Source organism: Lissotriton helveticus, chromosome 1_1 (assembly GCF_964261635.1).
Source record: "Lissotriton helveticus chromosome 1_1, aLisHel1.1, whole genome shotgun sequence".
NCBI lineage: Eukaryota > Metazoa > Chordata > Amphibia > Caudata > Salamandridae > Lissotriton > Lissotriton helveticus.
Window position 1 is genome coordinate 960108882 of NC_136057.1, and position 576716 is coordinate 960685597.

Genomic DNA, 576716 nt, shown 5'->3' on the forward strand with positions numbered 1-576716 from the left:
AGTTAGTTGCACTAACTATATATCGCGCACCCGCAATCCACTGCTGATGATGTCACATATTACATCATTCATGACATGGTCAGTGACATCACTGATGACATCACTGATGACATCTCAAATGACATCACTGATGACATCACTGATGACATCTCAAATGACATCACTGATAACATCTCAAATGACATCACTGATGACATCTCAAATGACATCACTGATGACATCACTGATGACATCTCATTTGACATCAATGACCACATCACTGATGATATCATTCATGTGACAATACAATGCATCTCCTCACACTTTAATATAACCTCTGTTACACCCAGTGTTAAATACAGAGTATAATTTTTGAAACCATTGACACACCAATACTAGTTACTACATACGCACTCAGTGATTCCTATGTTTACACACACATTCACTCATTTACCCATACAATCATTCATACATACAATCACTCATCTTTACAACACTATCATATGCACTCATACACCTATACAGACTCTCACACTCTGTCACTCATCCATGGAGTTACTCACACACCTAGTCAGTCCTGTAAATAATCAATCACACTTCCATTTTCTAATCTATACAGTTAAACATAGAGCACCTTACATTTTGAAACATATACTAACACATACTTACTCTCTTATACAATCATTGATACAAGTACACATTGATCTGCACAGAGTCACACACCTCCCAGCCAGCCACACACACACTCAGTCTCCCATACAAATACTTGGGCAATCAATCAATAACCCATATAGTTACTCATATAGCTACTGACCAACACATGCAGCAGTTTACAGAACAACAGACATAATGATGCACAAATTAAGACAGTTTAGTCACTAACCCATGCACTCAGTGAGACACATTTAATCACTCACTCATACAGTCAGTCACGCACCTACTAAATCCTTCATCCAGACACTTCTACATCTACTCATTCTTCAATATGTAAAACATATTTAAACTTTTCAGAAACACAGTCACTGGATGATGTCATCAGTGATGTCATTTGAGATGTCATCAGTGATGTCATCAGTGATGTCACTGACCATGTCATGAATGATGTAATATGTGACATCATCAGCAGTGGATTGCGGGTGCGCGATATATAGTTAGTGCAACTAACTATATATGGAATTTCAATGGTTTTGTGTGAGTAAAATAAGGTTTTTTAAATGCTAATTCCTAACTATATATGGTCTATAACCTATGGTTTTTTCAGTGAATATATATATATATATATATATATATCTATATATATATATATATATATATATATAGATATATATATATATATATATATACATATATATATACAATTGAAGTCAATTTTATTCTCTATGGTACCCGCACTGGTTTAGAATGCTGCCCTGATGTTTTGGATTGTATTTATTAATCGGGTACTTCACCGTAAATTCACAGTTCACTTTATTAGGTTAGCCCTATTTAGTCGGATTAATGTGAAATAAATTGCACACTCATGACATGTAGCAGCCTGAACACTATTGACCTGCTTCTTTAAATTGATTTTAATTGGGTGGTGGGAGTACTGCCTAAGACCTTTAACCCGTTGCGTGCTGCCGTCAGCCTACGGCCGACGCAGCCCCACTCACCTTTTAGAACGCCCGCACTGCGCAGAAACAAAGGCCGCAGTTAAGGCGTTAAATTTGACACTCTGTACACATATATATGTGTATATCAATAACAAAGCAGACACGGAGCACTCACGGGACACTGTTGGCTTTAATGAGTAAAATACATTTCAGCGCAATGCATTCTTCAGTACTCAACAAATGTGCACATAGGCTACATGTGTTTAAATTGCATTCAGGGGCAATTTCATTGGATGATAAAAACATAGCCAGCAACAAAGGCCTGTCTACACGTTTTTGTCCAAATGTCAGTTCAGGCTGTACTGTTCCCATGAGGCACAGGGTCAAGACTGATCTGCATGTGGCTGGGTCTAAACTGAGGTAGCACAGTGAGCAAAAGAACGATGGATTTAACCCAGAACTGTTGACTGGGGTGAATGTTTTGATTTGTTCTGCATTCTGTCCATCATTTGTGTGTCTTTTGTTTTCTCGCTCTAAGAGCACCGGGAATGCCCAGACATGTGTCCCGGGCTCACTGTGCCAATGTATTTAAGCTAGCCTGGCTGATGAGAGTTCAAACCCCAAACAGGTCCAAGAATGCTTGTTTCCCGTCCAGGGAGGACCTGTCCTGGCAGTTTGGGCTGGACTGTTCCCATGAGGAACAGGGTTAAGACTGATTTGCATATGGCTGGATCTAAACTGGGGTGGCATGGTGAGCAAAAGAACGACGGATTTAACCCAGATCTCTTGACTGGGGGTGAATGTTTTGATTTGTTCTGCAGTCCGTCCATCATTTGTTTGTGTATGTTTTGTACCTGGAAGTTGAGGCAGGCGACTCAAATACACTCAACAGGCAATACAATAGAGGCACTCAAAATCTGGCAAGCACTCAACAAAACTGCTCGAAACAATGGAAAGAGGAACAGATGACTGGGTTGAGCACTGTTTTGGACTGAGTTGATGGTGATTGTATGCTTTGTGTCACATGGCTTGGATTAATATTTTTCATGCGAGTTGTAGTTTTCAATGGCTTGGGTATGAGCTGATGTTATTACAGTGATGGAAAAAGAAACATAATCCTTTACTCTGGTCCATATAATCATAATCCCTAGGTAGAGGAATGAACATGAAGCTAAAGGAAATACTGCACAAATTCACATTGCACTGTTACCGGGCATGTACATGTGGTGGCCACCTCGGAATGTCTTTAGTCCCTTCTATTAGGTAGAGATGGCAGCCGTGCACATAAATGTTTGAATTTTGAGAATTTAGGAATCTTAAACTAGCCCTCGTCATGGGACTAGACAGATGTAAGCAGTTTATACCTTTCTTCGTTATTGATGATAACAGTAGGAAAGGGCTCGTACTGTGATGACATTTTAATGAAATAAGTCAAACTTATACCTTCTGTAAATTGAAACATGTCCGTTAAATTCCATAATGAGTAGAAGAATTTTCCAAATTCTACCCCAGCCAGGAAGAATTTTCTGAAATTTGTTCAAGTACTGTTAGGTCAAATGTAAGCCAGGTCGTCTCTCGACTGTTGCAGCAATATTGGGAAATATAAAAGTGTTGTTTGCTGCTGCAGCACGGAGAACCATAAATAAAGCTATTAGTGCTGTCACACATAATCACTCAGATTTACTAATACATTGCACCAGATTTGCATTACGTTTGACCAACGTGTTATTGTTGCATTTACTTTCCAATGTGAATCAAGATGCAAACTAGATCCATGCACTACTTCGCACTATTTGCTTTAAGGGGGAGCTCTATGGGTGGTACAAGGGCATTCCCATGTAATGACTCATGGGTTTTGATGCAACTCCTATCTACTAACATTGCTATACAGGTATTTGTGCTAAAAACATATACTTCCTTGAGGTAGGCCTAACGATGGGGCAAGCTTTAAAACTATCCATATTTTATCAACTTTGTATGTGTGCTACACTGCACACATACAAAGTGGGAAAAGTATTAATGCATAGTCTTGGGGGCAGATTTATGAAGGTCTTGCGCCGCCGGTGCGTCACTTTATTTGACGCAACGGCGGCGCAAACAATGCGCCCTATTTACAACGTGACGCATCTAGGAGATGCGTCACGTTGTAAAACCCTGCGCCACAAGGAGGCGTTCCTGCGCAGGGGGGGGGGGCATTCCTGCGCAGGAACGCCTCCTAAAAGTGGCTGAGTGAAATCTATGAGATTTCACTCAGTCACTTTCAGGACAATGCTGCGTCAAAACACTGCGCCTGCTTGAAGCAGGCGTAGGTCTTGACGCAGCATTGTGGAGATGGGGCACCCCCGAGCCTTGCTGGAGCTGCGTCGCGCTTGCGACGCAGCTCCAGCAATGCGCCACCTTTACGGCACAGATGCGTCACGCATCTGTGCCGTTTTTGCCCCATGGTGCGCCGCATTGTAAATGCGGCGCACCATGGGTGGCGGAGCAGCGGCGCTGGATGACTGGCGCATCCCTGGGGATGCGCCAGTCATCATAAATCTGCCCCTTTGTACTTAGAGGGTCACCTTTGAGGGCAAACATTATGTTTGATAGAAGGCACACAGCCTTGTACTGTGTTGTAAGGGTGTTTGTGTTGTAACAAGGAAGCCAAATGTGCTCCAAGGCAAGGGAGGGAAAAACAGCACCATGTCTCCGCAGATTTAGTACTGTTCTTCTGTCTCCATTTGACACAACATAGTTTTACGTTGGCTGCTCTGCTTTGTTGCACCAAAAGTTAGTAAATCCGCACCAACATGTCAAGAAGGGCTGCCAGCAGACCTTGCACTGAAGGGGAACATTTTGCATAAGCAAAATGCATTCACTAACAGTGTGGGAAGCTGTTGTCTAAAGTTGGCTCACGTGTTGCTCTATGCTGCATGCTGTTAAGGATGGAAACAAAACTTGAATGACTACTTAATGAGGTCAGGAAGGCAATTAAAACCTCAAAACCTGGCAAGGCCCCCGGCCCAGATGGGGTACCAATGGACCTGTTCTTGCATAATATTGATTATTGGTCACTAATAATCTTCCGGGTAATGGCTGCAGTCACTGAAACTGGACTTCTTCCATCATGGTCAACATCTACGCTCTTGCCAATATTCAAGAAAGGGGATCGCAACGACCCCGCGTGCTACCGACCGATTTCCCTTCTGGACTCCACGGGCAAGATTGCAGGTCGAATACTCTTGGACCGACTACAATCTTGGGCCCGTGAGAACAATACCATCACAGACCTGCAATATGGTTTCCAGAAGGGGCTCGGAACGGTGGAACAGGCCTTAAACCTGACCCTCCTTGCTGGAAAGTATACACGCGCGAAAGAAGGTAGCATCTACATGGTATATGTAGACTTGAGTGCGGCATTCGACTGCGTACAGCATGAGAAGCTGTGGCAGATTATGACAAACCTTGGAGTGGACCCACCCCTATTAGCCTTCCTGAGGGAGCTTTATACCAATGCGGAAGGACGAGTTCGCTATGGAACTGGCGGCGAATTATCTCGTCCCTTTAAAATATCACGGGGAGTAAGGCAAGGCTGTGTACTGGCTCCCTTCCTGTTTAATCTATATACCAACGGCCTTGAACAGGCTATGCTGGAAGGGAGCCAGGATCTCCCACAGATAGCGCAGCGCCCGATACCCATCCTCCTGTACGCCGACAACTCGGTTATTCTGGCTCGGACTCCCAACCAACTTCAGCGGCAGTTGAATAAATATGTGTCATTCATGGACTCCCTGGGTCTAAAAGTAAACATTAAAAAAACCTTTACAATGTCTATTGGACCAAAACGTGGAGCCTCAAAGTCCATCTTCATAAGTAACACCAGGCTGGAAAGAACATCGGTATACCCATATTTGGGCATACTAATGGAAGACACAATGACCTGGAACAAGGCAATTGAAGCCAGAAACCTCAACTTCCGCAGAGCAGTATCATCACTAAGCGCTTTCTCTAGGAAACTAGGCAAACCAGCCCCAGCGGAACTGCTAACCATATACTACGCGAAATGCCACAGCGTGGCGACATATGGAGCAGGTATCTGGGGCTATGGCTGTGTTGATCAACTCCAGATCACGGAGAATGCGTTTTTTAAATACATCCTAGCTCTCCCTCAAAGCTCCCCGATTTTGGCCACACATCGGGAGCTGGGTGTGGAATACATGACCGACACCATAAGATGCCAGCCTCTCATACTCTGGCACCGCATATGGTGTAACCCCGAAAGTCACATAACACGCTCCCTCATTACCGAATGTCTTGGCTTAGCGCACTGGAGGAAAATACCGTGGCTTAACTATATCCATAATTTCTTCCAAGACCTAGATCGCGAGCAATACTTCCTAGAACCTCCTTCAATTGAAGACATTTCAAAGAAACAGTTGAAGGAATTATGCATGGGCCACCTAAGAGAGATTCGCAACCAAGTCGAGATAGTAAAAACGCAAAATGAAAAAATCTGCACATTGCAAATTCAGAAATTTATTCAGCCCTACTTGACGTATTTTCTCTCAAACTATGAAAAGTTCTTATTGACGAGACTACGGTTTGATCTTTTCTTCCGTATAGTCTCTTTTCCTGAAATGAAGAACTGGTCCAGAAATTTGATGCGATGCCCCTGCGATGGAGCTTCTAAACAATCAACGATACATGTCATCCTGTTCTGCAAGTATTACAGTTCAGCAAGGAAAAAATGGATCCTGCCCCTCCTCCGTTCAAGTGGACTCAGACAATCGTATCCAGCACTAGTTTGCCTTCAATTGCCGAAATCCCCGTATGAAGCGAAGTTGATAGCGATCTTTTTAAAAATAGTAATATCAATACGTCGTAAAATCGCTTTTTAACATTTTGTGCTAATATGCTATTGAATATGTATTTTCACTGTGTTTCTTAAAATTGTACTTTTTATGATTATACAAAATTTTATAATCGAATAAAAGTTGATGAAATGAAATGAAATGACTACTTAACAGATCAATGAATGAAGACCTATGACCCAAAGGCCACGAGCTAACACTATTCATCTCTTTTACGTGTAATGTAGGTTTACAGTCAAACAACCAATGCTAATATGGAGATAGCAAGCGTGCATTGACATCTGCAGGGGACAGCACTATTGAAAGACAATCTAGCAACAGTTCTCCCTAAGCTGGTGTAGCCAATAGCAATAAGAAGAATCCCAAGTGAATCATCCCTCCACCTGTCTGCGTCCTCAGAAATCCTAGTGTCAAAGCCAAGGTTACTTGTCTGTTTAGTAGAGCTCGTCTTTCCTACTGCTAATGGTTCTGACAATGATAGGTTTCTCAGCCATGATTTCTGGGTTCTTCAATACATATCACAGAATATTTACCAAAGGACACAAATAGTAATTAGGGTTTTGTAAGGAAAGGGTATGCAAAGAATCAACAGTAACCCAATATGTCCACGTGAACTTGGGTATAAATGTAACAACTAAGAACAGGTGTTTACCTGGAACTCATTTTTAATGCAATGTAAAAACACAGACATCTGAACAGAAAATATCTGTAAAAGGAAGTTAACTGTAACTTGCCTTTTAAAGATGTATTCTGCACAGAAGTCTCTGTATTTACATTGCATTGAAAATGAGTTCCAGGCATCTTCCTTGTCGGTGTGGGAAGCAAGATGGCGACGGCTTGAGGCCGTAGAAGTGCTCTCACCGAAAAACTGTGAATATGGACTTCAAGGGCTAGGGCAAAGAATAAAAGACTGCCGTTACTTACGGGGTTAGAATGCCCTCAGATACGGGTTCTGCTGCTAAGACAATGCCCCTATCTTCTGACAATGTGAGGAAGGAGTACAGCAGTTAAAGGGCGAAGACCCAATGTGTCAACCAAGTGTAAACTGCCCCCATCCACTAAAATTCTTCAGCAAGCAGGTGCTCTGGATCAATCCCCAGCTCAGGATCAAGATACCATGCAGTGAGATGGACCCCAGTGACTGTTTCTTTTCTCTTTTGGACAGACCAGATTGGCTCGCAGATGGGTTAGGATCCTCTATAGGTTCAAGCGAGAATTATAGCGATCCAGATAGAGCTGGGGACCCCCTCTTTTGACAGCATGGAGGACTGGGGGGAAAGAATGAGACATGGTAGGCAAAGGGCCGCGAGCTTGAAATGGGATTACTCTAATGGATTCCCTAACCAACGTTTAAACCGCTACCCCTCAGGGTACCCCATGCATGAACCCACCCACACTAGAAACAGTGCTCCAAACAATTATGCAGCATCGGGAAGGGACTAAAAGCCCAGAACGCAGCAAGGAAAGTACAGGGCGCGGTCAGAAAACTGACTAAGACTTGCAGCACTATAGGGGAACGTCTGACCGAGCTTGAAACTCGCATTAACAACATTGAATCAAAGGTGGCTGATAAGCTTACACAGACTAAAGCAAAAGAAAAGCAAATTGTGGACATTCAATGGAAACTGAAGGAGCTCGAAAACCACCAGCGACGCAACAACCTGAGAGTTCTAGGAATTCCCGAATGAAAAGAAGGGTGAGACATTAGAAGTTATATGCTAGATCTCTTTCGGCAATCCTTCCCAGAACTTTTGGACTGGAACTGGCAGCAAGAGGTCCAGCGAGTCCACAGGACACCTTTTGCCTTGAGACAACCGGTTAGGGAAGGGTTCAAACCAAGGGCTGTCCTGGTCTTTTTTGGGAATTTTCTTTTGAGGCAGGCAATATTTGAAAAAGCCAGACCTGAGGCAAAGAGGAATGTTGGAGATGTCTTGTTTTTTGTCAGACCTGACTTTTGCCACACTACTTTTGAACGAAGGTGGCGACTTCACCAGCTAATTAAACCTTTCCAGGACAAGGGCGCCAAAGTCTCTTAGAATAACCTAGTATCTTTGAAAGTGGACTGGCAAGGCGAAATTAAATTTTTAACATCAGAAATAAAAGCAACTTCATTTTTGATAGGGCTTAAACCAGAGCACCATAGTGGGTCAGGCTAAACCAGGCTAAGAAAACTATGCCTATATAATGTTGGATCCCTGGCTTTTCTATTTTTCTCTTTCATCTTCTTTTGTAGGGTCACTCTGGCTTAGCCAGAATTAAGAATCCCCTTAGCAAGAGATCGCGACGCCATTTTGCAGGCGGCTCGGACAAGCGGCCCTACGCAGTTCGAGAACGCCGCCGTGAAATTTTATCCAGACTTTTCTCAATCGGTCCAGAAACAACGTATGGGATTTCAAGGTGTGAAAAGGCGACTTAGAGACATGGAACTGAAATATGCTATGTTATTCCCGGCCCGACTACGTGTTGAGTATGACAATCGAACATTTTTCTTTGTCAGGCCTGAGGAAGTGAGTGATTGGTTGGACACTTTGCCGGCTCACCGCGCTGGCCAAGACCATGCTGGTGGTGCGGAGGGGGGACTGATGGACCAAGAATGACTATGGTGACTGTGTCCGGAACCGTTTTCTGCGTGCTCAGCCGGAGTTCACTGACTTTTTTTTTTGATCATTCCATTCGTATCCTCGGAGGTAGCGGGGATGGCGGGACCCTCTCCTCCTCTGGGGTTCTCTTTGTGTAGATTAGTTTATGTTTGTATTTGCTAGGGCGACAGGCACACTGCAAGTTGGGGTGGCTTTTGAGTCGGTGCAGGGGTGCAGGGTGGGGGGAAGCTGTGTTGGGAATCTTGGGGGGAGGGAGGGACAAGTTCGGGTATTGTTTGTTTTTTCTTTTTCAAGGCAAGGTACTTTCATTCTCATTGACGTTTGTGTGATGCTCGTTTTGCGATGGGGGTCCATTTTGGATTTGGATGGGGGTAGGGGGTTGAAGGTATTATGCTGGAATGTAAATGGGTTGGGTGATCGCATAAAGAGAGGGGTGGTTATGCAGCTGTTGCGGCGCCTTTCGCCTGATGTCGTACTGTTACAAGAGATGCATTTGATAGGAAACACTTGTCATGCTCTTAATAGGAGGGGTTATCGTCTGGCTGCCCATTCGGGATTTATGTCTAGTTCTAGGGGAGTGGGTATTTTGCTCAAGGTTTCCCTCCCCCTCGAAGTTGATGATGTGATCCTCAATGCCAGGGTTCGATAGGTTGCATTAAGCGGGCAGTGGGAGGGCAAGCCAATCTCGTTGGTGTCAGTTTATGTCCCTCCGGGCTTGCAATCCACGACATTTGCGGACCTGGGGCGGATGGTTCTGGGTCTTCCCGAGGGTGTTTTGATACTGGGTGGCGATTTTAACTCCGTCATTTCTGGCAGGATAGATCGCTATCCCCCCCGAGATCTTCCACCTGCACATTCCTGGTTGGGCGACTTCCTGGACACCTTGGGACTCATAGACTGTTGGAGACTGATGCACCCGGAGCAGACACAGTTTACTTTCCACTCGGGTGCTCATGGCAGTCTTTCTCTAGACTACATCCTGATACCGGCGGCACTGTCCCCCTCGATTGGGGAGGTTAAACACCTGGCCCGGGGCATATCGGACCATTCCCCTATTTGGTTTCATTTTAATCTTGACATCGGGGCTGAGGGCAGGGTGGCTCCAATTAACCCATGGTATCTTCTCAACCCCAGGACGCGCACTGAATTGATTAAATCATTTGATCTGTATTTTGTTGAAAATGTTGGTTCTGTATCTTCACCTGTCTCCTTGTGGGAAGCTTTCAAGACTGTGATCAGGGGACAGGCATTGTCTTTAGTGGGGTGTGCTAAGAAATGTAAGAATGAGGCAGTTGTTCAGCTCGAAACTGAAATCACAGATCTGAAGACTGCATTGGAGCGGGGGGTGTCTCGAGAAACTTTACACGTCCTCCGCCTTAAACAGCTGGAATATAAAACTTTGGTCACTGATGCGGCAAAGTCGATGAGTAGGGAACAGCAGGGACGGCTCTATGACGTGGGTGATAAAGCGGGAAAATTGATCGCCTGGCTAGACAGAAGGGAGAGAGAGAATCGAGTAGTTCCGGTGATTGTGACGTGTGATGGTGTGAGTGTAACTGATCCAGTTGACATTGTTGAATGCTTTGCTGATTACTTTCGAGAGGTATATACTTCGGTGTCCGACAGGCCTGAAGAGGATTCGCATTTGTTGCTTCGGGATATAGCGCTCCCATGTTTGCCCAACTCGGAGCGTGACTGCCTGGATGCCGCGCCCTCGGTGGATGAAGTGGCTCTCGCGCTGCGCTCCCTTCGCTCTGGCAAGGCTTTAGGTCCCAATGGCCTTCCTGTGGAACTGTATAAGTTACGCCCTGATACTTTAGCTCCCCATCTACGTGCTACGTTTTTGGCTGCTCGAGACAATGGCTCCCTCCCTAGAGATCAGCGTCTTGCGACCATTGTGGTGATCCATAAGGAGGGTAAACCACGGGTCTTATAGACCCATTTCGCTCTTAAATGCGGAGCCCAAGATCCTCGCCAAACTACTTGCTAATCGTTTGATTACGGTTATTGGTGACTTGATTCATCCGGATCAATCGGGTTTTATCCCGCACCGTAATACGGCACTAAATTTACGACGTCTGAATGGTGTTCTCGCGAGGGCCCCGACGCTGCGTGAACCGGCCATCTTGGCGTCCTTGGACGCCACGGTGGCCTTTGATACAATCGAGTGGTCTTATCTCTGGGCGGTACTCGCCAAGTTTGGTTTCGGCGCGGGTTTTATCGGTTGGGTCTAACTCCTGTATGAAGCACCACTAGCCCAGGTGGTGGTTAATGGCCGCGTCTCCATGTCTTTTACTCTGGGTAGGGGCACGCGACAGGGCTGCCCGTTATCCCCGCTCCTTTTTGCTTTGGCATTGGAGCCTCTTGCTGCTTGGCTGCGGTGGGAACCCTCGATGAAGGGTATACGCTGGACGCCGGAATTTGAGGACCGCATTTCCTTATACGCGGATGACATTTTACTGTACCTTACCTCTCCCCAAAAATCGCTTAATGTGTTGTTTGACGTACTTACCTCCTTTGGGAAGAACTCGGGACTCATCATTAATTGGTCGAAATCCTACATTTACGTACTCGCGGGTGATGTCCCTCGTTTGCCACGGGGCTGTCCCATCCAGCTGTCGCAATCCGGCTTTAAGTACCTGGGTGTGTTTATCTCTATGGATCCGATGGTTCGCTACGACCAAAATTTACTTCCTCCACTTCAGCGGTTACGCGCCGATGTAGTGCGTTGGCGTAAATTACCGTTGTCTCCACTGGGGCGGGCGGCCCTTTTTAAGATGATGTCCCTGCCCCGGTTCCTATATGCCCTTCAGAATAGTCCTGATGTAATCCCGTCGACGTATTTTCGGGAAATAGAATCGTTACAGAGGCAACTAATATGGGATGGACGTTCGCGTATAACCCTTCCGAAATTGACACTTCCCTGGTATGATGGCGGTATAGCGCTCCCGGATATTCGTAGGTATTATTGGGCTTCCCACCTTGCGGCTATCAACCACGGGATGTATGGCCCGGCGTTGAACCCAGCATTTGAAATGGACAAATGGCTGCTCCCGGGGGGGTGATTACTATAGGGCACTTTATTCGGGACCTTCCCGTTCACAGCTCACGGGACCTACCGTTATAACTGTGCGAGTATGGCATAGCGCTACAGCGGCTATGGGCTGGAGTGACAAATTAACGGGTGCGACACCGCTCTATGCCTCTGCGAAGTTGGGCGGCCTCTGGCGGACGAAGGGATTTGACAAGTGGGACATGATCGGTATAAGTAAAGTGTGTGATCTTTGGGTTAAGGTAAAGGTTAAGGACTTCTCTGAACTGCAAACAGAGTATAAGCTGAGTGACAGGGAAAGATTTCGTTACATCCAGGTGCGTCCCGCTCTGAACTCTGTGTTGCCAGTGGGTGGTGCTGTCCCAGATTCCTCCCCCCTCGAAGATCGTATACTAGACGGCTATGTGCCGGATAGCACTATCTCACTGTTCTACAAAAAAATGATTAATGATAGGTCGGTTCTGCTTGATCGCTTTCGTGAGGCCTGGATTGCTGATGGTATTGAACTGGATGATGAGGATTGGCAGTCCGCGATCTCCTCTCCCAAGGAGGTGGCGATTCCGGCCCGCCTCCGCCTGGTCCAACTCAAGATCCTCCACAGAATTTATGTCACTGGTCCCCGTCTAATACATATGGGCTTCTCTACTGATGGCATGTGTCGGCGTGGGTGTGGTCTCCTCGGCACCTATCTTCACATCATTTGGGAATGCCTCGAGGTGGCGCGATTCTCGAAACGTATACATGTGATTATGGATGATGTCACGGGTGTGGTTATGAGGCCGGAGGCCCGGCAATGCTTATTGAATGTATGGGGTCCGAATGATTATGATGTGTCACAGCTTCGATGGGTGACCTTGGCAAATATGGTCGCGAAGAGAGATAATGCCCAGTTGTGGGGATCCCCGAGGCCACCCACAGTGACAAGTTGGAAAGAGAGTTTGGATTGGTGCATGTTTCGAGAAAAAACAGTGTATATTGCAAGAGGCAGACCCAGAAAATGGAGTAAGATCTGGACTCCTTGGAACACATACCGTGGTAATATTTGTACACCCCCGCTCACCGCCTCCCAGAGTCCTCCTCAGTCGCCCTGACCTCTATTCCTTCCGGCAGTGATATGCCATACTGTTCATATGCAACTCTGCCTGTGCCTCCCTCCCCACAACTGTATTCAGAGACTTTTCTTCTCCTGTTAGCATGTGTCTCCCGTCCTCTTTGAGCACATACCTAATGTCTGTATTCATACTGTACTGCCTTGTTGTTTGTCTGATGTTTGTTTTCTTTGTGTTTCAAATAATAAAAAGTTACAACAAAAAAAAAGAATCCCCTTAGCATAGTAATTAAATCTCAGTACTCATGTTAGTTCATGGTTTAAGCGAATTGCTCTCCATCCACACACAGACCGATGTGCGGTCTGGATTCTTCCTGTAGAGGGAGAGGAGGGAGGGAGGGGGAGGGGGAGGGGGGTGAGGGGCTCTGTGGGGGTGTGCAGGTGGGGCACATGAGGAGGTGGGGGGTCACGAGGTTGTTTTTAGGGGGGTTAAGGGGAAGAAACAAAGAAAAGGAAAAAGTTCAGAGAGAGAATTAAAAAGGCATTAAATCAAAAATGTAAATCAATTGGAATAAGGATAGGCGATGGTATAGAAAGCCTTTACCTCGGTATGCTAAAAAGGACGGGGGTAAAAATCAAGAAGGACAATTCACTAAGATCAAATATGTAGGATCACTATTTGTTCAGTTAATGTAGGGTGTCTAATGGACAGAAGCAAGCGCTCGAGGGTCATGGAGATCCTAAAAACTATAGCTACTGACATAGTTTGCCTCCAAGAAACACATATGTCCTGGGATAATAGGGGGCTAATTGCAGCTAAGGGATATACTCTATTGGTGTGCTCTTCCCAAAGCTCAAACATCAGAGGAGTAGCTATTTTAGCTAGGAATACATTAGGATCAGCAAAATTAAAACTTGTTGATACATGTGGAAGCTGGGCCCTGGTAGAACTATAGGCTGTGATAACGATAGACACTTTGTATGGCTTTAATCAAGAGGATCCAAAAGTATTAGATGACCTGGAGCTAGAGCTAGCATCCTAGTCCACTCCCCCGATTATGTGTGGAGATTTCAATATCCATTTAGCAGCTGGGAGGATCGCGACCAGCCAATACCAAGAAAGGAAGCCCAGAGTCTACAGAGCTTTATCTTTGCCCATGACAAGTCATGGACTGACTGATGCTTGGGACTTTAAATTTCCCTCGGATCCCAGGTATACCTATTACTCGTGTCCTCACACAGAGTATTTCCATTTAGACAGTTTTTTATTATCAAAACAGATTCTGGCCGCGGCAGGGTAAAGAAATTACTGAAACTGATGTTGGATCATAACTTCTTGATCTTCGAGGTAAAAGTTCAACAAACTCAAAAGCAACAGTTTCAATGAACGTTTTATAGGAAACTACTGGTAGACCCGAATTTTGTTGGGCATATTCAAAATTGGATAAAAGACTATTTAAATATTAATAGATACAGTGCATGGTATGGGTTGCCTTTAAGGCAGGGGTAAGCTGTGAGATCATTAGCTTTGTCTTTCATAGTAGGAAGCAACAGGACCTGGAGAACAAGAAGCTACTATCAAAACTGAATGAGTTGGGAAAAGAACATCTTGCAAGGATAGTACGGGGAGAGGATGAAGCTCCAACTCAGCTAGAAATTATGTTGACTGAGGCAGAGATAAACGCCCATTACACCCAGAAAATTGTGGTAAATTAACAAACTCACAGGATGGAGAGCTACAAGTTTGGGGAAGCGGTAGGGAAGCTCTTAGTCTTAAGGACAAGACAAAAATGTTTAAAAGTCAGATATCCTCAATCACAAGTGAGGGGTGCACATATACAGATTTGGAGGATGTAATTGGAGTTTTCCACAAATTTTATCAGGATCTCTATAACATGGGGGCAGGGCCCATCAGATATCCCCCACGAGAGGCCCCAACATGAAGAGGGAAGGAAGTTAGATAGTGCCATTAGCGAGAAGTTGGAATCTGAATTTGCAATTGAAGAGGTGCAAATGGCTATACAACAGCTTGCCTCAGTGGGCCAGAATAAGATCCCATTGGAGTTTTATCAAAATGTTCAAGCTGAATTAGGCCCCTTGTTATTGGATTCGTTCTTAGGAATACAATACACTGGATGCCCACCAGACTCTTGGAAGGGCATTAATATCATCATTTTTCCAAAGAAATACAAGCCTACCGAGAGCCCTACCTCATATCAGCCCATTTCTCTAATAAACACAGATGCAAAAATCTATTCCAAAATGTTGGCAATCTGTCTCCGGGAGTGTCATAGCCAGTCTTGTCATGCCATGGCAGCATGGTTTCATACCCGGAAGAGACCCAACGGACCATATAAGATGAGCCATGGCATTGTTTGATATTGCCAAAGACACAAACAGGTGGACGGCTGTGATCCTCCTGGATGCGGAGAAGGCATTTGATTGGGTGGCGTGGAAATATTTATGTGTAACCCTGGCAGTTAAATGATTTGGCTTAAGGGCAATAACAGCAGTTAAGGCAATGTATGCTGATCCATATGCTAGACTTCAGCTAATGGGCAAGGAATCAGAAACTATAATAGTAGCAAGAGGAACAAGGAAGGGGTGCCCGTGCTCCTTGATATTATTTGCACTTTATATTGATCCTTTTTATACATCAGATTTTAAGGACTCAAGCAATTACTCCAGCCCTTACCAGGGGGTTTGAAACCAAAGTATTAGCATACACTGATGATATTGATGTTATAACATCTAATTCAGAAATAGCTATAAAAGAACCAGAATCTATGGCTGCAGCATACGGACTGGAGTCGGGGTATCTGTTGAATAAAACCAAGACACAGATAATATGTACCAACAACATCGCTCTTAAGGATACTCTGCGAGTAGCCACTGCCACATATTTGGGGGTTAGGATCAATCCAAAGGTAGAAATGATTGCCCAAATTAATTTTTACCTGATGATTAGCAAAATGGCATCTGATCTGAGGCGAATGAACTCATTACACCTGACCACCACTGGGAGGATTAATGTCCTTAAGATAGTAATGTGACCTAAGATTTTATACTTATTTGGAGCCCTCCCACTGGAGATTGAAGGATCGATAATGAAGACACTGGACTCTATTTTTAGTAATTTTATCTGGCAGTATGGCAATATCAGGAGATCCTTGAAATTTCTCACCTTGCTTCAAATCAGAGGTGGATTGGCCTCCCCATATCTTACTTTTTACTGCTGGGCTGCACTACTGCAACAAATGAACGTACTTCTCTTTGAAAAAGGCTCTAGAGAGCGGTCTGAAGGGGCTGAGAACCTCCCTACAGTATACGAACTGGCACTTGGAGAGGAGGCAAGGTCTCTGTTGCTTCGCCAGCCAGAACCTAGTTCCTTTAAGAAGGTGCAATTTAAAGTCATCATCAATGTCTTGAAGACTTGGGGAAAATTCAAATATTCATGACAATAGAAAAAGAATCTCTAAGTATACACCTCTTTAGAGACCCTCTCTTTTCCCTCCAGCCTTCTATGATACAATGGGGAAACAATGGGAACAGCTCGGCTTGAGGATAGTTGGAGATATTCATGAAACAGAGCAATTATATCCCTTTTCCGAATTACAGAGAGATCATGAAATCCCTGAAAGGCATTATTTTAAATATCTTCAAATAAAAGTATTTTTTTGCAAACGCAGAGAGGGGATATCGATGGCAAAGATTCCGTTGCTTGAAATACTGGGCAGAGCCGATTGTAACATAAAACATCTATATGGTATCATGATTGATAAAGTGCCTGATGACTTTGAGAGAACTGAGACGAAGTGGACTAGCAAACTGGAGAATGATGAAATCAATATAGATATGTCACTAGAACTAGCAACAAAAATCTCTTCTGTCAGCCTACCTGAAGGTGTAACACTTTAAGACGGTTTTTAATTAATATTTTATTCCAGCTAAATTATTTCATTGGAAAAAAAGGGAGGATGATAAGTGTCCCAGATGTGGGATTGGCCCAGCGGAGGTGGTACACATGTTTTTTGGCTGTGTTAAGTTATCGCCATTAAAAAGGGATATGGAAAGATTTGGGGAGAAGATACTTGGTAGGAGGGTCAACATTACTCCTCCGCTAATGATGTTTGTGACATGATAACAGCTTAGGGCTGGATTACAGCTAGACCTGCTTTGTATTTATTTAATTCACGGATGTCGAACTACTGATAGCTACTAGATGGAAAGACCCTGACACCCCCAACGTTTCAAACCTGGATGGCCCGCTTAATTGCCATCTATAATTTAGAATGAACGTTATATAAATGCAAGGGCCGTTAAGCTAGGAAATGGGGGAAAAACTTTGCCTCCCAATATCAAAAGGGCTAGATGGGGAAGATAATATTGGACTGTGATTGTAAGAAAGCGGAAGATCATTTTAATCAATTGCCATAATAACTTATTTCGGACTACTGATAGCAACTAGATGGAAAGACCCTGACACCCCCAACGTATCAAGCCTGGATGGCCCGCTTAATTGCCATCTATAATTTAGAATGAACGTTATATAAATGCAAGGGCCGTTAAGCTAGGAAATGGGGGAAAAAACTTTGCCTCCCAATATCAAAAGGGCTAGATGGGGAAGATAATATTGGACTGTGATTGTAAGACAGCGGAAGATCATTTTAATCAATTGCCATAATAACTTATTTTGTATATAGGAAAGGCAATTGCTTTTACCCCTGAATTGTTAAATATATACAAGCCCTAATTGTGTAAAATGTCAAGCATGGTATTATTGGTATCTTTGTACAATGTATTACGTATGATGTCTTTTTGTATGTTTTTGCGCAATCCCTCTCTGATCAATAAAAAAAAAATGAGTTCCAGGTGAACACCTGTTCTTAGTTGTTGGAAGGGAAGGGGGCACTTCAATGTCAAAATGCTGTGTAGATGACAAGATGACCCAGCCTCACTTTATACCCTCTTAGGATTCCACATTGTGTGTTTAGCTTTTTATGGTTCCAGAGAACTGCATAATTCCCTGTGGGCGCTGGGAGCTGCTACACAGCTAACACAAGGCATTTGGCATAATGCTTTTTTTGGTTATACAATGTATGTAATATGTGAGATTTTGTAGAGCCTGGACCGCATCAGTAGACAGGCAAAAGTCTAGAGAGCAGGGGTGAACAGAATATGTGACCTCTTTCATTGAGGTATGTAAGAGGAATGGAAACACTAGAGTATGTTGTGAGAACTCTTTTAATTAGGCATCTCAGTGATGTTCAGTGAGAGGTGACCTGCAGAAGCAACTCCTGTGCTGCAACAATGAATACCTGGAGAGGTTATTAGGTTTAGTGCTGTTGAAGCTTTTTTTGGAGTAAGGTTGTTTTGGGTCCTAAAGTAAGAGAGAATATTTCTCATTGTTTTCCTGGTTTGAGTAGTGATTAACAATTATATTTGAGATGCAAAAGCCACAGTGCTGATGCCCCTACTACATTAATGATAGTTATTCCCTGTTCTAAAAGCCAGGAGCGGCATGTCCTTAAAGATCATTGGCAGTGCCATTGTAAGGATTTGTGAGGCCCAAGGCAAAACATATTTTGGGTCCCCTTGTTTAAAACCATGTATTAGCATAATACAATGGGCATAATATTGTGATACTAAAATATTCAGGCCAAAATATTGAGTACCTAACTATCGTCAAGGTATCGTGGAAGAGGTGTGGCGCAGTGGCCAGGGTGCCTGACTCTGAAGAACCGGGTCAGAACCCAGCGGTGCCAGGGACACACCTGAAATCTTCGAGTTCCACCTGTCTTGGTATACAGAGACACGAAATACTTCTGGGTGGCGTCAGAGACCAAGTTTATTAGCTGCAGCTAGTAACAGAAATCCCAACAATACATCACACTGTATATTCCTAGGAGACTGTTCAAATTACTAAGGCAAGACATCTCCTTTTATGCACCATATTCTCATAATAAATGTACACCCACTGCGCAAAATTCTAACCAATAGGGGACATTTTCTAACTGAGTATCACATTAACAAAAACCCAATTTACAGTAACCCAACCCAAAAGTTAATTATTAGGAATGTCCCACATTCAATCTTTGCAAGCCAGACAAATTTATAATTGAAAAGCACAACCCATGTAATGTCAGAACATAAAGGAAACAGTAATAGATGCTGAACAAGATAAAACATGTGCAAGGAAACTAAAGGTTAACGAGGTCCTGAACATTAAGTGGCAATCTTAGACAAGGATCAAACCAAGGGAAATTGGCTTTGCGAGGTCAGTTTCAGGTGAAGAGGTCAGTTTCTCTGCAGTTCTTTCAGAGTCGAAAGAAACCTAGTTAATGTATACATGAACTCAGAAGGCCAGGCCACTTGTTCGCCGGGCCTCTTTCACAGGCCTACGTGAGGGCAACACAAAATGGAGTCAGGCTCGAGAATTACAGAACCTCAGGCCCTCCTTTTGCCATTACGTAGGCAATAACCTAAACTCATGTTAATCTGAATCTAGGTCCATATCAATCCTCATTAGGTCATGTAAGTGTTGCTGTAGCATCATCCTATTATTCTCTACTTCTCTCGGGACAGGTCTCCTAACGCACATAGTAGCACAAAGACTACAAATGGCGGGACCACACTGGATGCAAAGACAAGAGAAAAGGATGGCCAAAATCATACCAAGGAATGTCAAAATCTTCCATCCCCATTTAGACAGCAATTCCCAAAACCATCCCGCCAATGACCAGTCTCCTTTGTCTACATGGATAGACTCAGAGATCTTATGTAACCTAGAGATGGCTTGGTACACTGTAGGAGCATTATATGGTACGTAAATGCAACAACTAGATCCGATCAATTTGCATACTCCACCTCGATCTCCAAGTATGACGTCTAAAACCATACGATTCTGCAACGTCATAAGGCGGTCCGCTTGAAGCTCAGCGGTAACATTACCAAGAGCACCTGCTGTCTCGTTAATAGTAGCTTCAACAACGCGGACAAGCTGTCGAGTATGCCCACTATTGATCATAGGACCGCAAAAGGGCAGGAAACCCTTGAAGAAATCTCCTGCTTCTTGTCCTGCAGTATCTTACTTATCGAAGACCCCTCTACCATATCTCGTTCTATGATAGTCCGGAGCCGTAGTATATGTAGGGAAAAGCAAAATCGACACATAACATGTCCCTGAAAAATCAGGTGGCAACCATGTATAGGCTCTGTCGTGACAAACAAAATGTGTGCCTTTAGCTGGTACGAACGGTGGAGAAGTCTGGGACGAAGAGACATAGGTGTGAACACACACACTCTTACCTAGCTGAGCTTTCGTATTTCGACCAGTGCCTTGCAAACAAAAATAACCTTGATGGGGCACAATCCAAATCGGGGGAGACCTTTTTCGTCTCTCCTTCTCAGTCAAGCTGGTACTATATCCGGTCAAATTCCAACCAACATATGCCTGCATCTCATCCTTGGGGATAGCATTATATGCATCGATATCTCGGATCATATCTACTATTCCCTTTATCAAGGCACTATTGCTGGAGTTATCCTTAAGGGAACGTGAAGGGCGTATCTCATTTGCATAGATAAACATAGTCTGTAAAGCCCACACGGACCCATTAAAAGAAAAAGGCAAAACCAAATATGGCATACCCTTATCGGTCGTATGCGGCATAAGACCACAAACCAAACAGTTAGTTGAATTCACTACTAACTGATGCTGATGCAACAACTGTATGAACGAGTTGTTGACGAATTCAGACCTCCTTGTCTGTTCATGTTCAGGCAACGTATAGAACTGATGCAAAGAAACAGTAGTGTAAGAAAGCATAGGTTGGGAAGTGGGTGCAAACGTTTGTTGTGTAGCATAGACAATCCATCCCACATAAGCTATCGTAATACTTAAAAACATTAAAAAACATGATATTATAAAACATTTGCTATGTATCAATGTACAGAATTTAATTTTAAAGCCTATTGTCTCAACATCTCTCTCAAGTACAAAAGACTCCATCCTCTAACGTGCTGCTCGCGCCAATTTTCCTTCTTCACTCAAGTGTGCGTCCAGGCGTCCTAGACAACCTAGAACCACAGACCTTTCGTCAATTCGCGGTTCACCCCTTAAGTCTTATACCACGACCCTGCAGCTGAACCCGGATGGTGGTTCGAAAAAGCAAAAAGAAAAATAGTCTCTTGTCTGAGAGAGCACAATACACAAAAAATATTATTTTATTTGTCCTTTTTTAGACCTCGGCCTTAAACTATAATGTTCTTTATTCGGCATAGTTTGATCCTGAAAAAGAATCCCCGGATGCGTAGTGTCCAGTCTCAAATGCGGCGGCACAGCTTCTTGCAAAATGTCATCATCCGCACGTTCCGACTGAGTCCATTTCAAACGAGCATCACTAAAAGGCACAAATCTCGGGACATTTTCAGTCTCAGAATCGGTAACACCTTCCCGGACCCACTGATCATACGGTAAAGGCAGAGGTATCCTTTTTGTGTGGGTGGCATGCACCCAACTCTTTTTCCCGAAGACTTTCACAGCGGTCCTCGTTGCTAGCAGCACTTGATAAGGACCAGTCCACCTCGGCTGTAGGTTCTTGGACCTCTGGAAGTTCCTGATCAGAATCCAGTCGCCGGGTTGGATTGCATGTCCTGCGTCAACAGAAGCTGAAGGTAAGGTATCATGAACCTGTTGGTGAAGAACACGCAATTTAGCAGTCAAATCATGTAAATAGTCAACCAACATAGGGTACTCAATATCGCTGTATTCTCTTGCCCTCGGCACACCCCAAACATTCGCTGGGCATCCAAAAACAATCTTGTATGGGCTAAGTCCCACACGAGAATGTATTGTCGTTCTTGTGGACAAAAGTGCCAATGGGAGAGCATCGGGCCATGTGAGACCAGAGCTCGCTTGCACCTTGGCCAACTTCAGCTTTAACGTGCCGTTATAGCACTCGACCAGGCCTGATGACTTGCATGATTCGCTGCGTGGAACTTCTGTCTAATTCCCAAACCCGCACACACTTTCTGCATAATCTGACCCACAAATTCACTTCCGTTATCACTCCAGACCATCCTCGGCAATCCATACCTCGGGAAAAACTCTTTGAGCAAAACCCTGGCTGTAGACAAGGCAGTATTATCCTTCAGGGGGTAGGCCTCTATCCATCTGGAAAAGGCACAAACAACCACAAGGACATACTTCAAGTTATTGCATCTTTCCATATGAATGTCGTCTATCTGCAACACCTCGAACGGATACGTTGGAGGAGCATAATGACCAGCTGGAGTTGGGGTTCCCTTGCCAGGATTATGCATCAAGCAAATCATGCAGTGTTTTACCAAATTCTCAGCACATTTGGGAATTCCACTATTCTGCCATACCGGAGCCAACAACTTGCAGATCCCTTTTGAGCTGATGTGAGCCATCCCATGAGCCATAGTAACCACTGGAAGCACATACGCATCTGGCAACAACCATCGCCGATGCTCTGACAACTCAACCCAACAGCCTGTCGAATCCAACATTCCCGTACTCTCTCTCCACGTACTCAATTCTTTCTCAGTAGCTTCTGCCTGAATCATCTTCACACTTTCTATTGTATCTTCACACATTCCTCTTTCCACAACCCATCTTGCAGGACCTGCAACATACATTTGACTCGTCAAATCTCTCGCTGTTTCTCTCGCTACTTCATCCACAAATGCATTCCCTCGACCCACATCATCTGTAACCTTTTTATGCGCACTACACTTTACAATGGGGATTTGTGTTGGCAAAGTAAGCGATTCAAGAAGGTCACTCACTAATTGGCCATGCTGGATTTTCGTACCATGAGAAGTAAGAAATCCTCTTTCTTTCCACAATCGTCCAAAGCTATGAGCAATGCCAAACGCATACTGGCTATCAGTAAAAACATTCACTCTCTTTCCTTTTGATAACACCCACGCTCTAGTCAAGGCTATCAATTCAGCTGCCTGAGCTGAATTCTGTGCAATACGCGCTGTTTCAACAATCGTGTGCAAAGTTGTGACAGCATATGCTGTAGTCGTCTCTCCATTCGGAAGCTTAAAGCATGAACCATCTACCCATAGGGTACCATCAGGGTTTGAAAGAGGAGTATCTTTCAAATCAATTCTACCCTTTGTTTCCTCCTCTGTCCTAAGAACACAATCATGCTGTTCTTGATCATCTGTCTCTACACAAATCGGAAACAATGTAGCTGGATTCAATGTGTTGCACCTCTTAATGTGCACATGACTAGCCAAAAGCGTCAACTCGTAACCTGACAGACGTGCACTAGTAAGGTGCTGAGTCTTCGTCCTGTTTAATAAGGTATACACTGCATGTGGGACCATCACAATCAATGTATTATCTACTACCAAACCAGCAGACTGTCGGATAGAAACAGCTGCTGCCGCCGTAGCTCTTAGGCAACCAGGTAACGCCCTAGCTACAGGATCTAAAGTAGCCAAAAAATACGCACATGGGCGCTGCTTGTCTCCAAACTGTTGTGTCAACACTGACAACGCACAACCTTCTCTCTCGTGCACATAAAGTGTGAAAGGTTTACTATAGTCAGGGGTACCCAACACCGGAGCAGAACACAATGCATCACGCAATTCAGAAAAACTCTTCTGACATTCATCAGACCAAGGAAGAGGGTGTGGTGTATCTTTGAGAGTAAGTGCCAACAAAGGTTTCGCTAGCAAAGAAAAGTTCGGGATCCACTGCCGACAATACGAGGTGATACCCAAAAAAGCACGCACTTCTCTCTGTGTGGATGGTACAGTCATTTGGGCAATCGCTTGAATACGCTCTGGGGTCAATCGTCTTCCCTCCTTCGATAAGAGATGACCTAAGTAGGTTACTTCTTGTCGACAATACTGCAACTTGGAAGGGGAAACTTTATGATGAAGGTCAGACAAATGTCGTAGCAAAGAAAGAGTAACCTCTTTACAAATCTCCTCATCAGCAGCAGCCACTAGCAGATCATCAACGTACTGGATAAGAGTAGCACCAGAAGGCAACACAAGAGTATCGAGTTGAGTTTTCAAAGCCTGACTATAAATGGAGGGACTCTCACAATAACCTTGAGAAGCTCGCTTAAATCGGAAGCTGCGGCCTCCTAAAGAGAAGCCGAAAATATCCCTACTTTCCTCAGCGATCGGAACACTGAAGAAAGCATTCTTCAGATCAATCACAGAAAACCAAGCAGCTGAGGCAGGGACCATAATGTCCGGAACAACAGGAAACTGTGGCACAACAATCGATACACAGGTGGCTGAGAAGAGTCAGTACGCTTAAGAATAGGCAGAACAGGACTATTACACACATTGCCTCTCGTTTCTTCAACCACACCTTTCTCAACCAAGTCATAAATAATCGCTAAAAAAGCTCTTTCACCATCACTGGAAATTTTGTACTGAGGAATGCGTGGCAATTTAAAATTTGATTTAAGCGTAACAACATAGGGTGGAATCAGCAAAAGACCAACATCATTAGGACCCGTAGCCCAAAGTGTATCAGGGAGAGAACGCAATTCCAGCGGCAGGCAATCCTTAGACAAATACATCGGGGAGATCACTTTCTTACCCAAGGTAAGATGTACTCCCAACGGAGAACAATATAATGTTGCATGCAATCTTTTCAATAACTCCAAACCCAACAAATTCTCACCACAACCAGTCGTTAGAATAAGGGGAGCCTCCAATTCACAAGGACCAATAGAAAGGGGCAAAGGACTAGAAACCGGGTTGCTAACTGGGGCACCAGAAAATCCTACCGAAACTTTCGTCAAGCCAGATAAAGGTGCGCCAGGGAGTTTAGAGTGCATGATAGAACTCTTTGTTGCACCAGTATCCAAAAGAAAAGGTTCTGCCACACCTGATGTAATCACTTCAACATAAGGCCCACTCTGGTCTACTGGAACGGACACTACTCCCTCTCTTTGTCCATGGCTGTCCTAGCTATCATTAAAACCAACACTCTCGCTTCCAACATAATAATCATCAACGTAGTACTGAGCAGACTGGACGTTCGGAACATTCTGTCAGTCAAAATAATTTGCAGAATTCTGGGGGGGAAAGGAACGTTCATTCTGAGGAAACGTACCACGTCCCCTACCCCTAGGTACTTGTTGGTAACCACTACTACTTCTCAGACCAGACATACCATTCACACGTTGTAGCAAGACCTGACCACTACTCTTGAAATGACCTTCCACTTTACAATAAGCGCACTGATTAGGGCCTAGCGGAAATCGCAGAACAAAAGACACAGGCGTCTGCAATGGTTTCTGAAACTGTGGGGGTTGCTGAAACTGACGCTGATTAGGGCGAGGCGGATAAGCCTGTTGCAAAAGAACTTTTGTTTTTAATTCTTTAGTCTTCTTCTCTACTTTATCCTTCTCATCTTTGCCTCTATTCTCATAGTATTGTGCAGTAGCCAATATCTGGGCCGAAGAAGAAACTGCCCATGAACTCTCAGAGTCCTTTAACTTATTACAAAGTTCGGGGAGTAAATTAAAAACAAATTTATCTACGAACAACCTCTGACCACCTTCTGTACTCATGTCCTGACCACTATGATCAATGAATGTTTCTTCAAACCTAGTGAAGAAATCGGACACACTCTCATCTTTCTTTTGTTTGCATGCTGCTAACTTGTCCCAATTCACTCGCAAAGGAGGCATCAAAGTTTTCATTAAATTAACAATCCTACCAGGTAGTTCTGCAACTAAAGGCTCAGGTTTAGCGCCTCCCACCTGTCTACCATCTGCAGCAGTAATATTAACCCATGTTTCTCCTAACTCTTACACATGATACTCGTGACGGATCTTCGCCCACAAAGGTTGAGGAACTACATTACCCATCAACATATCGATGTCAGCTAAATTCATAACACACGCATCAACTGTCTGAGACAACTCCTTGTAATAACCAGCAGGATTTTTACGGGGGTCAGGCAAGTTCTGCTTAAGAGCCAAAACCTCTGCTCTCTTCCAAGGGACATGTACCCACACTCGCTGAAAATGTGCTGGTGCAGCCAAAACACCATTAGGAACGTCAGCCTCAACTGCCTCTCTCCATACTGGAGGAACCTCTCGCATAGGATACTGCTTCACTTTTCTCCTAACAGAAGGATCAGGTTCGAACAATGACTGAGGTGGAAGTCTAGACCTGAAAGTAAGTATTGTCTCTACCGCTACCTCAACATCTGAACCCACTATCGTTCCCTTAGCAAATTCTGACTGAACATTAATCAAGTCCAACGGAATTGGACCCAACTCATTATCTTCCCTCTCCTGACGAAGAAAGGTACACATGACATCAAAAACATACCTTTGCTTTGGTGCTTCCCACTGTAGAAAAACATCCATAACCGCTTGTAAACCGGACCTGGAAGCATTCGAAACCCATCTACGAGCAAGGAGATCTAACACTGCCCGCTCTTCGGGACCAGGAAGCGGACTACGTCTCTGCTTACGTTCAGAAACAGGGGTCCTATTCAGTGACCCAAAGAGAGGAGACAAAATACTAGTGACAGTTTCAGTCATTCTTTGTCAAGCAGAAGGAGAAGAAGCTGACATAAGGACAGGAGACAAAGTAGTCTGAGGAATAGGAGTCATAGGGACAGAAGTAAGAGAAGACAAAGATAAGGCAGTGCAAGTCAAAGGAGTTTGAGGCAAGGCTGGTAACAAAGCTGGCGGCCCTAGAGGGGGCTGCACCGCAGGAGGAAGAACCACTTGTGGAGAAACAAATGGCTGAACAACAGCAGGGGGTTGAACAACAACAGGGGGTGCAACAACTGGAAGTAACGGAGGTGCTGTAGCACTCTGCACATAAGGGGGTGGTAATCTCAGTAGATGCGACATCAAAGGGTCCTTTTCAGGGTCTTCAGTCACAGTTGAAACGTGAGGTGGCAAAGCCGGATAACATTTGTCAATGGCCATGCAATGCTGTCTATCTGACACTTCAATCGCACGATCTTCTTCATCGTCCTTAAACTGCGTAGCGGCTTGCATTACTGACATATTCCTTTCTTTCCTATCTCTTTTCGCTTGCTTAATTTCTCGCTGTTTGGCTTCCTTACGCCAAAGGCGGAAAGAGTCAAACATCGCCGGCCAGGCTTTCTTCCTAAATAGAGCAACTTCTAAATTATCTAAAATCTCTGTTTCAAAACTACCATGTGGGGGCCATCGTAAAACACCGTCCTTCCTAGTGTAGCGGACCCAAACCTCATTAAAGGTAATGGGACCCACGCCATGTTTCGAATAAAGCTCATAAGTTGGAGTTCCAACCGGAGGTATCGGACACGAATCCTCCAATCGGGAATCCCTATTAAGACCACAAACAAACCATTTACCAAGTTTACCAAGACCAGGCATCTTGCTCACAAGTCTGGTTTCAAACTTCAAAGGGTATCAAAAAATGATACACTCATAAATATACGAACCCCTCGGCTTCTACTATTGCAATAGCTGAATCAAGACCCAAGAAACAAAACAAAGTCGTGGGAGTGACCCACTTATACTTAACCAAAATGTCTGTCAAGCCACCAGAAGACCGTCTAACGTCTCGCCTAACAAATCATCACACGAGGGTCCAAGACAGGGCGACAGTCAGGGCAGCAGTCCTTCGTAGCCGTCGGAAAGGGGAAGCCTCGCAGAAAAGACCTTCGGTCCACTTTTCGACATGCAGGGGTCGATGGTGTGGGGGGCCCTCCTCCAGAGTTTCCTCACGGGGCTCCTCACAATCTTCGGGCTTGGACCGGTACCGCTGAAGTCGCCCCACGTTGGCCACGCCAGTTGAAGAACCGGGTCAGAACCCAGCGGTGCCAGGGACACACCTGAAATCTTCGAGTTCCACCTGTCTTGGTATACAGAGACACGGAATACTTCTGGGTGGCATCAGAGACCAAGTTTGTTAGCTGCAGCTAGTAACAGAAATCCCAGCAATACATCACAATGTATATTCCTAGGAGACTGTTCAAATTACTAAGGCAAGACATCTCCTTTTATACACCATATTCTCATTATAAATCTACACCCACTGCGCAAAATTCTAACCAATAGGGCACATTTTCTAACTGAGTATCACATTAACAAAAACCCAATTTACAGTAACCCAACCCAAAAGTTAATTATTAGGAATGTCCCAAATTCAATCTTTGCAAGCCGGACAAATTTATAATTGAGAAGCACAACCCATGTAAGGTCAGAACATAAAGGAAACAGTAATAGATGCTGAACAAGATAAAACATGTGCAAGGAAACTAAAGGTTAACGAGGTCCTGAACATTAAGTGGCAATCTTAGACAAGGATCAAACCAAGGGAAATTGGCTTGGCGAGGTCAGTTTCAGGTGAAGAGGTCAGTTTCTCTGCAGTTCTTTCAGAGTCGAAAGAGACCTAGTTAATGTATACATGAACTCAGAAGGCCAGGCCACTTGTTCGCCGGGCCTCTTTCAGAGGCCTACGTGAGGGCAACACAAAATGGAGTCGGGCTCGAGAATTACAGAACCTCAACTCCAGATCACAGGGTTCACTGTTTGATCTCTGGCTAGGTCTGCAGGTTAGCCCAGCACCATGTGACTCTGGGCAATAGCTTGCTTAGTCTTCCTGACGGCCCCCAGCGCCGGGACACCTCCGTCTGAGGTAGCTGTGCACTTTACAAATGCAAACAAGAACAGGTCCCAACAGGTATTATTTAAAAGACTGTTTCAGTAGGGGTATGCCACAGGCATTACTAAGAACAGAACACAAGGAGTCAGAGGAATTGAACAAAGGGTGGTATTATTCACCAAGGACAAGGGGTAATGCATTTACAGTTTAAGACAGCACTGTAAAGATTAGATCTTGTGACAACCCAGTGGCACTTGGTGCAAGGTGCTATATACAGTTTGAAGTGAAATGAGAAGTGCAAGTGCTTTTAAAAACAGCATAAGTGGCGCATACATGAAATTATGTACATCATTTAAAGCTTCAATTACAGAACAAGTTACAATCACTTGGACAATAGTTTTCCATAAAAGCTTTAAGTGTGATATGCGTCGTATGGTTCAAGCTGTGTGGTCGACGGCGTTTAGATCCCCTTGATTTAGGATCGTCATCAGGACGGGGTTGTCGATAGGTACAGTGAAGGTGCCTGTAATGGAGGCGAGGCTGGCGGCACACACGGTTGTTGATCGCGTCAATTTACTGATCGCGTTCCGTCCTAGAGCTGCTCGCAAAGTAGGGCAGCGTCAGAAATCAGGTACAGCTCAGAGGCAGGCGCTCATCTGGCGTGGCTGATCGGCAGTAAATGCGGGAAATCCCTGTTCCCGCATTTACTGCCGATCAGCCACGCCAGATGAGCGCCTGCCTCTGAGCTGTACCTGATTTCTGACGCTGCCCTACTTTGCGAGCAGCTCTAGGACGGAACGCGATCAGTAAATTGACGCGATCAACAACCGTGTGTGCCGCCAGCCTCGCCTCCATTACAGGCACCTTCACTGTACCTATCGACAACCCCGTCCTGATGACGATCCTAAATCAAGGGGATCTAAACGCCGTCGACCACACAGCTTGAACCATACGACGCATATCACACTTAAAGCTTTTATGGAAAACTATTGTCCAAGTGATTGTAACTTGTTCTGTAATTGAAGCTTTAAATGATGTACATAATTTCATGTATGCGCCACTTATGCTGTTTTTAAAAGCACTTGCACTTCTCATTTCACTTCAAACTGTATATAGCACCTTGCACCAAGTGCCACTGGGTTGTCACAAGATCTAATCTTTACAGTGCTGTCTTAAACTGTAAATGCATTACCCCTTGTCCTTGGTGAATAATACCACCCTTTGTTCAATTCCTCTGACTCCTTGTGTTCTGTTCTTAGTAATGCCTGTGGCATACCCCTACTGAAACAGTCTTTTAAATAATACCTGTTGGGACCTGTTCTTGTTTACATAACGCACCCTCCCCAACGTGGTCTATGGGTTACCTCCTGTACTTCCTATAATAAATAACACTTTACAAATGCGGCATATGTATAGGTACAAATGGGTTTACTATACATAATGTCATTCATGTGTACCACAGGATCAGACTGATTTTCATATGGCCATGTCTGAACTGGGGTGGTGGAGTGAGCTAAAGAATGATGATGGATTAAACCCAGATCTGTTGACTGGGGGTGAGTGTTTGAATTGCTCAAACGCTCCGTCCGTCATCCCCTTCGGTATCGCCTTGTTCGCCCTAAGTTGGCCGGGTATGCCCAGACGTGGGTCCCTTGCTCACTTTGCCATTGGATTCAAGCTAGCCTAGCTGATGACAGCTGATTAGCCAGAAACTGGTCCCAGGATGCTTATTTCCGGTCCAGGGAAGACATGGCTTGGCAGTTCGTGCTGGACTGTTCCCATGAGGCACAGGGTCAGACTGATTTGCATATGGCCATGTCTGAACTGGGGTGGTGGAGTGAGCTAAAGAATGATGATGGATTAAACCCAGATCAGTTGACTGGGGTGAGTGTTTTTATTGCTCAAACGCTCCGACCATCATCCCCTTTGGTATGATACCTTGTGTACCTTGACACATGGTATTGCAAGGGCAACGCAATACTAAAGTTAGTTTTACCAAGTAACACAAGGCCACCTTGTGTGGCCTAAGTTGCTTGGTAAATTTTGAGTAACACGAAGCAGCGCAAGTCACTGACTTGCGTTACATTACCAGAGGTAGGCATTCCCTGGGAGGAGCATGGGTGTTCCCACACACTCTCCCATGAATTTTGGTGTATTCTCAGAATTACCAAGACTGGTAAACTTGGGAATGCATCCAAATGCTATGCCTTCCATTGGGAGGCGCAACAAAGGGAAATATCTTTATTTCTCCTCGTTGTTTCATCTTTTTAAATGTCCTGTGTTCTACAGCACACTTAGAAAGAGGAAAAAACCTCAGAGGATTGTTTTTGTGCAGCAAGGTTCCCTTCTTGCAAAAAAACAATCCTGCCTGCAATGCAGGCACCCTTTCCTAATTGCACAAGGGTGCCTGCATTGGCGCGAGGTATCAGATTGTGCGCCAGCACAGGCATAGAGCATGAAAGTGCCATATATTTGTAAATATGGTGCATTCCTGCCCTTTCACGCAGCGCAGCAAGTTGTATTGGTGCGTTGTGTGAAATATTGATGAATCTGGACCTTGGTGTCTGGTAATGGACTATAGGAAGGGGAGTTTGAGAACTCAAATTTTGTCATCTGCCAAGCAGCCAGATGGGCTGTGCAAGAAAGGGAAGCTCTGCAAGACTTCTGCCTGTGACCATGACTGGAGGCAAAGGCCTGCTAGTCACCCTGCTGTGTTAGGGGACCATCACCCAGGAAAACCATGATTACCTGCCTTGGAGCTTGGAGCACCAGCATCTGCCTGCTTGCAAAGACTAGTGTGCCCTGTCAGGCCCAGTAGAGAGCCAGGTCCAGTCGGGAGCCCTACCGAGAAGACTGCATGAATGAGTTGTGAGGAAATGGGTGAGCACTGATTGGGTCACTGCTCATGTGCAGGAGTGATCCAGTGACCCCGGTATGCGGCGTCACTAGGGGGGTGCGGGGGGTGCGGACCGCACTGGGTGACACCATCCTCATGGGGTGACACCGTGAGACTCTGCAATATGACACCACATATGTGCACATCAGAACTCATGCTGGACATGTACACGAAGACGCGTATGGGGAAAGTGCACCTAGTGGTGAGATGACGGAACAACCATGAAGGTTTAAATGCAACAAGCCTCTTTAGAGAATAGAGATCACTCATAGAAACGCGGCCACCCACCAAACGCTCCTAAAGGGCATAAACGAGAGGACACGTGTTAAGAAAAGTGCACTCAGAAACAACGGATGAAACAACCATAAAAATCATTGCAGTGCAGCATGACGCTTTAGAACATAACAGAAGCTAACAGAAACAAGGCCACACGCTAAACGTTACCGGCAACAATAATAATTTGGCCCTTCGGTTGTCTGAACGGGCCTTAGTAACGCCCCCTATATAATCCCTGCTGTAATTCGGCAAAAGCTCTATACATAGTTCCTCTTCGATGTTGCGAGGGTCAGGGCAAAAGTTGAGCCATTAACGTGGCAATTTTGTAATGGTAATTAACAAGAGAAGTAAACACATATAAACCTAAATTGTTGTTTAATGAAAACTAGATCCTCCTAAGTGCTTACGATTTTAAGGAAACCATAACGAGATGGTTGTTATGTGTATTGATAAAAACAATACAACTGCATATTTTCGTTAGTGAAAGTCAGAGAAGTGCAGCAGCCATGATGAAATGGCCAGACCGGGTGAGTCAAAAAATGCCATGTATCATAGGTCACAATCACTCCTCCAGATCAGAGAGGGTTGAGGTGATTCCAGGGCCAGCTTTAGTGCTGATGGTGCCATAATCTTTTTTGGAGCCCCCAATGACGGACTTCCTTCGCAGATTCTCTTACCACTACCCTCCAACAGTGCCTCTCATCATCTCTCCCTAGTCGTGAGGGGGTGACACCATGAGTCACCGCACTGGGTGACACGAACCATAGTGACGCCACTGGGTTGAATTTATTTTTGCCAGAGCATCAAGATTCGAGTCTGCCTTAATCGGTGACCCTGTATGCTTGGAGGGGCTGCCATGGTGTGGGTGATTACACCAGAAGAGTCTGAACCCAGGCTGGAAAGTACTGCAGACACCCTGTGTGCCAGAATGGGATGCCAGCTCCAACTCTGCCAGAAGTTAGGGTCGTTGACAGAAAGAAGATTATGACTCCGACCAGTGGGTTGAGCCCGCACATCAGAACTTGCCCCTGACTGATCCCATGCTGATCGTGAAGGACAGCACAGGAGACGTCACACCCTGGCTGGGCTCTGGTTTGGAGCTGGAGGTTTGAATTCCCCCCTGTGGGGAAGAGTGACTTCATTTGTCTTTGAAAACCGGGGGCAGCTCAGATCGCTGGAAAAATTTGGTAGCGCCGCTCGAGGAAGAGATCCTGCATCTGCCAGGTGATGCTGCATGTATTGTTAGCTGCCTGATTTCTCCTAAGAAGATCAGGACTTGGGAGCTCCAGCGGAGAGGGCACTAGCTGCACTGCTGAACTCTTCCATACTGCTTGGGCTTATTACACTTGAACTGCGCCTGTGGGGCCCCAGGCGACTCACTGGGCACTGTGTTACAGCACCATAAACACTTTTGACTGATTCCTAAAAAGTCAAAGGGGAACTTTTGAGTACCGCCTACTGGTGAGCATTCCCTGGATACTGCCACCAGTGAATGGATAATAACGCTTTCACGCTACAAGGAAGAGAGTGGGAAAGGAATTCTGCCTAGCAAAGTCTCGAGACCCAACCTCAAGGGGCTTATGTTATTGCTTCTAAATGCTGTTATTCCTTTGAATGTGTAGAGTCAGAAATAAAATACTTATTTTTCTTATAAAAGTAAATACTTGACTGGACATTGATTTATTGATAGCACAGTGTGCACTTTGAGTCATGGGTTGTGCTCATACACCTGTATGTACACTTCTCCCCTTGGGGAGCATTTGACTGCTCGTCCACAGCTACGACTGACAGTCAAGAGCAGAAGGGCTACTTGGCCTAGTTGCTCAGGATCCATAGTAGGTCGGGCCCCAGGACATCAGGAGTAAAAGCTGTCCACCATGGTTGGTCCAAGTAGCCCATGTGTGCCCCATGGCCCTCTGACAGGGGTTCTTTATCCTGTGAGAGTAGAAACAATTATTGCTGCTCTGCATTACTGTACATTGGATGCATACCTATTATGATTAATGATGAAAAGTAGTGCACAACTGAATCCTTGGGAACCAATGTTTTCTTTCAATGAGAATGGCGCGCGCTCAGCGGTGGAGCAATCATTTTAGCATCGTCTGGTCCAGAGGTGCACAAAGCACATTGTATGTAATAAAAGACTCCACCGAGGACATGCTTTCATTGCTACAAGAATGTCTAGTGTTATCCTGAGGGCTGTCAGCGTCGGCCCAGTGACCCCATGGTTCTGCATTCCTCGCAGTGGGCTTTCTATGGCCCTGCGCTGCAGCCCTATAAAAACTCTCGAGTACCATTCTCTTGCAGAAGGTAAACACTACGGCTACCAGCATTTGGGAGCGCACACCCTTCCTGCCACAAAACCGAAAAAACAAAAGGCCTTATTAAAACAAAATGTGCATTATGAAGTAATAATACTTGTTCTGTCAGTAGCGCCATATCAGCACCTTTCCACCCCATTGGCTGACCCGCCCCACTCCACGCTTGTCTGGGCCCTTTCTGCCTCACGTCATCACTGACAATAGATTCATTCACAGGGGCGGAAGCAGGCGCTATTCACCTTACAAGGCCTCAGACCCCGCTGACAGCCTAACAGCAGAAAAAGCACCCTGTGCCGCCTGCTAGATGATGTAAATAGATTAAGATAACTCTCTTTGTGCAAATGTGTTCATATAGAAATAAAGGCCTTAACGTTCCGAACTGCAAGTGCAACAGTGGTACTCGTGTGTTACCAGATTAGCAGAATTACATTCCCCGAATGAACAATACATAAATTAAAGTAGCTGAGAGGTCACAAGTGTTTTGCTAATTAGGTGCAAATTGAGCATGCACTAGTGGCTAATGTAATAGTGGTATTTCCACGAGTCCAGTAGGAGAGGCTGATGCTTGCACCCATGAAGATTACCGGTAAATAACCCGGGCAGGGTCGTATTCTAGCGTGCTTGTGATGGTTTAAAAAGCCCCTTCTTCCAAGCTTCAACGCCGCCACCTCTTGTGATTCCAGACGAACAACTTCATCCCAATGCGCCTTAGCTACTTTATCTACAAAACTCGGCAGCGCCTAGCAACGGGGCGAAATGCCGGCGCTGAGGCTGAGAGCGCTGTGAGGGTCGGCGCTTTTGTGCGCGCTCGGGGACACAACTGTGCCGACAGAGGCCAGCTGCGCTGGCTGGTTGTGCGTTTCCTTGAGAGTGGAAGCGAGACCGCCGCTGCCTCTCAGACCCACTGAACTTTGCTCGTAGGCTGGCCCTCTCAGGAGCAGGGAGGGGGCGGGGGAGCGCCCTGGCTCCCTGGCAGTGGCTGCGTGTTTCTCAGACTAGGAGCCGGTCTGCAGAAGGGAGGGAGCTCAGTGTACCGGCTCAAGGACAAGGTCTCCTTCCACCCACCTGCCATTCCAGCGGATCCCGCTCTCAGGCACCACCAGCCCTGTACATCACCTACTGAGCAAGGACTCACCAAAACACACCCCTCTGTTAGACCAGCCGCGGTTAGCGCGTCTCTCAAGCACCGGCTCTGCACAACGAGCAAGGAGGGGAAGGAACGCGACAAACCCACTCGAGGCGTGCATCTTCCAGACCTGCCGCACTGAAGGGGCCAACTCCTCACACATCACCTCGTTTAATTACTTGCAGAACCCCCCACACATCTGGACCTGTGTACACATGTGCGTGTGCTGAGCTTGCTGCGCGCACTCATCCCATTTGTAACGCAGGTGTCCCGGAATAAGGACTCATCTTCGAGGTCTGCAGCTTTCAAGCGCCGGCTCCACAGCACTCCACGTGCGGCACTAGAATTTAACCAACTCCCAGAATAAGGATATTTCTACCACCCGCAAAGCTCAGGAATTTCTGGAAATGATTCATCTTAACTGCCCAGCATCAGGTGTGTATACTGATTAATCAGTCGAGCTGTCTGCAAACCGGAGCAGGCTGCTTCGTAAATCTCTTATGCACAAAGGGTCGCCTGCAACACCTGAGAACAAGGGTTCACCAACCACGGTCACTGCAGGGAAGGACTACCGCCACGAGCAACAAGGCTGCATGCCACACACAGGAGCACGGGTGCCTGTGGAACGCCCAGCCCTGTAACTTCATACAAAGGGTTCGTCTACCTCGCCAGCTGCAGGCAAGGAGTCGATAGCGGTCCATCGTCCTCCCTGTTGCATGGAGCCGAGCCTGAACTGTTCACCTTCAGCAGGTCAAGGGTCATCATCTTTTCATCCACCCCAGTCTGTTACCAGTGACGCAGAGGTGCACTACCACAGGGACTGATTTATACAGTGTATATCTTCCAGGGACTCACCACCCCTCCAGCACAAGCCCTGATCTCCCCAAACTGGTGCCAGTACTGGCCTTCTCGGCACCCCACGGACTGATGTACACATTCCTTCCATTTTCCAAGGACCACTTTCCTGCCTAGCACACGCCCTGCCCTCCCAGAGCTCAGCCCCAGATACCCTGGGAGCACATGCTCTCCAGTGCAAGAGAGCTCTTCCCATTGGACCTTCCTTACTGACCTAGCGAGGTCCTGAGGCGAGAGAGGACTCTGCAGCAGTGTATATTACATAGACACAGAGAGGAATGGCCGCCATCGCCCTTTTTTGTCTCTTTCTTCACCTGCCCCTCCTTTCTGGGAGTCAGGAACCCGAGGCCCTACTGGAGGACCTGGATCAGCCAGTGCTGAGGCAAGATCATGTAAGTTTCTCTTGACCCCATTACTTAAAGCGTCACTAGTCTTGCTGTCGTTATGTACTGCTGTAGGCAGAGCAATCCTTAAATAAGGTGCAAAGCCAGATGAAAGAATTGAGGAAAAGAGTTGAACCGGCGGTGCACACAGTGTTCGCATGTGTTTCATGCTGCAGAGCTCTTTTCTAATTCGCCATCTCACATGGTGTAGAGTAACAGCGACACTAGCGTGAGCCGTCGAAGTCAGGCTCCTGTGCATTATCTTACTCTCTGTTTAGATCGAAGCCTAACACACAGCACAGATGCCTGGTTAACTAATGACATATTGGGGACATTCTGAAAGCGTCTATTGCTTACTATTAGATTTGTGGTTTGTAACTCACATTTGCTTGCTTTCTATATGCCAACATTATTTGCTTTAGGATGTCCAGCTTGAGTTCTTATTTACTATATTCTTCCTCCAGTACTGGCTTTCTGAAAACAGACATTTAAATCTGTTTTTTTATCACGTACATTTGTTGTGGCATCAAGGGCAGAGCTAAAAGGCCAGGCTCTGTCTTCCAGGGAGCTTGGTGTTTACTTTTCTTGCTCTGGCTGCTTGCTACATGATTTTTTTTTAGCACACAGCAAAATGTAAATGTCTCTAAAATAACTGTGCAGATATTTCAGAATATATCAGATTTAGGACAGCACAAATGAATCACATTTTTGGGTAATTCTGAAGTGTGGTGGAAACAAATATTTTAATGGGATCATCGTTTGTGCACTATATATTGTCATCAGTAAATTTGCCTATCTGTGTAAATGTAATGGTCATTTCAATTGAAGATGTGTTGTCTGTAATGGCAGTATGCTACCACAACATGCATTCTCCACTTTACACTGCTAGTTTCTATTCTGCACCACCTACAGCACTGCTCTCTACTCTGCACCACTCCACTTTGCGCCTCTGTACTCTACACCACTCTACTCTATGCCAATGCACTTTACCACACTACTCTCCTATACTCCACTGCATTCTTCACCACTGCACTCTACACGGTACCACTCCACTCTATGCCACTCTACTATGCAACACTGGACTCTATGCCACTGCACTCTTTGTCAATACACTCATCTCTGTACCATTCTACTGTACACCAGTGCACTTTATGCCAATCCACTCTACGTCACTCTAATGTATCCTGCACCACTACACTCTATGCCACTCTACTCTATGCCACTATACTCTACCATGCACCCCTCCACTCTGCTCTAAAGCAATCTACTCTGCAACACAGCACTTTACTCTACACCACTGTACTCTATGCCACTGCAATCTACCCTAAGTACTGCACTCTACGCCAATACTCTCTACATCACTTTACTCAAAACCAATGCACTTTACGTCACTGCACTCTATGCAAATCTACTCTGCACCACTGCACTTTATGCCACGATACTCTTCTCTGCAAAACTCTATGCCATGCACTCAAAGCCAACTGCACTCTACTTCGTTGTTCTCTAGGCCACTCTACTCTGCAACACTCCACTCTGTGCCACTGCATTCCACGCCAATACACTGTACGCCACTAAACCATACACCACCGCACTCTACGACAGTCTGCTCTGCAACACTGCATTCTCTGCCACTGAACTAAATGCCACAATGCTCTATGGCACTGCAATCTACGGCACTGAACTCTGCTCTGTCCCACTGTACTCTACGCCACTCTACTCCAATGCACTCTATGCTACTATGCTCTACACCACTCTGCATCATTCCAATCTATGCCACTACACTCTACCCTGCACCAATCCACTCTATGCCACTTCACTCTATGGCACATTACTCTGCACAACTGCACTCTATATTGCTGCACTCTATGGCACTACACTCTACCATGCACCACTCCACTCTGCAACAATCTACTCTGCACAACAGCACTTTACTCTGCACCACTCTACTTTACACCACTGCACTGTACCCTAAACATTGCACTCTATGCCAATGCTCTCTACACCACTTTACTCAAAACCAATGCACTTTACGTAACTGCCCTCTATGCAAATCTTCTCGGCACCACTGCACTTTATGCCACTATACTCTTCTCTGCAACTCTCTACGCCATGCACTCTAAGCAGACTGCACTCTACTTCGCTGTTCTCTAGGCCACTCTACTCTGCAACACTCCACTCTGTGTCACTGCATTCCACACCAATACACTATATGCCACTAAACCATGCACCACTGCACTCTACGACAGTCTGCTCTGCAACACTGCATTCTCTGCCACTGAACTCAATGCCACAACACTCTATGGCACTGCAATCTACGGCACTGAACTCTACTCTGCCCCACTGTACTCTACGCCACTCTACTCCAATGCACTCTATATTACTATGCTCTACACCACTCTGCATCATTCCACTCTATGCCACTGCACTCTACCCTGCACCACTCCACTCTATGCCACGTCACTCTATGCCACTCTACTCTGCACCACAACACTCTATGCTGCTGCACTCTACCCCACTATTCTCTGCCATGCACCACTCCACTTTGCTCTAAAGCAATACACTCTGGGCCACAGCACTTTACTATGCACCACTCTACTCTGCACCACTGCACTTTACACTAAGTACTGCACTCTATGCTAATGAACTCTACACCACTTCTCAAAACCAATGCACTTTACGTCAGTGCACTCTATGCAAATCTGCTCTGCACCACTGCACTTTATGCCACTATACTCTTCTCTGCAACACTCTACGTCATGCACTCTACTCTGTTGTTCTCTATTCCACTCTACTCTGCAACACTGTACTCTGTGCCACTCTATTCCTTTTCAATATACTCTACGCCACTCAACCATACACCACTGCACTCTACCGCAGTCTGCTCTGCAACACTGCATTTTAAGCCTCTGTACTCTATGCCTCAGTACTCTATGCCATTGCACTCTGCGTCACTGAACTCTACTGTGCTCTAAGTCACTCTACTCCACTCTGCACCACTCCACCCTGTGCTGTTGAATTCTGTGCCACTGCAATCCATTCTACACCACTTTACTATACACCACAGCACTCTATGCCACTCTATGTCACTGCACTCTATGCCAATGCATTCTACACCACTTTACTCGAAACTAATGCACTCTCTTCCACTGCCCTCTACCACAATCTACTCTGCACCACTGTACTTTATGCCATATCACTCTAGGCTACTCGACAACACTCCACTCTATGACACTACCCTCTATGACACTCTACTACATTAAACTCGATTACAATCTATGCCACTCCACTCTACAACACTGTACTCCACTCTATACCACTATTATTCTATGCAACTCTGTCTATGCCACTCCATACCACTTTGCTCTACTGTATTCTACAACACACCTCTTCACTCTGATCCACTCCACTCTAAGCCACTCTACTCTATGCCACTTGACTATACAGCACTCTGTGCCATTCTATGCCATCCCACTCTCCTACACTACTACCCTCAATGCCACTCCACTCTATGACAATATACTACACTCTACACTACTCTACTCTACAACACTGCTGCACTCTACGCCACTCCACTCTGTTCTACACCACCCAATTACACTGTATGCCACTCCACTCTACGGCACTCTACTCCACACTGACACCCTACTCCACCCTATGCCACTCAGCTCTACCCCACGCTATGAACCTTCTACTCTATGACATTCTACTCTCTCCATGAAAGTCCAAAGCACTGTACACCACTTCACTCTGTGCCACTCCATGTGACTTAACTGCTCTCCACTCTACGATACTCCACTCTACGGCACTTTACTCCACTTTGACACCCTACTCCACTCAACCCCTCTCTCCTTTACCCCACTAACTTGTAGCCATGCTGAACAGCAGCCACGTTGGTGTATAATATGGCTAAAACATATTGGCAAAGCCAATAGCCCTTGCATAGGCAAGACCATTTTCCAAAGCTTGTATATAACTACGCTGCTAATTCCTAAACACAGGCTTTGCTAGCAGTAAAAGGCAACCACCTTTTAATGTGACCCTAACGTGCTCCCGGCAAACTTCTGCATGTCGAGGCGCATCAGGGCGCACGCGCCTGGCTTGTATAAAGCCAGATCTCCCATCCAAGACCACTGAGCGGGCCAATAGTGAATCAAGGCATGAACCAGTAGACATGTTTAAGCTGAGGGAAGACTCCACATGTCTAATCCCTGCTTCCCCTTCCCAGTGCAGTAGAGTTTCGATCAAATAAATACTGCAGGACCTGCCATTAGTGTCATGGTTGTTTTTGTTATTGACAAGCACTCACATTCGTTGTTGACCAGACAGCAGCCACGGCCGGTAGTGGGAGTACTGGCCGGGCGATGACTTGGGGAGGGGGAGGGGCAGGGTGGGGGGTAGTAATGTATGGATTACGGACTTTAACAGGTAAGTAAACATAAAAATAAATAAAACGAATTTCGTTGCTTGCACTGCATCACCAAATGCGATGCAGTGCAAGCAACAAAACTCGTTTTATTTATTTTTATGTTTACTTACCTGTTAAAGTCCGTAATCCATACATTACTACCCCCCACCCTGCCTCTCCCCCTCCCCACGTCACCGCCCGGCCGGTACTACCACTACCGGCCGCGGCTGCCAGACAGCTGCTAAAATACTGCAGTAGGTCAATGTCCTTAGTGTAGAAATCTGTGGGCAAATGTGGGTTACAAGTAGGAACTTTAATGGGGCTACTTTAAGCTTTCATCTCTCGGGGCTCGTGGGGTGGGGATACATATTGCACTGAGCACCATTAAGTTTCATAAAGTTACTAAGACCAAAACACTGTCCAAAAACAGGCAGTAAAATAACTTGCTATCATTGACGTAACAGGAGTTTATAGATAGTTGGCAAGACCCCAACACCATCCATGGCTTTTGGCAAGAAACTCTGGACTCCCCACAAACCAGTGCTAGATGTGGAAATGTAAGAGGGGAGGGGCTCTCTGTGTCAGAGTGCCTATTTGCTGTCTAGAAGTGCTGGTCATTTATAAGTGCAGCACCCTGCTGAGAAGGGCATGTACTCTCCCTTTCAAGCTAAAGAAGTGCTTGTACTCAGTACCTGACAGTACCGGCCCATTTAAAGCACTGTCACAAACCCTTCTGCTTTAGCTCCGCTGACTTCATGTGCAGCTAAGGGTGGTGTTTAAAGTTCCAGCCTCCTCCTCCATAAATGTGTACAAAGGACAGCATTGTCTATCTCCACTTACAGGCAGGTGTGTCCCCCAAGCAAGTGCCTTGACCTCTTCACCAAAAACCTCCTCTATGCCCTTAGTGCACTTTGCACTTCCCAAGACGGCACACATTGATGTGGCTCCTTGCACTCCTCACACAACCGGAGTCAGATGGAGACTCAGCAAAAAATAGTGGCCCACATATACAAATCTAGTCAGTTTTGAACTTGTAAAGACACATTGTATAGGTTTTGTACAGGGTATGAGAGACTACATGCATTTGTGATTGTTGCAGGTAATGGTTGTGGTGGTATCAGGGAAATAACCGTAAAACCCAGCCCACCAGTCCATGAAACAGGCCCAAGAACAGTAAAAGACAGGTCCACATACTGACCTGTTACATCAGCCCTTCTGGCACGCCAGATTGCCCTATACACCAGTCTGACCCTGCACAACACTACTTTTCTGCACACTATTACCCCCTTACAGTCATTATCACTGATTTCACATGGTACAACCAAAAAGATTGAGGCACATATGACTATGCCTGGGTGGAATTTCACTTACACCAGAGTAATCAGAGTAATTTCAGTAATTCTGCATTAGTCTTTAATGCAGAAATACTGATAAAAACGCAATTACACCCACTTGCATAGTTAAGAGTAATTTGACTGCCGATACTCAAGCGCTGCCAATTTGAACTCCTCACACCTGCCTACAAGGCCTTGTACAACATAGGTCAAACTTACCTCAACCAACGCCCCTGCTTTCACCATCCCACCATCCCACCAGACTCCTACGCTCTGACTCACTCTCTCCCGCACACAGCCCTCGCATATGCAAAAACAGAAAAGGAGGCAGGCGCAGCTGGCACAGGTAACAGCGGTGGGGTGGCGGGGCGGGTGGGGGGGAAGTGGACAGACGATGGGATAGGGAAAGTAAAAAAAAAAATCATTAAATCACGTACCTTGCGCTCGCCGCATGGAGCACAAGGTAAGTGTTTTTTGTTGTTGTTTTTTTTACTTTCCTTGTCTCATTGTCTGTTCATTTACCTTGCCACCCGCCCCACCCCACCTCTGTTACCAGTGACAGACGCACCTGAGAGGAGGCCTAACCTTCTTCTACCTTGTACCGAAAATTTGGAACAAACTCCCTCTACACATTAAGGCCTCCTCACTTTTGGAAATGCCGCCATAAGCTGAAGGCCTGGCTCTTCAACTAACAAATGGCAGCTGAACTACACACCTGCTCCAACACCTATATTCCCTTCGTGTGATAAGTAGTGCTTTAGAAATCCAAATAACATAACATACCATTTGAGGGGGGGGGGGGGGGAAATTCTACTTCAAGAACAATTTTAGCGAGCACGCTCACTATTCGTGTTCTGTTGAATTTAACATTATTTCTTAGCGCAAAATGCGTCCTCACTTTCATTTAGAACATGCCGTGCATTTTGAGCTAAGAAAATATTGCTAAATGCAGTATACTCTTCCTGCATATTTCTGCATAGCCTTGTAGAATTTTGGGGTAAATCTGTGTGATTACCCTACATGAGTTATGCCCACCCCTACATATGACACCTTTGCAAAATTAGTCAGAAAAAAGAAAATAAGCATTTTTGACTCATAATTGTTTTCCACTCAATAGGGAAACACCTCTCGCCAGATACAAGATAGGAAAGACATCCGAGAGTAGGGGATTCGTGCCAATTAAACTTTTTGGTCAAGTTGGACATGCATTCTTTTTCTCTCGCTATATATTATTTTCCTCATCAAAGTACTTTGAACATAAGTAATGGAGACCAGGAAGACTGACAGAAAGAACTTATAACAATTATATAATTAGAGCATTGGAATTCTCTCAGCATCCAGCCTACTCCCCATCTCTTCCTACTCCAATATCTCTGTTGCAAAACAGGGCTCCAGGGAGAAACGTACCCTCAAAAGTACACTGAGTGGATGACTATGCTTAGGTGTCCTATGTTATAAAGTGTGACTTACAACATGATAGCCTTCACACTGAGATTGCAACACCGCGCAACGTGGGGAGGGCCGATGCACTTGTGAGGTAGTTATGCTATATCAGACAGGAAGTCCCATCTTCCAACATGGCGGTGCTCATGCATGAAGTGTAAACCTCTGTCAAGTGCTATTCCCGCACCTCTCCACCGCTCCCTCTGAACCCTGTGAACCTTAAACACAGTAGAGAGTGCCCAGTGGGTCTTACTCAAAGGCATGTATTGAGTTGGGAGAATAGAGGGGCAGGTTGAGCAGAGGTGTCTTTTAGGACCAAAATCTTAAGCTCTCTTGATTTTTCTTTAACTAAATTAATGATTGAGCATCTTCTATCGAATCCAGTGACCGCAGATCTTTTGACCTACAAATTATATAGTTTCAGTCCCTTCGGTTTTTAATTCAGTGAATGTGTTTTCACCAGATGTGGGTGCCAAACACTATGCCTGTCATGATTTCTTATGTTCCATCTTTCCATTCTAATTCTTGTGCTGCTGGGGCCCACTAACTGAAAGTGGAATTAAGTTTGCCAAACATACAAAATCACAGCGACAGATGGTTGAATCTCGTCACGCAATGCACATTAGCTTTTATAAATATTTTTTGTGCTTCTCGAGCTTGAAGCAGATGGACAGCATATCATATTCGTTGATTTTTCCTGCCCGTGTATTTCTTGATCCTCATTGGCTCTCTGCAGTGTGATGTGCTGTCATAACAACACTCTCTGACATCCGCGGCCCATCCATAACTTCACCCACACTCATTCCAGTCCGCCATGTTATGACAGTTCCTCCACGAGCCTGAAGTACGGGCTCCCGGAGATGCTGGTTTACATGACGGCTGAGGGCCAGTCAGCCATGGGACCAGCACCTGGCTTCCATTAGTCGGCCCAAGAGTGACATCTCTTTCCGGGAGTGCTGCAGGGTGCGAGTGAAAGAGCAGCGATGAGATGCTGCCGGTGCATCACGCTAGATGGGGTCTATTGTGTGCAGCAAGAGTATGTGGCACACACTGGCCAATGTGTCACGCTGATTACAGAAATCATTTCCACCTGCCGGAACAGTGCTCATTTTATCCGCTGTGGACGAATGGAAGCCTAAGACAAGATGTGAATCCAGCACGCATGGAAGTCTAAGACAACATGTGAACTCAGCATGCATGGAAGCCCAAGACAACATGTGAACCCAGCATGCATGGAAGCCTAAGACAATATGTGAACCCAGCACACATGGAAGCCTAAGACAACATGTGAACCCAGCAGGTATGGAAATCTAAGACAACATGTGAACTCAGCATGCATGGAAGCCCAAGACAACATGTGAACCCAGCATGCATGGAAGCCTAAGACAACATGTGAACCCAGCATGCATGGAAGCCTAAGACAATATGTGAACCCAGCACACATGGAAGCCTAAGACAACATGCGAATCCAGCACGCATGGAAGTCTAAGACAACATGTGAACTCAGCACGCATGGAAGCCTAAGACAACATGTGATGAACCCAGCAGGCATGGAAGCCTAAGACAACATGTGAACCCAGCAGGCATGGAAGTCTAAGGCAACATTTGAACCCAGCACGCATGGAAGTCTAAGGCAACATTTGAACCCAGCATGCATGGAAGCCTAAGACAACATGTGAACCCAGCATGCATGGAAGCCCTAGACAACATGTGAACCCAGCACGTATGGAAGTCTAAGACAACATGTGAACCCAGCACGCATGGAAGCCTAAGACAACATATGAACCCAGCATGCATGGAAGTCTAAGACAACATGCGAACCCAGCACGCATGGAAGCCTAAGACAACATTTGAACCCAGCATGCATGGAAGTCTAAGACAACATGTGAACCCAGCACGCGCAAAATTCTCTCCAACAAACCAGTTGACCAATTTTCGTGCTAATGGTGTTCTCCTCTACTACTATTTTTTGCTACTGCTACTACTAATTCTATTTCTACCTTTACTCTGTTTTTGCGATACCGCTTTCCCAGTACCACTCTTCGTACTACTCTTAGGGCTACAACTATTACAACTATACCCATGTTACACCTCTAACCTGCGATTACAAGAATGCCTGTACTGCTACTACGACTATGACTACAACTAACATTAATACTATTATTACCTTTATCTTGATTTTACTGTTTTTGAGGCTGACTCACAAAGTAATGTAGATTAATGCACAGGACAGATTTTTCCTCGCCCACCAAGCCCCTAGGCATATTACAGGGAAAACGTGCATACTTCTGACACCTTAAAATTATGCTTGCGGATTGTACACAGTATAGACAACCCAAAGGCATACGCTTGTGCACTGACACATTTTCCCCTTTTGGAAAAAAAAATTCAAAGCACATAAATCTCTTCTCCAAGATCCCTCAAACTATAGCTATGTGGATGACCTTTACCTTATAGGGACTAAAGTCTCTTAACATCTGTGCAGCTAATCCAGTCTCTTCCATTTTGTTTGCCGAAGAGGTTCCTCTGTTTTTCCTTTCTTGTCACTGTTTAAGCCACCCCTCATCCCAAGTACAGCTGCACCCACAAACCTCGGGTATATTTCTCCTTTCTCCTTTGGTGTGATCGAAGTATGACTTCACACTTAAATGGCCTCCCCACCCAATAGCCTCTGGATGTGGTAAAGGGAGCGCTAGCTCCAATCGGCTCCTTTCCAGGGTTTTGGCTGTTGCCAGTAGTGTGTAGGTTTTGGTGCGGTAGGGGTTTGCCCGGGCTTTAACATGTTTGCCTCCTTTACTGTATCAATTTCATGACCCCTTTCCTGCATTACTTGCAGTGTGGTCATGCTCATATAAATAAATCTCTCCAGTTATCTTATCTTATCTTATCTTATCTTATCTTATCTTATCTTATCTTATCTTCCCTTATCTGATCTTATCTTATCTTATCTCATATTATCTTATCTTATTTTGTCTTGTCGAATTTTATCTTGCTTTCATCATATATTGCAGAATGTTATATGCCGTATTATGCTTGGTGATGTTGTTACATTATTTGATGTTATGCTATTTTAATTTACGTTATTTTACCTTAATCTAATGCAACAACAGTGGATTGACAGTCCTTCTGAGCATGGCAGTGTAGAGGGCATGCTCGCTGTTCGAAAACATGTTCACACACTGCACACCTGAGAGTGTTCAGGAGGGGACAAGAAGTCTATTTGAAGGCTCTACTGCATAGAATTTTCCATTTTGCTGCTTGTGGGAGAGTAGAATGGTTGACAGTGACAGCAAAAAAAATCTTCTGCGTACCCTAATTTTCCATCCAAATCCAGACCCATTCCCCTCCTTACTGAGATATGTAAAATCTTTTAGAAGCTGATAAACAGGTAGTTGTGGGGTTATCTGGTGACCAACACATTTTTAATTCCAGTCAATCTGTTTTTTATCCAAAACACAGTACTGATATGGTGTTACTTGAAGTGACTGAGTAAATTAAACTTTCCCTTGACCAGGGTTGGAAAACTGTGCTGATTCTACTAGATCTCTCTGCGGCATTCAATATTGTGTCACGTGTGTTCCTCCTGCAACGCCCTAAGCTTCTTGGAGTTGGTCGGCCAGCTTTTGATTGGATGAAATCATTCTTGGCAATTCATGGTCAATCTGTTTGGATGGCCCCATTTTCTTTGGGGTCTGAGCCCCACTCGATTGGAGTGCTTCTAGGCTCACCCCTTAATCCAAATCTTTTAAATATTTCTTTGGCCCCATTAGTGGTTTTGGTGTAATATTTTGGCATTAAGGTGGTGTCTTAAGCTGATGACACCTTGCTTGTCCTCTCTTCTAAGAGGGGGCTGATGTAGGGTGTTGCCCTGTCAAGTACTACCTTTCATAGTTTTTTGAATGGTTTTGTGCCAGTCACCTTATGTGCAATATGGAGACTACTGTGATTCTTTTGTTTGGATCCTTTCATCAGGATTGGTGGCATGACAAGGCCCTGCCCTTGCTATCACCCTCAATGGTGGTAAAACATCTAGGGGGATGTTTGATAACCTCCTATCCTTCCAACCTTAGGTGTTCGCAATGGTGGAAACATGCTTTGGACTGCTTCGTACCCTAAAGAAATTCTCTTTTCTTCTTCCTTTGTCTTCTAGGACGACAGTGCTCCATGAACTTGTTACATCTAGGCTGGACTATGCTAATGTTCTATATTTAAGCCTTCCTCATTATCTTTTTTTTGTGGTAAATAATTTTTATTAAAGATAAATGACACAGGAATACAAATATAATATTCCGTTCAGATGAAGAAATAAGTATGCATTTATACTTTAATAAAATCTGTAAATAAGAAAATTAAAAACATAAGATTAATACATTTGTAAAACACTTGTTTAGACACTCCTACAAATTGATTGATAAATAACACATAATAAAAACAGTACTGATTTTTGTATTGGTATATTGAGAACCTGTGAAAATATGAGAGGGCATATAATATAAGAAGAAAAAGATTTTTATAAGAAAAAAGAGGGAAAGATAAGAGAAAGGAGATAGAGAGAGATATGAGAAGAAAAAGATAAAAAAAAAAGGAAAGGAAAGAAAGGGAAAGAAAGAGACACTATCGGATATAGAAAGAGAAGTTAAGTAGAAGGTGACGTTGATGATAGATAAGATGTAAATGGTAGCCATAATAGATCAGATCTAATTTGTAAATGACTTGAAGCATGAGGCACCGAACCAATTCTTTGTTCATCACATATTAAATTTCACAAGAGTAAAAAGGATAACTTAGATTTGTTTTCCAACATGTTAATATAACCTTAAAGCTACAGCAATAATTAGATCAAATAGAATTGATTTAGAGGTAGTTTGATCAAAATCAGGCGACATAGTACCTAAAAATACACTGTGTATGTTAAATTGAATACTATAAGAAAAAATCAATATACATTTTGACCAAACTGCTTCCCAAAAAGCATAAACTTTAGGACAATAGTAGAGTAAATACATTAAAGAACCTTCAGCATTAAAACATGACCATCAGGAGGATGAGACTAACTGGGTAAACTTATGTAAATGTAGGGGAGTGATAACAACTCTATTGTAAATAAAATATAAGGATTGTGTGATATTCGCAGCTTTGGATGTCTTGAAGAGTTTTTGCCAAAACTTGTCCCATTGGGAAACAGACATTGTTTGGGATAAGTCCTGTTTCCATTCTAGCTCAATATTTGATTTAGTCCGTGTGCATTTAGTTGTAGATAAAGTTTTATATATAAATGAGGCACTGGGAATAGTATCAGAAGAAACTTGGTACAAGGGTGTATCAGGTATGAATGAAGTTGGAATTAACTGAGAAGTAAAATTCTGTAAGTAGCTTTGGAGTGTTGGAGCTAGAATGTTATATTGCTGAATGTATGAATCAGGTAAGTTAAAGGTCTTTTGCAATTGATGAAAAGGTAAAATCATATTATTGATAATCATATCATTGCAATAAAAAATACCCTTTTCTTTCCAATGTTTGTAGTAAAATGATTTGTGACGAAATTTGATGTGTTTATTATACCATAATGAGGAGGTGAGGAAAAATTGATATTTATCAAAATTCTTAAAGAAAAGTGCATGTAGAAGATATTGGGAATATTTCAAAATTGGATATTTGGAAATAAAAGTACAATTAGTCATAAAAAAATTATCCTGTAATGAAAAATCATTTAGCAATTAACATTCAACAGTAAACCAAGAAGGTTTAGGTAAGTAAGTCTTGATAATCTTTAGATTTAGCATAAAATTGACGGATCAAAAAAGCAGTAAGATATAGTTTCAAATCAGGGAATCTAACACCTCCCTCAGTTTTGGAACGACGTAACTTGGATAAAGCAATGCGTGCATGTTTATTATTCTAAAGAAACTTAGTAAATATAGAATTAATCTGCGTAAAATAATAATTGGGAATTTTGAATGATAACATTGGAAATGTGAAAAGTATCTGAGGAACAATCATCATTTTAATTGTATCAAGTCTGCCCCACCAAGATAGAATTAAAGGGGACCAAGAGGACAACAAATTGGAAATCTTAAGTTTCTGAGCAGTAAAATTGTGGGATAGAGTATCACGAATATTAGAAGAGAACCATATGCCCAAGTATTTAATTTTTTGTGGACACCTTGTAAAATTAGTAGAATCAAACATATGTCTGTAGCATGAAGAGTTTAAAGGTGAAATCTCAGTCTTGGAGAAATTAACTTTATATCCTGAGACATTAGAAAATGATGAGATTTCATGTAAAAATGGGGGAAGGGATGTAACAGGATTGGACATATAAATAAGAACATCACCTGCATATGCAGAACGTTTAATTTGGTGGGATTTCAAAGTAAAACCAGTAATAAGAGGGTTATTTCTAATACGTTCAAGAAAAGGTTCCAAAGATAACAAGAAAAGTAATGGTGAAAGGGGGCACCCTTGACGTGTACCTCTTTGCAGGGAAAAATATGGGGAAAAAAGACCATTAACAAAAACAGATGCTTTTGGATCTGTATATAATAATTTGTAAGGTGTGTAACATAAAATCCCAATTCATTCGGTCAAAGGCTTTTTCTGCATCCAGAGATAATGCAGCTAGGGTAGAGGGATATTTTTTACCAAGAGTGAGAGCATTAGAAAACATTCAGGCATTATCAGAGGCTAAACGTCCTCTTACAAAGCCAGCCTGATCTGGGTTGATGAGAAGAGGAATACATTTCTCCAAACGGGAGGCCAAAATCTTTGCAAAAATGTTACAATCATAATTTGTTAGTGATATAGGACGAACATTTTTGCAGAAGGAAGGATCTTTATCTGGTTTAGGGATAACAATATTAAGGGCTTCTAAAAAAGAACCTCAGGCCTTAGAATTGGATATGAATGAATTAAAAAGCTCTAATAATTTAGGTGCAAAAATTGAGGAAAAGGCAAAAAAGAATTCAACTGAAAAGCCATCTGGGCCTGGAGCGTTTTATTTCTTCAACGATTTGAGGGCATCACATATTTCTTGAAGAGAAATATCCTTCTCTAATGGTAAAAAGATATTGGGAGAGATGTAGGTTTAGAAATATCTTGGAAAAAGGATGTGAAATCTTCTTTAGAGGGGTTAGTGGTTTCTGTGTATAGGAGAATGTAATATGATTGAAATATACTGATACTATCAGAATCAGATGAGAGGAGTTTATCGTTCGATTCTGCATAAATAGGACCAATGGCTTTATGTTCTGATTTGATTTTTAAGTAATTTGCTAGCATTTTCCCTGATTTGTTTTAACCTCCGTGAAATTTCGATTAAACCTTAAGAAGGATATTACATGTGTCTAAAGTGGCAATTTTATTTAGGGATGATTTAGCTTTAATTAACTCTTGTAGTGATGATGGGGATTTGGAAGAGAAATACTTGTGTTCCAGGGTTTTGATTAATGCTAGGGTTTCTGAATACTTGGCATTTATAAAAAATTTTTTTTTAAGAATAAGCAATAGTGAAAGCTCTGAAAGATACTTTAAATGCATCCCAGTTATTATGGATTGAGGTGTCTAAAGAGTTGTTAATTACAAAAAATGTGTTTAATAAAGTAGGTTGCTTCAGAAATAAAAGTACGATTTGATAAAAGGAGATTGTTAAAACGCCAATGGCCTTGTTTGCATGTGGTGGTGGATATATCGATGGAAGTAGATACGGGAGCATGGTCAGAAGTAAAAATAGAACCAATTTGTGATGAGTGGAGACAAGGCAATAAGGATTTGGAAACTAAAATGTAATCAATACGAGAACTTGTATGGTGTACAGGAGAAACGAAAGTAAATTCTGAGGTATCAGGATCACATGTCTTCCATGAATCAAATAAAGGACAAGATGAAATGGCAGATTGGAATGATTTGTGCGTTTTGTCTGGTTTAAATTTACATTTGGATTTTCTGTCTGAAAAAGGGTCCAACCAATTATTAAAGTCATCACCAACCACTACGTTAGAATTAAATACAGTTAATAGTTTCATTTTTATAGATTGCCAAAATGCCAGATCTGGTTTAACGGGACCATAAATATTGAAAAAAGTAATTTGCATTTTGTTGATAATAGTATCAACCAGTACCCAATGACCATAAGGATCACATTCTGATGATAATATTTGTGCATTAATTGATTTGTGAAATAGTGTAGCAACACCACTATGACGATCCATAGCAGGAGAAAAAACTATTTGATTAATAACGTGACGTTTGAGTTTAAGAGACTCTAGATCATTGCAATGGGTTTCCTGTAAGAAAGCAACTTGGGTGTTATGTTTAGCTAAATGAGACAATACCTTTTGACGTTTGACAGGATGACCTAGACCATGTACATTCCATGAGACCACATTAACCATGTTGTTGGATTAGAGGATACATGAGGAAACAGGAACACAAAACTGTATAAATAACAGGGAAAAAAGAGAGAATACAATTATTAACACGTGATGAACAAAGCACGCTGGTAAAAATAAAACACATATCATACAACAAGGTGGACATATAGTAAGAAAGAAGGAAAATGAAGAAAAGACAGAAAGAGGAAAAAAGAGGAAGACAGATCAAGAACAAAGTAAACAGATCAAGGAGTAGAATCCAGATCTGTAAAGCAAGAAATAACTAACGATGGATAGTAAGAAACCTTCTTACTATCCATCGGCCGATCAGAGACCTTAGATCCTCGGGAATGACACAATTCAAACTTCCCCGTATTCACAGAGCTAAAATGGGGGGTCGTTCCTTCTGTTACCTTGGAGTAAAACACTGGAATGCCCTCCCTGTTCATTTGCGACTGGAACCCTCAGAATCTCTATTCAGAGCCAAATTAAAAACTCATCTTTTCCCCCAATAACATTTTTCTGTTTCCTCTTTCGTCCCTCTTCCTCTGTCAGTTTTGTTAGTAGTCAGCGCGGGGATACACAGTCTGTGCAACCATGCGCTTTACAAATGTTTTATTATTATTATTATTATTATTAACTGAAGTTGGAGGAGCATAGTGAAGTCGAAGGACATGGACAACAATAATAATAAAATAAATAGAATGAGAGCCTCGTATATAAGAAAGCAACAGTGACTAATCATAGAGTTTTAACCAAGTATAACTTTTAGAACCATATTAACAAGCATTGTACTCTAAAAACAGTCAGATGCTGGTATCCATTCCACGAGATGAGATATTATGTAGATAAAGTTTAAGTTTGTTAGGGTCATCAAATGAACGTGAGCGTCCTTCATGAGTGATTTTGCAAAGGCATGGATGAAGAATTCCATATTGAACAGTAAGCTGTCTCATCTGAGGACGTAGGGCAAGAAATTCTTTACGTCGAGCATTTGTTGCATTGGAGACATCCTGGGATATGAAGATATTATGGCCTGAGCAGATGAGACGACGTTTAAGTCCTACTGCCTTTAGGACATGCATGAGCTCAGTAAATTCCAAGATAAGCATTATAATTCCATGTGGTTTATTTGAAGAAGGATGTAGACGACCAAGACGATGTGCTCTCTGTATGTTGAGGGGAGATGCAGATGGCTGAAGATCCAATAGTTCAGGTAGGAGCTTCTGAAGGAAGGAAACCATATCAGAACCTTCAATATTTTCCGTAAGTCCGTAAAGGCGTAGGTTATTCCTTCGATTACGATTTTCAAGATCCTCTGTGTGTATTTTTAACTTGTGAATTTCTTGTTCTATTATGGGAATCTTTGAAGAAAAATCTTGTAAGTCGCTTACTCGTTGTTCAAGCTCCAAAACCTTTCCCTCCATAACAATCCATCTCTCCACGATCTGTTTTAGCTTATCATTGGTAGTAGACATAAAAGGCTGAAGGCCACGTACTTCGTCTAACATAGAGTCCAGGACTGGATTTTGTGAGGAGAGAATAGGAGAAGGTGGATCATTTTTATGCCTTTTTGGTTTAGTACCAGAGGAAGAAGATCTGACAGCATGAGGATCGGTAGCCATTGTGAAAACACTGTAAAGAGCGATTTATAAAGCACAACACTGGGTGAATGCGTCGCAAACATATAGTAGAATGGAATTAGTTCTTATAAAGAAAAGAATGTTATAGTATCAAAGACCACAACATGTGTCACACTTTATAATAGTATTAAGCAGTAATAGCAAAAGAACCTGAAGTACGGTATATGAAATAGCACATTAGGTTCCTTTTTAAAGATGCATACTTTCTCCCTGCCACAGAAAATATTGAAATAATGATAAAGGGAGCACTTTCATAAGACAGTCATTTTCCAACCATGTCCTTAGATGAGTGAAAGAAAATAAACATTATCTGCGAACAGATATAATTGAAAGCCGGCAGAAGGAGAAAAATATGAGTGGCTCAATACAAAATGGCGGGAGTGCTGAGCGCCGATGCTCTGTCTGAGGTGACGGAGCTCCTTCATTTAAGTTTTGTTAATTGTTGGTTGCATCAATGCCAATGCCAGGATAACAATAGCGTAGCTTGAAAGTGTCACAAGGTATTAAAGCATAGCATATTTTGCCAATAAAATAAAAGTTGGCAGCTACTTTGGTGTGACACAATAAGGAGAGGTCAGTTGAGCAAGTTGGGCATTGGAAAGCGAATTGCTCTTGTAGTATTTATGTCCAGAGAAAAAAAGGCCCAGAAATATGCTCACTGGAGGTGCTTTTGTGGGGAAAAACGGGCCGATGTGAGGGAAAACGCGAGCGACAGCACCGAAAACAAAATGGCGGGCGCCCGTGATTTTGTAAGCTCAAACTCACCGCCGCAGCAAAGGGGCTCGAAACTGGTGTTGGGAGCGCGAAAATCCCATGAACAGCTCACCGCATCTTCACGGAGCCATTCCTGCAGAATGCGTTCGTGAGAGCCACCAGACGAGGCTCTAAATCTGCAATAAAGTCCCGCTTCGGAGCGGAGCTCAAACGGAATGCACCATGACACTTCGGCGCGTAAGCCACGCCCCCCTTCCTCATTATCTGATTGCTAGACTTCAGACCAGTCAGAATGCTGTCACCTCGCTCATTCTTAGGCTTCCTCATCGGACTTCCATGTCTTCTTGTTTGTACTCACTGCACTATCGACCTATAAAGAAGAGAATTCTTTACAAATCTCTGGTTATGGCTTAAAGGGCCTTCTTTATGGCTGGCCCTCAGTACCTGACAACAGGACTAAGTCTCTACTCTCCAGCTAGAGCTTTATGCTCTCTGTAATTTCTAGCTGTATTCCCTAAGATCAGGCAGGTCATAAAGGGTGGGCACTCCTTCTCGTATCTGACTGCTAAGGCCTGGAATCAGCCTCGGTTTGAACTCCACTCCCTAAACTCTGAGTCTATTTTCAGGAAAAAACATAAAACTTGGTAATTTGCACTGGTTTAATTGTCCTCCGACTGTTTGACATTAGCATCCCGATACTCCTAGGAGCATCTGTGTGATTTATAAAATCTCTTCATTCATTCATACATTCATTCATGATATGACATGAGGAAGTGCTTGAGTACTGCCCATTTGTATACTAGGCTTCATCTGTATTTTCAAAATGTCTTTAATTCTTCTCTTACGTACCGTGCCTTAAAGCATTCAGCATTTCAGCACCCCATCTCTGGATCATGTGTATTCTGGATTTAATCTTCGGAACAGGAGCCTATGGTAAAGATGATAATGTTAGGGCAGCACTTTGTGCTAGTTTAACTGTTGGTGAAATGTAACCTAAGTGTAACATTCAGCTTTCATATCCATATGCTGGCAGAGTATATATATATGATCAAGGTACATAAGTGAGGCTTAAGTATAGTTAACCTATACTTTTGCAATCTATTCTTACCTGGTTGATATATTGGTCTTCAATATTTTTTCTACAATATGTTTGTAACGTGATATTTAAAATTCGATCTTCAGATGCCATAGCTCACTTATCTCATTTGTCAAGATAATGATCACATCTTTTTAGTCACAGTAATCTACACCCAGATATACTGGAGGAGGGACTGTGTACTGCTACATATACTTTATTTGCCATTAGCATCTGGAGATGATTTCTATGCCCCCGAACTCCTATCATAATAGCTTCTATGAGGATCTTTAATAACCCAAGAGTGTCCACACTCACTGTGAGGGTCCTGGTCCCAGGTAAATAACAATAGACATGAGGGTCTTCAGATACTAGGATGATGGGAACAATAACAGTTGCAGTTTTCGTCTTGGAAAAATTAATACATGCACTTGGTTGTTAAAGTGGATTTTGTTAATTTAATTCGTTATGGAAATCGCTTCCACTACCACTAACACTTTCTAATCAGATTTATCAGAGGTAATTTTGGTATATTTCATAGAGATTTCTAAAGTTTATAGGGTACAATTAAACATCGAAGGCAGAGCTACGTACAGTGTTTCTGCTCTGCAGATTTCCCAGCTTGAATGCACCTAGCTCATTTGTGGTCAATATTGGCATAAAACGTCACAGACATTTTTATGGATTTCTTGGGACTTGACAGAGAGCCAAATGTACAGACTGTGTTATGTATCAATTAGATAGTGATTCGAAAAAAGAGGGTATTTCACATCTACTTAATTATTTATCTATTTAACCAATAACTTTATTTAAAGCAGAAATTCCAGTCTTTCATTCTTGGTTGGAATTTGACCTCAATAGGTGTTATTACCTGCTGCTTAATAAAGTACAAGTATTACAGGAGACCACTTTAACTTCCAGGAGCCAGTATTTGGTATATTCTTCCAATTTAACTAAAGGTTGGGTGAGAGGAATTCCAGCTGAAATAAAAGTGAGTTGCTCTGCTTTTCCCAAACTCAATATGTGCAAGCATGGATATCTTGACTGAAGCAAAGACAGTATAATGATTTTGGTTACTCTATGCAATGTGATGCTCTCGTCCATGCCAGAGGGGCACTTTTGTATCTAATAGGAAAGACTACTAGAATTATGTGATTCTGTGGTTACAGCATTTTCCTCATATCTATCGATTTGACCCACTTTACGGCATGATCCACCAAAGCCTGCATATTTTGAAGATTTCACCAGAAAAATATTTCTTGGCTTAAACAACTGAAAATGACTGAAACAAAGTACCAAAACCTGGTACTGCATAATAGCACATTCTATGCGAAGTTTAACTGATGAGCTTTCTGTTGCGATCGCTGCATTGAGGTGTTAAATTGGTGCTAATTAGTTGCACCTTTGCCCTATCATCATTTTAGGTGTTGAAATGATAAAATAAAAAATAATGCTGTCACAGATTGTGCTGCATTATGCCACATCATTTGTCCCTCTCAACCCTGCTACATAATTTGGCCTTCCATTAGCAAATAATTCAAGTTGCCCTGCTTATAAGATTTTAAGCTTGTGTGGAAGCTACGAAATGTTGCCCTGACATGGAACTGTCACGCAATATAATACAAAGGTACACGTATCTCTCATTCACAGACTTCGCACAGTGTGTAAAATAATGTATTGAGTGGGTCAATTAGGGAGCATCACCTTATTTCAGCGTAAAGACCCCTTGCCTCCATCTTCTGCAAAAGACAAGTGCACATGGAATATTGGCTCATGAAATGCAGACGACCACTTCTGATTAGGTGAAGATTTAAATCCAGAACCACTTAAAATGTGCATACAATATAATTCTCATTCTGCGGCCCTTCCGAGAGTTTAGCACCCAAGACCAACAGAGGAGACTGCCTTTACATTTCTGGTACATAATAACACACTGGCCAAAGCCATCATTTAATGTCAATGAATGCTATATCAGTGTTTTCGTAAAAAAGCATTTTCACTTAGACTAGTCCCTGGAATCTGAACGTGCACCCCTATGTGGTGGAAGGTTGGTATGATCATTCGCCAAGACATGCCCCAAGCTGCAGGCGATGCTATTCAGTATTATATATAGGTGTGGCAGGGCGAGCAGAGAAGTGATGTACAGTTACAGCATCATTGTAGCTCTGCATGGACAGGTTCTTTGGTTTAATTCTAACTTTGTTGTGAGAGCCGAGGACGGCCGCCACACCCTCAACAGACGACGCTCTACCTCACCTGGGCCTGACTCATTCTAAAGTCCCAGACAACTCAGATATTTGTAGCCGGGCCAACTATCCGTGCCACTTTTAACTTAAAGGCTGTAGGGCAGTAGAAAGAGCCATGTTTTAGGAGGGCTGACAAGAAGCGTAAGAGGAGTCTCCGAAATCTGAAATGAACCTGTTTTTATAAACTTTTTTATTTTCATCAATAGCAGCAATGCCTCAAAAAGTGTCTGCAGACTTGGGTTTTTCTTGCACCAGATACTCTTCGCTATTCATTCATTTAGTATAGTGGGATATCTTGCCCCTTCTTTTTTTTTTTTTAACTTTATTTTTGTTTTAATGAAAGAGGACATAGGAAAAAGAGAGACAATTCCGCACACCTTCCCACATAGGGGGCAATCAGAGAGGCAGAACGCAAGGACGTTAAAGGCAAGAGAGCGAACACAATTCAGCTTGGAAGGGCAGACCAGAAAGCAGTAAGATAGTCCAGGCAAGGGAATAAGGGAATCGGAAGTCAAGAGTCTCAGCGGGGTGGAACGCTCAGATAGGATAGCAACACAAAGATACAGTGCCCGATGCTTAGGTCCTGTGCATGCCTCAGTTGTCGTTGAGAGTGTCGCAAGAATAACAATTAACAAAGTTCATACCCCCCCTCCCCCCTCCCCTCAGTGGTGGTGACAACATTCGTTCTGGTAGTCACTCCGGATTCAACATTCATACCTGAAACAAATGGAGGGCCCGCACCGTGGATGGACAAACCGCGGACGGTAGACATCTGGAAAGGAAGCGAACCAAGGGTCCCCAGCGAAACATAAAGTTTTTGAAGTTGCCTAGGAAAATGTCCGCTACCCGTTCCATGCTCAGCAGTTTCCACAACCTTGCGTGCCACAGGGAGATCATTGGAGCCTCCGGTTTCTTCCAGGCTGCAGCCAAAGTGAGTTTAGCAGCTCCGATACACAACCACAGTATCTTTTTGTCCGCTCGGGTCTGGTGTTCGAGCTCCGGGTCTCGAAGACCCAGCAGTACATGAGCCATTGAGTCAGCTACAGGGTATCTTAAAATCTCTTTGATATGGGACAGGATCTCCTCCCGGTATGGGCGGATGATGGGGCAGTCCCACCAAATGTGGCGGAAATCCCCAAGCAAACCACAGCCCCTCCAGCATCTGGCAGAGGAGGACGGGAAAATGCGATGCAACTTGGCAGGGTACAAGTACCAGTCCATGAGCGTCTTAAGATGGGCCTCTCTGAGTTCCACCGAGTGATTATGTGCGGTGATGTCCCGCCACAGGCGCGACCACTCCCCGTCCGAACTGCGGAGGTAAGCAGAAGGTTATAGAGGAAGGAAATAACTCCCTTCATGGAGGAGGTCCGCAATAGGAAGGCCTCAAAAGGGGAGGGGGGCCTCGTGGCTGCGTTGCTGACTTCAGGAGACATGGCCCAGTGGAGCAGCTGGACGTGACGGACTCCGTAGTCCCGCATACAGTTGTCAAAGGTAAGTGGAGTATGGCCATGGAACAGATGCGTGAGAGCACGACATCCCCCTTCTCTCCAGACGTCGAAGGGCCCCTCCCGTAGCGCCAGCGGGAAGGCCGTGTTAAAGTGTATTGGGGTAAAGGGAGAGGGGAACGTGGTCCAGCGATCATCACCAGACACTGTGTCCCAGACCTTCAGGGTAGTGCCGGTGGGAGTACTAATGTATGCGTTCCTGGGCCTGTCCCCTTTAGGCTTCCACGCCAAATCCCAGATCGATCTTCCCGCTACAATTCTGTCCATGTGCAGCCAGTGTTTCTCCGAGAATTGTTGGGACCACTCCACCAAGACCCGCAATTGCGCGGCTTTGTAGTATAAATGCATGTCGGGGAGGCCCACCCCTCCCTCCGTGGCCGACCGAGAGCAGCAAAGGAAAACCGTGCCCGACCCCCCTGCCAGACGAACCGTAGCATCTGGGTCTTGAGACGCCGGAAGAAGTCAGTCTCCAGTGGTTTAGGGAGCGCCTGGAAGAGATATAAGAATTTGGGGAGAATAACCATTTTAAGTGCGTGGATTCTACCCAGCCACGATATGTACTTCGGTTTCCTGCGCTCCAGGTCTGCCCGAGTCTGTGCCAGCAATGGGGGGAAGTTTGCAGAATACAATTGCCCAATCGAGGGAGTCAGCCGGATCCCCAAGTACAGGATGGAATGGGGGGTCCACGGCAGGGGCGTGAGTGGCTGCAATCTGTCCACCTCTGCTGAGGAGAGCGTAAGGTTGAGGACATAAGATTTATCATAGTTTACCTTGAAGCCGGCCACGTCTTCGAAGCGCAGCAAAACCAGCTGGACGTGCAGGAGAGAATGAGCTGGGTCCTTAATAGAGAGGAGAACGTCATCAGCAAATAGGGTAATCTTAAGCTGCTCTCCCGTGAATGGAAGACCACGTATCTCCTCGTGCTCCCGCACAGCGAGTGCCAGCGGCTCAATACTCAGGGCGAAGAGCAGGGGGGAGAGGGGGCAGCCCTGTCTGGTGCCTCGCGAGTGCGAGAAAAACGCTGACAGGTGGCCGTTTACCGCTACTCTAGATCGGGGGCTGCTATAGTTCGCCCTCACCATCGAGAGGAACTTAGCCGAAAAGCCAAAGGCGGCCAAGGTGTGAAATAGGAAGCCCCAGTCCACCCGATCAAAGGCCTTTTCTGCATCAAGGCCCACCAGGACCGCCGGGATCCTGAACCTGTGAGCCTTTTCAATCAAATAGATGACTCTCCTCGTATTGTCATGAGTCTGACGCCCCTTAATGAATCCAGATTGATCCGGATGAATGAGTGCCGGCATCAGGTCCTGGAGCCTCCCTGCAATGATGGAGGAGTACAACTTGGCGTCGATATTGAGGAGGGCTATCGGTCGGTATGAGGAACATTTGAACGGGTCCTTCCCCGGTTTAGGGATAATCGAAATCACGGCCTCCGCCATGGCATTAAAAAGGGAAACCAGAAAATCACTCACCTCCGATGCGAAAGTCTGGTAGAATAAAGCAGTATAGCCATCTGGCCCAGGCGCCTTATGGGGCTTCAGGGCTTTAATAGCATCCAGGACTTCATCTCTGGTGAACGAGGCCGTGAGCAATGCATTCCACTCCTCGGAAACCCGGGGCAGCGGAAGACCACCCAGGTAGTTCCGTTGGCTCTCAGGGTCAGAGGCCTCCCCTCTATAGAGCGCTGAGTAAAAGCGTCTGAAGAGATCAGCCTTGACCTGGTCCCGATGTTGTAAAGTCCCCGCCACATCTTGGATACCCCCTATATAATCCCGCTCCCGTTTATCCCGGAGCTGGCGAGCCAGGTGTCTCCCCACTTTGTTCCCCTGGGAGTAGGAGAGGTGTCGAAGTTTCAGCAGGGTAAACTCCGCTCTGTTGGTATAGTGGGCCCTAAGCTTTCCCCTAACTGCCGTCAATGGGCGAAGGGTCAATCTAGAAGGGTTCCTTTTATGCTCTTGTTCAAGAGCAGCGAGTTCCCCCTCCAGCTCTTCACTCTCCTTACGTCGCAGTCTATTAAGATTGGCATTGAGGGCCAAGCAGGTGCCTCTCATCGACGCCTTAAAGGCGTCCCAGGTGGTGAATATCGATGTATCGGACACGGGGTTGAGATCAAAAAATTCCCGTATGGCGAGGCCGGGAAGTACCACTTGCTTAGACCGTCACCCCTCGCCGACCAGCGTAGGCAAAGTACTAGTAGGCTGTGGTCAGAGACAGAGAGTGGGAACATACGGGCTTCGCGGACATCTCATCTAAGGGCTTGACTTAAAAAAATGTGGTCCAGGCGGGAATAGGTGTGATGGACGTGGGAGAAGAAGGTGTAGTCCCGAGAATGGGGTTGGAGGGAGCGCCACCCATCCACCAGCCCCAAGTGACCTAAAAGATGCTGCGTCTCAGTGGAGAACACACCAGTATCGGATCTCTGATTGTGAGAGCTATCCATTTCCTTGTGCCATACCAGATTAAAGTCCCCCAACAAAAACAGGACGCCCTCCACAAAGTCATCCGCTTTCTGCAGCAGGTCTTGGAGAAAGCTATTCTGGCCCGCATTCGGAGCATACACCACCACAAAGGTGCACAGTCTATCATGCATCAATCCCATGACCATCAGCCAACGACCTTCCTTATCGCTGCGCACCCCCAGGGGCTGAAAGTGAAGGGCAGAACGGAAGAGAAGGGCCACCCCCCTATGCTTTGTGGAAGCCGATGATCTGTAAATAAGGGGGACGTTTTTATGTTTGAGGCGGAGCTCATCCTTGCGCGCCAAGTGAGTCTCCTGGAGGCCCACCACATCCAGCTGGTGATCATTCACATACTTCCAAATTTTCTGGCATTTTTGCGGGGAATTCAAACCTTTCACGTTCCATGTTCCTATAGTAAGTGGCATTACACAGTGAAGACCTTCCCCCCCGCTACCCGCATACAGTTAAGAAACCTCTCCGCGTCCCTCACCCAAAGCCGCCAAGGGTCAAGTCGTGCTCCACAACACGCATAACCACAGTAAGCCCAGTCCGGGAGAACGCATGTCAGCCAATACCCCTCTGGGCCTCCCCCCTCGTCCTTCAGCCACACAGCTCCCCATGACCCCAGACCCGATGGACCTGAAGGCAAAATCACATCCCTCCACCAGCTGGCATCCATCCACACGCACACATCGTGGTCACCACCACTGCCCCCCCAGTCCCCAACTCCCCCACCTCCCTCAGGGGCCCACCCACCAACCCCCTCCCCACCAAACCCCTTAAGCCCCACCAAATAACAACAGAACAAAGGGAAGCAATGGAGAATTTTGAAGGAAAGTCTCACCAAATAGTTCAGAGGGTTCGACAGTCCCAGGATGTGGACGTCTATAGGTACCCTCAGGGAACGAGGGCCGAGGTAACAGTCAGTGGCCCCCCAGTGGTCCAGTCCGGGGTGTCTTCCCAAAAGTAAATAGGGACCCACGGTACCTGAATCGGAGGTGTCCCCCCGACGCCACCTATTCGGCCTCCCAGGACTCAGGCCGCTCCGGAGCTGCCCTGTGACGAAGCCACCGTCACTGTAGACACAGAGGCAACCGCTGCACCCCTCTCCTGCAGGCTAGTCGTGGGATCTGGTCTCCTCAATGCAGTCGTGTTCCCCACTCTTTGCCAGGACGGGGAGCGTCGTCTCCGCCTCGACGGGGAGCTCCCTCCTCTCGGGGAGGGGGCAGCGTCATCCAGACCCAGGAGGTCCTTGGCAGCCTGTAGGGAACGGACCTGAACCAACCTATTTTGCCATCTGAAGATGAGGCGCAAGGGATGGCCCCAAGAGTAAGCCACATTTTGTTCGCGCAGGAAGGTGGTAACAGGCTGAAATTCACGTCTTTTCTGAAGCGTCGAGGCCGCCAAGTCTTGGAATAGCTGAGGATGATGATCCCGAAATTGCAATGAGGGAATCCCACATGCCTTCCGAAGTATGCGTTCCTTCAGTTGGAAGTCGTGGACGCAAACCAAGATGTCAGGGGGGGAGCCCCACCGCTTCTCGGCAGGCCGACTCTATGAACTCTGTCCATACGGATTTCGTGAAGATCCTCCTCTCCCAAGATCTGCAGGAAAAGGGCTTCTACATAGCCCCGCAGGTCTCCAGCTTCTCCGTCCCAGGGCACCGCTCGGATGCGGATGTTATTTCGGCCCGACCTGTTTTCCAGGTCCTCCGCGTGGGCCTGGAGGTCTAAATTCTGTTCCGTGAGACGGATCTCAGCCTGCTGGAGCTGGAGCACCTCGCAGCCATCCCCAGATCATGGTCTTCCAGTGTGGCCACTCGCTCTCCAATGTTATCCACATCCCTCCTCACCTCGCGGAGGTCCGAAGCGAGTTGGGAGCGGAGCTCCGAGATGTCCTCCTCAATAGCGGAAAATAGTTCCAGCATGAAAGCTTTAGTGGCGGGTGCTTCATCGTCTCTCAGTTTGGGCGAGGTGCTGGGGCCCGGCGACGCCGTCTGCTGAGACCCTCTCGGTGGGGCTTCTCTTTACAAGGCTTGTTGGACATCGCCTCGACGTCGTCTGAACCACCACACCAGAAGGAGCATCAGAGCAGTGGCCGTGCCGTCGGATGGGTCCGCCAGAAGCTTCCTTGGAGCTCTGCAGTCTTCGTTGCACTCCGTAGGCCCCAAATTCGGAGTAGGGCAGGACTCCCCAGGCGGCGAAACCAGTTTGTTCCCTCAGGCCGCGAGCTGGGGGGAGAGGGTCCTCAGTGCAATCACATCGCCATATCGCCGCCGATGCTACAGTGGTCCAGCTTGCCCGCCAGGCGATGTGTAGCCAGGGAGGGTTCCCCCGGCGAAATCAGAGAGCGATTCGGCCCCGCCAGGCCAAGGAGGAAGCAGCAGCGGTTCGAGGCCCCCCCACAGCACACCGTGCCCAGGAGTCAGGGGTGTGCTAGTTGTCCACACCAGCCGACAGCTCGCCCCGGTAGGCGCCGCATAAATTGCCCTCCGGTCTCCTCAGGGGGCAGAAGGCCAGGGACCAAGCAGGGAAGATGGCGAGGGCCGCCCAGGCGGAGATCGCGGAGCGCGGTGCAGCAGCCCAGCGCGCCAGTGTCCAGGAGGCAGCGTTTGTCCCCAGCGGGACAGGGGGGGAGGGCCGGTGCCAGCGCCAATGCCGGGTGCTCCGGAGGCGGGAATACAGGCAGCAGTACCGCACCACCCAGGAGTCGGCACAAAGTAGTGGAAGGGTCCACGGGCCGGAGATCCCCGGGCTCAGTTTGCTCAGCGGCCCGGCCACTCCTCCAGGCCCGGGCCTAAGCCGCCGCCAGCCCCCACCACACCAATCTTCAGGCCCCGGTCTCACCTCCGGGCGATCCCGGTTCCTTAGCCGCGCCTCCGGTCGGGCTCCTCCGAGGCAGCTATCGGGCCGCTAGGTCGCCCAGTATCCCACGCGGAGTCGCCTTAGGGAGCGGGGCCGCTGCCGGCTCATCCGGCGGGAGCCGCCATTATTCCCGGACAGGCCGCAGCGTACAAGAGCTCTGGTACAGCACAGGCAGCGGGAAAGCTCTCCAAGACAGCCCAGGGTCACTCCGGATAGCTTCACACACGGGACGAAAGCGGGTGGTGTCCCAGGAGGCAGCTAATACAAGGCGAAGCAGTGGCTCGGCATCGGAGGGACTAAAAGTACATCTCACTCCGCCGCCATCTTGGACACGCCCCCCTTGCCCCTTCTATTTGCGTCGTCTTCCTGGGTCTTTGGGTGGTTCCTTGTTGAACGGAGCACAGGTTCCGCTGGTGTCCAAGTTAGTACCAAGGTCCTCTTGTGGAGGAGTGTGGCTCAATGGTTAGAGCAGCAGACCCTGATGCAGAGTTCTAGCCCGGGACCAGGGTTCAATTCCCGCCTCGGTGGGTCTTGGGCTCAATTTCCTCAGACCTGACAATTCTCGCCTCGGTGCCTATTCTAATCATGGGCAGGCCCGGACTGGCCGTTGCGGGCACCGGGCAATCCCCCGGTGGGCCGCAAGGGTGGGGGCCGGTTTTGGCCCCCGGGGGGCCGTTTTTGTTACAGGGCCGTTTTTGCAGCATAGCTGCAAAATCGGCCCTGTAACAAAATCGGCCGAAAACCGGCCCTGGCAAAGAGCTCGGTCGCACCCCCAAACTCCCCGGGGGGGCGACCGAGCACTTTGCCAGGGCCGGTTTTGGTTCCCAGTCCGGCCCTGATCATGGGCCCCGCGCTGCAACTCTGGGCAATAGCTTGCTTAACCTCCACACCGGCCCCAACAGCGCTAGGATGCCTGGCTTCACCCTGGGGGTGCCCAGGAGTGGACACTTCACAGGGAAAGCCAGGAACGGTTCCACAGCGGTATGAGTAATAGCGCCAGGAAACCGCTTGGTGGCAGTGCGCTCTACAAATACCTTAACGTTTACATTTTACATTTACATTTACATTTACATTCCATTGAGTGACAGTGCACTCTATAAATGCGTCTTCATTCATTCATTCATGTATGTTCGCAAACTTTAGGGATTTGGTTGTGAGTGGTGAAAGGCCGTGATTGGAGGTTGTCCTCTGTGGCAGTGTCTGCTCCCTGCCAGGGCTTGACAAGTCTCCTTCTGAGGCTAAGAGACATTCACCACATGGGAATGAAACCTGTGGTCTCACTGCAGACGGTGGCAAATGCATGATAATGCAATAGGGCACATATAGTTTAAAGGATGCACCAAGGGCAAATGAGAACTGGATGACTTCAGGTGTGCGGGGATCTAAAGTTGCCTGAAACTAGTTAAGATGAAATCCTATGTCATCCTCTGCCGCATGGCACGAGAACTTGCTTCACCCCTTCAACACTCAGATATACCAGAAACATAAAATAAAGACATGCCAGATCCCGATTGGTTACATACATCTGATGTGAGACACTTGAGTCAATGGGACGCATTCACCGGCTGGTCTGAACTGCAACCAGCGGTGGTGTGGAAAAAAATGAAGCAGCTTTACAATGCGCCAGACTCACAGCAGATACCTGGTGTAATTGAATCCTAACCACAACGGCCCTTATGCTGAATTTTGCGTCATCTCTGGTGGGTAAGTGATAAGCAAGACAGAGTATAATACATATGGCTCAGACAGAAGGGGAACAGATTTTTACTCTGGGGTGTACAAGGGCTATTCAGTTTTAGCAATTCTCCTGGTCCCTCCTGCACTGCTTTGATCTCTGTGTGATCACTCCTTATTCCTGCTTCCCCACCACAGGCAAAGGGGCACCCAAGGTACATTTATGGGAGAAAGGGCCCAGCTCTTTCACACCCCTCCGCTCTGGGCCTGTTATGCTTGTTGGAGGCTGCGGGAGAGAGTTCATGATGGCCCCTCCTCGTCCTCCACCAGGCCACTCAGCTGCTGTGAAGTTTGGGAAGAGGTGTCACTATTAATGAGTCTAACTTCTGCAGCTGTGTGTGAGAGGCCACCTTTCCCAGAGGCCTCTGATCTAGCCAAAGATCGATATCTGTACAAGGTCTTTCCAGATCACCTGATCGGAAAGCAGTGTCCCACCTTCAAGAAAGAATCATCATCCCCATGACACGGATCATTGTGTTACTTATTCTCCAAATATTCCAAATCTTTTTGGGTGAACGAAGGAGTACCACTCTCCCTAGCCACACTCACATATTTAATGGTAAACAGACATAATATCGAATCCAAAATATCGTTTGGACAAAATATCGAGTAAAAAATATAGACTAGCCAAAATATCGACCAGACATAATATAGACTACAAAAATATCGAGTAATATCGATATTAATAGCCAAAATATCGAATCAAAAATATAGACTAGACATAATATCGACTAGATAGAATATAGACAAAAAAAAATCGAAAATAAGGTAGTGTTTAATATTTTTTAATAATTGTGTAATATAAATCTGTAGCGGGTTGTGGGTTTATAGGGGAATAGGGTGGGAAGTAATTTAATTATAATTAATTAACTATGTAAATTAATAATAATTATTAATTAATTATTAATTGGTAAATAATTAAAATATAATTGGTAAATAATAATAATTGATTAATAATTATTTTTTAGTAAATTATTTTCTGTAGCGGGTTGTGGGTTTATAGGGGAATAGGGTGGGAACTAATTTAATTATAATTAATTAATTATGTAAATTAATAATAATTGTTAATTAATTATTAATTGGTAAATAATTAAAATATAATTGGTAAATAATAATAATTGATTAATAATTAATTTTTAGTAAATTATTTTCTGTAGCGGGTTGTGGGTTTATAGGGGAATAGGGTGGGAAGTAATTTTATTATAATTAATTAATTATGTAAATTAATAATAATTGTTAATTAATTATTAATTGGTAATTAATTAAAATATAATTGGTAATTAATTATAAATATTTAATTGATAAATAATTAATATTTAGTAAATTATTTTCTGTAGTGGGTTGTGAGTTTATAGGGGGATAGGGTGGGAAGTAATTTAATAATAATTAATTAAGTATGCAAATTAATTAAAATTGTTAATTGTTAATTAATTAATAGTCATTTTAACCCCTACGCTATCCAACGCTTTCCCTACTGTTGCACCCACTGGAGTGGGAATAGTAATTTTTACCCCTACGCTATCCAACGCTTTCCCTACTGTTGCACCCACTGGAGTGGGAATAGTAATTTTTACCCCTACGCTATCCAACGCTTTCCCTACTGTTGCACCCACTGGAGTGGGAATAGTAATTTTAACCCCTACGCTATCCAACGCTTTCCCTACTGTTGCACCCACTGGAGTGGGAATAGTAATTTTTACCCCTCCGCTATCCAACGCTTTCCCTACTGTTGCACCCACTGGAGTGGGTATAGTAATTTTAATCCCTCCGCTATCCAATGTTTTCCCTACTGTTGCACTCTTTGGAGTGGGAATAGTAATTTTTACCCCTATGCTATCCAGCGCTTTCCCTACTGTTGCACTCTTTGGAGTGGGAATAGTAATTTTTACCTCTACGCTATCCAGCGCTTTCCCTACTGTTGCACCCACTGGAGTGGGAATAGTAATTTTTACCCCTACGCTATACAACGCTTTCCCTACTGTTGCACCCACTGGAGTGGGAATAGTAATTTTAGCCCCTACGCTATCCAATGTTTTCCCTACTGTTGCACTCTTTGGAGTGGGAATAGTAATGTTAACCCCTACGCTATCCAACGCTTTCCCTAGTGTTGCACTCTTTGGAGTGGGAATAGTAATTTTTACCTCTACGCTATCCAGCGCTTTCCCTACTGTTACACTCACTGGAGTGGGAATAGTAATTTTTACCCCTAAGCTATCCAACGCTTTACCTACTGTTGCACCCACTGGAGTGGGAATAGTAATTTTTACCCCTACGCTATCCAACGCTTTCCCTACTGTTGCACCCACTGGAGTGGGAATAGTAATTTTTACCCCTACGCTATCCAACGCTTTCCCTACTGTTGCACCCACTGGAGTGGGAATAGTAATTTTAACCCCTACGCTATCCGTCGCTTTCCCTACTGTTGCACCCACAGGAGTGGGAATAGTAATTTTTACCTCTACGCTATCCAGCGCTTTCCCTACTGTTGCACCCACTGGAGTGGGAATAGTAATTTTTACCCCTACGCTATCCAACGTTTTCCCTACTGTTGCACCCACTGGAGTGGGAATAGTAATTTCTACCCCTACGCTATCCAGCGTTTTTCTACTGTTGAATTCACTATAGTTGCTACAATACATTTTAACCATTTTGCTATGCTACGGTAAAAATATTATATATGTTTAGTTAATAATATGTATTTATATATATATATGTATTATTTTTGTTATATATTTTTTTAATTTACATTAATTATTTATTAATATTACATTTATTTAATCATTTTAACTAAGTTTATATTAAATATATTTATTATTATATTAGTTTTAACTTAATTTAAAGACATATAAAAAAAACAATATTTTGACAGTCTATATTATTTACAGTCGATATTTTAGAGTCGATATTTTTGTACTTACCTGTATGAAGATAGAAACTCGATATTTTGTCCCTCGATAGTTTGTCATCGATATTTTTGTAACTCGATATTAATGTGCTCGATATTATGTCAGTGATCCATATTTAATGTAGCAGTACTATCCCCATTCACCATTGAAAAGATAGTTCATATGTCATGATTGACAGTTACACCAGCCAAAAGCAGGAAGGTCAAGAGTGTAATGCTTGATGGATTGATCAGTGATCCAGTACTATGACCATGGTGCTCGTGCTGCAGTGCCCTGCCATTTAATTCATCCAACGAGGATGAAAGATTATCCATTGCCCAGCCTGAAGTATTAGTGCTGATCAGCAATGTCATAACAATGTTCATAGCTTCAATTCCGCACTGCGTGTGTGCGTGAGAATGTGGAAATACACAATAAAATAAGTGCCAGTGGGCACATTTATCCATTGAGGCCATCAACCGCTTTCAGCACTGGCGCCACTTAAAGTCTTTTCTGCTCTTAATTTCCATCAAAGACCAAGTTATCTCTCATGTCGTGCCATATTGAATATGGTTCACCACCAGAATATCGACATTCAATATAGAACTGTCTAAAGATTATTGCCATAATATCAACTACCAGAATACTGAAAAAGGGAAGCATATAAAAATACGTGTAGGTTTACTATACATAACTCCACATAGATATATACCTAGACAAAATATATCCTCAGGGCACGTATATGTGGAGTTATGAATAGTCAATATATACTTACCTATATATACTTGATCATATTCTGGTACTCGATATATTTTTGCCATGATATTGTGTGTCTTTTGCTTTCTTGCCCTAAGTGGGTCCCGGGCTCACTGTGCCACTGGACTCAAGCTATCCTGGCTGATGAGGGGTGAAACTCCGAAAACCAGTCCTAGGATGCTTGTTTTCAGTCCAGGGAGGACCTGGCTTGGCATTTCGGGCTGGGCTGTTCCCATGAGGCAAAGGGTCAAGACTGATTTGCATATGGCCAGGTCTAAACTGGGGTGGCATGGTGAGCAAAATAATGATGGATTTAACCCAGATCTCTTGACTGGGGTGAATGTTTTGATTCGTTCTGCATTCCGTCCATCAATTGTGTTTCTTTTGATATTTTGGAAGGTCGAAATCTTTGTCCTCAACATTCTAACATACAGCCATCCAATGCATGTCACTCTGAGCTGATACCATTGTCTTGAGTGTACAGCACGTTGTTTAGTCCTAAAAATAGAGCTTTGATCCAATCACAGCCGTTCTAGTACTGAATGAATGTGGTTGGACAAAAACCTCCAACAGTCATAGAAATAATTGAATCCCAATTCGATAGAGAGTCTATGGAAAAGGCGCCCTATCATTAACTAAACAGAGAACAATGGATTGAAGCTGGTGGTATGGAGCAATCTGGGCAAACCTCGGCCACAGAGGAGAGTGGATACACCTATGCCAGTTATGGAGATCAGTGGCTAATCTACAGGATTACCACTTACTGGGATACAAATGGAGTAGAGAAAACAGTGGTTACACCTCAGGGGACGGAGCACAATAGAGAGCAATTCGTATGTAGAGAATAAGAGGTAAAGTTCAGCGAGTGAAATGGAATGGGCAAGCTAAACAAGGAAATCATGGAGCATAAAAAGGAAATTTGACACCTGATGAGAGATAGGGTTGTATCCACAGAAAAAGACACTGACTGCCCCCTGCCCGCCATATGTCACGGAGATAGCTTCCAATAATCGACTAGTCTGATCACCCTACCAGCAGCCTCCCTTACGAGCACTAAGCTGCTTGATGCATAGGTGCAAATCTGAACTATTTACATTCGTTTTGGTCAAAACCCGTTTTTCCTCCTTCTCAAATGTGTGGCCTCCTCCGACATTTTGCCTCTATTAGTGAAAACCATAAAACCAATTGTTAGCAGTTTATCCAATTTTGCAATTTTTTCCTGTAATGGCGGTATGCAAGCTAAAGTTTCTCCCAGATGAATTCAAACAAAAACTGAGTAATGCTAAATAAAGAACATGTGTTAAACTGTGAAAGGATTATTCTGTGGTAAGAGTTGACTTTAAGATTAGAGTAAGCAGGCCATGTGCAGGCTCCATCAGTTACATCATTTCTTGCACAGCTTTAGCTACAGTCAAGAACCTCATTTCTTGTTTAATGGCTGGGCATTCGTCCCATGTGAACTGGCAAGCCAGAATAGAGCTGAGTCAAGCATCCCAGTCACTACCATTTTTCCTTCCAATTGGTTTTTAAAAGTCAGGACACTTGAGCTTACACAGTTTAAAAATGTCCTTCTCTGTTGTGTGTCTGCAGCTGACCTGAGATGCAATTCATATGTGTCTCTCTGAAGACCTCAAAGTCCCCTTCAGTTTGCTGATCAATGCAATTGTTGCTGTTGAAATGCTGGCCCTCCTCTTTATTGTTTAAGTTATGTCAGGAGAAGGTAATGATAGAAAATAAAGTTGTCTACTCCTTCCCTTGTGCTTAACAATATTCAAGAAAGATTTTTTCCATTTTACCAGTGCGGGGTGGTGGGCGGGGCGGGGGAGGAGTAGGGCGCTGCTTTGCCATCTCGGTGATGCAGCACAAGCAAGGTAAATAGTTTTATTTATTTAATTACTTGCCTTACTTCTGTCCGTCATTTGTCGGACTCCACTACCCCCCAATCCTGACCCTCCCCCGCCCTACCGCCCTGCAGCACTCCCTCAGCAAGCCCCCACTGCATTTTACACATATATTGGGTTAGATTGAATTAACATGCAATACTTCTATAAATTCAACATAGTGTACCCCTTTAAGTCTAGAAATAGATAAACACAAAGCGGTGTCCTTTGGTTGTAAAGGTTCAGAGAAGGAGATATTCATCCAGGGGCTGAATAGCACAATGTTCAATCAGGAAAAAGGGATTGGAAACCCAGCTTCCGCATTTACCCAAATGGTGTGATCCTAAGCAAATTACTTTAGTTAACAGTACCTTATCTTAAATGAGCGTCAAATCTGAGACCACCTTGAAGAAATTCAGTTCATGCAGTACGCTATATAAAAACCTCATTTAGGTGTGGTTTAATAGGCAAAAATGCTCAGCATACGAGAACAATATTGGACATCTATACGGTGCACATGACAAACTTACATCTCTGTTGTAACTGAGTGTAACAAAGGTGGGGAAATTTCATGTTTAAAAACAATGGCTCCGTTTTACTGTCCTTGACGCAAAAGGGTGCTGCTTGAAAAACTGCAGTACTGCATTGTGGGAATGGTAGAAAATAACACAGTACGTGGGTCGTTAACATAATCAGCAGCACTCGTGCTAAATCTGTCTGTACTGCATGATGCTAAGACTCACGCTGATGTGCAAAGGGGAATCAACAGTATATATATATAGGGTTCCTGTTCGCTCCATTGAGGCAAGACTTACCACGCTTTTTGGTTTCCTGGTGGCCGGACCCTTTGGCTTGTTGTTTGGTTTCCCCCCGCCGCCACCGCTGCTGGACACCGCGAGCGTCCACCGAGCGGGGGAAACTACATTCCCCATAAGCTCCGTGGACCACGCCCACTGCAGCACGCGCCCAGTGGGTCACAAAAGACCGCGAGTACTCCCGCGTCGCGGGACGCGCGCGGGCATCACCGGGGGAAGACCGGGACAAGGGCGGGCCCTCTGAGGCCCTCAGAGACCGCAGGAGACTGGGCTGGGCCCCCCCTTCTCCTGAGAATCTACATAAGATTAAGACTCCTCGCATAATGTAGTAGTAAGCTGGGTCACTTAAATAGTCAATTTGGTTGTTTGTAAAGTTTGATATTTGACCCGTTGGGGTTGGCAATAATAGTGTGGTTCAAATAGGTTCCAACAGCGATTTGTGATGTCGTCTCCTATTAAGGATAAGCCAGTACCAGCAGTAGGAGCTAACCAACGTACATTGGATAACTACATAATTAAGGTTGCCACAGGTACAGATAAGGATATCGCTCTTGCAGAGCGACGGGCTAAGAGACGTCGCTCTATTGAATTTATTAAGAACAAGCCATCATCCTTGGGTTCGCTACAGTTAGTGATTTCACCACTCCACAGTACCCCTTCTATAAATGAGGATGGCGAGGAATCCCTTAATGATAGTATCCCACTACTCCTGCAAGAGAGAACATACCCACTAGGCACATTCAATGATCTGATTGTAAATGGTTCAGCTTCTCACGTTAATTTGACACCACAGGTAGCAGTCCTGCCTGATACCCTGTCACCAGGAGTAGATTCAGCCCATAAATTAAAGGAAACTTTCAAAACCCCCAGAGCCCAAGGCCCAAGGCCCACCGCCCAAAAGAAGAAGAAAGGGGGGGAACCCCTCACGGAAAAATAAGACTACTCATAATAATCTTGGGCACACTAAAAGTTCCACACTTAATGTACCTACATCTCCCATAATAGTTAATCCAACACCCATTCCAACTATTCATCCATCTAGCACAAATCTAATAGGCAGCATAGAATCATTAATGAAATCACTCACATTGCCATTAGTAGAGAGGCTAAAAGGATTAACCCATCAATTGGAGATTCTAGAACACGCTATTGGGGAAACTAAAGCGGCAATTAAGGATTTATCTAAATCAACATCAGTGTCCGCAACCCCAGTGTTGCCCCCAATCACTATTGCCCAAAATGGATTAAAAACTACTAATTTGCCTAAACCAAAACCTCCGAAAACATTGCCCCCCAATATAGTAGGGTCAAATAGTAAAAATAAAGAGAAGGAGGCACAGGAATGCGCAAATTCGAATCCCTCAGGAAAAAACCCTAAATCTAATGACTACGAAAAACCTGCTAGGGCCCTATCACCCAAAAGGTCTAGAGTAGAACTGCCACCGGAAGCAGTTCCGTACGTAGTGGTTCTTACAGGAGTGCCAGTCTTAGAGGAGGGTAGTGGAGAAGATCAGCATCAGCTGAAAAACAAAGTCATATATTGGCTGAGACAGAATTGCCCACTACCACCAAATATAAATGGGGTAATTCTCAATGTCAGGCGTCTCCCCTGGCTGGGTCAAAGAACTAAGGACATAATGGGTGATATCATTATAATAAAGTTTCGAGATGACAGAGCAGTCAGGCATATTGTAAATTGGTTCCCCCAAAATGTTAGTAACTCAATTACCGCACGGGATTTGACTTGCTTCTATCCTAGAGGAACAGTGGCTTCGGCATCTATCTTTAGGCCCCGGTTTCATTACCAGAGCAATCACATTGGCCCCCTACCTCGATATGAGAATGTTGGGTTTGGCCCTTCATTCCAAATGCAGGAAAGCAGATTTAGACCATTCTTTTACCAACAGGTTGATCACTCCTTGCCCACCTACAACAGTTGTGCGGCTCTAGTGGGCATGGAGGGAGTTGACTGACTTTTCTTAGGGGGTACAATAGATGATGATGCCGTTGGTTCACAAAAGGCGTCCTCTATAACTGAAGAACCAATCCATAATGGCAATGCGTATGTCCCCCCCTTTAAAGCATACATGCCCTCAGGACATATTGATTGATAACGTGGCTGCAGATGAGGGGCAAATCGTTCCCGCACAAGTCTTAGGACTGGGAGGTAAAATTGGGGAAGCTGATGATGATGTAGTCAGAATAGTGTTGTGGAATATAGCCGGATTGGCAGCCACATTTAAATGAAGAATGGCCCCAGTATATAGGCAGATTCAATCTAATTTGTTTACAAGAAACTTGGGCAGTTGATAATAGTTCCCTACACATTCAAGGGTATAAATGTTTCTTTGTTCCCGCAAAGAAATCTAGATCAGGTAGGGCCATGGGAGGGCTATCTTTATATGTAGACCTGAACCTCCATGGCACATGGTCAACCATAAACTGTGACTCACATGACATTCAAGAGGTACGGGTTAAGGGTAAAGGACTAAAACTGACCATGTTCAACGTTTGTAACAATGTAGCAGGCGGAGGTTGTAATGCACTGATAAGTGAATTGGAGTGCAGATTGTGCCAGGATTCTGTTGGAGGAACTGGGACCCACGCTCGAAATACTCTGGTAATGGGGGACTTTAATTGTCACCTCTGCCCGGCTCTTTTCCCATTAGATGAGGCCTGGTCGCGCTGCCCGGTGGATAACGGAGCTCATTTTGAGCATTCTGTTGAAGGTCATGCTCTAACGAAATTTTTGTATAATCAAGACCTGGTTCACACCTTGGATATGGTGCACATACCGCAGGATGGCATCTTGCCACCAACTTTCAAGGGCAGGGGATGCTCCACATATATTGACTATATCCTTGTTTCAAGGGTTTTAAAAAAAAGAATTTCTAGAGTCGGGATTGACTGGCACCCGTTCAGCGACCATAACCCCCTGGTACTAGATGTACTTTATCGGGCCTGCCCCAAAGGGAGACAGCCCGATGCGATAATTGAGAGGGTTACTGATCAGGGCAGACGCCTTAGGTGGTCTAAAATTGATGCAGAAAGGTTTTATAGATCTCTGATGGAGAAGGGGAAATCAGCTATTGAGGTGTGTTTAGATACGACAGTAGAAGGGCAGCAGCTACTCACAGCCTTCGGACATATTGCTGGTTTGGTAGATGGCCTGTTAAAAACTAGCGCCCCCCAAAAAAAGAACTTGCAGTCAGCCGCGGTGGTTTGACCGGGATTGCTCTAAGGTCTTGAGGGAACTTAAAAATAGCATTAAAATGAGGCCAAGGGATGTCCAACGAGTTGTGTCTTGTAGGAAAAAATATAAGAGCGATCTGAGAAGGAGTAAATTAGCTCTACAAGCAGAAGGATGGGCAGATTTAAGGGAGGCGGGGGAAAAGAGGGATATGACAGAATTCCGGAGGATCATTAATAGACCCACTTTCCAGGACGACAAGGCCCCTGAAATAGGAACAAACATCATGCCTGACATGTGGATTACTCATTATAGGGGTTTATATAATCACGAAGCGGGAACATCTGATGAACAAGGGAATGTTGACCAGGGCCAGCCCATAGTCTTTACATTAAAGGAAATCAAGGCCGGGATTGAGGGCTTGTCCAAAAACAAAGCCCCCGGCCCAGACGGTATCCCGCCTGACCTGTTCCTAAGCTCTGTGGAATTATGGGCCCCTATAATGACCAGGGTTATAAACACAGCAATTTGCTGTGGTTTTCCGCCCTCCTGGTCAACGACTATTATTGTCCCTATTTTTAAAAAGGGTAACAGGGACGACCCCCAATGTTATCGCCCGATCTCTTTGATCGATGTATCCGCCAAAATCTTGGGAAGGGGGATATTAAACCGGCTGTCTGAGTGGACAGAGGCACACAACATTATCTCAGACACCCAGTACGGTTTCAGGATGGGCCGGTCCACGAGTGACCAATGCTTGAACCTTTACATGCTAGCAGCCAAATATACGAAGGCTAGTAATGAATCCATTTATATGGGGTTCATGGATTTGGCAGCTGCCTTCGACCATGTAAATAGGGACAAGCTTTGGGACATGATGACCAGAATGGGGATAGAGGTCGGCCTTATTACCATCTTAAGAGAACTGCATAGCAGCACCTCAGCGCAGGTTCGGTACAACATGGAGGGCGGACGCACTGACTTCTTCCCTTGTAGAAGCGGGGTACGCCAAGGTTGCATTTTGGCGCCCTTCTTATTCTCTCTTTATATTAATAATTTAGAGCAGCATCTCTTACAGCTGAGATCCGATTGTCCACGCGTAGGGTCGCGTCATGTTCCTGTGCTGCTTTACGCAGATGACGCGGTCCTCCTCGGACGCACACCAAAGAGTCTACAGATTTTAATTGATGGTTTTGTATCTTTTATGGGCTCATTAGACCTGTCTGTTAATTTGGGTAAATATTACATCTTATCTGTCGGCAACAAACCCTGTAACAAATGTTCCTTCACGATAGGGAGCCATAAGATAGAGAAAGTTAAATCATTCTTGTATCTGGGCTTACTATTTGACGGGTCATTAAAATTCAACTGTCTGGTGGAAGAACGCTGCCGTAATATGAATGCCACCAATGGTGCAATTGCAGGTTATTGACGAAGGTTGGGGAGATGGTGCCCTGAACAGGTGCTTAACCTGTTGTTCTGCTTGGGTTCTCAGATTAGATGGAACCAGCTCGTCAGAGCCTCACTAACCCAGCCAGAACGTTACTCTCTGCCTGTCCCCAGGACCTATTCACAACAGGTATCTACCCCCCTAAGGACAGGAAATTCCTAAGATACATCCTATATACCTCTTGTAATCGGCGATCTCGCGGTCCCATACGAACCCAGACCTCTCTACCCAAACGGCAGTATCAGAATCGGCGATCTCGCGGTCCCATACGAACCCAGACCTCTCTACCCAAACGGCAGTATCAGAATCGGCGATCTCGCGGTCCCATATGAACCCAGACAACCTACCCAGACGGCAGCATTAGACTCGGCGATCTCGCGGTCCCATACGAACCCAGACAACCTACCCAAACGGCAGCATTAGAATCGGCGGTCTCGCGGTCCCATACGAACCCAGACAACCTACCCAGACGGCAGCGTTAGAATCGGCGATCTCGCGGTCCCATACGAACCCAGACAACCTACCCAAACTGCAGCATTAAAATCGGCGATCTCGCGGTCCCATACGAACCCAGACAACCTACCCAGACGGCAGCGTTAGAATCGGCGATCTCGCGGTCCCATACGAACCCAGACAACCTACCCAGACGGCAGCGTTAGAATCGGCGATCTCGCGGTCCCATACGAACCCAGACAACCTACCCAGACGGCAGCGTTAGAAGCGGCGATCTCGCGGTCCCATACGAACCCAGACAACCTACCCAGTCGGCAGCGTTAGAATCGGCGATCTCGCGGTCCCATACGAACCCAGACAACTTACCCAGACGGCAGCGTTAGAATCGGCGATCTCGCGGTCCCATACGAACCCAGACAACCTACCCAGTCGGCAGCGTTAGAATCGGCGATCTCGCGGTCCCATACGAACCCAGACAACCTACCCAGACGGCAGCGTTAGAATCGGCGATCTCGCGGTCCCATACGAACCCAGACAACCTACCCAGGCGGCAGCTTATCCTATGATTACCATTAGACAAAGGGGTCAGTCTCACTATTCATCAGGGGTATAGAACCATAGTATTCCCGATCACACAACGATTGCCAATTTAGATACTATGCAGTATGGTCGTTAATTCAAGGGGCTCCTCTCTCCCTTATTCAGTTACCACTTACCTGATCAGGGTTAGCATCTGTTCACATAGCAGCATCTGACTAGAAGAATAGGTTACCCTCTCATACAAGAACACACAGCACATGTCTGTTCACTAAGAACGGGGGTACTTTATTTCCCATCATCACAAATAAACATATAACACCATACTACAACACATAGCCTGCAAAGAAAGGTAAAAGATTAGGTCGTACACTCTAATGAGAAAGGGTCGACATCACCTTATTAATATGGGGTCCACAGTCAGCAGTCATCTAGGTTCCCTTCGCGTCTGGGCCTTGGCTCGTCTGGAAGTCACCCCTCCGCAATCACGGATACACGGCTGCACCACTATGCGCTGTCTCCTTCACCCTCCTCCAAGCCCCTGGGACCTTCCTCTCGTCAGCTACTCTCCTTCCCTGGCTGTTCTGCTAGGAGAGTATATGTTTCTCGATCATCCTTCGCTTTTAAGATGGCGTCTGTCTTCCCTAGAATAAGTAATAGGTTTGCTACTAACGGCTAGATGCCGCCTACGAACTGACTGCCCAACTATCTCGGGCTTTCACTAATATAGAAGCGTGTTTCTTCATGGAAAATTGCAGCCAGTAACCTGCCGCCCACCAAATTCTTGTACCTCCCCGTACCAAGGACACGTTCCCAGCCGGCCGGCCTGATGTTGTGTCTCTGGTATGAAGAAAAATACAATCCTTCGACAAGGGCCGGCCTGAACCAGTTCTCTCCAAGCGAACAACACCTCGTAACTAAAACATTACACTTGACCTAGAAGCATCCCAAGCTGCCGGGGCAGAAAGAAAGATGGAGTCTCTCCCGTTTGAGGCCTACCAGGCCCGAATTCAGCATAACTCCATGGAAAGTATGCTAATACCCTAACTAAAGGACGAATTATCCCTAATACTAGCGAATCTATCCCCTAGCCTATATGTATAAGCCCTAATCCAGAGAGGAGGATACAGAATCATGTCAAAGTGCCTTGTGAATAGGCTCTATCCACTACTCTAACCCTTGCACTGGAATGATAAGAGACTGAAGTCACCATCAATCACCTTACCTCCAAAAAGGGCCGGGAAAATCGAGCAGAACATTTCACCCTTGACTTCAGTCTATTATACATTCATCAAACAGAACTAACATCTGTGGATGAGTAATATGAAACAAAACTAACCGATCTATGTCTAGTACCAGGTTTGCAGTATTGAAGTAGAGAAGGAATACACTGAATAAAGCAACAGATAGCAATTAGAATGCTAATAGTAACCAGAATCCCCCCTAATATTTGACGCAACATATGTAGATCAGGCAGCCAATTAAAGAGCCAGTCAAACCAGCCCTGGTCAATGTGTTTTCTAACCTCTTCCGTCAAGTCGTGAAGTTTATCTATGTGAGCCTGAATGGATTTCGTATAGTCAGATAGGTTAAAACAGCAAAGACCCTCAAAATCGGAACAATCATGTCCATGTTTAAGCAAGAGATAATCAATAGCCGCCCGGTTCTGCAGGATAGCTCTACGTTCACCCTGGGCGTCTAATAGTATGTCAGACAAAATCGTAGAAGTATGATTAATGGATTTTACCATCCAGCAGGCCATTTTCCCGATAGACGTGGCATTATAGACCGCCAAGGCAGGAACACCAACAATTGAGAAAGCTAAGCTAAGGTATTCAGATTTGGAATATAAATGCATAGATGAATCACAGTCCTCTTGTAGCATTACAGCATCTCGGATCACACGGGAATTAGCATGGGGATGTGAGGAAAACATCAACAAACTCAATCTAGTAATGGCACAAGGGCCTCCGGAAATGTTCGCGGGAATATATGGCCAGGATGTATTACCACAAGAGAAGAGCCAACCAGAGGGTAGCAGCATTGTACGGTAATGACTAGGGGTCACCACTAAACTCTTGCAAGTCATATTATTTTGAACAGAAGTACATGATTTCGGTGATCTTCGGAAGCATAGAGTCCTTTCATGAGCCGTGAATGATGTAGCACCTTTCAATTTTAAACGCACACACTCAGAAATAGCATTAGGGTCACACGTAAGAAAGAAGCATAAATCACCCTGCGTGATATTATAAGTTATTATCTGGGACTGGATCAAGGGTGTTGAATCGGACACCTCAGTACATAAAGGGCAGTATTCATGGGTAGCAACGTCCCCCAAAAGAACATTAGGACGGGCATTCGATACATTGAAAATATGGGCCAAAGTCTCCAATGAAGCAGGGACAGCAACTAAACAAGTCGCTAAAATGTCAGTCACCGACCGCATCGGCGTTAAGCAAAAATGAGGGGCATTGGTCACCCGCTTGGCTAAAGTAGTCCAAAAGTTCGATGACGAATCCCATGCAGCAAAGGAACGCGGCATCCGGGTTCTCAAATCAGCCCGGGTCGATGGGTTCCCGCCTCTCCCGTCGTAGCAGTCCAAAAGGAGTCCAACGCCGAAACATCCTGCAGCAACAGTCCAGAGAATGATCTGAAAGAGAATCAAAAACAGGCATTATTCATTCTCGTAGGTAACATTTGTCAGCTGGGACAGCTTCCCAGCTATCTTTCCCTGGTCTCATGACAAGAACTGTATTGTCGTGACCGGTTGCAATGATTTCAGCTTGTTCAGGGGGATTCTTAGGCGATTGCACCCAAACTCTAGCTCCAGGATTATCCGTGGAGCCGAAACCTTTTTGTCCTCGTACAGTTAGCAACGTTGGGGCAGTGCCTTTTGTGATCTCACCACTGAAAACAGGCATTATCAACAATTGAGCAATTCGGTCAGTTTTATGAATCGGTAAATCAATCTAACTGCTATTCAGCAGGAGCACCTTAATCTCTCCCTGATAGTCACTGTCAATGACTCCTCCAAGCACTTGAATACCTTTTACAGCCAGCCCCGATCTAGGGGCTATTAATCCAAAATTTCCAGTGGGTATACAGACACCAACACCGGTTTCAATGATGACTCGATCTTTACTCTTTATAATAGTATCATTCATAGCATGCAGATCTAGACCTGCCGACCCCGGGGTCGCTCTGCATGGAGCCAGTGCTCCGGGGGTAATTTCCCAGTATATCACAGGGTCACTAATTTGATTGGGCTTTGCATCGACATTTGGAGGAAACAAACGCATCAATGGAGATTCAGCATTTAGGAAGGGACGATTATTCAAAATTAACAAGGCCTGAAATAGACAGTCCCTCCAATTCCTATAACGGTCGCCGGTTAGCTTACACAGTTGATGTTTCAGCAAACCGTTCATCCGCTCAATTAAACCAGAGGCCTGAGGATAATATGGTATATGAAACACCCATTCAATATTATTCTCCACACAAAATTCCTGTACCAATCTTCCACGAAAATGAGATGCATTATCAGATTGAATTTGGAAGGGGACACCATAATAGAGCATAATCAATTCCAATGTCTTAATTGTATTCACTTGGGTAGCTTGTTTACAGGGGAGGGCCACTAACAGGCCACTGTATGTATCCACAATGGTGCAAATGTATTGACAGTTTTTACTCATAGGAAGCGGACCAATATAATCAATTTGCCAAATTTGAGCGGGCAGTTTCCCGCGATGTAAATGACCTTTAACAATTTGAGGCACTTTCCGCTGTCTAGCATGCTGACAAATGGGACAATGCAAAATAATGTCTTTGATTAAATCTAGAGGAATATAAATTCCTCGATCAGCAGCCCACCTGCTAGTGGCTTTCTCTCCATAATGTCCTGCTTTCTGGTGGGCCCATTTCGCCAATCCTTCCATATCAGAATCCTGCATGTCCACCATTGCCTCAGCAATTTTAGATTGTTCATCTGCAATATTATGAAAAAATTTGTCAAGGGAGTCTATTGGGGTATGAGCATCCACGTGAAAGATTGTAACAGTACTCTGCGGGAGCATGTCCCAAATCTCTTGCCATAATTCTTTCCCCCACAGTTCTTTTGAATGTAATTCCCAATTATGGGAATGCCAAGTTGGTAACCAAACTGCCAATCCGTTGGCAGTAGACCAGGAATCAGTAAAAATATGACATGTGCCAGGTAACTCTTGCTTCAGAACTTGATAAACAGCATAAAGCTCAGCAAATTGGCTACTTTTTCCCTCACCAGTTGTACTCAGCAACTTTTGTGTGATCGGGTTATAGGACACTGCCTTCCAATGTCTTTTTGTCCCTATGAACCTTGCCGAACCATCAGTAAACCAAACGTGGTTTCTGTCCTCCAGGGACAAATCATCGAATGGCTTACCCCATGTGACAGGGGATTCCTGTACTAAAGGTACGGTGCATTCACTCTCTGTCTCAACCAACGGTGCCCGCGCCACTTGCTCATGCAAGGATGCAACTCCCTTTGGTCCCACACGTGCCCTGTCCTGTATGTACCATTTCCATTTAATCACACTCGCCTCCTGAGCATGTCCAATTCTGTGAGTTTTCGGCGAACTCAAAACCCACTGCATGATAGGAATTTCAGGTCGCAGGACCACATCATGTCCCAAAGTTAATTGCTAGGTATCCACCAGAGCCCAATAACATGCAAGCAACTGTTTCTCAAAAGGTGTATAACGCTCACCAGCATCAGGTAACTTTTTAGTCCAAAAACCTAATGGTACTTTACTTCTGCCTTGTTTCTGCCACAAACTCCAATTTGCATAAAGGCCTTGTACAGACACATTCAAATCCACATCACCATCGCACACAGGCCATAAATCCAAGGCATACTGAATCGCTTCTTTTGCCAAACTAAACGCATCTTGCTGTAGTTTACCCCATTCAAACACATTCTTTTTACGAGTGACTCGATACAAGGGGGCCAATATCTGACTCAAGTGAGGAATATGCTGGCGCCAAAAACCAAATAAGCCAATGAAGCACTGGGCTTCTTTCCTATTCCTCGGAACTGCAAAATCAAGAATCTTTTGTTTTACTTGTGGGATCACTTCTCTGTGACCTTCATGCCAATTAATACCCAAAAATTTTACAGTCTGGGATGGACCTTGTAATTTATCCGGGTTGATTTCCCAACCTTTTTCACGTAAACATTCAAGGATTTTATCTAATTGGGTCTGAACTTCATCTTGTGTTTCACCCTAAATCAGAACATCATCAATGTAATGACATATTTGAATTTTCGAATGTACAGGTACCTCAGCCAAATGCTCTGCCACCAGCCGGTGACATATCGTGGGACTATGCACATAGCCCTGGGGAAGACTTCTAAACGTCATTTGACGTCCGTTCCATGTAAAACTGAATTGTTCCTGGCATTCAGGAGCAATCGGAATTGAAAAGAAAGCATTAGCAATATCAATGGACGCATACCATGTACCTGGATGCTTTTGAATTCTTTCAATTAAAGTAACAATATCCGGTACTGCGACAGTTAAAGGGGGCGTATGTTTATTCAATTCTCGATAATCAACAGTCATGCGCCAGGAGTTATCACTCTTACGCACCGGCCAAACAGGATTATTCCAGGCAGAGGTAACCGGAGTTATAACCCCTGCATCCACCAAATCCTGAATAGTGGTGCTAATTTCTTCATGGCCACCTGGGATACGATACTGCTTCTGGCAAACCACTTTTGTCGCCTGGGGAATCTTTACGGGGGGCATTCTTAAACGACCAACCCGTACGGGTCTGGATGATATATAATGTTTAGTTCCAAATTGATAACATCCATCATCCAAATGTAAAGTCATTCCTTTCAAAATGTCAATTCCAATGATGTACTCTACAAGGGGCACGACCAATACAGAGTATTCTTTTCTAGGAATCCTGCCTATTCTCATTTCAATTGTAGTTTGTACTGCGGGAGTTTCCTTTCCACCCAAACCAGTAATTGTAAAAAATTGGCCTTTAAATTTCTTTGATTTTCCATGAATAAGAGTGGCCTCCGCTCCTGTATCTACCAATGCTCGGGCCCTTTGAATATTACGATGTCTCCAAAAAATTTCAATATCTACATAGGGTCTATTATCTCGATGAGCCCATCTGTGTACGGGAGCTTGACCTACTTCCTAGTCATTTTTACTGCGTTCTGTCAGCCAGGACAAATCAGGATAAAGGTTCTCACGTTTCTCAGGTATCAATATATCATGTTCATATCCATCCCCCTTACGAAATGGATTCCTATCCTCCGTATTGTACTGTGAATTTCGATCGGAAAATCTGTGTTGATCCTCCCTCCTCCTCAACTCAGGGGACTGATCCCTTTCATCTCTGCGTCGGTTGTTGCCATAATCATCTCTCCCCCTTTCTCTCTCCCCCTCTCTCTCTCTCTCTCTCCCCCGACGAGGGGACGCATCATGGAAATACCGTCGATCATCACGACGATCAGAATGCACACGACGGGCGTCATCACCGCTGTCATCAGAATACTCACGATCACACTCATTCGTCCGCACACGCCGGGCACCCTCCTTCCGGTCCAAACCGCGCTTGCGAAACAAGTCCCACAAACGAGGAGTAGTTTCACCATCAATATCCTACTTTCGCACACCATCAGCCAAAAGTGCCATAAACATGTCACGTCTAGTAAGCTTATTGTCACCAGGAGTACGAGTGTCAGGCCGAGACTGACGCTCAGGTTTAAACCAATCACCCAGCTCACCGAGCTGGCGCACAGATTCCAGTACCATAGATAATGCATTACCAGTCTGATTGATCAATAAGGTCATCATGACCTGCTTATAAGCAACCGGGGAAGAACGAATAATACGATTCCGCACAGAAGACGTTAACAAACCATCAAGCAATCTGTCAGCAGTACTCAGAAAAATCGCAGTTTTCATCACCTCCTCTTTGAGACGTTGTGCAGCATCGCGCAATGTATACCACGGTTTGTCATTCACAGGCCAGTCAGATTCAGTAGGGTACTTCTGATTACACCCCTCAGTCGCCAACTGAAGCAAACTGATTTGACCACCACCATTATAATTACGAAAATGATCTTGTACAGTAGAATCCGAACTCAAGGAACAGAATTTCAAAGAATCGCCAGCATCCAACATAATGCCAGCAGCGCCCAGTTCATAAAGGCGCACCATCCACGTAAGCAAGGCCTCACCAGCGCGCTGTCGAAATCGCTGCAAAATATCACTAATTTCCTGTTGAGTAAAATCCTCCAAAGAATCTAAAGGAATACCGTTTGGATTACCGGGAGCCTGCTGCAACTTCCTCCGAAAAACAGGATGTGCGGAGACCGCAGGAAGGGCACCAGGAGGAGCCCGATCAACAAACCCAGGAGAACAATCCGTATGAGAAGTGTCAACAGAATGCAAAGAGCGATCGCAGCCGCGGGACTCAACATCCTTAGCACAAGAAGTAGATTTAAAAGCCCATCTAGAGCGAGAAGACTCGCGATTAGTAGACTCCTCATCCGAGGAACGAGAGTCACTCGAATTCCAGATATTACCATCCCATTCATCAGGATTCCAATCCAGTCCGGCTTTCGCCACGACCAGTCGCACTTTCCGTTTAGAAACGTGACCCCGACGATTCTTGTATTTATAACGTGCAATCCGCACAGCCGCCCTTTCGGCGATAGTCTGGTACGTCTCAAGCTTGTCGGCAAGCAATTTATTTTGACACCGCAACAAAGTATGATCATTCTGAAGTTCAACAAACTTCTGTTCCATTTCCACATGCTCCCTCTGCAATTTCACCAACCTCTCATGCACAAGCCTGTACGCAGACAAGATAATCCAACCCCTGCGTCCCAAAATCGGAAGCTCATCACCCTTCGCTACTGGCGCCTTCTGCAAACAGGAAATCACATCAGCCGGCTCCGCCAGCTCCAGACAAGAATTCCAATTCTCACTGAAACCAGTAGAATCAGCCCACTCACGGGCCAAGGCCTCATAAGGCGTTGAATCCCAGCCGGGAATATCAACAGGCAACTTAAAAACAGATTTCGACTTTCTCAAAAACATCCTGACAAAAGAAAACTACATATACCGAAATAGAAAAAGAATACACAAACGAAAGCACGTATACGCCGAGGACAAACAGAAAGACAACAACGACGCACACAGGTTTCGTAAACGGTTCGTGACGCCAAATGTTCTGCTTGGGTTCTCAGATTAGATGGAACCAGCTCGTCAGAGCCTCACTAACCCAGCCAGAACGTTACTCTCTGCCTCTCCCCAGGACCTATTCACAACAGGTATCTACCCCCCTAAGGACAGGAAATTCCTAAGATACATCCTATATACCTCTTGTAATCGGCGATCTCGCGGTCCCATACGAACCCAGACCTCTCTACCCAAACGGCAGTATCAGAATCGGCGATCTCGCGGTCCCATACGAACCCAGACCTCTCTACCCAAACGGCAGTATCAGAATCGGCGATCTCGCGGTCCCATATGAACCCAGACAACCTACCCAGACGGCAGCGTTAGACTCGGCGATCTCGCGGTCCCATATGAACCCAGACAACCTACCCAAACGGCAGCATTAGAATCGGCGGTCTCGCGGTCCCATACGAACCCAGACAACCTACCCAGATGGCAGCGTTAGAATCGGTGATCTCGCGGTCCCATACGAACCCAGACAACCTACCCAAACGGCAGCATTAGAATCGGCGATCTCGCGGTCCCATAGGAACCCAGACAACCTACCAAGACGGCAGCGTTAGAATCGGCGATCTCGCGGTCCCATACGAACCCAGACAACCTACCCAGACGGCAGCGTTAGAATCGGCGATCTCGCGGTCCCATACGAACCCAGACAACCTACCCAGACGGCAGCGTTAGAAGCGGCGATCTCGCGGTCCCATACGAACCCAGACAACCTACCCAGACGGCAGCGTTAGAATCGGCGATCTCGCGGTCCCATACGAACCCAGACAACCTACCCAGTCGACAGCGTTAGAATCGGCGATCTCGCGGTCCCATACGAACCCAGACAACCTACCCAGACGGCAGCGTTAGAATCGGCGATCTCGCGGTCCCATACGAACCCAGACAACCTACCCAGTCGGCAGCGTTAGAATCGGCGATCTCGCGGTCCCATACAAACCCAGACAACCTACCCAGACGGCAGCGTTAGAATCGGCGATCTCGCGGTCCCATACGAACCCAGACAACCTACCCAGGCGGCAGCTTATCCTATGATTACCATTAGACAAAGGGGTCAGTCTCACTATTCATCAGGGGTATAGAACCATAGTATTCCCGATCACACAACGATTGCCAATTTAGATACTATGCAGTATGGTCGTTAATTCAAGGGGCTCCTCTCTCCCTTATTCAGTTACCACTTACCTGATCAGGGTTAGCATCTGTTCACATAGCAGCATCTGACTAGAAGAATAGGTTACCCTCTCATACAAGAACACACGGCACATGTCTGTTCACTAAGAACGGGGGTACTTTATTTCCCATCATCACAAATAAACATATAACACCATACTACAACACATAGCCTGCAAAGAAAGGTAAAAGATTAGGTCGTACACTCTAATGAGAAAGGGTCGACATCACCTTATTAATATGGGGTCCACAGTCAGCAGTCATCTAGGTTCCCTTCGCGTCTGGGCCGTGGCTCGTCTGGGAGTCACCCCTCCGCAATCACAGATACACGGCTGCACCACTATGCGCTGTCTCCTTCACCCTCCTCCAAGCCCCTGGGACCTTCCTCTCGTCAGCTACTCTCCTTCCCTGGCTGTTCTGCTAGGAGAGTATATGTTTCTCGATCATCCTTCGCTTTTAAGATGGCGTCTGTCTTCCCTGGAATAAGTAATAGGTTTGCTACTAACGGCTAGATGCCGCCTACGAACTGACTGCCCAACTATCTCGGGCTTTCACTAATATAGAAGCGTGTTTCTTCATGGAAAATTCCAGCCAGTAACCTGCCGCCCACCAAATTCTTGTACCTCCCCGTACCAAGGACACGTTCCCAGCCGGCCGGCCTGATGTTGTGTCTCTGGTATGAAGAAAAATACAATCCTTCGACAAGGGCCGGCCTGAACCAATTCTCTCCAAGCGAACAACACCTCGTAACTAAAACATTACACTTGACCTAGAAGCATCCCAAGCTGCCGGGGCAGAAAGAAAGATGGAGTCTCTCCCGTTTGAGGCCTACCAGGCCCGAATTCAGCATAACTCCATGGAAAGTATGCTAATACCCTAACTAAAGGACGAATTATCCCTAATACTAGCGAATCTATCCCCTAGCCTATATGTATAAGCCCTAATCTAGAGAGGAGGATACAGAATCATGTCAAAGTGCCTTGTGAATAGGCTCTATCCACTACTCTAACCCTTGCACTGGAATGATAAGAGACTGAAGTCACCATCAATCACCTTACCTCCAAAAAGGGCCGGGAAAATCGAGCAGAACACCTGTATAACTCCATGTGTTGCTCTAAAGTCACTTATGGGGCAGAGGTGTGGGGCTTCGTGAATACTTACCAACTGCAGCGGGAGGAGAACAAACATTTACGATCCGTTCTGAAAGCCCCACAAAGTCTAGCGGCAGTAATTGCACACAGGTAGTTAGTGATACCCTACCTTGAAGATCTGGTGAAGGTTAGGCCAATTTTAGCTTGGCTAAAAATCTGGGTTAACTCAGAGGCGACTCTAAGCAGGGAAATTATGAATGACTGCCTGGGCAGAGACAAATGGATGCGAATCCCGTGGCTCAGTTATGTTAAGTCTGCATTAGAAACTCTGGGCTTCGGGAATCTCTTTGCCGACCCGGCAGCGATTACTCCTCAGCATAAAATGACCGTAAAAAAAGTGTTCTTGGCACACAAAGTTACACAGAGAACAGAACTAGAAAGGGCTAAAACGACTGTGTGTGCTTATAACCTTGTAAAGATCACAGAAGGAATGGAACCTTATTTATATTTGATACACAATGCCCAGGACAGGTTTTTAATGAGTCGTTTTAGGCTCAATCGTTTACCGTATTTATTGGCGTCACCATTAGGGTATTCATCTACAATTGAGCAGAAGGGAACCTGCGGCTGCGACAATAGGTCTCCACAGGATTCCCTTCATTTTGTATTGTTATGTTCATTTTATTCAGAGCCTAGGCGTAGATTCTTGGTTGATATTTTAAAAAAAGCTAATATGAAATGTGCTCAAGAGGCTTTGATCTTTCTGCAACAAGCGACCGATCCCCTGACATTGTGCTGTATCATTAATTTCATTAAAGTAGCGGTTCGATTAAGGGCAACCGGGGGGGGGAAATGTGAAACTTCGATGATAGGTTTTAACGGCTAGTAACGTCTTTTTAACATATTGGGATTTTGTTTGTATAAACGCTAGGATTCATGTTGTTTAATTGTATTTTTAAAAGGAGTGTATATTATATGTTTGTACTTTTATGGTGATTTTTAATCATCGAATAAAGAATCCTGATGGATGATGAACTCCAGTGTATAGTAGATGATTAGTACTGGAGGTACACTCTGATGTACAATTCCTACGTAACAGTATAGGGTTCAGGTATGTAGAATGTATGACTTAGAGTAAAGTACACAAGTTACAAGAAGGCAGCATCACCCCAGAAGGTTGCCTTTTGCTGGCCATAGAATGTTGAGCACTTTACTCCTGCTAACTAGTGGTAAAGTTCCTGTCCTCTCCCACATTTAAACATTGCAAAATTGGCATACAGATGATTGGCACCTTTAATTTACTTATAAGTCCTTGGTATATTGTTCCACAGGTAAAATGGGGATGCAAATCAAATGCTACCAGTGAGCTTCAGCATTTATTGTGCCACCCACTGAAGTACCACTGTAAAACATCTCAGGCTTGCTACTGCAGCCTAAGTGTGCATTTTAAACTGTCATTTCAACCTGGCAAAATACACCTTTTTGCCTGGCCTAATCCTTACTTTTTAATACTTAGAAGTCATCCATCAGGTAGGCCTGAACAGGCCATATGGCAGGTTGCATGACATTTAAAAAGTAGGACATATATAACGTCGTTTTTCACTGCAGCAAAGCTGGCCTCCTATAAGGGTAACACAGGCTTACCCTATTACATTTAATAAAGGCTAAATTGAGTTTGGGAGCAGCCAGAGATTATATCTCAAGGACTCAAGGACTCAATTTAATAATTATTTGAAATCCAACTTAATGCTAAAGTCAGATTTTCCATACCATTTTGGAAATTACACTTTTAAAAAGTTGTAATTTTCCTGGAGATGGGGTGGTGTTTCCCTTCCCTATGGCAGGATGGCCTGGGTACTGTGCCCTAAACCTCTCCACATCATGGTCACATCAACTCAAATGACGCTGCCAGCTTCTCACCTCTTACATTCTATGCTGACATGACAGTTCTAATTTGATAACATCGTCATCTTCACATCAGTCATTGACCATTTTTTAGACAAACACTCAATAATTTTCTGTATTTTCACATTCTTAGCCACTGCTTCCTTCCATTCATTTTCCGACATAGCAATTAAATTGTTGCTCAAACATCAGCAATTACCCTCTCATCCTCCTCTTTATTTCTACATCTCGTCTGGGCAACTGTGATAAACAATCAGCATTCACATTACATGCCCCTGGCACACACTTCACTTTGAAAGAAAACTCTTGCAGTCTATAGAGCCATTTTGGAATGCGTGGAGATGCCATTCCAGGTCCTTTAGTGGTAAATACATCCACTAATGACATGTGGTCTGTTCTCAATTCAAATTCTGTGCCCCACACATCGTTTCTAAAATATTAAAATATTAAATGCCCCACCAACAGGTGCCGCTATTGCCTCCTTTTTATTGGTGGATTAGCTTGCTTTTGCCTCTTTTAATGTACTTGACGCAAATGCTACCACTCTTTTACATACTCCACAAGACTGCATTAGAACAGCACCAAACAATGCATATTCGCATCCATAGCCACAATTGTATGGTATTTCACAACAAATCGTTCCAATTCCACCACCTCAATAACACTTTTTTTATGTCTGCAAATGCGTGTTGGTAGTCTTTTGTAAACATAAACGTTTGCCCCTTTTTCATCAAAACCCTTAATGGTTGCACTTTGTCAGAAAAATGGTTTACAAACTTGGCATAATATTCTACCAGTCCTGAGAAAGATCTTAACTGGTCTTTATCCTCGGGACAGGAAGCTCTTTCTTTTGCTTCCATCAATTTGGCTTTCGGTCTCATACCCTCGTACAAGACAGTATGCCCTAAATATTCCACCTCAGAAAGTGCAATTTTGCATTTATTCACTTCAGCCATGAGGCCAGCCTTCTCTAGGATACTACTCACCATTTTCAATAAATCATCATGTTTTTTCTTACTTGCCACCCATAACAATAAGTCATCCTAGAAAAATCTCACATTATCTAATCCACCATGACACGTTGGAATACTGTGGATGCAAGTCTGAAAGGCATCTGCACAAAAAAGAAGGCTCTTTCAGGTGTAGTTAAGGATGTCAAATGTCTAGAATCTTAGTGCAGCAATATTTGATGACATGCTCTCCAAAGGTTGAGTGTTAAATAATAAAACCATCTTTGATCTCTGCTAATAGCTTGCTAATATTAAGTGTGGGAAGATGATCCACCCCTGTATTGCTATTCAAATCTCTGAGATCCACACACATCCTGATTTTTCCATTTGGTTTGCGAGCTTTCACCACTGGACTCAACCATTCCGACTCTTCATTGTGTTCAATAATGCCATTCTCCAACAAACTGCTTAATTCTTCTTTCAATGCACATTTTAACAAAATGGGTACTCCGCGCTTTATTCATCCTAGCAATCGCTCAATTTTTGCAAAATTATTTTATGTACAAACCCTTTCAAACATCCTAACTTTTGCCAAACAGCAGTGGAAACTTCTTGACCCATCTTCCAGTCTTATCCTCATTTAACACTAACGCCTGCTCACTTTTATTGGGGTCCAGCACTGTTTCCAAAGCACGTTGCTCATGCAAAGCCAACAAAATCGTTACTTTCTCCACTACAAATATCCTACTTTAGTCCTCCCTTCCTTTAATACTAAGTAGGGTTTGAAAATACTCGAATACAGGTAATTTCCTCCGCCATATCCCACTAACTCCACATTTGTACTCATCAATTCTTTTTTACCCACACAGCAACAAGTTTCCTTGATAAGCAGGGTATATGGCGATTATGAATCAGTTCAAATATTTACTTCCGCCCCACCAATCTTGACTACACACTTTGGTGAAAGATATGGTCCATTCATATTGTTAACCTCATTCACTTCTTTTTCTTCCCAATGTTTCAGACAGCACTAACAGATCTACATCTTCATCTGGCACACATCCAGCTTGATCTGCTTCCTCTAGGCCCCTTCCCTGTTACATGTTCACACTAGGTTTGGAATCCATTTTTCCTTGACTACACCCTCTTGAAAAATGTCCCACTTTTTTACATTTTAAACATTTCATTTTCATTGCAGCGCAGTTCCCCGATTTTGCAACATGTTTCATACTCCCAACTTCGTAGCATTCTTTTTTTGAGCTCCCCAACCTTTTGCTCTATAATTCCTACTTCACTTCTTGAACTTGTCTGACACTCGAATAGCTATTTTTGCAGACCTAACTTTACTTCCTTGTCTACACTAATTTTCTACTCCACATAACGAAGTATTTTAATTTGGTTAGCAACAACAATGGACTTTTCTAGTTATGGCTCTTTCAAACTTAACAATTGTTCATGAATTTTCATGTTAGGTGTACGATTTATCAGCTGATCTCTAATAATTTCTTCAAGCAAATCCCTAAATTTAAATTTGCTGCTAGAGTTCGCAATGCCACTATGTAGTGGTCCTCTGTATCATTAGGCAACTGCGCCACAAAAAACATTTGTGTCACTCCACAACCACCCTTAATTTCTTCCCATATTTTTCCTACAGCACTTTCATTGCCAAAACATATTCATCATCCACTTTTTCTTCCATATCCGACTCATTCTCTACATTAAGTTGCCCTCCATTTGTCAAGGCTTTCTATACCTTTTTTCTGTCCACCCCCAAATTGTGTTTTAATATAGCTAACTTCCTTTTAGCTACCAAAATGTCCCCCCAGTGCTTCAAAAGGTATCACGTCAATGTTCCCAAGGCATCACAGGTTCCCCTGGAGTAGCCAGGAACATAGGTGGGGAACAACAGATTGCATACGGACTGCCTAAATTACTTCTTTACACAATACAAATGTCTGTTAAAAAACAATTAAAACAACAAACATAGTTGCCGGTGTCTAAAACATAACAAACCCATATACCAAAAGTAGCCACCGTCATTCCGATATATTCTCTATTCACGTTAGCAAACAGATCCTTCCTCCTAAAACAAAAAGCAAACCACACAGAACTGCCTGATTTTTATTTCTAGCCCCTTCATGTTCTTTCTTGTCCGATACAGCTGCTTTGAAGAATTAATCTCACCAACCAATCAAGGCAGCGGACACAAATCTGGCAGATGCAACACTTCCAGTGCATCAGATCCCAATCTTTCTCATCTAAATCCAACTGTGCAGGTTTTTAGATTTGCATCTTTTTATTGTTTGTATTATATATATTTTATTATTATTTTTCTTTCTAAGCCTTGCGGCAACCTCCGCAAATCCTGACGCACTAACTTCGCAGTCACCGCGTTCCACGGACTTCTCTGCTGTCACGTTCTCCAATGCTCGTGCTCCACTCAAAATCTGTAGTGTTGCTCACATGCTTATCACCGCCTCCACAGGCCAGCTTGTTCAGGCAGTGCATGTAACAGATCACATTGAAGGCCTCCTCCTGACAGCCTACGAGCATTGCACATGAGATGCTGTTGCAATGCTCTTGCGCCACAGCTTAGTGTTCACGCTTCAATTACAAATATCCGGAGCACACACAAGAATGAAATCTCACAAATTTCGACTACAGCTTCTTGTTGTCTTTAAATTGCTCACTTCGCTTTTTCAAGCACTGCCCGTCCGTCCATAACTTGCCGTTTACACTTAATTCCGCTCTTGATCATAACTTTCACTTGCCTCCAGCATCCATACATAGGATTGGTCCCTTAAGCATACCTTCCCATCCTCATTGACGCTAAGAGAACTCACCACCTCTACAATGTGATACAGTACTGTACCTTAAGACCAACCCTGGCTAGTTCAGCATCACCTGTCAAGGAAGATTCCTCCCAGTCCATACTCAAACATTCTACATTCCACATTCTATAATCTATTCCTAACTCAGGTAGTAGCCACAATACTGTTGTATAGCATTTTAGGACCCTAGTGTAATTTTCCTGATTCATGCCCTTATATAGGTATAAATCACCTTGTCCTTATATAGGCATAGAGATCATAACCATATTTAGACATAGCCCATGCAGTCCAAATACAGGCATGAATACTTCCACAAGTTCCAAAAAGCTACAACGATTTCTTGGAAAACTCGGCTTCAGCAGTTAGGGACTTCCCCTTGCTTGAATATTGATTTGTCCAAGAATTCATGGAGTTTTCAAAGAACTGCAATTCTTTGATGTCGTTATTATGTCCAACTTTACGTCAAACTCGGCACCTTCAAGGTATAAATATGCCCACACTTGCCCTAGCAAACACACGGTGGTTTGGAGCAGTTCGACTATCTACTTGTCCGACACAGCTCACTGCAGCAAGTGCCGAAGGAAGCCGACCCTCCAGCTGACGCACTGAGAGAGACGCTGTCTTTTCTCTTGCCGAGAAATCCAGCTCCAGTGTTTCCAAGCTCCCCTTGCGGGGTGTTGGGAAATCGAGCCCTGAGACAGAGAGATACCATTCCTCCTTCATTCTAAACCAAGGTACGGAGCTGATTAGACCCTAAGAGAAATCTTGGATAGATTCTTGGCAAAGAATACTAAACTTATACTACACCTCACTTACTTCTTCCCTCGTACTAGACTTAGGTTAGGTACATCGGGGTAGGCGTATTTTAGAAGCACCAGTTGAGTATGTTTTAGTATTTATTTATTTATGTATGTATTTTATGGCTTAGAAACCATACCATGCTTTTACAGTATTATTTTATAATACTCTTCTTGCTGTACACATTATACTATACAGCCAGTATTACGATGTAGCAGTTCATTTCTTCAGCATGAGAAAGAAGACTGTTCAATAAATACTTTTATTGAAAACGCCCGTCTCTCTATTTCTCTGCACCTCTGATGAAACAAAGCATGCACGATTGACTGGGTAAAATATCTATCTATTGTTTCCACGACGCTAAAGATACGTTTTATCTTGGGGAAACAAAGTGGTCATGTTTATGCGGTTGTCAGAAACGAATCCCTTCTTGTTTATTCGAGAAAGTTTCTAGTGACCTCTGAGCTAGCTGGCACTCACAATTAAGTCTAATATATTCGATAGAGAGCTAGTAGACCTAAGTCCCACATCAAATCTATAGGATATATTATTCCAATGCGCAGAGCCTATGGGGAATATAGGGGCATATTATCAAGGACCGGTGTTAAAATGATAGCCGTTGTATCGGCAGAAAACTGCCGATAAAACGGCGATAATGGGCTTGATAATACGCCCTTGTTTAATTCCCATAGAAGCCCATGTTAACATCAGAACATGGGCTTCTATGGGAATTAACAAGGGCGTATTATCAAGCCCATTATCACAGTTTTATCAGCAGTTTCCTGCCGATAAAACAGTGATAATTTTAACACCGGTCCTTGATAATATGCCCGATAGGAACTACACTACAATACAACACTAGGCATACAATCTAATCTACTAGACTGAAACACAAGTGTTGGAGGAATAAACTATTTTTATCTGAAAGAGTCTTTATCATGTGTTTACAGGGTATTTGAGATATCATTTCCATGCCAAATGTTTTGATAGTGCATGCTTTGGATCTCAGATCCAAGCCAGACTCTTGCTTTGACTCAGGTTCGCCACCACTAACACAAAAGCAAAAAAGATATACATTCAATTCTTTTTCGAGACCAAGCTTGACCATGTTTCCCACTGTAGTACCAAATGAAGAAACTGAAATGGAAACTAAGCCAGTGACCAAGATTGTTCTTTTTATTGATTGCATTGTAGAATATTGAGGTTAGGAATACACTAATATTGTAGAGAGAATATTGAGGTAAAAAATATCAAATTGTAAGTGCATTTAGTGGAAATATACATTTACTACTGTTAACTCCACATTTGTGCACCTTGAAGTTATATATGTCATCAAGATACATATATGAGGAGTTAGATAATGAAAATCTATACTTTTTTATCTTTTGGAATTTTGTCCTTCGATATTGTGTCCATGACATTTGGTGCCATCAAGATTCGAACCTCAATATTCTGCAGGCACACCTCTATATTGAAACTCTGGGCAGGTAGTTGAACTCAGTGCAATAATGCTTTAGTGATAGGGTAAGAAGAGGTGGCAAATGTAGTTATGTTAAATCGGCAAACTCCACGTAGATATTAAATGGGAATTCAGATGAATAACAGTTACTTAACACTATTTGACCTGACAGCCTTTGGTGTGGTCTTTACCTATTCACCTCTTGTGACTAAAATGTATTTCTTTTTGGCTTTAGAACTCTGTGCACCTTACCACTGATAATCAGTTCTAAGGTCCTTGGGTTCCCTGCTTAAAATATGGTAAAATTGACCTATACCTGATTGGTATATTTAACTGACTTATAAGTCCCTAGTAAAGGGGTACAACTTATACCCAGGGCCTGTAAATTAAATGCTACCCATAGTCCCTTGCTCACTGCACCATCAGGATTCAAGCAAGCCGGGCCGAAGACGGCTGCAATGCCAGAAACCGGTCCCCGGAAGCTTGTTTCCTTTCCAGTGAAGAATTGGCTTGGTAGTTTGGTCTGCCCTGTTCCCATGATGCACTGGGCCAGGGACAGACTAATTTGCATATAGCCAGGTTCTGAACTGGGATGGTGCAGTGAGCTAAAAAACAGTGATGGATCAAGCCCTGATCTTTTGACTGGGTAGGAGTGTTCTGCTTAATTCAGATACTCTGTCCATCACCACCGCCTACAGCACTCATTGTGTCACACACTCAGGTAGCCTTTTAAAACATGTCTCAGGCCTGCTGTTGCAGACTGTGCACAGTTTTAAGTTGCCAATTCTGCATGGCAAAATAAACCTTTTGCCAGGCGTAAACTTTCTTTTTTAATACATAGAAGTCACAAATAAAGGTAGGACCTAAACAGCCTGTACTGCAGAGTGCAGTGTGCTTAACAAGTTGGACATGTAATTTTTAGTCTTAAAGGTTCTGGTAGTGAAAAACTCTTAAATTATTTTTTCACTACTACAAGGCTTACCTCTCCCATAGGATAATATTATGTTACCATACTACATTTAATAAGTAATAACTTTTGACTGAAAGCAGGCATGTTTACACTCAAATGAATTGTAATGTAGAACCCTCTTTAATGGTCAAATTGGGTTTTAAGTTCAATTCTGAAAATTACACTTCTAGAAACTTGACATTTTGTTGTCCTAACCATTTGATGCCTGCAGCCTGTGTGCTTGGCCACTTGACTATGATTGGAGAGGCAGTTGGCCTTTTTTTATTCCCTTTCAGGTAGCCATAGTGCTGCTGACAGTGTAATGCCTGAGTAGACTGTGCCTTCCAAAAGGAGTGCCAAAGAGGATAAACCAGAAGGGAAAACATCTCTTGCTGCAGGTGGATAAAGAAGAAAGTGAGGGGTGAAGGCAGAATATACCAGTGAGGAAGAATCAGACCGGTAGACAGGAAACCCCAGGCAAGAACAAAGGTGCCAAAGGAATCTAAACAGGAACATGGAGCGCCAACAGGAATGAAGATACATCAATCAGGAGTGAAGATGCACCAACATGAGTGAGAACACACCAGCAGGAGCAGGGGGTGTTGCAACCCAAGGAAATTAAAGATTCAGCCCCTTATACACTCACAGACCGGAATAGGTGTGGCAGAAAGTGAACAGACATCATCTTGGATAAGGAAATAGTGGTGAAACAGATAGATAAGGTCGCTATCTAAGAAAGGTGTAACAAAACCCTTCCCAAGACATTCTGGGAGCAAGGCTATGGATTCATGGGAAGGAGACAAGCAGGATGATGGCCCGCAATACAGAAGAATGACTGCTGCAATGTTCATTATAAGTACCCCCCCAAGCCTGAGGTGAGGGAAACTGGGCGTTATACAGAGAATCTCACCCCCAAAACTGGAACTGCGATGTACCCGAGACGCTACAGATATGGTAGTGGACTGCTGAATAGATCCGCAGCATGAAGGAGGGAGGTGTCGCGGGCTGAACCGTGGTCCTTAGCGTCATGGGATGTACCCGGCAGGCGGCTGCGAGAAACGGCACAGTGCCCGAGAGGAGGTGCCGTGGTTTGAACCACGTTCTGTGGCAGTAAGAATGGATACTGTGGGCTGAATCGCAGAGATTAGGATGGACATGCCGCAGGCCCAACTGCAGCCCACATCGTAACCGTGTTGAACTCAATAGAGAGGTTAGGACATAATGATTTTTGGAAAGATCCCTGTGGGTCATATTATTTATTCAGAGGAGGTTGGAACTGAAGACTCCTCCTTTGATGCTTGTTAGAGGCAGCAGTGTAGTTAGCGACCTCGCTATCTGCAGGCTACTAAAAGATGGATTCAGAGATGAGTATAGAACTGTGATCTTTCCTGCTTCAGGCAGGGCCTTAGAGTCCCACATTTGGTCAGTCTGTCCAGCCCAAAGCTGTTCTGGGTGTACCATATTATCCCCCCAATCCATGTGGAGTGAGCTGTGGAGCTCCAACTCTGTGAATGATGAAGAGGTGGGTGTGGCATGCATCAATGACAGCAGATCATTGAATAAACAGTGAAGTGAACCGCTGCTCTCTTTACTGAACATAAAGAAGTATGTCACAAACGTGAGAGGTTGAATCCCAAAACAGCAAAATGAGGAACCTGCTAATTGGAATTGTACAGAATATTAAAATGTGATCCATCTGTAAGCATGTTTTTTCCTATTTAGACCAAGACAATTAAAAAATGGGTTGCGGTGTTCAAATCTATAGGCCTGATTTAAATTTGAACAATCGGCCCATCCTTTACCATGTCGGGAGAGCAAATTTACTCCGTCACCATGGCGAAAGTGCCGACGGGCAACCCATCTGGTAAAGTTAAAATTTTTGAGTATAATCAAAAAGAAAATCTCAAAGCAGGATTTTATTTCTGAAAATAAGAAAACTTACCATGGTGAGGGGGGTATTGAGCACTTTTTCTAGCCATGACGGGCATTGAAAAATGACTATATGTCCACCCATCTAAACTAGCTGGGCAGACAGGTAGCCATTTCTTCGACGGTTCGAGAAGTTTGACCACAGCAGAGACGGAATAGTCTCTGCCGTTGTCAAACTATGCTACACCCACAGTTAATTCTGGCGTGTGGATGGTAGTCTTGAAAGGGAGGAAACTCCGTAGCCATTGTACAATTCATAGACCTAAGGAGCCTCTCTAATAAGTAAAAAAAAGTGCTCTGCTATCTAAGCTGAAAACATGTCAGAGGAAGCATGCCTGCAGGGCCCAAATTCACATATTGTTTTAAAACATAATAAGCAGGGCCGGACTGGGAACAAAAACCGGCCCTGGCAAAGTGCTTGGCCAGCCCCCCCACCCCCCTTCCCCATCCCCCCGGGTGGGATTGGGGGTGTGACCGCGCTCTTTGCCAGGGCCGGTTTTCGGACGATATTGTTACAGGGCCGTTTTTGCAGCAACACCAAAACGGGCCCCCACCCTTGCCCCACCAGGGGAAAGTCATGTGTGTTTTCATGTTCTCGACAGGTGTTGCATCTCGTGCACATTTGTCTGTGCTCATCACGCCATGCACCAGCATCTTCATTGCAAGGACTAACTGCAGTACTACAGAGGACCATAATATCCTGTGCTTTTAAGAGAAAGTTAGGACTTGCCAGTACATGAGACATTGTAATGGATCTTGGTAAAAAAATACTTTTCTACTGAAAAGCTACTCTAGCTGCTGGTGGAAATAAATAACTACTTTAGACATGGATTTTTTGATGGTGGTCCAGAACTCTCTAAAATATAATTCTAATATGTTATTTATAGAAATTTCAATAGAACCATTTTGATAAAAAAATGCGAAGGAACAGGAAACTTGTTTATGAAAGGTCTAGCATTTTACTGGTCGTTGTACAAATGTATACCAAATGTAAGGCGTAGTGTATCAAAGGGTTTAATCCATTCTGTGATTACAGAAAAATGTGTTAGTACATAAATGTAATGGGTTATTAAGACCCACATCATGTTTAATGATGTAAAAATTGCGTAATACGAATAACATTTTCTCTAGTTAGAATATATGCTTTTGCATACCACTATTACCTGTGAATATGAAAAAAGGTACATAAATTGTAGAAATTGCATTTGTATCTATTTTGTACTTTATTACTGCTAGGACACTGGTTTACAAAGGCAATTACTGCCAGGCAGGGTGTGGTAGTAAGTGCCCAGGACACTCCAATACAAGTCTGTCTTTGTGATTCATAAGGGGTGGGATAGATTGCTGAGGGGTAAATTGAAGTAGGATAGATTGGGATGGGGCATATTGGAGTGGGTTGGGTAGATTGGGCTGGGGTGAATTGGGGTGGAGTGGGTTAGATTGGAGTGAAGTGAGATTGATTTGAGTGGAGTGTGTAATTTGGAGTGGGTTAGAACGGATGAAGTGGAGTGAGGTACATTTAGGTAGAGTAGTGTGTGGGAGAGTGGAGTGGGGTAGATTAGAGTGGGGTTGGGTGGAGTGGGGTAGATTGTGTGGATTGGAGTGTGGTAGATTGAAGTGGAGTGGGATAGATTTTGTTAGATTGGAGTGAGGTAGATTGTGGTAGATTGGAGTGGGGTACATTGGAGTGGAGTGGGGCAAATTAGAGTGGAGAGGAGTCAGATAGATTGCAGTGGAGTGGGGTGATTTGAAATAGAGTGGGGTTACTTGTCTGGGATGGAATGAAGTGGATTGGAGTGAGAGTGGAGTGTGGTAGATTGGAGTGGAGTTGGGTTGATTGGTATGGAGTGGGTTCTACTAGGATAGATTGGAGTGGGGCGCAGTGAGGTAAATTGGAGTGGGGTAGATTAGAGTGGAGTGGGATAGTCTGGGGTAGATAGGAGCAGAGTGGTGTAGCTTTCAGTGGAGTGGGGTTGATTGGCTTAGATTGTGTTGAGTGAGGTAGATTGGAGTGGATTGGAGCAGAGTAGATTGGAGTTGGGTGGGTGCGGTAATTGGATTGGAGTGCGGTAGATTGGATCATAGTTGAGTCGATTGGGGTAGATTCAGTGGACTGGGGTAGATTGGATTAGAGTGGGATGGATTAAGCTTGGGTGGGGTACTTTGAGATGGGGTGGGTATATTGGGGTGGGGTAGATTGGAGTTGGGCGAATTAGGTGGAGTGGAGTAGGGTAGTTTGGGAGGAGTGGAATGGGGAAGATTGGAGTGGAGTAGATTGGGGTAGATTGTAGCCAAATGAAGTGGTGTGGGGTAGGCTGAGGTACATTGGCGTGGAGTGGGGTAGAGTTGAGTGGAGTTGGGTGAGTGGAGGAATGTAGAGTGGAGCGGCATGTTGTATCATGGAGTCAGTGGTGTAGATTTGTGTGGCGTGTTGTAGAGTATCTTAGGGTGGAGAGGTGTAGAGTGGCAAGTTTTAGAGTGGAATGGAGTGCCGTAGAATGGAGTGGCTTGTCACAGAGTGCAAGGGGATAAAGTGAATTGAAGTGGCATAGTGTGGAGTATGCATGGTGTGCTCCACACTGCCATTACAGACAACATATTTCCAATTGAAATTACCATTACATTTTCACCGAAATATGTTTTCTTTATACTGCACACAAACGGTAATGTGTGTAAATGTCATCACCTAGTGTATTGATGTGTTTTGATCGTATTTAAATATTTGTTTCCACCACACTTTGGAATTTTTTAAAAAGTGGTTAATTTGTACTAATTGGATATATTTGGAAACATCAGCACAGTTCTTTTTTTTGTGTGCTAGAAAATAAAAACATTCTACATCCTCTCCTCTTATTTGGATACTCAGCAGGATTGTCACATACATTCTCTTACTTTGAACTAGGAGAAAGAAAAGTAAACACCAAGCTCCATTGGAAGAGAGAGGTTGACATTTGACCTCTGTCTTTGAATGCACAGCTAATATGACAAGATAAGAATAAGATTTAAAGGCCTGTGTATAGAAGTTGAGTTCATGGAAGAATACAGTAAACACGATTTGGGCAACAGGACAGACAAACCCAAGCTGGACAGCCTAAAGCAAATAAAGCCAGAAAATATGAGTTACAAACCACAAAGTCAATGGGAAGCAATGGGTGGAATGCATGTCTTGGTCTGCTTTCTGAACGTCCCCAATATGTCTTTAGCAAATCAGACTTCAACCTAAAAACAAATTATGTGATGCAGAGAACAAGGAAAAGGTTTACCCCACTGTGTGCTTAAACAAAAAAAAGAATAAGTCCATTCAATACAGTATTGAAATTGTACGGTTTATCCACTCAGAATACTGGGAGACCTAAATGCTCTTGGGTTGGACAGTAAGTACAAGAATAGAGAGGAAAGCCGTCAAATGAAGAGCAGACACAAGAGAAATGAAAAAAACGGCCTAATCATGAGCAAGGGCCTGAATCAGAGTTCACTGTAAGTATATGGCATGTATTAGTAGAAACAATAATCCTGGCATCAACAAAACCTGTGTAACCAATGCTAAAAAATAAATGGCATCCCAATCATCACATCAGGCAAAGAGCTAAAACTTCTGTTCATTACTCTATGATTTAGGTGCTGCCAAACATTTAAACTGCATATTAAACTTCCGTATACATTTCTTGATAGGTCGTCTTTGTTCGCCTAAAAAACAGATTAAATGAAAACCTGGCTTTCTCAGTTGAGTTTTACATAAGTACAATTACTTTGGATTCTGGTCAATCCAGTCTTCATAAGTGGCTGCATTAAAGAATCTAGGATGAATACGCCCTTATGAAGACCCCTTACTCTTTGAGCTCTGTGAGGTCATGGAATTTCAATTCCAAAATGAATGAGAACTCATTAACCTATCCTGATGCAGTATTTGTTAATGCGGCGTTTTCAAAATCTGCCTGTTTTTACGTGATGGAATAGTACTGCTTCATTAGTAAGAATTCAGATGCAGTCTGCTTTTTACCAGTAGATGCTTTGATGGTGGCACCCTACTACTGGAATATAGACACAGGCTATATCTGATTGCCCTACCACTTGTGTAAAAGTGTAGGAAGCTCTCCTTGGTAAGCTAATGAAGGAGGACACCCACTTTCATGTGATATTTGACAACACACTGATTTTATACAATCATGTGTGTCCTTTTGTTGCTCGTTAAAGTGAAGCACCCGTGACAAGAGCGAAGCGTGTCCTCCTATCATTCTACTTGTCTATATTCGGCACTGCAGGCATTTTTGTTTTTTAAATATATTTTTATTGCAGACAATATAAAAGCTACATGTAATCACATTCCATAGTTCCAAACACAGTGGCTGTTACGTACCAAACTCTTAGAATCCTGTCACACAGCCCGTGTGCCCACATCCTGAGGGTTCCTTCTACAGTGTTCACTAGGGGGTGCCGCTGCACAATCTACAGTTTTCGGCACTGCAGACATGTTGAAGGAACCCTCACAGAGAGTGTCCAATCTACTATAGATACTTACTAGATGATTGTCATTGTTATGAAAGTAACCGTGGTAGCTGGCAGATCTGATGTGTGCGCCTCCTCAGATTCTGGGACCTCGGGCAGCATATGGATCCCTTTCGGACTGGTTGATTTTTAAACAAATCACATTTGACTTCCATGGAGAAAATGTCATACCAAGGCTGTTGGAGATACAGTCATATATGAGGTCGGTGGGTGGGAAGCCTCTTCATATGAAGGGAGATCTTGGTACACATCTAGCATTGTTGTTTCTGACCGAGTCTTTGTATAGAATATAGATATAAATAAGACATCTCTCCCTGCACACAGTATCACATTTTATCGAGATACTCACATCATTGGTTAATTTTTGTTTTGAAGCAGTGTAGTGGATTGAATTGTAAACTGTGTATAAATATCCATGACATTAGCATCATTGCTGCACCTTGGTGTCTAACTGATAGTATTGGTGTAGGTAGAGATGGAGGAGGAGGTAGGAATTATGCTTTGCCTGAGGCAGCCCTTATAAAGGGAAGGATTCTACTACTAAGTTCCCTTTACAACTCATAAGAAAAGTCAGAATTTGTTTACTAGCGTTATTGATGGTTTCATATAAAAACAATCCCCTTCTGTGTAGAAAAGCAGGGATAAATGGCTGCTTTCTGACAAATACATTGTCTATCACATGTAGCGAACCAGCGTATACATTCAAAATGCCCCAGAACAAATGCCGAGGGAACCTGCCAATAGGGAGTAATAGCAAATTACTGGGACCAGAGTAGCCGCAACCTCATCCCATTGTCTTTAGCAAAACTGTTCATGGCCAATAGGGATCTGTTGGCTGAACTCCTACCTTAATCAGTAATCTAATCTTTCTGAAGTGCATGGCATCTCTGTTTGATCAACGTGGGCAAAGTAAGCTAGCCATTTTCATGAATGACTAACAGTATGGAGATAATCTATTTAAGATGGTACAGATACTTATTTGTAATATATAAATATTTGCTGTCTTTAGCAATCAATTAATCTGTAAATTCATAAATATCTTTAATTGTACATTTTATAATGCACTATTTAAAAGGGCAAAGGGTTAATTCTGCTATAACATGGCCAAAGTAAGTGTGGATGAGATAAGAATAGATTGCATAAACATATCTGGTTACACGGCACAAGGACTGCTTCACCATTAGTCACCATCCTGACACGTCATTTTATTGGTACCTACTTGAGTTGATACTAGATTGGGACATTGCATTTTGTGAAGGATGAGATTGCCCAACTCCTCTCATCACAAATGTAAAGGCAAATGTAAGTGCGTTAGGAAATATAGGAAGGCTAAGTTGTGGTCAGGCAAGCACTCCCATCGGAAACTGACAACATGAAAAATACCATTTAATTCGATCTTCTTGTACTTGATCTTGACTTGTGATCACATAGCCCTCTTTTGACTGCTTTGTAAAAATTGATGTGGGATTAGAAATACCTTTCTTTTTTTAATAAATATCATTGTGGACAAACTCCATGTGCAAATGTTCAATGCTGCAAAGATTGCAGTAGACCCATGGGACTGGAGTCGCCTTAGTGTGTCTGTATTAGTAAAATAAGTAAAATCTTATCTAGAAGCCTAAACTATGTTTTATCAATGACCGCACACAATTTCGTCCAATGAACACGTGTACAAACAGTGACATGTCCCTAAGAGATGTGACTTGATGAATCTCATTTAATAATGTGTTTTTCTTTTTTTTTAATAGGTCAATCTCCGGATCTCAAGACAAGCACCTTTTCTCCAGAGGCGGGTGTGTATATCTAGTTTGAGACAAGCTAAGGATAATGTAAATGTGAAGTCCTTCACACATTTTGTGGTTTCGAGACAAGCATATTATTCTCTAAACATGAGATATGACTAAAGGCCTTCTTTTTTCAAGAAGATATCCCAATGGTATACTTACACAAAAGGTGTCACTGTCTTCTACTACCTTTCATGGTCTTTGACCCACCCAACTCCCAGTTATACAAGAGCAAATCAGCAAAGCATTCTAAATGGATGTCTGATCCTTTCCTATCTGATAATGTGAAGAGTGTGTGAGTTCATTTAAGTGTAGAATGTATTGTCTTTTAAAACTTGGTCAACCGTCCCCAAAAACTCCTTTGCGCTTTTTGCACCACATCTTTGCTTTATCTTACCTGCTGCACTTGCCATTTTTCTCCCCCTCTGTTTAGGAGGCAACATGCAAAGTGGGGTGAAATGTGAATCTGATACCAATGGTTTAAAACTAGAGCACTAGGGTAATGGCACTATTTACAAAGCTTCTTGAAATATACCTGCTTTGCTAAAGAGACTCTTAGTTTGAGGACACCCATGCATCTCTCTTCTTATGTTGAAATTACAACTTCTAGTAGCACTTTGTGGACCACTCCATTACATAACCAGTGTGGTCACCCATACAGATCTTTTGCACCATTGGACTATTCGACTTGTCCATAGTTTGCCTCTGGATTCTTCCACCCTTTATTTTTATCTTTCGAGGCATGATTATCTTGCCTTTTCATATAACTTTGTCAACTCGATTGCAATACACTTACGCAGTAGATTATAATGCATGTGCTTTCTATGTATGTGATTCGTTTGAAGACAATTGTAACTATATCTACTTTTGGTTAATCTGAAACGTCTTCAACCGTCTTTGATTATTGTCCACTACAAAATGTTAATCTGATTAAAGCGAACCAAGGACGGTGCAAGTGTTTAGATGTCTTGATAACTGAAGAGGCCCAACGCCTTGTCACTTCTCTGGAAGGGACATAATCAGTAGTTTCTAAAGGTTATTTGGGGCGAGAATATATCATGTTCCTCCAGACACTCTAACTGCTAGAGAGAGCATCTGGGCTATCACTAGGCATATTCTGAAGGTAGGGAATGGACTACAGAAGTAAATCGGTAAGGGAGGCATAGGGAGTGACATGGAGACCCCAGGAGCAATGCTGAAATGATATCCTGGTTGCACTGTAGACCACCTGTTTATTTGCTCTTGTCTCTCTCAAAGAAGTGAGACAGTCAGCACCCAAAAGGTGCCAAGGTTGCCCTATGATGTTGCCGACAGGTCTTTATAAAACTACATCGATGATTCAAAACCATATGACTACGCACCTCAGTACTAATCGACAATGTTAGTATTGTTTGCCATCCACAAAGGTATTTTAAGAGCAGTATCTTTCGACTGTAGAGTCTCACCACATAAAAAGATAAGACAATCCTATCTTTTTATGTGTGGAGACTTCACAGTCATAAAGATGCTACTCATAAAATATCTTTGTGAATAGTAAACAATCATAAACTTGTACAAAAGTATAAGTTTACCTTTATGAATCAGGCACTTAGCGCCTAATTTAATTGTTGACAGGCTGTCCTTTTCTCTGCCAGAATAACAGAGTAAATTACTCGAGCAGCCTAACAGATGTCAGCTGCCAATTTAAAAATGACAACCATCACTATCAATGCTTTTTGCAGTTTGGTGCAGGGCTCCATCATCTTAATGGAACCTTGCACCCAACTGTTTTCTTTTTTATATTCAAAAAAGAATCCCAAAGTGGGATTTTCTTTCTTAAAATAAAAAAACAGATAATGCCCCCCTCACCATGGGAGTCATCTCCCATAGTGAGGGGGCATTTAGTGTTTTTTACTGTCCCTTACCGCCAGGGTTTGTCTGGCGCTGACAGACAGTAGAAACTGGCTATAGATCCACCCATCCAAATGTGCCAAACTGACATATAGCCCAAACCTCCGATGGCCCTTACCCCGTCTGAGAAGTTTGGCTACAGTTTTGATGGTGTAGTCACCACCATGGCCAAACTATGGTACACTTGCATTTAAGTTAGGCGGGCAGACCCCTATGTTAGCAGGAAAGGTACACTGCTCATGTTGCCACAGAGTTCCCTCTCAGCCAACATATAAATTAGGCCCCTAGGGCCTAATTTATGAGGAATTGGCTTAGGGCAGTGCCACAAGTCATCTTTTTGCGCTGCCCTACACCAATGTGAAAGGTCAGGAATGCACCATATTGATTAAATACGGTGCTTTCCTGTCCTTTCCTCCTGCACTGGCACACAATTCGGTGCCTAGTGCCAATGTAGGCTGCAAATTGTCTGTTGCAGGCAGGATTGTTTTTAAGCAGGAAGGGGCAACGTCCTGCGCAAAAACAATCCACAAAGTCGTTTTCCTCTTTCTATGTGTGCTGCAGAATGCTGCATACATGGAAAGAGGAAAAAACGAGGATAAAAAAAAATATTTTTACACCTGCTCTGGGGATGCGCTATGTTTTGGCACTGGTGATTAGGTAAATCTGGAGCAGCGTCAAAATACATGGGTGTTGCGTGGGAACACCCACAGCAACACCCATGGAACGCCTCCTTGACGCAGAGTAAGGCAACACAGCGACTTGCGATGCTTTGTCTTACTCCATATCTATGAGGCTATGCAAAGACGCGCGGGGTGGCTTTGCTTCGCCTCGTGAATATGATTGAGAGGCTGGTGCGCCGGAACCTCAAAAAATGTGACTCTCTGGCAGCACAGGTCTCTCATAAACAAGCCCCTTAGTGTCTTGAACATAGTTTTGTTCCTGAATTGAAAGCAACGTCAGGGTTTCCCTAGCTGATCTCATGTGGTCAAACAGTGCAAGTCAATGGCTACTACATAGTACATGGGCTCTAGCTTTATCACAGTGCTCTTAGTATATTTACTCTCATGTTTCAGGCCCTTTCCTTTTTTGTGTTCATTTATTCATTGGTACTCCGACAACTCTGCTAAAAAGGGATTCTGTAATTAAATGTTTTATATTTATTTCCTGGGAAAGATCACTTGTAGCAGATGTCTGGGAGAAACAACCCGTAATTCAATGCTGCAAATGCCTTTCAGCCCGACAGTGTCCTTGAGAGACAGACTTTGTCATGAAATAGCAATTTCAAAGAATTGCAGGCAGTTAAGTAAATACAGCCTACCGACCAGGTGTGTACCACAAAGGTGCGCCCTGCCACCTCCCGCTTAAAAATGACAAGGCATCTTCAAACAGCACACCTAGGGAAAATACCTGTTAATCCCCGGCTGACCTCACACACCCAGGTCGGCCTTCTGGTGTGCACTGTGGGATGCTCTTTTGTGCGGTCCTGGCTTCAGTGGAGTGAGTTGATCTATAGAGCCCTCTCCTGACAGCCCTGAAGGGACTCTTTATCACGGCACAGACCTTAAAAGAGCTTTAACTGTCGCGACAAATTACCCACTGACAAGTTTACTCAGCCCTGTGTTGTGTACATAATGAGAAACCTTTAACATGCATAGCTGACTTGTGAACAGCTGCTGACACTGCTTGGGCTCTATTTAGTATTGACTTGCCTTTGAATTTGCAAGATTTATAACATAAACAAACACAACGGGATACACACTCTTCTTCGCATACACAGTCGCCCTTCTTTCTCTCCCTTTCTCACACCCTTTCATACACACATGCAGACACACAAAAGACACACACACACACCTGTTTGCACTAGAAAAAGAGCAATCGCCGTGATTATTAATTACTTTATCCAGAATACTTTTAAATATTATAGACTCACGTTAAAGTTTCATGGTACAAAATCATAATCGTATCTAGAGACATTTACATTATCTTCTATTATCTTCTAGGAATAAGTGCTAACATAGGAACCCGTTATGTATTTTTCTATTACTTGGATACAAATATATCACTTTAAATTGTGATTCTAAAACTTGCTCACTGGTGCGACTAGCAACAGCTCCAGTCTGGGTCCTGCCTGTGCATCTATAATTATAGTGAATGAAGGAATACACAAGAGGGGCAAGGACCAGGTGCAAATAATACTTAGATCCAGATTTACCAACACTTTAGCCTTGTTTGTGAGACATAAGTGATGCAAACACAACACAATGGGGCATATTATCAAGGGGGTTTATCTCCGCTTTTTTGGCTTTAAAAACCAAGAAAGCGGAGATAAAATTATCTCCCTATTACCTAGCTGTCGCTAACACCAGTTAGCGACAGCTAGTAAGAGATAGCGACCATCTTGGGCCCCACTTTGCATGGCAGTGATATTTATCACTAATGATATGCAAAGTGGGCGTGCCAAGATGTTAGCGACTGGAAACAGTCGCTAACATCGCTATCTCCTATGACCAACTTTTGGAGATATTCGCGCTAAGCGCGAATATCTCCAAAAGCTAACACCTGCCCTGAGCAGTTCTTAGCCATGTTATCCAATGGGAGGTGGATAACATGGCTAAGAGCATTAGCTCGGTAATGCATGAATATCGCTGACTTTTCAGCAATATTCATGCATTGCGGCCGTTTTTTATCGCATTTGCGATAAACCTTGGTAATACCAAGGTTTATCTGCGATAAAAATCGCCGCAGCTTAGCGGTAAAATTTTGTCTCTAACCAAGCAATATAGCAATAGCGATAATTATCGCTATTGCTTGGTAATATGCCCCAATGTGTTTTAGTGGGATTTACTTTCCAACGCAAATCATGATTTGTGTTAGAACGTAGTCTAAGGTAACATATATTAGAGCTATGTGCTAATTTGCGCTGTTTTGTAACAAGGAATTGCACGACTACGGGTACAAGGACATTCCCATGCAACCGCCCATGTGTTTTGATGGGAAATCCTACCTACTAATATTTGTAGACAGGGAATTGTATCCAAAAATGACACCCCCTCAAGACAAGTTTGACAGCAGAGTAAGTTTTAATAATCGCCACATTTTACCTACTTTGCATGATGTTTGCACTCTACAGCAAACACAAGGAGATGATGGACGGAGCACTGAAACTTTTCAGACACTCACCCCCAGTTACAGATCTGGGTTGTATCCATCATCATTCTTTAGCTCACTTCGCGACCTCAGTTCAGACATAACTATATGAATATCAGTCTTGAGCATGTGCTTCATGAGAACAGTCCAGCCTGCACTGCAAGCCAGTTCTTCCCTGTACCGGAAACAAGCATCCTGGGATCTGTTTCTGGGTAACACCCTTCATCAGCCAGGCTAGCTTGAATCCAGTGGCAAAGTGAGCAAGTGACCCACGTCTTGCTATACCTGCAAACTTAGGGCGAACAAAGCAAACACAAGGAGATGCAAACACAAGGAGATGATGGATGGAGCACTGAAACTTTTCAGACACTCACCCCCAGTCACAGATCTGGGTTGAATCCAACATCATTGTTTAGCTCACTTCGCCACCTCAGTTCAGACCCAGCTATATGCAACTCAGTCTTGACTCTGTGCCTCATGAGAACAGTCCAGCCCAAACTGCCAAGCCAGGTCTTCCCTGAACCGGAAACAAGCATTCTGGGACCAGTTTCTGGGTAACGCCCTTCATCAGCCAGGCGAGCTAGAATCCAGTGGCACTCTACAGCACACATACAGAGTGAGAAGAGTAATAAAGCATAGTTTTTGTTCAGTAATGGACCTCGTCAGTATAAACAAAAATCTGTGCTTGTCAGAATGCACACATCATGCCTTGTGGTGCAAGGTTATGTGCATTGGCACATGGCAGCCTAAAGTGCACCAAAGTGTATGGGGGGGGGGCAAAAGAATAGAACAATATCTTAGCAGATACGGTGTTGCTGTTCTCACACACTTGACTCAAATGGTTAGTATCACGTCTAAAACGGTTTCCCTGAGGAATGCACACAATACTGTTCCCAAGCAAAAACTCAAAATCTAAAGCAGTGGCGAAAGGAGTTTTATGCTAATACAAAACCATTTTTGTTGAAAGAAGGTTCCAAACCACATTTGTTAGAAGTTGTCATGATTTATACCGTATGTCTTTTTCTCACTAAACGGACGATGCGAGGTCAGCAATCGATCTTTGATTATTGTGTGATCTGTTGCAGTCTTAACAATGTTCAGCCCACTTCATAATCGAACAATGACATTGGATCTGCTTCGTACAAATATTCACACGATTTTATCAATTCCTGAGGCTAGATAGAATGGAAGAATGCAATTATAAGACACCGTTGTCGTGCGTAGGATAAATGATATTTGTGGGCATTAAACTGTAGGCTGGAGACATGACCAGAACACTTTTGCTTTTAGCACAACTTTCTTTTTAGTTCTGCCTTTACAGCACAGCTGTCTGAAAGGATAACACACATTTAAATATACATAGAATGAACTCCCTTATCTCATGCTGTTGTCAATGCAGAGGAACTATTTTACATCGAAAAATGCTTTCAACCATCATGCATTGATTTTTTAAAATCTCAGACATAGTTGTCAAACGCATTGTCCACTGTTCAGTTATTTCCCATGGGCAGCATGAATATTGAAAACTGCGTTTCAGAGACTTCTTCATCAATAATTTTGTTTTAAGGTGTGCTTGACAAGAAAGTATTGGTAAGAGCCATCTTTTGAACTCTAGCCTATCACAATTGTGCTTTCATTTTTCACTTCTGTAGCAATACAGGGCCTCCTGCATGCCGCTTCTTGTGTGGACCACTAACTTGCTGGCCCTAGCAAAGTGGTAGGAATATTTAGCAACAATTAAACATCCATGACATTGTCCCACCTCTGCTAAAATTCTCGACTTTGCATCATGCTGGAAATCCATGGCATATCGCGGGCACCCAAGGTATAATTTTGTCTATGTACTGCATAATTATGGTCCTGACAGAGTGGCGGCCATGCTTGACATTTTGTGCTCGCCTATAGCAAAGCAAAACCATTTCATAACGCCTTCATAGCAGTATGGTGGTAATCATAAGCATGGTGTGAACATCTATTGTACAATCATGCCCATCCAAGCATAATGGTGGCAATTCTTGTCATATTTGGCGCATCCATGGCTCAGTTATAGTTGTGGCATTATGGTGATAATTATTGGAATAATGTGGTTATCTACTGCACAATGGTGGCAATTCTTCTAACTTTGTGAGCCTCCAGGACACCCACATGGGATATAAAGCTGGTACCTGCAATATGATGCTAATGCGTAATACAATGTGGGCATGGATGACATGATGCGCCAGCCAAGCATAATGCTGGCACTGGCTTAATGGTGGCGATTGCGGGCATCTTTTGGCCAGTCATCTGAAGATGGTGCCAGGGCATGATTGAAAATAATTTTGAATAAATTAAAGATCAAGCAGGCTCCAAGAAGACAGAGACCAGTGCCAGTCAAAAATGTGCACCAACTCTTTCTTCAAAACCTAGAGCAAATATGTATTTGCCAATGCCCAGACTTTGGTTAAAGAGTTGGATAAGGAGAAATCCATGTGAGCTGTAAATGCTAATTTGTTATACTTTCCTGGTACTTGCAAACACCAAGAGAGATTAATACATTTGGGCCCTCATTATAAAATGCTGTCAATGTATACAACATACTTTTAAAGTTAATCCCATTGGCTTCTCTAGTGATTGTTTGTCTTGAAACACGATAGATATCATATTTGAAGTTGCTCCCTAGCAGCAGCAGGATGGCTGCTGTTTTCCTATATATTTTATTCATGGTTATGGAAGTTTCCCCTCCTGAAGCCACAACACAGAGATTCCTTCACAAGATACTCTAGCTCTGTCATATGCGCCCTTCCTCATCTACATCTATGAAACTCCTTGTCTCTTTATTGTTTTACATTGTCTCCCTCTTCACTCTTTTTCCTGCATCCTAGAATCTTTAAACAAGGGTTACAAAAGTAAAAAAAATTGCATTTGATGAATTGCAATTCGAAATTCTATATCAAATAGATAAATACAAATACATCAATATTAACTCCTTTACTGCTTCGAACGTTCAGCGCCAGTGCTGAACGTTCAAAGAAACGGGTGAGGATGCGTCGGCCAATGGTGGTTCGCAGCACCAGCCAGGTAGTGCCCCCGTCGGCCGCTGGCCAACGGGAGCACCGAATGGGTTAAAAGCAACGTCATCTAATAAACACTGAAAATTATACCCCCATCTCTTCCCCTATGTCTCATCCTAGTGAGAACTTTGAACAGGAATTCTCTGGATCATGGAACAACATTACAGTGTTTTTTGACATAAGGCTGTGAAGTGGGTGCTTGTTGGGGCCAGTAGCTTGTTGGGCCAGTTTCTCCAAATGTAAATCAGAATCTAAAAGAGTTATGATGAAGACGAAGGCAAAGGGGTGTCAATAGTGTCTAAATAGGGCTACTGACTGATGAAGGCATCTCACCAATAAATAGTTGAAAAGCTGCACTTGACAGCTACTGCGTTCAGAGGTCACTGACTCTCCCAACTCTCTTGCCTTCATTTAAGAGACTTCAACTATGCTGGTCAGAGAACTGGTGTGTTCTTTGGGGAGACAGCCATGACAACGCCGGCTTTACACTGCGCTGCCATTACGACGCTGCCATCACAACGCAAGTCGTTATAACGACTTGCGCTGGATGGCGCTAGATACTAAGGAATAGTAGATTTACTATTCCAACACCTTCCCTACTGTTGCGTAGGCTGGAGTTGGAATAGTAAATCATACTATTCCAAAATCCAGCGCCTACAGTGCAAGTCGTTGTAACGACTTGTGTTGTAATGGATGCGTCGTAATGGCAGCGCGGTGTAAAAGCCCGCATTGTCATGACGTACATCCGTTCTTTGACAAAATACCACACCACATTAGTTCTTAAAATTATTTTTCAGAAGTACTTCTTAAGTATAACCTCCATATTGTATTGTTTTTCTAATGCTTCTCAGATTGCATGTTTTTATTCTCCTAACTTGTAATATGTATTATTTCCTGATAGGAAACAAAACCACAGGTGTCTGACCTTACGGTGAAATCCACCATCATTTCTCGGTATGCATTCACCGCCGTCTCTTGTACGATGATGAACAGAGCGTCGGAGCCCAAGGAAGCTGTGTTCCAAATGTTGGTCCCAGCTGCAGCCTTCATCTCTAACTTCACTATGTAAGTTGTGATGGTGCACCATGGAAAATAAAGATAGGAATAGAATGATGATGTAGTAATCCTGTAAGTAAATTTACACACATTTCTTCATGGAGCTTCTTAGTTATAAACACAGCCAAACGTAAATGTTATGACAATTTGTTTATACAGAGAGTATGTGATTTAAACTAGTGTGATTGGATTTTTCTTCTCACTGATTGTAAGTGGACAGGTTCGATGAAGACTGATCACCAACGTACTCTATAATGATTCTTTCATATCAATATTCCGATGAACTTCTTCCTCCACACACCCCCTCCATCACCACTACTGATCTTGACTCTGTCCGACTAGTCTCTTACATCAGTTTACTGTGGCTATCACAAATCTTTTATACTCTTTTGCTAAAAGGATTTCAAAACTGGTGCGCCAGATTGGACCATGGTAAGAGGAAGCTTAAAACTGCCCATAGAACACTTCTCTGGTTCCAGGTCGGACACAGTAATTTTAAAGGCTTTCTGTAGTATGTGCCCAGCCCACAAAATCAACACCTTTACAAGCTCACTGACCATTAGGCATTTACCAGGAAATGTATGTTATGTTTTACCCTGACAGTAAAAACACAAGAACAGGCCTTAGAGGGTACAGGACCACAAGCCACTCTATTCTTGAGACCACACTCACAGAACATACCTATTAGGTAACACCTGATAACTGCCTGGCGCATACAAGCCATGCGATTGCCAATAAATGACATTGATCGATAATGCTGAATGGGGAAGTCACTCTATTCCCCGGACAAACTCCAACTATTCTAATTCAGTGAATATGCATTAGTGGCCTGACATCAAAGACCTCCTTCCCTTCTCCCACTCACCCTTCTGAGCAGAGTTCTTTGATGTATTGATTCTGTAAATCAATGTACAAAAATTGCCTCATTGCTGTTCTCAGTTATAAACACAATTAATTTGTGTTTTTGAGTCAATGCTTTTATATAATAGTGTGAGTTGAGGAGCCTGACTTGTTTTCTCTTTTCAGAGATAATTATTTAGGCGAGGGATCATGACACACAAGAGGTTGAATTAAGACCTGCTTATTCTTTGCTAATCCTTTTTATAACAACAAATATACACTAGCTGATTGGTGATTCTATGTAGACTAAAGATTTGGTATTATTTTGTTCTTTTAGTCGGTGTACATTTTGCAGAGTTCATCATCATGTTCATTAAAAAAAATTTAAACATTAAAATGTTGTAATTCCATTAATCGGACTGGCAACGAATTGTATGCAAAAGGTTTACAAAATTTCGAAAACCCCCATAGAGCAGGGAGTAAAAAACAGCCCAGAAAATAACTTAACTGAATTCAAATATGGAAAAGTATTCTTTCAGTTCAATAAAATAAAAATAAAACAGCTATGCTTAGGCTGTTGCACCAGTAGAGAATATTTTACCTTTTTAACATACTTGATATATATTTTTTTTCACCGAGGGGTTCTGATTCTGAATGAGTCAAATAGACAATTTGAATGAAGCACAGAATGCACATAAAGTAGACCTTTCCATACATGGGGATTTATGTGAAACTCTCCTTCGACATGGACAAGCAGATCCATGACATTATAGTGTCTCTAATTTGGGTCCAAATTTTGGCTCAGAGGTTTCGCCCCCATGCATATTGCATGCGGACATCGACTATAATCGTCCATCTAATTATGTTGAATTTATGGCACACTTAGCATGTGTGTCCTGACACTGAAATCAGGTCTTGAGATTTATATGAGTCTTGTTTTATTACTGTGGTTATTTTGCGACATGTCCTCTGTTTATGTTGCTTCAGCTGGAAATGGGGACATTCAATTCTCTGCTGAATGTTTAAAATAGCTGCAGCTGCAAAGGTTTATTCAGGTTCAGCTTGCAATGCTCTGGACAAACTAAAAAGTAACAAAGAGCTGATGCTTCCAGGCTTCTTAATGCTTCCAGTAAAGCATTGTTTTTGGCTGGCAGTTGCATACACAAAGTTCCGAGTGACTTTCGAGTGAACAAGCACTTCTATTGTAATATCATAGAAGGAGTGGTATAAACACGGACCCACATTTGGGTTGGGCTGAGAGAAAAACCATTCGCTAGAAAGGATTCTGTCAGAGAGGACACTCATTTGAAGGCCTTCTTGCTTACATGTATGTGGGGCTAACATATATGTTTGCCACGGGATAAATACCAACAATGGAATCCTGCACTAGAGGGTTTTAGGATTTTAAACCAATTGGTTAATGATGTGTCTATGAACAATGTTTGGGGTGTATGTATTCACCCCTAGAAGCACAAATAAGAGGAAGGGGTGATAAACAAACATGTTCATTTTCCTTTTCTTTGCAAAGGTCACAATTTCTTTTGGAATCCAGGGAATTATGTCTCAGTGAGACCCTTGCAATACTGGGATTCTCGAAGCAGTTTTGTCTGTGATGTTTACTATATTAAGTGGTTGTATTCACTGTCTAACTCACTCACTATATCACTTATTCATTCACTCACCTGAAGGACCTGAAGCTCACCCTAGCCCCAATCTGGGGCAAGATCATCAATAGCTCCTTAAGCGAGGGCCTCATCCCTGACTGCCTTAAACTAGGACAAGTCACCCCTCTGCTCAAAAAACCCGGCCTTGATCTCACAGACATGAACAACTTCAGACCGGTCTCGATTCTTCCGTTCCAAGCCAAAATTCTGGAAAGATGTGTGCTGTCACAATTAAACCAACACTTAGAGAATTCTAACCTACTGGATCCTCTCCAATCAGGGTTCAGAAAGGGCTGCAGTACGGAAACCGCTATCCTAAATGTCCTTGATGACTTGCACATGTCACTCGACTCCAACCAATGTAGCCTCCTCCTTCTCCTTGACCTCTCGGCTGCATTTGACACAGTCAATCACTCCTCCTACTTAATGTCCTCCGAGAAAGAGTGGGCATCTAAAACACAGTCCTAAAATGGTTCGCCTCCTTTCTTAACAACCGCTCTCAAAGAATAAAGAGCAACAGTTTCGAGTCAGACCCCCTCCCCATCAACAGAGGTGTTCCCCAAGGATCAGTACTCTCCCCGCAACTTTTCAACATCTACATGGAACCCCTTACCTCTCTCCTAAGGAACTCTAACATCCCCTTCCACCTGTACGCGGATGACACTCAACTCTACTTGGAAACCACTTCGATCGCTGACATTCACAGACTTAATGCTACACTCATGGAGGTTCAACACTGGCTCTCAGCCAACCACCTCAAACTGAACGAAGAGAAAACGGAAGTTCTCCTAATTTCGAACAAAGATGAAAACCCACAAATAGTGGAATGGCTCAAAGCCTTAAATGCCCTCAATGTCTCTCTTACTCCAACGGACTCAGCTAAATCACTAGGAATCACTCTCGACCCCAAACTGGACATGAAGAAGCACATCTCTAAAACCGCCAAAAGCGCGTTCATGAACTTGAAACTTCTCTACAAAATTAAACCCTTCCTCCCCCCCAAAGATCTGAAACATGCCACCCAGGCACTTGTGCTCTCAAGAATTGACTACGGCATTGTGGTACTGACTGGAACAGCCAAGTCACACCTGGGACCCCTCAACTCCACCCTCAACGCTGCCGCAAGAATGATCACAGGAACAAAGAAATTTGACCGCATCTCACCGGCACTCAAAGAACTGGAATGGCTCCCGATTGACCAACGAGCCAACTTCCGCACAGCCTGCCTCACACATAAAGCCTTGCATACAGGCAAACCAGAATACCTGGCCTCTAAACTCAAAAGGGCTGGACAATCCAGGAAGCTCAGAAGCTCCAACACACTCCTGCTCATCCCGCTGAAATCACAGAAACGCAAGACCTCAAATAAATCCTTTGCGGGGAACGCTCCCAGGATTTGGAACTCCATCCCCCCACATATCAGAACGACCGCCTCCTTCCCACAATTCAAAACGCTACTCAAAGCCCTCTTCCTTGAACGCTCCGGTGCTTAGCGAGAAGCCCTTCTCCCAACAGCAGAAAGCTGATATCCTTTGCGGAACTCAGAACTAACTGATTCGCCCCCGAAGTCCGTCTCTTATTGCGTTATTATTGTTGTTGTTTTGTTGGTGTACAGGCTATATTTCCCTCCTATCGTTTCCGATTCTTGTATTCTATGCTTATTGCCTTGGTTGCATTTCTTTATTTGCTGTGAAGCACTCTGATACCCCGGGTCCAGCTAGCGCTATACAAAACTTCAATAAATAAACTCACTTCCCTTATTAATTAGAATATAGTTTTTATTTCCACAACAACAGTGTTAAAATCAGTGTTTTAATTAGCATGCTAGAAGCATCCAGTCACAAGCATTCAATATTCCACAATATTATCTATGTTAGATTTATGTTAGTTATCTGAGGCAACACGTTCTAGTTAAGCTGCGAAGGAAATGTGGTCGAGTGGGCCCGGCAAGCACATCTCTGGCTTGTAAAACATGGTTTATTTGACATTAAACTATCTGTGGCCAGCACACTGAAAATTAAGACATCCGGTTGTGTATCAAGTATTAATTCGTGGTGTGCAAAGTTTGCTTCCTGCAACCTTCTCAAAGATTCTGTAGAAAAGCTTGCAACTTCTTCAAGGTGCCTCAAATTTGTAACTTATGCAGCCATATTTGATATATTTCAGTGTTTTAAAAATTATTTCAGATGGTGCAGGAAACGGTTGAATGCAAACTTAAACCGGGAATCTTTCTAGACTAATTGTGAAAATATTGAACCTTCACTGAAAATAAGTCCTACTGTTGTAACTTAAGGTATTCTCTCTTGTACATTCTCCCTCCCCTCCATCGTTTCTCCTATCCTTCTACCCCTTTTCCTCTTACCCACTGGTACATTCCATCTAGAGAACGTTGGGAGAGAGAGAGCTCGCCTGAGAATGTTCAGTGTGCGACTGTAAGCTTGTCCTGAAAGATCTATGCAATAAACTCCTGCTCTTACCTTCTTTTTTGAGTGGTATCTTCTTAACACCTATTTTGAGTCATTTGTTGTGTTTGCTAATGAGATATAAATGAGAGTCTTGTGCGGTACATGAAAAAACTCTATTTATTATATATTTACAAATCAGATATATTCCAAAGACACTGTAAAGGATCTACGGGCCTCAATCAGAAATTGTCAAAGAGAAACCTTGGTGTAAATCGTTGGTGAAACCACCTAAGCAAACTCATCATTTCCCAACTAATTGAAAGGTGACTAAAGTGAAGCGTCTCCAATGACACCAACTCAACTGGCTCAGCTGGTGGAAACCCTTAACCTGACTGTCTGTCTGTCACCGATCCGCAAGTTCATAGTGATGGTCGCACCATCCTAGATAAGGTGGGGCCACTCTCCCAAGTTTTCTTTGCCTTGGGACCTACAAAGATTTGCTGTCCTAGGCAGGAGGTCATTGTGTGGCACCCAGGCACAGGGAGAAATGAAATCTTTCTGCATGCCAAGGCCATGTTTTGTTTTTTATTTGTTAGGAGTAAACTCTCCCTTTAAGAGTTTATTCATGAAAAACAAAATATATTGCCAAGTGGGTGCAACAAGCAAGGTGTACCTTTGGCAAATGTTTAACGCTTAAGAAAAAACACCACACTGGGGCTTGTTCCAAAGGTGAGGAGGACCTGGAACGGAGGCATGGATCGCTAATAAAATTCAACTAGGTTACATGTTCTAAGCTCTCACGATCATTGTCACACTCACGTAATACAATGACCAATTTATCAATGATTTTGGATATCAGTCATTTCTCCTTCCCATGCCAAAGCTGTTCTGATGCAGCAACATTGAAGTTAGTAACTAATGAGTGTGTCAAGCTTATTGGGAAGGATTCATATAATGAGTAGATGTTCATGATTATTATTAAAGATTTTCAATAGGATCAGAAATTCAAGGCTTCAAGATGATGCCATCTCCAACATACACATGGTGGAAAGTGTAGAATTTGACCTGTGTATAGCCCCTTTCGCATGTGACTATGCCATTTGATTGATCCGGATTTACCTTTCTAATACCACGAGTTAAAGTAGGGATTACCTGGACAACTGAACCAGACATACTGATGTACAATATACATCTGTTTTAGGTCTTTGCGTTTGAAATGAATCCACAGCATGGATGTGATTCCCTAAAATGCTAAGGACAGTGAAAGTGACATTACATGACCCCAATGATATCTCAGATCCTGCCCATGAGTCCCACCATTAGCCCTCAATCACCCTCCTATTTGTGTCTTAGGGAATAGGGGAAGGCTGAGGAGTAGAAAGTAGAAAAAGTAAAAGGATTTTTAAAGCCCTGTTAGTTGTGTTAATGAATTTTTAAACCAGGGACAGCAAGGGCAGTGTAAAGGGATTGAAAAAGAAAACCAATGGTAGCAGCTGCTAACACTCACTTCTAATTGACATCAATGATGAAATGCTAATGTTTCCTGTTGCAGACATGTAGTCCTGTTGTTTATACTTTATGGATGGAATTGTCATCAGAGATACATGTAAGTGTTCCAATTCTTTCTTGTGAACAGTGCTAGCTATGGAGACTTCAAAGTGAAGTTCTCTATTTTCTTATCTGCACTAATGAGAGTTTTAGCTGTCTTACCAGCCTATTGTTTTCTCAAAATAAATACATCATAGCCGCAGTTTTAATACATAGAGGAAGAAGCTGTGCGTCAGCCTTGTCAGCCATTGGTCAGTTCTATTGTTCTTGTGGTGTGTCACTCCAGACAACAGCACACATAGAATGGGGCTGTGTGTCAGCCCTCATCAGCCAGGCTTTTTGTTAGCATCGTCCACGTTTTGCTGAGCTCAGTGAACAGCCAATGGGTGTCGAGCATTGTGAGTGATGGTGTTTTGTCCTGTTACATCATAGTCCCCCAGCGTTAGAGTCTGCTTCTGTTGGCATGTGTATTTTCTTCTGCCTTTTTGATGTGCATCTGAAGTGATCACTTTATCCACCAATGCGAATGTGATTTCACATTGTTTTCTCCTTATCCATGCATGGTTCTTAAACTCGGTGTTGTGGTATCGTTCAGTTCATGGACTGATGCAAACCTATACAGCAGAACAATCAGAGTATGCTCAGCTTTGTGTGCACAGATCTAGGAACACTAGCAGCCATGTTAGTGTCAGTCTGAGCTCAGTATGTATCATTATCAACATTTGGAGAAACAACGTGCTATTGTATTGTATACATCTTACAAAAGGATTATTAGTGCTAAGTTACACTATTTCAGACCTATAGAGCCAGCGGGGGTAGTTTGGTCAGTAAGAATCGGAGGTAGGGACTTTTTAGCTTCAGATTACCCAACAATCACTCTTGCATATAATTGTAAAATACACTATCTGAGATGCAGGACACGAAAGGGGCTTAAGGGGCAGTAGAAAGGGAGAGCAGTGCATATTGAAGGCAGTGCTTAAAACTAAAAAAAAATAAAATAACCTATATTTTTAAGAAATTCAAAACAGGAGAGAGGGAGCGTGTGTCGGGTGTGTGTTCTAGTCTGTGTGTGCATGTAAAAATCCTGGGTGAAATCCGACAGACACCTCACCGTACCCTACATAAAGCTTCTGTACCCAACTGTTTACTACAGAATGCATTTATAAGGGAGGTAATACCCCAAACACCCCCTGAAGCTACACCCCTGCATAAAGCGAACTATGCCACTCAGTTCCAAAGGGTCACTTAATAGCAATATTGTTAAAGCCAGCGCTGCTTGGTGTAGGTCTTTTCTAAGCAATTGGTTCAAACGTGGTAATCATAGCTTGGAGCGTCAGATTGGCTCTGTAGATGACAGTGATATAGTCCAATCTTTGGGTGTGAAACAATATAAAACATTGGGGTGTGCGACAGGCACTGCAGGGACCTGTCAGGTTTTGAAATGACTAGCCTATCTCTGATGATCTGGGGAGCACCGCAATTATACACCACCATCAGAGCCGGACTGGCCATACCGGGCATCATGCATTTCCCCAATAGGCTTGGGGCCAGAGGGCATATGGACACTGTCTTCAGTTCTGAACATTTCACCAACAAATCATAGAATTTAGGTAGTCTGATTAGTTCAGTGAGAGCAAAGCAAGACTATAACAGCCACAGTACATTGAGTTACCATACAGAAGTCCAAGACTGGGAACAGTGCCTGTAATGACCTGGAGAGAGGTGGTCACAGTACTTCCCTTGGTCCGTAATGCATTTAGTGGCTTCCAGATGGCAACGGATAGTCGTGCGTCAGTTTTACGTGAAACCCTTGAATCAGATGCCAAGTGTTTTTGACTGCTTTCCATCTTGAATGCCCTTCCTTCCTGAGACGTGGTCACCCATTCCGATCTCTAATTAAATATTTTCGCAGCTGTGATACATAGTAAATAACAAAGGAAAAACAAACCTTTCATGGAAACAAAGACAATGCCCTGTCGTCGTCCTTTTCTGTTTCATCTGTCACACAACCTAATACAGAATTGGTTACAACAAAAAGGTGAAGGAAACATGAACATGAGGGACATTACCTCGTGTGGGTATTAAAAGGCATATTTGGGGGTCTTTACATGGGCGTTTTGTTCTCCTATTGAATACACTTACATTACAACCAATAGCCACAAACAGAAGCATACCAAAGAGAGGTATGTGTGTCTGCCCTAGGTTACTGTTGCTTTCTGCACTTATACCGCTAACAGGTAATCCAAGTCCCCTCACTCTGCAACTCATAGTCACTGGTCTGATTCTCCCCAGAAGAATTTACTTGCTGCGCCCAAGTACAATTGTCTAATCAATAGGCGTGTAAGCATCCAACGGTAGAACGCCTATTGGACATAGGATGGTGGTGGCTCATCCCAAAAAGTACAAGATTCAAAACAAATATGGCAGTTCGCAATCTCTGTTTATTAAGACACAAGTACAAAGTGTTATACTCATTTGAATCTAATCGGTGTGTGCACAGACCGTCCCCTTTTACAGAGGTTCTGTTATAGGTATGATCTTTTTTTTGGACCCACTTTACCACCAGCATACAAATCTACCCAGGTAGACACATCTCTCTTGCGCGAGGCGGGACTGTGTCTCATACAGCTTCTTTCTCCTTATTCTGGTGGGAAGACGCTTGATATCAGGCTACATTTTCCAGCTCAGAGCAAACCTGTAGGGAGTTTAAATATGCCAAACCACTAAACCAGCTCTGAATACGTAAGGTAGCAACACAGATCCACATTATCGAACTCAGAAAAGACCTAACTGCGCAATTTTGACACAAACCAATCTCTGATTGCCGCCTGGGATGGTTCATCCCACAAAGGCATTTGGGGCACACGTCTCTCTCTCTCTCTGTCTCTCTGTCTCTCTTGCTCTCTCTCTCTCTCTCTCTCTCTCTCTCTTTCTCCAGTTTTGGCAGGGCTGTAAGCAAGAAAACATCTTTCACTGCACTCTGACAGCAGCTGTGATTATTCCATGGTCCTCTGGGTGGCACATAGTTTGAAGCAGCCATTTGTGCCTGAATTATTCTCAGTACTCACAATTCCTGTACTTTTGAAGCCACCAACCTGTGCCATGCTCCCCTGGTCAGGCTTCTTGTCCTGCTGCCTGGAGGTTATAGGCCTCTTCAAGTCTCAGGGGACAGACAGCTGTCAGCTGCAGCCCTCTATCTTATGAACCCTGGAAAGAACTAACATCGATGTGAGTATGTTGCCCACCTTCTTATGGTGTCTTCATGCTGTGTACATGCTGGCCCCTCCTTATGATGTCTTCTGGCTGTGAACATGCCAACCCCTCCTTATGTTTTCTTCTGGCTGTTGTCTGGACCAGAGGATAAAGCAAAGTCAAGAGAGAGCTTCTGGTCAAGGTGCTTGGATACCTGCCACTGGCAATATTGGTCCCCAAAGATTCAAAGTTCTATGTTCCTTTATGAATGTGTGAGTCTTGGTGAGTGATTGAGTATTTGTGAGAGAGTAACCAAGTGTAAGTAATCGTGACTGTGTGTAAGTGAGCATGTGAGAGTGATCAGGTGCATGGGAGTGCGCGCGAGTCTCTCAGGATTTATATAAATGGAGCAGTCGCACTGATGTATGAACGTGTAAGATCTCCCTAGCTGTGCTGTCCTTGGCCTGTGATTATGAGATTTGACATTCACTAAGGACTCATGTTATTTGCTTACTATACATTCATTGCTCCTAATACATTTCTAGTAAAACATACATTTAATCAGGAGATTTCAACCAATTAATGCACGTTGAGGTATACATCACCCTATAAAGGCAATGAACTTTCTCTACTAAGGGCGAACCACAAATAATTCTTCAATAGCTTATAGTGATCATGCTTTGACAGTCCTACATGCTCTATGTAACCAAACAGTATTCCTGTTTGGCAATAATAATAATAAATAGCTAGATTGAATGCTTATAAACATTACACCCGGGTTTATGAGAAGTTTTATTGTGAATTCAAGCTGCAATAATCTTAATAAATACTCTTTGGATTTAATACGGGTTATAGAGGCACTGTCAAAAGTCATAAAGCATTTTCAGATGGAAATATTCAAAATCAAGATAGAATTACAGATACAGACCCAGAGGAAAGATTAGCAGACAAGATTAGAGGAAATTAGCAAGGAAATAGAAGGATACACCAACGAGATCAAAGAAAGAGTGGAAATTCAAAGAAATGAACTAGATTATAAAAACAAGATAATGTGCACCCTGGTGGACATATCTCCCAATATGAAAGATGACAGAAATACAGAGAAAAGCTCGACCGGTAAACCGGGCGCACCAGAGAAAAATTAATATTAACCTATGAAAAGCAAGTGTACCACAAATACAGGAATAACAAAACAGACTACAGACATCGGTACATTAGCTGCAAACTAAGAAGCCACATTTTTCAAACCCTCAACCACAACCCTGGACAAACACGTAAAATAATAACTTCAACACGCAAAACAATGTCTAGTAGTCTTTTCTTCTTAAAGGCAGGATTCTTTAAGATACCCGTAGAGGTGTTGTGTTGTCTAGAGTGCTCTTCGACTAATAAAAAACACTTTGAGCTATGCTTGTTGACCGTGATCCTCTGAGTAATGCTGCCCATGTTTTATTTCCTTTCTATTTGTATGGAATTATGCTTTCAATGCCTTAATACTTATTTTCTATAGTGACCTTGAAATTATGATTGCAATCATCTCCCATACAGGTATAAGGAAAGAAAGTAGATTTCTTATGATTCATAATGTTGACAATATTTGCTACAAGCTTAAGCTTAAACATCGCTATACAGTGTGTTTTGGAATTATTTAATATTTGCTTAAGTTCACAACATTTCCAAACTCACTATCTGGTTACCATGTTGAAATATAACAAGGTAGCATTGCGCTACGCTGCTGTGCGCTTGGCGCTTTTTACCGCTGACTAGATAGCGTATTTTAAAACTTGCTGTTATTTCTTGTGTATTTTAGCTGGGATATCCTCCCCTTTTGTGTGCCCCCTTACCTGCACTATTATAGTTAAAGCACCGCCGCTTGTGCGGGTCCGGTTCTGGGGTGGGGTCCGTTTTAGGATTGGCCGCCATCTTTGAGTGGTGTGGGAGTGGAGTGGTCAGGGACTACTTCCGGCGAGCGCTCTAGTGCGCAGGAGCGACGGAGGGACAGTTACTTAAGGCGAGTCGCCCTGGAGCTCGCCCTGACAAGGTAGCATTGCGCTACGCTGCTGTGCGCTTGGCGCTTTTTACCGCTGACTAGATAGCGTATTTTAAAACTTGCTGTTATTTCTTGTGTATTTTAGCTGGGATATCCTCCCCTTTTGTGTGCCCCCTTACCTGCACTATTATAGTTAAAGCACCGCCGCTTGTGCGGGTCCGGTTCTGGGGTGGGGTCCGTTTTAGGATTGGCCGCCATCTTTGAGTGGTGTGGGAGTGGAGTGGTCAGGGACTACTTCCGGCGAGCGCTCTAGTGCGCAGGAGCGACGGAGGGACAGTTACTTAATGCTCCCCGCCTAGCGCAGCGGTAACGCGCAGCGGGCGCGTCCTCGCGTGGCCGGAGTCGTGCCAGAGTCCTGCCCGTCTGCGCCCGTCCGCGACAGGACGCGCTGGACGTGGCTGGCCTCTGACTCTGCTCTTGGCTGTCCATCATTATGCTCTGCTATTCTAGAGATAATCTTTTCGCCATCAATCAGTCACAGGGGGTCTGTGGCACGCCTCGGATTGATCCCTTATGCGGTCCTTTTTCGTGTGGGTGCGGAGGTTTCTCACTCTCCGCCCCCTTATGTAGGGGCTGTAGGGATGACATCGCTGTGGCAGTCAGTCCTCAGCCTCCCATCAGCATTTGGAATTTAAATGTCAGGTCACTTGTCAAGCATCATCTAGACATTTCTGACCTGCTAGGCAATGATTCCCCAGACCTTTTTTGCCTGACCGAGACTTGGCTGCAGGACACCGATACGGCTGTTGTCAACTTGGCCTTTCCGCCGGGATATTCGGTATTTACCCTTAACCGAGCTTCCAGAGGCGGAGGGATAGCTCTTGCAGTTAAGTCATGTTATACTTGCACCTGGCAGGCTCAAAGAATTTCTGGTTGCGAAAGTGCAATGTTTAAAGTAGCCATCACGCCTAATTTTACCTTGTCGGGGCTACTGATTTATCGGCCCCCAGGGAGCGAAGTGGCTTTTAGAGCGGCGCTACCAGACGCCATTAGTGCACTGGCGGCAGGGTGCTCTAATTTCTCCATTATTGGGGATTTAAACATGCACTTCGATAATCTTGCTAGCACGACGGTGTCCAGTTTTTTGGCAGATCTTGAGGCGCTCCAGCTAACTCAGCTGGTGTTACAGCCTACCCATTCAGGGGGCCACATCCTCGATCCGCTTTTTACTAACCTTTCGGAAACCTGTATCTCCAGCTATACACCACTGGCATGGACGGATCATTATTTGATACAGATCCATTGTCCTACACCGGCTATACAACCTAAGTCGGTGACGTGTTCCATCCCGAGACGACGATGGAACAAGTTAAAGCTGGATGAGTTTTTTCATCTTTTATCAACTGACCCATTTGACATCACTGACCCATTTGACATCACTGGGTCAGTTGATCAGGTCTATGATAGGTTTTGTAACTGGGTCACTAGGGCTTTAGACACCCTTATTCCAATTGTATGCTGTAAAGTGGGGGCGGGCAAATCCAGCCCTTGGTATGATGACTCGCTGCGGGTATTGAAGATCTCCTGTAGGCGTGCAGAGCGGGCCTGGCGTAAATCCTACAACAGCGGGAAGAAAATCTTGTACCTGTCTACGGTGAAATTGTATCACCGGGCAGTGTGCAGAACCCGTGCCGCCTTCTATGCCGCACAATTCAGGATGAGTTCTAACCCGTCTAAGGCTATCTTCAAGGTGCTGAAAGATCTTACGGCCAAAAAGGTAACGACGAACCACCAGAGCTCTGTCGAGCACTGTGAAAAACTAGCTGTTTTTTTCCTGGAAAAGGTTAATGCCATCTATCGGGCATTTCCGTTGGCGACTCCGCTGGACATTTCACCTCCTAAGTCATTAACATCTGAGGAGTTGCACTCTTTTCCTATTTTAACATCAGAAAGTCTCGACACATTGGCCCAGCAAGTGAAGTCGGGGTCCCCTGCGGATCCGCTTTGCTCAGCGGTGTTCAAAGACTTAGCGGTACATGACATCTCACCGTTATGTTCTGTGATTAATACATCGCTTACTTCTGGTGTAGTCCCACTTAAGTGGAAACAAGCAGTGGTTCGTCCTATCCTAAAAAAACCTAATTTGGATGGCAGTAAGCCTGAGAGTTACCGGCCAATCTCACTTTTACCATGGCCTGCCAAGGTGACTGAGGCGCATGTCAACGCGATCCTCTCGGAACATCTACGTCGTGCGGACATCCTCGACGTGACGCAGAATGGTTTTAGAGCCGGTCATAGCACGGAGACGGCTCTGCTGTATATGGTGGAACATCTTCGCTCCGTGCTTGATGCGGGTAAAACGGCGGCGCTGGTGCTATTAGATCTCAGCGCCGCCTTTGACACCGTATCGCACCCGATCCTTCTGCGTCGCTTAGAGGAAGTCGGTGTCACCGGCAGCGCTCTCCAGTGGTTCCAGTCGTTTTTAGCCAATTGGGCCTTTAGCGTGACCGTCCCGCCGCACCAGTCCAAATACCATTCTTTGGATCTGGGGGTTCCTCAAGGCTCCTCGCTGAGCCCTACGTTGTTTAATATCTACGTAAGGCCGCTAGCTGAGGTTGTCAGGCAATGGGGGATGACAATGGTGTCATATGCCGATGACACCCAGCTTGCGGTCACGATCAGCGGGGATGCCGACGTTGATGCCCCCAGATTCCAACAAGGACTGCGGGCGGTCGCTGGCTGGATGACGTCCAACTGTCTCCAGTTGAACGCTAGTAAGACCGAGGTCATGATTTTTGGCAAACAACCGGAACGCTGGGGAGAGAGATGGTGGCCAGGGGATCTGTGTCCGATTCCCATCCCAGTTGCCGAGCTTAAAAACCTCGGGGTCTGGCTGGACCCGTCCCTTTCGTTCGCTTGTCATACCAAGCGCACGGCGGCCTGCTGCTTTGGTATCCTGCGCGGGCTTCGTCCAGTGCTCAAGTTTTTTGATGCCCCCACCAGGCAGCTCATGATCCAAGCTACTGTCATCTCCAGGCTGGATTATGCGAGCTCCCTGTTGGTAGGTCTGAACCAGGCTGAGATTGGACGCCTGCAACGGATCCAGAATGCCGCAGCAAGATCGGTGGTAGGACTACCTAGATCTTGCTCTACTTCTGTGTCGCCTATAAGATTCTGAAGGGGTCTCCGGCTGTAATTCTGTCAACTCTTCTGGCCCACTACATTCCAACCCGTGCTTTGAGATCTGCTGATTTAGAACTGGCAGTTGTCCCGCGTTTTAAGCGGAGCAGAGCGGGCGGGCGCTCCTTTAAAGTTCGGGCAGCGGTGCTCTGGAACTCCCTCCCCCCGGAGATTCGTGCCCTTGGGGACTTGCTTGCCTTTCGCCGTGCGGTGAAAACCTTTTTATTCCCTTAGTTCATTTGGTCTGATTATTGTTTCGTTGTGTTGTGCAGCTACCTTGTCGGGCGCCAGGACGCTCCTTGGCTGGAGCATCTGTGCGCCTAATAAAAATGCATAACATAACATAACATAACATAACATATCCACGTCAACAATGTCTTAGTTGCTGGGTGTTATAAATGTCACCTTCCAGACACCCTTGCAGTTTAAAAACTTTCTACTTATTTTCATATTCTTATTTTTTGCCAAAGTGAACGATTGACATCTCTATTCCATGACATACAAAGGGTCATGTTTATGTTTATGGGCACCAGAACGTCACTTTTTAGGGCGTCTTGTTGGCAATAATCCCTTCACCTTATTTACAAGGCGGCGTTAATCCACTTATTGTGGCTTAACACCGCCTTGTAAATAAGGCCCCTTTTCACTCAGCACTTAGCGTGAAAGAGGCGTGCAATAGGTGTTGCAGTGGGCGTTCCACCACAACACCCATTGCTTTCTGTCCCCTATTTACAAGGGTGGCGTAAATATGGGGCAGCACTAAAAATAAGACCAGGGAAAACCTGGTCTTAACCTAGTGCAACGATGTGAAATTATTTATTTCTACTAATTTTTGCTGTTTCTAAGTGTGCTGCATTATGCTGCACACATAGAAATAGCAAATCACCACTAGTGATTGTTCATGTGCAGGAAGGTTTCCCTACCAGCACATAACCAATAATTTAAAATTTAAAAAAATCGCAATTTCTGTATGTGCTGCTCAAAGCAGCACATAGAAGTTACAAATCACCATTATGAATTCTTTACGTACGGGAAGGGACACCTTCCAGCACATGAATAATTATTCCCTGCAATGCAGACACCCTTGCACTAAGGTACAAGGTTGCCTGCATTGGCCCTGGGCAACTAGATTTAGCACCAGCGCTAGGGGAAACGCAAGGGTGCGCCTCATTCTTGTGAATACGGAGTTTTTAAACTGATGGAGCGCTGCATTAGTAATTTTGGAGCTACACGCTCCTGTTTATTGTAAATATGCCACACAGTGTTTTCAATGATTTTTCTATAGGCTGATGTATGCCCTGGGATGTATGCCATGTTTCATCATAGTCTCATGCATCTCTTCTCCACAAAGTAGCCAGCGAGATTACTTTACTCATTAGCTTTTCTACTGGTGGGTTATAGGCTTAATCTTAACCATATAAGGATTAAAATAATGCACCAATAGACCGACATTCAAAATTTTCTTTTTAAGGTTGTCCTCGTCCATTTGCATATCCATGAGAATCTGGTTAATATTTGGTTGATTTCTCAAAAAATGTTTTGGAAAACACATTGGGAGCATTACATGAAGAGTCAGGACTGGGAGAGTGCATCATTTTGGTGGAGGGAAATTTGCAACAATATATTGGATTAATAGTGTCAATTTGTATTAATGTTTAAGAAGTATTTATGTGGTGCTTTTAAAATTACTTTAGTAGGGCTGGTAATACCTCAAGAGAGACACCTAATTGTGCTGTCCAAAACATGTGACGTTTATAGTCCAGTGGTCAGCAAGTTTAGTAGAGACAACGCAGAATTGAGAAGTATTGCAGAATAATTTGTTCCTCATTTTATAATTTAAACATGGATTGTCAATTTAGATGCTAGTTATTGAAAGGTTTTAGTATTTTTCATCTAATGTTTCTAGGTCAAATGTAAACTACTGGGTAGCAAGTGGTGACTCCCGATGTGTTCCTCTGTTCAGAAGGAAAAAATGGAAATCAGAGGCCTTTGACAAAACAAGGACTGAGGCTGTTGTACTACAGTCTGATATAGAAGTTACACCGGGCACGAAGGCTGTAGTAGTCTTCGATTTTTTTTATTTCAGTCTTCTTGGCTTGTAGCACCATAGTTATGTAGGGCCTGACACTTTTTTAAAGACGCACCGAGCACTGCAAAAGATTATATCATTAAACTATGTAGTCTGCCATTAACTAAACCTATTGGTTCGGCCTTTGGACTTTTGAAAAAATGAAATACTCCCGCTACAATGCAGTATATCCTATAGTATTCGCAGAGGAGATTGGTATTTTCTGAGTTGGGTATCAGGGTAACCATGGTCTCTCAAAAAGTAACTACTCTTTTCCCAGGAGATATAAGGTCATCATAAAGGCTTCCAGTCCAGGAAGACACTTCTATCAAAGGTTCAATAGAATTCGACAATGAAGGCTTCTGGACAAATTGTTTTTCTTTTCTTTGGTAGTGCAGCTCTACCCATATTACTCCAAAGCACTTGAGTAGTCATTGGCAAGAGATGTCGTTGAGGCTGGTTTGCAAATGATCACAATGGGGCATATTACCAACAAATAGCGATGTTTATCGCTAAGTAGGGTTAGCGGCAATATTTTTATCGCTGCGCATCACCGGTTTTTATCGCTGAGATAACTTGCTATCAGCAAGGTTTATCTCAAAAGCGATAAAAATCAGGCGAAATGCGTGAATATCGCTGAGAATACAGCGATATTCACGCATTAGCGTGGAAATGCTCTTAGCCATGTTATCCACCTCCCATTAGATAACATGGCTAAGAACTGGTCTGAGCAGGCGTTGTTTTTTAGCGATAGGGGGAATATTTCCATCGCTATGCCTGCCTTGCTAATAGGCGATAGCGACGTTAGCGACTGCTTTCAGTCGCCAACAGGTTGGGTACGCCCACTTTGCATGTCATTAGCGATAAATTTCGCTGACATGCAAAGCGGGCCCCAAACCGCTCGCTATCACCTAAAAGCTGTCGCTAACATCAGTTAGCGACAGCTTGCTAATAGAGCAATAGAATTATCGCCGCTTAGCGGCCGAAAACGGCCGCTAAACCGGCGATAATTGCCTATCGCCAACCTTGGTAATATGCCCCAATGTCTTCTAAATTCATTTGCGGAAAGTGAGATGTGAAGATTTTTTCAGAATTTGGAGAACATCTTAAAACCCATGTCATCTTTTGTTTTGATAATTTCTTAATGCAGCTACTGATTTTCTTGAGAATTGGCCCACTTATTCATGTGTTAGTAAAATGTCAGAATGATAGTTTCTAAATGTATTTATTGGTAGTGAGCAGCTTATTCAATACAAGTTTCATCTTCATCATTTCTTTGAGCATGCTCTGTGCACTGTGTACTTCTGAAATATATCTTATTGAACAGTTAACTACTGCCCAGCTAGAAAACATAGACACATGTAATCTGAAGTCAGATGAGACTGCATGTTGTCAAAACCTGTAACATTTACAGTAGGACCAGTCATCGCATCGCGTCTGCTCTGCTCCATAACTGTTTGAGTGAATGTATTGCCTTTGTCCCCACCAATACTGCTGGGAGGTTGTTGTATGCATTTACCCCTCTTACCTGAAAATATATGTTTCTAAATCACTATTAAATTTACCCTCTCAAATTTTATTTTGCATCATCTATGTCTAAAGTTTGTCTTCCACTGTAAAATGCTTTTCTCTTGTATGACTCGTATTCCACTTTTATCTTTTAATTTGTCCATAATTTACCATCATGCTTCTTTTTTTAAAACATATTTTTATTGAGCATTTTTAGAAAGAATACCGCTACCACAGCAGCCCGGGCATTTAACCGTGGCAATGAGACAGCCGGTGGGATGGTACACATAATACATGCATCCCTTAACAAAGTGCAAACAGGGACATCATATGTAGGAATATGTGAACAAAAAGGTAAGAACCAGAGGGAAAGAGCCAGATCCGCACACTGCCGACGCATAAGAAGCGTCTAAGTTCTCATCACACATACATAAATATCCGTTGTAGCTATGGGAAAACAGCACAAGTAGAGCACAGTTATTGCAAGTTAATGACAAAACCAAGGGTGGAAGAAAAAGAAGTGGGAGGTATTTCTTGCAGTTACACACATACAATTAGGGTGGCAAGAAGAGCATCCGTTGCATGCAACTGACCGAGGACACCATCATGCTTCTTATTCATATCCATGTCTACCTTTCTCCACTATGTATGCACAGAAGGCTCTGAACCACTTCTAACACGGTTTTGGTTTACAGTATTTGCTGTTTGATAGCCATACATTGATTGATTCCAATCTCTCTTTCTGAGTCTTGCAGAGAAGTGTCTTAGTGTGCTGCACACAAAAGTCCAGGTGGGTGCTTACTGGTGATTTACTCAGTGCCACTCATTCTCCCTTTTCTGTATGTTGCATTATTAAGAGTCTATCTTTTTAGACAAACACAAAACACCAAAAATAATAATATCACAAAATGGTTACTGGTGCTGTTATCCCTTGTGCAGTGCAGCCTAAGGGGTGCCTGGGATTCTTCTTTGGCCAGTGGATGATAGCAAACGCTGTTAAGGTAATCCTAGTGATTAATGAGGCCTCCCAGAGTGCGCGGTTTGCAGGACATCTACCTGCTTCTCTGGTGTTCTGCAAATTATTGTTATCCCCAAAAGATTTTACAGGAAAGGGGCAGTGGACCAAGGTGAAGAGTGAGCAGGACTCTCTGGGGTCAGTGAGGGTAATGTTGTGGGCTATTACTAGATCAAACCATAGGGAGTAACACCACTCTATCAATATCCGGCCACGTTTACATTAGAGGTGAGTACTTCCACCCAATCAAAATGACCACAGCATGAGAGGTCACTGACGTAGTTTGGGATTTTCCCATTCAATTTCAGACACCCTGCCTCTGCGACTGTTTTATAATTGTGAGAAACGCACACCTGGTTCAACCTTGGTGAAGGGAGTGACAAGCCCCCCCACCAAGGTCTAAATCATGGCCGGTAAGCTTACCAACATTCCAAAACCGACAGCAATAAGCATTAGGAAAGTCAATAGGTCTGGATTTAATGTCATACCAAATGTAAATAGAGGCATTCTCAAATTCTGTTTGCATGCACAGCATGCACATGTGCTGCTTAGTGCATTGAAGCCAGACCGAGTGGCTTTGTCAATCCTTGCGAAACACAGCAGAAATGGATTGCTCTCTGCATGAAATGCATATAGGCAACAAAGAATTGAAAGTTACAGCGTGATGATTGACTTTACTTTTCAAATATTAGATAATCCCTCAAGCGTTCTAATGGAAGCCCCTTAGGAACTAGAGAACACCAAACAGCAAATAGCATCAGGTGAGAGAGAAATACTCCTCTGGGCGAGTCAAATACCACTGCATGCATAGTTTTAAGAAATTGCAATAGGTTGTGCAGACAGCTGCACTGTCAAGCCAGACTTAAACATCGGGAAATCTGGTCAATTAAGCACTGTATATCATTTTTCAGAGTATTCCAAGTATGCTGTTGCCCTCTTCCCTACTTAGCCTCGCCCACTATTTGCATGTAGTTTATAGCGATAAGACAGCACATGCTAGAGACAGATGCCGGCTCGAGGCCAGGGCAGGGCTGAGCTGCCTGGCATGGATTCATGGCTTGGATTCACATCCATCTTGCCATGGGGCAATGATCATTTTTCTTCTTAATGATATTCAGATGGTTTGCTGAAATACATCGACATGATGTGTGCAAATAAATGTCACGTGGTCGTAACAATCGTGACATTAGGAGAGGTTCTAAGGCAGTCTTGAGAGTAAGCCTTGAATCAAGATCATTTTAAGGTCTAGTAACATGTACACCGGGACCTCCACGGGCATTAATGCCACCTTGCCCTATATCCCCTCCACGGCCCACCAGCCGCTTCCTCTGGTAGTTCTTTTCTTTGGAAGCCTCAGCCATCATAGCTGGTAAGAGGTCCCAGGTCACGCGTGACTCCTAAAGTCAATCTATACTTTTTAACTAATGGCATATTGGATATAGCACTGCATGCAAAGAGCTATTGGTTTAAAAGTCAGCAGTAGCTGAATGCACCACACAGAACACTTGGCCATTTGGAAGTTATGTATCAAAAGCATGTTTTATAGGCAATTCATCCCATGGTTCATATTCTGTCTCGGAGCCCTGATTCACTTCCTTCTGAGAGTTAAGGCTTCTTTCCTTAGTGGCCAGCCCTTCATAAATGGATATATGTGATGGGGAAGGTTTGGAAGGACCCAACTGCTGTACGGTAATATTAATTCCCACCAGGAAGGGCGGGAGGATTAGATTGTCACCGTCCAAGCCTGCAATTGATAGGAGGCCACCAGTGGCTAATACTTGAAGGCACAGCTGCATAGTGACATCAGTATTCAGCTGAAACAACACGCACAGGGACACTTGCAATAATGTGTGGGATAATGTGCAACATATAAAAGAACATAAATATAGTAAATATTGTATCAGACTCCCAGTGGGGATTAGGTTACAGTGTAAACCATATTAAACTCCAAACGAATGAATGAATGATGTCTTAAGCCTGAACAATGACCCAACCCTCTCTTAGCACACCTATGAGATTTGGTGCTACTGACGTAGTTTTAACATGAAGCATCATGGGACTGTGAGCCGAATCCAAGCGTCCATGGACTGGCTTCTCTAAAGATCTGCTTATGACTGCACAAGCTCCAGTGCATAAGCAGGATTTCTCTGTTAGCCAATAAAGCATCGCTTTCAATGTGCTCCATTTACTGGGTTGGCCCTTGAACATGTGGCTAGGTTTGTGTAATTATAAGCAGTGAGAAAATGTAATGTTCTTCTTCCTATACCTAAGCACAAGGAGAAGCTTAGTATCTTAGTTGTCAGGTCTTAAAATCTAAATGCATCAAGTTTAATATTTATCAAGGATTTGTGCCAGTGAAGTTTCACACAAAGTGGCACATACCACTGCTAATCTTGTGCAAATCCTGTGCAAATCTTGGCTTGTGTTTTTTTAGCTATATGTTGCATCAAGGTCTTGTCCTGTGATGGTACATGGGCATTCCCATGCAATCGGCAATGGATTTTGACACAAAGCCCTATCTACTTATAAAGATAGACAGCGTGTAGCACCTAAAAAAGATGCTTCCTCCAGACAGGCTTCACATTTAAAAAACGTTTTTTTTTCTCAAGGCTTTTCTAACTTTGCATGTGAATTGTAATGTATAGCTATAGCTTTTAAGCTATATCTGAGCATAGTAGTTTGTACTGGAATAATACCCTCCCTGCACAAAACCTAAGCTAGACATCACACACTCCCCCTTGCATTATAGTGTAAGGGTGTGTGCGTAGCTCACACCCTGGGCAGCTGGGCAGCCCAGGGTTCTGGGCAGCCTAAAGTGCTCCAGCGCAGGGGGAGAGAGCCACAGCACCATGCCTGTGGTTGCTGCTCTGTGTTGCATGGCTTAGTAAAATGTATCCCCAAATTTCTATTAATTGACTAAACTAAAATACCTTTGTTTGTTATTGTCTGGTGGTTAGGCTGCTCATCATGAATCATGTGCTCCAATCCTGGCATTAAAACGTTCTTAGCAATTTATGTCCCTGACCTTTAGATGGCAAATATATTTTATGTTAAGCAAGCCTCAGAATGAGCTATCTAGGGTTCCTCCAGTTAAATCTTCCTTAGCCATTGCATTCCTGCTCCTAAGATCTGGTATGTGGGGGACTCCACGTGCCTTATAGTTCTCTATAAAATCCCTTGGCCCTCACTTTCTGTTGGCCCATGTAGTGTCCCTGGGGGTGACACCACTCTGGACAAATCTGAGTGCCCTTTCATTCCCATTTCCAGGATCATGGGTGTAGAGACACTGGGTAATGTTTTACCAAGTGAAGCTTTGTTTATAGGGGAGCAGACCAGGAGCCTTCCTTACCCCCCCCCCCCCCCCACACACACACAGCAATCTACTGTAACCTCCAGCTCACATTCACCATTTGCTCTTGACAGGTGATAGATGGAAGAGTTAAACTCCAAGGGCTTGATTCACAAAGGTAACTTACACTTTCGAGTAAGTGTACACTTTGGAGTAAGTTTACTATGTTTGTTATTCATAAACTCCAAGTGTAGACGTACTACAAAGAAATAAGTTACATGTCTCCACTCCCAGGGTAAAGCAATTGGCATACTCTTGTGTGGATGGGTGATGCGTTTCCTTAAGCCCCTCTCTGATTCTCCGTAGACCCCACCTCCTTCTCCCTAATCACATCTACTTTAGGAGTAAGTCTGCCCCTTTTCCTGCCCACTCTACCGTATCTCTGTCACGTTTACTCCTAAAAGCTATATTTAGGTATGCAGAGACTCTGCAGTAGGGGAGGACATCTCCGCACAAATTAGTGCAGGTACAACTCATATTTTGTAGTACTACAAACGGTACTGTAAACTGCTGTCTGTGAATGAGGCTCCAAGGAATCAGGGAAGACTTGCATAAAACGACCTTTGAGACCGGCAGGTCCCACCCACCCCCTACTAAATCTTATTGGGATATACTTTATTACTTTTAATTCCGGTTGTGATAACTCACTATTGAATTAATGGGAATCTCATAATGAAGGGCTGTCTGTGTTCACAATGCTCAGAATAAAAATGTTTTATTTGCAGTGCTTAGCTGCGTTATAACAAGTATTTAGAAGTAATATTTTACAGTGGAAATGCTGTCAAAATGTTTAGAATTTTAGAAGGGTATTCATAGAACCATCTTAACATGACGTTTCTTTAGTCTCCTAAAGTGAATCATGGCTGATGTGTTTGGACTGCATGGTATCTGGAAGGGTCAGACAATGGGTTCCTTGAAGCTGAGAAGCCAGCAGGGTTGGAGAGGAGTACCTTGTCAGTTTCACACGTTAGACAAATAGTCACATGGCTCTGGCAAGATCCTGTTTCGTCACTGAGAACAGGAAACAAGCAGCACCTAGTTCTAGCTTGTAAGTGAGAAGTAGAACATGTTCCATCAGTATAAACTCTTATCTGTGGGTTAAGAAAGGAAAGGGGAAAATTAATATTGAGAGCTTTTATTGAGAGAGGCATTCAAGAACTTGAAACTGCTGAACCTGAGAGCGTTTCGTCTAAGGAAATAAGGTAAGTGTGTACACGAGAGAGAGGATTTATTGCATTTACATTTGTACTTAAAGTTTTTACACTAGGAGATCATAAAAAAAATCTGCAAATCGTGAACATTAAACTGGTGTTTGAAGAGTGGCTGTTTCTGCTACTAAACTTTTCCCTAAGCCATGGCAACCTGTGCACCACTTTCATTATACTCAAAAGAGATCGTATCTAATGCATGGTTGACTAATGCTTGAGCCTTTAGCAGAAGGGTTGCTTGATATCTTGCTTTAGACCTGCTGCAGTCATTCATTTAAACAAGTGGTGCAAGAATACATTGAGGACAGGTGAATTGTATCTTTGGATTCGTTCTGGATTGGGGAGACAGGCCACTAAAACATGTCTACCTTCCCTAGACCAGGAGTACTGTAAATATTTGCCTATCCATCTTTGGGTAAACCTCTTTGATCTGGTCAGTAGGTTTTCTGGAGCACCAAACACAATTGTCACCTGGAAACGACACCATGCTACAAGTGGAAAATAAACATTAATCGATAAGCCAAATGATCGTGACCACTGCTGTCACTCTTAGCAGTAAAGTCCTTACTTGTTTGCTTGTATTTTCCATTAGAGAAGAAGACTGACTATGACATGCAAAATTCAAAATTGTATCCATTTAAAAGGCATTGGTTAAGCCAATAGGTCCAGCTTTAATGTGTTAATGCATGAAAACACGAGCATACACACGTGCTATTTGCATGTGTTGTGTGCAGAAATGCTATTTAATATATTAATGTCAGACCTGCTGCATTACTTTCTGTATAGAATGCATATTGGAATTAATGAATGTGATAGTATGATGAATGAGTATACTTCTATGTAATTAGTCTCTCTTGCACTTCATCAAAAACACCTGCTAGAGGTCAGAATGATACTCCAAACAGTCAGTAGCACGAGGTGAGAGCGAACCTTTCCTCTGTGTGGAGTGAAAACGCACTCTAGATATATTTCATGGAATTGGTAACAAGAGGTCTTCATGACAGCTTTCCTATCAAGCCAGACGTAAACAGGAGGAGTTAATCACAGACTACTAGGCCATATCCACGAAAACATGAGAAAAATAGTCTTATTAGTCATCCCGCTGACCTGCAGCTTAAGCCTAGAGGTACAACGAATGGGACCAATGGATGGCCATGCCCGTGCCAACCTGGGTGATTCGCTGAAAAAAGACAAACAGTGATGGCTGGAGATACTTAAAGAAATATTTACCAGCTGTGAGTACATTGGTTACCTTTCCAGTCTGTCGTTCCTTTACTTGCCTATGCATTGCATTTACAGGAATAGACCTGCAGTTTACAAACATGTTTTGTTCCATCCAAAAATGCAACAGCCCACTAGTATGGATAAGCTGAAGGTCCATGGAAAGGAATACTACCCGTAGGAACTCACACTGATTAAGAAGTGTCAGTGCAACCATTTCCACCCACTAATTTCTTGTTGTCTAAACGCTAGGAATTATATCTTCATTAGAGAGATTACTGAGATACACTATGTGAGAGCATACATACAGGCAATTAGGTGTGAGCTGAAGAACAGAACGTATGTACTTTTTTAATGTAGTGGTTAGGTCCATATAGACAGTGGACACATTATGAGTGTAGGTCGAAATTATCGACCTTGATATAGTGACATACAATCCAAATCTGCACTCTTGCTAAATGAAATAGTATTTGGAGGCACCATTGCTGCCTTTTTATCACTTAATTTTATCTGCGATCGAGTGCTGTAGGAATGCAGCTTTTTCATATAGACGTCCACGAGGAAGGGCCAACGATTACAAGATGTTGTCTCTCTCGAGTCCAAGTAGGCAGGACAGACTGAGTGAAGGTTGCATTGAGGAATGAAAACCACTTGTGGACAAGCAAAAAAAAGGGACAGGACAGTTAAAATGTTTCCAAACTATTTACACAATTTATTTCAAGATATTTCCGAGAGAGGCAGAGACCGCTGAAAAGTGCAAAAAACAAGAGAAAGTATGGAGAGATATTCTCTCTGGGTTTGGGATAGGTGTCGAGATGATCTATTGTGGCTGTCAATAGCTCCCATACTTGTGAGTTGGCAAAGGTTTAGCTTTGTCCTGGCTCCCCTCTATAGCAATAGCTAGACACTGTCTCCTTCCAGGTGTGTAATGCTGAATCAATCTGTCTTCCAGGATTATTGGTGGGCAGACATATTACAGTGAAGTTGCCTGGAAACCAAAGGTGTCTGGTGACACAGACGACAGCAAGAACAGCAATGGGAACAATGAGCGTGGGTCAGTATTGGCGCGCTGTTGCATGCTTGTGTGGCCAGAAAAAGTGTACCCAAACTCCATGTGTTTTGTCTCTATCCTTCAATTTCTTTTACCGAATTTCGCCTACTGGGATGTATGGAAGCACTTTAACAAGAGGGCCATGGTAGACAACTGGATCACATTAACACTCTTTAGGCTCTTCCAATATTAGTCTTATTCTTCATGTCACCTTCCCATAGCATCATTCTAGAGCTCCCAGGTTGCCTCCTCCCGGTCTCTAAGTTAGTACTACTCATGAGCGATGACTTCATAATTTACAGACACAACCACATGCAACTCTGTTCCGCCTTCGGCTCCTTCTCGTGTTTTTGTAAATTGTGATAGTATGTTGACTGCTCTACTTCTAATGCTGGGATCTACAACATCTTTCATGTAGGGACAATGGGATGGAGACATTTAGAGCCACTGCCACCATTCCAGGTCGAATGAAGGGCATCTTCCTCTTGGCTTATGAGGAATTACTGCAGAGGCGACTGGGAAAGTACGAGCACACCATCAGCGTGCGGCCCCAGAACCTCGTGGGCAGGTTATTGGTGGAAGTGTATGTTCAGGAGCACACAGGCATCACCGACCTGGAAGTTCCCCCTCTGCAAAATAATAAGCAGAAGAGCAAATCCATTGGTAAGTCCCATGCTGCCTGTGAAGCTCAGCAGTGGTTATGGATGAAAGATTACAGTGGAGAACCCTGACGAGTGAATGTCTGACTGAGTCACCAAGTGAAGTGAGTGCAGATGCTGATATGATGCACAGTGGAGTGAGCTATTTCTTACATCTGGAGTCAGGAGCTGTTTCTTTGTATGCATGTATACACTATTTCTACAGCATGAACCTAGCCAAAAGGCAACATATCATCAATGAGTAATAAAAGAGGAAGCTGGGTTGTGAATGGTTAATGTATTGTGATGTAGTGTTCTTTAAACAGGTGAGTCTTCAACCCCCTCCTAAATTGGAGCAGCATTGGGATGGTCCTGATACATACTGTGATGTAGTTCCATTTGCCTGGTGCATAAACTGAAAAGACCTGCTGTCTTGTTTTTTCTTCTATACACTTCTTAGGCTTAGATTTACTACGCCTTTGTGTTGCAGTTGCCTTGTGCACAGCGAAGCAGTGTAACTCAAAGGCTTATTTGGAATTTACAATGCCACGCAAAGTCTGAACTGCATGGCCTTGCATGGCTGTGTAAAGAAATGTAACACAACACATCTGCTTGTGCTGCAATACGTTACAATACAATTTGGAGTGTACATAGGTGAAGCATGGGAATTGGAACATTCTCATTAAAATACATTTTAAGATTTTTTTCAAAATTGTGAAAAAAATAAAATATTTCATAATGGTGTATAACCACTGCCCTAGAATATTTTTGTGTGTCTGTAAGGTCTTGATTTATTACTATGATATGTGTTCTTTTGCCGAGAGTTAATTATTTTGACTCAGCAATAAACCCTGTTATAAAGGAAAACTAAGAACAAGTGTACCTTTCTATATGGCATGATGTGCATTAATATAAAATGTGAGTTCTTGAGCGACTGCCTCTTTCAATCAGCTTTGAAATTAAATAGACAACCCTGTCACGCTAGTACATACTTCAACTATTAGGGCAGAAGGGAAGGGAAGGAGAAGAGAGGAGGTCAGGGGAGTGGAGAAGAGGAGAGGGAGAGGGAGGGGATGGGAGGGAAGGGGAGAGCGTGGGAGGAGAAGGGAATGAAGAGAAGAGGGGCTGTATTGGAGAGGCGAGAAGAATCGAATCATTAAGGCCAGATTGACTTCCGGGAATGCTTTTCTACATCTGATATAAGCCCTGCCACAGATCCCTAGGGTCTTTCCTGCTCCAAGTGAGTCATTTTCCTGCAGTACCTGCCAACCCGATGGGAAATCCTGTCTTGAGAACAATGGAAATGAAAAGAGAACATCTTGTTTCTGTCAGTAAGCAGTGGGCGCAGGTGCAGGGGTCTCTCCCTTCCACAACCTGCGGGCCGGGTTGTGATTTTCCAGCCAATTGTATCGACAGCAACATTAAAGCCTCAGAAACAGCCTTCATGCTGTTTACTGTTTGCTGGGAAAAATAATAAATGCACTCAGCATGTTGCAGCTGGGAAGGAAGTAACATCCCTTTACAGTGCAAAGGAAAACTGGCTTGTACGCACGCAGGCAGAACATGGGCCACACACCTGCAGAAGCAAGAGCTGCATTCGAAAAGCTGGCAGCCTCTAAACACCGGAAACAGAGGCTGACTGGAACCCTGTCTAAGGGATTGAAGATCAGCTTAAGGACTCTGGAAGAATGTGCCCTGTCTGAGATGAGACAGTGAGGCCCTCTAAAACCGTGGGCATTGACTGTGGCATAAAGCAAAATGATGCCCCCACCCCTGCAGAATGTGAACAGATATTCATTGGTTTAGGGCTAAATGGGCTCCTCTGATGGGTTGGGTCCCCATTTCCAATGCAGCTGCTGCAGGAGCCTGCGTTACACCCCTGGTCATTGATGACAGTGTGAGTGGGACAGGTATTTGTGTAGCTTGGCAAAGACGTGGGGGAGCCGACAAATCAACGGGTAGAGCCCAGCCAGACTCGAGCCAACTGTCTGGCTCTGATCCTAGAGCCTGTGCACGAGCTGAGTGAGACCTTAAAATGTTTGCTGTGTAAAATATTATTAAGTCTCTTCAAGCTTCAAAAAAGTGTATTTCTTTAAAATGTGCAGGCGTTGACAATAACTTGTCACACTATAGCTCTGCACTGAGAAGTACTAGTTAAAAGTGATAGTTTTTAAACCTGAACCATTCATTCTTGAACTGTAAGAGGCAAGACAGTTGTCATGTAAACCCTGTACATAGCCCAGATTACTATAGGCCAATTTAATAGTCTATTAAATCAAACATAATAGGTTTTGGTACAACTGGTATTTTAAACTCACATATTTGAAAGTTCTCATGAAATAAAATATATGCCTAAAATACCAGCGGGGAAGCTGTAGTTTATTCAGGTTTTCTAGTCTCACTTCTTACAAATCAGCCATTAAATGGTACCTATTCGTTTATAAATATGTTAAAGCTTTGTTTGATTCTCTGTTAAATTTTCTGCAGTTTTGTTATTGCCAATCTCGATCTAGAGATACTGAAGTGCTATACATGAGCACAAGTTACATTATACAAGGTCCAGTCCGTTTTTTTAAGCACTGAGAGATTTAAGTAAGTTGCTCAAAATCAAAGGATGTTAAGCCTATGCACAGATTTCCCAGATCCCCAGTCGGCAGCTCTGGGCTGTAAGCCACATCCTTGGTAGAGGAAGAGTGGCATGCAGACGCCACATGAAAGTTTGCCTTGTTATGGGCTCGAGGATCTAACAGGACCTTCAGCTGAGGCAGAGCCAGGCTTCAGGACTCGAGCCTGGCTTGAGCTTTCAATGGCTTGCCCATCTCTACGTCTGCAGAAGAGACTATGGTGTAGGCCACGCTTTATGAAACAGCAACAGGATCGCACCACAATCAACCAAAGTCCCAAGAGGCCCAAGATGCCATTTGATTGGGGAAAGGTTTAGGAGGTCATGCCTATATGTCTGCTGTATGCAACCAAGGAGCTAGAGACGTGTGCATGATCTGCAGATCTGTATGCAATGGGAAAGGAAGATTGTTGTCCCGAATGCACTTGTATGTAATTCCCACGATTTGATCTGCTCACTAATTGTTAACTAGGATTATACAGTGTTTTTATCTTTCACTATGAGCACAGCTGGACATCGCAAACTCGGTTCCACATAAGCTAAACTAAGCCTGCCTGCATAGTTAAACAAGCACTTGCAAAGCCAATAGGTCTGGCCTATGCAAGAGCTGTAGGCTTTGCCAATATGTTTTAACCATGTTGTACACCAGCGTGATTGCTGTTCTGCATGGCTAAACATTATTGGGATAAAGGAGAGTGGTGTGGAGTGGAGTGGTGTAATGTGGAGTAGAGTGGTAGTGTTATGGAGTAGCTTAGAGTGGGGTTACGTGGTGTGGAGTGGAGTAAAGTGGACCGTCATGGAGTGACATGCAATATTGTGGAGTGTCGTGGAGGGAGTAGAGTGCTGTAGAGTGGAAGGTCATAAAGTGGAGTAACGTTTAGATGTGTGGAGTGAAGCAGAGGGTAGTTGAGTGGAATGGCATAGAGTGTCATGGAGTGGTGTAGAACAGATTGGAGTGGCATAGAGGGTGTTGCATAGAGAGAAGTAGAGTGATGTAGTGTGGCTCACTGGTTAGAGGCGGCAGACCCGAGAGCAGAGGACGGCCCGGGACCAGGGTTCGATTCCCGGCGCGGCAGGTTTCTGGACCAGGGTCAGCGGACTCGATAATTCTCTCGCCTCGGTGCCCACTTTGATCAGCGATCACACTCGGCAACTCTGGGCATTAGCTTGCCTCATCTTCACTAACGGCCCCACCAGACCGCCGGGGATGCCTGGTCTCACCCTGGAGATACCCATTAAGGGACCATCTCTCAGGGAAGCCAGGAAGGGTTTCGCAGCGGTCGAAGCGCCTTGGGACCCTACGGGTAAGTAGTGCGCTATATAAATGCCTATACATACATACATACATACATGTAGAGTAGACTGGCATAGAACAGAGTAGATTGCCATAGAGTGGAGTGGCATAGAGCGGAATAGTGTAGGAGAGCGGAATGGCACAGAATAGAGTGGTGTGTTGTAGATTCGAGTCGAGTGGCATAGAGTATCATAGAGTGGAATGGCATAGTGTGAAGTTGTGGAGTGGCATAGTGTGTCATACAAGAGAGTGGAGTAAAGTGGCATGGAGAGGCGTAGAGCGAGTTGCATAGAGCATCATAGAGTAGAGTAGTATTGCAGAGTGGCATAGAGTGGAGTAGAGTGTTGCAGAGAGTCATAGAGTGCAATAGAGTGTAATGGAGTAGAGCGCCATAGAGTGGCCTAGAGTGAAGTGGCATAAAGAACAGTGGTGCAGAGTATATTGGCTAGAATGAAGTGATGTAGAGTAGACTGGCATAGAGTAGAGTGGTGCAGAGGAGATTGCAGTGGCATACAGTGCAGTGGCGTAGAGTAGATTATTTCAGAGTAGAGTGAAGTGGCATAGAGTGGAGAGGTATAGGGTAGAGTGGAGTGGTGCAGGGTAGAGTGCAGAGGTGTAGAGTGGCGTAGAGTGCAGTGGCGTAGAGTAGTCTAGAGTGCAGTGACATGGCATTCAGTGATGCAGAATAGATTAGAGAGGCATGGAATGATGCTGAGTGTAGTGGCATAGAGTGCATTGACGTTGAGCGCAGTAGAGTGGCATATAATTGAGTGGTGCAGAGAAGAGGGCAGTGGCATAGAGTAGAGTGGCACAGAGTAGAGAGGTGCAGAGTAGAGTGGTGCAGATTAGGATATGCAGAGAGCAGAGGCATAGAGTACAGTGGTGCAGAGTAGAATAGAGTGACATAGAGTGCAGTGACATAGAGCACAATGGTGTAGAGTGGTGTAGCGTGCAGTAGTGGAGAGTGCAGTGGTGCGTAGGAGGTAAGGTAGAGTGCACTAGTATAGAGTAGAGTGGTGCAGAGTAGAGATACATCGAGTGATGTGGCGTAGAGTGCAGTGTAATAGAGTGCAGTGGTGCAAAGTAGATTATAATGGGGTAGAGTGAATTGGCATAGAGTGCAGTTGAGTTTTGCAGAGTAGAGTGGTGCAAAGTAAAGTGGAGTAGCATATAGTGCAGTGGCACAGAGTAGAGTGGTGCAGAGTAGAGTGGCATAAAGTTCAGTGGCAGAGAGCATTGTTGCAGAGTAGAGTATTGTAGAGTTCAGTGGTGTAGAGTGCATTGGTGTAGAGTAAAGTGACATGGAATGAAATGGTGTAGTGTAGAGTATTGCAGATTAGAGTAAAGTGGCATACAGCACAGTGGTACAGAGTAGATTGGCATAAAGTGTTTTGGTTTTGAGCAAAGTGGTGTAGAGTACATTACATTGAGAGCAGTGTCCTAGAGTTCACCGGCATAGAATAGAGTGGCATAGAGTGGGGTTGCGCAGGGTAGACTTCAGTGGTGTAGACTGAAATAGAGTTCCATAAAGTTTAGTGGCATAGCGTCGATTGTTTCAGAGTAGAGTGCAGTGTTGTAGAGCGCAGTTTTATAGAGTTCAGTGGTGCAGAGTAGATTTGAGTGGCTTAGAATGAAGTGGCATAGAGTGGAGCAATGTAGAGTAGAGTAGTGTAGTGGTGTACAGTACATTGGCTTAGAGTGCAGTAGACTGGCGTAGAGTAGAGTGGTGCCAAGTAGAGTGGAGTGGCATAGAGTGCAGTGGTTCAAAGAAGAGTGGCATAAAGTTTAGTGGCGGAGAATAGAGTGGCATAGAGTAAAGTGGTGCAGAGCAGAGTGGTGCAGGGTAGAGTGCAGTGGCATAGAGTGCAGAGGCATAGAGTGCAGAGGCATAGAGTGCAGTGGCAGAGAGTGCAGTGCTGCAGAGTAGACTGTTGTGGAGTGCAGTGGTGTATAGTAGAGTGGCACAGAGTGCATTGGTGTGGAGTACAGCGGCTTTGATTGGTGGAGAGTAGAGTGGCATAAAGAGGCAGTGGTGATGAGTACTGCAGAGTAGAATAGAGAGGCACAGAGTGCAGTGATGTAGAGTACAACATCATAGAGCACAGTGTCGTAAAGTGTTGCACAGAAGATTATAGTGGCAAAGTGTGCAGTCCTGCAGGGTAGATTGGCATAGAGTGCAGTGTAGTAGAGTGGACTGGTGTTGAGTAAAGTGATGTAGAGTGGATTGGCAAAGAGTGCAGTGATGCAGAGTATAGTGGAGTGGCGCAGAGTAGAGTGGAGTGGAGTGGAGTGGCGCAGAGTGGAATGGCGCAGAGTGCAGTGGCCCTGAGTAGATTGGTTCAGAGTAGAGTGGAGTGGTCCATGGTAGAGTATAATGGCATAGAGTGTTGTATAGTACAGAGTAGATTAGATTGGCATAGAGTGGATTGGCATAGAGTGCACTGGCATAGTGTGGAGTGGTATATTGTAGAGTGAAGTGGCATAGAGTGCAGTTCTGCAGAGCAGAGTGGCATAGAGTGTAGTGGCAAATAGTGCATTGGCATAGAGTAGAGTGGAGTGGTGCAGAGTAGAGTGGAATGACACAGTGTGGAGTGATACAATATTGAGTGGTGCAGAATACAGTGGAGTGGGGTAAAGTGGAATATGCATGGTGTGGTGGCACACTGCCATTATACACAACACATTTCCAAGTGAAATGACCATTACATTTGCACAGCCATACAGCTTTACTAACAAAAGTATACAGCGCACAAACAAAAATGTATGCAATGGCATCACCAAGTGTATTGATTTGTTTTGATTGTATTAAAATATGTGCTTCCACCACACTTCAGAATTACTAAAAAATGTGCTCAATTTGTGCTTTTCTAAAACTGATATATTCTGAAATATCTCCACAGTTAATTTACAGACATTTTATTTTTATGTACAAAAAAAGTAACACCGGGCAGACTTCCTCAAGTACAACCCCAGCAGCCAGCATGACTATCACATACATCCTCTCACTTTGAAGTCAGAAAAAGGAAAGTAAACACCGAGCTCCCTGGAAGACAGCGCCTGAAATTTGATCTCTGCCTTTGAATGCACCGCAAATGTGACATGATAAGAACAAGATATAAAGGTCTGTTTACAGAAATTCAGTACTGGTGGAAGACTACAGCAAATAGTGTTTGGGCAATGGAAGGGATTACCTCAAGCTGGACTACCAAAAACAAACAGAGCCAGCAAATCAAATAGAAAGCGAGCAAATGTGAGTTAGAAACCACAAACTCAATCGTAAGCAATGGCGGGAATGCAGTCCCGAGGAAGCTTTCCAAATGTCCTCAAGATGTTGTTAGCAAACCAGACAGCTGTGCTGTGTGGTAGAACTCAACCTAAAAAGAGAAGCTGTGCTCATGAACTGCTCTGAAAGTGAGAGGACCTTTAGAAAAAGGTAGTGCCTATGCTCTATACTCTGGGATTTACTAGCATTGTCGGTCAGATGGCTTTTGCTGACTGGAAAAGGTCTCTATGCAGACAGCAAATCATAGATCTCACCTGAGTAGCGAAAGGAATTGAGCTCCTAAGCCAGATTGAGGCCTTTATCTACTAAAGTTTGCGTGAGGGCACGTGAGACAACACAATTTGACACTTTAAACACAGGACTACAAAGTGCCAAGCACATTTCTGATATCTTCTCTGTCATGTGTGCGGAGTGAACGGCTGAGAATTCGTTTTGTAAATGAGGACTTCACAACTTGACACAGTTATTGTAAAACCTAATATAAAAAATGTTCCATGCTGGCTTTTGTACATATGACATTTTTAACACCATCAATGCTACAGCATTTCCCCCTCAGCGCTGGCACTCATTTTTTCCCATTGTTCATGACGAGCTCAGCTCATCATCAGCACACGAGCAGTGTACTGCATGACGAGCTGAGCTCGTCATGAGCATGGAAGGGGTTAAATCACTGTACCCCATTAGGAAGCGTTATCACACAGCACAGATGTCATAAAGCCAGAGCCACTTGAACAATTCTGCAATAGAGGACCAAATTAAGCTGGAGGAATGACTAAATTATGCGGCAGGAAAAGACAAATTGTCAAGATTTAAGGAAAATTTCCTGTGGCAGTTTTAGCTTACTATTTTGTCATTGTAATACGCATTGATACAAAACGAATTCCAAACCTTTGCAAAATATAAAGGTTCCTTTATAAAGAAATTAGTACAGTACAGGAGAACTAGTTTACTGGGTTCTATTGAATGTTTTCTTCACCAACAAATAGGGATTGTCTGGTTAATGACTAAGACCATGTTTAAAGCCTCCTCTACTAAGTCCCAAAATACAAGGTATCTGTGTAAAACGTACATGTGCTCGTCTTGTAATAAAAGTTGTGTCTCTCTTAATATGCTTATCTCATGTATGTTTTAGAACTGATATCTACTTTTGGTTCTACTTAGTATCCACACTGGCCATGAAAAACCTAATATTTCAATAAAAAAAAAATCATAATTGTGCACTATATATAAAATGTACGAGTTTAATTAGGATATATTCAAAGATTCAAGATATCAGAGAATAAAAGGTAAACGTTCTGGATTTTTCAGTACTCTGAGTGGCCTTTTGAAAAGAAAATGCTGCTTTGTGGATAGTCTGCATTGTAAACATAAATGTGGATTATAGCGAAAGAAAACATTTTAGTGACAAATAAGGAATCATTATTTCCACCAAGTTTGAATCACATTTAAATATATCTATGTTCCTTATGTTGCAGGCATAATCCCTTCACCAGCTCATCTATTGGCCATTAATAAATCCGGGACAAAGCTTCAACCCATTAGTACCGCTTTAATATCTGACTATAACAATCAATAACTGAAAGTTAAGACTGGCTAAGTGTCTGGAAAAGTTTTACACCTTTTCCCTTACATATTTAACTATGTGTTTTGTAGGGAAACAATATGACACCAGGTTTACCATCCTGGGTTAAACGGAGCAGACAAACAATTCATAGATTACATGCTTTTTACCTTCCGAGGACCTGTTCTTTCAAGTTTTCACTTTCTGTTGATCATTGTAAATTTAAGCCCACAATTGTTTCAGACTAGTTTGTTAATTATCCACTCATAGTGCCAAATTACCAGTGAAGTGAGAAGTCTGCAGATGTTATTTGATCAGCAATATAGTTGGAAGACTAGAGGTGGGTGAGCCAACGAATTAGCACGGAGACCCAAGCCAGACTCGAGCCAAGAGTCTGGATCGGCTCTACAGGCCCATCCACAAGCTGAGCCTTGACAATGTTTGCTATTTAACCCGTTGGCTGCTTCCGCGATTTCGCGGCACTGCGGCCGTTTTAAAAAACGGGCGCGGTCGCGTCGGCCATTGGGCAATGGCAGCACCACAAGGTAGTGCTGCCGTCGGCCAATGGCTGACGGCAGCATGGAAGGGGTTAAATTGTATTGTATTGTATTGTATTGTATGGCACACTTGTATAGCGCTAATCTGTCACCCAAAGGGTATCCTGGCGCTTGACTTGATCAGCCATACACAACTTGTACTGCGTAGACTTTACAATAACCTTGGAAAAAGATGTGTTTTTAGTCCTTTTTTAAAGGAGGAAAGATCCTCCTTACTTCTCAAGGGCAAGGGCAGAGCATTCCATAACTTAGCTGCGGCAAACCTAAAGGAACGTCCACCCAGCCGCATCCTCAAGATTTTAGGAATGACCACCAAACAAGCGGAAGAGGAGCGAAGGGATCTGGTAGGGGTGTACCAGGAAAACATCGGTTGTAGCGAAGAAGGCCCCTGACGATGAAGCGCCCTAAAGACAAGGCACAGTGCTTTAAACTCAATGCGTCGGGCGATTGGCAGCCAGTGGAGATCCACGAGCGCTAAGGAAGATGAATCAAGACGCCGTCTCGAAAGGGCCAGCTTAGCAGCCATGTTCTGCACTTGCTGTAGTTTACCCACTAGAGTGACAGGTGCGCCCAGAAGTAGCGCGTTGCAGTAATCAAGCCTGCTTAAGAGGATACTACGCACTACCTCTGGGCGGGCATGGTCCGGGAGGAAAGAGAGAATCTTCCTCAATGTTCGAAGCAACAGCATGCACGTTGCCACGGTTTTATTGACAAACGCGTCTAGCTGTAAGTTGGGTTCGAACAGCACCCCCAGGTTCCGGGTGGACACTGCCACTGTCCCCGTGCTCTGGAAAGAAGAAGGCCAGAAGTCCGGGGGCAAAGGCCAAGGAATACGGTCCGAGGAACAATGCAATACCTGGGTTTTTGAGCTGTTAAACTGCAGCGAATTCAGGCTCAACCATTCTACGGTAGCTGACATACAGCGATGGTAAATCTCCTGTGACACAGCATCCCTACCCTCAAACGAGAAGATGAGTTGCGTGTCATCAGCATAGTTGATGACCGCAATGCCATAGGACTTAATTAAGCTGATCAGGGGACGAAGATAGAGATTGAATAGACCAAACCACAACAAATATAATAAAGTCTCTTCAAAAGTCTAAAAGGTTTATTTCTTTTGCGTTTGGAAGATTTGAGATTAATGCATCACAGCAAAGTACTTTATTAAAAGTGATATTTAACTTGAACCATTAGTTAACTAAGAGGCAAGATAGGTGTATATGTAAATCCTGTACATGACCCAAATTATCATAGAGCAACATTATGCAGTGCTTAATTTGAGCCGGTGGTTTCCGGTGCTCATCACCTGCACTGAATCATCAACACCAGCGCTTTTCATGAGCATCAGTTAAGGACACATTCATTTATGGTAGGCACAGGGCAATTAAGTGATTTGACCAGAATCACAGGATGTTGAGCCAATGACCCGGGCTTCCGGCTCGAGTTTGACTTGAGCTGTCAGTTTCTCACCCACCTCATCAGAAGACTTGCTGCCGAAAGGCATAAAGGTGAAAGCAAACTTTTAAATATCTTTACATGAAAGTCAACCTCAATTGAAAGCGAGCAAAATATGTGATCACAAGACAACGTACAGCATTTTTCTGGCCCGTCGGTCTGTGCTTGCAAGACAAATTACTGGGCAAAACACGCGAGATCTGTTTTGCTTTCCAGGCTAGATGACATGCCTTGGAATTGGCCTTTGCCTAAAAGCTTCAATCCAGTTTATTTGCTGTAATTTCCAAGTTGATAACATTCCAGGCAAACATGCTTGTCACAAAAAAGGAAACAGTTAATTTTACTTGATGCACCACTATGACATCAATTTCATGCTTTACCAATTTCCATCTTGTATCCCACTGGCCTCCTTGGGGTTTTCTGCTCAAAGTCAATCACGTTCTCTTATTAAACTGAGTTAATATATAGTCAGTCAATTAGAGCAGCCATTGTTTTACGAATACGGGACGTTACCGGAGCAACACAAACGCTCACGAGTTATACTTCTTCAACGACTACCTATTTAAACCCCGTCCGAATAATAGTTAAAAAAAACAAATTACAGCTCCGACAGTGTCTTCCAAGCACCCCACAGCTGAATTTAAGTCGTAATGTAATCTAAGGCTTCCCATGGACTTTGATCAAGTTCCCACCATGAGCCCTCGAGAAATTTCCATTGTGATCGGACTCATAAAACTTTCCCAGCTGAATATTTTTCTGTAGCGTCAGCGTGGCCTTGTTAAGTGAAAGAATATTAGCAGGCCATAGGTGCACAACGTGAGAATGCTCGCCTGCTTTCTGTAGGAACGCAGTGGCCTTCGGGTACCGTGAGTGGGACGCACGTAGAGGTAACACAGATGCGTTCTTGGAGAGCCTTTGTGTCGGGTGTGGTGCCAAGGTTGCGGTGCTTGTTAAAAGTGATACACGATTAATAGAAAATGAGAACATCTGAGCAGATGGACTGCAGAGCAGCCAATCAGCTGCATGTACTGGGAGTCATCAACATCTGACAGCCAGAGAGAAAGACATAATGGCAGAGAGGGTTCAGATGGAGAGGAAAAGAGAGGCAGGGAAAGAGCAACACCGAACGAGAGGACAAGGAGTGAGCGAGAAGCAGAGAGAAAAGAAAAGGAGACAAAAGGAAAGGAGACGAAAGGAAGAATGAAAGAGAGGGCAGTGAGAGCGTGGGGTAGAGAGAAAGGGAAGAGTGGATGAGAGATATAGAGATAAAAATGGATTCGAGGTTAAAAGAGAAAGAGGAGACCAGGAGAGCGAAAGAAGGTGTAAGAAAGAGGAAGACATAGGAGTAAAGAAAGTGGGAGAGCGTCGGTGAGGAGAGAGAGGAGGAAGAGGCAAAGGAAAGAGTGAGAGAGTAGAAGGAAATAGGAGGGAGTGAGAGAGAGAGAGGGAGGGACAGTGGAGGGAGAGAAAGAGAAATAGAGGGAGATGGAGAGAAATCATGGGCCTCATTTACTACTTTTTGGCGTAGGGCAGCGCCGCAAGTCTTCTTGCAGTGCTTCCCCGCATCAAAAGGAAATGGGCAGGAATCTGTTGTATTAATGAAATACAGCGCATTCTTGTCCTCCCTGCCTGCGCACAAATTGGTGCCTAGGGCAAACGCACCATGGTGCAAGGGCATTTGCATTGTTGGCTCAATTGTTTTGTACATTAAGGGACACCTTCCTGCACAAAAACAAGCAGTGGAGGAGTTTCCCTCTTTCTGTGTGCACTGCAAAATGCAGCACACATAGAAAGAGGAAAAACAAGCAGAAATAAAGTTATTTCTCCCTCTTACACCTTCCCGGGGGAGGCACAGGAGTTTTGACCCATTTCTAGGTTTACAGATCCTTGTACATCTGGGAATGTGTCAAAACCCATGAGTGCTGCATGGGAAAACCCACAGCAACGCCCATGGAATGCCTTCTTGACATAGAGTAAGGCAAGCCTACGGCTAGAGTGGTCGACCTCGAAGCTGGGGAACTGGGTTCGAGTCTCGACAATGACGCTCAACATCCTGTGATACTGGGCAAATAACGTAATCTCCGAGTGCCTAACATAAATGAATGTCATCCGTAACAAAACGGGTGCCCATGTAAAGTGTTCTGATACCTGATGTCTCAGATCTAGTTCACGCTATATAAAACTCTAAAATTCTGGGAAAAAAAGGAAAAAGGCAGCACTTTGCGCTCTCTTGCCTTACTCCATACCTATGAGGCCATGCAGAGTCACGCAAGGTGGCTTTGCGTCGCCTCATAGATATGATTGAGAGGCCTTCGCTACCGGAGCATGATAAAATGTGATGCTCCGGCAGTGGAGATCTCTTGTAAATGAGTCCCCAAGAGAGAACAGAGTGAATGAGAGAAATAGAGAGAAAAACAGAGCAAAACAGAGCATGCAAGAGATAGTGAGGGGTAGAACGTGAGAGCACCCCTGAGTAGTACGTTTCGACACCATAATGCGGTGGAAATGGGATGGCAAATATATATATCTTTACATAGTTCATGCTGAAATCGCTCTCAGCTTTAAAGTGAACGATATTTTGGATGTGTGCTTCTGTCATGAAATCTTGTCTGATAGTTGTAACAAAAGTATAATGCAAATGACCTGTTATTTTTATTTTGCACAGACAAGTCCTCCCCTCCCCCTTCTACTATTATCAAGCAAACTCACAATTCTGTCAAAGTGACCTTCAACCCCAACGTGGTGCAGCAGGCCAAGATTGCCCAAAATGGCATTTTGGGGGACTTCGTTGTTCGATACGACGTAAACAGAGAACTGAGCGTGGGAGATATTAAGGTTTGTATGCATGGCCAGAGACAGCATTGTAATGCATTCTATTGTAAAAGTATTAGGCATTGAAAAATGTTATGTTATGTTATGTTATGTTATGTTATGTTAATGGCATTTGTAATGCGCGCAGCTGCTCCAGCGAAGGAGCGTCCCGGGTGCACTCCCGGGTGCATGTGGGTGCACTTCTCTGCCTACATAAATGTTTTGAGCATTTGGGGACCATGCGTTTTGCAATGTCTATTGAAAGACATTTTGTGGGTTTACCAAGAACATACAGTGACTTGGAGCCCACCCATTGCTTACTATTGGTTGGCTTTCCTTTCCCTTTTATTTGCCTGCTTCTTATTCGTGTCCCTGCTTGTCAATCATAGATCTGTCCCGCTCATGGAACATTGCCTCTTTACCATCAGTTTTGACTGGCTGGCTTCTATGCTTCCACTGCTTGCTTTTCAAGCACTATTTTTTTCTTTTCAGTTTTGCACTCTGTGAGTGTGCATGATTTTCAAGCTGTGTTTTTCATGTGCATCCCCCCCCTTGCACTTTGTGTTGATCTCTGCACCCCGTGTGCTTCTTGATGCCCCTTCCATGTTGCATTGGCTCTTGTGTACTTCCTCTCTTTCTTTGTTTTCTGTGTGCTTCCCTCCTCCTGTTTCATGTTGTTCTCTTGCACTTTGCTTTTCCCCCACCCCATATGCTCACCATTGCCTGCTCACGCGTATTTTTCACCCCACGCCTTTCATGATGCTCTCTCACCTGTTGCTTGTCACCCCTCGTCTAATGGCCTCCATGTTGCTCTCTCCCCCAAGCCCTCTCTGTTGCTTCCGCCGCTGTGCTGGAAATCCGGAAATTGTGCGAAATGTGCTTGTGAGCACCACGCGTGGGCTGCTGTCTGCCTGTGTAAAAATGTCAGGGAAAGTCAATGAATGTGATGAAAGGTGATTCCATCTGTGGTTTGACTCGTGAAGGCTGTGGGTTGAGTTAGAGAGATTCTAACTGCTTCCTGATTCGCTGTTAAATCTGTGTGAGGTGAGTCAAGATCTGATTGGAAGGTGCACTTGGCAGGCTTCTGAACGGTTGTTTTGTGCATATTCTCTCTTCGTGAGACTGTGTGGCTTTTCAATTAGGAAACACGTGTTTAAAAATGTATGAGAGAAGATCTTTGATGAGAACTTGCTCCGGTTGTTTGTGCTGAATCTCTATTTTCTTCCGTGTCCCAGTCTTAGACAACGTGTGTTTTTCTACTGATTGAAAGGGAGTGTGCTCACACCAATCACATCAGGTTTGGTTGTATGTTCGCCCTCATTAGAGGGAGATTTGCTTTATATTTGCCACTCTCTCCAAACTTTGGTGAGCTTGTACTTCACTTCTCTGGCAAATTACATCAGAGGTGCTAAGCTAGTCTCTCTAGTTAGGTTAGGAGAATAAGGGCATGCACAGTAGGCTAGAGCAGTTATTGTTTGCTTATGCAGATAACTGAGTTTTTGTGCGGTTTTATTAACTGCACCAACTGCAACATACAGTCTGTAGTAACACCATTTTTAACCCCTTTCCACGGCGGAAATTCCGCCACGTCGCTGGGGGGAGGGGGTCCGCGCAGCGCCGCCATGCTTGTGACGGAACCACTCCGTCACGAGCCACGGACGCGCTGTGCTTGTGATGGAGTGGTTCCGTCATGGCCCCGCCCGCTCAATAGAACGCCCGCGCAGGCACGGAATTCCTGCAGCGTGGGCGGGGTGACCACGCCGTGACGGAACCACTCCATCACCAGCACAGCGCATCCGTGACGGTGTGGTTCCGTCACGAGCCAAGATCTTTTGATTTTACAAAAATTTAAAATGATATATACATATGTATGTGTATGTGTATATATCAGTTCATCGGGGTCTTTCAATACCTTGTTGAGGGTGGTGTTTCTCTCTCTTGCTCGGATCTCTACCCTCCAGACTCTTCTGCAGAACCTGCTGAGTCGCTCTTTTGCCCCGGTTCATGTTTAGTTGCGGGTCCAGGGATTGATGGCTGCCATCACGCCCTGGTGAATCATCTGTAGACTCAGTGGGACCCCACCTGTGCAGATTACGACGCTCTGGTTCCTCTCTCTCCTGTTCTGGTTCTGGATTTGGACTTGTGTCTTTGCACTCCCAATCTGGAGAAGGGTGTGTGTTTTCAGCTTCCTCCTCCCCTCTTGTTGACAATGGGTGCTAGTCTTTGGGGATTGGGGGCCACGATGGGGTCCTTGGAGAGCAAGGGTCAGTGGTCTTTGGAGGACAGCACCCATTCCTCAAATTCACGAGAGTTGGCAGTCTTTTGGCAGGCGATTTTGTTCTTTCAGGTTTCTCTCCGAGGGGCAAATCTGATAGTTCGTACCAACAATCAGATGGCTCGTTGTTACTTGAAACATCAGGGGGGACCCGATGCATGTCTCTGAATCTGCTGGCTTTTATGATTTGTGCCTGGGCGGAATCTCACTTGTTGGCGCTTAGTGCTGTTTACATTCAGGTGCACCTGAACTTTCATGCAGACAGCTTGAGCCAAACCTTTCCATCCTCGGTTCTGTTCCATCTGTCTGTTTCCCTGTTCTGGGACCTTTGTCTTCGGTTCGGGACTCCCTGGATAGATCTCTTTGCTTCCCCTCACAACCCTCTTCTTCCTCAGTACTGTTCCGAGGTGGTATGTCCTCAGGCTTGGGCAGTGGATGCATTCTTGATTCCTTGGCCCTCAGGATTTCTGTATGCCTCCCCTCCAATTCCCCTCCTCCCGAGGGTGCTGCAGAAGATTTTGGGGAGATGGTGTCTGTACTCTTGATTCCTCCTTTTTGGCCTCGCTGCCCTTGGTTTCCACTACTTAGGCAGCTGGCGGGGACAGGTTTGTCCGGCTCATCTTGGTTTCGTCTCCACTTGTTTACTCTCCTGTATTTACCCTGTCTTCATCGCTTAAATCTGATGGCCTGGCTCTTGAGCTGCTAACATTAGAATCTTTGGGTTGTTCTTCTTTGGTGGCCTGTGACATTCAGGAGTCGCATCGACCTTCAACCCTTACGAGATATGGCAAGCACTGGGGCTCTTTTGTCTCTTGGCGCTCCTCTCATGGTGTGGATCCTGTGGTTGGGGATCCAGCTTTTATCATTGAATTTCTTCAAGATGGGTTTTTGATAGACCTTTCCCCAAATATTTTGTCTGCTCGATGGGCTGCAGTTCGGGCATGTAGAGACCCGGGGCCTCCTTGGAGGGTGTTGCTCCTTTGGTTAACCGGCTTCTGCAAAGTTTTCGGCTTCATCGTCTGGTCACTCCTGTGATTGTTCCTTCTTGGGATTTGCCAACTGTTTTAAGGGGTCTGCTGTTGCTCCCTTTGAGCCTTTGTTGGAAGCGGATTTATTGTGGTTATCTGTTAAGGTTGCTTTTCTGTTGGCCATCACCTCCGCTAGGCGGTTCGGTGAGTTGGGTGCTTTGCTTGTATCCTTGTATGTATATATCATATTTCAGTTTGGAGACTTTAAACCAATCCTCTTCAAACATTTGTCTGTTATTGTGTCATTTACATTTTGCTCTCGCCCACTATATCAGGGGTCTCCAACCCTTTCTGTAATAAGAGCTACTTATGTTCAGTGGAAATCATCACAAGCTACTATTATTTGTGTTGCAATAGTGAACATGTCAAGCAAGATTACAGTAGTGGCCATCCTATGCACGATTAACAGCAGTGATCACTTCAGTGCATCAGGATGGTTTGACAGCAGTAATGTTTAATTACTTACTGCTAATCTTCATTACCCCGATTAAGGTCCTCCTTGTCCCAGTCCTTACGATGTGAGGCAATCCTGCCTCATGACAGTCCAATTCAGAACGTTAGTGTTTCTTTTATTTTTAACATATAAGCTCCTACCACCCACCACCGTTCCTGTTATCAATAATAATAATAATAATAATAATCAACAAGTCCAGACACAAACACAGAGGGAGGGAGGAAACAGAACTGGGACGAGGAGGCCCTTAATCGGGGTAATGAAGATTACCAGTAACTAACTAAACATTACCCCCTCATATGTCCCCCTCTCCCAGTCCTTACGATGTGAGGACCTCACAAGCAGAAAAGAACATGAAGAAAAACACAGGACACCAGGGATCCATGCAAAAGTACAAAAAGTTTAATTAAAAAAATGATTAAGGTACAGTAGCGTTCAAGACTCCAACAGCAAAATTGTCCACGGAGGCATGAAAAACATAAAGGCGATAATGCCGGACAAACGTATGATGGGACTGCCAAGTAGCCGCCCTACAAATCTGGATAGAATCCCCCTCTGCCTCAGCCCAGGAAGTGGACACAATCAATCAATCAATCAATCAGGGATTTGTAAGCGTGCTATTCACCCATGAGGGTCTCAAAGCACTGCAGGGAAGGGGATTGCTAATCGCCCCTGCACCTGAGTGGAAAGAGGCAGATCCACAAACTTATAGGATTGGCAGACCACCAAAAGCACTCACTGACTGATGGTGGAAGTAGAAACCTTCTTTCCCCTAGCCACACCCCCACTGGAAAAAAACAGGACAGGAGAAAGACGTAACCCCAGGGTAAGTTGAAGGTAAACCTGAAGCACCCTGCGAACATCCAAGGCCGAAGGAACAAGACAATCCCCATCCCTAGGCAAATCAGGAATAACCACCTCCTGCTGGAAATGTAATTTGAAGGAGACTTTAGGGTAGAAAAGCTGGGTCAAGCTGCAAAACCACCCTGTCCTGCAGAAACTGCAAATAAGGAAAGGATACAGGCACGGCACCCAACTCACTGAACCGCCTAGCGGAGGTGATGACCAACAGAAAAGCCACCTTAGCAGATAACCACAATAAATACGCTTCCAACAAAGGCTCAAAGGGGGCAACAGCAGACCCCTCAAAACAGTTGGCAAATCCCAAGAAAGCACAATCACAGGAGTGACCAAATGATGAAGCCGAAAACTTTGCAGAAGCAGACTCACCAAAGGAGCAACACCCTCCAAGGAGGCCCCCGGGCCTCTACATGCCCGAACTGCAGCCCATCGAGCAGACAAAGTATTTGGGGAAAGGTCTTTCAAAAACCCATCTCGAAGAAATTCAATGATAGAAGCTAGATCCCCAACCACAGGATCCACACCATGAGAGGAGCGCCAAGAGAGAAAAGAGCCCCAATGCTTGCCATAGCTCGTAAGGGTTGAAGGTCGATGCGACTCCTGAATGTCACAGGCCACCAAAGAAGAACAACCCAAAGATTCTAATGTTAGCAGCTCAAGAGCCAGGCCATCAGATATAAGAGATGAAGACAGGGTAAAAACAGGAGAGTAAACAATTGGAGACGAAACCAAGAGAAGCCGGACAAACCTGTCCCCGCCGGCTGCCTCAATAGTGGAAACCAAGGGCGGCAAGGCCAAAAAGGAGAAATCAAGAGTACAGACACCATCGCCTCCAAATCTTCTGCAGCACCCTCGGGAGGAGGGGAATCGGAGAGGAGGCATACAGAAATCCCGAGGGCCAAGGAATCGAGAATGCATCCACTGCCCAAGCCTGAGGACAAACCACCTCGGAACAGAATTGAGGAAGAAGAGAGTTGTGGGGGAAGCAAAGAGATCGATCCAGGGAGTCCCGAACCGAAGACAAAGGTCCCAGAACAGAGAAACAGACAGATGGAACAGAACCGAGGACGGAAGGTTTCGGCTCAAGCTGTCTGCATGAAAGTTCAGCTGCCCCTGAATGTAAACAGCACTAAGCGCCGACAGGTGAGATTCTGACCAGGTATAAATCATAAAAGCCAGCAGATTCAGAGACATGCACCGGGTCCCCCCCCTAATGGTTCAAGTAACAACGAGCCATCTGATTGTTGGTACGAACTAACAGATTCGCCCCTCAGAGAGAAACCTGAAAGAACAGAATCGGCTTCCAAAAGACCGCCAACTCTCGTGAATTTGAGGAATGGGTGCTGTTCTCCCAAGACCACTGACTCTTGGTTTCCAAGGACCCCATCGTGGCCCCCAATCCCCAAAGACTAGCGCCCATTGTCAAAAAGAGGGGAGGAGGAAGCTGAAAACACATACCCTTCTCCAGATTGGGAGTGCAAAGCCACAAGTCCAAATCCCGAACCAGAACAGGATAGAGAGGAACATGAGCGTTGTAATCTGCACAGTTGGGGTCCCACTGAGTCTACAGATGATTCACCAAGGGCTTGAGGTGCAGGTGAGTCCTGGGAACCACAGCCGTGGCGGCAGCCATCAAGCCCTGGACCCGCAACCAAACATGAACTGGGGCAAAAGGGTGACTCAGCAGGTTCTGCAGAAGAGTCTGGAGGGTAGAGATCCGAGCAGGAGGGAGACACACCACCCCCAACAAGGTATTGAAAAGACCCCCGATGAACTGAAGTCTTTGCACAGGAACCAGATTAGATTTGGCAGATGTAGCTTGAACACCAGACCCTGGAACATGGCCATCGTCACCTCTACTGCCAGAGAGCCTTAGGAAGGGAGGAAGCAGAGACCAAACAATCATCAATATAGGGAAACACAGAGAAACCCTGAAGCTGCAAAACCCCCACAGCAGGAGCCAATACCTTGGTAAAAGTCTGGGGAGCAGTAGAGAGGCCGAAAGGCAAAACCCGAAACTGGTAATGGACCCCATTCACTGCCAATCTCAGGAATGACTGACTTCCCGGATGGACAAGAACATGAAAATAGGTGTCTTTTAAATCCAGAAAAGCCAAAAAATTGCCCTTTTGGATGAGGGGAATGACAATCGCAAGATGACCATCTGAAAATGATCCAAAATGATCCAGCTGCACCAATTTGTTTAAAGACTTGAGATTCAGAATCGGGTGGAAGTAACCATTGGGTTTTGGGACCAGGAACAGAGTTGAAAAGAACCCCAGGCCCCGCTCCGCCTCCGGAACCAGGACAACAGCGCCCTTTGACATCAAGCGGTCTATGACTGACGACATGGCAGACCTTTTCATGAAGTCTCTTGACAATGGGGTAACCCGAAAACAGTCCAATGGGGGAGGGCCCTGGAACGGAATCCGGTAACCCAGATCGATGAGCGACAGAACCCACTGGTTGGAAATCTGTCTTGACCAACAATCCAGGAATAAATGGAGCCGAGCTCCAACCTTGGCATAGTCATTTTTGTCCAGCACCCTGGGGCTGCTGTTGCTGCTGAGGCTGGGATTTATAATGGAACACAGCCCCCGACCACAGGCCCGACCACAAAAGGGCTGAGAAGAAGACAGAACCCCCTGAAACCCTTGTATATGGAAAAAGGACTTCTTATTCTGGACACTCTGGAAGGTTTCAATAACTTCTTCTCTTCTGCAGGCCGCTGCACCATCATCTTCAAATCATCCTCATGATGCCGGAGACCATCAAAAGGCAATTAATGAATCAAGGCCTTCTGAGCAGCATCAAGACGCCAAGTCTTAGTCCAGAAATACCTTTGACCAGCCACACTGCCCAGGCAGCCGAGGAGAAGGCTCAGAGAGTATCAAAAGTCACATCAGACAGAAACTGAGCCAAGACCTCCATCTGCGCCAAGATAGGAGTGGAATCCCCCTGATCCTGAAGACAGTCAAACAACTTCTCAAAATCCTTGATAAGGACCTGTGAGGCATAGGCAGAGTATGTGCTAGCCCGAACCCCAAAATGAGAAGCATCATAAGAACGCTTCAGAGCAGACTCCACCTTCCGTTCAGCCGGGTCAGCAAGGGAAGCCTCTCTCGAAGACAAAGAAGAAGAAGCCATGGAGGAGAAAATAGAATTGACTTTAGGAACTTGACGAAACTGGGCATCAAACTCTGCCAGGTGATATCTTTTACCCAAAAAGCTAGGAATCCCCTGCTTGTTGACCTCAAGCCATTCCTTAGCCAGAATGTCCTTAATGATACCAAGAAAGGGTAGGTCATCCACCACTGAGGTACTATACTGGGAGTAAAACCCCTCATCAAACAATGACTTAGGATCAAGCCCCAGCACCTTACGAATATGGACCAACATGTCCAAAAAAAAAACTTCCCTATGCTTTCCCTTTGGAAGTGGGGGACCTTATCACTTACCGCAGCCACCAAATGCTGGAGGCGGGAGTCCCCGACCCCTCGCTTCAATGTTAGGCTAAGTAAGGACACCGTCTGAGATAGCCCTGCTCACCCCCTTAGTAGCTTGGCACGAGCAGCCAGACTTATCTCCAAGGCACGAGTGTTCAATATGTGCAACCATGCTCACAATAACCCCATGATGTCACCACAAATAGACTCCACACGAGTTTTTATAAAATTAGTATAATCTTTATATAAGCAATTATACGATACGACCACACAACACAAAATTAACATAAACAAATGTGTAGTATTCTTTCCGGTGGGTTGGTAGGTTCTAATCCCAACCACCGCTCCTAAACAACAGTTAAGCTCACTTCACTTCCAAGGCACGAGTGTTCAATATGTGCAACCATGCTCACAATAACCCCATGATGTCACCACAAATAGACTCCACACAAGTTTTTATAAAATTAGTATAATCTTTATATAAGCAATTATACGATACGACCACGCAACACAAAATTAACATAAACAAATGTGTAGTATTCTTTCCGGTGGGTTGGTAGGTTCTAATCCCAACCACCGCTCCTAAACAACAGTTAAGCTCACTTCTAACTGTTTCCAAAAAGTTAGGCCAGTCGCATTGCTAGAATCACACACGTTGCAAAAGGAAACAAATACTGCAATGTGTAACGATATTCTCTTATACTGTGCAACAGAGAAACAAGGCCATACGTAGCGCCACAGGCATGTACTATGCAATTGAAGAAATAATGCAATGCGTATCACCACCAGCATGTCTTGTACCAGGAAGAAAAAAAGCAATGCGTCACGCTACAATCCTGTACAGTGCAATGAAGAAATAATACACTGCGCCACGTTATACTCAGATACGGTGCACTGAAGAATTAATGCAATGCGCCACATTACAATCACGTAATATGCATGGAAACAATAACGCAGTGCGTAGCACACCAAGCATTTAGTTCGTTAGGCCCAAATGAGGTCAGGCATCATATGACAGTTCGATAGTTCGTTAGCAGCAATAATGCAAAGTGTAATACAACAGTTTTACGTGCTCGGTTAACAGTACCCCCGTTGTGGATCAAATGATGACACAAACGTACTGCTTCCCACTCCGGCCCCAGCACTGCCCCTCCTTGGGTCAGCATGGGCCGGGATCCGAGTCGAAGCTATGGCTCGCACAGCTGACTGAAACGGGAGGCCGAGAGAGTGTCCCACCTGGCCCGCACCCCACCCCAGGTGTTGACCACATTACCTGGGGGGTGCTACCCCACTCTCCTCCCCGAAGTCAGCGACTTGGGCCTTGATCCAGAACTCCATCACGGGGTGCGGCGGCTTAGCTCTTCCATGGCTCCAGTCCAGGCCGCTGCGAGTGACTCTGAGGGCCCAATGACTTTGCCCCTCCTTCTGGCGGTCTCAGTCCACACCGAGATGCGCCCTCAGCACTGTGAAGACTTTACTTATAATTCAGTGCACCCCCTTCACTCAAGCACTCCTCACCAGCGCCTCAGGTTGCACTTCGACACGCACACGTGGGTCCGAGACTAGCCTCTTCTCTGGTGCTCATGACAATCCCGCGCTCTTCACCAACTCTCCACTTGCACCTCAACACGCCCCCTTCGCATTCGAGTCTCTCCTTTTCTCCAGGTGCACACGATGTCCAGGCGCTCTTCACCAACACCCTGGCTGCACCACGACACGCACTCTGCGCGTCCGCGACTTAGCTTACTCCTGCGTGCCCACGATCACACAACACAACTTCTGAGGGTCTCAAGCTGCAAAAGCACATGCACACTGTGTTGCTTGGGACTTCTCCAGAAACTTTTATGATCCTGTATTTCCAAACAGGGATCCAGCTCACCTCGGGCCCTTGGGGGTTACAAGAGACAGCACAAAGCACAGTTTTCTTCAAGCAGGGGCACCCAGCGCCTCCAAGCACAGTCCCAACAGCCTCCTCTCCATTAGTTAGAACAGCAAACTGTATACCAGCCCCAGATCACGAAGCAAGGATTGGTATTTTCCCCGCAGTCTCTTCAGTTGCTCCTTCTTTAGCAGATGTTTCTCTTGACCACAGAGTGGGTCCAAGTCTTTACAGTCTCAATCCATATCTGTTTAATTTCCGCTTTCAGGGGTTTCAACGCTCCTAGTTATACCCCTTTTTTTTTTTTGTTTAAATGTTTTTATTATTTTTAACTTATATATTCCCCCCACTCCGCCCCCGGACAGGTAAACAATCTGCACATTAACATCATGAGCTTTACATTATGCTTGTCATACTTACATATTCATTATAGAAAATTTACAGAATATATACCAGGCTTCACGGAAAACAAACTAAAACAATACCATAAATACATTACAGCAGTAATAATAATTTAGTTTGTAAATCTCGCCAGTGTGTGAGAGGAGTCCAGATTTTCATACCCCTTTTGCGTCGCCGTCTGCCTTTCCGCTTATATATAGCTATCTCGATATTATGCACTGCTAAAAGCCTGGCTAGCCACTGTTGGAAAGAGGGTGGTAGCGGGTCAAGCCAAGCCGAGGCTAGGCATAACCGCAAAACGGCCATAGCGACGAAAATAAAATCGTGGCCACTCTCAAGGTTATCTGGATCTTCCGCCCCAAGTACCATTGCCTCAGGTGACAAAGTAACCTCTCTGTAAAGAACAGAAGTTAAAAACCTCTCTATATCTTGTATCAAAGGTATTAACACCGGACAAGAGGCAAAGATATGAATGGAATCTGCTTTAAATAGGTTGCATCTCGGGCAGCAAGTCCCCTTACCGGTTCCCTATTTTGCGATCTTATCGGGTGTATAGTAGAGAAAAAAACAGGTTTTGTAAAATTGTGCCTGGAGTTTGGTAGAAATAAGAATAGTTTGGGCTAGCTGATAGGAATATAAAAATCCTTCCTTTGAGATCTCAAGTTTACTTAGACACTTCATTGCCTTTTTATCTAAATCATCCGGGAACATGTCCAACAATGACACATAAACCCCGCCTATTGAGTGTTTCTTAGAGTGTATAATTGTCTCTACTACAGTAGATTCTTCCCCGAGTGTCCTTGCCCCAGGTTTGTGAGTTAAGAAATCCCTAATTTGGAGATATTTAAAAAAATCCCGCCAATCTAAGCCAAATTCTTCCTTCAGAGCATCAAAAGATTTAATCCCCTGAGTAGTATAAAAATCCCCTAATTGTGTTATTCCTAAATTATACAATTTGTTTACACAGTTATCCTTAAAGATTATTGGTGGAAGAATTGGATTGTTCAATACCGGTGTATAATGTGAGATTTGTCCTATTCCTAATATTTTCTTTACGACCTTCCATACCTTAAACAGCTATAAAGAGTCTTAAATTTGACCTTTTTATGGTAGCTGTCGTGTATGTGCCTCCATAAATAGCCATAGCAGGAATTCCCCACCAGTAGCTGAAAGATTGAAGCGGTATGTTTCTCTGTGTTTTTCCCCCTTGCAATAATTCCTTACTGTAGAGTAATACACATGACCAATAATATCTCCTTTTGGGAAGAGCTAGCCCGCCTCTGTCCTTAGGAAGGGTAAGATATTTATATGCCCGACGGGGTTGTGCATATGACCATATAAATCTAGATCTAGAAAAGGTGCGTTCCATTACTGTAAACCACTGATTAGAAAATTCTAACTCTTCCTAGTTATACCCCTTAATGTCCTTGAAGTTTGTATGTGCTCAGGGTTCCCTGACCCCGTCCCTAAATCAGTTCTGGATGTCTCCCTCCCAGTGTCACCTCTTTCCCTTTGGTACTGGGGTCTGGATCCTTAATCACTCAGCAGGAGATGGGTCAATTGGTTTATAGCACCAGCCCAGGCTTTTTCACCTACCAGGCTTCTCCTCCCCCTACTCTCCGGATGCAGGGAAGCCTGGTGCCATCTCAACCCCTCCCTGGGTCTAGACCTCTCCAAGCTCCTCTCACCTTTCAGTTCCAGACAGACAATCCACATTTCAGAGACACACAGAAATGCTATGAGCACAAAACGCAGCTACTTTCCAAAACAGTGGTTTATGAACACACAGTGACAAAACCACCTGCACAGAAAGATGTGTTATAACACTGTGAGTTCATACATACTAAACTGTACCTCTCAATTATAAACTGACAGAAAACTGGGCTAACAAACACAACACCCAGCCTCCCCCATTCTGTCCTATGGGCAGGATGGCCTTTCAGCAGTGAAAAATGAAATGGAGAGTTTTTCACTGTAAGAACATAGGACACACTTCAGCATCTGTTCTGCCTTTTACCTACACTGCACCCGGCACAGGGCTTACCTGGGATCTACCACAGGGGTGACCAACATGTATGTAAAAGGGAAAGTCAGGCCTGACAAGTGGTTGCCCTTGTCAGGACTACAGGCTAACTTAGAATTCTGCGCGCAGGCCCTACACTGAAAGCCTGAGTTTCCGTCTCTGCGCGCCCTTGCATTACTAGCCCTTGCACACACAGTGCACATCGCTAGGGACTTTTACTAGTAAGGCAAACATACCAATCATGGCCAACCAATCAGCATTACATTTTAAATAAGGAACTCATGTACTTTAACCCTGATCAGCTGTGGCAAAGTACCCAAAGCATCTGAAATGGCTACTCTATGTCCGGAAAATGGTCTAGGGGAAAGCAAAACATTTAGGGGACTTTAGCCAAAAAGGTGAAGTCCTACATTTCCCTTTGGGGAATTGTCCATGCCCTCATCCTCTTCCATCTTAGATTTTTTACAGAATGCTCCAGCAGAGCAGTCTTTACAGCAGAATTAACAAAATCCTGCAAATCAGACCTAGAAATATGCAACAGGTCATCATCCAGCAGTTCCTGTACATTATTCCTCTTGGACAAAGATTTTGCAGGCACTGCAGATGCATGATTTATCACTCAATTGTCAGCTTTATATATGTTCTGGAAATCCATTTTTCTCAAAAAGTACAATTTATGAGATCTGAAACTACATGCCTATTCATCTTAAATACACGATTTATAATTTTGGTACACATATATTAATTCAACCAAGCAAACGTTTCTAATTTAAAAAGCTGGGCTGCACACAGGAGAGCTACTTGTAGGTAGCTGGAAGCTCACAAACTACTCGTTGAAGAATCCTGCACTATATCATACAGCAGCGGCCAGTGGGTCAGCCCACTTCAGACATTGGTTCACTTCATTGTGAGTGACATGATCTGCCCTTTAGAGCACATCCAGTATGGGGTGGGTGGAAAACTCTGTTCCGCTGGTGGAATTCGCAGAGTTTTGCAACTCCGCACTCCACTTGGAGTGCCGAGTTCGGCAAAAACTCTGCAACTGTGGCATGGTGGAGTTTACTGCCCACCCTAGAGTAGAGGTTACTTACGAGAGAGTATATGTGCAGCATGGGCTGTTGGTTTTGTTGCTGTGGGACGGCACAGTCGTTCGTGACAGTGGACGATCTCTGTACTGATCTGCTGTTTCTCTGGAATTCAGCGCAGCGCGGAATCATAGGCATGCGGCCACAGAGAGGTCAGTGAATACATTAAAGGCAATGAGTTAACATTGCCAATGAAAATGACCTGAAAAGCTGATTTTACCCCTCAATTGAAATACGGAAACAGATTTGCTAGGTATGTCATCTTTGTCCTTGTTTTCAGGGCTGGGGACAATTTTTAAGGCTCAAGGTGGGGATGTGGGTGATAGGAAAGTTTATCGGGCCAGGGGCCGAATTTTACGGCTCAGGGCAAGGGGGAATGGGCAGTTTTCAGGGCTGTGGCAGTGTTTAGGGCTCAGGGCGGATGAGAGGGTCAGGATAGATTTTTTGGCCTAGGGGGCCAGGTTTCAGGGCTCAAGATTGGGGGTTGGGGTAGGTAATAGGGCTGGGCCAGGTAGATTACAATGCAGGAGGACTGACTTTTAGGGCGCAGGGTAGGGGGGCTCGGGTGGGATCTTTACCACACATATACCTTTACCAATCATGGCTTTACAACGAAACAAAATTTGTTGCGGAGAAATGTGTGGTAAAGGCATGAGTGGTAAAGATGCAGGTGCTGTAAAGAACACAGGGTTAAGGCATGTGCAGTGCTTAATTTATACTGGTGGTTTCCGATGCTGGGCACCCGCAATTAATTGTCAGCACCGGCTCTAATGACAGTCGACCACATGGTGGCACTGTCTTTTTCATTTTGAGATGACCACAACAACCGTGTCAATATACACTAAAATTAAGTAATACTGGTGCAGGCTGCACTGGCCTTCTTTAACAATTAAATTCTTGTACAAATTAAGCACTGCACATGCGTGGTTTAGGCACACGTGGTTGTGTCATACAACCCCACTGGTTGGATGATAAACAGTGGCTATAATATGGGTCCACTGTCACCTTAACGCCCCTAGACCCTGGTGCACCTGCACCTGATTCACTATGGATAGCAACGCTGCCAGCTCCACTTTCTGTAAAGGGTCCTCTTTTGGGACTGAAAACAAGGCAAAAACACCTACAAAGGAAAAGTGCACATTGACCTGTGGAATCCTTTCCACAAAAGTAATTCCTCCTGCTAGAATATTCCAGCTGATTCTAGTTGTGTCTGTGGACTATTTTCTGTTGTTATCATTTTTTGTTTTGCTTTCTGATGCTGTGTATTGGTTTTAGTTTATATATTTTTTAACTCTTTGAAATTCCCTTGTATGTTTTGCTTTTCATATTTAGTCAAGTGTGCAGATAGAGATGTGCCTGATACCTTTGGAAAATGTTTGTAACTGGAATTTTCGCCAGGGCTGCACTCCAACGTGTGTTTATCTTTGAAAGAAAACATAATCATAGGAATTTGGGATCTGTATTTCCACCGCACAATTAGCACGTTATGTTGAGTTATGTAACGTTATGTCTTCCTGTCATGTTATATTGTGATTACATACAACATTTTTCTTTCCATTAGAGTGAAGAAGTGTATCGTAGATTGTGGTCAATTCAATCAATTCAAAGATAGCTTTATTCGATTTTTGACAATAAAAAACCATAAAAGCACATTTTAAATACAGAATAATATTAAAAAAGATGGAAAACACAGTTTTAGTAATTTAAAAAGGAGATATATTTACAAGAATATTTACATTGAACAAGTAGTATCTATCAATTCAGTCAGTTCATCAGTTCATGGACGCTCTACACTTTACTGCATATTTCAAGAACATAGCCACTGCAGCGACTGTAATATCATCCTGGAGCATATATAGTTTCAGTAAAGCTGGTCTGCATTGTCTTAAGCCCCATAATTTTAACAGTGGGAGTAGATGTTTCTTTCTTCCCCATTCATAATATTTACAAAATAAAATAACATGGATGTTTGATTGTTTAGAAATGTTGTCACATGGACAGTTCATCAAGTCAGCAGACCAATCATTTGTAATCGGAAATGTTAACAGTCGATATAAACAATCAGTCCTCATCCTAGTTATCAAAAATCTCGTGTAGACAGAATATGTAGGGGACAAGTAGAGCGGGATACCTATACCATGCAACAAAAGGTGATGATGAACAATCGTAGGTTTGTTGCCCTCTAAATAAGAGCGTCTATCTTCAAGCAAGCCTAGACAACAGGCCTTAAGATCCTTTTTCGAAATTGAAGAACATGAAATAGGGTTTTCATACAATTCAGAGAGCCCTAATGAAGTTAGGAATTTTTTTACATAGAAGAGCCAGGGTATTTTCCGCGAAGCTGCTAAAGCCATACAGTCTGTGATCACATCTCTACTAAAATCTGTTTTGTTCGAGGTCCATATTTTATGCCATAGCAATATTGGGGTAGACTTAATTGTATCTGTAATATGGACCCGAGCGAGCTCATTATGACAGACAGTGGTAGAGATGGATCGTGGTACTGCTAGCAAGTATCTGAGGAAGGCGTTCTCGTTGATTTGTATCTCACGACAGTCCGCCATACCCCAGATACCAGCACCATATGTCACTGTGGAAACGCATTTTGCTACGTAGATGTTAAGCAAAATCTGGACCGGCTTCCCACCTAATTTTTTGGCAAACTTTTTTAGGGCACCGATTTGTCTAATGAAAGCCAGGTTGTGTGTGTGAATGGCTGTATTCCAAGTTCCTTTATTATTAAAATGAACACCCAAATAACTAAAAGTTTTCGTTAAGCTTATCTTTGTTGAATTTAAAAAAGTGTTACAGGGTATATTCTTTTTTGTACTGCAGCACATAGTAAAGGTTTTACTCACATTTATCTTGAGTCCTCTCGAACCCATGAATGTGGAAAACCCTGACAACGCTTTCTGAAGACCTAGCTGTGTCCTAGACATGATAACAGCGTCGTCCGCATATAGTAAAATTGGAACTGCAACACCATTTATTTTTAGATAATCAACATCTAGTTTGGCCAAATAGTCTGCAACACTGTTTATATAAAGATTAAAAAGGAACGGGGCGAGGATGCACCCCTGCCTAACGCCTTTTTTATAGGAAATGTATTGGTACATTTTCCATTCTTTTCATAGCGAACCTTTTCCCCTGCTCCACGATATAGTTCCTTTATAAAAGCAAGTATATTTGTATCAACTCCTAAATCAATGAGGGTGGACCAGAGTATGCTATAGTTAAGACAGTCAAAAGCAGAGCTTAAGTCTACAAAGGTCATATATAAGTTGCTTTTCTTAGCCATTAGATATTTGTCTATAATCAGGGCTAGATTAAGGCATTGCTCCACCGTTCCAAGGCCGGAAACGAATCCATATTGGAATTTAGAAAGGACGTCGTTTTCCAGGGCCCAGGCTTGTAGTTGATTCAACAGTACTCTTCCGGCCACCTTCATCATGGAGTCCAGCAGGGAAATCGGTCTATAACATTTTGGGTCCATTCTCTCACCTTTTTTAAAAATTGGTATTATTATGGCTTCTTGCCATGTTGTAGGGAAGCCTTCCAGTCCGTAAGAATTAAGGACATTTGTGATAATGGGTGCCCATAAGTGCATATTGTCTTTGAAAACATCGATGGGGATTCCATCAGGTCCTGGAGCTTTAGCGTTTGTACTTTCCAGTATAGCCAGTTCTACTTCTGGATAAGTAAAGTGAATATGGAGCGGAAATGACTCTGTCTGGATTCTTTGGGGGTCATTCTCCTGTGATCTCTTTACTTCGGGGTTATATGGTTCAATCGACTCATCTAATTTATATAACTCTGTGAAGTAATCTATCCAAACATCCTCAGTGATGGCAATTTCTATGAGGTCGGACGTCCTATCCCTAAAAAAGGGTGCGTTCACTTCCCTCCAAAAGGCCGTATTGTCCCTTAAGGTACTTGCTTTTATTAGTGCCTCCCACGCGGCGTCTTTGAGTTCCCTTTTCCTATTCTTAATTGCCTGTCTATAAGCTAATCGAGCAGTTCTGATCTCAGTTTGATTTTTAGGTGATTTTTTTAGTGTATCTTTGAGTATGTTATGGGCTTTTGAGCATTCTGAATTGAACCAGCCTGAACTCTTGGCCCTGGATGTTTCTTTTTGTTTCCTTGTTAAATTTTTTCTAATTGTATTTGCAATTTTTTCAAAGGCAATTTTTATTGCAGGTGGATTTGGAGGGTATTCAAGGCATGTCTGGAAAAGATCAGGGTCAGACGTAATCAAGTTTTTCAGAAATTTATCTGTATTTACTTTAGACCATTTTATGGAGTACCCATTTATAGATGCCAGGGATATTGAGTGACAATAGAGATTTTCCGTTATACTCCCAGGCTGACTCCTACTAGGGGCAATATGGATTTTAGCACTAAGCGGATAGTGATTGCTCATAACTATGTCTTCTCTTCTAGCTTCTAGAGCATCACCGTGATGACTATTTGACATCAGTATAAAATCTATTGTCGTGAGTGGCCCCCTTCCATGGAATGTTGGTTGGAAGTCGGTCATAGGCTCAGTTAATTCGTTGAAAAAGCCCAGGTCCCATTCATGTAGCAAATTGTTCATTCGGTTTCCAACAGGTGTATGCTCAAAATGGGTGGTATAGTCACCATTAAGGCTTCTTATATCACAAACCCTTGTTCCACTATATGGGCATAAATGACAATTAAAGTCTCCCAATATTACAATGCGTCTTTCAAATTTATCCCCTCCCGTTCCCTTCTTCAGAAGTTTTAATAAGTGGTCTGTGAATTCTGGTTGCTCATCCCTCGCTATATTATTATATAGGTTAATTATAAGGAAACTGGCGACCTCTTTCCCAGTCACAAGGAAAGCCTGCAAAGAATGTCCAATTTTGTTATTATTAAGGCTATCTTGAGGCAGATCTATTCTCTCTAGTATAATATTAGCCCTATTTGAGGCGTATAGGCAGAGTCCGCCTGAACATCTACCTTTATTGGTCTGGATAGCTGGGGTAAAATTAGTACTGTAACCATCTAAATTAGTAGGTTCCAGGTCCCAGCATTCCTGCAAGGCTATTATATCAAAGTTGTTTATCAAATTCAGGAAGGTTGAGTCATTCGCTTTTTTTGAAAGTCCAGCAATATTCCATGTTAGTATAGACATGTTTTGATTTATATCATATCGATTTGTCTGAGTTGATCCTAACTCTGGTTTCAAAGATGTACCTAAAATCCCTTCACATGGTTCACTGGCGCACCGAGGTGTAAGCTTATCTTGAATACCTTCTGGTATGGGCTCATCATTACCCCTGGGGCTAAATATGATGTTAGTACCTTCATTAGAATCATTTCTTGTTACATATGCACTAGGAGATATTTGTTGTTTGTGTGAGACGTTATTGGATTCCCCTATTTTTTTGTTGATTTCCTCTGTTTTTTGTTTATCCGGATAGTGAAATAAATCATTTACTTGAATTTGGGATACCCTAGGGGCTACAGGCGACAGAAAATATGTTGATTCATACTTTGGGGATTTTTGGGTATATAATGGTCAATCCACCATTTCTAGGGCAGAAAAACGATTACTGGTTGGTATCCCTCTCCAACCCTCTATATATGGTTGCTCTCTCCTGGGATTCCAAGTATATGGTTCCCAGTCCCTTCTCCTACTACGTGTATCTATTTGAGACCAATTCCTCTCAGGAGATTGGTTCCAACTGAAGGGAGCGTCTTGGTCGTAATTATACATTGGAGGGTAGAAGAAGGACAGACGATTGGCGTCAATACCTCCCTTTTTTTCCAATGCTGACCAAGAACATATATACCTAACCGTGCCTGGGTCATCGAAGTTTATGATGACACAGTCCCCCTGTGTTTTTTTCCTTGTATCCCCGATCCATGAAACCCTGCGTACCATAGAGAATCTGCTATTACAATTGGGGGGCAGAGGTCTATTTATACTGAGCCATTGCTGCACTTTATTCGTTAGGGACCAAGTAGATTCTCTCGAGTTTTCTGGGAGTTCTGGAACCCCCGTGAGAATCACAGTAAAGGGACTTGCCTCTGGGGGAAGATGAATAGGCCTCTTGGGTCTTCCTAATTTTTTGTTGGTATCACCTCCCTGTTGTATATCTGAGGTCTTAGGTGGCAATGACTTTGGTTTGGATTTATCTAATTCAGTAGGTACTCCAGTCTTCCCCTGAATTTGCTGTGTCGGGCCCTTAGTCTCTTTTTCATTTACTTGCTGGTTAGTAGGGTTTGTGGGATTTTTAGGTGTTGAAATTAGAGCTATAGGTTTCTGTACGGTGTTATCCTTGTTGCCACTCGCTTTCGAAAGGGCTAATGTATTTTGTCTGGTCGAACTATTTGAATGATTGATGAGCTTAGCTATTTGTTTCTCAATGCTCATTAATGTTTGTTCGATTGGGAGTAGGTGCGTCTTGATTAGTTCCTCGATGATGGCCAGCAGTTGTTTGTTTGGATCAGAATTGCTTTTTAAGCTGGCAGCCTCCCCCCTTTCAGCAGCATCCGTTACTAAGGATGCTGCGGAGAGATCGTCTATATCTGCAGATGAAGAGTTTACAGCGTTGTTTCTAGAAGACACTTGAGGGGGTTTGCTAGATCTATTTTGATTTTTGACGCGATGGCGTCTATGGTTTTCCCTTGACCGTTTTGTTTAGGGATAGCTCCCTCCCTCTTCCCCTTATCATGCATGTTCGATGGTTCTAGTGGAGTTGGAGACACAATTTGGGTAGGACTTATCAGCAAAATCGGTGATTTCTCCAGATCTTCCAAAGTATCTGGGTCCAACGAGAGATGTGTAGCAGAGAGATCAACGTTACTTGGGATAGTATGGATGTCCGCACGGGCTTCATGCAATAGTGGGGCGATTACTCCTGTCTGAATAGGGGTTGTAGCTAGGGCCAATAGGCCCATTGAAGACCTTCGAGCTGTAGCGAGATCCTGTGAAACTCTTCTTTCTAGGAGTATTATCCCCTGATCAATCGCTTCATTTGCCCTTGTGATAAATTGGTCTATAGGGCCGGTAATCTGGCCCAGCCCCTGGGCCGTCTTGCTCCTACTTCCCCTTGTGGTCATATTTTAACTATAAGGAGCACAAAGTGAGAACTAATCTGATGGTTATAGCTGAATCACAGGAGGATGACAGAACAAGATGTTAGATGTTGGGCCCAGTCCAGTCTTGCTCGGTCTTGAACGGGCTTAAACGGGCCCGCCCTTGGCCCGGGCTGCGCCCGGCGTCCCGCGACGCGGATGTGGAGCCTGTTTTAAATGCGCCGCCTGGCGCGCTGCTAAGGGCTACGACTTCCGGTTTCTCCCAAGGGCTGCTGGGCAAGGTAGTTTTTTCCACCTCTCGCTCTCCCCTACTCGGCGGCTGTTGATGGCATACAGCGGCGAGGGGAGAGCGGGGCACCAGCACTTGTCCTCCCTCGGTACAACGAAGCTCAGCAGGCAGAGAGTGGAGCTTTGGCAGGTCCTCAGGCAAGGTACGGCAGATTAATATATAGATTGTGGTCATTGACTCAATACCACTCCAATCATACCATAAAAGTAGTTACATTGTACTTAATGTGAAAACATTAAATTGTTGACTCGTGAGTCATAATTATCAAGCAATTGTGACATTTCCTGCCTCAGAGAAGATTACAACAATTCTCTATGTAACAAAGTAACCTCAATGCGATAGACAATTTAGAGGTTTCTTTAGAAAAACACGATATTCATTAAGCAGATCCTATTCAAATTATAGCTCTCGAATATGTAAAGGCTTTTTTCCTTGCATTTAAACATACAAATGCCATTGTATTAACACTGTCCTTTCTGCCTGCCAGCGTGAAATCGTTTACGAGAAACATGCACAGTGTTGCACACAACAAAAGACAAGGCAACTTGCACACAACTCTTTAATTAAAGGCCTGTCTCCATTATAGTGGATATCCCAGCTGTGATCAAAAAGATGTTTTCCTGGGATTTATTTTGGGATCTACTCTGTGTTGATGCTGTTTGGCTTTGTTTTATGAGTTACAGACTAAATTATATACCCAGGTTTTGAGGGACACAGGGCAACCCAATTATATTTAATGGTTTGGCTTTCTAAAGCATGTCATTCCAAAAGAAAACAGACAGACTGTGCGAAGCTGTAAGGCCTGATGGCAAGCAACTCAACAGCTTTCTTCATGTCACCAGAAGCACTAATTGCTAAACTGGCAAATGTCCTTAATAAAGTCGTTAAAAGACCTGCACGACGAACTTTGTCAATCTTTGCAGGTCCTGGTCACTAAAAAAAAAAGTGCTGGGTCAAATGCTTTAATTAATTTCATCTTCCCCGGAGAAGCCTTCAGCCCACTTCTGTGGGGGTCGTGCAACTCACTTCCTTGCCTCACCTGATCCTGGCTGTGGACGATGGGGAAGAGAAAGGTGCCGCCCCACACACTGTCAGAAACAAAGATGGACCAATTTACGATCCCACCAATGGGCCCCCACGACCAGGGACAGGGCTCGACTGATCAGGCGCCTGCCTCAGGGCCGCAGGGGACTACGGAGTTGGGTGAGGTGCTTAAGGTCATAAAAGACTCCAAGACGCCATAGAAACCAAGGTAGGACCTGGCGGGAGTGTTGGAGGGTTGGTTCAAGCAATGGCTGCCAGACATTAAACTGTCCCTCTTCTTTGTCATTGAATGGGTCCACCACTTCTTGGTACTGATGCCTCCTCCCGGGGCTGTTGAACTTTAAATACCAAGATGCAGTGCTCCAGGAGGCTCGCACCCATCCTGATCTGGGGTTCGACAATGCAAAGATTTTGTTATTTCCAGACTACACACAGGCGGTGCAACAACAAAGGCGCTCCTTGACGTGAACCCACCGTAGCCTGGGGTAGTTGAGACACTCTCAGACGCCCCGTTGATTTTCTGCTCTACAGATGTGGACCTGAACTCCTTGTCTCAACACTCTGGTCTGCCTTGACTTTGATGTTCTCTCGCTGCTTGCATTGCTGGTCTGGCTGCAGGGTGTGTGCCGTGGATGTCTGTCTGTGAGGATGGTTGCCACTGCCCACCTCACCTCCGGGTGTGGATACTGGATGAGTGAGTGGGGTTTGATTTCCTTCAGTCTTGGATGGGGCTCCTGCGGGAGGGCGCATCTCTTCTCATACAATATAAATCATTATCAGGCATTGGATCCTGTTGTATGGGTGCCTGTGGACCACAGTGGCTGACTGCCCTCCTAGTTAAATGACTTGGGACACATAGCTAGGGTGACAGATGCTTTCTGGGGTGAAGTATGGGAGGGGCATTTTTGTGGGTTTGGTAGTTTTGCTGGGCTCTCGATCCTCAATTATCTTTATGACTGTTATATTTTTTCCTTTTAGATTCAAAGCATCAAATATGCTGGTCATAATTGCTGGCTCAGATGGGCATGATGACCTAGGTCTTGGGGTCTCCTGTCTCATCCAGTTAGGTGGGGTATTCGCTTGATTTCCCCGACTGTGAGATGACCCCCAATCAGATAGCAGTGCTCTCCTGGAAAGTAATGCAATATGTTGCGTGCCACAGTCATTCTCCTCCAGGAGACTCATTTATTCGGAACGAGGTGCCCCTTTTTGGGCCGCTTCCGTTATGATAGGGTTTATCATTCTGGTTTTACATGCGGCTCGAGAGGAGTCGCTATATTACTGCACAAATCTCTCCCGATGGCTGTTACAGTGAGCCATACGGATACCCAGGGTTTCTATGTATGACCCCTCTCGGGCGTGGGACATGGCTTAGACAACTTTCGAAGCTGGACAGCTTTCTGCTATGGGATTGCATTGGGATCGCATACTTGGGAGATGTCTACAGGGGTGGGACCATTCTATCATTTCAAGACCTGAAGGAGATATATTCCCTGTCTAGCTCGCAATTCTATCAGTACCTCCAAATGTGCCATGCCTTGCTAGCTACTGAGCTTCAGTGTGAGTCACTGCCGGAATATAGTCCAATGGAGGCAAAGCTCTTTCTAGGGCGATTGGGTAAAGGGGCCACCTCAGTGATTTACCGCTCCTTAATTATCCATGCCCCAGATGATCTTAAAAGGGCCAGAGGAAGATGGGTGTCCTGGGTGGTAGAGCTGGATGAAGATGACTGGAGGGAGGCTTGTATGGTACCCACAGAGCTGGCGGTCTCGATGCAGCTGCCCATGGTGCAGTTCAACTATTTGCACACAACTTACCTCCCTCCGAGGTGCCTGCAGTCTTTGCGATCTGCTGCACGAGTGAGATGTGCGTGCAGCATACTACCGGCGGTTGATTTTTTTCATATTGCTTCGGCATGCCTGGTGCCGAGACTCTTTTTGAAGGAGGTGGGTCACAGACTATCCGAGGTCCTAGACTGACCCTTGGCGTTGATGCCTCGTGTAGTATTACTGGGGCTCATGGAGGAAGTGGGGGGGTCCTAGGGCTGAGCGTGGTTTTCTGTGGTCCACTTGTTTGATGGCCAAAGAGGATGTTGCTTGAGTCTAGAAACAGCAACAACCACTGACGGTGAGGGGTTGGCGTGCGGGGGTGGACTGGTGTGCGCAGCCGGAAAAGCCAATTTTCGAGGTAGGGGCTGTCCAAAGAAACATTAATGTACATGGGGCAAATTGTCTACTTATTATGGTTTATCAATGTGATGCTGCTCTGTAATTTGCTATTTACACTTGTGATTAATGTCATGTCTTGCCTATCCATTGGTCAAATCTTACTTCATGTAATCTATGCTTTCCGCAAAATTTGGATAAAGTTGGTTATTAAAAGAATGATTCAGGCCACATTCCAGCCCATCATTGACCCCCATATGCTTCTCCAAATAGTGACCAGTTACAACTAAATCAGACTTGGTCCTGCTCGAATAGTTAGAGTCCCTCTTTGAAATGTTCCAAGCATGGAAGGGTGTGGGTGTCTCTGTGAATGGTTGGTCTGACACTTAGAAACTTCTCCTGTAGCCCAAGACTGACCCGGTAGAAGTGAATACCAAACATGGCTTTCTTGGTTTTAACAAGCCTAGAGGCTTACATTGAATCAAAACAAGTGTCTGTTACGATCTTGTCCCTCTCATAAACCTGCCACAAAGCTTTAGAAACAATTTTGCTTGGATGAAAATGTAACCATGTCAGTTTAACAATCTGGAATACATCTTTGTAATGGGTCGTTGCCATAAAGATCTTTGCAGCAATTCATTTTGTCTTTAAGAACATATCCAGTGTACCTATTTTAACACCAGCAGTGTTTACATTTCCAGCCACGTCTCTGTTCAAGCAGATTGTTTCTCAATGCCACACTCACCCATCACACAGTGCTTGCAGGATGTAAAATGTAAAATCCGAGCCAAACTAGAAAAAGATTAAAAAAGTGAAATTGAATTTTTTGATCCTTCTCATTTGTCACTTTCCAGTGCAGTTAAACAGTGGCGGCTGCCTCCAAACATGGCTGGTGGGTAGGGGTGAAGAGGGGGCGGGTCGGGTTTGAAAAAGAATAATAATAAACTTACCTGCTTTGCTGCCGCATCTGCCGCACGTCTCTCCTCATCTGCTTTTGTTCTTCCCGGCTGCTGCCTGCACCGGAATCACCCAGGCTTCTGACTCTGCCAGCCAATCACCACACTGCAGGAGCAGCATCGTGATTGGTCTGATCAGCCTGTTTGGCCGCTCAGGCAGTGCCTGGGGAGGCTGGACATGTTCTCCATGGGGCTGTGCAACACAGCGAGAACATACCAACTACGGATGACTGGCCGGCCCTAGAGGGCCGGTTAAAGCGTCATGCGCATTTAGGGAGGGAGTTCAAGCCACTACTGCTCCCTCTGCATCAGCCAGCCCCGCCCGGAGTTGCAATGGAAAATAAAATGATAATAACTTCTGGTTATTTTTATTTTATTTTTATTTTCCAACGAGCAGTGGAGCGACGCTCCTCCACCTTAGTGGAGGAGCCGCCACTGCAGCTGAATCTTTTAGTGTAAACTAACACCTTTAACCTGATAAAAACTGAAACTTAAACAATATAAAAAGAATTAAGACAATCACTTTCATGGAGGTGTTTATTCTTCTTTCCTCTATAGGTGTTGAATGGCTTCTTTGTGCATTTCTTCGCACCCAAGGATCTCCCACCGCTGCCAAAGAATGTTGTATTTGTGATTGATACCAGCGCCTCAATGGTGGGGACAAAGATGAAGCAGGTAGGTGATTCAAACACAACAGTGCACACACAGTCCCACGTAAAACAATATATAACACAGAGACAACTTTTGGGGTAAGGACAGAGAAATATCTCCTATTCTGAGTGCACATTTTGTATCTGCTTTAGAGGTAAAATTCTGAAATAAACAAATTATTTATAATAGCTAGCTGTTATGCTGTTGATTAACCTGAGGGCTAATCTTTGCCCACACTCTTCACCATACTGTGTGACCCTGGGCGAGCAAAATAATGGATGTGGTAATCTTTGGTTTCCTTATATGCATACAGCGAAATATTTTAGGAATGGATCATAATAGTACAAAATGCATTATATTATCTTGTTTATGTAGGGGTTAGTGAAATGAACCAACAAAATAGAAGGGGGTTCCCCGTCGGGATTTAAGATGCTGGCAGGTCACCAAGGGGGTTATAGCAGTACAATAGAATTAGAGAGCACCCTGCCACATGTGAAAGTGATTGTGACTCTATTTTGGATGTACGGGAGTGTGTGGGACATATATGTGTTTTTTGAAGTTTCTGCCATATGTATAAAGGGAGGCATCCCTCTTTTTCTTATTAAGTGAATCATGGCAATTTAATTATGAATCATGTCTATTTAAAGTATCTAGATAAAATAATAAATAAACAGAAAAAGTAAAAGGGAAATTGTCTGATGTGTATTTGGCTCTGATACATATTCTTGTCACCGTATATTGAAATTAAAGGATCCCGTATGGGACTGTGACTTATGCTTTGGCAGGGTGCTCTCTAATTCTATTGTACTGTTAGTGAAATGAACCATCATGTTCCAAACGTGATAAGGACAGCATTTAAATGTCGGCGAAAGACACATCTGGAGAAAGAAGTTTTCTAATACAAAACTCGCACAAAAGAAAGTATACCTCGCACTTAAACATACTTCAGGAGTACGCTCGTTGACTCTTCCTGGGGTGGGTGCAGGCAAAAATATGTGTGTGTAACATTTAAATGATTTTTCCTCCATTTACAATTCAATATTTCCACCGGCCTGAGGTGCCAGCTAACCAACCTGATGTTGCCATGAAAGCGAGAAAAACTCACTGTTTCGCTTGTAATTTGGGGCTGCTCTCCTGTGATTGACAGCATCTTTCCTGCACCGCTCTTAACAGCCCATTAAATAAAATAACAGACTGTGGGCGCAGACGCAGCGTGAGAGAGAAGCAGTCCACCTGGAGAGAGCCGCCGACAGAAAGCACCAATTTTCAAAATGGCTTATTTAGGGTGTTTAGCTGTCATTAAGAGGCCAGCAGAAGGATCATAAAAACTACAAAGCGCATGTACATGGACTAGACCATTCATTTTGCATAGATGTGGTGACGGAGCACTGTATTTATATGTTCCACTGAATCAAAGAGCTGTTTGAACCACCCCCTACCTCCCCTTGCCAGTCAAACACGACAGGTCCCTGGACACTATGAGAGTTTCTCATGGGAATCGATCACTTTTTTTCTTGTTAGCGGCAGGCTGGAGGGCACGTCTGTGATTATAATCTATGAGCTTTCAGCAAAAGGATTCATGTAGCAGAGAAGTACTCATGGCATTCCGGAATGATCTCTTAGTCTTAGAACTAGTTGCTTCTGTGTTGACACCTTCTGAATGACTTCACAGACCCTGCTTCCATGGTTCAGACTATAGATGGGCAGAACTCGTGCAATTTCACTCCATGGAATTCCATGGAGTTACATAATAAACTCTGCAAGATTCTGTGGAGATCTGCGAGCGGGCCGATTTGGCACGTCCCATTTAATTTTAGCACTGGGGGCTCGTTCTGCGCCGGAAAATCAGCACGAACTGCACCACGCAACGTGCCAGAGGGCGCTGCTTCTTTGCTGCTGCTTGAGTAGATATTCGACTTGAGTGGCAGCTTTCTCACTGCGATTGACTGCGTTGAGAAAATCTCACCGGGTGCAGTCCTAGCTGCAAAAATCACGCTAGGGGGACCAATTCTCACTAACGCTCATCAACTTAACAGTGGCGAGCTGCATGTGGGAAAAAAATCTGCCACGCTGCGGTTGACGGAGTTTTGCCGGAACTCCGCGTTACAATCGTAATGTGGAGTGGGCAAAACTCCACCGGCGGAGCAGAATTCATCGCCCAGGCCTAGTTTAGATACGCAATTTTATTTCAGAGCTAGTTTCCATAACTCATATATCTCACCCATCTCCAATTAAATGATCACGGCTAGGAGGCATAAAAGGATACAGGATATTTAATAGAATCTGCACAGTAATTTATCCCTGGGCTCAGGTTACTGCTTATATGAACACCATCACTGTTAAAGGGCACAAAGAGGCCAGAGCCATGTGGGAGATACAGCAAAATCGTTTCTAGACCCTAGTCAATATTTCCTTCATTGTTTTCAGTCATAGGAAAGTGTGATATAACCTGACGTTAACCTGAGAGGTGGCTTCAGGGCTACTGCATACGAAACATAGGTCAAACATGCCATCTCAGTGGTCCTGCAGGGCATGCCTAGGAAGGCTACATATTTTAAAAGTTGAAGACTGGAATGACCAAGATAGGCCCCGGACTACTGGATCCATGCCAGATTCTCAGGCTAACCACTAACTATGCAAATTAAACCCGCCCCTCCAATCAAGATCCTATGGTGCGCCCTAGCAAAACGTAGACTGGGGGGTTTCACTTTTGGATTTCAGAAAAATGTCTCTTTGGTTAAGAAATCCTCCGTTTACCTGTGTGGTACAGAAGGACCGATAAGGACACATGCTTTTAACATCTTAGAAGTCAATGAAATGTGGTAACCTAGCTTCTGGCAGGGATCGATCGAAGGGAAAAATTTGCAAAATATTGATAGTTGTTCTCTTTCTGAGAGTTTGGAGGATCGGGCACAGACCAGGAATTGTATTTTTGGAAAGACTTGCATCTAGAGGAGGATGGTGCATTGACGTCAGCGTGCACACAAAAACTCAAGCATGTTTTGCTCAACCAGAACTACACTTTCTGGTGAAAATACAGCTTGAAGCCTGCCTCTACTCAGCATGAAAGATTATCAGCTATTTTGGCACTCATTTCAGTGATTGTCGCCAAATACCAGCTCTCAATTACGTGAGCTGGGAAAAGTAAGCAAGATTAAGTGTGTTAAGGAAACTGCAGCACTATTCCCCTTTAAAGGGAAAAGCGGTGAAGCCCTCAGTTGAGATCTCAGAAAAACTTTTTGAGTGGGTTGGTCAGCCTGCGCGTCTCACTGTTTTCAGCTGCTTGTTAGAATCAAGTTACCTAATATACTTATTGGCAGAAATCAGCCACAGTATAACATTGGAAACGTTCAAGGTCGCTAAGGGGAATGAATTTGTAATTCCCTCCTGGAGGCTAGAAATGTTCCAGTGGAAAAACACCCACCATCCTAGGAAGCTAACAGCACTTGTTTCCTGTGTGAGAGAAAACGACTGTCTCAAACATCAAAATGAAGTTTTCTCTATCAACCAACTCAAATCCCTGGTACATCTAGAGGTTCCTTTTCCCTAGGGCCGCCCAGTTTATTATCAGCAACTATGAACCTAGGAGTTAAAGCTCATTTGGATTCATCCCTACCATCCCAGGTCGGGAAAGTGGCTCAGACTTGTTTCTTTCAAATTTGCGCTGAAATAAGGCTTCCTTCTGTTCTTTGCTACACACTGCAAATTGCCAACATCTTTATGCCTCATACTTTGGCTGCTGTGTCTACGTGGGTCTGTCAGCCCATCCTCTGCTGTCTTGTATTAGCCGAGTCAGTGCAGAAGCAAGCAAAATACAAAGATCGCTCTATGACGTAGGTATCACTTTATCCAATTCGAGTGTCCTGTGTGGTTGAAAAGCTTAAGCTATACCTCAGACAAAAATATGAATGAAGTATGAGGAAGAGTCAGGCAAGAAGTCATGCAGGCAGACTTTTTAAATAAGTTAAACACTGAGCTACCCAGTAGCAATTAATTTGTGTACTGTGTGTTAAGTAAGTTGGACACCTCACCTCCTTTTGGAAGTGTTTCCTGGAGAGAGGGCAGGGATTTGAACCCTCCCTTATTACCTATCTATGTGTCACTCTTCTTCGTCCCAGTTCTTATTTAAGAGATTACTCCACGAATTTGTAAATGCTGAGAATATAGGCTTCTCCCACCCCATTGACTGTGATAAATGGGTCAACATGTCCAGCATTCCACTTTTGTTTCCTGCCTCTATTGGCAACACAGAAATCCAGGATTATGGTCTTTCTCTCTCTATCTTGTTCCTCCCTTCCAGGCTTCAGGGTACTTTACGGTACTATGCAGGATATTATTTTAGGGAACATCTGACTTTGTTCTTGTTTGCTGGGCCTATGTTGAGCAGGGGCTTGTTTTTGCATCAGTATACTATATGAATGAGCTCTGTTTAGATGATTTGGAGGATGAATTTGGCTTACAGTGCCCATTGGTTCCATTTGACCCTTGTTGTGGTGGGAACTAATAGTTGATGAGGTCTGCTCCCACTTGTTGCTGTCTGGGGGGTAGGTTGACACACTCTGGATAGCTCGGTCCAGGTGGTGCTTCCTCCTTGATCCGGCTACATTGTTCTGTGCAGCATACATCAGTGGTGACGTGATGTCCGTACACACCACAACTGAGATACAAGAATGCGTTTTTCATTCTCAATGATTCTAGATGTGCAACAACTGGAATGTTGTCATACCCATTATAAGCGACCCTTATGTTTTTTGTACATGACTGACTTTAGGATATTTTCTGGGCTTAATGAGTTGGATTTCTGGGCTCTTGGGTTTACGTCTTTACGTCTTTGGCCTCCAGAGAGATTCAAACTGGATGCATTTTCTTGCACATGTTGTACCTGTTTTTCAGGATTTAGATGTCTTTCAGTAGGCTTGCATCTCTTCTGCATTTGTGTGAATATAGAAGAAGAGGCACTGTAGCATGCCCCAGCATGTTCTTTTGGTTTCACTGGCTCATTGGAGGCCATGCTGGTTACGGGAGGCTTTGAGACAAGTAAGGCATCCTGCAGCCAGTGCTTTGCTGGGTGTTTCATGCTGCTGTATGTGCCATATGTGCCTTTTTGAGGATGGACACTACACTCATGGCGATTACAGTGGTGAGTTCTTCCTCTCCTGGTCAGGCCTTGGATGAGCTGTGCAGTACTGGGGGTTATAGTTGTCCATTTTCCATGGTCCTGGTTGGCCTTTGTGGATTTGCTCTGCTCTTTGGCTATGGACCTGGGATGCTTCTGGCTGTCCTTGCCTGGCAGCCGACCTCCATCTTTGCAGCAGGGGATTCGTTTGTCCCCTTGTTTGTCACACTTGGATTCATCCATTTGGATTGCAAACTCTTACTTTGCACTTGTTTCTTCATGTAATGGCTCTTCCATTATGATTATGGACAATATATTGCAATTGCATTATTTTTACGAGAGGAATAGGAGCCTCATCTCTCACTAACTTTATATCTTCATGAAAGCATGCGTAGTATTAAGGGGTTGCTTTAAACGAATCCATGAAGGTTGTTAAGTGAATTATACAAAAATAGTGAATGCTTTCTGTGTTACATTAATCAACCATTTACGTTGAACATAATCATAACCAGATAATGTCATCACATAATCATGAAGTTAGTTCTCTTTAGCAAAAAATGTGTAACAGCCCAGGGAGATGTTAATTTTTAATATATCAACTTTAATTGTGTTCCAGCCATGAGGGTATGTTGAGTTTTATTCCACAAGAGAGTTAAAAATGCAGAGATGGCCAGCAGGTTTACTTTAAACAATAACGGAAGCTAAACCCTAAAGTTCATACCAGAGCAGAACAATAAATCTTTTCTCTTTAGATATGATTGCTGCTGCAGTCCAGATTGAGCCGCGCTGTGTAGCGAGGCAGTGTGCTAATATTTACCATCTCTATTTCTTCCTTGTGCCATTCCCCTTTCCTTGGGTCTACTCCTAACTTACTCGCTGTTACTATGTCAGAGTGTTGGGAAAGATGTGGAAGCAATCCCTTTGGACCTGCTTTGCGAGGTTAATGTATCTTGAGTCTGTAGCCTCTGCTCCATTTGGTTTTCATGGTGTGCTGTTGTCTCCAGTGGTGGGGGCTCTAGCAGGGTATTCTTTTTTAGATTGGCTGTTTCCATTGCTCCTGCAGTTACCTGTGCTTTATCATCCCCGTTCCATATGGCTAGGCAGTAGTATGGCTAGTGGGTCATTAGGCTTCTGCTGCTCAGAGCACCGGATCCTCCTTCCCACGTGATGATTGGTGTGAAACAAGCATTTTGGGAGTGCGGTTGTCTTCTGTGATACTGGGCCCAGGTGCCATTATTTCTGCTGCTGTACGTGTGACTGCACTGGCAGATGGGTAAGTGGCCTTTATGCTCTGCAGGTTTGGCCACCGTCTTGGTTTCTATGCAAAGATGCCTATCAGTTCCTGTGGGCTCTGCCATGGCTTTACCTCAGTTTCTTTCTGTTTTTTGATATGATTAGTTGTGGCTCGTTTTTGGCCACTTCCATGCAGCTGTGTCCTAGTAATGCATTCCACTCCTCTTTGAGTCCTGAAGCTTGGGGTTCCTGGTGAAGTCCCCGGGCTTAGGCTCTGGCTGCCTATCATTTCTTTTTGTCTGTCTGGTGCAGGGACACTCAGGTATTTTTGGTCTCCCTCTGCCCCAGTTGTGTATGTCTTGTAGGAGTTCCTTTCCCCACATGTTGCTGGAGGTCCTTCTTCCTGTGGATGCTTGTTTCTCAGGGTAGACTTTGGTTGCCATCCTTGGTGTGAGTACTTCACCTTAAAGCTCCAGAATGGGCTGGCATTGGTCAGCTTGGTTTACTTTCCTCACCTCTGCCATTTGGTCATTTGTCGTTCAGGTTGCATTGTCAGTTGAATTCCATTGCATGAGTTGTGGCATCCTATCTGCCTGGTCCCCTTGTGGGTGTTGATAGGTTCATATCACTAAGGTTTCTTTCCTCAGAGTGGCAGGTAGACTCTTTGATGCAACTCTTCAGTGCCCTGTGCTTACGCCTCCAGTCTAGAAGAATAAAGAAAGGGATGGATGGAATACTTTAATTAATCGAAGACACTGGTAATTACTCAAGGCTGCATCTCAAGACACCTTAGATTAGTCCCAGCTAAATGCAAATCAGCATTGTTTGTGCTCCAATGGGAACATTCTAGCCTAGACTCACAGGACATGTCGTCTCTGATATGCAACACAAGCAACAAAAGACGAATGTCAGCCTATATGGGCATCTTCAGTCAGGTGCAGCTTGGTTCCATTGGCACAGCTAGCACCTAACTCATGTCTGGGCATGCCATGTTGGTAGTTTGGGTGAGACTGTTCCTATTGGACTAAGGTCAAGGCTTACTTGCATATGGCTGGATCTAATATGACATTGCATTGTGGGAAAACAAATGATGTGGTAGGAATGACTCCGAGTAATGATAAAAGACTGAGAATAATTAAAGCATTCAATTCACTTTTTTGTATGCCTCCAGGCTAGTCTATTTGTCATGCTCTTTCTGATCGTCTACTTTATTTAATAGTAGGAGCTGTGAACCTTGAGTCCTGTGTGGCGGAAGTGTGGCTTTCTTGAGGATTGACATTTCTTCCTTTTATTATTTCCTTAGCACATGAGCCTGTTGGATGGTTGCAGCCATTCTGCTTAGCACTCTCATCATCTCTTTATGGCCTTAGTTGTGCAGGCTAGTGCCTTGCCTGTGTGTCAGTGGCATGTATATAGGAATTGGGGTCTGGCTCCTCCTTTCATTGGCCACTGCCTCTTACCTGGCAATGCAGAAATTTTGTTTAATTTTGTTCCTTCTCTGGAGGTCAGTGTGTACCAGGGCCGGACTGGGAACCAAAACCGGCCCTGGCAAAGTGCTCGGCCGCCCCCCCCCCCCACTCAGGGGGGTTGGAGGTGCCGCCGAGCGCTTTGCCAGGGCCGGTTTTCGGCCGATTTTATTGCAGGGACGATTTTGCAGCTATGCTGCAAAAACGGCCCTGTTACAAAATCGGCCCCCAGGGGCCCAAAACCGGCCCCCACCCTTGCGGCGCACCGGGGGATTGCCCGGTGCCCGCTATGGCCAGTCCGGGCTTGGTGTGTACGGATACACATATACTTTTGTATCCATTCTGGTTTTTCCTGGCTCTAACATAGGGACTGCTGTGTCCACTGACCATTATGAATCCCGCTTCAAAGTTGTCCTTTGTAATTTCTGTCCTATTTCTGGGGTTGCTGGTAATGTTGCCAACCTCTCTTTTCAAACCTTCTGTCTGCCAATTTGACAAGTGGTGGTGGAACTGTGACCCTGGTTTGCTTATTCTGTGTTGGCTGCCCAGGGTTTGCCTGGATGCGATTTCTGCAGATGGTGTTTACTGATTTACCTCCCGTGACTCCTGGCAGGGTCTGATCTGGTGTGTCTTAGTGGTCCAGACTGGCTATCCTCACTTTCAGTGCCTGGCCCATGCATAGGAAGCCTGATGATCTCTTTTTGTGAAAAACTCTTCACTGGTAGCTTGCTTCTGGTAGGTTTGTTCATCAGATGATCCGTTGTTCTGGCTGATGTTGCCTAGTTCTGGCCATTCTTAAGCCTGTGGCTCCTGCCTTTGCCTCAACTCCCTCACACCCCTTTTGATGGGCTGGTGGAGAGTCATTTCTCATGTGGAACTGGCTTCTAGGCTTTGGGGATGTGTTCTTATGGTTTCCGGTGTTTGGTTGTGTTGCCTTTCCCTGCTTTTGTAGTTTTTACTTTTGCACTGTGGTGTCTCTTCCTCACCTTACGAGGCCTCACCTTATTTCCACCTGTCTTTCACCTCTGCTGTTTTTCACTGTTATGATGGCTCGGCTCCGACCTGGCTCCTAGTTCTGCCTTGTTGTTAGGAGGGGCAGGGGGGTTGCATTGGTATGTCAGTATTCCCAAAGCTTGCATTATCAGTCTGGGTTTGTTGAGCTTAGGGTTTCCCTTTTGTCTTTGATTATCTGAAAGTAGTAGGTGGGTAGCTTGATGTTCTCCTCCTTGGTGGTCCTTGCTTGCTTTGAACCCCACTTGTCTGCTTTCTTCCTGGTTTGGGGTTTTGGTTGCAGTCTTCCCGATTTGTGGTTTTAGCATTGATGAGCTTGCATTTGCAGTTGCCAGGGTTATGGCTCCTAGTGCCCCTTTTTTAGACTAGTGGACTCATCTTCCCTTGATCCAGCACTACATGCTTGTGGGTCTAGTTATATGTGGTATGTGCTTTGGTTGGGGATTCCTGTCATATCTTGATGCTTTAATTCCCTTTGGTTTCCTTCAGTGTCTTTGAGTTGTGGTCTCTGTGCTACTGTTGTTTTGGGTTCACACGGATCATGCTTGGCATGCTCACTGAGTATTGGGATGAAGAAGAGGGACTTGTGTAATGTCATGATTACTGATTACTAAATGGTAATCTTCATTACTGGAAGGCCCATCAGAAGTTAATTATGATGGCAGCTCCCATTTCCCTTGAAATTGAAGGAAATTATAATTCTATTCACCAATGACTCCGAAATCCATCTGTCAGGTCAAATCTGACCCGGAGACAATGACTGCATATTTTAGTATTTTACTTCTCGTTTTTAATGGAATGATACTTCCACACACATTTCAAAGTCCCGCAGTGCCTCCACCCAAGTGGTGAGATGCCACACCTTCCAGCAGCAGCGGCCCGTCCACATGGGCTGAGCTGCCACACACCCCACCTTTTTCCCAGCAAGAAGAATGTCTGTGAAGCTGAGCAAAGCTCAGCCTGACAGACCCTCTTCTTGTTCAGATCAGGCAGCCAGGAGATAAATATGTGCTAAATGCACAGGCTCCTGGCTGCCTGAGCTGAACGTTGCCAAGCTATGGATTTCACAGCCCTGTGGGCATGACCTCCTCAGCCTAGCAAAAGTGCCTCGAGACCCTCGCCCTTGTGCCGAGGGGGGAGCACCATTGATTGCCTCGGACATGGGCGCTTCAGTTTTAAGCCTTGAAGTGCCCAGGCCCAAGTGTCAATCAGCGACACCTTGTCATAGAGTCAGGTGAGGTCAGCAGTCTCTCTAACCCCATCCTTCTGTGTGACGAGTGATGAAATATGCATTCTCTCATTGACTGACCTTAGGTCAGCCAAGGAGACAAGGCAGCAGATCCTACCCTCCTGGGACCTCTGAGGCTTTCCTCTTTACATTGAAGGTAAGTTTTATGGGTTGTTTATATGTTTGATGTGTGAGCGTGTTTGTATTTGTTTTTGTTAGTGAATGGGTGTGTGAGTGTTCATGTGTGAATGCATGGGTGTGAGTGAGTGTGTATGTGTGTGTGTGTGTGTGTGGCTCCCTGATCCTCTCCGTAGAAAATGTAGAAGCCGCCACTGCCTTCTAGTGGCATCAAAAATGCTGTATGGCTACAACATTACTTCCTTTCACAGTATCTCTAGGGAACTGTCTTTTTAGGTTTTGCCTGCAAATCTCTTGTATTTAATATAGCGTAAAAGGGGGCTCTTATCAGTTCTCATAGCCGAATTACAGTGTTCATTCGCTTTTGTGTGGATTTTTTTTTAATTTTGTTAACTTCCCCTGGCTGAACGCATATATGATACTTCTACAAAAGCTGTTCAAACTGTTTAAGCCCCATTCACTGTCAAGATAAGATCTCTTCCCACGGAAAAGGCAGACAGCTTCTAAAAGTATGCTGGAATGCTTGCTTTTTATTACTTAGCTGTGTAAGTAGGTGCAGTGACACCAGGGGCAGCATTATACATGTGGCGCATGTTCCTTCAATATATTGCCTTTTCGTAAATAAACAAGTCATAACACTGGGTGCAATGATGGAAAATGCACCATATTATGAACTCACACTGCCCTCAGGGCAGCTCATTCATGTGAAAAATGGAGTGGCTGCTTTGAAGCCGCTCAATGTTTTCACAGTGAGGGTGGCAACCCGCCTTCACTTTTAAAGGGGCCTGTTGCACCCCCGGGACACTTTATGTAATACGTCCCCAGGACCAAAAGCTCTAAGCACCCCACTAAACACCTAAAAATGCTATATTTTACTACTAAACAGGCAGTCACAAAAGCAGTTACCTTGTAGACAACAGGGTCATGATTTGAATGGTGTAATAGCACCAAGCCCAAAGGTTGTCAGAACTCTTCTAAACAGCTAATATAGCTATATTTTACTACTACACAGACATTCACACATTTGCAGTTACCTTGCAGTTAAAAGGGGTTTGATTTAAATGGTGCAGTAGCAGTAGCACTGTGGCCAAAAGTAGTCGTAAATCCACTAAACACCAAATATTGCTATATTTTACTACTAAACAGGCAGTCACAAGTGCAGTTATCTTGCAGGCAACAGGATCATTATTTGAATGGTGCAGCAGATGCAGTGACACCGAGACCAAAAGCTCTAGGCACCCCACTAAATACCTAATATTGCTATATTTGACTCCTAAACATGCAGCCACAGGTACAGTTACCATGCACACAACAGGGTCATGATTTGAATGGTGCAGTATGTGCAGTAGCAACGGCCCCAAAAGTTTTCAGAACTCCTCTAAACACATAATATTGCTATAACATCAATTAATTCTATTATTTTCCTCTTTCATTTCATTTTTCAAAATGTTGCTATTACTTTTCCGCACTTTACCACTGGTAACAGCACAATATATTGCCTTTTTTGTACACAAACTCATTTTTTTTTATTAAAAGAACTTTGGGGCTTATTTACACACCCCTTCTGCCCCATTTCTAGCGTCATTTTTCCCATGTTAAAAATGACGCAAAAGAGGCGCAAGGGGCTTGTAAATAAGCTTCTTTGTTTTCAATGAGATGGATGTTGCTTGCTAGGTTATAAACCTGCTTCTGAAATATGTTCGCAGCATGCAGACCAGATGTTTGAGGTCTTAATTCAGCCTTTTATTCCTCTGACTGTTAACATGAGGAGCAATAAAATGCAAATAGTTATTAAATGTTTAAAGATTTGCAATTCATTACCTAAACACACACACTTTATCAAAAGCCAGAGTTACTATACAAAACTTTTTTACAAATGAAAACACAACACTGTACTGTAAATATTATGTTGCGTTATCAGCATTTGTATCGTGCCTGATGCACTAGATCATATATTCCTCACAATTCTTTGTTTACATTATTTGCCAGAAGTACTGGCATTTCTGGTGTTTACAGCTTGGATAAAAATGTGAATCTCTCTTAAATATTACTTATGCAATATTTATAAAAATAGTTGTATCCCCTCCAGCGTTATCTTTGGACATGTTAAACTCTTATGAGGTACAGAGTCAGTTTGTTTTATTTGCCCAATCACAGATCCTCGCCATCCATGCAATTTTCCCTGAATTCACTAAACAAATTGAGTAGGCTGTTTTATTTTGCCTCAGCTGAAGTTGGGATTCATGAAATATTGATTCTATCGAATCTTGTCTGTTTACCTTTTTAAAACTTCCAGTGACTTTTTTCCACAAATGTAATCAAAGTCCCCTTTGAAACGTCTCAGGAATCAAAGTTTGAGATATATTTAATTATTTATGTGGTAGTCTGGTAAAGTGCCAGAAGATCTATCTTTGTGACTAACACAAAACACTGAAAGGAAGAGAAGGACTCCAATGTTGCACACAAAAATCAATAGGTAAAACGGGTAGAATCCAAGCCAAGGCAAAGCATCCATACTTAGGGGTCCATTAGGATGACGGGGGGACTTAGTCCGCCCGCCATCCCATCGTGTGAAGGGAAGGGACCTCCCGCCATAAGGGCGGGGGTCCCTTGGGGGGTATTAGGATGCGCCCGCCGCAGTGGCGGGCGTATCCCGTATTCTTAGCATTGTGGTGGGCGGTGCTGAAAACACCGCCCGCCACAATGTTAAGAATACATCTTGTGCATTTCAGAGCACAACGTACAGGCACCGCGTGGTGCCTGCCACGTTGTTCCTTGAAATGCAGGTAGGTACCATAGGTACCCCACATGTGCACCCCACACCCCTCCGGAGTCCCTGGGGGCGTGGGAGACTCCACATGCCTTTCTGTGGGGGCATTGCCGCCACGGAAAGGCATTGTTGAATGCCCATTGTAATATGGCTGGCGGTGTCTGATAGACACCGCCACCATATACAACCCTTGTCTACCCCGGTCACAAGGCGACTGGGGCGGAAAAGCGGCGGACGGTCTTTCCGTCCGCCACGGACCCCCAGCCATGTTAATATGGCGGGGGGGTCTTTGCAGCAAGAATGGCGGGCAAATCGCCCCCGCCAGGCCGGCGGTGGCTACCGCCAGCCTGGCGGGGGCAGTCCGCCCACCATCCTAATGGCCTCTTAGTATTATCTGAATGCTTCTCTTGTCGACACTAAATTTCAGATGAACGGACTTCTTAAGATGTCAGTCTTCAGGCGTCTTCTAAACAAGAGGTGGTTAAGCAATGGTCTCAGGTTGGGTACAAGACATTGAAGATTTTTGTCACTTGAGTGTTTAATACTTTTTAGCCCCATTCCAGTGACTAACTTCCTCAGCCATTACCATTCAGCAGGATAAATGTCACAGTTTTTCAACGTTGCCTTTATGTCTTGCTCCTTGAAGTGGTAGGCCTGTAGCACCATATAAACAGAACCTTATTATTATTGCGTGATGTTCATTTGGCTGCCTTTTTTTCAAAAATAGATATGGCTAAGCAAATGGCTTCCTATTAGCAAATACTTAGGATTTCTCCGGCCTGTCCATACTCTTTTTAGTCCACACAGGATCCCCATTTTTAACTGTGTTTTCTTATCATGTTTTGTATTCAAACATTGCAACACTCCAGCTAACTTTTATAAATATATATATAAAGCACCCGGTCGCGAGTGAAGGTGAGCAGACGGAGAGTGAGCCTTGAGATATATATATATATATACAAATATTTGTGAATTGTTATAATTCAAAGTGTATTAGTGTATATTAGTGTATTGAGATCACCTGCTTATGGTTGAGCGGTGCACAACACTACACAACACTACTGAGGACTAAGAAGTATAGGATACCAGCTCTGCCTATCTTGCTCCTATTTTTAGGGAGCCAGATGGCGAGCATTAGTTTTGCATCCTCTTTCTGCATACTGCAGTAAATGTATGTTGCAGGATGTTTTGTTCCACCATTTACCTGGAAAATATCAACAAATATACTTTTCTCGTTTTCTCTCTTCTTTACTCCATCAAGTGCTTAAAAAGTAGTTGCACAGTATTCTCAGGGGGTAGTTAAATTAAAAGAAATTGTGTTTAAGGAAAACAAGTGGTTCTGTGTCAGCGTTAGACTTTTTCTCCAGTACTGAGTCTTCTTTATAAAACGTGCTACATTTTGCTACTTGTTGTCCACTTGATTTCATTATGAATCAAGAAAAGTCTTAGGAATGCATTTGGCTGGCACATAAAAGGCTGCGTGTGTAAACGTGGCGCTCTGGTGGCAAGGCTCCTGGCTGTGTTCACGCTAGCTGTCTCCTCTTCATGCCAGACTCTAGCAAAGATGTCGGTGCTCGGAAGACAGAAACTCAAAATATGCAGATTAAGAATCTTGTTCCCGCGCCCGATGTATCCCACACAAAGACGCATTCCGCCGCGTTGCTAAATAGCTGGCACGGGTCCCGGGCGCTGCTTATCCGAAGAATGGCCGCCCTCCAAGGGAGCTACTGTGAAGGCCGCCAATTCACTGGGAAGCCGCCCGCGAGTGAGCGCTAATCTTAATGGCATCGCCGGGCGTTCGAAAGCCACAGAGGGGACTTGTCACTCCGCACTTTTCTCCTTGACGAAAACAAGCTATTAGTTGGCATGTCAGAGACCCCATGCGCGCTGGTGAGAAGGGCTGACCCTCGGCACAATAGCTCTGGGTGGGTGCGCAGCCGCTCGGCGCTCTGGAGTGTCTGGGCTACTGTGGAGGACTGCTGAGGGTGTCTTACTCAATGGCGCTTCATAATCTCAGTGGGTCACGTGGGCATGGAAGGCATTCCACCGTCGGCCATCTATGCACGCCCCCCCCCCCCAGGTTTTCGCAATGGCAGGGTAACCATACACAAGGGAGTAGCCAGAAAATTCAAACACACCCCATTTTGAACTAAACTCTGACGGCACCAAGTAAGCAAAGAAAGGGAAGCCCGATCATCCCCAGAAGAGGTTGCTTAATTATTCCTTCCAAGCATGTATCCATTCATCCATACACCCTTCCTTAGACTCACTGATATCCACCATTTCACCTTTACATTCTGTCATACATTCATTCTTTCATCCATTATTCAATCTTTCACCATCAATCTATCCATTCATCCAAATTTCCACCCATCCATCTTTTCACTCATCCACCCTTTCACCCCATCCATCCTTGCACCCATTCAACCACCCTTGTAACTTTCCACTCAATCATCCAAGTGTCTTTTCACCTACCCAACACATAATTTCACCCATCCACCCTTTCACCCATCCTTTCACCCACTCACATATCTATTCACCCATTCACCCTTTCACCCATCATTTAACCCACCCATACATTTTGTTTCCCATTCACCCTTTCACCCCTCATTTCTCTCACATTTGCATCATTTCACCCATTGAGGCATTCACCCGCCCCTTTACCCACCAAGCATCTGTTCACTCACTCATGCATCCTTTCACCCATCCACCCTTTCACCAATTCTTTTACTCAGCCACACTTTCGCTCACCCACACATCCCTTCAGCCATCCACCTTTCATTCATCCTGCGAGCCAACAAACACATCCTTTCATCCAACTACCCTGACACCTACCTATCCTTTCAGCCATTCGTCCTTTCATACACCTTTTAATCCATTTTTCTCCACCCACACATTTCACTCATCCACCCTTTCACCAGTCCTTTCACCCATCCCGCATCCTTTCACTCATTGACCCATTCATTCATCCTTTAACCCACCTGCACATATTTTCACCCTCCCACACATCCTTTCAACCATCCACCCCTTCACCCACCCACACATCCTTTCAGCCACTCACCCATGCATCCTTCCCTCATCATTACATCCACCCATAAATACCTTCACCCATCCACCCTTTCACCCACACATCCTTCCACCCATCCTTTCAACCCACACATCCTTCCTTCTATCCACTATGCCCCCCACCTTATATCATCCTGTGCATTCTTTCACCCATCCTTTCACTCACCCACAATCCTGTCACCCATCCGCACTTTCACTCATACTTTCACCCACCTACACATTCCATCACCAATCTTTTCACCCACCCTTTCTTTTAACTTTTAAAACTTCTTTTCCTTTTCTAACAACACATCTTTTTTCAGCATTAAGTTTGAGGTTTTGTCTGAGTTGCAGCCAGAGGAGGACCATCCAGAACTCCACCCCTCCTGCACAAGCTGTTAAAGTGGAGGATTCAGACGCCCCTGACATAAGTGCAAACATTTAAGAATAGGAAAGAGGGAGATTAAAAAATATATATTGGTGGATTTATTTTCCTTACTAACTTGCATTGAAGTGAGGGCAATGTTAAGTAGGAGAAAACTCAAATAAAACCAACATTGGCAGTCTCCCTCCTGAAACAGTTTTGCTAACCTGTATGGGTGTAACTACATCACACAGTACCTTGTTACCCCTCCTTACAGGCTGAGGCAGACAAAAGCATTGTGCCAAGCAGAGCCCATCTCATCAGTGCCTTTTCAATACACTCCACACCACTGTGACCTTTATTATGATTATGGGTCTCAATTTATCAGCCTCAGAAGGATGGAAGATAGAGTCTTCCTTTTCAGGATTTGAACTCATGACTTTTGGTAAATGCACACTCACACTTCAATGTATGCAAGGCTTTAAACGCTTCATACCCAATAGAGCATTACCTAAATGAAAACGTATACATTGTAGTACTGGCCTCATCTGCAGCTATTTATGTACCATTAGGACATTGAATTGCTGTACACCCTGGACGGACAATTAGCACAGCTCTTGGCTTTCAGGAAAGACACTTCAATGTAGTACACATTTTCAAAAACAGACATAGAAAGGCTGACCGTTTTTTGGTCTTTATGAACATATGGTTATGTGTGTGTGAAAACAAGTGAAATTGGAAATAGAGGTCTTAATTACAAGTAATATGACAAGAACACATGCTAACATTTAAAATAGTTTATTAAAAATCAGACATTAACATGTTTTTGAAGAAGAAAAGAAAGAGTACTATCTTGTACACCCAAATTGTTCTGAAATTGTGTTTAGCCCATATGTAGGACATGTACTTCTTGTTTTCACTCATGTATTTAGAGTAGCAAATCCTTCTGAGATGCAAAACCTCTGTCTGGATTGCGCCCACACACTGTACATCCTACCTTCCTCTTCTGCTCTTAAGTATTAAGACTCTGCATGAGACCAATGCACCAAGGTGTGCTCTGTGTATCATACAAATCTGCCACATATTAACAATTGTTTTCTGAGTCGCCAGCACTCGCTTGCCACGATTTTGCAGTTTTGTAGCATGGCAAACAACATGGTCCAGATTACAAAGCATTGTGCTTGTGTACTATAATTTTGCAACAACATCTGCAATAACTGCCTGTGGAAAAGCAACATTTGCACCTATCGAGTGGTGCTAAAACATTGTTTCAACACCAGTCGGTGCAAAGGTTTTTATGCACTCGATGGCCGGTCCATATGTTTGTGCAAAACTGGAGGACACAGGTGCACATTTTGTGCATTATGGCTCCAGTTGTAACTGTTAACTGGCTTAGAATGACGAAAGCCCGAGTCAGCCCTGTGAGCAATTTAAACTGTAAACATCTGATTACACAAGTACTTTTGCAGTAGATGCTTCACCTATTGAATCATTTAATTCGACTTAATCAAACCATGTTTTCAATTTGGTTCATAAGATGTTGGTTAACACAATGCAAGCCTTAGCATTCAATGAAAGCACAAAACAGTAATATTCCTTAAAAATTGAAATTCGAAAAGCAAAAAAGGTCCCCAAATCACTAGTGAAATGCAGAAGATTGTATAAAGTCTCTGAAATAACCCATCATGTGTCTTAAATTGATTAATTAAAAAAAATGGCAGCTCATTTTTCATTCCTCTACATCAAGGGTAGATTACTGGTTCGCATTTTAACAATAGCCAAACACGCCACAAATATAGTAAAAAATATTGTAGTACTAGAATAACAAGTTTGAAACATTGTGGTAAAAACTATTGTAGCCAGAGGAACGACTACTGCAAATGCAAATATTTACATAAGTAAGTATACATTTGTTAGTATTTTTGTTATGTTAATAGATTTTCCAAGTGCCCTGATACCTGCAGGTGTCCTCGGCCTAGATACTCGAGTTCCGACTTGAATACTTCCAAAGCAACATGTAAGGACATCATTGGAAACTTAAAATTTGGGGAAGAGCCAGGACTTCAGCCCCTTTTTGAAAGCCAGCTGATTAGAACAAGCGCCTTCTTTAAACCCTTCCACGCTCATGACGAGCTCAGCTCGTCATGAGTTCCGCCTGTCGTACGCTCATGACGAGCTGAGCTCGTCATGAACCGCGGCTTTTCGCAAAAGTCAGCGCACAGCGGGAAAACCCGCAGCGCGCATGGGGTTAAACTTGTTATTGCAAGAGTTAATAGCCAGCAGAGCCACATTTCAGCAAAAGGAACTAGTAAGAAAATGGCTGCTAACATGCAACTCCCTCTCTGTCAAAACAATTGTGCTCCGCTTTGAGCAAGTGAGGGCAAAACGCCACCCCCCGGGGCAAGTATATCAAAACGGGTTCAAGAGTCCTGCGATCTCGGAACACTGACATTAGACTCTGGTTAGGGTACATGGTGGAGGGGGAGAGCAGGTGAATTGGGGCTTCCAACCCGTCATCCTTGGCTTCTTCATGGTGTTTGCTTCTAAGTCAGCCTTCTGGCTCAAACTGCAGAACCTGTTTGCTTTGGGCTTCTGTACTTGCTAGTTTCCTTGGTATTTACCTTTGCATTCTATGTAGGCTTCTATCCATGCTGCTGGGAGTTCCTTCCATGTGGTGTAATCTGAATAAGAAGACTGATACGCTCTTGAGCCCTACATGGTATATCACCATTTTATTAACAATTATAACAGGCTGTTTCTGATTTGTAATTTGTTTATTAGAAATCTAATGCGGTTCCCAGTTATATGACACCTTGTAACTTCCTTTTTAATGGCTTTCCCTTTATAAGGCAGATCTGTGTTGCAATGCTGCTGTAGGATCTTTTCATGGCCTACTCCTGTCTCATGAGTACTCTTCGGTTGAGTCTCTATTTAGATCTGTATAGTGCTAGCCGGTCGGTAGCCTCCACTACTTGATGATTATAGTTTAACTTCTTGCCTTGTGAAGACTTCCTAATTCCAGAAGGTTTTTTGGTCGAAGCCTATCAGACAGTGCAACTGTCTGGCTTGCAAAGACATCCTGGGGGCATTCAGAAAGCTTCCCTGGTAACACATTACGCACAATGCTTACCATTGGTTTTGTGTTTTGTAACTGCTTGCTTTCTTTTTGCTGGCTATATGTGTTTTAGGATCTCCCGTATGTCTTTGTCCCTCCTGTGGAGCATGGACTTTTTACTTTATTCTTCCACAAGTGCTTACTTTAAATGTTGTTCTTATCTTTTTCACATTTGATGTGCATTCAAAGACAGAGGTCAAACATAAAACTATATCTTCCAAGGGAGCTTGGTGTTTACTTTTCTTTCTCTCACTTCTAATTGAGGATTTATGTGACAATCATGCTGGGTACTAGGGTGTGCTGGGAGAAAACTGTAAAATGTTATGTTTTTTTCCGGCACACAACAAAATTGAAATGTCTGTAAATAAACTGTGCAAATATTTCAAAATATAGCGGAATTAGGAAACACAAATTATTAATTTCTTTTGTAATTCTGAAGGGTGGTGAGAACAAATATTTTAATACAATGAAAACAAATCAATATACGATGTGATACCATTTCCACACATTATTGTTTGTGTGCTGTAGAGTTTTATCAGTAAAACGGTTAGTCTGTGCAAATATAATGGTAATTTCAATTGAACATGTGTTGTCTGTAATGCCGTGCGTTACCACACCCTCTACTCTATTACACTCTAAAACACTCTACTCCCCACTATGCCACGCCACACTGCTATACGCCCCACAACACCACTCTACACCACTTTACGACTCTCTACTTCACTCTATGACAGTCTACTCCACTCTACCACACTCATCTCTACTCCACACTACCATGGCTGGACTGGGTACAGCACCCATCCCTGGTAGATTGCTGCTTGACCCGCCCTAGTAAGAAGCACCACTCCCACTTGTGTTACTGGGGGCCAATATTGCAGCACTGCTGCAAAACCGGCACCCAGTGACAAAACCGGCCCACACAATCACAAAACCGGCCCCCACCCCTCTGGCCCACCAGGGAAACACCAGGTGCCCACTACAGCCAGTCCGGCCCTGCACACTACGCAACTCTACTCCACCTTACACCACTCCATTCTAAACCACTCTACCCCACTTCACTCTACACCACTTCACTCCACTCCACCCTACTCCAATTTATGACACTCTACGACTCTCTACTGTACTCTATACCACTCCAGTCTATGCCATTCTACGCCACTCTATGCCACTTCACTCTAGGCCACTCTACCACACTCCTCTCTACTCCATTCTATAACACTTAACTCCTAACCACTCTAGTCCACTCCACTCTATGATACGCTACTCCACTCTCTGACACTCTATGCCACTCAACATAACTTCTCTATAGGCCACTGTACTCCACACTATGCTACTCCACTCTAATCCACTCCAAAACACTCTACTCCACTGTACAACACTCTACTCCACTCCCCTCTGCACTACTCTACGCTATTCTACGCCACTTCACTATAGGTCAGTGTACTCAACTGTATGCCACTCCACTCTACAACAATCCCTGCTACTCTACAACACTCCACTATATGCCACTCCACTCTATGCCACTCCACTCTATGACACTCTATGCCACTCTACGACGCTCTAAGCCTCTCCATGACACTCAACTCTACAATACTCTACACCACTTTCCGCCACTCTGCGCCACTCCACACCACTCCATGCTACACTACTCCAATCTGATCCACTCTATGATACTTCACTCCACTCTGTGCAATGACACTCTACACCACTCCACATCACTCCAATGTATTCCACTTTATTCCATTCTATGCCACAACACTCTACACCCCCACTCTACGCCTCTACACTTTACGCCCCTCCACTCTATGACCCTCCATTCGATGCCCCTCCACTGTACTCCACTCTATGACACTCCACTGTATGACACTATACTCCACGACACTACATTCCATGATACTCCACTCTATGACCCTCCACACTATGATCCTACACTCTGCATCTCTTCACGACACATATGACACTCCACTCCATGCCACTCCACTCTCATACTCTCTACTCCAATCTCGTACACTCTACTCCACTCTGTAACACTATGCTCCACGCTACACCCTACAACACACAGGCACTCTACTCCAGTGTAACTCCCTCCACTCCATGCCTCACCACTACACCCCTCCACTAAACTCCACTCCACTCCAGACCACTCCACTCTGCTCTACTCCATTTCACTCTACTCCATGATATTCCACAACACTCTATGCCACTCTATGACACTCTATGACACTCCACTCAACTCTATGCCACTTCATTCCACCTCATGCCACCAACTTTTAATAATACTGGTGTACAACATGGCTAAAACACATTGGCAAAGCCAATAGATGTTGCATAGGCTTGACTTATTGGCTTTGCCAATGCTTGTGTGTGACTGCAACTGTTTTCTACAGGTTTGTGGCAACACTGACCCTTCGCATCTGAATAATGTTCTGGTGTTAGAGCACTGTGGCTAAAGGAAGCGTCAGCGTAACCTCATGCAAGCAAAGTCCAGAATCAGGAGAGTACTGTTGCATCCAGCACGGAACAAATTTGTACATGAATGCCTACGAACACCAGCATTAAATGAGAGTACCTACCACAGATATGCCTAGTGACCATTAGTTGTTCAGCTCCCCAAAAAAGGGCCTCACATGAGAACATAAATAAGGTACAATTGTGAATTAATTTTTATCACTCCCATAATGAATGTTAGCTACTTTTAATTAAATACGATTTCATCACATTGATTGAGGACTTTTTTCTTTACTGTCGCTCAGGGAAAGCTGTACTACGTGCCTTCCTCTAGTTTGCATCCCCTCTGGATAACTCTAAAGTACCGTGGGCCTCATTTATGAAAAGTGACGCATCGCTGCATGAAAACAGCGATGCGCCACTTTGCACTGCGCTCTCCCTGCGACATGATTGATGCGTCATATTTGTAATATGACGCATCATGTCGCAAGGAGTTACAGATACGTCAGTATTTCTGACGTATCTGTAGGCGCAAAAGTGACGCATTGCTGGAGTGTGTCACAAAAGTGACGCAACTCCAGCAATGCGCCCTTTCACATGGGGAAAGCCCCATGTGAAAGGGCTTGCGTCAGTCTTACGCCTGCTGTGAGGCAGGCGCAAGATTTTGACGCAACAGCGTCGTAAAAGTGACGTAGTGAAATCTCATAGATTTCACTGCGTCACTATTACGAGGCTTTTTGCGGGTGAACGCCCCCTCTGCATACATTATACCTGACGCAGGTATAATGTAGCGCAGGGGTTTACAAAATGACGCATCTGCTTAGATGCGTCACTTTGTAAATAGTGCGCATCAGGAGGCATGTTTTACGCCGCCGATGTGTCACAAAAAGTGACGCATCGGAAGAGCAAAACTCACGCATATCTAGTGGGGAAACATCTTGGGAAGCAGCCCAGCTTCCGGATTATCTGAAGTGCTACCCTTGATTCATGCCTCTGTGTTTTCCAGCGCTCCACGTTCATGCATTTAAGTGGTCTGCATTCCTTGACTGATTACATGAACGAAAACTTTAGGCTAAAAAAGGAACAGGAAGTTGCTTCCAGAATATATTGAGGCTTCTAATTTTCCAAATACCTCTCCTGTCCTTGGTGATTAATCTGCCGTAGATAAGTAAGATTCCCTCCAAAAACTGTGAGTTTACATGAAAGGAAGGAGCAATGCTATTTTAAGATAGTATTAACCCTACTCTGTCATCCTTGGTGATGCTGATGTAAACAGGTTTCTGTGCGGGGCCTGCAGGGTCTTCTAAAGTATTCCACTTCGAGGTTGGAAGCATTGCTCGGTTCCCATGCTGTGAAAGATTCTGAAAAGATTTATGGTTTGAGGCACTGGAGAAGAAACTGTAGTTCCGAACTGTGTGTTTGCTTATCATCTGAAACAGAAACGATATAGTGGGATTACAAAACAAGCATTGGCAAAGCCAATTGGCCTCGCCTATGCAAGATCTACTGACTTTGCCAATGTGTTTTAGCCATGTTCTACACCGGTGTGACTGCTGTTCAGCATGGCTAAAAGTTACAAAGGAGAGTGTCATGACATATTGGTGAGTGGAGTGGCGTCACTATCGTAGAGTGGTGTGGTATATAGTGGTGTGTCGCAGAGTGGCGTGGTGTAGAGTGGAGTTGTCTGGAGTGTCATGGAGGAAGTAGAGTGTTATAGTGCTGAAGTGTGTAGAATGGAGTAGAGTGTCATAGAGTGGAGTGGCATAAAGCAGAATGTAGTCGCCCAGAGTGGAGTAAAGTAATGTGGAGTTACATAGAGGTCGTTGCTTAGAGCAAAGTAGAGTGGCGTACAGCAGAGTAGATTGTCGTAGAGTGGAGAGGCATACAGTGGAGTATTGTGGTAGAGTGGAAAGGCATATAGGTGAGTGGTGTGACGACGAGTGGAGTAGCATAGAGATAAGTAGAATATTGTAGAGTGTTGTGGCATAGAGAGGCATACAGGGGAGTTGTGGATTGGACTAGAGTGGAGTAGTGTGTTGTAGAACAGAGTGCAGTAAAGTGGCATGAAGTGGCATAGAGGGAGTTGCATAGAGCGTCGCAGAGTGGAATAGAGTGTCATAGAGTGGAGCAGAGATTATTGGAGTAGTATTTCATAGACTGTTGTATCGTGGAGTGTAATGTGGCAGAATGGAGTGTTGTAGAGTAGCCCAGAGTGAAGTGGCATAGAGTACAGTGGTGCAGAGTAGATTGGCATAAAGTTCAGTGGTGTAGAGTGCATTGGCATAGAGTGCAGTGCCGTAGACTATACTGGTTTAGAGAAGAGTGCAATGGCGTAGAATAGAGTGGTGAAGAGTGGAGTGGCAAAGTGTAGGTTGAAGTGGCGCAGAGTGCAGTGGTGCAGAGTGGAGCGGTGCAGGGTAGAGGAGAGTGACATAGAGTGGATTGGTGTAGAGTGTGGTGGCATGTAGTACAGTGGCGTAGAGTGGAGGGATGTAGAGTACCTAACAATGCAAACAATAAAGGTTAGACTTGCAAAGAACTGAGGGCCAGATGTAGGTAGGTTTTTACCGGTCGGTTAAGGCCGAAATCGTCCGTTACCAACCGGTAAAAGCCTTTTCCTATGTAGGAGGCTATTTTACAGATTCGGTATTCACAGAATCATCATTTACTGATTCGGTATTTACCGAATTGGTAAATGAGATGTAGGAAGCACTGCAAACAGTGTTTCTGGGCTTTAAGAATTCGTTATTTACCACCAACTATTAGTTGGTGGTAAATAAGGAATTCCTATGTAAATGCATAAATGTGCATTTACACCTGTGCCATGTGACAGACATACATGCCCTTAGGGCATGTATGTATGCCACATGTGCACACCAGCACTAATCAGGGGTGCAACAGGGTGTCAAAGTGACACCCTGCCACCCTTGAATTTTTTGGTATGGCCCATAGGAATGAATGGCAATTACCAATCGGTAATTACCGATTCGGTAATTACGGAATATTAACGATTCGGTAATTTTTACCAAATTTTTATCTACATTGCAATTACCGATTCGAAAATACCGAATCTGTAAAATTCGGTATTTTCGAATCAGTAATTTGCAATTACCTACATCTAGCCCTGAGGGCAGGAATGTTGAGTCTGTCAGGCCCTATCGGGAACACACTTTTCCTTTTATTACAAGGCTATCTCAAAATGACATTAGCAGATCCAACACATACCGTGAACCTCAAGCAGTTAATTCTGATCAACAATGGAATTTCACTATTGTGGTCTATTTCCTCTGAAGACAAGAGGTGGCCAGTTCTGCTGGGCAGTCAAAAGGTCCTCGATAGGTTCTGATACTGTGTGGCTACTCACAAAGCTTAGACAATATTATATGAACTGGGGTACCCTATTCAACCACTCCTGCTAAATAGGCTCCCACCCACCAGCTGAGTATTAAAAGAAAGATTGATTTTCAGTTAGCAGCCTCTTTTTCAAGGTCTGTTGCAAAGACAACATGGTCAGTTTCTTTTACAAATTATTAAGCAGCTATTAAACCTCTGTTGATTATTAAAACGAAAGCTCTCCATACAGTGAGCAAGGCAAAAGTTTTCATTCAGTTTCATAGACTGTGATAATTCTTGTATACTGGATAATTTCTATCAATGATGAGAAGATCCCATGCCTCTCTCCAAAAGAGTCTGATAAGCCCGAACGTAAACGGCATGTGCTGGAGTACCTTGAAGTTTAAGTATTGTTCTTTAAGGAAACCATCTGAGTCAACAACTCTCCTTCAAGAGGCCAGTGCATGTTGGAAGATCTTTGGGGTTCCAGGCATTGAAACTTTAAGAAAACCCTTAGTCTTCAGTTACAGTCTTAATCTAGCTAAATTCAATTCGAGAAACTCCTAAAACACCTGTTAATCAGTTTGCACCAAAGGCACTAAGTACACAAACAGGAGTGAATGAAGAATGCTGGATCCATGACCAATCTATGCATTTGGAAAGGAACTTATCGCTTGTAACTCCCCGTCTTTCAATCATTCTGTTTATTTTGCCCTCAGCTACTCTGAAGATACGTAGAATTGTATGGTGCTACATAAAATTCAAGATAAATCCATAAATAGGAGACAAGAACTCTACATTAATGGTAGTTAACTCAACATGAGTATGACTAACACGTGACACATCAGGTAAAAACAGAGAACCAAAATTGATCATAATATTCAAGCCTAGGACATACATTCAGAGACTAATGAGAGAGAAAACATTTATCTAACTGAGACTATTTAACCATAGTACTAATTTATTCATTTTATGGTTTTGTTGAGCATTGCCTGGTAAGGTGACAGAGAGTTCAGAAACAAACATAGGTTACAGGAAAAGGTAGACAATCTTAAGAGAAGGTAGAATTGCTCACAAAATAGAACATTGCACAATGCATCCATGCATGGGATGGACGTCATTAAGTGGGTGCCAGCTGTAGCAGCTGCTGCCCCTGGCCTGCCTCTTGCGACCACTGGCACTGCCCTTGCAACCCTTTGTCTAAGATGTGTCAAAAACCGTAAGTACTAAGAAACGCTGGTACTTAGTGTAAACAGAGCACTGTTTACTCTCTACAGTTCTTGCTGGGACATTATTCAGTGCTATAAAATATTTCGTTTTTACATTGTATTTTTTCCCTTTAATATTTATGTCCAATATTTTAATGCACATTATTTGGAATATATCATATAATAAAAAACATTGTAATAAACATTCACATTTTCACCGTATTTCTGTTTCCTCACTTTGAATACACAATAAAGTATGAGTTTGAATAAAACCTTCACCTCTGTGATAGTGCCTGAGAAGAAATCACATTATACAGAGTATTTCAAGGCAATAATATAATTCATATTCAGTACATGATCTTTATAAATTAACAGAGGTGGACATTACCACTATTTTTTTTATTTCTTTTTTGTGAGTCTCCTTGTGGTTTATTACTCATTTTGTCTTTGGGGTATACACTTAGCCTCAGCGATGCCCGTTATCATGAAATCAGGGTCAAGATAACGCTTCCTGGGAATCAGGCTCATAGGTCATATTTTGTCACTTCTTCTGATGTAATTGACGTCAAATGTTGTGTGATGACACGTCTGCTAGCTCTGGTATTTTGTTGACTCGATGACCATGGTACAAGGGCCACTTCCTGAGTTATAGTATTAAAGAAGACGAATGTTTTTAAACAATGTATATTTTTGGACTGGCACCAGAAAAATGCCAAACTTTCGTAGCATTTATCAGAAGTGAGTACTGTGTGAGCTTGTTCCGTCTAACCCAACACTTAAACGAGGAAGACGAGCAGGCAGCAAATCCTAAAGAAAGGGTATATCTGGTGTATTCAACATTTTATCCACCCACAGCGTTTTTAGCATGAAAATCAGAATTTGATAGATTGTCAGATGATCATGAAGGCTGCTGTTTAGTTGGTATGTGGTGCTGCAAAATGATAAAGTCAGGGAGTACCGAGGAACCTTCTGGATCTGGGGCTGCTTTGTTCTAACAGACTATCCATGTCTGTGGACTGAGGTGATGGGAGTGTGGGTGAACCAAACCCACAAATACATTTATATCAGTACTCCAACATCCGATTTACTAATACTCATGACAAAATGTGTTTTAGCGCTGGCAGGACTTCTTGAAAAACGAAGTAACCCCAAACTTGTAACTCACTGGGTTAACTTGGCTTGGCGCAGAGAAAATCCAACAAAGGAACTGTGTCCCTGCTGTACCAGTGAAATATTTCTTCCACATATGAAGTCATAATTTCCTCTGTTTCCCATTCCAGCCTTCCGATCAGAACATCATAAATGCCAGGCTTTCTGTCCATAACTGTGCCCAGCCAGCTGGCAAGGCACGATGACGTAAGCACTGGGGGTTCATCTGCCCTGAGGCAGAAAGCACCAGCACTTTATGGCTCGCTTGCCAATGTTGATGGCTTCACTCTTTGTGATGGGCTCATCTGTTGTAGCAACACATAGCTGAGCAGTGAAGTAAGTTGGGTTGCTGCTTACAGTAGGCATCAGAATGCCAGGCAGCAAACGAACGAGTTGTGAAATTAACTCATGCAATGTTCAAAGCAACTAGGGAAAATAGCGATCATATTGTAATACAGATACATCACAGTTTATTCATTTTCAGCACATTTTGGTTTAAGGCGTGCTCTGCTTGACAAGCAAGAATCCTGGTGAGTGCATTAGTTCTGGGGAGTTTGAGGAGGGTAGTGTGTGGTCACTAAGAGCACTGGTTACAGGCATTCTGCAAATGGTTAGGTGTCCAGCAGCAAGAGCCTACAAGAGACAGCATAGCAGTTGTTTTCGCTATGATCAAGACGATGGACAGAAGTCCAGTGACAATTTGCAGCACTAAATGGGGACTTCGCTCTCTGGTATGAGTCAGTCAGTGTTGTAAGAAGAGGGTGTGGTGTTTGGGGGAATAGCAAGCAGGTCTTCATGAATGTCTTGGATTCCAGACCAGGGTGTTGGAGTGGAGTGGAGGCACTGGCTTTGTAGAATTTATGTCATAATAGATGGTAGTAAGCTGATGTTGATCAGGTCTAGAGATGTTGAAAAAAACACTAACTTAGACCTCCTGGTTACTTTAGGTTATGTTAATTTTTGTGCTTCACTGAATGATTAGCAAAGCAAGAAAGGTTGTAGGTTTAAATTGTCTCCATATAGGCTGTTTTGGGAGTACTGAGTGAGAATTTACTTTCAACACCATATGGAGTCTAAGGAGCAGTTTCAGGAAGGTGTAGTAACCATCTGTGTATTGTTGTGTATTTACGCTCTATTGGGCATTTCCAAGTGTTACGGATGTGGAGAGGAGCAGTACCCTGCTGCAATAGGTACAGGTGTACTGCATTATTGTGTGGAATATTGTGAACTGGGGAAGAGTAGCAACCTGTTGTTAGAGGTTGTATGCAGTGATTACCCTGTGGTATGAAAAGTTGGGCAAGGACAAAGAGTTAGTCGAGTGGAGTTATAAACTGAGGTGATATGTCATGAGAGGTTGTATGGGGAAGAATCCTATGGTATGCTGATTTGAGGAAGAGTAATACCCTGTCTTGAGAAGTTGCCTAGCGAGTACCTCATGGGTGCAATCTGGAAGAAGAGAAGAACCATGTCATAAGAGGTTGCAAGGGAAAGTACCCAGTGGAGTGAACATGTGGGTAAGTATTGTATCCCACGGTGTTGTGGGTAATAGCCATCTGTTTTGCTAAGGTTTTGTAGGTGATAGCCACAGGTTGAACCTGAGTCATCATTCTTTAGAAATGAGAAGATTTGACAGGTGCATTGTATAGGAGATGGAATGCGTTTGTGATTGTTTGTGCAGTGTGTTATTCAGTTTGCATGTAATATAGTTGGTCATATTTGTGTTTGAATGGTAGTGTTTGATGTAGTACTAGTGTGTTACAGGTTAGTAGTTATTTACCTTCTGAAGAGGTCTAGAGTCATTGGTTGTATTGTTTCACTGGTGTTTCCTTGTTTATTGTGTCAACAATTTTTCAGCATGCATCTATTGGAGACTGCCATCTACCTATTCAGCTATGGGGAAGAAGTTATGCTCTGTATCCATGGAAGCTTGTTTCTCATAGACATCATTCATACTGAAATATTAACTGATCACCATGATAGCAAAGTATAGAAGGCAGAGAATTATTTTGTATTAGATTTGATCCGAAATGTTATTATAATAAAATTAATTTATTATGAAAGACAGACACAATTGAAATTGCTTGCTTCTTTTAACCTACTTGGCATTCCATCTATTTGTTCATATTCATAAATGTCTTTATCATATAAACTATGCGCAAACACACCAACTTACTCCGTGTTCTGCAACTTGTTTATCCCATTTTGAAGTAAGTGTTATGGCTCTGGTAACACTCATGTAGGAAAGTGGGTTTCTGTTGTAGTAACCCCCCTCCCACTTTTCTCCAGGTGTTTGGCGCACTTTGACTGAGTTTGCCCTGCGTCCCAGCCAATCAGGTTTCCAGGGACTGTGTTCTTTTCACAAAACTGTACATTTGCTTTCACAATTGGCACTCCTCTGGTCCACATATAAGTCCCCTGTAAAAGGTACCAGGGGTACCAAAAGCCTTGTGACCAGATAGGGTCTCTAAGGGCTGCAGCATGTATTGTGCCACCCTCAGAGAGCCCTCACTAAACACATACACACTGCCATTGTAGACTTTGTTTTTTGGTGCAGACAAAACCTAAGAGTGGGCATGGCTCACATCCTTATGTGCAATGCCCACCAACCACTGCCTGTGCCAAAGGTAAGTCACCCTTCTAGCAGGGCTGACAGCCCTACGGCAGTGTGCACTATACCACAGGTGAGGGCATAGCAACATGAGCAATATTCCCCTACAGTGTCTGTGCCATTCACAGACTTTATAAGTGCAGTGGAGCCATACTGAATACATGGACTGGGAGTTTGTCATCACGAACTCCACCGCTATATGATGGCTTCACTAAAGCCTAAGGAGTTTGGTATCAAACTCATCAGCATAATAAACCCACACTGATGCCAGTGTTGGATTTATTAAAAAATGCACTCAGTAGCGTCTTAGAGATACTCCCTGAAAAACGACATGTCCAGGTGACTGGTCTGCACCAGCCTACCATACACAGACATGTGTTTCTGACCCCCTGAGAAACCAGCCCTGGCAATTCCGCTCAACCAGCGGGGGAGGGGCTGCTACTGAGAAGGCAAAACCGGCCCCCATGGGTCAAAAGCAGGCCCCCACCCTTCTGGCCCACCGGGAAAACACCTGGTGCCTGTTTCGACCAGTCAGGCCCTGCCTCTCAGTTTGGAGCCCTTGTGCTATCATGGAACAGGGAAAAGGCTGCTTGGGGTGGAGATGTTTCACACCTATCCACAAGCAGAAACAGCATTCAGGGAGATGAACATCAACAGGTTCCTGCCCTTCGATATGCTAGCCAGGGCCTCTCCAGCTAGTGGAGATACCTGACCCCTTGACCAAGCTCCACTTTCGGCGGCAAGGTCAGCGGGAAGATTAGTAGTCAGTAGAGGTGTCCCCTCTCTGCCAGGACCACCCCTAAGGTGCCCTCGATCAAGATGATCCTGCCTTAGAAAATCCTCAATCTTGAATGGAAGGATTTGTCCCAATTAGGTTAGGGGGATGTCCCCTCCCCAAAGGGAGGGGACATTCAAAGGGTGTAGGCACCCTAAAGGCAAGTAGCCAATTGGCTACCATGTGCCAGTAACTGTAATGCCCCTAAATTCAGTATTCACTATTCAGGGGCACCTCTGACCCTTGATCCTCAGATTCCTGTGACCCAAGAAGAAAAGGATGAAGAAGACGCTGTGCAGCCGAGCCAGGAAGATGACTATTGATTTGGCCCCGACCTACCGGCATGTCTCCTGTCAAAGACCATGCGAAGAAGACGCTGCCTGTCTCATGGCCAGCGACTTCCAAGAACCCTAGGAAGACTGTCACTCTTTAGCCAAGACCAGATCCCCTGAGGGCAGCTGCCCTGTCCAAAAGAAACAACTCCAAGAATTCTGGATCCAGGCGGATCCGCAACCCCTACCCACTCTGCACCTGATGCCCCCAGCCCAAGTTTTCCATGCTCACTTGTGCCGTGAAGTCTCCCCGGAATTCCTAACCTTGTCTCCATCAGTGGCTGACCTCTCTTGGATTACACGTAGTCGCCTGCATCCTCTACACGAAGAATCCCTCTGATCACGACCGGCTCCAACCGAAAAAACACGACACCAAAAGGTACCACAGCATCCTCAGTCCTCTGGCATTAGGGAGCACAACAGATGGTGCCTCTACCCCCAGCCCTCTAACTTACCTACACAGCTGGTGTCCACCTTCAGTCTGTCTCCTGGTCCGAGCCTTCAGCCTCTTTGTGCGACTTAGATTCCCCTTTGAAACGCATAGGACCCCCGATGCTGATTTTGCACCCTGCACCCGGCCGCCCCTGTTCCGCTGGTGGTGTAGCTTTGGTGCTGCCTTGTGGCCTCCCCTGTGCTGATCTTAACCCCCAGGGCATGTGCTCTGAAACCACGGGTACTTCCTTGCAAACAGTGCCTCTTCGAGGTGCCCTCAGTCTCCATTGACTTACATTGAGCCCAGTGACCTCTGCACCTGGCCGCCCCAGTGTCGCTAGTGGTGCTGTACCTACCTGAAACTGAACCTTAACCGTGTTGGTCCAAACCCCCGAAGACTGGTATTGTCAAGTACTTACCTGCTAATGCATAACCCTGTTTCCCCCCCATAGGATTGCATTGAATTCTATCTATTGCATTCATCTGTCTATCTTTCACATTGCTAAGTGCTACAGTTTCTGACTGATAAATGCAAAAGTATTTCAAAGGTTTTAAAGCATTTCTTCTGCCTTGCAAGACGATTCTTACTGCAATTTTGAAAGTTTTACTACTTTAACAACTTTTACCTGCAACTGAGTATTTTTTGGTTCTAGAAATAAAATAACCGGATATTAACTTTTTATACAAAACAATTGGTCTGGATTCAGTCTGTGAGCATGTGCAATAATTTCTTACCTGAGTGTGTACAATAAATGCTTAACACAGTGCTCTGATAAGCCTAACTGCTCGACCATACTACCACAAATAGAGCTTTTAGAATTATCTACTTGAGCCTCTGTAAGCCTCTGGGGATTCACTGGAATCTGTGAACACTGTACCTTACTTCGATATAGTAGATACAGAGCCAGCTTCCTACACTCATATAATATGTAACTAATTACTGTTGTCTCTGCTTCCTCCCTGAATAAGCACTGGACTCGTCACCCTAGAACCTCGATTTCCAAATAATTTTCAACAGGTTTATGGAATTATTTTTAAAACAACCCTGACACAATCTGTTATGGTTGGATTTACAATCCAACACAAATCTCGATTTGCAATGGATTGTAACCCAAAGTCGCACAAAGCTACACAATGCACTGCCTTGCATTTTTTTGCAGCAAGGGTGCGATCCATGGGTGGTGCATGGGCATTCACATGCAATTACTCATGGCTTTTGATGCAAATCCTTACCTGCAAAGAATTGAAGACAAGGATCTGTTCCAGGGTTGGATTGGGATTAGAAATTGGCCCGGGCACGCTGAAAAAAAAGTGGCCCACATTTGCATATTGCCTTGCAAAACACTGCTTCAGCGAAGTTTTCTAACAAAACAAAGAGGGGGGGTTAAGAAAATGTACAGATTCGTTTACACTGGTGAAACACACTGGAATACAAGTGTGGCCACTTTTGCTCCGGCCCCCTGCCCCCGCTCAATATGCATGTGTTAATCGGCCGGCCCCAGCGAGATAAAGGGAGTGACACCTCTGCCCTTTGATAAAAGGAAATTAATTGAGGCCCATCTGCCCCCAGAAAGGCCACTCAGGCACCCACTGGGCCGCTGGCAGCATCCGAGCAACCCAGAAACCGCCAAATCGCCCTCAGACTGCTCAAAAAAGCTGCCCACAGCTGGGACTGGACACCGGCCCCTCGGGCATTGCCCGAGTGCCCGCGTTACCAATCCGACGCTGATCTGTGCCAACATCCAACACCTCCTTGAGACAAGCGCAATGAAAAATGTTTTTGTTTCTCCTCATTTTTCCTACTTTGTGTGTGTGCTATATTGTATAATACACATACAAAGTGATAAATGCTATAAAGCATAGTTTTTGTACTGGAAGGGATCTCTTCCAATGCAGACACCTGTGCACTATTGTACAAAGTTCTCTGCATTGGCGTATGACAGTCAAAAGTGCTTCGCACAGGAAGAAGGCAGAACAGCCACAAATCTTAGTAGATTTGGTGCTGTCCTACTCTGTCCCTTTCCCTCAACACAGTGCAGCAACTGTACTTGCTCCACTGCCTTGTGTTAGTTCTTTGAAAATCTGGGCTTAGGCTCCTTACTCTTCTTCACTGACATACAAGCCTTTTGTGCTGGTGCCAAAATGAAACAACCGCTGCCATTTGTTCGAATGAATTGAAATCAATCAGGCCTGTTTAAATCCTTCGCTCCTGAAGATGAGAAAGCAATGTGCACTGGAGAGATGGTTTAGATGTGAGGGATGGTCACTAAGTGAAAAATCTTTTGACTGTATTGCTGCCTGCAGCCTCATGATCACTAAGATACTGCATGTGCAATCGATTTTAAGTCTAATGCTCCACGTTTTTATGTTGTAACAGTATGAATAATTTTACATTGAACAACCCTGATTCATATAAATGTGCTCATTTTTCCAGACAAAAGATGCCCTCTTCACCATCCTGCAAGACTTGCGGTCTGATGATCACTTCAACATAATTGGATTTTCCAATCGAATTAGAGTTTGGCAGCACAATCGTCTGGTGCAAGTTACTCCTAACAACATAAGGGATGCAAAGAAGTTTATCTATACCCTGTCACCTAATGGAGGTAATATTCTCAAAGACAACTCGATATTTTGAAACTGTGCAAAAATCTGACATGGTCTAATGATGACATTTTTATAACTTATGGTTAATGTATGTTGAATTAAAATCAGTGCACTAAATGCAATAAACTTTCTTTTCGGTCATATTGAAAATAGGTATAAGAGTTTAATAAGACAATGTATTTGATATTGTTTGTAACTAGACTAGGCAGTCCTTACTATCAACCTGAGGGTCATCGCCTGCTCCTGTACTTGAAGCCATCTCTCCTTCTTCCAAGAAGAAAATGTGATAATTTCCCCTGCTATCCTTGATTTTCCCTCACCTAATATCTAATCTCTCTGATCTATCTATCTGCTGCCAATCTTCCCCTCTCACTACCGTGCCACAAGACCTGAGGTCTTCCCTACCTCTTCCACTGGTACGTGTCTGATCTGCATCCTTTCTTCATACTGAATTACCCAAATCAACTTGTCCTCTTACTCTCCTCAATGTCTAGGCATTCTTTGCTCTTTGCTCTAGCTGAAGGTATGCTCGATATTTAAATGTATTTTAATAGAGGACGCATATAACAAAAAAAGTCATGATTAAGTAACTGAGTGCGTAAATTTCCCTGTGTAGTGTACTTTGCCTTTGTGGATTTGAATTCAGTACGTGTGATTTGAACAGAAATATAAATGCTGAAGTCTGAAGTCTTTCACTACCTATGAAATGTATTATATCATCTAATAGTCTTACATCAAGCTATACAGGCTACACGTTTATCATTTCACCAAAATAGTAGAGTAGCAGAAGTGATGCCACATTCCCATTCACCTACGATATACCTCAAAATTGATTGCATCACATGACTTTTGACCCCAAGGTCACACACAAAAAAGGCATCAAACAGCCTTTGATTATGAAAAATCATAGAGAGTGGATAAACATTTCCTAGGACTAAAAAGAGTAAACAATAAACCTTTACAGAAACAGATAAAAGGCAGCCAAGGGGGTCACTTAGGGAGCATGGCAGTGGCAGTCACAAGCCCGGGCCACTCCCTAAATGATGCTGCTGCCATCAACTGACTGACAATCTCTTGCTGTTTCTTATAGGATGGAATTGGTGCTCCTATTAGTGTTTTACACGTTAAAGATGATACAGCACTTGAGGGTACATGGAAGTGAGTCATCGGAAAGACGGGAGATAAAGACATTTGGCAGTTCGATGGGAATCACTGACAAAACTTCCATAGCATTGATGCCGCACTGGGGAATAAGTATTTCAGATTGGTTGTGTCTAAAGCACATTTACATTGAGAGTCCACTACATAGAACTCACTACATTCAGGTTACCACTATTGAGAATACTACTTCTGAGGATAGAAAGAACACTGCAATACCAAATTAGGTAAATGCAAGGATATGTGTGCTAACCTAAGCTTAACCCTAATTCATAAAACATACCTTTAGTCTAACCCTAAATATAACCATAAGCCAGCACCTTTCTCTAGCCCTAGATTTAACACTAAGAGGCTACATAGGCGCTGGAAATGAAGTGCTTTTCATGTTTTGATTGCTTTGCCACCGCGATGGAGCATGTTAGGAATTGGGTTACTGGTTGGGGGATTGGAGGGGTGTAACCCTAATCAAGCAGCATCCAGAATCCTTGTCAGGGTGAAGTCACAAGCAAGCCCCAAATTAACCTGTACTCAATCCTCTAGTAGATTGGCACAGAGCAGTCAGGCTTAACTTAGAGGCAATGTGTAAATTATTTATGCAACACTTCAAACAATGATACAATGAAAACATGACACAGGGATAATCCCACAATAATTTAGAAAGATAGGGTACATTTTCATAAGTATTTCAAGACCAAAATGACAAAAATCTAGTCAGTAGAACTGGAGTTGTGCAATTTTAAAGATTTAAGTGAAAATAGCACCAAAAAGCACAAGTCGCCAACTGTGGTTATCTGGTCAGTCAGTCAGTCAATCAATAAAGCTTTATTTGTTTTTTTACAACCATAAAAGTATACAATTAGCAGCATATCATTCGGTTAAAAAGCATAAGCCAGTCAATATCATAAAAAGTATAGCACATCTTCATCATGCCTAAAATAACAAATTTCCTTTAAAATAAGAGGCAGCTATCATCCTAAAAATTTTAAATCAAATAATTCATACATATGCATCAAATCCTTCCGATTTATCGACTACGGTACTGTTATCCTTTAATTTCACAATCTCGTATTATCCTAAGGGAACAACTTATGTTATTTACTCCTGAATTTTTCCATAGCACAGGCTATATCTAAATTCATCATTCCCACTAAAAGGTTAACAACTTGCGTCCTATTCTTAATCCTATATTATTTTTAAATAGGACATAAAATCTCCTTTCGTATATCTAAAATCTTCATGCAATCTAATAAAATATGTAAAATATCACACAGGGTTCCTAACATGCAAGTGCATTTACCATTGCTGTCTATCATAAAATTTGTAACCCCATTATTCGCATAACAGGGGTTTATCCCAATTGGCACTTTTAACACTTCACGCCTTAAACTGTAGCTAGGTAATCTGTCTACGTAAGGATAATGTAGGTCGTTTTTCCAAGCCAAGGTCATATGGGACACTGAAGTTTTTCGTGAGAGGTACTCCCGGTCATGTATACAAGACATTTCAATTCCCAGTGACCTAAGTTCTTTCTTGTCTATTATTGAATGGTCTAACTGCGGGCATAGCTTTAATCCAAGCACTCCATACGCTTCGCGTATTGAGGCTATTGTCTCTTTTGCCCAGTACAGCTCACTGGTGGCAATTTCTCCTTTACACCACTGGGAAAAAACTTTGGCCACACCTGACCCTAGACGCTGCCAGAAATGTATTAGGGCCATGCAGGCTGTTATGGCCCAGGAGGTGATTCCCAAATCTAGTCTTGCTGCTTTTACCATAGATGATCTTGGCAGCGAGAACAAGCTTTTTAGGATATGTCCCACCTCTTTATCCCAACAGTTTTTGCTGCTTAAATAAAGTATCTCTGCCCAATACAGGAACTGTGGAGGGACCATTGCTAGGTAGGCCTTTATAACTGGCCTATCCGACACTTCTCCATATACACTATTAAATCTTTTAAAGGCCCTTCACAGAAGCCGATGCCCTTGTTTATAAAGCTTCCAGGTGGGTATACCATTTCAGGTTACTCGTAAACCACATCCCCAGATATCTATATTCTGTTACCTTCTCGAGCAGTTCTGTGCCAAGATACCAGGAGAACTTTATTTTGCTTCTACCTAAACATGGGATTTTGGTCTTCTCCATGTTCACTACTAATTTTTTATTTAAGCAGTATTCTTTGAACATGTTTAGTTTTCTCTGAAGACCTATCTCCGTCTGGTCCATAATCACCAAGTCATCTGCGTATAATAAGCAGGATATTTGATTACCTCCTAGTTTCGGGCTAGCCCCTCTAACCTCTCTTAGTTTTAAGGGCAGGTCGGCTAAGAACAGGGAAAAGAGCAAGGGGGCAAGTACACAATCCTGCCTCAGGCCATTACCAATCTGGATCCTCCTAGACAATCCACCCTCCTCATCCAAGATTATCTGGGCCCAGTTTTCAGTATGTAGGGTTTGGATCAAGGCCAATAGATCGCCATGTATTTTGTACCCTACCAGGGTTGACCACAGCTTCTCCCTGCCACAAGATCGAATGCTGCGCGGAAGTCCACAAAACAGCAGAATAGATTATCCTTCTGTTCGATCGACTTCTGTGCGATGGACCAGAGAGCAAAACAGAGGTCCACCATTGAGTGTCCTTCTTTAAACCCACCCTGTTCTTGGTCATCTGCCCAATCCTTTAGCAAACCTAAGATTACTTTGGAGAATACTTTTTCGCCTATGTCCAGGAGATTTATTAAGCGATAGTTTTTAGAGTTTACATCGCCTTTTTTGTGTATTGGTCTAATAATAGCCCCTTTCCAACTATCTGGCATAGTTCCGGTATTTAATATCCCCTGGAACATATTCGAGAAGTACTCTGCCCACCACTCTGGATTAGTTTTTATAATGACCGCTGGTAAATTATCTGGGCCGGCGGCTCGTGTTAAATTTAGCCCAGCTATTATGCTCCTAATATGACCTGGGGAGAAATGCTCTTTTACTTTTTCTCTAACTCCTGGCCAGCTATTGGGTATTATTTCCACCATCCTTGGCCATTTACCATAAATTTCCTCAAGATAAACAACCCACTTATCCTCTGGGACAGAGCACTGCAGGGTCCCTACAACTTTACCTGTACATTCTTGTATCAGTTTCCAAAAGCCTTTCACATTTTTTTCTTCGATTGCCTCGAGTAAATTCACCCAGCATTTATCCTTATAGGATCATTTTGTATCTCTAATAATTTCCTTATATTTTATCCTTAATTTCTTAAGTTCAAGTAATAATACATCATTGTATCGACCTCTAAGGCATCATTCATGTTGCCTAATACCGGCCTTTGCTTTACGGCAATCGTCATCAAACCATGGCTTATTATTAGGATATTATTTAGCTTCACTTACTAACTCATGATTACCACGTTTGATTTTTATCCTGAGGCATTCTACCAGTTGCCTTATTACATCCTCATACCAGGATATCTCCTCACCAAGTAGTATGTTTTCTAATGCAACTGTTAACTGGAGTGCACTCAGTTTCTTTATATATTGTTCTGTAATCCGAGTTGTAAGTCGCTTTGGGTATTCAACCTGTACTTGTAACGATTTTTGTCTCTGCGAGGCCCTGTTTACATGTAATTCTATCAGCAGTGGGTAGTGGTCACTACCCTCCACCCTAAGTATTTGAAAGTGTTAAATTAAATGGAAGCTCCATGCCTGGATAAATGCCTAATCTATGGGAACACATTTGATGCCCTATTTTAAAGGTGCGCTTTGCGGGCCGATCCGCATCCTTTCTTCCATTAGCACAGACCAGGCCAATTGCCCCAGCAGCTGGCCAAGCTCCACGTCTTGGGTTGAGATGTCACAACTAGGAAACTTAGCAAACTCTATGTTATATACACTTAACAGGTAGCTCTGTCAAGAGTCATTTTTGGGGGATTTAATCTATGGTTAAAACCACCTAGTATCAGAAGCACATCTCTAGGGTAAATATCACATAAACCCTCCAAGTCCTTTTTTAAACGTTCAAGGTCCATTTTATACTCTTTTATTTTTCCTTTCTGTATGTACACATTTATAATGCATATACCTTCACTACCTGAGTTATTATTTAATGTCAGCCCTCTGCTACCTAATGCCCAATTACACTTGAGTTCGAGAGGTTCTATATCTCTAGCTATCCTTGTTGAAACCAACGTCATCTGACCACCTGATGGCCTACCTACTATATTCTTTCTTGCAGGCTTTACATGATGAGTGAGGGGGGTTTCGTCGCACAGCCTGGTCTCCTGTAAACAGATATTGTCGGTCTTCCTGAGGATGTTTTTAAAACTTTCCTGTAACAGTATTCTCTTATAGCCATTAACATTCCAAGACAAAATGGATAGGCTGTGCAACGACCCTAGTTCCTAATCAATATTACTCAAGTACCCATATTCCTCGCAATCCATATATGCCAAGTCTCTATATTTATTCCCGACCAGAATGTCTTCATCATCCCACCCTAGAGTTTTAGGGATTATTGTGATTTCAAGATCTTCCTTCTTACCCCTTCCCGAAGTGATCATTTTTATTTGCCGTTCTCCCAACCCCGCATGGTTCCTAAGAAATGGTTTCCTTTGTTTCTCCATCAGCACATCCTCCCTTTTTAATATTCTAATTCCTTCCCTTAGCATCTCAGTTTCTACCTTTTCCATTGCGACTTTTATTAGTGCTGAATGGAGTAGAACCTTTGTTATTTCTTACCATTTGATGTTAAACAGGAACCCCACTTCTTTTAGGTCTTCTGTACTTACATATCTTAAACTAGGACATTTTACAAAGGAAGAGAGGAGCTGGGAAAGATTTAGGGGATTTCGTTTCTTAACTCTTTTCCCACCTTTTCCCTGACCTATTGGTTCTACAAAGAGCCTGGTATCTGCAGGCCCATCTAACTGCAAATCTTGTGAGCATTCATCTGACGTTTCTTCCCTTCTTTGCCTATTTACTTTTTCTCTACCTCTATTCCTGAGGCCCTTCCCGGGGTTTGGGTTACTAGGCCCTGTGCCTAAGGACATATCCATCCCCCATTCTGTAGCTACGTCCTCTTTTTCCCCGGGGTATTTCCTTAAGGTATCCTTAGCACTCTTTACCGTACTTTTTCCCGTTTTCCACCTAGTTTGTCCCTCAGGTCTATGGGTGATTGCTCCTGTATCTGCAAAGCTTAGTTTTTTTGTTTCCGGCATCACTACCTTATCAACTGGCCTTTGTTCTGAGGTTACCCCCTTTCTGGTCTCCTGTCGCTTTGCGGGTTGGCATTTAGATGGAACTTTTTTCCCCTTCCTTAGCCAAGGGGTATTTTGTTTTTTAAACCTTCTTTCCCCATATCTTTTTATAATAATAGGTCAGCGAGATATATATATACTGTTGGTTCATCCTCCTGGGGTGTACTCACCCTTACCACTTCTTCCCCCCTATCCGCTTTAATTTCCTCTTGAGCTTCTACAGGTCTTACTAGTGAGGGCATTAGGCTTTTAATCTGGGTCAGCTCCCCAATTATATTCTTAAACTGATTGCCTTGTGTTTTTAAAATTTCATTATTTAAAACTGAGACCTCTAAAATGCCCTGCAAGGTTTTCTGAAGCATCAGCATAACCTCAAGCATAGATTCACTGGAGGAGCCCGTCACTTCCAGACTATGTAGTGGAAGACCTGATAGATCATTTCTGGCAGCATAGGAGTTTTCCAATCTTTCTTTCACATTTGGGCTAAATTCTCTCTGGGCGGGGTCTTCCTCACACAAGTGTTTACTTGGTTTTGCTCTTTCTTCCTCCACCACCTTTACTTCTATGTCCTGGTTAAATAGGGACTGAAATCACCGTGGCGAAGATGACAGGCGTGGTTCTATCGGGATCTCAGAAATATTAAAGTTGGTCTGATTCAGAGATTCCACGCTTATAGCTGCCGGGTCCTCTATATTTTCTGGGGTCTCTAGCACACTCAGCTCCTTATCAGGTGTCGCCTTTGCTTTAAAGTGTTTGCCTAAGAAGTCCTTAAAAGATTTTGATGCTGCCGATCCGCCTTTTGCGCCTGCTGTCTTGAAAGTCATTGACACTATCTTTGGGGTTGAGCCCAGTGAGGGGTAGTCCCCATTTCTGGTTTGATCCTTTCGGTAATTCAGTCACATCCTCCCTCCCAGGGCTTTTATTTCCTGGTTTCTTCAGATTGTTTGTGGCTTTACGGGGTTTAGATTTCCCTAGGGTCATTGCCTTCGCTTCCCTTTACTCCTTCCTTCCGGAGTGCGTGATGTTGGAATGATCTTCTCCTTCACTTTCTTTGGCTTCCCACAGATCTTTGGGTACACTGCTGCCCCCACTCCCTATGCGCTTTGTATATTTCCCCCTAATATTATTATTATTGGAATAGGGATAAATTATATTTTCCACTTACCTCTGTTCTGTGGGCCTGCGCTGTCGCCTCTACCACTTCTTGATTACAGCCTAGTTGTTCCTTTCTCCAGTCTAACTCCAGGCCATTTACTCAGCCCCTTCACCACCTAGGTATTGCTGCGGATTTAAATTTCCACGGGGTCTTCAGTGTCTGCAATTACCCCCTCGCTGCTACTTATCTTTATCTTAATCTTAATGCCTTCTAAATGAAGGTAATAAGCGAGGGTACTAATTTACCTGCATTCTTCCGCTTATAACGTAAAAGGATCCATCCCACCCGGGCGGTCACTGCAGACAGGCTGCCAGTCGCAGTTCGTGGCTCGTGCCTCCCGTGCCTCCTGTTACCGGGCTCGCGATTCGCGGCGCACACCACCTGCTTCCGCAGTTCTACATGTAGCGATGGAAAGTGTGGGCTTCACGTCCCTCGCTGGGTCCCACGAATTACTGACGTCCGCAGCCCCACACACACCCACACATGCCGTATTCCCTGCCGTGGTTACCGGGTGCGGCTGCCGATGGCGGCATCGTTCACAGGATTGGTGCGAAGCAGGAAGTCAGCAACGTGAAGTGGGAGGTTCTCCGCCAGAGCGCCTAGCCAACACAGAAACAGAGCTGTCAATTGGAGTAATTGGGTGCACACGACTCGGTGTCAAAGGTTAGAGTCCTGAACTGGTCACGTACGACCAGGACCATGTCACAAGAGAGGTCCAACATTTGTACCTGGAGCACACTTTGAATGGAGGAAGCTGCTAGTGGTTTCTACTCCCTTGAGAGGTCAGGCATCCCCTTCCTCCCTGTCCTGGCCCCAGCATGTCTGGAGTCACAAGAGAACAGTGTAAAATCCTTTGTGAAAGGGCTCAAGCAAAGCCTTTGTGATTTTCCAGTGTGGTAGGTGACAGCTTCTCCCCCTCGTTAACTCAGAGTGGCCCACCCTGCCAACACTTATCTTACCTTTGTCTAACTGTCTGGGAGCAGTACACAAAGACCAATGGAAAGAACCATCTAGTCATGTTATCCAGGATCAGGTTGCAGGCACTAAGAGGAAAAAAAATGGCAACTTTCTAAAAGTAAGATTCAAGAATGGTGAATGCACTTCTTCCCGTCAATATTTTATTAATGTTGCTGTGACTGCCAAAATAAATGCGTGCAAGCAGGGCTGTGATACGTCTCCTTACAGCATGTCAAAAGACACTGAAAAAAAAAACGCTGGTTGCGACCCTAGCTGTTACACTGCTGCAAAGGAAAAAGTCTTCCATGTAATCCAATTTTTCATATTTAAACAAGGTAATCCATAGTAATCTAATCAAATTTAACCTGTTGTACTCATCATCATCTTGATACTTTTGTAGAGTCAATCTGGAGACAGTTAAAATTCACTTGATGTTTTATTTATGCATTTTCAGATGTTTTATGCAGCTCATCCAAGCTTTTACATAAACGTGTGCAGTTTGACAACATTCCATGTGACCCAATGCATTTCGAACCAGTTAGGTTCTTCGTCAGGGGTCGCTAGTGAAAGCCAAATATGGCATTCTTATCTCTTCATACCTTCGTTCATTCTCGATGGAATCAATGACATTACTTGCTCCTTCCTGAGTTGCGTCTGAAAATGCATAAATAAAACATCAAGTGAATGTTAACTGTCTCCGGATTAACTCTACATATGTATCAAGATGATGATGAGTACAACAGGTTAAATTTGAATGGTTTACTATGGATTACCTGGTTTAAATATGAAAAATTGGATTACATGGAAGACTTTTTCCTTTGTAGCAGTACAACAGCTAGGGTCGCAACCAGCGTCACTTTTTTCAGTACCGTTCTAAAAGTGGCATTTTCAGAATTGTCACAAAAATTCTGACTTTACTATTAAGCGGGCTTATAATCACAATTCCATAGACACCAAACACGATCCGTTAACCTGCTTCCAATTGGAAGTTCCAGGTTGTTAAGTGTAATAAGGTAACTCAAATGTTAGCCCATGGGAGAGGCAGGCCGTGCAGTAGTGGAAAACAAATTAAAGGGTTTTTCACTAGCAGGATACGTAAAACTTAAATGCACATGTCCTATGTTTTGAATACACTGCATCTTGCCCTCTGGAGTGCTCAGGGACTACCCTAGGGGGTGTATGTGTATTAAAAGGAAGGCTTGGACCTGGAAAATGGTTTATTTTGCCAGGTCATAATAACAGATTAAAAACTACACACAGGCTGCAATGACATGCCTAAGACATGTTTAAAGGACTACTTAAGTGGGTCCTACCGCCAGTGCTGCGGACCCACTAGAGGCATTTCATTTACAGGCCCCTGGCACATGTAGCACAACTTGGCTAGGGACTTACAAGTAAATTAAATAGGCTAATTGAGTGTAAGCTAATTCTGCCATGTTTTAAGGAGAGAGCACAAATACTTTAGCACTGGTTAGCAGTGGTAAAGTGTACAGAGTCCTAAAGCCAACAAAAACGAAGTCAACAAAACAGGAAGGCTGAAGGCAAAAACATTAGGGGAGAACCATGTCAAGGATGCCACATCTAACAGAGCACATTAGCCAAATGTGTTCCGTACCCTAACTCTAAAATGTACCTTAAACCTTATCCTAAACCTAACCAAGAATGTAAGGTTAAGCGTAGCCCATACCAAAAACCCTAGCACTTAACACTATACCTTACTCTAAACCTAAGGCTCAGCCTAGCTCCCCATTGTTACCGAAGACCTAATCCCAACAGCACCCATTCTCTAAACGTTAGCGCTATCCCTTACCCTACACATAACTGTACCTCTTACTCAGTCCTTGCCCTTACACTTTTCCTTGCAATCGCCTCATTCAATGTAATGGTGTTCGCAGTAAAAGTATTCTTGGAGATGGTAATTTCAATTTGGGGCTCTCATATAATGGAACATCGATATAGTGTATTCTCATTGGTGATGGTGCCCCTTTCAGATCACATATTCATTCATTCCTTGGCCTCAGTGGCGGCTGGCAAGGAACAGGGTGTTGGGTTGAATTATTTTTTTTTTAAACCACTTACCTTTATAACGGGCACCGTCCCTATTGCGTTGCCACTCTTCATGGCGAAGTCCGAACCAGGAAGCGCCCAGGCTCCAAATAGCCAATCACCATGCTGCAATGCAGCATGGTGATTGGTCTGAGCGCTGTGGTTCGACGCTCAGACGGGGGCAGGGAGCTTGTACATGTTCCTCACCAGGCAGTGCATTACAGCCTGGTGGGGAAGATGCAAAGTGCACATGATTGTTTGGCTGGCCCTAGCTGGCCTGCCAAGCAGTCATGCACACTTGGAGTGTGCAATCCACTCCTCCCCTGTGACTTCCCACCCCACCCTAACTCCGCCCCGTAGCAAAGAAAAATAAAAGGATAATATCATTAATAATTTTTTTTCAGCTTTGCAAGCGGCAGGGCTATGCTCCTCCGCCTTAGCGGAGGAGCCGCCCTTGGCAAGGAAAGACTGCAAAGAGGTGCGTCAATAGCAGAGGCTTTGCAGGAAAAAAGAATACACGAGAGGTCGCAGTTTCTTCAAACTCTTAGAGTTAAATTTCAACACTTTTCTTTTCTGTTGTAAAGATCACCATTGAGTGCCTTGGCCTTTGCTGTGATTTTTCGTGAACTCTCTTTCCTTGAGCTGCCTCCAGTACTCGCCTCGTGGCAGTCAGAAAGCAGGGTTGTAGCATGGCTAACCGTGCTGCTGGAGCTCAGCTTCAAGTCACCCCTGGGGATGAGAAGTTCTCTGCTCTCAATGCATTATATAAACAGGTTTAATTCAAAAATGCTCCTCTAATGCGGTGTTTGAAGGCAAACAGAGGTGTGCCAGTGTTCCATTGAGGACCACCCAAGCAAGTGATGCGCGCTTTGAATGAACAGCTTGGAGGGGTGTCCTGCGTGTGACCTGCAGATTTATGGCTGCAGGAACAGTGGGGAGGCCTGTCCTGTTAAACAATGGCTGAAGGTGGGACTCTGAAGGGTAAACAGAGAACTTGGTCTGGGGTGTGAGGAATGAGCTGTAAACAATCCGGAAGTTCAATTCACAGCCCGGGAAAATCTGTTTATAAATTAGTTTAAATGTAGTCTGCTCCTGCACTGTGCAAAGCTATCAGCATGAATAAGCGCTCTTGTCAAAGAGGGAGCAACATGTAAGCAGCCGCCATGTGCTCACTTCAATGTGAGGGATATTTACACATGATTCATGCAAGCAGGGCTGTGCAAGCACCTTGCATGCCGATCAGTGCATGGGCAACGCATTAAAAAGGCAGCTGTACTGTGAGAATGATGTTGCATTAAAAGATATACCTGTTATCAGGATAAAAGAAATATTTGTGAAAGCGCAAGTCAAATTCTTTGTAGCTCACATGAAAGCAAAAAAAAGAAACAGAGATATGTTTGGACACCTTAGCCAGAGATTTCCTAGTTAATAATGCACATGATATGTGCAATCTGAGACATGATAGTGTATGGCAATATTAGAATCCCTACTATGCGTGCCTCCGAAAACCCTATTAATGTGCAAAAAGGAATTCGGGATTCTCGTGGGGCACACATTAGCCACAGACACGCCGGTTTTCCCTGCACACGAAAACAAGATTTTTGCATTTTGGAGAAGGGAAACATGCAGTTGAGTTCTCCCATGTGATAAAACCCATTTCGATATGCAAAACTTGGAGTACAGTGATAACTTCAGCCCACACGGAAAGAACAAATCCTGCAGGACCGGTAATTCACTGGAGCGCAATTGCAGGCCACACATCCCACACAATCTAGGATGACCCTCAAAGGTTGCAAAAGGATTTGACATAATCTTCAAAATGACCGAACAAAACCCAATACTATCTTTAAACCTCACCATCACCTCATTATCAACCGTAATGTAATATTTAGGCGGACACTAACCATTACGTCTATCACAAGCCAACACCTACACTCATTCCAACTTTAAATCTTTGGAATACTCTGCCCACACAAGAGCTAACCTAACTGTATCGGAAACTAGTGAATGTTTGTTGCAGTGCAAGTTTATGGCGGAAGCCGCATTTCCATGTGTTGACCTCTCCCCAGGAACCCTGGCACAGGCAGTGTTTACTTGACTATACATCTTGTACCACAGGTGGCTCAGAGTGTTGCCCTACAGCTGAAGAAGCTCATACTGACACTCTCCCAGACTCTTTATTTGTTGTTTGTCCAAACACTCAGGATGACGTCATGAGGCGGGAGTCAGCTTGAACTCAGACACACTAAAACACAGTAATAAATTCACTACCCCCTTCTGAGCTCTAAAGCACACCATTAATGCTGTGATGGATCAATAAATAAACTAAATTCATATCTACTGCTTAAAAAACAAGAGGTCGTTTTCTATGTGTGAAAAGGCAGCTGGAAATAGACACATCACTGGAAAAACATAAAGCCCTGATTTCTTCTGGAACCGAGATATGACTAAAAATGTATTGTAACACTTAGAAAATATAGTGTGAGGGAACAAATCTTGGCAATGTAATGGCAATATGTACAATTATGGAAATCTGGGACAGCTTTTACTGTTCAATTTCTTACCTCAGGTTTGCAGGGATAGATACTCCGGCATAGTAAATGCAAACCAGTTAAAGGATGCTACACAATACCATAGGTTGTAAATGTCTGCTCTTAGTCCTAGATTCCAGTGCAGCTGAGCCATAAGCAAGAAACTCAGTGCTGCTTCGATCTTGCAAAAACGTAGAAAACCACCACCTAAAAGTGAACTTGAACCACAAAATAGACATACAACTGAAGAGGCAAAGGGAACTAGATAATGGCATACCATAGCTTTAAGCTCCAGTGCTGTTAACATGGTCTACTAGGCATAGTTGCAGGGACCCGTAGAGGTCTTAATGGTAGAGAAAAACTCAATTGGTTTCTTTTTTGTTAACAGCTGGATTCGGTCAAAACTGAGAGCACTCATTCTACTAGCATCCACAGGGAGCAAAGACCGTCCTGGATTAGGGTTAGAAATACAATGCAAACCAAGCTATAATATCTCAGGAACCGTATGGCATCCGACCAGTTGAGGCTAGCTGATTATTTCCCAACAGCTTGAGTAAAGGGATAAAAGTTTAAAGTCTTTTATAGTTCTGGGATGGGCACTGCAGCTGAGAGTTAGGCATCGTCAGGCCACATTCCCATTGAAAAGAATCATCAGTGTGTGCGACAGAGCCAGAGGGGAGCTCAGGTTCACCAGGAGCTTGCTCTGGCATAACCGCTGTTCTCTTGTGTTTTAAAGATGCATATATATATATATATATGTTTATATATCTAGTTATGATTTGAATCCTATTTCCATAGGAAATGCATTTTTTGTGTTGCTAATAACTTTGGCGGCGTTTGATGAATCTGCATGAAACTTTCCAAACAAATGTTACTTTTAGACTTGTTTGTGCATGGAATTTTTCAGGGGCAATCCTTTAAGTGGGAGCTGAGAAAAAGAGGAGGTCTCAAAACATATTATCCCCATTCATTTTTCCATACAATTCAGTAGAAAACTAGATCTTGGTCCAGAAAGAGTGCTTTTTGTAATCTGGTGTAAAACCATCCAGTAGTTATTGAGGAATAAATGGTCAAAAACTTTGTATATCTACGGACACAGAGCTTCCGCAGATCTGCTGCTGAGGTAGATTGAATGCCACCAGATCAAGAAGGAAGTGGGGGCAGCCATCTTAGGACTTGGGACTCAGTCCGGAGTGTTAAAAAAAAAAAAAGACATAAGGGGGCAGGGTAAGGATACTCTGACCCCTTAGACTTAGCGCTGGTGTCCCAGAGGGGCCCATGGACCCCTTTCTGAGATGCTGAGAGGCCTTAATATTTAAAAGGTATCATGGACCCCATCCCCCAGGGCATCTACCATTCAAAAAGGAGAGCCTACAAAGGCCCCGGGGACCCCATCCCCCAGGGCTGTCTCACAAGTTTGGGCCGTGGAGCCCATCTCCGTGACACAGTGGTTTTCCTGCCCGCTCAGGTGCTTGCTCCCAGCAAATATAGAGTCTATGTTGAGTAAATGCCTCCTGGACTACAAACATGAATAAAACTCCTTTATTACCTTATTCAAGGAGGAAAGGCCAACACGTCCTGCTTTTTGGTTGTTCAGATTGACTCCAACCTCCAATGACATGTCCAACGTTCCGTATTCTAAACGTAACAAGTTCTACCTTGTGCTATACACTGCTAAGTGTTTATGTCTTATACAGTATTTAAACATAAACACAACACATTTTCCCTCTATAAATAATACAATATAAAGAATAACAAACTCATTCTAACATATACCAATAATAATGTAAAAATTATTTTAACATTTGTAAAATAAATATAAATAACACAATTGGTAACATACACATATAGCAACTCAAACATCAAAATTAAACAAATCTGTTAAGCAACATAGTCCTGCAAATGCACTGAATGTTTAACTTCTCTCGTAGATCTAGTACTAGATCGCCTCTCGATTTCTATATTCTCCAAACAACCTTCCTCACTCACCACAGCATCCTTTTCAACCCCGCCACACTCATCCTCTCTACCTCCCTTCTTATTATCAACACACAATACTCATTCAACCAGTTGTGACCACATCTTTCCACATCCTCTCCTCCTGCCCTCACAACCTTCCTACTTCCCTTACATCTTACAATCCTGTTCATGTTCCACACTTTACCATCACTAAGTCTTGCTGAATTTCTTAACACTTCTAAGGTTTCTAATAGACCAGAAAATATACTCTCTCTTAACTCTTTTGGGCATTTTAACACATACCATATTTCCTTTCTTCACTGCCAAATCCTTACTGCCCCTCTTCCTATAAGCATACTCCTAATATATACCCTGTGCTCTCACAATATTCTTTTTCACAATTTCTGGGGACCACTGTTGTAGTCTAGATTTCACCATCCATTCTTGGTTGTCCTTCATAATGTCAGGGAATAACTCTTGCTATCCCCCAACCCCCGCTCCCACCTTCCCAAGTGATGAAAGGAACACACCAAACACAAGGGCTCAGGAACAGATGAAATGCATTTGTGGGTACCAATGTTTGTTGGCTAGCCAAGGGAGAAGGGCAGACATGTGTGCACACCATATAACCAGGCTCCTTCTGAGTCAATGAATGACTACTGTGAGGCATTTATATACAATACAGAAATGCAGCGGAAGCCCAAACCAAAGAGTGCACAGTGCCAAATATGGGCTAACACGTGGAATTGTAGTACAAGCAAAATGAACAGAAGGCACAGTGCCAAACATGGGCAACCATCGAAATGCAACATAAGAATAAAAGAACATAAACAGGTGTACTGTGTAGGCAGCTAAAAGAGTACTCGATTGGGGAATACCCTTTGTCAACTAACTATATAGGGAGATAAGAAAGGCGTGGTACGATAGGAAGAAGGAGCAAAGACCTCTAAGTGTCTGCGCAGCTTTTGTCAAGGACATAGTGGGAACCTTGTTTCAGGGCTGAAATATGACCGTTGAAGAAGAGGCTGATGTGCCATGGAGCACTTAGATGACAGCTCTTCAGGCAGCTTTGTGCAGGGAGATGTGGGATAGCTAGGTAGGTTTGAGATTGTGCGAGAGAGAATTAGACCTAACTATGCTATCTATGTAGCATATATATATGGATATATATGTTTTTCCCTATACACAAAAAATGTACTCTTCCCCTCATTATAGTAAAAGGGCTATACCCTGTAAAGGCGGGTGTGGTGCAATACATCCACACTGTTTTCTTAAGACAAGCCATCCAGTTACATCCTTTACTTTTAGTAAATTGCAAGGTTCCCATATCATACGATTAAACCTCTCCACTTCGCGTTACCACTGGGACAATAGACTAAAGTGCATTTATGTCAATCCCATTGAGATACAAGGAACTCTCCACCACTTCACTCCTAAACTGGACACCGTAGTCTGTAATAATTTTCTTTGGTAACCTCTCTCTGAAAAATGTAATGAAGGAATTTCACCACGTTATTGTCACTGGTGCAATTCACAAATGTTACTTTAAGCCATTTAGAAATGTAGTCTATGACTACTAAGGCAAACACAAAGAGATGATAGATGGCGCGCTGAAACTTTTCTGACACTCACCCCCAGTCACAGATCTGTGTTGAATCCATCATCATTCTTTAGCTCACTTTGCCACCTCAGTTCAGACCCAGCTATATGCAAATCCGCCTTGACCCTGTGCCTCATTGGAACAGTCTAGCCCGAACTGCCAAGCCATGTCTTCCCTGGACCAGAAACAAGCCTCCTGGGACCGATTTCAGTGTAACACCCCTCTTCAGCCAGGCTAGCTTGAATCCAGTGGCAAAGTGAGCAAGGGACCCACGTCTGGGCATACCCTGCCAACTTAGGGTGAACAAAGCGAACACAAGGAGATGATGGATGGAGTGCTGAAACATTTCAGACACTCAACCCCAGTCACAGATTCCGGTTGAATTCCTCATCATTCTTTAGCTCACTTCGCCACCTCAGTTCAGACCCAGCTGTATGGAAATTTGTCTTGACCCTGTGCCTCATGGGAACAGTCCATCCCGAACTGCCAAGACTGGTCTTCCCTGAACTGAAAACAAGCATCCCGGGTCCAGTTTCTGGCTAAAACCCTTCATCAGCCAGGCTAGCTTGAATCCAGAGGCAAAGTGAGCAAGGGACCCACGTCTGGGCATACCCTGCCAACTTAGGCCGAACAAAGCAAACACAAGGAGATGATGGATGGAGCGCTGAAACTTTTCAGACACTCGCCCCCCAGTCACAGATCTGGGTTGAATCCATCATCATTCTTTAGCACCCAAACACAAATTTCAAGAAGTCAAGGAAGCTGTCACCAAATGGATGAAAAGCAGCTGCCTACAGCTCAACACTGACAAAACAGAAGTACTCATCATGGCCCCACACCCGACGCCTGGAACGACACTTGGTGGCCCACAGCCTTCGGAATCCCACCCACCAACCCCCATGGACCACCTACGTAACCTTGTCATCATCCTGGATTCCGAGTTCAAAATGGACCGCCAGATCAACTACGTCACATGCTCCTGCTTCCACACTCTTCGCCTCCTAAGCAAGACCTTGAAATGGACCCACCTCGAGCACAGAAAGACCCTCACTCAGGCCCTCGTCACCAGCAGACTCGACTACGGCAACGCACTCTACGCTGGAATAAACAAAATTCTCACCGCAAGCTACAAAACATCCAGCACACCGCCGCAAGACTGGTCCTCAACCTGCCAAGACACTGCCATCTCCCAGCACCTGCGCACACTCCACTGGTTCACAATCAAGACTAGAATCACCTTCAAGTTCCTCACCCACAGATACAAAGCCCTCCCCAACACCGGACCAGCCTACCTGAACAGCCGACTCAAATTCCACGTACCCCAAAGGACCCTAGGGTCAGCCCAACTCTCCTACGCCGTGGTCCCCCACACCAGAAAGACCAAATCAGGAGCCTGCTCCTTCTCCTTCCTCGCCGCCAGAGATTGGAACGCTCTACCACTCCACCTCAGACAGACAGCATCACTCCCCATCTTCACGAGAAACCTTGGCTCTCCGACAGACCCCCTCCTTGATGGACTGGAACCTGTACCTCCCCTACTCCCCAGTGCCTTGAGACCTTTACGGGTGAGTAGTCGCGCTTAACAAACACGTGATTGATTGATGTATAGCTCACTTCGCCACCTCAGTTCAGACCCATCTATGTGCAATCAAGATTTACCATTTTGACCCTCGTTCAGCCCAATGATGTCCACTCCCAACATCTCTCAAGCCATCTCAAGACGAGGTACAGGAAACAGTTGGGGTTTCAACAACACCTCTGACATACCTACATCCACGCATAGCTCACAATCTCTAACAATTCTTTTTCAATTTTGCCATCAATGCCAGGCCACCGATAATTCTCCTTTTGCTTTACACAATCCCCAAATGTCCATCATGGCACAACTTTAAAATGGACTCTCTTAATTCTTATCTCTATAACCGGTTGCTTGGGGAGCCAGTTAGTTGCCAAATTTGTTAAGTAAATGCCTCCTTGACTACAAAGGTGAGGAAAACTCCTTTACCAAATTATTCAAGGAGAAAATGCCCGCACGTCCTGCTCACTGGTAGTCCAGTCGTAACTGACTCTAACCTCCAATGGCATGTACAACGTTCCATGTTCTAAACATAGCAAGTTCTCCCTCGCGCTATACGAGGTAAGTGTTTATGTCTCAAACAGTAATTACATGTAAACGCAACAGTCAGCTGCCAGAGGCAGGTAGCTGTAAAAATACTTCTCCCAGCTAGGAGCAGACTTTTGATCTGCTTTCCTGCCATACAGATGCGGGCAGGGAAACAGATCAAGAGATTGCTCCGCCTGGAGGGAGCAGCATAAGTAGCACCTGTGGGCAGAAGAAATACCATTTCCCGCTGCATGCAGAGATAGCTGGGCCACAGGGACCCAGGGGCTCCTCCTCCAGGTATCCCCCAACAGCCCCCAATGATGTATGCTGGGTGCCGACTTATAATAAATACAGGCCCTAGGAAATGGGGACCATAGTGGCAGATTAGGCTCATGGAGAAGCACAAAAAGGAGACAACTGGACAAAAACATGCACTTGTTGAGTGCTTTAGCAAAAAGAAATTAGAGAGCAGCGTTGGTGGGGAAGAAAAGGACACAGACTAGAAAAGCACATAAAAGCACACGGACAAAAGAGAGTGAAACAAGATGGATAAGAAGCAAGCAAATGAGAGTGACACTAAATCCAGCCAATGGTAAACAATGGGCAGGCCTTAAGCCCACTGCCCACTGTAAGTTCTTGGTAAGCTCACAATAGGTGCCAGGCAAGTTATAGTTTTATATAGGCTGGACATATAAGGCAGTCATAACTGACACATTTTCCAGGTCTAAGATGAGCAGATCCGGTAAAAAGAATTCTTTTAATTATGGGACTTGTAGTCCTGGTTGTATAATGGAATAAGGCTACAAGTCCCAGAATCTAAATCCACTGGATCAACAAGTAATGCCTGGACCTGGCATCTTGGCTGCATAATTTGTCTAATTTCCAAGGACTGGTCATATATTACTTTATTTTTCTGTCAGTAGTCCTAAAACAATGATATTATGATCACACATTGCCATCTACTACCTAAGGCTGTCATCAATGGAACCTGAATACTAAAGCTCTAGTGCCAGCTTCCCTTATTAACCTCATTGAGTGATCCTGGGGATAGAAGTTGTTTATCTGTGTGTTGGGCTACATGTAAGTATATCACTGTATGGATTAACCCAGTGTGGTCGCCCAGCACTACAGTGTGTTGTTCAAACATAGAGATAACTTTAAAAAGGGAGAGTTTTCCATCTGATTAGTGTGTATGTAAGGGCAACTGTAACGGGCTAGCTACTAACACAATCACAAAAGAATGAAAAATTAGTTGAAATAAGGGAGTCTAAAACACCGTTTGACGCCACTGGACCTTGCAAAGTCAAACATAGTGAAGAAATGTTTACATGAGCAGGTAGATTGATGGAGCAACGTGGTTGCCGGTCTGCAGGGTAATACAGAGGAGATGTGACATGCAATGCAATAGGATGCAGTGCGATGGTTACTGTTAATTGTAATGATGGCAGGAAGCTGCTAATTTTTAATCTCATTGTTAGATGTTTCTCTACATTTAGTCTGAAGAAGGAGATGAATATGGGTTGTAGAGTCAGCTAAAATCAATATTATTAACCACTCTATTCTGTCAGCCCATCGTAGACCTGGCATCCTTGGTGTGGTGTCCCCTGACTTTTTGTCTCTGCCTCCTGTATTTTTTCCTGTATGCTGGACTTCATTTTTGCTGGTTTATGTGCTCTGGGCACTTTGGTACTGCTCCTTGTGTAAATTGTAATTCTGATTGGTTCTCCATGATTGGCATATTTGATATATTGGTAAGTCCCTTGTAGAGTGCACTGTGTGTGCCCAAGGCCTGTAAATCAAATGCTACTAGTGACCCTGCAGCACTTGTTGTGACACCCATCCAAGTAGCTCTTTCAAAGGTGTCTCAGACCTGCCACTGCAGTGTCTGTGAGTGCAGCTTTGAACTGCATGCCGACCTGGCAAGTGCCCCCACTTGCCAGGTCCTACCCTTTCCTTTCCTTACACGTAAGGCATCCATAAGGTAGGCCCAAGGTACCCCCATGGGCAGGATGCAGTGTATGTTAAAGGTAGGAAATGTACTGGTTTGTTTTAAATGTCCTGATAGCGAAATACTGTGCATTTCATTTTTCACTATATTGCAAGGACCAGCTCCCCATAGGCTATCATTGGAGCTGCACTGTAACATTTTACCTGTGTAACTCTCAATTGGGAACAGCTTTAAATTTGGAGTTTAGGCTCTCTAAACTTAGACTTTAATGACACACCTTTTAGTAAAGGTGGTTTTTAAATTGTGTGTTTGAAAATGCCACTTTCAGAAAGTGGGTATTTTCTTGCTTAACCATTCTGTGTGCCTCTGCCTGTTTGTGTATTCGCCGTTTGGTTTAGGAGTTACAGGAGCTAGGGCTGTGCATTTACTCTAGTCAGTCATAAAGGGGGTTATGGTGTGTCCTGCCTTTCCTGGCTGCCTGGCTCATTGCCAGGCTGAATAGACCTTTCTGCATTGTGTCTGCTCTGCAAAATGCGGTCTCCACCTTCTGTAGTGAAGCTGGATCAGGGAGCACAGAACTGGTTTTACTGAGTTCAGAGACTCTTGGAACAAAAATTACAAAGAGAAAATGGAGTATAAATATTAGACCTAAGACCCCAGAAATTTAGTTCATTCCTGGAATCAAGAAGATCCTCTGCCAAGGAGAAGAGCTGAGTAACTGTGAGGAGGAGGCTGACCCTTTTCGGTGTGGTGCTTTGCTGGGTTGGCCTGCAGTTGCTACTTCTACCAAGGAAGAGAACAAAGACTAGACTTTGCTGTGAACCTGCTTGAGAAGAATCTCCAAGGACTTGTGTCTGCTGGCTTCAGGGACACAAAGACCTCACCTACAGCTTCCTTGAACTCCATTGCTGGAAGTTATGACCTACCAGGAGAGGCCTATTCCAGTTCTGGACCTCTGGAGGTTGTTTCTGCTACAGAAAGTTGCCAAGAACTGAAGCTCTGAAGAAAACTGATACTCTGCCCTTCTTGTGGCTGAAATTCGTTCAATGATCTCCGACATCGAAGATCACCACACCATACTCCAATGCAGGCACTGCTGGGAGTCAAGAAGAATTGAAGCATTGCTGGTCGCTGGCTAGAGAAATTGACGCAGCAACTGGTTTGCCCTCACTGCATCACCACCGGCACGTCCGTATTTTCCACGTTTCGTACCTGGGCACCAAATAGACAACATTGCTGGGCTACAGTAAGAAACCAATGCATCTCCTTCACATACAGTAAGAAACTGACGCATCACCTCCTCTCCAGTAAGGAACCGTAGCATCACCTCCCCTGCGTGGCAGTAAGGAACCAACAAATCACCTCCCTTGGAGTAAAGAACTAAAGCATCATCATTCCTGTGTGTTAGGAACTGATGCATCACCTTCCCTGTGTCTATTTTTTACTTGCAATTTTGACGCATCCCAGGTACTTTGTGCTAAAAGTGACAGATCCATAGTTTCCTATTGATAAAACTGATTTTACTTTCTAAAGTCATATTTTGATATCAGTATGTTGGATTTTTGTAGTTTTACTCTTGTTTGGTTTAGATAAAGATACTTAATTCTTCTAAACTAATGTGATGTCCATTTGTGGTGTTTTCACTGTGTTACTGTGGGTTATATACAATGCTTCCACATTGCCTCTGTAGTTTAGCCTGACTGCTCTGTGCCAAGCTACCAGAGGGTGAGCACAGGCAAACTTAGGTGTGCACTTATTCATCCTGACTAGTAGGAAGGGTCCCCTCTTAGACAGGATGTATTCCACTTCCAGCTAGAGACCCAGCTTCATAAACACACACATTTAATAACTCATTCACCCAAACACACAATAGTAGAGCAGATTTGTTTACAAGAATCTGCCAAACGTGTGTGTGTATGTGTGTGTGTATGTGTCTGTGTGTAAGTAACATGGAGAAGCCTCCCTTGCTGTATTGCACATATTGGATTTCAAATATGAGTAATTAAACATGCCATGCCTGCGGATGGCATGTTATAGTTTTGAGGCTGAGGATGAGGCTTACAGAAAGGTTGTCATCCCCATTCTTGACAGAAATATGCAGCTTGAAATACTTTATTGTTTTGAGGTATTTACGGGGTGGGAGACTGCAGTCTTTCCACTCAATTACAGTTCTGTAAGTGTGTGTATGTGACACCTTGTATTACTACACTATTGCATCTTTGTGCAATGCCCCTGCTGACAGACAGACAACCCACCTAATCCTTTGCCCCAGGCAGACATAAAAGTGGAATTCCAAAGCTAGCCAGTGGGAAGCTATAAGGGCGAAAGTCTGAAGGATTGACATGTTATTTGGAGTAGCTGCTGTAGACAGTTCAGTGTGATATCCCTGAGCCAGACTACTTCACTAAGTGCTTTGACAGAACCAAACAGAAGAGAGGGTTGTGGGAGAGAATCAGTACAGTGACCAGAGGAGAAGTGACCCAAGTGGGAGAATCTGACTCCACTGTGTTGTGCTTTTTTCAAAGCTGGAGGGAGCAGCAAAGCTACCTTGTGATGTAAATTATTCTGTGCCCAACAACTTTGAAATAGAGGCCAGAAGAGGGCAACATTACCCTGCCTTAGCACAACAGAAAGCCCATAGCCACATCTGGGAATCTCTTGCCGAACTATGTACATGTTTAACCTCACACCGTTTGTTGATGTCACCTCTGTTAAGACAGCTCAACTCTGTTGACATGGGTCACTTCACCAATCACTCTGACCTTACAGTAAATAAAAGAATTCTCTCAGTAGAGTATTGTCCTTCTCCTTGCTCATCATTCAACCATTTGAAACTGGAAGTCTACTTTGCCAAACGTAGTTGAAACCCCCATCATCTTAATGAAGGGCGCCATGATTTAATAGATATTTTTATTATCACTAATCTCGGAGTTGGTTCACCTTAAGTCAACTTCAGCCTTATCGTTAGACAAATCCTTCCTCTTTTTCACTAGTTATTTGTCATATGTATCTGATGCGTGCTTTCTGAGAAAGGTGTTTCGTATATTGGGGGGGAAAACCAACGGAAATGATGGACGGAGCGTTGACAATACAAGCACTCACCTCCAGTCAACTGATCTGGGTTTAATCCATCACCATTCTATAGCCCACTCTGCCACCCTAGTTCAGACATGGACATATGCAAATCAGTCAGACCCTGTGCCTCATGGGAACAGTCCAGCCCGAACTGCCAAGCCATGCCTTCCCTGGACCGGAAACAAGCTTCCCAGGACCGGTTTCTGGCATTGCAGCCGTCTTCAGCCGGGCTTGCTTGAATCCAGTGGCAAAGTGAGCAAGGGACTCACGTCTGAGCATACCCTGCCAACTTATGGCGAACAAAGCAAAGCCAAAGGAAATGATGGACGGAGCGTTGACAATACAAGCACTCACCCCCAGTCAACTGATCTGGGTTTAATCCATCACCATTCTTTAGCCCACTGTGCCACCCCAGTTCAGACATGGCCATATTCAAATCAGTCTGACCCTGTGCCTCATGGGAACAGTCCAGCCCGAACTGCCAAGCCATGCCTTCCCTGGACCGGAAACAAGCTTCCCAGGACCGGTTTCTGGCATTGCAGCCGTCTTCAGCCGGGCTTGCTTGAATACAGTGGCAAAGTGAGCAAGGGACTCACGTGTGAGCATACCCTGCCAACTTATGGCGAACAAAGCAAAACCAAAGGAAATGATGGACGGAGCGTTGACAATACAAGCACTCACCCCCAGTCAACTGATCTGGGTTTAATCCATCACCATTCTTTAGCCGACTCTGCCACCCCAGTTCAGACATGGCCATATGCAAATCAGTCTGACCCTGTGCCTCATGGGAACAGTCCAGCCCGAACTGCCAAGCCATGCCTTCCCTGGACCGGAAACAAGCTTCCCAGGACCGGTTTCTGGCATTGCAGCCGTCTTCAGCCGGGCTTGCTTGAATCCAGTGGCAAAGTGAGCATGGGACTCACGTCTGAGCATACCCTGCCAACTTATGGTGAACAAAGCAAAACCAAAGGAAATGATGGACGGAGCGTTGACAATACAAGCACTCACCCCCAGTCAACTGATCTGGGTTTAATCCATCACCATTCTTTAGCCCACTGTGCCACCCCAGTTCAGACATGGCCATATGCAAATTAGTCTGACCCTGTATCTCATGGGAACAGTCCAGCCCGAACTGCCAAGCCATGCCTTCCCTGGACCGGAAACAAGCTTCTCAAGACATGGCTTGGCAGTTCGGGCTGGACTGTTCCCATTAGGCACAGGGTGAAGACTGATTTGCGTATGGCCATGTCTGAACTGGGGTGGCTTGGTGAGCAAAATAACGATGGATTAAACCCAGATCTGTGACAGGGGGTGAATGTTTTGCCATTGTGCAACATTCCGTCCATCATCTTGTGTGTTTTGCTGTTCACCCTATGTGGGAAGGGTATGCCCAGACGTGGGTCCCTTGCTCACTGAGCCACTGGAGTCAAGCTATCCTGGCTGAAGACGGCTGATAGCCAGAAACTGGTCCTAGGATGCTTGATTCCGGTCCAGGGAAGACATGGCTTGGCAGTTCGGGCTGGATTGTTCCCATGAGGCACAGGGTCAAGACTGATTTGCATATGGCCGTGTCTGAACTGGGGTGGCTTGGTGAGCAAAATAACGATGGATTAAACCCAGATCTGTGACAGGGGGTGAATGTTTTGCCATTGTGCAACATTCCGTCCATCATCTTGTCTGTTTTCTGTTCACCCTATGTGGGAAGGGTATGCCCAGACGTGGGTCCCTTGCTCACTAAGCCACTGGAGTCAAGCTATCCTGGCTGAAGACGGCTGATAGCCAGAAACCGGTCCTAGGATGCTTGATTCCGGTCCAGGGAAGACATGGCTTGGCAGTTCGGGATGGACTGTTCCCATGAGGCACAGAGTCAAGACTGATTTGCATATGGCCATGTCTGAACTGGGGTGGCTTGGTGAGCAAAATAACGATGGATTAAACCCAGATCTGTGACTGGGGGTGAATGTTTTGCCATTGTGCAACATTCCGTCCATCATCTTATGTGTTTTTCTGTGTCGTATATTGGAACAGCTTTTCTTTAATATGAGTTTTGAGATAAAACGGGGAATATGATAATTGAGAATATGACACTTTCAACTTTATTGCCAATTGACTAACAAAGTTACAATTATTTCACATTTTCCTCAACAACCCAAGTTCTGTAATACCTGGTGTGGCATTAGAAGAATAAGAATTCACCCACTGTTCACTCAAAATATTCCTGCTTTTAGTTCTCAATTCTTTCATGTAAGTATTTTTTGTGCAAAGTATTCTGCTAATTGTATCCCCTTTAGATATGTGCATGGAGTTAAAGCCTGAAGCTGATTCTTGTTAGACCTGACAGCCTTATAGTGGTCCTACCCCCAAATGTTTTGCCTTCCTCCTTCATTTTCGCTGATCTTGTTTTGGTTGGCCTTAGGACTCTGTGCACTTTACTACTGCAAACCGGTGCTAAAGTACTTGTTCTCTCTCATTTAAACATGGTAAAATTAGCCTACACTCAATTGGCATATTTGATTTACTTGTAAGTCCCTAGTAGAGCGGTAGTACATGTACCCAGGGCATGTTAATTAAATGCTACTAGTGGGCCTGCAGCACTGATTGTGCCACCCACTTAAGTAGCCCTTTAAACATCTCAGGCCTGCCAGATAGCCCGTTGGTGCAGTTTTAAACTGCCATTTTGCCCTGGCAAAATAAACCTTCTGACAGGACAAAGCATTCCTTTGTAGTAGATAAAAAGGCACCTCTAGGATGGGCCCTAAACAGCCCTTAGGGGAGGGTGTAGTGCATTTAAAAGAGAATCAGACAGGTACACTTAATTTCTACGTGTCCTGGTAGTGAAAACTCATTTTTCACTACTCCAAGGCCTACCTGTCCTACAGGATAGCATTAGGTTAAAGTATTACATTAAATAAGTGATAACTTTCAATTTGGAGCAGGTAGGAATGTTAAGTTTAGTGTCTAAAGAATTGTAATTTAAACCCTGTTTAATGGTAAAGTCGTATTTTAATTCACCCCCTAGACAATCTGCGGCCAGGGCAGGGAGCCAGGAAATTCCAAACACCTCTGGGGGTTGAAATCTCCACAACCTTTTCCTACTTCAAAATAAACATCAGGTATAAACACTGGACACACTGTGCTGCTCTGCAAGAAAAACGACTACTGTCTTGCCCTGCTGCTCTGCTGCGTGCTGCCCTGCTGCCTGAGTGAAAGACTGGACCTGCATCGTGAACCCAGGACCACCAGACTGACTGCAAGGGCCAGTTTGCTTGCCTCCTGATCAGAGCCTCATGAACAGAACCGGTCCCAACAACCGTGAACCCAGCACCTGGACTCTACCAGCTGTGAGTTCTGCCCCCCCCAAGTGGTGCCACCCAGTCCTGGACCCTTGAAAGTGGGCCTGAAGGTGTTCAGCTAGCTCATCTGTAGTCCCAGCAGAACCAACACAGCGCAATGCATAGCCTCACAAGACTGTGCAACACATTCCTGATGCAGAACTTTGCATCGCAGTCCGCAGCCCCTTAAAACTTCTGCTCTGCCATACATTTTCACTCGGGACATCACATCGCCACTGCAGCTCCCCAAAACTGCTGCTGCGTGATGCATCTCTCCACACAAACCTCTCATTGCCACAGCAGCTCATCGGAACCACCGCTGCTTGATGCATCTCCATGCACCGAGCTCACAAAGCCACCACAGCTCCCTTCGAACTGCCACTGCACAACGCATATGCACATAAGGACCTGCCATTGTCTCTGCTGTGTGACACAATCATGACGCAGGACTTCACAACCAGGATATAGAGTACCTTTGTTCAGTGGGCCTAACTTGGTCCATGTAGCTCTCCCATGCTCCATCGCATTCGACCTGAACTTGTGACTTGGGGCCCGATGTAGGTAAATTAGATTTACCGATTCATAAATACCGAATTTTACCGATTCGGTATTCATGAATCGGTAAATCTAATGTAGGTAATTATTCTGTATCAAATACCGAATCGGTAGGATTCGGTATTTACCGATTCTGGAATTACAGAATCGGTATTTGTAATTGATTCCTATGGGCCTTGAAGGCCATAGGAATCAATGGCAAATACCGATTCGGTAATTACCGAATCGGTAAAATTACCGATTTGACAAGGGGGACAGGGTGTCACTTTGACACCCTGTTGCACCCCTGTTTCTGGCTTGTGTACCATGTGACACGCATACATGCCCTTAGGGCATGTATGTGTGCCAAATGGCACAGGTGTACATGCACAGATGTGCATGTACACTAGAATTCGTTATTTACCATGCAATAGTATTACATGGTAAATAACGAATCGGTACTGGTCTGTGGCACTGTTTTCAGTGCCACCTACATCTGTATTTATCGATTCGGTAAATTTACTGATTCGGTATTTTACAGAATCGGCAAATTTACCGAATCGGTAAATATACAAATTCTGTATGTTTTGAGGCCCCTACATCTCCATTGGCAAATACCGGTCAGTAACGGCCGAAATCAGCCGTTACCGACCGGTATTTGCCGACCTACATCTGGCCCTAGGTCCCGGTCCGGCACAACCAGATAACCAAAGTTGGCGATTTGTGCTTCTAGGCACTTTTTTCACTTAACACTTTAAAATTGCATCTCTCCGGTTCTACTGATTGGATTTTTGTCATTTTGGGTTCAAATAGTTTATTAAATTTTACTCTATGTTTCTAAATTGGTGTGGGATTTTTCTTGGGGTGTGTTTCACTATTTTACTGTTGGCAGTGCTGCATAAATGCTCTATACCTTGCCTTTAAATTAAGCTTGAAATAATGGTCCTGTTGTACAGAGAGGTACTCCCTGTGTGAGACGGCCAGGCCATTGGGAGATTTCCTTTTCTGTGACCACCATGCATCGTGCTGCAGGACATGGAAATCTAGGGGCCGATTCACAGAACTAATCTGAGATAAAATCCTAAACTTACTACTTTTGGTGTTCACAGAAGGCATTTAGTAGTAGTAAAGTTAGGATTTTGTTTTAGGTTAGGATTTTGTCTTAAATTAGGATTTTGTATTTTGTCTTAAGACCAGAACTTAAGACAAACCTAGGTTTAATTTAAGTTTAAGTTAAGTTTAATTTAAAACAAAATCCTAACTTTACTACTACTAAATGTCTTCTGTGAATAACAAAAGTAGTAAGTTTAGAATTTTGTCTCAGATTAGTTCTGTGAATTGGCCCCCTAGTGATGGTCGCTCTTTCATAAAGAGGGGTGGGCAAAGGTCACTCTGACCTCGCAGTCCAGTGGAAGATGGGTAAACTGTTAAGGGATACATGCGGCTCTGTTGACAGTAACCCAGTGGTTCACCCTGCACTAAATGGGGTGGGTGAGCTGTACATTTGCAGAGGCAGGATAAATTATGAATTACAGTAGTCTCTCTGCCCCACAAAAGTCTAAGGGGGAGATTTACCAAAATTGCTCTCAACGCAGTGCAGCCTCTCGCGAGACAGGGAAGGAGCAGGAGAGCGCCATATTTTCAAAGATATGGCTCTCTCCTACCCTTTCCCTTGCATTGTTGCTGATTACAGCTGCTGTGCGCTATGCACCACCTTAGTGCTATAGCGCTGGGGTGTGTGTGAGTCTAGTATAGGTTTTGTACAAGAAGGGTACCCTTCTTGTGTAAAATACTATGCCTAGACATGAGGGAAAGCTTTTTTCCACTTTGTATGTGTGCTGCACATTGCTGCAAGCATGCAAAGTCGGAAAAGGAAAGAGAAATTTAAGCATTTCTCCATCCTTGCACCTAGTTTAAAAGTGTGCAGTTTTCTCGCACTAAATCCAATCTACTGTGTTTAGTAAATAGAGTTTAGCGTGAGAAACCTTGGGTGGTTGCGTGGGAACGCCATGGACCACCCTTCGCACTCCCCCATGGCTCAAAGTAATGCGAAGCAGCGCTATGCGCTTCTTCGCATTATTTTTACTTTATTTCCAGCGTTAAACAAGTTTAGCGCTGGAAAGTAAATTAGGTAAAAAAGATTTTGCTCCGTTTTGCATCACTTTTGTGACGCAAACACGGCGCAATAGCTTAGTTAGTCTACCCCTAAATGTTTCCTTTAGTCTTATGCATGCAAAGACTGACTCGTTTCCGCCCTTATTGCTCTATTGAAAGTCACAGCCCAATTCTAAATTATTCCAGCCTTCAGCTTACTATTATAGCTCTTAAGACTGATTAATGCGTGTTCAATGCTAAATTCCATTACTTTGATAATACAAAAACGAAACACTTATTTTCCTTTACTGTCTTTATAGGCACTAACATCAACGGTGCTATCCAGACGGGCGCGAAGTTGCTCAGTGACTACATAACGCAGCATGGCCGGCACGAGCGCAGTGTGTCACTGATCATCTTTCTGACGGACGGGCGACCCACGGTTGGCGTCACACAGACGTCAAGCATCCTGGGCAGTACAAAGAACGCGATCCACAACAAGTTCTGCCTGTTCAGCATTGGCATCGGCTTCGACGTGGACTACAAGCTTCTCGAAAAAATGTCCCTGGAAAACTGCGGCATGATGCGGAGGATCCAGGTGGAGGAAGATGCGGCGGCACAGCTGAAAGGGTTGGTACGGGGAGTAGTGCTAATGCGATGACAATTACTTCACCTTTGCCTTCATCGTGCTGTGGTCGCCTCACAATGTTGGGGACCAAAACAGGCACTCTAAAGCTGCTGAGTGTGCTTACATTTTTATTTTTTAATGTTATATACACAGCTCTGCAGATGGCCATTTCATGTAGCACTCAATAGAATCACTCATGACCAGTTTTAGCAGAAAACAGCCACGGGCCCAGGGAAATCAAGGAAAGTTTTCAGGACCCTAAAACATGAACCAGTGGGTAAGCAAGGTTAGAAATCGGGCCCCGTTGTTGAGTCGCCAATTTATATATATATATATATATACGGCTGCATCTTTTGCAAGTATTCTACATTTTACGATGTGCACACTAATGAGTAGCATTGAATACTAAACCAAGATCCGATATGAACGATAGCATTCATAGCATCACCATTGAGTCCGTGCAGGAAATCTCCTTCTGTGAACTCTGAACATCAGGATATCTTTGGAATTAAATGTCCTACTGGATCGAACTATTTCATGGCCATGTCAATTGTTTGTCCATCAGTATTTTTATGAGTCATTCATTAATTATTTGTTCCCAGCCGTATTCTATGTTTATTGCCCATGTGCATTCAGGGTCCATCAGCTAGCTTGCCCACAGCCCATCATTATTTAGTTCCCACCTGTTGTCATTGTTCAGTTGAGCTAAATGACCAAGAGCAGAGTGCCAAGCAATGAACAGCAGTCTTGGACTTTTAATAAATACATAAATAAGGAACCGTCAGTATGTAATGCACATCAATATTCAATGTCTATAGTACCCGGCCCCCGCCTGCATACATTGCTATCACAATCATGTGCCCATCACTCTTTTGGGTTCAGTGCTACTCACTAGAGTGCCTATCCATACTCAGTGTTCTACAGGGCTCAGTGCTTGACATGCCACATACAGTGCCCTCAGTGTGCAGTGCGCATCAGAAGTGTCTCAGTTTGTCAGCCTGCATGTTCCCACCTGAAGTATAAGCAAGTAGCATGCCTAGCACCTCTGAAGCACCACTGTTACGCATGATCTTCATTCATATCAGGATTAGAGTTTTGCTCACCAGCCGCCTTCCACAGGCAGGACAGACAGACATCGGTGCATGCCAGCAGACCGGGGCAGGGGGGTCACTACTGCTTCAGATGGTCTGTACAGACCCAGAGGGTTGTTCGTCAACCTCGCTCTCTCAGCGTTCACTGACCTGGAATATACTTTTGGGTGAAAATAGACTTAAAAAAGATGAAGGTGACAATAAAACGCTTTAAAAGTGAGAGTTCACAGCAATATTTGGTAACTCTCATCAGCAGTGTGCCAATCCATATACATTGTCCTTTAGTGTTCAGTACTGACTGGTAGCATGCTAATGCATACATGGTGAGGTTACAGGTTGAGGCTGGGTTTGTTATCATTTCATCAGGCTGACATGTGAGAACTCCTTTATTAGGTCTCGGCTAGCGTAGGCTGCGCACATGCGCAGTCTCGCTGGCGAGATTTAATGACTGAATAGCGAGGTTAAAACCCGCCCCTCTTCTCCATTCCATAAATGGCGGCCAGCCATTGGAGAAGAGGTCTCAGTGATGTCATTCTTTCCATCTAAGCCCCGTCCTTTTTGGATTGGGGGGCGTGTTTTTTAGTTTTGTTCTGCCCTCTTCTCCATTGGCCGAAATGTAAAAACAACAGCCAAAAACACGCCTGTTGTTTACATTCCAGCCAATGGAGAAGAGGGGAGAAAGAAAAACACGCCCCCAGTTTGAAAAGGACGGGGCTTACAGACTCCTGCAGCCCGTCTCGCTGTTTAGGCGTGCCATGGGCAATATCGTCTCTGTCCAGAGAACCCGCTTCAGCGCCGCTCCCCCACTGGCCTCTACTGTCGGCAGCCGTTCACCGTCTCCGGGCGTGCCCATAGCGCAGCTGCGGCTCTTACCACGTCCCATACGTGGGCCTGGGCGCACGTCGATCCGAGCCCGCTCTCAGCCCATACACAGAGCAGCAGAGCAGAGACGCGCTGCCGACACTGCCACAGCTGAGCGGTCACCACTGGTCCCCTCCGAGCTCCGCCGAGGGCTCAAGGCTGACTTTTTATAATCACAGACCTGAAGACACGCCGGCGCGCATCCACGCCTCATTCCCGCAGGACAGAGGCTCAGCCTGCAGTGATGAGGATGGAAAGAAGCAACTGCCTGTCTCTGCTCGTCTGCATCCAAGGTACTGTAACTTGTCTGCGGTATTTACATTTGCATCACTCCTGGGGATCAGCAGTTCAAAAATGCTTGCCAAGATTGCTGTCCTAAAAAAACAACTTTTGTGGCCATTGTTTTCGTGTTTTCGTGTGTTTTATCACGCTCCGTGCCTCTAAGTGATTGCTGGTGGCAGCCTTGAAACCAGCTCCACTGTGCATGCTACACTTGCAGAGTTGTCCTAATTAAGGATGCTTTACCGAACATTATTACTGGGCAGAACAAATAATCAATGGCACCGCGATGGCTGAAGCATGAAATGTCACCAGGAACGAGACGACGACTCTTGGCAGGTGCTGTGTGTGTGTGTGGTTCTGTGTCTGTGTGTGTGGCTCTGTGTCTGTGTGTGGGGCTCTGTGTGTGGGCTCTGTGTCTGTGTGTGGGGCTCTGTGTGTGTGGGGGGCTCTGTCTGTGTGTGGGGCTCTGTGTCTGTGTGTGGGGCTGTGTGTGTGTGTGTGGGGCTACTCACACTTTACTCAATCTCTACTACTCTCTAATGCTCTCAATTCACACTCTACTACTCACTCTACTAATCACACTCTAATACACCCTCTAACTACTCTCTACTACATACAAGTCACACTCCTCACAACTCATTCAATTACACTATCCACAATTTTATACTCACTCTCTACTACTCTACTATTCTCTACTACACTCTAATACTCAAAAGTACTAACTAACTACTGCTCTCTAATATATACTCTATTTTAAAAGTCATTCACTATTCACTCTACTAAATAGACATACTATTCCATATACTATCTACGACTCACAACACTACATCTATTTCTATATAGTACTTTTCATTACTCACTACTACTCTGTCTCTACTACTCGCTAACTCCTACACGCTCTTTACACACTATCTACTACTTACTCTATACTACTCTCTACTAATCTACACTACTCACTAACTACTATTGCCTACAACTCACTCCTACTCTACTCTATACAAGTATACTCTCTATTAATAAACTAATCACTCTCTACTAACCATTAATCACTGCTAATACTCTCTACTACTCTCTAATGCTCACCTATTGCCATTGTAAATGACAATACCATTTATTTATGTTTAAAAAAAAAATGAAAAAAATGCCATTTGCAATGCCAATAGCTCTAACTTTAACAAAGACGAGACCATTGCATTGTAAATACTCGTCTTACAAGAAATGTAGCAAAGGAGATGCTCATGTTACTTGAAATGTGTGGTGTGTGTAAGGGACTCCACTGCTTACTCAGTTGCCAAACTTGCCCCCACTACCTGTCACCATTTACAATATTTATTACAGATTCCTACCCAATGAAAATGCACACACCACATAGCCCATTATGCCCAGTATCAATTGATTTCCCCTAGGAATCAATGCAAAAAGAAACACATACAGAAGCGTCAGGATTCAAATTGTCATCAAAATTGAGGTTTCCCAATGAAAACTTGAGTACTCCCCCCTTCTAACGGTTCCTTGATTCAGGGACAAGCAAGGAGGTGGGTTGGAGTGAGAGACAGGGCATCCCTCCACACCATGCAGCTGAGAGGCTGGATATTGGCTACAATTTCAAAAGTATTGAGAATGCATATTTTTCTGATGCAAATAATGAATTTGATATTAATATTTCCTTCCTCATAAATAAACTAAACCAATCCAAATCTAATTTAGTGAAGTTGAATACATTATCTCCATCAAAAAGTGGTGAACTTCAGTATTATTTCCTCCCATAATCACTGTCTTAGAGTGCATTGTCTTCATCTGAAGTCATTACATATGCCTACATATGAAACAACTAAAAGCCTTCCTGTTTTTAAAATAGCCGTTGACATGACCCTCCGCTATTGGCTTTTTCTAGGCAACACCAAGATGCCCCAGGGTGAGTCGTGCACTATAAAAGAGCATATAACATAACATAACATAACATAACATAACATAACATAACATAACATGCCTGGCATGGCCATGTTTACCCCTCTTACATTAAGCGAAAACCCATACTCCAATCAACTGGACTAAAACAGAACCGCTCAGTGGCCACAAAGCAATGTGTTTAGCGCTTTTAATAACACCCTGAAAATAAAACACTCACACACACAAGTAACTAACTAAATAAACAAATTAATAACTTCTTGGACAGAGTGGAAGGCCCCAATAGTTGAGAATTGTGCAATACACGATTCTAGGATGAAGAGTTCTTGTGACCTTCCCAGGAAACAAGCACAGTGAGTGCTTCAACGAGCTTGAGGACATCTGGCAGTGGAATAGAATGGGTCATTAGCAATAATTATTATGCTTTGGACTCATACTAGCCATAATGCAAAGTTCAAAGTAAACAACATTGGTTGGGCCACTGGGGAGATGGCTTTGCTTTAGAAGTACAAGCAGGAAAATCAGCATTGTGTTAGTTGATATCTAATGTCATATTCAAGGCCACTGGAATTATGCAGCTGCAGTGACTAAATTATCTGTCAAGAAAAGGCAAATGACTTCATTATTTTCTCATTTTTTTTCGCTTATTAAGACTCTCTTTGCATAGGTTTTACCTCACTGGCACCAGTTTGTAACTCAAAGATAGTAATAAGCAGAGGAAATATGTCCAGACAACTTTTTCAAAGGGCATTTCACTAGGTGGCACACGTGTCTCTGCGTTTTTAGTAACGGTGGATTAATTTGAGCTAGAATGATTTTTTTTGTAACAATCTGCAGATTATGCGGCAGACGATGAATTATCTGACAAGTGTGGGAAATCCATAATTATGTAGAAAATGCTGCAGCTACCAAATTACATAGGGCCAGATGTAGGTAATTCTATTCATAAATTCATAAATACCGAATTTTACCGATTCTGTATTTATGAATCGGTAAAATAGAAGTACTGAGATGTAGGTAAATTTCTTTTTAAATTTACCGAATCGGTATGAATCGGTATTTACCGAATCGGTAAATACCGAATCGGTAATGCCCATTGATTCCTATGGGCCTTGAAGCCCATAGGAATCAATGGGCAATACCGAATCGGTATTTACCGATTCGGTAAATACCGAATCCTGAAAGGGTACAGGGGGTGTCACTTTGACACCCTCTAGCACCCTAAATACAGGTATGTGTGCCAAGTGGCACACAGACATGCCCTAAGGGCATGTCTGTGTGTCACATGGCATAGGTGTGCATGCACACATGTGCATGCACACCTGGATTCGGTATTTTACCACCCAATTGGATTGGGTGGTAAAATACCGAATCTGTAAGGCCTGTGGCACTCTCAGGAGTGCCACCTACATTTGGAAATACCGAATCGGTAAAAATACCAATTCGGTATTTTACAGAATCGGTAAATTTACCGATTCGGTAAATTTACCGATTCTGTAAAATATATGCCCCTACATCTGAAAACCCAAATACCGGTCGGTAACGGCCGAATTCGGCCGTTACCGACCGGTATTTTGGCTCCTACATCTGGCCCATAGTTCCAATGACCCTGGTTAAATTCAGACTATTTTTCTATGAGTGTTGACATAGCACCAAAACCCTTCTAGAGTACCATTTGCTCTCTGGCATTTGTCTAAGTACTGTGGGTGTTGAGGAAAAGGTGACTCTTTATGTTTGCTGGGTAAACTAGTTGGAAGCGTTGTTTGAGACAGAAATGTAACCTCTTAGTGCTCTCATGCACAGGGAAATCATGTCGTGGAAAAATATTAGAATGTATTTTTAAGACCTAAATCCTATTCTGTTTCGTTAAGAATCAGGACATATTTTTTTCAGAGATCTCTTTTGATTGGAAAACGCATCTACAAGCTAAAAGACAGCTAGTATACAGGGGAAAATGGAAGCAAGAAGTGACAGAACTTTTACATGTGTATTACAAAAGACTGAGACATTTATCTGCCAGAAAAGCCCAAGACCAGCAGATAGTTTTTTGGATGAGTGTATTGAGTTCAAACAAGACAGTCAGAGTGATTCCGGGGACACAAGTACTCAAATATTAAATAATATAAGATAAAGAGTGAAAGTGAGATTCAGCTCAAGAAGAAGAGGAGCAACAATATAACTGTGTGAGGTTGAAAAAAAACAGTATGTTGGCAAATAATTGAAAAGAGAAGAAAGACAGTGGTGAAGACCATACTTAAATGATGAAAATGAACATGAAGAGAAATTAAGAGCAAATATGGTATCTAAGGTAAACACCATTAAGTGAAATGGAAGGTCATTAGGAGGCGCGCCACAGAAAACCCATCATCTGCTGAATAAAATTTAGCATATTTATGTAGGTGTATTGCAGAGTACTAGTTCTTGTCTTATGATAATGGCAAAGTGTTACTAGACAGGTATCAATAAATAGTAAATAGTAGAAGTCAACAATGGGATGGTACAGTCCAGTGGGATAAGTAGAGGACCATCAATCCACTTACTTCCAAAGGGATTACAATGGTGAATTGGCAAAACATGTTTTTAACAATTCAGTTTTAATGGGTATCTTGAATAGGAATAGTGGTAAAACCATAGAATTGGTAATTGATCAGAGATAGGATCTGTGATAGGATCAAAGTCTTGGATCAAGGTTTGAATTAACTGTTTGATGGAAGAGTAAGAGGAAGAGGATGTGGCGTAACAGCTAGAGCGGTCAACCTCGAAGTGGGGGAACTGAGTTGGGGTTTCGGCAGGGACGCTCAACATCCTGTGATTATGGGCAAATCATTCAATATCCCTATGCCTAACCAAACTGAATGTGTCCATCTGTAATGTAATTGGGGTTCATGTGAAGAGCTCTGATACCTTTGGGTGGAGTTTGCGCTATATAAAACTCCTTCCAAAAAAAGAATCAAATGATGAAAGGGGCTCCTTATAAACGTTATCAATATATGCAATGCGTGCTGAAAGGAAGGGTGAAAGGTTAAAATAGACATCAAGATTACAGACAGAGGCATAAGGATAACAAGGATAACAGACCATAAAGGAGTGAGGTGTTGAACGGGCAGGCTAAAAAGGAGCTCAGTCATGGAAAGCGATTTGATGAATGAAGTAACAGAACTCACACTTTTTGATGAAGTTCAGATAATGTGAAAGTGTGCTTTTGAAGGAACAAACTGAACAAAAAGAGAGACGGGAAATCTTGACAATGGTTTAATTATAAATGGAGGCAAATGTCGACGAAGAGCTAGTTGATTAGAAATGATTGGTAAAAACTGAAAAAACTCAAAAGACTCAGGAAACACCACAGTAAAGGAATAAGCTTTGAGATAATACCCTTTTTCAAAGTATAGACAACATACATTTCAAAAGTTAGGATCGGAATAGTGATTTATAACCCTCTCAGTAAAGAAAGAACGCAGGATTAATCCATGGTGTCAATACAAGAAAGAAAAGTAATTTATTGTGTCAATCAGGGGACAAAATGTGAATCCGCTGAATCACAACCATAGTACACAGATTAAAGGGCAAAATACCTCTATCCACTTTTTATGTCAATAATATCTTGAGACACACTAAGGAAGAATAGGTTCTGTGTCTGTGGTCTGACACTTCAATTTTCAATTTATTTTCAGGTTCTACGATGAAATTGGAACACCACTGTTGTCAGATATCCGCATTGAGTATCCTGAGGCTGCTGTGGAGGATGTCACTCAGAATCTCTTTCCAAATTATTTTAATGGATCTGAAATAGTTGTTGCTGGAAAAATAGTCGACAAGTCCAGAGAAAGCTTGCATGTTGGAATCACAGCCAGTAACAGCAATAAGTATGTAATTCTGGAAACAGATGTGCCTATTAGCCAGCCAGAGAATGGCATGAAAAAAGATTCTGTTGATGCTGACAGTGGTACAAAGGACAGTGAGCATGTGGAAAGAATATGGGGGTATCTAACCCTCAAGGAGCTGCTCTCCTCTTGGTTGAAGAGCAATGATGTGAAGGAGAAAGTAGATTTGATGGAAAAAGCTAGGAAGCTGGCACTGAGATTTAACTTTGTGACTCCATTCACTCGCCTGAAGGTAAAGGATATTGAGTACCAGGCAGATAATCCTAGGAATGACTCCGCTAGTCTTTCCACTGAAGGGATTGGAGAAGGACTAATGGATTTGCAAGGACAGAAGACAAAAACAGGTATGCAATCTTTATTTAGGGTAAAGTCAATCGAGGATGTGGGGGTACAGAAGAGGGGAAAGTACTTGGGGAACAACAATCTAGTTATAGTGTGAATGTGTGAAAGGGACACCGATATTTGTAACACACCTTATGTCACAATTCACAACATTAATTAATAATTCTGCATACACACACAATAGAATCAAGGTGATAAACACTTTTTTGGGTACGTTTGAAAGAAAGAAGACTTCCATCCATTGTGGAAAATGTAATGAAATTATAAACATCTGTTTTTCAGTGGGAAGACACCTCATAGCCAAGAATGTCCAAAAGTTAATTCTGTGCGGCAAACCTCATCAATCGATTTTTCCAAACAACAAGGCAGCAGTTAGCAAAGAAGAGAGTGACCGCATTGTAAAATGTACCTTCTTCTTGTACTTGACATTCATTTGTACTCACAGAGGGGCATATTTATCATGGTATTGCATTTTACTTGTGTCAATCATGGTGTTGCAAGGGCAACACAATACCTAAGTTAGGTTTTCCAAGCAACGCAAGGCAACATTGCGTGGCCCTGCATTGCTTGGTAAATATGGAGTAACAAGGCAGTGCAAGCCACTACCTTGCATTACTCTGCCCTGGGAAGGCAATCCATGGGTGGAGCATGGGTGCTCACATGCACCCACTGATTGATTTTGGCATATATCCAAATTTGCCAATACTGGTAAACCTGGAAGTGTGTCAAAATGCAACGCTTACCCAGGGAAGGTGCAACAGGAAGAAATAACTTTATTTCTTCTAGCTGTTTCCTCTTTCTAAGTGTGCTGCTTTGAGCAGAGCACTTAAAAGGAGGAAAAAGCCTCAGAGGATTGTTTTTGTGCAGAAAAGTATCCCTTTCTGCACAAAAACAATCCTGCCTGCAATACAGGTACCCTAGCACCATGGCGCAAGGATGCCTGCATTGACACTAGGCAGCACATTGTGCACCAGCATAGGCTGAGAACAGGAATGCGCCATATCTTGAGAGATATGGCATATTTCTGCTCTCTCTCTTTCACGCTGCGCACAGTAAATTGTGTTGCTGCATTGTATGAAGGAATGATAAATCTGGTCCTAAAATCTTAGGCTTTTCAAAAAAACAGTGGTGTAATTAGGATATCTATAGAACATTTCAAAAGTACTTTAATCAACACTCATCATAGAAAACTTTGTAGTTTGTTTTCAGAAGGAAAAGAACAAGCCATAGGAATATATTTGATACTTCCTAGTTCATTACAGCCTATTCTTTCCATCCCAAGCACATGGGACCTCAGTTTTTAAGGGAGCTCAGTGTGTACAGGATTGTTTAATTGTAGTTTGAGAAGACCTCAGTATAACAAAGTGCCATCTAATGCAAAATAGTGACCTAGCAGTTGGCCACTTACAGTTTAAAATATGTGATATGAGAAGCAAAGATGATGATGATTTTATTGCCACTGGTGAATATGAGGCATAAAAAGCTAAGCAGTAGATTGCTGTACTGAGGATGGTGTTGTGAAGATAGAACTAGGGGGTCAAAACTTGCACCTTCAGAAATGTTTTCTTAAATGTTGAGAGTTTGAAGAAAAGGGGCATCTTTAGTGGCTCTTAGTAGCTGCAGGAAAACATTTTGACTGCAGGCAAGGGGTGTGGGTGGACTACTGCCACTTGGCAGCAGTGATATTGGCCCTTGTTGGTCTTGATGGGCATGCCACTCTTATGGATAATGACAACATAGAGACATTACTTAGTTTAGGGCTGGCTCCTGACTAACTCCTTTTGTCTCGCACTTTCATTCATGCTGCATGCTGAGGCAAGACTGAACCAACACTCACTCGTGCGTGGGTGATACTTTCAAGACCACCCCACTATGTACAGTGAGGTAAAACTGTACACTCCGCCCTAACTTTAATGAAACATAACAATAACCTTTTCTTTTTACATGGCATCACACATTGAGAATACATAATGTTACCACGCCTTGGGTCACAGTCCATTGTCTGTTGCCCAGCTTCTGGTGTCATCGGGTCCTCAGATCAGGAAGTTCTTCAGGCAGGTAGATGGCGCTAGGATGGTTTGCAAATGATACCTCCAGTGGAGGGTACTGATGCCTCTACACTGTTTGGAGCTCTTTCTGCTAGGGTGGGGTCTGACTGAGTCTCCTTAGGATCCTAAGAAACCTCTCTCAGGATCGGGGCTACAGGCGATGAGGGCACCCCATCTACAGTCTCTGGCAAAGGATCAGTATCTGATATTAGGTCAGTAGTTTCACAGGGTGTCCAGTTGACCTTTTTGAAGAAAGAGGTATTGTGAGTGAGCTCTTCATCCCCTGTTCAGACAGTTATCATAGTACCATGGAGCTGCACTACATACCATGGTTGACGCTCAAAAGGTAACTGGAATTTGCGGTTGGATGTCAGAAATCTAAGCTCAACGCTCGCTGATTGGTCGCTACTTTTCCGCTGAGAACTCTTTCTTCGACAATGGGGTCTGGGATCATTCCGGGTGAACAGTAATGATATCACTGAGGACATGCCTCATGCTAGCATGCCCTGGAGATTGGCTGGTGGTTGAGTGTAGTGTTAGTCTATATTCACATAAGAATCCATAAATTGCTCTCTTCATTGGTTGTTGGTCAGCATGAGCAATGGGGATCACCTTATTCAAGGTGCGCAATAACCCCTCCACCTCTCCATTAGCCTGTGGCCAGCATGGTGATACCTGCCGATGTTTGATGCCCCAGGATCAGAGGTATTCAGAGAATTCCTGGCCTTGGAAAGGCGGTCCATTGTCTGTCTGCATCTCCCTCATGAGGCCCTGCGTGGCAATTATTTTTTCTATATTTGTAGTGACGGAGGATGTTTGACACCCAACGGGCTCTAACTCCGGGTATTTGGTGAAATCGTCAATCATGACTAGTGCATATTTTCCATCCGTTAGGTGGACAAAATCCAGGGTGGTGCACTCCCATTGCTGCTGAGGACTTGCTTCTGTGAGCACCGGGCAAGGGTCTCTATGGACCCAGATACTTGGCCTCATGGGCGGGACCTTACCATTGTTTCCACCATCTCGCCCATGCTAAGGAACCATACTTTGGTGCAGAGTCTATTTTTGGACTTGACTAACCCCTGGTTGCCATGGTGGGCTGGTTGCTTGGCTCAATTGGTGAGGCTACTTGGATAGGCGCAGTCCTCTGAGCAAGCACCTACTTGCATCTGTTGAGAGCTCTTGGAGAATGTTGAATAGAGATTCTTTGACCCTCTTGGCTTCAAGGGTCCTCTGTGACAGTTGCGTTTTCAGGGCTTTCTATTCTCCTGACCAGATTGCAGTTAGTGCCATTTGGAGGCACTCATCTTCCTGGGTGGCCTGCTGGAGGGTGTCAAGTGTTAAGGGGAGTGGCAGGGACCGCTCCACAATGTATCAGACGTACTCTTCTGTCTCCTCTGCCTCCCGGGCTTCTTTAGGGTTGCTGCATGAGGTTTGCTAAAGAGGAAGTCTGCTGAATTGGTGACACCAGGCCGGTATTCGAACCAGCAGTCGTATTCCTGTAACTGAAGCATCCATTTCTCAGTACAAGGTGGTGGCTTGGAATCAGATCCTTGGAATAGGGGCACCAGGGGTTTATGGTCCATTGAAACATACACATAAAAATGAAAATGCCTGCATTCCCCATGTATGGCAATTACTTCCCTCTCGATTTGGGAGTAGCGCTGTTCTGTCTCAGTAGGGGACTGGCTGGCCTATTTGACGGGAGTCCACCTCCATGTTGCTGTTGATGATGTGAGAACAGTCCCGAGCCCTTTTGGGCTGGCATCCACTGTGATGTTTGTTGGTTTCTGTGAATCAAAGTAGGACAGAGTGGTGTTCGCGGACCGATCTTCTTTAGTCTTATGAGATGCGCTTTCCTGCTCTGCACCCCAGGCAGAGTTTGTCTTGGTGAGTTTGTGAAGGGGTTGGGTGAGGCCCGTGAGGTCTGGGATTAACCTCCCGCAATAATTCACCATACCAAGGAAGCTCTGCACTTGTGGGACAGTGAACGCTGGGGCTTCCTGTACATCTAGTACCTTTTCTGGGTCTGGTGATACCCTGTCATCTGAGAAGGTATACCCAAAGAAACAGATTAGTCATTTCAGAAATTCACATTTCTCTTGATGGAGAGTTAGCCCAGAGTCCTTGTGTCTCTGGAGGACTCCGCGGAGGTGTTTGTCATGTTCCGTCACCATCTTAGCATGTATTAGAATGTCACCAGTGACATTGATGACTCCTGGTAAACCACTGAGCATTTCCTGGATGGTGTTCTGGCAGACTTCAGCGGCACTGGATATGCCAAAGTTAAGGCAGCGATACCAACACAGTCTGACATGAGTTGAGAAGGTGATGATATACATTCACTTAGGGTGCAGTGGTAGCTGATGGTAACCTGAGCGAAGGTCGCCTTTTGAGAACCACTTTGCTCCACTGAGCTCTCCCAGGATGTTGCCTACTGTAGGAGTTAGATGGTGTTCTCATTTGATGGCGATGTTAGGAAGTCACATGTCTACATAGATGCTGACCTCCCCGGGCTGTCTCTGATTTTTTGCAATTACAATTGGTGAGACCCACGGGGGCTGGGGCCTGTAGTGTAGTTCCTATATTCCCAATAGGCTCTGCGCATTGGAATAATATAAACAGCAGTTTAGACGTAGGACTGAGGTCGACTAGGTCTCTACTGACTATATTAGACTTAATTAGTTTTGCCAGCTAGCTCAGAGGGCACTAGAAACTTTCTCGAGTAAACAAGGAGGAGTTTAACTTCCCTGGATAGACAAGAAGGGATTAGCTTCTGACAACCATAAAACATGACAACTTTGCTCCCTCAGAATAAAGAGTGTATCTCTAGAGTCGTGTGAAAACAATAAACAGCTATTTTACTCAGTCAATCGTGCATACTTAGTTTCACCAGAGATCAGAGAAATAGAGAGACGGGCGTTTTCAATAAAAGGTGGTATTTATTGAGCAGTCTTCTTTCTCATGCAAGAGAAATGAATTGCCACAATTGCAATACTTAACATGAAGTAAAGTGCGTACAGTAAAAGGAGTATTATGAAATAATACTGTAAAAGCATTGATATGGTTTCTTAGCCATATGATACTTAAAAATGGATAAAATATATACATACATAAAAACATTGACTAACGTACTCAACTGGTGCTTCTAATCTACGCCTACCCCGGTGTACCTGACCTAAGCCTAATACGTGGGAAGGAGTAAGTAAACTGCAGTTTAAGTTAAGTTGGGTTTTGCCAAGGAATCTGAATCAAGAATTCTCTCAAGGGTTTAGTCAACTCCGTACTTGGGTAATAGAAAGCAGGAGGTCTGGTATCTCTCTCTCAGAACTCGATATCCCAGCAACCCGCAAGGGCGGCTGGAAACACCGGAGCTGGATTTTCTCGGCTGGAGAAAAAGACAGCGTCTTTCTCAGTGCGTCAAAAGGGAGGGGCGGCGTCTGTGGGCTCTCGTATCAGCTGGGCTCTCCGGCAAGTAGACAGCCGCTCTGCTCCAAACCACCGTGTGTTTGCTTAAGGCAACATTGGTATATTTATACCTGAAAGGTGCCGGGTTTGACGTAAGGTTGGACATAAGACGTCAATAAAGATGTCACTAAGAACTGGCCGTTCTTTCAGTGCTCGCAGGAGTTCTAGGACAAATCAAAACAGAAGCATGGGGATTTCCCAGGTTGATGAGGTTTGGTTTGTTTAAAGAACGCGTTGTACTTTCTAGGAGTCTAGGGAAGTAGCCCTGCCGTATTTGGACTGCATGGGCTATTACTAAATATGGATATGATTCTTATGCCTTTATAAGGTTATTATTTATTATAGCCATACAAGGGCATAAGCCAGGAATATCGAATTAGGGTCCTAGATAGAAATACAACACCCACTCCACGATCTAATGTCTATCATTACTAAAACTAAGCAATAGTAAACCTATAATGATGCATGTGTGTTTTCCAACCCACCCCAAAATACATAATCACATTTGAAATGGTATATGGTAAATACACGAAAATGAGTATTGGTACTGTACGCTTACTAAGCAGTGCCATCATTCAGTTAAATGCATATATATATATCAGCTGAATGAATTGCGAAATTTACACATGAAATGGCTCTGAATACAGAAAAAAAAGTTCGAGACCATTCCATCACATATTTATACAAAATGCTGTACATGTGCTAGAGGCTGAGGTAAAATATTGTCTCTAGAGTTCCTAAATTAGAAGCTCTGTTCTCTAAGAATAGTTCTACTTTAAGCAGAATACTTTGTGCCAAAGAAAGGGTAAATATTTTGGAAGTGAAACATTTTTTATTTCGCTTTCAGGGGGAAAAATAGTTCCAATTGTTTTCAGTAGCTTTTGTTTTTCAAAGCTGAAGGCCGAATTCAGAGTTCAGGGAACGCTGTGTGCTCGTTGTTTTAAAAGTTATTCTTTTTGTTCTGGGGAAAACATCATTTCAGACAGACTCGCAAAAAATTGGTCTACGACATCAGGTGAAAGTTCGACCAAGTTTGAAAATGCTGTAACAGTGCATGTGTGAGAATGATTGCTATCATCGATGTCAGGATCAGCAATGCTCACAGAAGGTTGTACCTGTGTGATGCTGCTCTCATCTCGTACTCCACTGCCACATACTCGTAGTGGTGAAGTCTCAATGAATGCCGTCATCAGAATAGGTAGCCGCTGGGGACAACACGATGCATAAGCCGTTACAGGACCGAGCAAGGTATCTGTATCCATTGGTACTGCTGATGGTAGTGTAAGACAGACGTCCAACACGCATTCTTCTCCACATAGCATACATCGAAGCACAGGTAAGATGCAATCTTGCCAGATTGGTTTGAATGAAAGAAACCAGGTCATATTCAGATCTCTTTGCCGGGCTAATCCAAGGACTTTAGTTATGCGGTCCCGGTAGCGTATTGCTAGGATCGTTTCTTCCATCGTTGCTGGAGTCTTGTCTGCGGCTTGGCTTGCCATATCGGAGCAGAAGAATCAAAAATAAAATTCCTGCTACGAGTCCCAAAAGTAGAGGTAGGCCGCCAAAGACAGAATGGACAAAATTGGGAAAGATGCCCAGAACTGTTTCAAAGGGTGTTAACAGTCCCGAAAAAATTGTCTTAAATACATGTGCGATGCCACTGGTATCTGACATGTTTAAGATTTGGCTTAACATTTCTACGAAATGCACGGGGCAATTTGTTGATAAAAAGGAATGTATCTCTGCTGTTGTCCTTGCGACTTGCAGATTATACGTTTCTTTAGACGAGGTCAAAGGCACAGTTGTTTGTAAAAGAATGGATTTCATTCTGCTTAAAATATCTGTAACGCGGGCGGGAGGAATGGGCAAGATACGGGTTTTGGTTATTGAAGGCTTTATTGAGGTGTACAGGTAGTCTGTGCAGGTTTTCCTAAGGTGAAGAGAATGCCTGGGAGAGCTGCTACGGCTGGTCCGCTTCATCTTCCCTGGGGTGGACTGGCTCCTCCTCAAACCCCCGGGGCTCCTCCTTGCTCTGTGGTCTTCGTCCTCCGTGGTGCCTCTCGTCGGGTACCGTAAAGTAAAGAAACAGACTGTCAGGGGATAGTCCCGTAATACTCGACGCAATGGGGAAAAGGAGTGAGGAGTTTAACCCGTGACACACACACTCTCGTCCGTGAGGGAATTGTGCACAAGGTAGGGTAACAGCACCAAGAAAAGGGAAGGGGGATCTTAGGTCACGCGGAGGCTCCTATTTCCCGAACCAACCCGCAACTCTCCCACGTACCTGAGAAAGCCACACACCTCCCCCGGGTGAGTGGCAGGGCGACTCGAGGGATCGTTGGCCTCCTGGCTTCTCTTCCTCTTCGGACAAGCTTTTCTCCGCTCCTCCTCCGTTCGTACTCTGCTCCCTTTCTCCACTGCTCTGCTCGGCTCCTCTGCTACTACGCTCCGCTCCACACTCGATCTTTCTCTCCGGTCTCCTTCTACGCTCTGGGTGAACAAGCACACCCGGCTGTTCCCTGCTTCCGCATTTGACGTGGCGGTCTCGTCATCAGGCTCCGCCCACTCGTCCAAGTGCATGGAATTAAAGGGCCAGTGGATCACCTCACCGTCGTAGGGGCGTGCACTGTAGTCCATCCAGGGAAGTTCGTGCTGTGAAGGGCAAACAAGAGGGGAGGGGTATTGTGAGTACTCCGATGGAGCAGCCGCTTCGTTACAGTATCAATTCGAATAGAAGAGATATTCAAATAAGGCCATATTGCCGCCTCCATGTCTGGAGTGCTGTTTGGATATAATACTTGCATACAGCAAGTGACCATGGAACTAACGCTCACGAGATAGGCTTTTCCTGGCACCATTCCACAACAGCTGTGTTCATTTATTAGAACGTAGCTGCCGTTGGAAAGCTGTCTGAAAAATGGCTCTATCTGTTTTGCAGGAGTGCCGTGCAGGTGACATGAAAGGTTATTTGAAGACCCTTCGCATACTCCATGCAAGTTAATACCTTGACACAGAATTGTACCGCTTAGTGATTTTTTACAATTGTTACCACTAAGAAATATCTCCTTTTTCTTTTCATTATAACATTTGTGTGTATAAGGTAATTTCCATGTTGACTTGATGTAGCCTTTACCCAACCTTTCATACTGGCCCGCTGGTATATACTCTTGGCAATATTTAAACTGGAAAGTTGTTATTGGAATTGTAATTATGCAGTGTATTATCCATTCAATGACAGGTCTTTCTGACATTGTCAATGGTAATCTCTCAAGTTTTTCAATGCTCAGAATCGTATAGTCTGCTCCTTTTTGTGCCAAACTGATTTGTTTATCAGTAAGGTTAAAGATATAGAATAATGACGTTACGTTGATTAAACGCCATGGCAAGTAGCCTGAACGCAGATTTTGCAACGTCCAGCCAAGCTGTATAATAGAACGTAATTGGGACTGACCATGTTGTAACATTAGTAAGTCCTGCTCTATTATATCAATAGCAGATGATACAATGCTGTCCAGTGAATATATTCTGGAGGACAGTGTCATTAACCCATTGTCCACAACAGAAAGTGATTTTTCCAAATGAATACAATGAATTTCTCGTATTTTTTCTGCTGTTTCAATTTGCATTACTTTCCAAGCTTCGTTGTACGCAGCGTATATACCGGCCGCTATGAAACGTTTATGACGCTGTTTGCGTGGTCCCAGTATGAAATCACGCAAGTCAGCACCGTCTTTAAGTAAAGTCAAGTGTTGCTTAATTTCAGCCAGTGTGGATTTCTGTAGCCATTCGAGGCATAGTTTCCCTACACTGTATCTTGTAACTATCCCTGGATGTTGTCTCTGGGAGTATCTAGGGTCTGGCCTGTTTAGTTTTAACCCCTGTATTTTGTTCAGGAATCTATCTTGACAGTTATTTGTGTCTGTGGGCCAGATCAACCATTTTTTCCAATCAGGATTTGTTCTGTTTTGGTGTAAAATATGGGATACGTCTATCTCCACATCTGTAGTACTATTACTATCAGGTTTAGGCTTCGGAATAGACGGTTTGTTTAAGTCTTTAATCTTGGCTAGGCCAAGACAGGATGTCTGTTGAATGGTGTAGTTCAAGAATATTATTTGTTGTGGGATCATGCAGGCTCTAAATAATGCTTCTAAACCTTGGACCTGCCATTCTTTTGTACCCCAGATGGTTTTTGTTTCAATGTTGTTTTTCCAAAAATCAAAAGCAAATGTAGTCATTTCTTCATAAAATGTTTCAGAATAAATCAATTTAGTATTTGTCAACATTGTTTTCATTCCTGTCTTATTTAATATTTTAAAATTAAACGTTTCTGCATCACTTGTGTTAAACCCTGAGAAGTTTGGGAATTTCTCATAAAATGTTTTCGAGCTGCTTTTAGGCGGTGTTGCACAATCTTCCCATTGGTTATAATTATAAAGATTTCTAGGCTGTGCTTATTTATACAAATAGTGATGACCAAAATGATTATAGCAATACATTTCTTCATAATTTGATGAACCCTGTAAGTAATCATGTTCTGTAAATTTTGCTGACATTACTTAATCTGACATCATATTGTTAATATTTTCAAAGTCCCAATCATCAGCGAAAGTACTTGGTTTTACAAAGTCACTTAATGAAACCTTAAACTGGTTTGGATATTTCAAGAGCTCAATCGGGCCAAAAATGTTATACTCAGTTCTGTCCCATGCTACCCCACCGGGTATTGGATTGGCTGTGACGTTCACTGATGATAGTTCTCTTTTTTCGATGTGAGATGACTTGTGAGGCTTTAGGACCAAGTTGATGTTCTGACTTGCTGTGTCCATTGTACTGTATTTTCCTTCAATTAATTTTCCTAAACATAGAACCATGATGAGCCAAAGCAGGAGGAAAAGTACACCTAACACAATCCAAAATTCAATCCATGGAGAAATCAGATAGGTTTCTTTGAGTTGATGAAAGAGTTCAGTTACTTTGTCTTTGAATGTTTTTGTTGCTGGCGTTTCTTCGTGTTCACTTGGATCATCAGAAAAGTCATCGAAATTGATGAAGTAGCCAGATACAGTTCTGTCAATTGTTGGAATTGCTTCCGGGTTTTTATTTGCTTTTGGATTTTTCTTTGTTTCACTAGCATAGTCTGAGGTTACATCGTTGTAGACTGGTGTTTCTTGACGAACTGTTGCAATTTGGGTTTCAAGAGGCACAAGTTTGCTGGCTTTGTTACATAGTCCTTTTTTATTCACTGCAGGTTTATCAAATGTGATTAGTATCTCAGTTTGAACCTCTTGGATTGTAGCAAATTTTGGTATTCTGCTATTTCTTGGGAGTCCACTGGGCCTACTACTTATTATTGGCCACATGATTGTGGTTTTACCAGGTCGATGGATACAACTCGGTTCTCCTTTTTACCAGCAAGGGCGGTAGTACAACTGATCTTGTTCTGCTGACAGCTAAGACAGGTACTGCTTTTCTGTAAGAAGGCCCAAATTCCTTCTTCACCGCGATCTTCTCTCTGACCAGATCCCCAATCTTTGGAATCCAGACAGGTCTTGCTGGGACAGGTGGTTTTTCTTCAGTGGCTGTTGGCTGTTGTTTTAACTTTATGTTACTCAGGTTTCGTCTTGTTTCATTTAAGTCCTGTAAAACAGCCAAACGGTCTTTGATATCAAAGCATTTTTCTTCTACCACTGAAGTGTGACTATCAAGATCCTGAATATACATTCTAGTACCGAACAATAGTTCGTACGGACTGAGACCTTTTAGAGAATTTCTTGGCAGATTATTAAGACTACGTTGGACACTTGTTAAATGTTTGACCCACCCATCACCCAAACCTAATACCCTCGCCGTTATAGATTGCTTTATGTCCCGGTTTTTTCTTTCCACTACCGCATTTCCCTCAGGATGGAAGGGACAAGAGTACCGCAATGCAATGCCCATGCTGGCCATGGCCTCCTTGTAAGCCCTAGAGCTAAACGCAGGACCCTGGTCAGAATGTAGCATGCCAATTGCGTATGTGCCGATAAAGACTCGCAAATCTTTTATAACAGTTCTGGCGTCAGCCGAGTGCTGGTGTCTGCATTTTAAGTGAATCTAGTCTTAAATATTTATGGGACGCATTTTTCCTGCTGGATTTTCGCGTATAGATAGCCTTTTGCTTTCTAATAAAAGGGTCCTGGCAATACTCCGGTTGGTTTGCTACTGCGATCTCTATTGCAGTTTAGAAAGCCCATTGCAAATTTGTAATGTTGCAGGCTCATCCCGGGCCACCAGTATTCTGATTGTAATTCTTTCTGAGATTCCTTGATCTCTCGGTGCCTTAGACCCAATCCCATGTGTGCGTCTGCTATTAAAAAGACTCTCCTGTTCGTGTTTGGAATTACTCTATCCCCCACTCCAGGGATTTGAGCAAAAGGAACGGAGTTTGCATCAATTATGTATGTATTACTGAGTGGATAGTTCAGAGGAAATGCTGCATAGTCGCCTTTTAAAGATGCTTTTACCGCCAGCATAGTTTCTCCGTCTATGTATTTTTCTGAACTTTTTTTGTTGCTACGGAAGCCGGTTGAGCTGCTTCCGCTGTGGCTCTGTGAGCCAATGAATTCCCTGCAACGTGAACGGCATCACGTTGATGACTCAGTGTATGTATCACGTGAGTCTTTGTAGTTCTTTCTGCAAAAGAACTACCTGTTCCCAGAGCTTTTTATGCTTTATTGTGGCACCTGTGTCATCTTTGTAATTGTTTTGAAGCCAGTTCGGCAAGTCATTGTTGTAAGATTTTACGCAGTAATGCGAATCGCACACTATTAGTGTGGGGAATTCGCGATCGGCATTTTCAAGCGCCATTTTTAAAGATCTTATTTCAGCTCGCTGAGTTGAACAGTTTCTTAGTGATTCAGTTTTTGTCACTATTGGTCTGAATTTACCAAAGCGCCAGCGACCTTTAACAATCGCGCACGCTGCATTGTCGGATTTTTCCTCTACATCGTAATGCTGTGCAAATCTGTCAATGTAAATTACACATGTGTATTGTTCGAGAGGCAGAATTTCGATTGGCAGAGGATATTCTTCTTCATATTCTAGATTTTCTAGTTTTTTCATTTTCGGGTCAAAATAGTACTTCACGTCTTCTGCAGCAAGAGAATTTTCCCATTGTATCCATTTTGGATCTAATGCCATGGCAGTCAAATTGCGTGGGCTTGTTAATGCCTCAAGGGCTGATTCTGCTGTTAAAACAGTTATTCTTCTGCCTAGGGCTTGGGCTCTTTCTTTTGCTACAAGCAGTTTGAACCGCTATTCAAATTTTTTCAGTAGAACTGAATTTCATTTCAGCTTGTGTGTACAAGTGTGATTTGTAAGCTATTGGTACCGTTTCTCCCTCATTAGAGGTTAGGTACGTGAATCCGCATCTTCCTGGGATGACTCGGATTACAAGGTTGCGTACGTTTTCGCGAGTTTGTAATTTTGTTTTAGCTAACATGTCTGTTTGCAATGATCTTAAAATTTCTGTGTGTTTCTGAGTCCAATTGATTGGTTTGAAATCAGGTTTTATTAATTCATAGAGAGGTTTAACCCTCTCCGCATAATTTAAAATGTATGTTCTTCCAAAATTCAGAAACCTAGTATCTTCAGCGTTTTAGGTGCTTGGAGTACAGCACACTTCTCTAAGAAGTTGTCTGCTAGGCTTTTGCCTTCACTTGATAATTCATATCCTAAAAACAGGACAGTTAGATGGGCAATTCGTGACTTTTTACAGTTGAATTTGTAACCCTCAGCTGCGAAACCAAGTATTATGGTGTTCACTCTTTTCAAGTGAGTCTCCAGGTCATCATCTGTGAGATAGATGTCATTGACATAAGATAATGCTTCATCATCATATATTTGTAGTAACTCTGTTACTCTTGCTGAGAATAATCCTAGGCTATTCTTGAATCCCTGTGGGAGTCGACAGAAGTGTTTTTGAGACCCCATTATTGAGAAAGCGGTCAAATACCTGCTTTCAGGTGCAATGTTTTGACAAAAGAATCAATTAGAGATGTCTAATGTCGTTTTATATTTTTTTGCGCACGATGTTATTCTTCAGTGCTGCACTGTGTGAGTTTTGTACTGGAAAAGTTTTGCGACAGGAGTTTAAGTGTCTGTAGTCCAAAACTAGACAATATGAATCGTCTGGCTTGGAGACAGGAAACAAAGGATTGTTCATTTGTGAGGTGCATGTTTCAATCACCCCCTGGTATTCAAGTTGATCTAAGATCTCCCTGACTTGTTTTTTAGCTTCTTGTTTAACTGGGTACTGCCTTTGTGCAGTGGGTTGATTTTTTAACTGGATTTTATGGTGAGGAGAATCCTCATCCCATCCTACATGATTTTTATATAATGCAGGAGCTTGGGCCACTGCCCATTTTCTTGCATATATGGATTTTTTATGAGTTGAAATATGATTTGAGAAGGCAGGCATAATCATTTCTTCGCCATGAGGGCACTCCCTGACAAACTCTGGTGGCCAGTCTTTCTCAGCTAACAGGATGTCATAGCCTTTCGAAAGGTTATCCCAAAAGAGACCCCTTACTTTCCTAGTCTTGTCCCCCTCTATACGTAATGTTATTTTGTATATTTTATGAGGTTTGCTAACTCTGGTATCTGCAGTTTCCACTTGAATGTATTCATTCGTGTCCACTGTCTCCAGAAGATTCATCAAGATCTTGCGAGCTATTGTCTCTTCTGCTGCGCTGTCTAGCATTGTCTGGGCCCACTCTTTTTTTCAGTTGTGTCCTCAGTATCCTCGGCATGTTTAATTATTTTAATACTAGCTACCTTCTTCTTTGGAAATTGTAATTTTTTACTTTGATGAGCAGGTTCATTGTCTTTGGACTTGACGTGCTCTTCTTTGTGTTCTGACCATCCTCTTCTTTCCGATTTCTGTGAGGAAGTCTGAAAAGATCGAGAGGGACGTGTATCAATATCTTGATATCTATCAGGTTTTCTCAAATTATCCCTACCTCTAAGGTTGTATCTTTTCTCAGAGGGCTTCCTCTGGGGAGACTTGTTTCCTTGGTCCGGAGATCTATCTCTCCGTTGAGGAGACCTTCCTCTGGACTGGAATCGTTTTTCTTTGGGAGTGGATTGTTTATTTCCATCCCAACTCTTTTTTGGAGTGTTTAGATTATTTTTAATAAATGTTTTTTCAGGATTTTCAAGTAGTTTGGGTTTGACTGGTTTCCCTCCCAAACTATCTGTACCTAGTTCTTCATAGGATTTTTCTATGATTCTGGCAAGTTCAAATGGTTGTTCTGCTATATCTGTTTCTTTCAATCTCTGCCGGATCGCCACAGATGCTGCTTCTCCTTTTATGTTGGCTAATAATATAGCCGAGACCTGCTTGAAGTCTTTCAGTAATTTCATACCCAGAGTTAAAGCAGGTTCTGGACCGTATTCATTTTGAAACTGTCCTAGTACGTCTGGTGTAACCGCCATGGAAGGAACACCATGTGTTTTTGTGTAAATCGAAGCAAAGACTGTGCCCCAAGTGTCACAGTCCTCCACATGTGGTGCGATCCCCACTGGAAGACAGATAGTCAGTATTCTGTGTTTCTCAGTAGGTGTAGTATCAGGAAATACTGCCTCTATTTGAGTGATGTTCTGAGCTAACCAGAATGGAATTTGTTCCCGTTTTGTAGGTACTTTGCCAATGGCTGATTGTATATTTTGTGGTGTGATTTTATTTGTGTTCCCCTGGTGAGGGGTGGTCTCTGGAATTTGTATTGCCGGTTGGACTGTTGAAGTCCTCATGACATATTAGACCAATTGTCTATGTATTTTAATTAATAGTTTTAGCTGACCTAAAAGTTCCCGGTCTGACATTTTATCAATGTCTGAGTGTGGTGTGTAGCTGGCTAGAACCGGCCACGTGGCTCCTGGTCTACCTAGTGGACCGAGCCTGGTGATGTGATTTTTATGTTTTAGGGCGCCTTTAAACCAGAGCAGATGCTGTTGGTAATTTAGTGGGATTTCAACCTCCTCGAAAGGAGTGTATTCATCCGGAGGTTCCTCTATTTTGTAATAGTGGAATTCTTTTGTTACAGTGTTTGCTGCTGGAAAGTGTATCCATGAATAGAATACCTCTGTCTGCCGATATTTATGGGCCTCTACCACGAATATGACTGTACCACCTCGTGATGTCAGTCCGTTTTCTATAAGTTTAATAGTTATAGTTCTTCTTATATTTGCCTGAATGAGTATAACATTCGGGTCATTTTCTTGGAGACTTGTGTCTTCCGCTAGGAGTTGAGCTGCTATTCTAGCTGTCTCCCTTTCGTATTCACTTTCCACCATTTTACTGATAGAAAGTTTTGTTGCAGATCAAGTTTCAAGGGAAACAAAGATTAGGTGCACAATATTTTGGAACACTGTATCCTTCAACGTTGACTAAACCAAAAACTATACATAGGAATCTCTTCCCACTAAGTTCCGGCGGATTTTAACCTTTTACCCACTCCAGACTTCTTTTGGAGTTTTTACGGGAAAAAAGGGTTCTGTGTGAAAAAGCACGACTGAGTTACTCTAGCGTCTTGCGTTAGATTATCGCCTTACCAAACGTTGGGCGCCATGTAGTGTAGTTCCTATATTCCCAATAGGCTCTGCGCATTGGAATAATATAAACAGCAGTTTAGATGTAGGACTGAGGTCGACTAGGTCTCTACTGACTATATTAGACTTAATTAGTTTTGCCAGCTAGCTCAGAGGTCACTAGAAACTTTCTCGAGTAAACAAGGAGGAGTTTAACTTCCCTGGATAGACAAGAAGGGATTAGCTTCTGACAACCATAAAACATGACAACTTTGCTCCCTCAGAATAAAGAGTGTATCTCTAGAGTCGTGTGAAAACAATAAACAGCTATTTTACTCAGTCAATCGTGCATACTTAGTTTCACCAGAGTGCAGAGAAATAGAGAGACGGGCGTTTTCAATAAAAGGTGTTATTTATTGAGCAGTCTTCTTTCTCATGCAAGAGAAATGAATTGCCACAATTGCAATACTTAACATGAAGTAAAGTGCGTACCGTAAAAGGAGTATTATGAAATAATACTGTAAAAGCATTGATATGGTTTCTTAGCCATATGATACTTAAAATGGATAAAATATATACATACATAAAAGCATTGACTAACGTACTCAACTGGTGCTTCTAATCTACGCCTACCCCGGTGTACCTGACCTAAGCCTAATACGTGGGAAGGAGTAAGTAAGTTGCAGTTTAAGTTATGTTTGGTTTTGCCAAGGAATCTGAATCAAGAATTCTCTCAAGGGTTTAGTCAGCTCCGTACCTGGGTAATAGAAAGCAGGAGGTTTGGTATCTCTCTCTCAGGACTCGATATCCCAGCAACCCACAAGGGCAGCTTGAAACACCGGAGCTGGATTTTCTCGGCTGGAGAAAAAGACAGCGTCTTTCTCAGTGCGTCAAAAGGGAGGGGCGGCGTCCGTGGGCTCTCGCATCAGCTGGGCTCTCGGGCAAGTAGATAGCCGCTCTGCTCCAAACCACCGTGTGTTTGCTTAAGGCAACATTGGTATATTTATACCTGAAAGATGCCGAGTTTGACGTAAGGTTCGACATATGACGTCAATAAAGATGTCACTAAGAACTGGCCGTTCTTTCAGTGCTCGCAGGAGTTCTAGGACAAATCAAAACAGAAGCATGGGGATTGCCCAGGTTGCTGGAGGTTTGGTTTGTTTAAAGAACGCGTTGTACTTTCTAGGAGTCTAGGGAAGTAGCCTTGCCGTATTTGGACTGCATGGGCTATTACTAAATATGGATATGATTATTATGCCTTTATAAGGATATTATTTATTATAGCCATACAAGGGCATAAATCAGGAATAATGAATTAGGGTCCTAGATAGAAATACAACCGGCCCATCACTTTCTAGATGATGCCTGTACGTTCCAGCTTCTCCACCTCTTTTTCAACCTTTGGCCAGAGATGAAACATGATCTGCCGGTGTCGTAGGGCTGCCAGCTGAATGGACCAGTCAATCTGCAGTTTCACTTCTTTCCCCTGAGACAGCTGCTGCCCTCGAATCGTTCCACAAATCCTTCGAGGATAGTGGACAGTTCTTCCTCTTGTACTCTGAGGGTGAACAAAATCAGTTCCAGTGCCTCTTCTATCTGCCTACTAACCAGCAGGCTGTGTCCCCCACCTGCCACCTAGATGATGGTGTCAATACTTGCCTCCATGTGGGACAACGGCGAATTGTGACACCCACACATGGGTTTGGGACGTACTTGTCAGTATGCGAAGTTCCTGACTCTCGCCTTTTCCACTTCCCGGGGTCTGGCTAGGAAGTGGTATGTGTTTGCTGACATTAGTTCAATAGATGCCCCTGTATCAATGGTTGCTGTGACCTTGTGAGACCCTATTTAAAGTTGGATTTGTGGGAGCGGGCTGCGAGTCAATTGAACTGCTCCAACCACAAAGATGGTGTGGACAGTGCACTTTTCCATGTCGTCATCCATGTCCTCTGGTGTGGTGGGACTGCTTGTGATGGCCTGGACGGTTTCTTCTGGGACCTGTTCTTTGACGATTGGCAGATCTTAGCGAAATGGTTGTATTTTCCACAGGCGAATAATTTTTTTCCTCCAGCGAGGCATTCAGCTAACTTCTGGGTACCCCACTGCAATATCCTCATCCTTTGCACTTTTCCCAAGGCCGTTTCTGAGGTACCAGGATGCGGCATGTTTGGGTGCCATTAACTGGCTCTGTTTTAATTTGTTGGTGGAGGGCGGCTTCCATATGGGATGCTCTGCCTGTAGATAGCGCTTTTGGCCGTCCGAGGGTCAAAATGCCCTGGAGCAATTTCCCCGACTTCGGGAGAACAGTCTATCACAGTTTTGCTTATGAGCAGCCTTGCGTTTTTTGACCTCGTATCTCTTCTTGTTCGTCATGAAAGCTGCAGGGTTTTGCCAGTTCTTTGAGCCGACAGTGAAAGTTGTCTATTGATTCTTCCAGCTCTTGGTGGGCTTGATGGAATATGAAAAGTGTATAATCCCTATTCGCTATCGGCTCAAAATGCGCATTAAGAGGCCTGAGTAACGCTGGATATGCTTAGAGTGACACCTCAACCAAAGTCTTGTATATTTTGTGAATATCCTTCCCTCCTAGTTGCAAGGGGAGGTCTCATTGCCTTTCTACTGCAGGCGCCCCAAAAATAAAATTGGAGACGCTTTAACCAGTCCTTCCATTTGGGAGCCGGAGCAGATGACGTGTCATCTACAATAAACAGTTCTGTGGCCGGAATTGAGGCCATTGTGCAGTGAGGTCACGAGCTTGTAAGGACGCCTCAAGGGATTTCTGGGACTTTTCACGGCACAAGCAATGCTGCCACGTGATGTTTACTGGCACAGCCACCTGTCTGAGGATCACCGCTAATCAGGGTGTCTTGAACCAGGCCTTCCAGTGATTCTGTGACTGCTGTAGTGGGCAGTGCTAGGCTTGTTCCTAGCTACCTCTCCATGTTCTCTTTTACTCCTGTAGCCACACTGACCCTGGGCTGGGGCCTTCACGTGCTTCTGTAATTAGCCCTGGCAGGGGCCTCACTTCACGGTGGTACAAAGAAGAAAGGAGTCCCAGTAAACAATTATTTAGCTGTAGGACAAATTAAATTGAAATACAAATACACATAGAAAAAAGTATAATGAACACACTGTTATTTAATCACACTGTGTTGTTGCATAACTCATTAGATACACATTGAAAATCTCATTAAATGACAATAGTGCCCCTAGAAGTGAAGAGGGATAACGTGCAAGTGCAAGGTAAGGTTTGTGCAGAATTTTCGCAACTGTGACAAAGGAGCAAGATCATTAAAATCACAACACTATTTCCTTCCTGGCGTCAAGGGAGCCAAAAAGTTAGAAGAACACCCAATGTTCAATAATCATTCTAAAAGGAACATGCCTAATGTACTGCAAGTAATGTCCATAGTTTTAGTAATGCAGGCTGGTTGTAGTACGGAAAGAAAGTTGACATTTCGACCCCGATTGATGGTAGGTATGGGTGTAACCTTAGAGCGGGGTCTTCCTCAGGACAGGGTGAAGTGTAGGGGGGTGAACGGGGCCAGGCAACCTAGAACAATTAAGAATGATGATGATTAATGTCGGGTTAACAAAGAAATCAATTAGATTTTCAAGGAGGAAAAGCCAAGCGAAATTACCTTGGCAAACTTAGTACTGTGTAGGGCCAAACGGCTCCAAAAAAGGCGGGGCGAAATAGTCTGTCTGACACTGTAAAGAGAAGGGAGGCATGGTAAGCTCAACCTTGAGTGTAAACGTAATTTAAATACTAGGAATGGGAGTGGTCATGCCACAAATGGCCAACTGGAAACTTACGACTAAAAATGCAAACTCTGGTTCAGCCTGGTCGATCTCATCTGACTGCTAGATCCGTGCTGTCCGTCATAAATCACTCTGCGGGGAAATTAAAAGCATACATAGGAGGTAGCAGCATTAGTATCCGGTTATGGACTGCTGCTAAATGTATAAATACTGAGCCAAACCATTGGTACTCACATTAAAACCTGTCCTTTCAATCTTGGGCATCTAGTTACAGCCGCGTCCGCGGTCCGTGATGCCTGAAAATACAGTTAATAGCCATCAGCTATTAGACATTTCGAGCATGTGGGTAAAATAATCCCACATTTAACTGATCTCATTCATACCAGTGCAGCCCATTACCTGAAGGTGAAGACACCTTCGACGTATAGAAGGGTTCCGTGGTCTGCCGGGTGAATCAGCAACAACGGAGTGAAGCGGGGACGTGAAGTTAACAAAGACGCCCTGTGAAAGCGAGCACGTTTACTACCGCGTGATGCATGGGTGTGTCCATGGTAGAAAGAATATACTGAGCAACGGACACCTTCATGTTAACAGTTATGTGTTATGTATTGTGGTCATCATTAGAACATTATCCCGGCTGTTTATACACAATCCAGACGTAAGATAACAGGTTAACGCGCTGGAAGATGAATGCATTATCTCATACATTATAGGATGAAATGGTTACACCTGGAAAATCATTAGAGGTGGATTTCTAAACTTTCTAAAAAGAGTGGCGTGCACCTCTCGAACATGAGGGTGAAGCGTCCAGCCCTTGATACCATCCACACTCTCTTATCAATAGGCCATCTTTTACAGTACGTTTATCCGTGACCAAAAAATCTCACACAGGAAGATTGGAGCGCTATTACACACATTATTATAAACAATGGTTACTGGTTTCATGTGCTTGGTCGCAGGGGCGTGCACCTCTCAAACATGAGGGTGAAACGTCCACTCTTAAATTGTGTAACCTTAACAGATCCTTTATACAAAGGCCATATATTTTATCTTAGGACACAATTGCTATCTTGTGTGGGTGTGCACAGTTAAATACCTAGTCTCGCTGCGAAAGGGATCTCGGGTCAACAACCTGGGCGTAGGTACTACAGAAAAGTAGTAATTTGGGTCTCAATTCTGGACACAGGGGCAGTAACCTTATCTAAATAGTGCAGCGAGTTGTGCATGGCTGCTATCTGTTTCATTAAGGCCATTTTTTATGGTGTCAAAAAAGGACATCCATTTAGCTTCTCGCATGTTCAAGATCATATTTATATCTCCACCTCTGGGTCCCAAGGATACCTTTTCAAGTACAGTCCATTTCAACGTGTCCAGGGTGTGGCCTGTCTTTTTGCAATGTTCCACCAAAGGTGCGGATTCGACTGCCATGTTGTAGGATTCTTGCTTTTACTTTTTGCTGAGTCTGGCCTATGTAGAACAAATTGCACGGACATTGGATCACATAAATGATATAAATGACACATGTAGTATTACAGTTGGTATATGATTTCAACTCAACTTGCCGCTGGTTGTGTTTGAACACCTTACATTGTATCATTGTTGCGCAGCCTTTACAAGATCCACATCTGTGATGTCCTAGTAAGGGTGGCATGTTCCACATTGACAGCACAGTGACCGTTTCGGGGGGGTAAAGGAATGAGTGGACTACCTGGTCTCTGATGTTCTTCGCCCACCTGAATGAGTGTAAAGGCAAATCCTTTTGTTCAATGTCATCTGCTATGAGCGTCCAATCACTTCACGGTGAGCACGGATGGACGGGGCTCAAGTCTCCACTCTCCAGCTGGAGGAAGATGAGAAGACACCCCAACACAGCGGCTCTGAAGGCCAGGTGACACATGGCCGTAGAGCTGCAAACAGGTGTAGAAGAGAAACAGGGAGCACCCACCCAGCTCAGTGTAGGTCCGTTGCATGCCACGCAGAGTAGGAAGACCAAATACAGTGCAGCTGATGAATACAATGCGCAGAAGGTGGGAAGCTGGTCAGAAGCAGGCCGAGGTAGGGAACTGCACTCGCCGCCAGACCGTGCTCCCACAGATCAGCAGGCAGCTCTAGAGTAAATGGGCAGAGACTGGTGTTAGCAGAGCACATGGTTGAATACCCGCCTGTGTGATGTTGGCCCTTGTTGGTCGTGATGGACCTTCTTCTGTTATGGCTAATGATGACACAGAGGCATTACTTAGTTTAGTCCTGGCTCGTGACTAACTTCTTTTGTCACCCATACGCTTTTATTTATGATCGGGCTGAGCTCAGGAGTGAACCAACACCCACAAATACCATACTTGGGTGATACTTTTAAGACCACCCAGCGATGTACAGCGAGGTGGAACAGTACAGCAGCCACCCTTGCAGCCTGGTCTCAGGCTGATTGGTGTGATGTATCAAGAGCCTATTGTCTAATGCAATACTTTACCCAAAATATAATGCAGAAGAGTGCTGGTAAAATACCACCACGCCGGACGGCTATCTTCATGGAAGTAACCAAGATTTCGCTGCTTGGCAAATGCAGTTATTTAGTGCGAGCCTAGTGCTTAGCTGCAGGGCTTTAAGTGGGATGGAAAAAATGGGGGGGTCTCTCTAAAGGGCGTGGCCAGTGTAATTAGGGGTGTGGCTTTAAAACACTTACGCTAAAAATCTGTGTTTAGCATAATCTGCCACCCGACTTGTATTTTGCTGTTTCTGTCATTGCATCCAGATATGTGAGATAACAAGTAACATCATACAGACAACAAGTAAGGACTATTGGCTTTGTCAATGGTTATTAGTTGCATAAGATAAATAAGCTGCAACCATGGCTTGTTACATATGATATTGAAAACGCTTCCAATTAAAACCCTGGTGACCCTACCACAATGTTGCTGCTCTTGCGTTTCAGAAAGAGAAGGGAAATCCAGAAAGAAAAGGACTCTTTAAAGGATTTTCCTTCCCCCACAACACTCACCTTGCATGACGTCATGCCGTAACTTCTCTGCTAGTGAGAAGTGAGCTATGTGGGCAGCGCACATCGATGTGCCTGCTGTCTCGAAACGGGTCTCTACTGGGCTGTTTTGCGCCTTGGCACTTTTTTCCGGACTGTAGTGAACTGCTGTCACTGCAGTCCGGAAAAAAATAGACCCCCTGTGCCAGGGCGCAAAACAGAGCCTGATAGAGACCACTTTCGAGGCCACCTTTAAAAAGCTGCTGGTGCTCAGAACCCTTGAGACCCGGCCCACCTAAAGCCCTGCTTACTGCATATGTAATCTCAGAAGCACAGGAGGCACAGACATTGCTCTGCTCAAGGTATAGGAGGGCGTTTTCTGGTGTGCTTTCATGACAGTTTTACATTTTGTGAGTAGACTCTGAATGAAGAGGTGACAGAGTCAGTATATACTTTCTTACGTGGAGTCTCCTTTTTCATCCCCCGATGCATTAGTCGCCTGGTCCTAGAAGGAAACAGAGAGGGAGAACAACGGCGTCTTGTTTTAGACTTTGGCAAATCATTGTAAGCTCTTCTCCTAGTTACACTTCACAGCAGTGATGACAAAATTCCAACACAGATACATTGTAAACGGCGGAATAACTCTTTATTGGATTGTATGCAGTGAAGGGGTGAGTGGGAGGTCTGTTTGCAGCAGCAGCTGGGGGTGGAGGGCTGAGAGGCAGCGGGGCGGAGGGCTGGGAGTCAGAGCCATGGAAACTTTCCCAGCCTGCTGAGGAAAGCATTCACACGCACGGGGAGTGTACCAGTCAAGACTCCTTTAGGACTTTTGCTCCTTTGTTCTTGACTTTTTCTTTCCGGGGAGCTGCGTTTATATGTCATCATATAAGAATCTGGCTAAAGATGAAGGTGGTGATAGAGAGCTAGCGATACAGTAACGTGCCACGAACTCACTGAATGTAGTGGGAATGCTGTGTTAGACCAAAACTGGGAAAATAATAAATAATAATAACACTAATATAAAAACAACAACATTCTAGCCGCCTTTTGTAGGCTTCTATTTTTGGTTGGTACATTCAAGACCTATGAGGTCTCCAATACTAGCAGCCAAAAATATATAAATGTTGATGAAGGTTTTTAACTGCTCATGGTGGCGATCTTTATTAATTTCACCTTGAAGTAGGCCTCGTTGTACGAAGAGACTGAAAGCCCTGAAGGACACACTGCAGGAGGTGCAAAGAAAACCTTGGCTGGTAAATGAGCATGTCACAAACCAAGGAAGGCAGAAGTAAGAACATACATCTTTGACGCAGAATGACATCACGGTGTTGGCCACTTCCCTGTCCTTAGCCCCTCAACAGCCTCTTATTTGCTGATGGTGGACTAGGAAAAGCTCTGAGAGTGCAAACCAGAGAGTAAACCATGTTTAGCTTCTCTTCCTGTGGATGATTTAATGAACCTCAGCCCGGAGCAAAAGGCAAGGCAGGGAAAGCAGCTGTTAGCCCTAGCTATTCCTAATTGATGTCTTTGCTCCCTGGGTCAGTAGGCCAACATTTGGAGTAATTTACAGTCTAATATGTCCTCAGATCAGTTATCCCAGACACAGTAAAAGACACACAAACATGCACACTGAGTATTTTAAAGAGAGACAGGACTGTGGTTATTGACAAACTCAGTGAAGGGAGAGGAAGGGTTTGTAGTCCAGTTCTGAAGTCATCTCTTCTAGGCACAATCTATGCCAAACATTGGAGATTTGTAGCCTTCTGCACTGGAGGTTTCTTCATAGTGTTCATATTCGCCAACAGATTCGTCAAGCCTCTAATTCTAGCCCCGTAGGATTAAAGCAAAAGAAGGGATTGCCAGAGAGAAAGTACAGCAAACTGATAGCATCAACCAAGCAACTGCTCACGCCTCCCGCTCCATGCAATGGGCCTGCAGAGAAGCAAAGCTATGCTACCCCTGAGAAACAGGCGGCGTGTAGCCCCTTAGTTACTGCCAGTAAGAAAAAGCAACATCAGGTGTAGGTAGGCGCACGAGGCCACATACAACAGTGGTAGCTCTCTGCTTCAGAGAGCCTATGGTGTGTACTGATAAGGGTATGTAGACCTGTGGTATCTCTGAATATGCACAGTGAAGTAAAGGAAGGCGACACTCTACTGTCGTTTCCAGAAGTTGTTTTTGAAGATATATCAAGCAGAAGGAGCAACAGAAGACAGTGTGCGATGTCCACATCTGGTAACTGCCGGCAAGCATTATATGGGGATATATGGAATGAATGGAGCTTCATTGGAGTTCATGAAGCACAACAGATGGTTTCAAATAGAATTAGATGTAATGACTGAATATGTATGTGATACCAAAGGGGATGATGAACGGACCGTTTGAGTAAATCAAACACCCACCCCCAGTCAACTGATCTGGGTTTAATCCAACATCATTCTTTAGTTCACTCCACCACCCCAGTTAATGATGGATTAAACCCAGATCAGTTCACCGGGGGTGAGTGTTTGATTTGCTCCAACGCTCCGTCCATCATCCCCTTTGGTATTGCTTTGAATATGTATGTGAGCACCGGCTAGAGAGATTTGCTTAACAAAAGGCTGAGGTGAGACGCCCAGGGAGGACTTGAAAATATTTGTCATTGAAACTTCTATATTTGGCGGAGCAAAACCCATGCAGAACATTTACATGCAGTCTTGAAGTTGTTTTTGATTTTGCATTTTTTAAATTAAAGGAGTGAACCTCATTCCTATCCTAAGGCAAGCTAGCACCCACCGTGCAGAAAATCTATCGTTTTCAATCTTTATATGTCATTTGAATTGAAATCTCCGGTTTTGTAGGAGTAGCAGCATGCAGAAAGAACGAGTCGGGAGTTTGTCATCAATTCTTTTAGGTTCTGTGGTAAATAAAATATTACCCTGGCATAATTTCTAGGCATTAACAATTATCATGCATCAATTGAGAGGCAGAGTCCGTGGTATCTGAGTTAAAATGGGCTTTATTCCAATAACTCGAGTCATGGGAGAATATGTTCCATCACCACTGAGGTTCAGGAAGAGTCTTCTAACAATTATTTTCTGAACATGGGTTATATGCATTTTATCTTGTACATAGGACGTAAGAAGGAACGCTCGAGGCAGAGCAGAGAAAGAAAGAGATAAGAACATGTGGGTGTACACTTTGATGAGTCATAGGTAGGTGATAGGTTGGTGTCATAGGTGGGTGGGTACTTAGAGGAGAAGTTTGGATAGCTAGCTGGAACTATGCCCTAATTGTGCAACTTTGAGCATGACGTGCAATTGACGTGTAACTGGGAGGAAGCTGACTTTCAACCTAGTAGAGAGATCTCTTGTGTCAAGGCGACCAGCACATCTAGTACAACTGATATCTAGAGTCAGGGGATGTATTATCTGAAGCAATAGTTGTTCATCACTAAAAGACAGAGAGGGTATATTTATTCGTTCATTGCATGAGGGCTGCGAGCTCTTCTATGGATGCATGCACTGTGATTTACTTAAATGGAGACAGAATGGCTAGGCCCTATCTCCCTCGGACGGGTTCTGTGTATCTTCTTCACCAGGCTGAAACGTGATTCTGTAAAGCAAACAGATAACTGTTATTTATAATACTGTCTTGGCAGGCCTCTTGCTGGGCTTCTCTCGGCTGAGCTAGAAGTATGCGAGGTCAGAGGGACGTAACTGCAGCTTCAGTGTGTCAGGAGTCATGAAATGCAAATACATGGGCCTTATGCTACCTTAACGTTTGGGAGACTTTGATGACTGGCATTTCTAATGCAGGACATGAATGTAGAGGCCTAGTGATTCAGGCCACTACAGGGAATATGCATGGATGACATGCACACACATATAACATAGGGTATACGTAGGGGGCATCCTGGTCAGGCAAAATTTCATTTTCCTCATTCCCTCCTTGTTCCCTACGTAACCCTTTATGATACATCTATATTCATGAGACCGTATAGTTCATCATACAGAATCATTTGTTCATCTTTAACTCTTTGTTTACGTGGATGGGGAACACAGGCAGTGGCACACAGGCCGCAAATCGCCGGGCCACACTGCAAACAGAGACAGCAACCAAATATCATAAGTAGGGTCATTCCTAGGAAGGTCAGCACTTTCCATCCCCATGCCGATATTACACCCCAGAACCAACTGGACCAAGTCCATGTGCCTGGATCTTGATGTATGGCATGAGCAATTTTGTGGAGCCTTGTTATTGCTTCGTACACAGATGGTGCATTATCTGGGATGAAAATGCAACAACTAGATCGGATGACTCTACAAGCTCCGCCCCTATCTGCCAAGATGACGTCTAGAACGAGGCGGTTTTGAAGAACGACAAGTCTAATAGCAGACTGTTCCTGGGTCAAGTTCGCCAGGGCAGATGCAGTTATATTTACAACTGTTTCAAGAGTCCTTGTTAACCTGTGTATCAGTTTACTGTTTTGGACGGGACCTATGAAGAAAAAGAATCCTTTGTTGAAATCTGTATATTGCTCCCAAGCTGTTTCAGTCTGATCGATCCCTGCGGAATCTGTCTCTCTCTTTTGTCTAACATGTTCTAGTCGTGAATCTCTATGATAATTGGATGGGGCTAGGAAAACGGGTGGCAATAAGAATGCTATATAACAAGTCCCACCCCAGTCTAAGGGCAGATGTACATAGGCTGTCTGACCACAAATGAAATAGGTATGGCGTGATGTTTTGAAAGAAGAACGTCCTTTATCGTTAAACTCTACTACAGTGTTACACTCGCTGTGTCCCATATGTACTGAGCCTTTCTTTTTAACACATAAATCACCTATTGCTGGCAGGACTGAAATAAACGGTGGACCTGTATTTTGCTTGGGCTGAACGTTTAACATTATAAAATTAACAGATGCATTTCCCTGTTCGTACTCTTCATTCTCTAAATCGGTTCCCTTTCTTTGGGGGAATCCGTCTTTGTCTGGAAAGCATGCTTCATTCATTACTTTATTCAGGTTTCCATATATCCAGCCACCTGGATAAGCTATGTACCTTCTATCTATTGAGGTCATTAGAGCAAACCATGCTCCACATGAACCATTGTGTGAGAACGGTAATGGGTAGAAGGGCAGAACTCCCTTCGTTTCTTGATAAGGAGGCAGTTGGCCACATACCCAGCAATCAGTCGCATTGCTGGTCTGATGAGAATGGTGTAACATTCGAATAAAAGTATTGTTACGTAGTGCAAGTCGATATGACAATTCATGAGGAGGCAGGTCACTGAATGTGTGCTCTGCGGTGCTGTTACTGGAAGAATGTATATGTGAGGAAATGGGAAAGAAAACATGTAGCAATAAACTGATACCAATTATAACAATGCACAGAATAAAAAGAATGATCAAGGTAACTATACATCTACTGCGTAATATCTTGCAGTACTTTTCCTTCTTATCTCTCTTCTTGCTATTCTCATGTGTGATCTTATACATGTCAGAAATCAAGTCTAACCGATTCACCACCAGGTGGGCTTAAACAATTAAACTACGTCTGACTTACTAGATCTTAATTTAGATTTATACTCCTGCTGAGGAGTCTTTTTTAGCAAAGGTCAGTGTTCTTTATAAAAGTTCCAAAGTTCCAAATAGTCCAAAGTATCTTTTGTAGTGATGAAGGTGAGTTCGGCCTTTACGTCCTTCCACCAACTTCGGCGTCTTCCAACGTGGCTCAAGGGGACTTGAACGATCAAAATTCCGGATGCATACAAAATTCTCGGGGACAATGGCGTGTTCCTTGACCTGGGTGTTGTCAGGGAAGGCAGCTGCAACCTGTGAACAACAAGAGAGTAGTGCAGACATCAAGGAAGCCAGGTAATCTGTCAGCATGTTACTGTCAACATCAGGTATTTTCTTTGGCATAGGCGTACCTCACATATTTGGCGGTCTACCGAAAACTACTTCATAAGGAGATAGGCCTGTTCTGGAATGAGCTACCATTCGCATGTAAAAGAGGGCAACCGGCAAGGCCACCATCCAATCCACGCCTTTTTCTGTACAGATCTCAGCAACTTTTGTCTTAATTGTCTGATTATATCTTTCTACAAGGCCTGCTGCTTCTGGGTGTCGTGCACAATGGAACTTCTATCCTAACAGAAGGGACACTTGTTTCATTAATTCAGAGGAGAATGGCTGACTGTTATCTGAATAGATCACACGAGGTAATCCATACCTAGGGAAGTACTCACGCACTAACTGTCTGGCTGTTGTCACAGCAGTATAATCTGGAACTGGATATGCTTCTGTCCATCTAGACAGTGCACACACAACTACTAAGACATATTTGTAACCTCTACATCTGTCCATTTGGATATAATCCGTCTGGAGAACCTCAAAAGGGTGGTCAGGAGGATGAAATCCGCCTTGTTCCACCGGAATGCCTTTACCTGGATTGAACTGGCAACAGATCATACATGTTCGTACTTTCTGCTTCGCTGCTGCACGCATGTGCTTGTTAAACCAAATGTTCTGTAAACTGTCTAGCATTGCCTACTCTCCCAAGTGTGCTGGACTATGTGTCGTGCTTATGATTACTTGTACCATAGAACCTGAAAGAAACCATGTGCTTTTCCCTTAGTCATCCAACCTTGGTTAGTCTGGACCCCTCCTTGTTCAGTCCAATTCTTTATCTCATCTGTTGTGGCATGTGTCTGTATGTCGAGTACATCTTGAGTGGGATCCCTGACTGTCATACATGTTGTCAATAATGGTACCTCTGTCCTTGTCGTGTCTGTTGGTGTCTGGGCTGTCAGTTTAGCTGTTCGGTCTGCCAGGTCATTACTCTGGGAAATGATGTCTGTAACTTTGGTGTGAGCTTTGCACTTCAGGATAGAAATGGCTGTAGGTAAATGTATGGCTTCCAACAGGGCTTGAATAAGCTGGCCGTGCTGAATCATGGTCCCATGGGAGGTCAAAAAACCTCTCTCTTGCCACAGGACCCCAAAATCATGAACTACGCCATAGGCATATTGTGAGTCAGTATAAATGTTCACTTTCAAGTGCTTAGCTCTTATGCAGGCTTGTGTCAGAGCGATGAGCTCTGCTGCTTGTGCTGACAGTGTGTCTATTCTTTCTTGCAGGATTCAGAATGTTACAACGTCTGATCTCTATGTGTGGCTGAAATAATGTCAGTTCATAACCTGTCAGTCTCGCTACAGTCAAATGTAAAAATAAATAAAAATATGGCGCGTGACATAATGCTCTTTTTAATTCCTCAAATGCCAATGTGTGTTCTTGTGTCCAAGGGAGTACAGTCAAAGTGGCTGCCTCCTGTGTAGTTAACTGTTTGAGTGGTTGGCTAGATATGCATACTGGGGAAGTGAGGCCAATAAATGCACGAACTTCCTTTTGTGTCCTGGGCTGTGAAAGGTTAGTAAGTAACTGAATACGTTCTTGTGTTAGCTGTCTACAGCTGACTACCCTCCTTGGAAAGCAAGTGTGACACCACTTGCTTTTCACAGAACTGCAACTTGGAAGGGATGCATTCTCGCATTCTGTGTCTGATCGTGCTGTAACCAGGATGTCGTCTACGTACTGTATCAGTCCTGTGTTGGCAGGCATGTGAATACTGTCTAGCCGTTTCTTTAGTGTCTGACTGTAAATGCTAGGGCTCACTGTCATCAATCTAGCAAAAATGATTTATATAAAAATAAAAAAATAAATAAAAATGAATTTTCAATTCAAAAGCACAATTTTTATTTTGGGGAAACCTCTTCCCAAAAAGCTCTATAGTTTACAAAAAAATCCTACTCTAAATCTCGGGAATAGTACGACCATACCACCTACAATATGTCCTCTAAATGTATTTGAATAAAATCCAAATTATTCTAGCATAGACAGAGGCTGGAGCCTGTTCGCGCTCGGAGTTTTGAATCAACTCCAAGCCGGGCTTCACTGTGACCTAAAATTGAATGACTGCCAGATGCTTAACACATTGCAAGAGCAATACTCCTGCCAATTATTCTGTTTACACGGCTGAGGGACAAACTAATCATTTGCAAGCGTGACTTATCTGAAGTCAATGAAGCTCTTAGTGTTGACTGTAAGGAAGAACAATTTTTGGTACACAAGTCAGAGGGGCTGGGGAGGTAACTTCGCTACGAACTCACTCCTTGCTCACCTACCCCTCCCCTCAGAGCCAGGAGCTGGCTCAGTGTCAAACATCACTAAGAGGAGACAAGCCTCTCACTCGTCTCTGCTTCTCTAAAATTGGGTCGCTGCCAACGCTGAGCTCATTGAAAGAGCCAAACGTCTGCCAAGTTTCTTAAAGAGTGAGCTGCAAGCCTCCTCCCTCCACATTTGAAGGAAGCTAGTGTAAGTCGGAGCAGTAGCCCTCCCTTTACATAAACATTTCTCTGCGGCTCATCACGGAGGCTCTGAGAGCTGAGAACAGCTGCCAAGTTACTGAAGACAGAGCTCGGTCTCGTCCGCGGAAAGGAATTGGAGTATGGCCAATAATAACAAGACAGGCACGGCAAGAGGGAAAAACCCTCCCTTTACATAAACATATACTGGAAGCCAGGACCTTCAAGGTCGAAAAACACATTCTCTGTAATTCAAAACATATCTGTACCCAGGCCAGAGAGCTAAACCAACATTCTCTAATTTCACTGAAGCCAATTTAATAAGGACATATTTTCTGTAACTAAGTGACATGCTAGTACTTTAAAATAATTCTGTACTGCTACTTAAAAGCTCCACTTTCTAATAAACACTTTTGTCTAACTAATTCAGCTAGAAGGCAAGACATTTGAAACATGGGCATTTGTTTAGCAGGCAAATTAACACACAAATATGGGACAATGTGCTTCTGCACACAAGGCTTTGCATTTTGCAGTTGAGAGAAAAAACGAATTATCATGGACTGTTGGGTTGGGACTGTTCTCTGCATACATCAATTGAAGTGTCTCCACTAAATGTTTATCTGAAACCATCTGTGTAAGCATTTCAGCCTAACTGACCTCTGAATCAGACATAATAAATCCTATTTTCACAGGCTGGTGGACATAAATCAGGCAGCATGTTAAATGAACACTGCTTTCACCATGCAAGATATTACCTTTCTATCAGCAGCCTGTCAAAGTACATAGGTGAGCCTTGAAACTAAATGCAAATTAAACTAATGTAGGGGACACATAGCAATGCATTAAGATGGTAGTGTATTATAGCTATCAAAAAAGGGCCACGTTCATTCTACCTATTCAAAGGGCCAGATTCATAATTTTTCAAACAAAATAAATAAAAAAAAAAACCATGTTTTCTAATTGAGTCTATTAACTGTCACAACGCTATTCTAAAGGGCAGCTTGCATTGGGAAAAATATTCTGTAGAAACATTCCTATTTACAAAAAAAACCACACTGTTGCAGTACACTAATTAAAAGCACATTCTCTAATGGGTCTATTCTATAATTTCTTCTCAACCGTGAAAAACATTAAAGCACTCTCCGTGTAAAAACCCTTATCTCAATAAGACTGGTTTATTTACAACTACCGACCTCTGAGTTAAACACAATAAAATCAAGTGTTCCAAGGCAAACCCTTTACAAATACACTTCTTTACTCTCCATGCAAGAGTTTACCATTCAATCTGCAAACTGACAAAGCACATAGGCAGACCCAGAATGAAAAGTCAAGGAAACCTTTATCTCAATTTTCAGAAATACGCCCATTGGATAACATGGCAAATCGCACCTCCACACAAAACATGCTTTTTCCACCACTTCCACAGCTCGGATCCTTTTCAAATTTTGCATCACAGTAGTCCAAGCTATTCCCTAAATCCTCACCAAAAAGCAACCAAATCCCTCCACTGGAACGGGTACGAATTTCCGCTCAAAAACACGCCCCTGCAAACACCAAAAAACGCCAAAATCCCTCAACACCTTGTTAAACAGCATGTTAAAACAAATACTGCCTACTCAGTATAAGATATTAACTCTTTGGCAGCTGAAGCACAATCATTCCCCAATGACTGCAGTACATGGGAAAGTCATGAACTCATCTCTCCATGTTATCACATAACACGTACGCACATCTTCAAAACGTTTTCTCCAAGTACTTGAAAGAGATCCAGCTCTCTCCTGCCTAACGTAATGGCTAGGGACCTGATGATAACATGCTCTGCACAAGCCATAACTACATGGCGCTATTCACAAGCCATATTTACAAGAAACTCAACAAGTCACGAAAATGACACGCTATTCACAAGGCATATTTACAAGAAACTCAACAAGTCATAATAATGACATGCTCTTCCTAACCATATTTACAAGGAGCTATTTACAAGGAACTCCACAGTAAACTTATAGCTCTAACTCTAACTCTAGCTAGTTCTTCTGAGAGGACGTGATTCTTTTTCTTTGGCTTTTTCCTCTGCTTGTTTATTTCTCTCTACTTTGTTGAATTCTTTCTCTGTTCTCCTATGTGACTCTTAGCGCCATAACTCAATGGCATCTTTCTGAGAGGGTATTGACTTTTTATACATATCATGACCAGGTGTATCTCTTGGCAGGATGTTAACTGACTCTTCTAGTATACCTTTCCTGGTCCCTAGCTGACGTAATTTTGAGAAAAATGGCATGTTGGAACCAAAACAATGAAAACACAATACACAGAAATAAACTGTAACAAGTAACAATCATTCACACTAGAACATCATAACATGAAAACACTAAAACAATACCATTACAGAGAGTTAAACATGTACTTGAAAAACAGTTTTGTGCACTGGAAATACAGTACAACCATACCGGTCCCAAAAAATTGAGACACGTCTTTACCGGGCCCACGTTTAACCGTGGACCCGTCTTGACCGTTTCCACTTTTTACAGTGGACCCGTCTTGAAACTTGATGCATTCCCCATAGTGGTACTCACCGGGAAGCAGAACTTGAAACTTGAAGGCCTCGGAAACTTGACTTGACTACGCTTGCGCCTTGGAACAGGTGAACCTCTGGAGACCTCGGACCTTGCTCTCTCACGGGCTGGGCTCTGGTTGAGACGATCCGCGTTCCTCACCGCCTCGCATGGATGCCTGGTCGCAGTCCGTCCTCCTCCTGGGCCTGAGGGAGTAGCGGAAATCCCGATGGCGTGCGCACTTGAAGTCCGTCACGGCTGTAGAAGGGGGCAAAGACTAGACCCACAACTCCGGCGAGTGGGGAAAGGGATATGTCCTTGTAAGGGCGCCAAATTATGTGGTAAATAAAATATTACCCTGGCATAATTTCTAGGCATTAACAATTATCATGCATCAATTGAGAGGCAGAGTCCGTGGTATCTGAGTTAAAATGGGCTTTATTCCAATAACTCGAGTCATGGGAGAATATGTTCCATCACCACTGAGGTTCAGGAAGAGTCTTCTAACAATTATTTTCTGAACATGGGTTATATACATTTTATCTTGTACATAGGACGTAAGAAGGAACGCTCGAGGCAGAGCAGAGAAAGAAAGAGATAAGAACATGTGGGTGTACACTTTGATGAGTCATAGGTAGGTGATAGGTAGGTGTCATAGGTGGGTGGGTACTTAGAGGAGAAGTTTGGATAACTAGCTGGAACTATGCCCTAATTGTGCAACTTTGAGCATGACGTGCAATTGACGTGTAACTGGGAGGAAGCTGACTTTCAACCTAGTAGAGAGATCTCTTGTGTCAAGGCGACCAGCACATCTAGTACAACTGATATCTAGAGTCAGGGGATGTATTATCTGAAGCAATAGTTGTTCATCACTAAAAGACAGAGAGGGTATATTTATTCGTTCATTGCATGAGGGCTGTGAGCTCTTCTATGGATGCATGCACTGTGATTTACTTAAATGGAGACAGAATGGCTAGGCCCTATCTCCCTCGGACGGGTTCTGTGTATCTTCTTCACCAGGCTGAAACGTGATTCTGTAAAGCAAACAGATAACTGTTATTCATAATACTGTCTTGGCAGGCCTCTTGCTGGGCTTCTCTCGGCTGAGCTAGAAGTATGCGAGGTCAGAGGGACGTAACTGCAGCTTCAGTGTGTCAGGAGTCATGAAATGCAAATACATGGGCCTTATGCTACCTTAACGTTTGGGAGACTTTGATGACTGGCATTTCTAATGCAGGACATGAATGTAGAGGCCTAGTGATTCAGGCCACTACAGGGAATATGCATGGATGACATGCACACACATATAACATAGGGTATACGTAGGGGGCATCCTGGTCAGGCAAAATTTCATTTTCCTCAGTTCCACAGAGAGATACCAAATAACCAACCAAATGGCTGTTGCTTGCCATGTGTATCATTCTAAACCGGCTGTGTTAAGGTTTGGTACAGAGCTTACACAACAAGTCCCAAGCTCGAAGGGAGAGCTGAGTCACAGACTTTACATGTGTCCATGGTGTTAAAATCTCCAAGTTGGATATTGTTTTGTGTACATGCCCTGGCAAGGATGAACCTCATACCAGAGCCACACCATATGGATAATGTTTAGCACTAACTTTTTTAATTTGCTCCAGCTCTCTATGAATCACTTACATTGCACCAAAAGCAGCTTCTCGCTGGAGTACGTATGCGGTAAACTGTATTATCAACGTTTCAAAATTGTCTTGATTTCTGTGCTATGTGAATCTCGTTGTACCAGTGATAACTGGGACACTATCTGTTTCTCTGTATACATTGTCATCTTTGCCCTCCCCTGAGACATGTAGAGTGTTTCATTATAGAGGTTTTGTTTAACTAAGACTGGACGAAATTGAAATAATGCCTGTGTAATTTCTGTTATTTTGTATTATGCTTGTTACGCTAAACTCCCGAAATGACACTATTATGCCACTTAACATGATCATGGAACGTCAGGGTAAAAATTTAGCACAAATGTGCCATTCACTGAACAAAATGGCTTTAAATGCACAGGAAAAACAGAACACAAGCGGCTGCCGTTTGAGTTTGTTTGTTTTATGAACTTTATTTAGCGTGAAATGCAATTTTGCTCTAAAATATGGAGTAAAAAAGCCAGATTTGAATTTCCTGTAATTATGTGTAATTTTGCATAATTGTGCTAAAGTTTTAGATAATTATTCGAAAACAAATTTCGAAAATATTGCACAACCCTAATTTTTACTCAGACCTTTGCCACGTTCAGAATGGGTACAGAGTCTTTCTCTCGTGAGTTCAAGATCTTACTTAATGGTTTATTTAAGCGAAGGCTTAAAGTTGTTTCCTGGAAAATGAAAAGACTGCAAACTGAGAAGTGTCGTTACTCTGTCACCTATCAGTATGGTTATGTGGAATTACTATTTCTTGTCTTTGCCTTACCATATGTTGTTATGTAACAGCTAAATAGAACCATTGGAAAATAAATCTGAATGGAATACACTCCCACTCCCACCCAACTCCTGTCTCCCTCTTCCTGGGGGATATATTCAGGGGGAGTCAGCTCACAAAGTACTGAGAGAAATCCCTTATCATAGTAGTTCCTGCCTGAGGCACCTGATATCTGAGACCCGCCCAGCCGTGCTCTAGGGGTTGCACTTGATTAACACCCTCCAGCCTCATGCCCGCATTCAGGAGCACTGCTCAGTGAAACTCACTCAACCCCTTTACCAGCAGGGGCAAAGCCGATGACCAGCCTCCACACATTCAACCCCAGAGGCATGGTGCAAGGAAGAATCCCTCCACTCTTGCTCCCTGGTGACACAACCCCAGCCACCCATTCCTGCACTCCCTCCTCTAAAATACAAGTGGGACACACCCTCACTGTCGAAATAGGGCCAAATGCTATTGAGCAATTAACCTTTAACTGCCTGCTGTTTGTGCTTCCTGTGTATTTATTGTAAAGTCTTTGCTTTTTCATTTTAGGCACAATGGATAGAAAGACCAGTTAAAAATATGAATTTGTCTCTGTGTGGATAATTTGCCAAAAGCTCTTATCTGCACAAAGGCATCAACTCTTTTATTATTTTTCTTAACTATGCAATTTCCGCCCTGTGAACCTTGTCTTCTCTTCCTCGTCTAGGTTCTGCCTACAAAAATCAGGACAAAGAAAGAACTATTGTTTCTAAAACATCAGGTATGAGCCTGTCTTTCCTCTTAATGTAACGTGCACCTTAAATCATGGATAATTACCAGATACAATGATCAGAGTTTGCTATCAGAACCCACTCACCACCTGCAACACATTTAAGACAACATTATTTGTTTTGGATTAAGGAAACACGCTGAGGGGATAGAACAATGCCTAGTTATTCAATTTGAAATGTTTTTATTCCCTGAACAGACCACATTACACAAAGTGCTTGGCACTCCCTAGAAGAGTGCACAACTAAAGAACAATGCCCAGTTCATGTGTCAGTCTTAAAGGTAAACGCACGTATGAAAAGTAGCTGCACACCTAAAAATGTACAAGTATTTACCCTTCTTGGTGATTTCAATATGCACACTGACACTATCACGCATAGTCAGGCTACCTTAAGCCAGCCGCGGCCGCTGCAGGTAAGAGCGTTAGGGCCGGTTGGGGGGGGGGGGGCAGGGGGAGGTGGGAGAGGGGTTGTGGCATGATTGCGAGAGACGACCACGAGGGAAAATTAGTTATTTATTTAATTTTCCCTTGTGTTCATCTCTCGAAATCCCCCCTCAGCCTGCCCCACCGCCCGGCCCTACCGCTCTTACCAGCCACGGCTGCTTTAAACTCTCTTAACCTGAATCAATATGTCATATTCCCGACCCACCTGGCCGGTTTTATTCAGAACTCATTTCAGACAAATTCTTTAGTACACTTCTCGTGGGGGAGAGATGCCACCCCTTTTGGAAGGAAAGCACAGATCAGTATTAGTCATTATCACAGATGGGCGAAGGCCAAGGTAACGGAGATGGAATCTGTACTAGCTACGTCTACTAGTGGAGATGTATATGCAGATGCCCTAGCCATGAATCCTTGGTTATTGGAGAAGGCAGATAGGCTGGCCCACAAATAACACCCTTAGTAATCATGGACGCCTCATTTCTGCTCCCTGGGTTACTCCTGAGCTGGGAGAAATAGGGAAACAGTACAAGAAACTAGAACGGCTCTGGAGCATACACTACTCCTTAGAGCATAAGGAGAAGTGCAGGGTGCCAATAAGAAAGGCTCAGTCTAGCTATTTTATCACATCGTATACTTTCAGCTGCAAACAATTAACGTGATATCTTCAACACAGTCAGGCATTTTCTCCATCTGGTGTCCCTCTCGCAGCCAATTGCAGTTTCTGCCAACTTGTGACACAACCTATCTAAATTTTTCGAGGACAAGATCATCAAAATAGTTTCCAATCTGAATGCTAATCCCATCTCCTCTAGTACGGATAAGGGCTTTATAGGTATGAAGAGGACAAATACTGAAAAGTTATGCAAATTCTCCAGGATTACATTGGCTGAGTCTGAATGGGCCATTATTGCTTGCAAGTATGGCCCCCCTGAATTCTAGCCTCTTTTGTCAAGACAATCAATCAGCAGCTGTTCCTCCGTTAGGGCGAAGGAGAGTAACCCCTGCAATGCGAGAGCAGCAAACATGACATTAAATGGTAATAAAACAAATGTATTACCATTTTATTTTTCATGCTGGCAGCAGAGTCTGAGGGCAGTGGTGGGAGGAGTCGTGTGCACTTCAGTTTAAAGTGCACGTCACTTTTACCATCTATCTTGCAATGGCCAAACTTACATGCACACTTTAAACATCTCCACCCACAGATGTCTTAGACAGCTGGTTGGACAGCAGGTACATGCCCCGAGTGCCTGTGGGAGCGTAAAGCCCGACCACTCCAGCCAATCCTGGTGATTCTCTTGCTGCCTGAGCAGCATGAGAGAAGCTTCTGGATTGGTAGAGGGGAGTTGGCTGAGGCTCTGGTAGCCTGTGGTGGACCCATGGACTGCCCAGACAGAGACAAGCACAGGGCAGTGAGGCTGTGGGTAAAAAATCCTTGATTTTTTATTTAAAGTTAATTTAACTCACTGACAAGTGCTGTGAAAATTCGCACTGCGTCCAGCCTCAACTAAAGAGCTGTCAATCCTGGCCACTTATAAAACTGTTTAAAGCGGACCACAGTTGTGAGCTTTGAAGTTGAGCCTAAGGGTGCTACTGTGTTTGTACAGTGCCTGTCAGTTGGTCAAATATCCACCACGCCAGCTTTATTTGTTAGCAGCTGCCATTGTGATCAATCCTACGCTCAACCAACTCTTTAGTTTCTCTAGTCAGTCAGCCACAGTGCTAGACTGTTGGAAACAGGCCAGATTGGTCCCACTGCTAAAAACACCATCGGTAGACAGGACACAACTGGCCAATTTCAGCCTTATCTTTTCACTCCAACTTCTTCAAAGATGCTTGAAAAATTGAGAAATGCCCAGCTATCCACATACTTAGAGCAGATCCACCTATTTCATGCCTTGCAACCCAGCTTCAGACTGTCTCACAGTACTAAAACAGCGTTGGTAGAGGTGATGGATTCCTTCAAACTATGGCATGATCAGCAAAAATAAACTGCCCTGGTCTTATTAGATCTACCAGTGGTCTTTGCACTGTGGCACTCATTATTCTTCTCCAGCATTTGATAGACAACGGTGTGGATGGCCTTGCTTTGGCATGGATTTGATCTTTCTTGGAGAGCAGAAGCTAAACTGTTTGGATGCCCCCACACTCTTCCGATTTTTAAAAGCTCATATTTGGTGTACCACAGGGCTCTTCCCTCAGCCCGACTCTTTTTATTATGTATATGGCTCCATTGGTACTATTCATTGAACTTTTTGAGGTCCGAATTGTTTCTTATGTGGATGATATGCAGCTATTTCTTTCTATGGAGAAGGACACATCGTAAGCATATACCTTATTTTTGAACGGTTTGGAAGCGGTCTTTCAATGGGTGTGGGCTAGCAAACTTGAGTGCATCACTGGGAAAACGGAGACCTTTGTTTTACTGGTCTTCGCCCCTTTGTTAGGTATTTGATTGCTGGCCCGAATGGGCTGACTCTCCACCCCCTCTGGCCTCTCGTGCCCATAATTTAAATGTCAAGATAGAGCTCCACCTGACCAATCGCCCTCAGATCTCTTCAGTAGTCAGCTCTTGCTTTTCTCTATTAAGATCTTTGGAAAAAATGGTGGGCCTGCTGACCTTCTAGGTACAGAGAACAGTGATTCATGCATTGAACACTTCTCACATTGATTATATTAACACTCTGTTCTTGAATTTGCCATCCACCTGTTAAAAAGACTTCAGGCCATATAAAATGCAGCAACCAGGTTAGTCCTCAAGCTCCCCAGACAATTTTAAATTTCTTCTCATCTGAGGGAGCCCCATTGGCTGGTGTTCAAAGAGAGGATCCTTTTTAAAACCTTAGTCTTAACACAGAGCGCTTTCAATGGTACAGGCCCCAGATACCTCTCTGACAGACTGAGGCGCTATCAACCAGAATGCTCCGTTCTTCTGATGCTAGCCTGCTCCATGTCCTGAGGAGTGGGCGTAGGAAATGGGAAGAGGCGTCATTGTCCTATCTTGCGGCCCAGCTTGGAATCACCTTCTGCCACGTTGTCACAAGATTAGGTGTAAAGATCTATGCAGAAAATCCCTGAAAGCCTGGCTATTTGACAAGGCGTTTTGAGCATTGTAATTTCTACACAGTGTGGGTGGAGTGGCTGCAACCTTCTTAGCACTGGTACACTCTACGGAGTAGCTGTTGCTCTTTATAAATGTCTTGATTGATTGTTTGAATGTGTTTTTAAATTCATGTTTATTTATTTGTGGTTTTGTAAAACACTACTAACCACTTGTAGGTGGCGATACATATCATGAAATACTCGTAGTAAAAATATACATTGCGTAATCCAGTTAACCATATTGTTCCTCCAGGGAGGGCGATGTGTACTGCATTGCTCGCCATCATATATCACAGAAAATAGGGCAAAGTCTCAAAGAGCAGAGTCATGAAAGTCAATGGTTTATAAAGCATGGTCATAGCTGTCTCACTAGCCAAGGCTGCAAGGAACCTACTGAGGAGGGATGGCTTAAAAACGATAGGAACATCCAAACGATAGGAAGAATATGTGAGTCTTCAAGGATTTTCTGAACTGGACAAAGTCATCCTGAAGCCTCAGATGCAGTTGCAGGAAATTCCAAAAGGAAGTACTCAGAACATAATGAGTTCAACAATATCTAGTGTCTGCTAGGTCAGCCAGGGAAAAAACCTCTGTTAGTGGACCTGAGGCTTCCTTTTTTTAGGTAAGGGGCAAACAATAGACAACCTTGTGCACTTGGCAGAGAGTTTTAAAGGTTGTGTTATCTTATTCAGGATGCCAACAGGGAGGTTTTAGGACCAGACTCATATGGGTTCTGTCATTTCAAACCAAACAACTGGTGTGCTGTGTGATTTTGAACTCTGTGCTATTACAGAAATCCAAGCAGAGCACGACCATGGCGCTGTTTATCAAGATTTTCTGAGAACAGTGGACTAACAGTAGACACCCTGTTACCAAACAAAGGGAATGTAATTCAGTTATAGAGACTGCATATCATTTGTGTAAACTATACCTCTGTATCCAAGAGAACCATGTTCAATGGCTTTTTTCATAGAGTTTGCAAGATAGCCTACGTACTCAGGCCACGCTAAAGGTAAGCAGGCAAGACTAACAGGTCTGAGGAGCAAGGTTTCGGTTTTATCACCATAAAGACAGAGACCGTTTTTCTACATGCAGTGGAGAACCTGTGTAAAACAGTGAGACTGCTTGTTGATGTCGGCATAGTGAGAAATGTTAAAGTGTCTGGAAAATGTCCAAGGTGACCGTGACGTAAGCCATGTAGATATTGAGTTACGTTGGTGACAAGGGGCAGCAATGGGGAACACAACATTTGATATTAACTATGCTTGATTGGAGCGGGCTCAGTTTAATGTAGTGGGAGTACTTTGGAAAGATTTACTCAAACCAATGCATTACAGTTCCTTTGATGGTCCATGCTTTTGAGAGGTCAAATATGATACATTCGTTTTTTGGAAAATAAGGAGTGAAAGTTCCTGATCCCTTACTCGCCGTAGGTTTGAGCCGCAAAGTATTCTTGTTTAGTTCCTGCCCAAGACAGGGGGAAATCCCTAACCCCCTGATATGTACAAAGTGCAACAGGATTGTCTGGGCAAGGATGGTTATATTGTTCTTTCCAGGAAAAAATTCCAATCACGCACTGGTTTTTGGTGTGAATTATTTATGAAACAGTGAGCTGCAATCCCAACACTCTCCCTCTTCACTCACCTAACTCTGGTAATACTACCTCTCCTTTTTGGGTGCTATACACCCCATCTAAATGTGTTATAATATGTACATATGCACAGCCCTGAGGAAGCCCCAGGCCGGCAGGGCATGTAAGGGGGTGAAACACGTGTTGGCTGTTCTTCCAATCACTCTCGGGGATAGAGTGAATACTCTTTCATAAATAATTCACACCAAAAACCAGTGAGTGTTCGGAATTTTTTCCCTTCACCCCGGACTCCACTACCCTCACCCGCAACCACACCCCCTCCCCACGCACCAATCCTCAGAACTACACACATACCATTAACACTCATCTCTCTCCCGACATCACAGCTCCCACCCACACTGCTCTCACCCACAACCCCACCCCTTCCCCTCCTACCAACTCTCAGACCTCCACACATACCATTAACACCCCTCTGTCCCCTAACACAACAGCTCTCACCCACTCCCCTCTCTCCCCTGACATCACCCTCAACACCACCCCTTCCCCTTCGACCAACCCTCGGACCTCCACACATACCATTAACACTCCTCTCTTCCCTGACATCACAGCTCCCACCCACACTCCTCTCTCCCCTGACAGCACCCTCAACTCTGCCTCTACCAACCCTCGGACCTCCACACACTCCATAAACACTCCTCGCTCCCCGGACATCACAGCTCCCACCCACACTCCTCTCTCCCCTGACATCACAGCTCCCACCCACAACCTAGCTCAGCTCCGGAACGACACGCACAACGACAATTCCCACCCTTTATCCCCTCCCATCCTCAGCCCCCACTACCCTCTGACTAAATACGCAGAACACACTTCCTCTCTCTACTTAACTCCCCCACCTCTCAACAGGTCCACCATCATTCCCACTTCCCCCCCCACTCTCAGTCCTCACTACCATTACTGCACCCCCACCACCACTAACTTACACCCAGCCTCCACCCTGCTCTCTCCGCCCTCCACCAACCCCCTCTCTACCTCATCCATACCGCCCCCGCCCAAACTCTCTCTCCTCCCTAACTCCGGCCCGTACATGGACACTGACACAATGGAGCCCTGCACGAACACCAGCCTACCCCCCCTCCTGCTCGCTAATTCACGGGTCAGTCATGCACCTCTGATCCCCGCTCCCACCGCCATCGCATACCCCACGCTGGACAAGATCATGGCCACCCTCATCCAGGTCAAAGAAGAACTGCACATCATCAAAGAACTTCTCTGCACAAACCCCATACAACTCTCACCCAACTCAACCCAACCCACCAAGTAGTTCAAGTGTACTAATTACACTTGAACCACTACTTCGGACTCTTAAAGAATAAGCACAGACCTTACTCCCTGCTCGACCTCTTTGTTTATCTGTATTATCTGTATTTTTGATCTACATCGATTTGTGCTGTTAGCTTTACTGACTTAGCTGTTTGATTAGGATCTTGTACTCTCTCTATGTAAAGCGCTCTGATATCTGCAAAGATCTTGTTCGCGCTATATAAAACTTTCAAAATAAATAAATAAATAAAATAAATCCTTGCCCAGACAATCCTGTTGAACAAATATGATACATTCTCAGAGTTATCCTGGTCACAGGAAATAGGTAGTTCTTCCATAATGTTTAGAACAGTGCCTCAACAGTGAATCTCACCCATGAAGTGGGTTTACAATTGGTGGGTGATGACAGATTCATGCTGCTTTGCTACACTATATGTGGAAAGGTTATTAGAGTCCATATGGAGTTCTTTAGGATTGTGGTGATGATTGCATGCTTGAGGGTATGAGGGCTGGCCCAATGAGGAGGAAGAAATTATCTAGGCTGTGAGGTCTAGGATGACGACTAAGGCATTGCTTATAGCCAGAGTAAGAATGCTTTTTTTAGCATTGCTAATATCAATTTCAGAGACTTGTGACAGAGTGAGGAAGCCAGATGAATCTGGGAGAATGAGGGATAGGTTCCCCTTCCAGTGTGGTGGCAGTGTGGATGTGAGCGCCAGAGGTGTCAATTGTGTTAATGGAGAATGACAAGAGATTGTCACAAAGTTCTAACAAGGGGATTAGGCGGTGGATGGCAAGTTCTGCAGGACTATTGTGTTATGGTTGAATTTGATTTATCATCTATTTAAGACTGAAAGTAAGCCTTCTTTGGTTTGGTACAAGCTGATTTGTAGCCTCTAGATTGTGCCTGAAAGGCTGTGTGATCAGAAAAACATTTGGTGCGTTAGTTTGCTGAGACGTCTTCCCCAGGTTTGTATCTCTGTGTTTCCATGTTTCTTTATCTGTAACAGCCTTCCTACTCTAGTCCAGTCTCCTGTCTTGGTGCTTTTGTTCATATCGTCTTGTCCTAATGTCCATGTCTTTGTCTTCTCATTCCAGTCAATGTCTCCTTGTTCCAGTGTCTGTATCTCTGTTTTGTAATCATGATGTCTCTCTCTCCCTGTTCCTGTGCCCACACCGTCCCTTCTGAGTGACTGTGTCTTCTGGCCACACCATATGTGTGTCCCTGTTCGATTTTGTGTATCACCATGTCCTACTCTAAGTTTCTGTAGTCCTCTGTTCCAATGCCCTTGCTTTTGTTTCTCCCTCTTTGAGTTTTGTATTCCTGTTTCCCAATGCCCTCGTCTCTCTGATTAAGTGGCAGTATCTTTGTTACATTTTCTTTGCCTTACTGTACAATAGCCTGTGTCCTTTTGTTCAAGAGCCTGCTTTTCCCTGTTCCACTGTCGGTGACTCGAAATCCCAGTATTTGTATCTTTTCTTCCCAGAGTCCTCAACTTCCTGTTTGTAAGTCAGTGCCTCCCTGCGCTGGTGTCTGTCTCTCCATAAGTCAGCATCTATGCCTACCTATGATAGTGTATATGTCTCTCTGACCTGGTGTGATGTTTCTCAGTACTAGTGTGTCCATGACATCCTGTTCAGTGCCTGTGTAATTCTCTCCCAATCTCCCTGTACCAGTGTCTACTTGTTTCTGTTGCATTGTTTATTTCCCACAATGTCTATGTCTTCTTATAAACGTCTTATAAAACTGTAGGTGACATTGTCAATATTCAAGACTTCCTTGTCCAGGGACAATATCTCCAAGTTTGTGTCCTCCTACAGTTTGTTGCCTTTTCCTGGTGTAAGAGGTCATGATTACCCATCTTGGCATCAATATATTTTAGATCAGTGTTCTTGTCATGCTTTGCCAGGGTCCATATGTTTCTGCCCCAGTGTCTGTTACTTTCCATACCTGTGTCTGTGTTTCCTTGTGTCCCTCTTGGAGTGCCTCTGTGCCTGTGTCCATTTATGTCAGTGGCTGATTGTCTCCATTGTGTCCTTGTCCCAAGGGCAAGGTATTTTAAACCTGTAGTCAGGGACTCGTAATCTTAGTTTTCTTGTCTCCGTGGCACAATGTCCATGACTCCTGGTTTTTATTTCTTTCTCAGTGTCTGTGTCTTATCTGTCCTAAATCTTATAATCTTACCTGGGGCCAGCACGTGCTGGTATTATGGCTATTGTGTCAGGTGTAGTTTTAGACTAGCATTGGACTGAAGTGGAGAACAGCGGTTTCAGGTCTTCGATCGTGCTCAATCTTTTTCCGATTTGTACACCGCCATTCATCCACTTTCTGACTTGAGTTGGTATCCAGCATGCTTTGTTAGACTGGGTTGTATCTTTTTTTTAGGACGTCCTGCAAATTGTCCCTTCTGTGCCCTTTGAAACATCTGGCAAGCCCCTTGGTGAGGGGTAGTGTTTTCATATATTTACCTTAATCCTTTTATGTTTTCTAGTGCCTCTCTTGAGTACAACACAATTCCTCCAGCAGTTGAAAGACAAGTGGCATACTAATAATCTGCATTGTCCTAGCATGGTAAATCATCATTGCCACCTTGCTCACGCTCACAGCGAAGTTTCAAAGGACGCTAATGCCGAACCGCAAATAGAGTAACCCCGTTGATCCTGTCAAATGCTGTCAGGTCCTTTGAAACTTCGTCTCTTCATTGTAGACCTGAGGACCGTCAGGATGGCCAGTTTTTATATTCCCTCATAGTTTTCTGGGCCCCCTGACATACTGTAGTAGTAGTCCGTATCCAAATGCAGTGTATGCTCGAGTTTTAAGTAAACGGTTTTGGATCCTTCATTACTATATTTTCTTTGTGCCTGGACTCTTATACCGGTACCTGCAAATTTGTCTTCAATTTTAGGCCCTTTATACTTTCTTTTTATCAACATTCAGCCCTCGGTGCCGGTTTATTGTGGATATATTTTGCATTCCTTATGTTCACCGTGTTCTGGTTCTCGAGACAGTTCGTTTAGCCCTGCCTTCACAATATACATTGTGCATTTCTAATGTTGATGGCTATCTGCAGACCACTAAGAAATTAAAAATTATGAAGGCTGCGCCCTGATGAAGGAAACTTGAAGCAGTGGCATTTCCGAAACGCGCGTCGGCGCTTCTCACCTTTGTGGTCATGTTTGTGATGTGCGTATTGTTTATGTAATTTACTGTTTATTGTTTTTTATTGTGTTAGGTTGTGATACTTCAATTGTGTTGGTTTATGGCTCATATGTTAGTCAGTTGGTTCTCTGTATAGTGTGACTTGATTATTTTTCCCCCCTTGGGCTTGTTGTCTGACTTATGACCTTTGATGTACCGTACACATGATTGTTGTTTTTCATTATGTGTACATCTTTATATATCTGAAATATTTATGCTAAAAATTACTTTTTCTACTTTATAAAAAAATATAATGATGATAAATAAAAACTAATATCTGTTCTGTGGGTGATAACTTTTACTTTTGGAGCTACTGCCCATTTCAATTTCAATTTATAAACTTTATTCGACGATTTAAGTCATAAAAGTGTACATAAAAATCACATTTTTGAATAAAAAATCCATAAAAACATATACAATAAATATTAAAAAGATATTAAACTACAATAGACTAATGCCGAATATCATTTTACATTAATTCATAAATCCTAAAAACAATCTGATAAAATACATTTGGGCCAGAGGAGTATGAAACAGAAATCTCATATCAATAGCCCCCGATATTTATGGGTGTAGACAGCTTAATAGTCACATGCCTACCGCTATATGTTTTCTGCGAATTACCCAGGCTCATTTCAGAAATTTTGGCCAGAGCAATTAGAGGTGTCGGGTCTGTACATAAAATACTTAAAGCCTCCCCGTCTCTTTGTATACGTAATAGTTTGCATACAGGCTTAATCCACAACGATCTAGGAGCGGTATACAAAGGACAGAAGAATAGGAAATGGCTTAGTGACTCTTGCTCCTCCCCACACTTGAGGCATCTGTCATTACCATTTTCCCCTGCCCATTTAGCTGTGAAAGACTTTACTGGGAGGGAGCCTACTCTAAGTTGGAAATAGAGCTTACGGTCCAACTTTTTCCCAATAATGTCCCAGTATAATTCCAGCTTTGGTCGATCCTTAATTTCCAAGAACCGTTCTGTTAAGTGCGAGGAGAATCCCTTTACCCTCATGTCTGTAATCACCATCTCCCAGTACTTTTCTTTTACATTTTGTTTAGAGGGAAATAAAGCATTTTCCGGGTCCTCCCATAGCTCCCTCATACCCAATTTAAGAAGTAAAGACCGGATGGCCCTCAGCCAATGGATTTTATGGCATGAATCCTTAACCATTATCTTCCTCAGACCCAGAGCGTAATGCTGTAATTCTTTCGTAGTCCACAGGCGGCACCAATACAATAATGGCCTTAGGTATGCTTGATTTTGCACCGCCTTTTTTCCAAGATCCCACATTAGTGGAATTAGCGGGTTACTTATGGGAACACTGGTTGCTTTGTGCAGAAATTAGTTTTCTGCCAGCGTCAACTTTCTTAAGTCCTCAAATCCCCAAAGTTCGGCTCCGTAGAGGGCCGAACTTAGCACCTTCAACCCGTAAACTTCAATTAAGGGGCTAATGGGCTTTGTTAGTGATGAGGAGAATTTTTTCAGAAGAATGCCTGCCTGCTGACGATGTTTAAGCACTGCGATGTCCAGTTGGCTTGACCATCCCAGATCTCTCTGGAGGGTAACCCCCAGGTAGGTGAATGCATCCACCCGCTCCAGCGGGGACCCATTCATATAAATCTTCCCTCTGAAAGGTCTGGCAGACCCCTGCATCTTGCGGGCAGTAAGAACCATAAATTTCGTTTTTTCAGTATTTATTTCTAGGCCCCTATCGAGGCAGAAATCTTCAAAACGCTTCAGCGCGTTCTGGAGCCCACTAGGTGTTTTGGAAATGATGAGGGTGTCGTCCGCAAACATGAGGATTGGTACCCGCTCACCAGACATCGCAGGGGCGTCGGTCGGGACCAGGGAGAGGTAATCCGCCACCCCGTTCACAAAGAGCGAGAACAAGGTCGGCGCCATAACGCAGCCTTGCCTCACTCCCCACTCCACCGGGAACGGCTCTGTAACCTCTCCCTGGCAACCCCACCGAACCCTAGCAAACGTACCCTCATGCAGACGGACGATCAAACTCAGCCATTCTGGGGCCATCCCCTGCTCCGCTAGGACTTTCCACAATGTGTGAAGTGGGACCAAGTCGAAAGCCGCCCTTAAATCTACAAAGACTGCGTACAGGGAGCCATTTCCCAAGACCACGGTACTCCAATATAAAATAATGTAGCGTAAAACCTGGTCTATGGTACTTGTTTTTGGGCGAAAACCAGCCTGGAGGTGACTTAATATATTATCATTATCCATCCAGTTCTGGATTTGGCCCAGAACCAGCCGCCCCATGATTTTTTGCATACAGTCAATCAAGCTAATTGGCCTGTAGTTACTTGCAAGTGACTTATCCCCTTTTTTGTAGACCGGCACTATTTCAGCCCCTTTCCAGGACTTAGGGACTTCCATCCCTTGGGCTATGGCGTTCGCCACATATAAAATATAGGTCCGCCATCGACCTCTATTATTTAGAAATAGATCTGCGGGGACACAATCCATGCCGGTAGCCCGTCCCTCTGTGACAAGGTTGAATGCCCTATCCACATCACCCACAGACAGCCTCCTTATAGAATGTATAATCAAATGCTCCCTCACTGTTCCCCGTCACCCGACTAGCGTATTGGGGCTTAAAAAAATCAACCCAGGCGTTTTGATCAACATTGTTTTGGGGGCTCTCACGATTCGCTCCTCTGTCCCATTTAAAAATTTCCCAAAAAAGTTTGGGGTTCTTTGCCCTACATGCCATTTTGAGATCCTGCCACTTGGCCTCTTCCCAGTCCCTTTTGGCTATGTGTTGCTTAAGCCTATAATTCGCACGGACCAACCTTATTGTGCCCATGTCTTTAGTTTTAATGGCTTGTCCCAACTCTCCCCTAGCTTGGCGGCAAGAGCCATTGTACCAGCTCTCCACTTCCTTTGTCAAAATTCTTCTTTTACCTGAGCTCGGTTTACAAAAATAGGTTTTAAGTTTGGCAAAAAAAACCTGTTGTGAGCTTCTAAGAGTAGATTGAAGGGGGACCGCTTCCGGGTAGCAAACTCCAGAGCCTCTAGTGCCCCTTCCAAATCTCCCTCAATTTTGACAATGATTTCCTGATGCTCAGCAACTTGACACCACTTAAGGTGGCGCTCGTCATTTGCCAAAACTAAAGCTGGAGGAGAGAGACCCCCATGAGCCTCAACCCCTTCCTGCAAACCCAGGTTAAACAATGCAGTCAAGGGATTTTGGTCACTTTCAATACGGGTCACCACCTCCATATCCTGAAGGGTAGACCACAAACCAAGGGGGACCAATAAATAGTCAATGTTGCTTGCCCTAACACCTTTGTCAAAAGTTTCCTTTCCCATTTTGTCTGACAATGTGCGCCCGTTGGCCGCCCTCAGCTGGTTTCCCAAACAGAGGCCCTTTAACTGGATTGCGGCCTCGGTCCACTTCCTTATGGGTTTAGTACCAAGCTGATGAATTCCCCACCTAGCGTCCTCATCCTCTGTTAAATGCGCATCATCCAACCCAAAGGGTTAAAAAGTGGTGTTAAAATCCCCACCGATCATTGTCAGGGTGTTAGTGGGGGTAGCCTGAACTAATATATCCAGCTCAGATACAACATCGGATTTCTTGCCACCTTGAAGGCCCTTAGCATAGACATCGTAGATATCAATTTCTAATTTAGCATGGAATCTGAACCTAACTCCAAGAATATCATTATTTACAACCGGGAGCAACTTTGTATAACATTTCAGGGACTGCCTAACCCATATTACTAATCCCCCATGGGACGCCCGGGCCTTTTTTAACAGCTGGAACAAAGTAATTCAAATAACCCACTCTAAACATTGGTTCCACCGCCCAAACCTCTTGAAACAAACAAATGTCAAAGCGGTCAATGAATACCCAGGGCTGCGATTTTAGCCACATTCCATGAGATCAGGGATGTCTGACATGAAGATCCTTCAGATGGTACAGCCAGTTCACCCCTTTGAGGGAGACCCCCTAAACCTTGATATACGTGATTCTGTCTTCTCAATAACCCATCTACCTTGGGCACCTCGATGTTACCATCGCAGGTGTTACACTGACCCACCTCATCCTTCCCTAATTTCCCTCTACTCTGGGTGGTCACTTGCCCAATCCGAATCACTGCCTCCTCCATTGAGCCTCCCTCTCTACTACACGGAATGGTACTTTGGGGTTCGCACTGTCAGTCGCAATCCCCCAGCCCCGACAGGGCCTGGAATCTATTGAATAACCTTATGTTCCCCAATGGGCAGTAGTTTGGTACAATCCCCTGTGAAAACATGTCCCTCTCAAAGGAGACTGGAATTGGAGGACCATAAAAATAGGCTAAAGGTAGCGCTTGTATCCCATCCGACTGATCATTTTGAGGCCAGTTGCAAATCAAATTAACACATCTCTGGTCTCTAAAGTTAATAATGATACAGTCTCCTGACACCGTCTTACATCTTTTGCCTATCCAGTTTACTCTCCTGACCCCCAAGATATCAGCTCGCATATATATTGGTAATGGGCGATACTTGTTGAGCCAGAAAATACACTTATGCTTGAGGTCTAATGGTGATTCTCTTTTCCCCTGGACAACTGATGGAACCCCTGCCAAGACTACCACAAAAGGAGCTGGTTGGGGAGGACGATCGATGTAAGGCAAGGGAACCTCGCTGCAAGCACTGGGTAAAGCAGTTAAGTTTTGCTGCCTGGCATCCCTCTTAGTGCCACCTCCCTGATTTCTCCCTTTGCTCAAAGATGTCCCTCCAACTCCAGGTTGATTGTGAACCAAGGGTGCAGTTAACGGGGCCAGAGTAGATTGAGGAACCCCACTAGCCTGTGCTGAATTTCCCACCCCTATCAGAGCAGAAGATTGTGAGTTAGCAGTGAGCGCCTTATCAGTTGACAAAATAGGCCTACTGCCCTGCCCTGTCCCGGGACCACTACTGGGACCAGTTGAACCAAGTGCTACAGGTGATTTTGCCCGACCATAATGGGCACTGTGCCTTGCTGCTGTCTGCTTCTGTGCTGCTGCCAGTGAAAGTTCAAGACACACCAATCTGTTTTCAATTGATTCCAAACGCTCATGTAGCGGGTGACATATCTTCTTAATAGTGCCCTCCAATTTTTTCCAAAAAGAAGGGCCCAAATCCCGATGCAGTTCCTCCCCTATAATGTCCTGGTGATTTCCATGTCTGTTTTTATCCACCAATCGAGGTTGTGTAGGGCTAATTGGTGGCCTTACTACTGGGTCATTGGTAGGAACAGAATTAACATCCGACTTAGCTTTCTTGCCCCCTACAGATGTTTGGGGCCCAGGGTGCTTCCTTTTTGCTTGTACCCCTCCTTTCTGCTGGGCCGGTCCTGCTTTTACTTGGCCAGCTGACCGAGTTTTAATATTAGGTGAAGGGGCTCTTCCCGTTTCTATTGCAGGAGCCCCCTCTCTTGAAGAAGAAATGTCACTTATATTCAAGATGGTTACTGCCTGAGTCGACAGGGTAAACGCCTCCACTCCAGATGGTGGAAGCGTACCCTGTGAATCAGTCAGTAAATGTAACGGAGATCTGGCTCCTGCCAGGAGGCCCAGGGAAGATCTTTTGTTAAAGTCTATTTCCAAGGATAACCTTTTCTCGGTAAGTTCTATATCCTTTGCAAGGGCAGATGATACCCTGATAAGGAAATTGTCTAAGGTACCCATTAATGACCCTCCCGATGGTTTACTGGTACTATGGCCTGAATCCGGAGAGGTAGACATCCCCGCTATTGACTGGATGGTACTTGATCAATTATAAATATATTTAATCACAGACGTTTTTTTCAGTGACACTGACCTTATTGTCCTAGAGCAGGCGTTAGAGGGGTTGCCCGTCCCGTCCTTTTCCGTTCTTTAACGGGCTTAAACGGGCCCACCCTTGGCCCAGGCTTCGCCCAGCGTCCCGCGAAGTGAACCTCAGCGCCGATTTAAAGCGCCTCCGGGCGCTGGCGCGAGGTCAGAGGTGCGCGCCGCCGCTGAGGCTTCCGGGAGTTGTGGTCCCAGGGCGGCAGCGCGATGCAAAAGAGGGATTGACTCTTGGCCGGTTTCACTTTACTTAGTGGGGATATCCGTACATGTTCTTTGTTTGTATTTTCCCTGGCTTGGATGTTCCCCCAGAACTAACTTCTCAGGGTCCCTCTTATGTTTATATGGCACTTTACTACTACTGACCAGCGCTAAAGTGCATGTGCTCTGTGTCTAAAATGTAATGGCATTTGGTTTGTTCATGATTGGCATATTTGATTTACTAGTAAGTCCCTAGTACAGTGCTCTACACGTGCCCAGGGCCTGTAACTCAAATGCTACTAGTGAGCCTGCAGCACTGACCAATCACATGAGTAGCCTTTCAAACCTGTCTCAGGCCTGCCACTATAGAGCAGTGGCTGCTGGTGACATTTGAAAGTGCTGAGTCATAAAAGTTGTGGATGTATGTTGTGTCACGAGCAAGCCCAATTGCCAAAAGTGGTGCTGGGGGGAAGCTCTCCCCCAAATAAAATGCTGAAAAGCATAGAAAATGATGCAATTTAAAGCTAATTTCAGTAAGCAAGAAGAGTTTTAAAGTAATTGTGAATGTGTAGCCTTGAAATAATTAAACACATTAAAAACTGTCTCACATCTTACTAGATCCCTGCTTTCACCAATGCCTTCCAGTTTGCTGCCTGCAATATTTAAAACAAGCATTGGCATAGCCAATAGGTCTCGCCTTTGGGACCTTATAAGTGTTTAGCCATGTAACACCTGATATTGTTGCACCAAGGATATTGTGCTAGATAACTAAACACTTATAAGGTTCCAAAGGTGAGGCTTATTGGCTATGCCAATGCTTGTTGTATAAGCAGTGTAAATCTGACGATAGAGTCTTTCACTACTGGCTCAGGTTAACTAGGGTGTTGCACACAAGTACAATCTCTTTAACGACACTCGCTCTCAAACGTACGTCCTCCAATACTGGCTGATCCATTTTTCTTTTTCCACAGCAGGAGAGTTCCTTGCCGGTACATTAGGGGCTCATTGTTTTAGTTAATATTGAATTCACTAAACAGAATCTCGTTCTTATCGGCAGCAACTGTACACTGGAAAGAGAAGAGACAAACATGAGATCTGTAGTGTGCCTCAAACTGTAAATAGGTGCTCAGTAAAAAACAAATGCAGAGTGTACTGTCTATTACGGTTACAATTATCTGTCTCGCCCTCTTCGTCACATCCTGGTTTCAGTAATTGTCTCAGGTGGATTACAATGCTACATTGTCTGCGGAATCCTCCAGGCACAACATTAAAGCTCTTTGCAGTGTCTTGGTGCCAGGTCTCCATTATCGATCAAATACCCAACAGAACAAATGAAGGCCAAGGACCCAGGCTGAATGCCGTCAGACTGTTCTGCCTCCTGTGTTCTAATGAAATAGAACAGCGCCATTGACTTGGGGGCGCGGGGCTCTTGAGTGGGAGACTGCCTCTGGGTGACAGCACAGGAGTGAAGATGGCGCATCAAGTCGCACTGCTGGGACTTGTTGCCAAGGATCCCTACTGCAATTAAGAGGACCCTGTTGAATAAATCGTACCAAAATGCAGACAGCATTGCTGCATTCTTTGTACAGAATCTTTCTGCGACTGACACCACTAAGCCCTGCACTTTACCATTGAGAATGCCAGGTCCGACCCCCCACCAATCAGAACGCAAGATCCTACTGCGTTGAGTGATGACATCTCGTAAGCACCATAGGTGGGAGAGACATTGGATCCCAGGCAGAGAATCATAGGGTTTAAGTCCCACAGAAGAAGAAGACTGCGATGACAGCAAGACATACACTGCTACGGTATCTGTATGCTGATGACATCTCGTCTACCTTCGCCCTGAAAAGATGCATGGCCAATGCAGAGTGTGAGCAGTCACTGGTGAATATCCCCCATAAAAGCACTAATTGTTATAGACTGCTGGCAATCTTTCCACAATTCAGTTCCTCACCCGCAACCTCTCCTGCGCTTGCGCTGGTGTCAGACCTCCTCCCTGTTCAAGCGACCACAAAGCAGTGTCATACAGGTTGTTAATGTGGCCTGAGGAAGGAATGCAAGTAACAGTTCAATGTCAGCTGAAAAAGACGTTATTCCTTCCGAGTGCTACCCACTTCAATTCCAACTTACACAGAATGCAAGATACCGTAATATATATCAAAAGCAAATAAAGTCAGTCATCCACAACCAATCTTTTTACTCCTCCATCCCCCGCCCCCAAAAATGTTGTAGTCTCTACCAATCTCCTACTATCTTACACCAGTGCGCGATCCCTCGCAGTGGTTAAGTTAAGTGAATTATAGATGAGCAACAATTTACAGAATGTACGCAGGAGATAGGGGCACAGCTGATAGGACGTGATCCTGCTCGACTACCGCACCACCTTCCGCTCTACAGCATCCATCGGGACTTTGCACCCTCTAAATCACAGGGCTGGCACGGACAATGAATACCCGTTTCATGGAGGCTCCTTTTGAGCATTAGCGGAGCCCTGAAGATGCCCTAGCCATGAGTCCGCGATCCTGCCGGAGCGCGGCTGCTGACCCAACATGGCGGCTGGGCTCTCCTGCTGATGTGCCTTCCAAGCAGGGCTACACTTTGAGAGACCGGAGACGATTTTGCAGAAGTGATTCCCTCCCGCTCGCCGGCTGGGGATACCAATATTACCCTCTGAGTGGTTCACCGACGGGCACCAGTGGCGCTGAGGAGATGCCGGCTGAAGGAGAGCGGTGATGCCCCGTAGCACAGCTCATCACTGCGATTGCACGTACCACCCCAAGGCGATCGCGATTACTGCCCTGCCCGCCACTTCATCGGAGCACTTGCTTTACAGAGACCACAGCGCTATTACCCAGGGGTGAGAAGACGTGCTCCTGCCCTGATATTCTGGGGACTGGTGCCTATTCCCGGCGTGGCGCTTACCTTCACACCACCAGCAAGATGCTCTGAGGGGGCTCTCTTGCGGCGGGGTTGGAGGGGAAGGCCTGCATATATGAGTTAGCCCGCAAACACGGAGATGCCTGACCCCAATGCCTGACTCTAAGATGGCGTCCCACTTCTTGGTGCTGTGATCCCCAGGCCATTTGAGACATCCTCATAAAGCTCTGCTGCACTCTCAGACCTAACGAGTGGCCCTACCTGGTGAGCCCCGGAAACGAGCACCCAGTCCTGCATCGTCTCTGGTCTTCCCCACGCCAACTCTACACGAGCAACTGAGCGGGAACTACGCGACCACCAAAGCGGGCGCCTTGATTGTGTGTGCACCCATATGCCTCCCAAAAAGCTGCAAGCTAACAAGGTCTCAAGCTTCTTTGGTACCCCTGGCACGGGGAAAGGGTTAGAAACCGCGCTCGCTCAGAAGGAGGGAACTATGGCACTGACCCGAGAAGATCTCCTGACCACACTTAGAGATTTTTAAAATGTGAATCTTGTGAGTTGCAGCCTACCTGTGCCCCAGATTTCAGTGAGCAGAGTCCAGGAAGTGTTTTTATTGCAGTTGTATGGAACCACGATTATCTGAGTTGGGGAAACGCACAGACAACAGACAGTGCCCTACACTAGATCATCAGGTGACACCAGTTCCACGCAGCATAATGGGGAAACCAAGGTTCTCACAGAACGCAACGGGACCAGAAACCACACTGGAAAACCTACCAAATACTCACGCCTCCTCAAGACACCAGTGACCCCTTCGGACCCATAGTGGTCCTCTACCACGTTGTGCTACTACTATTGGTCATCGACCAGTCCTCAAGCATAAATAAATATCCCCTATCCGGCTCACCCATCAAGATATTGAATCTGCGAGCTTGCCGCCGACCATTGAGACCTAGCAGTTTGACCGATGCCCAGTGGAGCTACCTTGATAGCTATAGAGGAGATGGGCTGTGGACTTCCCCCTCGGCCGTCACATACCCAGCCGGACTTTGGACAGACTTTCCTTCGTCTCTCCGCTGTATCTCCCTCCTCCCCGCTCTACTCTTCTCCACTTTCCTGCTACTGACCTCTGCCCTCTCCTGTCCTGGCCCTTAGTCCCCACCCTGCTTATTTGTGAATTTTCCCTCGTCATTTGAGACCTAGCTATTTTGTCTGATGCCCGATGGAGCTACCTGGCTTAGCTATAGGGGAGACAGGTCGGGGATTCCCTCCTTGGACGTCACCTACCCTGACGGTCTTTAGCCAGACTTCCTTACATCTCTCCTGTCGTCTCTTCCCGCATCCTCCCTCTATTATGTCTCTCCTTCTCTCCTCTCTCAATGTATTGAGACTGAACTATTTTGCCTGATGCCCGATGGAGCTACCTGGTTTAGCTATAGGGGAGATGGGCCATGGACTCCCTCCTTGGTCGTAACCTACCCAGTCGGCCTTTAGATAGACTTCATTTTGTCTCTCCTTGTGTCTCTTCCCCTATCCTCCCTTCCTCACCTTCCCTGCCCCCTCCCCTCTACGCTCCATTTATTTTGCCCTCCATGTTCTTTAAATGTTTTCCCATTGAGACCTAGCTATTTGGCCAACGCCCGGTGGAGCTACCTGATAGCTATAGAGGAGATGGGTTTTGGGACTTCCCCCTCGACCGTCACCTACCCAGCCGGACTTTGGGCAGACTTTCCTCCGTATTTCTGCCGTATCTCCCTCCTACCCCTTTACCCTTACCCCCTCCCCCTCTACACTTCACTTATCTCGTATTCTATGCTCTTGTAATTGTTTGTCTAGCAACTGATGTAAATGGGAACTGATTTAATCTTGTAATTTTGTGGAACCTCATGTAAAGCGCTCTGATACCTCCGGGTCTAGCCAGCGCTACATAAAACTCTTAAAATAACTAAATAAATAAATAAAATAAAATAACCACCATTTACTGGTCAGTGTGACCTTACTACACTTCCCAATAGTCTCCTTGTCAAAGTCAACTCGCAGCTGCTGACAGTAGCCCTGCTGGCGTTCCCACGGTTCACACGTGGCTTACAGTCTGCTTGTCTCCAGCTGAGGTAGTCTTTCAGGTTTTGGTCGCTCGGATATAGCACAGCTCTGCCATCAAATCTCGGTGGGTAGAGGAGGGGCTGCTCCGGAAAGTAATCTTTCCAGTAGAAGACAAAACTTGATGCAAACTTGGAGGCCACGTGAGTCATAAATTTACTGATGGGTAGAGAGGAACACAAATAGAAAATAGATGATTACAAGTGGGGAAGTGGAGGAGATATAGCATTAGAAAGCAGCATCACAGAAATACACTATTTAAATAGTACACTAAGTATCAGAGCGGCAGGGCAAAGGAGAGCATTATAAACCTTCACTTCTATTTTTCCATTTCAAGCACTGGACACATCAGAAGAATTTCCATAAAACTGTGAGAAAGAAAAAAGAAGTCTGGAAGGAGCTAGGGATGGGAGAGAGAACACATACCAACAATTTGAGCAAATCGTACTACCGCTTTTCAGACTTGGTCTTACTTAAAGACTCTAAACTGTGGAGACAAAAATTAGCCCAAACATACTATCTATGAGATCAGACCTATGTCTCTGAACGAGGAAATAATTGTGTGCAGTCAGTTAAAATGCCTTTGTGGCTACATGGGTTTCCCATTATTAGTTATTTCAAAACTGCAACAGAGAAATATAAGCAAGCTGGGTTAAACAAAATCAACGCAATGACTTTTGACTCAAAATTAGAGCATGAGTCTACCATCAGACTTATTTACTGCAGGTTTCATGTCACTTTTTTCTGTAACAGGTGAGAAAACCACATCTAGTTGCATACATAATTTACTATTCCATCTCGAGTTTCTGCATGCTAGGGGGAAGAGGGTGCGGGCACTTCTAGGTCACTGGGCACGCACGCTCACAAAGTAAGGACAATGTTTTTCAAAAGGTACGGAAAATTGGCAACATATCAGTTTTCTTCCTTCTTTCTGTAGTTCCACCTTACTCACCTGGCCCGCCTCTTGAACGAATTTGATTTCTTGTGGAAGACGAAGCTATATTCGTCACTCTGGCCATAAGCAAGCAAAATGTCCTCCAGCTCCTGCATTACATTCTGTGCACAGAGGTTCATCAAGTGCAGGGCCCGTGCATCATTGGGCTTTGAGAAGTTGCGTTGCTCAGAAAACCTGCACAGAACACTAATATTAGGTTTACGAACAGGCATGGTTGTATTGTGAAAACTAATAACGGTCATTGAAAACCAAAAGATTTAGAAACCAGCACTCAACAGCCCCCAAAAAGCAGGTCAATGCCCACCCACTCTACATTACATCCTCAGCAATGGATGTATGACGTTACAACGCATACTTTTACCACGCATACCTTTACAACGCGGTTTTTACCACGCATACCTTTATAACGCTTAGCGCTTAGAGGTGCTGGATAGTGGTAAGTATAATTTTCTATTCCAACTCCAGTCCCCGTGGACACTAGGGAAGGTGTTGGATAGAAAATTAAACTTATTCCCTATCCTAGAGCGCCCCCCAGCGCAATGCGTTGTAATGGTTTGCGTTGTAATGCCAGCGTTGTAATGAGTATTGCGTGGGATAAAAATGCATTGTAAAGGTTGTATACCTCAGCAATTCAGATATGCTCAGAGCTTTCTCCTCTAATAACAGCACATACTCACATTCAGTAGCATATTCAGCCCTGCAGCCTGCCTCATTAGCAAAACAAGTAAAAGATGTCGAGAAAAGAGTTGCAAAAAGCAGAGTAGGTCTAAGGCATGCAACGGAGAATCACTAAAATGAAGCCATCCCTTCATTCACATAAAAAAGGATTAGAAGGACCCCATTAGAAACTTTCCATTTCCGACGTTAACTCTCAAGGCATGCGGTATGTGTCCTTAGCCAACTGTGCCAAAATATGCAAAGTTAGAAAACAATGACACAGCCAACTTTACATAACATTGTTAAACGTCTGCAACAGGATTTTCTGTTTACTGAGCACCATCTTATGGCTAATATGTTCACATTTTTTACAATGAAGCAGAAGACAAACCAAATGTAACTTAACTTGGTAGGATATTTAACAGGCTCGCACGCCTCACTTAAAAGTGGGAGGGTTGAGGGGCGTGCAGCCAAGAGCACACAAAGCGTTTTCCTTGTGGGAGCGAGCCAGGGGCACCATGTGTTTGCAAGTCAATTACAAACATATGGTGTGAAGCTCGCCCCCACAAGGGAATCGCCAAACGTGCATGCGTTGCCATTGAAGGCAATGCAACACGTGCTCGTTTTTGCGACAAAAACCGTAGCGATTGCTACAGGTCTTTTTCCTATGCAGTGCATGCGCGCTGCCTAGGCAAGACCTAAACAGCAGGGTTGAAAATAATCATCCCATTGGAGGTCAGCCTTGGTTTAGCAATGCATCGGATTCTCCTAATGATGCAAGGTAAAAGAACTAGCTCAGAAATGTAATTGACGTTCCCTGTAAACAAAGCAATCCCCAACATTTTAAAGGGGTCTATCTTGGATCAGAAGAACCCCCCCTCGGCCCTTTACAGCTCATTAGCTCTGCTTAAATGAAGTGCTTGTTTTCTTTGTAGCGTGATGCTTTCAGAGCTTCAAGTGAACGCGGGCCATGCTAGAGAGATTTAATTTACACTCATACGATGATACCATCATAGTTTGTAGTTTATTATTGTTGCTGGCACAGTGCATTAGGTGCTTTAATCCTTATCTGCAGTGCTGCTGCTCTCATGCTTACTGGGAGCAGCGGACTCCCATTACACCAGAGATGACCAGCTTGCAGGACATTTGTATGTATTTCTGTAGCTTTAAACCTCGCTCATGATCACAACAAAATGCACAAGTAACAACTCCACATAACACTTTGATGAGAACCGATCTCGGCGCTGGAGGGAGAGAGTACCCCTATAGATTAGATCCATGGCCAAGGCCTCTTGTCCACCATCGATCCATTCTGCCATGAAGTTACCCTTCAGACAGCAGTACGTGGAGAGATGGCACGGGGAGTCCTAAGTGCACCATGAAGGGGAAAGTATTTTGTAGTGCAAGTTACACTCTGTATTCTTTCCATTTTACGGGAATCGAGTACCATTAATCAAACTATCCTGCAGATCTGCGTGGATTCCATGCTCTTTGGAATCGCAACTCCTGCGCAGTGTGTTGTTACAAACTAACACCAGCATGAGAAGAAGGACAGTACTTACTCACTGTACAACATAGAGTGACTAGTGGGGAGATGTGATTGAGTCACTCTTATGAAGGCCACCACCTCGCCCAGGCCCTCGCCTCTTGTGCTATACCAGTGGCAGCTGCCAGAGAATGGGGTGGAGGGGGTTGGAGGGTTAAAGAAAAATTATTTTAAAAAACACTTACCTTTTCATAGCGGCCGCTGTCTCTTTTAGAAAGTGTATATTTTTATTCTTTAACCATTCTGTGCCTCTGCCTGTCCCTAAAATACATGACTGTGGCAAGGTGACAGCTTGGCTTTGCGACTTCACTCTACACAGTCACACACACAAATGGAGCTGATGTGTGCCCTGCATATCCTAATCGGCCATCACCAGGCTGATGAGTCTTCCTGAGCTAGAGTGGTAGGTTGGAGCTGACACTTGTGCCTGAATAGAGCTGTTCCTGTCCCCACACAAAGAGCTGCATAACCCCTGCAGTGTATCTGGAGCCAGGGCCAAGAAGGTTAGGGTCTTGTGCACTACAAAGACTTTTCTTTGAAATCTTCCTACTTCAAAGGCTAAAATGGGTATACGTACTGGACCTCTGACACCATATACTCAGAACACTTCTGGGCTGAGGACATTCTGCAAGGAGGAAGAGCTGTTGTGCTGTCAGGAAGGGCTGCCACTTTGCTACTTGCTTCGCTGTGTTGGCCTGCTGCTTCTTGCTTTGTAGTGAGAGGACTCGACTTTGCTCTCTATAACCTGCTTTCTAAGGTTCTCCAAGGGCTTGACTGACCTTGTCTCCTGTTGCTGTAGTCTCAGGGACATCAAAAACGTCATCTGCATCTTGCTACAAGCACCTGGGCTCCCTTGCTGTGATTCCTGCCCTGCCAAATGGTGCCAAATCCAGTTCTGGTCCCTTAAAGGTGAATTTGGTGCTGCAACCAAGAAACCAACACATCGACTCCAAAGCGTCAGTTCAGAACACTATCATTCCTACGAAACCAGCGCATTGCTGCAGCCCGCACCGAAGCCATGCACACCACTCAGCGAGTGTGTGACGCAATGGCCTTGACTTTCAATGCAGCCCCAACTTTGCTGGATTGCCTACAAAGCACTGCCACTGCGTAAGAGGTTGAGCATCGCCTCATCGAAGTCTGTGATGCACTGCTTCGACTCCAACGCAGCCCCACCCCAGCGTGGCTTTTTACTAGCGCATCTTCTTAAGCCCAGTGGTTTGACTTCGATGCCATAGAATCGAGGCATGGCACTGTGACAGCGAAGCATCCTCTACACTGCGTCGCCTGAAAGAACCAAGGTCTCACACCAGCAAACGACACATCACCTCTGCTGTGCAACACATCGTGCATGGGAGGTAAAGCTTCAATGACCTTGCACCACCTTAAGGAACTAATGCATCACCTGAAACTGTGTGTGTGTGTGCACAAATACTTTACACATTGCCTCTTTAGTATAGCCTAACTACTCTGTGCCCAGCTACCAAAGGGTGAGCACTGGTAAATTGTTAGTGTGCACTACACTTACGCTGACTAGAGTGTGGGTCCCTACTAGGACAGGATGCATGCCTCTGCCAACTAGAGACCCCATTTCAGACAGTCTCTAAACACACGAGCTTCACCTACATACATTTCTAACTCATCTACTCGCTTTTTGCGCTTGTCTAGGAATACATATTTTAACCAACTGTTACTTCAGTTAGCCTCAATTCTAGAACGTTTTAAAGCAAAACTAGACTTATGTACTTAAATATTTTGTAAGTTTAATTTCTTTGGATGAACTTGAATCAAATACAGAGACATCTCTCAACTCATCATGCATTACTTTTCATAGTAGTTTATTTCTTACAAAAAAATCTGCTCAGCATCATTTTTACTTTATGACTCCCCCTCCCTCGCCTCCTCCCCAATGATTTTGAGGCTTTGGCTGACTCTTTTTGCAGACAGAAAAAGCTAAGTTTGCAGCTCCAAAATGTGAAATTTGCAGAATGTTTTGCTGTAGACAGAAAATGTACCTATCACAAAAATACTGCACTGTGCAATGTCACTACTGGAGACTGGGTTACGTCACAATCTGTAACCTGACAAAGTTACCAGCAGTAGCGCTCCTGAAACTGGAAGGTGTCTGGTGCCACAGAGTGCAGATTGCAACATCAAATGCCTGGTCTCTCTGGCATCAAACATTCTGTGTTTCCTGGGGTGCACAGGACAGCAGTGTTGTTTGTTTTTGGGGGTGGGGCATACGAGCAAGAGATGGGACGGAAATCTCTGAGGTATGGTGAAAGGGCCAGATGAATCATGGGTACAGTAAACCAGGGGGCGAAATGGGCGTCACAGAGCAACAGGGGATGTGGGGGGACAGAGAAGACCTGAGAGGAGGTGAAGGGTGACAAAAGATAGTGGGCAGCAGAGGGATGGGAGAAAGGGTGGTAGTCAAGTTACAAAGTGTAGTGGAGAGTGGAAGCAGGAGTGAGGTCCAAGGACCTGTAGAGTATGCCAGAGGCATTGTAAAATGTGCGAGGTGAGCCACATGGTAACAACACAGAAGGGGGCTCTGTGCTTTTGCAAGGCAGGCTACAGTGGAAGGTAACACCTTCAGGTCTGTAGCTCACCTTACTTTTATTGGCCCAGCAGCAGCACAAGGCCAATAGAGAGAGGGTCAGCCTCTTTTTTTACAACTCCACTTTTAGCAGGCACTTTTGCAAAAATCCCTGTATTTTTACAAAGGGTGTCCATTTCAAGATGTTTTTTCAAATCGCACAATGTTCAGGAGAATTTTACTTTCCACATTCTGTGACCTCGGGTCATATTTAGAGTTTGGTGGAACAGGAGCACCACCTTAGGTCGGCGGTGGTCCCACCCCTCCACACATTTGCTTCTCCAACTCTTTTTCTAGTCTGGAGAAGCACTAGGGGGCATATTATCAAGAACGGCGTTAAAATTATCGCTAGTTTAGCGGCAGAAAATTGCCACTAAAGCGGTGATAATGGTCTTGACAATATGCCCTGGAGAACTCCAATAGAAGCCCAGGTTCACACCAGAACATGGGCTCCTATTGGAATTCTCAAGGGCATATTATCAAGCCCATTATCGCAGATTTAGCGGCAGTTTTGTGCCGCTAAACCAGAGATAATTTTTTACGCTGTTCTTGATAATATGCCCCCAGGTTCACAACAGGAGAGCCTTTGCTGGCTTTCCCAGTGTAAACGTTTGATTTCGCTGTCCATCCACCAAGGGGCCACCAAGTGCCAGTGATGGTCGTTCCGCCCTATTGAAGGTGGAGCAACCATCATTGATTGTCCCCTATCTTGACCAATTTGCGATGCATAGAGGATGTGGTCGAGGGAGAATACAAAATAGCTCCTACGCACATGGAGAAAACTTCCTGTCCATTAGGGTCATATGTTTTTTGTTCAAAGAAAACAAACTCCCAAATATATGCAGAGTGTGTTCTCTAAACACGGCCCCTGCACGACAAATCTTTAGTGCTGTTAATAGAGCCACAGCAGCTGCTCCCGGCACAGCACTGATGCCCCCACTAGGTAGGCAGAATATTTAAGTAGGATAAACAGCCCTCTACCAGGGAACAGATTGTCCATCAGGATCTAAATGACCTCTCATGTACTTTATATACATTATATCCACAACATTTTCCATCTGCACAACAAAAATGCCTGAATGTTTCCTTAATGAGCCTTCAAGAAAAATAAATTGCATATTGTGCATTAAGCCACCTCTATGTGCCTATAAACCTCTAAGATTTTAATCAGAGAAGTCACTGTTCCAATGCACACTGCTTAAGGTTTGTTACTTTTGTCCCACAGAGGGTGAGGGACCCTAAATTGCTCCACAATTCATATGCTGCAATAGCCTGGCTATCAGTGGTCACTGCATTTGTTGGCGCTCACTGATATAACATCGGCGGTCTGTCACATTCTATACAATATCAAGATGGAAAATAGATCTTCCCATTAATTTTCTACATAGTGTGCACTGGAGAGATTTATTACTGTTCATATGATGGCATCTTGTGGGATCACTCAGGGATTAATTACCAGAAAGGCTATTTGTGATAGAAACAAATACATTAATGAGCAAAATCAGAATATGGACTAAGTCAATAATGGCCAGCAATATAGCACAAATTTGGGCAGCATTCCCAATAGAGACCAAAAATATCTGGCTCACCCTCAAATCTAAAGGCCTTTTATGATGAATGTTGCCATACAAAATGATAGACACTGCAAAATCATCACTGTGTGAGAAACATTATCACATTTCAACAAATCACTTTACGTTATTCTAAAATGTCTTATATCCATACCGTCTTAGCACTAAGCACCACATGAATTTTGATTCATGCACCTTCTGACCTAATGTCATCTGAAGGTGTTAAAACAAACTAGTTGCAATAGAAAACAATTGTGAATGAGGGCAACACAGTATGCCAACAGGAAGAGCCTTGGAAAGTAGCAAAAAAAAGTCCTTGAGTGAATTGATTGAGAACTTTATATCATACAAAATAAACAGTGCACGTCTTGCTGCACATGGTTTTTAAATTATAAACATAAACAAACACAACTATCATCATGATATAGCAGCCATTTTATAAAGGTGAAGTGGATGCCTAACTGAGGTCTAGTTCAGCCCAAGCAAGAAAAACGTGTTAAAACAAATCAGAACAAGTTTGTTTCAAGCACAATAGCTTCATTTAAAAATACATATGTGAATTCAAAGGTGGAGCCAATAATATTAATGCACATTCAGATGTGGAATAACTTCCACACATTGAGCACTTTAGGATATATATTCACCAAAATCCAGACAATCCTTGTATGTTGCATTAAAATTAAGGAATATGAACATTTATAAACCGCCCTATTCCTCTCCTTGAGTTATTCAGTTTGTGTGGGCCGAAACTATTTCTGTATGCGCTGAGTTTGTAACACTTTTCACAAATATGGGGGCAAAAGCTGTAAATTAGAGGACAGTTCAAAAACATGTTCCAAGTTACTTTGTCTTGCCAATGCCACATTCGACATTATTTCTTGGTGTGATATAGTTAAAAAGATATGTAGATTTATTAGATGACTAGGTGATTTCTGCAGCTTTAGACTTTTTAGGACAAATAGTTTTGATTTCCTAAAGAGCAGCAGATGATGGATAGTTTGTCAGGTGTGTATTTTGGTGACGGTAGAGTCAAAAAGGTCCATGGTCTTCTTAAGGCATTGAAAAAATAATAAGATTTTGATCACAAGTTGTTGCTGTTGGGTCTGTTCTGACACGTACACTTTTTGTCCTTATTCCTTCCTTGTTTTACTAGCTGATGGAGATCCTCACTTTGTCGTTGATTTCCCATTGAGCAAGATCGCGGTGTGCTTTAACATAGATGGGGAACCTGGAGACATTCTCAGACTCGTATCTGATTACAAGGACTCTGGTAAGTGTTCTGATAAACTCAGGATACTGATCGTGACGCCATATTTTCTGCAGAATGCAAGATGTGAAAGACAAACTTCTGTTGAGAGGGTAAGGATCCTTACTGACTCCACACATTTCCACCAAAACTAAAACAGTGCATCTTTTAAGTTAGCGAGCCATCCTTTCTTGCTTGTATTCCACCTTTATAGTTGTATTCCACCCTCAAGCTATGCATCTGATCCTATATTTCTCCCTCCCAGTGTCTCTATCCTTTCCCAATATGATGAAATCAATCTATGCTTCACTTTGTCTATCTTAACTCGTCATATGTGCTCATTGACCAAGCACTCTTCCATTATTGGTCACCGTATTCACTCATTCACATCCATGTTTTCATCCTACCACCTCTCCCTCACTGCTTTGATTATGCTTACAAAAAGCCTTTCTCTCCAGCCAGTCTTCTATCTCTTCGTCCAGTCTATATCTTCAAGCATACTACATCATGGAAGACAGAGGACTGATGGATATCAGGCATTTGAGATGATGGTTTTACTCCCTGGGGTCATAAGCCCAGTGGCAAATCATTGCAGTTTCTGGTTTTCACAATTGGCTGTTCTGTTCTGTTCTTACCGTTTCAGTGTGGAGATGTAAAACAGGGTAGTAAAACAGGGTAGTAAAGACTTACCTGTTCTTGTTTCCTCCCGGGGTATCACATCTCTTAAACCATTAGGCTCTCATTGGTCCCTGTGGAGAGGATATTGGGGTGGTGAAAGTAGCAGGATAAATGTTTTAGTTAAGGCTTTCCAACTTTACCACAAAGAGCTAATTTAGGCATGCAACTTAATGCATCTGGTCCTCGGTTCAACTCAATGCAAATATTTAAAGTGATTAGAATCTGGCTTAAAATCAGTCTTAGTTGACGTACAAAATATTTACATTTATAATTGGTTACTTAATTGATCATCGTGGTAGCGATATCAGGGCCTGTTAGTGGTGAAGTTAGTCGAATAGTGTCCAGACTGTCATCGCCTTTAACTAACTCATTTTGTTTACATTTTCTGTCTTTTGATTCCTAGGCGTAACTGTGAATGGGAAGTTAATAGGAGCCCCGGCACCTCCAAATGGCCATAAAAAACATCGGACGTATTTCAGCAGCATCACAATCATCATCAACAAGCCCTTCCGATCATATGTTGAGATTACTCCTGCCAAGGTTATCCTGGACAGCAAAGACAGGCTAATCCTTTCCTGTCAGAAAAGTGCGACAGTGGAGAGTGAGGGTTTGCGTGTGTCTGTTTCGGCTAATTCTAATGTCACAATAACGATCCAGGGCACCATAAGCTTTGTCATCCTTGTTCATCAATACAAAAACCCGGCTCCATTCCAGAAGAACCATCTTGGATTCTACATCTCTAACTCCAAAGGGCTGTCTCCAAAGTCACATGGGCTTCTCGGTAGGTCCTTTATGTCTGCATGAAAAAAGAGATATTTAGTACTTCACTTTGAGCCAGGAAGAGATTGAGCCTCTCATTAGGACAGACATGCAATCCCTTGTGGGAACTGTGCACTGAATATGTAGTGATATCATCAAGTGTGGTATAAATTTGCTGTTCAATTTAAGCATCATTTTGGTTTCACACCGTGCATTCAAACATAACACACTAATTGTGCATGTTTTTACAAGGTGAACAAAATCTGAAAATGCAGGCATTATCTTCACCATATGTGCCATGTCTTACCTAGCAAAAAGCATGTGGGAAAACATGTGGGGTATACTATAATCACTAAAGCTCCTATCCTAATTCGAGCTCAAATGGAAGTTTGTGCCCAAATCTGGATTTGCATGCTTGTTGTATTGAAGGGTCACATGTACGACGGAATCCTTTTGTGAGTCCCTAATTGAGATATTGTGCGACTCGCAATTAGGTACTAACAAAATTTGAGGCACAAATGTGTCTCAGACACATTTAGCGATTCCTGATGGGGTCGCAATTGACCTACCTCATCAATATTCATGAAGTTGGTCGTAATTTGCCACCCATTTGGAATTGCATAAAACACAGGGATGGTGACATTTTAGGAACAGCGGACCACCATGTCTGTGTTTGCTTTTAAATAAAGCAACTATTGTTTTTTGAAATGCAGCGCGTTTTCCTTAAATAAAGGATAACTGGATACGTTTCAAAAAGAAAAAGAAAACTTTTCAGTTTCAATTTTTTAAGAGTAGGCAGTGGTCCCTGGGACCGCTGCTTGCTCTTAAAAACAATTTTTGCACCCATTCACAAATGGGAAATGTTAAATTTATGACAGACTATAACTTTTACTCCTGCCAGCAACTCAATAAACAATTCCTAGTGCTCGTAAATAGTTTTATGGGTGTGGATTTCTCAGCCATAAGTAGAGAAATAAAATTCCTGTAAATCTGCTTGAAAGGATGGGAAATGGGGTTATTCCATTGGAAAAATGTTTTCCTTGCAGAACAAAAGTCTGCATTTTCACAGTGGGCTCTATAGTTTTGTGCGGAATAGAAGCCCCTAGAAAGGTTTCCATGATATTCCAGGGAATACACTTGAAACGCTGCACCTTATCCAGCTAGCCAGGCGTGTTATTTGGAACCTTGTGAATACCAAAAAGTACCACATATGCACTTGAATGTAAAAACGTATATCTAGAGATGAAGGTTTACTACTTTATTCATGAAAAGGGTCCCTCATGTTTTGAAAAATATATTTAAAGAAAAGACTATTGTATTTACTTGTGCAAATAGTTTTTTATTTTTCCTCGGTTGCAGTAGCGGCTGTCTCGGAATGGGGCGGTAGGATGGGGAGAATGGATTAAAAAAAATAAAAAATAAACTTACCTTCACCTTTGCCGCCGTGCCGCCACACGCCTCTCGTCCGTACTCTTCATCTGCTGGTAGCACCAGAAGAACCCAACCCCCCCGTACTGTCTCAACCAATCACGACACTGCTTGGCGGCTCAAGCAGTGCCTGAGAGCCTGGGCATGTTCTCCATTGGGGCTGTGCAACACAGCCCGGAGTAGAAGATGCTAAGTGTGCATGACGGTTTCGCCAGCCCAAGAGGGCCGGCCAAACCGTCATGTGCACTTAGACGAGTGCAAACCACTCCTCACTCTGCTCTGGCGTCACAGTACCCAGGCCCGCTCCAGCCTGGCTCTGAGTCTCATATAGGAAACAAAAAGGATAATAACATCCTGTTATTATCATTATATTTTTATTTTTCGCACGCTTAAATAGCAGGGGGGGGCGACGCTCCTCTGCCTTAGTGGAGGAGTCCTCACTGCTCGGGTGTCTGCTTTTTCTGAATTATGTCTTGTTTGTGAATGTCTATATGTTCAGTGATTTGCTGACAACAAAAGACATTGTAACTCTCATCCTGGTGCTTTATTGTAGAACTCGCTGATGGCTTTAAAGGCCCATAATGTATGACTTTCATTAGATTGTGCCCTTTCTCTCGATGTCAGATAAATATTTGCATGAAACTGAAAAAAATAATTAAGGGACGTAAAGAAAGAAACACAAAATAAGAAGGATAAATAATACACAGATCAACAGTCAGAGATAACACAGCCCACAAACATATTTCCCACTACTCTCCAATCCAAATGCAAAGTCAAAAACAACAAACACTTAGGCCTTTGCACAGTACTGCCAGGGTGCAGATTCCGCAACTGTAATTATCGGTACCATGCAGTAACCTTCCACAATTATTGTACTACACTTACCGTCGGAATCAAAACCTCACTCAGAATGTTTAGGAAATCTTTTAATATGGCCGTTAAGTGCACACATTTGTTTATACAATAAAGTAGCAACTTTCATGAGTCTAGATACAGCACTAAGGGGCAGATGTATCAATATACCTATTTGCGATTCTCAAATAGCGATTTTTTTGAGAATCGCTATTTGAGAATTGCAAAATGGTATGTATATAAAAAAATCGCAATTTTTTTGCGATTTCTCAAAATTCCTTAATCGCATTTAAGGAATAATTTTCCATTCATTTCTATGGGCCAGGAGGCTCATAGGAATGAACGTGAAGTTATTCTCAATTTGAGAATCGCAAATTGAGAATAATTTCAAGGGTGCAAGGGTGTCATAAGGACACCCTGATGCACCCCTGAAATTTACATATGTGCGCATATGGCGCACATACATGCCCTAAGGGCATGTATGAGCGCCACGTGGCACCTTCACAAATGCCAAAAAGTGCATTTGTGAAAGAAATCGCAAATTAACACCAACTTGAAGTTGGAGGTAATTTGCGATTTCTTAAGGTGAATTCGCAAAACATAAATATTTCTTACATAGCATTTAAGAAATCACTTTTTGCGATTCCTTAAATGCTTGCGCAAAGTTAAGGAATCGCACATTTTGCGATTCATTAATTTTGCTATACCATTTCCTTCATACATCCCGTTTTCCTGATTTTTAGTCGCAAACGCTGCTTTTTTGCGAATCGCAGCGTTTGCGACTAAAAATCCAGTTGATACATCTGCCCTTATAATTCTTTTCATATGAGATGGATCAAACAAAGGCCTGAATTTGGTTTACGATCAGCTTCACCTATGTAATAGTAATTGAAAATGTACATTGCACAGGAGTAAAGTTTGGATATGGATAAATAGATCACGTATCAGGGTGATTTTCCAGAAGTAGAGCCACCCACTAAATCATCGAGTAATCTCTGTTAGGTTTTGGCAAACTTTATCCAAAACCTCACCATTTAGCCAGTTTCTGATTTGTCACCAAAGCTGTTTGTTTATTTCATATTACTTGAAACATGGCAATTTGCTGTAGGGTAAATTGTTTTTCATTTTTATATTTTAATCGAAAACTAACTTTTCTTCCATCTTTTTGGCACAATATGGCTAATACAAACCCTTAGTGTATTGAGTATGTCTAGGATTATCCAGAAAGTGGGTGTACTTAATGAGACTGAATAATGTTTCAAGATATGATTGTGATGAACCAGCCTACTGATAGTTACATTGGTTCCCTGGTTTCCACAAGAGTAAACTACTGTAAAGCAGTTCCCTTGCCCGCTCTCATGGTGCACTCCATACAAATGTTCATCATAGGGTAGACTTGTTGAGGAGCTGGGTGTTGGTATCTAGTTGTAATACACATAATCTGTTGCTAGCGACAATTAATGCATATATGTAAAGTATAGCAAGGTGATATGATCCCAAGGAATATACTACACCGCAGACAGATTTACAGTGGCACAGGTAAGTGACAATACATAGAGACAATATTAGACAGACATCAACTGTATGGAAGAAAGGTGCCATTGAAAAATGGGCCTGAACCCCGGAACAACATCAGTAAAAGTCACAAGTTAATATCAAAACAGCTGAACTGTACCAGGGGATGTACCTCGATCTCATTTGGAAGACCCCCAACTGACAAGAGACTTCATTCCTTGTAATCCCCTACCAAATGCATCTCTCAATCTAGAGTGAAAAACGATTAAACAACCTTAGAGTATATCCGGGTAAATGCAGACAGGATCGGGTGGCAGACCTATCAGTGGCCTCACAACTGAATAGGTGCTTGAAGGCATGTGTCACACGGTTGGTGGAGAAAGGCCTACCCATTCAACGACAGATCTGTTGATGTTGCAGCTGCCTGAGAGAAACCCATGCCTAAGAGGAAAAATCCAACAGGATGGTCCATTGCTCTGAAGTGCCAATTGGAGAACAGTTGGAGTCCTGTAGGGGGACATATATTCACAGATCTTCTTATGGCGACTGTTAGGCACACCTACACAATTCCTCAGGATGAAAGACATTTCTCACTAGTTTATATCACACCACCTGTAATGTCAGTGTGATGTCACCCATACCATTTATCCCAGTGACCAAGCGGAGGTCTAGAACTGGTCCTTTCACCCTACCCATTTCAGATTGGTCATCTTATGAAACAAGGTCTATCCAGGGCCTGCACCAGCATCAAGTACACCTTGAGCCATTATACTGAATGGATCTGAAACCCTGCCCAGGTACCTACCCTAGTTGTTTGTGAAGGCCCCCCTTCCTCCAGTGCCAATAAGAGTGCCACAGAGCTTTTTTCACTCTTCTCTTCATGTCCTTGTCTGGGAAGGCACCTACTGAAATCAAATGTGATATGCCGTCAATGCTCCGATCCACTGGTGGCAGGATCGGAGCATTGCGTACATTTAAATAATCATAGCTTTCTTGACCTAAGATGTTGCTGTCAGAGTGGCATTATGTGTCCCAGCGGGGTCTTGGTGAGTCTAATCATACCCTAAGGCCTTAGAGCTGGGCATGCCAAGCAAAGATATTTCACTGTGCTTTAGTCTGTTGCAAGCTGTGATTGGCAGACATTGATTACCCAGCCCTCCTAACCAGTGCATGTCACAGGTGACAGGGAGGACACCATCCAGCCCTGCAGCCCCGAACTCCTAAGGTAAGGCTACTGGCCTGCTCACTGTAAGGAAGAGAATGAAATTGTGCCCTTTCCAGTCCTGCTCTACCACTGCATGGCTAGCAAGGTTGCACTAGAATCTTCCCAGATGACGGTGATGACGTTCTCCAGAAGGGAGACTTGACACGCCCTCACATGAAGGCGGGGGTCCATAAATATGTAACGGGCAAACATTTTCCTATGTAGAGTCAAAACATGTGTGATGTTCAGCTGCATGGTTACAGTCTGTGCTTCACAACAGAGGGACTGTATCATACTGGTTCTATAATGAAAACGCAATTTATGCGCTAATGCCTCTTTGTGCCTATGATTACTATAACTTCTAATCAACCCTATAAAAGTGTGGTATTTTTTCACTCTTTTCCAACTTCATCTTTCTCAATGTGTCTGTGTGAGGTAAGGAGCATAGAAAGGAACATATTTGTCCATTTTATGAGAGCAGTTCGCTCCAAACCACCACGTGGGAAATGAACGTAGCAGTTTAGATTGTAGTACTGAATATAGAAGCTAAGCATACTGAGATATAAGATTTCGTGGACAAAATATCAAAGACCAAAATATTGAAAGGTAAGAGCATATCGAGGAGCTATAGATTTACTATTCATAGGCTGCTCGCCTGATTGGGGGTCTTCCACGTAGGCAGCACATTTCCCCATATCTGCGTGAATTGCATTGGCTACCCGTGAGCAAACGAATTGAGTTCAAAGCCATGACATTAGCGTATCGAACCACGCAGGGCAATGGGTCTGCCCATCTTAGATCTATTCTTCGCCCCTACTGCAATGCGAGAGCCCTTCGCTCTAACACCAATTTTTACTGGCAACCCCCAGATTCAAAAAAGTTCGCTCAGGGGCAAAACCTTTGAACTATGTGCCGCCCAAAGATGGAATAAACTGCCGCTTGATTTGCGCATGAGTAAAACAGAATCTGAATTCCGTCGTGCTCTGAAAACTTTTTTATTTCACCTGTAACTCTCTGCTCCGAGGGATCTTTTTGTTAATCAATTAGCGCCGGGAAACCCGTTGGGGTAGCTGCGCGCTTTATAAAAGACACAATAATAATAATAATAATAATAATAGCTCCATATCTACGAACCTTGAAGATTAATATATAGTGAAGGTATGTATATGTGAAGTTAGGAAGAGAAAACAATACTCCCTTACCTTTTGATATTTTGGATTCAATATTTCCTCCTCGATATTTATATACCTTGATATATTAACTTCGATATTTAGGGGAACAACGCAGTGTATGAAATCCTTTTGGTTTTCTGAATTGTATATTTTTGCAGTGATTGGGCTAAATACAATGGCTAATTTCATATTTGGTTTTCTTCATTACTTCAAGAATTAAATCTAAAGAAGCATGTACTTCACTGACAGTATTTTCAAGTACCATGAGGCTCTGAAGTCCTAAGGAAATATAAATGAAACTCCCCAATCATAATCCCAACCTACCTGTGTGATACACTGGCCCTGATTCTGAATATGGGCACCATTCTGATCTCTATGCCAAACCCTATTTTTCAGTGGAATGCTTGAAATGGGAGTAATAGATGGCACCCAGTAAATAAAGCATTCTAGGGCAATGGTGTTTGCGCGGTACTGCACTTTAATCTAGCTCAATCATACTAGGGGCAAATGAAGAAAACCCTTTGTGATATACATAGTGCAGATCCCTCGTTTCAGAAAAGCAATGTAGCCACTAAATTGGGAGAGGCCAGAAGGAGTATGGTTAGAAACCCAACTATGGAATCCTTAAATTATTCACAATTAAAAAATATGTGATTTTCATGTGGTGACCGTCCTCTGGTAGTTTTCCTTTATCTAACAAGAGATGCAACCTATGGGTTAGTCTTAAAGTAAATGCTGACACAAATTAAGACCACAAACCAAGTCAACCCCTAAGCATAGCTACTATGACAACACTCATAAGTCTTTGCACAAATAATCATGGTTTGTTTTGGCGCAAGACAAATAATTGAGACATTTTGCCGAATTGTTGAAAAATAGTGTGATTTGCCTTTGCATTTAGATCGAAATAACTGCAACTGACATAGGGGTTTCGCCAATGACATACATTTTAACAATGCACATGTAGGGAATTTTTTTCCCACAATATGTTTCCCTACATGCCCCTCTTGAATGTTCGTAAATGTTGGCACGTGTCTAATGTAGATTTCTAGAACTGCATACATTTTGTCCGGTCAAAGACTAAGGAGAAATACCCTTTGCAGACAAGGATTTTTGCTCAATTGGATATGGAAGATGTAGAGGTCATAAGAAGAGCAAGTGGTCTGAGAAACTTTGAGTCAAGATGATGCAAAGGTATTTCAGCAGGTGTAGATATTACGGGAGCAAACATTACAGAGTGTGCGCATTACAACAGCATTATACACTTTTGTCAACAAAAGAGTTAAGGCACAGACCAAAGAAAGCTGTCTTCAGACAATCATATGTTGAGTTAATAAATTGTACGAAGATAGGATGAGAAAAATCACTGATTGAATCTGTTGGTGCAGTTCTTGAATTATCTTATCTATTGACTTATTCGCCCAGACATTGACTTGACCAACTAGTACATGAGCTGATTTTTTCTTTTATGTCTTCATGTGCAGGCCAGTTCCTCTACAGCGAAGTTAAGATAACAGAGGTTTCTCTCAGTCCTGGCTCAAATCCTGCTGATAAGAATCTGACCAACAGGATCCAGAGCTTGGCTTCAGTCCCAAGCTCCAGTGCCCTACTGAAGGTGCGAGATCGCACGGTCCCTGTCGTGTGGAAGCAAAGGAAGATTCTCAATGGTCAGCAGGAAGTGGACTGCTGGTTTGCAAAGAACAATGCAGCTAAACTTATCGATGGGACTTATCAGGATTATCTTGTGTCTCATCCTTTCGACACTGGAATCAACTCTGAGATGATGAATTAACTTTAAGGACACACCTACAGTAGATTAGCGACAACATTTTCAATTGCTAAGCAAGACTTAATTGTGGCTCATTGATGCCAACAAACATTTCTCTACATAAACTCTTTGCAATGTTTGTATTTTGTGTTGACGTTCTCAACTGAGAACTCTGGAGGAGTATTGGGGATGGGTTTGTGTTCAAAGACAAGACTGGTGCTTTTTTAGCAAAGGTAAAATATAACTATTTTATAAGCAAAATTGCTGTGCAAAGTTGAAGAGCAAATCTTTTATTCCTCATATTTTTACAGAAAATTATGTATTGCAATCTTTCAAAAATGTTAACTGATTTGATTACTGATGTTTCATTTCATCATCACTCACACCTTATGCACTTGCCTAATAACAATTCTCAAGCCTACAAATAATGAAGCAGATCCTGGCCTTAATTCTCTGTTCTGAGTGTTGCTGTGTGTGCCTTATTGTCAAGGCATCTTGGTGGGATGCCTTATGTCATAGACATACTCAGAGGGAGAGCACAGTCCAACCCCACCATGTAATGCCAGGAGAGTGGCATTTAATTTCAGTGGGGCGATGAGACAGGCAAACCTCGACCTGGTGTCAGGTAAGAAGGACAGAATGTGACATTTATCTCTAAGGTAGATTGGGTATCAATGTTTGAACAATAGAAGGAATGGCTTTACATCTGATTAGACGCAATTGAAAGTAATTTGGACCCAATCTTCAGAAATAATCCTTTCATCATAAATCCATGCTATGAAAGACAAAGCACTGGTTGTTGCAATGGTTAAATATAAACTCAGTGTACTAGGGGTGTCCATTCAATTGCTCTGGAAAGAGGATGTTTTGCATCATTACCCTAACACTCAAGATTCATAATCTAAGTCCATGACGCTTGGTTATCGCTTCATAATTGAAAGGATGAAGGACTGCAAGAAAGATAATGGGCTAGGTTTTATGTAAACGGAGGGGTCACCAGTGATGCTATCTCCTTTCTATGCAACAGCTGATTTAGTTCCTGAGTTTGTATAGAATTTGACAGGAAAGAGTCACCATGGGTCTTGAGTAGAACCTAGGGTGCTCATATTTATTAGCCATGTTCCTATGGCAAGTCTCCTGTCTGTGTCTTAGCTTTTATGTAAAGTGTTTGACATTCCTTCTGGAGTACAGTATAAATTCCTGCCAATGGCTCATGATGACAATATTATTAGCATTTGAGGCTGTTACGATCTGGGCATCCCACACCAGAGCCGCATGGGTCTGATTTCTAACCCCCAGTGCAAGGATTTAGTTCAAGCACCAATACAAAATAGAAATCTAATTGGACTGCAACCTGTACGCAATCCACAGAGCAGTACTGTGCAAGAAGTGTTTTCTGGTCACGATCAGTTTCAATAGAGGAGTCCAGGAACACAATGGAACTCCAAACCCTTTTCAGTAAATTAATAACACACTCGTAATAGCACTAAGAAAGAGAGGATATAGTTTAAAATGCTTATTTCTAAAACCTAAGCCTAGTGCATAATATATTACAAGAATGCAAAATTAAATGTAGTAATCCATTACATGGCCAATGACAACAATATGAACATTTCTAACATGGTTGGCAGGTTATTAACAACCTATAGCTACTACTATGCAATACACTAAATCTTGGCAGAAGCAATAAAAAGCATGCCCATCGCTCTGTATAAAATAGCTGTTTAGCTATTCTCTATCACAGTCTTTGCCCGGGAATGATAAGTAGTGTAAGGCTGAAGGACACACCTCCGTACCGCTCCTAAAGCTGCCTCCATCCAAGGCTGAATGTCGCTACAAACTGGCATGACCTCTGGCATGACGGTCCTAGCGCAAAGTCCCTCCAGGTTATGGTCAAATACCTGGCTTTTATAGTATCTAATCACCAATTTTAATCCATATTTATAAAATAAAAGAGTGCTTGCAGACATTAAAGCATCAACGAAGCTAAACAAATGTGCCATCTCGATTCACATGTAGATTATATGCCCCTGTAACTCAAAAACAATAAAAACATTCCAGCTCATACTGTAAGTGTCCATTATGTCATGGCAGTGTCCACACAAGAAAATAAAATATATCAGCCTAGAAAGGAAACAAACACGATACTGACCTATCTGGGCATGTCTAAAATGTAACAAAAAAGATAGGGTTGTGAATAGGACAACAGTTAACAGCTAGGCTCCGGATCTCTGCCCTAGAGATTTTTTGTGACATGTCTAAAATGTCGCACTTTCTACTAAAACAAATAAAATAATCTGGAATCAGGCACATAATGATAACAGAAGAAGCCTAAATGTGACTTGTCACCGTATTCATGACAGGGCCAGGTTCTCTGGTAGGAGACATGTAGAGTAGTTAGAATTGAACTGAAGTATTGGAATAGCTAGGGACTAATGGGTCTGCAAAAACAGGGGATTCAGAGTGTACACTTTTTTGCCAACACAGCAATTAGGAATTCGTCAGGTATGTATATATATGGTATTTCTATAGTGCAAACCGAGCCAAAAGGCAGCGCAGCACTGTACATGGTCAAAAACAAGCTTAAAGTGGAAGAGTAATATGAGAGAAAGCTGAGTTGTGGAAGGTTAATGCCAGGTCTTACAGAATATCATCATGGAGTGGGACCGGGGGTCATACTACCTTTCTTATGGCATGTCATGATAGTTTTGGTAGGAAGAATAGACTTTTAGACAAGTAGATAGGACAACAAATTGGTTGACAATGAGCGTTAGATTAGTCACTGATTAAGAAGGGCAGGGAAAGACGTGGCCATGGTTTCAACCAAAGAAGGTGCAGATATCAGAAATTATCCCTGCCCTTGATAATCTGTGATTTTGGAAATAAAAAATGGGTTTGATATAGAAACATTAGTAATAAAATATTCTTTGTAATATCACCTCGATGCTCTGAAGGTGTCTTACTCATGAGCATTGGAAGCGGGGCAAAATGCCATTTTCTTAAGGCCCAGTTTTACATGTAGGTACACTGCCACTTTAATGCCAATAGAAGAAAACTAGAGGAGTGGCATTTTCTAAAGAAATTGACTCTGTGGCTGAAAGTTGCTGCTTGAATTACATATACATTGTAGAACCAGTGCTCTGCATTAAGCCATGCTGGAAGCAAAACAGACCGATGATGCCCTATGCAAATCCAGCCTTCAAGTGAGCTAGCATGGTGGATGAGGTGGTAAAGGTGGTGAAGCCATGAGAGCATTTTGTTCAAGGCATTAAGGACTACACCTGTTCCCAACATCCTATGGCAGTCCATTCTTTCAGAGTGAACCCCATAGTCCGGGTTAGGAGTGGAAACAAGGGTGAAGCATCCCGCACAAATGTAGGCGCGAATCCAGCCATATTGAACTGTGAGAGACGCCTCGGATCAAGCACAGATCCTATAAAATTCCTCTTAAAATAATTCCAACAGGATTTATCATAATTGATTTGTCAGGACTAGGGTGCTCTAAATATATTTACTCCGAGATGCAGACATGCACCTGCAGTCCATCTATCATTTAAAGCAATAATTGTGCCCACCCTTTTGGTGGCTTAATTGTACTCATATCCACGGCTTGCTCTAAGTCCTTTAATGGGCTTCTAATGTTCAATAGCATGGTGGACTAGACCACTCCAAGGCGCTCACGAACAGTCAGGTAGCTGGTACCATATTCTATAAGCAATGTGAATGTGTTGTGACTGAACTTAGTTGTGGGAAACAATTGCATGAGATTGCTAAGGGTAGCTCGTCAGCTCTTTATTGGCAGTTGGCAGCAGAAGGCGTTTCTTCCTGCCAATATTTAGCCGTTGAACATCCCTGCCTTTTGTGGTCCACAGTGATGTGGGAACAGAGACTATATACTGGGAGAGTGATTTTGCCTGGCTAGCTCAGTGAAAGGACATTTCTCCTCTGTCTCAAAGTGTTGACATGCAGACCTGAGGATGCACAAGATGACCCTGCTGAGCACTGAAGGTGATCTGTGGTGACGAGTGTGAGAAGTTGGCCTGGCATATGCTGTCCACTATTCTAGTGGGCACCTTGTACCAGTCCAAACGACCCTTATTGATGGTAGGTTAAAGACAACCTTAATAGAAAGCTATCCTAGTGGTAGCTGTGGAGAGCAGCCTTCAGGCTAAGTCTTGAATCAATGTAAAGCAGCTTGTTTTACCAGTCTATAATCTCGTGAATGACCAAATGAAAGGAGAACCACACCAGGTATATATATAAAATATATGTATCTATTCTAAACACATCCCACTAGTCTCTTTATGAGGCTAGAGGCAAAAGTACATTCAGTAAACATAATAACACACAGTAAATTAGCACAATATATTCTATGGGGAAAGTCGCGGTTGGAATTTTACAGATAAAGGACACCTAGAAGAAGACTTGGAACAAACCCCTTTAGAAATAAGAGGTTCTTGGTTCAGCACCCACGGGAGCACCGGAGCACTCGAGTTACCTCACCCTGGGAAGCTGGATCGGAGTTGTGAAGAACCTGAAAGCAGAGGGGACAGAGTCTGGGTCCCTAGTCAGTGACCAGGAGGACGACAGGCGGATGCCCACCGATGTCGGGTGATTTCAGGTGAAGGAGGTGAAGCTTGACTCTTCAGCCACGAGGTCCCGTAGATGTCAATGACAACCAGGAGCGGGATTCGAGCTTCCCCACAAAGGATGTCAAGTGCTGTGGTGTCGGTGCCCGGATTGGACCCAACAAACCTTGGCAACAGCAACCCATGCAGAAAGCAGAGATAGGCTTCGGTGCAGACCAGCAAAGGTGTGAGGGACTCACAACTTGGTAGGGAGTTAGGGCACGTCTGGAGAACCAAGCAAGCCCAAGGAAAATCAGAGTTACCTTTAAGGGGACCCACCAGTCGACGGACCAGGGATTGCATAGGAGCGTCAAGTGGAAATGCAAGAAGCAAGCTCACGGAACACTCGTGGAGTGTAGGCCCACAATCTTCAGTGCAGATGATGCTTGGGGCTTGGGCTACAAGTAACCCAAAGCCCAACTTCAAGAAAGCTCGGGAAGTCAATGCACTTAGCAAATGTGCACGGTGTCTAGGGTCCCGGTTCCACATCACTCGTGAGGGCTGCGGTTCTCAGCTTTGCTGGGGACTCGTGTCGTCCTTAGAGAAGTCTGTAAGTCTGCTTTCTGGGCTGCAGATAGTTCGGTGTCCGGCGGGAGCATTGAAAATGCATACTGGTAAATGCTTTGTTGGTGCCTGTTTGAACAGGGGAGTCACTCCTTGACCCCAAGGGAGATTCTTCCGTCATCTAATCGTTGTTAGAGTGTCGAAGTTCCAGGATTCTGTGCAGAGTTTCATCTAGGTGTAATCTAAAGTCCTGTTGCCAGGGGTCCCGTACTTATACTAAGAAAAGGGGTTAGACATACTCTGGGGCCCCACCTATGGGAGGGATTGGAAAGAGGGGTGGGTACACCCATTTCCTTTGTCCAGTTTCACGCCAGAGCAGAGTCTGGTAGCCCCTGCAACTGGTTTGAACTGGGCTATTTCAGGGACACCAAATGTGCCCCCAGTACTGACTTTAAAGCACTCTCAGAGTGCACCCACCCAGCCCCAATACACCTCCCTGTGACAGGAAACCTATTGTCCAGGCCTCCCCTGCCGGAGTTCCATCCAGCAGCAGGAGGCCAGACTCGTGTCTGTGACCACAGCATCCATTTTGTGACGGCAAGGCTCTTCTAAACTATTACCGGTCAGACCAGTGTGTACATGTCTCTCCCTCTAGAAGGGTGGATTTCTACCACCACCACCAGGACTGGCGGGGGGGGGGGGGTAGGATTCCAAAGTGTTTGACACCAAACACAACATGTTTCCATGCAGCTATTCCAAAGTTAGCATTTACTACGAGGCTATAATGCACTTAAGAGTATATGGTCTGGCTGCATCACAGAACAGCTTCAGAGAATAGATTCTGAAAGCAGCAGAGGGGTCCTGCTCATGCATGAGCACCCTCTCACACAAAACCAAGCACTCTGCCTTCAGGATTGATAAGTCCTGCCATAGGAGTGACTGATAGGTTTATATGTGTCAGTGATTAAAGGTAGATATAAGTAACCTATATCTTAACAAGGGGTGCATGCACCACCTTACCCAGGCTGCAGTAGCAGTCCTGTGGTGTAATTTTGGGAGGCTTCCCAGGGGTGGCATAATACACGCTTAAGCCCCTGGTAGGCCTCTGGGGTACCTATGCCCTTGGTACCTAAGGTACCATATACTGGGGACTCACAAGGGTACCCCAGTAACCAAACTAGAGTGGACCTAAAGTACTTGCAATCAATTTAGAGAGGAATGAGCCAGGCTGGGGTCCTGGATAGCAGGGCTCCAGCCAGACTAAAGTCGAAAAACAGTGAAACATCAGCAAAAAGTGAGGGTAACCATAGAAGCAGATCCTACTCTCCTACAACGAGCATACACTTCCCCAAGATGGGTTAAATCTGAGAGGATTCCACCTTGCAGGATTTCCAATGGTGTGTTCCGCTACCTAGAGCAAGTAGGACATAATTGCATCATGCGCTTGTCACTTTCCGGCGTCCTCCCTAACCCTGCTGCTCCAAAGCGCTGCAGATCCCTAACTGTTTTCACAACTCACCCAGTATGTCTTCCAAGCACTCTGTGGATGTGCAAGGCTCTTACCAGCCCTTGCACCTCATGTATGGGCTCTCTCTCTCTTACCTGCACCGCTGGCTGGGGAAATGCTATAACTGGCTGGGGGGGATACCATAGCAGTGCAGCTAAAGGAGCTGCACTGCCCCTGACATTACACTACCTGCATTACGAGGAAATCTCCAACTGATGCTGCAGGCAACATACCTATTTGGTCGGTGTGGAGTGTGTGTTTGCATTTGTGCATGTGTGTTTATGTGTGAATCATACACTGCTGCTGCCAATGCTGCATTTTTTTTGGTTGTACAGGGGTGGTTGCACTGTTGAAAGTCAAGTGGTGTCTGTCCTTTGAGGACTTCTACATCTTCAAAAACGCACACACACTCACTGAAAGCACATGCTCAATACAGGAAACAATATTTTGATTCCTGTCTGTGTGAAAACACCACTCATTGATTTGTCAGTTGTGCCGACCCTTTACCTATCTATACACTTTTGGAAATAGCCTCGATTTAGCTGTGTTCGGAGGAGCCCACTGGACCAGGTGCGAGCACAACACGCCGCCCCTTTACCGCGGTTATCATTGTGTTTTCTTTTGAAATCTAAAATCCCGAAGGTGTATAAATGTTTGTGCCCTGGGATCTATCGTCCTACAGATGTTTATGAGAGCATGCCTTATTTCGCCACACAGCTGAATTTAATATACTCAGCCAGGCCTGGCTTAAGAGCGCTCGGTTAAACAGATGACCTCCCAGCTCAAGAATTCCGCATCATTCTGGCTCTATGTCATGGCATCATTAACAAAGCTAAGGGTCTTGGAAAGGGTCGCAAAGCACAGCATACGCGTAAAGCCTGAGAGGGATGTTATCTTTCAAAAAACTTGTCTCTCCAGGGTCGCTAGCACAGAAGAAACCAACTACAGCCAAAATGTAAAGCTTCGTGTTTAGGCCGCGAGGCGAACGCAAGAGGGATTAGGACAGTAATGTGATGTTTACAGAAACAAAACGTGGACAACCACGCCCAACATGTGGGGGTTTCAGGCTTTAAAAGTGGTTATCTGGGAATATATTCACCATAGTAGTTATCTGTACGTAGATTGTAGTTGAGGAAAACTAAATGTGACAGATTGTTACTCCAACCAGGTAAATCAGACATTTTACCATAAAGACGTGTTTGCAACCATACATCGTCTACCGGTTGCTATATTGGTCTCTGCGATTGACTCTCGTTGCAATAACGATTTGGGCAGAGATTGGAATTGTAGTAGTTTCGGATGGGGTGTTATTATTTCCATTTGTATGATGGCACATTTCTCCAGGTTAAACCTGGGGGGTTTGTCCCCATAAACCAGTCCGTTATCTTACACCCACCTGCATGAATCAGCGTGATAACATCGACTATTCCTGTAATTTCCAATTCCATGGAGAAAATTATAATGATGTGGAAATTATCGATCGCATGGTATGAGTATTATAAGATGTAAAATTACCACATCGGGGGTTACATGACTTCCAAAAGGTGTTGTGCCTGCATAGAGCCGCCGCGATCTCGGCTCCCTGATAAGACCTGTGTAGGCAGTACGCCTCGTCAGCAGTCTGGTCAGCATTGTTACCCTGGCTTTTTCGTCTTTATATAGACCCTAGGCCTCATTTATGAGGCCTTGCGCCAGTTTTGCGCTTCTGATGCGTCACTTTTTGTGACGCATCGGCAGCGTAAAACATGCCTTCTGTTGCGCACTATTTACAAAGTGACACATCTAAGCAGATGCGTCACTTTGTAAACCCCTGCGCTACATTATACCTGCGTCAGGTATAATGTATGCAGGGGGGGTATTCCTCCGCAAAAAGCCTCGTAGAAGTGACGCAGTGAAATCTATGAGATTTCACTGCGTCACTTCTAGGATGCTGTTGCGTCAAAATCTTGCGCCTGCCTCACAGCAGGCGTAAAACTGACGCAGGCCCTTTCAAATGGGGCTTGCCCCATGTGAAAGGACACATTGCTGGAGTTGCGTCACTTTTGTGACACACTCCAGCAATGCATCACTTTTGCGCCATACAGATACGTCAGAAATACTGACGTATCTGTAACTCCTTGGGCCATGATGCATCATACTGTAAATATGACCATCATGTATGTCGCAAGGAGTGTGCACTGAGAAGTGACGCATTGCTGCTTTTACGCAGCGATGCGTCATTTTTCATAAATGAGGCCCCCTGTATTTGCCGGCTTCACAACTATGTGCACTTTATCCCTACTAACCACGTGTCAAGTGCCTGTGTTCCGCCTTTAAATACATCGAAATTGGCTTAGACATGATTGGTACTACCAATCACTTTCCTATGAGCACAGTATATGGTTCAGAAATACTCCCTTGTCATTGAAAGTTAAAGGCCAACATTGGACTGCAGCATCAATGGTGCCATCCACTACAGTGGCAGATAAAACTTCGCTTCAGGCACACCCACCACAGCCTGGCAGCAGCAGCTTGAACGCTGCAGAACAAAATCAACCTTCTGATGGGTAGGAAAAAGAGATTTTGTATATCAAATAAGTCACCCTTAAGCACTCTTTGCGGTCCACAAGGTAGTGTGCATAATATTTAAGATTGGAACATGTGTGGCATTAGAAATGGCATGCTCCCTCTATGACTAGGCCTAAAATGACTGGTCAGGCTATAAATGGCACACAGGAAAAGTCAAAGTTTTGACCTGTACCAACTACAGACTCAATTCAAAGGCTTATTGTTATATTTAATAAAATCCACTCCAATGGTGAAGACATATTTTCATTAAATGTATTAGAAATGTAACTTTTAGGAAATTATACCTACCGTGCCTGAAGTTGTGGGAGGCTAATATTTGCATTAGCCCTGCATTAACGGCCCAGTGTACACTTGACCTGAAGGAGATTTGAAAGAGGGAAGCTTGCCAGGGGAAACCAGGGGTTGTAATGAAGCCATTTTAGTCTCTTTGGTTGCGGTGGATGTTGTAGCCCTTGTCACCTTACCTTACAGCATGGTGAAGTACAGGAAGTGGACAATCATCAACTGGAGCAAGGAAAACAGGAGCCATCATGACCATAAAGCATTTAGTTTCCCAACAGCAGATGACCCCAGATATTCAACGCTGATAATGAATTGAAGTAGAATCCCATTGCAATAGTCAGCTTTGAGTGAGGAGGATTTACTTTTCTAAGGTACATAATCGTGATCCCTTCCATTCTAGCGGCCTGTTGGGAAACAATGTGAGAAGCTGGCCTGGTATATGATGTCCACTAATTAAAGTGGGCACGCACCTTGCACCAGTCCAAACAACCCTTATGGTGATTTAGGAGGTCAAATATAACCTTAGAAAGCTATCCAAGTGGTAGCAGTGGAGGGTAGCCTTCAGGCTTAGTCTTGAAGGAATGAAGGAATGAGAACCACACAGTAGTTATAAAAATATGTATTTATTAATATAACTCTCACTGGTACAATAAAGTATCTTCTACAGGAAGATATTCACCAAACACACAATACTGTAGCACAGAAAAAGTAGCATGTAGCAAAAATACACAGTGGGCTCCAGGTGGAGACCAAACCATATTCTACAATAGTGGTACAAGAACCACAACTCGAGTCAAGACAGTGTCTAGAGGATGTAGAATCGCCGGAATCCCAAGGAACCGCCAAAGGTGAGTAAGTAGGGACCCCACGGAGGATGGGTGTAGTGTGGGAACACAACATCTTGTGCCATTCAATACTATGGAAGAGTCTTGGCTGCAGTTTTATAGTTTAAGGTCCCTTCTGAGTGGACTTTGAAAAAACCCTGTGGAACTTAGGAGGTTGGAGAGCCACCCCACCTGTGGATACCATAGTACCAGAGTTACCTATCCCAGGGAAGCCGGGTGCGGATGTATGACATTACAACGCATACTTTTACATCGCATGCTTTTACAACGCAGTTTTTACAACGCATAGTGCTTTGGGGCGCTGGAAAGTGAATAGTTTAATTTACTATTCCAACTCCAGTCCCTGTGGATAGTAGGGAAGGTGTTGGACAGTAAATTAAACCTATCTAGAGCGCCCCCCAGCGCAATGCGTTGTAATGGTTTGCGTTGTAAAAGTTGCGTCGTAAAGGCACTGCGTGGTAAAAGTTGCGTTGTAAAGGATGTTCCCCCGGGTGCATATGTCTGAAGTGGTGTCGTAACCGCCGTCGATCTCTATGGAGGACTTTGAATAAGAGTGTTGTACATAAATTAAGTAGGCAGCACGACACGTCTTCCAGTAGTTAAGTTGGATTTATTAAGTTACAAGGAATAAGATAAGACAGCAGAGCACAAAGCCTCACAGCTGACTAGACCAACTGCCAAGGCTAGAATCCCAACACACCAGATAGAACACAGCTAAGTAAGAAGATAGGAACACAAAGAAAGGACTAAAGAGACCAAGAAGCCATATAGAGCTAAGTATAAGTTTACAACACATCTTCCCCCCTTACAAACAAAACACATATGAAAACCTCAAACACATAAGAAGATAAAGCATGGAAAACACGAAGAAGAAAACGTATAACACTTAGGAGGTCGAAGACCTCATGAACTTCCAGAACAGGGAGAAAAGAATCAGGATCAAGAAGTGAAATAAGATGAAGATCACTATGACCACCTTCTCCCCTTCAATTGACAAAAATGAAGAGCCAGTCCACTCTCTACGTTCCATCATTGTGGCCACCAAAAACAGAAATAGAGAGTTCACTTTCTCCAATAATAATTGTCCATCGCAGATATTTGCTATTGTGAAGGTAGAACAGTTCTGGAAGAATACTCCCGAAGAAAATTTGGATCTAGACTTCTTTCAGTCCAAAAGTTAGTTCTGAACCAGGTGTACAGGTTCTGGGTCTTACCTTAGGGTTAAGAGCCTCAGATTGTTTTTAGGCTTCTGAAATCTCTTAAATTTCATTTCTCAAGCTCTAGTCCTTCACGAACCACGGTCGTGAACCCTGCCGGACTTGGGACTCTCTTCATCCTCTCCCAGTACAGGTTGTGGGAGTTTTGTCCTCCACCGGTCCTGGGACGTCATCTGTCCACTCCCGGTACACCTCCTCCGGTCTTGGGACATCCTTTGTCCTCTCCCGGTCCTAAATCTGGAACTTTTGTCCCCTTCCAGTCCAGAGACATTCTTCTGACCCTACCCATCTCTTGGTTTAGCGGGTCCTGGAATGTACTTTGTCCCCTTCCAATCCGATTTGTCCCCTTCCAGTCCAGAGACATTCTTTTGTCCCCACCCGTCTCTTGGTTCAGCGGGTCCTGGAAATAACTTTATCCCCTTCCAGTCCAGGGACATTTTTCTCTCCCCACCCATTTCTTGGTTCTTCGGGTTCTGGAAATTACTTTATCACCTTCCAGTCCAGGAACATTTTTCTGTCCCCACCCATCTCTTGGTTCTTCGAGTTCTGGAATTCACTTTTCGACTCTCCTTAGTTTTTTTTTTTTTATAATACATATGTCGCCTTAGACCCCAGGAGTCTCCCTCTAGATCCACTGTGGCACTGGGGCGTTTGCCCACTTCCACATGAGACCACATCCGGGACCATTGTCCCCTCCTGGTTCAGGGACCTTGTCTCCCTCCGGTCCTGATACTTACTTGTCCTCTCCCAGTTAGATTCTTGAATCTTACTTAGTCTCTCGCTGGTTCTAACAGACCTTGTATTGACCTCCCATTGAGTCCTGACACATCCTTGTTGTTGTTCTGCAGTAGCTTTGGCTACTAACTGGACTAAACAGTCTTACTTTTGCATTTTTTCCCCTTTGACACTAAGTTTGATTATTTTATTTTTCCTTCTGCCTCAGATGTCTAGAGGCTCCTCACCATTAAACACCGGATTTGCCAATTGCTACACTCCGCCATATCACATTGCATTTCTTTAAGTTTGTAATCTGAACCAATAACTTAGAACACAGAGCACAGTGCATCGGAGCAAATGGAATTCCTCTGGGGCACCAAATCCACTGGTTTTATCTTCTTGAGGTCACCCGGTGTGAAGTTCCTTTGCGTTTTGTTGAACAGCAAGACTTCTGACAATAGTTAAGCTTTAATCTTAATGTAAGCGTACTGCCACAAATAATGATGTACGGCACGTTTCCACTTGTAGGATTTCCAGCACACTTCTTTCAAAATTAAACACACGCAGCACACTTTTTCATTTCTCTCACCGTGTGAAGATCGGTCGGACTGCGCGTGAAAGACCACTCCTCAGCTCTACTCTCCGTACTTGGGTAGCTTTGTATTGTTCCGATCACATCAAACATGGGTCAGCGAGCATGTCTTCGACAGCGTAGCATTGTTCCGGTAACCTTGGTAATCGAAATACAAAAATGGCCGCTCACGTTACGTGCCATTGCGCAGTGACGCACTGAGAGTCCTTCCCAGTTCAAAGTTTGATGACGCTTGATACCGCAATGAAGATTCTACTTCTCCACCACACCCCACGGAGATTCTACGACGTCATAAGAATAAAGATGACTGCCTAGGAGAAGGATCTCTCTGCATGCACAAAATAAGGCAGTTGACAGTTCAAACAAAGTAAGATCGCTCGCCAGAACACAACAGTATTCCCCTTGAAAATCACTTGTTTTTTTTCCTTTCAGCAAACTGTATTCTCTTTGTAAATCACTCGTTTCCTTTTACTCACAGTTGCTTTAACTGATTTTCAAGCGTTTCACAGGATTTACTTGCGGCTTGTTTTGTTGATTTTCTCTTGTAACTTGTGGCTAATTTCTTCAGATTTTCTTGCGTATGCCAGTTTTAGTCTTTTCGTCTTGTTTCTTGCTGCAGTTAGGTGGGTTCTTTTTTGGTGAGGTACTGCTCTGGTGTTCCTGGTCTTTTCCTTTGGTCTGCTTCTGGTCTGATCAGCTTCAAACGTCACCAAAATGTTGTACATAAGTAACACACCAGATAAAACACAGCTAGGTAAGAAGATAGGAACACAAAGATAAGACTAAAGAGACCAAGAAGCCATATAGAGCTAAGTATAAGTTTACAACAAAGAGCCACTGCTGGAAAGAAGAAAAGTGTCTGTCGGAATCCAAATGTGGATTCTTGATGAAGAGTACCTGAAAGCAGAGGGGACAGAGTCTGGGTCACTCAGTAGGGACCAGGGGCTTGGTAGACGAATTCCCACCGATGTTGGGTGCTTCAAGTGCATAGAGGGGGTTCTTAACTCTGCAGCCACAGGAACCAGGAGATGTTGAGGATGACCAGGAGCTGGATGTGAGGTGTCCCACAAAGGATGTCAAGTACTGAGCGGTCGGTGTCCGGCTGGAGCGCCAACAAGCCTTGGCAGTGGATCTATGATGTTACAACGCGTTATTTTACAACGCAGACCGTTACATCGCAATTTTTACAACGCAGGAACCATTACAATGCAAACCTTTACAACGCATGTCATTACATAGCAGATGTTATTACAACGCATGGCATTACATCGTAAGTATAGGTAAGTTTATCTTTTTTAAAAAAATGTAATTAAGTTAATTTAATTAAATTAATTTAATTAAAATACATTTTAAAATAGTAATTATTTTTATTTAATAAATTTAAATTTATTTATTTAAATTAAATTTAATACAAATTGTAATTAATTTTATTTAATTAATATAATTAAATTAATTTAATTTAAATATTTTTTTGATTGTAATTAAATTAAATTATTTAAAATAATGTATTTAATTTAATTATTTTAATTAAGAAATGTAATTAATATAATATAATTAATTTAATTTAACCTAAAAACACCCCTGTACCCTAAAACCCAAACCCTGCCCTGAAACCTAAAAACAACCCTGTACCCCAAAACCCAAACCCTACCTTGAAACCTAAAAACACCCCTGTATCCCAAAACCCAAACCCTACCCTGAAACCTAAAAACACCCCTGTACCCCAAAACCCAAACCCTACCCTGAAACCTAAAAACACCCCTGTATCCCAAAACCCAAACCCTACCCTGAAACCTAAAAACACCCCTGTACCCCAAAACCCAAACCTTGCCCTAAAACCTAAAAACACCCCTGTACCCCAAAACCCAAACCCTACCCTGAAACCTAAAAACACCCCTGTACCCCAAAACCCAAACCCTGCCCTAAAACCTAAAAACACCCATGTACCCCAAAACCCAAACCCTGCCCTGAAACCTAAAAACACCCCTGTACCCTAAAACCCAAACCCTACCCTGAAACCTAAAAACACCCCTGTACCCCAAAACCCAAACCCTACCCTGAAACCTAAAAACACCCCTGTACCCCAAAACCCAAACCCTACCCTGAAACCTAAAAACACCCCTGTATCCCAAAACCCAAACCCTACCCTGAAACCTAAAAACACCCCTGTACCCCAAAACCCAAACCCTGCCCTAAAACCTAAAAATACCCAAACACCCCAAAACATATACCTCAGTACCCCAAAACATATACTCCTATACTCATACTTATTTTAAAAATTACTTAAATTAATAAATTTAATTTATAATATTTAAATACATTAATAAATATTTTTATTTATTTTTATTTATAATTAATAATAATTAAATCAATTATATAATATTAAATAAAATAAAAAAAAATTATATACTTACCAATATTTATGATGTAATGGTATGCGTTGTAATACCATCTGCTATGTAATGCCATGCGTTGTAATGGCATCCGATGTAATGGATCCTGCGTTGTAATAGCTGCGTTGTAACAGCATTACGACGTAAAAGTTGCGTTGTAAGTGATACACACCCTTGGCAGCGGCAACCCATGTAGAAGGTCAAGGAAGGTTACGGTTTGACCAGCAAGGTCCAGGAGACTCACCAAACACAGAGGAGTCAGGGCAGGCCTAGAGCAACTAAGGGAGCCCCAAAAAAGTAGTGTTGACCCTCAAGAGGACCCACAGGCCGGGGGCACCGGAGTCGCGAGGGGACCTCGAGCAGTTTCACAAAGCCGCAGCCCACAGAGCACTCAGTGTGGGAGGCTGGAGTTCTTTGTAGGAAATGGTGCCAGAAATTGGGGCTACTCGGAACCCAGTGCACTTGTTTTGGAAATGCCAACAAGCACATGCACTTGCAAAAGTATGCAGTGCACAGGGGTACAGGTTTTGCAGCCCCCACGCGGGATTCTGACCTCACACTTGGTAAGAGGGCATCATGAACCTTGAGGGACTTAGAAACCCACCTCCTGTATTGCTGGAGCCTTCGGAGTCCAATAGCTCAGGAGCAGCAGACCGGTCAGTTGCTCCGGTTGCAAGGGAGTAACTCCTTCACTTCAAAGGAGATATCTTCAGTTGTCCTTGATGTTCCACAGGTCCTACCCAGGGCCTGTATGGTGCACAGGCACAGACGATTCTTTGGACAGAGAGGGAGATGAAATCGGGCCCAAAAGAAGTCCAACGAAGTCCATAATGTCCAGACAGTCGAAGGTCAGTGTTTTTTTATCAGCATCTTGTCCACATCGAATCCAGGGTCCTAAAGCCAGGTTATTCCTTTTGTACCCATGGGAGAGGGTTGGACAGATTCTGGGGGCTCTCCCAGGGGATGGTCTGGACAGTTGGGAGGTTACTACCATGTCCTTTGTCAAGTTTCGCGCCAGGACAGGAGCCAACAACTCTCAAGATTGGTTTGAAATGGACTATGCACAGGGACACCAAATGCGCCCCCCATGCAGACATTCGCTCACTGTCAAGTGCACCCACCCAGGCCTAATACACTAAATCCTGTCTGGGAGGTGGTCACACCTCCGGGGAACATCGTTTACAACAAAACTTTTACCACGCACTACCATTACAACACAGGAATTACAACGAAAGTCGTTACAATGACTTTCGCTGGAGGGCGCTGTTGGATAGGGAATAGTTTAATTTTCTATCCAACACCTTCCCTACTATCCACGGGGACTGGAGTTGGAATAGAAAATTAAACTATTCCGCTATCCAGCGCCCCCCCAACGCAAGTCGTTGTAACGACTTGCGTTGTAATACCTGCGTTGTAAAGGCATGCGTGGTAAAAGCATGCGTTGAAACGTCATACATCCACACCTCCCTGTGACAGGATGCCTATTGTTCTGCCTTCCCCTGCTCGAGCTTGGCTTAGCAGCAGGAGGGCAGAAATGTGTCTCTGGTGGGCAGCAACCATTTTGGGCTGCCCGTTACTAGAAGGCTGGTACCATGAACACCAGGGACCTCACAAAGCTCGTTTCTGAGGGGTGGAATCATACCTCCCACAGCCGTTTTAGAGTTGGTCATCACGCGGTCGCATAATGCCACTCTATATGTCGTAAATGACTGCAGCACTTAGAACCAAGCACTATGCCTTCAGCATTGTTAAGGCCTGCTATAGGGGTGACTTATAGGTTTTAAGTGTAGTGACCCTTAGATATAGTAAACCTATATCTTAAGTAAGTGGTGCATGCACCATCTTACCCAGACTGCAACAGCAGGCCTGTTGTTCCATTTTGCATGACCTCTCAACGGTGGCATAATACATGCTTCAGCTCATGGGAGGCCTCTGGGGTACCTTTCCCCTGGGTACATGTGTACCATATACTAGGGACTGACAAGGGTACCCCAGTATCCAATCTGGAGTATACCTAAGTACATGATATAGCCAATTTTGGGAGAAAGGAGATAGACTGGGGTCATGATAAGCAGGATCCCTGTCAGACTAGTCAAAAACCGGCTTAGCACCAGGCAAAACGTGGGGGTAACTATGCAGAAAGATCCTACCTTCCGACATATGACATAGAAACCTCTGCTTGGGCTGATGTGTAAAGGAAGTCTTATACAGAAATATTGGGTCTGCCTGACTGGCTGTGTTTTGCCACAAGGGGGCAGAAAGTCCTTCCGGGAAGTCAAGGAAGCCTGGAGTCTGGAACAATGGCCCAAATTCCCACAACCAAGAAGAAGGGTAAGAGGCAAGAGGCATGGGAAACCAGACGCAAAACTAACCATGTCCTAGATGGAATCTGACTCCTAGGGGAAGGATGTGGGACCTAGAGGGAAGAACCTACTCTGAAAGAGCTGTCAGAACTCTCTGAGTTGCATAGGTCAGGGGATCCTCTAAGGAGGAATACTGTAAGCACAGAGAATATGCCCAAATCTGGATGGCCTTCAGCACCAGGAGGTGGTACGAGCAGGAGGATACCAGTGGAACACATAGGATCTATTGGGAGGAAGGTTTCCTATACAGTTAGGCTAGGGACCCAAAACTTGGGGCAACCAGAAGATTAGTGGTCCCCTAGCAGTACAGGGCATTTCTCCTTTTTAGGTCAAGGACCGAAGGCTGGCTTGCCAGCCGGAAGTCGGAGATTTAATGTCTTCATGAGGGTGCTTAAACCCGCCTCTCTCCTCGTCTCTCCTCCATTGGCTGGCTTCCTAAACGGAGGCCAGCCATTGGAGGAGAGAGGCGTCCCTCGAAAGAAGCTCCGTCTTTTTCGGATTCGGGGGCATGTTCGTGCTCTTCTTTCCACTTTTTAGCCACGCCCCTTTTTAGAACGCCGAACACGCCCCCGAATCCGAAATTTGTGGAGCTTTGCGGCCGCCATTTTTTTTTCTCGGTGAACACTGGCATGAGTGGATCCTGCTGCCGCTCCAGAGTCTCTGCGTCTGCCGGTCAGGATCGTTTTGTTTTTTGGGTTGTTTTCTGGAACAGCCCCGCTGCCATTGCAGGTAAGTTACACCCCTCATTGTCTGCGTTTTCCATCCTCCCGCCCTCCTCCCGTTGTCAGCGATCCATTTGTTCCCGCCTCCTGCCTGTTGTCCATGTTCTTTATCCTCCCCTTCCCGTTGTTGTGCCTTGTTTATTCCCCGCCCTCCCTGCCGTTGTCCGTGCCTTCTCCCTCCCGCCCGCCCACTGTCCGTGCCTCCCCTCGCAAATGCCAGGGACCCACTCCACACCTGCCTCATGCTAGCCATTACATCTAAGCGCTGAGGTAACACACGCACACATCGTAGGCACAGCAGGCGAGTACCGGTGCATGGAGGGGCTGCGGGGCTGAGCACACCGTGTGGTCCGAGATGGCTTCCCTGAGCGTCAACTTCTCCCGTAACAAGAGCATTAGTAGGAATGCGACGTGGAGCGGAAGAACCTGATCATAGTGTGCAGGGAAATACCGGGGCAGGGCGAGCTGAGGGGTGGAGGGCCGCGTGGGGCGCACAGCTACGGGGAGCAGAGGATCCCGTCATTGCAGGCAGAAGCGCCGCTCTGTCTGAAGATGACTTCATATTTGCGCCCTTGTATCTGTAATGATGAATGTCAACAGTCTTTACCATAACTCGGAGTCTGTGAGGAGCGTTGAGGGGTGATGTCACCCAAGCTTGTGAGCTTCTGGTGCATGCTGAGGCAGCGTGTACCGTGGCAGTGTGTGAAGGGGCATGAGAAGTAGCACGAGTGCGAGGGTAAGGTGCGTACAGAGTGAGAAGTATGGTGGGCGTGTAGCGGCAGTGTAAGTGCGAGGGGCAGGTACATGGAGTGTGAGGGAGGTGTAGAGGCACTGTGTGTACAGAGTGAGGAGCAGGTAGAGGTAGCAAGAGTGTGAGGGGCAGGGGTATACAGAGAGAAGCATGAGTAGAGGCACTGTAAGTAGATGTGCTCTGTGTGTGTGTGTGTGGCTCTGGGTGTGTGTGTGTGGGGCTCTGGGTGTGTGTGTGTGGGGCTCTGGGTGTGTGTGTGTGGGGCTCTGGGTGTGTGTGTGTGGGGTCTGGGTGTGTATGTGTGGGGCTCTGGGTGTGTATGTGTGTGGCTCTGGGTGGGTGTGTGTGTGTGGCTATGGGTGTGTTAGTGTGTGTGGCTCTGGGTGTGTGTGTGTGTGTGTGTGTGTGTGGCTCTGGGTGTGTGTGTGTGTGTGTGTGTGTGCCTCTGGGTGTGTGTGTTTGTGTGTGGCTCTGGGTGTGTGTGTGTGGCTCTGGGTGTGTGTGTGTGTGGCTCTGGCTCTGTGTGTCTCTGGCTCTCTGTGTGGCTCTGGCTCTCTGTGTGGCTCTGGCTCTCTGTGTGGCTCTGGCTCTCTGTGTGGCTCTGGCTCTCTGTGTGTGTGGCTCTGTGTGTGTGGCTCTGTGTGTGTGTGCGTGGTGCTCTGTGTGTGTGTGTTTGGCTCTGTGTGTGTGTGTGGGGCTCTGTGTGTGTGAGTGTGTGTGGAGCTTTGTGTGTGGCTCTGTGTGTGCAGGGCTCTGTGTGTGTGTGTGTGTGTGTGGGGCTCTGTGTGTGTGGGTGGCTTTGTGTGGCTCTTGTTGGGTGTAAATGCAATAGGTCATGCATTTGCGAGCGATTAACATATTGGCATTGTAAATGACAATGTCATTTATTTAACGATTAAGCTATTGGCAATGTAAATGACAATGCCATTTATTTAAGATTAAAAAAAAAATAATAATGAGCTATGCCAATAGCTCTACCTTTAATAATGCCGAGACCATTGCATTGTAAATGCTTGTTTCAAATGGATCTTTATCCATTTTCCATATGTTGATGCTACAAAAAGGATTCCATTCCTGTGTAACATGATCCAATACAGTAAACATGCAAAAAGCGCAATTGCTGGACGGAATGCTGAACAATGTCAAACATTCACCCCCAGTGCAGAGATCTGAGCCTAAATCTGTTGTTTATGTGCCTACCATGCAATTCCAGTTTGAAACCAGACATCTGCAAATCAGTCTTGACCCTGCTCCCCATGAAAACAGTCCAACCTGAACTTCCAGGCCACATCCTCCCTGAACCGAAAACAAGCATCCTGGGACCAGTGTCAGGGTATTACCCTTCATCAGCCAGACTAGACTGACTCCAGTGGCTTGGCAAGCACAAGACCCATGTTGGTGCATACTCCTCTCACAATGCAAAAAGAACATGATGGATGGAACGATGAACAATGTCAAATATTCACTGCCAGTACAGAGATCTAGACCTAAATCCATAGATTTTTTGCTCACCATGCCATTCCAGTTTGGACCCAGCCATACGCAAATCAGTCTTGACCCTGCTCCCCAAGAGGATAGTACAGTCCGAACTGCCAGCCCAGGTCCTCCCTGGGCCAGAAACAAGCCTCCTGGGACTGTTTTTGGGGTATCGCTACTCATCAGCCTGGCTAGCTTGACCGCAGTGGCATGGCAAGCACAGGGCGCACGTCTGGGCATACCCGTCCCACTCGGGGTGACAAATAAAAAAGAACTGATTCATCGAATGATTAACAATGTCAAACATTCACCCCAGTGCAGAGATCTGGGCCTACACCCATCATTGTTTTGGTCACCCAGCCATATGCAGATCAGTCTTGACCCTGCTCCACATGGGAACAGTCTAACCTGAACTGCCTTGCCAGGTCGTCCCTGGACTGGAAACTAGCATCCTGAACTGGTTTCTGGGTATCATCTCTCATAAGCCAGGCTAGCTTGAATCCGGTGGCATGACGATCACGAAACCCACGTTTGGCATACCTGTCCCACTTGGGGAGACAAATGCAAAAGAGCAATTGATGGACAGAATGCTGAACAATGTCAAACATTCACCCCATTACAGAGATCTGGGCCTACATGTGTCAATTTGTTTGCTCTAGTCTGGACCCAGCCATTATTCACATCAGTCTTGACCCTGCTCCCCTAAGCTGGCTTGGTGAGCAAAAAAACAATGGATTGAACCCAAATAGTTGTGAATGGGGGTGAATGATTGCATTGTTCAGCATTCCGACCATCATTTGTTCTTTTTGATTTTTTTGCCCTAAGTGGGAGGGGTATGCCCAGACGTGGGTCCCATGCTCACTGCGCCACTGGATTCGGGCTAGCCTGTGAGGTGTGTGGTGATACCCTGAGTCTGTCCCCAGGACTATTTCCATGAGGAGCAGGGTCAAGACTGATTTGCATATGGCTGGTTCCAAACTAGGGTGGCATAGCAAGCAAAAAATGATGAATTAAACCCAGATCTTTGTGACTGGAGATGAATGTTTGTAATGTGTAGCATTCCATCCATCATGTACTCTTTTTGCTTCCAACAGAGGATAACAACTCATAAATCAGTTTTGAGCTCATTTGTCATGCCATAAAACCTTAAATGTCATCAGTATAAGTAGACAATTTGCTGTAGAGATTTATAAAAGAACATATAACCAAAGGCCATGCAAACACCACCCCTCTCCCTGTAGCCAGTCAAGTTACTATAAGGAACAAATAAAGGTACACGTCTTCAGAGCAGAAGAGTATCAGGTGCAATAGAGTCCAGCTGTGGTGGAAAGTCCAGGCACACATACTTTTACCTCTTTATCCATTATTAAAGAATGTGTTATATTTACAATTCTGAATAAGATGTGTTCTGTGAGGTCGTTAATCTGTTTTGCCTTTTGATTCAAGAATGGTATCCCACTCATCACTCAAAGGGCCCTTAGTATTACATCTGCCGAGCACTACAAGGGCAGCCACCTCTGCCTTACAATATTTAACTACGTCAAGTAGACATTTATGCAAGTCGGGGGACTTCTTGCTTTCCTCCGTATAGCTATGTTTCTTTTAGCAATGATCAATGCTAGGTCTATAAATCTGCAGGTTTGTCGAAGTGCCTTAGGTCTGCGCAACTGACCCAGTAAATACTGCGGGCCTCATTTGAGAGGCCTTGCGTCAGTTTTGCGCTTCCGATGCGTCACATTGTGACGCATCGGCGGCGTAAAACATGCCTCCTGTTGCGCACTATTTACAAAGTGACGCATCGAAGCAGATGCGTCACTTTGTAAACCCCATGGCTACATTATACCTGCGTCAGGTATAATGTATGCAGGGGGGGCGTTAAGAGTAAGAGTGGTGAAGTGAAATCTATGAGATTTCACGGTGTCACTTTTAGGACGCTGTTGTGTTAAATCTTGCGCCTGCCTCACAGCAGATGTAAGGCTGAAGCAGGCCCTTTAACATGGGCCTTGCCCCATGTGAAAGGACGCATTGCTGGAGTTGCGTCACTTTTGTGACACACTCCAGCAATGCGTCACTTTTGCACTTACAGATACGTCAGAAATACTGACGTATCTGTAACTCCTTGCGACATGATGCGCCATACATTAAATATGACGCATCAGGTATGTTGCAAGGAGTGAGCACTGAGAAGTGACATATCGCTGCTTTCACGCAGCGATGCGTCATTTCTCATAAATGAGGCCCTGCATCTGTTCCAGCTAGTTATTTCTCCTTGTCACCTCTCTGAGTATTTCCCCAACACCTTGACAAAACACCTGAATATGACAACATTCACAGACCGCATGGTAAAAGTGTGCAGATGCCTGCATGCACCTGGTGCACGAGTCCCTGGTCCCCTTATGCATCTTGACTATCCTATAAGGAGACAGTTATGTCTGATGGATGCCGTTGAGTTGCATGAATTGAAATCAAGGATTACAGATAGCAGTGTGAGCATATTCCAATATTTTGCTCCATGTGTCCTCAGAGATTACTCTTCCTACTAAAGCTTCTCAGACTAGCCCAGATCATGTTGTGTCTGCATGAAAGGAAGGTAATAGGGCACTATGGAGAGGAGTCACTGTGTATCAACACTCCCCACGTCTAAGGAGGTGTGTACTTAAGCCTGATCTTGGGGAGTCATCTGGTGAAGTGTGCCATGTTTGCCTTACTGCTTCCATTGCTGCAGCATGTGCCCGAAACGCCCTGCACCCAGCCCTGTCTGTTCACAGATATTATCGAATGTCATTTATGTCCCATCTTCCAGCAAACGAGGCATTTTTCATATGCCAGCATCTGTAAACAACTTTCTGTCTACATTTCCCACTAATGCACTTGATCTAGGTTGACTCCAGAGAAAAGTTGAAACGGAATGTAGAATAGTCCGTCTATTGGCTCTTGTGTACCGTTGTAAACAATGACTAACTACCGAGAGAGTGCGAGGGCATGGCTCTGGCAAGACAATTCCCCCATCATCAAAACAAGGAGTTTTGCTCAAAGAAACTTTAACCTCCAGTATATTGTGGCCCTCCGGGTCCCCAAGCCATCTCATTGACCAGAGCAGCAGAGCAGCCAGGTAGTAAGTCCCAAGGCTTGGGAGGCCCATCCCCCCATGCATCAACTGTAACAATAATTTAGCCACTGGGTTCCTTGTATGTGTGACTACCCATATCAGGTAAGGGAAAAGCTATTCAGGTCAAAAACTTAATGCAGCAAACATACCAGTAAGGCAAAAAAATATCTGAGCCCACTCAGGAGGATTGGCATCTTCACAATAGCCACCCTGCCCATTGGAAAAATGGTAGTCCCTTTCAAAAGTGAACAAAGGAACGGACACTGTTCACCGCTCTACCCAGCTTACCTCTAATTAGTTGTTTGTCAAACTGAAAGATCCTTGCACCTAGGTGCACATGTACAAGGGGACTGCGCCACCGGAACGTCACTTTTTTAATGTTGTGGTGGCACAATGCTGTGCACTGTATTTACAAATTGGCGGTATGACATAACGCCGCTTTGTAAATATGATACCCTTTCATGAAGGTATCTGTGTGAAGGGATGTGCAATGTGTGTTTGTGTGGACGCTCCACTGCAACACCCATTGCTTTTTGATGCTGCTCCAGATTTACAAGGATCTGTAAATCTAAGTCAAACAAACGCCATGCAATAGCAGGCATTGGAATGGCACAACAAGGATTAATACCTTTATTTCTCCACATTTTTGCAGAACACATAGAAGTAGCAAATCCCCATTATTGTTTGTTTATGTGCAGGAAGAGACATCTTCCTGCACCTAAACAATCATTCCATACAAAGCAGGCACCCTATGCATTATGGAGCAAGGGTGTCTGTATTGAGGCTAGGCAGTTATTTTTAGTGCCAGTGCAGGTAAACAAAGGGGTGCGCTATATTGTTGTCAATACTGCGCAACCCTGCATTTTGGAAATGGCTGTGCGCGGCTCTGGATAATTTGCCTCAGCTCTTTGCTCTTTGCTCCGTCATTTCCTTATAAGTATGCCCCCTAGATACTTAAAGTCTAGGGTCCTCATGATAGGAGTGTGACTACTGGAGGGTCTGGGCGGGGGAGTCTCTGAATCTGTAGCATACATCTGGAAGAAGTAGGTCTGACCCCAGTTAGTCTCCGGCCCAAAATGTGCCTGAAGCATGCTAAAAGCACCTTCACACCCTCAAAACTAGTGTGCGGGTCTGCCTGATAAAGTAGAACAGTGTCTGCATGCAACGAAATGATGTGCGATGTGTGGCATATCCTGTTCATCTGCTCCCTCACAAACAAACAGGCTAGTGGTTCCATGTTCAGGGCAAACAGTTATGGGTAAAGTGGACACCCCTGTCTGGTTCCGCCATAAATTGACCACAGGGCGGAAAACACAAAGCACGTTCTAATCCCTGCAATAGGGGCAGCCTATAGTAAATGTACCAGTTTCAAAAAGTCATCTCCTAACCATATTTTCTGCAAAACTTCAAACAAATCTGGCCAGATCAGAGAGTCTTTTCGTTATCTAGCAATGCTTGAAGGGTATCAGGTGACCACCAATAGCTTGGCCTAGAGACAGCTTTTTGAGGTTCATATGTGTCAAACAGGAATGCATCAGTTTTGATCAGGGTGTATGAGAATTCTGTCCAGGGGTGCAAAGTGGGTGGTCACATTTCCCCATTATCTTATACTCAGACTAGGGAAACGGGCCTATAGGCGCGAATGTCTAGGGGATCTCACCCTACCTTAAGCAAAACTGAGTAAGTGGCCCTGTGGCGGTCGAGTCGTTATATAATTGCAAAAGCCATGTGTTGCCTATAGGTTGCATACAATTCCTTTGGCAACCCAACCGTTCAGGGAGCCTTGTTCTGAGGATGTAAATTGATAGCTACATAATGCCACTAACGAAAAGGTGTATTCATCCAACTCACCCCTCTTTGCTGTATTTAGGGTGGGTAGGAAAATATGCTGTAGAAACGAAGCCACAGTTCTAATTGCCTTGGGGTGGAAATAAATTGAAGCATACTGAGAGGCAAATTCGTTATTGAATCTTTTGTTGTGTGTAAACATTTTCACTCCCCTTGTTCTAACAGCGCATACAAGCTTCATATTCCTATTTCCACATAGCAACTAAGCCTGCATCTGACCCGCCAGGTCTCTGTCAACATGTTTTTGAGCAAAACAATTCTTTGAAATCGACCCAGCTAAGTCTGTCAACTAGATTTGTGTGTTGCTTGGAAAACTCCAATTTATGTTTTCCAGTCTCCACATCAAACAATGTTGTGAACTCCAGATCCCGCAATTCTGTTTCTTTTTCTAGGATTTGTCACGTTAGCTCCATCTTGACCCAATATGTGGTCATTATGCAGACACCACATATCACCACCTTGAATGTGTCCCATAGGGCAAAGTGATCTGCCACAGACCCCTCGGTCTCTTTAACTAAATGATCTATGTGCAGTCTCAGAACGGATCATCCACATTTATTCTCCGTGAGGGTTGATTGGTCTAACTCTAGTCACACGCAATGTTAGAAACAAGCGATTGTGATATCTTTTTACACATTCATTAGCATATTGTAAACTCCGCAGATAACCTAATATGTGCCTCTGGTGAGAAACATGAGTGGATTCAGATCTTCCAGGTACTGAGTCTGATTTATGTAGCGGGCATATAAGCCCGTCAGTGTTAATTGCTCACCGTCCATCATCCCTAATAATGTCATAAATGTTTTATTCAAATGTTTCTGGAGCTCCCCTCCTTTGTTCACTTTTGAAAGCTTTGTAAATTCTACATTAACAAAAGCAGACGCATATTGCACAGACAATACTGCAGTGACAGATTGAACCATGCTGTATTTGGGTAGGGATATGGCCCATGGGTCGAGACTCATGAAGTGCCTTGGGCTGGGAGGTTGTGGGTAAATGATGATGGGTGAATCTGCCTCACTTAACAGATACAGTGGCTATTCTAGTAATTGTCAATAACCAAGCAATGTGGGTTACCATCGCCCGTCCCTGCCACTGCAGATACTTCCCTTCAGCTGCTACTGGTGCACTGCTGCTGCTGGCCCCATCACTGGTGGTTTATGTGTCTAGAAGAAACATTAAACATTATGGATGCCAGATACATCTCCCCCTTTTCATTTTATTTTAAACAAAATATAACAGCAACACATGACTACAGTTCGTTAACAATATTTCCTCTTCCATCTAAAATATAACTTTGGACATTTTGCTGGTTGACAATTCTAAAAAAGCCAGTAGTCAAGCCAACCGTAATGGTGGGGCAGAGATATGATGACTGTGAGTCATTAATGCACAATGAAGCAGTAGAATAAATTGGTCAATAAAGGCCATATGGTTTTGTTTGGCAAATGTAATGGGAGAGTCCTTATACTACTCTCCTGCCATGTTGCACTCTCATCGAAACTGCTGGGATTCTGAATAATAATACATACAAAAAAGCTTGGTGGAGGTCACCATAACCATGGCCATTCAGTCGTCATTTAAGGAAGAGCAAGAAATAGAAATCCTTCTCAACCATCAAGTATAGAAGAGCTTGCTTGGGTCTTCAAACTCTGCAATCTTCACAGTAGTCTACCTAAGCTAGTGCCTTAGTCTTACAATACCTGTTTACAGATTATAATATTAGTGGAGAGGGACAGCATAACCAAGTAGAAGACATCTTCAGCTACAGATTAGTACAGACACAGGAGTCAGCTACAGAAACAAGAAATAAGGATAATTCAGGGAGGGAAAACAAGAATAAACATTAAATAGAATGATGAGCATTTAAAAAAAGGTCACAGCATAACAGAAAGGAGGTAAAATGTATCTAATGGGTAGATAGTAGAAGTTAAAAAAAATAATAATATGAACAAAAACTTACTGGGGCCAGCAGAGCCATCCACCGTGGCTCGTGGTGGAGGTGGAACTTCCACCCGCCGTGGCACTGGTGGCGGCACCCTCCTCATCCCAACCTTCTAATGCTCTCTTCTTACCCTTGGGTACTGAAGAAATGAAGAAGATAAAAATAGTGATACAGTTAATCTCCTAGAAAATATTTAGACAGGCAAAGGCAAAATCAGTAACTTAGTGACATTATACTTTTCTAAAACAGAATGCCTATAATATCTAGTTGGCCTATTCCTAATTTCCGAAACCTTACCTAAGACCTATTCAGAATTTCCTACACTACATTTGGAAATACTTGATCTTTGCTTCACAAATCTACCCTAGTTTGATGGGCCAGCTCAGTCAGTTTACCTTTTCAATGCATAGATGCATATTTTGGATACTACATCACTGTAAAATTGCTTGGGACTGTACAAGCTACATAAAACGAAAGACATGGAGAATGCTTTTTTACCAATAACATATTACTACTACTGCTAGTACAGTATCAATATCTTAGTGACAGGAGGACAGAGGGGTCAGCATATCTTCTTACATAATCAGTACAAGCGAGCGCCTACAGAAATGAGCAGAACTGGGTAGCACTGAGCACATGCCTCGCTCAAATGGATCACATAATATTTGTAACGTTACGTTGCGTGAACTTAACTTACCTTTGAGTGTGAGCAGCATGCTATTTGGAAAATAATAGCATTATAGGATAGGACACAACAATTAGTAATAATTATTTACTAGTACCCACCGAGCTTGCAACCTGAGTGCAGAGCAGATTGAGCAAGTCCCTCTCCAGGTCAAGGATGTCAGCCAGTGGTGCATCAATTGCTGCTGGGTGCTCAGAACCCCAGTGCGTTGGTCAATGTAACTGCGCATCCTCCCCCCCGTAGCAGTACACATTCCTGGGCCTGCCGCCAGCTGCTATCATTGAGGGGAGGTGCAGCTGCACAAAAAACCAAGCGCAGCCACCTTTTCCTCACTACAAATAGCTTGAGTTTGCACCCCCTATCTGAGCCAGCGCCCACAGGGTGTGCGATTTGCTGCACCCCATGTACTGGTTCCGCCTCTCCCACACATGGCGCTGGGTGAATATGAAAAAAGAATGACAAGAGAAAGAGAAGGAATAGACTAGAGAGTGAGTAAGGAAGTTTGGGTAAGTTAGGGGAAAACTAGTAAAGGGACAAAAATGTAATGAAAAATTAAACAAAATAGGCAAAAACATAAAATATACCAACACAAATACACACACTACGGAAATAAATGTAAAACAGGGGAAGGAAATTTAAATAAAGGAAGGATGGCAAAGATATAGGTAGGATTGAGAAGTAGACCCAGCACCAGGCACAGAATAGGAAAAACAAAATGGCCGCATGCGAGGGCGACTACATGGTGCCGTTTGCCTCCACGTTGCAATGTGGAGTGCACTAATCACACCAATCAGCGCAAATCTGCAGCAGAGCACAACTCTGCCCACTCGCATGGAGTTAGGCGCAGTATGGAGAGTTTAGTTTTCACTCCGTGGAATTCTGCGAGTGGAACTCCAAAAACTCTGCCCACCCCTAATTACACATCATGAAATATCAAGTGGAGAATACTTCATGACTACCAATTCGAAAAGATACTCTAGGGGGTCATGCAATCAATGTATATTTATCCACTGAGTAGAAATAGATCTGTGTATATCTCATAAAATGAGTAGAAACAATAACTGTAAATATAGCACAGCTTACTTATATAGTATAAACTATAATATGCTTTCAAAGTAATGATGATATATGATACCTAGGCCCAAAGTGTAATGTACAAGATGACGAAGGTACAGAACAAATTCGACAGGAAGACCAATACTGGGAGCACAGCTATGTGTGTTACATGTCAAACTGTTGCTAGAAAGGCAGCCATTAAGTGCATGGTGCATCCTATGAATTCCTTGTGTTAAAAAATAAGAGACAAGCAGGAAAACCACTCTTTTCAACATAACAAAAAACAACCTGCAACTAGAGTCTGCTATGTCAATGTGAAACAAAGTAGATAGCCTGCAGTTACAAATCCTAAAAAATGAATACTAAGGCTGTAGAAATCCATACGTCACTCACAACCGGATACATTTATTACATAAGTTTCATGTATTACCTAATATGGATGGCTCCCCATATGAAAGTAGAAACCACCAGTACATGCGCTGTGCTCAGACGTTAGAAAAAAATTATGTTGGATGCTGTGTGTGATTGACAGATAATGCTGAAGCCTCTCCTTAGGTGCCACTAAAAGTTATGCTGCCACAGATGGCCTGAGGGAGCCAATGGCACATTTGATACCATTCTTTCTACTGAGTATCTGCTGAGATGCATGATACAGCCTGATCTATCTAAGGACAGAGAGACATTGAGCTGAGCCAGTTCACTGAACACACACAAGAGCTACGGAATTCTCATAGCCTTTTCCAGTTCAAAGTAATCCAATATGATATAGTTTTGCTCTCAAAAATTACCTGAACAGTCCACTTGGGTAGAAAATCTACATGAAATACCATTCATATTAAAAAATTACCTGAATGGTTCATCTTGCCTTAACATTTCTCCCCAAACCATGTGATGTGGTGTAATGGCATAATCTCTATAGAATTAGTGTATATTTAATAATGCAAAATTACCAAAATGTCACCAATTATTGCAGCATGGTTAATATTTTGTCCAGGCCTAACTGTAAGGACATGTTTTACATTTCACTTTTATATGTCCTATTTTTAAATACCATGCACCCTGCCCTATAGGTTTAGGCCTGTCAAAATGGGGTTAGTTTGACAAGTCGAAATTACAGTTTAAACCTGCACAGCCAGGCTACTGATAGCAGGCCTGCAGTCAGTTTTCAATTTACTTTAGTGGTGGCATAATATGTGCTACAGTCACTTGCGATGTTTAACTTACAGGCGCACACAACAAGATATGTAGAAGACAAAAAAAACCAGGCATGGCATTCTAGTTATATTACTTTTCTATCCGGACCCCTGCATTCAGTTCTTCCAATTACATATCTAAGAACTCACTTTACACTTGATTCCACAAAAGTGGCATTGTCCTACTTTGGTGCAGGGTGCTGCCAATGATGATGAAGCATGCCACGATAAGCTGTGGGGAGGCGACCCCTTAAATATCCTGTTTAATCTTTATACAGGACATCTCCAAAACCTACTTGTGAGTTTTACTATTGTTAAAACTTTACTCAAGCATCTTTTGTGATTTATATTTTAGTCACAGGGCATGGGCACCCTTTGGACCACATACTAGGGACTTATATGTAAGTTAAATATTCCAATTAGGAGTATAGACAATTTCAACATGTTTTTATGGGTCAGAGCTCATGCACTGCATCCCGGTCAGCAGGGTTCAAGTGTGCAGAGTCAAAATACAGCCTGACTTCTTCAAACAATAGAGGTGATCATTCAAAAGGAGGCCTTTTCTTACATGGCCCCCCTTTAGATGAAAATTGAGGAAGGAGCAACTCGAACAATTCCCTTGGCAGTTCTCATCATTTAAGAGGAATAATCTGAAAAAGGCAATCTGCATTGGCGTGGTCAGTCCCAGGTCTGTGTCGCACTGTAAAATCCAAACCCTGCAGGGAGATGGACTACCTCAACAGATTAGGGTTTTCCTCTGTTATCTGCATGAGATGTCTCAGACGCCGTGGGGTCAGGGTGATCTCTGAAGTGAGTCCCAAACAAGTAGAGTCTCGGCTTCTTCAGCAACAGAACCACAGCAAAGGCTTCCCACTCTATGGCATTCCAGTGCTGCTCTCTGGGGAGGAGTCACTTACTAATAAAGGCAACTGGTTCCGTCTGAATCTCATCATTCAGCTGGGAAAACACTGCTCCGATCCCATGTTCTGAAGCATATGTTTAGACCACAATCTCTCTGCTATCAAGTGCCTTGAGTACAGGTGCTTTCAAGCACTATTTTCAGAATGTCAAAGGCCTTCTGGCACTCTTCAGTCCATATAAGCTCGTTTGGCTGCTTCTTTGAAGTCATCTCTGCCAAGGGGGCTACAATGATGTCATGCCCCTTGACAATATAGCTGTAGTAATCTGTCAGAACCAGGAACGTTCTGACATAAGTTTGGGTTTTTGGAGTTCCTGTCCCTTGATTGCCTGGATCTTGGGATGGTACAGCTGCACATGTTCCCCATGAACATTGGAAGTCTGGTACCACTACTGACCCCACCCTGCTTGGCACTTGCTAGACATGCTGGTTAGTCCTTCCTTTTGGAGGCATGAAGTACATCCCTGAAGTTGGTCAGATGGTCCTGCCAGGTGATATTATATAGATATGCTGCACTAAAGGTCTCCAGGGCAGACGGTACCCTGTCCAGTATCCAGCAATCCTCCGGAAGGTGGCAGTGTCATTCTTCAGCCCAAAGGACATTACTTTAAATTGGAAGTGACCGTCAAGAGCAAAGAATGCTGATCTCTCCTTTGCTTCCTCAGTTAGGGCAATATGTCAGTACCAAGAAGTTAAATCAAATGTGCTGGGATACTTGGCAGTCCCTAACCGGTCGATGAGCTGTGGCAATGGGGTATCCCACAGTCTTTGTTACTGCATTCACTCTTTTGCAGTCCATGCAGAATCTGAGTTCTGGGGTTCCCCCTTTTGTGTTGACCTTGGGCCCTGGCATCACTGGGCTGGCCCATGGACTACTAGAGGGCTCAATCCCTCCAGGGACAACATTTTAGAAACGTTTTCCTTGATGCTGGCCCCTACATTGACTGACGACCTTTATATTTTGCTTTTCAGAGGAAAGCTGTCACCAGTGTCAATGTCATGGATACACACTGGGTCATTCCAGGTGTTTGTGAAAGTATAAAGCAGAATGCTCCAGCAACTGCTAACAGTCTCTCAGCAGCTGTTCTATCAGTGTAGAGGAGAGCACTACTCCCTCCACTGAACCATGCTTGGCACTGTGGGAAAGGAGGTCTTGGAGAGGTTCACTCTCAGCTGGAAAACCTCTATATTCAACATAACAAGAACCTCTAACTAGGGTCCGCTATGTTAATGTGAAATAAAATAGGTAGCCTACTATTACAAATCCTAAAAAAAGTAACACTAAGGATGAAGAAATTCATACATAGCTCACAACAGGAGAAAATCCTCACATACAGTCAGTGCTTAATTTGTAAAAACATAAGTGCCAGGGCTCTTCCCCGAAGCCCACTGCAGCCTGCACCACCCTTTACCAGCGCTGCCAAAGACACAGGGCCCAATTCACAGAACTAATTTAAGACAAAATCCTAAACTTACTACCATTTTTGTATTCACAGAAGGCACTTACTCATTTTGGTATTCACAGAAGACACTTACTCATTTCAGTATTCACAGAAGTTAGGACTCCTAACTTTAGGACTCCTAAATGCATTCTGTGAATACCGTAAGTCTTAAAATTAGGATTGTTCTCAATTTAATAGTAGTAAAGTTAGGACTCCTAACTTTAGGACTCCTAAATGCCTTCTGTGAATACCGAAAGTCTTAAAATTAGGATTTTTCTCAATTTAGTAGTAGTAAAGTTAGGACTCCTAACTTTAGGACTCCTAAATGCATTCTGTGAATACCGTAAGTCTTAAAATTAGGATTTTTCTCAATTTAATAGTAGTAAAGTTAGGACTCCTTCACCTTTTCAGACATCTCGGCCCAATAAAAACGGTTGACCGAAACCTGGGCCTGTCCCAGGTTTTGGTCTGCCTGAAAGTACCAGCCAAGGGGATATCATTGGCTAATGTAAAGACAAAGCCCTGTAGGGGTATGGCTAGCTGGGCGATGCAGTAAAACATGCAAGAGACTGACTCCAGCATGGGCCAGCCTAAAATAGGATCCTGAACCCGCTGCTACTTCGGAGCCCCCCAGAGACTGTTCCTAGTAGCTGGAGCTGAGGGTGCTACCTGAGGGGGTTCCATTCTAGCTCTAAATCAGTTCTCTGGAGGGCCACAACATGGTGGCCACATAAACACAATGGCGGAGACAGGGACCGCACGGCGCGACCTTGAGTTTCCTTCTGCCTTGACAGTCTGCAACAAGGAGGAAGGAGGGGAATGAAGGACAGTACTGGTGAACCAAGGACACAATAAAGATCCTGTGTGAGGAGCTGAATTGCTCCTGGAAGCAGACTGCCAGACCAACGATGGGGATTCACTTGTGTAACTAAAAGTCTTGAGGTACCTTCTTCAACCCCTGGCTTATGCTAAGCCATCCTGGGGCACCACACACCATCACAAAAATTAGCGTAGCTCCCCAGCCTATATTGAGGTCAGGTGATTTTTTAAACAGAGGAGAGATCCTAGTGCCTTGTGAAGGACACGGAGTGCCGTAATAAATTATCATCATATGGCGTAAGTCCCATGGTTGATTTCCATGTTATTTGAAGAGCCCTGTGTGATCAGCTGACATAAGTACTTTGCTTTTATTACCTGATATCCAATTGTGATTCTGTTGTGGCTGGGGCTCCATTTGAGCTAAGGCAACCTAGGCTGTCCTGCAAAGCTGGCTTCCTACACAGTAATCCTTAATTAGACACAAAAAGCTGTAGGATCGATGGACACCTTGTCAGGGAGGGTGGGAGTACCATTCATCTGTTGGGACCTGGATAACATGCAGATACAGTGTATTTATGACCTGGGGACGCTCACCCCATGATATGAGTAGTGGATGGCACTCCACTGGGCCTCACAATTTGTACAATGGTCAATGCCAATACCTCTAAACATCCTCTAGGAGAGAAAATCATGGATATGGCTTTGCACAGCATTACCCCCACTTGATCTGACACTCAAGGCAGCTAAATCCATATTAAAAAGCTACAAGGGTAGGTTTTACACCATTTTATAGGTAATCATGAACAGCAAGACCACATTGGAAGGAGAAATCAATAGTGTGGTGATTAATGTTGGGATCCCGTGCACTGATTATAAAATAACGTGCAGAAAGGGTTACTGGTGATGAGTCTTTTTTCTCTTTGCTGAGAACCTCTGTGTTGGAATTGCAGTCTCAAGTCAGAGACATGGCGGTGGAACTTGAGGAGTTTCAATGAAGGTCAGAGGATGCAGAAGGGTGATCTCACCAAAACAATGTGTGCATTATAGGAATAACTGAGAAGTCTAAGGGAAGCCAATCAGAGGAGTGTGTGTAATAGTGGTTGCTGCATCATATCTTCAAGGGGACCTTTCCACAACATTTTGTTGTAGAACATGCGCACAGAGTACCGAAGCAGGTGTCAGCTCAGAGAGTGCCCCATCCACTTATCGCAAAAGATTTGAACTAGAGATCACGTAGTACATTATTATGAGCATTGGTGAGCATGGAATTCCAAAACTAAAGTTATGAAATCTTCAAGTCAGGTAAAATGTACTGAAAGTCTGTACTCTGTAGTTGACAAGGTTCAGCATTGTATTTACACATAACAAAAGTCTAAAAGATGATGTTAATGGATGGCGTTCTTGGTTGTTGGGTAAGTTTGGCTGGTATGGGCTATTTCTCAGGTAATATAAGATCCTGCAGTGACCTGGTGTAGCATTTAACCACATCCACCCCATCAAGTGTGAGATCTATTGGGTGTACATTAAGACACCCCTTCAAAAAAATCACTCAGTCCGGAGGAAGAGTTTTAGGGGTTTGTTAAATGGATACAAAAGAGCATTTGGAGAAAGATGACAGCATAACACAAGAACAGTATTCATGAGGTTGATGAGCAACACATCATCTTTATCACTCTGTTGTGGAATGAAACGAAGAAAGGACTATAACACAGTACAGTTAAATGCATTTGCAAACAGTTCTTCTGCCTCAGAGACCCAAGTTATCAGATATGTAAAAGTTCTGCTTTCTGGGTTTGAAAAAATCAAATTATGCAGGAGTGAATTGAAATCACCCAGTTCTAAAAATATGATTGTTAAATGAAAAATTATACTGTATTGTCAAATTGGGTGGTGTATCAGCATTTTCCTCCGGAATGTCAGTCACTCTTGGGTGCATGTCTGGACCAGTCCGGTAGGTAAGCAGGAGTGTTGACCTCATCTTCCACCATTCATTTGTGCAGGAGAAGAGAATGCCGGTGGATTGTTAAACAGAAATGAATTGTAGAGTCAATGAGAAGGATAGAAGGAGAGTAAGCTTCATGAGGAGTGTACCAAAAAGTCTAAGACGCATGCAAAAAACAAGAGTACTTGGAGTTTCACTTTTGCCACCAATGCAACACACACACTCAGCAGCATTTCCCAAATCAGCGCACATCTCTATATTCCACATAGATGAGTAATAGGCCTTATAGTGATGGTTTCCATTTGAAGTCTAAAACTTCCTTCTTCTAGCTGTGGATGAGTCAGTCCTGCTCGGAGATCTACCATCCTCCTCCTGATACCGAGAAACTCTGTCCCAGTCCTGACCCCAGCAAGACAGATGTGTAGTGCACTGCTGTTAAGGAATAAATTGAGAAACAGAATTGCAGTATTTTGTATAGGTTTGCGTTTGTTAACTAAAGTAATTGATCTGGTCTCTTAAGAACCAGCAAGTAAATCTTGCTAAGTGTGAAATGGTCAATCACCTTCAGGAAAAGTGATCACCCATCAAGCCCCAAACGGTGCAAATCATCGAAATTAAGTTTGCAAATTAGTAAAACACCCTCCCTCACTGTCTGCAACCACATGAATCATCAATCGTCACTCACAATCACTCAATAATATATCACTTATTGCTACAATAGTTACTTGTTCCAATCCAAGCACAGTGGTAGGTACACAATTATATCTCCTCTTTGATGCAAGCAACACACTGGAATGTTTCAATCTTGTAAATCAAATGATCTTCTGGGGCAGCCTTTCTAGGTGATGAAAAAAAGATAGGAGAAGACTGTACAGGTACATTTTCGCTAAGTAAGTTTTTAAAGACCAATCACCTTCAGGAAAAATGATCACAAATCAGGTCCCAAACATTGCAATTCATCAAAATCAAGTTTATATTAATTGATCATCCTCCCTCTCTATCTGCCACCAGATAAATAATCAATCATTACTCGCAATCATTCACTCATTGTTACAAAAGATGTGGGTATCCTTTCCAATCCAAGGACGGCTAGTTTAGGTAATAGGTACACAATTGTATCTTTGACACAGGCAACACATTGGAATTTGGTATTGGCACTCTTGTACATCAATAATCTTCTGGGCAGCCTTGCTAAGGGATGCAAAAAAGGATAGGCCAGTAAAGGAGGCAGGCATTGTCTCCAATATCATGAAGGAATTGTGGAGGCTTCTTCCCTGCATACTGGTCCAATTTGCAATCCGGCCATATATGTGAAATAAAAATGGCGGGGCAGCATAAATCTGACACATACATAATGTTCCACTAGCTACTTTTATATTTTTGGGGGAAAGAAATATGTTTAACGAGAAATAATAAAAAAGTTCTATGATGGCACGGGCATACTCAGTCCGGAAAGTAGAGTTTGTCCTTGAACTCAGGTGGTTCACCCAGAGGTTGGTCAGCTAACACACTTGATTCTGACCAACCCTCCTCCTCTTCCTGTGCTGTTTCAAGAGACTGGTCCTTTCAATGTAACAACTGAACCAGCTACACTGAACAGTCGCTCAGCAGACACACTGCCTACAGGACAAGCCAGACACTTTATTGCCAGCCAGCTGAGCTCTGGCCATAGGAAGTTTTTTCCATACCAATGCAATGGGTTTTGATCCACATAGACCTACTTTGGATCATCCAGATACTACTGGAACATTCTTTGAATGGTCATTGGTGTTGCCACTTGTTTGACCTCTTTTGCCTTTGCCTCTGCACTGGACTTAAGCCCTGCCATTTGATACCAATCCAATGCAGAAGATGTGGATGATTCTTGTGTTCTTGCTGCCATCGTTTTTCTCTAGAAGTTGAAGGTGGCAAATCAGAACGGCGCAGTGGGACTCTGAGTTCTATCTGTTCTTCTTCCTGGTCTACGGCTTGCTCAACAATCTACCTCTTGCATTTTGAAACATCCCTTTCAGAAAAAGGAATGGATGTGGACAGAATTTGTTTGTACTGTGAATCAAGTAGTGTGGCACATATGTGCTCTTTGGACGAGGTGATGTCGCTTTCCAGCCTTGCAATACAAGCAGACCAAAAGATTAAGCTCTCAACCAAGGCATGTGCTTCTCCTGCATTCCCAGTGGACTGCCTACTGAGAAATGATCTTGTAGCGTCTGCCTGGTTAGGAGTGGAGGGAATGGTCCAAGCAAGGATGCCCGATCTCCCTAAATGTGGATATGTTCCATGACCAGATCACAGAATGCGTCATAATTCACCTACCTGGATCCCAGAATATTCCAATGGGGTGTCAATACTAGTTCCGAAATCCTCCTGAGACTTGCCCTCTGTTCAGAGAAGGGAACACTGCTCCTGTGGCAAATTCCAGGTGGAAGGGGATTAGGTTTGAGAGAGTGTGTAGAGTCAAAGATACTGTGGTTCGGCTACTCAACAGCAACACTGCAGCAGGCATTCACACCAGTCTGATGAATGGTACCTTGCAGATATGGTACCTATAAATGAACAAATAATAAGGCTTTAGTCTAGTATTACCTCTATCTCTTAAGTTTAACCGTTGGTTTTGTTGTTGTTTTGTTTTCGTTTAGATTGTCCGTGGAGGCTCCTTTACCAAAATTTTCAAAATTGTAGTGAGTATGATTTTAGCATCAAACCCACAAGCAAATATGGACAGGGTTAGCTTCACCTAAGTCCTCTCTGACAGAGCCCTGCCAACAGTATGTATAAGTTGAACAAAAACACTGGTTACTTTTGTTAGCAGCATGATGTTGCGACTGAGCACAGCGCATAGTAAAATCAAGTCTGTTAATGCATCTCTCCTTTTATTCTTGTTCTTTTTTTCCATCCTGGTGCAAGACTAATGCAGGGTGTTCTTTGTGGTTAGGTCGAAGTGTGAGGCTCAAGGGAGCTGGCAAGACAGAGTCCTGGAAGCCGGGTAACAAGTAAGTGGAAGGTGAAAAGGCTAAGTGAAGGGGAGGAGTGTGGACGGTCTTTAAATAAGACTGCTTTAGAACATTCATAAAGATCACATTCTAATTGTTTGTAACAAGGAACAGGTGCAGATAATTAACTTGATGAGGCTGCCTTCTGGAAGTTGCTTTAGAATGTTCACAAAGGTTCCATTCTACTTGCTTAAAGCAAGTAAGAGGTGCAGGGGATTCATTTGATGAGAGCTGTCTTCTAGAAGGTCCACATTGAGGTCATCTATGCCAGTTGCTTGATGGTTATTCGGATTGATTTTATGGATGTTTCCATTGCCTCCGAAACCTGACCTTGCATATGCATGGTAAAACATTTGTAAAAGCCATTAAGCCTTTTTAAACTAACCTGGGAACACCTGTTGCAGCCAGCTATTGCCAACAGCTTGTAATGTGGTCAAAAGGCAGGGTATAAGATGTTTGTTCATTCATAAGTGCTGGGAGGAAAAATTTGAATAATGCCAGCATATTGTGATAGTCAAGAGAGGTGATCTGAGGCAGGAATCCTGACAGACTGCAGAGAAGGGAAATGATGGACACTTGGATCTGGAACAATATGCCAATCATCTAATGACAAGAGAAAGGGCACAGGGTCTATTGAGCCAGACCAAAGAACTCCAGAGATGCAGGAGGAATCTAACCCTGAGGTGGAGGATCTGACCTCTGCGGTAGGGATTTCACCCCTGAATGATCTATCCATCTAGGAAGAACTGCAAGGAGCTGTTGAGCCTCCAGAGAGGAGTTTTGTCAGGGACAGAGAGAGTGTCCCACTCTTGAGGGCCCGAAGCAGACTGGCTCCAGGCAAAAGGTAGGTGATGTCAGTGGCTATCACAAAGTCTACTGGGAGGATGGAGTTCTCTACACTGAGACCAGAGACCTCAAATAACGAGCTACCAGTAGGTTGGTGGTCCCCCAGAAGTACAGAGAATTCCCCCTGACTTTAACCCATGACATCAACTTGGTAGATCATTTGGGGTGGAGTAAGCGTGGAAAAGGTTACTTAACCATTTCTATTGGCCCGAAATTACTCTCAAAGTAAAGGAGTTTTTCAGCTCCTGTGCAACCTATTAGGCCAGTGGCAAGACAGGGGGCATGCCAAAGGCATCCTTGATACCACTGCCAGGGATTTAGACTCACTGTGAAAAAATGGGGCTGGAAATTATTGGTGCCCTAGAATCATCAGCCGCAGCAGGGAACACATATATCTTGGTGATAGTGGACCATGCCACAAGACACCCTGAAGCAATATCCCTCCGAACAGTCACTGCTCCTTCAGTGTGTAAAACCCTGCTTGGTGTGTTCACCAGAGTGAGTATCCCAAAGGAGACTGCTTTAGATAGGGGCACAAATTTAATGTTCAGCCATCTGAAGGCGATGTGGAAAGTATGCAGTGTTACCACACCATATAATCCCCAGATTAGTGGTCTGATTGAGAGGTTCAATATGACTCTGAAGGGCACGATCAATGGTTTGTCTGACAAAGGAGATGGGATGCTCTCCTCCCATGCCTACTGTTTGCCTACTGGGACGTCCTATAAAAGGGGTTAGCTTTAGCCCCTTTGAGTTGTTGTTTGGGCACCCTGTAAGAGGGCCATTGTGCCTGGTGAGAGAGTCTGGGGAAAAGCCTTTCAAAGAATTCAAGGGCAATATGCTGGACTTTGTGCTAAGTCTTCGATCTCGCGTGGCAGAGTACATGTACAAGGCAAGCAGAAAACTGGAGGCCAGCCAGGAGCTCATGAAGCACTATAACCAAAAGGCTACCATGGCTGAGTATACTCCAGCACAGTTGGTGTGGATGTTGTAGCCTGTAGCTCCTAAGGGCCTCCAAGACAAGTGGACTGGGCACTGTCCAATCCTAGAGATGAAGTGTGAGGTTATCTACCTTGTAGACCTGCACACCCTCAGGAACCCTCTCCAGGTCCTGCATGTCAATAGGTTGAAACCCCACCAGGACAAAGCCGACACGGCCATGTTGATGGTCATAGGTGAAGGAGGAGACTGAGACAGTGCATATCTGCTCCAGAATAATTCGCAAGATGGGTCAGTAGACGGAGTTGTACTCTCTCTCAAATTGACAGACAAGCATCGCAGAGACAGCAAGCAGGTGCTGGATCAGCTTGCTGGTCTGTTCTATCTCTTTGACCCCAGGTATCACCAGTTGGGGGTATACACAGCATTTACACAGGTGAAAGCCTACCTGTCAAGAACAAGCTGTACAGGTTGCCTGACCAGGTCAGAGCTAGCATCATGATTGAAGTAGCTCAGATGCTGGAGTTGGGGGTAATTGAGCCCTCTAACAGTCCATGGGCCAGTACAATGGTGCTGGTACCCAAACCTAATCACTAGAGGAGGAAAGGGTTGAGGTTCTGTGTGGATTACAAAGGATTGAAAGCAGTCACAAAGATTATTGCTTAACCTATACCTAGAGCTCGGGGGCTCATTGATAGATTAGGGGCTGCTAAGTACCTGAGTACATTTAATTTGACCTGAGGCTTTTGGCAGATTGCCCTCAGTGAAGTAGCAAATGAGAGGTCAGCATTCTCCACACCTGAGGGACATTACCAGTTCAAAGTAATGTCCTTAGGCTTAAAGAATGTCTTCTTCTGAAGGTTGGTAAACAGGGTCCTGCCTGGGCTGGAGCAGTTCAGAGCAGCATATTTGGATGATATAGCTGTTTACAGTTCCACCTTGGAGGGCCACTTAAGGAAGTACTTCAGGCCCTGCAGCAGACAGGCCTGACTCTTAAGGCCAGTAAGTGCAAAATAGGGCAGAATTCAGTTATGTATCTCTGCCCACTTGTAGGTGGAGGCTGTATACAACCTCTCCAGGCCAAAATCCAAACCATTTTGGATTGGACAGCTCCTACAACCCAGACACAGGTCAGGGCCTTACATGGTATGACGGGTATTATAGAAGATTTGTTCAGCACTATGGGACCGTTGTGCCTCCCCTGGCAGAACTCACTTCAAAAAGCAGCCAAAGTGATGTGGACCCCAGAGTTCAGGAGGTCTTTGATACTTAGAAAGAGGCCATGTGTTCAGCACCAGCTTTTCTAGACCCTGACTACACAAAGGAATGTGTGGTTCAGAAAGATGCTTCAGATCAAGGGATTGGGGCAATGTTGGCACAAGTGAATGAGGAGGGCCTTGATCAGTCAGTCGTCTTCATTAGTAGGCGACATGTCCCCATAGAACAAGGTGGAGTACCATTGAGAGGGAAGCGTTTGTTTTGGTTTGATGCAGAGACCATACCTGTTTGGTACTCACTTCAATCGCCAAACTGACCACCTGGCTCTCATATGGTTCATGTAGATGTAGGGTAGAATCCAAAGGTATTGAGGTGGTCCATTTCTCTACAGGGGATGGACTTCCCAGTGGAACACAGTCCTAGGACTGCCCATGCCAATGCAGATGGATTGTCCAGGTGTTTCCGCTTAGCTGATGAGAACTACCAGGGTGTAGGTTAGTTAACTACCACCTTTCATTTGGGGGGCATAGAAAAAGTCATCATTTTTATCCTGATCATCCCCAAGACTGATACTAGTGGTAACTGACTCTGACTGCACCCTGAGCTCTGCTAACGAGGACCAGGACCAATTGGCGCTGACAACCTACCTATAAGTCCCTTGTATATGGTAGGGCATGTAGGTTTAGAGGCCCAGCAGCTTTGGGGCACTTAATTGGGCACTGCTATGGTTACCAGATTCCATTTTAAAAGTCAACCCTGCTTTGTAAGCTGCTTTTAAATTGAAATTACAGGCAAATTTGACTTTGGATCTAAAGGAACTTCCAAAGTATTAAAGTACCTAGGGCCCGATTCACAGAACTAATTTAAGACACAATCCTAAACTTACCACCATTTTGTAATCCACAGAAGGCACTTACTCATTTTGGTATTCACAGAAGGCCCTTGGAGTAAGTGCCTTCTGTGAATACCAAAATGATTAACATATTCATTTTGAATAACTTACTCATTTTGGTATTCACATAAGGCACTTACTCATTGATGAATAAGTGCCTTCTGTGAATAGCAAAATGAGTAAGTGCCTTCTGTGAATACCAAAATGAGTAAGTTCCTTCTGTGAATACCAAAATGGTAGTAAGTTTAGGATTTTGTCTTAAGTTAGTTCTGTGAATCAGGCTCCTTATTCTTACACATAAGTCACCCCTAAGGTCCACCCTAGGTGCCCCCAGGGTAGAGTGCTATGCAAAAATAAGCCGGGACATTTTAAAAGATGTTTTATGTGCCCTGGTGAGAGAAAAACTACCAATTTCGTTCTTCCCCATTGCAGCACGTTTTGCTCCATAGGCAAACTTGGAAATCTTGTAATACAGTGTAGCTATTGACTGGGGGGGAGGGAGCTAAAATAATATTTCAAGGACTCAAAAGATTGGTAATGATAAATTCAACAACTTGCTACCTTTGAATTTAACTAATACAGAACATTAGTAATAGAACTTTCTTTTTTGTGAGCCCCAATCCAGACTTCTAGCAGCCTCTCCTGATTGGCCAGCCCTTAACATGCTTAGCCAAACTGTTTTGATGAGGTGACAAGTGGCCTGCACAGAGACCGGGGTTATCTGATGGGGGAGCTATGCACCTGCAGAGAACAGGCCAGGATGGGGGCTGGCTAAATCAAACTGGGCTTGAACGAGAGCATAATAGTATGGCATGCCAGCCAGGCCTACCCCCTCTTCCTGCACCCCCCCCCCCCCCCCCACCAGATGGCAGCCTTTGACACTTTGAAAGAGACCATGTGTTCAGCAACAGCCTTACTGGAAATATAATTTGCAGGAGGTCTGTAAGGGGAGTGTGAAGGGAAATGAGCCACACCAGTGGGTTGGCTTTACCTGCTCTTACTCCCAAGGAGATACATTCTCCATCTTGAATTTTAAAATGCAGTGCTTTGTGGGACAAGAAAATGCCACACTTTGGAGGAAGATTGTCATGCTTTTGGGTGGCAACCTGTACCCCACTGGTCAGGGGTGCCCCCCACTTGTCGCCCCAGAACATTGGATACACATGTGAGAGCTGCAGAGGAACTCAGATCTGCTGCCTCAAACTACAAGGAGAAGAAGGACTGCCCTGCTGGAAACATGGTCTGCACCCCAAAGGACTGAAGTCTGAAGGACTGCTCCTGCAGCACACTTGGAACTACAGTCCTGAGGACTTTGCCTTGCTTCAAAAAGGATTAAGGAGATTACTCCCTGAAAGTAGCAGGTTAGCACAGCTCACCTGCACCATCTCCCCCAAGATGACCCCAGCCTGGAGTGCGTCCAGAGGACTTTTAAGGATTTAGCCAGGTGCTTGTGGGACCTGTAGTCCCAACTTCTGAGGAGCAACTCAGAGACTCTGGAACCTTGGATTTGGGGTTTGGACACTTTGAACCCTCAAGAGGAACTTCAGGAAGAAGTTCCAGAAGTATGGAGTAGTTTAGAGCAACTTTTGGAAAAAGCTCCAGAAGGTGAGTTACGTCTAGAGTCAAGCCAACTATCTTGCACCACGACCATGTCTGAATTTGAGGGTCGTCCCGCTGAAAGGAGCTCAAGACTTCCAGGAGTTGACTGTGAGATGCAGCTGAAGTAAGTCGACGAAGCCACTGCGAATCCAGCCTCCTGGAGAGACCCGCTTGACATTGAGAGAAAATCCTCCAGAAAAGTTTCTAAGTGCGTAGGTACAATTTTGACCGGGGCCTCCCACTTAGTGTATTCAATCAGGGCTACCTCGCGGTTAGCCTCAAACTTTGACTCAGTCTCGGTCAAGCACGACCAGATGCCCCAAGTTGGAGCTATATATTTTTAAGCATTAGAAAGTGTTTATTCTTTAAAAACAATCATATCTACAGCTTCCTACATCAGATTATTGATGTTTTGGTGTCATTTTAATCATAAAAATATTTCCTTTTTTATATAAATTGTTTTTGGATTTTTATTGTGCGCTGTGTCTTACTTATTTGGTGTATTGGTGTTTTTAAATGCTTTACACACTTGTCTACTAAGTTAAGTCTGCCTACTCGTTGCCATGGGCTAAGCAAGGGAATGATTTATTGATACCTTGATTGGACTTTACATATTGTTTGGGGAATTATTTATAGTGCAAACTCGACCCAAATGTATCAGAGTACTTTACATGAGCACCAGTTGCGTTACAGACAGACACATTCATTTTGTTAGGCACAGGGAGATTAAGTGATTAGCCCAGGATCACAGGATTTTGAGCATCCCTGCGAAGACTTGAACCCAGTTCCCTAGGATGGAGGTAGACCGCTCTAGCTGTTAGACCGTCTTATTGCTACTGGTAGGTGCACACTCACCCGCCCAATGTTCTGCCTTCCAACTAAAGGTGTGCGTTATTACAAATTGGGCAGGGGTCAGTACCCCTCACTTCCTAGAGAGTACATACAGTAACACTTTGATCCACAAACATGACCGGTTGCTGGTGGAAGAGCACAGCACCATATGTAAATCACAGAGCCATACACTTGCTGGGAGAGGTGCACACTCTACCATAGATCATTTTTTAATGAGCTTCACCATTATTCATTTGGTCTACATTATTATGACTAATAAATTGCTGTAAGTGACCATAACCCAATAGTGTTATTTATTACGCTTCATGCTGATTGCCCTATAGCCGCTAACAGCGTAATGAATATGGCACCTGACAGGTCAAACAGTGTATGCATAAGATGATCAGGAGTTGACCCTATGTACATACTGCAGAGGTTGCTAACCCTGAAGGAAAATTAGTTTGATCTTTGTTAAGCTCCTGATGTGGATAATGATTGGTAGATCGCTGTCTTGTAGTGGAGGAAATCAGGGATTCATTTGAGCTTCATGAAACCCACCAAGATGCAGGCACAGCACCTCAACTGACTCCAGTCAGGCTCAGGTCAGCTCTTAGTAACATCACACTATTCTAAAGCATAAAATAACATGCAATTCCAATTAGGTAGAAAGCAGACCATAACACATCTCCCTCCCATAAACAAGCAATACCCGAAAATAGTACAGTCATAAAAGGGTAGTAAATACATTCACCAAAAAGCTTACGGTGAACACATTCAAAACATTTGGGGAACAAGAACATAAAAATGCCAAAATTAGCCTGCCATGGTAGGGAAGATTGACAGGGTGGAAGGGCACTGACATCTACACAGCAGCAATGAAAGCTATACATAGGTATGGATAATATAGGTTTAGAATATTGTGATGTCATAGGGGACCGGGCATGAGCCTGATTGGAGTCAGCTGATGTGGCTGCTTTTTTTTAGGAGCTTGTGGAACTCTATTGCCCATCTGGCCAGCTCCAATGTTCACCAGGTGGGCCCTGTCCTTTGAGAGGCACTTAACTGAGCCACACACAATAGCAGGCCCAGCTCTAGGGCGGTGCGATAGGTGCCACCGCACCGGGCGTTGACTTGGGTTGGGTTGTCATTTAAAAAAAAAGAATATTATCTTTTTAGAAGCACCTTCTGCAGCGTTCATGGCCTCCAGCAATTTTCAGACATCAAATGCACTTGATGCACGCTCTTTGACTCCGCCCCCCCTCGGAAATGGCGCGCTGACGTTTTGGCTCCATGAGGCTCGGCGAATTTCTGGCAGGGGGATTGTTATTTCGGCTCTGCTCTGGGTTTTTGAGCGCGGATTTGTGGTCTGTGATTCCTGCGGCTCCCAAGGTGAATAAGGGCAGGTGGGACGAGGAGAGGTGACACGGCTGGCAGCATTCCTCTATTCCTGCACTCTCGCGTCCTGAGTGAGGAGAAGGGAGCGAGTTCTCAGTAGAAGGCGACGTGACACGGCTGGCAGCATTCTTATATTCCTGCATTCCTGCGTCCCGAGCGAGGAGAAGGGAGCGAGTTCTCAGTAGAATTGGAGAATTGGAGCGCAGCAACAGATTAAGGAGCGAGTGGACGAAAATCATCAAAAAAAACACAGTAAGAAATAAAGGCTCTTATGGGGAAGTTGCAAGGTGGTAGGAATTAACTTGGCTGGGACTTGGCTGGATCAGGGTAAATAACCGCTACAGTGTATACAGATGGACACCCTAGTATGTGGTAGAGAGAGTATCCTTCACTTATGAATGAGCTCTGCCAAGATTCCTTGGAGCTTTGGTCCTATCTGCTGTGGGGAACTTGGCATACTGTGCCTTAAACTGCCCTTCACTGCCCGTTAGGCTCATTCGCCGCCAGCACCATCGCCGGTATCGCAGAGGTCTACAACTCCAGGCAGCATTTGCAGCTAGCACGCCGCCACCGCGTATCGGAAGTGCCAGGAGATGCACAATTAGGGGCACAGGGCTCCCGCGGCGCCGGGCGAAGCCCAGGCAAAGGGCGGGCCATCTGTGGCCGTCCGGGGCAGAAGGGGGCAGGGCCACCAATCTTGCATCTTTAAACAACGGCCCTCCTATACATGAACTTGGTCAGTGACTTTTAATAATTTCATTCTGTGTACTTTATTGTTTTAATCGCGGTATAAATTAATTATTTCAAGTATGAGTGTTGGTACCCGCAAAGGGTCAGGGGGCCAAGGGGTTGTGGGCACTCTTGATGCCTTTCTTATCAGGGCAGAGTCGGTCTTGATACATGAAATAGAGCTCACACAAAGAAGACTCTCCCTGGACTCATGCAGGGCTTCTATGGAGGCTAATACAGGTGGATCTACTGCCAATGCAGCTAGCCCGGTCGGACGTACCCTGCCTAGTGTGCCCCAACCGGTTGTAGAGCCCCTGGTAGTGATTCTAGAAAACTCACCTATGATAGCTATAGAACCCACTACCACAGAGCCGCCCATAATATCATCACCACCACCTATTGAGACCAGGCTGACTCGACAGTCACATCTTAGAGTAAAGGGGTGCACGGCCCCAGTAAGCACAAGGAAAAGAAAGGCGGGTGGTGTACCCCTTACCCTACAACAAACGAGTAAAGTGGCAAAAACAAAAGGTACTGCTCGCAGTAAGACGGGTCCCACAGAAGAAGCAGTTATTGGTAGCCCGAGTGCATCTAGAAACCAGCGCCCCAAGTTGAGTTGGTAGATGGTATAGTGGCTAAACTTGAGGAGAAGTTAATAGTACTGTTAAAACCCTTATTAAACAGACTTAGAGATATTGATACTTGTTTAAACAGCATAGAGCAAAAACTTCTCTCACCAGTTAGTCAATCAGTAAATAGAGGTCCAACATCTCAAGTTGATCTAGGATTACGCCTGGCTGCTGACTTAAACCAGCCCCCAGTTACTAATGATGTTATTATCACCATGGGCCCACGGGCCCCTGCCTTAAACATTGACAATACCCGAATATCACAAACCATGTCTGTGGGGGGGCAGGAATAAAACTGGGGGGGGGGGGGGGGTTACAAGGGCTTGAACAAGGGGGATTTGACCACTGCCCACGGTAAGGGACATCTTAATTTACCCCCTGAGTCCACACCGTACACAGTTGTGCTCTCAAATGTACCGCCACTACCATCTAACTGTGAGGAACATTGGACTACTTTAAAAAATAGGGCACTCCACTGGTTAGATACTAAAACAGGACTGGGCAGGCACTTGTTCCGGGAATTTAAAATGGTTCGTAGGGTCCCCTGGATAGGGAAATCAATTAAAACTTGTGGGGGCGATTGCATTGTTTTGAACTTTGAGACTCCTGATCTAGTTAGAACAATTTTAGAAAGAGCGGGGACAACTCAGCTGGGTAGGGAGGGGTTTCATATTCTACCTCTGGGTTTTTTCTACCGCTACCCCCTGACCCCACTCATACATACCAGTAACAAACAAATTATCTCTCAAACCCAAGGGAGGTATGAATACAATGTCCCAACCCACAACCGTTTTGATCAGGTCTTTTCAGATCTAGACGCACAAGATTGACAATTGGATGTGTTGGCTAGTGCTAATGGTCATGGAGGGAGACCATTAGAGGATATATCAGCCCACCAATCCATTGTCAGAGCGAAGGAGAAAAAAGTACAGGAAACTTCAGTTATATGCCCAGTTATTAATGTTGAACACCACCTGCAGTTAAAGGGCACTATGGGACCTGCACCAGCCACTAGCATCGATATATTTAAGAGCCCACACAACCTAAAAAGAAAGGAAAATGATTCCGACCTTAATATTATGAGTTGGAACGTAGCAGGCCTTGAGCCGAGATTAGCCGATGTAGACTGGATGCACATAATATCTGCCTATGACATTATAATGTTTCAGGAAACTTGGGCAACACGTGATTTGTATATAGAAGGGTATCACTGCTTCAGCCAGACAGCATCTAAACCAGATTTTGAGCGCGCCTCCGGACGTTTATTTATTGGGATCAGGATAGCCTCTGGAGGAAGCAGTAAGGTGATATCAACTAATAGCCCTAACATACAAATACTGGATTACAAAAGACGGGTCCCATTATACTTAATTAATTTTTATAATAATGATTTTTATTCGGTTCCAAATAGGAATTTTATTGAGCTTTTTAAAGTTATCTCAAACCTAGAGAAATATCAAGGCGCAGATGACTGCATCGGGATACTCTTAGGAGGGGACTTTAATGCTAAAATCCCGATGGATCACTTAGGTATGGCCAAACCATGCGCAGATCCAGCAGCACGAAGGGGATTTGAATTAAACACTCTCCTTAGTGAACAGATGCTATGCAATGTAATGGATTTGATCCAACCACCCACAAACCAACGGGTACCGACCTTTAGAGGCAGGGACCACTTTTCAATCATTGATTACATCTTTGTCTCTCCCTGCCTAGTAGACCGCTTAATAACTGCCAAAATCTATGGAACAGGTTTTGGGGATCATAACCCCCTGACAGTGGTATTAAGATTAGCATTCCGCCCAGTATATACCATCTTTCACGGGGCCAATGATATTGTTCCATCAACAGACAATTTGAGGTTGAAATAGAGGGGAGTAGAAAGTGGTAAAATAATGGAGACTGTAATAGAGGAGAACTCGCATCTAATCACTTTATGCCAATTAACTAACCAAACAAATATAATTGCGGATTTTACTAAACTCTGCTCTGTGATTAAATCCCTTCTGTTAGTGCCATTGTCCCAGGTCGACAGAGAACCGAGATAGTTTGACCACAAATGCTCAGAGGCAAATAAGAACTTACGCAGGGCATTAACATCTAAACCTAGGTGTCCTATGGAAGTAAGGTTGGCAAGGAAAACATATAAAACCGTTATTAGAGAACGGAAGGATACTCTTCTGGGGGAGCGCTGGGCAGTACTAGCAGACTCAGCTGGGGGGAAAAATGGTAACTTATTCTAGCCCGCAGTTAAGGACCTCCGCAACATGGGCAAACAGCTTACACCTGTCAGCTGTACCATCTCGAGCGACTCATGGGAGAATCATTTCTCTAAAATTTACGAAACACCATTGCAAGGCATAGACTATTATACGTATGGACATCCCAGCTGTCTACAGATCGAGCTGTCGGAGGTAGAAGTGGCTATTACACAGAGCCTTGGCAACAAGGCTCCTGGCCCTGATGGGTTACCCATAGATATAATAAAATGGAAACCGGAATTTTGGGCACCAATTCTTTTGAATGTTTTTAATAGTTTCCCCCAAGCCCCCATGCCGGATACCTGGGCAACAAGCATCATCGTCCCAATTTACAAAAAGGGGGATAGATCGGACCAAATTAATTACAGACCAATTTCATTACTCGATAATGAAATGAAATGAAATGAAAAGGCGTTTTATAAAGCGCGGATTGCTGCCCTGAGGCGTCCAAGCGCTGAGGATAATACACTGAAGATTTTGGGCCGAGTAATATACCACATGGTTCTTGAATGGACATAGGAAAGTTGAATGGTGGACCCATGGCAACTGGGTTTTAGAAGTAAGCTTGGCACGATAGAACAGTGCCTGAACCTTAATCTAGTCATCAGCAAATATAACATCGCCCGATCCTCCCCTGTGTATTTAGCATTTATGGACCTATCGTCCGCTTTCGATCTGGTCAATAGATCCAAACTTTGGTCTATATTGTTGGATTATGGTCTAGATGAATACCTGGTACATTTCCTGGCATTTCTGCATGCAGACCTAAAAGCACAAGTCAGGATTGGCATGGGTGGGGAGGTTTCTGGTGCCATTAAAGTAGGAAGAGGAGTTAGACAGGGGTGCGTTTTAGCATCCCTGCTTTTCATCATTTATATTAATGGGCTGAGCAATTCCCTGAAACGGATGACCCCAGATGTCCCGAAAATTAACGGGAAATTATTACCGGTACTTCTTTACGCAGACGATGCGGTCCTTATGGGCCGCACTCCTAACTCACTGCGTATTTTGGTTAAGAATTTTGTAAAGTACATGGACAGTCTGGATCTACGTGTGAATTTTAAAAAATCGTTTATCATGTCATGTGGGTCCGGGAAACACCAGCTCAATTCCATATTAGTGGGGGATGACAGATTAATTTCCACTGGCACGTTCCCATATTTAGGGATGGTCTTTGCTGCGAACGGCTCGTGGACTGGGCATATGGCCCACTCCACGAGCAAGTTCTCAAAGGCCATCAATTCAATTCTCAGTCTCCCCCGCCCGAGGCAAGCGGACTCTGTCAAGGTTATTTTAAAAAATGTATAAACTGCAATGTGTTCCAGTGGCCACGTATGGGACAGAGATATGGGGCCTGGCTGTTGGGTGCACCGATTTCCACCTCTGAGTTCATCTGCCATAGGGAATTAAACTTGCATTTCATTTGTGGCTTTATTAGGGCAAGACCAGCGTTGTTTTGGCTCTCAGTTTGGAGGAATATATCAGCCAGCCTGACGCAAGAACTTATAAGTGACTGTCTTAAGTGTGACAAAGGAATGAATATCCCTTGGCTTTTGGGTGTCTATAAAAGCGTATGTAGTGTGGATAAAGGCTATCTCTTTTTTTAACCAACTAGAGCTGATCTATCCCATAATAATGATCTGAAAAAAGCACTCTATGCACTTTATAACTCAGACAGGATCAACAAGGAGTCTAAGAAACCCAGAGTCTCTAGCTATATGGTTAAGGAGCTGTATAGGTATCCATTACCATTATACCTTACCTTGCCGATGCCAATTTGGGAAAAAAGCCTTTTATTTAAACTAAGGGCAGGAACCGTAAGATTCCTAATGCGTTTTCCCCTGGGGTATCGGTCAAATCTGGGACTCCCACCTTGCCCTTGTGACGGAGCAAGCACACAAAATGATTTGCACTTTTTCTTCTTTTGTAAACATTATATAAAATATATAAATTGTTTTTTAACCCCGTTTTTTAAAAAACACAGACCCATTTCTTTGGGGGAATTTTATCAAATGCTGCTTTCCCTGGAGACTAATGAAATAGTTTTTCGCACCAGCACTTTCCTGAGAACTGCTATTCGAGCTCGTAAAACAATGGATAACCTCTGATTCTCTGATTCTCTGTTTGATATCAATTGTATAATCATCTGACGCCCATTATGTAAAGTTTTTAAGGATTTTAGAATACTATTGTGTTCATGTGACTTGCTTTTATGAATTTTTGAAATTCGAATAAAGTTCTATGAAATGAAATGAATGACATCAATTAAAATGTCAAGAGAAGTCCGGTGATTAATCATCTTTCTGGAAAGAGACCAGAGGTTTGTCTAGTGGAAGTTTTATACCCCAGCGGGCATGTACTTTGGCTGGCAGGCCGAGTTTTACTGCCCCAACTGTCACCAAGACAGAGTTCTAACCTCCCACCAGGTAATATGCACGCTCATGGGAGGCAGAACAAAGGCTTAAGCAGGAATGAGGTCACACCTCCCTCCCCTGAGTGGGTTGGTGAAGTGGGACGTCAGAGTGGTGATGCAGAAAGGCTGACTCCCCTTTGAAGATAATCTCTCCCCTGCCCCCAGGCGGGCTGGACCCAGGCAAAGTGGAAAAGTAGATATGCAAGAGGTGTGCACCTCCAAGAAGGCTGGCTACACCCCTAAGGGTGGGCAGTCGATCTGCACACCTAAATTGACGTCTGCCATCTTTAGGAGGGCAGAAATAGGGGGTTTTGTATACGAAAAGTGACCCATACCACCGGATATATTCACCTCATGAGCAGATTAGCTGCAGGGAGTAGCCACCCATTGGCCACTAGCTCCCACACCCCTAAGTCCCCTAAATCCAGGATTTGAGACACACCCCTGACACTAGAACCTAAGATCTGATTGACATACTTCCAGGAAGGACAGAAAGAGGACTGGTTTTCACTGACAACAAGGCTTTGCCCTGCCACAAAGAAAGAGGGGTATACTGGATCCATGTGGCACTATTGTTTGGAACTGCATGAGTGACTTTTGTCTGTGGCCAAAATTCGGCATTCCCTGGCAGAGAGACTCCTGTGGGAGCCAGAGGCAGTCCCAGAATCCCCTGGACTGGTGGCACCAGTCCCCTGAAAACTACAGGTAAACTGTTGCGCTGAAACTAAAGAAGTCTTGAACACTGAGTCTGCAGAGAGATTGCTAAAGTAAATTAGTGCAGTGCACTCTTGGAGTTGTAGTCCAGCTCTCCCTGAAGTCTGGAGCTGTTACCTCATTCCCATGGACCTCCAGCAACTGAAGTTTCTTTGGATTACCGTTACCGCAACTAAGACTTGTTGGTCACCAGGCTGGTGACTGACCCTGTAATGTAAGTCAACTCTCCATTAAGAGAGACAGCAGCTCCCAGGAACAGCGACTGACATTAGCAACAACCCCGTTCTGGTGTACCTGCATCTTCATCTTGGCGGTGGCATCCCTATGGTGCTATGTTTTAATGTATAGTTTAGTTTTAATTAGCTCCTAGCAACAAGGTTCTACTGTTGGAATCCAATATGTGGAGTCCAGCAGAGAAGCTTGGCTGTGGAGCTGAGAGGTTGGCTCTGGGGGTCGCTTCCTTTAATCTTCAATAAATATACTTGTTCCCACTTGAATTGACTCTTACTTCCCAAAAATGGCGACGAGGATGGGATGGAGCACATGAAGAGGAACAGCAGGAGAAGATTACTGCAACTTAAAAAAAAACAACATATATATATATTCACTGGAAAAACCATAGGTTAGAGACCATATATAGTTAGGAATTAGCATTTAAAAAACCTTGAAAATTCACTGAAAAAACCATAGGTTATAGACTATATATAGTTAGGAATTAGCATTTACAAAACCTTGAAAATTCGCTGAAAAAACCATAGGTTATAGACCATATATAGTTAGGAATTAGCATTTAAAAAACCTTATTTTACTCACACAAAACCATTGAAATTCCATATATAGTTAGTTGCACTAACTATATATCGCGCACCCGCAATCCACTTCTGATGATGTCACATATTACATCATTCATGACATGGTCAGTGACATCACTGATGACATCACTGATGACATCTCAAATTACATCACTGATGACATCACTGTTGACATCTCATTTGACATCAATGACCACACCACTGATGATATCATTCATGTGACAATACAATGACGGCCGGCTCTTCAGATTTGGGCGTGGTCCACTAAAATGGCCCTGCGACACCTTGGAACTCGGACGCTTGTCTGCTAGGGCTTGGGCTCCATTCTCGAAAGCGTCCCCTCAGCCTTGAAGATTCTACAAAAGTCTTGGGGGCCCCCGACTCCCGCAGGCTTCTGGTGGGGAGCGGCTGCCATGATTGCTCGTGGAATGGCCACGACGGAGCTACGAGATGGTGGTGCTCTCATGCTGACGCCAGCTTCAGTCTGAAACATCCAGAAACACTGTAGCGCCCCAACGTGACCCGGTAGAGAAGAACTTGCCCTCCCCTCTTTGACTGATGGTTCTTGTTGCCTGTCCCTTCTGTTGTCATTTAACAGAACTATTTAGCCTGCTGAAAGGGGTTGTGTTCCGACCGCTGGTTGGTGGAGACATTTTAACTATATTCTGGACCTGCGTTGTCGCGTAATGCGTCATATGACGCGCCGAGTTAGCGCATCCGGAAGTGCTCCGGTGCGCAAAGCGCAGCTTCCCGGAAGCGATCCGGGGCGCGGCGTGCAGCGCGTAACGTAAGCATAACAGGTCATGTGACTTGTTAATAAAACTTTTCATTGGTTTTCATTTTACTTTTCTTATTCTAATGATGAAAGGCTTGGTCATATGACCTAAAAATTACGCTTTTTATTGCTTTCGAACATTATTTTTTCTTAAACATATATGTTATAATGTTCCAGGCTAATGTACTTTCCCGGAAAATTTACAACTGTCCTGCAAGTAAAATATATTCCTTTTTCGAGAAAAAGGGCGTTTCTTCGTCCCATGACGGAGCCGTTGAGCAAAAGAGGCTCGGCCTGCTGTCTTAGTCGCCGATACGCCTGAATATCAGATTCTTATCGATCACTTTATGTTGCAGGAGTAGAAAACACAACAGCCCTTGACCATTTATCTTTACTGCGTTCCTGCGTATTATACCTTTTACCCTTCATGTAATTGGACTGCTTTATTTCACTTGCCTTTTAGTGATTCGAAAACAGTGACTATTATTAAAAACGTTACCAATGTAAATACTACTACCATGTTTTCTTTTAAAAACCTTTATTGTGAAAATGTCAGTATACAAATACGGGCCTATAACCACGTGGGCCGGCCACGGAGCAAACTGTAATCATATATGATGAGGAGACATTTACACTGTAGAGGAACGTAACGGGCGGGCCATTAGGTTGCAAGAACTAAGGTGTCTAACAGTTGCGGAATCGGTGGACGTACATTTTATAATTAAAATACGACAGGGCCAGTTACAATAAAATTATCTAGATATACATTTGCGGGCAAGTACCATGGGTGACGTTAATTCGAACTTTCAATAGTACAGTAATCAATAACACATCAGAACTTAATATCAATAGGGATGTCGAAATATTCAATCAATTCTCGTCCCCGCCCGCCATGTGCTTCAAAACTGCATACGTATCTCGTGATATCAAGGTTGTGCAACCAGTACACAACAAGGAGTTACGAGTCCCATTTATTCCGGCGCCATTTTGGGCGAGGACGGGCAGGTCCAGGATATAGTCAAAATGTCTCCACCAACCATCGACTATGATGATGTTCATATGCTGTATTTATTAGAGTAACACTCATCTGTCCACATGAAATTAATTTGCCACAATTACCATAACTATATTTTTTTTCGGTTCCTCTGGAGAGTACATCGTGGCAGATGAGGCAGGTAACGTACCGGGCATTTACCTTTTTTGCATGTAGAGAAAAGGAAAAAAAATTCGAGCGTCCGAGTTCTAAGGTGTCCCAGGGCCATTTTAGTGGACCAGGCCCAAATCCAAAGAACAGGCCGCCATTTTGAGAGTCCTGTTGCAGCCGCCTGTCGCTGTAGCAGCAAGAGCGGGCGAAACTCAACTAGACGACGCTCCACTGAAGGAACATAGACTTGCTGTGGACCTTCCATCTTTTCAACACACACCAGTGCGGCAACTTGCTAGACACCACCTCGGTGCCATCCGGATCTCGGCGCCCCACTGCAGATGAAGTGCCTCCACATGGAGGGAGAGACTCGTTTGCGCCGCCTCCCCCCCGCTTCTCAGAACTCTCAACTATGACACCACCTCGGTGCCATCCGGATCTTGGCGCCCTGTGCTGGTTCCGGCCTATTCACACATCGGTCCGCTACTGACGCCACCTCACAGGCCAACGGGGCACCCCACGCCGACTTTCGGCGCAGCATTGTAGGATGGCCACACCAGTGCGGCAACTTGCTGGACACCACCTCGGTGCCATCCGGATCTTGGCGCGTTGTGCTGCCTTCGGCCTATTCGCCGCAAGTGCGCACGCAACTCAGCTGCATAGCGAGGGAAACACCAAGGGGCGCCCCACTGCAGCCGGGGAACCTCCATCTTGGGGGCGACGCACAGCATCACATTGCTTTCCAATGCAATCAGATCCTCAAACAGCCCCCACTGACTGACGCGAACTCACAGGCCAACGGGGCGCCCCACGCCGACTTTCGGCGCAGCATTGTAGGATGGCCACACCAGTGCGGCAACTTGCTGGACACCACCTCGGTGCCATCCGGATCTTGGCGCGTTGTGCTGCCTTCGGCCTATTCGCACATCGGTCCGCTACTGACGCCGCCTCACGTGCCAACGGATTTTCTACGCTTTTTATAGCCCTATGCCGCATAACAGGTCATGTGACTTGTTTATAAAACTTTTCATTGGTTCATTTTACTTTTGGTTTCCTAATGATGGAAGGCTTGATCATATGACCTAAAAATAACACTTTTCATTGGATTACATTTTTTTTTTTTCCCAAACGATGAAAGCCCCACCTTGTTTCTGGATGTTTCAGACTGAAGCTGGCGTCAGCATGAAAGCACCACCATCTCGTGGCTCCGCCGTGGTCATTCCGCGAGCAATCATGCCAGCCGCTCCCCACCGGAAGCCTGCAGGAGTCGGGGGCCCCCAAGACTTTTGTAGAATCTTCAAGGCTGAGGGGACGCTTTCGAGAATGGGGTCCAAGACCTAGCAGACAAGCGTCCGAGTTCCAAGGTGTCCCAGGGCCATTTCAGTGGACCAGGCCCAAAAAGGAAAGAGCCTGCCGCCATTTTGAGAGTCCTGTGGCAGCCGCCTATCGCTGCACCGCAAGAGTGGGCGCAACTCAGCTGAATGGCGGATTTTGGCACAGTGTACCAAAAGCGGGCGGAATGGCAACTGAAACGGTAAAGGGGCGCCCCACTACAGCAGACGAGCCTCCACCTGGGGAGGCCCGTTCACGCCGCCTCACCCCCCCCCCCCCCGGGGCGCCCCAAGCCGTTATTCGGAGCAGCATTGTAGGATACCAAAACCAGTGCGGCAACTTACTGGACATCACCTGGGTGCCATCCACATCTCAGCGCGTTCTGCTGCCTTGGGACTATTCGCACAACAGACCGCTACTGACGAGGCCTCCCCCCGAACCCCCCGGGACGCCCCACGCCGTTTTAGGAGCTGCATTGTAGGATACCAAAAACCAGTGCGGCACCCAGGTAACATCACCTGGGTGCCGTCCAGAACTCAGCACGTTGTGCTGCCTTGGGACTATTCGCACAAAACACAGCTACTGACCATTGTTGCTTCTTTTTTCAAAAAAATGTTTAAATGTATTTACTGTTTTTGTTGCGTTGTATATATTTATAAGTTATTAAAGTTTTATAATCCTACTACTTTGTTGGAGTGCTATATATTTTTAATGTGACACATAATTGTAAAAACTTTGATGTACAAAGAGGCATCCCTAGAATCTTCCGCTTCAGGTCCCCTCCCCAATCACAATACAGGATGGTTTTCAGATAGTAGGAACGCGTGTGGTGTGACGGATCTCATCGGGTGGGGGCCTTGATCTACTGTAACTCCTTTGAAGAGGGGTGATTCTTTACAGCTGGGGCCATAAACTACATCTGCAGGGCTAGGTGATAGCCTGGGACCAGCCTGGACAATCGGACACATAGGAAGAGGAGTGTCAGAGGGTGCGGTAGTGAATAGGGCGAAAGGGAGGTGTCGAGCGGGCACAGGGTGTGATTCTCAGGGAAGAGCAGCGCAGATGGGGGGAGGTTTATTGCCCATGCATAAGACAGAGAGCGGGGGTGACCAGTGCCTGGGGGAGATGCTTGCGAGGGTGGGGAGCCATGCTAAGGATCGACAGCGTGCAGAGAGTGGGTCTGGTCAAGGCATCTAAAATGGCTGCCGTGCACGACAAAAGTGTGGCATTTGAAAAAAGGCAAGATGGCGCAGACAATGTTTATCAACACTTCCTGATTTCCTTCGAATCGAACGTTAACAGACGTTATCTCTCCCACACTACCGGTCCCCCTGGGCTTAAACGCCGAGATAGTAGGGACTACATCCCGTGGAGATAGGCCGAGACGTCACTCAGCAGAAAAAAAAAAAAAAATCAAAAAAAGTCTATAAACATACAATAAGTTAAAAGTCAATCATTCTTGTTTCCTTGTAGTACGCTCCCCAGTCCGCTTTCCGTTACGCGTACCGGGCGCACCCCACGAAAAAAAACAATATATATTTTTTTTTTTTGCCCCGCGGGGCCCTTTTAAAGCCTCCACATCAAACCTAGGGGGTCAGGGAGGATCTACTATGCCCCCTTATGGTCATTTGCCCCTTCGCTTTGGCCTCCTCTTGTCTCTCGATCCTACCGAGAGACAAGATGGCGGCCGCTACGGACTGTTTGGAATGTTTACAGACACCGGAGAGCCAATCAGCTTCGCTTCGCAAAGCTCCGTAACGCGAAAAGTACGCGACCCGGATCGCTGCCCGGAGCGCTGTTACAGATATATATCTTTTTTTGAACGTTAATTTCTCAAAATCAACTGGAGCACATATATTGAGACCTAGCAAAGGCACATCGGGCTACCAGTCCCTACAATTTTGCCAAGTTTCGTGCAAATCCATTCAGCCGTTCGGGCTAAAAGTGAGGCCAACTGCCCTATGGAAATTAACATGGGAAAAACGCGTTTTGGGACCCCCCTTTTTTCTCGGCCCCCCCTTGACGAACCCCCCCCAAATTTTCAGGGGCTGCTCAGAAACAAAATGTTCCATTTTCCTGAAAATTTCAGCCGATTCCGTCCACAAACGCCAAAGTTATTAGACATAGAATTTTCAAAAATCCCATAGAGAAAAAATCCTAACTATATATACCTACTGGCGACCGCCAGTAGGTAATATATATATATATATATATATATATATATATATATATATATATATATATATATATATATATATATGTTATATGATCCTGAATTTGAAGAATAAATACCTGTGAAGACCCCCAGATCGATCAACTACTAACATTTAAGGTCAGTGATGGATGTCAAATTACTGTTGAGGATGATTCTGTTAAGTTCAAGAAATCTGAAGGATCAACGAAGTTGTTGACATTCAAATGTGGCTGTACCTGAACGAGTTTCTGGAGTAGATTGCCTGTTGATTTCACGTGTAATTGTGATAACACTGTGTCCACGGAGGTCGGAAATTGCGAGTCATGACTGGTGGCAGCTGTATTGGAGATTCCAATTTTCAACTTAATGTTTGGAAGATTTTTGTAAAAACCTCGCTTTGTTGTGGTGAGAACTTTCAATATCCACGTTGAGAGGTGCAACGCGGATTGCAAGCGCGAAGCAGTTGCCTGGAACCATTGTTGTTGTGATGCAATGTGAGGAGATCTACGAGTTTGGTGCTTGATACGTTGACGGGCGGCAAGAACAATCCTCAAGGAATGAGTGAAAACGCATGCGCAGTGCACGGAAGGAGAGAATTATGTACGTACAGGATTGATGTTGCATAACTCTTGCGATGTTGTCTGATCATTGTCATTGTTGCCAAGCAACCGACCGGAAGCAGCGTGAATCTCATTTTGATCGGATGACTCTTGCGATGTTGCCTGTTCGTTATTATTGTTGTCAAGCAACCGACCCGGAAGCAGCATGAATCTCATTTTGACCGGCTGACAAGATTAAAACGTCACCATTATTTTGACAATAGTGTAACTATAACTTAGCAACGGTTTGTGCGCTACGAGTGAAAACATTTTTTCCTGATTTTTATATTTTTCCCACATGTATTGTAATAGCAAGTATTCTTGGACGTCAACTAACTATTGGTGCTGAAAAACTATATATTTATTAGAGGGTGTTGTTAAACATCACAATCTAAATGAAACAGGTTATATTATAAATCTATAAAATATGATGTTCATGCAGGATGTGATGCTCTGAGAACATTATAATGTGATATATACATGCAACTTATATAAAGAAAACATATGTCATTGGGTGATTTTGACGAAGATTAGCTGCAGCCTTTGTCTTTTAAAATTGTTACATTATTATAACGAAACATCTTATATTGCATAAAGATAATTATAGCTACTCAAACTTCCATTCCTACTCCACCTACATTTCTTCCTGAACCAGGATCTCCATGTATGGAGTGGGAGGATTGGAAAGAGGCGTTTACCACTTACCATGAAGCAATAGGGTGTGATGTATTCATTTCCAAAAGGAAATTAGCGATCTTAAAGGTTTGTTCAGGTGTAGAGGGTAGGAATGTTTTAAAAACGTTACCATATTTTCAACCTGACGTGACTAATGTTGACAATTCTTCCGATGATGAAGAAGAGGATGTATATGAAATGACTTTAAATGCTTTAGCTGAAAATTTTGGCAAAAAAATAAGCATAGTTGTAGAAAGACACACATTTTTTTCTCGTTCACAAAAACAAGGAGAGAAGATAGAACAATATGTAGCTGCTTTAGGAAAATTATCCATAACATGCAAGTTTAAGGATTTACGGGATGACATTATAAGAGATCAACTTATCAATAGAACTAATAAGAAGAAAAATCCGGAAAAACTTTTAGATTTGAAGGACCCATCTCTAGATAAATTCATCGAAATCGCTAGACATATCGAAAACACTTCTCGATATGTAAAAGAATTATCAGAAAATTAGAATGAAACTGAGTCTTGCAAGGTATGTGTGTTGAATTCCAATACAAAAAAAACAGTGAAGACAAATAAAGATGAGAATGCTGGGATGGGAAGAAAGGCAGAAGTGAATCACAAAAAAAACTGTTACAGACGTGGGATTTACAGACACAGTGCAGATACTGGACAATGTCCTGCCGTAAGAAGTCGTTGTTATAAATGTGAGAGAATTGGCCATTTTTCTCGTGCATGTAAGTCCAATGAGAATGCAGAAAGGAGAAAAACAGTAAACAATATTGAGGATGTCAAAACTGAACATGTAGGCAACGAGGTAGATGTAGATGAAGAAAGTGATATTGAAGTAATGGTAATAGAGAGTGTAAACCAGCAGCGGCCGGTAGTGGGTGTACCGGCCAGGCGGTGACGCGGGGAGGGGGAGGGACAGAGTGGGGGTAGTAATGTATGGATTACAGAGTTTAACTGGTAAGTAAACGTAAAAATAAATAAAACAAATTTTGTTGCGTGCACTGTATCACCCAATGCGATGCAGTGCGCGCAACAAAATTGGTTTTATTTATTTTTATGTTTACCTACCTGTTAAACTCCGTAATCAACACATTACTACTCCCCACCCTGCCCCTCACCCTCCCCACGTCACCTCCCGGCCGGTACTCCCACTACCGACTGCGGCTGGTGTAAACACCTTACACAACGATGCCAAGGAAGTTTACAATCCACCCAAATGTGTGGTATATATCAACAAGCATGAAGTACACGTGTGGGCAGATTCATGTCCTCCATTTACCTTAATCGACAAGGATCATTGGAAACGTTTAGGGTCTATTCCTTTAATTCCCGCAGATGTTGAACCACTTGGTTATTGTGGCGTTAAATTACCGGTTTTGGGATATATTAATGACAATATACAATTCGAAGAACGTTCTTTTGTTGCCAAAATGTATGTGGTAGAAACTGGTAGGAATTTGTTGGGATGGAAGGAACAAACAGGTTTAGGCATTATTTTAAATCCTAATCATCCCTTACAAGTGTTATTGACGGATGACAATGAGGATAATAAATGGGTGAAGGATTTCCCCAATTTGTTCAAGTAAGAATTAAGGTGTTTGAAGGGTTTTGAACATCAAATAATTATCAAACATGATTCCAAGCCAAAAGTACATAAAGTACGCAATGTGCCCATGGCATTGAGACGAAAATTAAAGGATGAATTGGAAAGATATGCAGGGAGAAAATCATTGAACCAATAGAAGCGTCTGATTGGTTAAGTCCATTTGTGATCGCGCACAAGCCCAATGGAAAAATCCGCATGCGTGTGGATTAGAGAGACTTAAATGATTGTATTTGGGTGGATAGATACCCTTTACCTCGAATTAATTAAATGTTGTCATGTGTCGAAGGTGGTAAATATTTCACTACATTAGATTTGTCAAGTGCTTACCATCAAGCACGATTGCATACTGATTCAAAACATTTAACATCTTTCATCACACCCGAAGGTGCATTCCAATTTGTCAGGATGCCATTTGGTTTAGCTTCGGCATCTGCCGTTTTTCAAAGAATAATGCAACAAATATTGAAAGATGTTAAGAATGCATTAGTATTTCAGTATGATGTATTAATTTGGGGTAAAGATGAATTTCAACATGACAAAGTGCTGAGAATGGTTTTGATGAAACTTGAAATGGCTGGTCTTATCATAAGTTTGAACAAATGTAGATTCTGTCAGCAGGAGGTGGAATATCTTGGACATACATTGTCACAAAAAGGAATACAACCTAAATTTAATTTAGTGTAAGATTTAGAGAAGGCTCCATCACCAACAGATAAAGATCAGCTGAGGTCGTTCCTAGGCTTAGCTGAATATTATTCCAAGTTTGTCTATTATTTCTCTGACATTGTACAACCCTTGTGCAACATAATGAAAAAAGGTGTGAATTTTAAATGGTCAGATGAATTTCAAAATGCTTTTGTCTCTGTAAAAAATGCAGTAGCTAATCCACCACATTAAAATCTTTTAATCCACAGAATAAATCCATCATAATAACTGACGCCAGTGGATATGGATTAGGGGCTGTATTGATGCAAGAGTATGATGGTAAGGAAAATGTAATAGCGTTTGCATCACATACTCTGAAGGGTGCTGAACCTTCATATTCCACTATTTAGAAGGAAGCGTTAGCTTGTTGGTGGGACGTACAACATATTTTCATTTATGTATGGGGGACCAAGTTCGAACTTCGCACATATCACCGTACATTGTTAGATCTTTTCACAACATCAGGAGCAGGAAGGGCCACCCCACGAATAGCAAAATGGTTGTATAGATTGCAAGAATATTCTTATGATTTGAAATATGTCCCTGGGGTAAGAAATATTATTGCCGATTGTCTGTCACAGTTTCCCGTTGATGGTAAACATAACGAAAATAACGAGGATGATGATTTATTGATCGCAAACATAGAAGATTGTCATAAGGCCATCGCTGAAGATGAATGGAGGCAGGGAATTGATTCCGATATGTTGTTGGACAAAGTGAAAGAAAATTTGCCTTTGGTAGTAAGTGGTACACTAGATGAAGACATTACGATGTATAAAGATGTGTGGGAAGAGATATCAGTTGTAAATGGGATAGTAAGACGATGTAAAAAACTGGTAGTGCCAATGTCATTAAGAGAAAAATTGATGGGTTTGTTGCATGTTGGTGGGGCGTACAACATATTTGCATTATGTGTGGGGGATCGAGTTCGAACTTCGCACATATCACCGTACATTGTTAGATCTTTTCACAACGTCAGGAGCAGGAAGGCCCAACCCACAAATAGCAAAATGGTTGTATAGATTGCAAGAATATTCTTTTGATTTAAAATATGTCCCTGGGGTAAGAAATATTAATGCCGATTGTCTGTCACAGTTACCCGTTGATGGTAAACATAACGAAAATAACTAGGATGATGATTTATTGATCGCAAACATAGAAGATTGTCATAAGGCCATCACTGAAGATGAATGGAGGCAGGGAATTTATTCCGATATGTTGTTGGTCAAAGTGAAAGAAGATTTGCCTTTGGTAGTAAGTGGTAAACTAGATGAAGACATTACGATGTATAAAGATGTGTGGGAAGAATTATCAGTTGTAAATGGGATAGTAAGACGATGTAAAAACTGGTAGTGCCAATGTCATTAAGAGAAAAATTGATGGGTTTGTTGCATGAAGGACATGGAGGAATGTCTGCAGTCAAAATAAAAGCCAGAATGGATTTTTGGTGGCCAATTATGGATAGAGACATAGAGAGATTTGTGAGAGGATGCATATCATGCACTTGTAGTGAAAAAGTCTCACATTTTAAGGAATCCTCCCATAACACCTGTGAGAATGCCTGAGAAAGCGTGGGAAAAACTTGGAATTTACATATGTGGCCCATTTGAAGGTTTAGGTTCGGTAGATAAGTATGCTCTTGTAATGATGGATTATTACTCTAAATGGCCCGAGGTGGCTTTTGTAACTGATGTAAATACAAGTAGTATCATAGCATTTTGTGAGGAAATATTTGGAAGAGAAGGTTGTCCAGCAGAAATAATCTGGCAATGGCCCACAATTTATTTCCCATGAATTTGATGATTTCCTGAAGAAATGGGGAGTCAGACATTTAAGGACACCAGTATATCACCCAGGGGGAAATGGTTTGGTTGAGCGCTTCAACCGGGTGCTGGGAGAACATATCCAATTAGCTACATCTAGGAATGAGTGTTGGAGAACCCAAATAAAAAAAATGTTGTGGAATTATAGAACTCACCAAATTCTGTAACTGGTGAAACTCCGTTTTGCCTTCTCAAAGGAAGAGTTCCATGCACTGCTGCTGTACCTGCGTGGATGGGCAGAAGCAGATGATGAGATGCATGAAAAAGTAGTTAAGTATCAAAATAATTATCAAACAAGATATTAGCCAAGTTCAGAGAGCCATTTCTGAGGGCGATTTTGTGAGAGTGTGCCCAGATGTTTATGTAAAGAAAGGTAATTCTAAATTGTCTAATCCTAAGAAGGCGTTGGAAGTGAAAGGAAATTTGATAAAAACGTTAGATGGAAAATGGTGGAATATTTGCTAAGTTGTTAAGTGTAATGATGCCGAGTTAAGAGTTTGGTCAAAAGAAAATCCTGAAAATGTAGATAATGCTTTGGACAATTATATTAGAGCTCCAAGTGCTCGTCCAAAAGTAAGACCAAAGAAATATAATGATTATGTTTGCTCATAATTTGTTGTTAAGTAAAAGGGAAGATGTGTTATGTCTTAATGTATAGTTTAGTTTTAACTAGCTCCTAGCAACGAGGTTCTACTGTTGGAATCCGGTATGTAGCGTCCAGCAGAGAAGCTTGACTGTGGAGCTGAGAGGTTGGCTCTGGGGGTCGGTTCCTTTAATCTTCAATAAATATACTTGTTCCCACTTGAATTGACTCTTAATTCCCAAAACACATTAAAACATAGCACCCCTATGGAAAAAGCAGCATTGGCGCAACCAGATTCAAGTTGATTGACAGCCCGAAGTTACACTCTGCACCCAGACTCACCGGGCAAGATTGAACCGGTTGTTGAACCTTGGTCCTAGGATCCCAAAGACCTCTACTCTGTGAGAATAGAAAGTAACTTGACCCCAAAGTGATCGTTTGTCACTAAGCAGCTTTTCCCATTGATCACAATGTTGAAACTAAGCCCTGTTTTAAAGCCCACTGACAGCTCAGAAGTTACCTCTGCACTCGGATCCCCTGAACATGTTAAAAATACTCTGACTGTTAAAACTTGGTCCTGGGCCCCCAAAAATCTCTACCCTGCGAGGGTCTAAAGGAGCTCAACCCTTAACTGCCCGATTGTCACTAGCATCATTTCCCATTGACCGCAATTTTGGTGTCTAAATATTCAGACAAATAAGCCTAACTTTCATAAACTGGTGTTGGATTTCTTTCAAGTCGTGTCAATTACTTATGTACCATCAGTGGCGGCTCGCAGAGGGAGTGCTGTGGGGCAGTGGGGCAGGGCGGGGCATGGTGGGGGGTAGTGGACTTGGTCATACGATGGACAGGAGTAAAGTAAGTAAATAAAAAATAAAACTATTTAACTTGCACTCACTGCATCGCCAACTCGGCGTGTGTGCAAGGTAAATAGTTTTATTGATTTAACTACTTTACTCCTGTACGTCGTATGTCCGAGTCCACTACCCCCCACCCTACACCTTCCCCGCCCCACCACCCTGCAGCACTCCCTCTGCGAGCCACCACTGTGCACCATAATGGTACTGCAAAATGTTTCACACATGTTCCTTCAGTAATGCCTGACTACTCTTTGCCACACTACAACGACTGAGCTAAGGATTATTGTTGTTGAACCAAAGGATCATCTTTGAAGCCATTTTGATAATGTTACATGGTAAGGTCTCACAACTATACTCAAATAATATTTCACTTTTCTACAAAGATGTATGGGCTATTTTTTGCACATACACTCACGGAGGAAGATCATGATGAAAACATAGGTATAAACGTCCCAAAAGATCAAATGCACTAGTATTTACACTTCAACCTAAAGAAATGGGTACATTTAACATTTTTAAATGGCACAAGGTTATTTCTCACAGCCGGACTGCGCATGTTAGCAAACTGGAATGAGATAGCACGCCTTCGCGAGGGATTGGCTCCATGAACAATCAAGATCTTTGCCATGTAGAAGCTCAGTCACCCGGTGAATGAGAGACACTGAGAGTTCACACAAAGTTAGATCCTTCTAGACAAAGTCAAATATTCTGAAATAAAGCATTAACGTAATAAGCTGTGTAAAGGACAGAGGTGGGGATTTCCTCTAGTTAGCTAATCCTGCCAGTTATAAGCTTTTTCCTGAACACTGAAAATCATTAAATTTGATAGATTACCTGCATGGAAATGAATGACCTGTACACAGAGTAACATCATCCCTGTCTGCATTTTTGTTCCCACTCCACTATTTACAGTGTGCTTCCTTTATTTTATCTCTGTTTTTTTAATCATAATATTCCGCTTCAATATGTGTGGACAATGCACATCATTTATTACTGACTGGAGGGTCAGACAATAAGAGGATGTGACTTGACATCTTGACTTGACATCTTGTCTAGCCGGGTAGCCCATCCCTTGAAGATGACGCAGTCCCTGGCGGATGGATGAAGTGATCAAATGCACAAATAGTTTAAGGTTCTACATGCCAATGCTTTATGCTTAAATTGGTTAAAATATCCTACATCCCTGCACAGCATACTGCTAAAAGCACGCTGTACAATCTATATCTGGTATGTTTTTGAAGAAAATGTACAATTCTTAAAAGCAATAAAAAAAGGTATATTTTAGTTTGTACTGCTGCCATTCGTGAATTCCATTTGCAATTTTGTGTCTATGCTTGCAAGTAAGAATGACATGTTTTACAGTATTGGATACAGTTTAAAGCCAATCTGTGCACCAGATTACGTTAAACTAAGATGTGTGGACAGTGGGCGAATAAAAGCAAGTATATTATTAACTTTCAAATATAAAGCACAACTTTGAAAGTCTTTGAGTGTTGAGATAAACTTTTTCTGACGTTCTGAGTTTCTACTCTCATGGAACCTGTGGACCCAATTTAGAGTCGGGCGGATGGCTGGCTGTCTGCCAGGGGAGCAGAGGGAATGACTGCCACTGCCCTGACGGAGAGTCCTGCATCAAAGTCAGAGACCTCTACCAAAATGGTGGACATATCCATGTCTTCAGAGAAGGCGACGCCACAGCAATTCCTCTGAAGGAATTGAGGGGCATATTTATGAGAGCCTTGCATCACATTTGCAGCACGTAATGTGGTACATGCGTGACGCAAGATTGTGTCCGATTTATGAAGCCACGCAAAGCCACCTTGTGTGGCTTTGAGTGGCCTCATAAATCTTGAGTAAGGCAATGCAGAGCAAATCGCTGAATCACCTTACTCTGCACAAGGGAGGCATTACATGGCCCTGACAGTGAGTGTTTCCACACAACTCCCATGGTTTTTGACCCATTCCCAAATTTACAGGGATTTGTAAACCTGGGAATGAATCAAAACCTTACGCCTCCGAAGTGAGGTGTAACAAGAAGAAAGATCTCTATTTCTCCTTTTTTTTGTCAAATCTATTTTATTAGCATTTTATAGTGTTCAAAAAGGCAGTGCAATATTCAGATATTATAACAGGACAATCCAGGCGCACCACTGCATTGTTAACAGTACACAGATCAGCTCGTTGTATAGCCCTGTGGCCATGTTTACACTAACACATTCGGGCAGTGCGTGTGCTGTGGCTCGGTACACAACGGCCCCTCACGGTGGGATGCCTGACTTTCACCTTGTGGATACCCTGCTATCTCACAGGGGAATACCAGGAAGGGTTCCCTAAGCAAGCGCCGGGAAACCCACTGCGGGTAGCTGTGCGCTATATAAGCTCAACTACATTTACATTTACATTTACATATACGTAAGATTGTACCCCGGAGTCCTCGGCAGTATTGTACGGCTTCCTGCCAGTCCAAGTGTGCACAACAACATAGTCGCATAATCGTGAGGTGAATCCCACTACTGTATACTTACACATAGAGATGACAGTAATCTAACCTTTAATGCAAACATTCAAACCTTCAAACTATTGCGGCACAACCACATCATGTCATTCATCCCCTTCCGCCCCCGCCCCCCCAGCCCCCGACGTCCCACCCCATGTGTGTCAGTGTGTGCAAGCATGTATGCATCTCAGTCTTGTGCGTCCAGACGCAGACAGGCCCAACGCAGCAACACGCCCTGACAGTAGAGGGGCCCGCTGCATGTGTGACCATCCGGGGCAGCTGGTTAGGCCACTCTAGTATCCTATATCCCCGCCTCCTCCGGCAGCCGCAAGGCGCTAAGCATGCGCTCCCACCTTTCCACCATGGGTTCTTTCCGAAGCCCGATTGTCTCCTCCCGTCTTATGGCTATCCATTCCGCCCGTGCCCATGCCTGAAGGGAGGCTACCCACGCTTGCACAGCAGGCGGCTCGCGCGCCTTCCATCGCCTCGTTAGCAGTCGCTTAGCCACCACCAGACCCAGATCCAGAAAACGGGACGAAGCCTTATCTTGCGGCCTCCTCTTGAATTGGTGTAGAAGGTACTCAGGCCAGTTGAAGGGAATGACGCGGCCCGTACATGCCCCAAGCGCCTCGCCTATCTCACGCCAGTAGGTGACCAGTCTGGGGCAGCTCCACAGAAGGTGAACCAGCCCCGCATCCAGCTCATCACACCTAGGGCAAGACGCGTCAGAGCGGTGAAAGTACCTATTGATTAGCTCAGGCGTAAGGTAGGCTCTATGGACAATGAAAAGTTGGATCTGTCGCATGCGCATGTTTCGGGGGATACGTACCGGGCTCCTAAGGAGCCACTCCCACTCCTTATCAGCAAGTGCCCTCCCCATGGCACGCTCCCACTTGCCTCTGAGCGGGGCTAGGCTAACCTCTGTGTGCGCCCGCAGCGATGCAGCGAACCAGCAGACCAAGTCCCTACCTCTCCCCATAATGTGTAGGTATTGCATTGTAAGATGCTGTGCAGGCTCCGCCGCCATATCACCCCATCGGGCCCCCATCTTTGCCACTAGCGAGCGGTGTAGCAGAAACCCCCCAGGCGGCAGTCTGTCTTCAGCTATCAACGTGTCGCCAGCCACCAATGTTCCGTCCCTATACAGGTCCCCCAGCGTCCGAACATCGGCCTCTCCCCACTGTTCCAGCAAAGGGTGTGTGTTATAGCGGGTGCATATGGGGTCACCTGTCGGGTGAGGAATAGGGCTCTGCAGAAGCATTTGTAGGCTACCGCCAGTAACAGCAGTTTGGGTTTCTCGGGCGGCGCCAGTGGGTGAAAGAGAGCAACGACGCGGCTTAAAGGGTATGGTGGTTCGGTCGAGGCAGTGTCTTCCCTACCCCTGTCTGCCAGCCAGCGGGAAATCCATTGTAGCTGCGCAGCCAGGTAGTAGTGCTCAAAGCAGGGGACAGCCAGCCCTCCTCTGTCCATCGGTAAGAACAGCTTCGGCAGCCCCAACCGATGCCTGGACGTGCCCCAGATGAAATCACGAAGGACCATGTTGAGTTTAGAAAAGAAAGAGGCCGGGGCGAACAAAGGCAAGTTAACAAAGTAGTAGAGAAGCCGGGGAAGCATGATCGTTTTGGTCAGCGCCATTCTACCCGAGATTGTCAGCGGGAGTGTGGACCAAAAGCTTATCTGGGACTTGAGCGCTGTCACCGCCCGCCCCAGGTTCCCATCAAACAGGTCAGTTGGTTGGCGGTAGATCTGAATCCCCAGGTATTTGAAGGTGTCGGCTCCCCATTGGACCCTCGTGTCTCCTAGGCGGAACTCTGGGTCTTCCACCTCACTGTTGAACGCATACAAACAGGACTTAGCTACGTTTACCCGAAGTCCAGAGACTTCAGCAAACCTGTCCAGGAGGTGGGCCAGTTGCTCCGGTATATTGTGCACGTCCTTAATGAACACCAGCAGGTCATCAGCATATAGCGAGACCTGGTGCACAGCATCCCTTAAAGGAATGCCCGCGCTAAGGGTCTGCCGCAGTGCCGCTGCCAGAAGCTCTATGGCCAGCGTGAACAGAAGGGGCGACAGGGGGCAGCCCTGCCTGGTGCCCCTGCCCACCACCACCTCCTCCGAAATGTAAGGGCCCACCCTCACGCGCACCACAGGCCTTTTATAGAGGAGGTCAACCATCTGCAGGAAGTCCACACCGAACCCAAAGCGCACCAGCACCTCAGCTAAGTATCCCCACTCCAGGCTGTCAAAAGCCTTCTCCAGGTCAATCATTAGGCAACCTGCCCTCGGCCACCTCCCCGCCGCCCCAGCTGCTACTCTGAAGAACCGTCTGAGGTTCAGGGACGTTGACCGCGCCGGCACAAATCCATTCTGGTCTGCGTGCACCAGATGTGGGACCACTGGCGCCAGCCGCTCAGCCAGCAACTTTGCTAAGATCTTGTAGTCCACATTATGCATTGCCAGCGGCCTGTACGAGCCCAAGTGCACTGGATCCCGATCAGGCTTGGGCAGAGAGACCAGGAACGCCTCTCGCATGGAAGTGGGGAGTGAGCTCTCATCTATCGCCTCGTTATACGTGCGTAAGAGTAAGGGAGCCAGGGTGTCTCTGTAGGCTTTATAGTATTCGGCCGGCAGGCTGTCAGGTCCCAGTGTCTTCCCTGTTGCTAGGGACTGGATTGCATCGCCCACCTCCTCTAGTGTGAAGGGTGCATCTAGGGAGTCTTGGTGGTCCTCTGGAACCAACGGCAAGGTGACCAGGTCTAGGAAATCTCCCAGCGCACCTACAGGACCAGTGCCCCGAGCTCGGTACAGCTGCACGTAGTGCCCTACCAGGGCACGGTGTATCTCGCGCTGCGTGTATCCCATCCGCCCCTCCAGTGTGCGCAAAGCTCCGATTGGGGTTCCCCGGCCCTCTTTTTGAATCAACCATGCTAGCAGTCGTCTGGCTCTATCTGCTGTGGCATGCGTTCTGGCTGTGTGTGCCGCGTAATTGTGACACCTCAACCGTTCTAGAAGGGTTGCGTGCGAAGCTCGCATGTCACCTAGGGTTTGTGATCGCGACCCGCTCCCCTCGCCCTCTCTCGTGCTGCAGTAGCTCATTTTCCAAGTGCGTGAGGGAAGTGGACAGTTGCTTGCGAATATTCCATGAGGTCCCCATGCAGTGCCCCCTTATGACCGATTTGTGTGCGTCCCATTCCACCGCCACACTGCTCGCAGTCCCCTCATTAGTGTCAAAGTAGTTCAAAATCGCTGTACCCAGTGAGGAACGAAACTCAGGGTCCTCCAGCGCAGCCGGCTGGAGCCTCCAAGTTGGCACAGGTGGGCGGTCTGCCTCCCAGGTAAGCCGAAGCCGTAGGGGGTTGTGGTCGGAGTGTGTACTCCCCAAGTATTCCGACTCAGCAAGCAAGGGGAGCAGGGACTGTGAGCCAACTATCTGGTCCAGTCTGACATGTAAGTCGTTTACAGGGGAGTAATATGAGTATACTTTGTCTCCGGGGTGCTGCATCCGCCACATGTCCTGTATCCCCCAGTGTGCAAGCCAGCCTCTGAACGCCTGCGCAGTAGACACCGCGGTCGTAGCGCGGAGCGGAGGGAAAGAGCGGTCCAATCCGACATCTAACACCATGTTGAAATCCCCACCTATCAACCAAGGGATGCTAGCATATGGGTGGAGGACCTGGTTTAGGGACTCTAAAAAGGAAGCCTGATTCGTGTTGGGGGCGTACAGGGAGCCTAGCAAGAGTTCCTGACCATTTAACCTTCCCCGCACCAGGCAGTATCTACCCTCAGGATCCACGTGCACGTCTTGACAGTTGAAGGGGACACCCGCTCTTACCCATACCAACGTGCCCCGCGCGTGTGCTGAAAAGATGGTGCCGTGTATTTGCCCCCGCCAGCGCCTACGCAATTTGCCTAGCTCAATCTGTGTCATTTGCGTCTCCTGAAGGAGGGCAATCCCCACCCCGTGCCTTTGCATATAGGAGAAAACCGAGTAGCGCCGCGCCGGTGTGTGCATACCCCGGATGTTCCATGTCAAGATATTAGTGTGAGTCATGTAGCTGCGCGAAACCAACCCGCACCCTGCCATGAGAAGGACCCCTGGGGGGGCAGCGGGTAGCGTCTAGTGGGTAAGTCAATGTGCCGCATGCTAAACAAACAATGAAAAAAAGAAACCTTGTAACTAAAAGGGCGAATCCCCGGAGGGGCATACGTCCAAACTTCAACAGGATCCACCCTCAGGGAGGTCAGCCTAATGATTGCTCAGGTGGGCGTGCCGCCAGGAACCAAAAGGTTACAAGTATCAAGTACTCTCATTTCTCCCCCTATCTGGGGCCCTTAGAATATGTTGAGATGTGTTCAGTACAATTGGCAGCTATGTTGTGACGAGACGGTGCGTTCCGTCCCCTACTATCCCTCTGCGCATCAGGCGCCCAACCGCTCCTCCCAGCCAGCGCAACACCCCGCAGCCCTGCCATCGCAGGACCTCCCTGCTCTAGCCTTGCGCAAATCACCAAGCACAGGAACCAGCCCCCGTGACATGCCCCGGTCAACATAGAAAGGATACATCAGACAGCCGGTGGAGCACAGTCACAGCACCAGTACATCGCAAGGCTGTCCCCGGCTACGCAATGTACACAAACTCAGCAAACTCACAGCCTATGCGTGCGCAAGTCACCAGGGACAAGAACCAACCCTGGAAGTATAGCAAAGCCAGCTCATAAAGGATATAACAGGCAACAGGAAATGTACAGTCACTAGGACGATCCATTACAGGCCGGCTTCCGGTCACATAATATAGTCCGCCGTCTGCGGGGTCACTGCAGGAAGGATAGTGTCATCTGAAGCCACAGTGGACGGCGAGGACGAGCCGCTTGCAAGGATGTTCAACTGCTGCCTGTAGTCCGTGCCTGCATTGGCGTCCACCACTCCTAGTGTTGCCACCGCCTCAAGTACCCCCTGTCGTTCTTGCCTCATCTTCTCCGGACTGGGCGCCGCCAGGCCAGGGCCCACGCCCCGTCGGGCCCCTCTCCCCCTCCTCTGTCTCCAGGGGCGCTGCTCCTGCCAGCCACCGCTGTCCGGTCCCGTCGGTCTCGTCCCTGACCATTGTCCTGTCTCCTCCAGCCAGTCCTAGACATCAGACGGAGCCTCGAAAAAGCACGTGCCCTCCTTAGTGACCACTCGTAGGCACGAGGGGAACAACAAGGAGTAGGGCAGCCCCAGCTCCCGCAGCTGCTTTTTCACCGCCAGGTAGGAGCCTCGCCGTTTCTGTACTGTTGCAGTGTAGTCCGGGAAGAGCATCACGTGGCTGCTGCCCACTCTAAGGTCACTCAGCTTCCTGGTCTCACGGAGCACAGTATCTCGGCCGCGGTAGTTGAGTAGTTTGAAAAGGAATGGGCGAGGTCGGGCCCCCGGTCTGGGGGCCTGCGCCGGCACCCGGTGCGCCCTCTCTACCACGAAATGCGGGGACAGCACTCCATCAGGCACGAGTGACCGCAGCCAGTCCTCAGTGTATCTCTCAGGATCTTTCCCTTCCTCTCCCTCCGGCAGGCCGACCACCCGGACGTTGAAGCGCCGAGAGCGCCCTTCCGCATCATCCGCGCGGTCCTCTAGTGCATGCACTTTATCGACCAGGTCCTGTAGAGCTGAGGCGTGACTACGCAACACCGGCTGCAACTCCTGAACCGTCTGGCGCTGCAGCTCCACAGAATCCGATAGTTTGCGATGATCCGCATGCAGTAATGTGAAGTCCGTTGTGACCTTGTCCAAGCGCGCTTCCAGGGACGTTTTAGTCTGCACCAACGTGGTGCCAATGCGCTCCACCGCCGCGAGGACCGTGTCCATCTTGGCCACCAGGGCAGCCACGGGTTCCACAGCTGCCTGCCTCTGCTCAGGCGTCCGATCAGCGCAACTCGCTTCCTGCTGCTTCGTGTTGGCCTTTTCCCGTAGTCTGCCCATTGCGAGCTGCTGCGATGTGGGCATTTACGCCCCTGTCGTCTTGTCCAGTGGTGGCCGGAGGGGAAGTCTACCGCACCCAATCTGGTAGTGCCACGCACCAGCTGGGGGGGGTGAAAATATAGGGGCAAAGGCCATGGCTACCCCGTCCTTCCTCCGCTGCCAGGCATCCAGCCCAGAACGACCAGAGCCCAAGCGCCACGTGCCCCAGGGGCTCCAGTCAGTGCCAGCCCCCTTCCAGCAAGTCAGTGGGGCACAGACTATGTTCCACTCTCCAGGCGTCCCAGGTGCAGCCACACAAGAGTCTCCCCGCCCAGCCTCCTCCCCAGGCTCAGGGGGGCAGCCCGACGGCAAGGGCTACACCGTGTAGGTATGATGGAGCCCAACGCAAAATGGCGCCCAAGGACCGAGTCCCGGGACCTGACTCTGGCCCCTTGCCTCACCAGCCACAATCCACAGGCTGCTGTGCACGTCTTCGTCACCCGGCTCCAGCACCGTGTGCCAGTGCCTCCACCGATAGCAGCGGGGGACGCCTCTGTTATCCAGCACCCAAAACAAGGGACCCGCACCTCACCAGCAACGCCAAGCGGCAGCCACCATTCCCAGCCGTCAGGCGCCTGTCTGTGAGCGGATCGCGTCCGTAATGAAATAGGGTGCCGGGGGTCTGCTGTCACTCCCTGAGGCCCTCCAGGCGCTATGTAGTCCAGGCGCACTTGTTGCTGCAGAGTTCCCCTTGGGCACCAGTCCCGCCCAGGTCCAGGCAGCCAGGCCTATATCTCCGCCGCCCGCTCTACCAATGTTTAGGGTGGGGGGCCCCCCACTCCTTACCACCACTTCTGTGTATCATCAAAGTTCCTCCACCTGCAGCAGACACCTCCGGGACCTCTCACCAGTCTGCAGCCGCCAGTTCCACCCAGGCCCGGAGCCCCGCAGCACAGGTCCGAGTTCAGTCCTTGCCGGCGCCATTCACACGCCGGCTTCAGGCAAGGGAAGGCCCTGCAGGCAGGGCCCAAGGTCAGTTACACAGCCTCCAGGCCCGATCTCCGTCACCTCGCCTCCTCACACTCGCAGGTTCCAGGCGGGGCCCCCGCGGGCAAAGCTCCGGATCGCCGCTACGCCCCTCAGCCCCCGGGCACGATCTCCACCGCCGGCACCCGCACCACAGCTCCAGGGAGGTGGGGGAAGAACGGGGGGCCTCGCAGGGGGGGATTTTTCTCAGGCCGATCACGCGCCCTCCGGCCTCCAGGCGCAAATACTCCGCCTCCGCCCGCACTCCAGCTCCAGAGGGGGGAAAGGCCCCGTAGGCAGGGCCGCGATCAGGGTTCGGACCGGCCAGTCGCCGGGCTCAGCTATTTCCGCCTCTTCCCGTATTACAGCTCCATAGGGGAGGCTCCACAGGCAAGGCCCCGGACTGGCTTCGCGCCCTCTGGTCTTCCCGCCTCGCCGCCTTCCGAGGGTCGTCCCTCCGTCGTTTCTCCTCCCCGAGAGCCTAGCCGTGGGTCAATCGAGGCTGCAGCCAGTCCCGCACCTTTTCCTCATGGCTTAAGGAAGCCTGTACACAATCCAGGAGAAATGCAGGAGTATTCAGGGCCCCGTGGACGGAGCTCTAGGAGATCACGTCCGCCATGTTGCCCGGCTGGCCACGCCCCCCAAGATCTCTATTTCTCCTTGTTTGTTTCTCTTTCTATGTGTGCTGCATTCTGCAACACATATAGAAAGAGGAAAACATCTCTCAGGATTGCTCTTATGTAGGAAGGTGGCCCTTTTTTGCACAAAAACAATCCTGCAGCCAACACATGCACACTTGCACCATGGTGCAAGGGTGCCTGCATTGGCGCTAGGCTGCTGAAACGGTGCCAGTGCAGGGGGAAAGGACAGGACTGCACTGCATCAGAAAAATAGGGTGCATTCCTTCCCTTTGACTTTGGCATAGTGCAGCGCAGCAAGGTGACTTGATGCACTACCCTACACCAACTCCCCATAAATGAGGGCCTGGATGTTTGCTGAGTGGCCACAATGATTCATGTGAGTTAAACATGACTTTCATTTTAGTGCAGCATGACTTTGGTGGTATTCAACTGAGAAAGTGTAAAAGCTGATCTTGCCTTTACACGACACACACACACTGAATTATAACAATGAGAATAAATGTGTGCACTGTACACGTCTAAAAAAAGGACACCGAAACTTAGTAAAAATTAGGAGCCAGCACCGTAAAAATGTGCTTCACTATGTCAAAACAGTAGGATTATTCAATTAGTGAATTTAAGATGTTTAAGCAACTGATTACCTTATATGTTTAACAAGAAATATTATGAAAGTTGATGATAACTTAGCATTGCTATTCAACTTAATTGAAGAGTGTCCAAACAAACTTGACTTTGGTGGAATTCCTAAAAGAAACACAGTAGATGTCTGACATTTTCAGTATAAGTGCTTAATAGTATAACGATCATTTGTGTTCAAGAACTATTTTATTTTAATGAATTTTAGAATTTGTTGCTACTTTTCTGAAATAGTGGCAGTCAGCCATACTTGAAGTTGAACATTTCCATGTCACATTTACTGACAACATTGCAAAAAGCTTATCTATACTACTATTATAAAGTAAGAACTGTGAACCTTTGAGGCGGGTAAACTCAGGAACCACAGCGCCAATTCAAACACCCGATACATCATTGTAATTGTCAGGGTGTGCAGATGGACATAGGCTATATTAAAATAAAATATATACGTTGTTTAAAAAATTAAACATAAAAAAAGTAGTCCCTTGAAAGTAGCGCCGGCCACGACCTGCGTGCTGACATCAGGAGCGCGGGGAAGAGCGGCGTACAGGAGCGCGAGGAGGAGCGGCGGAGATCAGCGTGGGGAGGAGCGGAGAACTAAGGCGGACTGAGCGGTAAACTTTGGCGGAGCGCGGGGAGGAGCGGAGAACTTTGCCAGACTGGAGCAGGCTGAGGTACGTCAGGAGCAGGCTGAGGTACGTCAAGTGCGGGGAGGAGCGGTGAACTAAGGCGGACTGGAGCGGGCTGACGGGTAAACTTTGGCGGACTGCAGCCCCGTGTGGAATGGGTACATACTGGCTTTGTGTAGTGGGGGTTTAGTCGCCATGGCAGGTTGAACGGGGTTTGCTTTTGCAGCGCACAGAGAAAGGTCGTTTGCAGCGTCGGATGCGTGGCAAAAGTGTTAGGGAGCATGGCGTGTGTGGCTGATTGGGGGCACTGAAGGTGACGGTAAACTTGGGCTGAGGAGGTGGTTGGGGCCTGGGTTTGGGCGACTGTGGTGAACTAAGGCGGACTGGAGCGGGCTGAGCGGTAAACTTTGGCAGACTGCAGCGGGGTGTGTGGAATGGGTACATACTGCCTTTGTGTACTGGGGGTTGAGTCGCCATGGCAGGTTATGAACGGGGTTTGGTTTTGCAGCGCACAGACAAAGGTCGTTTGCGTCGCCACAGTGTTAGGAAGCAAGCCTGATTGCCCCGGACATCGTCGGGACGGGCTGGTAGTATATGATATATGTGATTTATTTCATTATGCCTAAACTTTATTAGGAGAGTGTAATATTAAAAGATGAAATGTTGAATTTAAACACGTTAATATGTTTTTCTCCTTAGAGTGCATTATTTCAAAGCTTTGTGCAATTGACTTGTTAAGTTCTCAAATGTTGCTTTATTTGTTCTTGGTTCATGCAATATTCCTTCAGATAACAAAGACAGCTGTTTACCCCTTGTGTGTGAATGTTATGAAGTTGAATTTTTCGCCATATCCATAAAATGTTACAAGATAAACAAGCTCTTTGTTTATGAACCTGTGAGGATGGAAGGACATTAGTTTCTCAAGACGTATGTGGGAAATAATTTTGGAGTCACACTTTGTACTTGGAAAGATGGAAAGGACGATCACATGACGATCAGACCATTGTGAACTGAACATTGATGTCATGAGGACAAATATGAACTATTTGACCACAATGCACAGGAGAAGGAGTAGCATTAATTGCCTATTTAGCGCCTTTTTTTGAGAGAGCTTACATTTAGGCCAAGGCTGCCCTTTGACATTTTTCCTTGCCTCCAACTTGCCTTTCAAAGTGTTTTACGATTTAGAGCAGTTTGGTGGGATACCAGATTTAAGTTTTCATGATGTATGCTCCATTCCCCATTTGGCGCTTTCCATGGACTGTGCCCCTATTGGACATTATTTCAATCCCTTTGAAAATGCGTAGAAAACCTAAAGAACTAACTTCCGCTTTATTGGTGGAAGAGATTGTATTTCTAACCAAAAACTATCCTCTTATGCACTCTTCTATTTAGGGCTAGATTACCTGGACTAGATGCTTGATTTTGTATTTCAAACTGTTAGATTTATGACTGAAATTCCTAAAATGTTATTTATATGATTTTGGATATTTAATACAATAACTAAATGCTCTAAAATTGTCTGAGTCGTATTGTGTCTAATGTTATTTGAAAGAAACTGTGCATATTTCTGAATGTATAATAGAGCCAGTCATAGATTACTTTTAGAACATCAAATAATTTTTCTCTTGTTCTGTGTAGCAATGGCAGAGCTCTTAGTTTGCAGGATTCTTTTCTTTTTTTTTGTCCTCATTAGCCACATATTCGTTCGAAGGGCGCTCTAGGCACGAGACCCAATCTCCTCTGTACCTCTAGGGGGCCGATGAGTGATCGCCTTGTATACCAGAGGGCAGACAGGGTACCTCATGAAGAAAAAGAGCCCTGCACGAGTACTCTCCATTCAAGACATTTGTAGGCAGATAGTTCGTCTACTGTGCGGCATGGGGTGCCTCCCATCGGACAAGGAGACTTTGGCCTAATCATTGGACCCGGGAAAAAAAAAAACCAAACAAAAAAAAAAAACCCAGGTTGGCTAACTGGTCCGTCTCCACTTGATCAAGAAGTCCCAAAATCTCACGGAACGGGGGCTGCATAATCTGGCTAGATCTACCTTTGATGTTGTATACAATGAAGACAACCATTCTGCATGTGTCGGAGAATTCGTACTGACCCAGTTCTTACAGATTTCTCTTCTGGCTAATAAAATGGCAAAAAATAGAAATTCCCGTTCTAATCCCTTGATGTTCCGGTCTAGGCCAAAGATGATTAAAGACCATGACAGGGGGATATGAGTTTTGAGAATTGATTCGAGTGATATTTTAATTTTATTCCAATAAGAAGTAATACTCGGACACTCCCAAAACATGTGTAAGTCTGAGGCTGCTGGAAGAGAGCATTTACTACAACATTTCCCAGGTTGGAATTTCGAGAGTTTCTTAGGGGAGTAGTATGCCCGGTGTAGTGTAAAGAAATGGTTTCTCCGCAGCCATGCTGGCTTTATGATTTTATACAGGAGGGTAAAAGAATCTACCCATGTGTCCTCTACCTGGAGATCTCCCTCGCCTCCCAACAGTTTCGCCGGAAGGTTAAGCTCGCGCCCTCCATCCTCAATGATATTCCAATAATAAAGTGCGACTTCCTTCCTTCCTGCGGGTTTCTCCACTAGATTATTTTCTAAAACTCTGTGTTGGACTAGTATCGTTTTCTTTTTGTTTGGGTTCGGAGCCAGCTGGCTAGTTGTATATATACTATCCAGGAAAGTGGTGTTGTTGCTCTGGCTTTAAGTGAGTCCCAGTCTATAAGGGATCCTTCTACTACTAACTCTCCCCATCGTGTTAGACCAGCATCCATAAGGACCGTTTTTAGCGTTTTAGAGTGTTGTAATGAGAGCCCGGGTAATTCCCAAATCGGTGCATAGTTGGAGAGATACCCTATCCCGGTTTTAGACTTGATTTGAGTCCATTCTTTAATGGGGCCCAATAATGACTTTAGCCTAACTTTTTTGAAGAATTTCTGGTGGCCAAACTTGAATAAGAAGCCGTTCAGCGGAAGATCGGAACCCGCTAGCATTGCCTTAAACATGTTGCCATTTGCATTGTCCAGAGGGATCTTAAGTAGCATCCTGGAGTGGGTCAGATGGAACGCCCAGGCATAGTATTCCAGGTCTGGCAAGGCAAGCCCCCCCTTTTCTCTTCTTCTTCTCAGTTTCTTCCACGCCAGTCTGCTTGTCTTGTAGCCCCATATAAATGAATTGATGTTTTGCAAGTTGTTTAGTCTCAGAAATTAATGGGATGGTGTTAAAGATAAAAGTATACTTTGGGAGGATGCTCATCTTAACTAGACTGGTTCTCCCAAAGATGGTAAGCGGGAGGAAAGACCAGGATTTCATCAAAGCTTTAGTCTCACGGAAGATGCGATCTAGGTTGTTTTGGGCCAGAAGGTTTAAGTCTTTAGTGATTGTGATTCCTAGGTATCTCATTGAGGATTTTACCTGGAGATGGAGATTTGTGATATTCCAGGCCATAATTTCGGTCTTCCCGGCGTTTATTTCATATCCGGAGAATTTCCCAAATTCCTCCGCCTTCTTTATGATCGTTGGGAATGCCAGGGCCGGGTCCGTTGTGTAGATGAGAATATCATCGGCATATAGCCCGACTTTCTTCTCCCACCCAGCAAAGGAGAAGTGTGGGATGTTGATGTCCTCTCTTATAGATTGAGCAAATGGTTCTACATACAAATTGAAGAGGAGGGGGGAGAGGGGGCAGCCCTGCCTTGTCACTCTACTAATTTTGAAAGGGTTTGTCCGTGAACCATTAACTAGTAGACAAGCACTGGGGTTATTATATAATAGGCCTATCACTCTACAAAATTTGGGACCGAGTTGAAATTTCTCCATTGCTATCTTAAGATATGACCAGTTGACCCTATCAAAGGCTTTTGTGGCATCAAGTGTCATAATTGCAAGGGGCAGAGAGAAAGTTGAGGCAATGTCGGCGGCTCCCACTAAATCATATGTTAAATCAGCCAGTTGTCGGCCTCTAATAAACCCCTTTTGGTCTTCGTGGATTATTGATCCAATCTCGCTACCCAATCGTGCAGCCAAAATTGACGCAAAGATCTTATAGTCGTTGTTGAGTAGCGAGATTGGACGATACGAACCGCACTCGGCTGGGTCTTTCCCTGCTTTTGGTATTAAGGCTATGTTTGCTTCCCCCCAGGAACTGGGTGGTGTCTCGCCTCTGATTAGTATACTGTTAAATAGGGACGTTAAGACTGGGGTAAGAGTGGAGTTAAGTACCCGATATAATTTCCCTGGGAGACCGTCTGGCCCTGCGGCCTTTCCCTGTTTTAAATGTTTGATGACATTCTCAACTTCTGTTTCTGTTATTTCCTTGTCGAGGTTTTCCCTTTGGAGCCTATTTAGCTTTGGGAGTGTTACTTTGTCCAACCATTCGGTACTTTCCTCAGAGTTAGCATCAGTCACTTCGGTGTAGATGTTTTGAAATAAATCACTGAAGGCTTCGCCAATGGCGAGGTCAGTTGTCCTATTGGTCGTTTCTCCTGTCATTCTCACTTATTTTATGTAGTTTCTAGTCTGGTCCGTTTTTATTTTCTAGGCTAGAAGTTTCCAGGCAGATTCGCCGTACTCAAAGTGCGAAAGCTTACTTGCCTGCCATTGTTTATTCAATCTCTCTTGAAGTAGGTTATCTAATTTTTCTTTTAGATCTTTTTTCTCCTCTTGGTTGGCTGAGGGGGCTTTGTCTGCCAAATCCAATTGAGTCAGTTATTGCTCTATTTTTAAGATCGCATTTCTATATTTCCTTTTCCTATAAGAAGCCCTGTTGGTAATGCAACCCCTTATATAGGCTTTCCAGGCCTCCCATACATTTACCAAAGAGGCAGAGCCAATATTCCACTTCAAAAAGGAGGCAGTTTCGCATATGAGATACTCTCTTTCCTCTTCCTCTAAGAGTATAGTCCGATCAAAAGACCATGATGTATGGACCGGTCTCTGCTCTAATTTTAATGTGAAGAGGATAGCTGAGTGATCTGACAAGTGCAAAGGTAGGTATGTTAAGTTTTTAATCTGGTCTTTAAGAGAGAGGCTAAAGAGAGCATAGTCGATTCGCGATTTGTGCCTGTACTTATAGTTATGAAAGGAAACCCCCATGAGTTTCCCAGCTCTTAGTCTCCAGAGATCAATTAGCCCCAGGTTTAACATGCAGCTTCGGAGCGTATCTCTCATGTTGCTTTGCACTACTGCCCTAGAGCTGGGAGACTTATCCAACTTTGGATCTAACACTAGATTGAAATCTCCCATCCATATTATAGGGTCTGAACAAGTTATCAGGTGATTCTGTATTGTATTTAAGTATGAAGGATCGTCTTGATTGGGGCCATAGTAGTTAACAATAGTGAGAGGCCTCGAGTACAGTTGGACATTGATTATCAGCCATCTGCCACTAGCGTCTGTTTTCCAGTCCGTGATATTAGCCCTTACTCCTTTCTTGAAGATAATGGCAGTCCCTCGAATGCTAGCATTGTGGTCAGTACTTACGAATTTATCTACCCATTTCAATTTTTTGAAAATGTCCGTGATCTCATGTTTGTTTAAATGTGTCTCCTGGATCGCCATGATCTGCGCGGGTGAATCTCTGAGGTACTGAAAACATTTTTGTCTTCTGGCCCTTACTCGCAGACCATTGACGTTCCAGGATAAGATTCCTATGTCCGTCATCTAGGTGTATACCCCCACTGTCCCACTACTTTTTTTTTTTTTTTGCATGTTTCCTGCCCACCAATTCCTGTTTTCACTAAGCATTCATTATTTCACGCCTTTGAATCCATGTTTTTTAAGATTTCAGCATTTGGCATATGAGAACTTTTTGCTTTTTGTGATTTCTCCCCCCCCCCCTCCCACCCCTGGAAACCCCCCCCCACTTACTCTGGCTGGGTGTCTTGCCAGATTGTCGTCCTCCGACGTGCTCCAATCCGTTGCCCTTATTGTCGCCTTTATCGGTCGATAAACTTGATGTTTTGTGTGTAATAAGATTTTGCTTGTTTTTGTGTTAGCTATAGTGAGTATCTTATTCTGTTAGTCCCCATTAGATTACTGAGGAAGAGTTGAGCTTGTATAAATTTTCTTAATAAAGGTTGGCATAACGGAAGAGTAGAAGGGGGTGTTCGAATACTAAGATTGTCTTTCTCTCTTTGATACTTTTTTTTTTATCGCCTTTTATGTCTATTATTGGTTTGTTTATTTGATTTTTATTTTATTTTGTTTTCCCAGATTCTCTTTACTCCCCCTTTTTTTTTAAAAGTTTTTTTTATATCTTTTCCTCCTTGGCTCCATTACTATCTCTTAACTCTTCGTTATTTATTTACTGGCTGCTGATGGATGTACTGGGATTTTTGCGGATTGGCTAATAGAGGCTATTAGCTCATCGGCCTCGAGAGGTGTCTTGATGTTGTACATCTTGTTGTTGTACATTATCTTCAGGAAGGCGGGGAATCTCATCTGTGCAGTGGCTCCCAGTTCTCTAAACTTCTCCATTCTCTGACCTAGTTCCCACTGCCTATCCAATGTGGTCTTGGATAGGTCTGATCTAACTTCAAAATGAAATTCTGTGGTTTTCAGGGTCTTGTTTTTAAGTGCTAGGTTCAGAATCTTTTCTTTTAATGCATATGTTAAGAAGTTTACCAAGATCTTTCTCGGTTTAGTTCTGTTTGGGTTAAGGTGAAAGGGGTCGCGGTGCACCCTCTGTATGTCTGATGCCAACTCTGTCACGGACTCTTCCAGGTTGAGAGAGTCTTTAAGTATGGTTGCCACGAAATTCTTGATCTCTTCTTCCCTCTTTTCCCTCTGGGATTTTTAGCAGCCTCAAGTTGTTCCTCCTTGAAAAATTTTCAAGGGACTCTACCCTCTCTTTCACTACATCCCCCTCTCTCCGCAGAGTCTGAATTTTGGTTTCGGCGTAGTTCAGTTTGGCTTGGAGTTCCCCGACGGTGTCTTCTAGGCTCCGCGTTCTCAGAGAAAGCCCGTCTACTTTGCTCTCCAGATTCTCACACATCGTGCGGATCTCTGATTGATTTATCCTCGATTCTTCAAAGCTTTTTTTCGACTCCTCAAACCCATTCCTGATCTCCTTTCTCATGCTGAGAAGTAGGTGTTGGAGGGTGTCACCTCCGTCCTTTTCTTGTACACCTCCTGCACATATATCAAGGTCTTCCACTGTTTTTTCTGTCTCGACTGGGGCGACTACTTGGTGGTTGCCAGGGGGCCTCATGCTTGTCATAGTTGTAGCCTGCTTTGCTGTGCCGACCATAATTACGTCACCTGCCGGCTCTCCCGGCTCTCCCGTGCTCATTACCTCGGCTATCGCCCCAAGTTTGCTAAATGTAGGTGCAGATGTGGGGCAAAAAGCGTCAATTGGGGTAAGTGCGTTTTGCGTTTTATTCGGCTCTAGGAGTTCTTGAGATATATTAAGGACCTGAGGCAGGACTTTAAAATAGGACTTTAGTGAGGGTGTAATCCGGGGAGCCTTAGTGTTTTTGGAGCTAACCTTATTGTGACTCTCCTTGTGAGGTAGTTCCTTCGGGCTGATGTACATTGTTTTTTTTACACCCCTTCCCTTTTCCCTTTGCCTTCCGTTTCCCCAGGGTTCCAGCGATGACCCCCTTGTTCTCTCCCAGGTTCTCTCCCTGTGGCAATACTTTAATGCTAGTCTGGGCTGAGGTTGCGTGGGGGGGACCTTGCAAGTTACCCTTAAAGCAAAACAAGTTCGGTTGGTGAACTGATTGAAACCCTATTTCAGAATTAGAGTCCTGAGAAGCAGAAAAGCAGGGTTTCAAACCATGTTTTATCTCTCCTTTTGACAAGCCTTCTCCCAACTGATCCCCCTTACCGCCCTGTATGGTGATTGCGGGCGAGGTCGCTCTCCTCGAAAAGACGCTCCGGCTTCTCCGCAGCTCCACGGCTGCGTCTCTCCAGCGGTAGGGCGCAGGGAGAAGGTCCCGCCCCAAACACATCGGCTGCCTCGGTTGTAGCGGCTCCGACGCTCTGTTCCGACGTTCCGATGTAAACACACGCAGCCGCCACCTCCCGATCCGTTCCAACACACAAGACCGCCGCAGACACTCACAAGCTGCCAGGCGTCTGCTCGGAGCAGGTAAGGATGACCGATATGCTTAATTGCTCTTTGTGGGCATCTCGGCTGGAGACTCCGTCCGGGACGAGCGCGCCGCGTTAGCAAGCGGCCGCCATGTTTGCATGATTCTTGTCAGAAAAATCTTCTTCAGGAGGTTTGGTCTACCAATTGCCATACTTTATTTCTATAGCATAGTCTTGAGAGTTATTTACTTGAGCCTGATTACCAATTTGTCAGTTGGATACCAAGTAATGGTCATCATTGGGTAGCTGACAGTTGGACATCCTGTTTCCTCGCCCCTCACTACGACAAAGGTCCATCGGAGGAACATTGCCTCTAAGTTGAAGTATTGAAGCTAAGTAAAATCCTACTCCATGGGCCCAGTAGGAGTGTTGAGGTTAAAACCATGAAACTAAATGCTTCCCACGCTAACTCACCCATAGATGCTTCATATTCAAGTATCTAAATAAAGACTCTTTTTCCTGTAATGGTTTGTGGGTATGCACACTTTCTACTCAAGTCTTGATTTATGCCCCCATCCTCAGAGTTATTTACCTTCCCTCCCTCTAAGTTCCTTCAAACTCCTTACACTAAGTCAGCACGCAGTAAACAGAGAGAAAGTTGACCTCTTAAAACGTATTTTAAGTAAGTCTGTGCTCTGTTGTACAGGCCTAGCAGAGCAGGGTCATGCTGCAATATTGCTACTTTCTCTGTTTGCATGCTTCTGTATCCCTCTCACAGGGCCTTGTACTGATGGAAAAGCGCATAACATTAGTGAAAGACACAGAGAGAGGTGATAGAACTTCTGAGTAGAGTGACCTCTAGTAAAATGACAAGGTGCAGCACACTCGGGGGCATATTTACAAAAAAATGTCAGAGCGCAGTGTTACGCCTAATTTGGCAATGCCGTGCTCCAACATTTTTAAAACGCAAGGATGTGACATATTCACAAGAATATGGCGCACCCCTGTGTTTCCAGTAGCGCTGGTTCAAAAAAGCTGCCTAGCGCCAGCTCAGGCACCCTGTTGCCATGTTGCAAAGGTGCCTGCGCTGTAGAGGCAGTTGTTTATGTGCAAAAAGGGTGTCCCTTTCTGCACATCAACAATCAATAATGGTGACCTGCTCTTTCTATGTGTGCTGACGAATGCAGCACACATAGAAAGAACAAACAATGAGGTGAAATGAATCATTTCTCCGTGTATCGCTATCCTAAGACAAGGTCTTACCTAGTCTAAGTTTTTGGAAATGCCCCAGCTTTGTAAATATGGGGCAGCGTTAAAAAGCAATGGGTATTGTGGTAGAACGCCCACTGTTTCACCCATTGCATGCCCCTTTGCCATAGAGGACTGCAGTGGAAAGGGGCATATTTATAAGGTGTTGTTAAGCCACGTTAAGTGGCTGAGTGCCACCTTGTAAATATGGGGAATGCCGCTATGCCGCCGGAACTTCATAAAAAGTGACGCTCCAGTGGCCTTAAGGACTTGTGAATATGCCCCTCTCTTTTTCTTTCCGGTCACGTGGGGCTGAGATTTTTAAAATGCAGCTGGAAGACCGCATACTGAGAGTTGAGCCCCCGTCCCTCAATCCTTCCTGTAGATAAGCCTCGTCATTGGATGCTCCATCACGTTCGGTGCTGAGAGCATCAGTGGAGCTCTCTAATACTTTGGAAATTCCAAAACACCTCCATAAATCGCGTCATATGTTTCTATCATGTCATATTTCAAGGTGTGTTTTTCTTATATTATTTCTTTATATTTCTCCTGTCATTGTATTACATGTTTTTTTTTTTAAATAAGGCATTCCCAATTGGTTTGCATTGATTGCATCACATATTGGGCGCAGTGTCTCAGGCTGTGTCGAGACGCACCCTTGAATGACTGTGTCCTGTCAGACTGGGACAGTGTGCCCAGTGACACTCGCCACAGCAGGGGCGTAGGAGACACTAAAATTCTGGGGGGGACAGGGACAACCTTGTGGACTTCCCAATGACCCTATACAAATCACCGCCCGTTAAACAAATACAATCGCATACTTTCGAAGTGAAATATTGAGAAAAGCAGGCATGTTGTCACAGTTTGCATGTGTGCCTGTTTGTTATTTCATATAGTAATCAGACCAAATGTTAAAAAAACATGTATATGAATCTTGCATCTTCATGCACCAAGCAAACAAAGGTCACAGATTTAGGGTGGGGGCGTCGTGTTTGCAAGTGCTTTATGGTTTGAAAAATACCACCTGCTGCATTCCTGGTCTCCAGCAATTTTCAGGCAACAATAAAAATGTGAAGATAACTTTGGTGATTAATGTCCTTTATTGAGAGAGATCGGATGTTTGTCTAGTGGAAGTTTTGACTCTTGGTAAGGTAGCCACAGTGGGGTAATGTGCCTGCTGCAAAGAACGTGTACCACGCAGATCACAAAATGCATATCATGTAAATTGGTCAGTGAGTTACTGCTTTTGTCTGAGAGATTCTTTTGGTATTTGCAGTTTATAAGTTAATATCCTAACATTGAACAGTGAGCTATTAACCGTCATCAAAGAGCTGCATGAAAACTTCAAGGTATAGATTAGAACATTATGATTTTCCCCAGTCTTTCCTTATCCTAATGTTAGAAAATGGGTTCATTAGGATAGAAATCAATTCTGATTATTAAAGAGACCCACACAACCATGGTGTTATGTTTTAAATTCTGAGTGTGTGCTTCTTTAGTGTTGCAAAGCCATCTGTGCCCTGGGCACTCCCCAACGTTTTGTTAACTGGTACTGGTGGTACCTGACTCTGACTGACCCTGGCCTCTGCCTGAACAGGCGCAGGGCCAGTGCTTTTCTGAAAGAGACAATTAAAGATACTGCGAAAACACCTACATACACTAGGGTGCACTATGGGTTAGGGTACCCCTATGATTGGCATGACCTCTTCTATGAGGCCCTAGTTCATAATAGGGCAGGGAGATTAGAACTACCTTTAAGTCCCTAGAATATAATAGGGCATGGCAGTTTAGAGGCCAGCAGCCCTTTCTGCATTTGCATGTGTGCACTGCTGAAGCCTGAGGTCAGTTTACAAGTAGCCCTGTGTTGTAGGACTGCTTTTAAAATGCAAATGTGCCCAAACTCGACTTTTGGGTTTGGAGAACTTGCAAATTGATCAACTACAATGCTAGGGAAAAATTAAGTTAAGTGGAAAAATGTTTTCCACTTAACTATGGCTGTGTCATATTTGCCACATAATATATCATCTGCTGCATAATCTAACGATTTGACCCAAAACAATTTTGTTGCTCAAACGGATCAAAAACTACTAAGAGAAATATGACTTATGTTGCTGTGAAGTGTAGGGCCCTTTGCAAAGGTTGACTGGTCACCTTTCCCACTGCTGCATTTGTATGTTACACAGGTACTAATGAGGCAAAAGCTTTGCAGAGGCTAAATATGTCAAAATAATAAAGTATCATAAAATTCACTGCATTACGCTGCAGCCTTTTTATTGTTGCATAATTTAGTCAACACTGCAACATCTTTTTGGCCTCCATTGCTGCATAACTCCAGTGACCCGAAAGCAGGCTGCACATGTTAAAGTGTTTGTGCATGAAGCAGAGACCATGAAGTTTGCAAACTTAGAAGCTGATTGTCCGTCCGCCATCGAATCGGGGAATGGGACCGCTGGCCTTCTAGGTGGCGGCCCCACGATAGGCATTACAATGTGACCGCCACTATGGCATTCGCAGGGCCTATTTTTTACATTGCAGCAGGTGCTGATGGCCGCATCATCCGCCGCAATGTGAAAAAGGACATGTTACATATATCACTGCACTACGTGGCTCGCACAATGCGGTGCCTGCCACATGGTGCAGTGATATGTAGGGGGGCATCTTAGATATCCCCCCTGGGTCCCATGTCTGGGGGCTGAGGGGCGGGGGCCTGCTACGGGCCCCCAATGTCCCTTTCTACCAACTTTTTCATGGGGGGTGAACCGCCATGGATAGGCTGGCGGGTAAAGGGTATCGTAATCCCTACTGTGGTGGCTGGTAGGCACCACCAGCATTGTAGGAACCACGAGCCCCTCCGCCGCACTGGCGGGCCAAGGCGCCAGTTGGGTGTGTGGCGGTGGTCTTTCCGACCGCCAGGGAACCACCCGCCATTGTAATATTGCTGGCGGTAATGCAGTCAACGATGGCGGTGGAACCGCCAATGACGAGGTGACGGAGCAGTCCCACCACCATTATAATCACCCCCTAAGTTTGGTGTGCATGCAAATCCTTCATTACTGATCCCTGGTGAGTTGCACCACTACTGCTAAAAAAGGCCAATGGAGGTACCAATGGGTGCGGTGGACTGGCCTCAAGGATCTTGTGATCTCAGTGACAGTCACTGTTGATGGTGTGTCTAGGGTGGTGAACAACCTTTACAACGCAACTTTTACAACGCACTACCATTACAACGAAACTTTTACAACGCAAAATCCATTACAACGCATGCATTTACAACACAGTCATTACAACGCATGACACTACTACGCACACCACTACAACGCATGCCATTACAACGCAGTCATTACAACGCATACCATTACAACGCATAGCATTACAACACATAGTACCCTTACACTATCCAACACTTACCCTACTGTTGCACCCCCTGAAGTTAGAATAGTAATTTTTACCCCTACACTATCCAACACTTACCCTACTGTTGCACCCCCTGGAGTTAGAATAGTAATTTTTACCCCTACACTATCCAACACTTACCTTACATGCAATGTAATGTAATGCGTTGTAATGGTATGCGTTGTAAATGTAGTATGCGTTGTAGTGGAATGCGTTGTAAAGGTAGTTTCAAAGAATTCGTTGTAATGGCATGCGTTGTAATGGTGTGCGTTGTAATGGATGTTGTGGTGTAAAAATGCGTTGTAAAGGTAGGCGTTGTAAAAGTATGCGTTGTAACGTCATACATCCGTCTAGGGTGTGCTTCTTTGTTTGCCTGCTCGCAAGACTGGAGGTGAACTGCAGTATGGATTGTGGTGGACAGGCCTTCAAGGTTAACTCACACTTGCCGCCATTAGGGTCCACCTACGGGTGTTAAGACACCAGGGCTTCTAAGGTCTATCGGGCCTTCTAAAGTGTAGCATCAGAATGAGCTCTGTCAGGAGTGTGGTCTGGTGGACTGGTCATGAAGGCTGAAAATGATGCTCAAGTTCCAAATTTAGCAGCTCTGGCCAGAGTGCCACATCCTCTCCCACACGGAACACCACACTGCCCCACTGAGAGAAACTTGCACTGCCTTAAGCTACGACTCAATTGTGCTGCAACTAAATTTAAATTATGCACTAGACAACAGTAAAATGCTGCCTGAAAAAAATGAAGAACACCCTGGAAAAAGCAAACACTCATAAGGAATGCAAGAATAAGCAAAACATTTGAAATGTATTCAGGAACAACATGGTTACCTTAACAGTTTTAAACTCTTTATTCAGAAATCAGTAAGTGATTTTGCCTGTAAATATCAGGACATGGCTACAGGACCAGTCAGGAAGGGACCCGTTTCAATGTCCATTGCTTATATCCTTTCAAAATGTAAGCAGTTTGGTTTAACCCTTTCCATGCTGATGACGGAACCACTCCGTCATCAGCTGCGGTTGGGCTGTGCTGATGACGGAGCGGTTCCGCCATGGCCCCGCCGCCGCGTCTGCGCTGCACTGATTTTGCGCCTGCGCGGCACGTTCTATTGAGCGGGCGGGGCCATGACGGAACCGCTCCATCATGAGCACAGCCCAACCGCGGCTGATGACGGAACGGTTCCGTCACCAGCATGCGGCCGCCCCGCCCCCTTAGCGCTGCGGCGGATGCGGTTAAAAAAAGACCACATACCCGAACACAGAGCCACAGTACACATTTTATAAGCTAAAATAATTAAAACTGTTGAAAATGATCATATTAAATGTTTCTACTCCACTCATCAACCAGGTATTGCAGTTCCTTTAGGGGTGGTGCACTCTCCACCCTGGAAAAACAATGTTCTTCAAAGAAAGAAGAAAAAAAGAAAGTAGCGCTTTCACTGGCAAACTCTGTAAAGTGGTGCTAATGTGTGTGTGGGTGTAAATAACAATCTGGCCTGTCTGCTGACCACTCTGTATCACTTTATTTAGGTATTTAATAATGTTTTCTCTCCGTCCTGAGGTTTTTCTTTGGAATTCTAAAACGATCAGCAAATGGGGACATTTCCAGCTGAAGTGTTCTTAATATTTTGGATCCATTTCACAGGGAAACAAATAAAGACAAAGAGGGGCAAGAGAGAGAACGTAAGAGCTGTCTCGAAATCAGAACTTAACGAGGAAGACAGAGACAGAAAGAGATAGAGGAAAAAGAAAGAGAGAGGGGGAGGAGGGCCGCTGCCAGAGGCAGATCAGGACTCTGGAGAAGTTGACACTGTGCTTGCCTTCTCTGAGTATGAAAGAAAAGAGACAGCCCTTCCCAGGACGCCGAGCCTTCCTGCAGCATAACAAAGGGCAGAGGGCAGGTGGCCTCTTTGACTCCAGGCAGGTCAAGTGCAGGGCCATTAGGTAGCGCTTTCGCGCGCTAATGGCCCTGTGAATAACAAAAGGGAGAGGGGGAAGGTCTTTTGTGCCCTCGTCCCCGCCACACTTGTCCCCCGTGTCCCCCCCACTTTAAAATCTGGGGGGGATATATCCCCCTCGTCCCCCACACTTCCTACGCCCATGAGTACCATCACCCTTGAGAGAGACGGTGTGAAGGAGGGACAGATGTACCCGTACACAGAGAGTACGGGACCTATGCAGACCCACTGGGGGTGGATGGGTTCCCACGGCCCCACAGCATCTCACCAGGGCTACTAAATATTACATAAATCGTTCCATAACACATGGGTGACAGGGCTTTTGCGGTAGGAACTGCAGAGCGTGCTGGGACGGGGTAGCCCAGACAAAAAACTGCTTGCATGTTTAATTCAATAAATATAATAATTAGTTATAGGAATATCATCGGTTTAAAAACGTGAAAAGGCAACTCGGATACATCTAGGGATGAGAGAAAGCGGCAAATGGTGCTGACGGTGCAAGAGAACTCGCGACCTAAGGAAGGCTCAATGCGGAATATTTTTGTTATGGGGTACTGGAACTGTCTCCACTGGGTATTGATTCATCTTGTCTTGTGCTGGCATATCATGGGCTAGAACTGAAAATCACCACGCACACCACCGTGCCCGCTCGGGTACACGCCCACAAAAGTGTGATAATTATCGCCTGTCCTCTGCAGAAGTGTCCTCGTGTGCCCCCGCAGTGTTGTCCAAACAGACACACTGTGGGCGCATTGTGACGAAGACTTGATCTTGATTCCATCAAAAATGACATCATTTTTCACCACCAGGTGATTCCATTTTCACCCCAGCTGTGGCCAATTTCCCTGCTCTGCGCCCTCCATGGCAGGTATTTAAACAGGTTCCTGCTGTGGCATGGTACCCTCCTGGGTGCAGCGGAGCGGGTAGGTCAGCCACGAAGCACCGAGCGGGAGCAGGTGAGTATGCACAACCCTTTGGAGGTCAACTCTGACACTAGCAACTAATGGAGGTAAGAGGTACCGGGGATAGGCGCTGGGAGCCTTGAGTTACTGAGTTGTAAACTGACACCTTTACTTTGAGGTACTAGCTCATTGAGCAGCCGGGTCCCTGGAGACGCTCACACTTTACCTCTTTATCGGAGTAGCTCCGTGAGCACCCGCTTCTGGGGCATTGAATGCGGCGCCACTGCAAGGCATACCGACTCGGTATGAGCGTCTAATCTGTAAACTGATCGTGTTGTTTGTTTGGGTTCACTACTACTGGCCACATCCACCCTGACCCGTACCTACTGCTCCTTACAATCTGGTGAACCAGGGCCAGCAAGTGAGCATCTAACCAGTGTGTATACAGCCAGCTATGAGCTGATACTTTGTGTCTCTTTTAATACAGAGACACTACGCTGAGTGTCCACAAACTCCGCTGCTAACTGATGAGGCTGAACAATATACCTGAAGAGGTGAGCTTGCGTCCACACAGGCTGGGACATAGAAAATAAATATGTACGTCCTTGGCTTCCACACAACCACACTTATTACACTTGGGAGTAGGCTGGGGGCCAAACTTTGCGAACGTGAATGGTGTCCAGTAGAGTCGGTTAATGATGAAAAACTATTCCACTTCAAGCTGGCTGGTTTGATGGTGGAAAACTGGAGCCTCAGGAAGTTATCCCAAACCGATTTGAGGTCCATCTCCTGGAAGGCTCCTCTCCAGCTAAGGTGGGGAGGTGATAGCTTCTTCTCCCCAGCCTCCGGAAATGTATCATACCACCTGCAACCTCGTTACTCTTATGTCTTGTGTCTTAGAGAAGAAGCTTTAGCTCCCAGTCACCCCCTATCTCCTGTTTTGATGCCGCAAACCGAGAAGACAGTTGGATACATTTAAACTTGGATGGGTTATTTCCAGTTTTTGCATTTAAGACTTCCCAAGGATGCAACCCCTCAGTTGTCATCAGTTGTGATACCCGGCCTCCTGATTGGGAGACTTAAGCTGTCTTTCTGGCATATCGGGGTACCGGGGGAGTCCCAAACTGGGGCCAGACCTGAATAATAACCTAGGCCCCACATTCTCCTGATCTTGTTTCATACATTGAGTGTAGATCTCAATACTTTTTTTTCAAAATGTAATTTTATTGTTGACAGCCGACATATGTTTAGTGTCATGAGGAACACTAATAAAATACAATAAATGAAAAGATCTCAATATTTTTAATCGGACTTTCTTAAAAAATCTGGGGGCACCAAACTTCCCGCCGGACTCAACTCTCTCACCATATCCCTGAGGAGCTTCCCCCACATGGAATCATCTGACTTCCCAAGCAGCATCCAAATGTTTTTAAACTGAAATACTGTGCAATATAGATTAAAATCGGGCAAGGCCAACACTTCCTTATCGAGCCAATGTCTGAGTTTTTTCCAGGCCAGCTTAGCAACCTTATAGGCCCACATGAAACGGACAGCCTTCCCCTGAATTTTGTTGATACCTGATTTTGGAAACACAAGGGAAATAGCATTAAAAAGATAAGTCAGTTTGGGGAGGATCACCTATTTTATCAAACTAACACTCCCAAAAATGGTTAACAGGAGATTTTTTCACCTAGCTAATAAGCAATCTATTTCTCTTGCGACCCCTTGCAGATTGATCTGGGGGATTTTATCTACCTCTTCAACTATTAAAATCCCCAAATATCTAAACTTTGGGCTCACTCTCCCGCCCCAGTCTTTAACATTCCAGCACATTACCTCGGTTTTAGATTCTGCAAGAATGTATTCTACTCTCAGAGTGGTTGTGGCGGGATCTGCTGTGTAGATCAATAGGCCATCTGCATATAGCGCAACTTTACTGCTAAAAGGTGGAGAGTTAAAAGGGACAACCAGGGCATATAATCTCAGAATCTGGGCCAGAGGTTCTATATATATATCGAACAATAGGGTGAGAGAGGGCAGCCCTGCTGTATCCTTCTTCATATACTAAAGCTGGAAATCAATATGCCATTTAAGAGGATCTTAGCCAATGCAACCTCATAAATCAACTGAAGTGCATATAGAAAGTCAGTGCCAAACCCAATTGCTCTCATGACCTCCCAGAGAAACACCAAACACACTTGATCAAAGGCCTTGGCCACATCCATAGCGACCACTGCCAGGGGGGCAGAGCATTCAGTAGCAAGATCTATTGTGCCGATAAGTTGTTGAGTCTGCTCCTGTATGTGCCTCTTATGGATGAAGCCATTCTGATCTAAGTGTATCAGCTGCGGGGCAAGCTTAGCCAATCTCCCCACTAAAATACTCATAAAGATTTTATAATCTGCATTTAGCAGGTAGATTGATCGATAGGAATCGGCCCTGCTAGGGTCCTTGGAGGATGTCAAGATAAGAACTATTGTGGCTACTTACATGATCTTGGGACGAGTCCATCTTGTCTGTATATTAAGTTAGTCAGATCCAGAAAACCTAACCAAGGGAATGGCGATTCCGCCGAATGTGCTAAAGAACAAGACTCCTGTCCAAAGAAAAAAAAAATCTTTTCTTGAGTCCCCTCACTCACCCAGGGTTGCCCCTAGGTGACATGCTTCATCATCGGGACCATCCCGAACAGCTGCTGCTCGGGCGTGTTGCGACTTGCGGAACTATGTAGGAGCACTTTTATGTGAAAAAATGCATAGTGCTGTGTTTGTGGAGTGGTGAAAGTGGTGTTAAAAATACCTAGCTAGTGAGCTAATAATTTATTCTCGCTCCTATGTGGTAAGGATAAAAAGGGGTTAAATAGAAGGGAAAAGATATAACTATTATGTGTATAAAGTCCCTAATATTCGGTCAACATATTTCGAGGTATCCCCTAAACCTCTTCTTTAGGACCACACGGGGACCACTACTTGTGAAAACCTATAATAAACTGAGGATGCACACCTAACGTGTGAGAACACCGATTCAAAATACATACGGTTTAGTCTTTAACTCGTACTATCTGTTCAGGGAATAAAACAGAATGAAAAGTTAGCACATAATGCCTGCCCACCTCTCACATGGGCAGGTCCATACCCAATGAGGTAATCTGATCAATGTACTCATCTATAGTTGGTGCCCTTAGAGATAATAATTAATTAGTGCTTTAATCTAATGTGACATAATAAAATACATCAGACGTCTACTTTGTGAGAAAGCATAGTTAAATGCAGAGATATAACTTTAAAAGCACTCGTTAAAAAAAACCTTTACCAAAAGTGCTAAAATTGTCTTTATAGAAGTTATATTTGTGCTAGTCTTAAAGCAGTTTTGGTTTTGTGGCTACCTCTTTCATTTTAGAAGCAATTTTCAAACCACTAGAATTGTCTAGCTTTCCCGAGGTAGCCTTGGTGCTATTGTTGTTCTTCAAGTTTGTGTATATTTGTAATAGAAAGCCCAAACCCAATTTCTGCCACCAGCAGTCTCTTTTATTAAAAGATAACCCAGCAAAGGGTTGGATGTACATTTGTGACTGCTAGATTGTTCTACCTGTGTGCTACCTTATTTGTACCTTTCATTGTTAAATAGGCTATTGGGTCCACAATTATTTTTATAATACACTAAAACATATATTTACAGTATTCCCAGACGGTGTTATTACAGATCCGATACTACTGATTGTATTTCCCACAAAGGCAATAGAGTTAGCCTGGAAGCAAAAGGAGGTATTACACTGAAGTCTGAAAATAAGATTTTCAACTTCTGCATACATAGCTAAATTGTGTAATACTTTGAGCACACTAATCTTACAGAATTGGCAACAACAAATGTGCACATTTTAAATAAAAGTGCTTTTAAGATTGAAAAAAAAAAACTTGACACCACATGACATACAACATATAAAGATGTAATGTTCTCAAAACTTCTGGAACATACTTATGCTTTGGCAATACTATGCCTCATGGTCTGCCAGAGTAGAGGGGCTTGTAGTCATACCCTAAAGAGAGCATTGTAGTTAACTGTGAGAAAATAAGAGAACTACCAGCAAAACATGTTCCTGTGTCCGCCCATAACGTGGATGGAAGATGCTCAAAGAAACAGAAAAATAGTGCTTTGAAATGTCCGGAGGAACCTGTTGAGGAAAAGGAACTTACTTTGTCAAAGCACACCTCCGTCTAATAACACCTACTGGCATCTGGGCAGACCGCATCTTAGCGCGTCTGTCTCCTGGTGCAGTTTAAAAAGGAATGAAAAAGCCCAGTCATGCTAGTGTACCAAGTTTAACTAGACTGCGGAAGTTAAAGCAAACCAAGATGGCCGCTACTGTTGGCAATACACAAGGGCCATCTTGGGATAATATGAAAGTGTTCCTCGGTCTTGCCCCCGCGGTATAACTGTGGCAGGTACTTGTGCGGTTGTCAAGATTATCAAGAAATCAATTTGATAATGCGGGAAGTTAAATGAGGCAACATATTATAAGTCATGGAACCAGTGTAGGGCCGGGCCGAGTGTGTTGGAAAATCGGCCATTTCTCTTAGCAAAAAAAGAGGCCATCTCGGAGGAAGGACTGAAACCATTATTCATAAGTACCCTCCTAGAATCATCTTGCTGTCTAGGGCAGAGGAAAATGCTGCGGTCAGCACATAATACTGGAATGAAAATAAGAAAAAAGATAAGAAAAATAAAAAGGTTGTTAGACCAACAAAAAACAAAAATTGTCTCTGTGAGAGGCTCATTGTGGGGCCATAATGGATACAAAAGGGTGATGTCAAAGCTGATATATTAAAAATATATATCTAGAAATTAAACATAAGGGCCCACATGGGGGTTCACTTGTAGGAGAAAAGTTCATAAAGGGCACAGTGATACTGAGCTTAGACGAGTGTTCACTCAGTGTTTGTGTCACAACAGTCATGTTGCATATGAGACCAGTTGGCCCTTGCTGGTAGCAAGAGTTTCTGATTTTGGGTCTGAAAAAGATAGAGGTGGAACAAAAATGGACGAAAAGGATGCCGTATCTAGGATGTTAAACATGTATTATCAAGGGTCTTTGAAACATTCGTCCAGGCTGATAATACGGTTGGGGGCTGAATGTGTGATATATGGGTAATGAGGTTCATCTAGTGAACTGTCCCCACGGAATATTGCCATTCAGGCCTTCTGTGTCTGTGTGCAATTTATACACCCATCTTTGCTCCTTTTCTAATAACCTCTGTTCTAGGTTGTTGCAGTGTTTTATGTGCTCTAACACTACCCAAGGAGTGTGTTTCATGCCGTTGAAATGTGCTGTCATTCTGGTGCTGGCTCTGTGGCATCGGATGTTGCTACGATGCTCACATATCCTCGTGCTGACCTTCCTAGTAGTCAGGCCCACATAGTTTAGATCGCAAATGCACGTGATCATGTACACCACCCCTGCGGTGTTGCAGGTGGTGAATTTTCGTAATTCTCACGTTATTCCTGTGTTGAATGTCACCTTTTTAGTGGTAGTAGTTAAGTGACACACACTACAATTACCACATGGGTGATGGTCTGTTGGTAGTGTACTAATCACCTGTTGGTTGTTGTCATTTTTGAGTGGAGGTTTTGGACGGGTATGTACCAGGATGCCCCTGAGGTTTTTCCCTCTCCTATACGAGAACATAGGTTTTGGGATATTCAATTTGCCACTGTTGAGGATACACCAATGTTTATTGACTATCTTGGTATCCCTGTCTGATGTGATGCTAAAGGTTGTGATGCATATGGGTCTCTTGTCTTTCTCTTTGTCTTCCTTCTCATATGTTTCAAGGGGGGCGTCCCTATGATTGTTTGCTGCTCTTTTCTTGGCTTTGTTGATTATGGTAATTGGATATTTTCTCTTTTGGAGTTTTTGGGATAGTCCCTTGGCCTGAGCTTTGCAGTCCCTCATTTCTGAACAGTTGCTCCTGAGCCTGAGGAACTGGCCAAAAGGGAGGTTCTCTTTCAGGTGTCTCGGGTGAAAACTGTCATATAGAAGAAGACAGTTCTTAGCAGTTGGTTTAAAATGTGTTGTTGTCTTGAGAGCCCCTTCTGCAGCGTAGATGTTTAGTTCTAAGAAAACCAGTTCTGAACTGCTCATGGTGTAAGTGAATTTCAGGTATGGGTCCTGTCGATTTAGCCACTCAATGAAGTCATTGGCTTCTGTTTCATTGCCGTTCCAAATTAGGAGGACATCATCGATGTACCTTTTCAATTCAAGAATTTGTTGGCAGTGTGGGTTAACGGACAACATTTTGTGTTCTTCCAGGTGGTGAACATATAGTCCCACCACACTTGGAGCGAAGGTGATGCCCATGCTGGTTCCGTGCTGTTGTTGAAACAGAAGTTACTCAAATCGAAAGTAATTTTCAGTCAAAGCCCATGTGCAGCATTCAAGGAATGGTGTTTTGGTGTATAGTAGGTCCATTCCGCTCCATAGAGGACCTTTTCTATGATGTCTAGGGTTTCTGTGTGGGGTAAGCGTGTGCACAGGCTCTCCACATATAAACCAATAGGGACATCGCATGTTGGGTTGAACTGTAGGTCTTGAATGAGGCAAAGTACTCCCTTCGTGTCCTTCAAGTAGGGGCTGGTTTTTGTATCAAGGGCGGCAAAAAATGTGTTATGCTATGTTATGTTATTTTAATTTATACAGCACACAGCTACTCGGAAGTGTCCCGGGGCTTACAGAAAAACAAGGCAGAAGATGTACAAATTACCAATTAAAACAGAAGGGTTTTTAGAGCTTTCCTAAACAAAAAGGGGTCCTGAGTGGCTCTCAAAGCCAAGGGCAGCGCATTCCATGCCAGAAAGGCTTTGCGCACAAAGGAGTTCACCCCCAGTCGCTGGCGCTTAAATTTCGGAGTCTGCATCAGCAGTTGCGAGGATGAACGCAGCTGTCTCACTGGAGTATAAAAGGCAAGACTCTTCTGCAAAAAGCTCAGGCCGAGACCATATAGGGCCGGTTGCACAATAGAGAGCATTTTAAATTTCAGGCGGGTTTCAACAGGAAGCCAGTGTAAAGACCTAAGGAGAGCCCGGGCACTGTGCCTGGATGACAGCCCCCCTAGGAGTCTCGCAGCCGAGTTTTGGACCACTTGTAGTTTCTTTACAAGGAAACCCGGGCTGCCGACTAGGAGGGCGTTGGCATAATCCAAGTGAGAAAGAATCAATGCCCGAACGATCGTCTCTCTGGCGGAGCTCGGCAAAAAGGGCAGAAACTTTCTCAAACTTTTCAACACACCAAAGCAGGTGCCAGCCAATTTTTTTACATGCGTCTTAAAATTCATATTCTCATCGAAGCAGACGCCAAGGTTTTTGGCGGCGCCCTTATTCTCAGGCGGGCAAGGAAAACCAGGAGGCCATAATCTCCCTCTAAAATCCGAAGCAAAAGAGCCGAACAACAGTACTTCAGACTTTCCCTCATTACATTTAAGCTGCGCATTGGCCAGCCAATGAAAGACCGATGACAAGCACTGATGGGGTCTCTTTACTGAGTCTTCCTCCTTGCTCCAGGTGAACAACAACTGGGTATCGTCGGCGTAGGCCATCACCTTAGCCCCCAGCGACTCCGCCAAAGAAATCAGCGGAGTCACGTAGATGTTAAATAACAACGGGCTAAGTGATGACCCCTGCGGAACCCCAGTAGAAACCCTCATGGGCACAGAGGCACACGGCGGGAGCCAAACCTGCTGCAATCTTCCCTGCAAAAAGGATTTGATCCATAGCAAAGCTGACCCAGAGATTCCTATTTCCGATAGGCGATCAAGGAGCATGGCGTGAGGCACCGTGTCGAACGCCGCAGAGAGATCAAGCATGACCAATGCAGCTCTCCCGCCGGCATCAAGACACTCCCACATCGATTCGGTAACCTCCAGAACAGCAGATTCCGTGCTATACGAGGCACGGAAACCAGACTGCGCTGGATGAAGCAAGCCAGCCCCCTCCACAAAGTTGGTAAGTTGGAAAGTGACCGCTTTCTCACAAACTTTGGCCAAACTAGGCAGAAGTGAGATAGGACGATAGTTTTCTGGTAACAGTGGATCAAGTGACGTTTTTTTGAGTAAGGGGAGAATCAGGGCATGTTTCCAGGCTGACGGCACACAAGCTTCCAGCAGCGATTTGTTGACCAAAGAATTCACCTCCGAATTAATTGTGTCAGCCACATCCGATAATAAGCGGGCCACACAGGGGTCGTTGGGAGAGCCGGACTTAAGGCCTTTAAAAATTCGGAGGGAACCAGCAAGCTCAATAGGACAAAATTCCGAGAGAGAGGTGACCGGTTCTGCCCAGGGCGGATGCAGCGGCAGGGACGGGAGTACGGAAGAGGACAGAAAAGTCTCCTGGATACAGATTATTTTATCCCTGAAGAATGACGCCAGGGTGTTACACCAGGAGTCTGTGGCAGGCGCAGTCGCCACCTGGGCACTGGGGGACAGGAAGCTCTGGACAATTGCAAAAATGTCTTTGGAGTTGTTATTTGCCCGCTCAAAACGAGCGGCATAGTACTCTCCTTTGGCCTCTCCTATCGCCACATAATAAAGTTTTTGTTTAGCTCTGAGGATGATTTTATCAGAGAGGTGGTAGCCGCCAAGACGCCAAGTCCTCTCCTCAGCCTTGCAGGCATGCTTCAAAGTCTTCGGCACGGGAGTATACCATGGCTTCGAAGGAGATTCACGCCGCAGCCTTGTCTGACGCTGCTCCAACCCATTAGCGACAGCGCCAGCAATCCAATCGGCAAATTGCGTTACATTCTCCTCCATACCACCAGAAAAGGAGGGCCGGGAAGCAGCAAGCGAAGCACTTAGCTGGCTGGGGTCCACCTTCCTGGAGATAGGGGGGGCGACAGCAATTTGCCTGCCGGGGAGAGTTATCCAAATCCCAAGAAAAAAATATGGGAAAATGGTCTGACCAGGTCACCGGCCGTGGATTCATCACTAACAGGGGGAAATTGGCACAGATGATGTCCAACGTGTGCCCCCCCAAGTGTGTGGGGAACATAACCCTTTGAGATAGGTTCGCTAAGTGGAGGGAGTCCATGAAAGCTATGGAGTCCCCCTCCTCAGGGTGTTCGAGGTGGATGTTAATGTCCCCAAGAAGCACAAACTTGGAAAACCGTGAAGCCTGCTCGGCCAGAGCATCTCCACAGGCCGCCAAAAAGTTCCTTGTAGGACCAGGGGGCCGATAAATCAAGGAGCCACCCAGAGTAAATTGGGCTGATAGTTGAAGACTAAAGTTCAAAGCGTCTGCAAATTTTGAAAGTGGCTCCAAAATCAATCCAATCCCAGAATTGATTGGGCGCCCTGGAGGGTTTTCCAATGATTTATGGATTTTTGGGATTGTGTAAAAATAGGGTATGACTGGGTGGGTATTCACTATGAATTCTCCATCCTTCTTGGTAATCCAGTCATGTGCTAACGCTTCTTCCACCATGCTGGTAATTCCAATCCATAAGCATTCTGTAGGGTCTTCCTTGATATGCTTGTAGTTCCTTTCATCTGTGAGAAGTCTCAGGCATTCCTTTCGGTATGCCTCTATGGTTTGTAGGACGATTCCGCCACCCTAATCTGTCGGTTTTATTGTGATATTCGTGTTGTTGGCCAATTACCTGATCGCTTCTTGTTCCATCCTAGTGCTGTTGTGGAATGTTTTTATAGTTCTAGGATCCATTTTGCTTACTTCCTTCAGAACTGCCTTCTCAAAAGCAAAGAGTTCTACCGGTAGGGTAACTGATGGGGGTGTGAAGGTTGATTTCTGATGTAAACCAGTATCCCCTCTTTGGTTTTCCATTGTCGTTCTGTTTTCAAAGAATATTTGCAGCTAGATCTTTCGTATGAATTCATTCAGCTCACTTATGAGTAGACACTTATCAAAATTCGGTGTAGGTACATAGCTTAATCCCTTTTCTAAAACCGTCAGTTGTGTTGTTGACAGGGTAGTTCCTGACAAGTTGACAACTAAACTGGATTGTTGCTGGTTGTCAGGTTGTTTGGTAAGCCCATACTCCTCGTGTTCATCCTCGTTGACTCCAGCGGGTGTGACCAATGTACCTGTGGTCCTCTCTTCATTCTTCCCCTTTGTGTACCTTTTCCTCTTCCTAAAAAAGGAACCGATGATCCTGATTGATCCGGTTGAGCGGCTGACTTCTAGTAGGTATATGGTTGTGGATGGTAATGTGGGGGGCCATAACAGAAAGGAAGAGCAGGGAACGGTGGCGGTTGGTATGTTTGCCATCCATAACCCTGTCCTCCTCTATTCCTTATCCTTCCTCTGTGCTTGTGGCACCTCCTTGTGTTATTTCTTCGGCCCACACTATTGTCAGAGTGGAGTGCGCACACATTAGGTGTGCATCCTCACTTTCTTATAGGTTTTCACAAGGAGTGGCACGCATATGGCTGGTCCCCGTATGGTCCTGAAGAAGAGGTTTAGGGATACCTCGAAACATACCGACCCAATATTAGGGACATTATACACATAATAGTTGTATCTTTTTCCTAATATTTAACCACTTTTTATACTTACTAACTTGGAGTGAGAATAAAATATTAGCTCACTAGCTAGGTTTTTTTAACATCACTTTCACCACTCCATGAACACTGCACTACACATTTCTTCACAAAAAAGTACTCCTACCTAGTTCTGCAAGTCACAGGACGCCCCAAGCAGCAGCTGTTTAGGATGGCCCAAATGATGAAGCATATCACCTAGGAGCAACCCTGGGTGAGTGAGGGGACTCAAGAAAAGAATTTTATTTTCTTTAGACATGGGTCTTGTTTTTTTGCGCATTCAGCAAAATTCCCATTCCCTTTGTTAGGTTTTCTGGATCTGACATTTATAGATTTTTTGTGAAATATATGTACATTGGAGGGTGAACCTAACCAGTACCTCCATCTTCCCCCTCTTTTGATTGTATATTGAGGTAAACAGGTTTTCTAAGACCGGGACCGTTTCCACTATTAATGAATTATAGCCTGTATTCTGGAGGGCGTCCATACACACAGCCTTACCGTTCCTACTCTTAGCTAGGCTTAAACGGATCTCTTCCTTAGTTATAGGGGCCTCAAGTATCTCCCGAATCTCCATTGTTGGACTTGGCAGTTGTATTTTACTTAGCCAAGTATTGAGGATGTCTTGATTGGGACAGATCTCCTCCTTGTATAGTGTAGAGAATAAGGATACTAGACAAGCTTGCATGTCTTCCGTTCTATCCAAGACCTCTCCTCCTAGCATTTACAGCCAATTGTCTGATGAAATTCCTTGATCTGTCTGCTCTAGCTTTCCAAGTCAGCAACACACTTGCCTTTTACCCATCCTCAAAATTCTGCATACAGCTGGCTTGCCACTGCGCTCTACACTTTTTGATCTACTCTGATCCTATAGACTTACCTTGCCTCTTCTAGGAGTCTCTCTATCTGCTCCCTTGCAGCAACTGACCCCAAGCCAGCCTGGAGAAAGTTAGCCTCCAGTGATCCCACTCTATCTTTAATTTCCATTAGACTTGATTTCTCGGCATTTGTTTTAACATATGCCAGATTTTGCAACACCCCTCTAATATTTGCCTTAATGACATCCAACACAACATCAAAGGAGGTGGTCCTAATGTTGTCATTAAAATAAGCCGCACTTGCCCGTTTTAGGGCCTCACCCATCTCAGAATCAGTAAGGATGGCCCTCTTTAATGTCCATGTTGGACAATAGGGACATGCTGATCGCAGCATGGTCTGAAATGTGACCAGGTAGGATGCTAATTGCCGTTATTGTCTCTATAGTAGCCCTGTCCGCAAAGAGGTAGTCTAACCTGGAGAAGTGTCTGTACTTTTTACTGTGAAATGTAACGCCTCCACACATCGAAAAGCACCAGATCATGCAGCATATTCTTTAGGGTCTGGCGCACCCGGGGGGCATGATCATTGCTCTTCCTGTTAGACCAATCTTGCGTAGGGTCCAGTAAAACATTGAATACTCCCCCAATTACTAATGTCGATGTTGCTTCCATTAGGTTCTATTCTAGATTGGATAGATGGGAAGGATCATCAATATTGGGCCTGTAAAAGACAGCACAAACTACCTCTGCCCCTCCGCATCACAAGGTTGCAACTATCTAACTCCCGGATTTATCAAGTTTGGAGGATTGAATAACACATCCTGCCCCCCATCTTATTACAAAACCAACACCTTTATAGTGTGAAACCTGCTCTGAGACTAAAAAGCACTCTATCCAGGGATGTTTTGAGAAAAAGGCTCGGTTTTCGTTAGTATTTAAGTGGGTTTTCCTGGAGCAGACATACATGCGCTTTACTCTCCTCCAAGTATTTCATTACCAAACTCTTCCTACGCTTACACCTAAGCCCATTGACATTCCAAGATAAGAATGTTAACTCAGTAGCTCCCATCATCTTATTGGTTTAATGTCACTGTTGCATTGAACCCTTCTCTAACCCCCACCCCTGGGGAACCCTCCCTGACTTTGTAGGCATAATGCCTAGTAATCTTCCCTCATCAGTAGAATATCATGTGTGGTATGTTGGGCCTACCCTCGCTCCTACCTCCCCGCTTACCTAAGGACCTGCTCCTTTCTTCATTTCATTAATCAGGGCATCGACTTCCTCAACTGAGCAATGGTTATACATGTGGTTATTTCACATTATTCGGAACGAGGCTGGAAATTTTAACTGAGCTTTGGCTCCGAATGTATTCAGCTCCTCCATCCTCTTCCCCAGTTCTCACTGTTTCTGAGCATGCCAGATGTTTGATCTGATAGAGAACGAGTAGGATCCAGCAGAATAAGGGCCTTCCTTTAACTCCATCATCAGAATCTCCTCCTTTGTTGTATAGGTGAGGAATGTCACTCACAACTGCAACCCTCATGGCTTCCAAACACCCAGGCACTCAGACAGACCCCTGCTCACACCACACCTTCAACCTAGGACGGAAGGAAATCTGAACTCCGCTCACTTACATCCTCAATGCTGCCATCCCCTCGGAAATATGGAAAAAACGTAGAAGTGAAACCCCCTCCTAAAGAAACCCATCGCAGACCCCAACAACCTCAAGAACTACCACGCTATCGCACTCCTCCATGTCCCTGTTAAGGTCCTTGAGAAAGCCATCAACCAACAGCTCACAGACCACCTGGAGAGAAACAACCTATTAGACGTCTCCAAATCCGGCTTGCAATCTAACCACAGCACCGTAATGGCCCTCATCGCCGAAATAAACTATATCAGAACCATCCTCGACCACGCAGAATCCGCTGCCCTAATCTTCCGTGACCAATCCGCGGCCTCCAAAACTGTGTCCAACCACATCCAGGTCAACAGACTTCACCACATGGGAAGCAACGCGCTCAAGCTGATCACCTCATTTCTTGCAGGACGCATGCAAAGAATCTGTATACGCCTCTGAACCCAAGGACACCATATATGGCATTCCCAAAGCCTCCTCACTCAGTCCCAACCTCTTCAACATCTACATGACTCCACTGGCCAACATCGTCCATAGCCAAGGACTCATCATCAGCTCATATGCAGATGACACCCAACTCATCCTCTCTCTCATCGAAGGCACAACTCCACCAGAGCCAACTTCCGGGACGCTATAACCAACGTTGCTAACTGAATGAAGACAAACTGCCTGAAACTGAACACGGACAAGATGGAAGTGCTCATCTTCAGAAGAAGCGCCTTCTCTTGGGACAACTTTCGGTGGCACCCCGCTCTCGGACCTGCACCGACCCCCACCACCCACGCCAGGAACATGGGCATCATCCTAGACAGCGAGCTCTCCATGAAGCACCAGGTAAACAAAGTAACCTCCACAAGTTTCCACATCCTCCGAATGCTCCACAAGGTCTTCAGGTGGATCCAGCCCAGTGCCAGGAGAAAAATAACACATGCCCTCATCACCAGCCGACTGGACTATGGAAACGCACTCTTTGTCGGAATCATCACCGAGCTCCTGAAACGACCCTAGACCATCCAAAAAGCAGCTTCCAAGACAAACAAGCATCACCCCTCTCTTTAGAAACCTCCACTTGCTTCCAATCAAGAATAGATGCCACTTCAAACTACTCACTCACGCTTTCAAGGCCCTCCACAACACCGAACCAGCCTACATCAACCACTGCCTGACCTGCCAGACAACCCACCAGACAACTCTGCTCAGCCCACCTCGCCCTCATTCCACGCATCCATCGGATCCACCGAGGAGGCCGATCCTTCTCCTACTTCACTGCCAAGTCCTGGAACGACGCGCACCTCCATCTTCGGACCTCCACCACCCTGGTCGACTTCAGGAGACCGCTCAAGATGTGGCTGTTCGATTAAACCACTTATCCTCAGTGGCTGGATACCAGCAGGTGTAAAGCCATGCATTACAAATCCTGCTGATATGATGGGGGAGGATCTGGCCTCTGGCCTCTAAGGAAGGGACTCCATCCCTGCCAGAGCTGTCAAGCTTGGCAGGAGTTATGTAGCTGTTGTGTCACCTGTTAGGCCAGTGGCAAGGCAGGGGGAAAGTCAAAGGCTCCCTTGGTATCACTGTCAGTGGTTGGAACTCCCTTAGAGGGGGTGGAGGTGGACATTGTGGGTCCCCTAGAAACATCCACTGCATCAAGGAATAAGTATATCTTGGTGGTAGTGGACCATGCCACAAGATACCCAGAGGCAATAGCCCTCAGAACAGTCACTGCTTCCACAGTGGCCAGGGCCCTACTTTGTGGGTTCACCAGAGTGGGTTTTCGAAAGAGGTTGTTTCAGATATGGGCAGAAATTTCATGTCTAGCTATCTGAAAGCGATGTGGGATGAACGTGGTGTTACTTACAAGTTTACCACCCCATATCACCCCCAGACTAATTGTCTGGTGGAGCGCTAAATGAGACCCTGAAGGGCGACAGTTTAGAATCACTCTTGATCACTTCCAACCCACTCCTTTCACAGGACCCTAACATTGCCATCACTCAATTTAATGAGTGGGTGGGCTCCGCGACTTCCACTCTGGTTCAGGCAACACAATGTTCTCGTAACAGATCATCCCCGTCAGCCCCCTGGTACTCTGAGACTTTAAGGACACAAAAACAGTTGTGTCGGAGGAACGAAAGGTACTGGCGCAGACACTATTCCGAATAGGCCAAAACCAAATATAAAGAAACGGTGACCAAATATAAACTTATGATTTCGGAGGCCAAGAAGAAGTTCTTTTGTGAGAGAATAGAACTCTCTAAAAATTCCAACAAGGCCTTGTTTGAGACCACCAAACAGCTAGCAGGTTGCCTGCCCAGTTTACAACCTCCCCCCTCCCAATCACTTTGTGATGCGCTGGCAAACTTCTTTTATAACAAAGTCAACGATATTTATGCAGCCTTCGCTAATGGTGTAAAAAATTCTCCCAAAACCACCCCTAAGCCGGTTTGTATCCCCAGGACTAGCCCCTCGCTCCCCCAGTTTACGGAGGTCTCTACTGCTCAGATTAGGGATATTATGTCTTCCATTAAAACAGGCTCCGCCCTTGATCCCTGTCCCTTTAAAGTATTATCCCCAGTCATTGAAGTAGTTCTCCCAGCCATCACTACCATCTGTAACATCTTGATCAACACAGGCATTTATCCATTAAACTTGAAAAAAACTCTAATAAAACCTTTGTTGAAAAAACCAAACCTCGATAGGGATGAACTCAAGAGCTACCGACCCATCGCCAGCCTCCCAGTTTTGGCGAAGATCGTCGAAAAGGCTTTGACTTTCCAACTTTCAGCCTTTATAGAAGCACACCACCTACTGGATGACTCCCAGTTTGGTTTCCGCCAATACCATGGGACGGAGACGGCCCTGATCAAGGCTACGGAGGATATTAGAGCTATTCGGGATGCTGGGGGAACAGCAGTCCTAATACTGCTGGACCTGTCAGCAGCCTTCGACACGGTCGATCATACCATCTTGATCGACCGTGTCGAAGGCATGGGTGTGCAGCAAAGGGCTAAGACTCTCCTGGCCTCCTTTTTGGCAGAAAGAACCCAGGTGGTCACTATAGGACCCTTTCAGTCCTCCACCCTATCACTGCCATGTGTAGTACCACAAGGCTCATCCCTGAGTCCGACACTTTTCAATATATATGTGTCGGACCTTGCTAACACTATCCGAACTCATGGGATGAGCCTCACATCCTAAGCTGACGACACCCAGCTGGTCCTGGCCATCAGAAATGACGGCCAAAAAATCGCTGTTGACTTCAATCTGGGCATGCAAGCTATAGGGAATTGGATGGCTTCCAATTGCCTGAAATTGAATACTGATAAGTCCGAGGTGGTTATCTTCAGAAATCTGACCCCGGAATGGTCCTCCCGCTGGTGGCCACTGTCAATGGGTCCTCCCCCCACACCCGTTAGCAAGGTGAGGAACCTGGGAGTCATGTTTGATGACCGTCTCACTTTCCTCCCTCATGCTAACCAGATCACCTCCTCGGCATTCTATAAGTTGCGACTTATAAAAAAAATTCTCCCTTTCCTTCCGGCTTCAGCAGGCAAAACCTTGATCACGTCCCTGGTTCTGTCCACCTTGGATTATTGCAACGCTCTTTTCTTGAATACACAAGAAAGAGTTCTCAACAAAATGCAAGCTAGCCAAAATGCCGCTGCCAGACTTCTGGGAGATGTTCCCAAGTTTCAATCAGTGTCGGGAACCATCAGAGAACTCCATTGGCTTTCTATCAGGAATAGAATAAAATTTAAAACTCTTTGCATTGTCTATAAGGCCTTGCATAACCAGGGACCAGCCTTTCTCATTCAACAACTCATTCCCTACCGTCCCATCCGATCCCTGCGATCCTCCAATCTGCACGAGTTGGTGGTACCTCGCACCAAACTGGTCTCTTGGGGTGATAGAAGATTCCTCGTGTCAGCACCCAAGCTCTGGAATACCCTGCCACCAGCCATTAAAAATAGTCCATCTCTCTGGTCCTTTCTAAAGCACCTTAAAACCTGGCTTTTTAATCAATGATCCCACTTCCCATCATGGTTGAATACAGCAGATACTTAGCGCCGAGATGCCCACGGGCCTTCGTTTGCGCTTTAAAAGTGTTATAAATAAATAAATAAATAAATGATCAATGAGGTGTCTAACAAACTCAGGAGGAAATGGGATGCTCTCCTCCCATGCCTACTGTTTGCCTACAGGGAGGTATCACAAAAAGGGGTGTTGATTTGAGTGCCTTTGAGCTGTTATTCTGACACCCTGGGAGGGTGTCATTGTGCCTGTTGAGAGAGTCTTTAGAGAAGCCTCTTATGAAAGCAAAGGACAACATGCTGGACTATGGGCTAGGCCTGAAATCTCACATTGAAAAGTACATGTACAAGGCAGGCAGAAATCTGGAGGCCAGCCAGGAGCTCATGAAGCACTGCTATGATCAGAAGGTTGCATTGCCTGAGTATACTCATGGACACTTGGTGTGGGTGTTGGAGCTTCTGGCTCCTAGGGCTCTCCATGATAAGTGGACTGGGCCCTATCAATCACTGAGAAAAAGGGTGAGCTTACCTACCTGGTCGATCTTAACGCCCCCAAGACCCCTCATAGGGTCTTGCATGTCAATAAATTGGACAGGCATGACCTTGTTACTGGTCACATATGAGGGAGAAGAGGAGGAAACTGAGCCAGTGCCCGATCTCCTCTCCAGTAATGTGCAAGATGAGTCAGTAGAGGGAGTGATACGCTCTCCCAAATTGACAGCCCAGCAGCACAGAGACTTCAAGCAGGTGCTGGGATATTTTGCTGGTCTGTTCTCCTTGACCCCAGGTATCACAATTTGGTGTGTGTACCACATTTACACTGGTGACAGCCCACCTGTCAAAAATCAACTGTACAGGTTGCCTGACCAGGTCAGAGCCAGTATCAAGGCTCAGGTGGCTAAGATTCTAGACTTTGGGGTGATTGGGCCCTCTAACAGTCCATGGGCCAGCCCAGTGGTGCTGGTTCACAAACCTAACCCCCAGAGGGGAAAGAAGGTGTTAAGGTTCGGTGTGGACTACAGGGAACTGAATGCAGTCACTAAGACTGATGTTCACCCTATACCTAGAGCTGAAAGGTACTGCTAAGTATCTGAGTACATTTGATGTGACTTCAGGCTGCTGGCAGATTGTCCTCACTGAGGGAGCAAAGGAGAGGTCAGCATTCTCCACACCAGAGGGATATTACCAGTTCAAAGCTAAGACCTTTGGCGTAAAGAATGCCCCTGCCACCTTTCAAAGGTTGGTGAACAAGGTCATGTCTGGGTTGGAGCAGTTAAGTGCGGCTTATCTGAATGATATAGCTGTGTACAGTTACACTTGATTGCTTCACTTAAGCCACCTGAGGGAAGTGCTTCAGTCCATACAGCAGGCAGGTCTGACTATCAAGGCCAGCAAGTGTCAAATAGGGCAGAGTACTGTGAAGTAACTGGACCACTTGGTTGGTGGAGACCATGTACAGCCTTTCCACACCAAAATCCAAACCATTTTGGATTGGACAGCTCCTGCTACCCAGACACTGATCAGAACATTGATTGGTTTGACTGGGTATTATAAGTGAATTGTACAGAATTATGGGATCCTTGTGGCTCCCCTGACAGAACTTACTTCTAAGAAGAGGCCAAAGAAAGTGATAGCAAACCCAAGAGTGTCAGAAGGCCTTTGACACCCTGAAAGAGGCTATGTGTCTAATTTCACAAAAGAATGTATGGTTCAGACAGATGCTTCAGAACAAGGGATTGGGGCAGTGTTGGCACAAGCGAATGAGGCGGGCCTTGATCAGCCAGTTGCCTTTGTTAGCTGGTGACTTCTTCCAAGAGAGCAAAGATGGGAAGCCATTGCTGTGGTTTGGTCCCTGTAAAAAGCTGACACCATACCTGTTTGGTACTCACTTTCGAGTTTAAACTGACCACAGACCTCCCAGGTGGCTCTTGCAGATGAAAGGGGAGAATCCCAAGCTGTTAAGGTGGTCCATTTCCCTACAGGCACGGGATAGACTTCACAGTGGAACACAGACCTAGGGATGCCCAAGCCAATGTGGATCGACTTTACAGGTTTTTCCATTTAGCTGATGAGGACTACCAGGGTGTAGGTTAGTTAACAGTCAACTTTTGTTGAGGTGGGGGCCATGTCATAAAGTCTTCCTTTTACCTTGTTCACCCCCATTTTTTGCTGAAGGTTACTGGTGGCCACCGACTCTGACTGTGCCCTAGGCCCTGCTGACAGGCCTAAACCAGTGCTATGTTTAAAACACAACACATGTAGAGGGTAAACTATACTGTGTCAGTGGACTTATTACTAGTGGTAGGGGAATAATTACCTCTATCAGTAACCCACTTTCCAACTGAGTCACACTATGTTTGCCCAGATTTTGCTTTTTTGATATTGGGCTGTAGAATTTTAAATTGATAGTAAATTAACTGTGTTGTCTTCTGTTAGAGTTTAGTTTCTTTACAGTGTGAATTTTTCTCCAGTACTTTTCTAGTTTTCTAGAAAGTGTTTTGCTTTTGTTTCACATTAGTAAGTATCATGAATCATGGGGTACAATTGTCATGTATTTGAGTTTCAAATGGGTAATATTAGCCATAGTATTAATCATTAGCCTGTGTAACTGTGGAGTGATTAACAGCTGATTGTAGAGCAGTACCTTCAGACACCCTTTTCCAGAGATATTTTAATGGGAAACATCCATTACAACGCAGTCATTACAATCACCTACCTTTACAACGCAGCTGTTACAACACTACTGCCTTTACATTACATGCCATTACAATGCATGCCACTACAATGCCTGTCACTACAACGCATACCATTACAAAGCATGCAATTAGAACGCATTATAAAGTAAATAATGGATTTCTTTTTATATTGGGGTGTGTATGGGTTTTGGGGTACATGGGAATAGTAATTTTTACTCCTACACTATCCAACACGTTCCCTACTGTCGCACTCACTGGAGTGGGAATGGTAGTTGTGTTGTAAAAGCATGCGTTGTAATTGCATGTGTTGTCATGTCATATATTCATTGTAATAGCATTTAACAAGATGCTTTATATAAATACCGGCAATGTCATCCTCACTGGCCTCCCGACTAAGACCACACTTAACTTAAATTTACAAGATGCAGGTGTTGACGTTACAATCCAATTAACATTAAGCTGAGTCAAATAACTGGGAAGAGACAATCCACCAAAAACTGTCTCTATTTATAATGAATTACTCTTGAAAGACTTTTAAAGAAAAATGTGCATAACCAGACTTCTTCTGTAATCATTTCTTTTAGATGTATTCACATATCAAGGCATCATTACAGAAAGCAAATGTTATTTAGGACCATCCAATTCATACATGATGCAAAAATGTCAAGTGTCATCAAGGAATTAATTTTGTCACACCACATTTACAAATAATGAATTAATAATAATAAGCCCTAAATTCAAAAGGACCTGACGTGCAAGCAAGAGAAAAATAAAGAAAATGGCATTACCAAAATAGAATGAAAATTAGCAATGCCTCTCTAAAATAACAGGTAATGCATTTAAATGTGTAAAGTCTCTAAATAACAATAATGAGACTTGCCTCTAAATATCTAAGTCAAAATCCACATAATAAAGTTTGCAGATGTTTTATAAAGTTTCAGACAAAAAAAGCACACCGTTTCTTGGAATTACATTATGTTAAAACGTGATACTAAAATGCTACCTGCTAAGAAAACCAATCAGACTGGTATTTGCCAAAACATCTACTTACAAATCATATTCACTGGACAGCAAAATGATAAATGTAACTTAATACAATGGACTGTTCTGCACATTCAAAACAAAGAACATAGCCAAAGAGGTGTAGCACTTAAACCTTCAAACTGTTTTAAATATATTCCTTTGGCTAGAAAAGCTAGAGAAATGTTACTTTTTCGCATACAGAGACAGACCATGGCAGCAGCTGAATTCCATTGATATTCTGAAAAGCAAATTAAAAGAAATACTTGTGCACAACATTTAAACAATCACTCTCATAAATAAATGCTGTCTAATGGGGCCTGGTTATGCTAACTGAACTAACCATATATTGAACATTACTTTTCTACTGGAAAAATCATTTTCCAGACAAGAACCATGTAACACATTAACAATACTACAAATGACATAATGTACATACAAAACATATAAAAAAGCCATGTCTGTTTTTTAGTGTGCTCTTTCACCTCAAATTGTGTAACTCTAAATATTAATTTTCTTTATGCTTGGTCAAGTATTAATTGTTGATCAGATTAATTTCTTGAAAACAACATGCAATAGTAATGTTTCTGCCAATTGTATGCCAATGTTTTCACAACCATTATCAGAGCACTGACACAGCTGGAGGATCACAAGAAGAAGAAACCTCAAGGGTAGATAGCTGTCGAAACTGCTGGATCAGGGCCCCAAAATCCAATGAACACGCTCGCACATACAGTGTCTGCCACACAAGCGCCAGACCACAAACCTCTACCTGTCAAGTGTGTTCCAAAAGAAGAGCGGCTGACGCTGCACAGGGATTGAGGAAGTGGCATCACTCAGTGTGGCTGCACCAACTATTGGAGAAGACAAGGGAACCAAGGACCGCTTTTCCAAACTCAGGCAAGCCACAGAAACACCGCCAGGTCCCGAACCACCAACGGAACCACCCGAGGTAGAAGGGGAATGGGTAAAAAACATAAAAAAGGGCCCCCGGACCATGGGGCAGCCTGGGCAACAAACCGTGCAAGCTCCGGGGGATGGGACCAGACTGCAGAAATTGGGGCAGAAAGTCATGCACCTCCGAACAAATCCTGCAAGGGGAGACCAAACTGAAGCAGAAAGACAGAAAACTTTAGATCCAAACCCACCTCCACAGAGAACCAACTGAAACAAGGCTCAGCAGGCCCTCCCTGGAAGACTGCAGCAAGCCAGGAGACGGGAAACCTCAGTGAAAATGCGAGCAACAGAGAGGGGCACATACTGCCTCACCGAGGCACACAGGGGCAGACAAACTGATCGTCCACCAGAACACACAGTGTGTGTGTATTAACAAGGGATAGCAAAACAAAAAGACCAACAGCACACCAGCCAGCCCAATTGAATTGGAAGACAGAAGTGTCACCATCTAATTTATCTCCCCAGATCAGCGGAGTTCCCCAGAGAGGCACACAATCCATCTCACAGGCAGCGGTGACAAGAACCAGGCTGGGAATAGGAGCCAACGCAAAATCACTGACAAAGGAGCTGGGCCCAACCACCACTTGGTGAACCAAGGGAGCGAGGCATCTCCCCACCCCCAAGGTAGAAAGAGCCAAAGTAGAGGACAGCACACACAACTGCAGAGCCATGTCCACACAGATGCCAAGGGGTGAAGAAGGCGAGAGGTCAAAAAGGAAGCAGAGAGGAACACAAATCTCAACTGAAATAAAGAGTGCCCCAAAGGCCATGCTGATGCGTCTCCCGTGAAGAGGAGATCACAGGACTGCCAAGCCAGGGACTACCCCTCAGTGACCAAGAAACCTTACCCCAGCAACAATGAGGTCTCCCACAGAACCACCAACGGGGCTTGAAAAAAAGAACAGGAGGCACCCAGTGGCCATACAGAGAAAGGAAGGGGGCACTTGCAAATGTAAAATACCCACCAATGAAGGCAAAGAATGAAGAAAACCCTAGGTGCGGACGCCAGCCCGAAAGCACAGGACCCGGAACAGGTAGCAGAGATCCTGGGCAGTGAAATAGAACTAGGGCCAGGAGAGAGGCAACCACGAAAATAATGGAGGGCAGAAATCTGGTCCAGACCAGGGTGGAACACACCCGATGCCAACTGGAGCAGGAAAAGCAAGGACAAAAACCCAAGTAAAATCCACCCAGTAGGAAATATGGGAGGGTAATGGACCTGCTGAAGCAAGACCTGACAGCCGACAGAGACAACCCACACCAAAGATGGAAAGTCCACAGCAAAAGTACTCAAATGGATACCAGGCACACAGATAGCGAGGAAACCAGTCTCATTAGGTTCCACCCACCCTCAACATAAGAGCCACAAAAGCTTAAAGAGTGAGCAGAGAATCAGGTTCCCACTACCATAATTACAGAAAAAAGGAACCTGATTCCTCTTGGAAATCAAAAACTGGAAATGAAGGCCAGTGGAGCTCACATATTCAAGCCCAAAGGAAACTCCCCTAAACACCACATTTGCAGATGGAAATCTGGCCCATGAAGCGTTAGGAACAATGGGGCAGGAGCTCCTTCTCTAGCTGGAAAACAGAATTCCATGCTCCGTTAAACAGCATCTTCTGCAGTACCAAAACAAGTGAAGAGCCTCCTTACCCCTGCCGGGAAAAGCACCACAGGACTAGGACCCTCAGCGTCCCAAGGAGCATGGAGACCAGTAGCTGCAGGGACCCCTTCAATGCCCACCAAAGAGCAAAAGACAACCCATATTTAAACAACCTGGCGAGCCCGCCACTCCATGTAACTCAGAAACAGACAGGGGGCTACTCCCACCATGTACCAAAACTGCTGTCTGCTGCCCTAACCTCGTAACTGGATTGAATCTACGAGACTGTTCATCTTCTTTTCTGTATAGTGGTAGGAGATCTTTTGATATATTAGGTTCTCGTTAGCCTCTTGTTGCTTTTTCCGATCAGACTATTGTTTGTCTGTATCATTAGTTACCCAGGTCCTTCGGGTTAATTTTGGGATACCCCATTGTTTTGTGAATACCCCGTGTAACCCTTTAAGAGAACAGTGGTTCTGCCCCTCCTTATCTTGGAACAAAGAATCTTCCTTCAGTTCTATCTCTCTTAACTTATATCCAAACCAAAAACAAAACTCATGTATTCTATTTCATGACATGTTTCTTTATATTAAATGTTTTAGAAAGATTAGTGCGAACAATTAAATACATGTATATCCACACACACAGAACGACTCTACTACAATGACATTATGGTTTGTGACTTAGAGTGAACAAAAACAATATATATATATACTTACATATCACACCACATTATACACAAAATACAAAAACATATACTACAAAGAAAAATTATATATAGACACAGTGTGAAATTCTTGAAAACAAAAGTATCAACCCAGTCGATAATTATTATTATTATTTCTCTGTTAGTCTGGGTGATCATTAACACTTGGCAAAAAAGGGTTAACGTTTCAACCCCATAGATATTGTGCCATATTTTGTATTCGTCTGGGTGGGGTCTTCTTCGAGACTAACTAGATGGTCTGTGTGTGGCCTTTGTAGGGGTTCCACTCTGTCATATGTTGCGTCACAGCAACTCCTACTCGTGCGCAGATCGGTGACCTGACTCAGATATCTGTCCTCTGGTCACTCGAAAAAGATTACTCATGTTGCTGACAAAGCCTGTCTGGACACCCAGCTAATGCAACCTCGTTGCACATTCCCTCCCACCGCCAAGGACAGGCGGAAGCCACAAGATGGCCGAACTGGCCAATCAGGGTGCCATTTCAAGGCGAGGCACATGCTGCAGATCTCACTGAAAGCACGTGGATTGGCAGAGAAAAAAAGCCTCGCAACCCTCACCTGTCCAAAATTATCAAAAATACCTCTCAGGGAATCATGGAAAGTAAGAAAGAGAATAATGACAAAGTATCATAAAAACAAGAAAAACATCCCCGGGTCCGTCACTGGCCGCCAATCAGGCCTCAGGTGTCCCACGTGGTCTTGCATGCCCCAAATGCCAGAGTGACCACAAAACAACAGAAAAACAAACAGCTACAGCAAGGCTTGGAAAAACAGAAAAAAGAAATAGAATAGTCATGTCCTCATTGTATGGTTCATATTGGGGACCTGACCTGTGCCACCACATTGGAGATGTGGACGATTCCAAGGCCCATCCTCGAAGCGCTGTACTGGGTTACAAGACTTCGCGTTCGGTACTGGTGCCTGACCTGCAGACCTAGGAGGAGATTGCACTCAGCAAACACAATCTTCTTACACACCACGCCACATACCTGTTCTGGAGATGTATTCCTCTCTTGTGTGACCCAGCAACAGGATCCGTTGCAAAGCAGAAGCGGAGGAGGTTTGCGGCTGCCCAAGGCCACCGCATGAGGCCACTCAAGAGGGCGGCCCTCTAGTGGGATCGGGCACCCCACCCCCCTCCTCTTGAGGAGGCAGGGACCCTGGTGGAGTCCCCTTCCTGGGCGCAGGCGGTGCCGCGTCATGTCCGGTGTTTGAGGCAGGGTGAGGGGTATACAGGTCCCCCTCACCTCACGGACGACCTCTTTGTCGCACCGGACACGCCACGGCCGCTGCCTTGTGGGACACGCCGTCTTTGGCGCGCCTGACGCGCCGTGGGGACATAGCTGGTCAGAGCTGCTAATGCAGTGAGTCCGTCTTCATCAACCCCCCCACTTACTCTCACCCCCGGCACTCCACGGCCGTAGACGGGGCTGGTGTCCGCCGGAGGGGAGGGGGGGTATGCAGCTCCCCCGGTCCAGCGGCAGGCTCCCTCGGAGCAGACGATGATGGTGCGGCCAGGGAGGTACATGCGGGGGCGACTGGTTGTGGGAGCGGCATTCGGGCACTTCCAGCCCCCATCTCTCCAGGACTAGGATCCGTTGGCGCTCCTCCTGGAGCAGCAGGTAACATCCCCCCCCCCTCTTACCCCAGCAGGCACTAACGGATGTTGAATGCCCGGCTGCCGCCGTAGGTGATGGTCTGCCACGGGGGGAGGTGGAGGCTAAGCACAGCTCCAGTAGAGGTGCAGTAGAGGGCCTTCAAATTGCTCTGTTGCCTACCAGGTAGATGCCCTCACTGGAGTTCAAAATGATTTCCGTTGGCATCTCAAAGTAACCCGCATTCTTATGCTCTACTTTTCAGTCACATCTAACAGTGTTAGTGGCGTAAAAGGGAACCTAGCTCAAAGAACTCTGGATTTTGCTATGAAACCATCAACCTTGCATGCAGGAAAGAGAAGTGTACCAGTTTATTTGCTGGCTACCTTGAGCTCCCCTAGGCCAGATTCACAGTTTTTCTGCCACGGGTAGTTGTAGCATAAAACTGGACATTCAGGAATAAGTCAGGAGTAAATCTAGAGTAAATCACTCATATTCATTTAAAAGTCTGTGTGAATGAGTCCTACAAGATATCTTGGGCCCGGCTTTTTGCCTCCCCCCGCCCTCTCCCTAGTGCATGCTCGGTGTCCCCCACCTGCAAGCTGCTGGCCTCCTGCGCAGACTGCAAAGGCCCGCTGCTAGGGCCCGTGTGTTGCAGGTTTTCCCCTACTGGGATCATCGAGTGAGCCAGAACATCTGTGGGGGGGATTGGTTGCCCCTGGTTGCAGGAGCACTGCCAGGGGGTAAGGAGCTCAGGGCCGCGCTTCCTAGGGTGCCCGGCCCTGGCTGAGAGGATGAGCGCTCTAGTCCTGGGCAGCGGTGGCTACCGTGCCAGACATCGGCCTCCATGGTCGTCCGACGGAGCCTCGCAGGGTCGGGGCAGCCCTTGGAGTCACCGAGGCTGACCCCTCCCCCCCTATGCCCAGGATAGCGGCATGCAGGAATTCGGTTGTGCGTCTCACAGGGGGGGAGGGGCAAAATGGCGAGGGCGTCCAGGCATGCACTGCCGGTGACCGCTAGCAATGCTTTGAACTTCCGCCCCTGTAGCCCTCTGCTGCCTTTTGGAAGGGCACACGACTCGCCATCTGTGGGGTAGGGAGCAAGCACTCAGCTTCTCTGCCATGTGGTGCCAACGCTGGCAGGCATTCTTCTCTAGGACGTAGCCTTTTCGGTGTGCACAAGGCAAGGAAGGGGTGCACCCTCATCTGCATGGCGCTGTGCTCTGCCGAAATCCCCCACCCTCACAACTCTGCCCGTTCTCCACTAACATTTGTAAGGATATCGCCCTGACGTGGGTGGGGACGTGCCGCAGTTCAGGCCCCCACTCCAAATTCAATTAGAGGGGTATGCCCACGGGCACAGGCAGATTGCCCTGCATTCGGGGCACGGATATGCGGGGTTTCAATCGTGCAATGTGCTGCTAAAGTATTTGGAGCCGTGAGCGATATGGGGTCCGACGGCCCATTTATGTTCTTTGGAGGACTGCTCAGACGGCTATAGGTGGTCTCCATGGCAGCGTTTAGGCGGGAGAGGTTCAGTGGCTCACCGGGTCTGTACTCAGCCTCTGCAGCCCTGCTGACCAGGGTTCTGGTCCCGGAGGTGTCAGAGTGTTTCACAATATGAACAGTAATGATACATGAGGAGAAAATTACAAGTAAACAAATTACAAAAGCAAACTTCACGTTATAATAGCGACAATAGTGAGCAAACAAAATACAAGAAGTAGCAAACGGTACATTACAGGAGAAGAAAGTGACATGTGTGCAAGTTACAAAAGCGGACAAAGACAAGTAGAGGTATAATACTGCAGAAAAAAAATGGCGCTTTGAGGCCTGTAAGGTAGCGTTTGTCATGGGGGTAATGACTTCATTAGCCCTATTGTGCCTTTACTGGTGGGTATGTTGCGGTCCCCTTTGGGGGGTGAGGCATCGGGACAGTGCTTAAGGCCCGGATGGGTAGCGCTTTATTGCGGCAAAAAAGGGAGCGCAGATTAGGGTGGTGAATGGGCGGTCTCCACACCGTGGCAAAACCTTGAGGGGGCTAGGTCTCCTCCCCGCACCCCATGCCGCGAGGTGGTCCCGGCTTCCTGCAGGCCCCATGCCCCCAGGGGGGCCTCGGACACGTGGGAGCTAGGTCAATGAGCTTGCAGCCCGGGACTAGTCCCTACTGCAGCCCAGGCATCGGAGATCACAGGCAAAATTCCCCGCCCCCCGCCTACTGACATCCAGCTCTTGACCCGGCTGAAGCATGTTTTGTGGGCCATATCACAGCACTCAGGGTACAGGGGGAACAAGCTTGCCTAGGGGGCCGCCACCAGGTACGGGGTGGCGGTGCTCGGCCTTGGTTGAAGAGCTCATTCGGGCAAATTTTCAAATATGGCGTGGGCCGATGGGGGGTCGGAGGGGGCGTAGGCACGGCCACTGGCATGCACGCACGCACGCTCAATAGCCAGCCGGTTGCCAGTGCAGTATTTAATCACCTGCTCTGCTCATGCTCTGCTAATATTTTTTGCAATTTTCTCAGAGTGGACAGCAGCGATGAGAGCCGCCATCGTGAGTTGGGCTTCTACCTCGGGCACATTCCATTTCTAATGAGATGCCAGTAATTATCATATACACATGTGGGCAGGTAGTCCATTTGTCTGTTGGCATTACCGCTTTCCTAAGTTTAATGCCTCTCGTCTACAATTTGTGAGGGATGCAGACACCCAGATTTTACAAGGAAATGCAATTTTGTATTTATTGATGACTGTTGAGAAGGGATAAGTCACCTCTTATCGCAACAGCCCCTTGGCATCTGAGTTGCATTTAATTAGTTTGGTTTGAAAGCTAAGTTATTAGTGGCTTTGGGTGCTTTGTGGAACTGTTTGAAATATATATGCAAACATTTAATAAAATAAAAAGGCCAAAATTGAATAATGTCTATTTGTGATGATAGAGTGAATGGAAGTTTGTAATTGCTCGCCCAATAAATCACTCGCCAAGTACGAGATTTCGGCATCCTTACTGAAGGCAATTTGCGGCAAACTACCTCTCTGGCTTGGCGCCAGCACTATTAGTATTAATTTTGATTACACATTTTGTAGGAAGTTGAAAGCATGTCCCATCACAGTTAGGTGTTGTGAACCATGGTGTACAGTCTTAATATCGAGTTATTTATTTCGAATGGACATAATATCGACTACAGAATATCGAGATGGCATTAATATCGAGGTAAGTAATAGCGATGTAATTTTTTTCGATTGTTATGTATGTAAAAAAATATCGATAGATAAAATATCGAGTAAGTAATATCGTTAGTAAAAAATATCGATTTGTTTAGTAGTTTAAAAATATCGAAAGTTGTGTTATCGACTGTCATGATATCGACTGTCATGATATCGACTCTTAATATGGATATAAGTAATATCTAATAGTTAAATGTACACTGTTTTAATGTTTAATAAATACATTTTTTGTTAAAATATATTATTTTTATTTATTTATTTATATAGAATTAATTGAAAAAATAAATAATAATTAAAAAAAATTATTAAATTACTATAATAATTTCTAGGAGCGGGTAGTGGGTTTTTAGGGGAATAGGGTGGGAAGTATTTTAAATATAATTAATTAAATATGTAAATATATTAATTGGTATGAATATTTAATTAATTGTTAAATTACAATTTAATTAAATATATAATATTTAATTGGTAAATATTTTAATTTAATAGATTATTTGATAATTATGCTTAATTAAATAATTTATGTCATGTAGCGGGTTGTGGGTTTATAGGGGAATAGGGTGGGAAGTAATTTAATTATAATTAATTAAATATGTTAATTAATTAATTGGTATTAATAATTAAAGAATTGTTAATTAAATAAAATATGTTAAATATATATAATTTAATTGGTAATTTATTTAAATAAATTCAATAATTGTTCATAATGTAAAATGTAATGTTTTATGTCATGTAGCGGGTTGTGGGTTTATAGGGGAATAGGGTGGGAAGTAATTTAATTATAATTAATTAAATATGTTAATTAATTAATTGGTATTAATAATTAAATAATTGTTAATTAAATAAAATATGTTAATTATATAAAATTTAATTGGTAATTTATTTAATTAAATTGAATAATTGTTCATAATGTAAAATGTAATGTTTAAAGTCATGTAGTGGGTTGTGGGTTTCTAGGGGAATAGGGTGGGAAGTAATTTAATTGTAAATAATTAAATATGTAAATGTATTAATTGGTATTTAAAATTAAATAATTGTTCAGTAAATCATATATTTTACTTTTAATAAATTTAATTGGTAATTAATGTCATGGAATAATAGCTAATTATGTAATATTATTAAATTAATGTCATGTCGCGAGTTGTGGGTTTATAGGGGAATCGGGTGGTAAGTAATGTTATTATTATTATTTACAAAAGTAAACAATTTTAATTGGTCGTCATATTATAATAATTGTTAATTAAATAATGTATTTTATTTATATAAATTATAATTGGTAAATAATATAATTTAATTGAGTAATTGCTATTTATGTTATTTAAAGTAATTTATGTTATGTAGGGGGTTGTGAGTTTATAGGGAAATAGGGTGGTTAGTAATTAAATGATAATCAATTAAATATGTAATTTTATTAATTGGTAGTAATATTTAATTAATTGCTCATTAAAAAAATTAATGTTCATTATTTAAAATATATTTGATAAATAATGTAATCTAATTGTTGAATTCTTAATTATGTTACATTAAATTTTTCCTTTTCTGGAGTGGGTTGTTTTTTTAGAGGGGAATAGATTGGGAAGTAATATATAAATAAATAAGGAAATATTAATATTTAAATAATGTATAAAACGTTTAGCACACAACGTTTAAAATGCACTACCTTTACAATGAAACTTTTACAACGCCAAAAGCATAGCAAGGCATGTATTTACATTAAATGTTTTAACTAGGCAGGTATTTTTACATTGTATACTATTACAACGTAAGTGTTGGTAAGTATATAAATATATAAAAAATGTTATAGCTTTGGATTTTTGGGTAAAGGGGTATTTTTAGTGTTCTTGGTCAGTTTTCAGTATTTGGGTAAAGGGGTTGTTTTAGTGTTCAGGGTTAGTTTTCAGTTTGGGGATTAAGGGGTATATGTTGTGTGCAGGGTCAGTTTTCAGTGTTTTGGTAAAGGGGTATTTTTAGGGTTCAGGGTCAGTTTTCAGTTTGTGGGTAAAGGGGTATTTTTATGGTTCAGGGTCAGTTTTCAGTTTTTGGGTAAAGGGGTATTTTTAGGTTTCAGGGTCAGTTTTCTGTTTGTGGGTAAAGGGGTATTTTTTGGGGTCAGGGTCAGTTTTCAGTTTGTGGGTAAAGGGGTATTTTTAGGGTTCAGGGTCAGTTTTCAGTATTTTGGTAAAGGGGTATTTTTTGGTTTCAGGGCCAGTTTTCAGTTTGTGGATAAAGGGTTATTTTTTGGGTTCAGGGTCAGTTTTCAGTTTTTGGGTAAAGGGGTATTTTTAGGTTTCAGGGTCAGTTTTCTGTTTGTGGGTAAAGGGGTATTTTTAGGGGTCAGGGTCAGTTTTCAGTTAGTGGGTAAAGGGGTATTTTTAGGGTTCAGGGTCAGTTTTCAGTATTTGGGTAAAGGGTTATTTTTTGGTTTCAGGGTCAGTTTTCAGTTTGTGGATAAAGGGGTATTTTTAGGGGTTAGGGTCAGTTTTCAGTTTTTGGGTAAAGGGGTAATTTTAGGGGTCAGGGTCAGTTTTCAGTTTGTGGGTAAAGGGGTATTTTTAGGGGTCTGGGTCAGTTTTCAGTTTGTCGCTAAAGGGGTATTTTTAGGGTTCAGGGTCAGTTTTGAGTTTGTGGCTAAAGGGGTATTTTTTGGGTTCTGGGTCAGTTTTCAGTTTGTGGGTAAAGGGGTGTTTTTAGGGTTCAGGGTCAGTTTGGGGTTTTAGGTTAGAGGGATACAGGGTACAAATAAGGTAAATTTAAATTTTTATTAAATTAGTTAATTTTTAATACATTTAATAAAAAATATTTCTATTAATATACATTAAACACAATATTATATAATTATAAATAGTTATGTTGTAATGTTATGCGTTGTAAAGGTATTTATTTTGTACAAATATTTGTTGTAAATTAATGTGGTGTAATGGTATTTGCTTTGTTAAAGTTTCGTTGTAAAGGTACGCGTTGTAAAAGTATGTGTTAAAAGTTAATACATGTTTTATTTAATTGTATTAAATAGAAAAAAATTGAAAAATAATTTTTAAATTATCTCATAAGTTATTGGTAATTAGTTGTAAATTATTATTAATAGGAAAGTAAGATAAATAATGATAGTTAATTAGTAATTTTTAAATATTAATTATTATGTTAAATTTAATTGTTAATCATTTATTAAAAATATTATATAGATATGATTTTTTCATTAATTTATTAATATATGAAGTATTTACTTTCCCTACTCTTGCACCCACTGGAGTGGGAATAGTAATTAGTATGGGTTCAGTGTCCAGCACCTTCCATGACTTTACAATTGGTGAAATGGGAATAGTAATTTGTATGGTTTTAATGTGTAGTATGGTTTTGTGAGTTTATAATTGGTGCAGTGGAAATAAGAAAACAATTTTTAAATAAATACTTATTATTGGTAGGATAATATAATAAAGTTTTTACATTACATAGAACTTTTATTTTCTCATTATAATTATTGTTATTGTAGTACTTAAAATATTAATACATTTTTAAAAATATTAAAATTTATAAGGCATTTTTAAATAGAATATTTCATATGCAATTAATATTTATATACAATAATAAAGAAGGAAACATACACAGGGTTAAATGCAATAAATGAAAAACAGTTTATTAACATATAAAAAAATTATTGTAAGTAGAGATTAATTTTTAATTTCTATTGAAATTTTTTAATACACAGTTTTTATTATCCCAAAAAATATATGAAGTACATATATATGTTTTTAACACATAAATGATATTAACATAATTTTATGTTTTTTTACATATATTCAAATTTAAATAGTTAAAGAAACAAATTGGTAATATGTACTTTTTATTTAATAACAAAAATTTTATTCACATACACATTGAATATATTGTCATAGAAAAATATGTACATTTATTTTGTAACAGTAACATTTTTGTTTTTTACCAAGTCATGTTATTTTTTTAAAATTATTATTATGAATATTGAACATATTTATAATATTAATTTTTACATAGATAAACACAATTTTTTTTATATACATACATAATGTTTAAAATAATATTTCCAATTTTTAATAACAATTTATTTGTAACAAAGTTATATATGCAATTTTTTTTACATATACATTATTTTCTAAATGTATTTATAAATCATCAAATATTATTTAAAGTATCACATAACAGTTGAATAATTATTTCAAAATAATGAATATTTATGAAATAATTTTATACAATTTAAATAATTATTTACACTTAATATAATACTCTGTGTATTTTTTTAAGTGTTGGAATATAGAAATTAAAGAGGATTTTGCTGTATACAGGGACTACTTTTTAACCGCGTAATGTTACTTAGGCTTATTTGGTGCTTCAACAGATCGCGGTTGGATGCTGCTTCGCGTTAGAGAGGGTAAGTTTGTTTTAATTGTTTTTTACAAGTTAATGAAGTTATTGTTAGTGTATGTGTGTTGTGTTTAGGTTTATGTAGATAGAGTTATTAAGAGAAGATTGTGTGTTCGGTGTTAGGTAGAGTGTACGATATTTGATTTTTACCGCGTTTTTGTTGTAGGTGTGTGAGGTGAGGTAATATGTTTAAATGTTACTAAGATAATATGTTTGGTGTACACATATGTGTATTTATATATGTATGGGTGTTTTTGTGTGGGTGGGTATGTATTTTATTTTTTCTAGGTTATCGTCGCGTTTCGCTGTTTTGGAGGACTTCCTTCTTTTTTGATCAGAGCTGTGTGACGAGTATTATATACTCTTATTTTTGCACACAAATGTTTGGGATTTCAAGTTTTCCTGGAGCGTTTTTTTTTCTGCATTACTGTTTTTCGGGTTTTCTATCGTATCTCGTGTCTATTAAAGTGGAAAGGAGTCGCTATGGATTTGCTTGTATTTTTGCATTTTTTTTTGGGCTTCCATGGATTGTATGGGTTTTTGCAATGGTGTCGTATGGATTGCTTGGAATTGGATTACGTTTGAAGCTGCAACAGAAATGTAAGTATTTTCTGAACATTTAATGGGTGGGGAAACTGTTTTAAATTTTGCTTTACTTACGTTGTATGTAACATTTTGTAAATACATTATCTAAATACATTTTATATATGTTAATATTATGTATTTGATAATTTAATTGCAAATTGTTACATGTTATAATCAAGGATTTTAGGAAAAAAATGCTTAATTTAACGTGTATAGTTATGTAATGTTTTAAAGAATTGTTTTTGCTATCATTGATAGATATTCTAGTCCTTTGCTAGTTGGATAGAGGGTAACTTGACTTTGGAGTGTGTTATAAATTTTTTTAGTTTCTTTGGTGAGTTTAGGTCCGATCAAAGTTACTGATTGCTCCATTCGGAGCTCCTGGTAACTCTGTTCTTTTTGTAAGGATTGTATTAATTTGTGAAGAGTAGGCGTTCCTCGGCCTGTAGTTGCTTAGAAGGCATTGTGCCATCCTTCAACTGCATTGTTTGTTTTTGCTTCCTTATTTAGTGTGCTAAGGTAGACATTCCACCAAGCTATTTGGTATTTGGGTTGTCTTCTATGGCCTGATCTGTGTAGCCTTCCTACCCATGTGTCTTCGAAGTAGTCAAGCATAGGGCTTAGTTTATCTTCATTTCTTTTATAGTAGGGGCTGTCTATTAATAAGTTATAGTGCTCAGTTACATCTGTTAGTGGAACATAGGCTAGGGCGATGAGTTTTTTGATTTGATAAGCAAATGTGCTATCAGTGGCGTATTGGATACTCAAGGTTGATTTTTGTAGATGTCGCCAGATACATTGATTAAAGTGGTAATAGCAACCTTGTATTGCTGTGTGTGGGTATGTTTTAAGGATGCTGTTTATCATTGCTTTTTCAAAGTCAATGATAATTTTTTGTGGAAAATAGTTGTTAGTATGTTGAATGACTTCAGTTAGTATTTCTTGATAGGTAGCTTGCTGTTTGTTTGGTAGAAGGGCATAAAGGAATGGGATATTTGCATTTTGGAAATGACCATGGATGGTGTATAATTGATAAAAAGGTTTGGGGCATACAGAAAAAGTACCGTCCATCATCCAAGTTTGGCATTGGGTAAGTTTAGTCATGTTGTTTGCTGTGGCAAACAGTATAATTCTTTTATCTTTAGATTTGTTGTCATAGAGTATAACATTTTCTTTATTGTGAGTTACAGAGAGTTCAGGGGGAATTTGGACTTCTTCTAAAGTTTTTGGTGTGGGAGGAGTAGTGCATGTTGCTCTTTTTTGTCTAGCTACAGTTCTTTTAAGGGATTCGATAGATGGTAATTGGCTAGAAGCATGTTGGGGAAGTACACTTAAATGGTGTTTCAGAATAGCAGTTGTTGGTTGATCAGTTCTAGTACTAGCTTCTTTAAGGGAATCTAGCATTTGTCTAATCTCTATTTCTGTTACATTGGGTGGGCGATTATGTTCTTTAGTATAAGTAACAGTAGTTTCCTGAGTTATAGCTCTACCATAACATTTGTTGGCATAATATTTCGTACACTTCCAAAACACTTTCAAATCTTTTTGTTTCTCTTGAGTGTAGACATATCCCATGTAACAAAGAAGCATTTTCCCTTTTTGTGAATAAATGAATTTAGCTCCTTCAGTCATGATTGTATTGTAGTGCTAGGAGGTAATTAAAAGAGAATGTCATTACATTTTTAGAAAAAATAATGTTCTAATCACATTATACAGTTTAATACATTTTTATTTTACCTGTAAATCTTTTGATGATTTCAAGTCGTTATTTCCAGGTGTTGATGTTCTTCAAACTGTTATTTTCTGTGTATATCTTTTTGTACCTGTGGAAGTTGAGAAAATGTGTACAAATATTTTATTACTATTTATGATATTTTGATAGACGTTTTTAGCTACTTTCCATTTAGTTACCTATCTATTAAATGTCGAATTTACATTTCTAATATATACTTACTTATTTATGTGTAACTTTTGATGTCCAGGTGTTGTGTAGGTCTTCTGTATTTTCTTTTTGTCTGTAGGATGAGTGGTAAAAAAAAAATACATATATTTGAGGTATTTGGCTTTTAAACATAGGTGTGAGGTTTGAGAGTTACATTTTCGCTGACTAATAATGTAGTAGTACTTACTTTAGATATGTGTAGCTCTCTTTCTGTTGAAGTCAATCAGTTTTCTTTCTGAAATCCTGCAGAGTTTCGTCTTCCTTTAGTTAGGAGATGTATCCTGCATTTTTAGTTTGCTGTGATCTCGTTTATATAGTATTAGTTTAATTGTTTCAGAAATAGGATTGGTTGTTTAAATTGATAGTCTGTTTTTATTTGTGGATTTGAATTTTTTTATCTGTTATGCTAATTGCTTTCCTTATATGGGTGACGCCAATTAACGTTTATTTAATGTGTAAGGCCTTATTTAGTATAGGTAATGTTATCTTGATATTTGTAAAGTGGAGGAATATATATAATTAGCTGTAAGAAATGTGTAGTGGTTCGAAACATTGTTTATGTATTATAAAATGTATGTTTGTATTTATTGTGTGTTGTAAATGTTAGGAAAATATATAATATATTTGATCTATTTATATTAACAATATCTGAATAATTATGATTAGTATGACTCAATTTATAAATCATAAAGTCATTTATTCTAGGATGTATTAATGGCGATATTTTTAAAAATCGATCAATTTGCTATCTATATTTTTGTATTCGATATTTTGACTGTTTTTATATAAATATGTAATAATTGATGTTTTAGAAATCGATAATGTTGTTAGTCGGTATTGTTGTAGTCGTTGTTTTTACTAGTCGATATTGTGGATTCGATATTTTTGAGGTTTGTTGTTTAAGTATAGTCAATCGATAATTTTGTTGTCGATAATTAGTCATCGATATTTTGTCCAGTCGATATTCGGTCTGTCGAGGTTATGTCAGTGATCCGTGAACCATTGCTGTTGTAGGATGAGTTTGAAAGGCAAAAATGTTAATTACATTAGCCACGCCCTTGAGGCAGGAAGGCAGTGTAATATTGGCGCATTGCTGCATTTCAGTGTAATATGGTGACAGTACACGACCACAGATGACTTTCACCATTACAAGATGGGCGATTCTGTTTTAAGTGCCTTTGTTCTGGAAGAGCCTTATTTAAGTTAAAGTTAGTAAAGGTGGAACCGGTGTAAAGTTACTAACTGGTTTTGTCCTCCGCCGACACTTTTGCATTGCCAACTGAAGGATCACTTATGTTAAAAGACCGAGGTTGATGATGCAACCAGTGCCTATCTGGGCAAGGATGAGGCAGTGTCCTCTTTACCAACCCTTGGTTCGCCCTAGTTTCCAGTCCAAGGTTTGTGAAATTAAATACAGTGGGATACCACGTGACCGGTGAGATAACGCATGCCTGGGGTAACTCGCTTTGGGAAGGTTAAAGAAAGGGGTCACCCAGCTAGTGGTACATTGTTTGCACAGGTGTGATATTTGCCAATGTTTAAATCGTCTGTCTTTGCTCTACAAGTATTGTTACTTTTGGTTTTAACGGGTAATATGTCTGTACTGCTTGCCCCAAAGCAACGGCTCCCACTCAGAAGCACAGCGCTGACTTCTCTAGGTATATTTGTCGCCGGGCAATACAGCTGTGGTGCCCTAGCTAGTCACAGTGTTGGAACACACTCTTGTGACCACTAAATTGTCTATGGTAGTAGAACTCGGGACACCTGATTGCATCAGTTGTTTAATCGTATCCAGTTCATTGTTGCCTCATAGGCAGACTGAGTCCACCATTTTTGTGGAGGCATGTTCAGGCTTGTGGCCAGGCAGTGGTGGTTTGGGATGCCGCTAGCGCTGCGAGAGGGCCAGTGCAGTATCTGCATTTATTTTGAGACAGGATGGGGTCACTGATGCCCTAAAGGGCGACTTGAGAACTGCAAAGCCAGTTTTGGGTCCCGGTGTTGGCTCTGCATCGAGTGGCCGGGGCAGGTCAGTTGGTTCACCATGCCAGTTGATGGCTATAATTGGGCGCAGTGTAGCCGTGAATTTCCAAGGTAATCCATCCAGTGGTTCCTAGAAAGGAGCATGTTGCGCGGCATCGGTAGAACATTGGCAGTTGTGCAGGATTAGTAAGAAGGTGCTCCGTGCCAGCAATGGGGTATGGGAAGAACCCTCCTGTTTTAGGGCATGCTCAAGCACAGTGTTTGGCTTACCACATCTCGCATTATTCATTGGGGGCACTCAAGTCATGCAGGGGGCATTGTTCATGGTTGTGTTCTTACAGCGCTGCCTTGGGTGAGTGGCTTGGGCAGTGGCTTGGGTTTGTGGTGCCTTTCCTTTCGAGTTGGGATGTTCAGTGTGTACATTGGTGTCCTGTTTGGCGCATGGGTGGCGCTGTAGGTGGTGTGCGCGGTGAGAAGTCTGTTTCGTATTACAGCATTGACTGTAGATTTCGCTGCTTGGCCAACAAGGTCCTTGTGCCACCAGGACTTATGCATGTGGCCCTTCTCAATGTCGTATTGAGGGATGTGCTACTAAAGACAAATGGTAAAATTGTTGTTGGTTCTGGTCGGGGCTCGACGAGTATGGTTTCAGCTTTCTCAGCTAATACTTGTGCGTTAACGGCCATGAAGCCAAGTATACTTCACGGGGCTCTGCTCACACCAAAGTGGGCCATGATCACACGAAGCACAGGATGAGAGTGCGGTGTCAGTCATATGGGGCGATTTATGAGAAATAGGCCAGAAGTAGCAAATATGACATCACAGGCTTCATCAGTGAAAATATCATGGTTCATCTTTTGTCCCAATATAGACAGAAGTTATGGACAGGCTCTGTTTTGCAAAGAATAGTTGTTTTGTCTCCGCATGTGCCTCTTTCGCTGTACAACGAGGTCAATTTGGTCTCCAGCACGGGATTGTGCGCTGCTATTGCGTTTTCAAGGGGCTCCCGCTTTCTGATTTCGGCACCTCGCTTACGTGCAGGTGACCTGTCTGGCTGTTGCCGAAGTGGATTAGTGTAATGGTCCCAATTGCGGTTGAGCTTGCTACTCATGGTAGGGAGACACTTAATGCAATGTTCAACACGTTAAGGTTATATTCCCACCAGTGCAGAACGTGTGCATTGTCAATATGCTACGCAGCGAAGCCAGAATTGTGGCTTCAATTATCTAACAAGCATTGTTAAAGCTGATGGTACTGGTGTGTTGTACGGGCACTACGGTTTTGTAGTGTATACTCAGAGGTAATGTCAGAAGCCACAAATTAACAATCTGCCTTTGACACCCATTACCAGCCCAATGGTGGGAAAGTATAATCTCACACTTACTCAAGTCAAGTCAAGTCAAGTCAATTTAGCTTTATTCGAGATGGACTCATAAAAGCATAAAAATTCCATACATTTCAGAGATACTCAATCAATAAAGATTTTTAAAATATAAAAATTGCATACAAATAGAAAAAACCACAATCCTTAAACAATCATTTAAAAAGTGAATCCTGATTGCTATATACAAAATCACTTATAGTTCTAATTAAATTAAAAAGGTTTTACATAATCAAACTAGATGAATCTTCCTTACCAACAAACACACGATCAGCGGTCAATGCCTAAAATTTCTGTCTTAGCACCCATGCCCATCCTAGATATTTGGCAGTTGCTATTGAGATGGACAATAAAGTGCTAGTGCATATGATTCTTAGAGCTTCAGCACTACTAGTAGTACCCGAAAACTTACACAGTGGGATTAACCAGACTCGTCTTGGAATTACATAGGCGGGACAAAGAAATAGAAAATGACCAATGGTTTCCTTGTGGTCCCCACATGCAGGGCAGATGCTGGTAGTTGCACTAGCCCACCTGCCGGTCAAAGACTTGAGGGGTAGGGATCCTGCTCTGAGCTGGAAGTAGAGCTTCCTATCCCCTGGTTTAGTAATGGCGTCCCAATAAGGCTCTAGCCTGGGGATAAGCTTTGCCTCTAGGAAGCCTCCAGCCATAGTTGTAGAACCAGTGCCACTCCAGATTCGGTATGCCACCCTCTCCCAGTAAATCTCCTTTAAAACTTTTTTTGATGGGAAAGAAGCTGTCTCTGGATTTTCCCACAGCATTTGCATACTCAGGCCTACTAAACTATCTCTGAGCTCATTTAACCAGTTAATTTTATGGAAAACATCGGATTTAACAATATCCAAGAATCCTGCCGCGTAATGCAGGAGCTCCGGAGTAATCCAAAGCCTACGCCAATATAAAATTGGGCGGAGCCTTGCTAGATCCGAAATAGCTTTCCTGCCAAGATCATACCTAAGTGACAACAAAGGAGTACTCACAGGAAGTCCAATGATACTACGAAAAAACTTGTTTTCAGAAATTATTAATGGCCCCAATTTCTCGAACCCCGATAGCTCCGCGCCGTAAAGCGCAGAGCTGAGAGCCTTGGCCTCATAAACTTGGAGTCCAGACTTTATTGGCTTTGTTAAAGATTTTTTATGCTCCATGTTTAAGGCTCCTGCAAGTTGTCTATGCCTGAGTGCTGCTATGTCTATATGTTGGGCCCATTTATTATCTTTCGCTACATGAATCCCTAAATACGTAAAGGCCTTGACCACCTCCAACGATTGGCCATTCATAAAAAGTTTACCTTTAAAACTATTGTGCGGATTAAAAACCATGAGCTTGGTTTTAGCCACGTTAACTTTCAAGCCGTGGTCCAAACAGAATTCCTCAAAAATTGATTAGGGCACGCTGCAAGCCACTCGGGGTCTTCGATAAAATCAGCGTATCATCTGCAAACATTGAAATCGGTGTCTTAACGCCAGCTAGAGTGGGAGCATCTATATTAACTGATGACAGGCGGGCAACAGCTCCATTAATATATAATGTAAAAAGCGTTGGAGCCATTGAGCAGCCTTAGCGGACACCACGCTCAACCGGGAAGTCAGAGGTAACCTTTCCCTGCCCTTACCACTGTATCTTGGCATAGTTGGCTTCATGCAACCTCATCAGTAATGTTAAAATTTCTTTTTAAAAACTGCCCATAGCTGGGACCTGGGGACTAGATCAAAAGCTGCTCGTAAGTTGACAAAGGCAGCATGGAGACTGCCTTTGCCTAATACCACAGTCTTCCATTGTAATAAAGTAAAACGGAAGACCTGGTCTACTGTGCTTGTTACGAAATCCCGCTTGAAAGGAGGACAGAACCCTATTCTCCTCGACCAAATCAAGTACCCTATTCAGGATCATCCTCCCGATCACCTTTTGGATAGTATCTATAAGGCTTATGGGCCTATAATTACCTGGCTGCGCTTTGTCACCTTTCTTGAATACTGGAATTATCACAGCTCCCTGCCATGATACCGGGACTGGTGCTCCCTGAGCCACAGCATTAGCAAGAAGAATGATGCATTTACCCCATCTTGCCCCGGCGCTCTACCACTGGCCACCGTACTAAAAGCCACCAGGACTTCATTAATATTAAAAAATTCACCCTTATAAAAGACGCGCCTAAAATCATCCATCATATTATCTAGTTGATTACGTGCATATTGCGGTCTAAAATAATTCACTCAATCCTCCTGCGAGACATTATTTTCAGGAGGGTCGGACTGCCCCCCCCCCCCACCCCACTTGACAATGTTACAGAATTGCCTAGAATCCTTACTATCACTTGCCTCCCTTAAATCCTGCCAATGAAGTTCATCCCACCGCTTCTTGGCATTTAGTATGCACCTCTTGTACTACTTTCTGGCAGTACGAACGGCGTCCAAATCCTTCCCCTTGATAGCAGTGCCTAGTGCAATTCAAGCATTCCTACAATCGGTGTTATACCACTTAAGCAAGTTAGGGGTTACTCCCTTGTTTTTCTTAACTGGTTTGAGAAAGTGGTCCCTGATGTCCACAAAAAGGTTATCATGTAGTTTAGTTACTTCAGCCAGACCTACAGGAGAATTATTCATTTGCTCGAGGACCAATGTGGCTTTATCAACCTCCTCCCAATTTTGTCCAGGAATTTATACACAGAGAGCACTGCGAAATACCGAGGCTGCATTGTGCAATTGGCTACGAGGGCCTTCGTGGGGAACACCTGCGGGCACCATATAGGATCCGGTACCATGTACACTGGGTGGGCATTCCTTTCGCAGCTAAGTGCAGGTATCAGGTCGCTTCAGTTAAGACACATTCACCCACGATTTATTCAGGGCCGCAGGCGGGGGATGGTAGTTGTCAATCAACAAGTGTGCTGTGGCACAAAAATTTGTAACACTGAGTTAGAGTCAAATGGCGACAAGATATTACAGACCTTGGGGTGTCCCGATATTCAGGAGAGGCCATGTTTTGCATGTAATATTCCCCCGGAGTCCCACTGACTTCTCTGCTCCCTGGTTATCCTTCCAGGGCCAGAACCTGAGACTGGAAGGGGCATCTTCTACCACCGATGTACCAAATTCATTGATAGTCAACGCCGGGGTAGATGTACCTTGAAGGGCATGTTTACTTATTGGCCTGCCCCAAATTTTGAGGTCAAACGGGGTTGGAATATTAAGTCCACATTCCTCAGGAATCATCCAGAATTCCTTCAATTCAAATAAGGGCAGTTAGCGATACATCAGCGAGTGGGTAACATACACCGGTTATCAGCGTCGGCATGCCTCGGGGGCATGCGCGCTTCACAGAAACACAGAGCGGCAACCAGCAGGGTACCAAGTGTCAAAAACCAGCAAATAGGTTGAATATGTGTCTTTCTGGCCTTAGAGCTGTGTGGAGCAAGTCTCATCAAAGGGTACGCCCAGGTGATATTTGTGTGCTTCTTAGGTTCTCACTACCGAGTCGGTTTGTGGTAGCACACCAAGCTGATTGTTTAAGGTCATCCAGTGCTGCCATCCCAGGAAATGGGGGAACAAGGTGCTTAGCACAAATGATTATGTAATAGAGCATTTGGCACGGCCAGTGTTCAACTAATTTATTTTAGCGGGGCAAGATATTTTCCACCCCTGGGGCTGCTCAGTGTTGGCAGTGTGAAGCCCCTGCCCCCCTATTCGTGAATATGCTAGGGTGGGGGTACGTAGGACTGTGAGCAGTCAGCTAACAAGTGGGTGGCTGTCCCTTAGATGTGGGTCACAGGTGTGCAGGACACACAGTGCTAGTTGGACGGCAGCTAGGTGAGATCAGCAAATTCAGGGGGCTTTGTGAGCTATGGTGTCTGAATCCGCCACGCCCAGAGCTGGCTCGGGCAGAGTCATGTGAAGCAGTGGAACTTTCCCATAGGAGGATTAGTTCTCGGCACAAGTTCACAGGCCAGAATGTCTTTCGGTTTCATGAGACTCTAGCGGTCTAACGTCAAGGGCTATTGGGACATAGATGGGGTCCCCTTCCCTTGGAATGGCAGGGGGCCTGTAAATGAGAAGTTGCAGGTGAGATAGGAGCTGTTGGTGTGGGAGCTCTGTCGGCGACGGTGGCCGCTGCCAGAGCTATGGCGGAGTTAAAGGGTGATCTGGAAGCAAATGGGTACAGAAGGGTACCTCTGCCCGGCATATAGGCGTACCAGAGCCCAGGAGCCTCATGGGAGGTTCCTGGAAATCGTGTCAGCGCTCCGTTAGTCCTTCGGGCGGCTATGGACCTGAACAACTGGGGGCTTGCCTTTCTACGTTCCACCCTGAAAGGGGCGTGAGTAATAATGGACCAGGTGTCACGTGATCCGGGAGGAGGATCACCAGAAGGGGCAGCACAGATAGGGTTCGCCCCAGTGCTGCTTGGCTCATCAGGCGGGCAGGTGGCGAGAATGTTGCCTGCCCTTAGATCGCCCATAAAATAACCCACCATATTACATAACCTTGTATGTAATAAACCTGCAGCAGTTTTTCCCAATATCTGTGTGGTGTGTACTTATTTGCATGCATGCTATGTGTTTGGGGGTTGCCATGATGGTACTATGCCATATGACAAGTGGGAAGCAGTAGGAAAGACAGACAAAGGACAAATTCAACAGGTGCGCGCAACGTGCCCTTAGGGGTCGACTGCGGGTCAACGTGGGAGACGCGTGTGGCTGCTACAGATGAGTCAAGCAAGCCTCATGCTGTCAACCGCACCGACCAAGCATCCACTAAAATAAGTAGAAAAAAGATTTCCCAACATTTATCCAGACCCGGGATAAGCGGCATATACTCGTGTGAGCAAGATGCAACTACAGTAGAGGGCAGTGCCGGTTACTCTCGCCCATTGTGGCTTTTTCGTGGAATACCAAAAAACGGCTATTACTGTGTAATTCACGACGGATTCGATAATAGTTTTGAAACATTGCCTATTATCACTGTTCTGTACTGCCCTTGCTGTTCCTGGCGCTTAGAATTCATTGTGATTCTCTAACAATTGACTACGAAAGTTATTCAACACTTGATCGGTGCGCCTCATTAGAAGATACGTTGTACCCAGACTGGGTTGGAATTATCACCAGTCGTGGGGGACCAATCAATCTTTCCATTTGGAGATAGCCCTGAAGATTTGGAGTGCATTCCACTTCAATGAAACACGTGTCGGCTGGCGCAATAAATATTATTGCTGTACTTACCAACTGTCCCTCGTTGCTGTTGTATACTAAGGATCAAAGCAATTTATTATAATTTGTATCAAGTTTGTGTGTGCTCAGGTTTTTTTTCTCACACATTTATATGTATGTGCTTGGCGCATTACATTGTTAAGGGGTTGTACAGGTCACCCCTTTGCCTAGTAGCACCACTTCAACACAATCACTGCATAGTACATACCAAATACTCGTTGGTGCGCAGAGCCCCCTTCACTTAAGTATCTGGTCCATAGCTTGAACCAACATTTATTTGCACATTTAATGCAAACTTGAACTGTTTTAGTGTAAGGGCTGAAATAAGTACGGGAAAGTGCATTGATTTATTTTTTTTAAATGACAGGGTGGACGTGGAAAGGAGAGACATTAGGAACATTAACTTTCATTGCACAAGAGGAATCAAATCGAAAAAAAGAAATGTAATCTCACAAATGTCCTATCTCTGCAAATATGAACAATTAGTAAGGCAAGAATTAGGATAACGTCAAAAAGCAGCATTTATGTAAACCTAATGCTCTTCAATTATGCATTAACTACCTAGGTGTACGCCTGAAATATTTTTAAATGAACCAAATACTCAATAAATATGGCCATGCATAGTCATGAACTATGTATCTTGATATTTTACGAATACTTTTGGTAAAGTAGTGCATATATATTTTTTCAACATCGATTTGTCCTATAACAGTATTTTATTGTTTATATATTATGCCCATGCCAACCTAAGGCCAATTTACCTAAAATAGAAAATTGTGTGTGACAAAATACTAGGCTCTAGGGAGTAAACATTTTAGTGCACGATTAGTTAGACCTACAAATGTGCATATCACAAGTACATGGATGCACAGTATGTCTATGGCGTAGGTGAAAATCTTTAGTTACCACCGAGATCGGAAGCTTTTTCTTACAAGTACACAGCTGATCAAATATGGTCATTTTTTTAACAAGAAACACTTGAATTTAAATAAATACAGAATACTTATTGTGATATTCTGCATGCATTAGTTTAATAAAAATGACTATAATTTAACCACGGGAATATTGCTCATACACTAAACTAAGATAATTAGTCTCCGATAAAAAGCTGAGCATCAATTCGAACGGACTTTTAACTATGTTTTATCATTTTGTGTCATGCTGATACTTTATGATGAATGGTGTGGCCAAAGTAACTATTGCCTCAAAATTCAAAGTTTATATAACCAACTAAATATTATTGAAAATAAAGAAAATAAGCAGGGTAACAATATAATATTCCATCCGGGGAAAACGTGGGAACACTCAACTGTTAACCTTATTGCGAAAGACTAAACCTGACGTAAGTAAACCGTAAGTTTCAGAGAACCATCTGTTTCAATCAAATGTCGCGGCATCCAACAATTGTGCACTACTCAAAAAGACCATAAAAATGTGGATTACATCTTTACATGGAAGGCATGCACTAAGCGGAAGAGATATTAGGCCAGTGAGATTTTGCACCAAGTCTGCAGCAAGGCTTCAAAAAATGAGATGAGTTGAAATGTATTTTACAGTTTGCATAAAACAGTTGCATTCCAGGGTGACAACAGTTGTAAGCCGCATTCTGCGCTGTTTGTAGAATCTGAGTCGAAGACTGAAGCAGATCACCTTAAAGTTGATGTACTCTCACCTAAAATGTTTTCGCCATCATATTCACATGTTTGAACATATAATTATGTTTCTCAAGCGCCTTATTCAACTCTATGGATTACTGGCAACTACAAGTTGCTGAAGTATAAAGGACTGGGCATGTCTTTTGTCTAAGTCAAACTTTAGCTGCCAGTGAGGAAATATACCACAGCCATAGCCAAACAAAACTTCAAACCATTGTCTTTCTTCACCGTTGACTTTTTAGAGCCCTGAGCATAGCATGTAGTAGCCCTCAGAATGCAGAAATCCAGCGTACAAGAATATTGAATGGGCACATCTTAGAGGTATCACTAAAATTATGTCAACTGGGTCTTGGTTAATGCTTTACCCTGTATCTGGATGTTGACAGGCAGTTAAAGGACGGGCAAGGCACTGGTATTGATCCCATTACTTACCAGTAATCTTCATTATCCTGAGTCCTAGTGTTTCTCGTCCCAGTCCTGAACATTTGAGGTGCACCCCCCCACCAGGCAGCCACTTCCTCTAAGCTTCCTTAAGAAGAAGACAGACACCAGACTGTCCTTCTTATCTACCCATTCCACTCAAAACTCAAGAACCTCCAATTTACTTTCTGGCATCCTGCCGTCACAAAGCAAATTTCTACTGGGGATATTCTGTAAGAGAGGGAAGGAAGATCGGGATGTAGGACTGGGGGCACTGGGACTCAGGGTAAAAAAGATTACCGGTAAGCAATGGGACCATTACCCCATCTGCCATGCTTGCTGTCCCAGTCCTAAACACTCGAGGATTTACCCAAGCATGAACAAATAGCACCAAAACAAATTGTTAAGTGCCTGATTGATTTAATGAAAGACATAGCAATCATAAATAAAATCACAATTACTTCATTGCTGATTTCAAAATTAGTGTTGCAAAATTCAGATTACATTCCTGTAGAAGATGTAAACAATAATGTAAAACAAAAGTTGTTAGAAATGGGGCGTGGCCATGCAGCTGACCGCGATGGCCCCCTAACTCGTATGCTCCATAACCCGTATCTCCCCTATGTCTATCTGTTAACAAATTCCGACTCCCAAAGGTAGCAAACCGCAGCGGAAGGTGTGCGGAGCTGCAATCGAGGACTCCCGGGAGCTAACATCCGTGTTTGCCGCCGCTGCGAGCCCCGTTCATATTGGGCATGCGGCAACATTGGAGCCGGGGCCTAAAGTACCGCATTGGGCCGGCGGAGGGGCCGATCGCCGTGGCAGCAGGACCCGGGATCGACTCTGCGGCCCACAACGGACCCATCGTAGGCAGAGTGACACCCAGCGGTGTGGGGCCCAATGTTTTCAGAGATGTGGGGCAGGGGCCTGTACAGCATTGAGGCATCGCTGGCACTACCATAGCGCGCCAGCAGACACGGTGAGGAGAAAAGGGCATAACTGTGGTGGAACCCATCGGAGGTTGTTGTTGCTCCCCCCGGGGCCCCTTCCGACCCACACTATCACCCCGGTAATGGGAGCGTTGAGGGGGTGAAATGAAGTGGAGGTGACCCTCCTTGCCTGAAGTAGCCCTGTACTAACCCTGAGGAACCTCACAGTAATCAGCTGGAAGGGGACGAGATCCAGGAGACTTCCAGGGCCACCTAAACTGTGATCCACGCCTTCTCCAAAGTGCACCGAGTGGGCGGACCTGTATTTCCCTCTAATCCCAGCAGCTACTCGTGTTCACAGTGAAGGAGAGCGGTCGTCCCTCCTGGGACCTCCTTTGCCCGGCGGGCCCACTGGCTACCGACACCCATAAACTACTCCATAAACACCGGCTCCCGCAACCTGGAGGTGAATATAACCTGAGTTGCGCTATCCTAGGCACAGGCATACACCGTCATGGACAGGACCAAAAGCACAGGGTCAAAGGGTTCCAAGACCGTCCAGACCAACAAACTTGACAGCTACACCCTCCCCAGGGACTCGCCACAGGAGCCCCACACCAGGAGTAAATCAATGACCGATCCAAAAGGTGAAAATCCAGAATTGACTCTGAAAGCCGCCATGGAAGCCATAACTGGCAAAAAGACCTCCCTGGAGCACAAGATGGATACCCTCTCCATCAGGGCCGGACTGACCATAGTGGGCACCGGGTGTTTCCCGGCTAGAGGCCGTTTTTACAGCATAGCTGCAGAATCGGCCCTGCAACAAAATTGGCCGAAACCGGCCCTGGCAAACAGTGGGGCCGGTTGAGCTCTTTGCCAGGGCCAGATTTGGTTCCCAGTCCGGCTCTGCTCTCCATTGATGTAAACTTAATCCGTGCAGATCGTACTAAACTAAACGAGAAGGTCAAACAAGTTGAAATCACGGCAACAAGCCTAATGGAGATGTCTTGCAAATCCAAAGTGAGATCTGCAGTCCTTCCGCAAATTCGCTGAATTCAAACTAGATGATTATGAATGACGGCTTTGGCGGAATAACTTACGTATACCAGGAGTTCCGGAGAAGGCGGAAGGGCAGGCACCGGACCTATTCGTAGAGGACCTGATCCTTAAACACCTGCAGCCTAAAGGCCTCAGCAAATTTGTTTTCATCGAGAGGGCACACAGAGTTCCAGGAGGGCGCCCAAGGCCGGGGACCCCACACGCCCGATGTTGACAAGAATCCTAAATTTCAGGGACGGTGATCCTTCACACCATCTCCGCCGCTCCGCTTGGACAATGCCGTTGTTAGAACTGGGGGTCTCTATTTGGCAATGGTATACACCTTTGTTCAAATTGGGACCCTTGCTTCTAAGTCAGGGTAAAGGGATTACACTACTGGATAACCCCTGCTCTCCCCCTTGGTGGCTTGGCACGAGCAGACAGGCTTATCTCAGAGGCAGTATGTTAAGCATTTGTGAATATACACAGTAATACAGTGAAAACGCTACAGATGGGCAACACACAGGTTTTATAAAAATAAGTATTCTTTATATAGACTTAACAAAAGACCACAAACGACAAAAATCCACAATACTGTACTTAAGATTGACTTAAAGATGGTAGAAGTTGCTTAGTTCAAGTTGGTGATAAATGCAACACATTCTCAGAAAAGTACCTGGGTGCGTAACGCATAATAAACAAAAGGCTTGCAGAGGGAGATGCGTTGGTTCCGTGCTCTGGGGGAGATGATACGTCGCGCCTCAATGATTGCGTCGTGATCCTTACCGGTGCGGGGGTGATGCGTAGGTTCTCGACCTGCGGCCCGGTTGCGATGCACAAGATGGCGCCTCGATGCGATGTGACAATCCTGGTGCGATGCGAGAAGATGGCGCCCTTGATGTGATGATGCGACGATGACACATACATGCCCTGTCAGCCTTGCGGCGACTCTGTACTTTGGAACCGCGACAGGCCCTGCAACACGCCTCTCCGGCAATGCGATGGCGACCCTCTCAATGGCGTCACGCTTCTCCGGTGATGCGACAGTAGACAGCTTAGACGAAGACATGCTTCCTGGGAGATACGAGGGCAGCACGCTTCTCCGGCGGTGCGATGATTACAGCGGCGGCGGCGACACGCTTCTTCTCGTTGCGTCGGGCTTCCAGCTACCAGCGACACGCAGGCTTTTGTAGATAGAATTCCCAGCAAAGAAATTCAGAGGGGAGCTGGTGGTGAAGTCTTTTGTCCCTGAGATTTCAGCAGGAGGCAAGCACAAGTTCAAGCCCTTGGAGAAATATTCTGTAAGATGATGAAAGTTCTTTGAAAGTTCCTTCTCCTTTCCTTGGCAATGAAGAAACCACTGCAGGACAACCCAGCAAACAGCACACTGGCAGAGGGGCAGTCCAAACTCCTGCAGCTTCCTTGGTTCTTCTGCTTGGCAAGATTTGTCTGGTTCCCAGAAGTGATCTAAAGTTCTTGGGTCTGGGTCCCAATATTTATACTACTATTCTCTTTGTTCTCTGAAGGCAGAGGGGCCTTTGCCCTGTCAAAACCAGTTCTGGAGCACTCTGTTGACATGACTCCTTCCTTCCTTTCACAGTGTAGGGCAGAAACATCAGACGCCCCACAGAAGGTGGAGCTAGCATTGTGGAGGGAAAGCACAGTCCTGGAGCACTTTGTTGACATGATTCCTTCTCTTCTTTCACAGTGCAGGGCAGAGACATCAGCCGCACCCCAGGAGGTGGAGCAAGCATTGTGGAGGGAAGGTCCAGCTCTATTCAGGTCCCAGGGGCAGCTACTCCCTCCTATCTAGAAGCAGATCTCCCTATTCACCACTGGGCTGACTCATTCTGTCTCCTGGAATCCCCCAGCCCTGTCACTCAAACTCCTGACAAGGAATACACAACCTAGCAGAGGCAGGCTTGGATAGTTAGACAACAAAATACCTACTTTCTAAAAGTGGTATTTTCAAACACAGAATGTTAAAACCAACTTTACTAAAATATGTATTTTATCATTCTGAGTTCAGGCATACTTAATTCGAATATCTACCATGTTCCCTGAGTCAGTTAGGATTATAAGATGTAATAACCTAACTGCCCATTCTGGCCTATGGAGAACAGAGAGCCTTGCAATAGTGAAAAACAAAAATGGCTGTAATTCACTATTAGGACATGCTACACACATCAGGGCATGTCCTACCTTATCCTTACAATGCACCCTGCCCTTGGGCCTACCTTAGGGGTGTCTGATATGAAGAAAAGGGAAGGTTTAGGGACTGGCAAGTGGGTGCACTTGGCAAGTCGATATGGCAGTCACAGACTACACACAGGCCTAGCAATGGCAGGCCTGGGACACACTTTAAAGCTGTTTCTGTGGGTGACACAACCAGTGCTGCAAGCCCACCAGCGGTAATTGCAAATACAACAGTGATGGACAGAATGTGGATCAATGTCACACATTCACCCCAGTCCAAAGATCTGGGCCCAAATCCATTGTTTTTCCACTCCACACCACCCTGGGTTAGACAATGGCGATATGCAAATCAGCGCTGACCCTGTGCCCCATGGGAACAGTCCAGTCCGAACTACAAAAGCCATGTCCTTCCCAGAACGGAATCAAGCATTCGAGGACCGGCCCGGTTTCGAGGTAACACCTCTCATCAGCCCGGCTAGCTTGACTCCAGTGGTGTGGAGTGCCTGGGACTCACGTCTGAGCATCCCCAGTACACTTAGAGCGGTAATTGCAAACACAACAGTGATGGACAGAATGTGGATCAATGTCACACATTCACCCCAGTCCAAAGATCTGGGCCCAAATCCATCGTTTTTCCACTCCACACCACCCTGGGTTAGACAATGGCGATATGCAAATCAGCGCTGACCCTGTGCCCCAAGGGAACAGTCCAGTCCGAACTACAAAAGCCATGTCCTTCCCAGAACGGAATCAAGCATCCGAGGACCGGCCCGGTTTCGAGGTAACACCTCTCATCAGCCCGGCTAGCTTGACTCCAGTGGTGTGGAGTGCCTGGGACTCACGTCTGAGCATCCCCAGTACACTTAGAGCGGTAATTGCAAACACAACAGTGATGGACAGAATGTGGATCAATGTCACACATTCACCCCAGTCCAAAGATCTGGGCCCAAGTCCATCGTTTTTCCACTCCACACCACCCTGGGTTAGACAATGGCGATATGCAAATCAGCGCTGACCCTGTGCCCCATGGGAACAGTCCAGTCCGAACTACAAAAGCCATGTCCTTCCCAGAACGGAATCAAGCATCCGAGGACCGGCCCGGTTTCGAGGTAACACCTCTCATCAGCCCGGCTAGCTTGACTCCAGTGGTGTGGAGTGCCTGGGACTCACGTCTGAGCATCCCCAGTACACTTAGAGCGGTAATTGCAAACACAACAGTGATGGACAGAATGTGGATCAATGTCACACATTCACCCCAGTCCAAAGATCTGGGCCCAAATCCATCGTTTTTCCACTCCACACCACCCTGGGTTAGACAATGGCGATATGCAAATCAGCGCTGACCCTGTGCCCCATGGGAACAGTCCAGTCCGAACTACAAAAGCCATGTCCTTCCCAGAACGGAATCAAGCATCCGAGGACCGGCCCGGTTTCGAGGTAACACCTCTCATCAGCCCGGCTAGCTTGACTCCAGTGGTGTGGAGTGCCTGGTACTCACGTCTGAGCATCCCCAGTACACTTAGAGCGGTAATTGCAAACACAACAGTGATGGACAGAATGTGGATCAATGTCACACATTCACCCCAGTCCAAAGATCTGGGCCCAAATCCATCGTTTTTCCACTCCACACCACCCTGGGTTAGACAATGGCGATATGCAAATCAGCGCTGACCCTGTGCCCCATGGGAACAGTCCAGTCCGAACTACAAAAGCCATGTCCTTCCCAGAACGGAATCAAGCATCCGAGGACCGGCCCGGTTTCGAGGTAACACCTCTCATCAGCCCGGCTAGCTTGACTCCAGTGGTGTGGAGTGCCTGGGACTCACGTCTGAGCATCCCCAGTACACTTAGAGCGGTAATTGCAAACACAACAGTGATGGACAGAATGTGGATCAATGTCACACATTCACCCCAGTCCAAAGATCTGGGCCCAAATCCATCGTTTTTCCACTCCACACCACCCTGGGTTAGACAATGGCGATATGCAAATCAGCGCTGACCCTGTGCCCCATGGGAACAGTCCAGTCCGAACTACAAAAGCCATGTCCTTCCCAGAACGGAATCAAGCATCCGAGGACCGGACCGGTTTCGAGGTAACACCTCTCATCAGCCCGGCTAGCTTGACTCCAGTGGTGTGGAGTGCCTGGGACTCACGTCTGAGCATCCCCAGTACACTTAGAGCGGTAATTGCAAACACAACAGTGATGGACAGAATGTGGATCAATGTCACACATTCACCCCAGTCCAAAGATCTGGGCCCAAATCCATCGTTTTTCCACTCCACACCACCCTGGGTTAGACAATGGCGATATGCAAATCAGCGCTGACCCTGTGCCCCATGGGAACAGTCCAGTCCGAACTACAAAAGCCATGTCCTTCCCAGAACGGGATCAAGCATCCGAGGTCCGGCCCGGTTTCGAGGTAACACCTCTCATCAGCCCGGCTAGCTTGACTCCAGTGGTGTGGAGTGCCTGGGACTCACGTCTGAGCATCCCCAGTACACTTAGAGCGGTAATTGCAAACACAACAGTGATGGACAGAATGTGGATCAATGTCACACATTCACCCCAGTCCAAAGATCTGGGCCCAAATCCATCGTTTTTCCACTCCACACCACCCTGGGTTAGACAATGGCGATATGCAAATCAGCGCTGACCCTGTGCCCCATGGGAACAGTCCAGTCCGAACTACAAAAGCCATGTCCTTCCCAGAACGGAATCAAGCATCCGAGGACCGGCCCGGTTTCGAGGTAACACCTCTCATCAGCCCGGCTAGCTTGACTCCAGTGGTGTGGAGTGCCTGGGACTCACGTCTGAGCATCCCCAGTACACTTAGAGCGGTAATTGCAAACACAACAGTGATGGACAGAATGTGGATCAATGTCACACATTCACCCCAGTCCAAAGATCTGGGCCCAAATCCATCGTTTTTCCGCTCCACACCACCCTGGGTTAGACAATGGCGATATGCAAATCAGCGCTGACCCTGTGCCCCATGGGAACAGTCCAGTCCGAACTACAAAAGCCATGTCCTTCCCAGAACGGAATCAAGCATCCGAGGACCGGCCCGGTTTCGAGGTAACACCTCTCATCAGCCCGGCTAGCTTGACTCCAGTGGTGTGGAGTGCCTGGGACTCACGTCTGAGCATCCCCAGTACACTTAGAGCGGTGGATTTGGGCCCAGATCTTTTGTCTGGGGGAGTGTGTGACATTGATCCACATTCAGTCCATCACTTGTTGTTTTTGCAAGCCCACCAGCAGCACTTGATTTACAAGCCCTGGGCACATATGGTGCACTGTACTAGGGTCTGACAAGTACATCAAATAACCTAATCATGGAGTCTCAATCAATACCTAATTTTTAAAACACATGGAGCACTTGCACTGTGGCACTGAATAGCAGTGGCACAGTGCCCAAAGCATATACCCAGCAAAAACATATCAAAAACAGAGGTGGCAATCGACAAAATGGAAGGGAGACTCACACCAATGATGCCAGGTCTAACAGCTGTGATCACCCTCTTCCCAGACTTCATGCAAATGGTGCAGAAACAGAGACGGCCCTTCTGAATGTAAAGAAGAGAGTCAGGGAGAGGGGCTTTAAATATGCGATGCTCTTTCCGGCGCGCCTTCGTGTGGAATCCGAGGGGCGAGCCTGGTTTTTTGAACACCTAGAGGCGGCATCCGACTGGCTTGAGAGCCGGACAGACCAGCTCACCGGCAATAACAATGGCGGTGCCAACCCGGCCTCCTAACCTCGGGGCTGAGGGGGCATGGTATTACGATATGACGCCCGTGAACATACATGACGCCCTGGGACTAAGATTCAGCTATTGGGGACCAATGGTGTTTGCTGATTGTTGGGGACCTCTCCTGGGGCCCGCGACCTGATACCTTTGAGAATGACTCTTTTTGGGGACAATATTACGACAATTTGGAAGGGGAGAGCAGGGGAACAGGACAATACGACCCACATTCATCTACTTTTAGTTATTTACTAGGGTGACAGGCACTCTGCAAGTTGTCAATGGGTGGCTGTTTGCTTAATGTTGTGGTTTTGGCATCAATAGTACATATTGACCTCTTTGTAGAGGACATAGAAACCTTTTAGAATCAATGTGTGCGCAGTGGGACAAGAGTGATAAAATATTGAGTTGGAATGTTAACGGGATTGGTGACAAGATTAAACGTAGTGTTGTTCTCCAACATGTTAGAAGACATGCACCCGGTATTGTCATGCTCCAAGAAACACACCTGGTTGGGAACTCTTGTAAGGCGATGCACAGATGGGGCTACATGATGATCGCACACGCTGACTTCACATCTAATTCACGAGGTGTGGATATTATGATGAAAAAATAATTTCCTCTTGCGGTAAACTCCACTTGGGCCGATGATCAGGGCAGGTATATTGGGGTCACGGGTACATGGGAGGGGTGGACCAATACGCTTATGTCAATCTACGTACCACCAGGTCTACAAGCCACCACATTTAAAGACCTTAGTGCTATGCTACTAGCACTACCGGATGGGTTGTTAGTGCTTGGGGTGACTTCAACTCCGTAGTTTCAGGCACATTAGATCGCCACCCCCCTGTAATAGAACAGTTGTCACACTGGTTGCCGGATTTTCTGGAGGCCATGGGATTTGTTGATGGATGGAGAACATACATGATAAAGTACAATATACGTTCCATTCCGGCGCACACCATAGTCTCTCCCGCTTCAACTACATTATAGTCCCCACACCACAATTCACGTGCATTCATGAAATCAGACACTTAGTTTGGGGCATCTCCTGTCACTCCCCATTATGGGTACATATAGTCCTCAACAGAACACAGGTGGGGAGAATTGCCCCCATCAACCCGTGGTATATACAGGACCCAAAAATTCGTAAAGACCTGATCAAATCTGAGAGAATGAGGGGACGGTGGATTCTCCTCAAACATTATGGGAAGCCTTTAAATCAGTGATCCGGGATCAAGCCCTATCATTAATATCTGGAATGAAGAAGGATGGACACAAAGGTATTTCAGATGCTGAGGCAGAGATTTACCAACTAGAACTAGAGCTAGAAAAGGCATGACATCTGAGGCGCTCCACTCACTCTGCCTCAAATAAGATAACTATAGGGTGCTAGTGACCGATAAAGCCAAAACTCTGGGGAGGGATAAGATGAGCAGAATCTACGATCTGGGCGACAAGGCAGGGAAATTTATAGCCTTGCTTGACAAAAAAGAGTGGGTTAGTAGACTGGTCCCTGAGCTTAGAGATGCAGAGATGACTCCCATAACGGACCCACAGGCCATTGTCAACCAATTAGCCGGCCACTTTTACACCGTATATACGTCCATAGCACCATACAATGAAGACGATTCTACTGAACTCCTGAGTGATATCTCTCTTCCCACACTTTCAGTTGATGACCGTATCGTTCTCGACAGCGACTTGAATACAGATGAAATAGCACTTACAATACGACCATTAAACTCCGGTAAGGCATTGGGTCCCAATGGTATTCCAATTGAACTTTACAAACTTAGACCAGATAAACTAGCTCCATGTTTAAAGGACATGTACAAGGAGAGCCGGGAGCGGGGATTATTGCCAGTGGATCTGAGGGTAGCCACTATTGTTACCATCCACAAAGAAGGTAAATCCAAAACTGACTGTGCATCATACCGCCCTATCTCGCTCCTCAATGCAGAACCTAAAGTCCTGACCAAACTACTGGCTAATCGTTTAGTAAACGTAATAGGGGGCCTAATACACCCAGATTAACCTGTCTTCATGCCGCACAGAAATACAGCACTGAATCTACGCAGGGTCCATGGTGTTCTGGGCAGAGCGGGCACTATCCAAGAACAGGCTATAATTGTCTCCCTGGATGCCACCATGGCATTTGATACTGTTGAGTGGTCCTATCTCTTTGCAGTACTCGTAAAGATGGGATTTGGTCCGGGTCTTATACAGTGGACACGCCTCCTATACCACAAACCTATGGCGCAAGTTGTAGTCAACAACAAAACATCGGACACATTTCAGGTCAGTCGTGGGACCCGCCAGGGGTGCCCTCTCTCTCCCCTGCTATTTGCATTGGCCCTGGAACCCCTTGCAGAATGGAACCGGAGAGATACGGTTATACACGGACTGCACTGGTCCCCTGAATGGGAAGACCGTATTTCCCTTTACGCAGAAGACATACTGCTGTACCTTGCCTCCCCCAAGAAATCCCTGATTGCGGCCCTTGACATCCTGGCTATATTTAGCAGGTATTCCGGGTTCAGTGTCAACTGGCAGAAATCCCTCCCTTAAGCCTTTAATGTTGGGCAAAGCAGCTCTTTTTAAAATGATGTCGCTACCCAATTTTTATATGAGTTGCAGAACTCATCTGATCCTGTCCCAAACTCGTATTTTAGAGAAATTGAAGGGCTTCAGCTAGATCTATTGTGGGATGGGAAACCACTCATTGCACTACACAAACTCACACTCAATTGGTATGATAGGGGCATCAGCCTACCAGACATCAATAAATATTATTGGGCACCACATCTTGCGGCTATTAACCACGGCATGTATGGTCGACCTGATGATCATGATAACATGGATAGGTGGCACCTCTCTGGGGGAACTTACAAATGGGTGCTCTATTCAAAACCAGGTAGAGATCCACTTACGGGCCCTACTAAACATTCGGTCGACATCTGGCATGCAGCCAACAGATCGCTTGGGTCGGGGCAGAAAACCACACTAGCAACTCCGCTGTGGGACTCCCAAATGCTAGGTGGCGTATGGAGATCAAAGGGATTTGACAAATGGGAACTTATTGAGATCTCGTGTATCAGGGACCTCTGGGACAAGGGCGTGGTGAAGCCCTTTACCACACTTAAACAACAACACGAGTTAGCAAACTCAGAACACTTTTGCTATGTACAGACCCGTCATGCCCTTCAATCTCATCTTTCAAAAGGATCCTCCCCTCCTGAAGCCCCCCCCTTGGAGGACAGGATACGTGACGGTCATTTACCTAATAAAATCATATATTTAATATATAAAAAACTGATAAACAACATGGAAAACCCCCTCTACGCACTACGGGAAAAATGGCTGAAGGACGGCATTGAACTGGACGATGAGGAGAGGCAGGAAGCAGTGTCCTCCCAGAGAATAGTTGCAATCCCAGCACGCCTTAGATTGGTACAGCTCAAAATCCTCCACAGAGTCTATGTCACGGGGCCTCGACTGCTATATATGGGAATGTCCGGGGGGACTGTAGAAGGGGGTGCACACAGCTAGGCACATTTATCCGTATAATTTGAGACTGCGAACATATTCAATCCTACTGGCAAAAGGTACATGATGTAATCAGCAAAGTACTAACAGTCACTCTCCGTCCAGAGGCTCGTAGATGCCTCCTGAACATCTGGAAGCCCACAGACCTAAATAATCATCAAACGCAATGGGTTACACTTGGGCTAATGGTAGCCAAAAGGAATATCGCACAGCTCTGGGGAGCGGTAAATGCAACCACGATTGTAGACTGGAAATGCATGTAGAGGAAAAAGACAGTCTACTTAGCCCGAGCTTGACCCCAAAAATTGTACAAAATGTGGAACCCCTGGAATTCTTATTGGGGAAATATATGTAACCCGCCCGTAGCATCGAGTACGATGATGCCCCTACTCAGTAACATTCAATGAAAAGTAATATTGCATTTGTGATCTTCTGTGCTGTATGTTTTATGTCGATGATTGTTAATCAAAAGAATTATAAAAATAAAAGTTGTTAGAAATGGGATTTCTGGTTGGTTAGGGCATGCGCCTAAGCCAGGCAGAAACCACCACCCTAGGCAGGGCAAGGAAGTTACACACCGAAGATAACCCCTGCTCACTGCCTTGGTAGCATGGCAGAGGAGTCAGGCTTATCCCAGAGGCAACACACACAGCAGCGACACACTATGCACACCACAAAAGAAATTCCACACAAGGATATATAAAAATAGCCTTTGTATTATTCATAAAACACATTAGAGCGTAATCACATATATACACTGTGCCACCTGGCACTTTGTATGACTTTACAGGGGCTATATACACTACAGGGTGAATCGGGCCACTGTCATAGCATCACATACATCACAAGGCCAATCGGGCCAGTGTAATGTCCATTACAGTTAATAAGGACAACCAGTAACTACTGGTAACGTTGCGCCTTGCACACCACATTAGGCATAACCCAAATAACGACACTGTGCATAGTACATTTGCACATACACAGCATTAACAACAGTGCACCCAAGGAAACACTTGCAGTAATGCACCTTAGCCCCCATATTTCCTGTAGCACATTAGGGCATCACACCTTAGTAATGCACGTAATCCACGGTGCCCTGCGGTGGAAACCTAGAAAAGGCAACCGTATTCTAACTGGGAATAACCAGTACCACTCCAATTTTTCGTTTAGAGAGGGGTGGGGGCCACCATTTAAGTCTCGCCCCGACTTAACCTCAAAAGGAAAGACCCTCGTGCCCAGTCCACCCAATCCGGGGCATGGGTGTAACTCATAACCAGTCTCCAACAAAGAAGAGTGCCGTTGAAGATCTGGTAAGGGAGCAGCTACCCACGACTATGTGGCGCAGCTGCAACAATGCAGAGTATTTCACCACTGTAAGCAAGGGGGATGGGGTGCAACTAACCCTGTCTCCGTCAATGGAGAATACCCCTGATATGAAAAAAAGAATGCAGCTGCCCGCGACCATGCAGAGCAGCTGCGGCAATGTGGGAAATACCAACTGAGCTCCTCTGTCTCTTCTCCGGCTGCGGCGCTCTGGGAAAGCCGCCCTGCCCTCAACCAGGCTTCACCTCGGCCTAGCTTCTGAACGCTTCTTCCTCCATTGTGGAGGCGCGTCTCCTCCTCTTGCTGTCTGGAGCGCAGTCCTGCTTTGCCCCACCCACAAACAGCACCGAGCCGCCTGACTTCCTGCCTTTCCCGTTGCCACGGCAACCGAAAGGGGAGAGGAAAGGGAGCCTCGTCTCATCGGAGCTTCTCCGGCGCTTTCCTTTCTACCATGGAGGAAAGTGGCACGGCGCTCTTCCAGTGCTGCTCGTCGTCGTGGCTCAGTACCCAAAGCACTACTCCCCGGTCCTGACAGGGAAACGCTCACCACGTGCTACAGCAACATGGGACCCTGCCAGGGGCTCGAGCACACTGGACATGGAAATCCCGCAGCACTGCAGCCCAGGTCCAGGGCTAAAGGATGACAGGAAAAAAACAAAGCGTTCAGCCTGTCTCCCATTTCCAGAAGCAGCCAGGGAGCAGGCAGAGCTCCTCCCAGGAATTGGAAAAGGCAGAGGACAGGCCCCAGCAGGCCGGGATGCAGGGTCCGCTGTCAGAGGGGCAGTCCTCTCCGCTATCCAGCAGGCAGCAGGAAGTCCCTGCGGCAGTACCTCCTGGTATCCAGCAGTCCTCTGGCAGTACTTCAGTTTCATTCCATAGTAAGCACAACACATGGAGTCAGAGCCCCAATGTTTATATGCCAAGTGTCTTTGCTCTTCCCCCTGGCATAGGGCTCTGTGCCCAGTCCAAACCAGTTCTGGGCGGTACTTACATGCAACTTTTCGCTTGCACAACACCTTTATTGTTAGTGTAGGCTCTGTTACCAGACACACCACAGGGGGGCAGAGCCAGCATTGTGGAGGACAGGCACTGTCCTATTCAAGTTCAGGTGCTACTCCTCCCACTACTACAAATGCGAATCAGGTCTATTCAGCCTAGCACTGACTCACCCAGTCCCTCTGGAGCCACTGCACCTCCCCAACCCCGGTCATCCAGAGCGAGACATGCAATACACAACAGGCAGGCACAAAGACACATAGCACACAGAAATGCCCATTTCTAACAGTGGCACTTCAAAACTAGTGATAATAAATCTGCGAACTCCATTACCCAGCATTTATTGCCACCATTCCAAACATACCAAACTTGATCACGCCACCCCTCTCATATTAGGAATTACCACTGAAACACATATCAGGGTATCCCCAATGCATTCCTATGAGAGGGCAGCCTCACACCAGTGAGAAACCAAACAGGCTGTTTGTCACTACCAGGACATGCCACGCAGTTAAGGCCCACGTCGTGCCTTTTACCTACACTGCACCCTGCCCATAGGGCTAGCTAGGGCCCACTTTAGGGGTGACTGATATATAGTAAAAGGGGAGTCACAGACGTGGCAACCACTTTATGTGCCGCGTCACAGCGGCAGTAAACTGCACGCTCAGGCCTTTCAATGGCAGAGGTCTGAGACAGGTTTGAAAGGCTACTCAGGTGGGTGGTGCAAGCAGCGCTGCAAGCCCACCACTAGCATTTAATTTACCAGCCCCAGGTATATGAGATACCACTTTACAAGGGACTGATAGGTAAATTAAGTACGCCAATCAGGTGTAGACCAATCTTACCAAGTTCACCATAGAGAGCACATGCACTTTAACACTGGACAACAGTGATAAAGTGCCAAGAGTCCTAAAACCACCAACAGCAGATCAGAAAAAATACTAGGAGGACGGCAAAAAGTTCTGGGATGGCCCTGCAAAAAGGGCCAAGTCCAACAAACATATTTGCTGTAAACCAGGTTGTAGATCTACATATTTCTTGCAGGGAAAACCCAGATGGGACTCTAGGGTGTAACTTCCTATTGGATCCCCTTCAACTCCTTATAGAAGATGATTGGGTCGAAAGTATTGAAAACACCAGCCCTTCTTCAAAATCATCTTTCAAAAATTCCAGAACCTGAAAGGGATCACAATCTGCCGCTCTCCGACTCTTAAGACCACACCAATGTCTCTAGTGCTTAGCATAGGAGGCAAGAGGAGAGAGTTTTCTGGAGACTTGTATCTCAGAAACCACCCCTATAAACAATCTAAAAGTTGACGAGATCACCTCTCAAGAGCCAGGCCGTCAGATTTAAAGCCATCAGCTGTTTTATTGAAAGCTCCAGTTCTTTGAGGGGTGAAAGAGAGAAAGGAAGATGAAAAGACTGTGCAGCCAACATCCATTTCAGTAATGGAAACCATGGCTGAAGAGGCTAAAAAGGGGACACCAGAATAGCTACACCCCTCTCCTCCCAAATGATATTCATCACCCATGCCTGCAGAGAGGGAGTTGGGGAGTAACACTGAGGGTGATGGGCATTGTGGGAGGAGGCAAACAGATCCAACCATGGATTCCCAAATCTTGCCACTATTTCACAAAATACGTCCTCCAGCAGATGGTAGTCTAGAGAGGAGGGGAGATTCCCGCTGAACTTATCTGCTAGAACATTCTGCGTAGCCAGAAATATAGGACTGTTAGATTTAGAATATTTTGATCTGCCCAGGAACAAATCTGGTGGGCTCTGGAAGCTAGAGCTTTTACCTTTATACCCCCTGCCTTTAATGTAACTCTTGGCAACCTGATTGTCCGTTCTCACCACAATTGACTTTCCAATCAAGTGAGGGGAAAGACTTGAAGTTCCCACCAAGTTGCCATCAGCACTTTTCAGCTGGAATAACATTCCTTGTTCAATGGAGCCCAACTTTGACGTGTCTGAACATCTCCCAGGGTCACCGCTGAGCCACTTGTATTCACATCCATTGTCAGGACTGTGGGGCAGGATACTTGAAAGGAGTCCCATTTAGTTAATTCTGAAGATACAGCCACCATTGTAAGTCTAGCTTAATGTCCTCTGAGACTGGAATCATCTGCTTGTACTTCTCCGATTGTGAAAACAAAGGCTCAGAAGATAATTCACCAGTGGTTTCAAATTATTGCAATACCAGGGAATGTTTGCTGCTGTAGATGCAATCAGACCCTGAACCTTCAGCCGAGATCAGTATGTGGCGTGTGGAGATGACAGTAACCTCGGTAATTGAAGTTGCAAGTTTATTCTCCTTTTCTCCGTCAAAAACACAGGACTCCAATAAAAGTATTTTGCTGCTTCAGGAGTAGAATAGACATTTTCAAATTGATGCTGAGCCTTGTTGACCTCAAACACTGGCGAACTTTAACAAAACTCATTTGTGTGTTAAAAAAAGAACAATCAGAGATGAGCCCATCATTGAGTTATCAGAAAATGTTAATTCCTTGTAAATTCAAATAAGCTACCAGAGGAGCCAATACCTTGGTGAACACACGAGGGGATGTAGACTGGCTAAATAGCAATGCTTTGAGCTGGAAATGCAGATCTCACAGGGCAAATCTCAAGAACTGCTGACTGTCCTGACTACCAGGAATATGGAAATATGCATCCTGGAGATACAGCGTTATAAGAAAATCATCTTGAGTGTTTAGAGGAATTATCTTGTGCAGAGTTATTATTTTGAATAGAGGGAAACAAACACATTTGTTTTCAATTTCTAAGTCTAGAACTGGTCGGAAAGTCCCAACTGCCTTTGGAACAAAGAAAATGCTTGAATAAAATGTATATCCTTTCTGTGAGTCCAGCACGTGAACGATATCCACGTTCTGAAGAAGACTCAAGATCCCAGCTATCATCAAATCCTTCTTCGTTTTCTCTCGTGGAAGCTGGGTTGACACAAACAGAGGAACAGGAGAAAAAGAATGAAAGTCTATGTCGTAACGATGGTTTACTATCAAAAGAACCCATTTGTCCATCACCAGATCTTTCTGCAAAGAAATTGATGTGGATTATGTGCATATTTACAATAGTTCTATCATCATCCCTGTGTCAAAGGAATGTTGAGATTGGTGTCCTGAGTACAATGTGCTGCCTTGTCCAGGTTGCACTTCAAGCTATCTAGATGAATGTTGAATCCCATTTGTGGCTGAGTTGTTTTGGTGTTTGTGACATGCCCATTTCTGTGTTCATATGGATTCCCTTTGGTCATTTTGACACCAGAAGAGGTGTACCAGCACAATATTTGTATCTGTCATGGTGGCTGTATATCTCAGTGTTTGTCTGTATGTTTACTGTAAGTATGGCTGAGAGTTATGTTGTGTTTGTACTGTTGAGGTTCCTTTTTGAACTTGTATAAACATTTACCCTTGACTGGGGCCTACACTGACATTGGATGGCATACATGGCCTTTCTAGACATATTATTCCTGCCACCTCAATACACATACATGTATACTGCCATGTGTGACACACTCAGAATGTAGGCCATTTTCCCACTAGCCTGAACATGAGGAGTCTTGACATGTGGAGAGGCAGTGAGATTACATGTATAACAAACTTCTTTATTGTGTTTGCGTTGTAATGAAATTGGCTTTTCTGTCCTATAACATGCCTTAATGTATATTTTTACCCTATGCAGATGATGTGGTTCCATTCATTTACTCGGATAGGATTCTGACAGTAGTGGTCACTGATGTTCAGTAGCTACTGATTTCCAAAAAGGGGACACTGTTCCTAGTGCAAGGTGCAAAAGTCACCAATGCATCGGGGTGCAAAAAAGGTCTCTGTTTCCTCCTTTTCACAGGCGCATGGGACAACAAATTTTCTGCCAGTAGGAATTACCAACGGATCCTGCATGTGTATAACTATTATAGCAACCTTTGGGAGGGTGCTCCCACTTATCACACTGTAACTTGATTGGTTTGGCTTCCCAAACCAATTGGTTGAGGCAGAAGCCATGAAGATTTTTGCACCTCGCGTGACACTTCACCTGAGCCCTTTACACTCTTGATTTGTGACAATATGCAGTTCATTTATTTGTCAAAATCCCCTGGGCAGGCATTAATATGTGGGACTCGCACGATATCTACGGGGACCTCGTATAGCTAAACGGGACATGTACCCATTTGAGTGGTCTTTATGACTGTAATTTTTGGTTTAGTAGCTCGAGAAAAATTTAAATGGTTTGTCACCGTGTTGAGCCCTTTTTCATTCTAGAGCACACTGCTTTTAGAACCTTTTAACGTAAGACTATACAAACACTTTCAGGGTGTGTATTGCGCAATTGCAGGGGATTAGTTTACCCGAATTTGCGCATGTGCGGGGGATTAGTTTACCTGAATTTGCACATGCGCGTTACGTTTGATTACCTAAGCATGCGCATCACCCTCCATTATCTAATACGGGTGTCCTGGATAGGCTAGCGCCGAAGACACACCTGACCCTTGTGACATATTTAAAAGTCTCCTGGGTCTGCCACGTCATTTCCTGGCAACGCAATGAGGGGGTAGGTGTGGAGGAGACGGCACCCGACTTAAGATGTGAGTAAACTTGTTGACGGAACACGGACAGAGCAACCATTTAGCACTCTTAATATGGCGTCCCTTGTAAAGTGGTAAATTCCTGTTGATCTGTTAACTTTACAGCTTGGTAGAGCGGGTGAATCCATTGCCTGATGTCAGCGAAGGTTTTCCTCAGTATAGCGAGGTGAGCACACATCAAGAGAATACATTCTTCATGGCACTGACCTCGGAAGCGGCTTGTCTGAGTCTCTAGTTATAGAATGGTTGAGACCGCCTTTTACTTAGTATACATGGGTACAATTGGGTCCCTCTTCACCACCGGATTTAATTAAAGGATGCTAGTGGTCTAAATAAATTTCTCTAAGGCCCACCAATAAGCCCTAACCCATTTCTTGCTGAGTACCTCTCATTATCTGGTATATATTTGTGCCCCATGCTCTTGCTATATATTTTTAACCCTTACCTGTTTTGGATGTGCACACTGCGGTGGCACATTATGTGGCATCAAGGTGTTCCTGGTGCTTTAATTTGTAATTGGCATCAAGGTTTTCCTGGTGCTGTAATTTAATTTCTATTTTATTGTGTTTTGTCTTTTTCTCTAGGTACTGATCAGGAGCGGTTACAATACACAGCTGTAGCCAGATGTTGGTTATACAGATTACTGCCCGCCCTGATCGAATATGAGGGTATTTTAAAGTTGTCTTTCACGTGCACTTTACATTTTATAACTCTGGTCCTGACGAAGCGCCAACGACCCTTACGGCAACGAAGGCGCGAAACATGTTGACCTATGTCACTCTATACCCGGGCATAGTATGCCACTGGGGCTAGATTTTATTTAGCAGATATGTCTGCTTAGGGTACACTATCAAAATAACCGCTGCATGGTTACCCATTATCAACTTCACACTACACTTGCACGCACTAATTAACCCTTTTTGACCCATTACCCCGCACACCCGCATGCACCATCCGGCAGTCCTATAAAAGATCTCCGACAAAGAGACCCTTCGGGGGACCCGTAGGGAATTGCAGCGCCGGCCCTACGAGGAGCAACTGCCCGATGATGAAGCATGACACCTTCCGAGGTGTGTGAGGGCAACAGAGGACACATAATGGTTTCCCTGTTTTCTGTGTGTCTCCTTACCTAGGGATTCTGTTTTTCTCCCCTTTTAATTTCTTTTTTCATATATGGGTGACTTTTTTGCACCCCGATGCATTGGTGACTTTTGCACCTTGCACTAGGAACAGTGTCCCCTTTTTGGAAATCATTATAAAATTGGGAGCATGGACACTGGACCTTAATAGCTCCTTGGTCCCCCCCTCTCCCCTTTGTATAGCAGTTCAGTAGCTACTGTCATTGATAGATTAGTGGTTGCATTTCAATGTGGAACATCATTGTCTGGCGTGTGGCCATCTATGTGGACAGGAGACAAGGCCCAAGATATTTAGAAATGTGGCACTGTAGAGTGGAGCAAGTAAATTATCGACATTGCACTGCCTTGCTATGAAAGGACAGTGTAGGACATATTTGAGGCCATAAAGCACAGTCTAGAGTTTTCAAGCAACACTGGCACACATTGTGCTGTGTAGCACCGAGGCAGGCACAATTGCAACATGGGGATTGTGTGGCAGCATTCCATTTATTATTTTCTTTGTGCATGAGGGGCCTCCTTCCTGCATGGCATGAACACTTGGAGGCTTGATTGCCTATGTCTGTGTGTCATGTACAGCACCATACATAGGTGGCTCAGGTGTGGAGGGTGATTTGAGTAATTTTCCCATAGGACACGTGACCTGGTAAGGCCATTTGTTTGGATAGACTTTACAGTTTGCCTGGTGTTTGATGCATGACATGCCTCATGAACCATGGCTGTTACATGTTGACACAAAGACAACAGCCATGGAAGCCCTTCCTTGCACAGTGTTGCAATGCAGCATTTTCCTGATTGTTGCATTGGTCAGGTTATTCCCTCTGTTATAAATGGGGGTCTCTAGTTGGCAATGGTTTGAACCTTTGTCAAAACAGGGACCCTTATTTCGAGTCAGTATAAGGCAGATACACTACTGAAATAAACCCTGCTCACCCCCTTGATAACTTGGCACGAGCAGTCAGGAAGTGTGTAAAGCATTTGCACATAACAGTAATGCAGTGAAAACACTACAAAAGGACACTACACCAGTTTGAGAAAAATAATCAATATGTATCTGTGCAAACAAGACCAAAACAATAAAAGACCTACATACAGTAATCAAAAATATGCAGTTTGGAAGAATGACTCTGAAATGCAGTTCCTTAAAGCCAGAAGCTCCATCTGGGGTTACCACTGTGCTGAAAACAACAGAATCCAACATTTCCGGCTCATCGGGTCAGTGTGGACTGGCGTTTACGTCAGTTGACTCATAACCAGTATCTTTGGCTCCGGCCGACCGCATCAGTGCGGGCCGGTTGTGGCAACCGTTGTGGTTGTGATGTTAAGCGTAGCTGTGCAGCGTGCGATACCCTCAAGTCGCTGTACAGGCAACAGCTCTTCGCCGGTCGTCCAGCTCCGTCGGTGAGACCAGGGCTGCGGTATGGAGTGAGGCTGTGCTTCTTTCAAAGAATGAATTGTGGCTACACATCCTTTTGCTGCTATGATTTCAAAGTCTGACCTCGTTTTAATTTACAACATGTTTTTAAGCTTACTTTGTAATGATTTTAAGTAAGCACACAATACATTATTAATTCATTCACTCATTGAGTGCTTGTTGCGGTGCTGACTGGTCACAGTGCAAGTGGCTGTGATGGTTGATGGGAGTTGGCGTCGGTCAGCCTAGACGGCAGTGAAGGATGGGACGGTGCATCGTAAGACTTACGAGTGGTGCCCCCAAACCACAGTGCAATCACGGGTGTCGAGGACAGTATACAGCAACGTCGTCAGTGGGACCAGGACGGCGGAGTGAAGCGCGGCGGTGCCCACAGGTCACAGTGCAAGCAGAGACTCAGTGGCAGCGGCAGTCGTCATCCTCGGTGAGAACAGGGTTGCGGTGCAAAGTGTGGTGGTGCCTTCAGGATACGGAGCCAGCAGCGGTGTCGGTGACAGTGTCGCCTGCTTTCTCCCTCTGTGGCAAGTGAAGTCTTTGCTGTCCCTGAGACTTTGTGAACAGAAGGCAAGCTCTGTTTAAAGCCCTTATATATACTCAGCGACAAGTGAAGAAAGTTCAGTCCAGTCCTTTCCCTGCCCAAGGCAGAAGCAGCAACTGCAGGCCAACCCAGCAAAGCAAGAACACAGCAAAGGGGCAGTACTCCTCCTGGCAGTTCTTCCAGCTCTTCTTCTTGGCAGGTGCCTTGATCCAAGCGTGTTTTAAAGTTGAAGGCCCCAATATTTATACTCAGTTTCTCTTTGTTCTCTTGGGCAGAGAGTGTCTGTGCCTAGTGCAAACCAGTGTGGTCCTTTCTGGCCCAGCTGCTCGGCAGGAGGTGGAGACAGCATTGTCCAAGGCAGACCAGGCCCATTCCATTCAGGTGCAAGGAAATCTCCTCCCACTACTCTTAATGTAGCCCAGGTCTATTCAGCCCAGTCGTGACTCATTCAGGAAAGGCAGGACACACCTTGACCCCGGGTGGCTGTCTGAAGAAAATGCACATCCCCAGCTCCTGTCACTCGAAAGACAGACAGTCAATCCACAACTCAGAAGTGGCACACAGGATGGCTAAGCAAGAAAATAGCTACCTTCTATAAAGTGGTATTTTCAAACACAGAACAGAAAAATCATCGTTACCAAAAGATGTATTTCTACATTCTGAGTTCAGGCATACTAAACTCCATTTCTCCATCTTGTCCCAATGTGAAGATATACTCATAAATGTTACAACATATTCCCCATTCTATCCCATAGGACAGATGACCTTTCAACAGTGAAAAATGAAATATACTGTATTTTACTTTCAGGACATGTCACACACACCTGCACATGTTGTACCTTTCAAATACACTGTATCCCTACCCATAGTGGTATCTTGGGCCTACCTTAGGGGTGACTCACATGTATTAAAAGGGAAGGTTAGGGCTTGGCAGTGGGTGCACTAAACGTTTGTTATTAAGAAAAATCGACATATTTGAAGCTTCGTGGATGAATTACACACATTAGAAATTAGGATATTACTCATTGTAAGTTCCTAATTATGGGGGTCATTAGGATGGCGGATTTCCCGCATCCTCCGGGCCGGCGGAAGCCACCGCCGGCCCGGAGGATGTGGGAAAACCGCCGCGGATGCTGGCAAGACCCACCGCCAAATTAGGATGGCTGGTGGGTCTGTGAATCTGTCCGCCGCTTTTCCGCCGCGGTCACCTTCCGACCGCGGCGGAAAAGCATTAACATGGCTGGCGGTGTCTATCAGACACCGCCAGCCATATTAGGATGGCGGAATTCATATGCTTTTCCACGGCGGCTTTTCCGCCGTGGAAAAGCATACGGAAATTGACTTCGGGGGCCCATTGCGGGCCCCCTTGGTGAAGGGAGGGTGGGGGGTGCACATGGGGGGTACCTATGGTACCCCCCTGCATTTGCGTGGACAAAGCTGCAGGCACCGCGCGGTGCCTGCTGCTTTGTGCACGCAAATGCTGTGCCTGCATTTTTAACATTTCGGCGGGTGCAGCTTGAAGCTGCACCCGCCGCAATGTTAAAGATTGAGGATGTGACCGCCACCCTGGCGGTCACATCCTAATCTGCACGGAGGGACCGCCGCAGCCCCTGCGGACGGTCCCTCCTACTCTATGGTGGCGGACGGACTCAGGTCCGTCCGCCATCATAATCGGCCCCTATATTTGAAACGAAATTTGCGGTATTTTTTACAGAAGACATTGTCCAATCAAAATGTTTATACTTAGCGTATTTACTTTATCATTTTTAGTTAATTGCTCGTGAATCAAAGATTACTGGCTCCGTATCCTGTTAAGCTGATAACATTTAAAGATTTAGTAAGTATGGACTCATTTTATTAGGGCCAATTTATAAAGTCACATTGTTTGATACAAATTCGATGTGCAACCAGCTAGGGATTTTCTGAATGAAGGGTTAACCATCCTGACCTTCTTTAACAAATGACTTATCATTAGCAAGAATAATCTTGTCTTGTCACCTTCTCCTTTAACAGTGGTCTTTAATGAAAATGAGCAATGAAATAAAATTGTTGTTATCATGATTGGTTATCATAGAGTTGTCTAGGCTTGCCATATAATGAGAGGTTAAATGTATTATTGTAAATGCTGACAAATTGCTAAAATAATGCTGGAATATGAATTTGTTTGAATTTTAACTGTTTTCTTGTTAATAGTTATATTACACATTATTATTTTTCCTTGTAGGTAGTACGTGGCTACTCCTGAAGAAGGCGCTGGTCGCCGAAACTCACATTGTGAATTGTGCCACTTTTAACCCATTTTTTAATTATTTTGTTTTTGTGTAATTCTCTGATGGTATTCCATTGTTGAATTGTATTGATATGCTGTTGTTGAGAAATATACTTTCTTACATGTAATATGTATTTTTTAATTGAATATATTAATAAACAATAGAATGCGAAATATAACTTGGTTCTTTCCTCTCTGTTAAATTTATATGACAAGCCAGTTGTAATTGCCTAGGTTGTTGTCTTTCATATGACCTCTGAGATGTTGCCTGTAGCCTTTTTGCAATCTTGTTCAAGAGGCGTATGATGGACTCCCTCTGGAGCTTGTAGTAGGTGATGACCTCCCTCTCCCTGAGCTCAATGAAGATAGTCCTCTGGCGATACACACGCTCTCTTCTCCTGTGCTGCCTACTTGGTGTTGGTGGAGGCAGTGGTGGTCTCCCCTGTACTCCTAGTTGAAGTATTAGCATCTCCATGGTGTAGATGAGCTTGACTAAGTGCTTTGGGTATGTTCATTTTATGGACCAGCGTCAATGCATAATTTCTTCCCCTTGGAATACCAATGCGGCGCTTGCCTATGATGTGTCACTTGTCTCAAAACTCGGAAATAACAATGCATCAGTTTTACGTTGGAAATTACTAAGGAACGCCTACCTTGCATATATTTAATCTTGTGCGCCACAGCTGGCAGAGACGCAAGTAAAATCTGATGCAGGGCGAGGGAAAGTGATGCATTGGCCTAGATATGTCACCTTGTAGATATAGAGTAATTACTGCGCAGTCGAATCTTTAATGTCCTGGACATGCTGGACATTTTCGAGAGCGCATGGAAGGCATTGTATTTTTCCTTTTGGCCTGCGCCAGGTCTTGTAGATAAAATCAGCGTGAGAAACCATAAGCCACATCAAAGGTGTTTCTGACAGTGAATCTGATGGAAGCACAGCAGCTATCCCATCTGTAAATGAGGCTAGATAATCGAAAGGCTGATGGATTGGCGATCCGCCTACTTTTGTCAAATGCCCTGTAAAGACGAGGGGGCAGATTTATGTTGACTGGCGCATCCCCAGGGATGCGCCAGTTATATTGCGCCGCTGCTCCGCCACCCATGGTGCGCCGCATTTACAATGCGGCGCACCATGGGGCAAAAACGGCACAGATGCGTGACGCATCTGTGCCGTAAAGGTGGCGCATTGCTGGAGTTGCGTCGCAAGTGCGACGCAGCTCCAGCAAGGCTCGGGGGTGCCCTATCTGACCAATGCTGCATCAAGACCTACGCCTGCTTCAAGCAGGCGCAGGGTTTTGAAGCAGCATTGGCCTGAAAGTGACTGAGTGAAATCTTATAGATTTCACTCAGCCACTTTTGCGAGGCGCACCTGCCCCGGAACGCCCACCCTGCGCCGGAACGCCCACAAGTGGCGCAGGGCTTTACAACGTGACGCATCTGCCTAGATGCGTCACGTTGTAAATGGGTCGTAGGGATGCGCCACGTTTACGCCGCAGTTGCGTGACGCAAACGTGGCGCATTACCAACATAGATCTGCCCCTAGGGGCCTTATTTATGAAGGACTTGCGTCGCCGGTGCGTCACTTTTAACATGGGGAAAAAGAGATGCACCGGTGGCGCAAGGCTTTCATAAATGAGGCCCCTGGGGTATATTTTCACTTTTACATCAAGCGTGAAAACTGCAACTAGCTGAAAAACTGGGACTGGATAATGTCACGCTTGATGATGGGGTCAGTTTGGAGCACAGCAGAGCCCCTCGTGCCCGCCCACTGTCATCACACTGTATCCTGGATACACGTCTCCACACTGGCACGAGCTAGGAATGCATTTGTGTTTCCATTTCGAGAGACATGGTTATCTTCTCCTGGACCGAAAAGGATCCTTCGTTCCTGGATTTTCGCTGCACTTGAGAGCTGACACGAATGGGCAAGGTGAGCTGAGGCAGTCCAGGGCTAACAGGAAGCTGGCTCTCATGTTATCAAAAAAAGGTAATCAAGTCTGTCAGGAACTGAGCGCCCGCGGTGGCCTCGTATCGGCTCTTTGCATGTCAGTGACTCTCATTTCTTTAACAGCGGCGTCATGCAACTCCTTGTACTTGCTCGGAGGAACACCGGGTTGTGAAAAGCAAGGTACTTCAACCATCGCAAATTTAAAAAAAGAAATCTACCTTCAAGATCTATTGCCATATTCTGCGCTCGTGATGGAGAATACGTTCACGGAGAATGCGTGGGTCCTTAGAAATCAAGGGTGTGTGTGGAGAATGCACATACTGTTAGATATTCAAATCGGCCCTAGGGACACAAATTGAAATGATCGCAGATGGGTGAAATGTAGAGTTTTACGACTCTTGAGGCCCGATTTATCAAGGGCAAGCACAAGGACAACGCAAGCCATTGAGTGAGATTTGTTGTGCCACTCAGAACCACCTTTCGTGGCAAAGTAGAGCCGAAGGCGCGCAATTCAGAGCAAGTTGCTGCCTTGCGTCACTTTATGGGAAGACGTTCCTATGGTGGAGCGTGGATGTTCCCAAGATCCACTCATGGTTTTTAGTGCATTCCTGGATTTTCTAACTCTAGTAAACCTGAGAATGCATCAAAATGCTACATCTTGCTACACAAAAATAATCCTGCCTGCAAGGCCATGGTGCAAGGGTGCCTTCCTTGGCGTTTAGCAGCTACTAATGCACAAGAGCAGAGAGAGAGCAGAAGTGATCCATATCTAAGTAGAGTTGGCACATTCCTACCCTCTTATGTAGCGCATCAAGTTGTCTTGCTGCGTTGCACTGCATTAAATGTTAGTAAATCTCTCCGAAGTGACTAATGTTGACAAGTTTTTATGATATTTGAAGAGCACCAATGTTGCTGTTTTTGCAAAAGAATGTGATATTTCACATTCTGGGCAGTGTCTATAGCCTCGCCCTGTTGCTCTGCTCCATTACCCTTGTACAGCCCTGGAACTGGAACAAAGACAGCTTTTTGTCTTGCACCAAATACAATAATCTCCCACATGGCCTGGTTTATTGTGAAATCATTTTAATACTTGCTTGAAGCATTAACAATGACTTTGCAATAATTGTTGCACATCAACACGCATTTTAAATATACTGCCATGTTGTAATCCAAACATAATATTTTTTACTGCTTGCTTGATTTTGCCATTAAATATGGATTAGACTTCAGTGGCCTTCTCTGAGTGTTGTTTTTCTTCCACATAATGAAGGGGTTTGTTGGCTGTTCACCAGGAATCATAACATGAAATGGTGACAGCACAAGTCAGAAATAGTGAGCAGGAATGAAAAATTTCCTTGCTAGCGTAAGTTAATTTTATGAAGGACCGGAGGCGAGAATTATGCTATTCTTTCTCCACTTTATTGAATAGCAGCCATTTAAAGTAATTGGTAAAAAACTACCATTCCCATGAACCATAGGGAATGAGACAAAGTTTTCAGCTATAGAGTCCATGTACAGAGTGTCCATGTGAATCCACCAATCACAGGGCTCCAGTCACATCATAGTCCTCTGTCCACTTCAATTCCCCCTCTTTCGTCGCTCGTGGCCAGCCTGCTTGGATGCCTCAGGAATCCTGTTTGTTGGAGTCCCCTGCTGGAAGCAAATAAAACAATTAGGCAACCACCTTGGCTAAGGATTAGCTCTGTAGCGGGAAAGACAAAAAAAAACTGCAATTGACAGTACATACAAGTAAGTTGAAGCTGAGTAGGCTAAACCATTTACTTACCCTAAAACGAGGGTGGGCAGTTACAAGAAGATGTACCCTGGGTGGGATAATCCTCGCCTCAGAGTCCTTAACAGAATTGAAACTTTTCGTTACGATAGCTAGGAAATTTTTCATTCTATGTGAGGAGCTTAAAGCTTACTCACCACCAAGTGAGTGATATCAATCACCGGTTTGAAGTAAAACCATTTGAAGGTAGAGTCTGAAGACCAGTCTGCTGCATTCAGAATGTCACTGTCACGAACTACGTACTCTGCCGCTGACTCTGCTTCTGTTCACATCCCTTGCACGAGGTTCAGGGCCAGGAACTACACATCCCGACATGCCCGGGACGTAAGGGGCGTGGCGCGCATCACCGCGTTCAACCCGGAAATAAGTGTTCCGTGAGGAAACAGACGCTGCCGATTATTCTTGATGTTGATCCAAGACGAGTGGTGAGTCTTCAGCAACGGGATGGTAAGTGCTCCGACTGTATAGCACTTATCCCTTAGTACCCCGTATTGGGTCGGGTACGTGATTCGGACTCGGCTGACTGACGCGAGGTGAGCGTTATCTCCTCGCCTTGGTCTTTTCTTTTGTTGCCTAATCCTGAGTTGAGCCTCTGAGGTCAAGAGATTCCTCTATCGCTAGGAACAGACCAGAACTATTGGATTGCTGTGTGCTACAGCCCATTGTTTGCCTTTTGTAAAATAAACTCGAACAGTATTGAAATATACCGATAGGGAACCGTACTTTGCTGCTATCTGGTTTGAGTCAAGTGTGATAGCTGGTTCCATAGATTCCGGACAAGACTCGTCCAACCACATACCTTTGAAAGTATACACAGAGCATATAACATTACCAGGGTACAGATCATTTAAGAGGTATTAACTGATCCTGTTGCCCATACCTTCGTTTTGTCTACGCAACCTTTTGATTTTGTTTCAACCACAGAAGAGAGAGTAACAGGGGATTCAAGGGATCTTCAGACTTAAGAACTGTACCTGAAAATGCTGGTATGTCGTAATGAGAATTGTTTAATGTTATGCTGCCAACGCTTCAGTGTTCTCAATCTGTTCTTTGTTTCCTTATGGTAGGTCTAATCCCTGGTGTCTCCTATATCTCTTCTTGTATTTGGGGCTACAATATTTTCCTTTTCAGGTAGGAAGGTGTTCATGCTGTTGTTTGATTGGTAAAGGAAGGAAACTCACTTGTACTGTGTACAACCTCCTAAGTGTATGTACTTGGTGTACTTGTGGTTGTTGTTGCAGATCTCCCTCCCCGCTGTCCCCTTCCTTTCCCTCCCTCGCTCAATAGCCCTGGTGATCTGTATGTTTCGTCACTGGACACCGGGGACGTCGAGAGGTGGAACCCTTTAATCTTCAGCACAATCCCGAAGACAAGGACGACCGAGCCTGACAGTCTTAAAGATGAGCTCCCAGGGTAAACGCTTTAGAGGCCATCGCCCCTCTGGTAGAGTGAGCGCTGAAGGCCCGGAGATCAATGCCAGCCTCTTGCATCACCCAAAGCACCCAACGGGCTATCGTTGGGGAAGAGTCAGCTTTATGAGGCTTTTTGATGGAAATGAGCAGTTGCCGCTCACCTGGAGGGCAAAAGTCTTCTGACATTTTGTCATAGGCCTTGAGGCAGGCCACCACGCACAACTTCGGAGACTCCGGGAATTCAGCATTAGAAATAGTCTTCGTGCTCATCTTTGTCCGTCTACGGATGGTAAACGTAATTCCCGTTGGGGAGAAAATTCTACCTGAAACGGCCAGGGCCCGGACATCTGACACACGTGTGCACAAGACTAGGCAAAGGAGCACGGCCAACTTTGCAGAAAGTTCCTTGCGAAAGAGGAATCTGTTTGGCTGCCATGACAGGAACAAGTTCAAGACTTGGTTAAAGTCCCAAAGGACAGAGTACCTCGGCTCCCGGGACAGGGAGAGGCGTATACCTCGTAGTAGACGGCAAACCAGAGGATGTTCCCCAATGGGGGAGCCATCTACCATTGTGTGTCCTGCTGAAATAGAAGAGTGGAAGGAGTTAATCGTTTAATAGGTTAAGCCTGCCGCGCCAGGCTAGCCAAGAAATTCAGGACGGAGGTCACATCCGCTGCCACGGGATCAAAACCCCGTTGCAGACACCAATGGGACCACATTCTCCAAGTGGATAGGTAACTTTTAACGGTACTGTCGGAGCAGGCCTTGGATATGAACCTCTCAGCTGCTCCTGAAAGGCCTAGGATCGCCCATTGTCCCCAGTAATCCGCCACGCCATCAGAGCTAGGGAGCCTTGGACAATGAGCGTGTGAGGATCCTTGTCTGGACTGAGCAGAAGGGCTGTAAAGCTGGGGAGTGGGATTGGAGGATCCCAATAAAGTTCCAGCAGAACTGTAAACAACACTTGAGACCTCCAAATTGGAGTTACTATCACCACCCTCGCCCCCTGTCGCCGAACTTGGGCCGAGACCCTCGTTATCGAACGGGGTAAAAGAGTAACCTGCCTCTTCTCGCCAGTCCTGAAGGAATGCATCTGTTTTCTACGCTAGGGGATCTGGTCTCCAGCTAAAGAAGCGGGGAAACTAGTGATCCTGCCTGGAAGCAAATAGGTACACCGAGAAGGGGCCCCAGACGCTCTGGAGGTCCGCGAACACCCCCGGGTGCAGCTTCCAAAGGCTCACGTCATGGAAATGGCATGAATGGAAGTCCGCCACCTGATTGTCCTGCCCGGGAAGATATTCCGCTGTGACAGAGACCTGATGGTCCAGGCAATATTGCCAAAAATCTGCCGCTTGGTCAGAGAGGGCCTTTGACCTCGTGCCGCAGAGGTGATTTATGTATCGGACCGCCAAGATGTTGTCTATCTTGAGTAGGACACATGACTGGATCGAGAATTTGGACCAGAGGCCGCGACGAAGGTGCATCGCCTTGAGGAGCTGAAGGGCTTGGTAATGTAAAGGGCCTGGGAAAATGGCTTAAATAGAGGCTGAAAGAAGACCAACTATACGGGATAGTTGCCTGAGGAAGGTCCGAGACTGTGTGAGCGTTCTGCGAATCTTGTGATGAATTCTCGTCAACTTGCGGGATGGAAGACTGAGAGAAGCCTCAACAGAGTTGATCAAGAATCCCAGGGGAATCAGGGTGGGCTTGATCTCGTTGACCACAAACCCAAAGTTCCTGAAGCTGGTAAGTCAGTGCCCTGGGGCATTGCTTCATCAGTAGGATATCGTCGAGGTACACGATGAGCTGTATTCCCGACGTCCGGAGGCATTCGATGACCGGCCGGAGGACCTTGGTGAAACACCAAGGGACCGAGGTTAGGTCGAACGGAAGTGTGGTGAACTCGTAAGTTCTGTTCTTCCAGAAAAACTGTAGGAACTTCCAGTGCAGGGGGGAAATGGGAATCACAAGGTAGGCATCTATGAGATCTAGTTGCGCCAGCCGGTCGTGAGGGCGAAGAATGTCGCGAAGGAGGTGAATCCCCTCCATCCTGAAGTGGCGATAAACAAGCCACTCGTTGAATTTCCATCTGGCTTGTCCACCAGGAAGAGGTTGCTGATGAAACCTCTGGGATGGGGAGAAGTCTCCGCGATTACCTTTGGCTAAGAGGTAGTGTACCTTCTGGTCTACCAACACGGCGTCTGCCGATAAAAAACAAAGAGGGTGCGGTCAGACGGGTTGAAAGGGATCTCCATGGAACTCTATATGTAACTTCTGTACTGTCAGTAACACCCAGGCATCCCCCTTGATGGAAGTCCAAGCCTGAAAAAAATGCGCCAGACCGCCCCCCACTCTTAGAAGGGAAGAAGGGAGAACACTCACTGGAAGAGTTGGAGGCACCACCGCCTCTGCCGCCTCTATTATTGCTGCGGCGACCTGTGGTTGGATAGAAGTTCCCAAATCTTGCTTGATCCTGGTAGTGGCCTTTGTTGGAGCCTTGTCCCCTGTTATTGTAAGCATGGCTGGACAAGCGGCCCCTTCCTCATGCTGCCCCACGGAAAACCCATTGGTGAAAAACCTTTTTAATAGATAACTGGGCTTTGTCCGGAGAGGTAAAAGTATTGACAAAATGTCCGAGTTCCTTTATAAAAGGTTCTCCAAAAAGGCCACCCTTGGCGACCGGGCCCACCTCAGAATCGGGGAGGTCCCCTAATTTGGGATCTACTTTGATAAGTAGGGACCGTCGCCTCTCAGTGGACAGGGCGCAGTTGTCATTACCTAGAAAAACCTCTGCTGCTGTGCCCAGGAGGAAAGGTGCTCGGGGGAGATTAGGGAGCCGGAGGACTTGGCCTCCTCCGCCATATCCAATATTTTAGTGAGGGGCCCCAAAGTGTCTAAGAGATTGTCCTGGCAAGCTCGCCAAGATCTGTCAGTCCCCTTCTTAGGGTCTTTAACAAACTTCTGCAAGAAGCTGGCCATGCGAGGATCTATGTCAGGAGTGGTGGCCACCTTACCCTCTAAGGAGAGACGGGGACACTCTGCCCGCAGGCAGTTACGCGCGCTCGGTTCTAGAGGCCGACAAATGCGGCTCGCCACATACTGGGTAACCCTGTCTGAGGGGGCCCAGTCCGAAGACCTGGGGTGTAAGATGTCATCTGGGATCAGTATATCAGCATAGAGGCCCTGATCGCTGTGATCTGGGGTTGGGCGGGAGGTGCGCCATGGGCGAGAGGGGCCGGCGTCATCATCAGCCGTACCTTGGTCATCAGTCCCCGGGTTATCGGGGGTGCAGGTGGGTTGGTACTGTCCAAGAATGCCTGTTTAAGGCAGTCAAACGCGTCTGTGTCAACTCCCGTGTCTCTGGGGCGTTTAGGTGGCAGAGGCTGGTTGTCAGCAGAGGAGTCCCTCGGTGGGGTAGAGGCCGACGTGGTTCTCGCTGCCTTGGCCAGCCGTTCCCCGGCTTGATCTATTTTGCGGGACAGGTGGTCTTCCAGATGCGGCGCGGCTTCTGTGACCGCAGTGTGGATAGAACTGTCCACCGCATCATATATGGTATCATCCCATGGCAGGGCTGACAGGGGATCCTCCTCCCACTGATCATCCTCATAGGTTTCCTGAGCACCAGTAAGCAGAAAAACCTGAACAGGTAAGTGGCGATATAAGTGACAGGGGACTCACAATATGGGGGGCTGGGTGTCAGCCTAAAATTAGGGCGAGCAGTGTTCGCGTTTCAACGGGCCTAGAAGTCCAGGACCCAACAGTCCTGCTGCGAAAAGTTATGAGGGCAGCCTGCCTGGAAAGGCCCCAGCAGGATAAGCAGATCCTGCAATACTGACTCGGTATGAGCGTAAGGAAGAAAGGCCTAATACTGACCCACAGTAAATATAACAAAACGGCTGTCTACTGGCAGGATACGGACCTGGTGTGCAAAAATGTGGACGTAATGGGGGCGTAGGGCACAAGCACAGGCTGCCTAATGGCAGAGAAAAGCAACAGACCCTAACGGGTGTATCAGACAGGACAAGGCTCTCTCGTGGCGCTGCTGCCCGTCTGAGGAATGTACAAAATGCGCGGAATGCCGAGAGCGAGCGCAGCGGGTTGAGGTGCACACAGGCGCCCTCTAGCGGCCGGAGGAGCAGACCGTGAGCCTGGCACCAAAGTCAACAGCCGTTAGGGAGCTCAGGTGCTCCCACCGCCGGAATCGGGTCGACCGAGTAGCAGGTGAATTGAGTGAAATCCCTAGAAGGGAAACCTGAGAGAAATAAACGCAAAGGCAAAACTCATCAGAATCGGACGCACAACGGTAAAGACCACCCGCTAAGCGCGTTTGAACGCGGATAATGACAACGCACCAAATGTAATCAAAACATGGATATGAATACACTGAAGGCACTTTAAGTGAAATTAACCGCGATACATGAGGTAAACATCATTCGTTAGGCAATTAATACAAAGAACATTCCAGAATCTCAGGGAGAAACAAGGAAAGCACTTATCTGGCTGCAAGCAGTGAAGAAAGAGGGGGAATCGAAGTGGACAGAGGACTATGATGTGACTGGAGCCCTATGATTGGTGGACTCACATGGAAACTCTGTACATGGACTCTATTGTTAAAAACTTTGTCTCATTCCCTCTGGTTCATGGGAATGGTAGTTTTTCACCAATTACTTTAAATGGCTGCTATTCAATAAAGTGGAGAAAGAATAGCATAATCCTCGCCTCCGGTCCTGACATAGAATTGCCTTTCTTTTTCTGACTTGTTCAATTCCATGTTGTATGTATGAACTTTTGACGCTCCACAAGCAAAATACAGGCTTCGGACCTGCACAGCGCTTCATGATATATTTCAACTTTTTAACTGATTTCTCTCACTTTTAAATATTTTCTTACTATGGCACAAGTATCCCTGTTGGCGTGGTGGTGGTAATTAGCATTTTTATCATACACAATGTGTCATTCATACATCCCAGGGTAATACCTTTCCATCAGAGACAGGAGTTTGATTCAGTTTTGTGGAGTAGTGCTGTCAGTAGGATGAATATGACTGATTTAATGATTGTGAGTTTTTGTTTTGTGATACTTGAGGCGTGCACCAAATGGGTTATGTGCTTCCTCATATGTTAGAGGTGTCCATGTGGTGGTGAAGCTTGATAGTCCTCTCCTCGGGGTAGACATATATTGATCTGGTTGTTGAAATTTCAGCATTGTGGGTGATAATGTAGACGGGTAGAAAATAATGTGATTTTAAAACAGTGGTAGTGCTTTGTTGAGCAGCATGGCCCTTCCAAGGAGAGTCATGCAAATTTAGAAAGACTTTCTCTCCCAAACTTCACATAATTCATGCAAAGAATAAAACAATAGTGACCAATACTTGAAAACTTTTCTGCATTTGGATTTGCATGTTAAAATTGTGACTTTCGTGCCCTTTTTAAGTTTAAGCAAGCCACCAAAATCCATCCACTTTCAAGGTCATGGAGGAGTGCCATGGGTGGAGTGTAGGTGTTTCCACGCATCCACCCCTGGATTCTGACACATTCCAAGATTTGCCAACCTTTGTAGACCTGGACATGCATCAGAATTTTACGCCTTCCCATCAGAGGCGCAATGAGGAGGATTATCTATATTTTTCCTCGTTGTGTCCTCTGCAGCACACCTACAAAAAAGGAAAATGCCTCTGAGGATTGTTTTTGTGCAGGAAGGTGTCAACACAGGCACCCTTGCAACGTGACTGAAAGGTGCTTGCATTGGCGCTAGACCGCAGTTTGCTCGCCGGCACTAGGAATCTACAGGAATGTGCAGTATAATGGTAAATATAGCACAATCCTGCCCTTTCCTTTTCACACAGCTAAGGAAGCTTGCTGCATTACATTGCATGAAGTTATGAAAAATATGGACCTAAAAATCAGCAGCAGGAGCCTTATCATGATCCCGTTCTCTATGCTGCACATATGCGGATGCAGTCAGTATGTTTCTTTTTTCCGTCTTCAGTGGCTACTTTAACTCTATACCTCTCCTAGTTATTCCATATGCTACAGACTGTAGAGATGGGAAACCCAGGCAATATATGCCTCTTCATATTTCCAAACTCTGCTGCCAGCAGCACATGCACTAACTCGGAGGTTGTTCGTACTCATGTATGCGCTGGAGATGGAAAAAAGAACTGCGCAGAGAGAAGTATGGCATCATGACGCAATCCTCGATGAAGTATTGCTATTTTATAGTAAAAAGCTTTGCATACATGTGAAAGTTGCAAAAATTAGAAACTCCATAAATTGGGGATCTGCGGGGCACTTCCTTTGCTTAATATATCTTTGCACACCCCTACTTCTTAAGTTCTCAAAGATGCATCAACCCCCTACAGCGCAGCAGAAAACCATACCAGAGTGCAATGGTCGCCGGCGTTTGCAAGAGATGTTTGAGCCCCTTTTCCCAGCATGCATGAGATGCAAGTCCTCAGCTGTAAGATGCTTACAATTCACCGGATTTTTCTCAACCCAATTTGTATTAATATCTAGTGTCCTCACTTACCACAAAACTCATGACAAAATGGTATTTATGCAAGTGAACTGAACAAAGGCCTAAAAACTTTCAGGACGCCGGGCTCGTGCTTCTGTGCTAAGATGACATGACAGCAAACACGCCACAGGTCAGATGGTAATAGCTTGCAATGTTTGCCACAGCTGTCCTAGTGATTCTTTTGACGTTGACAATGACAATGACCTTCTGGGCCCTAAGAAAGTCTAACTACTCATTGCTACTCGGTCTGAAAAGACGCTCCATTTTGTGTGAAAAAACTCGATAAGACCAGAGACCTTTAGGAGCGAGACACTGAAATTTTTTTGTTTTTTTACTTTTATTACTTTTCAGATGAGAATACATCGAAACTGTGACATTACTTTATTGTGTTGAGAGGCTAGGAGAAATGGGGACTGTGAGGGATTTGTTCACCCTGTTTTGGTTCACACATGGATTATATGATTTGGCAGAGAACTCCTCACAGAACATTTTATTACTTTGGACCACCCAGTGAAGTTTCTAACCGGCTAAATCAGTGTCACAAGGGAGCGATGTTTCACAGTGCGAATGGTTACGATATGGAGTAGGTTCCTTGAATGGACTTCATTTGCAAGAAGCCTACTTTATATTATAACCATTCGCATAGTTAAATACTGCTCTCGTTTGGCACGGTTTTAATCACTGACAAACGCACTGGGTGGCCCAAAGTGCTGCATTGTTCTATGATGATCGAATTCTCTGACAAATGCTATGAAAAGAGAGGATGCTCAGGCGTAGGCCATTTAGCCCAAAAATTGTATGGAGTTGGTTGCTGGCCAATTTGGAGGAGAACTGGCCTGGCATTCTGGACTGGACTGCTCCTCATAGAACAGGGCAAAGGCTGCATTGCTTTATGACCATTTACTGTCCAAGGTGGCATGGTTGGCAAAAAACACAATGGTCTAGATTACTACCCAGATAAGCTAGGACCCGAGCTTCACTCTATTGAGAAGGCCAAAAAAGGTTGAAAACAGACTGGGTTTCATTGTGTTCATGTTCGGAGGGGACCTGGTCTGGCAGTTCGGGCTGGACAGGTCCTATTGGAGCAGGACAAGGCTGATTTGCATACAGTTAGTTGGTATCTGAGGTGGCACAATGAACAACAAACATGGACTTGATTGCAGTCCATAGTAATCCCCAGTGGCTGAGATAAGTTTAATTTTAAAGAAAGAGAGAGGCGGCTCACTCTGTCCCAGGGGGCTGAGCCAAGTCTAAAGAAAGCAAGAGAAGTATCCCCTGGACTTACTTAGAGTAAGTGCAAACTTGCATCCACTTATACAGTTCACTCACAGATATTTCTACACAACACACTCGCCCTTCCCTCTGTTCTCCCAAGTGGCATGAATCTATACCAAACTAATAAATAGTGCTAAATAATGTTTTATTTACATTTAAAAACAAGCAGTATGCACAAATATTTAATTGTGTTGATGTAAATATTAACAAAAAACACCCTTCATACAAATCTATGAAGGACACTGGTCCCTTAAAAACATCCACATTTTTTTATAAAAACAACAAAACAAAATGTTTACACAGTTCATAAAACTCAAGTGCAAGACCCTTTGGGCTTCAAAAGCGCAATATAACAGTTCAATTGAAGCCTAACTTTAGATCCAGAGCTGACACCTAATTCAAAGGTAATTTCGGCAAAATAACTGTATTTTTTCTTTTTCTATCCCAAAATACCAGTCAGCGGTGGATTCTTAGCATGTTCGTCGACGCGTTTCGGTGGTGTCTGTACTTATAACTCTACCGCCTTCTTCAGGACTGACATAAATTAGAACAGGGTCTGTTATTTCATTTTAGCAGCAGGTTAATCCTAGAGTGGGACGTTCTCTCTGATATTGCGTCCGTATCTCCTTGATAATTCTCATATCTTGATTATAGGTTTTAAACTTCCTTGATGAAACTTTTCTATGTGGATAACCTCCTTTATCTATGATGCCGTTTACTGGTTTTACTTACCGAATCGGTAAGATTCGGTATTTACCGATTCGGTAAATACCGAATCGGTATTGCCCATTGATTCCTATGAAGCCCATAGGAATCAATGGGCAATACCGATTCGGTATTTACCGAATCGGTAAATACCGAATCCTGCAAGGGTGCAGGGGGTGTCACTTTGACACCCTCTAGCACCCCAAATACAGGCATGTGTGCCATGTGGCACACAGACATGCCCTAAGGGCATGTCTGTGTGTCACATGGCACAGGTGTGCATGCACAGATGTGCATGCACACCTGCATTCGGTATTTTACCACCCAATAGGATTGGGTGGTAAAATACCGACTCTTAAGGGCCTGTGGCACTCTGTGAAGTGCCACCTACATTTGGATTTACTGAATCGGTAAAAATACCGATTCGGTATTTTACAGAATCGGTAAATTTACTGAATCGGTAAATTTACCGATTCTGTAAAATGCTGGCCCCTACATGCCAAATCTTAAATACCGGTCGGTAACGGCCGAAATCAGCCGTTACCGACCGGTATTTCCACTCCTACATCTGGCCCTTTGTGCAGAAGGGTACACTTCCAGTACAAAACCTATGCTAGACGTCATGTGGCCACCTTTACACTATGGTGCAAAGTTGTGTGCATGGCTTTTGGCAGCCTAATTGTGCACCAGCGCTGAGGTAGAGCTGCAATGCTGAATGCTGTTTTTCTCGGCTGAACGCAATGCAGCAAGTTCGGTTGCAGCAATACGTTGCACTAGAATTTAGTAAATGCATCCCTCAGTGTTTCATACTAATCCATTTATGAGACTCTCAACTTTTCAGAGATTATATTAATCAATCCAATACACTGGACCTGAAACTAAGGGGCATATTCACACCAGAATGGTGGAGCACGGTGTTTCGCCACAATTGGTAACTCCGCGCTCTGACATTCTAAAAACGCAGGATTGTGCCGTATCTACAATTTTATGGCACACCCCTGTGTTACCCTAGCGCTGGCGATACATTTAGCTTCCTAGCGCAACTCAGGCACCCTTGCACGCTAGTCCAAGGGTGCCTGTGTTACAGGCAGTGATTGTTCAAGTGCAAAAAGGTATCCCTTCCGGCACATAGACAATCACTAATGGTGATTTGTAACTTCTATGTGTACAGCAGAACACAGCACATATAGATGTTGCAGCTTGTCATTATTTAATGATTGTTTATGTACAGGAAGACACACTTTTCTGTATATGAACAATCACTAATGTTGATTTGTTCTTTCTATATGTGCTGCTGAATGCAGCACACATAGAAACAGCAAAAACGATGAGGAGAAATTTATCATTTCAAGTTTTCTCTGGTCTTATTTTTGGTGCTGCCCCATACTTATGCCAGCCTTGTAAGTAGGGGGCAGTGCCATAAAGCAATGGGTGTTGTGGGCGGAAACCCACTGCAGCACCTATTTCCCGCACCTTTCATGCTAAGTGCTGCATCAACAGGGGCATTATTCACAAGGCGGCGTTAAGCCACATTAAGTGGTTTAACTCCACCTTGTAAATAAGGCGAAGCGGTTATCGCCACCGGAACGTCAAAAAAGTGATGTTCTAGTGTCAATAACCCCTTGTAAATATGCCCCATCAACGTCATTTTTGCATCAGTGTCAGAAGCCTATGAAGTACACCATATGGAGAATTAACAGCTTGCAGGAGTTGCTTTATTTCAAAAGTCTAGTCTATGTGCGCAGTGTGTACGATGTGTTGTGCATGTTATTTGAAACCATAGCATGAAATCTCATCGAAAATCTTAATGTCGAACTGCTGAAAAAGGCGAGTGTCTAACCTAAGAAATCACTGATTGACTTTTGTGTAGACTAGAAATCCATACTAGTCCAGCTACATGCTTTTCAAATAAAAAATGCCACTTAGTGGCCCACTAACATTATGTATCTTTGTGTTACTCACCAAGTTAAATAGCCATTTTGCTTGACTGTGCCTTGGCTGGGCAAAAGATTAATTCCATAACCAGTTCGACCAGCTCTTTCATGCCATCAACCAGAAAAATATGGACCTTTTGCTGGTCATTGTATTCATAAGACTGCTTCCCGTGAGACCTAGTGTCTAGAATCTGTAAACTAAACTAAGGTTGTATGCCATGGTACCCACTCCCTTTAATCCATGAACAGAACTTCAAAGTCACTGATCAAATTGGAGAAAGGCTTGAGTAGACCAGCAGAAGAGCTTATTGAAACCCATTACTGGTGCTTTGAAGCACTGTGTCCAGAAAAAAATCATCAAGCCTCTGTATCAATGAGGGCACTCCTTGAGAGGATCAGTAGCAGTGGATTCCTCTCTTGAGTAAACAGGGCATGAAGAAAGCTTCTAGATACAAAAGTTAAACCTCAAACTAAACCTCAATCAACACACTGACTAAGCTCCTCCATTAATTGATGTGCACATTAATCCTGCTGTGGCTGAAAGCACCAATGGAAAAGCTTTGAAAGGAGCATTCTTACATGAGACCATTGAATGAATTGAACGGAGGCATCGCTGGTTTTTAATATATAATAGTTACTTTTTTCTTTTCATTTCTTGCTAGTCATCTCTCATCTGTTAATGATAATTTTACAAATTGTATGGCTTTCATAGCACCCTGTATTCGATAAAAAGTACACTGGGCCTTATTCTGACCACCCTCGTATATTGCGAATAAACAACAATCAGTGCTAACACCCCATGGTGCAGTATCTAACGTGCGTAACTTCCTATCCATTCTCAGATCCTTAAGCCCATATGAGACACAACATGCAATATTGGAGTTTGCAAAAATTAAAACTACTGGATTTGCTACTTTGTTACTCTTTTTCAACTCAATAATTTTTGCCAGGTTTTTCTTTTTACTGTTAAAAAGTATCCAGGGTAATCGTGGATGCACTGCAGTGACCTCAAAACTCTGAATCCCAATTAGGGTGCAAACTCCTAATTGCACCCAAATCGATATTCCCACGAAACTGAATGAGGCCTTTTGTCTTGACTGAACTACAGTGTGACTCCGGGTTTCGCCAACACTTCTGGTGTAGCTAAACTGAATTTAGCTAGCCTGGCATAAGGGCGAGAGAGACAAGGGCAATTCAGTGACCGTCCTGACTCGTTCAGAAGCGGTCGCTCCCCACACGCTCCCTGGTCACTTGGTATCGTAGCGCTATTGTGCTCATTGCTGCCATTAACCAATTTGTGCATTGCCCTCATTGCCTGTATTATCATTTGTGGCTGACTGGTATCGTAGCACTATACTGCATTGCCCTCATTGCTTGTATTATTGTTTGTGGCTGACTGATATCGTAGCGCTGTATTGCATTGCTCGCACTGCTTTTGTAATCGTTTGTGCCTGATTGTGCCGGTGCCTCTGCCCATATCTTAGCGACATCCCAGACTGTGCCCCAATCTCGTCCTGTTTCACTTTTGCTTTTGCTGCCATCTTGTTGTTGTGCCTCCTAGCCCGTCTCTCCACCCCGCTCCCGCCTCCCAGTTGCTCCTCCCTCCCACAGATAGCTAAGGATTTTCCCGTTTGTCTTAGCGCTGTGACCGTCCTGACTCGTTCAGAAGCGGTCGCTCCCCACACGCTCCCTGGTCACTTGGTATTGTAGCGCTATTGTGCTCATTGCTGCCATTAACCAATTTGTGCATTGCCCTCATTGTCTGTATTATCATTTGTGGCTGACTGGTATCGTAGCGCTATATTGCATTGCCCTCATTGCTTGTAATATTGTTTGTGGCTGACTGATATCGTAGCGCTATATTGCATTGCTCGCACTGCTTTTGTAATCATTTGTGCCTGATTGTGCCGGTGCCTCTGCCCATATCTTAGCGGCATCCCAGACTGTGCCCCAATCTCGTCCTGTTTCACTTTTGTTTTTGCTGCCATCTTGTTGTTGTGCCTCCTAGCCCGTCTCTCCACCCCGCTCCCGCCTCCCAGCTGCTCCTCCCTCCCACAGATAGCTAAGGATCGTCCCGTTTGTCTCAGCGCTGTGACCGCCCTGACTCGTTCAGAAGCGGTCACTCCCCACACGCTCCCTGGTCACTTGGTATCGTAGCGCTATTGTGCTCATTGCTGCCATTAACCAATTTGCGCATTGCCTGTATTATCATTTGTGGCTGACTGGTATCGTAGCGCTATATTGCATTGCCCTCATTGCTTGTATTATTGTTTGTGGCTGACTGATATCGTAGCGCTATATTGCATTGCTCGCACTGCTTTTGTAATCATTTGTGCCTGATTGTGCCGGTGCCTCTGCCCATATCTTAGCGACATCCCAGACTGTGCCCCGATCTCGTCCTGTTTCACTTTTGTTTTTGCTGCCATCTTGTTGTTGTGCCTCCTAGCCCGTCTCTCCACCCCGCTCCCGCCTCCCAGCTGCTCCTCCCTCGCTCCACCCCTCCACTCTCCACTTATGACAGATGCATTTGCGCGCAGCGTCCACGCGCAGCGGACGCGCCCTATGCGCGCCGAAGGTGCGCCAAAGGTAAGCCCGTCTAGTCCCATCCGCACCCGGACCGCACCCAGCGCCAGACCCCCTGGTCGCCGCACAATCCACTCCACCCGCATAACGTACGACGCCGCAACCCTCTCTGCACTCAACACAGGACGTCTCCCAGACTGCTACCAAGCCGCCCCAGGACACACCCATGGACCCTTCACCTGCCACTCCTGCAAGCTAGACTGCATCAGGACCCACACCAAATCCACAAACGCCAAACAGAACTCCGACACTAACCACCTGAAGTGCATCCTGCTCAACACCCGCTCGGTCCACAAACACGCCACTGAACTATGGAACTTACTAGACACCACATCGCCGGATGTCGCCTTTCTCACAGAAACCTGGATGAACGCCTCATCAGCGCGCGACATCGCCATAGCCATCCCGGACGGCTACAAGATCATCCGAAAGGACCGCACCAACCAAACAGGAGGAGGCATCGCCATCGTCCATAAAAACACCCTCCGCATCACGACCAGTTCCGACGACAACCTCGCAACCGCCGAACACCTTCACTTCCAGATTCACACCGACCCTAAGACCACACTCAGAGGCACCCTCATCTACAGACCCCCAGGACCCCGCACACAATTCAGCGAAGACATCGCAGACTTCATCAGCCCACACGCCCTCCCCTCCGAGGACTACATTCTACTAGGAGACCTCAACACTCACCTGGAAAAGAACAACGACAGCAACACCACCACCCTTCTGGACAATCTCGCCAATCTCGGACTCAAACAACTGGTAAACACCCCCACCCACTACGCCGGACACACGCTCGACCCAATCTTCTCCTCCAGCAAGTACATCTCCTTCAATCACGCCACAGGACTCCATTGGACGGACCACAACTGCGTTCACTTCAACTACAAAAAAAACATGACCCACCACCACCCACAACCAATCCCCTGCAGAAACTGGAACAAAATTACCACCGACCAGCTCTTCACATCGCTTTACCAAAACCCTCCCGCCAAACCATTGGACCCAAATCAAGCAGCCATCAACCTCACACAATGGATCACTCACTGCGCAGACGAATTAGCACCCTTGAAAAAACATCTAACCAAGCAAGGTAGCAAAAAAGCCCCCTGGTTCAATGATGACCTTAAGAAATCAAAAAAGATCTGCCGCACCCTCGAGAAAGCCTGGCGAAAAAACCCAACCACTGACAACATGACCACCTTCAAGAACGCCACCCGCAAACACCACCAGCTGATCCGATCCACCAAGAAATCAGCATTTAAGGATCGACTCGACAACAACGCCCACAACAGCAAGGAACTATTCAACATCGTCAAAGAATTTACCAACCCCACCGCCGACACCAACGACATCACTCCATCTCAAGACCTCTGCGACTCTCTAGCCTCGTTCTTCCACAACAAAATCGCTGACATACATAACAGCTTTGGCGACCAGTCCACCCCCCTCACCTCCAAACCAAAGCCCCCCTCCGACATCCTTTGCGCCTGGAACCCAATCTGCACTGAAGACACCATCCGCTTGATGAACTCCATCCACTCCGGATCGCCAACCGACCCATGTCCCCACCACATCTTCAACAAAGCAGACTCCATCATCGCACCCCATCTCCGAGATGTCATCAACTGCTCCCTCAACACTGCTACCTTCCCGGAAAGCTGGAAACATGCCAAACTCAGCACTCTCCTGAAGAAACCCACAGCAGACCCCACCGAACTTAAGAACTACCGCCCCATTTCGCTCCTCCCATTCCCTGCTAAAGTCATTGAGAAAACCGTCAACAATCAGCTCACCACCTTCCTCGAATCTAACGGCTCCCTCGACCCATCACAGTCCGGCTTCCGAGCCAAACACAGCACCGAGACCGCCCTCATCGCAGCCACAGACGACATTCGAACACTACTTGACAATGGAGAAACAGCTGCCCTCATCCTACTGGACCTCTCCGCAGCCTTCGACACAGTCTGCCATAGCACCCTGATACAACGCCTCAGCAACGTCGGGATACAAGGAAAAGCACTGGACTGGATCATCTCGTTCCTCACCGGAAGAACCCAGAAAGTCCGCCTCCCCCCTTTCAGATCAGAGGCCACTGAAGTCATCTGCGGCGTACCACAAGGATCTTCACTCAGTCCCACCCTCTTCAATGTATACATGAGCCCCCTCGCATCCATCGCGCGCCAACACAACCTCAACATCATCTCCTACGCAGACGACACCCAGCTGATCCTCTCCCTCACCAAAGACCCAAACACCGCCAAAACCAACCTACACGAAGGGATGCAAGAAGTAGCCGAGTGGATGAAGAACAGCCGTTTAAAACTGAATTCAGACAAAACGGAAGTCCTCATCTTAGGATCATCCCCCTCCGCTTGGGACGACTCATGGTGGCCACCGGCCCTGGGCATCGCACCCAAACCAACGGACCACGCACGTAACCTGGGCTTCATCCTGGATTCCTCCCTCTCGATGACCAGACAAGTCAACGCCATCTCATCATCATACTTTAACATCCTACGTATGCTCAAAAAAATCTTCCGCTGGATCCCCACCGAAACAAGAAAAACGGTCACCCAAGCACTTGTCACAAGCCGACTGGACTACGGAAACACCCTTTACGCCGGAACAACAGCCAAATTACAGAAAAAACTCCAACGCATTCAGAACGCCTCAGCCAGACTTATCCTAGACATCCCCCGCCAAGCTCACATATCCGGTCACCTGAGAGACCTCCACTGGCTCCCCGTCAACAAGAGAATAACGTTCCGTCTACTCACCCACGCACACAAAGCCCTCTATGACCTAGGACCCAAATACCTCAACACGCGCCTGACCTTCTACACCCCCACCCGCCAACTACGATCGTCCAATCAAGCCCTCGCCCCGATTCCACGCATCCAAAGATCCACCATGGGAGGAAGATCCTTCTCCTACTTAGCGGCCAAGACCTGGAACTCTCTCCCCACCCCCTCCGCCTTACACAGAACCACCTCTCCTTCAGAAAACAACTCAAAACTTGGATATTCGATAAGTAACGCTTCCCCCCCCTCCCTCAAGCGCCTTGAGACCCTCTGGGTGAGTAGTGCGCTATACAAATTCTAACTTGACTTGACTTGACTTGAGTATTGGGACGAGATTTGGGCCATGTAGGAACTCAGCTAAAGCGTTCTTAACTCGTAGTCTCTCCCTTTGCCCTTTCCTGTCATTGCATTCCTCACAATAGTTAAAAGATAAACATTTTAGCTGCATTCGTGAGATCCATGTTCAAGGGACAGCGTTTGCCTTGTTTTCTTCTGTGGAAACAGCTGTGTTTTAATAAGCTATCATCCAGCTAGATGTTGACCGGATAAATACTTTGATTGAACCGGATTTTGTTTTCGGCGGGTGTAGATAGCTCAATGTGATTGCATGTTTATTTAGATTTGCATCAGAATTAGGCTAAGGCAAGAAAGTGCTTTCTGTGCAGTATCTCTGCTCAAAGTGGAGAAAGTGTGGGAAATACTAGATGTAAAGCAGTCAGTTAAGAAATGAAGAGAAATCGTTAAATAGTGCAAAGGAAATTGTTTGATGTTTATCGAACCTATTTAGATGTACAAATGGGGTAGGCTGCAGAAGAATCGGCCATGGGAATATGCTGTGATTAAAAAAATGCGTTGTGTATCTTCATAACTAAGGCACATCATGTGACTTAAAGTAATAAGCTTGGGAACAAATTCCAAACAGTCCTTACTAAGCCCATGCCTGGAGATATATTGAGAAGTAAGTCTTTAATGTTGCTCTTTTTTCTCCCTTCCTTACTTCTTCTCCTTCTCTTTCTCCCTCTCTCCGTCCCTCCTTCTCTCCCTCCATCCTTCTTTCATTCCTTCCTTCCCTTCTGTGCTACTTGTTACTCTGTATATTTCATGTCACAGGATTACAGTGTGAGTGGAGAATACCCAGGTGACAATAGCCTAGTTTTAGTAGTATATTTTGGAGTAGTAATGCCCATGAAAGAGCATGACACGTTCCGCAGCTTCATCGGTTACACGCACTCCAACAGATCATTCAGAAAATTGAAGTACATCATTGTAAAAAAACACAATTACTTAAAGGCATATTTCTTCTGTGGGGCCTGGCATCTTTGGCATGGTTCTCCCTGTCTTTTTTTACTTCTGGTCTCCGGTTCTTGACTGTATGTTGAAATGTGAAATGTATTTTTGCTGGTTTTAGGACTCTGGGCACTTTACCACTGCTGACCAGTGCTAAAGTGGATGTGCTCGCTCTCTAAAATGTGATGGCATTTGGTTTCTCCATGATGGGCATATTTACCAAACGAATAAGTCCCTAGTACAGTGCAGTGTGTGTGCTCAGGGCCTGTAAATGAAATGCTACTAGTGGGCCTGTGGCACTGATTGTGCACCCCACATAAGTAGTTCTTCAAACCTATCTCAGGCCTGCCATTGCAGAGCCTCTGTGCGCACTTTTTAACTGCCATGTCGACCTGGCAAGTACCCATACTTGCCAGGTCCAAACCATCCTTTTAGTAACATGTATGGCCAGGGCTTTAAGTGGGGATAAAAAACTGGGGGTGCTCTAAAAGGGGCGGGGCACACCTCTTAAAGGGGTGGGGCCTATCCACGCAGGGGCGTGGTCTAAATCAAGATATTTAGCATTGTGTGCCTATGAAAAACCCCTCCAATTATCCTACCTTTGGAAAACTTTTTCGTTAAAGGATTTTCCTCCCTCCTACAATGCAGCTCACCTAGCATGAGGTCTCCACTCTGACCCATGATTTCGCTGCCCTCCAACTGGAGCACAATGTAGGGTACTCTTTCCAGCCAGGCAGAAGGACACAGTGCGGGAAACTGAGCCCGCAAACCCTCTGTGAGACACTTGAGGGAATAGAAGCCTGGAAGGAAATTAAAGGCTGTGAATCTCCTTTTTTTTGTAGTACTAAGGATGCCTGCCTGGAGGTCACGCAAAAGCATTGTCATGTACATTAATGAATCTATTATTTACACAAATTCTATTTGGCATAAAAGGTCCCGGAGCCGCGCTCTGCTGGCAGCGTGCAGCGGTGCTTGTGTCATCAGCAGGGATAAAAGCCCCGTCGTCGAGGTGAGGCACAGCCGTGACTGATTATATGGGGGTGGGCGGCGCTGCTAAATGATGTGCGAAATACCGGGCCTTGGTAGAGCCAGAGCGTGAAGGATGGGACAGGGTTTGCTGTGCTGTTGGAGTCGGAGACACTGCATAGCAGACACATTCTCCTGATTGCCCCTCGAGAGCACGGACTGCCGCACTAACATTCCCTGCACGTTTCTAGGCGCTATTCGATTTTCAGTTGTATAACATTGATTTATCCCTAAACATGCCATAACTATTCTATTTACAGTCCTAAGATATATTTAAAAAAACGTATTCTGACCCGAAAATAGAGCCCGATAGAGACCCGTTTCGAGGCTCTCTAAAAATAACTGCCGGTGCTCAGACCCGGACAGACCCGGCCCACTTAAAGCCCTGTGTATGGCACAACTAAGATGGGCACTAGGTACACTTATGGACAGGATGTGGTGTATTTAAAAGGTAGGACATGTGGTTTTCAGTGGCGGTCGGTTTTTACCAAAAGGGGCAGGGCGGGGGAACGAGGGAGGGGTTGTAAATTAAAAAAAATAATGTCTCCCCCCCTCCCGGTCCGCTGCCACTGCCTCTCACTCCTCGGAAGCAGGAAGTCCCAGGGTGCTGACTCCCCTAGCCAATCACAACAGTGAAGTGTTGTGATTGGTCATGGCGATCAGACGGGGACTGGGGGCCTGGACATGTTCTGCACCCACGCTGTAATGTAGCCTGGGTGCAGAACATGCAAAGTGCGCATGACTGTTATGGTCAGCCCGACAGGGCCGGCCAAACAGTTATATCACTTTAGAGTGGAGTAACCACTTCTCCTCCTGGTCCCTGCTCTGGCAGTCTAGCCCCGCCATGCACCAGGAAGCTCAAAACAAAAATTATAATAATGCTGGTTATTATTATTTTAGTTTTGTTTAACTACTGCTCCCAGAGCAGTGGGGGCAACGCTCCTCCGCCATAGCGGAGGAGCCGCCACTGATGGTTTTAAGTTGTACATGTCCTGCTAGTGAAAACAAAACTGCTAAATTCATTTTTCACTACAGCAAGGCCTGTCTGTCCAATAGGTTAGCATTGGAGCTGTCTAATAACACTTTACAAGTGTATCTTGCAAATGGAAACAGAGAGAAAATTGGAGTGTGCTGTCTCTAAACTTACAATTTAAAAACACATCTTTTAGTGAAGCTGTTTTTTAAACTGCAGGTCTGAAAATGCCACTTTTAGAAAGTTGCCATTTTCTTACTTAACCATTCCGTGCCTCAGTATGTCCCTAGAATACACGTCTGGGTTGGATGACTGCTTAGCCTTGTAAATTCACTCCAGATAGTCACACACAAAGGGAGCTGAGATGTGCCCTGCATATCCTGATAGTCCATCATCTGACTGATGGGTCTTCCTGAGCTAGAGTGATGGTAAGAGTTGACACTTGCACCTGAATAGGGCTGTGCCTGTCCCCTCATAAATATCTGCCTCCCCCCTCTCCCCGCCTGTGGTGTGTTTGGAGCCAGGGCCGGGAAGGGCAGGGTCTCATGCACTACAAAGACCTTCCTTTGAAGCCTCCTGATTTCAAAGGCTAAAATGGGTATCAGTACTGAACCTCTGACACCTTATAATCAGAACACTTCTGGACTGAGGACATTCTGCCAAGAAGAAGAGCTGTTGTGCTTCCAGGAGGGACTGCTACTTTGCTGCTTGCTTTGCTGTGTTGGCCTGCTGCCTCCTGCTTCTGTCATGGGAATGAGAGGACTGTACTTTGCACTCTGCATCCTGCTTCCTAAGGTTGTCCTAGGGCTTGAGTTGAGCTTTCCCCCCTTTTGAAGTCTTGAAGCCACCGAAGACTTCAACTGCAGCATTTGGGCCTTTCTGCTTAGAGCCCTTCTCTGCCAAGTGGTGCCAAATCCAGTACCTTGGCCCTTGAAAGTGAGTTTGATGTGATAATTAAGAAGAAACCAGTGCATCAACCTCGAGTGTGACGTTGGCTCTACTCTTTGATACCACGCTGCTGCCTACACCGGAGCTGTGGTCCCCTATCAATGCAACTACTGCGACTTGCAATATAGTCCCAGACGCCGCTGCAGCATCACTGAAGATCCACCACAGCATGAGTCTCGAGCACTGCCTCACCGAAGTCTATGATGCCTGACTCAGCTCCTGTAGCCCAATGATGAGACACTGCGAAGTTGATGACTCATGGCTTGACCCTTGATGCTTCATCGACCCCACACTGCCAGCTGAACCGATGCCTCGTCACCAATGCCATATCACCTTCCCTGTGTCTTGCAACGCCCCATGTGTCAAAGGCTCAACAACTCTGCACCGCCTCCAGGAACTGACGCCTCACTTGCTTCAGTGACCCCCCTAACCACCCTTAGCACCGATGTGTCAACGACCTGCACTGACAGTAAGGAACAGATATTGCACAGGCCTCAAGGATGCCTCACTTCTCCGGCGCCTTGCAACGTCTTTGTTTTGTTATCATTTCCAAGGAACTGTAAGTCGAGACATGTGTCTCTGTAGCTGTACTGCGCTCCATCTTAGTCAGCCCTGAACTTTGAGATTCAAATTCGTCAAGCAGGTCGTTATAGCCCCAGCCAGAGCTATTGTGTTTCTAAGTGCTAGAACTACATTTATTCTTTGAGGATTTGTATTTTGATTTGTATATTTATTCATGTATTTAGAGTTTTATATAGCGCGAACATGACCCACGAGGGTCTCAGAGCATTTTGCACATGAACAGGTTGAGAGAAAGCAAGCAAAGCAGACAAGGTTAAGCAATAATAACAGTCAAAATAACAAAACATTAAGTAGTGGTACAAGGGTAGGGTGAAGAACTATCTCTAGACCCACATAAAGAAATATAAGGATACATAACAAGCTATGGTGCCTAGCAACATATTGCAAGTAAGGCCAGTGTGAATTGTCAAAGTCGATGAGTAGAGGTCCTGTGAGATAGAGCAGGTATTTGTTCATCAATAACAATTTAACTTGTGTTTTTTTAAAGACACCAGTGACAGATTAACTCGGATTTCAGAAGGTAAGGAATTCCATATTCTTGGGGCAGTGCCAGAGAAGGCCCTATTATATGTCCGATTTTTGTCTTTTGGTATTGTTTTAATCAGATAAATATTGGCTATTGTTCTAAACTGGGGTGGAGTACTTTTGTAGTGTTTTCACTGTGCTACTGTGTGTGAGTGCACAAATACTTTACATTTTGCCTCTTTAATTTAGCCTGACTGCTCGGAACCAAGCTACCCAAGGGTGAGAACAGGTAAACTTAGTGTGTACTACACTTACCCTCACAAGGATTGTGGGTCCCTACTTGGACAGGGTGCAAAACTCTGTCAACTAGAGACCCGATTTCTAACAACTTGAAATTATAAACAAGAGCAATATTATAAAATTGCAACCTTAAACAATATGACATGAAAAACAGAGCTTCATAGAAGCTGCCACGGCATTGCAAGTCTGATTTCTTGGCAATGGGTTACCTGCCAATATTCAGTCTTACACTAGCCTGACTTGACCAAAGAAGATTACTGAATCAAACTCAAACAGTCTAATTAAGTGAGATTAAGACCTGATTTAGAGTTTGACGGACTGGATTACCCCGTCACAAATGTGACGGATATCCCGTCTGTCATATTACAAGTCCATTATATCGTAAGGCACTTGTAAAATGAAAGACAGGATATTCGTCACATTTGTGATGGAGTAACATGTCCACCAAACTCTTAATTAGGACCTACAACATTATATTACTCATTTTCGCACATTAGGGTGATCAGGTCAAGTCTGCCCGCTTTCTATTGAGTGAGACCTACTCTGCCTATAATATTTGTTTCATTTTTACAGAATATGTCATCTTGGGCACCCGTAAATTTCCAAGGATAGCTGTTCTTGATTGTTAGTTAGAGGAAGTACACATTGGTCAGAGCACTAGAAGTACTGCTATTCCATAGCCAAGTTTATAGGAAATTATTCAAAACAAATCAAAATATTGCTGGTCAATAATATAATTTCTAAATATCCTGGTGCCCAGAACATCATGAAGCATAGTACTGAAAGTAAGAACAACATCATTGTTGTAGGTATGTAAAAATGTTCATTTCAATAATATTGCTTACTTTAATATAGTTGTAAGTAATATCATACTTTGCTTTATTTTAGTAAGATTACTGTATGGAAATGTATTTTTATTTATTTTTGTAGTATATTATTATTTATTTTTTTATGGGCAGTTGGGATTGTAGGGGAAGTGACTGCTTAGTGCTTTAAAATATAAAATTTGTAATAGTATAGTTTAGTAAATAAATATTAATTAAATAATTTTTTGTTTCAAGGGAATGCAAATAATGTATGTTTTGTATTTAATTTTATTTTATATGGGTACTCTTCCCAAATACCATCCCCATTAGTAGTAAGTATGCCTCTTTTCTCACCTACTCCCCTGTGTCCCTCCCACATTTACGCATACATTTATACTTACATGTTGAGAGCCTCCGCACATATAAGTATAGCCAAACATTTTATTTGGTAGCAAAATGTACTACAAAATGCAGTTTGAGACCCAGACCCTGAATCTTCATGTGTGGTACTGCTGATTTAGTGCAGGCCTTAATTGCATAGCCTTCTGTTATTTAGTAAACTTCCCTGAAAAAAAGTTTTTTAGATATAATTATCCTGAGTCCTGTACCTGGTGAGGCACACCCACCATCCATCCCAAAGACCTTTCAGAGGCCTGATTATGAGTCAGGCAGGGCAGTCACACCAGGTGTGATATCGCTCAACCTGATCACAAGATTCCTGGTATTCCCTCCTCTCGACTTTTAAGGTGCAGGAACGTCGGGTCTGATTCTACTGGCCAAAAATTCTGTCTGGTGAATTCCCATGCAGAAAGGGCAGGGGCTCAGGGCAAGGTCGTGGCCCAGCTCTCAACTAGGTGCATCCTATGCCATAAAGGTGCACCCTCACCCTGGCTGGCCGACTGCCTTCCTGAATACTGACGTCCTCCCTATTCCTACCTGGGATCAGTGGTTAAATTTTTTTTTAAAAGAGTTGCAGGGGCTCTCATCAAGAGGTAGCCTGCAACAGCCCATTTCTCCGGTTAGCGTTGCCTAACACTGAACCAACTACTAACCATGAAAGTGGGGAGAAGATTGGTGTAATGCCCAGAGCTACCTGGGGAATCAGGTTGGAGTCTCAGCATTGTCTCAACATTCTGTGATTCTGGGCAAAACACTTAGGGACATATTCTCAAGGAGTTATCGCCGAGTTAACGGCACTGTATCGCAGCCAAAGTCGCAATCAATATATCACCCCAGTCACAAGCTGGTGCTAACATCTGACAACACCAGTTTACCTGCGACAGACGACCCCGGCAACTATCGCTAATGAGATAAAGAGTAGGCGTTCCCGTGCCAAAAGCCGCAACAACACCACTCTGCAACATTCTCAATGACCAGCCGATCGTCGAGCCAGTCTTACCCGCCCCTGCGCATCCAGGCCGCAATGCCCACCTGCCGACACTGGCGTGTGTTTAGGAGGGCCCACCATGTACCGGTGCAAACTCCAAGCCCGAGGGCCGTGACCTTGGCAGCCTCTTCAGACAATCAAGGCCTCCGTGACACAGGCCCGCAGTACTCCTTTCTCGTTGACGTACTCTACCGGCAGACACAGCGGACAAGTAGGTCACACATTTGGAACTGAGTCTTGATTACACCATGGCAGAGCACATTAATTATGGCTGAGTTGATGTCACTATACTACCTTCTATGTGGTGCCACCAGGTCTTAGTAGTGCATCACAACCGCAAGATTCTGTGGGCCCTCGTGGTCTCCTGATCTCTATCTATGCTGTGCTGGAGTAGGTCACACAATTGCAACTGAACATCGATTATTCAAAAGCAGAGCACATATCATTGCACACATGGAGAGGTGTAAGAGGATGACCGGTTGCATTTGGGAAGAAAAAAGGATCATCGTTACAGAGGTTATCGAACACTATCGATAACTGCCCTGGTGTCACTAACTCTGTGCATTGCGAGTCTATGACACGTGGCTGTGGGCCAATGCTGACCGCTGCCTCCGGCCTACGCTGCGGCTCAGTAGGTCACAGAGTCTTGATTTAGCAATGGCGGGTTCATATCAGTGTACCGGCATCATCGCGGACTGCATCCTCTCTCAGCCCCAATGCCACTAAGTCTGTTCCCTGACATTCATGGACACTCTCTGGTCGTACATTGGTGTCGTCTGAGTCTATGGACTAGGGGGTAGTTTTCATCCTCATGCAGCTAATTCCGAATTGGTGGTGGCAACGAGGCTGTCACTTTCCACTCCTCCATTTGCTGCTTCCGGATAGCTTCTGCAATCTGCATCATGTCTGGGAGGACACCTTCCACTGTCCCCCGCAACCCTCCGCCACATTCGCCTTCAACATCGACGAGGACCCGCTCAGTCAGTGAGGCCCTACTTCACTAGACTGCAAGTCACCGTCCCGTGGCGGTGTGCCGCTGTGCATTCGGGGCCACTAACTCTGTGCAGCTCAAGTCAGGGACCCTGTTTGATTCAATATTTGATGGCCTCTGAAACGATGGCCTTGGGGTCGTCAACGCCATGTGTCTGTGGCCCTGAGCTGTCCGCTGCCTCCGGCTTCAACTGTGGACCATCAGGGCTCACACATCCAATCGAGTCCTGACCAGCCCGGATGTGGCATCACCGCAGGAGGCACCCGCCACCATCGCAATGACCACCTCCAAACGCCATCTGCCAGAGTTGAAACAGTGGTACTGGCAGACTAACCGAGTTGCTCACACCTATTGTGGATACCATCATCTGCCTGTTACCCTTCTCAGCACTCCAGGTGCCACTGACTCAGTGCCCCACAATCCATGGACCATTATTGATTGAGTTTTGTGCTGTGGAGAGGTTGCACAGCAATGTCACCTCAGGCAGTGTGGGAGACCTGGGACGTTGATGAAGAAGATGATGCAGGTCTAACACACCCCACTGCGTCTGCATCAGGAATATCCCGAAGGGACACAATCCTAGCCATTTTCATCACATGAGTGCGCTCAGCTCTAGTGCCGCAACCTCAGTGCACTGCAACTCATGGACACTTTTGTTTGAATGTTGGCTAAACTCTGTACTTGCTCCAGCTCCCTCCATGTTTCTCAGCAGTTTAATCTGTTATGCTGGTGTCTTCTGTTTCCGTTTCACTGGTGTCCAATGATCAAGTTGTTGCCAGCACCAACCACTCCGTGCGGGCTGGCTTACACTCACCCTACACACATCCAGCACAGGCGTCACTGTACATGTGGCCCTGCCAATAAAGGGGCCGGGCGCACGTGCCCGTAGCCAGTTCAACATAGTATCTGTGTGTGTCCCTGTGGTCTTATTTTATGCATGAGGGTCCTGGCCCCTACGACATTACATTGTGCTGGCAGCGAGTTAGAGCCTGGACATGTGGCTTTGTCGTCACCCACTCAATACGTAAGGGGAGTGGACTGGGCCATCGTACGCAGAGCCAACGTGGGTGTGTCACTGATCTTTGCATGCCCCTGGGTATGGTTCTGTACTGCGAATGTGCATCTGCATGGGGAAACATCCTTTACGACACAACTTTTCCCAAGCAGTGCCTTTACAACACAGGTTTTTCAAAGCAAGTCATTACAACGAATTGCGCTGGGGGCGCTCTAGGATAGGTAATAGTTTAATTTACTATCCAACACCTTCCCTACTATCCACTGGGACTGGAGTTGGAATAGTAAATTAAACTATTCACTATCCAGCACCCCCCAACGCAAGTCGTTGTAACGACTTGCGATGAAAAACCTGCATTGTAAAGGCATGCGTAGTAAAAGCATGCGTTGTACCAATGTACATCCATCTGCATGTGTCTCTGTGGCAGTGTGGGTCTCCTTTGTGGGGTGTAGGTGGTCCCTGAAGGGTATTAGACACCCACGTTTGTGATCTAGTTCACCTTCCATGGGTTCTGACCCCACCCGCACCTGTTCAGCCACCTCCTTTTGGTGTTCTGACACCTGGCATTGGGGTGCCATGTGTGGGTCGGTGAAGTGTTGTGAGCCAGCTGTGCTTGCGGGTGCTTCAAGCTGTGTGGTCTGTTGCAGGGGCTGGGTTCTCCTCTAAGTAGCTTGGCTGCTCTGGTCCTGGTGGTGGGTTGTGTGGGATGTTCATGGGCTGTTGTAGAGCGTCGGTGTCGAAGTTGTGGTGGTCCTCTCCGGCATCACTGATGGATGGTCTTCTGTGCTCTGCTGGAGGAGTTGTGTGTCCCTCTGCAATGTCAAGGGGAGATGCATGTTGACATTGTGTTGACATGTATGTTGGCGCATTGTTCTTGTTTACATGCAGACTGTATGACAATGTACATTGTGACTGTTTTAAAGGTGCAGGATTTAGATGCGGGACAGTGTACATTTGGACTACATGACGGATGTGAGGTTGTACTCGTTCATTTCCATTTCACAGTTTCCAGCTCTGTCAGATATAGTAGGTCTGTTTCTGGGCATGTGCAAGCGAGTTGTGTCCTCTGTTCTGCAGTGTCGGGGTTGCACATTATACCACATTGTCGTCAATGTGGATGTGCTGTTATTGCTATGTGTGTGTGCCGCGTTTGGCTGCAATGTTGGGAGTTGCGTTAAGTTACTTTTGCGATGGTTATCACACGTTCTTGAGAATATGCCCCAGAATCTCCCCGTAAATAAATGTGTCCTTAACTGGTGCTCATGAAAATTGCCAGTGTTGATGATTAAGTGCGAGTGCTGAGCACCGGAAACCACCTGCTCAAATTAAGCACTGCCTCAGATACGCCCCCAGATTACAAAATTTGCCAAATGATACTTGACCAGTTCCAAATTTACCATACGTGCAATACCTGAGGACACCTAAAGTTAAAGGTACGACTGGTATCTCACAACGTCATTTGTATGTTGCTGCATTTGTCTTTTTATCGGACCAAGGCTATGGTCTACTGAGGGAGATAACATGCAAAGGAGTGGGGCCTCTGCTAGAACTGCTTTCAATGAGCTCTCTGTTTCAGCATATTCCATTCCCAGAAGCCCATACATCATTTCAATGGTAACACTGTTTCCCAAGGCAGGGAAACTCGTGTCAAGGTCATGACTCTTTCTGATCTGTCTCTAGTTCCACGCCCTGACCCGGGCACAGCGCGCGGGGCGGCTGATACTGACATATTACCTCATCTGACCCTCCAGCCTCTCACAGTGGGTACAGTGCTGCGTGACTCATGATAACAAGGCGCTTCTTCATGTTTTGCCCTGTGCTTTAAAAGAAACATATTTCCCAGCAGTTGCCATGGTGATTTTGAACCCAAGCCGATAATCTTGTGTTGTTCTCATACAGAAGTTCAAAGTTAGGACTCCTCGCTGATTCGATTTTTTGAATGTCCTTGAATGCAAAGTGTGGTCATTTCATAATCACTGCAGTGTTGGAGGAGGAAGCCTGCACTAGCCACCGAATGGGGCGAATAAAACAGTGACACAAGGGAGCTTTGATGGAATTGTCGCCTGCACTTACCCACACGGATATCACATCAAAGCGATATCAAGTTCTGGATGCATGGCAAGTATCAGGGGCAAACTTACTGAAGCACCCCCAGGGCACAACTGAAATGTGTGCCCTCTGTTTGCCCGCTTTGGTCACTTTGGTGTCACAGAAATGGGCACAGATGCATATATGCGCCCTGTAATATGCATTGGGTAGGCGCCTTTTATCCCCATACAATTGAAAAAGTCCCTTTTGTATTTTTTCCATTGAGTCATAGCCACGTGCAAATGAGGGTATTCATCTGACTGTATGCCTGTGTCCGGCACAATCGTGAGCAGAGTCATTTAGTCCTATAGGGGACACCTTCGGACGGAGGAGAACACTGGAGTCCGGGAACTCGTCCATTATCCCTGTACTGACAGATGCAGCTACATACTACTGCTGTCTACGGAAGGACCCCTGCACTCAAAAGGAGACCCGGTACACTCACCACAGCACAGCAGCAAGCGGTCAGAGTGTATGCCTGCACTGTGGCGCATGGGCGTAGGAAGTGTGGGGGACGAGGGGGATATATCCCCCCCAGATTTTAAAGTGGGGGGGACACGGGGGGGACAAGTGTGGCGGGGACGAGGGCACAAAAGACCTTCCCCCTCTCCCTTTTGTTATTCACAGGGCCATTAGCGCGCGAAAGCGCTACCTAATGGCCCTGCACTTGACCTGCCTGGAGTCAAAGAGGCCACCTGCCCTCTGCCCTTTGTTATGCTGCAGGAAGGCTCGGCGTCCTGGGAAGGGCTGTCTCTTTTCTTTCATACTCAGAGAAGGCAAGCACAGTGTCAACTTCTCCAGAGTCCTGATCTGCCTCTGGCAGCGGCCCTCCTCCCCCTCTCTCTTTCTTTTTCCTCTATCTCTTTCTGTCTCTGTCTTCCTTGTTAAGTTCTGATTTCGAGACAGCTCTTACGTTCTCTCTCTTGCCCCTCTTTGTCTTTATTTGTTTCCCTGTGAAATGGATCCAAAATATTAAGAACACTTCAGCTGGAAATGTCCCCATTTGCTGATCGTTTTAGAATTCCAAAGAAAAACCTCAGGACGGAGAGAAAACATTATTAAATACCTAAATAAAGTGATACAGAGTGGTCAGCAGACAGGCCAGATTGTTATTTACACCCACACACACATTAGCACCACTTTACAGAGTTTGCCAGTGAAAGCGCTACTTTCTTTTTTTCTTCTTTCTTTGAAGAACATTGTTTTTCCAGGGTGGAGAAGTGCACCACCCCTAAAGGAACTGCAATACCTGGTTGATGAGTGGAGTAGAAACATTTAATATGATCATTTTCAACAGTTTTAATTATTTTAGCTTATAAAATGTGTACTGTGGCTCTGTGTTCGGGTATGTGGTCTTTTTTTAACCGCATCCGCCGCAGCGCTAAGGGGGCGGGGCGGCCGCATGCTGGTGACGGAACCGTTCCGTCATCAGCCGCGGTTGGGCTGTGCTCATGATGGAGCGGTTCCGTCATGGCCCCGCCCGCTCAATAGAACGTGCCGCGCAGGCGCAAAATCAGTGCAGCGCAGACGCGGCGGCGGGGCCATGACGGAACCGCTCCGTCATCAGCACAGCCCAACCGCAGCTGATGACGGAGTGGTTCCGTCATCAGCATGGAAAGGGTTAAACCAAACTGCTTACATTTTGAAAGGATATAAGCAATGGACATTGAAACGGGTCCCTTCCTGACTGGTCCTGTAGCCATGTCCTGATATTTACAGGCAAAATCACTTACTGATTTCTGAATAAAGAGTTTAAAACTGTTAAGGTAACCATGTTGTTCCTGAATACATTTCAAATGTTTTGCTTATTCTTGCATTCCTTATGAGTGTTTGCTTTTTCCAGGGTGTTCTTCATTTTTTTCAGGCAGCATTTTACTGTTGTCTAGTGCATAATTTAAATTTAGTTGCAGCACAATTGAGTCGTAGCTTAAGGCAGTGCAAGTTTCTCTCAGTGGGGCAGTGTGGTGTTCCGTGTGGGAGAGGATGTGGCACTCTGGCCAGAGCTGCTAAATTTGGAACTTGAGCATCATTTTCAGCCTTCATGACCAGTCCACCAGACCACACTCCTGACAGAGCTCATTCTGATGCTACACTTTAGAAGGCCCGATAGACCTTAGAAGCCCTGGTGTCTTAACACCCGTAGGTGGACCCTAATGGCGGCAAGTGTGAGTTAACCTTGAAGGCCTGTCCACCACAATCCATACTGCAGTTCACCTCCAGTCTTGCGAGCAGGCAAACAAAGAAGCACACCCTAGACGGATGTATGATGTTACAACGCATACTTTTACAACGCCTACCTTTACAACGCATTTTTACACCACAACATCCATTACAACGCACACCATTACAACGCATGCCATTACAACGAATTCTTTGAAACTACCTTTACAACGCATTCCACTACAACGCATACTACATTTACAACGCATACCATTACAACGCATTACATTACATTGCATGTAAGGTAAGTGTTGGATAGTGTAGGGGTAAAAATTACTATTCTAACTCCAGGGGGTGCAACAGTAGGGTAAGTGTTGGATAGTGTAGGGGTAAAAATTACTATTCTAACTTCAGGGGGTGCAACAGTAGGGTAAGTGTTGGATAGTGTAAGGGTACTATGTGTTGTAATGCTATGCGTTGTAATGGTATGCGTTGTAATGACTGCGTTGTAATGGCATGCGTTGTAGTGGTGTGCGTAGTAGTGTCATGCGTTGTAATGACTGTGTTGTAAATGCATGCGTTGTAATGGATTTTGCGTTGTAAAAGTTTCGTTGTAATGGTAGTGCGTTGTAAAAGTTGCGTTGTAAAGGTTGTTCACCACCCTAGACACACCATCAACAGTGACTGTCACTGAGATCACAAGATCCTTGAGGCCAGTCCACCGCACCCATTGGTACCTCCATTGGCCTTTTTTAGCAGTAGTGGTGCAACTCACCAGGGATCAGTAATGAAGGATTTGCATGCACACCAAACTTAGGGGGTGATTATAATGGTGGTGGGACTGCTCCGTCACCTCGTCATTGGCGGTTCCACCGCCATCGTTGACTGCATTACCGCCAGCAATATTACAATGGCGGGTGGTTCCCTGGCGGTCGGAAAGACCACCGCCACACACCCAACTGGCGCCTTGGCCCGCCAGTGCGGCGGATGGGCTCGTGGTTCCTACAATGCTGGTGGTGCCTACCAGCCACCACAGTAGGGATTACGATACCCTTTACCCGCCAGCCTATCCATGGCGGTTCACCCCCCATGAAAAAGTTGGTAGAAAGGGACATTGGGGGCCCGTAGCAGGCCCCCGCCCCTCAGCCCCCAGACATGGGACCCAGGGGGGATATCTAAGATGCCCCCCTACATATCACTGCACCATGTGGCAGGCACCGCATTGTGCGAGCCACGTAGTGCAGTGATATATGTAACATGTCCTTTTTCACATTGCGGCGGATGATGCGGCCATCAGCACCTGCTGCAATGTAAAAAATAGGCCCTGCGAATGCCATAGTGGCGGTCACATTGTAATGCCTATCGTGGGGCCGCCACCTAGAAGGCCAGCGGTCCCATTCCCCGATTCGATGGCGGACGGACAATCAGCTTCTAAGTTTGCAAACTTCATGGTCTCTGCTTCATGCACAAACACTTTAACATGTGCAGCCTGCTTTCGGGTCACTGGAGTTATGCAGCAATGGAGGCCAAAAAGATGTTGCAGTGTTGACTAAATTATGCAACAATAAAAAGGCTGCAGCGTAATGCAGTGAATTTTATGATACTTTATTATTTTGACATATTTAGCCTCTGCAAAGCTTTTGCCTCATTAGTACCTGTGTAACATACAAATGCAGCAGTGGGAAAGGTGACCAGTCAACCTTTGCAAAGGGCCCTACACTTCACAGCAACATAAGTCATATTTCTCTTAGTAGTTTTTGATCCGTTTGAGCAACAAAATTGTTTTGGGTCAAATCGTTAGATTATGCAGCAGATGATATATTATGTGGCAAATATGACACAGCCATAGTTAAGTGGAAAACATTTTTCCACTTAACTTAATTTTTCCCTAGCATTGTAGTTGATCAATTTGCAAGTTCTCCAAACCCAAAAGTCGAGTTTGGGCACATTTGCATTTTAAAAGCAGTCCTACAACACAGGGCTACTTGTAAACTGACCTCAGGCTTCAGCAGTGCACACATGCAAATGCAGAAAGGGCTGCTGGCCTCTAAACTGCCATGCCCTATTATATTCTAGGGACTTAAAGGTAGTTCTAATCTCCCTGCCCTATTATGAACTAGGGCCTCATAGAAGAGGTCATGCCAATCATAGGGGTACCCTAACCCATAGTGCACCCTAGTGTATGTAGGTGTTTTCGCAGTATCTTTAATTGTCTCTTTCAGAAAAGCACTGGCCCTGCGCCTGTTCAGGCAGAGGCCAGGGTCAGTCAGAGTCAGGTACCACCAGTACCAGTTAACAAAACGTTGGGGAGTGCCCAGGGCACAGATGGCTTTGCAACACTAAAGAAGCACACACTCAGAATTTAAAACATAACACCATGGTTGTGTGGGTCTCTTTAATAATCAGAATTGATTTCTATCCTAATGAACCCATTTTCTAACATTAGGATAAGGAAAGACTGGGGAAAATCATAATGTTCTAATCTATACCTTGAAGTTTTCATGCAGCTCTTTGATGACGGTTAATAGCTCACTGTTCAATGTTAGGATATTAACTTATAAACTGCAAATACCAAAAGAATCTCTCAGACAAAAGCAGTAACTCACTGACCAATTTACATGATATGCATTTTGTGATCTGCGTGGTACACGTTCTTTGCAGCAGGCACATTACCCCACTGTGGCTACCTTACCAAGAGTCAAAACTTCCACTAGACAAACATCCGATCTCTCTCAATAAAGGACATTAATCACCAAAGTTATCTTCACATTTTTATTGTTGCCTGAAAATTGCTGGAGACCAGGAATGCAGCAGGTGGTATTTTTCAAACCATAAAGCACTTGCAAACACGACGCCCCCACCCTAAATCTGTGACCTTTGTTTGCTTGGTGCATGAAGATGCAAGATTCATATACATGTTTTTTTAACATTTGGTCTGATTACTATATGAAATAACAAACAGGCACACATGCAAACTGTGACAACATGCCTGCTTTTCTCAATATTTCACTTCGAAAGTATGCGATTGTATTTGTTTAACGGGCGGTGATTTGTATAGGGTCATTGGGAAGTCCACAAGGTTGTCCCTGTCCCCCCCAGAATTTTAGTGTCTCCTACGCCCCTGATGGTACTGACAGCACCAGTGCACAACTCCTGTCTGTGATGTTGTTCTTGTGCCTGTTCGCAGTACTCTATTCCTCTGGGTGTCACGAGTACACAGTGTCTCAGTGCATGATGTCTCAGTGCACGTGATATTGTGTTCAAATGCACACCCCGTCCTGTGTGAGTCTAACAGAGCTAATAGCTATATACTATCCGTCCCCGTGCACATCCCCGTCCTCTCTCTCGGTTAGGGGTACCCACGGGAGGAGTGCACAGGCCCCAGCCTCATTGTGGGTCTCAGGTACTCATTATTTTTAGTTTTCAGCACAATGCGCTTCTTAACCCATTTTCATAAATGCTTCATGTATGCACATGAACATCTGGTTCAGGTTTAGAGTCTTTCAGTGAAGCAGATGTTAGAAAATAAGGTGTTGCTATCAGGTTTCACTGTCCTGCACAGGAAGCGAGGAGTGTCTAGAGAAACCTTTCAGTGAGTACTAAGCATAAAACACTCTTATTAAAAAAGTACTGAGATAGATTAATTACACACAGACTTCAAATAAGGAAGAATATTCTGTTACATAAGAATTCTCGATTTCCCTGTTGCTTAACTAACTGTATCTGATTTTCCAAGGGCACAATCGCAGGGGTCTCTTAAACCTTTCAAAGGGGGAATGAGGAGGGTCCTCAGTTAGCAGAGCTGAAAAAAACAAGGCACACATCTACATAGGATGCACACAACGCAGTGCAGCAAGCAAAGTTTCTGTGTTGCTCAAATGGGAGAGAGGAGAACAGCACCATAACCAATGGCATAGCTGCATACTAGGTTTGTAAGGATTTGTTCCACCCTAAGCTCTGGGAAGCTCTGTTGGGTCTGATAGTATCTGTCCGCTTTCACACAAGTCCTACATCTCAGTGGTGGATGCTTAGGGTTGGGACAAATAATCCTTGGGATGCTAAAATAGAAAAAAATATGTTTGGCTTGGGTTTGGGCGTGGGGAGGGTAGTTCTCTGCAAATGTTATGTGTCTTTACATTACTCAAGGTATGTGCTAGAAATGACTGTTTTTCTGTTTTCTGTCTGACAAAATAGAATCAATAACTACAGCCTTTTGCCCCCTATAGTGTTGAGGCAGTCATTACAAAGAAGCATTAGGTTAAGGTGCAGTTAAGAGGATTGTCAGAGACAGTAGAAAAGCCCACGGTTGAGAGAGATCAACACAGTGCAAGAGGGGGAGTTTAGAGTATCACACTATGGAGACAGCTGTAAAACGCATGCACTCTCGTGAAGTGCTGAAGCGAAATTAAAAAAACTGTTTCCCAAAAGTGAGCAGTGGAGAGACACATGTAAAGAGCCAATTCTCCAAGGACGGGCAAAAAAATAGAAAAGGCAAGCCATCAAATAAGAAGCAAGCAAACAAGAGTGGGCTTTAATCTCATTGTAAGTTCCCAGCATACAATGTGCACTTGTAATCCCTTCCAGCTGCTTCCATCAGTGTTCTGTTGATCATGTGTGTACTCCTGACCCGGTAGGCGAGGCTGGAGCTGATCCCTACTTGTCGCTTGCATGATGCTTCTTCCATGTGTGCTCTCAATTGCTCACTGATGCCTGCTAGTGGATTCATATTCCTCAGCTCTCCAGTCATTGTAGGCAATGTGGTCCTCTATGATTTCTGTACTATTTTGAATTGTGCACAAGCCACATATCTCTGGGGAGCATTTTCCTGTATATGTATGTCTGCCATTTTATGCCATAATAATTATATGAGTGCTTTCTGTTGCTTTCTGGGTGCAATAGATGTTTGATAGGCTTGCGAGTAGCTGGTATAATGTATGTAGGAGGCTGGCTTAGTATACGGTGCACACTTATTTAAGTGAAGCATCTTGCATTAATCCACACAACCCTTATGGTGATTTTAGTTGTCTTAGACAACCATAGAAAGCTCTCTAAGTAGTAACTGTGGAGAGCAGCATTCAGGCTTAATCCAGAAGGAGCGTTAAGCAGCTTGTTTTACCAGAACTAATCACATAGTGTAGGTTAAACAAACAGTGTAGTTATAAAAATAGTTATATTTATTATACACACTTACTAAAACATTGGTATATCTCTTACCCGACGATATCAACACAATACACACAATATTTCAAATGAAAATTAGGTAAGTAAGCATAAATACACAGTGGTCTCCAGGGGAAGACCAAACCATATACTAAAGAAGTGGAATGCGACCTACTCTGTTCCTTTTGAGTTACCCAGTAAAGTTAGGCCTATCACAGCCTTTACCACACTGCCCCCCCACTCTTTGTTGCCAGAGGTCTGCATCCACAGCCACAGAATGTCCAGGCATTGCAAAACCCAGAAATCTTCAGCATCGGTCCAGCACCAATTTGTTTATTAATTTTTATTATTTATGAAGTTTTATATAGCGCAGACTTGACCCTAATAGGGTATCGGAGCACTTTACATTTGGTTAGGCAAGATGAAAATGACAACCAAGCACCAAATGCTGTCAATAGCCATTGCAAATCGGGAGGAGGTCAATGAGTTAATCACCCAGCCGACGAACGGCCGGTGCGAGCCAAGGTTGGGACATTGTGTCAGTAACATTTTATATGCTGTGTCAGAGCATTCTAGTGTAGATATTTGCTCATCAGAAACAGTTTGACTTCTTTTTTGAATGAGGTGATTGATGGATTTAGTCTGATATCAGTGGAGAGGTGTGGTGCAGTGGCCAGGGCAACTGCCTTCGGAGCATGGAATTCACAGTTCGATCCGTGGCTCCGGCAGCAGCTCAGCTCAGCGCCATGTGACTCTGGGCAATAGCTCACTTAGGGGCCGATTATGATCGCGAATAATCCGCATCTTCCGGGCCGGCGGAAGCCACCGCCGGCCCGGAGGATGCGGATTAACCGCTGCGGACTGAAAAAATGCCCCCCGTCAGATTAGGATTGCTGGGGGATATTTTTTCCATCCGCAGCTTTTCCACCGCGGTCGTCTTCCGCGGCGGAAAAGCTCTAACATGGCTGGCGGTGTCTATCAGACACCGCCAAGCATATTAGGATGGCGGCGGTCCTATGCCTTTCCACGGCGGCATTTCTGCCGTGGAAAGGCATACGGTCTTTTCTTTGGGGGCCCGTTGCGGGCCCCCAGGGGTGAAGGGGGGGGGGTTGCACATGGGGGGTACCTATGGTACCCCCCTGCCTTTGCGTGCTCGAAGCGGCAGGCACCGCGCGGTGCCTGCCGCTTCGTGCATGCAAAGGTCAACATGCACTTTTTAACCTTGCGGTGGGTGCTGCTTGAAGCAGCATCCGCCGCAATGTTAAATGTAGGGGATGTGACCGCCAGGGTGGCGGTCACATCCTAATTTCCATGGAGGGACCGCCGCTGCCCATGCGGACGGTCCCTCTTCCTCGGGGGTGGCGGACGGACGCAGGTCCGTCCGCCATCCTTATAGGGCCCTTAATTTCCACGCCGGCACCCAACGCCTTGAAACCCGCAATGGTGAGTAGTTTGTGCTTTACGAATACGTATTTACATTTAAATATCAGGGGAAAGGGAGTTACAGATTCTGGGGGCCATTCCCGAGAAGTTTTGGTTGTAGGTCCCTCCCCCCAAAAAAAATTCTGTGTTTTTAACAGTAAGGCACTGGCACTCCTAGAGGATCTGCAGCCACTGGATAGTTCCAGTTTGTCAGCTATGTACTTCGGTGTGTTAAAGTGCAGTGCTTTATGTGTCAAGCAAGCAATTTTCAGCTGTATGCTTGCATCATAAGCAAGCCTGTTTAGTGTCTTCAGATCGGGAGTGATGTAGTTACTTTTTGGGATCCAGTGATGAGTCTTGCAGCAGAATTAAGGCTCACATTTATTGAAGCCAGTTAGGGTCTAGGCAGACCAAATAAGGTAGTACTTCCATAATCTAACCTGGGGATTGCTAGAGCTTGTACAGCTGTTTTGAGGTCGAAGAGGAGGAAGTGTTCAACTACGACTAGTGTTCAATTAACATTCACTTTAAATTCTGCTAGTGTTACTTGAGGCTTCACAATCATTGCCTTTAGTATTCAGATATTGCTCACAAAGAATAACACTAGTCTTCAAACAGTGGTCACAATCAATGAGACTAGCCTTCATTTTGCTCTTGAAATGGCACAAGAGCTGCAAATAAACTCTAACAGAATACTACTAAGCTTCAAGTACTATTCTTCTGGAATACTACTAGTCTTCTTTTAGCAATCAATTGAAGTGTTCATCATGTATTTGAAGGGTATTGGAGTCGAACTAGTATTCCCTCATTTGCATATTTAGGCTTGTGGGCATACTACATAGTCTTCATGCAACTAAATAAATACTATATTTTATTAGTAAATGAATGCCGCTGTAAACACTGGAATCACACTAAGTGAAGATCTTCCATTTTGGTGAGGGTGATTACCCAGCCCGATTCTGATTTTTGCTTAAATGTACAATTTGTGCAAAAAAGACGATTTTAATACCAAAGGTAAACAAGCATAGACATAGCCAATAGGTCTTGCCTTTGGGACGTTATAAGTGTTTAGCCATTAAACAGTTGATGTTCTTGCACCAAGGATATTGTGCTGCATAACTAAATACTTAAAAGGTCCCAAAAACGAGACCTATTGGCTATGTCAATGCTTGTTTGGCATACCTTTAGAGACCGGCTAATGTACATATAAAACTTAAAGTCTCAAACAATCACCAATTGCCATTGGGGCCAAGAAGAATTCCAAAAGTGAGATAGAAAAGGTCACTTTAATCACTAACAAAATGTTAGCAATGCCTTGCAAATGAGAATCCATTCACTTGTATTAACTTGATTAGTTGAATTCAGGAGAAACATTCTTTAAAACATATTATCAGCCATCTGATTCACTTTGTGTGCATACGAAATAGTGATGCTGACTACTACAGCACACACCAAAAAGTGAGATGCTCCCAGCAGCCAAAATAGTCTTACTCTAGCGTGATGAAAACTATAGTTCAATGGATGGTGTGCATCCTTTAATTCACTTTACTACACTGAAAAATGAAAGTTACAAGAGTGAACATTCACATTAAGGTAACTATTCCGTAATGCCTGAGATCCCAGATGCTTTCAGTAAGCTACTGTATAAGAGAATCACTGTATTAATTATTTATTTCTGGTGTTTGGTAGAGCACACATATGTTGCCTTTACATCTATTTCAGACCTCTAACACATTAGTGATTGATGAACTGGTAAGGGGTCTGGTTGAGCAGACAAGTGCTCACCAATTGTTGTCATCCAGTACCTCAACTGAGGGGAAGAGGTTCATTTCTGGTCAACTTTAGAGTGTGATGCAGCGCTACTCCGGAAATAATTTCTAAAATCATATCACCTTTCCCTGAATCACCAAATCATGCATTTACTCATCAGTGGGGCCCATAACACTGTGAGCTACTCACAAAACACTTCTATCTTACTTCATGGATCGGTGAGATTCAAAGGAGAGCTGCTGTATCATAGCAGAGTGTCTAAATTAAAACTAAATATTTATACTATTTACACTTGCAGTTTAAGGCGTTTTACCATGGTTTTATCGACAAGATATTTATTTAGACACACCACCATTTTGGTCAAAGGATCTGCTAGTAAAAAATTAGGCGTAGGAAAATACAAGACCAGCTTAATTATCCATTCACCTAATTTTTATTAAAAGCAAAGTTTTGCACTTTAAAGAGTAAAGGTTTTATCTCAATCTGTTATATTCATTTTTATTTCAGAGGTTTAAAATAGACATTATTATTTTAGATTTCAGAAAACAAGTATTAGCAAAAGACAGATAGTTCCCAAAATTAATTTTCTCCTAACTTCCCTAACTAATATCCTCATCTAAAGCTCATTTGTCATTCAAAGAAAATAGACAATTATTCAAAGTATTAAATCTCAGGAAAATCAGCATACCGACAGCATCTCAGGAGAAATTCAGAAGAGAGTTCTTCTTAAGGAAAATCAGCACTTTTTATACTTTTTTCACTAACTTTATCTATCTACAAAAGTAACTGTCAAAATAAACTCGAGTTCCGATTGGACAATTTGGGGTGTATGAGCATCACCTCATCATTCTAATATTCAATTTCCGTTGTGTGAGCTGAATTTTAAAGAGTCCTTTGTTTAAGAAAGTCTTTGGCCTAGTCACATCCTCAACTAGCAACTCCATGAACTTTTCCCACGTTCAGTAGCTCAAATTCTTTTTGGCAGTATTCAGGACTTCCAGGGCATGTTGTCCTTGAACTGGTTTCGTTCAGGCACAAGCAGCTCGCATTCAAACTCGGACTTGGGCTGCGCATGCTCAGTTCGTCTTTTATTTCACAGTTAATGCAGCAGCCATATTTTCACTAGGCCTCACAGGTCAGAATGGGAACTATCATAGAAACAAACACAAATAAATGTTAATTATTGAAATATAGCCCTTCTGTTTACCTCCCCCATACTAAGGTTTCCCTATTAGTTATTACCTAGCAAAATAAGCAACACATATGCGTAATATGCTCACCTGTCTTCATGTTTTCGCCACAAAATACATAAACAGAAAGCACATTTATGCCGCTTTTAATTAATTTAAAGCTTTGCATTAGTAAACAAAATGAGATATTACTAAATTAGTCAGTTATAGTTTTCCATGCAAGCAGATTAGTATTCCCATGTGTATTTGTGTGTGCATTCAATACTATGTTGATTAATGTTTACCACATCACGCAATTAATAAAGGTTATAGTTATGAGGAAATTGCTTCGTGAGGTGTATACAACATTTTGTTTCTCCACCTCGCTCCATCAAGTGCAAGCTGTGTTCATAATTCTCAATCAGAACACACAAGGAAATCCTGAAAGCAGATTAAACTGCCTGTATAATTGTACTTAGAAACCTGCCACGTTTTTACTTTCAAGAGGCTCAGATCTCATGTATTTAAGTCCTGCAACTAACCTTCCTGCTAAAAAACAACCCTACCTGCAATGCAGGTACCCTTGCACCATGGTGCAAGGGTGCCTATATTGGCACTAGGCTGCCAAAACGGCACCAACGCAGGGAGAAAGGACAGAAATGCTTATAGTAGATGAATACAATGCATTCCTGCCTTTTCCCTGTGGCGCAGGGCAGCGCAGCAAGGTCACTTGCTGCGCTACCCTATCCCACCATTCTAGTAAACATGGCCCCCAGTTTGTGTTGCGTTTCTAACAAATATCCAGATCAGATCAAATTCACTTGAATGATCACCCGGGCTTTCCGTGAGATTTGTGTGTTTTAAAAAAGTGAAAAGTGAGTTCAGGTAGTGTGCTGGGTGTTTCAAAGGAGCAGACAGTCCGACCTAGTTTCTGGCTTCAAAAACCCACATATGTCTATTATAGACCAGGCTTTGTACAAGTTATCTGGGTGGATGTACCGACACTCTCAAGCGAGGGTGGTCTCATTCTGTAAGGTCTATGACTATCAAGCTCTGAGCATGCCTCAGGTGACTCCTTTAAGTTCTTCATTTATTTATGTGTAGTATTTATATGTTGATGACTTAACCTTCGGGCAGCAGAGGGCTTTACATAAAGCATTTGCTTCTAATATAAAGGTTTTAGCGCTTTATGCAGAAGTAGCAAACCACAGCATATTAGAGGATGATAAACAATGAAGCAGCATTGACAGAGAGGTCTGCAGGAGTTCTACGTCCGTGAAATATAGTTTGAAGAGTGTGTCTTCAGTTCTTTACAGAATGCCGTGCGGGTAGCTTTGGGTTTAGTTTGAGCTTATAAAAATGGATAACGTGTTGTGGGACAAAGCGTTAATTTCAGGTCACTGTTACACTTATTTACAGTTATTTGCTTCTCTACCTTATTGGCCATCTCTGCAGCTGCCGTGTTAGGGTAAAAGAGAGTAGGAGATTGAACAATAGGGTACACCGGCGCTTCACATGAGTTTCCCAATAGAACCATTTCTATACTGGCACATTCTGTGTCTGAAAGATTCAGTGAAGGTAGAGTGATTGAATGAGTGAGTTAGTGAGTGTGTTAGTGAGTGAGTTAGTGAGTCAGTAAGTGGTAACCAGCTGCATCAGTGTCATCTTGGTTAAATGTTCAGATAGTGCATACCTGTTGGGGAGCCCACCCATAATATCCTGTGGACAAAAGCGTACTTAGCATGCTCGGAGTGGGAGGTAGGTGAGTCAGAGGAGCAGTGTGCTGAATATCAGAGCTTGTTTCCAAGGCCTTTTGAGGAAGCTGGGGGACCTTTGAAGTAACATCAGGATGTCCGTGTAAATCTAGCGAAATCATGATCACAACTCAGAAAAGATCTTAGATATAGAGGAATTATTCATCTCACGGTGTCTCAGTACACTTTAAAAAAAATCGTTTTCAGTTTATATCACAATTTAATTTCTGTTTTAGAAAAAGTAAGAGAACATATTCTGTAATTGAACATTTCCTTTTAGTTCCCCCTTTGAAGATGCAAGCATTGTTTCTTGGTGCTCGAGTTTATCATGTTGCCAAGAAACACAGACAATTCATCCGGAACAAGCAAGCCCATTTTAATAACAAACAGCTGCAGTCCGATAAAGGTTTCCGCCGCGTGCTAGGTTTAATTTTGTGAACGTGAATTGCGAAAAGAGTTACCCTAAATGACCTGTTTGTACATATTCTAGGCAGGTGACCATGATGTGTGTCAGCTGCCCTTGAGGCTGTATTCAGTCTAGGGCTTTGCTTTGTATGCTGGGATATGTAAGTTCATAGCTAGGTGGTCAAGTCATAGGATCTAAGTATTGTGCCAACTTCAAAAATGTCATAACTGTATTTTTACCCTGTAGACAGGGATTTCGACAAAGTAGCCATAGTTGTCCATAGAGCACTCAAACCCACCGGTGAGGTAGAAGAGAAAAGATTGCACAGATCTGACCTTCAATGAAATGACCTTCTAAATAAGACCAATTGAGGAAAGACCACATGTAGAAAAAGCAGAAATGAGATGAGACTTTAGTAAATGTATTTTAAAAGGTAAAGGAACAATGCAGCTGAGCAGGAGCAACAATTTGTAGGATCATTTTCTCTAACTCATTGCAACCAGTGGTCCAGAGTTTTTCTCTCCTGATGAATAGTTTGGATTGGCATAACTTGGCTGTACCTAAAGAATATAATATATTCTCTGAAATTGACACATTTAGGTGCCCTTATCCTAGTTTTCTATAGCTATTTCTAAACACAGTACATTTACAATTAAAATAATTGAAAGTGAAACCTATTAGCTCCGTACAAACTCCCAGTCCACAGAGCATGTTCCCGCCACCCCGACATCCCCTCACTACTCTACTTAGTCACTCCACCAATCAGACGTCACCATCAGCCCTAGCCCCCCTATTTCACAACTCCCGTCCTCCACCCCTCACTCCCAACCTCCCAATATTCAGCCATCCTGTCATCCCCAAAGGACCTCCAACCCCCCTCTCCCCAGCTCCCAAAGCACCCCTAGCTACCAATCCTCCGCCCTTAGAGATCCACCCCAGTTTCCCCAATCTTCCTTGCTCTTCCACTCTGCCAAACCTACGTCCTCTCCCTCCCCAGCTCCCCCTTTCCCCCTACCCCCGTCCTCCCCCATCACTCCCTAACTTCCAGTATTCAGCCCCCCACTCCAAAGGACCCCCACACCCCCTCTCCCCAGTTCCCAAACCACAACTAGCTCTCAGCCCCTTCCCCTTAGAGATCCTCCCCCCCACAGAGATCCTCCCCTCCTCTCCCCCTCACCCGAGATGTTGCATCGCCTCGACCTTATTGAGGCGCAGATCGCGACCCTAGGCCTGAATGAAACCCTATCTGCCCTAGGGAATCTCCAGCTGCCCTCCCCTCCGTCCCCACCACTCCACATCCCTCCTCCTCCCCCCAGGAATGACTATCCCAACACCATCCGGGCTCATCCACACCCAGGTTCCCTGCCTCCTCGCACTAGGGGCCTGACGGAACCGCGAACAATCAATCCCAGAAGAATGATAAACTCCCTCTCCCCCCAGGAAGTGAGCGCACTCGTCGCCTCATACGAACTCAGCCCAGGCCCCACTCACGAACTCGACTCTCACCTCTTCGATAAAAGTCATCACCGGAGTGGGTAGAGACCTCCCCCCCGTAGAGCCACTAGACCTCCACCGTCTCTTTCCTCCATACCCAGAGCCAAGCCTGACAAGATAAAAGCGAAAGAAGACCCCCCATGAACTGTATGCTTATCAACAGCCGGTCCGCAGTCAAACATGCAACGGAAATAGCCGAAGCCATCCTCTCCCATGACCTGGATGTAGCCTTCATCACGGAAACATGGCTAAACACCCTATCCCTCCCCATTCTGGACATGCTGGTCCCACCCGGTTTCTCAATCATCCGCAAAGACAGGCCCCTACACAAAGGTGGGGGCATAGCAATTATCCACAAAAATGACCTCTCCATCTCCGAAGCTCCCTCCGGCCTGTACAGTTCCTTTGAATGCCTATCGGTCAACATCAAATCTCACTGTCAGAGCTCACGTCAATGCCATCTCCTATACCATCCCCCAGGCAACTCCAACGAATTTAGAACTCAGCTGTCGGATCTCATCACCCAATCAGCACTTAACAGCGACGACAGTTTAATTCTAGGCGACCTCAACCTCAGATGGAACAAATCCAATAACCCGCTCAATAACCTCTCTCAACACCCTTCTGCAAGCCAACGATCTGATCGAACACTGCTCAGAGGAAACGCACTACAGAGGAGCGACCCTGGATGCCATCATTGCGAACAAGAATGCAATCTCGATTGATCACATCATCCAGGTGGACTGGTCAGACCACCACATCATTCTCTTTCATAATATTCAGCCGGCCCTATCCCTCCCACCCACCCAAGCCCCCCCTAAGTGGGTCAGGAACACTTCCAGAATCCCCCGAGACAAGCTAGAAGAAGGTCTCAGCTCACTCCTCCCAAACACGACGAGTCCCTCTCAACCTCGGATCTCACCTCGCTCTATCATTCCAACCTGGAGCTCGCCCTGGATCAGCTGGCACCTCTGAAACTAAAAAAACCCAGAAGCATCCCCTCCAGGTCTTGGTTCTCGACTGACATTAATGAGGAAAGAAGACATCTAAGATCCTTGGAAAGAACCTGGAGGACCAACCCCACTGCCCTCCATCGGGACCAACTCAAGACAGCTCGCAAAAACTATTGTACCCACATCAAAACCAAAAAGTCATCCTTCTTCTGCACCGCCCTAGACAATGCCAAAAACCGCCCCAAAGAACTCTTCGACATCATCAGGAAACAAACTTCCATCCCTAAGGCAGCCAACCTAGTAGCATCCAAGACCCTATGCGAAAAGTTTTAATGAAAAAATCGCCAAAATTGATCGCTCATTCAGCACGAGTCCTACACCCAACCACAACCCCCCTGTAACCCCGTCTATCCGCTGGTCATCCTTCCAGCCGATTAAGGAAGAATTGATAAGCAATCTTATCGCCGCCGCTAAACCCTCATCTCATTCCCTCGATCAACTGCCCTCGAGACTGACAAAGGATTTGAAGCTCACTCTAGCCCCTATCTGGGCCAAGATCATCAACAGCTCCTTGAACGAGGGCTTCATCCCCGACTGCCTCAAACTAGGTCAAGTCACACCACTACTAAAAAAACCTGGCCTTGATCTCATTGACCTGAACAACTTCCGCCCGGTCTCGAACCTTCCGTTCCTAGCCAAAATTCTTGAAAGATGCGTGCTTTCACAATTAACCCAACATCTTGAGAATTCTAATCTATTGGACCCTCACCAGTCAGGGTTCAGGAAGGGCTGCAGTACTGAAACCGCAATACTAAATGTCCTAGATGATCTGCACATGCCACTCGACTCCAACCAATGCATCCTTCTCATCCTCCTTGACCTCTCGGCTGCGCTCGACACTGTGGATCATACCCTCCTACTTAATGCCCTCCGAGAGAGAGCGGGCATCGAAAAGACAGTCTTAAAATGGTTCTCCTCTTTTCTTAACAACCGCACTCTAAAAATAAAGATCAACAGCTCCGAATCTGACCCCCTCCCCGTCAGCAGAGGAGTCCCTCAAGGGTCAGTACTCTCTCCACAACTCTTCAACATCTACATGGAACCCTTCACCTCACTTCTATGAAACTCCAACATCCCCTTCCACCTTTACGCGGATGACACACAACTATATTTGAAAACAACCTCGATAGCAGACATTCACAGACTAAATGCGAAACTCATGGAGGGCCAACAGTGGCTCACAGCCAACCACCTCAAACTGAATGAAGAAAAAACTGAAGTTCTCCTAATTTCGAACAAAGATGAAAACCCACAAATAGTGGAATGTCTCAAAGCCTTAAATGCTCTCAATGTCTCTCTAACACCAACAAACTCCGCAAAATCCCCAGGAATCACCCTCAACTCCAAACTGGACATGAACAAACACATCTCTAAAAACCGCCAAAAGCGCGTTCCTGAACCTGAAACTTCTATACAAAATTAAACCCTTCCTCCCCCCCAAAGACCTGAAACAGGCCACTCAGGCACTTGTGCTTTCCAGAATAGACTATGGCATCGCAGTGCTGACTGGAACTGCCAAGGCGCACCTGGGACCTCTCACCTCCACCCTCAACGCAGCAGCAAGAATGGTCACAGGAACAAACAAATTTGACCACATCTCCCCAGCACTCAATGAACTGAAATGGCTCCCGATTGACCAACGAGCCAACTTCCGCACAGCTTGCCTCACTCATAAAGCCCTGCATACAGGCAAACCGGAATACCTGGCTTCCAAACTCAAAAGGGCGGGTCAGTCCAGGAACCTCAGAAGCTCCAACACACTTCTACTCATCCCTCTGAAATCACAGAAACGAAAAACCTCAAATAAATCCTTTGCGGGGAATGCCCCCAGGATCTGGAACTCCACCCCCCCCATATCAGAATGACTGCCTCCTTCCCGCAATTCAAATCGCTACTCAAAGCCCTCTTCCTTGAACACTCTGGTGCCTAAGGAGAACCCCATGCCTGACGGTGGAAGTCCGCTTTCTATCTGAAACCGAGCCGGTTGATTCACTCCAGATCTCTGTCCCTTATTCCGCTCAAGTTACTGTCGCACAGACTCTATTTCCTGCTTGTTGTTTTTTTCCCCTGCTGCATATCTGTATTTGCTGTGAAGCGCTCTGATACCCCCGGGTCCAGCTAGCGCTATACAAAACTTCAATAAATAAATAAATAAAATAAATAAATAAATACATTTTCACTGCATGTTTAAAATCTATTTTGATGCACTTTCCATATTTTTAATAGGACAGATCTTTTCTCCATCCAACAGAATCTTTTTCCCCATGTCAATCTTATTGCCAAAGGTAATCTTGCAGAGGTCAAATCACTAGCTGTCCTTTTTTTACTTTCACAGCTGTGGTTGGTCTGTGAAATCACAGAATACATAATAATGAAAGGGATTTGATCCTGCCAATGGCTTGACTGTTGAGAACAATTGTGTTTTCTCAAAGTGTTTCTTCTCTTTCTGTGTCCCAAATGGCGAATGAGCTAGTAAGTGTCTGAGATAATGCTACTATTTGTAATGGGCTAAAGTGTCTGTCTGTCCCTGGTTTTTAACTTTTGTACTCATGGTCAAAATTAGAAAATGTTGCTTTGGTTGAGTGAGCAGCATGAGAGCTCATCTGACTTATTCAACTACTTAAAGGGGAGGATTTGCTTATCTAGAGTATGTGGACAGGGTAGTTCATTAAAATGTGGGTGATATCCCATCCACTATATAACAAGCGTCACACGCTATAATGCACTTGTAATATGGTGTACGGGACATCTGCCATGTTTATGACTGAAGATCCCGTCCACCAAACTCTAAAAAGGCCCCTCGTCTGCTCTGTGGTAGGATTTCATATGAAACTGGAGACACAGGTTTTCAATCTGTTTACCCATAGATGAGATGTCTTTAAAAAGGTTAATATTATTTTACGATTGGAGTGGATGTGGACGGCAGCTTCTTGAATATGACTTTGGATGGAATTCCAGACCCAGAGGGCACAGCAGTAAATGGCTTGTGATATCGTCTTCTTTGCTGCACTTCTTCATTTTGAGACACCTCTTGATGTTGCTTCTGCAGATGATGCATAAGCATCTGGAGCCGTGCACTCAGTCAATGTAGGGTGACCGAGTTATATTTTCAATTATCCTCGAGTGCTTCATCATTGGGAAGGACCTTAATGGGGATCAGGTGGGGATTGGGTGTACTGCCAAGCACAGCAATGCCTACACCCAGGTGTGAAAATACATGTGTTTGGATGGATAACCTAAAAAAATATGCTGCCAAGCATATCTTGACTCTGTGGAGCAGGGATGACTGGTGTCATGCTTTCTGTGTTTTCTGGGTGATATGAATCTTGAAGCTCAGGCTGGCATTGATTTCGAAGCCAAGTGACTTAGTACTCTAAGCGACAAAGTGTGAATACACAGAGGTTACTGATGTGATCCATCCTTGAATGTATACATGCTTGATCACATTGGAAACTAGTACAAGCTGTATTTTCCGGGTGAGCTTTCATCTGAAGTAGTGGAAAGCCGTCCTTCACAGAGAGTTGACATCAATGCATGAGATGATTCTCAGGTAGATTTGGGTTCAATCCTCGTTTTCTGATGGGATCTGATGTTTTTATTTGTCAGGAGTATTCCTAGGAAGTATTAGCAGAATTTAAAGATCACTGGCAATAGGATGGAGCAAATTTTATGTAAGCCACAGGTAGCAAGGATATACTCAGATCTTCAAATGTTTATGTTGATGATTTGAAATATATTTTTCAAATAGTTTGGTGTTTTCTTTGTCACTTGAAAGTAGTGGTTCAAAATTAGCATTGGGGTGGAATTTTAATTAGATAGCTGGGGGATGTCTGTGGATGGGACAAGACAGTCTGGTATTTGAGGGGGCAAGACATATTGGGTATTGGGCAGGCCGAGGTTGGATGAAGCACTTGTCTACTCGGGTTGGAGTAAGGACAGGGGTGAGTATTGGGGTTTCATGCCTCTTAGCCATTTCAGACTTTAAAAGGCCCAGTCTATTATTAGCTGGAAAACCTGAGTAATAACACCATGGGATTTCACAGATAATGGGGAATGCCTAGGAGAAACCCGTTACTTCGCCTACACATAGTCTGAAGTGCATTTGGTTAAAACCTTGTTTTTGGTGGGGAAATTCCTTTTTGAACGAAACTCGATTTATGCATGAAATCTTTTGTATGGCCCAATATTTGCATGGCAAGTGGCCTCCCTTGATGTTTCATCTTCTTTCTCACATGAATATCACTATTGTCTATTAAGACCATATAGTGCACCATCTCCAACGTACCTAGTAGTAGTAGCAGGAGTGTATGTTTATTGAGATAATGTCCTTAAAACCAATTATAAAAATGACACTATACATTTTCCCAAACATTCAAAACCCCTCAAAACTTTAATACATTTTCACAGATCATAATAAATGTCCCAACCCAACTGCGACATCCAACATACGCATATTTGATAAAATGTTAATAGCACTTCCAATAAACATTAACTGTGATTTTTTGCTATATTGGTTGTGCTTGTTACATCACTACATAGATTATCTGATCCTGGTCGCCAGTCTATGTTGTTATGAAACGGGCACAATGAAGGAAGGAAAATATCAAGGTTAATATTTATTGAACATTAGTTTAACTTACACGAACAAGCCATCACTGTCATCTCGTCAGGACACACTCCAAAAAACAAGTAGTGGAATGTTCCCTGCACAAGCTCAAACAGTGGAATCCCTATAGACATTCTGCATGCTGAGTCCAAAGCGAGCATGAAGAAAATGAAAAATTCATATCCCTTTTTTTATAAAAACAAACACAAAGGAGAACAGTAATACATATTGCATAAATTAATAACAAACTAAATAAACTACAATACTGTATAAAAAGCTACATCAATGAAATACCAACGAATAAACAAAGTAAGTCATCATGAAACCAATAAAGAATAAGCAGAAATAGGTGAAACGAAATAGTGTTATAACTATCATTTACCAATAGCTTAAACTGCATCAGACATATTGAACACTACAAAGTAAAGTGTTTTAAATGACATAAAGATACATGTGTAAGAAAAACTACCTCAGCTTCTATGGTACATATCTCTCTCGAGTTGATCTGCATGGTGTCCTGGCTGTTGCCTCCATTTCAGGGATCATTGGCTCTGATAAATCAGATTGATCTTCAGGCTCCAGACTTGATGGCTGAGCTGGATTTTCATTCAGCCCCTTTGCCAAATCCCCTAGTACCTTTAAATCTTTTCCTACATTCCACCAGTGACACTCCACTCTTACTGTGTTACCACACACTTTTTCCACTTTAATAAATTCACCATAACTGGCATCCCCTTTCTTAACAAAGTGGATTTCTTTACCCGAACTAGATCACCTACAGTGGAATTTAGATGACTGGTGGACTTCTTAACATCAAATCTCGCTTTTATTTTTTTCTGTTTGTCTTCTACTCTTGTAGTTATAGCCCTCTGGTCTACATTTCTTGTAAACTTTCTTTGCACAGTTTTAGCCAACTAAGCTGGGTACAGTACAGAAGTGGATTACCACCCTCTTAGCAATTCAAAAGGAGCCACCTTAGTGAGAGAAGGTGGAATAGTGTGATACAATCACATTATAGATTTCACAGCTTCTTCAATATCATAGATAATGTTTCTAGCCAATTTTATTCACTCAATCACTACCCGATTCATCCTCACCACCAAACCATTCATTTGGGGATGATAAAGGTAACTCCTTAGGTGTTTCATCCCATGTTCTTTCAAGAAAAGCTCCATTACTTGATTAACTAATTGAACACCATTGTCTGAGATGAAATAATCTGGAAAACCTTTCCTCAAAAATATATCCTTAAGAAATGTTGCAGCATTTCCTGCTGTGGGCGTAGAAAAAAAACACTTCAGGCCTTTTGCCATAGTAATCCATTAACACAAAAGCATACTTCTGACGGTAGGGTAGAAAGTTGAAGAGTCCTGTCATGTCTATCGCTACCTTTACCCATGGATTTTCAGGAAACTGAATTGGTTGTAAAGGAGGTGTAAGAACCTTGAGCCCTTTTTCTACTCTGCTACACATCACACAATCCTCAACCTCCATATCAATATCACTGCCACAGAGGGCCACCAGTAATGGGCTTTAACCCTTCTCTTTGTCATAGTTGACCCTGGGCATCCATCAAGGGTGTTGTTTACTAATAATTTAAGTAAAGTGACAGGAGTAAAACATTTATTACTCCTCATCATTACATCGTCTTTTATGCGATGTTCCTCAGAAACTTTACAAAACGGTTACATTTGTAAACTCAATTTCCTCTCTTTGGGCCTTCAACACGTAATCCTTGAACAGCCCTAACACTGTGTCTTCATCACCTGCTTTCTTCCAATCTACATCTGCATATGCCCTAATATCAACAACATCCACCAGTGCCACAAAACAATCCTCCTTGTCCTCTTCAGGATCCACCATATCAGGATCACTAACAGGTAATCTAGACTGTAGATCAGCTGTGACATTTTCTCTACCAGGAATGTGCCTGACTTCGATATCATATTGCAATAATTTTGTGATAAGTTGGGCAATGCGCCGGGTAGAATATTTAACCCTATCACCGCTCAGAATATATTGGCTTATGATACGTCTGAATTATAAACCTCCTGCCCCATACATAGTTCCTGAATCATCTACTCACCTCGTAACATGCCAAAAGTTCTTTTTCTATAACTGAATAGTTCAACTCTGGCTCCTGCACCACTCTACAAGCATTGCTAATGGTAACTTCCCCATCAGTAGTGCTCTGGGTAAACACCGCCTCGAACCTTATTTACTTGCATTCAGGGTCAGATTGGGATTAAAATTTGGCCCGGGCAGTCCCAAAAAAAGTTGCCCATATGTGCAAGTTGTTAGAGAAATGTTTGGTAACCTAAGCATTTTAAAGCCTATAGAGTTATTAAGATTAGTGAAAACTAGAAACACTGCATTTTGTCAAGGTGGGTGAGTTGAAATAAAATGGCCCATGGGCCCCAATACCTGATCTGGCTAGGATTGCCGACATTGCCAGCATTCTAATATCCTGGCTGTTGTGAAAATGAAGAAAAATGTGAAAATCTCTACTTTTTTCCACTGATCAGTATGTAAACAGTCAACGTAAGTTCAAAGCACTTTAAAATATGTTCTAAAGCTGCTTTACTCAAGCGTGACTAATAGTTAAACTAAAAAAAGACAGCAAAGCCATGTTCATGTTAAAAATGAAAGTTGATATTTTTATATAAAGACTGCTCTCTAATTATCATGATCTGGCCCATGCAAAATCTTCAACATAAATAAGTTGATGTATTTTTTTCTAATTTCTTTATTTATAGTTTTACATAAGGTTTCTTTCTTTTTAAAGTTTTACTTAAGGTGAACTCTGCATTAGGGCATTGGAGCAATTTACATGAGCAACTACACTACACAAGATCAAATCTATTTTTACTTTAGGCTTTAGGAGATTAAGTGATTCCCAGGATGTTGAGCTGACGCTGGGACTGGAAACCTGGTCTCCGGCTTCTAAAGTAGGCAGCTTTGGCCACAACACCACATCCCCTCTAGTTTAATAAAATCCTAATAAAGGTTACCTCACAGTGAGGCTTCTGCAAATACACACACACCATCTGGGTGTGCTTCTCTTAGTCCACTCCCTCTCCAGCCCTCCACAGCCTCAGGGTGATGGCCTTTCAGGGGAGGAGTCAAGAAAAGGGACACAGCTACTGCTGCTACAGTGGGCTTGAGATGTATTCGTCCCATATCCCAAAAAATCCTGCCCCCCCTGTGAGGCCCCTGCATGCTCCCACCCACCATTGCCTGAATGTGATGGCCTGGCAGGGTAGGGGCCAGGTGCAAGACACTGCTTCACAGCCTCACAAAATGACCCGACAAATAGAGCAACTCCTGCACACCATTAAGGCCGATTGTCACACTTAACACCTTCACCTTGCATACCATAGCCTGAAGTGCAATGGCCTGGGAGGGCAGGAATGAAGCTAAGGCCCTTTAAAAACTGGCCCACATGTCACCCTTATGCACTGGCCCATCGACCAATGCCCGATTACCCGCCTTCCCAATATAATCCTGCTTGCATCCACGGTGATGGTGCCCTTGCATCCGTCATTTCCATTTTGACCCTATCAAAGGTTTATCTGCAGTCGTCATCCTAAATAAACAGTACATTGTTCCTCAACACGTTAATGAGTGTTTTTATTTTAGTGGCATACCCGAGGATAAACCTTGTGTAAAGTTCACAGAGATCAATAAATAAATAAGCCTCCTCCTTATTCTTGGGGCTAAGACATTCAACAACCACTTTACTCAGACCTGGTCTGGGACAAATGCCGTTTTCTTAAATACTGTGTCACAAAAACTCTATGTTCCTTTTCCAAAATTCAAATTTTTCATTCTTTAACACCACTCCCTATTCTTCAAATATTTGAAGGATCACCCTAAGAACTTTGTCCCAATACTCTAAGTGTTTAACAAAAATCTAAATATCCTCCTGAAAAACAAGGACACCCTGAATGTTCCTTAACAATTGTTTCATGATCCGCTGTAAAACCAATACGTAGAGGCCAGCTCAAATGGCATTTTGCAGAATTGGAACGTACCAAAAGGTGAGTTGAAAGTGGTGAAATGGTGTGCTCGTATGACGATGTGAGGTCAATTTCGGAGAACCACTCTGTATCTCTCATCTCTCAGTTCTGTATAGTTAGGTGGTTGTGACCACCTAACTATACAGAGCAATGAAATAACAAAGTCAAAAACCCCAGTGTAGAGGTCAAGAGTGTAGAGGGTGTTTCCATAGTCCAGTCGGCTGGTGACGAGGGCCTGGGTGACCGTCATCCTGGTGTCGGTGGGGATCCATCGGAAGATCTTTCGGAGCATTGGCAGGGCATTGAAGCAGGATGACGAGACGGCGTTGACTTGCTTGGTCATCGTGAGGGAGGAGTCCAGGACGAAGCCCAGGTTGCGTGCATGGTCCGTTGGCTTGAGGGCGGTGCCCAAGGCAGGGGCCACCAGGAGTCGTCCCAGGCGGAGGGGGATGTTCCCAGGATGAGGACTTCCGTCTTTTCTGAGTTCAGTTTCAGTCAGCTGAGCTTCATCCATTCTGCGACGTCTTTCATTCCTTCCTGGAGGTTGGCTCTGGCGGTGGCGGGGTCTTTGGTAAGGGACAGGGTCAGCTGCGTGTCGTCTGCGTAGGAGATGATGTTTAGGTTGTGTTGGTGTGGGATGGCTGCGAGGGGGGTCATGTAGACGTTGAAGAGGGTAGGGCTGAGCGAGGATCCTTGCGGGACGCCGCAGATGACTTCGGTGGCCGCTGACCGGAATGGGGGAGGCGAACTCTCTGGGTTCTACCGGCGAGGAACAAGATGATCCACTCCAAGGCCTTTCCTTGGATTCCGATGTTGCTGAGGTGCTGTATCAGGGTGCGGTGGCATACGTTGTCGAAGGCTGCTGAGACGTCCAGGAGGATGAGGCCAGCTGTTTTCTCGTTGTCGAGCAGGGACCTGATGTCGTCGGTGGCTGCGATGAGGGCGGTCTCGGTGCTGTGGTTTGCTCGGAAACTGGACTGCGAGGGGTCGAGGGATCCGTTTGTCTCGAGGAAGGCTGAGAGTTGCTTGTTGACGGTCTTCTCGATGACTTTGGCCGGAAAAGAGAGGAGCAAGATGTGGCGGTAGTTTTTGAGATCCGTGGGGTCCGCGGTGTTTTTTTTCAGGAGGGCGCTGAGCTCGGCGTGTTTCCAGCTCTCCGGGAAGGTGGCCGATGCGAAGGAGCTGTTTATGGTGTCTCGGAGATGGGGTGCGATGATGGAGGCGGCTTTGTTGAAGATGTGGTGTGGGCAGGGGTCGGTAGGGGAGCCGGAGTGGATTGTGTTCATCGTGCAGGTGGTATCTTCGGTGCTGACCGAGGTCCAGGTGCAGAGGGTGGTGGCGAGGGGTGCTGGATCAGTGGTTGGGTGCGTGGTCTGTGCGCCGAAGCTGTTGTGTATGTCGGCGATCTTGCGGTGAAAGAACGAGGCGAGTGAGTCGCAGAGGTCTTGCGAGGGTGCAATGTCGTTGTTGCAGGCGCTGGGGTTGGAGAGCTCTTTAACGATGCTGAAGAGTTCCTTGCTGTTGTGGGAGTTGTTGTCCAGTTGTTCTTTGAATGTGGTCCTTTTGGTGGTGCGGATCAGCTGGTGGTGTTTGCGGGTGGCGTTCTTGAGGGCTGTCATGTTTTCTGTTGTCTGGTCGTGGTGCCAGGCTTTCTCGAGGGTGCGGCCGGTTTTCTTGGAGTTTTTGAGGTCGTTGGTGAACCAAGAGGCTTTCTTGCTGCCGTGTCTGCTGGGGGGGTTCTTCAGTGGTGCAAGGTCATCGGCGCAGTTGGTGAGCCACTGTGTGAGGTTGCGGGCTGCTTCATTGGGGTCCGTTGGGTTGGTGGGAAGGTTCTGGCTGAGGGAGGTGGTGAGTTGGTCAGCGGTGATCTTGTTCCAGCTTCTGCGGGGCACCTGTTGCGGGTGGTGGTGGGTCGTGGTTCTCCTGAAGTTGAAGTGGATGCAGCTGTGGTCTGTCCAGTGTAGTCCGGTGGAGTGGCTAAAGGAGATGTGCTTGCTGGAGGAGAAGATGGGGTCAAGCGTGTGGCCGGCGTAGTGGGTGGAGGTGTTCACCAGTTGCTTGAGTCCGAGGTTGGCGAGGTTGTCCAGCAGGGCGGTGGTGTTGCTGTCCTTGTTGTTCTCCAAGTGGAAGTTGAGGTCTCCTAGGAGGATGTAGGATGTATCCTATTATTATATTTTTCAAAAGACATGTTCACAAAGACATTTTGTCTGGATGTATGACGTTACAATGCAGACTATTACAACGCCTGCCTTTACAACGCGGGTTTTACATCGCAAACCTTTACAACGCATAGCGCTTAGAGGTGCTGGATAGTGGTAAGTATAATTTTCTTTTCCAACTCCAGTCCCCGTGGACACTAGGGAAGGTGTTGGATAGAAAATTAAACTTATTCCCTATCCTAGAGCGCCCCCCAGCGCAATGCGTTGTAATGGTTTGCGTTGTAATGACCGCGTTGTAATGGTAGTGCGTTGTAATAGTTTCGTTGTAAAGGTTGTTCACCATTTTGTCTTTATGAATTTGCCCTAAAATGTGAATAGAAATGTAAGATAATGGGAATATTCATACATAATTAGTACAAATAGAAAGGACAGTCACTATTTGCACTTTTACTAATAAGGAGAAAATTGAGAGTATGTAAATGAGTACTCCTATAGTATTACTTTCCGTAACCATAAATCCCTTTTCGAATCAACCCCCTAATGTTTAACCAAATTAGTTTGGCAATTTTATAGGTTTGTATCTTGACTTTTACGTTATTTTTTTTGCAGAGTTTTGTATAGCGCGAACTAGAACCGAACCGAATCAGTTATCAGAGCGCTTTACATAGCACCAGTTACGTTACATGAGGACACACTTTCATTTTTTATGCACGGGGAGATTAAGTGATTTGCCCAGAATCACAGGATTTTTTTTTTTGGCGTCGTTAACGAGACTCGAATCAAGTTCCCCAGATCCGAGGTCGAGCGCCTTAGCCGTTAGGCCAACCCCTCTCCCCTAACTTCTATGCTGGTTTGATGTTTCTTATATTCTTTATATGAATTTCTCATGAAGAAAATAGCAACGTCTCAATGTGTCAATGGATTCTATTCACAAGCAGCCTTAGTGGAGCCACCTCATCCACACCCCTTTCTGAAACACACAATTTTTTTTACTTTTTGGGGAATATTTTTATTAATATTTTTTTTATTAACAATGCATATTAAATTCACTTTTGGCACAAGGTTATGCATGTCTCTCATCTGGTTACAAACATCTCACGTGTCCGGCAAACAAAAACATAGACTTAAACATTTTAGCACATTTGTCAGACTCGCTCGCTCAATAATTCCAGGTCTGCCAGCACCTTCCGCGCTGAAAATTCTTCCAGCTCCACTGGCCAAACTGGGATCAAAAGCTGACAAATGGCTACAGTTAAGTAAATGTTTTCCCATCATGGGAGACAATCTATCACTGTTGGGGGCGGAAGTGGTGAGCGGAAGCGGAAGCTTAATTCATTATAGGAGATTTCGGATACGAAAGCTTGTAAAACTTTGATTTATTAAAATGATTAGATGAATACTTGGGTATTACGTACCATAGTAGAATCTGTGAATCTGGAATAATATTAAGGTGAAGGAGAAATATACATATGTAATTTTTGTATCTCATTATTTGTTCTTTTAAGTCGTACGCACATTTAATTTTTTTTTTTTACTCTATTGTCACTTTGGTATCTTTTTTCCTAACAAAAAAAAGATGCATTTCTGCATTTTTCTTCGAAAAAATACACAACGTGTATATTTCACAAATCCCAGAGCAATTTTAAGTGGCAGCTAAATAGACCAGCTCTTATGTCTCAAGCACATTTCATAGTTTAAGATTAAAAAATTCCATGTATGCCATTACTTCAACTCAGAGTAGGCATGGGAAGTATAAAGGAATACTTGACTCAAAAGGGACAATTGACAAAGGTATATGAAAAACTAACAGTTTATGCAAAGTGCAAACGATATTTACCCATGCATCATTTACAAGTCTTTTTATTAACTCACATTCGAACAGTATCTAAAGTTTGTATTACAAAAAGTGCTGTAGTGAATGTATTGCATTTAAACACATCAAAGACTTAAAACTATTTTCCTAGACCCACGTTGCATAGTGAATGGAGAGGCTCTATAACAAATTGTGTTGAGGAAAAATACATATCCTTACTATTTTTATTTGAATTATTATTTACTTCAATATTATTACTTGTCCACTCATACTTTCCCTGTCTACACACATTTTGGAAATAATGCAATGAGTGGTTTGCTTTTCTCCATTCTCTACATCACATACACCAAGGACCATATTTGCTAAGGGGCAGATTACGACCATGGCGGTCTGACTGCCGGATTACGGGCAGGGTGGGGAGACCACTCGGAGACTGCTCCACCACCAACATTCCAGCTCCTGCGGCGGGAGAGGTAGAGGCGGTCTCTGCTCCTGCACTGCGACCACATTAAGGCCTGCCTTTTCTGCCAACCTTTTAATGGCAGGGACACCGCCAAACAAAGGTCGTCAGAAAGGCAGACACATGAGTCAAGCAAATGGCTCTAGGACGTTAAACACCATTGTGTAATGTGGCTGGTGCCCATGTTGTGCCCTACAATGCCAGCAATGTTGATGGGCACACTGTTTTCCATACACAAAATGGAACATGGAAATAGTGCGCCCGACTGGCTGGAGGCACCAGAATGGCCAGCATTGATTTTCAGCTCTTTCTTAGAGCCGAAGGCTGCAGTCACATGACTGCGCCGTTCACACATTGCCAGCCCCACTGGAATATCGTAATGCGGAAGTTCAGGATGACGCAGGCTTGGTGGCGTTTTCTCAACCACCGCTACAGCTGGCTGGTGGTGGGGCCGATGAAGTAATAATCAGGCCCTGATTCTTTGCGTCGCCTTTGCATCGACCTTGTGTCACGCAAGATGACGCAAGGCAACACAAAGGCGTATTTGGGATTTACAAAGCAATGAATGATTTCCATAGGCTTGTGTGGCTTTGTAATGAAATGTAATGTAAAACAGAACCTTGTTGTGCATTTTGTAACATTTTTCAGTGGTAGGCTTTCCTTAGGTGTACATTTCTGTGGATTACATGCAAGTCCAGATTAACTAAGGTTTGTGAACCTGGAATTTTTTAAGTCGTACGCACATTTAATTTTTTTTTTTTACTCTATTGTCACTTTGGTATCTTTTTTCCTAACAAAAAAAAGATGCATTTCTGCATTTTTCTTCGAAAAAATACACAACGTGTATATTTCACAAATCCCAGAGCAATTTTAAGTGGCAGCTAAATAGACCAGCTCTTATGTCTCAAGCACATTTCATAGTTTAAGATTAAAAAATTCCATGTATGCCATTACTTCAACTCAGAGTAGGCATGGGAAGTATAAAGGAATACTTGACTCAAAAGGGACAATTGACAAAGGTATATGAAAAACTAACAGTTTATGCAAAGTGCAAACGATATTTACCCATGCATCATTTACAAGTCTTTTTATTAACTCACATTCGAACAGTATCTAAAGTTTGTATTACAAAAAGTGCTGTAGTGAATGTATTGCATTTAAACACATCAAAGACTTAAAACTATTTTCCTAGACCCACGTTGCATAGTGAATGGAGAGGCTCTATAACAAATTGTGTTGAGGAAAAATACATATCCTTACTATTTTTATTTGAATTATTATTTACTTCAATATTATTACTTGTCCACTCATACTTTCCCTGTCTACACACATTTTGGAAATAATGCAATGAGTGGTTTGCTTTTCTCCATTCTCTACATCACATACACCAAGGACCATATTTGCTAAGGGGCAGATTACGACCATGGCGGTCTGACTGCCGGATTACGGGCAGGGTGGGGAGACCACTCGGAGACTGCTCCACCACCAACATTCCAGCTCCTGCGGCGGGAGAGGTAGAGGCGGTCTCTGCTCCTGCACTGCGACCACATTAAGGCCTGCCTTTTCTGCCAACCTTTTAATGGCAGGGACACCGCCAAACAAAGGTCGTCAGAAAGGCAGACACATGAGTCAAGCAAATGGCTCTAGGACGTTAAACACCATTGTGTAATGTGGCTGGTGCCCATGTTGTGCCCTACAATGCCAGCAATGTTGATGGGCACACTGTTTTCCATACACAAAATGGAACATGGAAATAGTGCGCCCGACTGGCTGGAGGCACCAGAATGGCCAGCATTGATTTTCAGCTCTTTCTTAGAGCCGAAGGCTGCAGTCACATGACTGCGCCGTTCACACATTGCCAGCCCCACTGGAATATCGTAATGCGGAAGTTCAGGATGACGCAGGCTTGGTGGCGTTTTCTCAACCACCGCTACAGCTGGCTGGTGGTGGGGCCGATGAAGTAATAATCAGGCCCTGATTCTTTGCGTCGCCTTTGCATCGACCTTGTGTCACGCAAGATGACGCAAGGCAACACAAAGGCGTATTTGGGATTTACAAAGCAATGAATGATTTCCATAGGCTTGTGTGGCTTTGTAATGAAATGTAATGTAAAACAGAACCTTGTTGTGCATTTTGTAACATTTTTCAGTGGTAGGCTTTCCTTAGGTGTACATTTCTGTGGATTACATGCAAGTCCAGATTAACTAAGGTTTGTGAACCTGGAATTGCGGGAGAGGCTTTATAAAGGAGAAATATGTTTAATTCACCTTGTAACTTTCTCTTCCTATGTGTGATACATTCTGCAACATGCACAGAAAGAAGAAAATGCCTCTAAGGATTGTTTTTGTGCAGGAAGATATCTAATCCTGCGCAAAAACAATCCAATCCATAATGCAGGCACCCTTGCGCTATAGTGCACCAGTGTTCGTAAAGAGCTAAGGAGTGACATATCGTATCTGATGTGGCACTCTTCATCTCTCTCTTTTGCTGCACTGCGTTGCATGAATTCTTAGCAAATCTGCCCGTAGTCCTTTTTGTGACAATTTGATATGGTTAGTGGTGGAATTACTAGATGCTGGGCTCAGGAAGGATGGAGTTATTTGTGAAAGAGTCTCTTGACAGTCACGCTTTGGACTGTCAGAAGCTATGCATTATTTTTACAAGCTCTGCCTCCTACCCACTTCCCTCACTCACAAAATTGACAACAAAAGAAATTAGGTAGTAAAGATGTTCTGGTTTACGTATTGCTCACAAATAGACTACTGTATTAGATATGGTATTAAGGTAGCTGTTAACTAATTATATGCATCTGAAAAGTGTTGTGTATAAGGCTGACAAGATAGCCCGGATGGATTTGCTGCAGAGATATGTGTGCTTTTCAAATTGGCTTAAAGGGTTAACGTGCATGCTGCAGAACACTATGGGGCCGATTCTGATGTTGGTCGGAAGGGCCCCGAACGATGTTCGGAGCCCTTCCGACCGAACCTGAATATGTGGCCCGGATTCCTTTCCGACCGAGCCATTCTGATGGACTCGGTCGGAAAGGAATCCGACTCGGATTTCCGAATTGCGGACAACCGGCTCGGAGAGCCCGTCTGCCGTCCGGAAATCCTCCAGTACTCCCCCGGCCGCCTCTTTGCTACCGAGGAAGTACGATGGCAGCTTTTCACTGCCTTTTTGTGCCGGTGTGTCCAGCATGAAAAGGTAGTCGGAAGCTGTCTCTGGGGGCCCAGCAGGGCCCCCACGGGTGTCAGGATGGCGTCCTGGGGGCACCTAGGGTTCCCCTCTGTTGATCCCTGCACCCGATGGCAGACCCCTTGGGGTGCCGGCCACAGGTTGCAGGGATGAACTGCACCCCTGCTTTCAACAATGCAGGCATGCATCCCCCTCGGAATGCATGCTTGTATTGTAAAGTATACGAATGCGACCGATCCCTGTTCAGACGCATCGTACTAGCAGGGCTGTAACCGACGACAGCAGGTCGGTCATTTACAGCTCCTGGCCGATGTCGGACGGACTCAGGTCCGTCTGACATCGGAATCGGCCCCTATATGTAACCTACAGGCCAGAAGGTTTTGGTGATAAGAAAGCTATATGGGTTTATGTATTGCTGCAGGTATCTTGAGTACATTTCAGTTCAATTTTGAATCCTTGAAGTTTTTAATTCAAGCTTTTCATTTATCTGAGGTTCACAATATTGTAGAAAGTGTAAATAGCTATTGGCTAGATTGTGAAGTGATACAATATGCCAATAGAAGGCTGCTGAGTCTGTAGGTAAGGTGCGGCCTAGATGTGCTCTCTCTATCTCTAACTTCAGACACCTGCCTCTACCAAGGTGTTTGGACAAAACATTGAATAAAAAAGTATTTTGAAACAAAAATATTGTGTCAAGAATATTAGAATGTCAGAAATATCGCCACCAGGAATATCAAAGGTAAGAATAATGTTTTAAAGGTTGTTTTTATTATCGTTTTAAAAATATCAGTATAGAAAATGTTGTATGTAAAAAATGTTAGGATATTTTTTAAGTAATTTACATTAGTGTGTTTGACTGTATATGTTTGTTTGCTTTTGTATTTGTGTTTTAGTGAGAATTTAATTATTAAATTGTTAAATTGTATCTTCATAGTTCTAATAATGTCTGAAAATTATGGTTTTATAATTTTTTTAGCTGCAGGATATTGGGTTTTTAGGGATAGGGTTGGGAGACTATTAAAAAGTGGATATTTTAATAATTTTAGCTATTTTAAATGCAAATTAACATAGGTACAGAATGTAATTCATTTTATTAAATATATACTTTCTATTAACAGAAATATATAGGTGATTTTAATGCATATAAATTATAATAAAAGTAAATAATAATAATAATAAAATCAGTATTGAAATTAAATCAAAGTTTTGAAAGTGAAAAATATAAACATTCAATATTGTCAAGTTAAATACTTCACTTTTTTAAAACAAAAACGTTTATTTTTATAATTTGTGTTAAAATGTTTTATTAACATTAAAATATTTTTGAGCTTTTAATGTTGAAAAATATAATGTTATGTGAAAATATTTGTTAATACATTTATTTTGAATTCTTTCAAAGTGTTGGGTATGTCAATTGTTCAAATGTAATATGTATGTATCATTTATGATTTAGAAATGTTTATGTTGTTGTATAAGGTTATTGGCTTATTAATGAAAAGATTTGGTAACAAATATTACATAAACACTTTTTTTATGTTTTCTTAAATTTTAATACATTCTATTTGTGGGAATATTTCTCATAAAATGTATACATTTTCATTTGTTTAAGAAGAAAATGTGTTTTATTCTAAAAACTAGTTTTATATGTTTATTTAATTTCATGATTGTTAATTCTGGACAAGGATTTTATCTTTTGTTTTCTGGTTAAAATTTTAGGAATGGTAATAAATATGTTAAAAAATATAAGAAGTATTATCAGTGACCACAATATTATTTTATATGTTCATTTTTAATTATGAATTTATAGGTTTGTAGATTTGGTTACTGTTATTTGATTATATTTTAGTTTATTTTATAGATCCAAAATTATGTGTGAGTATGGAGTATTGACTATGTATATAACATTTTTACTGTGTAGCACCTTGCAAAAAATGAATTAGATTATAGTGTAGCTATTAAATTTCACACCTTTGGTGTCCACCATCTTCTCAAAATTGGCTTAGATTGGAGTGGGAATATGAAATGTCACCGCTTTATTGTCCAAGATCTTCCCCAAATTGGTACAGATTGGAATGGGAATACTTAGGGCCTTATTCTGATGCGGGTTGGAAAGCTTCCTGACCGAATCGGTTTGGAAATGGTTTCTGACCCACTCAGATCGGGAGAGTCTGACCGACGGAGTAGAATGCATCTGGATGCTTCCATATACGATTTGGTTGGGCTCCCATTGACTTCAATCGGAGCATATGTTCCTAACCACATCATAATTGGGCCCTGGGTCGGGAAGACACGTTCGAGATGCGATTTGGAAGGAGCAAATGCCATTAGGAGGCCTTCCTAACCACATCAGAATCAGGCCCTAGGTGGGAATGCTTTCCTCATCGCATCAGAATCAGGCCCTAAATGTCATCTCTTTGGTATCAAACACATTCCCTAAATTTGTTTAGATCTGAGTGGTATTAGTAAATATCACCCCTTCCGTGTCCAACACTTTCTTCAGAATAGTTTATTTTGGAGTGGGAAAAGTAAATGTCACCTCTTTAGTCTACAATCTCTTGCCCACATTGGTATAACTTGGAGTGACAATAGTAAATGCAGCCTAATTAATGTCCTACGCATTCTCCAAATTGGTTTAGATTGGAGTAGGAAGAGTAAATGTTACCTTTTTTAGTGTGTCCAACACTGTCCCCAATTAGTTTTGAATAGAGCGGGAAAGTAAATATCACCCCTTTAGTGTTCAACAACTTCCCCAATTTGGCATAAATTGGAGTGGGAATATTAAATACTTCAACTTTAGTGTCCAACACCTTCCCCAAATTCGTATAGATTGGAGTGAGAATAATACATGTAAGTCCTTTAGTGTCCAACACCTTCCCCTAATTGGCTTAGATTTGAATGGGATTAGTAAATGTTCAATAGATTCCCCAATTAAGTTTAGATTTGAGTGGCAATAGTAAATGTCACGACTTGCCCAAATTGGGATACCTTGGATTGAAAATTGAAAATGTAACCTAATTAGTGTCTTACACCTTCCCCAGATTAGTTTAGAGTGTAGTAGAAATAGTAAGTGTTACCCTTTTAGTGTCCAACACCCTCCCCAAATTTGTATAGATTAGAGAGGGAATAGTAAATGTCACTAGTTAGTGTCCATCACCTTTCCCAAATTGGTATAGACTGGAGCGGGAATAGTAAATGTCACCAATTTAGTCTCCAACACCTTCCCCACATTGATTTAGGTTGGAGTGGGAATAGTAAATGTAATCCCTTTAGTGTTCAACACTTTCACCAAATTGGATTATAATAGGGTGGGAATAGTAAATGTCACCATTCTAGTGTCTAACACATTTCCCAAATTGGTATAGATTGGAGTGGAAATAGTACCTGTCACCCCTTTAGTGTACAACAACTTCCTCAAATTGGTTCAGATTGGAGTGGGAATAGTAAATGTCACTCTTTTAGTGTCCATCACCTTCCCGGGATTGGTTTAGATTGCAGTGGTAATAGTAAATGTCACCCCTTTAGAGTCCAACACTTTCTTCAACATACTTTACTTTGGAGTGGGAATAGTAAATGTGACCCCTTTTTTATTGTTCAAAACCCTCAACAATTTGGAATAGATTGGAGTCGCAAAATAGTAAACGTAGCCGTCTTAGTATCCTACACCTTAACCAATTAAGTACAGATTGGAGTAGAAATAATAACTGTCAGCTCTTTATTATCCAACACCTTCCTTAAATTGGTATAGCTTTTTGTGGGAATAGTTAATGTCACCTCTTTAGTGATTTAACACCTTTCCCAAATTGGTCTAGATTTGAGTAGGAATAGTAAATATCACCCAATTAGTTGCGAACACCTTCCCCCAAGTTGGTATAGTGTCCAACCCCCTTCCACCAATTGGTATAGCTTGGAGTGGGAATAGTAAATAGAAACCATTTTAGTGTCCAACACGTTCCCCAAATTGATTTGGATTGAAATGGGAATAGTAAATGTCTCCCCTTTAGTGTCCAACAACGTCCCCAATTGTTATAGATTGGAGTGAGAGTAGTAAATGTCACCTCTTAAGTGTTTAACACATTCCCCAAATTGATACAGCTTGGATTGTAAATTGTAAATGGAATCTGTTAAGTGTACAACATGTTCCCTAAATTGGTTTGTATCAGAATCTGAATAATAAAGGTCACCCATTTAGTGTCCACTCCTTCCCAAAAATGGTATAGCTTGGAGTGGGAATTGTGAATGTCACTCCTTTAGTGTCCCACACCTTCCCCCAATTGATTTAGATTGGAGTGGAAATATTAAACATCACCCTTTTAGTGTCCAAAAAGTCCCCCGATTGGTTTAGATTTGAGTTGGAATAGTGAATGTCACCCCTTTAAGTACAACACATTTTCCAAAATGGTATAGCTTGGATTAGGAAGAGGAAATGGGATCCCTTTAGTGCCCTACACATTCCTCATGTTGATTTACATTGGAGGGTGAATAGTAAACTTCACCCCTTTAGTGTCCAACACTTTCTTCAAAATAGTTTACATTGGAGTGGGAATAGTAAATGTCAGCACTTTATTATCCAACAGCTTCCTCTAATTAGTATACTTTGGAGTTGCAATAGTATACATAGCCTATTTAATGTCCTACACCTTTCCCTAATTGTTTTAGATTTATGTCAGAATAGCAAATGTCACTCTTTTAGTGGCCAACACCTTCCCCAAATTTTGTTTTGATTGGCATGAGAATAGTAAATGTCACCCTTCTAGTGTCCAAAACCTTCCCAAAATTGGTTTAAATTGGAGTGGGAATAGAAAATGTCACCCTTTTAGTGTCCAATACCTATCCCAAATCGATTTTGATTGGAGTTGGAGTAGTAAATAGCACCCCTTTAGTGTCCAACACTTTAGTCAAAACAGTTTATTATCCAACACATTTCACTAGCTGGTATAGTTTAGAGTGGCAATAGTAAATGTAACCTATTTAGTGTCCTACACTTTTCCCATTTGGTGTAGATTGATGCAGGGATTGTATTGTATTGTATTGTAATTGCATTTATATAGTGCTTACTACCCCTGATGAAGCATCAAAGCGTTTTTTCGGCGGGTAGCACGTTACTCCGGTTTGAATTAGTATAGTGAATTATGAAAGTAATTTGAGTTGTGGATAGGTTAGTCAGTTATTTGGATTTAGAGGATAGTAGAAGGATAGAAGAGGGAAAAAAGGTTTGTATTTATGTAGTGCTTGTTACACCTGATGGGGTGTTAAAGTGTTTTTTTGGTGAGTAGCACATTACTCCGGAACCTATAAAGGGTTAGTGGTGAATTAGTACAGTAAAATAAGAAAGTAATTTGAGTAGTGGATATTAGTTGGTTATTTGGATTGGGAAAGGGGGAGGTTAGGTGTAGGTTAGGTGTAGAAGAGGAAAAAAGTTTTGCATTTATATAGCGCTTGTTAGCCCATATGGGGTGTTAAAGCACTTTTTTGGCTAGTAGCACTCTACTCCAGAATGCATAAAGGATTAGTGTTGAAAATTAGTATAGTGAAATATAAAAGTAATTTGAGTGGTGGAGATGTTATTCAGTTATTTGGATTGAGATTGGTAGCGGAGGGATAGAAGAGGGAAAAAGGTTTGAATATATATAGTGCTTGCTACCCCTGATGAGGTGCTTGGCCGAGTAGCATGCTACCCTGGGACCCATAAAGGACTAGTGGTGACTTTGTAGACTGAAATATGACATTTGAGAAGTGGAGATGTTAGTCTAATATTTCGATTGAAAAGGATAGTGGACGTATAGCAGACTGAAGGATTTAGACTTTTTTTAGGTCATAGCAGTAGGAGGGTGTTTGGGATGAGTAAAATGGGATGTGGAGGGGACGAATCAGAGGGAAGAGTTTAGAAAGGCTTGTTTTGGGGGATCAGTATAGTAAAAGAGGTGTCAGATGATGCAAGGAGTGGTAGAGTAGGGGAGAGGCTAGAAATGGTTATTTTTGAGATCATAGTAGTGGTGTGGGGTTTGGGATGAATGAGAGAGCAGATGTAGAAGATATATTGATAGAGGTGTAGGTTGAGAAATAGGATAGTGCATTGGAAAGAGTAGTAGAAAGAAGTTTGAGATGAGTCAGAGAGTTGAGGTAGAAGATATATTGAGAGAGGTATAAGGTGAGAAATAGCTTAGTGCATTGGATATGCTGAATTAGATGATAGTAATAAATATATATATCGATCCATTAGAACATAGAAAGTATATAGATGAATAAAGGATGTAAGTATATGTAGATTAAAGATATTGATAGAGGTATAGGATGAGATTTAGGGTAGTGCATTGAATATGCTTTTTTAGGACAAAAGTAATAAATATATTGATCTAAGTACATGGAAGGTATAGGGATGCATAAAGGAAGTAAGTATATGTTGATTAAATATGCATTAGATAACCTCTGGGTTTCAAGTGTTGTTGTATTTAAAATAGTAAATGTCACTGTTTTAGTATCCAACGCCTTCCCCAAATTGGTTTTTATTGGAATTGCGATAGTAAATGTCCCCCTTCAGTGTCCACCACCTTCCCCACATTGATTGAGATTAGATTTGGGATAGTAAATATCACCCCTTTAGTGCCCAACACCTTCCATATATTGGTATAGATTGGAGTGGGAATAGTAACTGTCACCCCTTTAGTGTCAAACATCTTCCCCAAAATGGCATAGATTAGAGTGGGTATAGTAAATGTCACTCCTTTAGTGCACCATGCCTTCCCCAAATTGGTTTAGATTGTAGTGATAATAGTATGTCACCCATTTAGTGTCCAACACTTTCCGTAAAATAGGTTAGTGTGGAGTGGGTATAGTTAATGTGACCCCTTTTATTTCCCAACACCTGCTGCAAATTGGTATAGATTGGAGGGGGCGAGATTTGTAAATGTCACCTCTTTAGTGTTTAACACCTTCCCCAAATTGGTTTAGTTTTCAGTGGGAATAGTAAACTTCAACCCTTTAGTGTCCAACACCTTTCCCATCCGAGTGGAAATAATAAATGTCACCCTTTTCATGTCCCACACCGTCCCCACAATTGGTTTAGATTGGAGTTGGACTAGTAAATGTCACCCCCTTAGTGTCCAACACATTCCCCAAAATGGATTAGCTTGGATGGGGAATAGGAAATGGAACCCTTTTAGTATCCGACATGTTCCCAATATTGATGTGTATTGGAGGGGGAATAGTAAGTTTGACCCCTTTAGTATCCAACGCTTTCTTCAAAATAGTTTACATTGGAGTGTGAATCATAAATGTCAACCCCTCAAATTGGTATAGTGTGCAGTGGCAATTGTAAATGTAGCCTATTCAGTGTCCTACACATTCACCTAATTGGTTTAGATTGGTGTAGGAGTAGTACATTTCACTCTTTTAGTGTTCAAAACCTCTCCAAATTGTTTTTTATTGGAATGGGAAAAGAACATGTGACCCTGTTAGTGTCGAACACTTTCTCAAAATTGATTTGGGAAATCTACTGCAGGACTCGAAGTCCCAGAAGGCATTACTGGATTGTTGGCAGCTGATGGGGAAGAGCGTTGTCACTCGAACACTTTAAAGCACCGCCCTCTCTCCCGCAATGCAGGAAATCTACAGCGGGACTCCAGGTCCCAGAAGGCATTCCTGGATTGTTGGCAGCTGAGGGGGAGGAACACTGTCACTCGAGCGCTTCACAGCGCTGCGCTCTCTCCCGCAGTGCAGGCCGTGGCCAAGGGCAGGCCCGTCCTTGCCCATCATTGACCGGAAGAGGCCGGGCTAGCCCACCCCCCATGGATTTGCCTCATTGCGCAATTCCAACGTCGGACCTTTTGTACCTTCAACTCCATTTCTAGTTGATTGAATCAGTGGCTTTGATTATGGGGAAGCGCAAGCTAAATGCGGCTGAAGGGGTAATGACTGGATCACTATAACATTTTTTAACAGGTGCTATGAGGGCCCTGAAAAATTACATTAAGGACACGGAGGCCAAACTTAAGGCAACGTTTAAAGTTATGTTAAAAAAGGCCCCTACACTGGTAGAACCACTTGATCTTATAGCCTTAACTTTACTTGGATGTGAGCCACAAACAACTAAGCTCACAAGGGGACGACCCACACTCGACTAACACAAAAGCTGCTTCCCCAGAGAAAAGTACAACTTCACCCCAAAGAAGAAACCAAAGCAGAAAGTCGCACGAGAGGGCAACTTTGAGCTTCTTCCCCCACATTTGGACAGGATAGAGACAGGCCGGAAGTGCAGTTAAAAAAAATTCCCCTAGCAAAGACGCACAAGAGGGACAGGACTCTATGACAATAACTTGTAAGGTTATTAAAGATCTATTGGTAACAATGGAACAGCGAATGACCACCTTGATCCTATACCTAACCAGAGGATTGTCTGTGGTAGAGACTCTATGCAATCCAATATCAGAGCACCAGACCAGTGTATGAGGGGCCCTGATTGTAACATGGGTTCCAAACCCTAACAGCATCGGAGGCGAACAGAAGGAACAAACAAAAACAGGCCCCAGAGGCATTAAGTATCACAAGACAATCAGTAAAATAAATAATATGACTAACCCTCCATCAGCCCCGAGACAACATCAACAACAAGGCTACGGAACCAGTCCATCCTCTTTAATAACTATAGACCTGCCGCCTGACTTGTAGCATACACAGTTGCCCTGGTAGGCGTTCCCCCGATTCTGAAAGCTAAAGAGGAAACATGGGGGGCACTAAAAAGCAAATGCGTTCATTGGATTGGGGAAGAATTGAACAGAAAGGGCTCAGTGAAATTTATATTGATATAATAATGGTAAGGCGAGTAAGTTGGGTGGGCAGAAGGCAGACATCTATCCTGAGGGATTGTCTGATCTTGAACTTTTGTTCACCTGTAATAGCGGGAAGGGTGTTCCATGCATGCAGCTCAATTGTTCTGGCTGATGGCCGAGGGAAACTCAAGTGGGACCACAGCTAGAGGCCTATAGAAATCCAAGGGCTCTCTGGAGGGTGGGCAACAGGTTTGAGTCCCTCTCCAAGTTAAATTAACAGGATTAACGCAATCCCCAGTCCAGGAAACTCACCAACATTCCAGAAAAGAGGGAAATGAAATACTAAACCCAAGGCCCATTACTGCACAATTGAGGACTACAAGGAGTAATTCCAAGATGTCTGTGTGCCTAGGAGCAAGGGAGCACGTAGATCATAGTAACTGCGTGCATGAAACAATAGAACTAAATATGGTGCTCAGAACATGAAATATCTCAGGGCTTAAAAGCAAGATTGGGATGCCATCTTGGCATAGCCTGGTATTATATGCCCATATCCTTTGTCTACAAGACACCTGGGAGATGCCAGCCCAGATGGATACCTAGGATTTTTAACTCCAGCAGTATCTCCGGATAGGATTAGGGCAAAAGGGAGACGAGCAACCTATATTTTGAATACTATTCCATGGAAAGTCATGAAATGTACATCTTTCCACTTACTATTATGTGCAGAAGGCGAGGTATGTGATATTCTGTCAATACATTTTCACAACTGCTTTGATAATTTAAGAACTCAAGTAGTAACAGATCTGGATCTCGCTATTAAGAGAGTTTCAGATCTTCATCAAAATCCCGTAAGTGTCATATGGGTTGGGGACTTTAATATACATCATTGCCCACACGCAGCTAAACCAGTTTGTGGCAATATAGATACTCAAGTTGTGGCCCTTAGGCATTTTAGACATGACACATATGGAATATCTCTGACTAGCCTCATGGTAAAAGAAAGTCTAAGGATGCAATATAGAGTGATAAATGAGAACAATAGGTTAGAACCCACTTTTTCTATCAATGATTATGAGTCTGCAATAGACTTTATTATGATCTCTGAATCTTTAGACCTGGGTATTATTGGTTTCGAAGCGACCTTCACAGTTTACAGTGACCACGCAGTGACAGGGATAAGGGTGTACCTACCCATGAAGCCGAAAGGTAGAATAAGGACGATCTTTGAGCCAATTTTGACATCAGTAAATGGGTTTACCATTAAATGGGAGAAAGTAGACCATCTAGTTTTTTTCCCATCAATTATGCGTCATACTATGCCAGATATAGTGCAGTGCCTAGACCCTGAGGCTGATTCAATACACACTATTAACTCCTTTTCTGTTATTACACACTGCGTGAAACAAGCTCTGACCCTGAGAATACACCCAATAAGAGCCCGTGAGAGAGGCTGGTTTGACTCAAAGTGTACAGTAGCAAGAAAGCAGCTCCATCTAGCGTTAAAGCAGAGACCAATAGATCTGCCTGCTATTAGACTTGCTTGTGTGCACTTCGAGCAGACCATGGCAAGAAGAAAGAAACAAATTAGAGAAACAGCCTGGGAGGAACTGGTACCGGCTAGAGATTTAAAGGACAGCAAATCGTTCTGGAGAGTAATAAATAAAAGCTATTTTAAGGGACCTCATGAGCCGTCAATTGAGGTTCATATAGCAGAGGAAGTCTGGGTAAATAATTTCTCAGCTATATATGAAGGCAGTTCAATGAATGAAGCTGACCAAACAGCAGATAGCCACGCCAGGAATCCAGAGACGCACAGCAATACTACTTTACAACACCCCCTTCAACCGGTAGAAGTAGAAAGAGCCCCCGATGAGAGTAGTAAAGGGAAGGCTCCAGGCCCAGACAGGACCCCCCTTATATCTGTATAAAGAGAAGACAGATATCTAGGCCCCACCGCTTACAAATGGTTATAACGCTGCCTATATGGCTTGGTCCACCCCCCTTATGGAAAACTTCAACCTTTATTCTGATTTATAAAAAGTCGATAAATTCTTACCCCAAAACTATCGCCCAATATCATTGTTGGGTGCCACCGCGATGGTCATGATGCATCCTGCTCAACAGATTGGAAGATTGGGCAGTAGCAAATAATATACTGGTGGACACCTGAATTTGAGTATCATCATAGGAAAGTATACAGTGGAGAAAAAGGGGACACTATATCTTTCCTTGATGGATTTGTTTGCAGCCTTTGACTGCGTATCGTACTCAAGGCTCTGGAAAATCATGCAAGATTTAGAGATCGAAGTAGGAATAATCAATTAAATAAGGTAATTGTACATGGATGTAAATGCTCACATCCATTTTGGAAGGGAGGGTGAGTGTTCGGCTAGCTTTAACATCAAAATAGGGGTTTGGCAGGGCTGCTATATAGCCCCCATTTTTATTCTTGAATCGGGTAGAATCTGTCCTAACTCTATCCACTAGGGACACAGCGATACTAGGCTCTCTTCCCCTCTCAGTCCTATTATATGCAGATGATGCTGTATTAATAACTTGAACTGGGAAGGGGTTACAAGCTCTCATAAATTATTATATCACTTTCATGGCGGACCTCGATTTGAAAGTAAACAGCTCCAAAACTTATACCATTACATGCAGGGCCAAATCCAAGACAAAACCTGCCTTCTACCTAGGGAGAATGACATAAATTGAGTCAAACACCTACTTTCTGCTATCTTGGGATACTTTTTGATAGTAAGAACTCATGTTCCCCAATGGTAGCCCGTAGATGTGTGCAAATGGAGAAATCCATTCATGGGATTTTCACATTTATAAAGAAATTGGGCTTTAAAACAATTAAGGAACTCCTTAACATATACACAAGTAAAGCAGTGGATGTGGCTTTTTATGGTGCTGGGGTATGGGGAATAGCAAAATGCAAAGTATCCAAAGAGTTGAGGATTCTTTCCTTAATGATCTCTCTCCCCTGCAGCTTGTTGAACTATGTAGTCCACGCAGAATTGGGAATCCCGTACATCCCTTATAGATTGAAGACAGCATCTATACTGCTTATGGCACTCGATTTGGACACACAAGGAAACAGGTCTGAATAAATCAATACTCAGTGTCACAATGAATTTCGACCATGCAATGGAAATCCCTTGGCTGAGATATGTGAAATCCACATGAGAGGTTATTGGCTTACCAAAAGTTTTTTCCAATCCGGAAGTTGGTAAATCAATAGGTAAAGAACAGTTGAAACTGCGTGCCCAGAATAAAGCAACAGAAAGGAGAGAGATGGCTGAGGGAACAAAACTATCTGTAGTCGCCTATAAAAGTATGATCCCTCAAGCGGGTTCAAAACTATACCAGACTTTGGTTTGTAATGATCAGCACAGATTCATCCTGACTCAATTTAGGGCAAATATGTTACAGTTGATGGTAGGATTTCCAGATAATTGTCATTCTATGTCCGAGTTACAAAAGTGCCCATACAATAGTGTGTGACCCATAACCAATTTCCACATTATAATTTTTTGCAAATTTTATGACATACCTAGGAAGAGATGCATCTCATCCGTTTTGAAAACACTTTATTTTAGACAATGTAGGCCAGCACTCTTATTTTTGAACAATTACACACTCCACGTGTATGTTGTGCAATGTCCACTTATATGTGGCAGAGATTGAAAATAAGGAAAAACATGCGGGGGTCAACCTTTTAGGATAGTTGCGGTCAACTCCAAAATCCACTTGAGGGCATGGAACTGGATTATTTTTTAAGAATTCACTTACTTGGTTGTTAACAATTGTACTGTACATATGATGAGTCATTTTAACATTTTAACAGTTTTAATTCTCTTTTGTTGTATACTTTTATGTTACTGAAAAGTATAAAATAAAGTTATAATAGATTAACTGATTGATTTAGTTTAGAGTGGTGTTAGTAAATGGCACCCCTAAAGTGTGCAACATTTTCTTCAAGATAATTTAATTTGGAGTGGGAATAGTAAATGTCACCTCTTTCGTGCCCAACACCTTCCCCACATTGTGTAAAATTGGAGTGGGAGTAGTAAATGTCAACCCTTTAGTGTCCCACACTGTCACTTAATTGGTTCATAATGGGAGGGGAATAGTAAATGTAACCCTTTTAGTGCCCATTACTTTCCCCAAATTGGTATAAATTGAAGTAGAAATAGTAAATGTCACCCCTTTAGTGTACAGCACCTTTCCCAAATTGGTTTAGATTGGAGTGTGAATAGTAAATGTCTTCCTTTTTGTGTTCAACATTTTCCCCAGATCGGTTTAAATTGGAGTCGTAATAGTAAATGTCACCTCTTTAGTGTCCAACACTTTCTTAAAGATACTTTTTTCGTATTGTGATTAGTAAATGTGACCCCTTTTTATTGTTCAAAACCTTCTTCAAATTGGAAAAGATTGGAGTGGCAAAAATAGTACATGTAAACTATTTAGTGTTCTACACCTCCCCAAATTGTTACATATTGGAGTGGGAATAATAAAAATCACCTATTGAGTGTTCTTCAAGATTACGGGGATTGATTCAATTGGGGACCCTAGAGCCTGGAATCTAATACACATCAAACATAACAGGTTACCTCTAGTACCTTGGATTCATGATCTTACTTCAAAGCCAGGGCAAAACTGTTCCCTACTTATGAGGTTCAGTTAATGAACTGAATTACTTATATCCTTTCTATTTCGAGGGTCAGTAAGCAAATGTGAAATCCATCTGTTTTCAAAAATACTCAATATATACTCCAAACCTTCATTTAGAAAAATAGTTTTACTTCATGATTATTTAATTTTACTTTTTGTTTTGGTATATATTCTGCGAACACAATACACACATTTACCTTCAGTATACTAATACATCGATATACAGTGGTGCAATAATTATATACAGTGCATACATCAAAAGAACATTGACACAATAACAAGACGTCTACAATGTCAAATAGTCCTACTACATTATACTCATGTACCGGGATGTTCACTACTTGACCTACTCTTCCTTCTATGTGGTCCAGAAAGGTGTGGGGGATATTTAGGTCAGAGAACGCGTTGCAAATTACTTCTCAGGAGTCACACCACTGTCCGTTGGTTGACCTGATTGTCTCGTAATATATTTGTTGCTTCAAAAGTAGCGATACTCTTGGCCTTGTGCTGTGGGTAGGTGAGTGAAGGGTGTGCCGACGCGCTTAGCCTTCGTGTTTGGACCTAAGTGCTTAAAAGAAGGTCTTCCTCAGCGCTGGTGTAGTTTTCTTGTTGTAGGACACTACAAGGGGAATACAATAGGGAAATTGAGTTGTGTATTTTTTGTCTTTTGATGTTTGACTTCGACAACAGCCTTGTATTTTGCCATTTACCTGCTATCGATTTCAGTCTACAGACTGTGAGGTTATGAAGCGGCTCTCAATCTTGGTGGTGGTTTATGTTCTGGGGACATAAATAATAAACAAGATCATGTGTCTAAACTTTCTGTTATGAGTGTTCAAATTGTAACCCTGCCTGTTGAACAGAATAGTCCTACCTGTTCTCTTTTTCAGTCCTTTTTCAATAGGGTTGTGTGTATGCTTTTGTTCGGAGGACCAGTACTGGAGCTCACAATATTTCTTTTGGCTATTTGTATAGGGGTAAAAGGAATCATATATCTGTGTCTTTTTGCCCAATTGTTGAATGATGTGTTGTTCAAGCCCTCCACCTCGTTATTGTGTACTATATCAACCCATAGTCATGCATATATTATGAAGCGGGACCGTGATTGCTGGATCCAGGATTATCTCTTAGCTTGTATCAGCATTTGGTGGTGAAAGACTGGGGCCTGATTTGTTACATATAATTGGTAAGGGCCATCATTTACGAGGATTTATGCTCAGGAGACTGCATGCACCCCCTCCGTGTGTCTTCTGAATTTTTAACAAGGTGCTCTTATTTACCTTTCGTTCTTCCTTGAGGTTCCGAACTTTCTATCTGTTACGGCGTTCAAGCTACAGCTTCGTCTTTCTCTACTTCAGCGGCTTCTCCTGCCGATGATCGGATTTGTTTTCTTTTACTTCATGGCTAGTCACGTGTGAAACTTTGACCTATCATATTGTTTTCTGGATGTATTGCGATCATTGGAACCTTCCTTACTGTTTCTTGATGTGTCCCTTTTTTGATCTTTTTTTTTGCCTGGCTTCCGGTATTTCCGAGACTCCGCAGTCATGGTAACTCATTATTTGCCGGTTCTTGTCTAGTTAATTCGGCTCAACGCATGGGATCCGCGGTTGTGCGACTGCGGAATGTCATACATTTTACATTTTGTCTTTTAACTTTGATGTACTTAAAAGAATTTGTGAAGGGAAGGGTGTGGTAAAGAGTACTTGATACTCAGGAGCAGAGTTTTCTTGTGTTATAACAGTTTATTTGGACATTGTGGGCATTTTTCTTTTTTGTCATGCTGACTCTAGTGAGTACCCTGAATTTTTCAAATTGTAATGTGCTGGAGAGCTGCTACACGGTCACTGTGTTTGTTCTTAAACTAAACTTTAATCAGTTAATGCAGACAGCATGGTCTTCTTTTCAAGGGAACGGAATTTAGCATCCATTATCTTCGATGCTTCTGTCTGGTGTAGCTTACTATTCCCATGGGCTTTTGCATTCTCTTTTTTTTGTTTATCGGTTCAGCTTCATTTGGTGAACGGCTGGCAGATGAGTGGCCAATGCATTATTTCTGAAGTCTCATTAAGTCCGTTATCGGTAGTGCCCAATTTCAAGATGTACTTAGCTTCAAAACTAGCCAAGGTGATGTCTATTGCATGGCACTTTATGTGTTTCAACAGTGTCCATTTTAGATCATTACCGCCACGGTGGTGGTCCTTAACTGGGGGTATGGACAACATTGACTGTAAGGTAATTCCCAGTCTTTTTTTCTTAGTGTTGGCCCGCAATAGGTGATTTTCAATGCTCTTGTTTTTTTTAAGTGCAAAGACTGGTGGTTCCTTAAAGATTTCTAATCTTTTTACACTTTACCAGTTTTTTCTCACGATTTTCTTGATTTTGTTGGTGTAACTAGAAAACGTAGTTAGACATACCAGAGACATCTCTTTTCCTTTTACTCTTGGTGTTAACAAGGACTCTTTTGGTGTATACCAAGCCAGTTTCATTTCTCTTTTCATCAACTTTCTGAGGTAATTTCATTCTACCAACTTTTCTAAAAGAACTTTTGAATTGGTGAAGTAATCCTCCTTCTTTGCACAATTTCTTCGTATCCTTAAAAATTGGCTGAACGGGAGGTTGTCTTTCAGATTTCTTTGGTGAAAACTTGTGAAATGCAACAGTGTGTTTCTGTCAGTGTCTTTGGTGTATAGGGAAGTGTAGATTTTTCCTTCATCATGTTTCACCATAAGGTCTAAAAAATCGATTTCCACATTGTTTGAGTTCAACGTAACTGGATGTTCAGATTTCTTTTAATGAGCTATATTTCAAATTGCTAAAGTTATTGAAACGTGCCTCTCCAAAGCATAATGACATCATCAATATATTGTCGCCATATTTTTATATGGCCTTCAAATGGATTGTTGTTGTATATCCAACGTTCCTCGTAGAGTGCCATGAACATCACTGCCATTTCTGGCACAAATGGCCAACCCATTGCATTACCTTTGATCTGCAGGTACTGCCCTTTGTTAAATTGAAAAAGTTGTATTTAAGGCATATTTTACCAAGCTCGATCAAGAATGATGCTGGTACAGCATAGAGTCTTATACGTTTATCCAAAAAATATTGCATTGCTTCTAATCCTTCTTCCTGCTGTATATTTGTATATAGGCTTACGATGTCTAGGGTGACAAGGAATTTATTCGCGTTGTCAAAACATTTGCCCTCCAAAAATGTTATTGCCTGCATCGTGTCCTTTATGTAGCTGATGGTAGAGCTTTTAGGAAGGTGTCAAGATATTTGGCCGGTCTTTCAAGGATTGAGTTAACACCGGAGATTATTGGTCTCCCCGGAGTATTGACAGCGTTTTTATGTATCTAGGGGAGTATGTACATAAGTGGGGTTCTCGGTTTTTGATTATAAAGGAATTTAGCTTCCTTGTTCGAAAGCCATCCATTTTCCACTCCGTCTCTGATCAATGGTTCAAACTTTTCCACAATGATTTTGGAAAAGTCCTCATCTTTTTTCTGATAGTGCTCTTCATTTGCTAGTTGTCGATAGATTTCAGACTCGTAATTCTCTCACTCCATCAAGACAATTCCCTCGCCTTTGTCGGCCGGCTTGATTATTTTTCTTGGTTATTTTTCAAACCATATAATGCCTTTTTCCGTCTTTACTCATGTTCCATCCGATGTATTTGCGTTTGTTATCCAGAATGTCCAAATCTTTTAGTACATTCTTCTCAAACACTTGCAGCTCAAATGGTACGCTACCTGTGGATGGAAAGAAGAGAGATGGATCTTTTAGGCCGGGATAACTTCTTTCTGGAGTGTACGATTTATCATCGACGAATGCCTTTAGGCGCATCTTTCTGAATAGTTGGATTAGTTCCTGTTTTGTTTCACATATATCAGGAAATTTAGACGGAATGAATGACAATCCTTTCGTGAGTACCCGTGTGTCTGCCTGATTTAGGTCAACTTTGGTCAAATTGTAAATTGGACTTCCGGTGTTTTTTCCCAAGGGTAAGTGTTCCTGCGAGTTGTTATTTCTCCTTGATATAGTGCCAAGTTGGGATTCGGACTGTACCATTGTGCGGTTCTGTTTCTTGCTTTCCGGCTGGTGTTGCCCCGTCCTAAAAAAGGGGGTGGTCCTTGCAAGAAGCATACTTGTTGGTTTCCTCTGGAGCTTGTCGGAGGTTCAGCGTTGCTTGAGTTATCTGAATAGGATGACTCATCTGAAAAGGTGGTGAACTGTTTTTTACTTCTTCCTCCGTAGGTACGAAGAACACTAGTGCACAATATCAAGGGGAAATAACAACAGATGGATTTCACATTTGCTTACTGACCCTCGAAATAGAAAGGCCATAAGTAATTCAGTTCATTAACTGAACCTCATAAGTAGGGAACAGTTTTGCCCTGCCTTTGAAGTAAGATCATGAATCCATGGTACTAGAGGTAACCTGTCATATTTAACCTCTTTAGTGTCAACACCTTCCCGATATTTGTTTAGATTGGAGTGGGAATGGTAAACGTCCACCCTTTAGTGTCCAACACCTTCCACACTTCGGTATAGATTGTAGTGGGAATAGTAAATGTCAATCCTTTAGTGTCCAACACCTTCAACCAGTTGGTTTAGATTGAAGTGGAAATAGTAGATGTAACCTATTTCGTGTCCTACTGGTTTAGATAGGAGTGGGAGCAGTATTGTAACCATTTTAGAGTCCCAACACCTTCCCTAAATTGGTTTAGACT

At 44.3% G+C, this 576716-nt stretch overlaps 1 protein-coding gene and 1 pseudogene across 1 annotated transcript; one reads left to right on the forward strand and one right to left on the reverse strand.

Annotated features, from left to right (window-relative positions):
- The first annotated feature begins 35093 nt into the window (after positions 1–35093).
- Positions 35094–330304, forward strand: ITIH5 (inter-alpha-trypsin inhibitor heavy chain 5). The gene is made up of 14 exons (XM_078677098.1): positions 35094–36620; positions 105966–106010; positions 114990–115153; positions 141286–141387; positions 141803–142047; positions 155461–155630; positions 181137–181253; positions 215435–215606; positions 245667–245976; positions 253791–254344; positions 291198–291251; positions 320399–320515; positions 321573–321950; positions 329584–330304. The coding sequence occupies exons 1-14, from the start codon at positions 36507–36509 to the stop codon at positions 329889–329891; spliced, it is 2850 nt and encodes a 949-aa protein (XP_078533224.1). The 5' UTR covers positions 35094–36506; the 3' UTR covers positions 329892–330304.
- On the reverse strand, positions 307797–313084 carry LOC144770982 (putative tRNA(His) guanylyltransferase; annotated as a pseudogene).
- Positions 330305–576716: the final 246412 nt, after the last annotated feature.

Excerpts from the sequence above, each read along its gene's own strand:
- ITIH5 (XM_078677098.1), top strand. The coding sequence starts at position 36,507 with ATGGCCGCCATCGCCCTTTTTTGTCTCTTTCTTCACCTGCCCCTCCTT. Across the intron at positions 320,516-321,572 it reads ATCTGATTACAAGGACTCTG|GCGTAACTGTGAATGGGAAG; the intron begins GTAAGTGTTCTG and ends TTTGATTCCTAG. Across the intron at positions 321,951-329,583 it reads AAAGTCACATGGGCTTCTCG|GCCAGTTCCTCTACAGCGAA; the intron begins GTAGGTCCTTTA and ends CTTCATGTGCAG.